Source organism: Crocodylus siamensis, chromosome 2 (genome assembly GCF_052110815.1).
Source record: "Crocodylus siamensis isolate JL-2025a chromosome 2, ASM5211081v1, whole genome shotgun sequence".
NCBI classification, from domain to species: domain Eukaryota; kingdom Metazoa; phylum Chordata; order Crocodylia; family Crocodylidae; genus Crocodylus; species Crocodylus siamensis.
This window is the reverse complement of record NC_143396.1, coordinates 284,600,110-285,058,741: the sequence shown is the minus strand read 5'-3', so window position 1 is coordinate 285,058,741 and position 458,632 is coordinate 284,600,110. Positions and strand designations below refer to the sequence as shown.

The 458,632-nt window shown below is 46.7% G+C and overlaps 3 protein-coding genes across 5 annotated transcripts; 2 read left to right on the top strand and 1 right to left on the bottom strand.

Moving 5' to 3' along the window:
* The first annotated feature begins 32,689 nt into the window (after window positions 1-32,689).
* Window positions 32,690-273,255, top strand: SLC35F4 (solute carrier family 35 member F4). 3 transcript variants are annotated; one of them, XM_090034272.1, is made up of 8 exons: window positions 32,690-32,846; window positions 228,635-228,823; window positions 233,850-234,147; window positions 246,201-246,420; window positions 266,827-266,952; window positions 268,476-268,668; window positions 271,853-271,942; window positions 272,797-273,255. In XM_090034272.1, the coding sequence occupies exons 1-8, from the start codon at window positions 32,744-32,746 to the stop codon at window positions 273,036-273,038; spliced, it is 1,461 nt and encodes a 486-aa protein (XP_089890398.1). In that variant the 5' UTR covers window positions 32,690-32,743; the 3' UTR covers window positions 273,039-273,255. The 3 variants fall into 3 exon arrangements, with proteins under 3 accessions (XP_089890398.1, XP_089890399.1, XP_089890401.1); XM_090034273.1 differs by lacking the exon at window positions 228,635-228,823; XM_090034275.1 differs by lacking the exons at window positions 32,690-32,846; window positions 228,635-228,823; window positions 246,201-246,420 and having other exon boundaries at window positions 234,007-234,147.
* A 26,193-nt stretch (window positions 273,256-299,448) lies between these two features.
* Window positions 299,449-335,677, top strand: CCDC198 (coiled-coil domain containing 198). The gene is made up of 6 exons (XM_090034271.1): window positions 299,449-299,834; window positions 302,562-302,644; window positions 316,486-316,572; window positions 318,070-318,168; window positions 319,872-320,031; window positions 330,323-335,677. Exons 1-6 carry the CDS (start codon window positions 299,609-299,611, stop codon window positions 330,568-330,570), a joined length of 903 nt encoding a protein of 300 aa, XP_089890397.1. The 5' UTR covers window positions 299,449-299,608; the 3' UTR covers window positions 330,571-335,677.
* A 28,497-nt stretch (window positions 335,678-364,174) lies between these two features.
* NAA30 (N-alpha-acetyltransferase 30, NatC catalytic subunit) lies at window positions 364,175-390,564 on the bottom strand. The gene is made up of 5 exons (XM_090034270.1): window positions 390,425-390,564; window positions 389,627-390,286; window positions 380,657-380,780; window positions 378,277-378,332; window positions 364,175-367,489 (listed from the first exon to the last, which is right to left on the bottom strand). The coding sequence occupies exons 2-5, from the start codon at window positions 390,281-390,283 to the stop codon at window positions 367,352-367,354; spliced, it is 975 nt and encodes a 324-aa protein (XP_089890396.1). The 5' UTR covers window positions 390,284-390,286; window positions 390,425-390,564; the 3' UTR covers window positions 364,175-367,351.
* Window positions 390,565-458,632: the final 68,068 nt, after the last annotated feature.

Here is a 458,632-nt window from a genome sequence, read left to right as displayed (position 1 = left end):
GTTCATATAGGGGGTATCCAATGGAAGTAAGAGCAGCAGAATCTAACCCTTCAGTATTTGCAGGTCTCCTTTTGCCCTTCCTATGTATGCATACCTTGTAACACATGATATGTGTGTGTGCATGTCAAGGCAAGAGGAAATGCCTGTAAGGGATGACTGAGTGTGAGCCTTCTTGGAGAATGTCACTGCATCCTTGCTAATGCAAACTGTGCTTGTTCCTATAGAAAGGGGAATTATAGGTTACCTGTTTGTTTCCAGGCAAACAGAGGGAGTTTTCAATAGGTCATTTTTTCCAAGCCTTTAAGCTGTTCACAAGCCGATCTCTCATACTCAGGCCTGACACCGACTAAATAAAGCTCTGTTCCATCTCGATGACAAAGCAACGCTGGAACTGGAGCAACAAAATGAAAAAGGGAAAAAACAGCCACGGCTCCCTTTGAGCAGGGCTGAGCCTAGGAACGCATCTCTCAGCCTTCCCCTTATGATGGAGAATGCTTTGATGAAGGAAGGATGCTGAGCTAAGTTTTCTATGTAATTAAAGAATTGACGCAGAGCTCACAAAAACTCACAAAAGCCTCAGCACTGGCAGGGAGCCTGGAGACACGTACTACTCTGGGCCAGCCTGTGAGAAACCTGTGTGGGGGTTGTAGAGGAGGGGAAGCAGAGAGATAACTCAGCCCGTGTCTTTATAGTGAACAAGTGGCGTGTCTCATCTTGTTTGCCACCAGAGCTGCGTGTGATGCTACCCCCTGGATCTATCCAGTTGTCTACTACATTTCCCTTCTAACAGGACCCTGGGGTGTGGAGAATGGAGGGTCGGGCTGTGCTCGTGGCTCAGCAAGGTCCCAGTCTCTCTGCGCCTGTTGCGTCTCAGTTGGCCATGTCTGGTCAGGCCTGATTGGGGTAGGCAAAATGCGGCCCATGGGACCGCTAAAAATTAAAAAAAATGAATATTTATCTGCCCCTGGCTGCCTGTCATGTGGCCCTCGATGGCTCGCCAAAACTCAGTAAGTGGCCCTCTGCCCAAAATAATTGCCCGCCCCGTGATAGCTCAATCAAGAAGACACTTAATGAGACCTGTCGAAGCCCCTTTCTTCCTCCCACAAGGCACTACGGGGCAGTCCTGAGTACCTGTAAAGCACAGGCCATTCAAACTGCTGGAGGGTTTGTGCTATAGCTGGTAGGAGTTTGTGTTACAACTGGAAGCACATGCCAGCTTTTCAAGGGCATGAAAGAATATGAAATGAAACCTTCATCATTTTACAAGGAGGAAGCAAGTTTTACCACCTGAGACCCTGCTCCTGCCTTTGTTCGAGGTAATTTGCATTATCGCAGAGCCCAGAGATATCTCGCCACAAAAGGGAGTCCTGCCCAAAAGAGCATTCCTTCTTTTTACTTGTCTGTTTAACATGAGCGTCATAACCAGAAGGAAGTATGACTTTACATCCGGCTTGCCACCAAACAGCTTTGAGGTCAACAGACTATTCCAACTTTTCTCTGAGCGTAATCTGCATAAAATGAACTATTTCAGCCAGGAGGTTTTACACCTTCAACTCTCCTTTGAAATATGAACTTTCATTTCTACCTAGGAGAACTTTTACAATCTTTTCTCCTATGCCTGAAGAAGGGTGCCTGCAGTGGCGATGTGCAGAGGGTGCACAGGGGTGGTTGTGCACCCCCTGAGAGTGCTGGTGCACCCCTTGACCAGCTGCACTTGCCACTTAGGTGCTGGGCAGGGGGGCAGTGTTGGTCCCATGAGCGCTGGCTGGGGAGTGCTGTGGCACTCCCAGAAGCGGCTGCAGCCCCTTCTGGAAGTGGCCGCAGCGATTGGCCGCTTCGTGATTGGCCACCTTGCGATTGGTTGCAAGGGGACACCTCCTCCCCTCCACCCCCCACCCCGGTTAAGCAAGATTGGCCCTAGGGGGGGACCCCCTCCCCTAGTTGCTAAGTGGTTACTGGTGGGGGGGGCACAAGGTGCCTGTACCCAAAAGCTTGAAAATAAAGATTTTTTTTGCAAAAATATAGTTGGTCTAATAAAAGATATCATCTCTAACATGAGTTCTGAAAGAATATGAACCCCTTAAGCACTGGATGTGTTTAAATCGGCAGACCCGGACGAGCTCCATCCGAGGGTACTGGAGGCACTGGCTGATGTCATTGCACAGCCACTGGCAAGAATATTTGAGCACTTGTGGCACATGGGTCACGTCCTGGAGGACTGGAAAAGGGCCAGTGTGGTCCCTATTTTCAAGAAGGGGAGGAAGGAGGATCCAGGCAACTATAGGCCAGTCAGTCTCACCTTCATCCTTGGCAAAGTCTTTGAAAAGATTATTAAGGCTCATATATGTGAGAGCCCAGCAGGAAAAATTATGCTGAAGGGAAGCCAGCATGGGTTCGTAGCAGGTAGATCATGCTTGACTAATCTATCTTTTTATGACCAGGTTACAAAACACCTGGACACAGGAGTAGGGGTTGACATTGTTTACTTAAACTTCAGGAAGGCCTTCGATATGGTATCCCACCCCATACTGGTGAACAAGTTAAGAGGCTGTGACTTGGATGATTACACAGCCCAGTGGGTGGCAAATTGGCTAGAGGGTCACACCCAGAGAGTGGTGGTGGACGGGTCAGTATCGACCTGGAAGGGCGTTGGCAGTGGGGTCCCACAGGGCCCAGTCATTGGACCAATACTCTTCAGTGTCTTCATCAGTGACTTGGACGAGGGAGTGAAGTGTACCCTGTCCAAGCTTGTGGATGATACAAAACTGTGGGGAGAAGTGGACACATTGGAGGGCAGGGAACAACTGCTGACAGACCTGGACAGGTTGGACAAATGGGCAGAAAACGATAGGATGCAATTTAACAAGGAGAAATGCAAGGTGCTGCACCTAGGGAGGAAAAATGTCCAACACACCTACTGCCTAGGAAATGACCTGCTCAGTACCACGGAAGTAGAAAGGGAGTCCTAGTGGACTCCAAGATGAACATGAGTCGTCAGTGTGACCAAGTCATCAGCAAAGCTAACAGCAGTTTATTGTGCATCAGCAGATGCATGACAAATAGATCCAAGGAGGTGATACTTCCCCTCTATTGGGCAATGGTCAGACCGCAGTTGGAGTACTGCGTGCAATTCTGGGCACCGCACTTCAAGAGGGATGTGGATAACCTGGAGAGGGTCCAGAGGAGGCCACTCGTATGGTTAAGGGCTTGCAGGCCAAGCCCTGCAAGGAGAGACTAGGGCACCTGGATCTCGTCAGCCTCCGCAAGAGAAGGTTGAGAGGCGACCTTGTGGGTTACAAGAAATAATAGCCTTAAGCTAGCAGAGAGCAGATTTAGACTGGACATTAGGAGGAATTTCTTCACAGTTAGGGTGGCCAAGGTCTGGAACGGGCTCCCAAGGGAGGTGGTGCTCTCCCCTACCCCAGGGGTCTTCAAAAGGAGGTTAGATAGGCATCTGGCTGGGGTCATCTGAACCCAGCACTCTTTCCTGTCTATGCAGGGGGTCAGACTCGATGATCTATTGAGGTCCCTTCCGACCCTAACATCTGTGACTCTATGAATCTGTAAGTACACAGTGGCCTGTCTCTATGTTGTACAGACCTGTATGTCTAATGCACACCAAACTGGGACTATACAGCTCTAACACTTACCATCCACACTGGCAAAAGAGGCTTTGTTTGCAGCTTTATACTGTCTCACACAGTAGCTGTAAGGAACTAATTAAAAATGACACTTCCAGGCATGTCACAGGCATAAGTTAAACACTTGTTTCAGGGATAGGACAGGTGCTTTCCAAGGCCTGGGACTGGCAGAAAAGACAAGCTGAGGTATATGTGGGACGTTAAAAATCAGGAAGTAGACCAGAATAGGCCAGCTGATCAGTCACAGGGTATGTGTTTGGAGTTCTGCCCACCTCAGATGTTTAAATGCCATGAGCAAATCTTCCCACAAGTCATGACCATTAAAAGCACACGCACTCATTTTTCAGCCCCTTTTTTATTTGCCTTCTGGTTTTTGAGCCCACCTCGGTGATGTCTTCCAGTTTTTTATTCCACAGCTATGAAAGCTGGAAACCTATTTTCCCTTATATAAAAACTGAGATTTTAATCTAATTATGTGCCTCCAGGAGGTGGAGCTTTACAATACATGCCAAATATCACAAGACTGGCAATGAAATGGAGTTGGCTGTTCTGTGTTTATTCCCAAGTAAGTACCAATATTGTGTGGGTTTATTTAGAAGTGCCCAGCGAAGGAGTGCATTTGTTTGCCGAGTGTAGGAGGAATGTGTGCAGCTTTCCATTGACTTCAGGGTTCCCTGGAATATGTCTCTGGAGATGACCCAGTGAAAGAAGTTTCTGCTAGCAATCTTTAATACATGGTGAGACTTTCTGAGTTTTACTCCATGCGTGCATGGTCATATTATTAAAGAGACTTTTTCCCTGCCTTTTTATTTTTTGATATAAAACACAGAATTTCACGACAGGATAAATTATTTGCTTTTCTTCTACAGTTCCAACTGGAGCAGTTTATCAAGCGTTACAGGGGAAAAAAAGACTTATTTATCTCACCTGTGCCTCCACTCATCCTTATCTTGGTCTGTATTTACTTAAATTATATCCCATTCACTTTCCAGGCAGGCTGGCACAGCTTTGTGCTAAAACAAATCATTGCCAGCGTACACAGTCTAATTCCTAGTTGGACTGGTTATGGATGGTTTCCATCTATGTGACAGCTTGCTGTAGAATTGCTTTAGGATGGAAAGCTGTTAAATATTCACAGAAGGCTTTCTTCAATTAATCTATGGTACTACTTCTCCAAATTAATAATTAATATCCTCACTCAGTTGTTCAAGTGTGTGCGCGTGTGTGTATATGAACTAGCACAATGACTTCTTTTAATGACTGTCTTAAGCAACCAAATGTTGGGCATAGACCAGAGACAACTGGAATCAATAGAACCTCCTCTTCTTGGCCAATAACTTGAAACGGGTCATTGGATCAAGATTTTACAGCCGTCTAATAGTGGAAGGCAGCCTGGTGGCCTGTAGTTCTTAGTCACAGACACATGCGCCCACTTGCTGTGTTTTAAGCTGCAGTACTTGTTGTAAGCCCCAGAGGCTTCTTGGTGATTAAAATGCTATTTATATTAAATATTAAGGAGTTACTCTACTTAAGGATCTCGACTGAACTCTGTTCTAAAGGGTATTTGCAGATAAACCTCATTTTCATTAGCAGAGGTCTACAGTATCTTCCATCTGACTCCCATTTCTGTTGATGTTAAACACAGCAATTAATCTTGCCTTTCCCTTTGGAAATGTGCTTAAGATCTATATAAAGCAAAGAAGTTTAAACTCTTGTTGAAAGGTCTCAGCCAACTTCCTCTGCCTTTAACAGGAGTTTTTACATTGACATTTGTAGGTGCTGGATCAGGTCCTCAGTGGGAAAAAGTGCAGCATTGAGTGTGAAGCTAACAGTGGTCCCCTCCTTTACATGGATATCTATTTTCATAGTTTCATAGTACTTAGGGTCAGAAGGGGCCTAAACAGATCATCAGGTCTGACCCCCTGCCCCCGGCAGGAACGAATATCTGTCCAAATATCTGTCCAGCCTCCTCCTGAAGACCCCCAAGGTAGGAGAGAGCTGTTAGCATTTTGTGTTAGCATAAGGTCTAGCTTGCCAGGGGCTTATCAGATAGATTTCCATACATTTCAAACTGTGGCTAAAAAAATGTACTCACAATTACAATCCATCTGAAATAGTTCAGTTACTTGGATGAATATTTGAAAGCCTGGGGCGTTTTAATTACATAAGACTTTTCTCTACCTGAGAGGCTAATTCTTAATGATAAATAATAACAATTTACACTAGAAGCCAGTGGCTCTCAACCTTTTTAGACTTGAGCTGGACCTGGATAGACTTGAGGCACCCTTTGGAAAATACCCGTTCTTAGTTGTTGTTTTTTTGTGTATAGAAAAATAATAGAGCAGTTTTTCTGTTGCAAAGAACTCAGTAAGACCACAACCATGGTTTTCTATTTGATATCTCTGGGTTTATCTTGTGAATTATGTTTGTAAACCTGATAGTGTGTGACACCCTTGAAAGGATCTCAAGGCACCCTGATTGAGAATCATTGCTATGGGCCCTAGAGACGCTTGGCTGCCGCCGTCCTCATCCATTCCCATTTGCTGTTTGCTCCAGTCACCCACATTTAATTTCTGTAGGTCTGACTCTACATCAGCCCACTATCTTCATCTTGATTGCTGAGTCACCTCTTCTCCAGCTCCTCAAGGAGCGCTGTCTTTGGTGTCTGGATTGCTTCCACTCTTCCGGCATGGCCCAGCCACTGTAGTTGTGGTCTGATTTCCTGTGTCAGGGTTCAGCCTGTGTACAACTGATACAACCCTTTGCTGGTTCCTATATGCCATTCTTGTGCTATGAGATGATACTGTGCACCAAAGGCTAGTGCATACTTGCATTGATAGCTCCACTGAACCCACAGGATTGCGCAGGTGAGTAAGGACTACCAAGGGTGCCCCAGGAGAGAGCTTTTGGTCACCCATACTTGAGTAGCTCCCAAGTGGGCTCTTCTTCTCACCTCTAATGGCCAGGGGCAGTGTGTTCCAGCTCCATCCCATCCCACTCCAGGCCTATGTCTGGAGGATGCACAAACGCTTCTTGCAGTTGGTGTTGGGAGTGGGTATTGGCACGCCAGCTTCGGTATGGGAATCCTTGAATGATCATTTAGGGTCGGTCTGCCTCCTTTGTGCAGCAAGGCCAACCCAAGGGACCTACTCTAAAGTTTCTCTGTCTAAAAGGCAGCTCTTCATTTTGTACCTTCAAATTGTGTTCATGCTTTCAGTAGAGAGGAAGTGTAGGAGACATGAAAGCTTGGATAAGCACTCGGAAAGAAGTGTTGACACAGGGCTAGTTTTTCATAACAAGGTTTTCTAATGCCAGGGGTGTTGTGAATTAGTAAGCGCCGGGATGATAAGACACTTTCAGCTGTGTATGCTTTGGGCAGTGAACGGTTGTCTATTGTTAGGTTGTAAGGGGAAATTTTGTAAAACCTAAATTCTAGAAGAGATCAAAATGTTTTAACTGAAACTTTTTCAACTGAAAATGCAGTTCCATAGAAACGAAAATCTTTTGTGAAAACACTGCATACACTATCAAAGCCGGTCTTCCCACATCCTTTCCACAGGTTTCAAAGGTTACTCTGTATGCACAGTGATCACTTACTTTTCTGTAGCGCAGCTTCAGGGGGAAGTTGTCTGAGTCTAAAATGCTCTTACTGCTAGGCACTCATCTGAACACTTGCCTTGATTTACGGTGTGGGGGATGGCGTGGACTACCTGCGGTTTTCCACGTATCCCCTAGATGGCCCCTGGAGAAGAGGGGGAATCTGCCATCCGTACCGTGCTTCCGCCGATCTCGCCTGCCACGACTTGATGGAATTTTGGGGGGGTTCACCCGTCTGGGGAAGCGAGCAGTCCGGATGCGATCCCTCGGCTCTAAAGTCCAGGGGTCCTGAGGGCTCCTCCTCCCCTACACCCTCACCCGGTCCTCCGGGATAGCCGCCCTCTGGGTGGCTGCCTACAGGGGCTAGCCCCTGGTAGGTAACAGTGTCAAAAGAAACAAAGTAATATAATGTCAGCCCAAACATAGGCGCCCGCTTCTCTGGGGTGGAGGTTATTTCCCTCTCACAATGGCCTTCGGCCCCAGATGGGCGGGGACCCTTGGCCTCTTAGTCTGTCCACCAGTCCCACAGTGGGGTTCCATCCTCCCGCTGCAGGACCCTATAAGAATCCTCACGGTACCCAGCTTGGGCCGGGTGCTGCTGCCTCCTGCGGCCCTGGGGTTGGTGTACTCCTACAGCCTGACACCCACGTCCCGCGGGCGCGCTGGGGCTTACCTCCACCCCCGCGGGTCCTGTTGAGTGGCCAAAAGGCTTGCAGCCGCCTGAGGAGGGTCTTTTCTTCGGTGCTCCTCTTACCAGGACCCTTCAGATCTGCTGCCGCTGGCTTGGCTGCCGCCAACTCTGCTGCTGCCGTCTCCGCCGCCGCCAGTGACACTGCTGTCGGCGCCGGCCCTGCTGCCACCGTCTCTGTTGCCGCCATCTCCGCCACCGCCAGTGCCACTGTTGTCGGCGCCGGCCTTGCTGCCGCCGGCCCCGCTGCCGCCGGCCCTGCTGCCGGCGGCTCCGCCGTCTCCGGCTCCGCGGCTGCCGGCTCCACCACCTCCAGCTCTGCTGCCGCCGGCGTTGGCTCACGCCGGAGCCTCTCCCTTCCCCTGTTTGGGGTTGGGGGGCTCCTTTTATCTCTCTGGGCCGGTCCCAACCCGGATCTGTCCGGGTTCCGGGAAGGGGAAGGCTCCTGAACCCACTTCCGGGTTCGTACCCGGAAGTTTGGCTGGACTCCACCGTTTTCCGCCTGACCCCGGCCCCCCGGGCCCTTGAACCCTTCACATACGGCTTAGTAACATGGACTCCAGATCCCAGGCCCAAGCTCTGGACAACTCCAATTCCACATCCTCATGCTAGATCTTCTATGATTTTGCAGCCGGGTGGTGGAAGATGCACATCCCATTGTTTTGCTGTAGCGAGTCTCTGCCTCAGACTTGTCCTGACGGTTTCCTTGTGGTACCTGCCAAAGGTAATCTTTGCTCTTTGGGACAGACATGCAGCTCGCCATCCCAAATCTGTGAAGCTGTCAGGGAGATAACTAAATATCTCTGCCTCATGTGTTTGCCCATAGCAACAGCTGTTGCCCTTCCATCTTTTACAAGGCATAATGAGCTGTCTCAGAGATCTGTCGCTGATGGGGAGTCATTGGCTGCAGACACTGTGTTCCAAAATGCTGACTTTGCAGCATTTTGGAGTTAGGCATTCATTTTTGTTAGCTTGAGGGGGACTGGCATCCATTTATACCAGAGTATGCCCAACAGTTTTGCTTGCTGGTCTGTTCTTGCAGTTCTTGAAGGTCATGTCTAAGGGGCACCACTAAACCGACATACTCCATAACAATGATACAGCTGTCCAAGAATGTGCCTACAAATGTTTCCGGTTTCTTGTTTCTTACAGAGACTAAGGTAGAATGAGATTTCCTTTTTAAGTGAGGAACATGCTCTTGACTAGGAGGAGGCAAAAGATTGGGTTTTACTGGGCATGAGTAGGTGGAATGGCAGGAAGGGGCAGGTTGCTAAGCCACACAAGTTTGGTCAAGTCTAACTCTTCAGTCAAGCAGGAGTTTGGGGGAGGACAGGGTCTGAAAGAACTAGGAAGTGGGAGGTGCACATCTGTTACATGGTGTGGAGTAGAGAGAGGTAGTTAGCGGCATTAGTCTGAAGTCAGGCAGAAAGCAGGGTACAGATGAACCTAACTCACTTCATCAGAGCTCTTGTGCATGAAAGCGTCTACCTCTTTGATCTGGTTAGTCTGTAAGGTGCATCTCTTCCCTGCCTTCTGCTTGATGTGAAGTGGAGACGCTCTGGAGTCTGAACCACCCCGGATGCTTGAGATCCACATCTGAACTGTGCACTGTGGGCCATCTCCCCTAGAAACTATGAAACTGAAGCTATCACTTCAGTCTCATGAATGGACAAGTTTAAGACAGATTGCACATACTGGCCCCTTTCCTTCCATATGGGCTAGGTAATGCTTGCAGGATTTGAGAGGATGTTCCTGACACCTACACATTAAGGGATTAGTTTGTTGTGGGCAGAGAGCCCAGTGCAGACCCATAAGTTCCTCAGGTTCTTTAGTACTTAACTAGAGCTTGAATGGCACGTGTTCCTGGTGCTAGCTGGCCACACAGCAATGAGTCTCACCCCTGATGAGAGGGATACAAAGTAGGACAGATGAAACAAAGTGATATCAGATTAGAAGAATACCCGATCCAAGGTAACTTCTCCATGTGTTCACACTATCCCACAGTCAGTGGAAGTTAACTCAGAGTCATTTAGCAGTTGCTTCATTAAAGGTAGACTTCCCTGCTTGAGAGTCCACTTACCATAGGATGGACTGGTTTCTCTGGCTTGGCTGGTACATAGTAGGGCCCATCCCCCCCCCTTTTTATTTGGCATGATCACTTTGCCTCTCTATGTCCATACAGGGTTCATGGCATTAATAGTAATCGTATTAGTTTAACTCAGTCTTAAAACTGCCTTCAAGTTAATATCATAGGCTGCCTATACACGTGCTGATTTGAGTTCTAATTAGAACGTGTCCGAGCAGACTCGATTAATCAAGTCTGCTCAGCATTCTAATTAGAATGCTCCAGCATGACCTCACCGTCACTTATATAAGCCCCCATGCATTTAAAAATGTGCCGCTGGGGCACTTTATCTAAACCTTGTCAAATGTAATTTAGGTAAAGCATCCCATGGCCATTGTTAAACCTGTGGGGGCTTAATACATATGATGATGAGGCATTTTACTTAGAGCAGCTCTCCGGGAATGACCTTAACTAAAATGTCACCCCCCGCCTCTCCCCCCGCCCCTACCCCTGAGCATTTAGGCAGCCATATTTGCAAGACAGGCAGTAGTGTTTTTATGGCCATGGATGGTACTTTACATTCTTTTTCTGTTTCATATTTTGAGGAAGAAAGACTGTGTTGAATGTCAGTTCATTTGGTTGGGAGCACTGAAGTTTCAGATGATTGCTTCAGAGTCCAAACTCAATGATCATACTAAAACAGAACAGGCAGAAATTCTTTACTCTGGTCTGTTTTCTGTAATCTGCAATCGTATTTTTGATGTCCTGCTTTTTGGAAGCCTCTGTGGCCTGATTCTTCTCTCATGTACATTAGTTTTACCCCCTAGTAACTTCACTGACCCAAGTAGAGTCAGATTTGCTTCAAGGTACAGTGAAAGTGGAATTATACTTGATAATAATTCACATCTCTTGTATAGCCTTTTTCAGGAGTAGGTTTCCAAGTGCTTTATAGAGAGGTTTGTATCATTATCTCCATTTTATTGATGGAGAAACATGGAACAAGGTCTTGCCAAAGAGGACACAGCAGAGCTGGGAATGAAACCCAGGCCCTATCCACTGCTCTATCCACTAGGTCAAATTTATTAAAATTTTCATTTGTGCATTTGCAGCAGGTTTGAGCCACAGGGGCAGCCGTGATGTGTGCTGGTGGCTGTCTCTAAGATTGCCCTCCCTTAATTGCTTGTCTGCCACACCTTGTTGTTATTGAGGTTGGGTAAAGGAGACTGCCAATGGGCCTTAGAGAGAGAGCCTAAGTCCAAACAACTCCTCAACAGGTTCATCCTGGATCTCACCAGTCTCAATCAGCTAATCAGACTCTCTCAGCCTGGCAGTGCCCCTGAAGGGCACCTATAGCCCAAAGAGCAAATTGCGTGGCTCCACTCTTCCCCTACACCACAACCCAAGCTTTGCAGGTGTTACCACTTCCACTCCCATTATCCCATCTCAGGACTCTCTGGGTCTCTCTCTGCCCTCTATCTCTGGGTCCTCAGACCCCTAGTCCCTCCTACAGTCACTCTCTGGGCTAGGGAGCTCTTTGTGCGGCACCAAGCGCCTTCTCTGGGCTGGGGAACACTGCTCCATTGTTCAAATCCTTCCCTGGGCTGGGCACCCTCTGAACCATGCTCAGATCCCTTTTCTGGGCTGGTAGGCACAACTCCCTTGCTTGGTATTCCCACTTATCCCCTTCTCTGGGCTGGGGAACTCTCTATGGGCCTTGAGCCTGTCTCCAGCAGGGCTCAAGGCTTGTAACTCAAACAACATTATCAATGTAAAACAAAGGCCCCTTGCCTGCATAGACCCTTTCTTTCCTGCCCCAGGTAATATTCTGTAGGTCCCAGGCTTGCCACAGATCTGTTTCCCTGATCTTCTTAGGTCCTTCAGGAGTCCTCCTGTCCCGCTGCAGAGAACTCCTCTCATCAAGCTTTCAGGGCTAGGTGTCCTGACCAGCTCAGGCACTGGGCATATCTAGCCCCAGCCTGGCCCTCTTTGGGTCAGGTGAGCCTGCAATCAGCCCCCGCACCACCTGGTTCTCCCCTTAAAGTGGCAGGCACAACCACTGCCCTGCTGTAGTAATGATAAAAATAAATAAACTAGGAGATAGTGAAAATCTACAAAGCTCTACTGACATGAATAGGATTAGGATGATTTACCCCAGCTGAAGACCTGGTTTACATTTACATACACATAAAGTGTGATCAGTAATGTAGGAACAGTTAAGCCAACCTTTATTTTTCTAGCTATACATTAGACCCACATACATACACACATTTCTTAGTAACTAAATATATATATCACTTTAGTAACTACGTATATGCAGTTACTAAGTTAATCATATATATATATGTATGTGTGCGTGTATATATGTTAACGTTATGTGTATGCCTAGAATTAACTTAGTAACTACACACGTATATGTGTATATAAGTATAGATATCTCTATCTCTATCTATCTATCTATCTACCTATCTATCTTATTGATCAGGATATATACATATATATACACACCTTGATCAATTGATCATTCGATCAAGATATATGTGTGTGTGTGGTTACTAAGTTAATTCTAGGTATAAGCATAATGTTTAAAATGGAACTGAAATTAGCATCAGTTATTCAGAGTCCTTGCCCAGAAGGGATTATGTGCAACAATGATTGATGTGCTGTGTTCTTACCACTCCCTTTGGGTTAACTATAAGCTGATCGCACTTAGTATGGACCTGCTACATCTAATATTGTTACTAAGTTAATTGTGTTCAACCAAGAGCTGCAGCAGCACACTTGGATTACTGCATCTTCCCCAATGAATTGCTACACTTATTTGCTAATAAGCGGGTGTGAAACTTCTCTTTTATAAATGTACTCTCTTTAAATGTTTCTCCTAACATGACCGGAATGAATATTATTGAGACTTCTTATTGAGTTTGCTGTACTTGAGTGTAGCAGTATTTTGAGCTGCTTGAATATTTAGTGCTTGACAGCCAACTTTCCTGTGAGCATTTGAATTGCAAATGTAAAAGTGGTAGTTTGTGAAAATCGTTACGAAGGCTTCAGAATCTCATTCAAGTACTGCTGAAATATCTACCTAGGAGGACAATGCTTGGCTTTGTTTCCTCTGGATATTCTCTTACAAGCTGAAATTCAGTAATCAACAGTATTTTCTGACATTGTTTCTATCCTGATTTTTTGATTAAAATACCAGCAATCTAGTATCGGGCATTGCAGGATATTCGGTCGTTATTTACCACCCTAGTGCAATATTTATATTAGTCAGTCCTGCACGGTGGGGAAACTACAGCTCAGAAACTGCTGCTGGCAAATCCAGTACAAAGAAGCTATACTGACAACACTTGCTGAACTAGTGAAGCATGCACAATCGGCGTGTAAGCACAACATGTCAAGTTCCTGTCTGTGTTAATGCCTTAAATGTCTTTTATTTGACTGTGTGTGGTGTTCATAGTTTAAGTTTTATTTTTTCTTTCTGTGTAAGTGGGAATTTGGACGCTGGCTTGAAAAAATAAAAAATGGGTTTAGAAAAGCTCCATTTCTTTTGTTTCTCCTTGGTCCAGTATCGTTTTCCTCTACACCATTTTTAGATTTTTCTTTTCTCCTACGATAGGGCTGGACCACTCCTCGCCACAGTCTCCTGAACACTTTCACTCTGCGCAGCGGTTCTCTGCCACGGGGCTTTGTTCAACAGGACCACTGGTTTTCGAGGCAGACTGGAAACTAAATGAAGTCAATGCAACCTCCTTGTCATCCTCTTGACCCTGCTTAAGGGTCAGCTTTTTCCTTCCACCAGAAAAGGTAATTAAACAAGCAACCATCAAGATCTTTGTTGTCTATCCAGAGCAGATTTTAAGATCCCTCTTCTTAATTCCAGTCGTAGACAAAAGAGAGACAAAATGCAGAGCTGCATCTGCATTTAGTGAAAATTGGCATTATTTCATTGGCTTTCGCTGCTGAAAATCTGATCCTACATCTGCACCTATTCGTTCTCTGAACCGCTGATCCTCCTGGCTTTGACTTCCCTTTCTCATAGGCACAATGAAAACAGCAGTCGAAAACTGACCTTTGTCTGATAGGACTCTTCTCTCTTCTCTACAAGCAAGGTGCTGCCATGATTATTTAAAAGACCTCAGCTGGCAGTAGCCCCAGTCACTTTTCAGTGCTGGGTAAACACCTAGTGAAATACAGTGGGCCACATCCTTGGCTGGTGTAGCTCCCTTGACTTTGGTATACTTATTGCAGCAGGGACTGGACCCCACCTCTTCAGTGAGTGCCTTAACCACTAAATGACCGGTGTCTTTCTCCCGCCTTCAGACTAAGACAATCTAATTATTTCCAGTCCAGCAGGAGGGAGTGAGAGAGACTTGCTCTAGGACACTTAACCCTGGTCATTAGGGACTCTGCCCTGAGACGGGGGAGATTTGGAAGTTATGGGTGTGAACCCATGGCTGTCAAGAGGAGAGATGATTTGATGTCAGGCCTCTTGGGCCTAACCCCTAAGCTGCTGCTTACTTTGGGGTTATATGTAGATGGGAAAACTAGGTGTATAACTCCCTGGCCAGAAAAAGATTCATGGGTCAGGGCCTTGTGTGGTCAGGAGACACCTCCCCAGCCAGATCAGCTGCCCAAGCCCTGACCCTTTCCTTTTTATCTCCCTCCTGTCAAGCATCTTTCTGATGTAGGTGCTCCCTGCTCAGCAGGTTTCCGAGGTCCCTTCCTTGCGTGCCTGGCTCCCCAGGCACCGCGTGCGGGGGCTGACAGCTGTCTCAGCTCTGAGGATTTCAGTAGTGAGCAGTGCCTAGATGTGAGGCATCGAGAGCCTTTGAGGATGGAGTCCTTGGTGCCTACAATCAAACCAGGACAGTGCAGGACGTAACAAAGACATCGCAAAGATCCCCCTTGATCTGTCTTAATCGCTCTGCTATGCCCCGTCTCCGAATGACAGTCCATCCCTGTCCCTCTCTCTCTTCATACAGTCTTTCTTCTACAAAGAACGTTGCTAGTTCTGAAGAAGCAGAAGCAAATCCGCTGCCTTGCTTTGAGTGCAACATCAAATGTGTACCAACATGAAGTTCATTCCTGTCCTATATTTTCCAGGGAGCCCTTTGAATACCCCGGCTGGGAGGAGGGGAACTCAAAGCTAGCCTTTTATTTGCTCATTGTGCTTACTCGGAAGAGCTTTCTTTGCGGGGGATGAAAGTGTCTCTTTTTTTTATTTCAAGCTGACATTGCTTGGGCTGCTGTTTTCGATCCTTTTGTGGACGCGTGCATCTAATGTTTGCAGGATGCATCCTGCGGCTGGCAGAGTGGAACTGACAGTCTCTTTGGGGGGTGATATTATGGAAGGAGCTTCATGACCTGGCTGCTAAGCGCCTCTGTGGCGTCTTGCAAGCGACTCTCTCTTCCCAGGAGATGGGAAGTGGCAGCTGGATGTGAAGTGCAGTTCAAGGCAGCTGGACTGGAGAATAGAAGCCTGATCGTGTCTTCTGTACTCCAGTTTCCCGCCCACATGGCATCGCGGCAAGCTGTCTGAGACACATGGCCCGCTGAGCACCTCATTCGTCCATAATGAACAGATGTGTGTTGGTTACTCTGTGACCATGCTGCTACTCATTTTAGTTTATAAACCAATGGATCTTCTGGTTAGTCCAAACACTTCTGAGCCTTGCTGTGTTGTGCGTCTGCTTACTTTATTGCAGTAATAGAGCATAAGCTGTGGTCTCCGCCATGGAAGGAACTGAGGAGACCTAACTGGAGCGGCTGTGAAAAAGAAACCATTGGGGGTCACCTTTGAGTGAAAATGAGGCGCAGGTTGGGATATTTTCTAATGTGCCTATAACATTTTGGGTTTTTGGTTTGTGAATATTCAAGGAAGAAGGATGGAAGGAAGTGCGGCAAATTTGAATCAAGTATAAAGCACTTTTTTTTTTAACAGTGGGGGAATTATCCATTGGAGCAAGTTATCAAGAGATGTGGTGGATTTGCTGAAATCTTTACATTGAGATGCATCCCCTTCCTAAATATGGTTCTGGGATCCATCGTTCTGCTGGGGCAATGCAGGACTCAGGAGCTAACCTCCCATGGCCATGGTGTTAGGCAAGGGTTGGCATAGGTTAGAGTATCTCCATGATTCCTTCTGGGGATTGAAGGTAAGGAAGCTGAAGTGTGAAGCGACTTGTCCAAGGTCATTCAGGAGGCCAGAGCTGCTGGTGGTGAAGTCCTGTGAGGGCAGAAGCTCTCACCATGCCCTTCAGCGGGTATACTGTTGTTAATTGAAAGATCTGTATAGTTTACTTTGATTTGATCTTCCTCAGTGTCAGCTAGTGACAAATTCTTCCCAGAATTGGTCATAGCAACTGGCAGAAGAGCTGCGGGAAGAGGGAGCGCTTCGGGGGTGAGACAAGACTTAAAGGGGGCTGAGGTTGGCTTCTCTCTTGCCCCATGGTAAGAGAAAAGCCCAGCAGTATTGGGGTTTATATGCAGAGTAATCATACAGAGTTTCCTGGGAGGAAAAAGAACTGGCCTAGGATAGCCCAGGGGGAGGTTGGGGTTGTTCAAGAGCTCAGACCAAGCAGGGCAGAGGAGGAAAGCCAGGACTAGAATGTGCTTAACTTTCAGCTTAACTATAGGCTGACTTGAACAGAAGTCCAGTCAGATTGAAGGTGTCTTGACATGGACTAAAACGCATGGCTGAGGTGTTCATGCAAGCTTCAAGAGGTCTGAAGAAAGGTGCAAGGATGTGCTAGTGTAAACCCTGCCGCTGGAGATAGGAACAGACAGTGCCCATGCCTGGGACTGACTCCTAACACACCTGGTCGGTTGGACTGTGTTTCTGGAGTGGCCTGGCTCCTCATGGGCATCCTCCTTGTGCTGCTGCCACACAAAGAAGAGAGTCATTTCAACCCTTTCTTCTGAATGGGAACAGCTCCTCTTACGTGCATTTGGCAACTCTGGTGTTAAGTCACTGCTCATATTTGAAGGGTGCAAGGAGAGGTGGTTTCACAGTTGAGTTACTTGCAGGAGTCCTGGGAAATGCAAGTCTGAGTCTGGGCCACAGACTTTAGCAGGCATTTCTTCAATCCCCTGTGGAGGATGTTAGGCTTCGGGGCAATTTAATGCTGTTTGAGCTATGTGGATGGGACGTAAAAACTGTGCTTGGACTTGAGACTGGAAACTAAATGAAGTAAAGGCCCACTTGGCTGTCAGCTATCTGGGAATGTGTGTGTTCAAATACCTCCTAGCTGGGTAAAGAGTGCTAAGATGGACAGCTGAGGCCTCCCAGCCGGAGTTGGCTTTTCAGAGCCCTGCTGAAGATGTCAAGACAGCCCTCCCATAGTACTGCAGACAAGTCCACTGGAGTCTGGGATACTGGGAAGGTAACCCTGGGGCCAAACTTGGAGGAAACGGGACCCAGGAGCTTCTGAGAAGGACATCCGAACTGGTCTTTGCAATCAGTCTTCTCTGTGCTTGAATGGACAAAGGCAAGGCCCTCTAGATGTACAGGGAAGGAGCTCATTAGTAGCTTGTTAATTTAAATAACAAAGTAAGAGTGTGGAGTGGAGCTGTTGGTCTAATAAAAGAGATCAGATTCACCCAAAGACCCTTGTCTGCTGTGCTGACCGGGCGTTTTGGTAGTGGCTGCCAAAGGTCAGTTCCCACCTGTCTCAGCAAGCACCTTCAGCGTCAGGGCATAACACACACGCCTAAGTGAGAAGCTCCGGGGTGGCAGGAGTTCTCTGCGGCTGGGCTGGAGGAAATCCAGAGTCTCTTAAATACTGTAACACTATGAGCTTTGGTTTCATACAGGGTGGTATTCAGTACGGTCATCTGTTTCTGCATTCTTTTTAGAACATAATAGATCCTCCATGGAAAGTAAATACAGCTTGTGGGCTTTTTAACAGACTATCCAAACAGTTGTACATGTATCTTTATATTTCTCCTCTCTGTTTCATTTTCCCTGCTTGCCATACCTCTAAGCAATGGTGTTGTGGAACAACTGTATTCTCAGAGGAAAAGGGTGCAAGAACAGGGTGAATATGACCAGCGTACTGTTATGGCTTAAGGAAACTGGGCATTTGCTGCAAACATTTTTGCCCTGAGTTAAAGCATACTTTTGTGCTTTAAAACAAACATGTACTCCAGTAAGGCAGCAGAGGCATGATGGGGGATTCTGGACAAATGACTTAAAACCAGCTTTTCCTGAGATGGCGACCGGCTGTACTTCTCTTTTTCTGGGTGTCCATCTTGAGAAGGCTGCTAAAATGCTGGGCATTCGCAGTTACAGCTGAAGTAATTGGGATTTATACTTTGAATCTATGAAGGAAGGGCTTCATACGCTGAAGAATTGTGTCCTGGTTGTCTTAGCGGGAAGGGCAGCGTATAAATCAAATTTAAAAAAATAGATACATACATTGTCTTCAACATCTCCCTATCAATAACAGCATCTTATATCCCAGCGGTATGTTAACAACAAATCCATTCATGTTTGTGAAACTCAGTTTCTGTTGTGATGGGCATCATAGAAAAACCTAATAGGAAATTCTCTATTCACTGCAGACTTTTGATGGTGAGCAAGTAATACAATCCAGGACCCTGCAGTTTGTCACCAGAGCAACGTAGCATCTCGTGTAGATTCGCCCAGTGGGTTGGTCAGGGAATTAGGTCGTAAGAGCCAGGGTAGTAGTAGTCAATTTTGAAATTCTTATCAAGACAGAAATACTGTTTGCAGGTGCATTTGGGTAACAGGGTCAGTAGGAAGTTCAAAGACGATACTACAGCATATATGAAAAGGAATACTGAATAGTTACTCATTTAGTGAACACTGTCCACCCTGTGCTATGCTCAAGACAGGGATCCTACTTAAGAATTAGCATGCATTAGCTGTATCCTTATATGTTTGCATGAAGAAGCTGAATTAAAGTCCCATGGACAAACCTTACACCTGGCATTTCTGAACTTGCAACCATAACACCTTACTACTGGAGTCTTGTTTTGATAAAAGAAATAAAAAAATAGCAGCCAATGTTGAGATACGCAGCATTTTTTACAGTGGAATCATTTGATTTATACTGTAGTCAAATAACAGGTAGGGAAGTAATTTATTATTGACTTAGTGACTGGAAACTCGCATCCTTCAGACACACACAATGCTGTGAATGATTTTGCACTCTAAATTTCAGCAGTGTTCATACTCACCTCTCCTGGATTAGCAAAGATGCTGCTTTTAGCGATTACACTACCAAATGTGTCGATTCAATATTGCACTTGGAAGAGTAAACACACAATAGCAGCGTTAAGACCCTGCCTGTTCCACCGGCTCCTTTCCCTATAGAGTAAATTCTGCTGAGCTTCATTGAGGTTTTTTTAGTAATAAAAGCATTTCCTCTTTGCAAACCAGGTGGAATCCGCTCCAGAACTGTAACACTAGTTTAGTCATGCCAAATACCACCGTTGCCGTTAAACATTAACATTGCTAACAGTTGCCTCATCATGGTATCAAAGGTTATACAACTGTTTCCTCTTCTGGGTATAGGGAAATACTGAATTGTCACAGAAATAAAGATTAAAACAGAGAAGGATAATATTAAACACCCTTAGCAACTGAAAAAAATATTCTCAGAAACAGCTAGAACACCAGACTGAAATGCAGAGAGTGCTACAGTTCACAATAATTCATTTTATAGGACAGAGGTTCCCAAACTTCTTCTTACTGTGTACACCCTTGCAGATTTACCAGCTGGCTGCGTACCTCTCCCAGCATACATTTTAAATTTTAACCCTGTAAATGCCAATTATTATTATTATATTGAAACTCTGCCATTACACTATTTCTTCCACATACCCCCCCAGAGATGTCTTGTGTTCTCCAGGGGTACGCATAGCACATTTGGGAACCCCTGTTGTCAAAGACACTGATCTGATACTCTGTTACATATAGTGGGTTTAATACTTGTTAGAATTAAAATTCTTACGTTGTTAGCAAAGCCGTCCCATCCACCACCTTGTGCTGCAGCGTATGTTGGTATATGGTGACATTTTAATGGCAGCCACTCTATCACATATTATTTGTCTGAATTCTTGATCATGTAGTCATTAAAGAGCAAATGAGAATGATTCTCAAGCAATATATAGTATCATTGCAAGAAGCACTGTGCTTTCATTTCCTTGTTGACCTTACAGGGCATTTCTAATTTTAACTCATGTAATAAAACCAAATGAGCTGCCATTAAAGGAGGAAGCCATGCTGTATTCTCTGATGAAGATGTAACAAGTAGGGGAGAGATTTTGTCATGACAGTCTCTAAGAATGATTCCAGACTAAGCAAAGTTTCAGCATCTGGAGTTGCTCAACATCTGTATTTCCCATTGACATCATTGTTAGCTGGGGGTACTCCTCAGCTGTCAGGATCAGACCTTTGTTTAATCATTGTTTAAACATTCAGGTTGGAATTAGATGAGGACAGTGGAAAAAGCTCCCCTACTTTTACCAACAGTGCCTGAAATCTTTTACTGACTACAAGTAGGTTTTTTTAACATCATAACCAAAAGAAGATGGCATTCTAGATGTGTGAAGTACTATTAACAACGCCTGATAATACTTGGAATGGGAATTTCCAACTGAACAGCTTTGATGCACTTTCTGGATAGCATCACATATGGTTCTAAAATAAAGCAGCATCACAAATAAAAGAATGGAAATGATGTGTTTGTAGGACTCACATCTCTTAGAGTACCGGGGACATAAAATGGACACAGTGGGTGCGTCTACATGTGTGCCCCACTGCGCAGTTGGTACTAAAGCAACAACTGAGCGGTACCCCTGATACTGTGCAGTCCCAGTGGTGCACAAGTTGTTTCCAACCCTACTGCGCAGTAGCCGTGGCATCACGGTTAGTACCTGCTGATGGTACGTTGCCGTAGTGATGAGCTATGTCGCTGTAGTTTGTCACTAAAGCGATGTAGCATCTTGTGTAGATGCACCCAGTGAGTTGGTTAGGGAATTAGGTTGTGAGAGCCAGGGTAGTACGAGTCAACTCTGAAATTCTTATCAAGACAGATGCATTTGGGTAGCAGGGACAGTAGGAATTTCAAAGATGATACTACAGCAGATACACCGCCATTCAGGATCTTCCTTTCTGTTTTATATAACCTAACAATTGCAGAAGATCCCCCATGCTATGTATGCTAAAGGTCCTCTCCTAACTCTCCTTTGTGCTCTGTCTTGCACTTCAGTGCAGGGTTCATGCAGGTCTACGATGTTTTCTAGCTACTCCCTGCCTGGGCTCCCTCTTGGTCTCCTGCTTCCTAGGCTGAAGAACGGCCTTTAGCCTGCAGTTGTCCTTCATTTGGCAGATGTGTCTAAACAGCTGGAGTGTCTTCCTCATCGCCGTGTCCATGACCGTTTCTTTCTCACCAGTCTGTTTGCTGATCATTTATTTCTCACCAATCTGGTTGTTTTTGACATGGTCTTGACAGGGGACTGCAAGCAATGCTCTCGGTAGCATTTAGTTTCAGGGGCCGGCAGCCTTCATGTGTCAGCCTTCTTGAAGGTCCGTGTCTTTGCCGTGTGGAACAAGACTGATCACACGCACATCATGAGCAGCCTGATGTTTGTGTCTAGGGAGTCTGCCAGGCAGGGCACTCTTGATTTTGATTAGAAAATCTGTCACAGAAGTGTGTCTTTTCCCTTCCTAACCTTACCCATTGGGCAGAGCTGTTATTTTCCTGATAGCAGATTCAGGATGCCAAGAAATAGATAAGTGGACCTCTGGAACAGCTTAATATTTGGTGCAGAGACACAGGGAAAAAATATACCACCAGGGGGAGCGGGATACCAGTTTTGGTTTTCTTTATCACAATCCCAAATACAGGTACAGTACTTACCTGAAGGAGCTCCCAGAGAGACACTAGACATTAAAACCCACTAAGGATACTTTAAAGTTAGTCCTAGTGAATTTAATTTTACTCTCATAATTGTGCAATGGATGTACAGATTGGAAATTCAGTTTTAACGGTGTTATTACTGTACATTATTATTGCAACCCATTGTCATTATTATTGCAGTATCTACAAAAGTGCAATTTATTTACTATTGTACTTTTTAATATGCAGAATTATAAGTGCAATGAGAAGTCCCTGCCAGTTATCTTAGTGTCGGGTAAACATGCAATGAGCTCCTAAATCCCTTAGGCACTTATACAAATCTTCAACTGTGTAGATTATAGGAGCGTCTGCACCACCGCACCCTCCCTGTTAGAGTCTATCTTGCTTTTGCAGGTCTACACTTTAGATCCGATGCAGAACACCGGGGTTAATAGACAGCAGCCCTCTGTGGCTATCTCTGGAGTTGCAAAAAACTTTTGATAAGACTAAGTGGCCAAGTGGCTGTTAGTACTTTATCCTGGGCAAAAATACACAGTATGCTTAACAACAGGCCTAAGACTGATTTATGCTCCTGCAGTTATGTACCAATGTGGTTACCCTATGGGGGGTCCAGGCTTCTCAAAACCCCTTCCGTTGTACACATTTTTAATTTTCACATTTTCTTAATAAACTCACAGAGTGTCTCTGCGAGCCGACCACTAGAGGGCCCGTGGAGACCTATGACCAGGATTGTGACTTGCTTAGGGGTAGGGTGCTGGGTTCGTAGTCTAACTGCCTCTTTTCTCCCCTGGTGGCCAGTGCCTCAGTCCCAGGGGGTAGCCTCTTAGTTTTATTCTGCGCACCTTGGATCCATCAGTGTGGAGTACCTGGGAAGCACCAGGCTGGTATGAGCAGGAGCACAGGTGCTCCTGGGTTTATATTCCTGAAGCCTCTCTGAAGACTGCCTTAAAGAAGTGGATATATCTCTATTTTTTTCATCCCTGAGCCTCTTTTATTGGCTGAATGAGTATGGAGGGGAGTATGGAGGTAACTTTTGCTGGGTACTTGGGCTGCAGCATTAGAAACTGAGCAGAGTGGGAAGAGGAGATAAAGCTCTGTTAATCAGGCAGAGTCCACTATGCAAACTCATAGACAGATGATGAAAATTGAAGGCAGGCTACTCACCTGGAGCTCCCTTTCATGCAAGGGGAATCTCTCTTTAAATGTTTCTTCCATTATATACATTGTGTCAGTGGGAGTTTTTATAGTTTGTAAATCCCACTCCAAAGGTTGCTGAAATCCATTGGAAGTCTTCCCCTTGACATTAAAGGACTTTGGATCAGCCCTTAATGAACAGATCAGGGGTGCATCTACATGTTGCCCTATAGCGATGTAGCAACACACTACATTGCCGTATGGGGCACCATGGTGATGTAGTGATCACATGGATCTACATATGATTGCCAAGTGTCTCTCTCTAGTGTTACACTCCCCTGATACAGCGTGCTGCTGCGAGGACATTGCAGTAAAACCTAACCATGTGCTATGCGCACGGGGCAGTAACCACCCATATTGCACCCTTTAGGAAGTACTAAAGCATGGCACCAGAGCAACATCACCATACGGTGACGTGTAGATGCGCCCCAGGATTTTATATGTCTTTGCGGAACAAGCTCTTAGCTCCCAGTATGAGGCTAATCCTGTTCTTTATTGCTGACTATTACACGAACCGGTAATTTATAATTTTTTCCTGAATTTTAGTTATTTCCAAATGTCGATCAGGGAACTTTATAGTTCTAGAACTAGTGGATGAGACAGCCTTTGCTAGATGGACAAAAAACACTTCTATAAATAGCTGATATCAAAGGCTTCTCCTTGGGAAAGTGTTGCTCAGGGTGGGTCCTGCCTAGCTGGCTGCTGTTGACAATGCTATTAATACTCTCAGCATAAAGGATCACAGGAAGAGGACACTTCTTAGGGTAGAGAGAGATTACAAGGCAGAGAAAGCTTGATCTTTACACAGGCCTGGAAGTCGCATCTCAAGGCACTTAAGGCGCCACTTCGCTGGCCTATTTGACTTCAAGTGGCACCTGCCTCCAGTGTGAGAGAGATTGGAGGGGAGGCAAAGGGGAACCTAATAAGACACTGCAGAGATCAAAATGAGCCTCTCTGCATGGGATTTCATGGTCACAGAGAAGAATCCAAATGACTCAGAGTCCTCTGTGCATGGGAGGTTGTTCGGAGGTAAGAATCCTAACCTGGTTTCTAAGTGCAGCTGTTAACAGAAAAGTGGCTCTGTAGAAATATCATCTCAGGGTCCCTGCTTTATTTAGGGAATGCTGCATTATCTTCACACATCAATAACAACTTTTCCCCTTCATTTGCCAGCACTACAACTTCAAGCTGGAATCTGCAAATCAAGCTGTGCTTTTTTTGCCAGGACCATCTCTGCTAATAATAAAAAACCTCAGTTGGTCTAAATCTTTTTAGCTTCCTGCTGTAGTTAACAGGAGTGAGACTCCTCAGCTCTTTGCTGGATCAGACCCAAAATTTGGAGTCACAAGACCAGTTCCCTAGCTGGTATAAATAGGCCTAACTTCATTGACTCCAAGGAAGCAAGAGCTCTCTGGAGGTGATGTGTGCTGTGTAGCACTGGGGCTTTGGTGGGTAATTCTGTATGCAGTGTGCCACGCAGAACAGGAGACCGTCTGGCCATCTGCAGTTGCATGGGCTCAAGTAGGAAACAGTTGTTTCTGTCACTAATAATGAGTGGGAGACTTGAAAGACCTCCAGGCACTGGCAGAAAGAAAGTGCAGTTTTTACAGATACAGGAAGGAACTGAAGTTTTGGGCTTCAATGCACAGCTGAATCCTTTGGCCTTTTGGGAGTAAAGTCTTGAGCACTGGCTTCTCCCACTGGCTTCAATCTGAAAAGATTAGAGACCTGGGAGCTTGCCTTTTCCTGGTCTGGGGGAGCAGTACCACATCTTGTCCCATCACACCTTCCAGTGCCCTGCTGCCACGAATCAGGGGGTATCTGCCCACGTTGCAGGATGCAGTGTAGTATACGTCTCTGCGTTCTGTCCTCAGCACATTGGTTTTGATCCCTGTGGGTGCATCTACACGAGCAAATAGTACATAGCAATACATTCCAGCACAGTTTACACTGGAGTTTATTGCTCCCAGGAGCTGCATTTTCACATGTGCCTGAGACCGCAGCACTATGAGCTGGGGGGGTGGGGGATGGAGCAGCCCCAGCTGGCAGGAGGCCTGTGTGGGTCAGCGTGGCAGCCTGGAGCTGCTCTGATCTGGCTGCGGAGGGGCTGGCTGGGGCATGAGGGTACTACGTGTGGGGATAGCCCCTGCACTGTAGCACCCTCATGCCCCAGCTAGCCCCGGTCACCAGCTAGCATTTCAGCACGTGTAACTGCTCCGCTGTAGGATAGTACTTGCCCTGGGCAGTACTATCCTACAGTGGAGTTAATTAATTGACTGTGTCCTAATATGGGCACATGTGTAGATGGGCTTTAATGTAGAGCTAATTTGTCAGCTCCGTGGTAAAGCACACATGTGGATGCACCCTACTAATGTTCAGCACCAGTAATTTCAGGTAATTTCCAGCACAAGCATCAAAGGGAGCTGCTGGCTTCATTTTCTATATCTAGTATATAACAAAAAAACAGCTAAAAAAATGGAGGCCTGTTTGCCTGGTAAGTTTTTACCTTGCCAGCAGTTAATGGACTCTTGATCATTTCACACCTTATAAACCAAGCTATTTTTTTCAGTTGGTGGGTCTGATTTTCTTATATTTATGCCAGTTGCTGTAACTACATTGACTCACCCTGGTATGAAAGGAGACCCAATACTGTATGTATAAAACCTTCATATAAAAAAGCCTTTTAAGATTTGAAACTGGTGCTCTTGTTGAGCTGGGGTTTTTTTTAGCTATTCATATCAAATTGCAATAGCACCTTAAAGCAAAACACCCGGTGTTTTTATAGAACGCTGAATAGAGGGGGTTAATGAGGTTGATCACACTGTAATTTATTTTTCATTTAAATTTTTCATTTGGTCTCATCCAATGCAATTTCCCCCCCTTTCTCAGTGATTTATGGATTTATAATTTAGCTTTGTGCACAGAGAAAATGTAACTGCTACATAAAAGCTTCCTGTGTTTTGTTCATGGTGCATTAAAGAAAAGAATGGTACAGGTCACGCGGAGCAAAGGAAGTCAGGCAGGAGTGACCCAGAGACCCATGCACAGGTACTACATGGATACCTGTCCTAAGCCTCGGTGTCGCTGTTTCTCATCACAAGAGTCCTAGAGCTATAAGGAAGATGATAGTATGGAGCCAGGGAAATCTGAACTATGTGGACGAGGGAAGAAATCGAGGGAGAAGTTAGGATGGCATTGTGGATAAAGCCAGGAGAACTGGGCCCTGTCAGGACTGCTGTGTGACCTCAGGTGAGTTATTTCACTTCTCAGTGCATCTTTGCTCTTTCTGTCCTGTAAGCTCTTTGGGATAAGAGCCATCTCCTATCAGACTTCTGTACAGTGCTAGATACAATGGAGGCCTGATCTTGGCTGAGACCTATAAACAGTCTTGTTAAATAAATGAAAGCAGGAGCAAGAGAGACTGATGCTTCTTGTCTTAGGGACCTGAGACAGAATCTGCCCTGCCCTCCACTCAACCTCTAAACTGTATTCACATGCGGGGCCCTACTTCTCAGGGACCCAACTAGCAGGGTTTGCACTGGTGAACAGACAGGGTGGTGGGAGGACAGGCTGCTGAGCGCCAAAGGGCAGGGGATATCAAGCAAAAGGTGGGGAGGACTGGGCGTCTTACCTGCTGCTGTGGCCTCGTCTCCCACCCTGGTTACTGCTACTACAGCAGCAGCCTGGGGTCTGTGCATCTGGTTGCCATTGCTGCTGCCATTACGGCGCCCACACTAAATTGGTGCCTGGGGGGCTGTACCCTGCTTGCCTCCACCCGTCTAAGTTACAGCTACCACGACTGGATGGCTCTTCATGTTGCAGTGCTGTTCCCAGGGCTGGGGAAAAAAATAGCCTTCCCTGCAATTGCCACGGTTCCCGTTGGCAAAGCTGGAAGCAGCAACGGAGGCACCGAGCTGTCTGTCTGCAGACTTGGCAAGACCCGCTGCTTGCACTGCTCCCACACTCAGAAGGATATGTTGCAAATATAGGGGCCAGAGTCTTAATTTTATGCAAAATTACAGCTTAAACTCCACAGCTGTTGACAGTGTCTGTCCACCGGTCTCACCAGGGAGAGCTTCCCATTATGGGGGTTGAGCGAAGTCAGTGGGATAGTTCCCGTTAAGCTCCTGTTTAATGCTTAAGCAGACTGACCCTTAGTCTGCAGTCCCGGAGCAATGGAAATACGACACTCCAACTAGAATCACTTGACTATATTTATGCAGCAGCTCACCTTGCCTGCAACTGTTAACTTAAAAAGAGGAAACAAGTCAGTCCATATGTGCATATAATTTTGTGCACACCTGTTTCTTGGTAATGAATGGGTGCTTGATACAACTTGCTCTGGAACTACCAATGTATTACCCTGTCTATAATCTCGAATAACTTTTTTTGCATAAGAAGTAATATGCTTGGGGTTTTGGGGGGGAAAAAGAAAAGGTGGCAGAAGAGTAAAAAAGTTCAGGAGCAATATGAAATGGAAATCATAGAGTTCATAGACATTAGGGATGGAAGGTACCTCGGAAGATGATTGAGTCCAGCCCCCTGCCCCAGGGGCAGGAAGTCAGCTGGGGTCATAGGATCCCAGCAAGATAAACATCCAATTTGCTCCTGAAGGTGTTCAGAGTAAGTGTTTGAACCACCTCCGATGGCAGGCTGTTCCGGGCCTTGGGGGCTCGGACAATTAAGAAATCCTTCCTTATGTCCAGCCTGAAACAGTCTTGCAAGAGTTTATAACCATTCAACCTTGTCATCCCTTGGGGCGCTCTGGTGAACAATCATTCCCCCAAATACTGGTGGCCACCCCGATAAACTTATAGGTGGCCATCAGATCACCCCTGAGCCTGCGCTTTTCCAGGCTGAAGAGCCCCATGGCTCTCAGCCTGTCGTCGTAAGGTCTGCTTTCCTGACCTCTGATCATGCGCGTGGCTCTCCTCTGGACTCTCTCCAGCTTCTCCACATCCTTTTTGAATTGTGGAGCCCAAAAATGGATGCCCAGAACAGTACTCCAGCTGTGGCCTCACCCCCAAGGCCAAGTACAAGGGGAGAATGACGTCCCGGGATTTGCTCGAGAAGCATCTATGGATGCAAGCCAGCGTTTTGCTCGGTTTACTAGCCCCAGCATTGCATTGCAGGCTCATGTTCATCTTGTCATCATTCATGACCCCCAAGTCCCTTTCATCCCTAGCACTAGCTTATAAGGATGTGCAGGTTTTTCCTCCCAAATCGACCATAACTTCTCAAATGATGCACAGGTACTTTTGTGTATCTACTGTATATTGTCATGTTGACTGGAAAGCATAGCCAGTCATTTGGGAATGACTTTGCTTCTATGACTGTGTGGCCATGTTTAAAGATGCACAGCATACACTTGAAAGATAAATGGTAAAAGGAAGAAGAGATGAAATAACTGAACAAAAACTAAGGGACTTAGAAAAAATTTGAACTTCAGAGTTGTTTCTGGGCATGTTAGTTTAACCTTCAAATGAACCAAATCAATTATTTTTTTTCTCCAAAGGAGCACTTTTAAGTCTTGAAAGTTGACGTTGACACTGAGATCAATGCTGATAATGTTCTCATAACATTAACTCCCATTAGAGCAGTAACGGGGAAAGAGTAACGTGTCATTTATTTAGTGATCCTGAACAACATGCAGCACGAGTGATTTTGCACAGACTGTTCCTATAATAGGCAATTCCACTATTGCAGAATGACTCAAGACCAGATCCTGGGAGCACACCCTACTCCTGTTGACTCAGCACCTCTCAAGGTTAAATAGTAGCTGTAGGTGGGCTGGAATGACACAGCCAGCCAGCCAGAGGGAATGAAAAACTGAGGGATGAAATTTATTCTCCCATCCTTGACTGAACCGTATTCTCAATGAATCTGAGTTGATTTATTAGTGTAACACCTAAAAGCATTAGTGATCAGCCAGAGTCCCTCGTAGAGCAACAGGAGATAAGAACCAAGATCAAAAGAGTATTTAAGATCTTAAATGCATTTATTGGATCTGCATTCATGAACCGAAATATTTGAGTCTTCAAAGCACTGCACAAGCGTTAACTCATGAAATACCAACAGGACGCTGCGCTTATAAAAGGCAGTATTGTGGTCTCTTCTCAAGTACCCACAGGGATACACTGGGAGAGGGGGACGTTAAAGCTGTCTTCCCCATTCCTCCCTTCATGCCTGGCTACTTTGAATACTCATGTCATGGTCTGGGACCACAGGAGCAAGGGCTTGTGGGTGGATTAGAAGTATGCCATCTTGTTCAAGCAGGAAGAGAGCAGGCTGGATGCAGGACAGAACGGTGGCATTTCCCTCGTCGGAGGTGTGCAAGAAGAGACAGGGCAGGTGACTGTCTGATGGGCTAGGAACCGCGTATCTGTGCAGGGGCTGAACACAGTGACCTTTCCGACTCGGTGATCCTACAAAACCGAATCAAGGGCTGGAGGGAATGCTTTGACATCCATTTCTTTAGCTTGTTAGTTATCAGATTGAGCGGTGGCTTGAATACATGTATCAGTACTCCTATGGGGAGGAAATCCCGGCTGAAGAAGGGCTCTTCGGTTCATGTTGGTTGGGCCGTCTTTCTCCGCTGGAAGCTGAAGCCAGACAAACCTTGGGGTCAGGACGTTGCTTACCCTGCGGTTGGTGGTGACTTGGAGGGTCTGACATGGGACGGGGCACTCTGCACACACTTTGTTTCTCATGCTTTTCCTCCAAAGCAGCCACAAGTTGCCGCTGCTGGAGGCAGGGCACTGAGCTAGACGGGCTTTGGGTCCCAAGTGTCTCAGCGCCTCCCAGCGTTGTCCCTGCATGGTGCAAGCTGCATCCTCCCTTTCTCAGGCTCTGCCTCAGCCTAACCTGAGGAAAAGGGTCAGAGGACACTTCTACCCTCCCCAGGGTAACCCCAGCCCCTACCATCACTCACCTGGTTATTTGGTAATGGGGCCAGTCCTTTTTCTGTTCTACCTCCCTCCACGCTGACTCTGCTGGAGGATGAGAGTGACTAAGAGCTGGAGGAAAGGGCCCTTAGTATCACTGGGGCATGGCACCGAGCCCTCCAGCGTAGACGTGAACCAAACAGGCCGAGGGCTCTGAAGTCTCCTGTAAATGCCCGGTGGAGGGGAGAGCTGAGGCTTTGTGGCAAGGCCCCAGCAGGCCCCTGGAGGGTGTGGGGAGCTGAGCTAGCAAGTGGCACCCTTCTCGCACAACTTCTTGCTATTGCACGCAGCACCGGCCCTGCGTCCAAGGGCAGGGAGGGGGAAGGAGGAGAGCGACCCCTTGCCTTCAGGGCATACTAGGAAGAAGAAACTGCTTGAGGGCCCTGCCCCGTCCAAGGAGCCTAGGGCCATCTCGACTGCCGCCCACCTTCTGCTCCAAATGCCACTTCTAGGGCCTGGCGATCAGGACGTGTAGTAGAGATGATATCTTTTATTAGACCAACAAGGTTTTTTGCAACAAAAATTCTTTAATTGCAAGATTTGAAAAATTTTTTGCAAGAATTTTTTTTTTTGCAAAAATCTTGTTGGTCTAATAAAAGTTATCATCTTTACTACAAGTCCTGATTGCCTTTTCCTCTAGACCAATATGGCTACCACCTGGATACCCGACTTCTAGGGCCTCGATGTTTGAGCCATAAATGTGCTGGGAATGGGTCTACGGATGAGCAAGGAGCTCACCGAGTCCTGCCTCTGGGCACCGCGGGGGCGAGGCGCTGGGCAGAGGGGCTGAGCGGGGAGGCGCAAGCGGGCACCGCAGGAAAGAACCGGCAGCAACGGGCCGTGGCGACTGCTGCCCCCGCCTCGGGGCTGTTGCCCCCACGCACTCCTCCTGCCCCAATCCAGCCCACCCACGCTCCTCCTGCCCCCCACGCACTCCTGCCCCATGCACTCTTCCTGCCCCTCACACTCCTCCTGCCCCACTCCTGCCCCATGCACTCTTCCTGCCCCACTCCTGCCCCCACACTCCTCCTGCCCCCCGCACTCCTCCTGCCCCACTCCTGCCCCCATGCACTCCTCCTGCCTCCCATACTCCTCCTGCCCCACTCCTGCCCCCACACACTCCTCCTGCGCCCCTCCTGCCCACCCACGCTCCTCCTGCCCCCCCACGCACTCGTGCCCCAATCCTGCCCCCATGCATTCCTCCTGCCCTCATAGTTTCATAGTTTCTAGGGTCAGAAGGGACCTGAGCAGATCATTTAGTCCGACCCCCTGCCATGGCAGGAAAGAGTACTGGGGTCAAACCACCCCAGCAAGGTGTTCATCTAACCTCCTCTTAAATACCCCCAGGGTAGGAGCCTGCACCACTTCTCTTGGAAGCTGGTTCCAGACCCTAGCCGCCCTGACCGTGAAGTCGCGCCTCCTGATATTTAACCTAAACCTACCCTCTGCCAGCTTGTGACCGTTATTCCTGGTCACTCCTGGCGGTGCTCGGGGGAACAGGGACTCCCCCAGTGCCTGCTGGTCCCCCCTGACCAGTTTGTAGCAGGCCACAAGGTCCCCCCTCAGCCTTCTCTTGTGGAGGCTGAACAGGTTCAGGTCCTGTAGCCTGTCCTCATAGGGCCTGCCCTGCTGTCCCCTGATCATGTGGGTGGCCTCCTCTGGACCCTCTCCATGCTGCCCACATCCCTCCTGCAGTGCGGGGCCCAGAACTGGACGCAGGACTCCAGCTGCGGCCTGACCAGTGCCCCATGGAGGGGGAGGATCACCTCCCTGGACCTGCTCAAGATGCATCTGTGGATGCATGACAAGGTGCGGTTGGCCTTCCTGACCGCCTCCCCACACTGCCGGCCCACGTTCATCTTGGCATCAGTGATGACCCCCAGATCCCTTTCCGCCTCCGTACTGACAAGAGGGGAGTTCCCCAGCCTGTAGGTATGGTGCCGGTTGTTCCTCCCCAGGTGCAGCACCTTGCACTTCTCAGTGTTGAATCCCATCCTATTCTCATCCGCCCACCCTTGTAGCCTGTTGCATCCTTCCAGCGTGCCCACGTCCCCCCACATCTCAGTGTCATCAGCAAATGTGAACGGGGGCTTTTTACCCCCTCGTCCAAATCACTGAGGAAGATGTTGAACAGTGCGGGCCTGAGGACCGAGTCCTGGGGGACCCCGCTGCCCACATCCTTCCAGGTCGAAAATGTGTCCACTGCTACCCCTGCGTCTCATGATCTGGTGATCTGATCACCTATGCACTCCTCCTGCCCCGCTCCGGCCCCCCCCCCGCACTCCTCCTGCCCCGCTCCGGCCCCCCCCCCGCACTCCTCCTGCCCCGCTCCGGCCCCCCCCCGCACTCCTCCTGCCCCGCTCCGGCCCCCCCCCCCGCACTCCTCCTGCCCCGCTCCGGCCCGCACTCCTCCTGCCCCGCTCCGGCCCCCCCCCCGCACTCCTCCTGCCCCGCTCCGGCCCGCACTCCTCCTGCCCCGCTCCGGCCCCCCCCGCACTCCTCCTGCCCCAGTCGCCCTGACGCCCGCTGCCCCCGCCAGTGCACCCGCGGCGGGGCGGGGCGGGGCGCGGGGGCGGGGCGAGGGCGGGGCCGGGGCGGGGCGCGGGGGCGGGGCGAGGGCGGGGCCGGGGCGGGGCGCGGCGCGGCGGGGGAGGCGCCGGGCGGCAGCGGCAGCGGCAGCGGGAGCAGGAGCGGGAGCGGTGCCGCCGCCGCCCGTCCCGCGGCGCATGGATGTCAAGGCAGCGCCCAACGGCGTGGCCACCATCGAGGACCGCATCCTGCGCATCACCGGCTACTATGGCTACTACCCGGGCTACTCCAGCCAGAAAAGTAAGCGCCCCCGCCCCGCCAGGCGCTGGGTGAAGCCCGGGAGCTGGCGCCCGGCTGGTGCTGCCGGCTCTCGGGGCACGGGGGGCCGTCCGCCGGCAGCGGGCCGGGGCCCGGGCGCCCTGGCTCAGCCCCTTTCCGCCCCCGGCTGACCGGGCTGCTCTCCCCAGCACCCCTGAAGTAGGACCCCGGCATCGCCGTGCCGCCCGCCCTCCTGCCTCGCGCAGGGTTGCGCAGCCATTAGTTTTCCAGCTGGGTCTCGGACCCATGCTTTTGGGTTTTTTTCCTTTCTTCTTTCCTATACGGTATGAAAGGAGCAGCCGGTCATCAATTTCCCTGTTTAACGTGGAGTTTAGATGATGCGTCTGTATAGCCGGCTTCAGATAGGGCTGATCCTGCCTCTGGGGGTACGTGGTTTCCGGAGGTCCTTTCCAGCCCCGTGTCTCTCGATTTTGTGATCGCCCGGCTCCAGGCAGGTCCATTCTGGGATTGTTTCCCCACCCCCCTTGGCACATTAGATGAAACTCATTTAAAAAAACCAAAAAACCCAATCTTCAGGGATTTGGGATACATTTTCTAACGTGCTCCGGCAAATCCACGCTGGGTACCAGCTGGCTGTCGGGTCCCTTTGGCCCAGGTGAGACCGCTTGGCTTAGGAGGAGGCAGGGGCACGTGATCGCGCAACTTTTCTGCCCCAGGTTTACAGGAGCCGTCCTGCGGTCCTTACTCGGGCAAAACACACAGTGAAGCACGCAGCGGTTTTGCTGGAGGGTGCCACGAGCCTCTGGACCATCAGCCTGGAGAGTCGAGCCCCCAACGATTAGCAGTTTAGTATGTTCTTTGGTACCAGGGAAAAGTTTTAATGCCGATCACTCATCTCCGACAGCTGTTTTAGCCTGAGACTCTCTTAAAATAGTCGTTTTCCATAGAAAAGGAATCGTACAAAGTTAGATTCTTTTCAAGGAAAACAATTAAAGGAATTACTGAGTGACTTTGCTACTTTAGCACGCAGCTTCTCTGGTTTCCGAGTTGGGTGGTTTGGTTTTCTTTTAGCTGCAAACGCTGAAATGAAAGCAAGCACTTCTTGGCGAAATGGAATATATATTTTTTTGCCTTTGAAGTTGTTTTTAATAAGGAACAGTGGGATTTTGGCAGCGGGGAAAGCATTAGCGGGTCTCTGAGAAATTGTTGCTGTCCCGACGCTCTCTTGGGTTGTTTGTTTCTTTTTAACAAAGGAAGTTAATAGATGAACCATCACTCATTTTTACATCTGGGGCAAAATGATGCAGTAGGATTTTATTGTTTAGTAATTATGATTGCAGTTGTGCAATAAGCTGCTCATAGAGTTAAAAAAAACCCAACAAAAAACCAAAACCCAGGCAGTGGGCAATGCGGTTGGGAAAGCCAAGCACTTAGGTGAGCAGAAGAAGAGATCAGGCTGTTTTCTCTGCCTGCTTCAGCTCCCTGTGGGATCGCGAGGGATCACACAACCAGCCAGCAGCAATGGTAAGACTAAACCGAGGCTCTCTTAACCAACTGACACACACACGCAGGCTTTTTGCTTGATGTGAAAGAGGAAAAAGAGCTTTGCTGTAAAATAGCCTTGGTTTAGCTGGGAAACAGCCTGAATACAGTACTGCACTAAGCTAGTTGCAGGGTGGCACTGGCGTTTCAAACGTGTTGGCCAGCTGGTGGGGTCGGAGAACCAGGCTGTGGCTTCTTGACGAGCCGCTTGGGAAGATGCTTCAAAAAGGGCTTTTACAGGAAGATCGCGTGATGGTTCAGTTCAGCGACCTGTGCAGTCTGAGCAAGGGGGGGCCTTCTCTTCTCCCCTGCCCTGCACTCGGAGACAGCTCCAGGGGAGACCGCTGGAGCAATTGGCCTGAGTAAGGATGCGGTGAAGGCTTCACCACCGTGCCCTCTCTTTGCTTCAGTAGGAAAACAGGATCCTTCTGTCTGCTACCGGACACACGTTCCCTAGTAAAACGCAGTATTGAATTAGGCTCTGGAATTGAAGTCAGGAGATGACTGCGTGGACGGGAGGGGGGCTGCCTGCATGGCTCTCAGTGCAGGCTTTAGATATGCTACCGCTCTGCACATGTTCTGAATTACTTAAACATAGCTGGAGGCTACGTATTTAAAAAGCTGCAGTGGTGTCAACACGAGTTATTTTACTGCACATCTCTTGATAATGGGTGCTTTTTTTTTTTTTTTTTTTTAGCCGTTAGTCTTAGGAGAATGCAAGTAGGCGAGAATCTCAGATCTCATTTGGAAAGACAAAATAAGTTTCTGGTCAACCCGGGTGAGAGAAAATATGACTCAGATGCAGCCTAAATGCTCAAAAACCTGCAGGTAAAAAAAGAAGACACAGTCTCTCTCTTTTTTGTTTTTTGGGTTTTTTTTAAATCTCTTGATTTTTATGCCAATCTGATGACTTTAGCAGTCTGAATCAAGGGTTTTCTGTAACGCTTGTAGGTAGCAATGCTGCAAGTCACTAGTGATTTTTTTGGCTGCTTCAGGGTTTGGGTGCTGATTTGAGACCTCTTAAAGGGGCGTATTTTATTTTATTTTATTTATTTATTTATTTTTTTGGAGGATTGGTGCTCTGCACTGTCTGAAAAATCAAACCCCTTTGAGGTGCCTCAGTGTGGGACTCTGTACACTGCAGCATCCAGAATCACGCATCACTTCTGAAGATCTTGGCTGGGAGATTTTATTGTTCCTACATTTAGATTAAAGCATATCTTTTATAATGTTTTTCTGAAGCTATTAAAAAGTGTTTGTAATAGCGTCGCATCCCTTTGCATTGCTTTCTGCAGTTATAACTCTTTTAACATTCAGACGTTAAATATATGAAATCTGTCAGTCTGAATTACATTAATATTAGTTTTAAATTGACTTTGGTGGGGCTAGGATTTTGTCATAAGTCAGCCAAAAAGCTTAAGTGAAATTTGGATAGCACCTAGGGCTTCAGCTGGTGTGCTGGAAAGGGATGCATTTCATCATGTAGAGGATGAAAGCATACTTCTCATTCCAACATGAAATAATGGCAAGATGGAAATGGCAAAAAAGATGCAATGTCTGTGAAATGCAGTGAGGGAGGTCAACAGGTTAATACAATAGCTGATATTACAAGACAGCTGAGCCTCAGTATCTTCTAGGAAATGCCTTTCCTCTGGCTGTCCACATAGGTTAAAACTTACGCCAGCACATATAATGACAGTCCCACGAGGCTTCACACTAATAGCTGCTTTTCTTTGGCTCACCAGTCTCAAAAAAATAGGGGTGTGGGAATAAAAATCTGTACTTTATATCTCTTGGTGATGTATTTAATGATTAATGGTGATGTATTTAATGATTAACTGTAGACATGTCTTTCAGCCCATGATCATAAAGGTATTTTGCAGAAGGTATGTATTACCTCCCAACTTTCCCTTTCTGCAGTGATGGTAGTGGATGCTCTGTGTGCTTCACTCGTCTACACCATTGCCTCTCTTGCCCCTCTCTGCCATCTTTACTGCACTTGACCCTCCAGCTGTCACTCCCTCTCCCTTCTATCTCCGTGCTCACTGGACACCCTGTTTTCAGGCACTGCCTCTTGCCTAGTTCCTGCCTAGACCATCACCTTTCTACTCCAAGGAAAGTGTTTGGCCAAAGTCTCCGACCCATTCCTAGCAGAAGCCCACTCTTATCCTCCTGGTTGTGTCAGCCGCCTTCAATACAGCCAGCGCAGGCTCTTCTCGATATCTTGTGTTGGCACTGGTGCCTGGGACTTCATCTCCTCCTATGTCTCTAATGGCGCTTTCCCTAAGGTGTGTGGAGGACACTCCTCACCAGGGCACTGTCCTAGATCCCCTTCCCTCCCACCCTCTGGGCCTTATCTCTGGGTAATCTCATCCACCAACACAAATTCTACCACCAGTATTATTCAGACAACTTGTAAATCCACCTGTATCTCACAGCCCTGGCTCCTGTGCAAGCTAAAATCTCAGCCTGTCTCTCTGACACCTTGCTGATATCTAGCCACTGTGTTGGCTCATGTTCAGCAAGCTAACCTGAGCTCTTAATCTTTCTCCACCTCAGGCTTTCCGTACTTCCTCCTTTCTTGATCACTCTTTCTTGTTCTAGGCAACGACCCATCCGCTCCCTCGTTCACAACCACACCATGGGCATTGGCTTTGACTTGGACTTCCCACTTGGGCTGTACCTGGCCAGGTTTTCCAGGTTCACCTTTAAGAACACCAGATTTATCTCTGCACAATATCTCTAGGAAAAGGTCTTTTTTCCCCCACATCTGTCTATACAGCTCAGACTTGGGTCCAGGCTTTCATCCTCTCAGTCTTTTATACTTCCATTGACAAATGCAGTTTTTGGGTTGATCACCAGCCAGGTTGCTGCTGCTAAGCCCCCTGCTACATGTTACATATATTATGCAATTAACTGGTTAATAATGCAGTAAATTTAGACTGGCCACAAGCGCCAAGTAAGACCGGTCACAAGTACGAAGTAATTATCACACTGTTAACTGGTCAATTGCACACGTGCGAAGTACTTGTCATAACATAAAATGACTATCTAGCTGTAAGAGGATTTCGCTAGCCCGTCGCTTTGACCACATGTCCCCTTTCCAAGTGCCCATCCACCGACTCCCCATTCTCTGTCGCACCCAACTCAAAATGCTTACATTCATGTCCAAAGCCCTCCATAGTCTATTCCTACCCCGTCCATAGTCTCTTATTCCTTATTGAAGCTTGTTCAACCTGTGATGCCAGCCTTCACTCTCCACTTATGAGATTTTCAAACAAAGACCTTCCTGTTTTCTTTCATGCTGCCTCATGCTTTGGAGAAGCTCCCTTCATCTTCTGTCAGCCCCTCCTTTTAATCTCTCCTTTGTCATGTTACTTAAAAAAAAAACAACCCTTAACAACAGTTAGGCTGCTGATGTGCTGTGACTGCCGTCCATCATGATGAGCTATATCACTTTCTTATTTGTTTCTCCATGTCCACCCGTTGTCTTGTCTTACCTTTAGATTGTAAGTTCTCTGGGGTTTTTTTGCTCTAAATTTTGTACCCAGCACAATGGACTCCTGGTCTATGATAGGGGGCTTGTAGGAACGGTGGGATCATACTCACCATTGATTAGGCCTCAGCTGGAGTACGATGTCCAATTTTTCATTGCAGTTATTGGTGTTCGGTAGAGAAACTGGAGGGGATCCAGAGGTGATTGATAAAGATGATAAAGGGGTTGGAAAATAAGCCATTTGAGGAAAGGTGGAAAGAACTAGATATGTTTTGTTTGGAGTAAAGGGCATTGGAGGGAACATGACAGCATTTTTCAAATATTGGAAAGGCTGCCATAAAGAAGCTGGAGAAAAATCCTTTGCTGTAGAGGGCAAGAAAGGAGGCAATGGGTTTTAACTACAGCAAAGCAGATATAGATCATATCTCAAGAAACACTTCTGAACTGTAAAGAAGCAGAAGGACAGTGCAACAAGCTGCCTAGGGAAATTGCTGAATCTTTCTGAGTGGAGGCGTTCAAGAGGAGGCTGGATGGGCATCTGTCTGGGATGGTTTAGGAACAGCAAACCCTGCATCGGTTCAGGGGGTTAGACTGGGTGACCCTTGAAGCCCCGTCCAACCCTGCGATCCCATGACGTTACAATAACGAGGTGTGCAAGGACGGCTCTGCAGCACAACCTGTATTGTAGGGGAGGCCATGGGTATCCAGGAGGGAGGCTGATGGCACGCGTCCCATTCTCTGCAGCACAGTGAACTCCTCGAGCTCACTGGCTTGTACAGCCCGGGGGATGAATGCCACTGCCATTCACCCCACCCCTCCTTTCCCACCACCAATTTCAGTGGCAGAGGAAATGGGGGGACAGCAACTGCTCGGAGAGCTCATGCACGTATGCTATACAGCCAAAGGGTGGGTGCAACACCACCCCCTGGATCTGCCCCTGGCCTGGCCTGATAGAATAGAGATGCAACAGTAGACTGTGCCTTTGACACTGATTGAGATCAGCCCGTATGCTGCATATTATTATGACCAGGGGCTTTGTTGTGTGTAGATGTTTTTGGCAATCTTCCATTTGGGCTTGATTGCATCATGATTAACTGGTTCATGGGGAGGGAGAGCTGCCTGGTCCCCCCAGAAGCAGTGGTACCCTCTTGTTGTAGGAGAGTGCATCTGCCCTGCTGAATCTGAGAGCAAATGCAGAGTACGACATGCTCGCTGTCCTGCATAGCTGGAGAATTGCACGCTGGCTGTGTAACCTGCTGGGAAGAAGCACTGCATGTAGCCCTGTGCAGTGCCAAGCCTGCAGTGAATAGGTCCGATCTTGTGTTGAGTGTATAGAACAGCTCCCGGTTTTAGTGACTGACAGTTTCAGCCCCAGTTCAGCAAAACACAGGCACCCACTTAACTAGGAACACGTACAAAGCCAGTGAAAGTTGTTCGTGTGTTGAAAGTTGGCAGGTACAGTATAAATGTTTTGCTTGGTGAGGAAGGGATTAGACACATCCCACATAAAGGCCAGAGCCTCTCCAGTTCCAGCCTGCCGCTTCAGCCCTCTACAGAAAACGTAAGTAGTCGTGGAGCAGGATCCAGCTGCAAGAAATGGGAATGAATTTTCTCCTAGTTACTACAGGCACTGTGTCGACAGCTCTGCTGCAGTACGAGCTGAATGGCAAAACAAGAACATCTCGCTGCTTGCTGGATGACATGCCCTCTGGGTGGGTCACCACTTCCAAGGGAGGACAGGGAAAAACTCTGTTTCCTGAAAAATACCCTGCTGGTGCAGTATATGTGGGGCCCTTCGTTTTGCTCAGCGCGTACCCAGTGCATGCAGAAAACGTGATCGGATGGGGTGTTTTAAATGTGCTTGTAAAGAGGGGTGCTTTGAGCTCTGGAACATGAGGCCAGTGGGGCTGAGCTGCCCTTGGGTTAGCACCTGGGAGAAGGCAAGGGTAGCTTAAGATTACTTTGGACAGCCAGTGACTCTATCATATATCTATCTTCATATATGTTGGAACAGTTTTCGTGGGATTACTCCAATGTATGCCAGTTGCAAGCATTCATGGTAGGCATGGGGTCCGCTGGAAGGCTCTTGCATTGCAGTGCACTCGGGCAAACATGCCCTACCCCGGCCTGATAGCTTCCCGTGCCATAGTTCCTCCCTCTTTTTCCCTAGGCAGCTGGAAATCCCAGCTGCTTTATTAGAGCATCTTCTTTGCTCTATGGGCTGGGCCTGGTGATCAGCGGTTTAACTTATAACTCCCACCAGTGATGGTAACACAGTACCAAAGATGTCAGTGGTATAGCTGCTGTCCTTAATGCCCCTTCGGCAGCACTGCATTAGAGTAAACATCTATATCTGGGGGTTATTTATATGTGTTCTTCTTTGCATGAAAGAGAAAAGCAATCTTTGATTCAAAGAGTAGCTTAAAGAAGCTGCTGTAAGCGGGGTAGAAGATGGATAGGGTACTTCTCTCAGGAAGGAGATTATTATCTGTCTTTCAGGGCATGAAAAGTAAATAACTCTCTAGCACCATGAGTGGAAGTAGGTTATGAAAGTCTTTCTTCAAGTGAAAGGAACCCGATAAATATTCCTTACCCACTGCTTTCTGCCTGGGCTTCATGCATAATTTTTAATCTAACGAGGCTGTGTTTTGTATGAATTGCTGCATTTCTGCTGAATTTGGTAATCTCGCTGCATCTGTGCAAAAGTATCACGTATGGTATGGGAGACTGGGCTTGCAGAGCATGCTGTGCCACTCGCGGTAACACTTAGGGCACGTCTTTCACTTCTGCCATTCAAAACATCTCAAAGGAAGATGGCCAGGTAGTTGGGAAGCCAGGGCATCTGGGGTCTATTCTGGGCTTTCCCTCCTGATTTCCAGCACTCTAGGCCAGATCCTTAAAGGTACTGAGGTGTCTGGGAGTGAGGTGCCTTTCAAGATCTAGGTTTAATCTTTTCTGTGTCTACATCCCCCCATCTTTGAAGTGAATCTGATAAGAGCAGAGGCACCAACTTTCGTTTTGGCCAGCAGCTGCCAGTGGGCTTTGGGGGATGGATCTCTACTCCTGGCCCCTGGTCTGACTACCTGGCCCTTGGCATCCTAGCTGCCCACCTCACTTAGCTTTCTGTTTCCTGGGTTAGCCTGACCCTTGCTGGGTCTTGTCCTGGCTCCTCCAAGGCTCCTTTTGGCCATCTTGGCCCTGCATCTCCACACATCGTACAACTCCCTGCTATTGTGTTTTCCCTTCTCTGGGGGAAGCTGAATGCCGGTCTGTCTTGTTCTTAAATTTCCTGTCTGGACCCAGACTAATGAGAGCAGGCTCCTCCTGGCTCGTGATCCTGGGCCTCCCAAGGAGCGATCCTCTCCTGGCTTGCCTCCGGACTCTTTTCTTGCGGCATGGCTGCATGGCTCCTGGGTGCTGAGGACCCACTCATTTTTTTTTTCCGGTGGGTGCTTGAGCCCCAGAGCACCTGCAGAGTTGGCGCCTATGAATACAAGTTCCTTGGCCTGTCTTGCCTATTTAAACTGTAGCCTCTTTGAGTGGGGGCTATCTGTCTAGAGCTCTGTATAGCAGCTAACAAGATTCAGCCCTGATTTATTTATTCATATGGAGTACAGCAACCGAATGGCAGAACAGACAACCTATAAACCGTGGCATGGAAGAATAAGGCTAGAGTGACAGTTTTAGATTTGATATCCATGGTAAGGCATTGTCAGTAGCCTGGTGGAGGTCTTCAGTGCAACCATTGAAATGATGGCTAGGACGCTCCTCCATGACACGTGCTATAGTCTGAATTTTGCCACACTTGCGCTTGGAGCCTTTAACAAAATTTCATTTTTTAGCGGTAGTTGTAAAAACCCTGGTCAATGTTGTCCAGCTTTGCCTTGGTACAGCAAAGCCAGGGGTTTAGATGTGGGGTCTTGTGATGAGAAAGGTATTAGTGATGTCAATTGTGTGCCATTGCTGTGACCATTTTTCCTCCATGTGAAAGTTTTCATCATTCAGCTCTTTTCCTGCACTCTAAAATGGCCTTCTCAACTTAAGCTGTGGCCTAGAGGGGTCATTAAGTTCCCCAAAATAGGTTGTGAATTAAATGTAAGTGTTTTTGTAGACACTTAAAGTAGCCTGTTTCCATCAAAGATCAGGAGGAGGGATATGAGGTGGAGCGGACAACAGGGGAACAGGAGTGGACCTGCAAGTATCTGTTATGAGTCTCATTGTTTCATTCAGTTGAGTCAGTCGGGCTGGTATGAATGATCCTTCCCCAAACTGGGGCACAGCACCCAGCTGCTGAATAAATGAGGCCCAGCACTGATGTTTTCAGAGCTTCAGCATCACTTCCCCAACTTATACCAGCCAGTTTTGAGATGATGTTATTACACGTGACAAGTTTGTTCTTAGCTGTTTGTAAATGATACCTACAGGTGAGACTATGGTCAAGGTGGACATCTAAATATGTGGGGTGGGTTCATAGTGGGCCAGGTTTCCATAAAAGCTGATTCTTAGTTGGCCGGTCACCTGGGCATTAGTGAGACGAGAAAAGGAATAACTGTTTTGTCAGGGTTGGGCTTGAAAAACCGTTCAGTAGGATAGTCTTCTAAGTATGTCAGACCATTACTGACTGTCGTTTCAGCAATGCTGAGGTCAGAGTCTTATGCTAGAATGGCGATATTGTCAGCATAAATACACTTTCTTGATTTTGTATGGGAAATATCATGTGTGTACCAGTTGAAAAGGGTGTGTCCCAGAGCCCTATGGTAAAGTGGTGTTGATGAATCTGGGTCTGCTTATTTTACCATCAAGGCAAACCCTGAGCTTGTGGTTGGACAATATATAAAACAGTATTGTAATGATCTTTTTGCACCTGTTAGTCTTTACCAATTGAACCATAAGGCCCCTTATCCGTACTGTATCGTAAGCTGAAGGCAGATCAATAAAGGTTGCTCTGGCCTTCTGTTTTCTTTGAAATCCCACTTCAGTAAAATTGGTGAGAGTAAGAACTTGATCACACCAGCTCCTCCCTGGTCGAAAGCCCGCCTGGTCTGCTGGAAGCCTGGGCTCCAGGTTAGGGATAATTCTCATAGTTTCATAGCTGGTCAGGTGAGAGGGGACCTGAGCAGATCATCAAGTCCGACCCCCTGTCGTGGCAGGAAAGAGTACTGGGGTCAAACGACCCCGGCAAGGGGGTTGTCAGGCCTCCTCTTAAAGACCCCCGGGGTAGGAGCCAGCACCACTTCTCTTGGAAGTTGGTTCCAGACCCTAGCCGCCCTGACCGTGAAGTAGCGCCTCCTGATATCTAGCCTAAACCTTCCCTCTGCCAGCTTGTGACCGTTATTCCTGGTCACTCCTGGCGGTGCTCGGGGGAACAGGGACTCCTCCAATGCCTGCTGGTCCCCCCGACTAGTTTGTAACAGGCCACTAGATCCCACCTCAGCCTTCTTTTGTGAAGGCTGAACAGGTTCAGGTCCCATCGCCTCTCCTCGTAGGGCCTGCCCTGCTGCACCCGATCATGCGAGTGGCCTCCTCTGGACCCTCTCTATGTTGTCCACACCTCTCTTGAAGTGCGGGGCCCAGAACTGGACGCAGTACTCCCGCTGCCGCCTGACCAGTGCCGCATAGAGGGGGAGGATCACCTCCTTGGACCTGCTCGAGATGCATCTGTGGATGCATGACAAGGTGCGGTTGGCCTTCCTGACCGCGTCCCCACACTGCCGGCCCACGTTCATCTTGGAGTCAGTGATGGCTCCAAGATCCTCGACAAAAGCACTCTTTCAAAGAGTTTGAAAGTCATGAACAGAAGGGAAATAGGCCCTGATCTTGGCTTATAATATGGCCAATCAAATCATACTTAAGAAACTTTGATTTGCAGGCAGTGCAGAGAAGGGTTACTAGGATGATTGAGGGAATGCAGCGCCTGTTTTGCAAGAGGGGGCAAAAGAGCTTGGCTTGTTCAACCTAGGAAAGCTATGATAAAGAGTGCTGATATCCCCCTGATAAATACATCTGGGGGGTAAGAAGAAGAGCTAGCTCAGCTAAAGGACAATGTTGGCACAAGAACAAAGAGGGATGAACTGATTATGAATAATTTTAGGTGCAATATTAGGTTGGCTTCTAACCGTTGGAGGGAGTGTAATTCAGGTATGACTCTGCAGTAGGAGTAGGGGGAGCAAAAATCCCAACTAGTTTTCAGGTGGGGCTTGATCAGGCTATAAAGGGGATTATGGATATGGCTGGTTGTGTTAGCAGGGGGCTGGGCTAAAGAACCAGGTGGACCCTCTCCCTTACATCCTATTTCCTAAATAATGGTTACTTCCCAGATATGAATTCAGTAAACCCAATGGCATCCCTGCGAAATACTTTTGAACAGCCCTATCCCCCTGTGAGCAGGTCTGCCACGACATGGGGGGAGTGTTAGCAATAGGGTCGTGCAGAATTGGAGCCAGGAGCTGATTCTGGTTTCTTAATTTCAGTCCATCGACTGACTGGGCTTTCATTTTAGTTGCTCTTGTCTGAGTTATACTGTCTTGCCCTGGAGGTTAATAGCACTCATAGTGCTGTAAAATACCAAGGCAGAGGGGATTTCACACCTTTGCACAGCATGCGCTACATCTTGATGGAATAACTCTTATGGGCCTGCCCCCACGCCCAGTTGCATGGGTTGCATCACCCATGTTCGTCCTTAGTCATATTGGGGAAGTATCTGTGTAGTTCTAGCTTCCTTTAAAGCATTTTCTGCGTGCATAATCTTCAGTTTATCTCTCCCTTCCCTCTCTGCTTATGCTCATTTTTTTTTTTCTCCTCCTTCCTAAACATGCTTCCCTGTTATCTATTTCCACCCTCCCCTTCCCCTGCTGCTTTGTTTCCAGCGATGTGCTATGCAGTCACCCAGGATAGGTCTACACTATGCTCAAAAGTGTGACTGAGATGGTTTTAAATTAGCTAGCTTGGGTGCTGCTAGCAGCGTGGTCATGGCAGTATGGAAACCAGTGAAGGCGAAGACACCTGAGTGTAGCTATGTTCCTGGATGGGTTTTGCAGCCAGTTTAAAGCTATCCTGGGACTAGCTACACAAGCTGTAGCCACCCCCTTGATTACAGTGTGGACACTATAATCAATCATCACTCTCTTCTCCTTCCACTGCTCCCCTGGATATCGTCCAGATACCTCCTTCCGATGTGGTCATGCTGCTGGTCCAGCTCTCGGCCCAGGAAGGAGATAATATTCAAGGGCACTGGGCTGAATACTGGGCATCTCTGTCTCCCTCAGATCCATGTCCCGTTTTATTAACTATTGAGTAATCTTTGCACAGACGAATGTTTTTCCTTGCGAATGTCCGGAGAATGGCTGATCCTTTTCTGGCTTCTGCTCACGTGGGAAAAAGAGTTTGATCCATGTGAAACAACCAAGGGCAAAAGAACCAAAGGCTGGGGTTTGTTCACGTAAAACTCCGGTTGGACACCAATAAATACTGAGAACGTCTGTAAAAGTCGCAGCCTTCGCATGGTCAATTTGTAAATTGAAAGGAGAGAGCCAAATTCACTGGATAACTTATTCACAGTACAGACCTGGACCAGCTCCACATGCTAAGGAAGAAATGCGCTTCTGTGCATGGGATCTTCAAAGTAGGGTTTGAATGGGATGTCAGCAGTACTGGTGGCTTGGGTTGGGTCTACGTGCAGTGATGAACGTTCCCCTATTGGATCTGGCTTGCACAGTAATGATAGGATTGTGGGTGGCAGTCTAGAGACCGCTACAGATTTTAGATGATTGAAGTGCCTCAAAACAGCAGAGGCTGCTGGCTTTAAGCACGTCTGCCAAACAAATAAAGCCTTGTTACTACTACTTCCAGGATTTCACTTTTGGTTGGCAAATAGTGCTGATAAAATGGGTTTATCTATTGCAGGCAGTCGGTTTTTATACTTCCTTTTATTGCCACATTTCCAATCAGATGAGTAGGTTCATCTGAATGTTAAAAGGCAAAGCTCATTTTGGCTCCGTTGCTCCGCCAAGCCTGCCAGTCACACTCCAGCATTTCGGCTGAACGAGGGAAGGTGCTGTTTGCTATAAATACGGTACGTCCCTGAAACATGAAAGATGACTGGCGGCACTGTGGGCTTGACCCAGAACCCGCTGAAGTTAAGGGCAGAGTCCCATTAGCTTCTGTGGGCTGTAGGTCAGGCTCCATGTGTTATAAATCACAGGAGGGACATCTCCACTTCTGTTTTAGGGCTTAATGCTTTTTGAATCTCGCTCCATTCTGTGGTCACTGCAGTAAGAAGCTGCCCTAGCGGTCTCACACCTTGATTTCTTTTCCCCTGGCTCTCACTGATGGATTTTGCAGGTTAAAGGGTTTTGTCCTAAGGCTTTTACTCCAGATCTTCCTTGAATGCTCGGGAGGATTTCTGCACTGGTTAGAGATGCAGGATACAGGGCTCTGGCTGTCTTGGGCCGGGGTCGACTTTCTCTTGGCACTCGGTTGAATTATTTTCTGTTGACTTTGTCTCGGCACTCGGTTGAATTATTCATTCAAATTTGGCTTCCTTAGGAAAGCATGGTGTGAAGTCGCTGTGCAAACAGGGGCTTGCCATCCAGGGGCCTGACAGGCTATTGTGCAGAGACTGTCTAGAGCAGAGGGGGGCAGCAGCCAGGCTGCAGAGCGTTGCTTATGCTTGCACCCAGGGCTGTGCTGGGGCTGAGCAACTTCCACTTGCACCCTTGCCATTGCTGCTTCTCCCTCCCCAGTCCCTAGCCGCCTCCCGGCTGTGGCACGGACACAGCTTCTAGCCAGTGGGGAGTTTGCACCAGAGCCAGGCGGTGGGAAGCTGTGTCTGTGCTGCTGTTGTTTCCCTGCCTGCTCTCCTCCTCCTGCCTCCCGGCTACGGTGCAGGAGTGGCTGCCGTGGGCATGCAGCTTCGGGCTGCTCAGCCCTGGGGCAGGTCTCCGCGGCTAGAAGCCGTGCTCTTGCTCCAGCCGAGGAACAAGGACTTGGGAGAAGTAGCAGCGCAGCTGCCTGGCCCTGCCGTGAGCACGGGGCAAACTCCTTCCCGCTGATGCGCTGCAGAAGCCACCCAACCCACGTCGGGCGAGAGCTCGGGCGCCCCGGCTTGTGGCTTGAGAAGATTGCCAGCTGCTGGTCTAGAATCGCCCGGGACCAGGATGCTCCGGTGTCCGGTCTCAGAGCTCATTGGGCTGGGCGTTGGGGAGAGAACCAAAGACCTGACGAGTTTACAGTGCATCCCAAACTCCTCTCCCCATCTCCCTGCCGTGCGCATACGCGGCGACTGGAGCCAAGACCACGTCATCCTTGTCCCTTATCAAACCTGATAGCTCCATTTGCAGCCCCATCAGCTCCCCAGAAAGCAGCGTGTTCACACAGTCCTCTATCGGAGCGTCTCTGAAAACATGTGTCAGCACATTGCAGCGAGTGCCGAACGCCGGGGCTTGACGGAGCGGCAAGGGGAGCACGCAAGATTTGCTTTGTGTCGGGAACTTGTCCTGAAACCCGTGAATGCCAGATGCCATGGCATCTGAGTGCCTTACAATTTTTAATGTATGTAGTGTCATAACACCCCTCCTAGGTAGAAAAATACCATAATCTCCATTTTGCAGATAGCAAAATGAGAAATGGAGACTAAAACCCAGATCCTTAAAGGTATTAATAAGGGGAGGCACGTGAATACCTTTAAGGATCTGGGTTTTAGTCGCACATCCTCAGAGGCATTTGGGCACCCAAGTGTCCTACCCAAGGCCACGTAAGAAGTCTGTGGAAGAGCAGGGAATTGAAATGGGATCTCCTGAGGCCTAACCTGGCCCCTAGCCATTAAACCAGCCTGTCCTGTGAGCCTCTGCTTTTTAACGTTATTGGACCCCATGGCACTCCGCTGATGTACTGCTCACAAGGGATGCATTTTAAAGCTATACATTTTTTTTTTTCCCAGTACTGATACAGGACCAGGCTCCTTGTTCTCTGCAAGGAGCTTGCTTTTCCTCTGTATAATGATGTGGCCTCATGCTGGTTCATGAGCGGTCTTCCTATTCTGGTGGCAGAGTCTGTTCCAGAGCAGTGACTTTGAAGAACCCATGTTTAGTGCTTAGGTGTCAATCCCAATGGACAATCCCAGGCGGAAAAGCAGGATGTTGCATATTATTGCAGACCCTCAGCCAGGCTGAATAGATGCACACATTTTTATTTGGAAGTGGGTCTCTTACCCAGGCCGAGGCGGAGCGGCAGAGCCCTTAGCACGCTACCTCGGCTGAGTTCCTTATTGGTGACGTGCCCTGTTTGAATTCATAAGGCATTGTTTGAGTGCTGATACCATAGGCACGCCTGGGGGTTACAGCCTGTACATATCTAGGATCAACTCTTATTTAAGATCCGTGTGGTCCACGGTGCCACTGGTGTTTTCATATCTTCTCTGGGCCCATCCATACAGGATGGAAGTTGTTCAAGTCCCCAGCTGCAGGGACTTTCAGCTCTAGCTATAGTGCCTTGCACTTGTTCTGGAGGTGCCCAGGCCCCTAACAGCCAAGAGGATGGGGTCACTTCTGCTAGTGGTATGTATCTTGACCCCTGTAACATAAGATGAGGTGAGCAGGACTTGAGATACCAGTGAGATTCAGAGAGGCAGACTGAGAAGCCAGTTTGCCTTTCCCAGATCCTTTGGGAGTGAGAGCTACACAGGAAGGACAGGGCAGAGACTCCCTGCACTATCAAGCGAGGGGACCTGTCTCTGTTTCCTGCCTTAGGGCAGCAGTGTCCCCTTGGTGTCCCCTTCCCTCTCTTTCTGGTGCCCTGAGAGCCCTCATTCCTCTTTCAGTCTCACCGAGCACCTAACTACTTTGCTCTTTAGCCAAAACGCTGGCAGTTCTGCCCATGGGTGATGATGATAGCAGATCCTGGGGAGTGATCAGTGCTTGAGATGACTCCACTCCACTTCTGGTTATACAATGAATAGGCCTCTCTCCATGCAACAGGATGACAAATGAAGCAGGAGGCATAAATCGACTTGCACTTAAATTTTTATTCCTTCCCATTTTATGGACTTGGGTCTGCTTATGCTACAACTAAATTGCTTTGCAGAAAGCGATTGTTTATGGCACTGAAGTTAATATTGCTGGAAGAACCTGCAGCTGAAGAAAGATGCTGCATAGCCACCTCTCTTCTTGCAGAGATGGAGTCTTCTCAGGAACATGTTCAATGAGGCTTGGTGCACACTTCCAATTATTATTAACAAGGTGGCTAAAGATGGTGTGGAGCTCAGTAAAAAAAAAAAATATATATATTCAGCAGAGGACTGCTTTCAACATGATTCAGAGGGATTTGGCCACATGCATCCATTAGCTGCTGAGAATCGTAAGGCCAAACGTCTGCGGACAGCGCTGAGCTCTCTTGTGACTGTGTCTATATAAGATAGGACAGGTGGGTGAGAAACGGGGACAGTGCATATGTTGTCTGTTGGAGCTTTCTGGGACAGCCAACCGATTGCACTAGCCAGCGCGATGCGTTTTAAATGTTACATCCTCTCTTAAAATGCCTTTTTCTAGCACATATTGTTGATGAGCCTTCATTGTCATGCATTTAAGGCTCAGCCATTTTTAGTTCTTTACTAGACAGAAGTTGGCATGTGTATTTTAAGCCCTGCGATTATGACCCGTAATTCTGCATGAATAGTACTGCTTAAGGACGGTGGCAAAAATGTTAACCTCTTGTGCAACGGATTAGATGGGAGTAAAGCCTGAAGTTACCCAGGCCCAGTTGTTTCCAGGGCTCCCCCTTTTCTGTGCAATGGGAATCCAGACTTTTCCATAGGTCTCCATCAAGGGGACTGCACCGTGCCCTGTGGGAGTGGGGCACCGTGCCCTGTGGGAGTGGGGCACCGTGCCCTGTGGGAGTGGGGCACCGTGCCCTGTGGGAGTGGGGCACCATGCCCTGTGGGAGTGGGGCACCGTGCCCTGTGGGAGTGGGGCACCGTGCCCTGTGGGAGTGGGGCACCGTGCCCTGTGGGAGTGGGGCACCGTGCCCTGTGGGAGTGGGGCACCGTGCCCGGGCGTGAGAGAGCACTGAGTTGGTTCTCAGTGCCCAGCCTCTTTCATGAGCAAGGAGGTCAGGTTGGGGAATGGTCTACCTCCCGGAAATTTAAGACTTGTTTTTGTTTCAGAAATTTCTTCCCAGTTTTCCATTTTCTACAAATTCCCTCCCCAAAAGCTTTTGCTTCATTTGGTGTCTTCTTAGTTTTTCTTCCTTCCTTCCTCTTTTTTTCTTCCCACTGGAAAAGCTAATAATGGAGAGAAAGTTGAGGGTGTCTCTGAAAACCAGTTTCAGGTTGTGTGGGAAAACTGGAAAATGTCAACAGAAGCCAGGTTGGGTTTTTTTGGTTCTGTTTTGATGAAGTCCCATTTGTTCAAAAGCTTTGACGAGCTCTGCCAGCCAGGCTGTCAGTGAATGGGACACGTATCTGCCGAGAATCTAGGCTGCCATATTGTCACAGCTCTCAGTCGCTCTCCAACCGGCCTGGATTCGTGCCCGCGACTGAGAGGTCTGAAGTATAGGCCGTAAGGCAGGCCAAGAGCAGTAAGAGTTAAAACCTGCACGCTTTAAAGTTTGGTGCAAAGCACCAGAGCGCATCAGGACATTTGGAATTTATTCAAGACTACCTGGAGCTGGACAGAATCGGTGCAATGTGGTCTAATAGATAAGGAAAGCATGTGGGATGGTACAAGCAAAGCTGGTAGAAGAGATAGAAGTGGCATATTGGAGCGTTCTAGTTTAGGGGCTGGCAACCTTTCGCTAACCGTGGGCCACCCCTTGTTACCTGGGTCATGCTGCAGGCCACCCATGCTGTGTTGCACTGCAGCTCTTGCTCTGGGCAAGGGGACTGATCTCTCTCCATCCCCCTCCCCCAAATGCAGCCTCCTCTAAAAGATGCGGCAAGGGACAATTCAGAGTCGCTAATTTGGTGACCAGAGGATGCAGCATCGCGGGGAAGAGCAACCCCTTGCCCACACCTGGGATCTAATGCAGTTTTCTGTAGGAGCTGGCAGCCGAGGGATAAGGTGGCCCTTACTAAAATGTGGGAAGTAGAATTGGGGGCTATAACAGGGGATCGGCGTGTCTTTAGTAAAATCCAGACCAGATTGTGGGCTGGATCCAGTTTCTTCAGGGACTGGATGAAAAGAGTAGAATAGAAATGCACTTTGGAATGTGGTTAACCCTTCACTACCCCTCCTGTTGGCCAGCCTGATTACCAGGGATCCTGGTTTTCTCTGTTTAAAAAATGCCTTTTTAAAATAAACCCCCTCCCCCCAAATTCTCTGATTTAAAAACTCCCAAATCCATGTTTTTCTGCAATTTAAAAAGAAATACCACATATAGGTATTGGTTGAACACAATGTTTTAGTGATATATTTATAATTCTAAAGCAATTTGGAAGCCTACCAACACCTCAATCATGATAATAAAATACCTTCTAAATCCCTATGTATTTTGTTGTTTGATTTTAGTTTATCATGGAAAATCAGAGCTCCCCCTACCCTCTTTGCTCACCAGGACACGGATTGTGGCACTGAGCAGCCCCGATATGCCGGTGCTCTGCTCCTGCCCCTCACTCCCAACCCACAGTCCCTCACCCACTCCAGCCCTGCCGGTGCCCCTCACTCCCAGCTCGCAGCCCTAGCCCCGCAGTGTGTGGTATGTGTGTGGAGAAGGGGAGGTGTGGGCATAGGTGATGCCATGGGAGATGTGTGGGGAGGGATTGGGAGGACATGTGCCCCCCCAGATTTTTGCACCCACAGTGGGACATGGGGCACAGGGCTGCAGCCTGGCCAGATTGACACTGGGCAGGAGCTGCCTAGGCAGCCCAGTGGGAGGGACTCAGCGTGGGAGGGGGTGCCATGCTGCCAAAGTGAGGCGCCCCCTGCCCACTTGGCAACAGCGGGGGGGACACAACTCTGCACTGCTGCCACTGTCAACTGAGCCTCATGTCAACTGTGCTGCTCTGGCCGTTAAGGTGAGGTGATGTGGCAGTGGTGGCACAGAGTTGTGCCCTCCCACTGCTGCTGGGTGGGCAGGGGGCACCTCTCCTTGGCAGCCATGGTGGCATGGAGCTTCCTCCCACCCTGGGTCCCACCTGATGGGCTGTAGAGGCAGCGCCTGCCTGGTGTTGGTCTGGCTCAGCTGCAGCCCCGTGCCCAATGCCCTGCTGTGGGCTCAGAAATCTGGGGGGCATGTGCCCCTTCCCCATGTCACCTATGCCCCCCTGTGTCCTACTGTGTTGCCTATGCCCCCACCAACATCCCCTATCCTCCCCCACCCACCCACCCCACACCTGTGTCCCCCATAGACTTACCTGCAGGGAGCTGCACGAGCTGCTCCCCCCACACTGCCTGGTTGTATTGCCGGCCACGTGCATGTGGCATCCCCTGTCTGATCACCCTCTTTCTGCTCCCTCCAGCCTCAAGCAGCCCCTTGCAGGCTGAAACTCTTCCAGCCTGCGAGGAGAAACCTGTGGTTTTCCGTGATTTTTCTCCTTGAAAGGGGAAAATCCATGATTTTCTGCAGAAAACAGAAAATGTGGATCCCAGCTGATCACCCAGCTGATAGTATGAATACAAGCTGCATTGAATAGCTGTTGTGGGCTTACTTGAATGGTGTTGTGGTAGGACCAACAGGTTCTTGGACCTGTTGAGGTTTTATTGTAATGATGTTGCCCATCACGGCAGGGTCTAAGGGCCATTTTTTTTCAAAGATATTTAGGTGTGTAGTGGTGCAGTGCAGCACTTAGTGGGGTTTTCAGAAGTGCCTGGGTATGTTACACTTTGTAAAATCCAATGAAATAAGCAAAATTAAATGAAGTCCACTTTAATTCTGAATACAGGTGTCCCCATAGAGGTTCATGCAGCATCATGAATCCACTTTAGAAATAAATTCATATTAACTGGACTGAGTGTCCCTGGGTGGAGCAGACTTTAATGAAGTATCCAACTGCGACTTTACCAGGGGCTCTGGGGTTTAGGTAATTGCTAGCTAGAAGACATATTGGAGAAGGTATTTGCCCATGGACGGTATTCAGAAAATTCAGTCGAGATGGATAAATTCTAGCAGCGGTGCCAGGTCGCGGATCCAAGGCAGGTACCTGAAAGTACCCCAGTTGTGTCTGTGCCTTGCTGGTGATGGTGCCCACAGACATTTTATGAGTGTAACTTAGAGGAGTGCCTTTGAAAAGAGACCCTTTGATTATTCTAATAAAATATTGATTTGATAGTCGCTTACTCAGTCTGTACATGCAGAGCTAAGACTTCTCCTGCACTGAAAAGTGTCAATAAGCTGAGCTCTGCTAACAAAACGTGAGGTGCAGCCCACAAATCTGTCCTGTTAGAAATGGAGTGGGGGAAGGAAATCTGGCACCATTGTGGAGGAGTATTCGCATGCTAACAACGCGAAGGGGAGGCTTACTGTTTGAATGGGGCTCAGTACAAAGATGGAGAGCCAGTCATTTATTTAGGGGATAAGCCTTTAAGGGCAGAGGCTGTCTGTACCAGGGGTTTGCCCTGTGTGCATTGGGTCCAGGTCTCAGCTGGGGCCTTGGAAGTGCCTGCAGAACAAATAATTAACAGTCAGGGAGGCAGAGATCAGATGCATGATCCAGTCCAGGTTTCCGTTCTCATCCCGCACCTTGTTTCATGAAGTTCACACGGGGGTTTGGGCTGTAGCCACAAGCAAACCCAGTCCTTTTTCAGGTTTCTCCCATAAGAGTGGTGCAGTCTGGTCCCACAGAGCAGATTATGGGAGTAGAGAGATGCTCCAGAGGTGTAGGGCTGCTGTCATGGTCCTTGCACTGTACACCCATGTGTGGCTGGCACAGTATGGCCAGGGGAAATGCTGCACCCGGGCATATCTATGCCCTGGTGTACCCGACATCCCGACATTTCATGGCTGGCATCAGTGGCCTGGGTCCACCCCCTCTGACTGGACTGAAAGCTAAACAGCCAAAGGAGCTGCTGTCTGACATGCCCAGCATGGCTTCTGGGCTCCCAGTCCTGGGTGGGCTTACTGGCACGGGCCCAGTGCTGCTCTGGTGGCAACTCCATTGCTGTTCTTTCAGCATTTGGTGCCCCTGGAGCAGGGGTGGGTGAGTGTTGCAACATGGGGATGGGTGGGTAGGCCCCGGGCTCCCTTGGAAAGCCTTGAGCAGCCTTCAGTCTGTCATTTCCAATGGCTTTGCTTAGGTGGGGGGCAGGGACAATGCAGAGATATTCAGCTGAGCTTCCACCTCAGCTTTATCTCCTTTGCTTACTCAGAGGCGGATCTCAAGAAATAGGATAAAGCCCAGGATGTGAATCGAGGCCATCTGATGTCAGGCTGGCCATTGCATTTGTGGTGTGTGTTCTTCAGTGCATTAAGCCCCTGTCCTTTCCCGTTCCTTTCCCTTTCTGTTCTTTCCGGTTGGTGAGAGCACATCGTTCACATGGGGGTGGAGGTGGGGAGTGAGCTCTAAAAGGAAACATATTTGGTGCCTTTGCACCTGGGTCCTTTTACATGGCAAGCAGAAGTTTGGTTTCTGTATATTGCAGAATGTATATTCTATATATAGGTATAATCTATTCTATAGAACGTCTAAGCTGTAATATAGGATCCTGATTCCTGCCCCTCGCCTCCCTTTGAGAACAGGGTTTGACATCATTCGTACTCTATAATTCATGATATTATGCAGCAGACTCTTCAGTTCTGAGAGCAAGCAAAAGGGTTGGTTCAAAGCAAAGAGAATCCCAGTTATAGGTCTGCCGCATGTGAGCTCCTAAAACAGCTTGTACGAAGCGGTCATGGGATTTACCTCTTAAAGATGCTGCTGTCCTGCTGAAGTTAGGTGCTTGTTTCCTCCAAGAGTTACCTGTTGGGTCCCAGCAAGACTTTGCACCTCTCCCTTGGGTGCTTTGCAGGAAGCTTTCTACTGCTTTCACCTAAACCAGAATTGTGCCCCAGGATCCTGTGGCCAGTCTCCTCCTGGCCCTGGCCAAGCTGTCCCTCCACCAGACCAGGAAGGAGATGTTGGCTAGGAGGAACCTGGGTGGCTGGGACTGTCTTTCTTTTCCTGGTCTGTGTATGTCTCTGGGCAAAAGTTCTCTGGGAGGTGTCCCACGCCTCCTCGGACACATTTAGGGGGCAATTGAAGTAATCCTGTCATCTTTTCTTGTGATTTGTCCCTTGAAATTAGCTGTTGTACATTTAGTGGCCTCTCGCTGAACACTGAGAGAGGCTTGTAGTTCCTGGTGGGCCTTGGATTTCAAACAGAGGGGTGCGGGAGTTGTGACCAGCATTGCAGGGTTTGCTGAGGGTTTGCATCTGGGTTCAGGAAGTGGGGCTCCACCTGCCACCTGCTGCTGCCCCTATCTGACCCAGAGGTGAGGGGAGCCTCAGGCCGCTCTTGTCCCACTCTAACTAGGGGCTTTGATAAGTAGTTGTATGGGGTGCCAGCTCAGCTGGGGACAGTGGCTTCCAGCATCTGCACTCTGCCTGGTTCCCCATCATGACCCCCACTAGCTGGGACCACCCTTTGTTGCCACCATCCATGGCCCTGCCCAGCACCCCCCAGAGCTGCTCCCTGCAACTAGGGCCCCTGGGCTGGTGCGGGTATCCCATGGAGTGGACAGGAAGCAGGGGCCCACTTGCTGCTACTGCCATTGAGCCTGGCACCCCATGCTGGAGTGGGCCAGAAAGCAGCCTGGGGCTTTCCTGACAGCAGCAGCAGGTGGGTCCTCGCTTTCTCCCCTGCTCCCTGGTTGGTTCCCCCCGTGTCCCCTGCCAGCCCAGGGCTCCAGCACCTCGGACATTGCAGAGGACCCAGGCATCTGTGGCCACAGACAACTGGAGCTGCTGGCAGGTGAGCTACACTGTTGAAGGGAGGTGCAACCCACCAGATTTGCCCCTGGGCACACCATCATGCAACAGACAGGCCTGCTCTCTCTCTCTTTTTTCCTTTGGCTGCCATGCCTTTGGATGTGATTCTGCAGCGGATGCCCAAGCAGAACAGGCTCTAGCCCCATATAGAATCAGGCCTCGTATTTTGATCAAAAGGCATACGGCAGTGAAGGGGCAGGGAAACAGAGGCCTGGTGAGACGCCCTGCAGGAGCTGGTTTGGTCAAATAGGTGGAGGGCTCCCTGGAGGATCTAGAGGAACCGTTCCCTAGGTCATGTCCTTTTCTTTTTGTCCCCGACTCCCATCCTTTACCTATTTTGACTATGTATTTTTTTCTCTCTCATTGTATCTGGACTTCAAGGGGCTTGGATACCAATAACAATAATGCTCTTTCTATGTAAATTTTTCAACTTTAGCCCCTAATGTTGATCAGTAAGCGGTTAATTTATAGAATGACAGGTATCAGTAAAAGGTTCCAGACTCTCTTATGAGATGGCACAAGCCCTTTCAGATTTATTGCCAATGAGGTGCAGTGAATAAGTGCGTTTTATTAGGAATACAGGAATTCTTTTAAAATATTCATGACTGTCATCTCTACTAATTTGAAATAATAAATCCAGGTTTAATTTCTTATGTGTGAAATACCAAACATTTGCTTATTGGCTCGCTATGTCTTGGCCTGTGCAAAGTAGAGATAATAGTTAATGTTTTATCTACTTTGCAGAGATGTTATTAGGCTCGCAAATATGCCATGGCCTCCCGTGAATAAAAAGGAAGAATTTCATCTTGCACATTACTGAAATATAAAAGTCTGTGCAGTCCTTTCAGCTATCTCTTTGGTTCCTAAAAGAAAAGTGAAGGAAGACACTGAAACATGAAAAGTGAAGGAAGACACTGAAACATGAAAGAGATCAGAGATGTTCTTTGTAGAGCATACAGTTTTTCCAGACTACAATGGTGCACGTAATACTTGGAATAGCGCTGAGTTTTTAGTTTAAAAAAAGCAATAAGGAAGTGATAGCATGTCTGTTTATTTAAAGAATTCGGTCCCAGGCTAGGATCTTGGTATGCTCCATAGGGTTGCTAGTTTACTGCATTTAAGACCCTGCATGGAAAATTAGAATTGCTGTGACCTGAGTGAGTAGGGAAAAGGCTGTAGGGTTTTACAACTGGGATTCAAAGCAAGTTTTCCTTTGGTTGCACTGCGAGTTTTTTCTAAAGCACAAATAATGATTTTTAATATAGCTGTGTAGCAACAAGACGAAGCATTTTTTGTTGCTGTTGCTGCGCAAACTGATGTAAAGTCTGATATCCCTTTGAAGAACTGTTCTTACCCAGTGCTGCTATTTTTATTTGTGAGTTGTTCTTGCAGCTAGAATTTTTTCCCTTTAGTTTGTCCTCATCTGCCCTGACTAGTCTGAAATGCTTTCAGTTCAGTTTACAACAAATCGATAGAATTCTTCGTTCCTTCTTTTCCCCCCCAAATTCACTTTCCTTGGACTGCCCTTACCTGAAGCTAGACATGCTTGTGTGTGCATGTGTTTAGGTGAGCAAATCGGGGGGGGGGGGGGGGGTTGTCCTCCTTTGGACTTGAAACATACGGGCTTTGTAGAAATCTCGACTGTGAGCACTGGCCTACAAAATCTAGTCAGCTCTCCAGGTTCCACTGGTGTGAAATTCTTTTATGTAACCGCACCAGATCTGAACGGCTATACCACACTGTGTAGAAATGATGCAAAGATCTAACTTTTCAAAAATGGGACATTCTTAAGGAAATAAACTTCGCAAATGCATAGAACATGGGTGGGATGTACGACCTTGAGGACAATCTTAGAAGCTCTGAGAGCATTTACATAAAACAAGAAACGTGAAGGTTGCTGCAGCCTTAAACTTAGGCACCCAGTCTCCATTGGGCCCCGTTGACATAACAAAGGTCAAACTGGCCTCTTGAGGATACCCCTGGTAAGGGGAACCCTTGGGTAATGTAAGCTGCTGCAATAGCCTTCTTCTACATCTTTCTCAGTCCCTGGTGAAGAGGGGATACCCGGGGAGGAGGGGGCATGGGTGGCCGGATGCTCCAGAAGGCACTCGCAGGCCACACCGATAGAGAAGCGTGTCTCCTCTCGTGTGTGTGCATGTACCTTAAGCGGCTTTAGCAGGGAACTTTTCAAAGGACGAGAAGATGCAATGATTTAATCTAATTAAAAGTAATCTAATAATTTAACCCAGCTGCCAGGTAGTGCAAAAGGCTGTATGTGATGGTGAGGTTATACTGTAATTTCATGCATACCGCACACACCATTTTTGCCCCCTCAAATTCAGCTGCAGGAGGTGGTTGGGTGTGCTATAAATGAGGAGATGTAGTAATAGCAGTTTCTGCCTCTTGTTGGGTGCAAGCAAAATTAAACCTGAATGTGCTGCACACCGGCTCCCCAGGTGCTGGCTGTGGAAACTGTCTCTTCCCCCTGTCAGAGGCTCTCAAGGGAAGATTTTCTTTGCTTTCATTCTGCCTTTCGAAAACAAGGCGTGCATCTTATTTGGGGGACATGTTGTATGTGGGGAAATAAGGTATTTATAAATAACTTACAGAGCTGATCCAAGTGACTGACAGACCTGAAGTGAACTGAAGGTGAAACGCTCATCAGTAGCAGATGGGATAGATGCCTTCAAACCCTGGTCATAGGTCCCCTGTTGTTCTTTTGATTTGCCTGCAAAAGGCTTCTTGGGCAAACTTATTGCTCCTTGGCAAACTTTTTCTGAATGTGCCTTTCATATAAAGGCTGACTCGACTGAGAATGCACAGCTCTGTGATTTTCTGAAAGACTTTCTACTAAACAGTGGGGAAACAGAGCAACATCTGGGTGCTCCACTGCAGGGTACCTTGCCTCGTGTTACATCATAATGCAAGATATTGGGCTCCAGACTGTGGTAATGAAGTTAAAGTAATGGTCTGTGCTATACAAGAGGTCGATTTAGGGGATGTAATAGTCCCTCATGGTCTTAACTCAATAAATCAATATGTATATTAGCAATGGCTAAAATGGACATGCCTTTTACAAATGTATTTGGGGAGGACTGCTGAAGTAACTTGGAGGCTTTAGGCATGTGATAGCCATTCATTTTAATGGACGACAAGTGCCTAAATCTCTTAGCTTGTTTGGAAAAGCTCAGCCTTATATCCTTTTGGGAAGAGACTTGAAACCTGACTCTTCCCCAGAGAGAGAGTGGGCCTGAAGAAGTAAGACAGCTGTATTTGTGGATCCCATCCTGCCAGCTTAGCAAAGTGATCGAGTAGAATATGTTATGCCTACTCTTCCCTTAACCCAACATACCTGCTTGTGACGATTATTATATTGCTACAGAGACTTTTCTGGTAATTGTAGGAAAAGTGGTCGGTATGAAACCACAAAAAAGACTCCTAACGCTTAAGGAAAATGTATGTGTGTATTAAGAGGAAGGGCCGGCCCCTTGGCTTTTCCTCCTCTTCTAGTTGCTGCTACACTGTGAGTAAGGATGACAGAAGTTGGTCTAGGTGTTGATGATAAACCACACAGGCCATATTCTCTGCCTTTGGCCCCCAACCCAAGAGTCTTGAGCAACAAAGGGAATAAACGCCTTGGCATTTGCCCATCGGCTTTCCTTTCCTTGGTGAATTTTCTTTCTGGCTGGCTGACAAGACCTGACTAACAGTCATCCAGCCTAAAGCTGACCCAGGACAACTTGTTTCAACAGATGCACTGTGGAGACCAGATTAAGCTCTGAATTGGACTCTATGCAGAGAGGTCAAGAAATGATGACTAAAACCAAAAGCAGGTTTTAGCCATTCATTTATTGTTTGAAAATATGCTGTAGGATCAAATTGAACGTCTGCCAAAGCTCATGTAAAATACAGCTTTTCATTCCTTTCAAAACTTTTCTGAATGCATTAAAATGAATTTCAATTATCCCTGTATGTTTGTGAGCAAAGTAAAGTCAGAGCCAGCGAGACAAGAGGGAAAATTATTGGCAAACCTGTCCGTGAATTTGAAACAGAACTTTATTTAGTCTGTTTTCATAATCTTTTCCCCCAGAGTTTTTCCTAGAGTTGGTCCTAATGAAGTCATCTTCGCATGGAGATTGCACAGGATGAATCTCTTCTAGTGCATAGTTTCTCAACCTGTGGTATGTGTGCCCCTGGGGATATGCGAGACAGGCAGGGGGTACGTGGCTACCCCAACACTCTTTCTCACCCTCCTTCTCCTCTTTCTTTCTCTCTCTTGCCCTCTTTTCCTTTCAAAACTATGGCAACAGATGTGGCACCTTAAATACCCCAGTAATAATTTGGCATGCTGCGCTTTGCTTGGCACTGGGATCAGCCCTCCTAGCTTTGGCCTACATCACCTCTAGCCCAGGTACAAACTTGAGTTGTGTACCCCTGGTGTAAAAGGTGGCAACCCTACCCATACCAGATCAATCAGACATCTGTCATATCATGGCCTTATCTACATGACCCTTCTTTCAACATGCAGCACACGTTAGTCTATAAATATGAAATCCCCTGGAAAATTGAGTGTTGGGGTACTTATTAAAATTTTCAGAAGTTAGCGGGTACTTGCTACTTAAAAGATTGAGAAACACTGTTCTAGTGTACTGGGACAGCGTAAAGGCTAGGTGCCACTTAAATTCCATTTAAGCCTTTTGGGTGGGCTTTAAAATATACACCGAGCTTGTGTTGTTCACTGCACCAGGGTGAAATGACTCAGGAAATGAATTATGGGTCCGTGCTAGGGGGTTGGTTGAATCCCATGGGGCAAAATGAACTTACTCAGTTTGGTGCAGAAGGGTTTATAAACTAGTTTTTAAAGGATGCTGTCCAATCACAGACCAGGGGTAGGACCACGTGGTTTAGGTGAGCCAAGGGATTTGATTAAGGCAATCCAGGGCTGTAGGGTGTACAGGGACATAGGGCACTTAGTTTGTTCCTCCCTATTCCACAAGTGCCCAGTTGGAACTGCGGGCGGTCTGCCTTCCCGAGGTCTGGTTAGCAACATGGGCCTTCCTCCCTCCCCCAAGCATGGCACCAGTGAGTGTGCTGCAGATGCCAGTGATGCAGGGTCCTGTATCTGGCAGCTAGGTAGTAGGCAGTGTAGACAGGCAACTTTAGGCTAGGGACAAGTTACACACAAAGTGGTTTAAGTGATCAGAAACTGGTTTAAACCTGTAACAGAACAGAAGCTCAGTGCACATAAACCAGTTTCAAAATGGCTGAAACTGATTTGGTTAAATGTAGTATTAGATTTAATTGATTCGGGTCAAAGCGGTTTATGAAACTTCTGTCCCAGACCCCTTCCTGGTCCAGGTTAATCATAGTTCCCCAGCATGCTTTCCAGCTTTGGGCTGTGCTGTGCTGTCTGCTGGAACAGAAAAGGTTTGTGGGAGGCAGGGGGGAGAGAGACAAGCAAGGACTACCCCCCCCCAGACAAACCCTGGCTGGGGTTTGGGGTCAGGGAAGGGGGCTAACCCCCCTTTCCCCAGTTAAATCCCTGTTCCCCTGAGTACAGAGCTGACCTTCCCTGTTGAGCTTACTGAAAGTTACTGCTGGCTTCGACTGTGGACTACAAATCCCACAGGCACCTGCAAGCAGGTAGTGGAAGTTCTGAGTGACCCTGCAGAGTTCTGCTAATGTGATGCTGGACTGCAAATTCCAGAGACCTCGGGGGCAGTAGGAAGAGGAAGTGCTGGAGAGCCATGGTCAAGCACCCCCCCAGCTTCTGGCCTGAGCCACTGCAGGCATGTGGTTGTGCTTCTGGAATCAAAGGTAAATGTGCGTCCAGTTGTTTCTCAGTTTAATCTTTGCAGCTTAGACTAACCTGCAAAGACTGAATCGATTCAGCCTTGGGCTTTTTGACTGTCTGTACTTAGCTTTATAGACTAACCAAATAAAATATATATAGCACAAGCTTTTATGGGCTGAAGCTCACTTCATCAGATACCAGGAAGTGTCTGGATGGACTAGGATGGGTACACTGAACACTTCTCCTTCTCCTGTGTACACAGCGCCTGGTGGGATGGGGTTGGCAAAGGGTCAAGGAGTTAAATTCCCAGTGAGATCCAGATCCATGGGGCAGTTGTCAGCTGCAGAGTGGCATAACTTCCTGTTGGCTACACTTGAGACACCATTTCCATTTGTTACGCTTGAGACACCATTTCCTTTACAACTTCTAGGGCCAGAAATTTAACTTCTTTGCAAATGAAAGCTGAGATTCTGAGCTGATCACCCAAAACTAACCCAAAATCCACATGTTTCTATGACTAAAATGAAACACCTCTCTCTATATATAGAGAGGCATTTAATTTAAATAATGGAAACGTGGACTTGGGGTTACATTTTTTTTTAAGCAAAAATTTGAGATTATTATTATTTATTTATTTATTTTAAACAGAGAAAACCAGGATCCCTGCTGAGCACATAACCCCAGGAGTTGGTACCTTATGTACAGTCCTAAGTCTCCTGGGCTTGCAACTAAAGGGTTTGGGAACCACACATCAGCTGATACTGGCTTGCATAAAATTCTAAGCAAAACATTTTGAATGGGGAAGAAGTGAAGAGGCGGACATACTGAATTTGCTGAATGAATTGGCTTTTTGTGGACCATTTGTTCAGCTGTAATTAAGGTCCCAAACCAGGAGTCCTGGCTCAGACAGAAATTCCTACTGATTTCAGTTTGAGTTTTGCCTGAGTTGGGTCTCCATGACCAGGCTCAGCCTGTTTCAGTTTGCTGCATTTCATTTGGTTTGGGCCTGCTTGCAAATAGACTGCAAGTTGGTGGTGCATAGAGTCAGTTAATTTTGATCTTGGCTGGGGCTGGCTTGCGGCTTGTTTGTCTCTCAGGATATTGTCTGTAATTGATTTTTGCCTTGTCCAGTAATTCCTGTTCCAGACCCTCATTTATAGAACTGAAAGAAACAAAGAGGGAGGCAAGATCATTCACAATGCATTTAAGTTTTGTTTGCCTTGACAAAAAATAGAAATGGCATATTAAACCTGGGGTTATTTGACAAAGCAGCAGGACTAGCATTTAGATACTGCAGAAGAACAGCTTGGGAAATTGAGACCATTGTTTCTGTTGTTTCGTTTTGTCTGGCAAGGCAATCAAGCCTGCCAGCATTAGTTCTCTGCAGAGCAGCGGTGTGTCCTTGTCTTTATCTTAAGCGTTTCAGGTGTTGTTAATCATGTAGCACTGGGATAAGAAATAGAAATGAACAGCAGGGCCCAATCCTGATCAGTCACACCTGGGTGAATCAAGAGGCATTTACACATGTATAGAGCTGACGTGCGAGGGATCAAGATCAGGCTGCTTAGTTTTTTGTGTGCTCTCTGTGTCTGATAACTCTTATGTCTTGATGCTTTTCTCGGAGAGCTGCTAGAATCTATTTATAGAGCAGAACTTGAGCATCTGACCACAAGAGCCTGGCCTGAGCTCCTGTAGACAGTCCTGGAAGTTTTTAAATGTAGGTTGTAAAAAAACCCCATCATTTCCATTTGACTAAATTCTTTGCTTATCCCCACCTCTCACAATTAAGCAGGTTTTTTTTTTTGTTTTCTCACAGTGTGAAATCAGGTACACCTTTACAACTCCAGTGTATCTCTGAACCAGCACATCCTTCTACATTCAAGGCTGTGACAGAAATGCGTTGTTTGTATGATTGCCTCCCTGAAGCGCTCTAAGGCTGAGCCCTGACAGGAGTGCACGGTTGCACAGCGCTTAGAAGTGCCCGATCGCATGACAATCTGAGCCCTCATTTTATGAGGGTTCAGATGAAGGCGGTGTAAAGCAGAGCACCTTCATTAACTTCTGTCAGTCTCTGCCAGGAGCAGGTTGGGCTGGTGTGGCCGAGCCCTGCCTCGAGCACTGTCTTCAGAGTGGGAGGAGAAGGGAGGGGAGGGAGCTCTGGCTGGGGTTTGTGGGGTGGGTGGATCTCCGGGGGGATTGCTGTAATTCATGGCTCTTCGTGTAAAGCACCATGAGTTACAGCGGGGAGCTGCACATCTGTCAGCACCCTCAGGCGTTATTATTTTACTCGAAGCCAAATTTAATAGAATATTGCACAGACCACTTTATTTTTTGGATCTGCCAGTGTTGCAGTAGTAATATTTATTCAGTTACAGTGTCTTTCTATAACTGTATAGGCATATAAGAATTGAATTGTGCCTTTAAATTGCTTATAAAACTGTCCCTGGAAATTGTGTCTGAACTGGGTAAGTGATTCTCTTCAAAAGCCACAACTTTATTTTCCAAATCACGTTGTGTTAATTGTGGTGAAAAGTCATTTCCAGTGAAGATTTGTTTCTGCCCCTTCCCATAGCTAATGAATAATGCGCATTGCAAAAATTATACCAGAGCCGCATTCTGGTTTTCCACAGTGGGATTTGAATGGTGATTTCTACTCAAGCATATTATAGACATGTGTGGGAATAAGTCCTGCATTTCTTTGTATGTGAGAAACTAATCCAATAGGGGCTAAGAGAAGGAATTGGAAGTACCCTGCACTTATCCCACTCTGTGAATAGTCATTTCTGTGGATGACTTTGACCCTTTTAATTAATGATTGTTGCAGACAATATTATTAAAGACATAGTTAGCCATGGAAGTCTGAAGTTGGGGGGAAGGCAAGGTAGGTGCACCTTATAGACTAACTGAAATCAGAGATGCATAAGCTTTTATGAGCAACAGTTCACTTTGGTGGATACTGTGCAAAGATGCTGTTCTCTGCATGTCCTTTCATAGCATCTGAGGAAGCAATCTGTTGCTCTTGAAGGCTTATGTATCTGTGATACAGAGAGTCTGTAAGATGCACCTCTACCCTGCCTTCTATAGTATCACTAATGAAGAGAAGTGCTGAAGACTCGGTTTTACTTCAGACAGATATAGTTAGAAAGTATTTGGAATGGTTTGCGCTTCCATATTATAAAGCACTCTTTTCTGAAACACTAGCTTTCCTGAGTCTCTAATGGTAGCTTTTCTTTGACAAAAATCTCTATATTCAAGTTTTATGTAATTGTCTTCTCTTAGAATTAACTCATCCTAACAGCAGTAATAAATTGTAACGAGGCCCAGCGAGTCATCCAGGTGGGATATCCTGTCCAAGGGTAGGGGGCTCTGTGAAATTGCACTTACTGAGTGCCCACCCCTGTGCTCATCCACTGCAAAGAGGATGTGGGGAGAGCAGGTGTTGACTCCATGTAGAGCCAACAAAGCCTGAGCTTCCCAAAAGCCACTGATTGTCTAAGAACTGGATGGTTTTCTGAGGGAATCGGTCTTGCTCAGAGCCATCCCTATGGAGGCTTCATCATGGAGTTCCTGTTTTCTTATTTCGTTCCACAGCTGTGAAGGTATCTTCTGGAAACTCTTCTTCAAGTGTGGATTCCATAATGCAGGGAAAAGAAATGTGAAAACAGACATATGAAATGGAAACCCCACTTGGTCTTGATTCAACAGCAGCTTAAAGCTCACCATGCACACATGCCCACAACAGATGCCACTGGTGACAAAGGCGCCTTCTTGCTCGCCTCAGATAAGAGTACCGAAGCATGGCTGGGGGAAATGTTCCATCAGGAACTGATTAGTTAGAAACCTAGGACATGGGGCTGGACAGGACCTTCTGGGTCGTTAAGTCCAGTCCCTTGTTACAACAGTCATACTACTTGACCATAAGTTACCCTAGCAGTCTTCAGACACCAAATCTCCAACAAAAGGAAGGGCTACCTTCCATAAGGGGTGGAAGGGACAGCACTGGGGGGTGTTGCAAGGACCAGAAGCAGTGAGGTTGCCCAATCTCAACTTATCTCCTCTGAGTTTTGCCAGCCAGAAAGACAGAAGCCATGGAAACCCTTTGGAGCCCTGTCTGGGAGCCTCATCTGTGGAGCATAAATTATAGCATGTGAAGATTAGATATCACTGTGCAAAGTGTCATAGAGATACCTATGACAGGTATGTGCTGAATTGATTATCTTAATCAGTCAGAGTCCATCTTCCTCAGCCCTTCAAATGGCATTTCCTACCTTTCATGCCATTTTGATGGCCTGCACATGGGACTTTAGCCTTGGGTGATTCAGACATTTTAAAACCAGAAAGGGACCTTTCATCCTGACCTCCTATGTAAGACAGGACAACAGATCTTTATTGAGCTTGTAACTTTTGTTTGAGCTTGGCTTATCTTTGAGAGCGGTATTTGTTCTAGATGTAAAAAAGATCCATCTTTGTAACTTCTGCCAAGGGTAATCTGGTTCACTGCTAGAAATCTGCACCTTGTTTCTAGCCTGAAGTTGTCTAGCTCCCATCCATTGGAACTGATTATGCCTTTTACAGCTGGTTAAACAGCTGTCTTCTGTTGGACATCTCGGTAGATTATTTTTTTGCCAGATTCACATATGGCTGTGCAAGTCCATATCAAACTACCAGTTCCATGTTGTTTCTTGAATGCCGTTTCCAGTATAAATAACCTTCCTTTCATTGTTCTTTTCTTTATCTCTGTCTTAGTTTGGGCTCCCAAAGGGTATTGCTAGATAGCAGTCTAGATTTCATAACCTGGAGGCTCTTGTATTCAAATGGAAATACTGGAAATACCTGAAGTAATTAGTTACTGCCCAGGGGAATCGATTCTTCTGCATGGGCTGGTAACCAAGCAGTGGATTACTTTACACAGCACTTGAAGCCACTGTGGGGAGTCACCGGCTGGATGTGTGGGGTGGGACTGGCACCTTGGCGGGGAAAAGTTCTTACGGGCTATTTGAAGGACAGTCCAGGCACCCTGAATACTGTCCTAAACCAACAGGGCTCCCGAAGTGCTGAAGATAATGGTGCCAAAGCAAGATGTTTTCACTGCTCTGCCTCTACCTATTTTACCCCAGTGGAATTCCAGTGGCTTGAGTTACTCCAGATTTAGCCTGGTGTCTTGAAAAGGAAAGTCAGGCCTAAGTATTTAAACAATAACCTGCTTATGGTTGTTGTGCTGTAATCAACAGGCCGAACCGTTCAAAAGGAAAGGAATTAAAAATCCAATTCACTGGCAGAGCGTCGTGGTGGTTTGTTTTTCATTTGTAATGTCATTGACCTTGGGACATGTAGATAGACTTTCATTGTCCCTGTCAGTTATTTTAAGTTCCTTGTCTTCCTGCCTCTCTCATGGGCATTCTTGATTCCCGCTACTGTTTTCAGCTAGGACACTCGGGCTCTCTTTCCCTCTCTCATATATAACACACATAGGGCAGAAACTTAGCTGGCATAAATCATGCCCAAAGCAGGGATGCTGGTCTGCACCAGTTGAAGATCGAGCCTCTGTTATATTCAAAATCATCGTCCTTCAAGAGGTTTACTTCAATATCTAACCTCAGCAAAAAGGACCCTGGAGGGTATTGTTGCTTGCTCTCCGACTCTCCTGCCTCTCTTCAGTTTAGACTGAGACCCTTACCCTTATTTTAACATATTTTTGAATGTGTTGCCCAACTCATCCATCCACAGTTACGCCAATGCAAGCATAACTCGCAACACCCTGTGGTTTGTTTGTAGTAGAAATTATTGTGTGATGCTGAATTAATTAGTTTTTAATGAAAACAAGACTAATTTATGTATGCACTTGGAAAGGAAGGACAGGATGTCAGCAGGAAGGTTAATATCTCATTTAGTAGATGAATCTAAAAAGATTAAGACCATGTTAAGAAAAGATGTTTTATGAGTGTGTCAAAAGCTTCCTCCTCAGGCATGAACCATGCAGGAATTTTACAGAAGGGTTTGCACTTGTTCCATGCTGTCTGATGGAAGTCTTGGGCCTTTCTGCATTTCAAGTTGGTATGTTTGCCAAGTACTCTTATTACTTCAATCAATTTAAATTTGCAAGACTGATGATCCTGACAGAAGCCATTGCTTCATCATGTGATCTTGGAGCTAAAAATACCATTCTCTATGGAGCTCACTTATTTCATGCTCTGAAGCTCAAGAAGTGTTTGTTAAACGCCCCACCCCCCGAAGTTTTCATTTTACACAATTCAATGATGTCCAGAGTTTTTTTTTTTTTTTTTTTTTTTTTTTTTGCATGGATGATCCTGTAATTAGCAAGGTGAATTGTTATATGCAGAATGATAATGCTTAAAGGCCCCCTTCTGTCATCAGGTAGTAAAGATGCTGTACGTATACAGATGAGAGGCAGTGTCTTCCCCATATTGCTGAGGCAGGACACACAAAGCAGTAGAAATGGGCCAAAAACGTGGCATGACTTAACCAATGCTACACAATCCTACCCTCCTGTACTCTACATAATCCATCAGTATTGGAGCCCGAAACACAATTCAGATCTGACTGCAGTGCCGTCCCTCTGAGACCCTGCTGCTTAATTTGAATTTTGGTCAACTGAACATGTTTCTTACCCTTGGGTGTTGCAGTTGTAGGCAGCTGTGGTTATCAATTCAAGTCTGCTGTTGATGTCGCCTCTCTGTTTTATAGAGCGTGTATCAGATCTCTGCATGGCCGCTTCTCCCAGTGCAAAGACTTCACAGTTCTCACCTGAAAGTAATTTGCCCACAGTGTTAATGTGTGTGTGATAAGAGAGGGAGCTGGCGACATAGGATTTGAGAGGCAGTTGTATTTTGATGGCCCTGATTACTCCTTGTAATACAGGGTCCATCTGCTCATGATAGAGGTTGTTTTCCTTTTTTGGCGGCACCCACAGATTGTAGATTCAGAGACAAGTGCTATTTAAGTTTTTACCCGTTGTTCTCCATGTTTTTGCAGCATTCTTATTTGCCAGGGATTTCAGCTGTCCCCTTTTTTTCCCCCACTTGGGATGTTTTCTTACTTACCCCGGGTGCTCTGTGCCGTTTAGAGACCAGTAACTTGACAGATGTCTGCTTAAGTCATGTCTGAGTCCTACCTGATGTGCAGAGGTTCAGGTCATACCGTGCCCAACACTGGAGCCAGGTCCAGCTGGTTCTTGTGAGAACATTTTTAAAGGCATAGTTCCCCATGTCTCCCTGCTCCAGCCAAGCATAACTGTAACAACAGTTAATAATCACTACTAGTAAAATACAAATCCATATAAACATTTAGTCTCTCAAGGGCCCTGTTTCCACGGACCCTCAGGTCTCCTCTGAGACATGGGTATGCTGCATCAGGCATAGTTGTGTCATGGTTTCCTCACTGCATTTTGCCTCTTTTTGCATAAAAAAGTGAAAGCAGCATCGGAGGGACTTTAATGATCCTATTGTACATAGCTCCTGCTTCCAGAGTTGACTTCATGCAAGCAGCTCTTTTTACCTGTGCCGGGAAGAATTAATAGCTGTTTAAACCCCTTCCCATTGTCTTCCCCATTTTCAGGAAGTTCCAATTCTGTTAGTTTTAAATAGTGTTTTCTCCAAATCCAGGTGTTTTCTTAGTTTGCCTTACTCCTGGTACCACGGGGTGTTCAGAAGTCACTCAGAGGCTGCTTCATTCAGTGGATGCATTGTGACCCTTATTTTATAACTCTTATGTCCTTCAGTGGGTTACCTGCTTTTGTTGAACCCTTCTCATCTCTTCAATCCACCCTTCCCTCTCTCAGCAGTGGCCCTTCCCCCATCCTTTGCTTAGCTTTCCCTACTTTTGTATTTAAATTATTGTATTCCTTTCTATTTAATACTCGTGCCTTCTGTAAGTCCATTCATAGATGAAGTAGGCTGAAGCCTATGAAAGCTTATGCCTTTTGGAACAAGCAAGTCTCGAAGGCAGGGGTCGGCAAAGTTTTTGGGCAGAGTGCCCAAAACACTTGCAACCTCAATTTGTAAGATGTTGGCATGCAAGGGGCCCGATCCTAGTTGTGGCAGTGCAACCTTGGCCTCTTCTCTGCCGTCTGCCCCAAGGTGCATGTGCCAAGCAAAAAGCCTTCATGTGCCACTCTCTGGCACCCGTGCCAGGGGTTGCCTACCCCTGCTCCGAAATGTCACCCTTCCTTCTGCCTGATCTGCTTTGTGTCCCATGAGGCTTTGCACCAGACAACAATGGTCTCCAGCTGGTTGTTGTAATACCTCTTAAAGGTACAGTTCCCTACACACCAAGCGCTAGCACCTAACCTCAGTATCTCTCCATATGGGTGGTAGCCTACAACTTCTTCCATATTCATTCATTTCATCCCTTTGTAGACTCGCTGGCAGAGGGTTGCCGGCCTCTGACTGACACGTCTGATTGCCCAAGATAGCATTCTGTGTTTGTGGAGGGAGACAGAGTTTGGGCTCTCCCTGCTCTTCAGACATAACAAGCGGGAAGCTTTGTCTTGGATTTTCTGGCCCGGTGGTCATTGCCCTTGGATTCCAGTAGAGGACTCTTTGCCTTGGCTTCCATGGGACACTTGGGTATCTACAAGTGCTGGTAGTGTTGGCAGATGTGTGCAGCTCGATGTGGTGAGTATGACAACGTTATAGACAGTCTGGCTCCAAGAACTATAGGTTTAATCATAAAATTAGCTTTTACGGCAAAACTTTGAATCAGCATGATCCCTGGCAGCCAGACACCAATATAATTTGCAAGATGTTAGGAGTTCTGGATCAGCAGGGTGAACAAATGCTAGAATTTAAGAATGAGACTAATCTGTAATGATGTGTGCACAAGCTGCTGCTCCCACTCCCATTCTCTTCTTTCTTGAAGAAGAGGCATGGGGGAAATGAGCTCCGAAGATAGAGTTTCCAAGGGGAGTCAGGGGACAGATTGCTCTTTGCGTCGCAAATATGTTTTCACAATAAGAAGTGTGACGATGACAAACAACAAAAGTCACCTTTTCAAACAGCATGACGAAAGGATCAAATTAAATGCAATTCTAGAAAGAACTACTTCTTAGGACAAACCCTGAGCTCCTGCTTGCCTCCTGCTTACCATCAGACAGCGTACGGACTGCTTCCATCTGCTGGAGGCGAAAATGAATGAGTCGAAGCCATGACCAAGCCATCCCGAACCTCCGCAGCCGTCCCTTTATTATGAAAGGGAAAAAAAATATAGGAAGGTGAAGCCGAATAACATTTTTTCAGAAGTTGTTATGGGTATTGAAGAACTGTTACAGAATGTCGGTGGAGAGGCTCGTGGCACACAGTGCGACAAACGTTGGGGAAATCAAATGTTCACTGGTCATGGAAACCAGTCTACCACCACAACCTCTCTGAGCTTTGCTTTGCTTTGCTTATACCATTTGTAAAACGGGACAGTGCTCTGTACCTGCATTTCAGCGCTGCTGTGATGCTAAATAAGGTTTGCAGAGTGTTACACATCATTATTTGGGCTATTTAGGTCAGCAAAGTAGCAAAAGTGGTTGAGAATTTAGGACTTCTTCCTTCATGGTCTGGTGCTTAATCTATCAAATTAGGTGGCCACCTGCTCTTATTCCTCCTTGCTAAATGTTTCCACGGGGCTGACATAAAACATGTGGTACCCACACTGGCTACACACATGGAGATTTTCACAGCAAGAGGATTTTTCATCATTCCCATGTCTACCTGTGCAAAACAATCAGTCTCCTGCAACTTGATGTAGTATGAAATCATGTGCAATAATTTCTAGGGGTTTTTAACCTGGGGTCCATGGACCCCCAACGGGTCTGTGTATAGATTTCAGGGGGTCTGTGAACTTGGATGGGGAAAAAAATTACATCTTTATTTTCACTAACCTCTAACTGAAATTTAGCATTTCCTTCAATTATGAATGTAGGCAACAAACCACAGTAGTGTTAGCAGTACCTGTGACTGTCATCAATAGAAATCACAGACATTTTCATATCACATTAGAGTTGCAGATATCTCGAAATATCGTTTACGCTCATCACTACTTCGAAATTACGGTACTTATTAGACCCGCCGCTAGATCGCACGTGATCGCGGTCTTCCTGTCTACAGATGCTCGTTATTCTGAGAAGAGGTCCGTAGACTTCACCAGACTGCCAAAGGGGTCCATGGCACAAAAAAGGTTAAGAAACCCTGTTCTAGAAAAATGTATGTGAATTTTCTCAGCAGTTATTCTGCTGTTTTTGCCCAGCCCTCTTACAGAAAAGAACAAATGTTGCCTTTGGCCAAGTAGGTGTTACGTTATCTGCAGTTTGTATTTGGAAACCATGAAGAGGTTTGCTGCCATAAGAGGATGCAGTATCCCTTCTGAGTAGCCCACCTGCACCTTCCAGTATGATGGAATAAGTCACTTGAGTAGTGGACATAGTGTAAATCTTTTGACCACTTTAACTTCCTGGCAATGTCATGCAGACAGAATTAATTCACTCTCTCTCCTAAAAGATCCACTAGATGATACATGCCCTTCCAACTACAGATAAAGCAGGTGACTTCCAAAGAAGGCAAAAGAAGGAGACAATAGATTCAGCAGTAAATCAAGACTCCTGCTTTGGTTTCCATCAATTCTTTCCTTGATGTAAGCTTTATTTCTGCTCTCATTCTAGTTATACCAGTATAAAAGAGGGGAATTAAGTGAGATCACTCAGACCTTAAGACTTTGAGCACATTAAAGGTTTCCCTTTAGCTAATTTTGCCTTTGAAAGGGCACAATGGATGTTGGGACCAGGCCTTCATCTGCCTGGGGTTTCTCTTAAGTTATACAAGTTTATATCTTTGTAGACCTAAAGGTCGCTTCCACACATGCAGGCACGTGCACTTGCAGCTGCTCAAATAGCAGTGGCACAAATTTGTGCCAGAGATTTGTGCCTCAGCACATGTGCCTGAATATACACTTTGGTGTGGGGCAAATTTTGCCACTTGGGGCAAATTGACCCTGCCTAACTCCTCCTAGATTTTCATCCAGGGGGAGCTAGAGGCTGGGGCCAGTGCCTGTGTTGGTGCCAGCAGTATAAAAAGCTGCCTTGGCGAGCAGGTCAGGGCTACTTGCCTTCAGGAGCTTCTGAGGCCAGCCAGTTGGTATCTGGGGACACTATCCTCTTGTGCCAGCTGGACTGCTGAAGCAGCCCTAACCTAGAGTGGCCCATGCACCCTCTACCCACTGCAGCAGTCTCGCAGTGGGGGCTGTTCCCTGGCTATGACCTGCTGCCACCTGCCACAGCATCCACCTCCTTGGACCTGTGACCCTATGGCTGCAGTCTTGCCAGACTCAGACGGGGACTGCATGGCTGCCTGGGCCGTGGTACGGGTACTGTTGCAGAGTCGCCTGCACATCTGGGCCAGCTGCTAGTGGGCTGTGGCTGCACAGTTGGCCTTTGTGCGGCACTACTGCAATGTCTTCTGATGCCTGCGCTCTGTCATCTGGGGCAGCTATTTTCCAGAAGATGTGCTCATTACGGTGGCGCACTTTGAACTGTCAAAGCTTGTCTTTTTGGCTCCAAATAGCTAGGTCAGCCACCTTATCTGCCCTCCAGCTGAGTTCCCAGTGGTGGCCCTGGGCAGGCTTCTCTGCCCGGGTCTTGCCACTTGCCTCACCAGCAGAAATCCTGATGTTCCCTGTTTAAAAATTGCAAATTCTCTGATTAAAAAACCCCCAAATTCTATCATTAAAATATCCAAAATTTGTGTTCTTCCATGATTCAAATGAAATGCCACTATATGTAGAGAGATCAGTTGGGCAATATTTTATTGATATATTAACAGTTTTAAAGAAATTTGGAAGCCTTCCAGTGCCCCATCATCATAATAAACTAGTTCTAAATAGCTATACACTTCGGTGTTTGCTTTAGGTTTTTTATCATAGAAAAATCAGAGCTACCCTGCCCCTTTGCTCAGCAGGATGTGGGGCACTGAGCAGCACTGATATGCTGGTGCCCTGCCCCTGTTCTTGTCCTTTGTTCCCAACCCACAGCCCCTCCAGTGCCCCTCACTCTTGACCTGCAGCCCCTGCCTGCTCCTACTAGCTCTCCCCTGGCAGCAGCTCTGTCCCAGCACCAGGACGAGTCCAGTTGTTCAACCTGCTGCTTTATGGCTCCGAGTACTGGGGGTGGGGGGGTAGAAGTTTGGGGTGGTTTGTGGGTGGATGTAGGGCTTGTGGAGGGGTATGGTGCTTTTGCAAGCATTTGGGGTTTATGGCTGGGTATGTGGGTGAGGGGTTTGTGGGGGTGGTTTGAGGGTGTGGGGTTTAGGGTTGGATTTTGAGGGGGTTTGTGGGTATTGGAGGACTGTGTGTGATGGGGGGAGTAAGGTTGGGTCCCCTGCAGGGCCCGCTACTGGCTGAGCCCTCCATGGCATGGTGCCAGCTGCCTGAGACCCAGCACTGCCTGTGGCACATGGTGTGGACCTGACCCAGCCTGGGGGAGTGCACCTTTGGGCAGCACTGGGCTACTCTTGCTGTCACCTGGGGCCCCTGGCACCGAATGCAGGGGTCACACATTGGGTCAGGCTGGGTCTTGCCTCCATGGAGCCAGCCCAGCCTGACAGTGCACAGGGCACTTGGAAGCAAGACCTGGCCCAGCCTGGCACATGGCCTCTGCAGGCGGTGTTGGGGACCCTGGGGGACAGCAAGAGTGACCTGGTGCTGCCCAAAGGCGCATACCCCTGGGCTGGGTTGCGCCTGTGCCATGTGGTCCCAGGCGGCTAGGGCCACATTGTGCCACGGGGAGCTCTGCTAGCAGTGGGCCCTGAGTGCCCAATGGCTACTGCTGCTCTGCAAGGGGGGCTGTGCGCCCTGCAGCGGGCAGGTGGGCAGGAGATCCACCCATCCCGAGCAGCCCCCCTGCACCCTTACAGTCACCCCACATCCACACGCACAATTCCCCCATCCCCCCGCTCCACGTATCCCCACCACGTCCCTATTTAACAGGGATGGTGCCCGGGTCTGGGTCATGCTGTAGCCTTGCCTCACTCCTATTTGCTCCATGATGCTGAAGCAGTGTGCTGGGGCAGCAGGGGAAGGAGGCAGGCATAGAGATGCTCTGGTCGGGTGCCACCGTGTCTCTCTGGAGGACCCAGCCTCCTGTTGCTTCAGGGCATGCTCCAGGAGCACATCGTACACAGCTTTTTTTTCTGCATGTGTGTGTTTGTTTGTTTTTTTTAAAAATTTGATACTGGGATTTCCTGGTATCAAATTTAGAGTCTGTGGTACAAATATGCAGCTTAGGGAACATTTTTTTTTTTTGTTCCCAATGTGCCTCTTGCAGTGTCTCAAACTGCTTTGAAACGTGGCAACAGACATTCGCGTGCTCGTCTGCCCGTACCCAACAGGTCCGAAGTCTTGTGTTTATTCTATAGCCAAAACTTGCAAAATAAAGCTTGTATGGCTCATGATGACATGTCTGGAAAAAAAAAAAACTGCAGTTCTTCCTTCAACAGTTTATTTCCCTTTTTTGGTAGAACTGTAAGAAAGTCCAATCTAAGGGTCTGATGTGGTCACCCTAATGCATTAAAGCCAGTGTGACTACTCACAAGGCTGAAGTTAGCTGAGCTGGTTCCCTATGCATAAAGGTACTGAAGTTATAATTTAGGTGCCTGGTTTATAATCAGGGTAACAGCTGGCAAAGGATTAGGTGGGAGAAAAGTTCCTGTTTGTGTTCCTGTTCCTACTGTGATTACCTCAGTGGGCCCTGGCTTAAGTTTATCAATTAAAAAACTAATTCCCCTGGGCTTAGATGCTTTAACCAATGGAGGGGGGTGACCTTCCATAGACTATGAAGCTATATTCCGCACTTGCATAAGCCTGCTGAAGCCAAACTCGTTTGTCAGGTCTGGTATAGAAATTACCCTACTGTATAGAAGAAGAATACGACTATCAAAATATGCAGCGTAAAAGAACTGTATATCCCAACCATGTTCCTGTTAAAGTCACTGGAAGTTTTATCCGAATCAAGCTCACATCCACTGTAATTTGTATTTGGCAGCAGGAATATGCTCATCAGTTAGCTCGCTTGTACGTGGGAACACGTGTAAGAGCTCAGGGAACAGAAACCGTCAGTGATTTAGTGGTGAAAGATGAACAGAGCACATCACTGATGTATGTTCTCGTGCAGGCAGGGACGTCTTTCCCAGGCCTGTGTTCTTCTGTATCGGTACCTGATGTCGTGCCTACCTCCTGGCGGTCAGGTTGCTTTCTGAAAGGTGGCGCTTTCTGCTCATCGGTGTGAAAGCTTTGAGCCCGATACAGCCAGACTTGACCGCTCCAGACCTTGAGCTAACATGTGGTTTGTAACCTCCTTCTTCACTAGCTTAAGACATATAATGGAAGTATGAACTGAATGTGTACCCCGAGATTAAATATATCATGTGGGAAGTACATCTTATCCACCCTAATCTTCTATGTGGCTGCTTTCCCTACCAGTTTCCATGTTTAGGTGGTGTGTGCCATGGCGGCGAGATTGACAGCTGTCTTACAAGCATAAATTCCTGCCTGTTTTAGCCAGGGCAGCTTTTCCTTATGCCACTCCATTCATTTTTGCCAGTTAGGCCAGCAGAAAATTGATCCCAGGCCATGATCCTCAAAGGGCCTAAATAGCCGAGTCAATGAGAATTGAAAAGTGTTCTTCCTTTTCCAGGAGATGTTCACAGGACTGAATTGCATAGGTAAATCAGAGAGGTCTGGTGAATTGGGCTGCTTAATGGAACGGGCATCATTCTCCCTAGTCACCAAGAGGCTGGCATCTGTGGGAGGATAAAAAGAAATCATGAAATCATTTTTATTAAAACAGTAATGAAGTAGATTGCACTGGGTTTGCATCACTGGATTAGTCATGCTGGTTTAGAGCAATGATCATTATTTTTAACAAAACAGTTTTATTTTAACGACCAGCGAAATTGCCGCTAATTTGATTGCTCTGAGGTGTAGCTGGGAAGGAGGCAGAAGCACAGGACCTCATTTTACTCCTTAAAATGTAGCTCCCACCTACACTTTGTTAAAAAGGAGCAACCGAGCGGCATAATAATGGGAGGCTTTGGTGGAGCTCTCAGTATTCCTTGGCTAATTCAGAGTCATGTTTTGCTGACCTGAGGACGGGGGTACAGGCAGGGAGGTTTCTGCTGGTCATAGGAACCCACCGTGTCCCGTTTGGGTGGGAAGTAAAACGTGTCCTGCTTCTCTTGCTTGTCCTGCTCAGGGGACGTGTTTCTTCCTGTTGAGGTCAATGGGTGCTTTGCTATAGGAGCAGGATCGGGGCCCATGCCACAACTTGTACTGTTCAGAGTCATCCTAGTGACCTATGCCTCCTTCCCACTGGGGCCAGGACCACCGCTGAGAAACAAGCCTCGCCCACTCACTACCATGTCGTACCCGCCAGCTGGATGCTGTAGGCAGGAATATAGAGCATGGTCCCAGCTCTGCCTGCAGTCTCAGGAGAGCCTGAGCCTGGTGCTGGTTCAGGTTTCCTGTCAGCATCCTGTGCTACCTAATTGCACAAATAGACATCATTTGTCAGCACTTGCCCTGGACTTGTCAGGGAGGTCATGTCGGGACGGCCTCGGGGCTGTCAGCCTGCACTGGAAGTAACTGGCCTGAGAGGTGTCACGGGAGCCATCTATGCCAGCTCCTTAGCCCTACAATAGGCTTGTGCCAGCCCAGTCTCTGGCATACTTCACTGCACTGGCTGCTCATGGCCCCGTTCCAGCAACTGGGGCTCAGCCACAACCCTGCCTCCCCCCAGGCTGAGTCTGCAGGGGGGAGGCAGGGTTGTGTGTGGACCTGGCTCCCAAGCACTCACTGGAGCAGCTCAGCCCTTTGAAACAGGATGGGGTTGCAGCAGCTTTGTCTACGTCTAATGCAGGTTGCTATCCTGGGTCTGAATTTAAAATGCTCTCTTTTAATAAGGAACTGCAGCTGGTCTAGCTCCCTGGGGCTAAATCTCCAGGAACAAGCAGTGCAAGTGGCTGCCGAACGCTGCTATTCTGGTCACCTTGGCCTCTGGTGCTAAACGCCGGCCTGATTCACGGTGTGGCTGTGGATCACAGGTGCCTTGTGGGCTGGAGCAGCCCCAGTGGGGTTTATCGAGACTGCCGGCTTACGCAGTCTTTCTCTTGGCCCTTTATGAGGAGGGGTAAGGGGTGTGTGTGGGCATGGGGCCCTTCTCAAGCTGCCCATGCAGGACATCTAAGCACAGGTCCAGGGCGTCTGTGGAGTGCCGAAGGTGCTCTGTACCTCTGGCCTGCAACTCCAGAGGGCAAGGGGGCCCGCGTGCTGGTCCCCAGAGCGTGCTGCACCCCTCACAAATGCTCAGGACATCAGTCTGCCCCTCAGAGCAGCTGCGTCCTGGTGCTTACTGTGGGGTAGTGATGCTGGGACCAGTTCGCATAAGCTGCACATGCAAATGGCATTACCCCGTGTTGTGTATTTTGCTGGGCGGGAGATGTGCTTTGTGAACCAACCCCTTCCAACTAAGCAATGAGCAGCTCAGACCCAGAGTTGCAAATGCAGAGAACCAAGTATATATCCCCGTGCCCCATCTGTTCTCCTCCATGCCTTTCCCTGCTCCATTTCCCCTTAGTCATGGCCTCGGTGGGAAGCGTTGTGGGGTGAGAGCCAGCTAGGGTTTTTATTTATTGATTAGCCGGCTATGAAGTGGGGTTGCCCAGAAAATAGGTAATATTTGCCCGTGGTATCTATTCAAGGTCTCCAAAGCAGGGGCTGTCCCACCGCTTATGGATCCTGTGAAATAACTTGAGGAGCCGTGGACAGTAAAATACTGGTGTAGATGGACCCAGGCCTTTTGGTACTTAGAGAGCAAGGTACCAAACCCATATCCAGGTTGCTCACCAACTGGGGCAGATTCATCCTCCCACCCTCACCTTGGCTGGTGAAGTGCAGTGGCTCTGTGCCACGATGTTATCTTAAAGGGAAGGCAGTTTACGTTCCTGCCAGGAAACACTGTCTTAGGGTCAGGGGAGGGGAATCCAGGGCCTTAGCTATTCCCTGTGAGCCTTTTGCTAGGTTAATGGAGGTCTAGCTCCAGGACCCATCTGGGACTCAAACTATCAGGCATATACTAGAGCTGCGTTTCGCAACTCATGGGTCGCGACCCAAAAGTGGGTTGCAAGAATATATGAAAGGGTCATGAACAAACTTTAAAAATGGATCAGCAAACTTTAAAAAATGGATTCTCCTTTCAAAGAGAAAAACACGGGGAACTGGGTTTTCCCTTGCAGGCTGGCAGAGTTTCAGCCTGCAAGGGCTGCTTAGGCCCCCCCGCTGCCCCACACACCGTGGGGTTGGGGCCTGGGGGCAGCAGGTCGGGGGTGAAGGGCACTGGGTTGGGACGGGCCACTGATGTTTACAGATGGGTCCTGGTACAAAAAAGGTTGAGAACCGCTGGACTAGAGGTACTGAATTCAGTGGGAATTAAGTACCTAGCCTGCTTTTGGAAATCCCTGTAGGTACTTTTTTCATCTCTAGGTACACTTCGGGCACATGCACATGTTCATTAATGTGCAGTAGTTACTGCACATTTAATTTAGTACTTGCTTAATGAAGTACTAACTAATTGTGCAGTAATTGGAGTTACTGCTCAGTAGCTCTGGCAAACACCTTTTTAGTGACACTACTGTGCAGCAGCTTAATAATACTGCGTAGTAGTGTATTAGCACAGTCCATGCTGTGATGTGCTACTGCGCATTTTCTTAGGCTTCTGCACATTAAGCATCTTGTGTAGACGTGCCCTTTTTGTATCTGGAGCAATCAAGCAACTATGTCTTTCAGTGCAATCTTGCCTCTACATCCCATAGGCACTGGTGAGAAAACCCCATGCAGCATGAAGGAAGCATCATTCTTGCTTCCATAGTTGAGATTGAGTTGAAATTTGCACTTGACACAGGGATTCAACTACTCTGATACAGCTGTAGAGCTCAACATGGTCTCTTCATAATTACAGCATGTGTCACTTGAGTGTAATGGTGTAGAGGGGAATGTATGTGCATCTCACCTCTATATTGTAATTAAAAATTAAATGTCTCTAAAAGACTTTCTCTTAGAGACACTGTCTTAGAGACAGGTCTGAGGAAGGGCATTGTGATACCTGAAAGCTTGCCTATGTCTATACCAACCGTATAGTTGGTGCAAGAAAAGATGCCACCCACAAGAATTCTTGCATCTCCTGGTCCTTCATGGCAACATCACCTCAACCAATGTCTCTAAAAGTTGGTTGAATTTAATCTGGAACTACAAACATAACAAGATCTTTATTTTAATCATACAGCTCCATGCTGTGACTGGGCAGAGTTAAGGTTATTTAGGTGGCCTAGCTGTATTTCTGTAATGTGTTTGCATTCCCTTTTTTAGTGTAATCTTAACTCTTAATTTTCCAGGGGATTTTAATGCTCTGTTTAAGGACACTCGCAACATCCCCATCGTGACTGTTACCCTAAATTAGAGATAGGCGCAGTCAGCCTCAGTTCAACCTTCATGTAATTTTGGCCTGACAGACCCGTGGAAATAGGCCAGGAACCTGAGCCAAGTCCTGATCGCTGGTGCTCACATCGCTCCACTTCTGAGAGTAATGGAGCACAGGCTGTGGCTCTGGTAGTTTATCATCCATCACAATTTAGAGGGATTAGCTTGCCTACTGGCAGGCATCCATCCTGCTCTCCAAATGTTTCTTTGGATCCTTTCCGAGCCCAGGAGTGAGGGGGATGGTGTTGACTACACCAGCCACACTCGTGCCTTTATACCTCTGGGGCTATACGCAGCCTTCTACAATTTAGTGTGTGTAACCCAGGCACACCCAAGGGTGTGCCTTATTCTCAATCGGATGGGATGGGTGGGCAGGAGGGGGTGCTGTGAGAGGGATTCCAGAATTTCGAGCGGATCCCTCTTTCCTCTATAGAATTAGCCCAAGCCTGAAGTTCTTAACTATATACAATGTACTGAGTTATAATATACATAAACATAAAACTAAATATCATATACATGTATTTACACAGTGAACAATAACCAATAACCAAGGTCAAACCCTAAATAACACTATTTACTCATCAGAATAAAACAATTTCAGCAGCATCAACACCATACATCACAATCCAACATTTCAGTTACAAAATATAAGGTGCAAACAGGAACAATCTTAATAACGCCTATTCCTTAATATAGTTTCTGACCCAAGGCAAGAGATAGTCCTCCTTCCAATGGGGTCCCCTGGGGGGTGTCCAGGAAGCACCAGGGGCCCCTCCCCTTAGGGCCTTGATTCGGGGGGGGGGGGGAGGCTGCTCACCCAGCCCCTTCTTTGGGGTACCTGCCCCAAACGTCTTTCCCCTGTGGGACCCAAGGGCCCAATGACTCAGGCTCCCTCAGGTGGCGGTGGCCTGGGTGCAGCTCAGTGTGGTCTCCTGTGCTGGAGCACCTCTCCAGGCCTCTCCCGCGCCCCTGGGCTCCTTTCCACCCTGTGCCCTGCTCTGGGCACCGAGGGCTCAGCTCCTCTCAGCTGCTGCACCACCGCTGCTGGCTCCTGGGTGCTGAGCCTCCTGCTGCCGCACTACTATTTCCCCATGCCCTGGCTTCAGCACTGAGGGCTCTTTTAGCATAAGCCAGGCCCTTCAGGCTCCAGCTGGCTGTCCTCATGTTGGGTGGCTAACCCAAGCAGCCTCTGCTGCTCCCAGGCTCGGGCCCATGCATTGCCCTGTGCACCGTGGGACCTGGCCGCTTGCCGGGAGATGGGGCCTGAGTGCCTCACTGTGGCCCCCCAAGGCCCTTGCCCTGTGCGCTGCTCCACGCATCATGTGGTCCTCTGGCTCTGCCAGGGTTGTAGGCTCCAGCTGCCACTTGGAGCTCCCAAAGCCTGCGCTCCATGCACCGAATCGTGCACCATGATGGGCCCGAGCAATCTCACACCTACCCCAGGGCCGGGTCTCCCCGCACTGTCTCTGTGCGCTGTCAACAGCCTGAGCGGCCTCGCACCGCTCCCAAGGCTGCTCCTCCAGTGGCAGCTTCAGGAGCCCTGGGCCTATTGCCCACTGGGGGAGAGCGCCCCAGCTTTTCTTGGCTCTGCTCTTCTTGAGTCCCTCGCCGCATCTGCGTGGTGTGCCGAGTGCGCTGGGCTTTTATTTACACCGGAGGCCACACCCCTGAAGTCTGCCGGACCTGCAAAGCGTAGTCTTCAATCAGGTCCAGCTGCTCCTTCGGCATTGCTTCCCTTGTGCTGCCTCCGGATTGGTGGGCGGGCTCTACCAATCAAACAGCAGACCCTCGATCCTGGGACTCAACCCAAGCTCTGAAAAGGTGAGCGTGCCCCACGTGCAGAGCGGCCCTAGGAGGCAGAACAGGATTCTTCCCGTTGACGTCCATGGGGGCTGGATCAGGTGCTCTGTGATGGGAAGTGGGGCAAATCCTGCTCCCTCAACCAAGCGGTTGGGAGGAAAGTGAGTAGCATGCCGTGGCTCCTTTAGTTCCTGGGTGGGTTTTCGTTCTCTGAGCGTCGGATGCACACATTCAGTTTCCATCCCTGTTCAGCCAACAGAAGGCAAATCGCAGCTCTTCAGTTGTACAATAATGTTAGTCTTTAAGCTTATACTTTGCAATATGCGTCTTGGTTATGGACTAGGAACCCCAACACGTTCCCCTTTGGGCTTGCTTTTCTACCCCTTTTGGGATTTGGGCAAGCAGTAGGTCATGATTGAATGGGTCAAATATATTTTAAATGTCTTGGGTTGTGGTGCTTCCATCATTTCCCACGAGGTATTGCTATTGGGCAGCGTGTCCTGCTATTTTTTATGGGAAGCTACAACTTTATTTTTTTAACCTGTAGACTCAAATGTTTGCTCTCTAGGTGCTGTCTGTGAAGATCAGGGGCCAATGCACAGACAGACTAAAACCATCAAGCTTTCTCCACTGGATTTTCTGTTTCTTTTTCCCCCGGTGGGTGCGTGAAGTACAGAGAAGAGATTCTACACAAAGGGGGGATAAAATAAGAAACAGTAATTTGGGGAAAGGCTCCCAATGCAGTGAAATCCTTGTAGCTGACTCTCCAGAGTGCCTTGTATTATTTTTCTGTTGCTTTTAAGGGCTCAAAGGACATAGAAATGGACCGTTGGGAATTTGCTCTGGAGGTAATTTCTCCCTTCCCTTTGGGTACCGAGTTTAAAGGGACAGCGTTAGGTAGGAGGCAGAGTAGGGAGTGTGGCTGATGTGTACTTTGCTGTGGCTGTTATCCATCCCTCAAGGCTTACTGGGGGCTCTAGAAAGGAGATGTAATGTAGAGCAGTTTGGAGGTTGCTCTCACAGGATCCTGAGCAGTTCTAGATGATGGGGCAGATGAGGTTACTTGTGCTTCTTACTGCACCCCAGGATTTCTGTCCTCTAGGGGGTCTGGCTGGCTTGCTAGTTCTAGGTAAGGGTTGAGCCCCCCTGCTTTACCAGTGTAGCTCCTGTTTTACACCAATGCCAGTGCAAACGGAAGCATTAATTCCTGCTGTGTTGAGAGTGCCTGTGCCAGACACAACCCCGTTCTTCACCAGGAGACAGCTTGACAGCTCACTAAGCTGTGCAGTTGTGAAAAATTCAGACAGGGCCACTCCTGAGAACAGGCTGTTCTGCTTCAGGTCTCTGAGCCCGTAACCAGCATTTCTTTTTATTTATATTTTCAAAAGAGCTTTTGGGGATACTCATGTGGCACATGGGCTCCATCGCCACGCACGCACCGAGTCCCTCTGCAATTTTATCTGCAGTTCTTGAAATGCTGCCACCGGTTCCCTCTGAACTTTCACTTGCCTCCTCATGGAAATGCATAGAGGGCCCAGGCTGGCTGGCCTTTCTCAGGGGCAGCCAGAGAGAGTTCATTCTGCTCGTGCCTCAAACAGGCACACACCAAAGCCAAGTCTGAAGCTATTGTGTGACGCTCTGTACGTGTTATCCTACAAATGGTCTTGGTTTCCTAATTGATGCTTGCATTATGCAGGTCCATGTCTCTTGTGTTTCCTTTCAGATGATATTCTTTATTCCACGCTCCTCTGTGATGCTTGGCAGTCTCTCCCTTTCCCCCCACTCCTTTTGTCATTCTACCAAATTCTACATATGTTGTCCTTTTCTGAATGATTTTTCTAAGGGTTTTTTTGTGCTTGAACTTTAATGTAGGCAAGAGGGACGGGCTTTCTTCTTGTTTCCCTAACAGGCTCTGCTGGTCTTTAAGGAGACTCGGACAGCAAGGGATTTTGGGAGAGCGCTTGTGGATAGAAGCGAGCATCGTTTCTCTAGCATCCCTTGCTTTCCTGTTTCCATCCTGGGTAGAAATAAGTAAGATGATTGGGCTGGACTTGGGTCTGTTTTGTAAGGGCCAGCACCATTTGTGTGACGCAGGTTTCCATCGATTTATGTGAGTTCTTTGTATGCGAATTTGCTCTTATGCAATGAGCATATTTAGACTCATCATTCATTATATGAGAGGTAAATTTGCTTTTATGCGATCAGCATGGATGCATCCCAGGTAAGTCTGTGGGGGAGGGGAAAGGGCCTTGACCCCACTCACCCTAGCCCTGGCTGCAGCACCCCGGGAGTGGCTGGCACCAGCAGCCTTTAGCCGCTGGGCTGCATCATGCTCCGCCTGTCGCCCCGTGCCTGGGTTCACCCCAGCTCCTGGGCCGTGCCGTGCCGTGGTGTAGGCAGCTGGAGCGAGCTGCTCCCGGGGCCGATGCAGCCAGGGCTGGGGTGAGTGCCACTCTGTTCCCTCTGCTTTGCTGCCTTGTGCAGCCCCAGGAGCATCACCCCTCCCTCCACCCCTTCCCTAGTCCCAGCCTCACTCTCTCCCTCACCGCCATGGGACCCTATCTCTATTTGTTACAGCGTAAAGAGGGTTTGCTTTATGCAAATTCAATTTATGCGCCGTTCTCCGGGAACGTATGCACCACATAAATTGAGCTAAACCTGTATTTTCTCAATGTCAGAGCCTTTCCTTGCAGTGAACGAATCTGGCTTCTTGCATGTTTAAAAGGAGCCTCCAAAGGATGGTTGTGAAATCTCCATCCTTGGAAGTTAAGGGCAGGTTAGAGGAACACTTGTCTGGGGTGGTTGAGACAGGGATGGGATTATCCTGCTTTGAGCAGGGAGGTTGGACAAGATGACCTCCTGAGGACCTCCTAGCCTTTCCCCTGCAATGATCCTGTGATTTTTAAAGTGACTTGAGACTAATGGGGTCTTGAGTTACTGTCGTATCCTGACTAGCTCCAAAGGAGATGGCTACAAATACTTAGACACGAGTCCTCTTCTGGGCAACTTCCAAATGTTTTTAACCAAGGTAATGAGGCTTGTGAAAATTCACAGTGTATGATCTGCAGGCTAAGAATTATTTGCTGAACAGATTTATGACATAATTTCTACAAATTGTCTTCATGAAGTGAAAGAAGGCCATGTGAAAACATTTCTTAAGATATCCCAGTGCTAGTCCTCATTTAGGACAACCAAATAAGAGACACCTGGATTTTTCTAGACAGTCTCTTTTGAGAAGCAACACTCCAAATGTATTTCTAAATGGGGGAAAAAGGCTCTCATCTGTTGTACCTTTATCTGATGTATAGCGAACGCGCTGCAAAAAAAATTGTGCTTAAGATTAGAGAATGAGTTATATGGGGAAAATTCACAAGGGGTGCAGCCTTTCTGAGGAAGTTTGAAGTAAATACCTGTCATGCATGTCGAAGCTTAATGCTGAAATGGCTAGCATTGCTCCATAATTTAAATATAATAAAATTACAGAGGCTTATAAAGATGCACCTGTTAGTGTTAGACTTAATCCACAACTTTAACAAAGGAATAAGCAGCCATGTGTCCAATTCACTCCTCAGTTCTTTGTCAGCTCAAGTCTGTTGGTTTCCATGAAGTCACACCTGATTTACAAAGGAAAATAGCAGTTGTTGCACTGGATTGGTCTACAGTAGTCCAATACTCTCTCTCTCCGCCAGATGCTTCACAAGAGTGTGCAAGAAACCCAGCCGCTGGTATTGATGGAATAACCTGAGGCAAGTTTCTTTCCAACCTCTCACTTGTTAGAGGTTGCCGTATGCCCCAAAGCACAAAGGTTTACATCAGGATGAGCAGACAACCAGACCAGCCACATTTAACTTGTATTTTATCTTTGCCTGTTAATCTCTATTTAAGGCCATTGTGTTGACAGCCGCAGAAGAAGCTGGTCCTCGTGACTTTTGCTGCTGTAATAGAAGATCCGCTTCGGCAAAAGAGTTCACAGTAATGCTTACACAAGCTGTTTTTTAGAGGCCCGGGAGTCTTATTCTTCTGCATGTTGGCATTTCAAGGGGTAAAAGATGACTTCTGTTTTGCTCTGCCATTAGCACTCGCTAGCTGCTGCAGTACTGGTGTTAGGATGGGAGCCGAGTCGGCTCTTTTATTCTATTCAGCTGTCCTTGGCTTTGTCAAGGAAAAAAAAAATCTCTTGAGAACCAAATTCTTGTTTTTGATCCTGGCCTGGAAAGATTTTTATTTTTAAATATTTCAAAATTGGCTTTGCGTGATTTTGTCTTTGAAGGTGATAGGGGTGGGAAAAGGTCTCCTGGGTCATTTAATACAGGGCAGTTTTCCTCTGCACTTACAGCTTGAACCAGTGCCCACCAAAGTCCATTTCAATCCTCCTAGCGACTTCGGTGGACTTTGGACTGTGCTCATGCACGGCGTATCTTATGAACTTGCCGCTGGTAATGCACATCTGGGAGGTGAGTCTGAACATTTGAGTGTGGTGCTTAAGTCAATGGGAACAGTACTTCATCGTTCAGAGAATGACAGGCCTTGCCTGAGCAAGGACTTGAGTGAAGACAGAGTGGGAGGTTCGGGAGTTGGCGTGTGTTCAGCGTACGCTTTCTTCCCTGGAGGCTGGACCCCAGTGGCAGCATCGCAGCAGCTCTGTGTACTCTGCTGTACAGTGGTTTTAAGTCTAAACCTCTTGGGTATCCGCTCTCTTACTCCCAAGAGCCCAGGGGGAGAATGACAGGGCACGTCTGGGTATATGTGCAGGGCGCGCACACATCTGAAGATGCGTGCATCTAGGGACTTTGGGGGGGGAGCTAGAAAGCTAAACTTACTGAAATCAGTGGCATGGATTGGATTTGGTTCATCCTCTGTGCTGAACAGAGCTTGTGTGCCTGCAGGGGGAACAACTGATTTAAAAAATTTCAAGTTATAGTAATTCAATGTATTGTTAAACAGAAAGGGTAGCACACTCCATTCGGTATGACTTGCTGTTTGCGCTGTGCTCTTTTAGGAGTAGATGTCCACTCCAGATATTTGCTGGCAGATGGCACCCGACTGTCATGAACCATCCAGTAAGACCCTTCCCTTTGTAAACTATGGGCGGCTGCCTTACAGTTCTTTGGGCTTTGGGTCCAGGCTTGGTGGGAGCATTGGGGAGGGGAGGGCCAGGCAGGCCAGTGTTTCTGCTCTAAGCAGATGAGGAGCGAGTGGGTGAAGAGCAGGCAGAGCATTATTTTTGCTTTACTTCACATGCCAGCCAGCTGAGCCAAGCTGATGCAAGGTATAGAGTGCTACCCTTGCTAAAGACCTGTCACAAAGCACTGCTCCCAAGAGCAGAGGGGGAGCGGTGGAGAAGTACACCTGTGAGCTGTACTGCTAACCGGGGAGGGGGGGTCTATGCAATTTATCTCCTGTTGTCCATTGTCTCTTGGAAATGCACAGTTGTACTTAGCAAGTCTCACGTGGACCTCACTCGCCCTTTGTCCCCACGCTTAGCGCCTCCCTTGACAGGTACAGAACGTGCCACAAAGGGGAGCCTGGCCTCTGCCTTGTTAATTGTTTTGCTCCTGCTTTGAGTAGCAAATAAAATAAAATAAAAAAAAAATCTGGTTGAAAATACAGATGACCTTTGTGTCCTTACCTCGTTGCAGCTTGGATTGAATTGCATCTATACCCAGCATCTTTTTCATTAAAGAACTGTTGGTTTTAGAAACTCTTCACTCTGGGGGGCCATGGGTTTGTATTTCGTTGTTCTAAGTGTACCGTTGGGGGATGATCATTACAATAGGTTGGACTTATTGCCACACTGCTGTGTTATTTTTCCTAAGTGTTTTGTTTCCATTTGTCTAACTGGCTTGCCTTCTGGCTTTGTAGTCAGGATTCATTGTAGCCGAGAGTCGCAAGGATAAATTACCAGCAGGCCACAATGAGGACTCTTGGGGGCTGATTGTCTTGGCTGCTTCATTTGGAGGCTGAACTGGCAGCCGAGCAATTTTGGAAATCCGATCTCAGCAGAATATATGCCACCTGGTCCCATGTCTAACTCGTTACCGCATGGAGTCTCATAAGGATCTGTCCATCACCCTAGCAGGACAGCAGCAGTGCCCACTTTCCCTTGTGCTGTTTCATTTTCAGCTAAATAGATTCAAAATTCACTGCCGGAGTCCTTACGGATGATATTCCTAGCTCAACGGTTCCAATCTGCCTCCTCTGGCTTCATCTGAATAAACTGTCCTTTAATTCCCATCTTAAATAAATCTTGTTTAGGGATGCTGCCTGCAGCAGTGTTGCACTGCAGAAAGGATCACATGTTGGGTGTGACAGAGTGATCCTGTGCTGTAAAGTACATTAGTACTTTTGCAGGGTACTGTGACTAGAATGTGAGTTAGTGGTGACAGCGGTGTCAAGTGTTATTACCATGTCTGTATTCAAAGCCAATTGCCTTGTGCGGAAAAGTGCCCAGGGATCCAGGGGTGGCGTAAGTTGTCTGGGGTGTGGTACCGACATGACAGCTTTGAAGACATGAAGCTGGGGAGGGAAGTCCAGCGACAAGAGGTACTGCCTCTGGTTCGTAAGTTAAAATCCAGCTGCCACCCTTCTCACTTCAGTCTTCAGTGTTGCCTTGCAAATGTGTGCGACAAAAGGATGGGCTTAAAAGGAATAGCAATTTTGCAGTCTCTTCCCATTGACCAGCATGTCAAAAGAGTTTGGATCCAAGACTGCAGAAGAGTGCCTTTGTTTCTTTGTCTGCCTTTGCCTTTTCTTGTTGGTGGGCGGAGTGGGAGAAATGAACTTCAGGGGGCTTATTTTTGAAGTGCTTTATAGGTTGGCAGCTCTGGAAGGTTTTAGGAATGATTCCAGTGTGGTCTGACTAGACCTCCTCCAGGGGTGTTGCACACGTTGTTGTCGTGCTGTGCAGTCCTTTGTACTTCCTGATCTGGAATGTGCTGGCCCACGGTGTGAAGAGAATTGGCTGTATTTTGTTCATGCCTCTTGCATGCGTGTTTGAAATTGGATGATTTCACTTAGCTGGATTTGAGCAAGCATCTCACTAGCTTTTATGGGTGCCAGTAATGGATGGAAAGTTTGCATAACACACCTTAGATTAATTTAAATTATGTTCTCATCTTGGACCTGATCCAGCAAAGCTCTTATGTTGGCACCTAATTTTAATAAGTGGAATGGCCTCATTGAATCCTCTGTACACATGGTTATAAGGGAGCACAGGTTTAAAGGCTGCTGAGGTCAACAGCAATGCTACCAAAACCCCGGTGCTGTTTGGTGTTTAGAGAGACAAGGTTGCAGCCTGTCTGTGGTCAGGACTCTCTTGAAAGCTTAGATGCAAATTAAGGGACAGTTACAGATTGCTTTAATGATTATTCTTTTTGTACACCAAATTGAGATACAATTACATTTCCCAAAGATCCTCTATTCCCTCTGAACAGGTAAAGTATTACTACCACCCAGGTCAGAGAAAGAGGCAAGAGCTCGGTTTGTAGGCTATATATGCAATGTAGGCCTTGTTCTGGCCTGGCTCAGCTTGATTTAAGTAGAAGCCATGATAGCATATGCTTAGTAAAATTATGGAAGTAGGATTGTGTAACATAGTGAGCGTGTGCTGGAAATAACTCACGTGTCCTTGTAATATAAGGAAATAAATAGCAATTGTTTCGGCACAAAAATGTAACTAAATAGGGAAAACGTACATTAGGTGTATAATCTGTGGTCAAGTTGTATAAAATCAGACTTTTCTGATTCATAGATTCATAGACATTAGGGGCTGGAAGGGACCTTGTGTGATCATCGCGTCCAGTCCCCCTGCCATAGGCAGGAAGTCAGCTGGAGTCAAATGACCCCCTCAAGATAAGCATCCAAACACCATTTGAATGAGTCTGGAGTAGGTGCTTGCACCACCTCTGGGGGGGTCTGTTCCAGACCCTGAACGCTCGGCCCATAAATATGTTTTTTCTTATATCCAGTCTAAATTGGCCTTCCAGAAATTTGTGGCCGTTAGACCTTGTTATCCCTTGGGGAGCCCTGGTGAACAACTGTTCTCTCAGATTCTGGTGCACCCCCCTTATGTACTTATAGGCTGCCACCAAGTCCCCCCGAGCCTTCTCTTCTCCAAGCTGAAATGTCTCATGTCCCTCAGCCTTTCTCCATAATGTCCCATGTCCCTCAGCCTCTCCCTGTAAGGCTTGCTCTCTTGGCCTTTGACCAAACAAGTGGCTCTCCTCTGGACTCTCTCAGACTAATCCATGTCCTTCTGAACTGGGGGACCGAAAACTGGATGCAGTACTCCAGCTGTGGCCTCACTAAGGCCGAGTAGAGCAGGAGGATGATGTCCCTGGTTTTGCTTGAGATGTGTTGGTGGATGTATGCTAGACTTTGGTTTGCTTTGCTGGCCACGGCATCGCATTGGTGACTCAGGTTCATCTTGTGGCCAATCAAGACCCCCAACTCTCTTTTGGTCTTGGTGCTAGTGAGCACTTCTCTGCATTAAATGCCATCAGGTTTTGGTCCACCCACCTTGCAAGCTGTCCAGGTTGGCCTGCATCTCCAACCTGTTCTCCAGTGTGACCATCTTCCCCTGTAGTTTAGTGTCGTCCGCAAATTTTGCCAGTCTGCATCTGATGCTCGAATCCAGATCATTAGTGATCATTAATGATCTTAACTCTGAAAGAAAACCTACATCAACCAAAGTCCCTAAAGGAGCAGTGACATCCAGCCAGCAGGCCTATCTTCCTTTGGATCCAAGGCTACATAAGCATTGTCTTTGTCGATGTAAATAAGCCATTGTGTAGCCCAATACAACTTTCAGTTCATGACTGGAATAGTCTCACTGGTCTAATTTCACTCTCAACCCTCTAACAACCTTTTGCTGATTACACCCCAAAGCAGAAAAGGAAGTGCTTGTCTCTCTGCCTATCTAGTTACCTCCAACAGCACAATACAAACTCTCACCTGTCCCAGCTGGGGGAGATGCAGGAGGGAGGAGGAAGGTGACATGCAGGCTGGCAGCAGCTTGTCTTAAATTTCCTGAGATCTTTTCAAAATTCCCCCTATGCACACACATTATTTATATATGCCTATTTAAATAAATATTCTATGTGGCGTTGTTCAAATATCTTTGTTTTACCGATACTTTGGGAACGGGAGTGAACCATCAGTTTTTTTTCTGTGGCCTTAGAAGATGCCAATTAGCTGGGGTCTGTATCCTTGTGAAGTTCAGTTTTGGGAGAGAGGACTTCTTACCCCTTCCCCTCTCTTTCTGGGACTGTGACTTGTCATATTCTGTTTCTTTTACTTTGCTGACTGAGCAGCATCTGCAAACGTTCACTCTGGAGCAGGTGTGGGGCCTGCTTTAGCTACAATTCTGCAGCTTACCATGGCCACTTCATGAGCACGTTAGTATTTCAGTTGACTTCTGCTGATTACCTACAACTTAATTCTTACAATTTCAGAAACATTATTTCTTTTAGTTATTGTTGCATACTTTCCATAAAGCAGTTTTTCATTCTTGGCCTAGTTGAATGTTAGTGGCTTTGATAACCAGATTATTCTTCTTCTTTCCGGGCTACTGCTTGTGACTTGCTTGTGACTCCTACAGTTGAGGAGCCAAATGATTGCTTACCTCCAAAGAGAAAGAGATATTAATGTTCAGTCTTGTTTCTGGACTTGATGCCAGCGGTGTCACCATAGTCACTAAGCAGCCATTGGCAGTAGCACTCACCCCTGAACGAATGGAGAACCAAGCGGCAGATTTCTCACAAAGGCACACAGCTGGGAGTTTTCCAAACCAGCTGGAATACTTTCTTGCCATTTGGATCACCTCGCAGGATCTCACTGCTGGCATCCTTGCAGAGAGGTTCGCAATATAACAAAATCCCTCCCAAAATCCTGGCCATGCCTCTCATCCAATCCACCACCTTAATTTGTTCCATCAATTTGTTTCTATGGTGGTCACAGAGGGCAGGGGTGTGCTTTAACTAGCGCTGCGCTAATTAAAAGTGCCCAGGGCCTCACATGTATCAGTGTCCCCGTGCTGAAAAATGGCGTCCGGACGCTTTGAACTAAAGTACCCCACCACCATTTTTCAGCATGGGGATGCTGATACAAGTGACACTGGAGTCGGTTGGAGCATGGCGATTACCACGTTCCAGCAGACTTTATTAACCAAATCTGCTCTGACACCGTACAGTGCATCGGGGCAGCCTGCCTGCACGTGTATACGAGCCCAGAGCCCCCCAGATCTGCTCTCATGTATGATGGAACATGTGACTTCAGTGGAACGGCAGGAGTACAAAGCCCCAAAACATCTGACTATATATGGCTTATTTCAAAGCCCGGTGAAATCAAGGAGAATCCTTCTGTAGGTTGCAGACGTGATCAGTGCCTAACAGACCATGCTGGCAGGCAGGCTGCGAACCTAGGAAAGGCATCAGTGATGACTAATATGTACTTAATCTGGTATACAGTCAATAATCAATACACTTGCATTTAAGTCACAAGCAACTATGCCACTTCGTTCTCCATTCCTTCAGGGGTGGGTGTGCTGCTTGGTGAGGGTGGTGACACGGTTGGCGTCAAGTCCAGAAACAAGACCGAAAATAAATCTCTCTTTCTCTTATGGGATAAGCAATCATTCAGGTCCTCAAGTGTAACACTAACGAGATGTATAGCTTTAATGAGGGATGATCTAGGAGTAGCTAGCCTATGTTTTAAGTATTTCCCATGCTTCTTGGCTTTGCAGGTTGCCACACCACATGGGGCTGGGAAAGTATTTTTTCCCCTTCAACTGCTCTGTACGTCAGGATTTTTTTTGTCTTCCTCAGAAGCATTGGGTGCTGGCTGAAGCTTGGCTGGGGATTTTGATGGGTGTGCCAGAGCTCCTGCTGGGACTTAAACCTGGAGATTCCTTATTTAAGCGGTCTTGTTCCATTGTTCACTGTCAGACATCCCCTTATTTGGGGTCAGGAAGGAGTTTTAGCTCATGGTCAGATTGGCGTGGACTGTGGGGGTTTTCACCTTTCTCTGTAGTGGGGAGGCATGTGGTCCTCTCCTTTGGTCTCTTGAGCATATATTAGCAACCTTTGCAGCAGCAGATGTTGGCCACTGTGGTCCCACTGCTTTACCTGTCACAGGTTTGGGTGTTATGTCTTGTGGTTGTGTCGGGGTTGATTGTGTAGTTTTGCCAATTTGTTAAACAATGGATTTGTATAGGATTGTTTGGAGACCCCTTCTAGCCCTGCTTTCCTATGATTCTATGGTACCCTTGGATTATAGGAAAGCACATGACTAAGCTTTCATAAATATGAGCCATAACAATACTGAGAGGGATTTTATGCTTGGGAGGGAATATTGTTGTTTGGTGTGATTTTGAAAACTAGTTTATAGCTTCAGGTCAAAGTCAGTCACTTCTACGACCTCCCGGCATATGGATATATTTATTTCTTTTGGTGGATGAGGGTGAAAGGTGAGACTCTCCTATTGTTTGTTGTCTAGATCAATGGCCAGTTATCCAAGTTGTAATTTTCTCTCCTTTGATTAGTTCTTGATTGAAGGCTGTGCTTATGTTGAGACAGGAATGATATTAGTTATTGCTGCTGGCCATGTTTTGATGCTGGTGAAATAGTATCCAAAGGGACTTGTGCCAATCCCATGCCAATCTCCCTTGGGCTACCTTAGGCTACTGGCTTTGTGCTCCTGCTACTGCTGGAAGCAGCATGTGGGTGTGCCAGGGAGCATGAGGCTATCAAGCAAGCTATAATAAGGCTGGGTTATCAAGCTGTAAGGCTGGAGCTGGAGCTGGGCAGACAGTCTAGCCCTGAGGGCCATGGAGAGGGTGCTTCGAGGCAGCAGGGCTCCTGGTTAACATCTGAGCTGGGGTAAGCAATACTGGTGGTTTGTAGAATGGACTAAGGGGAGGTAAAGAGGTCCCAGCTGGCCCAGGGAGAGAGGGCAAGAGGGTCCACCCAGACAGAGTACAGGGCCAGAAGGTCCATAGGTCTCATTGACCTATGGGTGGGGCCAGGGCTCAGGGAAGGCCAAAGCCAAGAAGGGCCACAGTCAGAAACTGGAGGAGCTGGGAATCCCAGTGGTCTCCCACTGGCCTAGGAGCTGAGAGACTGAAGGCCAGGAGGGCCACAGCCAAAAGCTTAGGGAGCCAGAAGGCCTATAGCCCAGGAAGGGGCTGGTGTAAGGATGAACAGAGGCAGGAGCCCATATCCTGTAGGGGTGCTTATGATTTGATCAGGATGCATGAAGCATGGGTATTGGGTGACACAAAGCCTGTGTAATTGGCCCTTAAGGTGATGAATGGTGACACCTACATGGTAGAGAGTAAAATCTCATGGGAAGCCCTGGAGTTAGCCTCCCATTTTCTAAAATCATACTAACATCAAGGCATGGCTGGAAAGGGGAAAGGGAGTTTGCCAAGAGACTGAAGATAAGGACTGAGGGAGTTCCAGGGGGTATCATGGCTACCACTAGAGCGGGACCCTGTTACATGCATGTTACAGTTAAGATGTGATTAATCTGTTAATTATACCTTAAAAAGTAAACTGGCCACGTTAATTTATGGGATGACAATACAGTAAAGCAGCCACAGTTATGCCACATCTAATGTGGAACATCTTTGTGGCTTGTGTCTATTGCACCTTAAGTTGAACATGTGGTAGGTAGGGGTTGGTCCATGACAGATCCTGACGTTCAGGTCTTAGGGTCTGGCCCTTCTGGTCACCTGGCTTCTTCCTCTCCTAATAGGGCACAGAGGGTTTTCATTCCCTCAGCAGCCCGGAGCTTTGCAGTTTGCAGGCTGGAACTCTGCAGCCCTTCGGCACTGCTGCTTGACTCGAGTGGGTAACAGGGGTTAGGTGCCCTTGTTACAACATGGGCACCTACCTTTCTTTCTTAAAGTCCTACTATCCTCAAATTGCAACCTTGCCAGATCTAACTTTCAATTATCTGTGCATTGCTCCAGTTGCCCTGAACTGCCACCATCCCTTTTGTGAAGGAGTCCGTTCTCCAAGTGCTGTAATTATCTTGATCTTCTCTGGACTGATTCAAGGAGGCAGAAGCATCAGATTCAATACTTTAGATATTATCTAATGACTCAAGTGTTTGCTGAGAAGTAGTTTGTCTTGAGCCACTCCTCTTCCCTTCCTGATTTTGTTCCTTACAGCCATCCTTCCATTAAACTGAATTAATTTATTCATATAGTAAACATCTCAATAACGAGCTTCACATGTAACACTCATAAATTGTTACAGAGCAGCTCCCCATTTATCACAGTCAGGGCTTGGAATAAATGGCACCCAATGTGGGTGGTGATTGATGCTGTTCGGGTATAATCCAAAGCCTGGTAACTCCTAACGATTTCAGTGCCCTCAGAAAAGGCTTGCTGGTGAGGGCACTGAGTAACTGAGAAAATGCTCTTTGTGAAGGTGATGAAATGGGAATCATCACAGCTGGAAGCAGTCTGATAGGCATTTTCCTTTCTGATTTGACATGATACAGCATCTCTTTCTTTCCCATTTGTTTTTTGGAGCATCACAGCAGATAGTAACTGCTATTGGTGCTCCCGCTGTTGGCTTTGTCACTGGGAGATCAGACTTGTACCTGATTGAATCATGATGGAGATGAATGTTAGCTTCTTGCTGAAAATGTTTACTGCTGCTCTAAGGTTTTTGAGACTCAAGCAAAAGCTGAAATTCCATACAGCATACAGGTGTTCCCAGGCAAAATTTTCAAGGTTTTGAATTTACTATTTTCCTTTTGATTGTATAGTTTGTTTCTATTGTGTTCCCGCTTTTGCTGTGTTTAGGATGGATGGTTATTTCCCTTTTTAGGAATTAGACACAAATTATGTAAGAAAGAAAAGGATGAGACAAAGGACTGACATGAATCAAGTGTCAAGGTGTATTGAAAATTTCTTAAAAATAATGAGCTCTTAGGTCCCTGGTAGATGTTTCTCTTAAGATGCAATTAAACATAACTAGTAACCTGGCCACACATTCAGGCAATTCATGGCACAATGAAATGGGGAACCAGCCACAAAACAATATTCCACAAAATATGTGTAATATTTTTGTGGCTGGTTCCCATAGTGCCTTAAACTGAATGTGTGGTAGGGTAGCTGATTGATGGTTTCAGCCGTGGGACTGTACCAGAACCGGTTGGGGATTCTGGTGCAGTCATTGTTCAGCCTGCTCTCGTGTGGTCCCAGGGCTAAGATCAACCATCAGCTATTTGTCCATCCTATCCCTGGGATCTCCTGGTTCACGCTGGGCTTCAATTTGCTAGTGCAAGGGGAGCCCAGAACCATGACTCTGGGCACCCCCTGCACTAGAAAGTAGTAAAGGTGCAGTTGGGATCTGATCTCAACATTGTATCTCCTGCTATGCACACATGGCATGGTAGGATATGTGATGGTTGGGATTGGGGATCAAATCCCATTGCTCCATGAAATGAATCTGTTCCAGAGGCCTTACAAAGATTTGTTTGGAAACTTTGTAGCTGCTGTCTGGTTTTTCCTACTCTTCATATTTCCTAACTTTTCTTCATAACCCTGGGGGTTGGAAATGTACATTTTTCCTCAGTGAAAGCTGAGAGTTTCACAATGATATATATGGGTTCTTGCCACTGTCTGCTCAAGACAGTAGCTAAATGCCACTGTTTTGATCCTTGCTATCTCTACTGCTGAAGGGTCAAGCCCCCCACCCCCCAAAAATAACCCAAAGCCCTGCATAGAAATACCTATTTGAGCACTTGGGGGGAAGGATCTCAGATTTTGAGCTTTCTGTGTCTCCTGTCAATAAGTAACCATTCCCTGCCCGCCCTCCCACACTCCTTGTATTTAAATAAAATAATTGCCCTGAATTTGCCATTATATTTTTATTCCTTGGATATCTGGACCTTGCTGGGCTGTGCAGTTCTGTGGTTAACAAACAACATTAAGCTGCCATCCTTCACATTCAGCAAACAGTATTCCCTCGTAATCCTCTTCACTGAAATAACAGGGTACTGTACAAAGCACTGGGGAGAAAAAGCAGTCTAGAAGCCTCACAACTGTCTCAGTAATTTCTGGTTTCAGGCAGATCAGAGGTGCCCTGAGAATATCTTTGCTATATTTTTGTTTCTGGGCTAGCCTGAACGAGGAAAACAGGGCACTGTGTAGGAATGAGAAACAATGCTTCGCTAGACTGCAGGGGAGCCTGAGGTTTGCTTGGTTTAATATTGCACCTTTTTACAGGTGCTGCCAACTTTCCTCCCACCACCCTCAGCTTTTGCTCATAAATCCTATTTTCTGTTTTCATCCAAAGCAGAAGGCACATCTGCAGCGAGAAATATATTGCCAGCTGGCATTTGAAAAAAGGGAAGCGATTCGATTGTTCGTCATGGTTTGGTTCGAAAGATAGATAAGGATTCTGACTAACGATGGGTTTGAACCGGCCCTTAGTCAGCCACCGGGCATGCAACCCAGTTTTCCAGTCCTGTGTTCACCAGTGGAGACTTACCGGAGCTCATCTCCTTTTCCCTTGAGATTGACTGCCTGGTGCTACAAACTGATATGCCAGAGACATTGCTCTGCTGGGTGTTTTTCACATTCTCCTGTCTGAAGTTTTAAAATATTTCCTTTCTCTTAAACACATGCTGGTGAGTAGAATCACAATCCAGTCTCCTAGCCCATGACAAGAAGAGCACTTCAGACTTTCATGAGTATATTAAGGAAACACTGAGTATTTCAAGCGTTGGGTTTTTTTTTTAAAATCGGTGTCACGGGGGCACTCGGGTGCCCGGTTCCTAGGACGAAATTAGGGCAGCCCAGGTGTTGGTTGCCGGGGCAACTGCAGCAGGTCACCTGACCAGAAGGGGGCAGGGCCTGGCATTTATAAGCAGCCCAGGCCGAAGCCTAGCTGGCAGTTCCCCTCTGGCAGCCTAAGGAGTAAGAGCTCTGCTAGAGCGAGCAGGGCGGTGTTGTGCACCAGCGTGCGGATACAGGGTGGAGAGGACCCTGACAGGGATGAGAGAAGGATAGCCAGGTTGGCCTAAGATTTGTGTTATGGCTTAGGGGCTTTGTGTTTCTGTTTTGGTTGGTTGTTGCGATTGGTACACCGGAGGACCGGGAGAGGCTGTAGGGGACGGAGGAGGCCTCAATAGGAGCTCCCAGTGGAGTGGGGGGTGGGTTTCTGGGTGCCCCGGGAGGGCACAGCAATTGGTGCCGGAGCTGGCACTGCGGGTGAGCGCCGGAGAGAGTCGCGACGTTGTGGGGTGTCGTGACCCCGGCCCCGTGGGGGCGGGGATGGTATTCTGCCCAGCGCCGCGTAGGCCCCAGAGAGGGCTGAGGGGCCCGAGAAGCGCCGCGTAGGCCCCAGAGAGGGCTGAGGGGCCCGAGAAGCGCCGCGTAGGCCCCAGAGAGGGCTGAGGGGCCCGAGAAGCGCCGCGTAGGCCCCAGAGAGGGCTGAGGGGCGCGGTTAGAAGCCAGAGAGAGCAGAGCGCACGGGCGGGAGCCCGGACAGGGCCGAGTGTGAGAGTAAGAGCCCGGACAGGGCTGCGCGTACATTTGACAGGCCTGGAGAGGGCGCGTATACAGTAAGGGCGTGTAGGGCGCCAATACTGGAGAGGCCCGGGAGAGGGGCGCTTATATTGGAAAGACCCCGGAGAGGGCGTTTACAAGAGAGAAGCCTGGAAAAGGGCGAGAGTGTAAACAGAAGCCCGGGAGGGGCAAGTATATTGGGCGCGCATACTGAGGGACCCCAGAGAGAGGGGGTGCATGTATTGAGAGACCCCAGAAAGGGGCGAGCATACAGACACGAGAACATCCGGCACATCTGCGAGGCTTGGGGCGTGCTAAAGGTGAGGTTGGAGGCACGCCTAGCCCCATAAGGCTGGGGTGCACCAGGTCAGTACAGTCAGGATAGGAGACAGGAGATACTTGAGCACCGTGTCCAAGGGGACAATAAGGCAGCCTCCATTATAAAACTATATGACACCAAGACGTGCCAGGTGAGAGAGAGGGTGCTGAATCGCCTACTTGGCACGGCAGGGGGCACTAGGGAGATCACGGCCGCTCCTAGGTCCCCGCGCCGTGACAATCAGCTACACTGATGCCAGCCCTCGAACATTATAGTTCGGTACGAACAGAAAGTAGAGGAATCAGTCAGGAAGAACAGTGTGGGATGCTCATCTCTTGCTCGGTGACTGGCACTCGGAGGTACGCCAGGCTTCACATACATAGCAGTGGTTTCTCTACCTTTTGAATGCGAGGCTTAAATTGGAACTAACTATCCCAGATTGCTTGGCAACCATACTTGGATGCAAGTATCTGGTGCTACTTTGAACACCTTCAAGACAAATTTGGATGCTTATATTGCTGGGATCCTATGACCACCGCTGACTTCCTGGCCCTGGGGCGGGGGGCTGGACATGATGATCTGCTGAGGTCCCTTCAAGCCCTAGTGTCTATGAAATATTAGAAGATGTCTGCTTTCATCTGGATATTAAAATACCATATTTATTCACGTACTACTCTCTCCTCATTCCCTAAAAGTAGCGATTGAACACTGGGTGTGTATCTTTAAAGCAGGGACTGATTCTGAACACTTTGGTTAAAAGGAAAAGAAGCTTGTTTCCTTCATTTTCCCCAGGCAAGGTGCATGTCTTACTTGAGCACATGTGGTATGTGAGAAGGTATGGTAAGCAGCTGTCTCTTCCCAAAGAGTCCAATCATATTGAGTGCTGAGCTCTGTGGAACAAAGTCTGGTAACGCGTGGTGGATTGTCAAATGCTGGGTGCTTAGCCCCATTAACAATCAAGTGACTCAATGGAAGCTGAGCTCTTTTGGGGCGTGAATACTTGAAAATCTGGTGCTGAGCATTTTGGCACATCTGGCTCCTAGTAGGCTAATGAAGTCTCCTGGGCTGAGTGTCTCTAGAGAGAAGCTTGAAGAGGACATGCCAGTAAATAAGATATTATCAAAGCATGTTGCAGTAAGGGGTTCAAACCATCCTGCATAGGAAATATGGGAGAAGAATGGGACGTACAGAATTTGCATCCCTATTATTGCCTTGCAGAAGATTCAGGTCACCAGGGAGCTCAGTTCTAGAGAAAGGCAAACTACATCATAATTATGAGCAAGGGGGAATCTCATGATGCCTGTCTACAGGCAGCTCATCTCTTTGACAGCTCACCTCCCCCAGCCACTAACACGTGTGTCAGAGATAATGCAAAGCCACTCTGCTGTTTCTGCTGCTGTTCCTCAGTGTTTCTGGCAACCCCTTCCTGCCTGATAACCAGAGCATCGTTTAGGTCTGAGCATGAACTGAATGAAATGAAGCTAAAGTTCAAGGGGCTGCTGTAATAGTGTGAGTGAGTATGTTTGAGCTGTAACCATCAGCTCTCCCATGGCAGTAAACCGGACACAGTGATTTTCCTAATAGCTTGCCCTACAGGTAATTCTAGTGAAGAACATAGTGGCTTGATTACAAAATAGGCCAATGTTGCCACTGTTAATGATGTTATGGCAGGGACCACTAGGTGGTGGTGTTTCACGTGACTTCTTTCTAGCTCTGTGTTTTAATAAGAGAGCAAATGGTCAGTGCTGGGACGACATGCTGGTTGGTGTTAGTCTGGGGTTGCAAGGTTCTGGGTAGAGTGACCGTCTCCTGCCTGGTTACAAGAGAAATAGTCTTCAGCCTCAGTTTTGGATTTGGATTGTGGTTTCTGTTAGAAAGAATTGTCACGTATGCTGTTTGACCACCTCAGTTCAGGACTGGCATACATACGCAAGTACATAAATTATACTTAGATTGCGCTCAGGCTTTGAGTTCCCAATTTCTCCCCCAACAGGGTACCAGTCTGAAATACTATGGACATCAATTTCTGCCTGATAGAAGTGTTGGGATTATGATCCTTGTGTATTTAGGCTGAACGCAGAGGCAACAATCAAGATTTGTTTTCACATTGCGGTAGCCATTATACAAACCCAAAGGAAGAGTGACATTATATTGAGCATCTCGACCCATAATTCTCAACCCGTTGGTTCCCTGAGATCCTTTCAAGGGTGCCACATAATGTTAGCCCTGTTAAGTGTGAAATCACTGATTCACAAGATAAACCTGGAATTTGCAATAGGAATCGATAATACTAAAAACGTTCTGACCTGTTATGGTTCATTGTTTGCAATGGAAGAATTGCTCTAGTGTTTTTTTGTAGTCAAAACAAAAAAAGTGTGGGGGGGGAAATAAGAGGTGGCATTTTCTGAGGCGTGCCTTGAGTCTAAAAAGGTTGAGAACCACTGAACTAGGCAATTTTTACTGTATCAAACTGGATTTCATTCTTCTTGTTCATTTATTTCTTCTCCTTTCTGTACCCTTGAAGAGCTTTGTTATTGTCGTCATCGTTCTGGGAGGGACTAACAGACTCACAGAAGCAGCTCTCACTTGCTGATAAGTTTCATAGCTATGAAAATTAGCACTAGTTAGGGATCTGCCCCATAGATGTTAAGGTCTGAATGGACTGTTTTGATGATGTAGTCAGACCTGCTGCATGGCACAAAATTTCATATAGAGACTTTTGTATTAAGCTCATAACTTGTGGCTGAGCTGGATCCTATTTTTTCGGAAGACAGATGGCCTTGATTTACCATGCACTCTGTTTAAGTTAACAGCTTCAGGACTGAAAAAAGACTATGTATTTCCCTGGATTATGAGTTTACTCCCACTCAAAGTAAACAAGTAAGCGATGCTCTAACTACAGGAGCAGCCTGCACTAAGCTTTTGGCGCACATCATTAGAACACCTTTACCTTTTTTCTTAGGGAACCGTATGCTGTTAAACAACAGCCTTGAAACTGACAGGACCTGGTCAGTTCAGGGTTGTTTAAGAAGTTGTGAAATTGATGGCTCCCGGTCAGTTTCACCAATTATGCAGTTAAGTGGGTAGAATTTGTGTTACAAGGTTCCTATGCCCTTAAGCAGTGTAGGTACTTCAGTGACATCTAGATCATTGGAGCTCACTACAATGCAAGTAATAGGCAAAACAAAGGGAACTAGAATTGCTTTGTGAAGTTTGCATATTTTGCAGCTATCTGATATGGGTATAAATAGAGTATGCTGTATGGAATCCAGCCAAAAGAGAATTCAGTACTTACAAGCTCAAAGAACCATGACTGCATTTGACTTATCTCCAGGGAGAAGTGTTCAAAGCTACCATTCATTAAACCCATCTCTTTTGTAACTTCTTATGAAAGGGCCTTGAGAGCACTTGTAGAGATTGGGAATCTCAGACTCAAGACCTAGAGAGAGTTTACAAGAAAAACAGTCCCCCACACTTTTTAACCCTGTTTAGCATCCTTAAAGGGGAAACTTAGGACCCTGTTAACTGAGAAACTGGAAAGAGGGGTTTGCTGAGCTGCACAAACATAGCCAGAGCCTTGTGAAACCAGAAAAATTATTGAATGAAATTAAAATTGCACTAAGCGCTCAGTAAAATAGTTACGAAAGTAGTTGTTCAAGCGATGATGTCTAGGAACTATGCAAGAGGCAAGGATGTCTTAGGGTGTTATATTTTATTGGACTAAATGCAGAGTTGGGATAATTGGGATACTTTAAGGGAAGTTAATACCAGAGTAATACTTGAGATGCCTCTGTCTTTTCAAGTTTCTCTAACCAGCTTTATACCTCACAGTTAGCAACTTCAGCTGATTTTTTTTTTTTTTAAAACAAAATTGATTATGTAAGAAATAGTCCTGGCCTTCGTGATCTGAAACCTTGAGAGTTTTAGTCCATCAGCCTTCTGTAAAATATTATTTCCCAAAGATTTTGAACTTGTTCTTGAAAAATGGACTTGCCCCAAAGAGGAGATATGTACAACTAACTTGAAAAATGCTGCTGCTTTTTAGAATTACCCATGGAGCTAAACATCCGATGTCATTTGCCAGTTTAGAAATATCTCTCAATAGACTTTGTTAATATTTTTAATGTAGCCACTGTATTTCTGTGATAGGGCTGTCCAACTTCCAGGCTGCTGAGGCCTGCATGTTGCACGTGGGCTGCACAGTCCACAGACGCCCGCTGGCCCACCACTGCGCTGTGCACTTGCAACCTCCTCCACCGCTGCCCTGCATGCCTGCAACCACTCGATCTCCCATCCCTTGCTGCACTGCACACCTCAGGCTCACCTTTGCCTCTCCATAGTGCAGCACTGCCCCTCTCCTTGGGGTGAAGGCAGGAAGCGGGAGCTGGAGGAATGAGGGGTAGCCTAAAGGAGGGCTGCTGGAGCGATGGGGGAAGTGGTAGCCAGGCAGGAGCCTGGAGGCTGCAGTTTAACCTCTTGTGGGCTACATGTGCCCTGTTGGCTGCCAGTTGGACTGCCCTGATCTGTAACGTTACATCTTAAGTACCCATTTCCAACCTTCATTTTGGTTCTTGCTGGTTAAAACATGAGGAAATGGAGAAGGAACTATGACTTCCATACACATTCCTGTCAGGATTGTTAACTGCTGTATTGGCTGTTAATTGCTATATAGCCACATTGCTGTGAGACGATGCTTTGTTAGACCTTGTTAAAGCCTTTTCTACATTTTGCCACCTTGTTTTAAGAATCTGTGTGTTGCTTGTGTATTTGTTTCTCTTTTTGATTCTACCACGTCATTTCCCTGATGTGGATATTGGTCTCATTGAGCATGTCCACATGTGCTACAAATGCTACAGAGGCTTACTGGTACAGTGAGTCTTCCCTGGGACCATGTGTATATGCCCCCTGTTGGGAGCAAATCTGCTTCTAGTGGAGCAGCCTGGTACAGGGCTGCTCCTGTCCTGCTCTGCCCCACTGCAGCAGCCCTGGGGTGCTAGCCCTAGGGCTGACAGGGAGTATGGGGCCAGTCCCAATGTGCATGGGGCTAGGAGAGCTCTGCCAGCTGCAACGGCAGTTGTCTCCTTGCCGTGTATGTATAGGGAGGGGTCCTGATGTGCACAGGGCCAGGAGACAGCTGCTGTAGCAAGGCTTTCCCAGCCCCATGCACATGGGGACAAGCCTCATTTCCCCGCACAGCTGAGGGCTGGTTGGGAGCTGCCCCGAAGTGGACAGCTCCTGGCTAGCCCCCCAGCTTCACAGGGAAGGAGAGAGGTCCCCATCCCCTGCACTGTTTGGTCCTGGCTCCTGGAGGGGAGCCAGGAGCTGAGCAGCTCGAGGACGGGGGAAGTTCCCTGTGGTCCTCTTGTGTTGTTGGGGTTGACCAGGAGCAGACTTACTTCTTTTCAGCGTCTACACATGCGCTACTATGCAGTATCTACTGTGCAGTTCGTTTACTACCTGTATCTATGAGCAGTAGCTAATTGCTCAGTAGACAAATTTATTGCACAGTAAATGGTGTGCTGGTGTAGATGTTGATGCTTTACTGCACAGTAGATTAGTCTGCTGCATAGTAAAGCAATTTGAGCAGACACACCCACTGTATCTGAGCCTTGCTATGCATCTAGCTGTCAGATGGCAACCCAGGTGAAATGAATTATTTTTATAAAATGACACAAGCCCAATCTGCCCTCCTCTCTCACTTGTTCTTTTGGTGTGGGAGAGCAATGCGTTTGTTCCTGATGCTTTCTTATGTCTTGATCCTGTACAACTGAAGTCAGTGGACACTTTGCTATTGACTTGAAGGTCAGCAGGGACCAACTTTTGCAGAATTAAGGCTATGTCTGTATGAATGTCTAGCAGTTCAGGCCAATCTCTTCCCTTCTGAAGCTCCTTGCAGCTGACAAATGAAGGCTCATCTTCATTTCAGGGCAGTGTTGCTTGTAGTTCAGGTTGGCTGGGACATCAGGGCATGAAGGCTGCAGGTAGCGCAGGTTTGAAGTTTCAAATTCAATTGCCTGATGCAGCCAGTCATTTGGTAATGTGAGCTTTCAGGCACAGCTAGCTGCAGAGGAGTTCGCCCAAGCATGGATGTTCTTAGTTGAGTTGCATTGGAGTGAAGGACTTACCATTCTCCGTGGTGTTTCATCGTTGACTCAAATCATTACGCCACAATTGGCATCCCTGCATTAGGCTGTGCCCCTCGGGTACAGTCTTCCTTTTGTTCCAAGCAGCGAGCAGCTTGTTCCATATGGTTTTTGTTTGTTTGTTTTTAATACCAAGTGCCCCATATCAAATACCCAGGGCCCTGATGTGGAGGGGATGGAGTCTTTTGGGTTTTAAACGCTGCATTTAATCATCAAAGCCAAAACTTTACTTGTTCATTGGGTAGTAGTGTGACTGGGGCAGGTGAGGCCTTTGGGGAGGTGGTTTTCCACTGATTTACTAGACCTCGCCTTGGCTGCTAAATAATCCCCGGAGTTGAACTTGGTTAGAAGCATCAGAGGAGTTAAACGCTGTGCTGGGAGGAATGTTTGGGACTGATTATGCATCCTGTGGAGTAACAGTCTCCTTGGGAGTTTCTCTGAGCGTGAAACTAGTATCTGGCAAAGCAGAAGCATTGACAAGATAAGGAAATTTATCAGGATGACACCATGCTGCTTTCAAATGGTTCAAGTCAAACTATAATTTAGATTCAGGTTGGTAATGTAAGGCTGTATCCCAGAGCTCTTCCCTTAACAGCCAAGGGAGGTGGGTCAGTAAGCCGCTTTTGTCTTTGATCCCTGGGGAAGTGTACAGAAGTGCTCTGTGCACATTTGACAGCACTGCAATTTTATAGCACTTTTTATAATAGCGCTATAAAGTTAGATCTTAAACAAGACAAGTGCAGTGTTTGGTGGTGGTGGGGAGCTCTGAGCCTCCCTGCTGTGACAGGCCCCTGCCTGGTTTACCTCAGTTCTGCAGCTCAGGTGGCCAGGCCATGAGTCAAGTAGTTGATATTACGTGGCCAGAGGGCCTGCTTCTAATTGGTATAGGGCCTGGAGGTAATGTGTTTAAAGTGGGCCTGGAGACCGAGGCGAATGCAGGTTGTGTCTGGACTTCAGAGCCGGAGGCAGATGCACTCTTCACCCCCAGAAGAAGCCCAGCAGTTCCGCCAATGGCCTAGAGAAGCAGAGTGCACACACTTCAGCAAGTAGGCAACCAGGGAAAACCTGGGTGCACCCCTCACAGCTGGCTGGGAGCTAGATACACATCCCAGGACTGCACAGCCAGAAGGACCCATCAGCCTGCAGAGGACTGAAGACAAGGGGCAGTGCCAAGCTGCTTGATGCCACCAATGGGTGGCTCAGCATGCTGGCAGGCTCACCCACTGCTGTGACCAAGGGACTGCCTGAGAATCTGCAGGTCAGGTGGGGATGGGCAAGTGCAGCCCAGTGGGCTCTGTAGGCACCGGATGAATGTGAGCCCCAGAGGGATAGCCCATGGATCCCAGGCACCCCAGCAGTGTAGCCGTGCTCCCAAAGCACACTGACGGGACAGACGTGACACTAGACCCCAAACAGGCACAGCATGGAGCACCCTGGGGCCTTGGCATACTTGGCCTTGCTGGCGAACGGGAAGGGCCTGTGGTGAGAGACTGGCCAGCTCAGAAGGTAACCAAACACCAAAGAGCAACAAAAGGTGTGATGAGTCCTCAGTCTCCTGCGCTCAGAATTGAGCTGCTTGGCATGCGGGCAGTGTTTCCCTGCCCACTGCTCAGGCTGTGCTCCTTTAAGTTAAGTTCTTGTTGTATTGCAATTTTCTGAGAGTGACAGAACCGTGGCAAGACCCCTGCAGCGTCTTTCCTTGTCAAACTGACGGGTGAGACCTACAACTACATGGAGGCACTGCCTGGATCCACCATCACACCCAAGTAGAAAGGGGTGGGGTGTAGGGGAGAAAGAGCCCCACAGAAGATGCACCAAGGGAGGTAGCAGACCAGTGGAAGAAGGTGGAACTGGGCACAGAGCAGGGGCACAGAGGGGGACAGGTGGGCTGGCAGGAGTGGGGTAAGAGGACTGGGGGTGGGATGAGGTGCCATTCCAGCCTTGGATCCCCGCAGGCAGTGCTCAGGCACTGGGTGCTGTGCCAGACTCTCAGCTGTGATTGCTGTGGAGCTCTGTGGTCTGTGGGTGTTTGAGCCCACCCCACATGCTGAACCCCTATGGCTCATCCAGGACTGCAGACGCCCTTCCCAACTGCGCCATGCTGGAGGGAGGGGGAGGGGGGGAATGTGTCTGCAGCCCCCCAGTGCTTCCCTCCTGCCTGGGCTGCACAGAGCTGAACCAGCCCCTATATTCCCAGTGCTGCTCAGCCCAGAGGCTTCCTTGGCTGCAAGCCCTGCTGGGACTGGCAGGAGCTCTGCAGGGCCTGGGGGCTCCCAGCACAGAGCCAGCCCCTCTGGCTATAGAGCAAACCATTCTCCTGGGAGCCGGAATGGACCCTCCCCTCTCTCCACCCCCACTTCCCAGTCCCATCTGGCCTGATCACTGCTGTCTCAGTCAGCTGGCAGGAACAGGGCAGGTTGCCCGCTTTTACGGGCTTGGCTAGTGCTCCTGGGCTACCCCTGGCAGTGCTGGGGAACGCTAATCAAGCTCCCAAAGCCCATGGGATACTGGTGGAATCACCAGTAATTTGACCAGCATAAAGAAGGTATTTAGAGCACTGATGGCTGGTAAAGTGCTGTAAAATACAGCACTTCAAATTTAATACCTCTTCAAATGTAATGGGTACAGGTTCAAATTTAATGGGTACAGCACTTAACTTAAAGTGCTGTACTCATTTTAAAGTTATGTACAGCCATGCACTTCTCTTAAGTCATGGCACTAAAGTGCTTTTAATGATGAAAAAAGCAACTTCTGTATGGACCCTGGGACAGCCAGGAGCTATTTGGGTTCCAGCATGAATTAGAGCTGTCTCAGGGCTGCTCGACATTACAGTGGTTTGTGATTTTGTGTAAGGACCCCCCCCCCCCCCCCGGCGCATCCCTTTCTCTCCCTGAGAGGGATGATACGGTAGAGTCCATAACTTTTCTACACCAGTTGTGGCTCCCCCTAGGATGAGGTTCTCTAGGAGTACCTTTTCAGAGAAGTTTTACCACTGCTTTGTTGCTCTGGAACAGCAGGGTGGAGAGCGAGCCTGTTACAGGCCAGGAATTGATGTGCTGATTTTTAGAACAAGGTCCTTTCATTTGTACTTTATACAGTCAGGAATGCTGCTTCTTCCTTAAGTTCAAGATATTCTTTGCTTGTGAGATTGGTGTCAGAGCACTACATGTGCAGGGTACATTTTACTTTGAGCTACATTTCCTGGCAGGATGTAATACACTAACTTGGAAATGCTAAAGGGGAGAATTTTCTTTGAAATATCAAGAGACTGTTTTTTACAGCTTGTGATATTGATCTTTTTTCTTTTTGAACATCCAAGCGCAGGTAAACTTCTATTAAGCTTCAGAAGAAGCTTCACAAGCAGAACAGGTAGGGAGTTTTCCAACAAATGCTGGAAAACATTGAGGCTCTGAAACCTGAAGTGTTTCACAAGGACAGAAGTAGCAGTATCTAGTCCTGATGGACTTCCTCGTCAAAATGAATGGGGGCCTTGCCTCAGAGGTGAGGTCACTCACCTGGGCTGTGGGAGACCCTGGCAGTTCATCGCTCAGTTTTCTGCATCCCAGGTGAGTGGCACAGCCATTTGGGCCACTGGCCGTGATCAGTCTCTCCTGTTAGAGCAGTGATCAACCATCTGCTGCCGCTGCAGATTGCCACTGGTGATCTGGCCCCTGCCATGGGCCGCAGATCTTTTGTCCCCAGAGTGCCCAAGCTGCTTGTGCTTATCATCGTTATTGCAGATCCGCATCCTCAGTAGCAACGGAGAGGGGCAGATTCTGTGGTGAGACTAAGGCTCCTGCCACATTACATTTAAGATGTGATTAACCAGTTAATCATCTTAGGCTGCCTATATAGGTGCTCCTTGGTGTGCTAATTAAAACACTGCAGCGTCCCCTGTACTAAGCCCTTGCACATATTTAAATGGCTGCGGGGCGCTTTAACTAAACCTTGTTGACTGAACTTTACGTAAAGTGTCCTGCTACCATTTTTAAATGTGCAGGGGCTTAATACACATGACTCTGGCGTTTTTAATTAAAGCAGTTGTCCAGGAGCTGCTCTAATTAAAAGCCCTACCCTGGAGCATGTTTATAGAGCCCCTTAAGTTGTGACCCAGCCACATGTTAATGCAATTAATGGCATTATGAAACAAGGAATAAACCACAAAAACACAAAAAATGCAAAATAACTGTGGCGGGTTCCTGTCACGCCATTAATTGACTATGTGGCCAGGTGCACCCCATGGCTGGGAGCCTGGACTAGCTGAGGGGGGTCCCAACTGTAGGAGTGCGCTATTCAGTGCATGGGGATCATGATCATGGCACCTTGCCTCGGAGGTGAGATCACTCACCTGGGCTGTACTGGCCATCAGGTGTGATGGGATCTGATACACGATCCCACAGTCATGTCTCCTTTGCATGTGTGGCGTGGCAGGAAGCATGATTATGGGGATCCTGCATCAGATCCCGAAGTGCCTTTATCTGCAGGTCTGGCAGGGGTCTAAGTGTAGATACAAGAGAGCTACAGGAAGGCCCGTAGACGGGGATGCCGGGGAAGGGGTGGGTGGCCCGGCAGAGCTGTGTGCCACCCTCCCCCAGGCCTTTCTGGGCTAGTTGCAACCTCTCTGGATGGGCCATTTGTTGCCAACCCAGGGTTAGAGCTTTTATACATTGTGTAAATGAAGATCTGTTCACTGGAGCAGGGGCTGCACCTTGGTCTCGTGTGTCCCAGGGGATCACCAGGACCATTGCACTGTTGGTTCTTCCTCTCTGTCTGGGGTTTCATTTTGACAGGTCTCGGTTTAAACCCAAAGCAGAATGGGGAAGGCTTCAGGGGACAGGAATGCCACTTCCGGCCCACTTCAATGCTCAAGGGTAATGACATCTCTTCTTGCTGGCCACAACATAGCTACTATCTTCTATGGAGTTTGGAATCAGCAAGGAGGTGGCTACGCTTGAGTAAGTGCTAGATTATATTATCCAGGATGCCCCCCCGGTACATCATTGGCATCCCTCTAATGCCTACCAAGGCCTCATAACTTCAGAGGGACCCTTGCCTGAGGGGGTACATCATGAATTGGCTCTAACCCCTTTTTTTAACAAGCTGTGGAGTTTTCCTTTAAGGCCGGAGTTAAATTTACAGGAAAAAAAAAGATAAATATGTGGATTCGGCAGATTTTCTCTATGGTTGGCTTCTCCAGTCAAGTAACAGAGCAGAGCCAGCTGGATTGAAGCAGCCTGCCGCAGACCTGCCTGCGAGCAGGGCAGTGAGATCAGCGTCAAGCTAGACAGAGCTGAAGGAAGCTGTGTGTTGGCTTTGCAAAATCAAACCCCAAGCTCGTTGTGGTTCACCTTTTCAGCTGGATGACCAAAGGCTTATCAAATGGCTTGGACGGGTTCCAGTTCTGTAACAGACTCTGGGCAGATGTAGCCTGCTCCAAACAGTGTCCACAGCATTTACCTGAAAATTAACCCTCTTCTGGGGAGCTGGCTCTGAGTAATGCAGACTACAGTACAACAAACTGCAGCCATAGCTTCCTCCCAAAGGTAGCCTGTGTGCAGAGCTGCTGTGCCCCTTCCTCCTCCCATCCTCTCATCTTGCAGAAATGCATTGGCTGCCGTGACTCAGAAGCAATTACCCTGCATCTTTTCACTCCTATGCATAGGGCAGTTGAGCAGGCAAGCAACGCGGGGCCTGTACAGTTGGCACACCTGCAAGCCAAGGGTCTTTTTAAAAATGATCCTGACCTTGCAGAGATGGTTTGAATTTAAATTCCACTTAATCCAGACCGGTGCGTTCTATGGTGCTTCGATCATGTGTCACAGCTTTCAGCCCACTGCTGCTTTAAACTGCACTGGTTTTTGCCTAATAAAACCATCTTGTGTTTCTCCGTGGCCATGTGCGTTCTTACGTTTCCTGCCTGCTTCATCTAAGGCAGCGGTTCTCCACCTTGTTAGACTTGAGGCACCCCTCAGTAGACTCAAGGCAGCCCCTCAGGAAATGCCATACTTTAGCTGTCGTCCTTCTTTGACTATGGAAACGTAATAGAGGAACTTTTTCTGTTGCAAAATGCAGAAAGGTCACAACAGATCAGGAGGTTTTTAACGCTGTGGATTCCTATGGGTGTATCTTGTGCATTGTGTTTGCACATCTAACGGTGCTAACCTTGTGTGGCACCCCACAGCACTCTTGAAAGGATTCAAGGCACTTGAGGGTGCTGCAGCACTGTGGTTGAGTTGGTCAAAGGGAATGAGCTGGGTGAAGGGCACAGGTTTATAGCTATAAGGACCATGTTGGCTGAACCACAGACTGAACTGCTATATCCACAATAGGGCCTCGTGAGACTCAGTCCAGCCATAGTTTCTGCTGAGCAGCCTGACTTGCTGGGGAAGGCAGATCCCCGAGTGCCTACAGCATCAACGGCCCTCTTCTGATAAGTGCTTCTTGTTTTGGCTGTGTCCTGATACAGCCACATTTGCTATTGATTGAGTGAAGTAATTCAGAAATCACTAGGATAGAACTAGTCCCAGCAAGTTACAAATGTGCCAAGCTTGTAGCTGTGTTTGATTTTGGCTCGTACATCATTAAGATTTCCTGCAGACCCAGGGCTTAGAAGAACCTAATGCAGGGAACGTTTCTGTGCTGGGAACGTGATCACCCGCTTCTCCCTGCACTTTTGAATCCCACCTTGTGTTTTAAATCCAAGCTGTTCATTTGTCTCAAAGGAACTGAATTTCCCCTCATGGAGTCAGTCAGACCCAAGCAAACTGAGTGTAAAATGCGACTGCTCTGATCCAATAGGAGTTTTATAGCTCCTTTGCAAAAAGTCTGATCGACTATGCAGGGTGCAAAGACAATGGATAGTCTGGCCCTATGGATTTTGGAGTTTGCTCTTGTTAGATTTACATGTAGGTGTGTTGTGTTGGGAATGGCTTACTGCAGAGAAGCCAGCCTGTGCCATGCGTGCCACAAATGGTACAAGTAGCCTGTGCCTGTGGCATGTGGGAACTGGGGAAGGAGCAGGGGGAACAGTGAGAGAGAAACAGGGATCTGGGTTTTCCTTTTGCCAAAAAATGCAGTAAAACCTGGATTTTCTCCTGTAAGGAGAAAAACATGGCAAACGGTGGGTTTCCCTGTGCAGGCTGGCAGAGTTCCTGCCTGCAAGGGGCTGGGGGGAGCGGGAGAAGGGTGGTCAGGGAGAGGGTGCTATGTGCATGTGCGCATGGACACAGGCAGCCTGCAGGGCAGCTCCTGCCAGTAAGTGTGGTGGGCGGTGGGCTGAGGCTCTTGCAGTGAGGGAGGGACGGATAGACAGACAGAGGTTGTTGAGCAGGCCTGGGGCTGTTGCGTAGCTGGGGCACTGTGAGGGGCTTGGGGTGGGAATGCATGGCCACAAGGCCCAGGAGGGGAGTGGGATGGAGCTGCAGGTGGCTCATCCGGGCTGGGGGTGGGGGCGAGCAGCAGTGGGGGTGGCAGCATGGAGTTGTGGCCCTCACTGCTGCCGTGCGGGCAGGGGGCACTTGGCCATGGCGGTGCACAGCTTCCGGCAGCGGCAGTGAGTTTTCCTGCCTGGCCCCCCTGTGCTCTGCCATGCTGGGTCCCACCTGCTGGGGTGCAGAGGCCCTGGCACGAGGGCAGTAAGGCAGGGAGCTTGAGCCCTCAGTGGGCAGCTTGCATCTGACCTTCCACCCCGATGTACTCGCTCTGGCTGTGCCGCCTGTGCAGGAGGGGGAGCTGGGCTCCGTGTTTCGCTCCACTGCAGCAGCTGCTGCCTCCCACAGGCAACAGCCAGGGCTGGGGTGCTGCTGTGGGGGGCAGAGGGGTGTGGACCCGGGTCTCTGGCCCCATAGCCCTGGGAGCTGGGGGCCCTCTCTGGCAGGGCTGGGGCAGTAGGGGGCTGGAGGTGGGGTGTGAGGAGCACCAGCAGGGCTGGGAGTGGGGAGTGAGTGCCACAAAGCAGTGGCAGTGGGGGAGGGAAGCTGTAGCTGGACCCACCTCCTGGTAAGCAAAGGGGGCAGGGGGAGCTCTGATTTTCCATGATAAAACCCCCCCCAAAATAAACACCAAAATGTATAGGTATTTACAATTTCTTTTCTTATAGTGATTGAGGCACTGGTAGGCTTCCAAACTGCTTTAAAATTGTAAATATGTCAATAAAACATTGTGTTCAACTGATGCCTGTGTGTGTGTGTGTGTCTGTGTGTGTGTGTAGTGGTATTTCATTTTAATCATGCAGATGTTGGGGGTTTTAATAAGAGATTTTGCAGGGCTTAGCAGAGAATCTACTATGTTTAAACAGAAAACCAGGATCCCTGGAGATAACACAGGGAGTGGAAAGCAGAAGAGCAGGTTGGGCTGAGAGCACAGGGCAGGGAGCCGCAAGCAGAGTAGCACGTGGGGCAGGGAAGGGGATTGGAGTGGCACTTGGGGGTGGTGAGGGCTTACCTCTTGGCCATTCCTTGGTGGAAAGTCCAGCTGCAGTTGTTCATATGGCTTCTGTTGGGGCTCTTTATTAATTACCATATTTTCTCATATACTGCTCCCACAATAAAACATACTTATTTTTGCAAGACTGAATGGAAAAGAAATGTCTTTTTCCAGAGACATGGGCGACTGCATGGTATAGAGTAGATGGTCTTAGAAACACAGAGTATCCAGGAACTTTGGCATCCCAGGAGAGAGTCTGGGTGAGGCAGCAGGAACTTCCTGGCATGGCAGGACTACAACAAGGCTTGACCCCAGACTCTTGCAAAGACAATACCAAGACTGCTACTTCTTTACTGTAAATAGTTCTTTATAGAAGGTCCCATACATATCGCATTGCCTGAACCCAAGACAACTTTGAATTTAAGCCAACCCCCAAAATTAGATTCTGTCTGTGGGAAATTTTATAAGTTTGTTATAATTTTCCATGCGTAGAATCCAATGATTGGCGGTTCATCTCAAATTCAACCCCCGCACCAAGCAGTGGCGGGGGACAGGTGATGGGGGTGTCAGGTGTCCTGCCCCTGGCCCCCCACACCTTGACCCATGCTGCCTGTCTTCTCCCTCTTGCCTGCCCTGCACCTGCCCCCCCATGTTAAACTGCCCTACATCTGTTTCCCTTTCCCCCCAGCTGTACCCGTGTCCCCTGGGCCTACCCCACTCATTGCCAGCCCCCCACCCCTCAACTCTTAGCCCCCTGGCCGCTGATTACTCACAGTTGCTGCTCCAGCTCCAGCCCTGCTCTGGCCAGGAGCTGAGTCTCTTGTCCAAACCCTGCTTCTTCTTTCAGTTGTGCTAAGGCTATTGCGTGATGTTGAATGATGCGCCATGCTCCGCTGGCCTGGCTTGAATTCAGTCTTATAGATCTGCAGGTCCTTTTTGTTCCTACAGAGCTGGCAAAAATGTTGTTGGCTGAAATATTACCATTTTTGTTGACTCGGGTAAGACAGCTCGCATCCATAACAGGCGTGGGCAGTGGGTGAGACCAGAGGCGAATGTTGATTTTTTTTTTTTTTATTTTTATTTTTTTACATCAGAATTAGGGGTGAAACCCTGGTCATAGAGAAAGGGTGCAGGTGCATAATGCCATATTTTTCTTGCATATCACAGGCACCTACCCCACTCTCCCAAAATCAGCTAGGCATTATATGCAAGAAATACAGGAAGAACAAATTTTGCTACTTACCTGCTGAAGTTGAAAGTAAAATCTGCAGCAATCCCCAGGGAACAGACTCCACTCTCTAGGGGTTGCTACTCAGTTACTTAGTACAAGGAAAGATTTTTTTGGTTTTCATTCTGTCTTTCAAAAGCAGGATGTGTAGTGTGTTCTGCGGCCTGTTTGTGGTATGTTAGTCACTGCCTTCCTTATGTTCCCTCCTCCTTCCTCTCTGCGGTACCAGAATTTTATGGGGTTACGGGGTATTAATTTTGGAAACAAAGGAGGACAGATTTTACACGCACATTCTCCTCCACACCTAGTTCAGACCAACCAAAGTAATGTCTTAATATCATACATAATATTTCTAGGTACTATTAATTTATTCTGTGCTAGCCTGAGAGACTTCCTGTTTTCTTCTAACTTTTACAGTCTTGTGGAGGAAGCACTCCTAGACCCCAAGTTTATATTTTGCAAAGATCGATCCTTTCAAATGTGAACATTTTTGACCAAAGATGATAATCCAGGGAATGTCTCCAATTTATGAGGACCCCATTTAACTAAGAGGCCAGCTCCTCTTGATGACTTTTTAACAGTCATCAGACTTAAACAGACTTTAACTTGGTAATCGCATGATTATTCCTAAAAGTATGCTGGCATCATCAATAATATTGACTGGATTCAGGCAATTAAACGAAAATGGAAAGATCCAGGCTGATGGCCTCTTAAATCAACATTTGCTAATAAAAATGGAGCAATATCACCAGAGAAATTAGGGTTATTCTTTGGTCTCCTCAGTCCTTGTAAGTAGAACTGTGAATAGCACCAAATCTTGAATGTGCTGATATGAGGTCGTATTTTATGCAGGGAAGGACAACCTGGTTCAGACAGGGGATGGGGACTTGGGGAATCTGGTTTTAGTTTCCTACTCTACCTGTGTGACTTTGGGCAAATTGCTTAGGGTTTGCCTACCTTGACACGGTGCCACTCTGAGGACTGCTGTGCACCAATAAGCCCTACCCACTCCCACTCGGCTCCCTCCACTCTCTGCTCTAGCCCTGGAAGTACGGCAGTGAGGACGCGCTCAGGGTGACTGGGTGCTGCTGATCTTGAGAGAGCAGTGGACGCTGCTCTGGCAGTGTCGTCATCACTTCAGTTGTGGGTTTGGGGTGAGAAGGAGCATGTGGGCAGGGCAGTCTCAAAAGGGATGCAAAGACAGTGTAGGCACATGCTTCATCTCCCTCTGGCCTGTGTCCTAGGAGAACAATACTTTCTTTTGCTCTCCTTGTCTGTGTAGGTTGTAAGTTCTTCAGGGCATCAATTCACTTGTTAAGTACAGCACCTAGTGCAGTGGGGCGCAGATATTTGTTGGCGTGTCTAGGTCCATCCACAAATGCAAATAACGAACGCTTTAACTCTGTACTGGCTCTCTAATGGGCTCAGGACTTTCCCAGTTTTTCTGGGTGATGAGCTACCAAATGGCTGGTGATGGGGGCAAGTGTATGGTCACAGATGCCACGTCAGCCAAGCCGGAGAGTTACAGAGGTGCTTGTAAGCATCTCTGTCTGTCCGTCTGTCCCTTTCCAGTTGGAGCCAGGTTTTTAAATGTTTAATCCTCGCTGCAGCCAGAGAAAGGTCTCTTTGCTGTGTAAATCACTTGATTGGCTGAACTGTCGCAGGTGATAATTCATGGAGACAAGTTCAAGAGTTTCGTTTTTTTGACCTACTTCCATAGACAGTGGCCCCATCTGGAACACATCACATGTCTTTCTGGATCCCTGATGAGGGGTGTGTTGAGTTGGGATTCAGGACTTCCAAAGAAGGAGAAAGTAGCCCTTCCTACCAGTGAGAGTTGGCCGAAACACCACGTGCTTCGCTGGATTCAAGGAATCCTGCTTCCTCTTGCCAAATCTTTAAGGAAGGATTTGGATTATTCTTTTACTGTGCCCCTCTTGCTGGCTTTTACTCATGGCTGCAAATGATCAACTGCTGAGGAAGCATTACAGAATCATAGAAAGTGAGGGTTGAAGGGACCTCGGGAGGTTGCATCTAGTCCAACCCCTGCTCAAAGCAGGGCCATTCCCATCTAGATCATCCCAGCCAAGGCTATGTCTAGCTGGGTCTTAAAAACCTCCAAGGATGGAGAGTCCACCTGGGTAACCTGTTCCACTGCTTTACTACCTTCCCAGCGAGCCAGTTTTTTCCTAATATCCAACCTAAACTTCCCTTGCTGCAACTTGAGACCATTGCTGCTTCTATCATCTGCCACCACTGAGGACAGTCCAGCTCCGTCCTCTTTGGACCCCCCTGCAGGTGGTGATGGGGACCACGTATCTGTGGAGACAAGAAGTCCCATGGATAGCAGATGTTTGACCTGAAGGCATTTTCTGGCCCCCTCTCTTCGACGTGTGAACTACCAGAATCTTATGGGCTGGCAGTATTTTACTTAAGTTATAAGAAAGCATCTTGGTCTCAAGTCCCACCAAGATACAGAAGACAAAATAAGCACCCAGGAGTGCCTTGAAGGTTTGAAAGAGGATCAGGATGTCCCTAAATAGTCTGTCTAAAACATCTGCTAGCTCAGCAGTTCCCAAACTCTAACAGATTGTGCACCACCAATTTAAAGCAATACAACCTTAAGTACCACTAGCAAATTTTTGTCATATAAAGTAATTATAATCAATCTGTTAACGTGTGCCACTGACAGGTTGTCTGTGTACCACTGGTGGTACCCGTACCATGGATTGGGAACCACTGTGCTAGCTTTTTGGCTGCTGTTGTGTCCTGGGGCATGCATTTGGATCTTGTATTTGGCTATTTTTGCTGCAAGTCAAGCTAAATTTGGGGATTTCCCTTAAAAGAAAATTAATTATTTAATCAACAGGCTCTTCAAGTCTTAGAAGTCTTGAAAGTCCCAAAGGTGCTTCTGCTTTCTACAGAAATGTTTCTTCTAGGTTTCATAAAGGACAGTCATAATGGATGTCTAAAGGCAAGCAGCAGACCCAGAGAATCTGGGAAATCCTTTGACCCCATTTGAAGATGCGCAGACCTGGGGTCTTTCCACGCTGCCTCCAGGCAGGAAGGGTGGTGGCATGTCAGAGGAATCAGACCACGATGATCAACAGCTTCACTTATCTCTCCTCTCCTCTGCCTCACAGTTTGGGGGCTGTTTGCTTTGATTTTTCACAACCTGCTCTTCACACCACTGTATACAAGAGACCATTGAATGTTTGTCCCCACCAATTCAAGTGCAGCTCCTTTTTCCTTTCCATCCTTGGAGATCTGTCTCTCGGGAAACTAACAAGCAGTTTTGTGGCCCTTTTAAATATGGGAGATGTAGAAGCAATGCTCTTCTGTTCTGTTCTATCTCTTGCTCCTGAAATAAATGCTGGCTTCTTGGTCTGTTTTGGATCATTGCAAATTAAATGAAAAAGGAACATTTAAATTCTGTATGATTTCTCTGGGGAGCATAATGACTACTTTCAAACTCCAGGACTGGAGTGAGTTGAAGAGCCCTAATTTTACCACTTGACAAGGTGAATGGAAAAAGAGCATGGTGGGGTGGTTACTGTTGCAGAGCTCTGTCCTCTACGTTGGTCTGGTGGTTGGTACGCGCGTACCACTGAGGTTGCTAAATAATGTACCACTGAGGCAAGCATGTGATGACCAGCACACACTCTTTCCAATGCCACAGTTACCCCTCCTCAAATTTCTGGCAAGGGTTGTGTCAGACTTTCCTCTTGGCCAGTCAGTACACAAGGCCTCTGTTTTCCTATCAGCAGAGATCGCACAACCTGCAGGTCGTAAAGACCCGTTAGTTACTATGTCATTGAAAGTCTCTCAGGCCAGTCATTGGCCTTTAGAGACCCATGCGGACCTCCAGCCATCTGGTAAGGCCAGGGAGCCTTCACGTGGAGTGTACTCGAAAATGCTTCAGATCATGGCACGGACCAGCATCGTTTTCCTGCGCCTGAACATCTCATCTGCAGGGCTACTTGCTAACGGGGTCGCAGCTTCCTGGCTCACTGTTCTCGGGATGCTGCATTGTGCAGAGATGCCAGGATGAGGGAGGACTGTGCCTCAGCCACTGGTAACCTGCCAGGGCTCCTCAGCCGGTCTCCCAGAGGAGGTCCCTACTAGCTTATCTCCTTCAGGGGCATCTGGCCAGGCAGCATCATGCAGCAAAGAAAAAAAAAGGGGCTTAAAAGCCAGTTGTGATTCTGCTCTCTGATGATTGCCACTTAGCTCTCTTGACCCTTTCTCCATCCCCCGCAATAAGGCTGCTAAATGCAGGAAGGAAAAGTGAGTGTGTAAAAGGGGACAGGAAGTCCCCTTTTCACTCGATCCAGGAAGAGTGCACACCAACTGCTGAAACTTCCTCAGCCTGACAAAGGGTTTTTGAACCCAAAAGCTTGCTTAACATTTTTTTTCCCCCAACTATTAAAGTTGGCCTAATAAAAGGTATCAGATTCACCCAAAGAACCTTGTCTGCCTGTGTCCTTAGACCAACACGGCTACAACCTACACCTTTTAAAGGGGACAGGAAATTTCTACCCTCCTGCCATCATTTCAGAAATGATTAATGATTTTGGAGGCCAAGCTTGAGGCATCACATGAAGGGAGAGGAGATGCTGAGAAACCCACCTTCCGAGGAGCAAGACCGCCCGAAGCTCTAGGCCATTTTGAAAGTCTTGGCCGTGGCCTCTGGAAAGTGAAGATCCAGGGACCCACCTGTGTCCGTGGAGCACACGTTGCTAGTCATACAAATTTTTTGGGCTAGGCACGCCATTCTCATTGTGGCTCTGTTCAGGCTCTGTTCCCTATGAAAGGGATAGCCAGCACAGGTTTGTTGCAGGTAGGTCTTGTTTGACCAATCTCATTTCCTTCTATGACCAGGTGACCTATCACCTGGACGAGGGAGAAGAGATTGATGTCGTATATCTTGACTTCAAAAAAGCCTTTGATCTGGTATCCCACGATCACCTCTTGGCCAAACTGGCCAGTTGTGGCCTTGGCTCCACCACGATCCGCTGGCTGGGAAACTGGCTCCGTGGTCGGACCCAGAGGGTTGTAATCTATGGCAGTCACTCATCGTGGTGCCCTGTGACCAGTGGGGTCCCTCAAGGCTCTGTCCTGGGACCCATCCTGTTCAACATCTTCATTAACGATGTGGACATTGGAGTCATGAGTGGACTGGCCAAGTTCTCCGATGACACCAAACTTTGGGGCAAAGCATCCACGCCAGAAGATAGGCGGGTGATCCAGGCTGACCTGGACAAGCTCAGCAAAAGGGCAGATGAGAACCTGATGGTGTTTAACACCGAAAAATGCAAGGTTCTCCACCTTGGGAGGAAAAACTTGCAGCTTCCTTAGAGGCTCGGCAGTGCTACGTTGGATAGCACTACAGAAGAAAGAGACTTGGGGGTCATCATTGACCACAAGATGAACACGAGCCTGCAATGCGATGCTGCGGCTAATAAAGTGACCAAAATGCTGGTGTGCATCCATAGATGCTTCTCGAGCAAATCCCGGGATGTCATTCTCCCCTTGTACTCGGCCTTGGTGAGGCCACAGCTGGAGTACTGCGTCCAGTTTTGGGCTCCACAATTCAAAAAGGATGTGGAGAAGCTTGAGAGAGTCCAGAGGAGAGCCACGTGCATGATCAGAGGTCAGGAAAACAGATCTTACGACGACAGGCTGAGAGCCATGGGACTCTTTAGCCTGGAAAAGCGCAGGCTCAGGGGTGATCTGATGGCCACCTATAAGTTTATCAGGGGTGACCACCAGGATCTGGGGGAACATCTGTTCACCAGAGCGCCCCAAGGGATGACGAGATCGAACGGTCACAAACTCCTGCAAGACCGTTTCAGGCTGGACATAAGGAAGAATTTCTTTACTGTCCGAGCCCCCAAGGTCTGGAACAGCCAGCCATTGGAGGTGGTTCAAGCACCTACATTGAACACCTTCAAGAGTAAATTGGATGCTTATCTTGCTGGGATCCTATGACCCCAGCTGACTTCCTGCCCTTTGGGCAGGGGGCTGGACTCGATGATCTCCCGAGGTCCCTTCCAGCCCTAATGTCTATGAAATCTATGAAATGGGTTTGCCTGGGCCCTCTCTCTCCCTAGCACACCCAACAGAGTGAGAGCAGTAGGGAAGCTGTATGTGCTCCAGATATCAATAAGCAGCTTTTCTTGACAGCATGGCTTCATCTCGCTCTTCATGGTTCTTATCCATAGGAAGTGAGCAGTGCTGCATCTCCAGGGCTGCTGTGACTCCACTTTTGATTGTCACTTTATATTTAGCCACAGAACATCACATAATATGACATAATCAAACGTACCGTGACACAAAACAGCCTGCAGAGACGCTCAAAACCATTCTCCTAGATACAGCTGGACAGTAGGAAGTTTAGCCAGATCACTCCCAATCCACTACAAAACATCTCACTCAGCAATGGCTCCAAGCGAGCTGGCTGGGAGTGCAACTCTAGACTGTAATATTATCCAAACCCCTCTCATTTCTGGCAGCCTAAAAAACAAAAAAAAAAACAAAACAAAAATGTTCAGAAAAACGGAACATCATTAGTTACTACTGATTGGACCAGATGCTGCCTAGCCCTAAACATCCTCAATGCACTAAGCAAGCAGTTATAAATAAGCTGTAACTTGTTAACTGAAGATATGGATGTGCAATACATTTATGCTGGGGTATTGTGTCTTTGCACTTGTGCAAGAATGAATTGGACATGTGGCATACACCCCTACACTTACCTCAAGTCAGGTGAGTAATGGTAAAGGCCCCTCTGAAATCGAGAGTAACTGAATGTCGGAGTAAATTACACCAGTATATGAATCATGTGTCCACAGCTCCATTCAGCCCAGTGTAACCATGTTCCTGCTGCAAACATGCTATAATTACCAGCTTGTCCTCACTGCGTGGTGAGATACTGCATCAGCACCTGATACAGGCAACCACCTGACAGCGGCAGCGAGTGGAAGGTGAGTGAGTGGTAGGTCCACACCCCAAATACACTGCCCAACAGGACAGCCTGAACAGAGCCACAATGAGAACGGCGTGCCTAGCCCAAAAAATTTGTATGATTAGCAACGTGTGCTCCACGGACACAGGTGGGTCTCTGGATCTTCACTTTCCAGAGGCCACGGCCAAGACTTTCAAAACGGCCTAGAGCTTCGGGCGGTCTTGCTCCTCGGAAGGTGGGTTTCTCAGCATCTCCTCTCCCTTCATGTGATGCCTCAAGCTTGGCCTCCAAAATCATTAATCATTTCTGAAACGATGGCAGGAGGGTAGAAATTTCCTGTCCCCTTTAAAGGGTGTAGGTTGTAGCCGTGTTGGTCTAAGGACACAGGCAGACAAGGTTCTTTGAGTGAATCTGATATCTTTTATTAGGCCAACTTTAATAGTTGGGGGAAAAAAAATGTTAAGCAAGCTTTTGGGTTCAAAAACCCTTTGTCAGGCTGAGGAAGTTTCAGCAGTTGGTGTGCGCTCTTCCTGGATGGAGTGAAAAGGGGACTTCCTGTCCCCTTTTACACACTCACTTTTCCTTCCTGCATTTAGCAGCCTTATTGCGGGGGATGGAGAAAGGGTCAGGAGAGCTAAGTGGCAGTCATCAGAGAGCAGAATCACAACTGGCTTGTAAGCCCCCCTTTTTTTTTTTTTGCTGCATGATGCTGCCTGGCCAGATGCCCCTGAAGGGGATTAGCTAGTAGGGACCTCCTCTGGGAGACCGGCTGAGGAGCCCTAGGAGGCTACCAGTGGCTGAGGCACAGTCCTCCCTCATCCTGGCATCTCTGCACAATGCAGCACCCTGAGAATGTTAGCCTGGGCCAGTCCCTCAAGGATGGCCTCCTTAATAAACTTTTCTAAGATCTTCCCCAGGATAGAAGTCAGGCTAATGGGCCTGTAGTTAGCCGGATCCACTCTCCTCCCTTTCTTGAAGATCGGCACCACATTGGCCTTCTTCCGGTCTTCAGGCACTACACCAGAGCGCCAGGAGTTTTCAAAGACCCGTGCCAGGGGCTGGGCTATGACGCTCGCCAGCTCCTTGAGTACCCTGGGGTGCAGGTTGTCAGGGCCGGCTGACTTGAAGGTATCCAGCTTCTCAAGGTGTTCCTTCACGAGGTCAGCATTGATGGAGGGTAGGGGATCCCCCTCACCCAGATTTCCCTGTCCCATAGCAGGCATGGGCGTCCCATGGGACTGATGAAAGACTGACGCAAAGTACCTATTTAATAGGTTGGCTTTTTCCTGGGCGTCAGTTGTCAGTTGCCCCATCTGGTTTAGCAGGGGTCCAACATTGCCCTTGCTTTTCCTCCGGCTCCCCACATATCTGAAAAAGGACTTTTTGTTGTCCTTGATGCTTGAAGCTAGTTGGAGTTCAGTTGCAACCTTGGCTTTCCTGGTTTGGTCCCTGCAGGACCGGACCAGCGCGGAGTAATCCTCCTTGGAGGTGAATCCCGTCCTCCATCCTTTGTAGGCTTTCCTTTTTAGCCGCAGGAGGTCCGCTAGGTCCCTAGAGAGCCAGGCGGGCTGCTGTGCCTTCTTGCTGCCTTTCCTCCGTGTTGGAATAGATTTAGCTTGTGCACTGAGGATCGCTTCCTTGAGAAGCAACCACTCTTCTTGAACTCCCATCTCCCTGGGGTCATGGTCCCTGAGGGCCTGACCGACAAGCCTCTTGAGCTTATCAAAGTCGGCTTTTCTGAAGTCAAGGACTTCTGTGTTGCTGACTGACTTGCCAGCTTTCCAGCGGATGGCGAAGGTGATCAGCTCGTGGTCGCTGTCACCCAGCTTCCAATCGATCACTAGGTCGCCGATTAGGTCGTCCCCCGTAGCCAGTACCAGGTCAAGCAGCGCTTTGCCTCTCGTTGGCCCATAGACTTCTTGAGTCAGGTAGAGGTCATCCACGCACAAGAGAAAGCTTTGCGACCGCTCGGATTTTGCTGAGTGATCTTCCCACGAGATGTCCAGGTAATTGAAGTCACCCATGGCAACCAAGGTCCTGGAGCAAGCGGCCTCAGTCAGTTCCCGGGCGAACTCCCGGTCAAGCTCGGGACTTTGAGTGGGAGGTCTGTAGTAGACTCCCACCGTTGTGTCCCCTGTGCCGTTTTTCCCATGAATTTTTACCCAGAGGGTCTCTAGCTGTCCATGCCGGTCGCCAACATCAGCTTGCAGGGACATGTAGCTTTCCTTCACATAGAGAGCTACACCCCCGCCCCTTTTGTCAACACGATCCCTCCTGTACAGGGTATAGCCCTCTATACCCGTGGTCCAGTTAGGCTCCGGAGCAGTGAGAGACGCGCGGGTGAAGCCCGCTGCGCCCCCGCTCCCCAAAGCCCCCCAGACACCCCCATTTACGAGGTCACTGCTTCCACCAGCTGTATTTTGCCTTCCTGTGCTCCTTGGATGCAAGTTTGCAGGGGGGTTTCCTCAGTGCTGTAGGGGGAAAGGTGCAGAGTTGAGGCTGTGATTTCCTCTTCTGCAGAAGCTAAAGGCTGCAGGGCTGTCAGGGGAGTTCCTGTACTTGTAGAGCAGGGGTGGGCAGTTACTTGGGCTGGAGGGCCGGGAGTGGGACGGGGGTGGGATTGTGAGTGGTGACAGCGCAGGGTCAGTCTGGGGCAGGGCCATGATCCAGTCCTCATATGTTGCCACAGGTGTCAGTTTTGTGCAGGGATCACATCAGGACAGATCTGTGGGGAACAAATGGTTTCATGTGGGCCACAGCCCTAGTCCCATGCTGCCACCCCCTTGCAATCTTAGCCCTGGCTGCGCCTGCCCATCCTGTTCCTGGATGCTGCTCCCCGCCTGCCCTCGGCCTTATCCCTTCCACCTGGTTGAGCATGCCCTGCCCACAGGGGTCCCATTTGGTGCCCCCAGCACCGGGTGCGAGGCCAATGGGCCGGAGTGCTTGGGCAGCAGAGCTGGGTCCAGTGGTGGTGGCAGAGACACTGGCAGCCAGGTCTCCCAGGAAGCCGAGTCCAGCTCCTGCGCTGCCCCTGCCCCCCTGCCCGGTCCTGCAGACTGCAGTTCTTGGTGCGGCTGGGAGCCGCGCATGCGGCTGGGGGCGGGTTGGCCTGCGCTGCACGCTGGGCGGCACTTCTGTGCCTGAGGGCAACAGGCCCGGCCACACGTGCCGCAGCCTGGGCTGTCCCCCCACCTGGGCAGGGAGGGTTGGGGCAGAGGAAACCGTCACGGCCCAGACTGGCGGGATGGGTCCGGCCCGTGGGCTGGGTTTTTCTCACCCCCGTTGAAGAAGCTCCCAGGTTCTGACACTAGTGAGCTCCCTTCCCTGTCCATAGCGGTCCCCAGAGAGCTCACTGCCTCCATCAGCCCTACAGACCCTCTGCTTCCCAGATGAAATCCCTCCGGTTCCTGTGCTCAGGCATCACACTTCTGTTCCTCGTTCCCCTTCCTTTCTCTTTCCATCTCTCATCTCTTAGCTTCTCTTTCTCTTCCTCTCTGGGGCCTTCTGTCATGTCAGCTTACCCTCCATTTGCCCATATTTCTCTGCCTTCCTTATCTCATCCCTTTCCCCCGCTCTCCCCTCTCTTTCCTTCTGAAAAAGCAAGCATCACCACGCATTTTACCTTGCTTTTTACAGCAGTTTCTTAACTATACTAGCAGCACTTCAAGTTATGGGGATAGGGTGGGCTGAGCTTCATGCCAGGTGGCACTTCTGTGCCTGAGGGCAGCAGGACTGGCCACACATGGCATAGCCTGGGCTACACTAAGTAGCATCCCATCATCATTAGACCTAAAGCCTGCCACGTGGCACGTTGGAAACTCCTGGTTTTAAATACCAAGGCAAAGCTTTCCTTTGCTTGATGGGGTGGCAGCAAACTGCTGGCCAGGCCAAACTGCATGGTCATTAAATCACACTCATGTTTTCCACTGTCAGGTTGAGTTTCTACCACTCGCACCTAAAAATAAAGAGCTTTCAATTTTGCATGTGCAGGCAACCCGTCACTTTCAGTTAAATGGATTGATTAAATGTCCTGCTTCAGTGGGCTTAGCAAAGCAAGCATTCCTGAAAGTGGATCGTTTTCTTTGCTGAAATATACTTTTGTGGTTGGAGCTGACGTGAAGAAATCATTGTTACTTAAACTCTGGCTCGCATCGTCAAAAAGGAGGGATCAGAGTTGTAGTATTTCAGACCTATTTTTAAAATAACCATTTTAAAAATAGCTGCTGTTCAGCAGATGCTAAGTTTAGTCCAATCTCAGGCTGGGCTGGTGTCAAGGACGCTGTCAGCGTTGTGCTGTGGGTCAGACTCTGTCCTTGGAAGTGCATGGCTTCCAGCAAAGGCAGCTGAAGTCTCACATTCAGCTGAGGCTGGTTTTCTGCCATTGCTTCCCCTTTGGCTAGGCTGCCTGACGAGAGGGAGGTCATCTGGACTCCGGTGTCATGAGCTGTTGACTAACTTCAGCTTGTAGATGCTGAACCACTGCAAGCCTTCCTCCTTGTTTTATCTGGAATTGCACTCTTTTCTGTTAATGTAGGCAGTGTAAATGGGCATTGGCTAAATCGGACAATGGAACAAGTTGGACAGTGCAATCAACTGCTCAGGGAAATTATAAAACCTCCTTTCTTTGGAGGTTTTTGAGCAGCTGCTGGACAGGCATTGGTATGGGATGGTTTAGGAACAGTGAATCCTGCCTCTCCGCAGGGGGTTGGACTAGATGACACTTGAGTTCCCTTCCAATCCTATGATTCGATGATCCAGTTCATATAAATGGGTGCAGCTCCTTTGAAATCAGTAGACTTGTACTTCATTGGACCACATGAGAAATCACTGCTCCCTCCCAGATGTCCTGTGTTTAGTTTTTGTAGCCACTGTGACTGACTCTTTGAAATATCTCAACTCCTCAAAGACCTCAAAGGCAGATTTCCAAAAGAGCTCATCTCTTCCAAAAAGTATGTTGTTTGCTTTCCTCTAGCTTGAGTACAGCAGCTGAATTTCAGTTGCCTCCTCATTTTAGGTCTTGCTCTAGATTTGTGCTATTTTTATAGGCTCTTTCCCTAGAGAAAGTGGATGAAAGGTAGCCAGACTGCATCAGTCACCCTGCTTACCCTTCGAAAGAAAGATGTTGTTTTGCAGATAGCCACCCAAGCCTCTTTCAGTCCCAGAATTGTTGTCCTGAGGATTTCAAAGTGCTTCCCTTTTAACTAACCAGCCCTGCCTGGGGTTGTCCTTATTTTAAAAACTGGTAAACTGAGATACAGACACATGATCTGTCCCCCAAGTCCTCTTTAAAATATTACCAGTTCTCTAGGGCTTGGTGGCATCAAGGATGGATGTCCAGAAGAGCTCAGCGAAACAAGAAGCTGATTGTACAAAGTGATGAGCCCCCAGAGGCTCCCATTATGTCATTCTAGGCCAGATGCTACTCCACCTATTTATTGGATGTTGAAGTGGATTTAGGTACCCAAGTGCTAGTCTATTCCATAATGTTCAAGTCCTAAAAATCCATAAATCATCTGTTTTTGTAACACTATCACCTGACCCTTAAGTTTAGGTCACAAAAAACAAGAAGAAGGAGGAAGATCCACCCACCTTCAGCATTAACGTTAAGAACAGAAGTAGGTGGAGTAGGATCTGGCACTTAATGGCTAGTTTTGCTCAGAGTTCAGCACAGCTGGGGCCATATTCTCCCCTGGTGCAGTCGTAGCAGCATAGAGCTTGAGATTTGCCCCCAGGGATTTACAGAAAAGGCTCTTGAGGTGTTTATGTGCAAATCATGGTAGCAAGTGAAGCACCTTCCTACTTCAGCTACTGTCATGGCCTGCCTCCTTCAGCTGCTGCTGATTTGACTTCCGTCCCCTTGCTTAGCTACTGGTGAGGGGATCAGCAGCCATCAGTGACATTAAGGGAAGTGATGGCCGTGAGTGATGTATAGGGGACATGAAGGCAAAGGTAGTGGCCATTTTTCCTTACACGTTAGCTGTTTTCCTACTGGCTTGGGTAGATTAGGTCCTGTGCGCGCATTTTCATGGTGCTTCAAGACAACTATTTATTTACTTATTAATTATTTCTTCTTAGTCTTAAAATTGTGAAGCACTCATTTAAAATTGCATGACGCTGTAGCAGCCCTACCCCCTTGCTTTTTAAAAGCTCAAGTCCTGCCCACTCTTTCAAGTAGGCTGGGCTACCTAAGAGGGAGGCGTGGAGTGCTACAGCACATGGTGCTTGATGACCATATCCTAGGATGGATCTAAAATTGTTAGTAAATGAATTATTGCTCTTCTGACATCTTTAGTGTAGAGCCATTGGAGCAGCTGCCACACTGGCTCCTTCCTCGATTCTGGATAGGAGTTCCCTATATGAGCATAATCCTTAGCTACCAGGAGAATCCTACATGGCCATTAGCAGGTAGTGTAATTTAGAGTAGTCTGAAGACTGCTTTAACTGGCACCAGGGCTTGGCTTCGGTTGGAGAGGTGAAAAACATGACTTAAATCTTTGCACTATCCCTTCTGAGTTGTGCTGCGTGTCCCAGGTCACTGGTGAAGACCGGGGGCCAGTGCTGTTTGAGAATTCCCCCTAAGCTTGTGTACACGGTGAGCAGGTACAGTCCCATCCCCATGTGTGCAGTGAGCAGGTACAGTCCCATTCCCATGTGCTCTTCCTGGTCTTGGAGATGGGATGAGGATGGAGAGGACGTATTCTGAGTGGGTAGAGTATATCTCTGCTAATTCTCCACCAGTGTGTACTGCCTTATGGACCATAAGCAATAGGCATATATTAGTGCACCCGTTAGCTGCTGTAAATTACTCTAACCTGGGGACGGGGCCAGATCAGCTGTGATTAGAGAACAAGGGGCAATAACTACCTCTCCAGTGATCTCTCCACTTCCTGTACTGTGCTGATCTTGGTGCCAAAGACGATCTGTCCCTACAGTTTTAGATATGCTCTTAGGACCAAAATATTATGGTGGTTTATATACTATAGGAGCCAGTATTATATCTGGCCCCTCCTATCTGCCTCTGCTGTAAGTAGGCAGCCCCTCCCCCATTTGTTTCAGTTAACCCTGAGTTGTGACCAGGGCTGGAGACATTGCTGGGGGGGGACTTGCTCCCATCGTCTCAGTTTCCCCACCACTGCATGTCATCTGACTAGTCCCCTCCCCTGGGAAGATGATATCATTTGGAAGCGCCGGGCAGGAGTCGATGGGGCTGCTTCTGGTGGGAACTTAGTGATGAGGTCGCGACACGTGTATAAGAGGGTCCCCATGAGGAAAGGGGAGGAGACATATTTCGGGAACATGGAGCAAGCACAGGGCTTCTGCAACGCTTTCAGACTCCAGATGAACTTACCTGAAATTTAGCCAGTAACAGTGTTCTGGAAGCTTGTCAAAAGGCTACAAGACCACTTCTGTTTGCTCAGAGGTATTCTTTTGATACCTCTCTGACTTGTACCTCTCCCCAAGCCTACCCTCTCTACCCAGTAAAGCTATCTGCTATAACAAGCTTTGTAGTACATGGTGGAGAGGGATTGGACATGTCTTTTTATTCCCATGGCTTAGCTGGCTAAGGGAGGCTACTTTTGGTGCTTCAGGTTAAAAGAAGCACCCCAAGATCTTGCAGTGAGTCATGCGCCTTCAAGGTCTACAAGGCCTGTGTGCCCTGGGGGCACAGGGCCTGAGCAATGACCATATCCTGGGTGGTGGCAACGCTACCCCAGGCCTGTGGGTGTGCTCCAGGAAGGGGGGTGGCCAGAAGTTGGTCTCCTTGTGGAGGCATCTGAAGCTTGGTTTTTGACCAGGCACAGCGAGGTGGGTGGTTCAGTGCAGGGACGCCCGCCACTGGCCCACCACAGATATGCTCTTATTACAAATTACGCTCTTAAAGCTACATGCAGTTCGCTCTAGGCTGGGGCAATGATCACGCAGAGTAAGTATCCAGAATGAAATACAGAATCTTTATTCGCTCGAGCGAGGTGCCTCTTTGAGAGAGGGACCTCCTCTACTACTTTATAATACTTTTATACTTTCTAAGTGCATAAGCGTTAGTTTGTGATTAGCTCGTGCTCATAAAAATACCCAATCATCTATTAACTAAATCACTATTCTGTTCAGTTAGGTGGCACTGTGGGCGTGAACACAGAAGTTTACTCTCGTGAATTACATGCCCTCTATATTTTGTCTCAAGATGTTTCCTTATCTAACAAAAACAAATCATGCCCAACTTTCAAGGTTCTCCTGTTGACGAGACTCCCCTGTGGACTGGATTCAGCTAGTTTCGTATCTTATCAGTAACTCTCACACAGTAACCCTCACACAGTACCCTTTTTCCTTCCACCGTTTCATAGTTTCGTAGTTTGTAGGGTCGGAAGGGACCTGAGCAGATCATCTAGTCCGACCCCCTGCCATGGCAGGAAAGAGTACTGGGGTCAAACGACCCCAGCAAGGTGTACATCCAGCCTCCTCTTAAAGACCCCCAGGGCAGGAGCCTGCGCCACTTCTCTTGGAAGTTGGTTCCAGCCCCTAGCCGCCCTGACCGTGAAGTAGCGCCTCCTGATATCTAACCTAAACCTACCCTCTGCCAGCTTGTGACCGTTATTCCTGGTCACTCCTGGCGGTGCTCGGGGGAACAGTGACTCCCCCGATGCCTGCTGATCCCCCCTGACTAGTTTATAACGTCTCGTAAGTGCTGTGTCCGCTTTTATGAAATGGAGGTGAAAGGACAAAGAAATGGCCTCACTTTTAGCATTACGAAGCCTTGCTTTAACTCTACAAGATTCATATACAACACTCTTAGGGCCAAAAGATCATGATGGCTTATATATCATAGGAGCCTGTATTATATCTCTTCATTTCTGTTGATAATGTATTGTGTTCAGTGTATTTGAGGTTTCTTCTTGCAGAGGAGAGTCATTTTTATAGAAATGGCATATGGAATATCCAGGGTGGCACTTAAGCCATGATTCATGATGGGACACAGGCTCTAGCAGAGTAATTTACACCTAGTATATGCTCAGGTTGTGTGTTTTACAAGCCTACCTCTGTGAATTAGTACACCCACACTCAGAGCGTGGAGTATCTCATTGCATGATTCTTGAGCCAGATTTTGAAAAATGTCCTCTGTCACTAAGTATTTATTATTTATCTTTGCAATTTATATGCTGCCCATCCCAACAAAGGCTCAGAGTAGTTTACAGAAGGAGAAAAAAAAGCTTAGAAGGCAACTAGACTATCAAAATAAAATACAGACCCACTAAACAACATCTTGGCCTAATTTTGTTTGCTACATGTGCTCCCAAATAGGAAGATCTTGCTGTGCTTCTAAAAGATGTTGCATCTTGGGCTCAGTGGGCCTTGGGTAAGAATTGAATAAAGACTTTGACTTTGCCCCATTGTTGACAGCTGAAATAAGGCCTGCAGTCAGGTTTTAATAAGTAACATGTTCTGTTGGGGCAATATTGATTTTTTTTTTTTTTAACACTAAATTCAGTAAAAAATATGTGGAAGAAAGATATAGAAAGAGTGAGCAGTTTATTCTCCCTGCTTTAAAAGATGCCGGGAGCGATTTAGTATGTCTATAGCACTTTAAACATGACGTTTTTGTGTTAAGGCGTTTTTAACAGAGGATGTCTTGGAGCCTTTAGCTGTGCAGTCTCATGTGTAAGGTTGATTCTTATTTCCTACCCTGTCAGCCTCTTTGAATGCCCAACCCTTGTCTTTTTACTGGAGCCCACTTGGTCGACCTACATCAGGAGGAGAGGATTCAAGCTCACGGAGATGGGATTGCTCTGGGGTGTTCTGCTTTCTCTTCCCCATGGCTGATTAGGTGTCCAGGGAAAACGAGGCAGCCTGAGCTGTCTCAGAAGTGCATAGGGGAAGAGGGAACCTCTCTCTGAAATGCTGCTTGCTGCTTTGGTAGCTTGTCTTCAAAGATGGCATCAGCCCCTGTGGCTGCTGCTCTGTACCACACTTCAGAGCCAGCTGGACTCCTTTCCATTACCATTTCATTTAAGAGGCTAAATTGGGAGCATTGATCAGCTGCATGTTTAGCTTCTTAATCACAAGCATTACTTGAAAGCATCCCACCTCTCGCATCTTTGCTTCTCCCTGTTGCCTGCCGCAATTCAGGTGGGACTTGACTTTCTTATCACAATGCCATGTTCAAAGACTTTCATTAAAGAGGGGAAAAAAAGAAAAGAGAAGAAGAGTCTTGCAGCCAAATGGTTGTGGACCTGGCCAGTGGTGCAGCCTGTTGTACTTAGAAAGCTCAGTTGATGGATAGCAGAAAGGCTTGTTTTAATAACTACCAACAAGCTACAAAACTAAATGACAGAAAAAGACTTTTTCCCAATATAAAATGAGCTATTAGTCCTTGTATTATCTTAGCCGCAAAGAGACCTTTACCCAATGCAGGCAGGAAGCAGTTCTTGTACAGCCTCACAGCATGGATCTGGGTGGCAGGATAGTCTTTCGTGAATGGCACACACCTTACTGGCAGTTCTATCTTGCTTTATACTGTTTAACTGTATAGCTTCAAAGCATTTTTCCTTGATAGTTGGCTGATTAAAATCAGAACAAAACAGGGAGGAAAAGGGTGACCACCATATTACAGTTTTTAAATTGCCTGGTTCCTATTTTTTGGAAATGTCTAGGTGCGGGGCAGGCAGAACACAGCCCGCAGGCTGAATCTGGCCCATCAGTCCTTTCTATCTGGTCTGCAGGGCCAGGGCACCTAAAGTGCTTAGAAAATTAATATTTCAGCCAGGAGCTAATAAATATTAAATTTATTAGCTCCTGGCTGCCTGTCAAAGGTGACAGGAGACGGGGCAGTAGGACCCAGGGCTTTCCCTGCTTCTCTGCACGCGGCTGGCCTCCAGCACCACATGGCCCACATGGCACTGCTGGACTGTGGGGCTGCACTGGTACCCTGGGGCCAGGGGTGGGAGGTGTGCGTCTTGCCGTCTGTGCAACGAGGGAGGGAAGGACTGTGTGTCTGTGCAAAGAGGGAGGGGGGGAGAGAGAGACAGTGTAGTGAAGGAAGCACAGTGTGCACATGCGTGTGTGTGTGTGTGTGTGCGCGTGTGCGTGTGTGCGCGCGCGCGTTCGTAGGGTGAGTCCCAGAAGCTTAGCCCACCATACACATACACCCAGACTCCCTCACACACCCCAGTCACCCTTTCTATCCACACACATCCACATGCTCCCACACCTGACTCACCTATCCACTCCCCACAACATCCCCACACACCCACGCTCCCCCCACATATCCACACACCCCAGGCCCCCCACAAAACTATTCCAACCCCCATGCTCCTAACTCCCCACAATATACAAGAGTAAGACTTCATTTTAAGCTATTGTGCAACCAACTCTAGGTACACTAGACAAACGCGTGTAAATCAGGACAAAAATACTGTTTGAAATCAAATTAATGAATGTTGTAGATATTTGAGTTTTAGAATATAATTTGGTATTTTTCTGGTTCTGAGGTGGTAAAACCCCTTGCTGAAAAGAGTATTTCCAGGACAAGGGGAAGGACTTCTGGTGGCAAAGGTTGGGGTTTGGGGAGGGGGGATTTCTATCCCAAGATGGCAGTGAGGGGGTGGGGCACCTGTCGAGGGGCAGGGCTACCCATTTGGCTCTTGAAAGCTTGCTAAAACTCAGTAATTAGCCCTCTGCCCAAAATAAATAATTGCCTGCCCCTGGTCTAGGTGTAAAGACTTGTGTTTTTCTGCAGCCCCTGCAATTACACGTCAGTTTACAGGTAATAGGATATGTAATATGACAGTCACCCTTTTCCTCCCTGTTTTGTTCTGACTTTAATTGGCCAACTATCAAGGAAAAATGCTTTGAAGCTATACAGTTAAATATTATAAAGCAAGACGGAACTGCCAGCAAGGTGTATGCAGTCCAGGAAAGACCATCCCGCCACCTAGCTGATAAGCAAAGGAGCCATGCTGTGAGGCTGTACAAGAACTGCTTCTTGCCTGCATGGGGTAAAGATCTCTTTGCAGCTAAGATAATACAAGGGCTAATAGCTCATTTTATATTGGGAAAGAGTCTTTTTCTGTCATTTAGTTTTGTAGCTTATTAGTAATTATTAAAACAAGACTTTCTGCTATTCATCAACTGAGTGTTGTGTCAATTCTTATACCACTAGGTTTAAAAACCTGCTTTCTAAGTGCAGCAGGCTGCACAGCTGGCCAGGTCCACCACCAGTTGGCTGCAAGACTCCTCTCTTTTCTTTTCCTTCCATAATGAAAACCTTTGAACATGGCATTGTGAGAAAGCCAAGTGGTCCAACAGGATGTTTAGAGGTGTTGCCAGATCTGTTTTGGGGTATTTGTATATCAGTAGGGCAAATTTGCAGTAGCTTATACCAGTGATGATCTGTTTACCAGATTCCAGACATACAGTGAATGGTTGAGACATTTGTAACACTTAGACATTGGATGCCTGTTGGGAGAAATGTGAGTAGGGTGTGTTTGTCATGTACAGGGCATCCTTCCTGTACCTTTTACCAGTTTCTCTTGAAATGCATATTTAGTCTTTTGTCGTCTTTAGTTCAATTGAAATGCACATGTAGTTATCTTGCCTTCGCTGGCTCAGCTTTTCCTTTGGCTTTCATGGCTTGGAAATACACATGCTCATCACAAGTTAGGTCTCTGGTAACAATTTTAACTATCACTTTTATTATTTTATGGCACAGGCCTCGTATTGCATACTGCAAGCACTGCGCTGTCTCAACATCTAATGGGTTGTAAGCCATTAGCAGAGTTTGATTTTCTTGTGGCAGTCTTGTTACCACAATCCGGTCTTTCCCCAGCCATTGTCTTTCATTTCTGTACAAGAGACACTGTCCAAGCTTTCACAGTTTTCATATGCAGCACAGCCAAGTGATGATTATTCATTTCTGCTTTTACCTCCAGTGTGATGTTGGGTGTTTTGGGTATGTGCCTTGTCGTTGTGTGTGAAGGTTTGAAGTGGCTGCCTCAAAACACGGAGGGCTGGATTTTGGCTCTGGAGGCCCATCCCAATTCTGTCTTTCTAATTAGTGCCCTGACTTCTGTCTGTGAGACCTCATGAGATTGGATCCTAGGCCACTGTGTGGACGTTGTAGATACTTGTTACTATTCATTTGGTAGAAGCCCAGAGTCCGCTGTTGAAATCTGAACCCAGTTGTGCTAGGTGTAGTACACACACTGGGCGCATATACATGAGATGCTTAACTGTGCAGTAGTGTAGTTTACTGCACAGTAAAGATGTGCATCTACATGTGCACATGCTTACTACACAGTAAACCTTGCTAACTGCAAGTAAATTTGCTACCTACAGTGGCAAGTAGCAGATTTACTTTTGATGCAGTAGCACATGTGTAGATGCTTGACCAGGAGGAAATCCGCTCCTGGCCAGCTGTCCACCAGGGGGCTAGAGATTGCTCCCTGCCCCTGGGAGTTGCTTGCTGCCGGGGTGGGCTTCGCCACTGGAGCCCAGGCAGGGACTGTGGACCTCTGCCCAGCAGCAGGTAACTCCAAGGCCCCTGCTCTGAGACTGCAATCAGGGAACAGGGGCTGGGAGAAACCCATCTCCCAGCACCAGCCCTGCAATCACGCACCTAGTGCTGGGAGCTTCCTCATGGAGCTGAGTGGAAAAGCAGCGCCCCAGCCTGCTCCCCACCCAGCTCCACACTCGCAGAGCTGAGTGGGGAACAGGCTCCTTAGTCTCTGCCCCACGTGTGGGGCAGGGGCTGGGAACTGTCCTGGTCAGGGGCAGGTCCCAGCCTCATGCCCTGGTTGGGTGATTGAGGTGCAGGGCTTGGAAAGAGCTGCAGGGGTGGGGTAGATCCCAGCCCCCTGCCCCATCTGCTAGTAGGGAAGCTAGGAGTGAGCTAGCTGCTAGCTGTCCTACTGGCAGATCGGGGCAGGGGGCTAGGACCTGCCTGTCCCCTGCAGCTCTTTCCAAGTCCCTGGCCCTGATTGGGGAGCCAGGACCAGGAGCTCCCTGCTGCCTAGGCAGGGGGACATTGCCCCCGCCCCAGCAGCAGGCAGCCCTCGGTGGCAGGGTGTAATGTCCCATCCCTGGCCAGGAGAGAACTGTCTCCTGGCCCTGTGCTCCCTGCCAGCTCCTGGGCTGGCACCCAGGGGGAACCTAGAGCTCCCTGTGGTGACAGCAGGGGCCCATGGCAGGGCCCCAGGAATCAGGAGCAGTTTGCTGGCATTAACAGCAAATCTCCTCCTGTTTCTCTGCATGTGTAGATGCCTGCCCGGGAGCATTTACTCACGAGTAGTTTACTTGTGAGTAAACTGATCCGGGATCAAATGCACGTGTAAACGCATCCACTGTGGATGTAAGGGACAATTTGTATCTCAGGAACGCGCATTTCAAAGGGGTGACACAGATTACATGAGGGGAAAAAGAAAAATTCAGTGTCTTGCTTTCAGAGGGAGGAATGAAGGCATAGAGAGATCAAGGAATTTGCCCTTAGTCCCCTGGGAGCCTGTAGCAGAAGTAGGACCTGAACTCAGCTCCCATGGAGCACGGCCTGAGGCCTTCACCATCGTGCATCATTCCACGCCATCGATTTCTCTCCTCCCTGTAAGCAGGCTGAGGTCTGAGGAAGCAGTGATGTGGAGCTGAGATTTACTCTCTTATGCCTGTCATGTCTTCCATTTTACAAGTATTATTTATTTATTTGTGTTTTTCACCAAACCTGTCGTGACTCCTCCTCAGTTAATCATCACTTTTCCTTTCCCTGCAAAGCCCCATGTAGCAAAGGTTAGACCTAGAACAAAGGCATTCAAATTCCTTATTGAGAACTACCCCGCCCCCCCCCCCCCAACAAGCCCTTACTGCTATACTGCAAAGTCAGTCACCGATTTTGAGCCTTTTCTGGTGCTTCCTCTCATGGTAATGTCAAGATGAGCGGCCTGTTCTGTGTTATGCTTTATTTGCCCACTGACATAGGAAGTTCTGCCATCCATAAACCATTAATGTAGAGACCAACCCTAAACGTTTGAGCTCAGTAACATTTCATGAATCTCCCCCTACATGTTTTTCAGTGCAACAACTGTTTTTAATTTTAAATAAATCATGTTGGTCAATTGACAGACCCATTTCAGCCCACTTCTGCTAGACACTATCTGGGTTTTACTGAACAAAACAACAGTGGAAAAGCGTAGTTGAAACGGGGAGGGAATAGACAGGAATATTTGACTGTTATCTGGAGCAGTTTATTTCCTCTGGAAGAGTCTTGAAGTGTTGTCTGCATCTAGGCTGATGAATAATTGAGGATACTACCCAGATTGGGTTTTTATTTGTAGCTCTGTTTTTACACAGATGGACTCCATTAGAAAACCATCCTATTTTGAATTGGATAACTCGCCTCTGACGCAACTGAGGATGCAGGTCCAGTTCTGATCTGAGTTATGAACATTTCAACCTGTAACGTGTTGTATTTCAGTGGAGTGGCTTGCATTTGCAGCCTTGTATAGTGGCACTGTTTCCCCCTTCCTTGTTATATTAAGTATGTAGGATACTTGCAGGGTGCTCTGAGGGATCAGAGAAATACTTCAACTAGAAGGCAGGGAAGGCTGCACCATTAGGTAGCACTAATTCTGGATTAGTTAGTCTCTGAGGTCTCGTGCTGTCCTGCTTTTCTCCTTATTTCAAACTACAGTGGCTAACTACCTCTCTATGCTTCAGCCAACTGTACACAAATGGCAATTTTTAACTGTGTCCACTATAAGGAAAGTCAGAATCTGGCTTTTGATCTACCTAATCAAATAAGATGCAGCCTAGCACGTGAGAGGAGAAAGGCAGAATTAATGCAAGTACAGTCATGCATGTCCCCCCGCCACACACACATTGCTCTTCCCTGATCCTGGCTGAATGGCTCCTGGTCAGGTCCTTTTACAAAAACCAGACTGGCTTTTGAGCTGTTGTGCTTCATGCAGCATACCAGTGATCTCCTTGGGCTTTTTGGGTAGCTGGGAGCCATTAGAGCAGGGGTAGGCAACTCCCGGCATGGGTGCCAGAGTATGGCACGCAAAGGCGTTTTGCTTGGCACATGCGCGTTGGGGCAGATGGCAGGGAAGGGCCCCACCACGACAGGGATTGGGCCACTTATGGCTCCCCCGCTGTCCGACCAGCATCTTACAAGTTGAGGTTGTGCACTCTGCCCAAAACCGTTGTTGACCCCTGCACTAGAGTATGAGGCACAGAGGGGCACCTCCTATCTCTAGAGCAAGTCCTTTATGATGTAGAGGCGGCTTTAGGCACCTGAAGATTCCTTTAATGCAGGTTTTAGGTGGCTTTGTGCCATTGTAGAGGCACAAACCAGGCCAAATGGGCGGAATCTGGCCAAAGGACATGAAATCCTTAATCCAGGGATTATTATTTATTTTGCGTTGTGTTATTGTGTAGGAGCTCCCGTCACGCACAGGTCTAAGCGCCGGTTAAACAGACCAGCAAGCCGGACTGGATCAGGCCTGCGCTCTGGCTCGCTCAGCATCCTTGTCCGTGACAGAGCAGAGCTAGATTTCTTGGAGCGAAGTGCAAGAAACTTGGCAGTAGCCAGAGGCTGCATTAGCCTCACGCAGCCAGGCAGCCCCCTGGACCCCGAATCATTCCAGTCGCTTGTTCCTGTTTCGGTGTGTTTTAGCATTTTCCTCTGCTTTTTAGACAAATGAACTGCTGGCAATGAGAAAGCACAGATGGAGAAGTCTAGTGCTGAGGGGGATAAGCTTTCCGTTTTAGCGATGCAAGCGACACATGAACAGTGGTGCAGAGCTCCCTTAACCTTGGTCACGGCTGAAGTGTCTGGCGCGAGAGTTCATCAGTGTTATTGCTCGGCAAGCACAGCGCTGTTTGGCTGGAGTGACTGCAGAAGAAAATCTGCTGGTGGCGGCTGTTCATTGATCCATTTGCATCTTCTGTGGCTAAAATTAAAGATATTTTAAGTAAGGCCAAGCAGCTTAGTCTCGACAAAGCCCATCTTTCTCGGCTTACTGCCATTCAAACCCCGTTGCAAAGATGTTTTTCTCCTGGCTTGTTCATTCTACCAAGTCATCCATTTGCCGGCTCCGTCTTTCCCTCTGCCTCAAATAGAAACTACTTGTCTTCACTTTGCGGACTTTCCTGGCCTATTCCTGTCCCATCTCTGTGGTATCCATTGCCATCTTTGTCCTGCCAACAATTGCCTATGTACCATTTTTTTTCAGCATGCTAAATCATTTTACCCTTCACAGATGGGAGGTGCCCCTGTACCCACAACCCCCTCACTGCCCTTCAGAGCCTTCCTTCAAACATTTTCTTATGTCATGACAACCAAAAAAAAAAAAAAGCCACTCTCCATTTTTGTCCATCTCACGTCTGCTGTGGAACTATTTACCGTGAAGTAAAAGGTGGAGGTGGAACTTAATTGTGTGTGAACATGGCGCAGGCTGCTAGCCTGGGATAAGTGGAAGCTAGTGATGGTGGTCTAACCCTATTTCATTGAGAACCATGCTGCCGTGATTTAGCTTTCATCTACCAAGGGATAAGATTGGGCACACAGGCAGTTTCCATGGAGCAACTGGGTGGGATGTGGTGACTCCTCACCCTGCCTTTTACTTCTCACTAAACAGTAGGTCTGCCCGTGCCTTCAGTTTGTGAGCTCTAGAGCAGGGGTTTTCAACGTTTTTGGATCAGGGTACCCCCGGCGGCTGGACGTGGAGCAATGTACCTCCAGTGGCTGGATGGGGTGGGGTGGCGCATAGCCGAACACGGAGCGGCACAGCCGCTGTATGCGAGCTTCCCCCGCGTCCAGCCGGGATGGTGTGGTGGCACTCCGTCTCCTCCCACCCACGTGTATCCCCTAGGGTCTTCTCAAATACCCCTGGAGGTACACCCCCAGTTGACAACCTCTTCTCTAGAGAGCAGAGGTTGAATGTACAATTGGACAACACAGCGCGCCGGTTCTGTTTGGAGATGGTTTGTTCTCGTTCTGCGCTGCAGCGAATGTTTTGAATATTTTTGCAAAGTGCAGTTGTTGTGGAAGACCTTTTCAAGCTTGGTCCTCCCCTTTGGATGCAACTGTTGAGCCTAGGATCCCAGAAGCCTCTGTCCAAAAGTTTGTTTAAACCAATATGTCTTTTTAAAACATTTCAGCTTTGATAAAATCATGTTTTTCGACAGAAATACAGTCAGTCTAAAAGGGTCCAACCAGCCCTACTTAAATACTCGCATTGCGCTTAGCAGAAGGGGTTGCCTGGGGACAGTAATAAATGGCCCGGCAAGTTCAGATGGAATTGTCTTAATGCATTTAGTTTAGATCTCCTTAGGTTTTGGAGGTTATTCCAGGCAAGACAGTTACTTCAGTCATGGGTATTACTGGATAGCGTTAGCTGTGAAGGTGTGTAAAGCAGAGACTTGATAGCTGGGTAGCTCCAATCAATGACCAGCAACATATTATACAACACAACCCTACCCATAGCCCATCCTTCTCTTTTATTTTTCTTCCCCTCTTTCTTTGTCTTTGTGACTTCATTTCCTTTCCATCATCGTATGTCTTCTTTATAACCCTACTTAAGTCTTTTGTGTGACCACTCCGAGAAATAGCAGTAAGTACACCTTAACTATAGAAATACATTTACACGCATGTAGCATGCTTATAGCTATTTATAAATATAAAGCACATTTCTGTTTCGATAAATCTTGACCATGAGGCAAGCAAAGCTTGATACATTTACCGGGTTAACTTACCAATAAACTTCTGGCTCTCCCTCTTCCACCCTCCAACCAACCATCACTTGTCTTCACTTGCTACATTTCTTCTGTAACCAGACTGGAAAGTGTGTGAAGCAGAGACTTTGATCCTAATTCTCATTGACAGTGCATCCTCTTCACATTGCTCTGTTCACGTAAAGTAGCCTTAAAGTGCCTGGGTCCGCAGTGTCATTGAGATTGGTGCTCAAAGTCTTTTTAAGGCTCTGTAAAGCACCTTGCACTCTTTGAGCGTGGTAATGAAATCAGTTCCCAAACATCATCCTGCTCAGGCTCAGCTGAGACCTGGCTTGGTGTCTCAGCTCACTCCTCTTTAGTCATAGTGGCTGCTTGGTGGATGGTTTTGAGTCAAATCCTCTGGAGATGTGTGAGGAAAGTGCCCTAGAACTGCTCACAAATGTTGCGGGCGCTCTGTTATATGTAGGTATCAGGATGGTTTGGGAGCCCCAAAAGCAGTGATGCAGGCAATACCCTTCTTATGACCAACCACATGGGTTTGTAACCAGGGGGTTGCCACCAAACATCAACAGCTTGTAACCAACCTGCCCTGCCCATCTTGCTAAACAGGTAGGGATGTCCCAGGTAGATGGGAAGAGGCCTTGGCTTGAAGGAGCTTGAAACCCCTGGCTGTAAACTGCATAGTATGTTAATATATGAAAACCACTACATACTGCTCCCAAAGCTAAGACATATATGGGTCCTGCTTCACCACTAATCCATGGGGAGGGGTGACAGAAAGGTTAAGGAGCACCAGTATGGCCTGAAATGCATGCTAAAGGTGGCCTCATGTCAACCCATCTGTCAAGGGGCACCTGGTCATTTGAGTTGGGGAGGCAAAAGGGTTGCATGTGATACCAACCCAAACATTTTCCCTTGTGGGCTCTTGGCTCCGGACTGTGGCATAACCACATTAGGCTCAGGTGGATCTTTCTTTATTCACCTGTTCTTTTCCTCCCCTGTCGTCATGGTGGAGTACACGCTCTGTTGGATCGCAGGGTGACTTGTGCAGTAGCTGGAGGAGTGCTGAGACTGGCCCCTGCACAGGAAGAGGCATGGTGAGGTTTCACATAGTACAAAAGAATATGAAGTCAGAGAATCGGAGAAAATTAGGGTTGGGAGGGACTTCAGGAGGCCATCTAGCCCAGCCGTTCTCACCCCGTGAGAATATCTGAAAGGGTTGTGAACAAAATTAAAAAATGGATCCATAAACTTTAAAAAATGGATTCTCCTTCAAAGGAGAAAAATGTGGGAAACTGTGTCTTTTCCCTTCCAGCCTGCCAGGGATGCTTGGAGGCCCCCCATCCCTCACATACTGGGGCTTGGGGGTGGGGGGCAGCAGATCGGGAGTCAGAGGCACTGGGCTGGGACTGGCCATCAATGTTTATAAATGGGTCTTGGTACAAAATAGGTCGAGAATCACTGATCTAGTCCAACCCCCTGCTGAAAGCAGGAACATCCCCAACTTAATCATCCCAGCCAAAGCTTTATCTAGCCAGGTCTTAAACCTCCAAGGTTGGAGAGTCCACAACCACTCTGGGCAACTGCTGCAGTACTTTACTACCCTCCTAGGGAGATAATTCTTCTTAATATCTAACCTAAACTTCCCCTTGCTGCAACTTGAGCCCATTGCTCTTGTTTTTTCATCTGCCCCTACTGGGAACAGTCCAGCTCCATTCTCTTTCAAACCTCCTTCTGGGAGCTGAAGGCTGCTATTAAATCCTTTCTCAGTCTTCTCTAAGCTAAATAAGCCCAGTGCCCTCAGCCTCTTCTCATAAGTCATGTGCCCCAGCCCCCTCACATTGCTCTCTGCTGGACTCTCTCCAGTTTGTCCACATCCTTTCTGTAGTGGGGGGCCCAAAACTGGACACAGGACTCCAGATGTGGCCTCACCAGTGCTGACTAGAGGGAAATAATCACTTCCCTTGATGTACTGGAAACCCATCTACCAATGCAGCCCAGTATTGCTGTTAGCCTTCTTGGCAACTAGGGCACACTGCTGCCTCATACTCAGCTTCTTGTCCACTGTAACCCAGAGGGCCTTTTCTGCAGAGCTGCTGCCCAGCCTGTACTGGTGCATGGGATCCATCCTAAGTGCAGGGCTTTGCCCTTGTCCTTGTTGAACCTCATGGGATTTCTTCTGGTCAAATCCTCCAATTGTGTAGGTCACTCTGAATCCTAGCCCTACCCTCCAGTGTATCTACTACTCCCCCCAGCTTGGTGTCATCTGCTAACTTACAGGGGGTGTACTCTATGCCATCTTCGCAGTAGGTGATGAAGACATTGACCAAAACTGGGCCCAGGTCAGACCCCTGGGGTGCTCCACTTGATACCAGCTGCCAACTAGACATCAAGTCATTGATTACTACTCTTGGAGCCTGATGCTCTATCCAGTTTTTTATCAACCTTACAGTCCATTCATCCAGCCTGTACTTCCTTAGCTTGCCTGTGAGTCTGTTGTGAGAGACTGTATCAAAAGCCTTGCTAAAATCACCAGTCTCCCCACATCCACACAGCCAGTCACCCATCACAGAAGGCAATCAGGTTGGTCAGGCATGACTTACCTTGGTGAATCCATGCTGACTGCTCTGAATCACCTTCTTCTCCTCTGAGTGCTTAGAAATGGAATTCTTGAGGATCTGCTGCATGATTTTTCCAAGGAGTGAGGTGAGGCCAACTGGTCTGTAGTTCCCTGGATCCTCCTTCTTCCCTTTCTTAAATATGGGTGCTATGTTTGCCGTTTTTCAATCAGCCATGAGTCTTCAAAGATGATGGCCAGATGCTCTGCAGGTGCATCAGCCAACTCCCTCAGCACCCTCGGGTGCATCCCATTTGGCCCCATGAACTTATACACATCCAACTTTTCTAAATAGTCCCTAACCTGTTCTTTCACTGCTGAGGGCTGCTCACCTCCCCTCCAAACTGTGCTGCCCAGTGCTGTACTCTGGGAGCTTACCGTGCCTGTGAAGACTGAGCTAAAAAGGCTGTTGAGCACTTCAGCCTTTCCTGCATCCTCTGTCACAAGGCTGCCTCCCCCATTCAGGAAGGGACCCAAATGGCATGACTGAAGTTTCCATGTGAGGCTCCAGGATCCTTATTTAAGCATCTAAATCAGAGGGATCTGATTTTTGACAGCTGCTGTGCATTGCACTGGTGACCAACTTTGACTGGAGCCAAGAGAGAGCTCTTGGTGCTTTGCAAAGGCTTGTTTCGATTTAGCTGTGGAAATATGGATGGAGATGTCTGACTGGAGGCACCTGGGCTTAAGAACCGTATTACAGGGCAGAAGCATTGACAGACAAGAGGCAGGGAAAGGGAGCCCAGCAGAAAGCGTCAGGAGTCAGCTCTGACAGTGTCAACCTGAGTTTGGCCTGGGCAGAGCTGCCCTGGGAGTGCTGTGGCCTCGCACGCCCTGCCAATCACCTCTCCTTGGCCTGCCAGCCTCAGTCCCATTGCATGCCCGTCCACCTCCTGTTCCCTTCTCTCCAAAGCAGTTCAAGTGTAGCCTCCTCCCTCTCTTCCCTGTCAAACCAGGAAAGCCAAGGCTGCAACTGAACTCCAACTAGCTTCAGGCATCAAGGACAACAAAAAGTCCTTTTTCAGATATGTGGGGAGCCGGAGGAAAAGCAAGGGCAACGTTGGACCCCTGCTAAACCAGACGGGGCAACTGACAACTGACGCCCAGGAAAAAGCCAACCTATTAAATAGGTACTTTGCGTCAGTCTTTCATCAGTCACACGGGATGCCCATGCCTGCTATGGGACAGGGAAATGTGGGTGAGAGGGATCCCCTACCCTCCATCAATGCTGACCTCGTGAAGGAACACCTTGAGAAGCTGGATACCTTCAAGTCAGCTGGCCCTGACAGTCTGCACCCCAGGGTACTCAAGGAGCTGGCGAGCGTCATAGCCCAGCCCCTGGCACGGGTCTTTGAAAACTCCTGGCGCTCTGGTGTAGTGCCCGAAGACTGGGAGAAGGCCAATGTGGTGCCGATCTTCAAGAAAGGGAGGAGAATGGATCCGGCTAACTACAGGCCCATTAGCCTGACTTCTATCCTGGGGAAGATCTTAGAAAAGTTTATTAAGGAGGCCATCCTTGAGGGACTGGCCCAGGCTAACATCCTGAGGGACAGCCAGCACGGGTTTGTTGCGGGTAGGTCTTGTTTAACCAATCTCATTTTCTTCTATGACCAGGTAACCTATCATCTGGACAAGGGAGAAGAGATTGATGTCATATATCTTGACTTTAAAAAAGCTTTTGATCTGGTATCCCATGATCACCTCTTGGCCAAACTGCCCAGTTGTGGCCTTGGCTCCACCACGATCCGCTGGCTGGGAAATTGGCTTTGTGGTTGGACCCAGAGGGTTGTGATTGATGGCAGTCACTCATCGTGGTGCCCTGTGACCAGTGGGGTCCCTCAAGGCTCTGTCCTGGGACCCATCCTGTTCAACATCTTCATTAATGATGTGGACATTGAAGTCAGGAGTGGACTGGCCAAGTTCGCTGATGACACCAAACTTTGGGGCAAAGCATCCACGCGAGAAGATAGGCGGGTGATCCAGGCTGACCTGGACAAGCTCAGCAAATGGGCGGACGAGAACCTGATGGTGTTTAACACCGAAAAATGCAAGGTTCTCCACCTTGGGAGGAAAAACCTGCAGCACCCTTATAGGCTCGGCAGTGCTACGTTGGATAGCACTACAGAAGAAAGAGACTTGGGGGTCATCATTGACCACAAGATGAACATGAGCCTGCAATGCGATGCTGCGGCTAATAAAGCGACCAAAACGCTGGCTTGCGTCCATAGATGCTTCTCGAGCAAATCCCAGGACGTCATTCTCCCCTTGTACTCTGCCTTGGTGAGGCCGCAGCTGGAGTACTGCGTCCAGTTTTGGGCTCCACAATTCAAAAAGGATGTGGAGAAGCTTGAGAGAGTCCAGAGGAGAGCCACGCGCATTATCAGAGGGCAGGAAAACAGATCTTACGATGACAGGCTGAGAGCCATGGGGCTCTTTAGCCTGGAAAAGTGCAGGCTCAGGGGTGATCTGATGGCCACCTATAAGTTTATCAGGGGTGACCACCAGGATCTGGGGGAACGTCTGTTCACCAGAGCGCCCCAAGGGATGACGAGGTCGAACGGTCACAAACTCCTGCAAGACCGTTTCAGGCTGGACATAAGGAAGAATTTCTTTACTGTCCGAGCCCCCAAGGTCTGGAACAGTCTGCCATCGGAGGTGGTTCAAGCACCTACATTGAACACCTTCAAGAGTAAATTGGATGCTTATCTTGCTGGGATCCTATGACCCCAGCTGACTTCCTGCCCTTTGGGCAGGGGGCTGGACTCGATGATCTCCCGAGGTCCCTTCCAGCCCTAATGTCTATGAAATCTATGGAACTGTTCTTGTCAACTTGTGTTATCCACACCTAACAACCTCCCCACCCCCATACCGGTAGCCCTTTTGGTCCAAAAATCCCTGCTGTTCTGCCTGGAAAAGAAGAAACACAAACCATCATCCTGTTCAGGCCATTGTGTAATCTCAGAGGATAATACCTGCCATCATGCTAAACACAAAACAAAGTAACCAAAGAAATGTGGAAGACTGAATGTACAGGTCCCCATTCCCACCATGCCTTAATTATCCCATTGCATCACTGGTCCCTGGGGTGCTGGGCCAGAGAGGGGTGGGTGTGTTTAACAGAAGCACCAGAAGCAGGGTGCTGGCATCTAGTGGCCCGCGGGTGATCCTCTGGGCTGTCGTTGAAGGCAGTGCTTCAATGCCTCGAGGTCAATGCTTTCTGCAAGCCTGTCTCTGATTTCTGCAGATGCCAGAGGTAAGACAGGCTGACAAGCTACCCACCCCCCTCCTACCTCCACCCCTAAAGCTTTCCATGGCTGGGGCAGATGCTGACGATCAAGGAATCGGCATAATATGCAGTTTGGTTCAAGTTGGGAATCTGGTCCCACTCCTGCTGGGTCCCAAAGTGCCCCTTGCTGCACCCGTCTTTGGTCTGCACACCTGCCGATGTCTGCTAAATGAAGGCAGACACCAGGGGACATATGTCACATGCACCTACGTGGCTGCAGGCTGGAGAGACACTAATCGCAGCCTCTCAAATGCAGGATGGTGGGTAGGGTTTATAGCCATGATATTCCAGGTGGTTTGTGAGTTGAGGCCTGTTTTTTGATTGTTTTTCATTTTTAATTTTTTTTTTACAGGGCAGGTGCTCTCTACTTTCCTAAATTTAGGTCTCCTTAAGCTGCTTCCTGTTTGAAACCCCAAATCACTGCTCACTTTGGAATCTCCTGGCCTATAAAACATACTCAGGAGGATCTATGAAATTCTCTGTCCCCTGGTGAAGGCGACATGGTCCTGATTTGCATAATCAAATTGTCTATGAGAGAGCTCCGTGTCTGATGATTTCTGTTTATTTTTAGGTAGTTTAGCTGTTTGCCGTTCATTTTTCCTTTGCCTTGGAGACGGAAATTAGAACATACTGGGCTCTGCTGGGGCTGTTTATTAACCAGTTTACCTGCACGTTCCCAGGTGCACTCTCATATTTGCATTTAAAATAAATGGACAGTGAATACTGTGGAAAGCATAGACTCACAGAGAAGTCAGGCTGGAAGGGACCTCCAGAGGTCATCTAGTCCACCCTCGCCCTGAGGCAGGATCATCCCTATGCAAATCACCCCGTACAATTCGTAATGTAAAGTCTATGTAAGAATACAATCAACCCTGATACAACACAGACCTTGCATCCTTACCTGGCACAGGTAAAGTGGGGGAACCACAGTAGCCAATCTGCTTTTATGTAACGTTTTCAAAATGTGCTCAAGAGATCCCAGGTAGAGGGCCATTGCCCCTCACTACAAAAACCCCCATTGTCCATATCAATGTGACCATGGGGTAAAATTCCTTCCTGACCCCAAATATGGTGGTTGGTTTGACCCTGAGCAGAGGGGAAAGCCCTAGCCAGGAACCTCCAGCTTTGGTCCTAGGAGGAGCACTGGTACAGCCCAGTCAAAATTCCCAGCCTTGACTGTAGCCAATGCCCAGTGCCTCTAAAGAAGGCTTAAAAACATGCTGCCACATGTAGGGGTGGAGACAGGGGCATTCACCACGGCCCAGAAGCATAGGAAGTACCCATGGTAGGATGTAGGTATAGCTACACCTAAATCATATCATCCCAACCAGTGGCTGTCCAACCTCTTCTTGAACACCTGCAGTGATGGAGAGTCCATAACTTCCCTAGGCATCTATTTCACTGCCTCGCGGTTCTAACAATTAAGTTTTTCTGGGTGTCCAATTGAGATGTACTTTGCTGAAACTTCAAGCCATTGGTCTGCATCCTCTTTTCAGCCAGAGAGAAAAGGCACTTTCCCTCTTCTTTATGGCAGCCCATCAGGTATTTGAAGACTGATATATGTCCCTTCTTAAATGCCTTTTCCAGAAGGTGAACATGCCTTGCTCTTTCAGCCTCCCCTCACATGATTTGCCTTCTAAACATCTTTGTTGCCCACCTTTGGACCCTCTCTAACTTCTCCATGTCCTTTTTAAAATGTGGAGCCCAGAGCTGCACGTAGTATTCTAGATGTGGCCTAACCAGTGCCGAGTACGGAGGCACTGTAACCTCCCATGTCTTGAACCTAATCCTTCTATTGATGTCTCCCAAAACTGCATTTGTCTTTTGTGCAGCTGCATAACTGCAGACTCATATTGAGTCTGTGATCTGCCAAGACTCACAAGTCCTTTTCCAGAGTGCTGCCATCCAGCCAGGTGTCACCCCTTTTGTATTTGTGTTTTTGATTTTTCCTCCCTAGGTGTAGCACCTTGCATTTGTTTGCCTTAACGTCATCCTGTTAGCTCTAGCCCAGCTTTCCAATCTGTTGAGATCCTTCTGAATTGCACCCTCATTCCTCCAACATGTTCACAATCTTTCCCAGTTTTTGCATTGTCTGGAAACTTGCTCAAGAAGCTTTCTATGCCAGCATCCAAATTTGTTAATAAACATGTTGAACAGCACTGGGGGACTCCGCTCAAAACCTTCTGCCATTATGACATGGATCTGTTAACAATTACCCTTTGCTTGCAGTCCTTGAGCCAGTTATTTATCCACCTTGTAGTCGTTTTGTCTAGCTCACGCTTCTCCAATTTATGAGGAGATTATGCGGGACCTTGTCCGGAGCCTTGCTGAAGTCCCGATACACCATATCCATGGCATTCCCTTCATCCACCCGAGTAATTGCTTTGTCAGAGAAGGAAGATGAAGTTTGTTTGACATGATTTATTTTTCTTAAATCTATGTTGGCTGCTTGTGATGAGTGTTTCCTCCTCCAAGTGCTTGCAAATGGCCTTAGGATATGCTCCAGTAACTTTCCAGGTATTGAGGTGAGGCTAACTGGTTTGTAATTCCCAGGTTCTCTTTCTTGCCTTTTTAAAAGAAGGGCACCACATTGGCCCTTTCCCAGGCCTCTGGTACCTGGCCCGTCTCCCATGTCTTCATGAAGATGATTGCCAAGGGCTCTGAGATCTCCTCTGCCAGTTCCTTCAGTTTCCTGGCATGAAGTTCATCTGGCCCTCCTGACTTGAATTAATTCAGACCCAACAAAAGCTCTCCAATGGTCTTTTGTTACCCCTTCCCTCAGCATGTCCTCTTCCTTATCCAGATAATCCTTATTAGGTCTCTGGCTTTGGCTTAAGTTTTTTGTGAAGACTGAGGCAAAGTAGCAGTTGAGTAGATCTGCCTTTGCATCTTCAGTTAGTAGTTCCTCCTGGCTTGCTACAGTTTCCTTGGTCATTCTTGTCTGGCCAGCATACCAGAACCCCTTCTGTTGTCCTTAACCTTCTTGGTCAGGTGCAACTGCTTCTTTATCTTTGCTTTACTGACTTTGTCCCTGCAGGTTCTTGCTATTTCCTGGTACGCTTCCTTGGTGACCTGCCCATTCTTCCATTGCCTGTATGCTTTCCTTTTGCATTTGAAGCAGTTTAGAAGCTCCTTGTGCAGCCACATTGGTGTCCTGCCGTTCTTCTTGTTGTGCTTCTGTTGTGTCAGGACAGTTTTGTGTTGGGCTTTCAATACTGTGCCCCTTAGAAGCTCCCAAACCTCCCTCATCTTCAGTCTATCCTCCCATGACACCATGCGTATTAACTTCATGTGTTGGATGAAAGCGGGCTTTTTTGAAATCTAGCTTCCTAATTTTGCTAACCTCATGCTTTCCCTGATCCCCTAATTGTCTCTTCCACTTTCTGGAAAGTTAGGAACCGGCTTGACATTTTATGTTTGGCTGCATTGTTCTCCCAGAAGATGCCTGCATAAGTGAAGTCTCCTATCAGTGCTATTCCAGAGCCTTTGGATAGATTTGTCACCTGCTTGAAGAGTGCCTCATTCACCTCATCTTCATGATTAAAGTGGCCTATAATAAATCCCCACCATTATATTGGTGCTGCATCTTTCACCTTTCATCTTCACTTGAAATGCTTTCTGCTTTGCTGTCTTCTTCCTCCTCAGTCAGGGAACAAACATATGTGTTTTTGACATACGAGGCAACACCACCACCATTTTCCCAGCCCTGTCCCTCTGAAGCAGAGTGCAACGCTGTGTGTTGACAGTCCAGTCATAAGAGCTGTCTCACCAAGTCTCTGTGATGCCAATCGGATCATCGTTCCTTTTACAGGCTGCAGCTTCCAGCTCATCTTGTTCATCCCCCATGCTTCTCACATTTGTATACGTGCATCGGATGTATTTTGCATTTTGACCTACTCGCCTTCCTTTTGCGCCGCTGGCAAAACGGCCCATGGCAGACGTTATTTCCATCAAGCAACAGATAATATCACTAGTGCCATGGAAACGTCGTATTCACAGGGCAAGCTATCCCAAGGAGAGGAAAAACCTCTTTGGAATCGGCTTTCGGTGCTCACCAGCAAGAGGAGCTGGAGAGCTAGTGGCAGGAAGTGTCATCCCCTCCTTCAGCTCTGCTAGGAATGAAAAGTCAGCTGAGCTCCCCCTGGGTGAAGGAGTTTCTCCCCTGATGCATATGAAAATCAGGGAAGACCAGTGTGAAGTGTGGGGAGGGGTGGGGAGCAGAAGGGCTCACTCTCCAGGGTACCATATGTGCCTGCCCCGCCTGCAAGTGTATAGACAAGTTCTCCCACATCTCTCCCCATGTTGCACAAGCAAATCATATTTGAGTGTTTGTTCGCACTCTGGCTGTCACAGGAGTGGTGCTAAATGGCTTTTTAAAGAAGCCGCCTTCAAGTCTGATTGGAAAAAGAGAAGGGGGCAAAGAGTTATGATATCTCCTGCTTCTGGGCCGTGGGGCAGCAGAGTTAAGCAGGAGTCACAGAGTCCCTCTTGCAGAAAGTTGGGGAGAGGAGAGAGAGCAGTTCACTCTGGGATACTGGAGGATTTGGCCAAGCACTATTGCACTATATGTAACATAACACACGTTCAATTAGAGGTAGATACAAATGAGCTACAGGGATGTTCTACATTTTACAGGTAAAATCTTTAAGTCTGGATCACCATTTTTGTGGCTTGTGTAAATTGCCTGAATGTGTGGCAGGTTACAATTTATCATGTGATTAACACATTAATCACAGGACAACTACCATCTACCAGGGGCCAATGATTCCTTTCTGGCTGTGAAGCACAACAGAAAACTGTGCCAAACTCAGGCCATTTTTGCAGGACGTTTATGGGAAGCACTTGATTGTGACTGGTCATTGAATCTTCTGGCACTTCTTAAGTTTCACACTAATCTTTAGACTGAAGGCATGGTAGAGGTGCACCTTTTAGACTAATGGATGCATAAGCTTTCATGAGCGACAGCTCAATCAGATCACTTTCAACGTCTGTTGAAGTGAGCTGCTGCTCACACAAGCATATGAATCTCTGATTCAGTTTCTATAGGGTGCACCACTGTCTTGCCTTCTGCCTGACTTCAGCTTAACATTGCTAGCTAACTCCCCTTAATCTTTGGACTGTAAAACTTGGCTTGATTCACTAAGGAAAAGCACAGCCACTTAACTTGATGGATGAAAAGAAAAATCCGTGAACCCGAAGGTGGGAGTTCTGTTGCCAGGAGATGTTATTTAATTGGTCTGAGATTCATAGATTTTTCTGAGCAAAGTATTCAGGAGTTTTTTCAAATAATTACTGCAGGGATACAATATCTTAGAGTAGCTCTGGGCCAAATGCTCCACCTGGTTATGAAAATGCAGCCCTATTGATAATAATGGGATGGAGTGGGCAGAACTGGGTGGAGGAGTCTCTGTCCCTAGGATTGGCACAGGTGGGATCTGAGGGCTACTGACTGCCACTATAGGTACTGCTATTCTTAATGGACTGGTCTTGTTAGAAGGACTCTCATTGGTTAATCCTAATGCTTCTCTCAAGCATTGGGATTGGCTAGCATATATTTTGGTGCTGCCCATAAAAGGCACTGGCAAAAGAAAATAGTTCTCTAGCCCCTTCCTGTATTTTTTGCTTTTGTTACCTACATTCACTCTTTTTCTTGATATTGGCTATAGGTGCCTTTGGGAGAGACATGATGTGTTGTTATGTTAATGTAGTGCTATGCTAAAATACTGCTGTAATATAATATCATATATCAGGTAGTGTCTGATCCATACAATTTCTCTGAGGAGCACTTTGCAAGTTCAGAAGTTGGAGCTCTTAAGGTTTCCACTCTGTTCAGATGGGCAGCTTGGAGCTGTGCATTGCAGGTGTTCCTACACGTCTTTGCAGGGTGTGGTAGCACCAGCTTTCAAGTGGTGGCGTAGACTGGGATGCTTGTCTTTGGACTTTACAGCCCTAAATATGGGTTGTACTTGTTTTTCATGCCATGTGTGTTTGCTGTTTTCTGTGCCGATTCTGGGCCAGCTTGGCTTGTGTTAGGTGGTTCCATCTGTTCTGCACACTTAAAACTTGGTATTTATTAAACAGCTACCAAATGTCACTGTTCTTTGGTTAAACAGAGGTACTATTTCTTCTGCCCTTGACTGTGAGGACCTATTGCCTTCAGATGTTAAATTTTTTGGTTAGATTCACGAAGCTGGAGGGAGCAAGGCTTGCGAGAAAGGCGGTGGACAGATATTGCTGGCTAAGCTTTGTACAGGACTTCCTGAATAACCCTGGTCAAGTCACTTAGGCCCTGATTCTCAACTGTATTTACACAAGAAACTCCTAACTCCCTTTGACATCAATGTGAATTACATGGACAAATCCCTTTTAATATCTGGGACTGAATTTCTTAGTACGTGGACTCTCCATCTGGAAGATTGGGATACTGCTCCTTTCCTTTACCGGCCCTTTGTGTATCAGCTCTATTTAAACTGCAGGCTCTCTAGCAGGGGCTACCTTATTTTAGTCACAGTGTGTGGCACAAGAGGGTCCCACCTAGTCTGGCCTTTGATAGTTCTTGCTCTCAGAAGTTTTGGCTATTATGGCTCATAGGCAAAAGATGGAAAAAAACAAAATATGAAAGGACAAGTTTAGATCCCAATTTTGCTGCATATGGCCAGCTGTGATCAGAAGCATGTACATCTAGTTAGCTATGAGCTGGACTCACAATAATGTGTTGCACAAATGTTGTTCAGGCACAAAGTCTGTATAATGTCCTTCCCTTTGTGCTGTGGTTCTGAGTTGTTAGTTGTCATTATGGAGAGGCACCTCTAATTTATTTTTCCAGGTATTGCAAGCAATACTTTGATACCACTAAAGCCATCTACCTGCAAGGACTGAGCAACATACAGGGGGCAGGTTGGCAGGAAGAAGGACTTTCTGAATGAAATCCTATCCTTAGGGCAAAAATTATACATAAACCAATTTAAGTGATCAGAAGCTGGTTTAAACCTGTAACAGAATAGACGTTCAGTGTACATAAACCAGTTTGAAAATGGCCGAAACTGGTGTCAGATAAAGCTGGTTGAATGTAGGATCAGACTTGACTGATTTGGCTCCGACTGGTTTGTGCAATGTCTGTTCCAGTCCCCTCGCTGGTTTAAATTAAATCAGACTCTCTCAGCATCCCAGCATGCTCTCTGGGCTGCGCAGGGCATTGTTCTCTGCTCCAGTGAGCTGGCCTGGCCCCCCCTCTGTTCTCTAGCTGGAGCAGGGGCAGGGTATGGCCAGACGCTGGCCTGCCATGGCCCCTGAGGCAAATTCCTCCCTCCATCCCCTCTTCCGCCCCTGTCACTGGCAAACCTCGGGGACCATGGCTTGCCTGCAGCCAGGCAGGGACAGAGTTAATTCTTCCCTCTCTCCCCTGGGAGTTTGGCTGCAGTCTCTGCATCTTGGGAGGAGATTAATCCCCCAGCATGTCCCTGAGTGGGGGGAGGGGCAAGCTAGTCACCTGTGTGCAGATCCAAGCCCTGCACTTGCGAGCCCAGAGCTAAGCCCTGCAGGACCAGACTGAGAGGTGGGGAGTGTTGGCAAAGATCTGACAATCATCACACATGCTGGAGTTGTAGTTAAGGAAAGTTGCAGATAGCTTTGCCAAAGAATGCAGAGAGCTACATGCCTAAATAAAGGCTTTCTGAATGCCTGGCTGTAAGGAGACACTCTGCCCTCAGGATTAGTGAGATGAATTCTTGTCTTCCTGGTTTACGTTTTCAGTTGGACTACGTTGTGTATGCGACCTGTTTCTTAGCGTAGGCAAAGATTTTTGGTAGTTCCGTATTGTGTGCTTTGCAAATTGCTGTGTTCAGTACATGCTTGCTTCAGAGAGAGGACTTTTCCCCCGTTCCCACTCCTCAGTCTGGCAGTAGCTGTCCCTGCCCGGCTGGTGGCTGGCATCCTGCGTGTTGTGCTAGAGCCCCTCCTGGTGCCTGGATGCGCCCCCTCCGCTCCAGAAGAGAGGGGCGAGGGGCTTGGAGGGTGTCTCTCGTCCCTCCCCTTCGGCAGTGGCTGGCAGGCACCCTCTAGCGCTCCCTGGCTTCCAGCTTGAGCCCCTGCAGGCATGTGGCTGCATTGCCTGGTTTAACAGAGAATGTCTGTCCAGTTATGAATCAGTTTGAGCTGTGCAGCTTAAACTAACCTGCAAAGAGTGAATCAATTCAGGCTCAGGCTTTTTGAATGTCTGTCCCTAGCCTAGAAGTCTGTTTCAAAACTTACATGGATTTCAACTGGGCCATGGTTTCACCATTTTTATGGAATGGAGGTTAAATGATAGCATGTAAGAGATGAGGGGCCTAATTCTGTCCTGCCCTGTATTGGTGTCATTAATTAAACCTCTCCAGCGTGTAAGGGCAAAATGTACTTCCTTTCTAATATGGCTTTGGTGCATGCTGTTTGCACAGAGAGAGATGATTATGCCAAGTGTAAAGCAGTGGTGAATCAGGCTCCAGGACTGGGAACTGAGGCAAATCCAGGCAGGAGACTGCAGGGAGTGGTGCATATAAATGACTTCTTGTGGAAATCAGAAGGCAGACATTACAAGTGTGCCTTCCCTTGTTGAATTTGGTTCCTGAAAATTTCACGGCTTGAAAACAAATAAAATAAAGCTCCCCTGCTTTTCTGTTCATTAGATGTTGAGTACTATTTTTGAGTACCAGTCTAATACATTCAGGACTTATGTCATTGATTTAGTTCAAATCATTCATTACCAGCTAGTTTGAGGATCAGATCAATTTTGTTCCATTATTATTGTTTATTTTTATCAGGGTGGATTTGATTTGAATCAAATTGGTTTAAATCACAGTTTAAATCACTGGCCAGGAAGCCTCAATTTAAGCATTGTTTTCTACAAGAAGTGCATTCTTGTTTCATAGATTTCATAGACATCAGGGCTGGAAGGGACCTCAGGAGATCATCGAGTCCAGCCCCCTGCCCAAAGGGCAGGAAGTCAGCTGGGGTCATAGGATCCCAGCAAGATAAGCATCCAATATGCTCTCGAAGGTGTTCAATGTAGGTGCTTGAACCACCTCCGCTGGCAGACTGTTCCAGACCATGGGGGCTCGGACAGTAAAGAAATTCTTCCTTATGTCCAGCCTGAAACGGTCTTGCAGGAGTTTGTGACCGTTCGACCTCGTCATCCCTTGGGGCGCTCTGGTGAACAAACATTCCCCCAGATCCTGGTGGTCACCCCTGATAAACTTATAGGTGGCCATCAGATCACCCCTGAGCCTGCGCTTTTCCAGGCTAAAGAGTCCCGTGGCTCTCAGCCTGTCATCGTAAGATCTGTTTTCCTGCCCTCTGATCATGCGCGTGGCTCTCCTCTGGACTCTCTCAAGCTTCTCCACATCCTTTTTGAATTGTGGAGCCCAAAACTGGACGCAGTACTCCAGCTGCGGCCTCACCAAGGCCGAGTACAAGGGGATAATGACGTCCCGGGATTTGCTCGAGAAGCATCTATGGATGCACGCCAGCATTTTGGTCGCTTTACTAGCCGCAGCATCGCATTGCAGGCTCATGTTCATCTTGTGGTCAATGATGACCCTCAAGTCTCTTTCTTCTGTAGTGCTATCCAATGTAGCACTGCCGAGCCGATAAGGATGCTGCAGGTTTTTCCTCCCAAGGTGGAGAACCTTGCATTTTTCGGTGTTAAACACCATCAGGTTCTCGTCTGCCCATTTGCTGAGCTTGTCCAGGTCAGCCTGGATCACCCGCCTATCTTCTGGCGTGGATGCTTTGCCCCAAAGTTTGGTGTCATTGGAGAACTTGGCCAGTCCACTCCTGACTTCAATGTCCACATCATTAATGAAGATGTTGAACAGTATGGGTCCCAGGACAGAGCCTTGAGGGACCCCACTGGTCACAGGGCACCACGATGAGTGACTGCCATCAATTACAACTCTCTGCGTCCGACCATGGAGCCAGTTTCCTAGCCAGCGGATCGTGGTGGAGCCAAGGCCACAACTGGGCAGTTTGGCCAAGAGGTGATCATGGGATACCAGATCCAAAGCTTTTTTGAAATCAAGATATACGACATCGATCTCTTCTCCCTCGTCCAGGTGATAGGTCACCTGGTCATAGAAGGAAATGAGATTGGTTAAACAAGACCTACCCGCAAGAAACCCGTGTTGGCTATCCCTTAGGATGTTAGCCTGGGCCAGTCCCTCAAGGATGGCCTCCTTAATAAGCTTTTCTAAGATCTTCCCCAGGATAGAAGTCAGGCTAATGGGCCTGTAGTTAGCCGGATCCACTCTCCTCCCTTTCTTGAAGATCGGCACCACATTGGCCTTCTTCCAGTCTTCGGGCACTACACCAGAGCGCCAGGAGTTTTCAAAGACCCGTGCCAGGGGCTGGGCTATGACGCTCGCCAGCTCCTCGAGTACCCTGGGGTGCAGATTGTCAGGGTTGGCTGACTTGAAGGTATCCAGCTTCTCAAGGTGTTCCTTCACGAGGTCAGCATTGATGGAGGGTAGGGGATCCCCCTCACCCAGATCTCCCTGTCCCATAGCAGGCATGGGCGTCCCATGGGACTGATGAAAGACTGACGCAAAGTACCTATTTAATAGGTTGGCTTTTTCCTGGGCGTCAGTTGCCAGTTGCCCCGTCTGGTTTAGCAGGGGTCCAACGTTGCCCTTGCTTTTCCTCCGGCTCCCCACATATCTGAAAAAGGACTTTTTATTGTCCTTGATGCCTGAAGCTAGTTGGAGTTCAGTTGCAGTCTTGGCTTTCCTGGTTTGCTCCCTGCAGGACCGGACCAGTGCAGAATAATCCTCCTTGGAGGTGAATCCCGTCCTCCATCCTTTGTAGGCTTTCCTTTTTAGCCGTACACAGGTACATTTGAGATGGAAGTGTTATACAAATTGCCAATTGCTCAAATCACGAGTGAGACTTTATAAGGGGGAATAAGGCAAGGTGTCACGTTTATTGATTACATGAGTTAGACATAGAAGTTCAGGCACACCATTTATACAAAACACACACAAGGCACACCATTTATACAAAACACACACAAATCATCATACACATCATTACACACAGGCATACACATACACAAAACAACCATTTCATCTACACATACACCAAATATAGTTACCAGCAATATTGAGCAATCGTTGCTCAATATTAACTCAGGGTGGCCAACCCGGGCTTACTGAGTAGATGATGGTGATTGGGAGATAGCAGATTTAAAGATAACAGCTGCAGTGGGGTGAACAGATGCATCTGTGCTCCAATGAAATGGCAGTAGAGAAAGAGACTCATCCAACTTGGCATTTTCAAAGTGCTCTTTTATAGAAATTGGCATCCTTTGTTTCAGTGCTTTGGGGTTTTTCTATACCCAGCTTCTGTTTTTGCGGTTCTTCTTTCAACTTCAGCTTATCTTAGCCTTGGAGTATTCTTGTTGCCCAATAGAAGAAGAAATTCTGCCAGATATCTCCTTTGTGCCCTAGAGCTTCAAAGGGATTCTTCAGCCATTCATTAATTAGTTTATTGAGTAGTAACTCACATTTGGTGCCTTGTTAAATCTTCTTCTCCCGTCTCTGTGTCATTCTCTCACCATTCACCCTTTTACACACAGTCCCTACATAAAGGCTATGCAGAGTTCATTCACTTAAGCCAAGCAGAAGGATACAAAATGGAGTTTTCAAGTTGCTTACAAGACAAGACTAACATGGTTATATTTTACTATTATTACGCTCTATGTTAACATTAGCTACATTAGTTCAGCTCATGCTACAGAATATAAAAAAAAATGAATTGCAACACAAAAATGTTAGTACCTGACCTTTATATCAATCCAGAACTCAAAAGTTGTAATAATGTATCCATAATAATATGTTGTATCCCTAGCCCTCGCTGCTAAAGAAAGACCAGAGGTTATTCCTTTCCTTGCTTTTGTAATATACACTTTTCCTTTCAAGAATGAAGTGTACTATATTCTATCACAGAACTATATACATACTGGTAATGTCTTCATTGTCATATAGCTCTATTCTGGTAAAAACTTCATGGTCTCACCCTTGCTTTGAATCTGGGTCGGACCTATTTGTAAACCTATTTGTCTAGATATCATGCTGTCTGACTGAATGTACTGACAGGGTGTTAATTTTTTTTTATTTTTTTACCTGTCAGTGGGAGGTAGATAGGGTTGGCTTTCTGGAATTGCCTGTCACAAGAAATAAAGAGCAAATCAAGGAAAATAAAATTGAAAAAGCCAGAGATCCTATCAATATCAGTTCATTAATTTTCTTTATCAAATTCCCTTTTAGGTTGTTATTTCATCCTGTCCCTCTTGGGCACTTCAGTACTGTTTACCATCATTAACCATGAGGCCTTAAGTGAATAATAAAGACTTGCATTAAAGTCATGAACTTTACTTGTCCCACAAGTTACACAGTCATTTTTCAGATTGACATCAGTGAGTGGGTGTCATTTGGCAATTATTGCCTCAAATTAAGTGAGTTTATGCAGGTCTAAAAGGAAAACAGATTTGATACAAGTTACAACTCTAAATTTCCCAAGTGCAGAGCTCAGGCTTACACTGTTTAGAGGAGAGGTACACCTACTAATTGATGTCTAATTCATTCCCCTCACTGAACACCTTTGAATGTGCCCCGATGCAAACTTGGAACTTGTCAGACTTGGAAAATTACCAAAACACCTCTTCTGGAATAACCATTTTTGCCTAAGTCCTACTGTAGATATTCTTCTTTCAGAATAAGTGTAAATATTCCAAAACAGCTATTCTAATATATTTCCAAACGTAGATAAGTCCTGAGTCTGAAAACAAGGAAGTCCAACCTGGCTGACCAGATGAAAGGAGGCCAACCACCTCGTTTGGATTTGTTTGATATAAACTTAATACATATTATTCACAATCACAGATGGATGTAATTTCATCTTTAGAAGGTACACGCTATACAGTTTAAAGCAGTGATTTTATTTTGATATTTTTTCAGATTAATTTTGCAGCTACATCAAAAACCTGAATTATGATTTGGTTACTTTATTTACCGAAGTTAATTGACACAGATACCTGTGAAGTCAGTGGGAGGTAAGCTATCTCCAATTAACTAGACTAATCATGGCTATTTGAGAGATACTTTTGCCACGCTGCAACAAGCCATTAAGGTATTGTCTGTATGTTTTGGTATCCAGCAAAGTTATGAATTTTTGTTTCTAGGCCCCTCTTCCAAAGGTAACATGTAGATTTTCCTTGAGAACGAGATCAGAAATGGACTGGTTAATCTGTGAGAAGTTTTCTTCTGCTGGTGACTGGGTGTTTCTGTCCATAATTTTTCTGTGAAAGTTCATTTTGCTGCCTGGTGGTGGTTTACTTTCACCCACATTGTGCTTTGATGCACTTGGCGCTGTGAATGAGGTGTATAATGTTTTGCAATAAGGCATGTGTAGTGTCCTTGAATTCTGTTGGTTTTATTGTGTGGCGTGTTGACAGTGGTGACACAGTTGTCACATTTTGTATCTATTTTTGAGGTACAGTCTTGTTCTGCTGGGTTTTTGTCGATCGGCGGAAGGTTTTGCTTCTGATTATAAGTTTAGTAAGATTGTGGGGGGTTGTTTAAAAGCTGGGGAAGGATTTGGGAATATTTCTTTCAAGATGTAATCCCCTTTGATAATAGGTTGTAATTGCTTGATGTTCCTTCTTACATGTTCCAGTATGGGCTGGTACGTGACGCTTGTTGGTGTGGCTGGTAAGGAGACTTTTTTGTATTGGAGAAGGTTTGCGTGGGATATTTGGATGGCTCATTCGAAGAGGTAGTCTGTTTCTCTGGTTTGGCGTCCTTGCTGGGTAAAAACAGATTTTAGATTGGAGAGTTAGTGTGTCACGAGCATGGTCTTCAGAGCAGATGAAGTAGTATTTGAAGGTGTTGCTGTACATTGCCATTTTCTTGGTGTGCTTGAGTTGATTGCTAATTTTGTGAAGGAAAGTGGTTGTTTATGGTTTATTTGGTATACAGTTGTTCTTAGGGTTTCATTCTGCATGTGGATAGCAATATTTAAAAAATGATGTTGGTATTAGAGCAGGGGTGGGCAAAATATGGCCCGCGGGCCGGAACTGACTGGCTCGCAGATTCGATCTGGCCTGTGGGTGGACGGCCACTAACTCACTGGATCTGGCCTGTGGGTGGCTGGTGGCTCCAGCCACCACATGGTGCTTGGGTGGGTGGGTGGGCAGGACTGCTTTGGCCCAGCAGCATCAGGCATCAGCTGTGGACCTGAGCAGGGCTTCCCCTGCAGAAAGTGGGTGGTGGCGTCAGTTGTGGATGCAGTGGGCAGTTTTAGGAGCCTGGATGCAGAACCTGTCCACGGTGTCCACAACTGACCCGTCACCCTCTCAGTATGGTGGAAGCTCCCACCCGGAGCCCCAACCAAGAACCTGCCGGCAGCATTGGCTGTGGACACAGGCAGGAGGTGCTGCTGCACCAGGTGGGGGGCAACTTCTCTCTCTCTTCTGGTCTCTCTCTCTCTCTCTTCTGGTCTCTCTCTCTCTCTCTCTCCCCCACTCTCTTCTTCCCTCCCTCCCTCCCTCCCCCCTGGCAGCAGCTCCTGCCTGCTGAGGACTGGGACTCCTGGCAAACTGCAGCTTTGGCTGGGTTGTGGAGGCAAGGAAGGAGGGGAAGAGACAGTGAGAGGGAAGAGGGCAGAGAGAGAGATGGAGAAGAGAGCAAGAGGCAGAGCTGGATGTAGCCCTCGACAGGTCCCCAAAACTCATTAAGTGTCCCTCCAGCCAAAATAATTGCTGCCTCTATATGAGAGTATTCTTGAAAGAGTCTGAGAGAAGTGGGGTAGTTATTAAAGTTGTGGAAATCAATGAGTTTATCCACGTGTTCAGTCCTGGTGATGAAGACATCATCTGTGTATCATAGGTATTGTTCAGGTTTGGTGGTGCATTTTTCTCAAAACTCTTGTTCAGGGTGGCTCATGAAGTTGGCATGTTAGGGGGGCATCCTTGTGCCCATGGGTGTTGGCTGTGGCTTGGCAAAGGTGTCGGTTGAAGGTAAAATTGTTGTGAGTGAGGATGAAGTGGATGAATTGCACAGTATCTTGTGATTCAGAAACATGGTCTTGTAGATATTTTAGGCGGGCTAAGGCCTTCATGGTATGGGATGGATCTCAAAACTTTTTGTGGACATGAGTGAACTAATCTTCACGACACCCATATAAAGTAGTTAAACAATAATATCCCCACTTTGCAGATGGGGGTCAGTTGAGTTGAATCCCATTTTGGTTGTAGACATCTCTGGAAATAGTCCAGTTGTAATACTATAAATGTTTCAATGGAACAGCATCACTAAACCCATTCAAATACTGTAGATTAAACCCAGAACTAGCAGACATTTCCAAGGAATGGGCAGAACAAAGCCCTTTGATATTGGCCCTGCAGTGGTCGCAGCAGAATTCCCTGGGCCTTTTAAGATTTAAATGACTAACATTGTGCATTGTCGCAGGGGGAAGAATAGCGCTAACGTGATCTCAATGGGTTTTGTGAGAATTGTGTGGGGAAGTAGATAAACAATCTTCTCCGTGAATTGACTATGGAGATGGTAATTATAAGGGCAGGAATTCTCCTTTTAATGAGGTATGAAAAAATCAATAGATGATTTACTATCAGCAGACCTCCACCATAACTTCACATAGAGACGTAAAGGCCAGTTTGTAATAGAGCCAGAGTATCATCATCGTCATCATTACCGTTATAATTATTATTGTTGTTATGGCAATGATTCCTGTCAGGTGCAGGTAAGAACACAATCAAAGCAAGAATACTCTTTTCCTTTGTTCATTTAAAATTTGCCCTGTTTAATACTCAAATGTTAGATCACAGGTGCTACCTTTTTAGGGCAAAAGTTCCTCCTTGGACTTCTAAGATTGCTGACTGACACCTCTTTCTTTTATGGTCCCATACAATTCCAGTTATGATGGCTAATGCCTGTTTTACTGGGTATTAAATAGTGGCACAGCATCACAAGCCAGGGATTTCTCCATCAGACTGCAACGTTGTTATCCCAGGAAGCATAGTGGGCAGAGCTGGCCACCTGACCCCGAGTTTTGTAATTTGTGTGCCCAAATGAAGAGCTAGATCCTGTACTACATTAAAAGTAATCTTTTTCTCATGTGAGAACTCTTACTGAATTGTGCAGTTGTGGTAAGAGGCACTTTGTAAATTATATATATATAAGAGCGGTGCAAATCACTGATGTCAGAGGAACTAATCTGAACATGGGTTGCAAGTTCTGTCACCCAAGGCGTGAACATATGAATAGTTCATTGTGGATTAGAAGAGGATGGCGATTTATCCCATATCAGTTGCTCTATGAGCATGTCAGTAACTTATAGCGAGTGGGAGCTGCACTACAGTATCTTGGCCCTCAGTGAAAATGGGAGAGTTACTCTGGTTCGGTGTACACTTACTGTGGAGCAAGAGAGTCCATAGGAGCTATGAGCATGGGGCAGCTGCTGTATGATTTAGACTTTGCTTTCCATTATCCCATAAATTTTGCATATGTCAATCCCCCGACCCTGCAAGAGATGTGGCTTAAATGTGGCTTGGGCTGGAATTGGGTGGTTTATAGACGTACGCGCATAGGAATTTCCAGACCAGAACAGGTCTTTCTCTCGCTCTCTGGTCTCACAGGCCTTGCGGGCCTGTAATTGCTTCAACCAAGCCTATCTCATCCATTTGCCCATCTCTGACAGTGACTAGCAGCAAAGTGTTTCATCAGAAGTTTTAAGAGCATCACAGTAGACAGATGTGGGATACTTTGTCTCCACATAAGGTTTCTTCCGGATTGCTGAGATTACAAATTATCATATGCCCAGAAGCACAAGGTTTAAAATCCCCTCCATGGTTGTGTTACAACTGACATCAATATTAGCAGATCTAGCAAACTCTGCTTGGGTTAGTCACTTCCAAGTTTTGACCCAAACACATAAATGCCATGCGATCGGCTCTCTTAGGTACGTTGTACACAAGCTCTATACAACGTGATCCACACACGTTTGCAGTCTCAAAACAAAGCAGTTTTTCCAATTTTTTTTTTATTTAATACATTTTCATATTAAAGTGCTTGATCTAAGGGCAACTAAATGCTGGACATTAGGAGGAACTTCTTCACAGTTAGGGTGGCCAAGGTCTGGAACGGGCTCCCAAGGGAGGTGGTGCTCTCCCCTACCCTGGGGGTCTTCAAGAGGAGGTTGGATGGGCATCTGACTGGGGTCATGTGAACTCAGCACTCTTTCCTGTCTATGTAGGGGGTTGGACTCAATGACCTATTGAGGTCCCTTCCAACCCTAACATCTATGAATAAATGTACAGTTTACTTTTCAATACCTGATAAATGCTCAAGTGAATTTTAGCATTGTGTGTGGGTAATTAATGGGTTTATAAGACTATAAGACCTTTTCTCAAATTACCCGGGTAATGTGGGGCCCTTGCAGAACGCGTTGGGAAACTTGGTCGTCACACCAGACGGCAAGGCTAACATGTTTAACAATTTCTTTGCTTCCGTCTTCCTAAGTAGGGACCAGAACAGCCACCTCCCTGCTGGGCCCCCCTCGGGCCCCGGGGGAGGCATACCTGGGCCACGGGTTAGCAAGGATTTAGTTAGGGACCTTCTGGAGGGGTTGGACGTATTCAACTCAGCCGGCCCGGATGATCTCCACCCTAGAGTTCTAAAGGAACTGGCCGAGGTCATTGCAAGTCCCTGGCACGGCTGTACGAGCACTCGTGGTGGTCTGGTGAGGTACCGGAGGATTGGAAGAGGGCCAACGTGGTTCTCATCTTCAAAAAAGGCAGGAAGGAGGACCCAGGAAACTATAGGCCAGTTAGTCTTACCTCGATCCTAGGCAAGCTGTTTGAGAAAATTATGCTGGCGCACATCCAGGAGGGGCCAGCAGGGGACTGCATGCTTAGGGGCAACCAGCACGGGTTCATCAGTGGCAGGTCCTGTCAGACCAACCTGGTGGCCTTTTATGATCAGATCACCAGACCATTAGATGCAGGGGTAGCAGTGGACATAGTCTTCCTGGACTTCCGGAAGGCTTTTGACACTGTCTCTCACCCCGTTCTCATTAAGAAACTGGGGGGCTGTGGTGTCGACACCCACACAGTCAAATGGGTCACCAACTGGCTGGAGGGCCGCACCCAGAGGGTTGTAGTGGATGGGTCCTTCTCAACCTGGAAGGACGTGGGCAGTAGGATCCCCCAGGGCTCGGTCCTCGGGCCCGCACTGTTCAACATCTTCATCAGTGATTTGGACGAGGGGTAAAAAGCACCCTGTTCAAATTTGCTGATGACACTAAGATGTGGGGGGATGTGGGCATACTGGAAGGATGCAACAGGCTACAATCAGACCTAGACAGGCTACAAGGGTGGGCGGACGAGAATAGGATGGGTTTCAACACAGACATCTACAAGTGCAATGTGATGCACCTGGGGAGGAACAACCGGCACCATACCTACAGGTTGGGGAACTCCCCTCTTGTCAGCATGGAGGCGGAAAGGGATCTGGGGGTCATCATTGACTCCAAGATGAACATGGGCCGGCAGTGTGGGGACGCGGTCAGGAAGGCCAACCGCACCTTGTCATGCATCCACAGATGCATCTCGAGCAGGTCCAAGGAGGTGATCCTCCCCCTCTATGCGGCACCGGTCAGGCCGCAGCTGGAGGACTGCGTCCAGTTCTGGGCACCACACTTCAGGAGGGATGTGGACAGCATGGAGAGGGTCCAGAGGAGGCCACTCGTATGATCGGAGGCAGCAGGGTAGGCCCTATGAGGAGAGGCTGCGGGACCTGAGCCTGTTGAGCCTCCACAGGAGAAGGCTGAGGGGGGATCTAGTGGCCTGTTACAAACTAGTCAGGGGGGACCAGCAGGCACTGGGGGAGTCCCTGTTCCCCCGAGCACCGCCAGGAGTGACCAGGAATAACGGTCACAAGCTGGCAGAGGGTAGATTTAGGCTAGATATCAGGAGGCGCTACTTCACGGTCAGGGCGGCTAGGGTCTGGAACCAACTTCCAAGAGAAGTGGTGCAGGCTCCTACCCGGGGGTGTTTAAGAGGAGGTTCGATGAACATCTTGCTGGGGTCGTTTGACCCCAGTACTCTTTCCTGCCATGGCAGGGGGTCGGACTAGATGTTCTGCTCAGGTCCCTTCCGACCCTAGAAACTATGAAACTATTTCCAGAAGGGAAAAAGACAAATAAGTACCTGAATTCTAGAAATTCCATTAAAAACAGCCGCTGTTGTTAAAATAAATGAAAAAAACCAAACACTTCTGTGTTAATCTAGGTTCTAGGCTGAGATTTTAATTGCAGTGGAGCCATGAAGTTCAGTTAAGATTCCCAAAGCGAACCTTAGCCGTGTCCCTTCACACTTATTTTCTTGCACGATTACACAGCATAAATGCAGTAATACAAGCTGCAACATTTGTATGTGTAAGGTGCCTGGAAAGGTACAATCTAAACATAAAATTGGTCACACTTCAATTATTCATACAGTTTTGCTGAAGGAGTAGCAGCAGAAGAATAAATGCATTGCCTTCCTGTTATTCCCATATTTCCTGGGAATGTGTCACCTTGCTCTGTGCTCTGGGATCACACACAGCTATAATAAATATACATGAGGGGAGAGAGTTAATATTGCTACTGGTATCTGACATCTCTGCTGCTTGATATTGTGTAATAAAAGGGGCTGTTTTTGCTCTCTTTGGAGATGCCAGTTGGACACTGAATGTCCATCTGTACTGGAATTATTCCTATTAATTTCCTTTAAAAAAGAAAAAAAAGAGGGGGAACAAAGTTATCAATATAGTTTGTTCAGTCTGGCTCAACAGAAAATAAACCATCTTTTACTCTGATTAGAGATGACTGGTTAGATTAAAAAAAAAAACAAAAACCCGAAACCTTCCTAACAAATTCAGCACAAGGCTGACAGCCAGCATGGCAGCCCCGAAAGTAATTATTTGGGAAATTTATTCTTCAGTGGATTTGGGCCATAATAAACTGCTTAGAAGGAATAAAGGTCTGGTAAAAATCATCAATAAAGGTTTGAAAGGAGTGAAGTAAGGAGAGAGAAGTACCATCAAAGGGTTCTCCTCTTTTGCGGAGGAGCTGTTTCAACCACACTGGGTTGCAGACCTCTGCATAAAAACACGGCGGTGCCATTTCTTCAGGCAGCACCAGGAGAGGGTGTTCTTTCTCATTTCAAGATAAGGGACACCTACACGAGATACATGAGCCATCGGGCCCTGGGGTCTCTTGACATTTCCATCATTTCCAAAGGCGAGATCTTTCCAGGGGACCCCTGCGCCCACGCAGAACCGAGCTGAGCTCCGGTAGCTCTGCGTAGGTGCGGGCTGTGCTCCATGCGGGTGGCAGGCTGTGACCGTACGTAAGATCACGGCCTGGGTTCCTCATCCCAACATAGGAGGAAGGAGTTCAGAACAGGTCAACCAGGTTGCCTCTGTGGAGGGACACCGGGACTGCATCTTGGAGAAGTGGTCGGGGTACTTTTGGGCCGGTGGCTTCTGTAGCCCCAAGTCTGCACCCTTGGGGCTACAGAAGCTGTGGCTTTGGCCGGGAGGCGACGTATCCTTGTAACTGGTCTCCACAGGAGGTCCGGTTCTTTGAAGAGTCATCAGCTCTTCCCTTAGAGAGGGGTGGATGTTAAGAGAATGGAAAGGTGATATTCTTGCTGCCTTGAAGAGGCTTGTGGGAACTGAAAGTTTGGACTATAGCAAAGTTGTCGTTCTTGGAGCTGATTGAAAACCTTTTAGGCTAATTTTTTGTTGAAAAGATGCCACATTTTGGAACCTATTTTATTTTATTTTAGTGTGGCAATGTTTCACTTGCAACAAAGTTTCTTAGGACCAGGATGGGATTCCTGGTTTGAAGCTAGGTCTCCCATATCCTGAGGTTTGTATTGATCTGTTAGATTTATGTGCCATCCTTCCCAACAAAAGGCTGAGGGTGGGTTATAGGAAGAAGCTATAAAAGCAAGTGGGATATAATGTGGAACAAATGCTCACTAAACAGGTTTGCAGCCTAGCCTAGGTTGCTAAACATTTGCCCAAAGGTCTTACAGTGTTTCCAGAAGACTTTCAGGCTCAGAGAGAGATGTTGTAGACTGAGGAATGGCTACTAGGAACAACCTGCCACTTTTTTTTTTTGCCAAGCGAGTTTGGTGACTGATGGTATTAGCTGGAAGATGCTCTTGGCTGACATTAGGGGTTGTAATGGGGCACAAGGGAGCAGGTCCCTTAGGTATGTAGTCTAAGGTTGTGCTTGAACCAGCAAGCTGTGTGTGTCTGTTGTGGCTTCATAAAAATCTTACACTTTCTTTCCTGCTGGAATGAAAACAGATTTTGAAATGTCCTCCCACCCCCCCAGTGAAACAAACTGTTGTCTGGCCAGCCCTTGGTATTAAATTGCAAAAAAATAGCCCTTTCTTACTCTTCCAGATTTTTACATTCAGAGAGGGACCTGCTGCTTCTAGACTGTGAAAGGTCTGATTTTCCTGCGTGGGACGTGTTCAGAGCAGTGCGAGTCTTTCTTGAAGACTATAGATGCGCAAGGACAGATGTGTATGTTCACAGAGAACGGTTGATGGAGCAAAGTACTACTCCAGTTCTCCTTGGAGAACGGGCACTTTCCCCTCGCTCATAATGAACTTGGGCACACATCCAGAGCTTGTTCCTGAAACTGCTTTGGTTGAGAAGAGAACAATATCTTTCCTTATTCTGCTTTTGTCATATTAGCATTATTCAGGCATTCAAGTGCTGGTGGAAGATTCGGTGTGGGTGTGGATGCTTGTCGTGAGGAGCGGGGCAGATCCTGTGCTTTGGTCCCTCCGCTGAGATCAGAGGCTAACTCAGATGTGTGCGCTCCTCGGCAGAGATCCTGGAGGTGATGGAAGAGAAGCAGGGAGCTCTTTCGTTCCTCATCAAGCCTTTTCCAGAAGCAGCTGGAGTGCTGTGTCTAGGACACCCTAGACACGGGGGCATGGCAGCTCATGTGAAAGCCGCTTCTACAACAGCAGAACAAAGGCTTCTTAGAGAGAGACCATCTTGAAGAGTGCAGTAAGTGCAGAGTCCAATCCCATTCCTAGCAGGAAGGTTTTCCATCCCGCTGATCTCCGTTTCCTCTCATTGTGCACTTTTCCCTTTCCTGCGTTGTTCCTACCAATCCTCAGTGTCTCGTCCTTTCTCAGTTTCCCCTTTCCTCCTCCCTAGTGCTCCCTTCCTTCTCCTGCTTTCAGGTTGTAGTTCTTCCTTGTCAGCTCATCCAGACCTCCCTTCCCATTAAGGCCAAGTTTAGCTCTGTGTGTAGACCTGTCTTCGTCCTTCTGGGCTCATTGTTTTTAGAGTGCCTCGGGGTTCGATTGGGACCCCTTGAAACGGTGGGAGCCCTGCAAAGAGCTCCTCTCTACACCTTATGACTGTAGGATGGTAGCAATCAGGAACTCTGCGAGGGGCTGGTGGGATGGGGGTTGGACTAGGTGACCTCCTGAGGTCCCTTGTAACCCTAACTTTCTGCGATACTATGAACGGGCACAGGGCTGCTGGTCGGGGACACACTGATCTCTTGAGTGTGCTGCAGATCATCTGCTTGGGGCACTGGGCAGTCTGACCATGACTGGAGCAATTCTGCCAGTACAACCCCTGGTGGGCTTAGTCCTCATAGACATGGCCTATGGAAAGGAAGCCCATTGGGTGGGTAAAGAAGATGCCCCTGGCTAGTCTCCTCTTGCTTCACTCTGGCACCACAGCCATGCCTGAACTTCCAAGCAGAGGAGACGCAAGATGAAATGGACTTTAAAAACCCACCTCCTGATTTGCCAGCTGTTGGCTTATTCTCTGGCATGTCCATCCGTAGTTCTCCTTGTGCCTGTGTTGGGGGGTTACCTTGAGAACTTCCAAACTGCAAAACGGGGTTTTTTACCTGCTGGGCCACGTAACTAAGTTAAGTTCATCATATGATGATTAATACCTGGCACAACCCATCAGAGAGAGATTGTGAAGTGTAGAGGCAGAGCAGCTTATGAATCTCAGATTTTTCTGTCACTTCCTTTCATCCAACAACAAGGTGCTTCCACTTAAGGCAGAAAACTAATGCTAAATCAGTAATGTAAGCCAAGAAGAAATGGGCAAATCTGGTGTATATATGCAACCTGGCTCTGAATCAGATTGTTCTTCATCTCCTCTGAATTTGCAAGGGGATATTAGGAAGAACCAGCATGTGAAAAGCATCATCTTGAGACTGTCAGTGAAAATGTATTGTCTTAATATAAATCTAGTCAGGCAACCTGACAGTTCTCTGCTGCAAAAAGCAGGGATCTTAAAACATTCACGGTGCTGCTGCTTCTGAGAATGAGTAAGCTCGGGCGTCTCTCTATATTTGATCTCCTTCTCTCAGGACTTGTTCTCAACGCTTACTAAATTTGTTCTTTAATCTGGAAAATGAATAATTTAGTCCTGTAAAATGTTAGAAATGCCAGTTCCCTAACTTGGCTTCCAGCATGTGCAGCTTGGCCTCCTTATCAGGTGCAGAATGGAGGAGTTTCATCACCGCAGGCTTTTCTTGTCTTTATGTAAACGCGTTCGAACTCAGGGTTTGCCCCACTGCATTTGGCATGACGCTGTCTTCCTCATTTGGCCATGCCTTGAGGCACTGATTTATGATCCTGTGGGCTGAGAGAGACTGCATGCAAGCACAATGCATGAAAAATCTGTGTTTGCAGCCTTCGCTACAGACTTTGTACGTTATAATGTCTTAATGATGCAAGAGGCTGACTGTGTGGAGGCATGATGTATGTAAGCATAGGGCAAGAGACCTGCACCTTGAAGATAAGCAACACTTTTGCGGTGCAACAGGGAGCCATAGGATCTCTTGAGAGATGCGTGTAAAGGCTATTACTATCCCATGTCCTGGGTATTGAAAGGTGTGGAGGAAGAGTCTTGTTTGATGTTGTTAGGTACATGTGGTGGAGTGTCACTGGATGGTTACAACTGCTATGTAACTTCAGGCTTCATTTGTTTATGGCTGGACATTTTAATTTTAATTGCAATGGATTGAAATTCCCCACAAAAAAACAAGCAGCATGTTTTCACCAGCTCTGTATAAAAAGCATGGGTAGCTGGGCTGGCACAGCATGCCCCTGCCCTACTCCATTCACCCATCAGTGCCCTTAAATCCAACCTTGTGCCTGCAGAATCGATCATCATGCCCAGGCAGAAGAGGAGCAGTATCACAGCTCGCTGTAAGTCTTCCTGTTTCTTGTTCTTCTGAGCAAGGAAGCATCACCTCCCTTTTACAAGAGAGAGCCTGGTGCCCAGGGTTAAGGGATGTGAGAGGCTGAAGTTCAGTTCTTTACCCTGTTACAGACTTTCTGTGTTTCTTTTGGTACACTGCATAGGTCTAAATCCTAACAGGACTTAGGTGGAATTAAATCCAAGAACGCCATCTCCCAAGCCCTTCTCTAAGCCTGTAGATGCCTAAACCTTTCACTACTGAAGTTCCCTGAGTACCTAATGTCCTTTTGAGCTAGGGACAGATATTAAAAAAGCCTGAGCCTGATTTGATTCAATCTTTGCTGGTTAGTCTAACCTAGCTAGCCTGAACCAGTTTTGTAACCAAACAGACATCCCAGAAATGCAGGCATGTGCCTGCAGTGGCTCAGGCTAGAGCAGCCCTCCCTTCCCTTGTACAAGGCTGAGCGGAGGGGAGTGTGGTCTGGCCCTGGCAGGACACTGTCATTAGGGATGGATCCCCCCCACTTCATAACACAGCATTTATCAGCTCACTTATCAGCATTTAACACCCTATCAGAAAACAAAGGCTTGCTCATTGCAAGCTCTTCTTAAACAGCTTTTTCCAAAGGAAGGAATGCAGGGACATTACTGTCTGAGCTGTTGATTACCTCCAAAAAGCCCTGAGCGGACACTGCCCTATCTGCCTTACACGGTATTAGCTAGCATACCACATGCCAGCTATGGTTTGTGCTGTGGGAAAGAGGAGGAAGGGATCTCTGCTTAAGCACCCAGTGGTGGTGGTGCAGGGGAGGGAGTTTGGGGGCACAGGGAAGCCAGCAGACCCTGCTGTGCCTGCAGTCTCTGCCAGAGCTGCAGCCATGGAGCAGAGGGGAAGGGCCAGCGCTGCTGTGGAGCAGAGAGCCCTGCCCAGCCCAGAAAGCATGCTGGGATGCTGGGGGTGTCTAGTTTAGCTTAAGCCAGCAATGGATCTGGGACAGACATTACATAAACCAGTTTGACCCAAATCAGTTAAATGTGATACTACATTCAACCAGGTTTATCTGAAACTGGTTTTGGCCATTTTCAAACTGGTATATGTGCAATGAACATTGATTCTGTTACAGGTTTAAACCAGTTTCTGATCCCTTAAACCCCCTTCATAGTTTCTAGGGCCGGAAGGGACCTGAGTAGATCATCTAGTCCGACCCCCTGCCATGGCAGGAAAGAGTACTGGGGTCAAACGACCCCAGCAAGGTGTTCATCTAACCTCCTCTTAAAAACCCCCAGGGTAGGAGCCTGCACCACTTCTCTTGGAAGTTGGTTCCAGACCCTAGCCACCCTGACTGTGAAGTAGCGCCTCCTGATATCTAGTCTGAATCTTCCCTCTGCCAGCTTGTGACCGTTATTCCTGGTCACTCCTGGCGGTGCTCGGGGGAACAGGGATTCCCCAAATGCCTGCTGGTCCCCCCTGACTAGTTTATAACAGGCCACTAGATCCCCCTCAGCCTTCTCTTTTGGAGGCTGAACAGGTTCAGGTCCCATAGCCTCTCCTCATAGGGCCTGCCCTGCTGCCCCTTGATCATACGAGTGGCCTCCTCTGGACCCTCTCCATGTCGCCCACGCCTCTCTTGAAGTGCGGCTCCCAGAACTGGACACAGTACTCCAGCTGCGGCCTGACCAGTGCCACAAAGAGGGGGAGGATCACCTCCTTGGACCTGCTCGAGATGCATCTGTGGATGCATGACAAGGTGCAGTTGGTCTTCCTGATTGCCTCCCCTCACTGCCGGCCCATGTTCATCTTGGAGTCAATGATGACTCCAAGATCCTTTTCTGCCTCTGTACTGACAAGAGGGGAGTTCCCCAGCCTGTAGGTATGGAGCCGGTTGTTCCCCCCCAGGTGCAGCACCTTGCACTTGTAGGTGCTGAATCCCATCCTATTCTCATCCGCCCACCCCTGTAACCTGTCTAGGTCTGATTTGTAGCTTATTCCTCCCTTCTAGCGTGCCCACATTCCCCCACACCTTAGGGTCATCAGCAAATTTGAACAGGGTGCTTTTTACCCCCTCGTCCAAGTTGCTGATGAGAACGTTGAACAGTGCGGGCCCGAGGTCCGAGCCTTGGGGGACCCCACTGCCCACATCCCTCCAGGCTGAAAATGACCCATCCACCACCACTCTCTGGGTGCAGCCCTTCAACCAGTTGGCGACCCAATTGACTGTGTGGGTGTCGACACCACAGCCCCCCAATTTCTTAATGAGAACAGGGTTAGAGACAGTGTCAAAGGCCTTCTGAAAGTCCAGGAAGACTATGTCCATGGCTACCCCTGCAATTAATGATTTGGTGACCTGGTCGTAGAAGGCCACCAGGTTGGTCTGACAGGACCTGCCACTGATGAACCCGTGTTGGTTGCCCCTAAGCATGAAATCCCCTGCTGGCCCCTTATGGATGTGTGCCAGCATAATTTTCTTGAACAGCTTGCCTAGGATCGAAGTAAGACTAACTGGCCTATAGTTTTCCGGGTTCTACTTCTTCCCCTTTTTGAAGATAGGAACCACGTTGGCCCTCTTCCAGTCCTCTGGCACCATACCAGAGCACCACGAGTGCTCGTAAAGCCATGCGAGGGGTCCCGCAATGACCTCGGCCAATTCCTTTAGTACTCTAGGGTGGAAATTGTCTGGCCCAGCTGATTTGAATACATCCAGTCCCTCCAGAAGCTCCCTAACTAGTTCCTCGCTAACCCTTGGCCCAGGTTAGCCTCCCCTGGGGCCCGAGGGGGGCCCAGCAGGGGGGTGGCTGTTCCAGTCCCTGCTTGGGAAGATGGAGGCAAAGAAATCGTTAAGTATGTTGGCTTTCTCGTCTGGTGTGACGACCAAATTTCCTAACGTGTCCTGCAGGGGCCCTGCATTACCCAGAACCTTCTTTTTACCCCTTATGTATTTAAAGAAGGACTTATTGTCCGTAATCCGGGAAGCTAGTCCCAGTGCCATCTCTGCCTTGGTCTTCCTGACTGCCCCCCTACATCCCTGAGCAACTACAGTATAGTCATCCCTGGTGATGTCCCCTCCTTTCCATTGCAATCCCATGAGTGGAACAAGACCCCTGGGGAAAAAGCAGGGAGGTTATGAGCTGGAAGCTTCTCTCTGATGGAGTTGGTATATGGGGTGTTGGAGCATTTCTCCTGGAGCTGGACCTTGGTGTAGTGTTGAAGATCTTGGTAGTTGACTGTATCTGATGTGTGTGTTGTCATTCCACAGCGTAGGGCAGGGCCGAAGTTACCTACCTAGTGTGTGCATGCTGTTTTTGTTGCTCATGGTTAGCTGGAGATTATGCCAGCAGTGTTCATTTTGCAGATGCCTTATGGCTGGAAAGGCTTAAGAAAGACATGTGTCTTCTGTCTGGTGTATGGAGGAGAAAAAGTCCTAATGCTCAATATGCTGATTCCTGCTCTCTGTTAAACAGAGGGAAGGGTGGGGATTATGTTGCTGGGTGGTGCTATTGGGTAGCTCCTCCCAGATGACACACATTCTGGCTAATGCTGCCACTGGCAACCAGGTCCGTTTGGAAACTTGAGCTGAGATGCATGCAGCAAGCCACAGGGTTCCTTGACTCCCTGCTTGGATTCGGACAGGGCAGCTTCGGTGGCTTGCTGCAGGGAGAGGGCTCCAGGCTGAGATGCGCAGTGTACTGGCTGTTGTAAGTCCTGTTTTGGGGTACCTACCATGCACTGTATGGGGACTTGTGGTGCCTAACTCAAAGTGTGCTAGCGGGATGATTCCCTCTGAGATTTAGGCCCCTAGCTGTTGTGACCCTCAGCACTGCAGAGCCAGTGTCTCTTTGGAGGGGGCCTGTCATGATGATGCCTCAATTCCCCATCTCTAAAATGGGGGTGACAGCGCTGGCCTACATCACAGAAGGTTTGTGATTAAAAACATCAGTCGTGATGAGCCTGAACGATTGTGGCAATGAAGGCCATACAAGTACTTTGCACAGAATTGGGGAGGCCTCTGCTGTGTTCGTGAAGTCAGTGACTTTGCATTTTATCTTCCAGCAAACCAAAAGAGAAAAAAACTCTGCCAGTTTTAAACTCTGTGATGTCCGTGAGTTCCCTTGGCATCATTTCTGAAGAATGGTGACTATGTTGGGTACCTCCTTTTTTGCCTCAAGTTGACTCCACGAAAGGTTACCCCCAATCAGTGGTCACCTTCAAACACCAGCTTGCTTAACTTGTCTCTCTCGGTTTCTCTGTCTGTCAGATGGGAATAATAATAGCTGCCTCTCACAATGATGCAAACTTTGTTAAGTACCATTTGTAAATGGCTTTGAAATCCTTGGACAGAAAGGTGCTAATAATGAAATGCAGAGTCTGTCTGCATGTGTAGAGACGGTGTGAGATCCTGATCTAAATAAATAAATGCTGGTGTGTTCTTGGAAGGGGTCCACTAATCTGTATTCCCTGGGAATTATTAACCTTTTACAATGTTGATGAATCAAGTTGAAATTCATTTCACTGAGAAGGATAATCCCTCCGTTGTGTTGTACTTCGTAGATGTTTCCATGGCTAGCTCATTGCATTGTGACCGTGCTGACCCTGTCCATTCATCACACTTGGGGCAAAACCCTGAAAATCACGTTCTCTCCCATTTCCACATTGCTGTTTTCTCAGTCTTGAGTCGTGAATCGACATGTTGCTCACGTATTGCTTGTCATCATTTTGCATCCGCTTGTTGCTACTCTGTTTCTTTGGCCTCTCTCACTGCAAGTCTTTTCCTCTGCCCTGTGCATTGGTGGTGGATGTATTGACATTCCCAGTTCTCTGCATAAATTGAGAGGCAGGAATTTGCTCATGGAAACCTGCTGCTCTGTTCTTGCTTCATCCTATTGTCCTTGAAACGTGCTCTTCATACCACCCCTTTGCATCTCTGTCCTTTCTTCTCAGCTTTCATTCAGGTGCCTGGGTAGATGCTTGCGATGGTCTCTCTAATTTCGAGAGAGAAACAAATGAAAGAAATAAAATAAAATAAATAAAACACAACTCACGAAAGGGTAAAATTAGGGTCTGGATTTTCAAACCTGGGTGTTTAACATTAGGCTTCTGAATCTATATTTCATCATTGGGAGGCAGGTGGGCTGATTTCCGAGGTGCTGAGAACTGCAGGTTCCCTTCATTTCAGTAGCAATTTCAGATGCTGCAGACTTTTGAAAATCAGGGCATTTATATTTAGGGCCCTGAATCATAGGATCCAAGGTTTGGAAAGGACCTCAAGGATTGTCCAGCCTGCACTGCTGTAGTATAAGCTCATTGCTATGTGAGAGGCTTTTGTGGTCAGGAAGAGCAATGTCTCCTCCTCTTCACGGCAGCCTTCCAAATAGTTGAAATCTGTTTTCGTGTCTCCCTGTAATTTCCTTGTCTCCACATGGGACATGCCTGCTTCTTTCAACCTTTGCCCCTATGGCTTGATTACCAGCCCCTTTTGACGACCTGACTCCAAGTTTGATTAGGAAGAAAAAAAATTGTCAAGGAGCACATGGCAAAGAGCCTCAAAATAACCCAAATCGGTGTTTACATCTGTTTCTACGAAATACTTCTCTGAGAGTCCAAAGCATTTGACACAGGTTTAAACTCTAGTCTACATTTGAAGCTTAAGGAAATAAAAAGGGTTGCTGCTCAAGCAGATGTCCCTGAGATGGATGATGTGCTGAGGCTGGAGGGGGGTTTTTCGTACAGTGCAGCCATGTAACTTTTGTTTCAGAGTCAAAAGACAGGCACCATCCAATCTTGACATCGCCTTGACTGGGAGCAGCTTTGGGCTCCAAAAGGAGATAATATTAATGATATCTAGAAACATGCCCTTGGACACATATGTGTGGCCTTGCTGAGGACCCTGGAGTGCAGGAGCTAGCACGCAGATCTCTTCAGCGTGCGGGGCTCCCTCCACGCTGACCAGCTCGACTAGGGTGGCTTACAGTGGAAAGGCCACGTGGTGCATTTAGTCCGCACAGGGACAGACCTAGGGCTTGCACTGGGGAGGGCTGGTATAGGTCCCTGTGGTCTGGTACTGTTGTGTAGTAAGTCTCAGCACGGCGTTCCCTGGGCAAGTGACCCCCTGACTTGTATCCCCCCTTGATTCTTGCCAACTGTCTTGGCCCGATGCCTTTTCTTTGGTTTTTTACCACTTCCAGTAAGGGAAACAAAATAGTGGATGCTTGTCTTTTGTTGGTCTAGTGAGGCATGCTTAGTTAGTGTTACCCACTGAATGCTGTATTACAATTCATGTCTGGAAAGGGGCTATATTATATCAGCATATCTGTAGATCGGAACTCTGGCCTCCCATTTCATTAGTACAGGGGAGGGCAAATTACTGTACAGGTGATCTCATGCACCATGGGGTGGTTCAGGCCCCCAGTAGCCAGAAGATCGCTACTCCCCCAGGGCCAAAAGGAGCCTTCAAGCTTCTGTAGAGAGTCCTGGCAGATTTGCCAGTGTGGAGGATCCTCGTATGTCTAAGTGCCAGCCAAACGGCTTCCAAGCCACCTCTCTTCCCTGCATTCATGGGAAAGAAATGGACACTTCCCTATCCTCTGATGCATCAAATCTGTTGTACTGTGTTGGAGCTGGGTAGGCTCCTGAGAAAAAGTCCCCAAAGAAGAAACCTGTTGTTAATTCACATACACAACAGAAGCCAGTGCCGATCTGAAAAGGGCATCATCAAACCTACTGTTACATACCAGACACCATTGATATACTTGATGCTAACAGCACCTGCCTTCTGCAGGTTGCGTGGTAAAAGCCTGATCTTGCAAACCTATGTGTGAGTGAGTAGTCCTTACCTCACTGCATGCAGCTGTGTGAGGAGGTGGTGGAAGAAGTGGGCCTGGAAAAATAGATCAGAAGTATGAATGCATGGCCAGGCTGGCCATATCTCCAAGTGGTGCAGAACTATGTTTAGTTACTTTAATGACTTTCCTTTTTTTTCCCCCCTAGACGATGAATTGCTGAATGAGCTTTGCAGAAAACTGTGTCCTCTGAGGAGGGATTTGAATGAGTGGTGGAGAAGGAGGGCTGGAGAGCGAGAGAGAGACAAAAGGGCTATCTAGGAAGGTGGCCACTTGTGTCACTCTCCAATTTAATCTCATCATCTGAGACCAGCCAAGGTGGAAAATGTGTCTGTGTTTCTGACAAATGGGAATTTTGGGCAGCTTCTGCTGTTGCATTTAGGACATAGTCTTTGTAATTAAATTGAGCCCCTAATGAGAGAAGCATGGAGGCAGAATGACAAAAAGCATGAAAGCTGCAAAGAACACGGTGACATATTGATCTTGTCTACAACAGCTCTGTGTTGCTCCACTGTGTTACCCAGCACTGCAAGTACAAAATGTCCCATACTGGGGGCAAGAAATTTTATGCAGTGTTTGTCCAAAAGCAATTCCCCTTCTGGGCTCAAGAGCTGCCAGTTTTTTCTTCATAAAGTTTTCTGCATGCTCTTAAGCCAAAACAAGATGCTTGGCATCATGTTCTTTTTTCTCTGAGCTTCTCTGAGACAACAGTGGGCAAGTTGTCATGAATTTTCTGTGCAGTAAATGGGTTTAAACTCAATTGATGCCAACTCTCCTATAACCAGTGGGATTAGGTAGCCTGCAAATCAAGGCAGAATTTGGCTTCTTGCTTTATAATCTGCTTGGGAGCATGGCTCTTCACCGTCAGCATTTTGCAAATCATAATAATTAGCCATGTCAGAGCTTCTAACATAGTGTCATCAGCCAGTGCAGAAGCCAACTGTTGTAAAGCTGTTGTTCAAATCGTTGCTGTGGACCAGAGGTTCCCAACCCACACTTGATGGACAGCAGGGCTAAGTACAGACAGTCAAAAAGCCCGAGGCTGAATCAGTTAGATCTTTGCAGGTTAGTCTAAGCTGTGTAGATTGAATCAATAAGCAAGTGAACAGACATTCACTTCTGATTCTGGAAATGCAGCCACATGCCTGCAGTGGCCCAGGCCAGAAGCCAGGTGCTACAGCGTGGCTCTCTGCTTGGCTGGAGCAGACAGCTTGAATCTGGAGGGGATCTGGGACAGAAGTTCCATAAGCCAGTTTAACCTAAATCAGCTCAGTCTCATACTACATCCATCCAGATTTATCTTAAACCAGATTCGGCCATTTTGAAACTGGTTTATGTGCACTGTACTTCTGTTGTGTTACAGATTTGAACCCATTTCCGATCACTTACACTGGTTTATGTGTAACGTCTGTCCCTAATGCAGGAGACCCTCCAGTCAGTGTTGGTTGTGGCCACAGTAAGTTTTACTTTCCGCAGAAGCACGTTTTTTCAGGCTGACAGGAGAGCAAAGCCAGATGTTGTCCACAGTGGGTTCCTTGCTCCGTATTGTTTTCATGGACTAGTGAAAGTTGTGAAGTTCTGCTCTGGATTAAAATAACCTTTGTAAGTCTTGAAACACAAGTCCACATTGGTCTCACAGACAGGAAATGACCTTTATGGATATCCCTTGCAGAACAAGTGCTGGAGCTACACTGTTGTTATCCTTTCTGTCTCTAGCACAGGGGTTGTTGAAGAGGTGGAGTTGGAGGGGGCACAGCTGGAACATGCTGTGTTCTGACTCTTCTGGCCTTGAAGACACTGCTTTAGGGCAACACAGCATCCAGGCAGTAAGGTCAAGTAGCCACTGCAACATGTCATCATCATCACTGCCTGTATATGTGCTTGTGGGCTGGGATGGCTGGGGGGGGTGGGTATTTTAATTAGAGTGGTTCCAAAGAGCTGCTCCACGGGTAACTGGAGCCATCTTAGGGGGCACGTGCCCCCCCCAGCAACTAGTTAGCAACTGGGGGGGTCCCCCCGCAGCCAATCTCACTGATGGTGGGGGGGATCCCCCGCAGCCAATTCTGAGACAGCTGATCATGAGGTGGCCAATTGCTGCAGCCACTTCCGGAAGTGATTGCAGCCGCTATTGGGAGCATCACAGTGCCCCCACTCCCCAGCCGCTGCTTGCAGTGGGGGCACCAGTGCTCCCACCTTCCTCCCCTGCCCATCGCCTAAGTGGTGAGCATAGCTAGTTGGGGGTGCACTGGTGCTCTCGGGGTGCATGTGCACCCTCTATGCATTGCCACTGAGCTGCTCTAATTAAAACGCTGCACTGTCATGTGTATTAAGCCCCTGCACATTTAAAAATAGTGGTGGGATGCTCTAACTAGAACTCATTTGACAAGCTTTAGTTAAAGTGGCCCAGCAGCCATTTTTAAACACGCAGGGGCTTACGCACGTGATACTGCGGCGATGCTAGTGTTCTAATTAGAACTTGATTAACTGAGTCTGCTCTGATGTTCTGTGTCTAGGTACTCCCTGTGCCTGGGAATATTGGGAATGCAGATATGGTTCAGAATATCTTTTTCTTTCTTTTTGCCCGCCCTGTAGCAAGCTCAAGGCTGGCACAACAGAAAACAAGGGCAACCAGTTGGAACTATATTGCAACCAGTTGAAAGACTGATTTGCTAATGTGGCTGAAATCCCAGTCTCAGCTGGGGCCTGTGGGTGGGCCACTGCCTTTGTTTTTCAGTGTCAACATTACTACTTTTGGCACCGAGTAGGCGATTGTATTGAACATCCAACTTCCCATAATGGGAAGAGAAGGGGACAGGGGAATATATAAAAGAGAGGGAAGAGATCAAAGAACAAGAGGAGTGACGCCTTCACTCATTAGTGGTTCTTTGAAATAAACTCAAACTTAGACTAACTAGTTCTCCTCCATCCCAAGTCCCATGGCAGTAGTGGGAGAGAGGCTACTCTAAACTGGTTGCTTTAGAAGGGAGAAGGAAAATATTGACTTAAGTAAGGCAATAAATGGGGTCAATGCACTGGACCATGGGGCAGTCCGTAAGGGGAAGGTTCTCTAGATGAACCCAAAGGGACAGCAGAACCACATCAGGCCGCTTTACCCATCTGCTTGCAGCCACAAGAACATAAATATTTTTCTTGGGTAAGTGCATTGCTTATTTTACTTCATGAAATCACGCTGCCTGTGCAGTAAGTGCAGAGGTGCTGAGGGGCTTGTGTGGTTAGTTTGCTAAACCTCCTCCATGTTCATTTGCCTTTGCAAACAGAAAACCATGGGTGGGGATGGTGAAACTGGAACCCAGAATGCTTTTTATCCAAGTCCTCAGGGCTTTGGTGAGGGAGGGAAGGAATGAGGATCCAGGTGCAGCTGAGCTCAGAGTACATCAAGGTTGTAAATAAAGTCATGCCAAGCCAGGCCCACTTGCCAGCCACTTCATGAATAAAAAGTCCCAGGTTATTTCTCAGACTGGTAAACTAGCAAGCAAGGTCCACAGTGGCAATGTGGAGACACTGGCCCTTGGCCTCTTGCACAACTGGCTTCCCTTTGTCCCACGATAGCACAGCTCCTGTAGGACTTCAGTCTCTGGTGGCAGAAACGCTATACCTCCCTTCCCACCAAAAAAGCCCCCTCCAAAAACCGGAGGTGGAATTTCTGTTACTACTCTTGTGAATTCCTGTTGAGTAACAGCCCATGTCCAAGGAGACCTTGCCACATTCAGGGGCTCCTGCTTGTCTCCTCCTTTGCCCCTCCAAAAATCATGCCACACCAGCCCTGGGACTTGGAGGCAGGAAGGCAGCTGTAGTAAAGGTGCTGCTCTCTGTGATCTCCAAACTCAGAGACTTCCCACCCCCTGTGTTTGGTACAGAGGAGAGGAGCTCATAGCTTCTTCATAAGGTTTCCTCTGCTCTTGCAGCATAGGAGGTACCAGTACCCCTTTTCTGTTGTCCTGCTTTTAATTGGTTGGAGTTCTCACTCTGGCCACAAACACGACCGGGCCACCGTTGTTGGGAGCCGGGTCTCAGAGGCACAAGCCGTTGTCTTTGCTGGAGGCAAGGCTCCTGAGCAGAGCTGGCAAAAAAGGTGCAGCATGTCCAGCTGCCAGCTTGTGGCACCCTAACATCCTAATAGGCAGAGCACCCTGGCTGTATATTAAAGGCCAGATGGTGACGAGCCTTGGCACAGAGAGTCATGCTGAGGACATACAACCTGGCGCTGGAAGTGCCATTGCAGTGCCTTGCTCCCTTGACAGCAGCTAGCTGGCCACAAAGGGGAACAGTGAGCGACATGCCCTTCATGTGCTGGGTGCAACACCTCTGAGTGGCCTCCCCGGGGCACAACTTTTTTGCGATCCCACAAGTGAGCTGCTGAGCTCTGGCCCTCAGAGCATGGATGGGACCTTTGGTTTGCAAAATGTTTGTCTGAAAAGCAGCTTCCTTTTGCTATGTGGTTTTCAGGCAGCGAGGCTGTGGGGGTAGGATATAAACCCTATTGCATCAGGGTGCTGATCCGTCTACCTTCAGGAGTGGGGTTAGTTTCAGCCATTCCCTTGAAACCCACTGCAGCCATATGTGGTATCAGGGGCAGATCCAGGATTTGGTAAAGGGGGTGCGTGAGTAGCCACCCACTCTGCAAGTGTGAGTGCATCCCCTGCTCCCAGCCTCCCCTCCCCATCCCCGCTCATCCATCCACCCGCCTGTGCTGATAGACAGCAACACAGGAGCCTCTAGGGACTTGTTTAAAGTCCCCTTCCCTCTTGTTTCCCAGCTCCCCTGTGTGCCCCTGCTGCTTCCCCCAGGGCAGGGAAATTTCAAAACTGCTTCTGCCCTTGAAGCTTCCTCTACCCCGGGGTGAGCAATTACTTTGGGCGGAGGGCGGCTTACCCAGTTTTGGAAATAGCTCAAAATACAGTCCTACTGTATGTTGCATGTGGGCGGTAAGGGGATGTATGTGGTGGGGTGTGGTTGGGGGGTGAGGGTGTGCATGTGGTGGGTTGTGGGTATGGTGGGTGGAATGTGAAAGAAAGAGACACGGGGCCAGACTGCCAGCTCCATTGTATGCGGCTCTTGCAGACTGCATGTGAAAGTCACGTGATGCAGCGCAGCAGACCCCATGCCTAGGCTCTGTGATTGTGCCAGCCCACCCTGGGTCCCTGCTGGTCCCAGGGCATCTGCACGGGCTCCATGCCCACCCACCACCACTTCTCTGCTTTCCCTCCTGCATGCTTGCTTGCCACTTCCCCTGCTGCTCCCTGTGCCACTGCGCTCACTGCTGCCGTGGCCCCAGCTACTGCCTCTCCTTGGTGCTGTGGCCCTTACTGCTTGCTGTGCCACTGCTACAACGTCCACCACTCCCCAGTGCAGTATCCCCCACACTCCACACCACTCACTGCTGCTGTGGCCACTCGCTGTGGCCCCTGCTGCTGCGGCCACGGGCTCCACCGCTCCCCATGGCCATGGCCCCTGCTACTCTCCGTGCTGCTACTGCATCCCCTGCCACTCCCTGCGCTGCAGAGGCTTCTGGTTGGAGGCTGGGGGTAGAAGTGGGGTGGGGAGCGGGGGCAGGGTGGAACTGGGCTGGCCTTGCTGCTCAGCCACTGGGTCCTGCCACAGGCTCCTCCCAGGTCCTACTGCTGCACAATTTGGGTACAAGACTAGACTGTCTGGGAGCTGGAGTCTCACATGTGGCCTTAACCCACCATTAAGTGCAAGACAGAAGACACGCTGTGAATGTTTTGTGCTAAATTAATTGCTTTGGGACAGAGCAGCAGTGATACAGTATGTTCTCTAGAAGGGAGGTGGGCATCTCTGATATCTTAATAGTATCCTTCTGCAGTGTCTGATTTATAGCTGATGAGTCAAAATGCCTCCAGATCAATACCCACCCTATCATGCTTAATTGGCCTGATTTTAGCACTGAGTACAATTTGTTCAAGGTTAAGGGCCTGTGTTGAAAGAGGAGAGTGTGACTACAAACAGGTGTTTTTTTCAAAGACCTTCCCAAGTCTTGGTGACAATCCCCGATTCGAGGATGATCTATGTCACAGCTCATTGATGGGTCTTGAGATGACTTAAGAAAATCTAAGGTACCTCCCAGTCCACACAGAGACAGCCCATCAGAACAGAAATGCATCACGTGAGGAGGAGGTATGGGCATGTGAAGGAATGATACACTATATGGCATGCTATGAGCTGGGCTGAGCAGCCAAGGAAGTCAACAGAAAGGCTTCTGGTTTCAATGGGAATTGGACTGAGTCCAGGATATGAGATAGTCATGACCTCTGGACCTTTTCAATGCCATTGACTGAAACTCTGCTCAGTTCTGCAAACCCCTCTTTAAATGAAGCCAGTGTGGCAGCATTGAGTGTTGTTACTTTAAATTCCTATTGCCAAATCAAGAGCGAGACCTTATAAAGGGAGATGAGGCAAAATGTTGCATTTATTGATTACATGAATTAGAAATAGAAGTTCAGAAACACCACCCATATAGACACACACATAAGAGACACAAACACACACAACCATTCCATTCAGGCATTATAGTTACCAGCAGCAGTTGTTCAATAATGGCACTGGGTTGCCAGCCCCTGGCCTTATTGTGAGAGAGAAAGATTCGGTAAACAGCAGCTTTGGAGCGGGGTGAAACAGATGCGTCTGTGCTCTGATGAAACAGCAGTTGAGAGAGAGACTCAGTGTGAGGGGTCCAAGGTGTCTGCCTGTGGAACACGTACCATGGCGCCTAACACCAAGGGAGCTCCTTTTCAAGAAGGAAGGATTGACATGGAGCTGGAGTGTTTGTTGCTGTGTGCCCTTTCTCTAGACAAACAGAGGTGTGCATGGGGTTGCTGAAGTGTCTCCAGCAATGAGGCTGAAGTGTATGGGAGCAGGTTCTCTGTTTGGAGCAGAGAATTATTTTCGCTTCCCCCTGGGGAGTCTACATGGATTTCATAGATTTCATAGACATCAGGGTTGGAAGGGACCTCGGGAGATCATTGAGTCCAGCCCCCTGCCCAAAGGGCAGGAAGTCAGCTGGGGTCATAGGATCCCAGCAAGATAAGCATCCAATTTACTCTTGAAGGTGTTCACTGTAGGTGCTTGAACCACCTCCGCTGGCAGGCTGTTCCAGACCTTGGAGGCTCGGACAGTAAAGAAATTCTTCCTTATGTCCAGCCTGAAACGGTCTTGCAGGAGTTTGTGACCGTTTTATAAAATTGCAGTTTTATAAATTGGGCAAGATAATGACCAGCTGTAAAGCTGTAAAACAAAGCCTGTTCCATTCAGAAGAACCCAGGTTTCTCTTTCACCGTCTGCCTTGCCAAGCACATTCATTCAGGCAATAAGCATGAAACAGAGAAGCAGTACCCAGCACTGCTCCCTGTCTCATTGGAAAGCCAGCCCCTAGCCCTTAGACAGTGGTAGCCTTGCTCACGGAGTACTGTCTGGCTCCAAAACCCCAGGATTATAACATACCATTCGGAGTGAGTAATGGTACTAACACCTGACCCTGGAAGAGTATTAAAAACCCTGCTAATTACGGTGAGTGTATGGTACCAAAATTTCTTTTTGTAATTACTGCTTAATCCTCCTTTAATCCTTTAATGCCACTCAGTAGACTTTGCTACGTTATCTTTATTGTCTTGCTAATATAATGTTGAGAGTACGAGAGATTTACACTGAAAGGTATTAGAAAGGATTATGTGAAGATTAGACCAGAATTATCCAGAAATGGCTGGATATTACTGAATTTGAAATTTCTATGGTTCAAGGGATTTTTTGTTTGACATTTAACGTTTGTATTTTTTTAATAGTTTTTAAAGGGCTGTTTATTCTCCCATGGAAAATTCCATTTTCACTGACTGGCTTTCTTGCTTGCATTGCATGCTGGGCCAGCCTCTGGCTTCTTTACTATTCCTTCCATCCAGGACCAGGAGACACACCAACTACAGGTACTTCCTCAGCCTGACAAAAGGTTTTTCAACCCAAAACCTTCCTAAAATATATTTCTTTAACTATTCCATTTTTTTCATAATAAATTTATAAACATAAGATAAGCCATCACACGCACCATGAGTAACATATATCCAACACAACATCTTTACTTCTTGCTGTCAATTCCTTTATAAAAAGAAAGGCTCTGTGACAATTCAGTTTGGCTACCTTAGATGCTGCTGGTGCTACTGGTGCTGACTGCCGAGTCACCTCCGTTATTTTGACGTGCCATCATTTACAGTGGTGGACTGGAACGGGGCTGTAGGGGAGAAGGAGGCCTCAAAGGGGCATGCTGCTGGATTGTGCAGAGGCCCCAGCACCAGGAAGGGTGCACCTGAACACATGCACATGCAGTCTTACAGTGAGGGCACACCTAACAGACACACACTAGGTGCAACTACTTGAGAGGAAAGAAGGGCCTGAATGTTCAGTTTGGCTGCCTTTACTGCTGCTGGTGATACTGGTGTTGAGCCAGCTAAGGTATTTTGACCTGCTGCCGTTTACAGTGGTGGGCCAGACCAAGGCAGTAGGGGAGTAGCAGGCCTCACTGGGGCACACTGCCATGTTGTGCAGAGGCCCCAGCGCCAGGAAGGATGCACCTGAATGCACACACAGTTGCACAAGCACCCATGTCACAAGTTTTGCCTGTTAGCAGCCAGAGGTGCAGGGCCCCAGACTCCCCCTGCACCTAGCTCCTCAACAGCTGGCAGGCTTTATGGCCTCAGCAGGGGCCAGCAGGCCTGCAGTTTTCACCTGCATGGTGTCACCTGTCACAGGTTTTGCTTGTCAGCAGCTTGAGGTGGAGTTTCCCAGAAACCCCTACACCTATTTCCTTGAAACTTGGCAGGTTTTGTGGCCTCAGCAAGAGCTACCATTCTGGCAGTTTTCACCCCACTGTGGCTTAACACACTTACACGTGACATGAGTTTTGCTTTCAGGACTTTGAAGGCAGTTTCCCAGAAACCCCTGCACCTATCACTTGAAGCTTGGCAGGCTTCATGCTCTCAGCAGTGGCTACCACCCCTGCAAGTTTCATCCAAATCAGCCAAAAAACAACAAAGTTATAGATATTTCATTGATTCCCCATTATACTCTATGGCCAAATCTCCAAATGTCTCCAAATCAACTCTGAATCTTTCAAAGCCGATTCGGCCGACTCAAATCGTAAAAGCAGTTCGGATCTTTGAATCAAATTGCTGGCATCCAAATTCGAATTGAATAGTTCCCTATTTGCACAGGCCTGACAGTTTTTCACTTGGGAAAGTGGAGGCCTTAGACTTTTATTTCTCTTGTTTCCCTCCTGCTAGGTAGGCTACAGCCGTGCTCCTTTTGTGGGCTCCCTACAGTGTATATGCATTTTACATTGGACAATTATTGATTGAAAAGCAGAAATAACCCTGGAAGCAGGCACCAGCGCCCACAGTTCCCTTCTCCCAGGGGAGTGCTGTCCTTACCAGGTAACCTGGATCACATTTTATCTTGCTTGGTCTCCTTCTGGCCCTAAGAACTGATCCTCCAAGCCCAAAGGGAGGTAAACCCAACACGGCTCAAAGGGGGCAGGAGGGCACAAAAGCCCCCATGGCTCACCAAAAGCATCCAGGAGTGTCTCCTAGGTGAAAGGGAGGTGCACACCCAATGGCAGGGAGGGGCCATCACCAGGGAGGAGTATACTGCGGTTGTTCAGGTATGGGGGGGGTGTGTCAGGAAGGCCAAGGCGGAGATGGGACTGGGACTAGCTTCCTGGATCAGGGACAACAAGAAGTCCTTTTTCAAATACGTAGGGGGCAAAAAGAAGGTACTAGGAATGTGGGGCCCCTGCAAGACACGCTAGGAAATTTGGTCGTCACACCAGACGACAGAGCTAACCTATTTAACGTTTTCTTTGCCTCCATTTTCCTGAGCAGGGACAGGAACAGCCACCCCCGCCTCTGGGCCCCCCTTAGGCCCCAGGGGAGGCGCACCCAGGCCAAGGGTCAGGGAGGATCTAGTCGGGGAACTTCTGGAGGGACTGGATGTATTTAAGTCAGCTGGTCCGGACGATCTCCACCCCCGAGTACTGAGGGAATTGGCTGAGGTCTTTGCGGGACCCCTGGCACGGCTGTACGAGCACCCGTGGTGCTCAGGTGAGGTACCGGAGGACTGGAAGAGGGCCAATGTGATTCCCATCTTCAAAAAGGGGAGGAAGGAGGACCCAGGAAACTATAGGCCAGTTAGTCTTACCTCAATCCTAGGCAAGCTTTTTGAGAGAATTATTCTGGCGCATGTCCACGAGGGGCCGGTGGGGGAGAACATGCTTAGGGGCAACCAACACGAGTTCATTAGGGGCAGCTCCTGTCAGACCAACCTGGTGGCCTTCTACGACCAGGTCACCAAATCCTTAGACACAGGGGTAGCAGTGGACATAGTCTTCCTGGACTTTCGGAAGGCTTTCGACACTGTCTCTCACCCCGTTCTCATTAAGAAACTGGGGGGCTGTGGTGTCGACACCCACACAGTCAAATGGGTCGCCAAGTGGCTGGAGGGCCGCACCTAGAGAGGGGTGGTGGACGGGTCATTCTCGACCTGAAGGGATGTGGGCAGTGGGGTCCCGCAGTGAAGTTCAGACTGGAGTTAGGTGCCTCCGTGACCAATCCTGATTGCTTCTGTGTGTGCAGTTCAGGATATCTAAGGACCTTTGCAGTCCAAAGCAGACACGTCTAATGAATCTGGAATTGATTTTTGTGACTTAAGAATCTAAATTCTGCCTGATTCCTGTGTAGGGGTGTGTTGGTTGGTTTGGACTTGAGTCTGAATGTAAAGAGAGGGTTATGTTTTCTCCAATCCAAGGAAAAATGGCATTGCAGTGCCCTCTACTGAAGGTGGGAGTTGCACGCTGGAAGTTGCAAGTTTCCCAGGTTTTTCAGAAGCACTTCCGAAGTAAGCAGCACAGGTGTAATAACTCTTTGGAGCTAGTCTGCTGTGGATCTCTTATCTGGGATTTTGGTTTACTAAGGCACTAAAGAAAGCTCTCAGCTACCTAATTAATTTCTGAGTGGCTCAAATGTATTCCAGCATGGGAAGAGGTTTGCTGTACCATTGATGTGCAGCACTGTCAAGATGACGGGCGCTGAATAGAAGTCGTTTCAACAGAGATGCTCTCATCTGATGAAGGAGACACACTTCATAATTACTGAATTAGGAAACGTCGGCAGCCTATTTCACTCGCACGAGTGTTGTTAATAAAATATTGGGTAAGCAAACTATTTGACATACAATTACAAATACACAGCTTTCCATGAAAAGTAACAGCAGTGTCAGGCTTCCAATTTGAGTATTGTGTCTAAAGATTGGATATTGTACGTTTGAAATGAATAGCGGATGTTCAAAATTAATAACTCATCCTTTGTTGATGCAGGGGACTGTCTTTTAAACATATCCTTGCATTGTGTGCCATTGCCGGTGCACTAGTAAATGGTCCTGCATCATATTCATAATCTGCAACCTTCCTTTAAGCTTGGGACATCCTTGAAGGCGAGACGGACTTAGGATGCAGATACGTGACCTGTTTATGTAGTGAAAACACATATGCAACGTGCAGCCGCACTGTACAGGGAATCACTCGAATCCAAGGTAAAGTTGCCCCTTGAATGTTGCTCATTAGCTTTAGTATGTGGAAAGGCTACTACCTGGAAGGTGTTATGGATCTGCTTACGTACTCAGTTATATCCCGGGGTAGCTGACTGGCCAGGTACTGTAATAGCGCCGACTGCAAACAGCTGGCTTGGGACAGCCGGCTTTGTGTCCGCTTTTTAATTTGGAGTAAAACGTTAAAGGAAATTACTCTGTGGTAACTGCCCTGTGTCTGCACTCTTAGACCCAAGGCGCCCAATGCCAGGTTGCTCAGAAGCCTGTGGGTTTCTGGTGCCCTGTCCCACAGACTCCCGTTGTGGCCAGGGGTCACTTCTAACATGAACTGACATCAGGGGACATCTCGTGGGGCAAGACAACTTGGGTGAGTTTCTGATGTGCTGGATGAGTCCCAAGGGTAGTTCTCATATCACTGGCTAGAGTCGCCCGCTGGGTGGATGACTCCTGCATTTCTTGCCTTGCCTGAGTCTGTGGGTCCTGGTTTTCTGTTCACTGTGGAAACCTGCAGAGTCTGTGTTTTTCTACAGCCCACCAAAAGCACAGCAGCATCCCATGGCGAGTGATGCCATTCTTGCTCTCGCGTATTTTTGCCGTGGTTTTTGTCTTTCAGACAATCAGCACTGGCTTAGGGGCATTGCTGATTGGCCAAGAGGAAACACTGCAGCAAAAATGAAAGAGGCCAGAAATGGTGCTGCTTGCCACAGGATGCCACTGTGCTTTTGATAGGTCTCGGAAAAAGCATGGATTTTTGTGCATTTTAAACAAAGATTTTCTGCTTTTTTTCCCCTGTGGAAAACTAGGATCCCTGGTCAGTGGGCTTCCTGGGAGCTGAGACTTGTGATCTGCTGCCTCTTTGCTTCTAGTTAAGCCTGGCAGGGGCTCTGAGGCCAATAACATCACAATTGCAGTGGCTTTAATATGAGTGTAAAAGTTTCACTATGAGCCCGTTTCTCTTCTGCTCCCTTTAAAGGTGAACTTTGCGGGTCTTCTGCAGTCTGAAATGCTTTTCTCAAAACTGAAACTTGGTGATGTCAAGAGACTGAAAACAGGTCTGATTTTGATTGGCTTCACTGTCTTTTCTCTGAAAACAATCCGTTATCGACCGTGCAATCAGTTGAATTAGGGTGAGAATTGCTATATATGCCAGATTAATATTTTGGACCAATTTTGGATGGTTATCTGCACAAGCAGTTAGTATTTCTTACCTTATAATGATTTCAGATTAAAATAAAATTTAAGTCCTGTTCTCTGCTCTGCAGCCAATACTGTCGATTCTTGTGAATTTATCACAATTTCCATGATCTGTGCTGTTTTCCCTAAAACTGCTGTTCCAGCAGTCACATGAGCAGATAGCAATCTCAGGCTTAATTTTTTTTTAATGTCAGTTAATAGTCCTTCTGGTAGGATAAGGCTTACAAATGTGCCTCTGAACAGCCATAACATCAGAAAGCAAATGCAAAGGACTGCACCCACCCCATTTATTGTTTTAAAGTTCTTACCTCTAGAAAGGCAGTCCTGTGACTTGGAGACTATTTGAGGGAAATGCTTGGGATTGTCGGTACTGATTGTCCTATGCAGCACTGTGTGGTATTTAATACAGTAATCTTGCGCCGTTGTAATGAATGGAAACTTTGCTTTGTTGGGTATAGTCACATGCTCCTAGTATCCAGTGCATCATAGTGATAATGGATCTGGAAAACCCCATGGTTCTCTAACAGTCAAAGAGCCAGCTTGAAAATCGTAGGATCATAGGAAAGTTGGGCTGGAAGGCACCTCACGAGATCATCTGGTCCAGCCCCCTGCTGAAGCCAGGATCATCCCTGACTCCACTATCCCAGCCAAGTGTCTGTCTATCCTGCTCTTGGAAACTTCATCAGACGTTGCCTTTGTGCCACCATAAAAAAGTGTATGGCAGCACAAAGCCTAAGCAAACACATGTCCATGCCCCTTGTCATGTCACTAATGTCCAAAATGGTAGCCACCACAATAGGTGGTATAAATTTGTGCCACTTTTGTGGTGGATATCTGTTGGCTTTAAGGCGGAAGAGCGCGGGCAGCCTGGAGCTGCCCATGCTCTCCAGCCACCCTGGCCAGGTGGTCCTGGCGCTTCAGGAATTTCCCATTCCCAGGGTGCCTCTTGTTGAGCCCCTGAAGCCTCAAGAGTGCCTGCCTGTGGTCCCCTATTTGCAGAGGTGCACCCTGGGAATCCTCTGGGAGGGAATTCCCCAAGCGCCTGTATCACTCTGCTTCACTCCAACTTGGGGCATCTCGCAGGATCCCCCCCCATTTGTAGAGGTATTTCTTGACTCAGGACACAGCAGCATGAAATGCATGCCTAGGGAATGAATCCCTTGCTGGGGGATTCCCAGGCATGCATCTGTAAGTGGTGACCCTGGCATTCCCCCGTTTGCTGTTGTCCCACAGGGTTGGGCGCCTGAGGCCTGGGAGCACCAGGGGCCTGCCCTTGTAAGACAGTGGGTGACACAGATCAGCTGTTCCAGGGCGCAACCGATCCACTTTATTTGCCAATGTCAGTTTATAGCCTGTGTCCCCCGTGTTGCAGGAGCTGTGGCAATGGTTGGAGAAATCTGAAGGGACACAGTCAAACTTCAAGCCCTCCAGGAGCAGTTTGGAGGAGTTAGTGTGTCCTGCACAACAGCTGTGAAGACCATGTGAATGTCCTCAAGTCAGAAATTTTTAGCCAGTGCCATCGGCTAATCCCATTATGCAGCCACATGGTTGGGAAGCCTAGAAATAGACTGTGTTGTGTATTCCCAGTGGATGCATAGAGCTCTTATTAAACATGGTCCTCACGGCCTGACTCTGCAAAGCACAATGAACTCTACTCGGCACCACACTCGCATAGGCTGTTACTTCTCAGGTGGACATGCGCCTTTGCTCTGCCACCAGTAATTCACTCTGAATTAAGGGTTAACCCTGCTTTTAGGCAGTCAGATTGCCTGTGGAGCTGAGTCTGCAAACACATCCTTAACTGGTACATACGCAAGTCTGCACCGGGCACTGACCCATGCCAGTGGGACTTTAGACTCTGCTTCAAAAAATTATGAACACCCTGACTTGAGAGAGACCCTCTCCTTCAAAATTTGGAATGGGCTAACGTGGCTTGATGAAGCATGAATACTCGTGGGTGAATACATGAATACTTGATGAATACTCGTGGGTGCGGCTAGAAATGAAGCTCTTCCCTGGTCTGCAGCGGGGAACTTCAGTGGTAGCAACGATGTGATGGTCCCCATCTTCTCCCAGTCTTTCATGATTCCCTGTCTTCTCCGATCTGCCCTATATGATCTTTGGCTGTTTGGGTGGCGGTTCATTTCCCAGACTCTCCACTGAGAGCTGCATGTGGGTTTATGACACATGGACAGCTTTGCTTCAGTTTACTGTCAGGTACCTAATGCGTTCGAGTGTCCACATGGAGGGCGCTGCCGGGCTGATCTGGAGACGTTGACTGTTTGGTTCCCCAGAGCAGGATCGACATTCACTTGGTCCCAGTTCTTTGGTATCTTGCAGATATCCAGATGCAAAGGGATTCATAGGTGGCACCTGCTAAAAACCCAGCTACGGAGAAAACCTGCTCTATTTGATATGATTTTGTCTGTTGAATTTTCTTCATTCTCCTCAGGCCAGATTCTGCTCCACCTGTTACCAGCCTAAAGACCATCCTCTTGGTCCCTGATAAAGTTTTGCGCGACTCCTCATAGCTTTGGGTGACCTCGGGCTCAGATGCCAGCACATGACGGCAGTCGACGTGTTGGCAGATTTTCAGGTGCTCCACCAGGGTGGATCAGGATCCCGTTCGCCGGTTGCATAAGAAGGGCTGGGTGAGCAGGGCACCAGCCTTGGGCATTGATTTGGTACCAGAACAGTGCCCCGAGGAGCTCACACAGCTGGTTTGTGGGGAGCCTGCACTGTGGCATCAATGGCTCGGCACCACCCCACCCGCTCCCCGGCACTCGGACCTTCCCCCATGTCCAGACGGGGGCACTGAAAAAGTTAATACCACCTCTGACACTGAGGCATCTAAGGTCACTTCATTGTCTACTAGATAGCATAGGATCTGCTCTTCCCCTTCTTTCTCCCTCTCCTTGGTGTCCGGTAGCTCATTCTAGAGCCCAGCACCGTGGTGGCGTTCGAGTACCTTCATGCCAGGCTGCACAAGCACCAAGAGCCTCTGTGGCAACTGGATTCTTCCCTCGGCTGGCAATTACTCTGCCTCTGCTGAGCAGAGTATGGGTTTTATCAGTAGCCTGCTGAAGGCGCAGGAAAAGGCGCCCGGCTGTAAGGAGGGGGGTGCAAGCAGTCTCGTAGACGGTACAATCCAGATCTGTGGCTGCAGCTGCACCAGAGGGGTCAACACTGAGCAGTAGCATGTGCGGCTCTTCTCCGCTGTCCAGCATGCCGGCAGCTGAGCCTGACGTTCCCTCCGGGCTGCACCGTTCAGCCTTTTCGTGCGGCTCTGTATGACCAGCTGAGTAGGTGTCGGTAGGATCAGCCCTGTGGATGGCCTGTTTGAGTAAAGGCAGAATGAAGAGTCAGTGCTGTGTGAATGACAGCCGGCAGAGCCCGCTGGGGAAATGGCATGCGTCCGTCGGAGGTGGGATGGGCTACCTGAGCGTGGCGGGGAAGGTGCTTGCGGGGCTGCAGAGGGCCGTATGCTGCGGCACTAGCATGTAAGTGCAGTTGGCACCAGTTTGACATCAGTTTTACTGACTACGACAGGCAAGGTCTGTGCTGTTGGGAGTCTACATGAGAGGTGCTGAAAGTCTTAAATGGAGTAATTGCTGAGTCAGCACCTTGGGATTTGGCTCAGCCTGGTGGGAGTGGGTTGGTGCTGGCAGGCTTTGGGAGCCTTTCTGCTGAGCATGCAGTAAGTGCCGACTTGTCCTCGCTTTTGAAATCTCTTCCGTGCATCATCTGCTTCAGGTTTTCCTAGGAGGGAGCTAACCAAACTAGCTCACTTTTGCCTTCAGTGACGTTCAGTAATTGGGATCCATTAGTTTGCTAACTCTGCTTCTGTCTGAGCTTAGTTTGCTTTTTTTCTTCTTTGTGCCTTGCATCCGTTTTGTATTCCAGCAACATAAAATGAACTGATAATGGTCCTTTAACCTGTCATCTTGAAACTCATGCTCAGCCTGAAACAGCCAGCAGAATGACAGCGTGTGTAAGCCTCGCATCCCGATAAGTCTAGGAACTGGCAGCTGATTGACTAGTCAGCCCCAGTGGATGTATGCAAAGAGGACTGCGTATAGCTATTGCTATTAAAACGGCATTCAGACTCATCCAGACTTCCTGTGTCAGACGTGGAGCTTGATCTAAAGCCCACTGGTGCAATGGGCATCTTCCCAGTTGCCTTCACTATGCAATTTGGCTCTTGGTATGGTGAGTTTATGGTGCTTTATGTATTTCCACAGCTGTATTACAGTACTGTTTGATAGCGTGTACGCTATACAGTATTATCCTGAGTGACACAGCTCAGTGAAGGGTGACAAATAGATGTTTGACCTAAGGCAGGGGTTTGACAGTCTTTGCTGAGAGGTTATGTGGTGGGGGGGAAGTGGGTTTGACCCCCTGGCTGTAGGTAGGCACAATATACAGCCCAGCCCAGCTGCGGTGTGCCCATCTCCTCCAGCAGGATCTAGGCTTGCATAAGAGGCTTATGTTCATGTTTTGTTCAAGGCAGATGCCCAGAGTGCCTTAAAAGTGTTCATCAGGTTGTTGGCCTCCACTGACCTAAGCAGCTGCTGCAGGTTGGTTTTCACTTACTGTGCAGCAAGAGCATACACCTGGGCAGTTACTGTGGAGCAGTTGTTGCATGGTGAATTTCCCTCTATCTTTTATCTCATGGGAACAGTGTTGTGTGCCCATGCCCTTTGATAAATAATCACCCAAACCCTTGACCACAGGGTAATATAGAATAATTTATGGTAATACAAAATCGTCTTTGATGAGTACCCATGCAGTACCATCAATGGGTGGTGGATCTGGCTGGAAATCCTTAGTTAATATCTGATAATATGTGAATCAGATAGCTTTCATTGTGGATATAAGCTTAATTTCTTAGCATGCCCTTTGACACTGGCTTGGTTAGAATTTACTGCATGCATCCTCAAACACATGAGGATAGCGTGAGCAGAGAGATTTGCATTTTACTTAGTTGTGTATGTCTAGCGTTGAAAGGAAACTTTTTGTGAATTGTGAGTCATTCAGCCAGCATTTTCAAACTGATAATGCCTTAAATGATCCTGATTTTCACACAGCTCTGAGCGAACACTCTCTAAAAGAAAGGTTCTTTTTAAGCTGTGGAGTGTCCCAAAATTTAGGAAACCAAAATCAATAATTTACTTCTGAAAACCTTGACCTTGAGTTTCCCTTGAGAGTTGGTACGCTTATTTTGGATTTTGAAAATGTCTGGCATATTTTCCTACTCTGCTCCTTGCACAAATGTGAAGTCAATAGCCAAGGCTCAGAGCCACAAAGTTCAACTTGATGTGAAATGAATGGGAATTGTGTACCATAATAAGACTGAGATGCTTATATAGCTTTTGTGGCCCTGGACTGATTGTACTTCAGGGTAGGAAGACAAAGCCTGCTTTTTTCGTCTTGTTCAAGGCAGTTTTAACCTTTTGCACCATGGAGTGAGAATGCAGTTACAAAACTGCAAAGCATGCAGGAAGCATGAAAACCTTATAACACAAAACTTTCCATATTTAAAACCCGCCACCTTTCCATAACTGGAACAGAAGCAGATGGCCCAAACTCCGACTTAAACAGCTAGGGAGGTTCAGCCATTTCAAATTTGCAAATTTGCTCTACGTCGTAAGTGTTTGCATATATGTGTGTGTTAGCATTTTATTTTTGAAAGGAAATAGAAACTGCAAACAACTGTTTTCTGAATCAGATCCTCTTCTTTGGGTATTTGAAAAGGTTCCTTATGCCTTAGAATATGGCTCTTGAGTTATTTCTTTAAATTAAAGCTATAGCTGAGTTTGCTAAAATTTGTTTGCAAGGATTTGGCACGTTGGTTAGTTTCTGGTGTTTGTTCGTATTTTGGAAAGTTGGACACTGCGTCTTGCATCGTCGTCCAATCTTCTGGCAGTGTTGCTATAGTTAAGGTTTGCTAGAGATTTAAGTACAAGCTCCAAGACCAATTTCTATGCTCTACTTTGTTATACAAATGTGTATGGACCAAACAGTAGTTGGTTGTATGTTCCTATATTTAGACACGTAATTAGCCCACCACAAAGTCTGCCAACTTCCTGCACTCTGGAGGGAATAAGCGTCTTCTGTAAATTGGGGAGAGAGTTAACTTCAGAGCAGTGGTTTCTGCAAAGTACTGAAGATCTGGCTAGAGATGAGGGATAAGTGTACTGCAGTGTACAAAGCAGCATAAAGCCTTGGGAAAGACATGATTGCAGTTGAGAATCTGTTGTGCCTATTAGGAACAGGAAGTGAAATGGAGAGGGCATACCAGAAGCATAGCTGGGCACTGGCAGCTCTGCACCCAGGGGCAGCCCAGATGCATGAAACAGCACCAGTAACCATTGTACCAAATGCTGTGTTTGTGTCTCTTTCCCTTCCAAAGGTAGTTCCCAGGACTGCTGTCCTGGTTGCCCCTCTCAGTTACGTTACTGCCTCACATCCCTAGTGAGAGCCCCAGAAATACTAGCCCCAGGAGGGGACAGCCATGACTTTCTGCCTTGTCCTCATCTTCCAGGTAGATTGCCCTGGCAGAGGGCTGTCCTCGCATTCAGGAATGTGTAGGAATTTCAGCTATGGCTGGTACTGGCATGGGAGAGGGAAAAGTCCCTTGCAAGATCACACGCTAAAGGCACTGCCTTGTATTTGGGGGCGGGGGGAACACTTGTCATCCTTGCAAGAGGAAGATGGTGGAAAAACGGCAGCCTGTAATATATAGAATTGGCACAGGTTGCTTCAGCATGTAGGATGGTGCAGCCTGGTTCCTCTAGTGCAGGGATGTCAAATCACCCTGGGTCCTGGGCTGGATCTGGATGGTGGGGGCTTCTCCTGGGCCAAGTCTGCAGGCCCAGTGGCAGCTGTGGCAAGTCTGGTAGTAGAGACAGGGGTCTGGGGCCAGCGACGGAGGGCTGGGAGTGACTGCAGAGGCCCAGGAGCAATGGCGGGGTTCAAGCAGTGGCAAGCATCTGGGAACAGTGGCATAGGTTGGGCAGCAGCAGTGGCACAGGTCCAAGGGTAGTGGTGGAGATTGGGTGGCAGCCAGGAAAGCGAGGGGTATATCTGTTTGGCTCCTGTTTGGTCCCCTGCTCCTGTCAGCAGTGTCCATCAGGGCCCAGGGACCCTGAGTTGTGTAGGAGGCCGTGGTTTATTAGCCCTGCCCCCAACTTCTGGTCATCCATCAGACTAACAGTAGGGATGGCGGGCTGAATGGGATGTTAGCCAGCTCTGCCCCTAGTGCATCCAGTATGCTTTTAGGTGGATGCAAAGGTGGGGCTGGGGTTGTGACCTTGCTCCCATCCCCTTTGCTTATCCTAGCTCCTTATTGCTGCAGGGGGGGAACAGCCCTTGCACACCCTCTCCACACCTCTCAGCTCAAGAGTGGGCTTGGGGGAAAGATCCTGGTTCCCTCTCCTACCATCACACATCGACCATGGAAGTCTTACCTGGACCAGTCAAAAGGAGAAGCCACAGGATCTAGGATTCAGGATGAAAGTCACCTAGGTGCACCTCTGCCTGCAGAGCTGTGCAAAAGCCGTAGAGGGTGGTCACGTACTAAGCAGCTACTTCTGCCCTGACCTTCCCAACAACACCCATTCAAGTGAGAGGGTATCTGGGGGAGGACTGACCTCCATAGCTAATGCTGGCTGGTACAGCCAGTTTGTACGAGGGCAAAGCAGGATGAAATAAATGGGATGGTCAGGCTGAAATTCAGTAAGGCCAGTATGAAGTAATGCATTGAAGAAGGAGCAGTCAGATGCTTTGGAAACAAAATGGGGAGCAACTGGCCAAGCTGCAGTGTTGCAGGAGGAGAATTTGGGGGTTTTAGTGGACCACAAGCTGAGTGTCAGTCTATGTCATAATACTCTTGCAAAAAAACTTGCTAATGGCACACTTACTAGGGCAGCGGTGCCCAACTTTTTGTGGCTGTGGACCAGATGAGTGGCGTGGGGTCAGTCCCATTGCCTTGGCTCTAAATGCTGGATCAGAGCCCTGGCTTTGTGTGCACTGGATTGAGCCTTCTTCCCCAGCCCCATGCATGCCTAATCAGGCCCACTGCCCTGGCCCCAGCCACAACGCTAGCCCTGTGCATGCCCACTGCCCCATCCTCAGCCCCTTGTGCACTGAATTGGACCCTCTGCCCTGGCCCAGTGTGCTAGCACAAAGGGCCACATCATTTCCTCCACGGGTAAGGCCCTACCGAATTCACGGCGGAAGTGGGCTGCGCCGCGGCTCCTCTAATCTTGCAGATTCCCCCACGTGCACCCCCAACGCTTGCAGCTTGCTCCTGATCGGCAGGGAAACGACAACTGCGGTTTTAATCATGGTGCTATTTTTGCCTCTCTGCCAGTCAGCAGCAAGGAGTGGGGCCACCCAGGCCGCTTGGCCAATCAGCGGCAGGTGGCAAAAACAGCACCATATTTAAACCCGTGGTTTTGGTTCCCTGTCGATCAGGAGCGAGCTGCAAATGAGGCCTCTCCACCAACAAAAATGGTGCAAACATTCTCATGGGGAAAGTTTGGACAAATTAGGATTATTTAGTATAGAGATAAGACTGAGGGAGGATTTTGATAAGAGCCTCCATATGCAAAAAAGGTTGTTGGAAAGAGGTTACTAATCATTTATTCTCTGGGTCACAAAGGACAGGACAAAAAGTAATGGGCTGAAGTTGCAAGGAGAGATTTTAGGTTGGGTATTAGGAAGACCTGTTCCCACCAAAACAGATTATCAGAGAGGTTGTATAATTTCTGTCTCTGGAAGATTTTAAATGCAGATTAGGCAATAATTTGTCAAATGGTGGTTTGGAAAAGAATTATCCTGCCTCAATCAGGCCATTGGACTGGATGATCTTCTGAGGTCTCTTCCAACCCTAGTTTTCTGTGCTTCTATATAGGTAGCTCAGGCACCCTGCGTGGGGGTGGGTGGCATGTGGCAGACTGGGGGGCAGGAGAGCAGGGAACACAGTAGTACATCAAGCAGGGAGCAGAAAGCAGAGCAGCAGATTGGGGAGGGAGTGCAAGGCAGGGAGCAGAAAGCAAAGCAACAGTTTCGGCAGGAAAGGGCATTGGAGTGGCACTTGGGGAGGTTGCAAGACTTACCTTGTAGCACACCAGCCAAAAAGGTTAGCCCCCACTGACCTAAATCATGCTTGATTCCTGCTCCTTCCACGTGACATCCTCGGTCAGCAGTTCTCACCTCTTTCTGTACCTAGGTCCTCCTCCCACGTAGCTGGGAACTTCTTCCAATTTACAACATAGAAGTAGAGTAGTTATATCCCACCAGAGAAAGAGGGCAGATTGAGGAAGGAGGAGGAAAGGATTTAGACTAAGTGGGGTCTACGTGCAGTGTTTGGGACAACTCTGAAGAGTGCTACGATAGGTTTGAGACACACACACAGTCACTAGGGCTTTCCTAGCTCCTAGAAAGCTGGTTGCTATGTCCTCTCTTGCTCTGGGGTTTCGTGATTTCAGCCTGCTCTGGGAGGCACATTATTTGGTTTACTTGCAATAATTATTCTAAGCATATGTAGATCGTCACAGTGCAAGGAACAAGAGCCTCGCATCGCAGAATTCCCTTTCCATTGTCACGGAGAAATTTCCTATCTGCTTCGTGAAGACCAAGAAGATATTTTATGTGGATCGTCTCAAGGCAGAGGCTGCCGCACTCGGAGGTTGAAGGAGAGCGTTAGTTAATATATTTATATTGTAACTGCTGTGCTTAACAATTGAATGAAAGAAAAGTGTTAGCAGAGGTCAAGCATTGTTTGAATGTGTTGCAAATGGTTTCCCAGGGAAACAGCAAATCAGTACTCATAGCTTACTGCAGCATCTCCAGAATAACATTGAGACACCAGCCATAGCCGGGTGCTCGCTACAGTCCTGGGGACCCAAAGCAATGCAGAGACTAAAGACGGAGCGAACGTACACGTTGGAGAACAATTGCAAATGATGAAGAAACATACGGCAAGAGTGGCACCGCTACCGTCTTACAATGTTCCCGAATTACATTCTCCTATATCAGATGGTAAATGCTCTTTTACTGTATCTCTGACCTTAGGGATCCGTTTAATCTATGGGTTACTCTTGTTCTTTTCCAAGCAAACTAATCCATATATCTGTATACTCATTTTCATGTATTTACAAAGTAACTAAATATTTAAATATTTTTTGTAGTTCGTTTCATTTTTTTTCTCTTAAAAAGAGGGCAGTCCGAAAAATATTTTCCCCTCTATATTTTGGATGAAGAAACTAAAATTTAAAATGAGATGGAACTGAACAAAGTTATTTTGCTTTGATTTTTTTTTTTTAACTGTTAAAAATAAATAAATAAATAAAGGGAAGAAAACTAGCTGAGTGCAATCTTACCCAGTTGTCCACGGCATTGATATATCATGGAGATTTCTTTCTCCATTTTAAACAGAAAGTAATGTTTTACAGCGTGCTGCTCACTTTCTAGGTTTGGTGTCCTTTAACTGAAGACAGTAGCGATAGCAATAGTTTCTCTAAGCGATCACCTTTTGTTTTTATCGTCAGACCTGGAGAAGTTTTGTATTATCCAAATGCCACAAAAGCGGCAACTGAGATGAAATGTTTCTTATCTTTCTGAAGCGAGTTGACAACCTGATGCAAAGTGCAACAGGGATGCTCATTTTTATTCCTTCTTCATTGCTGACTGACTTCACGTCACACGCAAGTGTCAGCTGAAGAATCTAGCGGTATCGCTCAGCATTAGAGATTGTCATGATGTGTTAGCTGGTGATATAGCCAGGTAGCTTGGGAAGTAGAATATGTAACATAGTCCCAGATATAAATCAAAGACTGGAAGAAAAGGTTTGGAAAAAATCCTCTGCCATGGCTTGATTTCCAGATGCGTTTGAATTTTGAATGTGTTCGTAGGATTCACTGCCTTTAATTGCCCTTTTCAGATTTACCAAATCTGAATTTAAAACATGTCAAAGAGGGGAAAAAAATACTTTCAAAAGTTGTTGACCAAGGCAGAAATGCATTCTTATTCTACCGCATACGTTAGGTTAGAAATATTCTCACTGCAATATTGTAATATGCATTATGCCTCTGTTTCAGTTTTCGTGACTCTGAGCAGCAGAGAAATTGCTCTTTGTATTGTGTGTTAAACTTTGTATTACATCAGTGCTGACTTTTTGTGTCATATGTTCAATTGCTGGTAAGTGTCTGCTTTGAAAGAGGTAGCGTTCAACTGTAATCAGGTAGCTGCGCTGACTCACCGTCATTATGGGCTGGTATAGAATCATTTACTGTTGTGCTATAATTTGTATTGAGATACCAGTAGGAACGCCATCAGGGACCAGAATGTTATAGAGCTTGTACTAAACTTAGTGCAAACACTGCAAAAAAGACAGTTCTGGCCCCAAGAGCGTATAAAAATTGACCCCAGCTGACTTCCTGCCCTTTGGGCAGGGGGCTGCACCCGATGATCCTTCCAGCCCTAATGTCTATGAAATCTGTGAAATTAAGTGCAGGGCAAGGGACAGTTGGTGGATGGCTAAAACTTAACCTAGTCAATAAACTGGGCATGTCTTAACTTGATTCCCATACTAAGTTGTTATCCGTGGGTAGGCTGAAAATGTCCAACGTCCCTATGAAGTTGCACTGCTCCACTTCCGCATGCAAGGGAAAACCCAACTGTTTTAGCAAGAATGATAGTTGTAGATTAGGAGGAGGTGGCTCGCTGGCAGATGCTTCAGCCAAGTGAAAGATCAAAGGTACTAAACTAGTGAAGCAAAACTAAAATGGGAGACCTCAGTACATGCATTGAATGGAAATGTGTGTAGCCAGTTCCACAAGTCTGCAAAGACTTCAACCAATATAGCCAAGGAATCCTAATGGAGCAAAGCACTCTTGGTACAGCTTATCATGGAAGAAGGTTACAAATTAAAGTTTCTAGCAGGACAGCATCAGCACAACTTTCTTATCCTTGAGTTCTTAGTGGAGCGGTGTCCCACATAGGAAGCCAAAAACACCAGAGCAGCTGGTAGTAATCAGTGCAGCTCTGTTGGCCTCCTCAACATAGGTCAACAACTGAATTAATATGGAGGCTGAACTGCTCCCATGGGTTTCCCTCCTGGTCAGGTACTGGTTGGTGATTAGATATAAACATCACTGTGGCAGCATCTCTTTGCTGAGAAGATGAACACAGGAGTGCTTGTGGCTTTCGAGTCCCGCACCTTTCATGAGCACTAACCAGTCAGAGGTAGTAATCAGATCCCCAATGCTACCCCACCACCCCCACGAATTCCAGCTCATAGTTTGTTCTTGTTTCTTGCAAAGTCTGAGGAAAGAGATGTCTTTCCCAAAAGAAGTGGTCATTACTTTCTGTATAAACCCTCCCCCTAAAGAGGAGGTTTGGCACCAGTGATGAAAACCTCTAATATTGATTGCTATGTCTGGGACTGTCTTCTTTTTATGAGGATCTCCAGGGAAAGAAGCCCTCCATTTACCTGATGAAATTAAAAGGGAAGTTCTCTTTGTTGGACAGCATGACATTTCACAGGGGATTGCCCTGTGATGTGAACATTTTGGGACAGAAGAGAGTCCAATAGGAGCCCATTATTGGCCTTTGGAAGACCAGTCCAGAGGGGGAGCTAAGGCAATCAAAGATGGGATGAAAGACCCTGAATTACTGCAATCTCTCCCACCCGCACGCACATACAGTAAGCATATGGGATCTCCTATGTCAGAACAACACATGGAAGAGATGCTACCAGAAGGTGGGAGCTAGGGCCTCCTGAGCCCAGGAGGTGAACCAGGGAACAGATGCTGTCTGAAAAATTGAAGGTAATCAAGGCAGCTGCAGCTCTTGCTCACCTGCAGTAGGGTTGTGGGAGGTGGGCAACTCTAAAAGATGTGCCTGATGTAGGCCAAGTGAGGACCCAGAACTAATGGATGCTTTTGAAGACACTGCCCTAAATCTGAGACAACCTGCCATAGGGTTAATGCTGGTCTGACCAGTGCTAGTGCCCCTCCCCAGCATGCCTGAGTGGGAAAGGGTGGGAATGGAGACGTCAGGGGAGAGACCCAAAAACCAATCCTGCCTCCTGGGTACAGTGTGGGAAACACTCTTGCACTATATGTCTCATCAGGGAGATGCAGCAGTGGGTAAGCATGTACTTAATTAACTCATAAGCATGTGCTTAGGCATGGTTGTGAAGTAGGGGCCTAGATTATCTTTCAGTGTGTGTGCTTGCGAACATGTATTGTGTTCAGCACAGTGGGTCTGCAATCCTTGTTGGAGCATGTTATTAATACCAATAAATAAAATACCATAATATTAGAAGGTACTTTTTAACAGGTTGCTATATAAGCTTGTGCTAGCTACAGATGGCAAAGGACTGTGAGTTGGAGTCCATCTTCCAGGACAAATACAAGTCCTAGTTCTCCAAAAAGATTGTGCTGGGTGTTAAGTAAGCTAATTTATTCATTGTAAAAGGAAAAAAACCAAGAAGGGAAATATTTCATGTAGAATATAAAAAACTTGGCATCAATTTATAAATCGAGATGGTGACTATTTAACAGAACTATTTGGCTAGGGACATTCATTACACATAAACTGGTTTAAGGGATCAGAAACTGGTTTAAACCTGTAACAGAACAGATGTTCAGTGCACATAAACCAGTTTGAAGATGGCTGAAACCGGTTTGAGATGAATCTGGTTGAATGTAGTATCAGACTTAACTAATATGGGTCAAACTGGTTTATGCAATGTCTGTCCTAGAGCCCTTGCTGGTTTAAGATAAACCAGAGTCCCTCAGCATCCCGGCATGTTCTCTGGGCAGGGCAGGGCAGGGCTCTCTGCTCCACAGCAAGGCTGGCCCCTCCCCTCTGCTCCCTGGCTGGAGCTCCATAGACTGCAGACACAGCAGGGTCTGCCTGGGTTCCCACTGCCCTACCTCCCCTTGCAGCTAGCTGCCCAAGCAGGCATCTCCCACTCTCTCCCATCTCCCACTGCATGGACCCCAGCCCCATGGACCCTAGGCACATGGTATGCTAGCTAATGCTGAGAGGTGTCTGTGTGTGTGTCTCTCTCCAATTTCACTGGGACAGGCAGACAGAACAGTTACTGCTTAGGGTTATTTGGAGCTAATGAACAGGTCAGCCAGTAGGCTGTTTAAGAATTAGAACTAATGGAGAGGTAATTGTTTTGCTGATGACGTTATAATCACTGTTATGAGCCTTCTGCTGGCTTGCTCACCTGTCAGTTTGCTGCAGACAGTATGAAGAAGCAGGGAGAGGGAGATTGGAAAGCTCAGTATCATCAACAGATGCATGCAATGCACCACTCTCCCCCTTGCCTCAGGGTGCTAGCAGGGGGCTGGGGGCTGGGAACACCCCTGCCTCTTGAGCAGCCAGTGCGGAAAAGCCTGGGATGGTGCAGGCAGACCTTCCTAGTCAGAGGTCCTTCCACAGCCTGGCCGCACACCCCTCAGCTCAGCATTGTGTAAGGGAAGGGAGGGCTGCTCTAGCACCCACTGGCTTCTAGCCTGAGTCACTGCTGACATGTGCCTGAATTTCCTCAGTCCAGAGAGAATGTGTCTCTGGTTACAAACTGGTTCAGCCTAGCCAGGTTAGACTAACCTGCAAAGATCGAATCAATTCAGGCTCAGGCTTTTTGAATATCTGTCCCTAGCCTTTATGTTAAAAGATACCTTACAAAGCTTCTCTGTCTGTATGGCTTTATTACTGTGCATTCTGGAAGAGGCAATATGTTATACTTTTAACACAAGTGGCTTCTCTGGAAGTCCAGTGAATGAGCTGGCTTCTCCTTTTACATCACTTGTACATGTGTGCAATGGCACTCTCGATCTGTAACAGGTACTCTTGATTTATTGCATTGAAAGTAAGATCAGAGATAACAGTATCTTTTGGGAAAAAGACACCACAATAGCCTTGACTTTACTTATGAGCTTTTCAGTGATTAGGCTTTTAACTTTTTTGTGGAGATTTATAGACCTTGATTTTTTTTGGAATGACCTACAAGATGCATAGAGTTAGTTTTATTACACAGGTGATTCATAAGGGAGACTTTTCCTTTGCTGAGTCTTGCTCAGCTTGACCTCATGGCTTGTGTTAAGATATCCCGCTAGCCAGGGGCGAATGGAGGGGTTTACAGGGAAGGTCACCGGCTGGTAGCTCCATTTCCCCTGGGCCCTGAATGCCTGGGTCCTCTGCTGTGTCTGAGGCCGGGCTGGAGCCCTTGGCTGGAGTGGGGCAGCTGGGGAGGACCAAATGGGGAACAGGTAAGGAAGTGGGGACCTGCCAGCTGCTGTCCCCAGATGACTTTGAGGTGGGGCATGCACCAGGATCTCCTTAAGCTTGCTCTACCTGGGGACTGTGGCAACGATTGCACAGGGCACCATGTCATAGATTCATAGATGCTCGGGTCAGAAGGGACCTCAACAGATCATCAAATCTGACCCCCTGCCTTGCACTGGAAAGGTCCTGGCTCCCTCCCCCTTCACCATTAATGGGCAACCTTCATCTTCCAGTGCTTGCTCCCAGACTGTAGGGCATGCCCAGGGAGAAGCAGGGAACAGGAGCGTCTGGAAGCAGGGGATTGCCCGCTGATGCCAACAATTCCAGCTCTGCTCAGCCCTCTGCACAGCTGCTCCTGTGACCTGGATCCCTCAGACCAGCAGGAGAAACACAAGGAAGGGACTAAGCATCCCATGCAGCTGCTCCCTGGACTGGGGACTCGAACTGTCTTTGGGCTTCCCCCACTTCCCAGGTCAGCTGGAGACAGCAGCAGAAGTGGACTTCCAAGCATTCCTCTTCCCTACTCACCCTCTGCATGTCCCTTGCAGCCCAGGAGCAGGCACTGGAGGGGAAGATTCCTCACTGATGCCACCATCGCCAGCCCTGCCTGGCCCTTCATACAGCTACTCCTCTGAGTTGTATAGGGATGATTTTACCTGCTTTGGGAACTCTAAAATGTCCCCAGCAGCTGCTTCTGTAACCAGCTCTTCCCCCAGCAGGAGGAGAAGAGATAATAGTGGTATTTTCCTCGCTTCCCTATTCAAATTCCTGGATCCGTCCATGTCACTAGTCCAGTGGTTCTCAACCAGGGTGTTGGGGCAGTGCCTGATCTTTTGAAGGATGTCATAGGAAGTGTGAGAAGCTAAACAGATAAAGGAAGGTTTAGGCTCCAGGTGTGAAAGGTAAGTAGATAGGGGCAGACTTAGGCTTGCCCTACCTAGCTGTTCCCCCACCCCCACTGCCTGGACCCACTACAAAGAGGTAAGTACTGTAATAAATGAGTTTTTGAAGTGGGGTGCCGCTCAATTCACAGTGGTTACGGCAGGGTGCCTGAGGAGGGGTGGTGCCTTGAGTCTAAAAAGGTTGACAACCACTGCACTAGCCCTTCTGCAAGTGACTGGTGATGGGCACCAGACAGTAGGTGCTGCTAAAAATCACCCTTTTCATTATTTTTACAATGTATGTCATATGGGCATGAATCACATGGGCCCAATCTTAAAGTTGTTCAGATAGAGGGACTCTTCAGGTAGGTAGAGCCTGAAAAGAGAACCCCTTGCTCTTGAGTGTACATTTCATATGGCTTTCCATTAATAATTGAAAAAGGATAGCATCGATGGCTAGCTTCTAACATTCTTCACAAGTAGATATGAAAGTTTTTCCCAACTGTCACTTGTCATGGAAGAATATCAATTCTTGGTAAAATTTTCAGGTGGAGAAATTCGGAACAAAAGGCTCCATATTCTAACGTGACCTTCTGAAATGTCAGAGTTTTGAAATGAAATTTTAGTTTGAAGCATTCTTATTTATTTTGGTTACATTTTTTTAAATCCTTTTTTTCCCAGAACTCGTTTTTGCTGCTAAAATATTTGATTTGCTGGCCTGTTTCGGGACAAAACAAATGGCTGGAATAGTGGCCATTCAGATGGGATGGGAATTCCTTGTTCTGACCAACTCTAAGCTGGAGCTGAACCAGGGGTGGGCAAAATGTGGCCTGCAGGCCAGATGTGGCCCTCCAGGCCATTCTATCCAGCCCATGGGCCCCCTAAAAAAAAAATGTAGAAAATTAATATTTATCTTCCCCTGCCTTCTGTTGTGTGGCCATCAATGGGTTGCCAAAACTCAGTAAGCAGCCCTTCACCCAAAATGATTGCCCGCCCCTGAGCTAAACCCACATGTTTGGGTCCCCGATGAGTTTAATTTTATTTGAACCAGTCCAACTCCATGTTTACAAATCTGTCCGCTCAAGGTCCAGGACCACAGGAGAGTGAGATAAACCCTCCAGGGTCTCCCTTGGTTAAAATGTGGCACTCCTAGTTAAAGAGAACTTGACAAGCAATCTAAAGCCGCACATACGCTTCATTCTTCCTCCACCAGCCTCACAGCAGGAAGGAGCTAAGAAACATTTCTCCTAGTGCTCTGCTGATACCTTCATTGCCGCTGGTGCGCAGCAATTATTTTTAGTGTCTTATTGTCATATCAATTGAAGTTTTTTATTGCTGCTTAAATAGAAACAGCAGCATTCGTTTCAGCTTCGCTCAAGTGAAAGTGGGGAAAAACCATTTTGGCTAAATGCAAACGACCAGAATTATGAGAGGAAAGAGAATATTTCCAAGCTTTTAAGAGGGCGTGACATAAAATGTAAAATAGAAATATGAACTATATATAGGTTGAGCTAAATATAATAGAGCATGAACTTGAATACTGCTTTTTGTGTTTTACTAGCTCTGTCTCCTCCTGTTTTTATTAAGGAACATGATCTAAAGGCCACTGACATCAGCATAAAGAGTTTCATTTAAATATCTCCACAGGCAGTTTGTGTGTCATACTTGCATTAAGTTTTAGGTGGAAAACATGCATTCCAGAATGAACTCTATTCGTACAGGGAGCACACCTTTAGGGCCAGATTGTTACCTGGATGTCTTCTATTTGCACGTGCAAAAACATAAGTGTTTGCAATTGTAAACATAGTTACTACAGTTGCATGCAGCGAGCGAGTTGTTACTCCCGTGGTTAGTAGTTTGCGAACTACACATCCAAATGCCCAGAAGCAAACTTGAGCCTGAGACCAGGAGTTGTGAAGCCTGGATTCGGATCAAGGATCTGTAGTTGATTATATGGTCTTGGGCAAGTGGCTTAAAGTTTTTTTCTCAGCACCCCTATCTACATAGAGTGAATGTTTACTTGTAAACCTACTTTGAATGTGGCTTTGAATGTGGTATATGGAGCATATGACTGAATTATCAGGTATTATAAATTGTGTGCGTGTCTGTGTGTGTGCGCGCGCATGCATAACACACACACGTCTATATGCGCGCACATACACATCTGTCTGTCTATCTATCTGTCTATCTATATTATGTATAGGTCTCTATCTTGTCTCTTTCAAAATACAGCCCTCTGTGTAAAACTGCTACATCTTGTATTGCTGTGGTTTTCAAGGGACACTTGGAAGAGGTTACAAGTTTACTTCCGTAGAGGTTGCAAATGAGCATCCAAAACTACAGAAAGGGCAACGGTCCTATCCAGGCCTCCGTGCTGAGCAAAGGTGTGTAAGGCAAATCCTTGCAATAAGAGCCAACTCATTATGCATAAACTGGTTTAAGTGATCAGAAACTGGTTTAAACCTGTAGCAGAACATAAGTTCAGTGTACATAAACCAGTTTCAAAATGGCTAAAACAGGTCTAAGATAAACCTGGTTGAATGTAGTATCAGATTTAACTGATTTGAGTCAAACCACTTCATGCATTGTCTGTCCCAGACACCTTCCTGGTTTAAGTTAAACCAGAGTTCCCCAGTATCCCAGATGCTTTGCAGCCCTGGGCTGGGCTGTTTGCTCTAGAGAGCAGGGCTGGCCCTGCCCCTCTGCTCCCTAGCCAGAGCTCTGGTGGAGACTGAAGGTACAGCAGGGTCTGCTTGGTTTCCCCCCTCCCCACCCCACCTCGCCACCTGCTGCTCAAGCAGAGATTCCTCGCCCCCCCCCCCGCCATCTTCCACATGGACCCCAGCCCCACAGACCCTAGCTGGTATGTGGTATGCTAGCTAATGCTGAGAGGTATCTGCGTGTGTGTCTCCAATTTCCCTGGGACAGGACAAAGGCAGACAGGACAGTGTCCACTTAGGGCTTTTTAGAGCTAATCATCAGGTCAGCTGGTAACGTCCTTCCATTCCTTCCTTGGAAAAAGCTGTTTAAGAAGAGCTTGAACTAATGAGAGAATCTTTTGTTTTCTTCATAGGCTGCTAAACGCTGTGTTATCAGCTTCCTGTCAGGTTTGCTGCAGACAGTATGACGAAGCAGGGAGAGGGAGATTTGAAAAGCTCAGTATCATCAACAGATGCATGCGCTGCACACCCCGCCTTTGCCTCAAAGTGCTAGCCAGGGGCTGGGGGCTCGCAACACTCCCTCCCCTTGAGCAGCAAGCGTGGAAAAACCTGGGACTGTGCAGGCGGGGTGGGGGTTTACAACCCTCCCCAGTCGGAGCATTCTGTTGGGGCCTGGCCATGCCCCCCTCCTCAGCTCAGTATTGTGGAAGGGAAGGGAGGGCAGCTTTAGCACCTCCCAGCTTCTAACCTGAGCCACTGCAGGTACGTGCCTGCATTTCCTCAGTCCAGAGGGACTGCCTGTGCACTTACAAATCAGTTCAACCTAGGCAGGTTAGATTAAATTGAATCAATTCAGGCTTTTTGAATGTATGTCTCTAGCCAGAGGGCTCCTCCAAACCATACCATGGCTGCCTTGCATTAACTTAAGGTAATGATGCTTGAGTTTGAACTGCCCGTGTTGCTTCCCGCTCCCCCCCACCCACTGCCTACAAAAAATCTCTTCTCACAACATGTGTTTCCAGAATAAAGGCATTAATCCCTCTAGCAGTTTGCAAATTACATGTGTTGCACACTCTTAATTGCATTTTCTTTCATTCTAAATTCCTTCACTTAATAGGATATTGTAGATTAGCTGCCCATGCATTGAATTTGTAACTTAACCACAAATGCTTATTCTTTCTTTTGATTGCAGCTGAATTTATGATCTTGCCAACACTGGTTTGAACACATGCCTACTCTGGTTTAGTGAACATCTTTGGGGTATCTGTGGTTTCTCACTTTATACATAGTCTTAGAGCTTCATGCACTTAGTCCTATTCTTTCCAGCTCTTGCACATGAGTGATGCTAACTTACCTTGTGAATTGGTCCATAGCCTTATTGTTTAAAAGCTTAGCTGATAAACAGGCAGGTGGTTGTGCTTCACTGTGAGTGTGTTTAAAGGCTGAATGCATGATGGAATCATAGAACCATAGGGTTGGAAGTGACCTTGTCTTGGATGGAAGGTCATCTAGGACAGTGAGGGCCAATATTTTTGTCAGGCTTGCCACAAATTAGCCCTCCACCCATCCCAAGTGATCTCTGTCCCATGTCCAATCTGCTGTTCTGCTCCTTTCCCAATTGGTTTGTTTGCTTTCTGCCCCTTGCTTTATCTGCCACTTTGCTGTCCCCTTCCCTGCCTGACCCCTTCCCTGTTCATACCTTTAGCGGTACCCATGCTACAGGTTGGCCATACTTGATCCAGGCCAATCCCAGGCTCTGAGACGGAATCAAGTATATCTAGATTGGGGGGGGGTGGGAAGCAGCTCATGGGCTGAATGTGGCCTGCCCGGCCATTCTATCCAGCCTGTGGGGCCCCTGAAACATTTAGAAAATTAATATTTGTCTGTCCCTGGCTGCCTATCATGCAGCCCTTGATGGCTTGCCAAAACTCAGTAAGTGGCCCTCTGCCCAAAATAATTGCCCACCCCTAACCTAGGTCATCTCTGTTGTCTGTCTAATCAGTACTTTTAAAACATCCAATACAAAGCAATTCCACAACCTCCTGAAGTAGCTTGTTCCAATGTTTATCCGCCCTTACAGCAGATAGTTTTCCTAATGTCTAATCTGAATCTCTCTTGTTGCAAATTGATCTGAATTTTTTGTTCCTACCCTGCCCTTGCCAACAATTGGTCAGTGTGTTTCTTTATAATAACCTCTTATAAATTGGAAAGCCATTTTTATGTCCTTACTTATTCTTCTCTTTTCTAGATTAAATCAACACAGTTCTTTCAAACGTTCCTCATTGGTCTGTTATTTTTTTGTTTTTTTTAACTGTCATTTTGGTTGCTGTTGTCTAGATTGTCTCCATTTTATCTTCCTTAAAATGTGATGCCCCAGATGCACTTTCTTATTCAGTCAAGGTCTCTCCAATGCCAGGTAGAGTGGGATAATTGCCTGTCGTGTCTTACAACAGTCCTGTTACTACATTCCAGAATGATATTTGCTCTCTTGAAATGGCATAAGATTGTCAATTCTTACTTGATTTATGGTCCTCTATAACCTCCAGATCTGTTTTCATGCACTGCTGTCTAACTAATTAGGCTTCATTTTGTATTTATGCACTTGATTATTTTCTTAAATGTAGCACTTCATGCTTCTCTGTACTGGATTTTCATCCCGATTTCAGATGATTTCTCCAGTTTATCAAGATCATTTTGGATTCTGATCCTGTTCTTTGATGTAGCTGTAATCTTATCCAGGCTGTGTTATCAGCACAGTTTATAAGTGTACTCTTTTATTCTTAGATAAGATCTAGCATGCTCAACCAGCTTGGACATAAAAGCGGGACATGAAGGAGTAGATTCTGATAACCTTTATTCACATCCATACAGTCCCAATGGAGTAAGGCAGTGATTTTCAACTAGAATAACACAGTGTGCAGGATTAGTCCTGTTAGGTGTGCAAACACTGACACACAATTCACAAGATCAACCCAGAGTTTTCAAAGAGGAATCCATACTGTCCCAAATATTTGGATTTGTGATCATTGAGTTCCTTGCAACAAAAGAAATGCTCTGGGATTTTTCTGTGGTCAAGAAAAGAGTGAAAGTTAAGAGCTGGCATTTTCCAAGGATGCCTTGAATCTAAGAACCACTGGAATCAGGATATGGGAATTGGGTGCTGTGGGCTTAGATCATAGAATCACAGAAAATTCAGGTTGGACGGAACCTCAGGAGGTCACATCTAGTCTAACCCCCTGCTCAAAGCAGGACTATCCCCAACTAGATCATCCCAGCCAGGGGTTTTGTCGACCCAGGCCTTAAAAACCTCCAAGGATGGAGAGTCCATCACATCTCTGGGTAACCTGTTCTAGTGCTTCACCACCCTCCTGGTGAGAGAATTTTTCCTAATATCCAACCTCAACTTTCCTTGTTGCAGCTTGAGCCCATTGCTCCTTGTTTTGTCATCTGACCCCACTGAGAACAGTCCAGCTCCATCCTCTTTGGAACCCCCTGCAGGGAGTTGAAGGTTGCTATCAGCTCCCTCCTCAGTCTTCTCTTCTGCAAAATAAGCCCAGTTCCTTCAGTCTCTCCTCAGAAATCATGTGCTCCAGCTCTCTAATGATTTTTGTTACCCTCCACTGGACTCTCTCCAACTTGTCCACATTATTTCTGTGATGGGGGACCCAAAACTGGACACAGGACTCCAAGTGTGGTCTCACCAGAGCAGAGCAGAGCAGAATAACTGCTTCCCTCAGTTTGCTGGCAGTGTTCCTACAAATGCAGCCCAGGATGCCATTAGCCTTCTTGGCAACAAGGACACACTGTTGTCTCATATCCAGCTTCTTGTCCACTGTCACCCCCAGGTCCTTTTCTGCAGAGCTGCTGCTTAGCTAGTTTGTCCCCAGCCTGCACCAGTGCAGGGGATTGTTCAGTCCTAAGTGCAGAACTCTGCACTTATACTTGTTGAACCTCGTGAGATTTCTTTTGGCCCAGTCCTCCAGTTTGTCTAGGTCACTCTGAATCCTAGCCCTACCCTCCAGTGCATCTGTTACTCCCTCCCAGTTTGGTGTCATCTGCAAATTTGCTGAGGGCGTACTTCATCCATCTTCCCGATTAGTTAATGAAGATATTGAACAAAACTGGCCCCAGGTCTGACCCCTGGGGTACTCCATCTGCTACTGACTGCCAACTAGACATCAAGCCATTGATCATTATCCGTTGTGCCTGATGATCCAGCCAGCTTTCTGTCCACTTCAGAGGCCATTCATTCAACCCATACTTCCTTAGCTTGCTTGCAAGAATGCTGTGGGAGACCATATAAAAAACCTTGCTAAAGTCAAGGTATACCCTGTCCACTGCTTTTTCTGCATCCACAGAGCCAGTAGCTGAATCTCCGAATCAAATCAGGAGACCCTTTAATCTCTCCAAATTGAATTGGAGCCCTCCAATTCGATTCTGAAAGATTTGGAAAGATTTGATGATTTGGACATAGATACAGCTTTAAAAGTTTTTTTCCACATACCTCAAGGTACCAGGCAGCTCGCGAATGCTGAGATGCTGGGGCATATGGAGTGTCCCATGGGAGTGCAGGGGGATCCCCAGCATGCTTGGCAGCAGTCCTTCTGCACTCCTGTGGGACGCTCCATGCGCTCCAGCACCGCAGCATTCACAAGCCTCCTGGTACCTTGAGGTATGTAGAAAAAACATTTAAAGCTGTGTCTGTGGCTGAATCGGTGGCTCTCTGAATCAGCATCAAATCTTCAGATTCAAATTCGTCCAAATTGAATTGGGGACAGTGATCTGAATCAACAAATTGAATCACTGTCCCCGATTCGGGCCAAATCTGAATTGAATGTGGCCTACTTCGCACACCCCTACCAGTCATCTCTTCATAAAAGGCGATCAGGTTGGTCAGACATGACGTACCCTTGGTGAATCCATGCTGACTGTTTCTGATCACTTTCTTCTCCAAGTGCTTAGAAATGGAGTCCTTGAGGATCTGCTTTATGACCTTGCAACCTGCTCCATGGATATAATCATATCTTGTGATACTGTGTCGAATTTGGCAGTGTGGGATCTTCTGTTGGACACTTCTATGCAAAGGAGGTTGTTAGCAGGCAGCAATGGTCTTTGGTCTGCAAGTTCAGTGGGAAGTTGATTTTAAAAAAAAAAAGGGTGATATCTCTTCACACGTGGTTTGGGAATGCACAGGGATCCAGGCTTTCACATGAAAATATAGACATAGCAGGTGGAGAGTTTATTAGCTAAACCAATTTAGAAAAGTTGATCCTGTTTTCTTCACAGCAGGGTCAGGGTGGAATGAGGTATTAATTTCTCAGGGTGTAAGACAACAATATTGTTTACTGCATTGCACGTGCTTTATTCAGCAACCAGTTCTGCTGAGTCCTATTTGATTGTGAACTGGGGTCTTCCTACACATTCAAATTAAAGCTAGATAGAAACCAGTTTGTTGTTACACATTTTCAGGCACTAACTTTATAGCTGGTTGGTTCTTTATGTAGCTGGATAGTCACTTTTATCTTGTCATAATTGCTTTGCATGTGTGGCCGGTCTACATTTATTGCACCGTTAACGCGTTAATTATCCCTATTTTACAGGCCATTCAAGGTAGGCGCAGTGTTGTGCAGTGATCACGCACCTTAGTTACCTGTAAATACAACATAGGTCACTCAAATTCCAGTCATCCAAGGTAACCACCAGATGATTTGCCTCCTTTTGTTTCATAATAGGAAGATGAGGGCATGTATCAATTACAGGGTTGTCTTCGTTCATTGTGAATCAAGTTGCAGTCTTTTAACTTTCAACTGAGGGGTTCTTGTGGAGGTGAAAGGATAATTGGTGGGAATTGTGGATGGGCCTTAGTGGTTGGGCACAATGGAATAATCTGCTTTTCGAGCTCTGTGCCTGCCGGTAGTTAATCATGGTGCAGAAGAGCAGTACCAAGCACACTCTTCCAGCTATTTGTTTTTCATTACAATCTGTGGTATCCTGTTGCTTTTTTGCCTAGAAAACAAAATAAACAGTGCAGCCTTTCCCACTTCCTTCAGAAGTGAAGCCCTCCAGACAAGTAAACAACTAATGAAAAATACATTACTGTGAAGAGTAATACATCTATAACAGGCATTTTTCTGGGTGGGTAGGTGTTTGGGGTGTCTTCAGAAGAGAGTGTTCAAATATACCATCTTGCAAAAGCTAACTGTGATGACCAGATTATTTTTAACTAGTTACAAACAGAAATGTCTTCCTCAAATATGCAGAATGCTCTGCCTGCAGGCATGCCTAACATTTCTTAGCTGGAGTGATTGGAGTGATTTTCCTTTTTTCTTTTTCATTAAACAACACCAGAGATGGGCCTGAAGCAAAACCTGGATCTGAACAGAACCCAAAATTGGTTCTGTAGTTGGATTTTGTAGGTGGGTCTTAATGTTGTGGGCCACGTCCTGCTGGTAGACTCTCCAGTACGGCGTATCCAGAGTTACTTGGCTGGTTACAGGTGTGGAGAGATGAACGATTGCACCCTGTTGGGAATTCAGATGAACCACAAATACATCTGTCTGCTTCTGTCCTAAGGTAAATCAAAGCTAAACTGAAGCAATTCACCTTGGAATGAAAGGGGGCAAAATTACCAGTTTCGCTTTGCTTGCTGTAAGGTAGATGCTGGCAGACAAAATAGTCAAAGTGGATCAGTTGATGCACGGTTCAGAGCAGTAAGTCCCCCCACCTCTTTCCAGTGGTAAATTGGTTGTCTCTCTGTGCCCTGTGTTGATTCACTCTGGATTGATGCCAGCGTAACTGAGGGCAGGACTCGGCCCTTTGTCTGTTCCTTATAGCAATAATAGGATGAAACGCAGAACTGAGCACTGAATTGAATCTTCTCTCTGAACCTTGGATTCAGATCCAAATGTTGCAGATAAAAAACTGTATTTTAACAGGCTATACTCCTAGAAACGATCTTGATTTTACTGTATATGCTTTTTTATCAGCGACCCTGTAGGTGTACATAACAGCAATGCCAAGCAATGCTTGAAGGCAGGTGGAGAAGAGAATGAATGCAGAACGATGTGGTTGCCTGTGTCCCTAGCCCTCCGAGCTGTGTGAATCAAACTGCAAACGAGGCAGATCCTTTTTGCGAATCAAATCTTAAAGTCAGATAGGCTTTAGATCTCCTGATCTCCTGACAGGAGTAGGCATCTGTCTGTCTTGCAAGACAATATAATTATGCCAAGTGAGACATCAGCTTGCTGAATGTAATCCTCACTTGAAAATAAAGCAAAGCTGGAGTGACCTTTGCAGGGTGCAAAAGCCTGTGCAGTGTATATGGAGGCATTTTGCTGCCTACACAAGAGTGTTCCCCTCTGAGCCTTGCTGGTTTAATCCAAAGGCAAAGCAGGTGCCGGTATGTTAGGAACCAGCTTGGCCTCAGGAGCTGCCAGAGCAAAGGAGATCATCTATTTCTTCGTCTGTTGGGGCTCCACTCTTAGACTGGCTGCCAGCCAGGGCTAAAGAGAGTCTGCCCCTTATGGAGTGGACTTCAGTTCCACCATCTTCTGGCAGCATTTCCTTCATCGGGGTAAGACTGGTACCCCCCTCTAACGTGCTCTTCTGGCTGGAGAGAACAAACTGTCTGCACTAGTGGCTTTGCAAGCCAGATACATCACAGAGGGCAAGGTCGTGTTTGTGGTCTTGCTCATGCATGCAAAATGGCTCATGCATGATAGTCGCACATAGATAACATTTGTGGTTGGCTGCCTTCTAGTTGTGAAAGACCGTCACTGCCCTGTAACGATGAATTGCATGCAGTCTGCTCATTTATCTAAAAGGTGTGAGGTGTAGCAGGTGGCAACCTAGCGCTGACAGCATACAAACAGGAAGGTGTATGACGGTTTCCAATACCCACCCATTGGCTAGTACTTCAAAACGGTGGAGGGTCTGCTTGTGACCCTCACTGGGTTTGCTTGTCCAGGGATCGGCCCTGATGGTAAACGTGGGATAGACCAAAGACCCAAAGGATTGTGAGAGGATTTTCAGGGAGAGGGAGGTGCAGGGTTCAAAGTATCGGGGTGGGGTTGAGCCCCCCATAAGAAATGAGAATAGCCCTCCCCCCCCATAAGAGACAAGAACCCTTGGCCTGCCCCATGCCTTTTGGCTCCTTTCGGCTTCCGACTGCCACCGCCGTAGACCCCCACACCCAAGAGTTGGAGTGTATTTCAAACCCTGGGGAGGAGGGAGGAAAGAAATTTCATAGATTTCATAGACATTAGGGCTGGAAGGGACTTCGGAAGACCATCAAGTCCAGCGCCCCGCCCGAAGGGCAGGAAGTCAGCTGGGGTCATAGGATCCCAGCAAGATAAGCATCCAATTTACTCTTGAAGGTGTTCAATGTAGGCGCTTGAACCACCTCCGCTGGCAGACTGTTCCAGACCTTGGGGGCTCGGACAGTAAAGAAAGTCTTCCTTATGTCCAGCCTGAAACGGTCTTGCAGGAGTTTGTGACCGTTCGACCTCGTCATCCCTTGGGGCGCTCTGGTGAACAAACGTTCCCCCAGATCCTGGTGGTCACCCTGATAAACTTACGGGTGGCCATCGGATCACCCCAAGCCTGCACTTTTCCAGGCTAAAGAGCCCCATGGCTCTCAGCCTGTCGTCGTAAGGTCTGTTTTCCTGACCTGATCATGCGCGTGACTCTCCTCTGGACTCTCTCAAGCTTCTCCACATCCTTTTTGAATTGTGGAGCCCAAAACTGGATGCAGTACTCCAGCTGCGGCCTCACCAAGGCCGAGTACGAGGGGAGAATGACGTCCCGGGCTTTGCTTGAGAAGCATCTATGGATGCAAGCCAGCTTTTTGGTCACTTTACTAGCCACAGTATCGCATCACAGGCTCACGTTCATCTTGTGGTCAATGATGACCCCCAAGTCTTTCTTCCCTAGTGCTAGCCAGCGTAGCACTGCCAAGCCTATAAGGATGCTGCAGGTTTTCCTTCCCAAGGTGGAGAACCTTGCATTTTTCGGTGTTAAACACCATCAGGTTCTCATCTGCCCATTTGCTGAGCCTGTCCAGGTCAGCCTGGATCACCCGCCTATCTTGTGGCATGGATGCTTTGCCCCAAAGTTTGGGGTCATTGCTGAACTTGACCAGTCCACTCCTGACTCCAATGTCCACATCACTAATGAAGATGTTGAACAATATGGGTCCAAGGACAGAGCCTTGGGGGACCCCCCTGGTCACAGGACACCATGCCATGTTTTAGAGGAAGGGACAGTTGTGGGAAGGGAGACCTGTCTGGGATCTCTGTCCTGAGAAGGCAAGCCCCTTACTGAGCTAGAACATACCTGTAAGCCTGCTTGGTATCTTATTTCTACTCTTCCATCTTGTGTTTGGTTGTAAACCAAAGGAGCCAAGCAGCACTGTGTGTTTCAACAAACTACCTAGTGACTCTAGGGGTCACAGCTTCCAAGGGGATGACTTGCAGGCGGTCTGTGGGGTCCTGCAGATGTGGCCCCTTGGAGGTCATGAAGTTTCCTCCCAGGAGCTGCAATAGTGTGCAAAACGGGAGCAGAGGAATGAGTCAGAGAGGCAGCTGGCCATGTAAGAGTGACAAGCTTCTTAAGAAGTCTTTAGTGAATAGAGGCGCCTCCAGGCTGGCCTTATTGCAAAGTCTCATGGGGAATTGCATCGCATCGCATCCCTCTCGCTGGCCCACCTTGCCTGTAGAATTGTTTCCTTGCCTCACGCTGGCATGGAAATATAAATGCCGCTCCGTTTTATTTTTAATAAACTCTCTTATGATTCATGAGCCTGCTGAGACTGGGGAAAGCGTGCAGGGACCTCCCTCTTTAAAGCAGACACTGTTGCATGCCGAACTCTCAGATGCAGCTGGCATAAAAATATGTCACAAAGCATTTTTATATTTAGTGCTTCAGTGAGTTTAAAAGCCAGAAGGGGAGAGCGATTGCTCCAGACAGATCAATAACCATCTACACACTAATGCTGAGTTTCTCTACTGGTTTCAGGCATGATTCTTCCCTGGGTGAAGAGTCAATTGTTACCGCCTCACTCCCTTTCCAGTGGGCAGGCGAAGCCATGGCTGCGTACCCCTTATCGTAGTCTGCCCAGCAGTGTCTTCTGCACAGCTCCAGCTTTTCCAAAACCATTTGCCCAATGTCTCAATCCCAGCAACTTCTAAGAGACTGCAGAGGAGATGGGAAGGGAAGGGTCTTTTTTCTCCCTGTTCTTTTACCAGGACACAATCGAGCCCTTAGACTGAAGCACACAACAGAGAATTCTCCTGCAGCTCATACTCATATGAATAATCCAAATAATTGCATGCTAAGATGAGCAAGGGGCGAACGGGGAACTATACCTTGAATTTACTGCACTTTTGGGAAGCATGTGAATGCCTGAATATGAAAAGAAGCCCCCCCCCCAAAAAAGACTCCCTTCCAGTTAATATTGTATGTTTAACCATTAGTTCACTTGTGTCATTGAGGAAGAGCAGCTATTTTAGCACATGCCAAGATACAGTAGTGTCTTTGCTACCTTTTAAATCAGTAATGCTTTGTTCATGGAGCCATGGCCTTGTTTCAAATCTGAATTCAATTGCCAATGTGTTAGCCAGTTTTTCATTCTGCCATAATGAAAACGCGTTTTCATTATGGCAGAATGAAAAATGAAATGGAGTAACTTTGGGGCCGTGTCAGAAATGACTTCTGCGGTCACACATTTCCATTAATTTATTCCTTAATTGTCAGTCCGTTCCATCCATGTGTAGGTAATGAATTCAAGGCCAAAGAAGGGCTTTTTTATTTCCCCCAAGAAAAACTTGTGGGTTTTAGAGGTTTTATTTTCTGCTCTTTCAAAACTCATGATGGGCGCACACAACTTGAGAAACATGTGACCCACTCTGAGATTGTTATGGATGGGTGGGAGCAAAAGAAGTTTTGTTTTCTGGTTCATTATAATTGGATACCCTTAGTTGTTCTTTGGCATGGTGTAGCTTTAACTGGGATCTGCAGCTCCAGTTGGAGGAGAGCTGTCTTTGTGGAAATCTGGAAATAAAGTCATTCTTAGATTTCAAACTCAGTGTCTTTACCATAGGATTTTGGCAGAAGGCAGAGCAGGGTGGCAGCGTAGAGACCAATTTGTTCAGGAAAGCATGAGTTTCCGTAGGCAACGGCCCACTTCAGATGCGACCGCGTCAGGTACCAAAGAAGTGGGCTGCTGCCTACAAAAGCTTATGCCTTTCTGAACGAGTCTCATTCAGAACGGTGCCACCCTGTGCTGCCGCCTGCCCGACTTCAGACTAACATGGCTAGCCCCCTCTCTCAAACAGCCTTGAACCTTGACTCAGCACAGTACCTAAGTGTGTGAATAATCAGGGCGTATTGCATATCAGCTAAGTGTCTTGCTGTTAGAGGTATCGTGGGGCGGGGGAGAGAAGCAGAAATCTAGGATACACTGTTTGCTTTTCCAATGACTGTTTTGCTGTCTACAATCAAGCTTACATCTTTAAAAGAGTCATTTCAGCCCATTTGGGACCCGGCAGTGCAGCAAACGGGGAACGAGGACAAATTTAGTTACTGATGTGCTGAGGGATGGGGAGTCTCTTTGCATGCGTTGTCTGTCAGGTTGTTCCCTCCACAAAGGAGAATAGCATCATTTCTCCTGAAGTGGGCTTTCATGCGTTGGCGGAGAGCTATTAAAACACTATAATACAAATACATGTCTTAAAATTGCAGATGGGGAAAGGCTAAGGATTTCCTGTTGATCTGGTAATTTAAAGCAATCTAACTGAATTTGACTTGTTGAATTTGGCACCAATCACGTCCTCTCTCCCAGTTCTTCCTTCCATTATTTGTTAAACCAAGTTATTATTTATTGATTAAATATTTAGTTGTTTGCATTTGGGGTTGGTGAGTCTATCTTACTACGAGAAAAATGAACTACCAGGGCTCGGACTTGATGATCTGGTTAGGTCCCTTCCAACCCTACCAACTATGAAACTGCAAGAGACATGGCTATGCAGCACGTTTCCTGTTTAGTAGGTCACTCCCAATGTTCATCTTTACAGAAGAGGACGTGGAGAAACACAGACCAGACCAGTCAGTCTAACTGAAATACCTAAAAGGATACTGGAGCTTGGCATCCATCAGTCAATCAGTTTCTAAGCAAGACAATAACAAAGTGATAGTATCAGCCAACATGGATGTGTTAAGAGTATGTCATGTCTACCGATCTGATTTCTGTCCTTGACAAGTAATGGGCTATGTGAATGGGAGCAGTGACTGTGACATACTTGGACTTCAGCTAGGATTTTTCCATTATCTCCCACCACGTTTTCATAAATAAGCTAAGGAAGTCCAGCCTGGATGACATTGCTCTGGTTGGATCATCGTGCTCAGAGAGTAGTCATCAATGCCTCGATGTCAAACTGGGAAAAGGTATCAAGTGGGGTTCCTCAGAGGTCACTCTGGACCCATAAATACCTTTGTTAATCACCTGTATGTGCATTTGGCATGTTTGTGGATGACATCAAGCTGAATGGGTAGCAGATGCTTTATAGTGGGTAGGATTAGGATTTAAAGTGACCCTTGATAAACTGGGGTGGGAGGAGTCTGAAATAAGTAGGATGAAATTCAGTAAGGGCCAGTACAAAGTATTACAAGTAGGGAGGAAGAGTTAACACTTATATCAAAATGGGAAACAACGCGTATTCAACTGTATTAACAGTTGCATTATGTACAAGTTACAGACATTGATGATTTTTTTTTTCACTGTATTTGGCATTGGTGAGTATATATTGGGAGTATTGTGGACACGTTGCATACAGTAATGGTAGACAGAGTGTGTATGTAATGCTAGCAAATCCATGTTCTCATGTGAAAAGCTGCTTTTCACGGAGCCAAACTTGACAGAATATAGCTTTTTGCTTCAGTGCTTGCCTGAACTTCCCTCCTTTGCCTAATTGGCAATAGAGAGATTATGGAGGAAAATCGCATGCATTTTGGAAGGAAAACTTCTGAACCTGCAGTAGAAATAAATATGATGGTTATAGTCCCTAGTTTAGAAATCATTATTCTTCGGTGTGGTATAGTTGGATTAGACCACGGCGGTCATCTAGTCCATCACTGCACAGACTTGGGATTTTCTGTTCCTTAGCCATCCCTGACAGGTGCCCACCCTACCTCTTCCAAGAGGGAGATTTCATGGTTTCCCAAGGCAGTTTGTTCCATTGTCTCCTACTGTTCTTAACATTAGAACATTTTTTTTCCTGAGAGTTGAGCTACATCTGCTTTGCTGTAGTTTAAACCTATTGCATAGTGTCCTGCCCTTTTTTTTCATAGATTTCATAGACATTAGGGCTGGAAGGGACCTCGGAAGATCATTGAGTCCAGCTCCCCGCCCAAAGGGCAGGAAGTCAGCTGGGGTCATAGGATCCCAGCAAGTTAAGCATCCAAATGTGTCTTGAAGGTGTTCAAAGTAGGTGCTTGAACTACCTCTAGCGGCAGGCTATTTCAAACCTTGGGGGCTCGGACACTAAAAAAGTTCTTTCTTATGTCCAGCCTGAAATGGTCCTGGAGGAGTTTATAACCATTTGACCTTGTCATCCCTTGGGGTGCTCTGGTGAACAAACATTCTCCCAGATCCTTGTGAGCACCCCTTATAAACTTATAGGTGGCCACCAGATCACCCCGAGCTTGTGCTTTTCCAGGCTGAATAGCCCCATTGTTCTCAGCCTGTCTTCATAAGGTCTGTTTTCCTGACCTCTGATCATGCGTGTGGCTCTCCTCTGCACCCTCTCAAGCTTCTCCACATCCCTTTTGAATTGTGGAGCCCAAAACTGGATGCAGTACTCCAGCTGCGGCCTCACCAAGGCCGAGTATAATGGGACAATGATGTCTCGATCTGCTTGAGAAGCATCTATGTGTATCTATCTATATCCATAGAGCCTATTGCTACTATCTGACCAGCTACCCCAAATCTATGTTTGTGCCTGTGTTTTTCTCTTTTCTGGATGTAACATGGTACATTGGTCTTTGTTAATTTTAATGTTGTCATCTGTAGCCCAGTGCCCTGGCTTATCAAATTTCCTTTCAGTTTTAAACCTGACAAAGTGTTTGCAGGCCCTTCCAGTTTGGGGTCATCTGCTGCATGCAAGACATTAATAAGGATGTTAAACAGCACCAGGCCCAGAGCAGGCCTCTGTGGAAGCCACTTGAGACTTCTGGCCACTCTGACGTTGCTCCGTTAATAGCTAACCTTTGCTAGTGGTTATTCAATTAGATATGCATGCACTTAATGGCAATTCGGTCTAGCCTATTTTCTCCAGTTTGGCATGCAGAACCATGTCAGAAGTCTTACCAAAATGCTGGTGTAGCACGCCCACTGGTTTCCCCTTAGCCCCCCAAACAGTTCCTGTGTCAAAGGAGGAACTCAAGGTGGTTTGACATGATTTGTTTCTACCAAATGCATGCTGGCTGCTAGTGATTGTCCCTTCGTCCTGATGGTTACCAATTTATTGTTTTATAATTTTGCTCTACTTATTTCCCATGTGCTGAAGTCAGGCCTATAATTCCCCAGGACCTTCTCTTTTCTCCCTTTTTAAAGATGCCCATTGTGTTAGCCCTTTTCTAGTCCTCTGGGATCTCACCCATCATCCAAAAGTTGCAAATACTCTAGGCAATGGCTCTGCAGTGTCTTCAGCCAGTTCCTCCCGTAACCTGGGGTGAGGTTTATTAGGCCCGGCTGACTTAAATGCATTCAAATTTGTCTGATGTTTAGAGATGCTGAATGAGGTGTGTTATGTACGGGATAGTGCATGAGGAGCTCTGGTAAGAAATAGGGAAATTTGAAGTTGTCTCCTCAGGGAGCTAAGCTAAATTGCAGTTGTGTGATGAATACCAGCCCAGAATGACATGGAGCTCAGGTAATGGTCAGCACATTGGTTTGTCACCTTGAACAGAGTACTCCACGGAAAAAAAAAGGAAAGATTTCCTATGTGTTCACAAGGTATAGGTGAAAGAAGTCAACCACCTGTATTCACTTAGGACTAAATACAGTCAAGGCAGGAAGGCTTGGGTAATGGGTAAGGCACTGGGTTAGGATCCAGGAGACTTTAGCTGACTTTCCAGTTGAGGCCCAAGTTCCTTGTGTGCAACCTAGCCTTAATTGGAGCAGCTTCCCCGCACATCTATAATCACCCAATGTGCCTCTGTTCTCCAGGTGCAAAATGGGCATATTGCTTCATAGGAGTGTTGTAAGATGCAATGGTGATGCCGTGTCAGCCATAGAAGTGCCTAGGGAGGCAGGCTGAGTTCAGTGCAAAGCAGGTGGGGGATAGTCATGTGCTGGGGTGTCGCTGCTTATGAAAGCTATGTTCCTTCCAGGCTGATCTCAGAGGGTGGTAGATCATTTCACTCTTTTTTGATGCACAGTTTATTCCCCGCTTGTACCTGGCAAGCTCTGGCCTGCTAGGAGTGAGCCCTGACTTCAGCTCTCCACCCACTTGCTTGTCAGGACAGCCAGCCCCTGCTTCTATTCCAGCCTGGAGCGACCATGGCTCCTCAACAGCTGCAAAGCCTGAGCCATAATGTAGTACCTGAGAGCCACAAATAGTCTTTTTTCTGTATGTGACACCATGAAGCATGGGTCTCATCATGCTTGTATGAATCCCTTTGGGCTCCATGGATTCTTGCCCAGCACCTGGGTTGTGATTCAGTGGTAGAAGCCTTGTCTGCCACACAGAAAAGCCAGGTCCAATTCACAGATGTGCATATAACTATGGCCATCGAGGTACCGAATGTCTGGACATAGTCTGGCCTTTGGGGATTATGTCTCAATGGTCTAAAGGAGCGATGGAAGGTCTGGACAGCCTCCACTCCTCCATACTCTTGCCTAAGCGTCTGCGTCAAGGGTCCTGGTGACCTCTCATGCATACTCCATGATCCAGAAGGATCGATGGTTGCCTACTAAAAAAGGACAGATCCAAGAAGCAATGCAGAGGAATTGCGTTGCAGAGGAATCTACAGCAAGCTGCAGCAGCGGAAATGTATGTTGGAGTTTAGGAGGAATATGTGGACTATGAAGGTGGCCAAGCAATGAAACCGGCTACTGAGAGAAGTTGTAGAGTCTCCAGATGTTTTGCTGGGTTGGTTGAGCCTGGGACAGTCCTGCCTGGAGCTGAAGGCTGGACTAGGTAACCTCGTGAAGTTCCTTCCAGCCTGACTTATCTGTGATTACTTCTGAAAAAAAAAAGAAGAGTAGTGACTGTGCAAATGTTGCTTTTGACCCCTCGCATGTGAGCCAATGGTAACAGAGTGCACTCAGGTGTATGCAGGCTCCAAAATTATTTTCAGAGCCTTCTTGGTGTATTGTGTAAGCTGCAGGTTGTTGCCCTTGCCACTAATGAAGCAGTATGTATAGATGAATTATCTGGCATGCATATTTACTTCCCTGTCAGAGTAGATCCTTGAAATATATTTAGAACCAGCAGCACAAAATAGCATGATCTGAGACTTCCTGGCTATAATAAAGAAGTGTTAATCAACTGTTGTGTGACCCAATTGCTCTTGAATGTCCAGGAAGGTTTCGCTAAATTAAACAGTGGCTTCAAATTAAATATGGTCTCTTACACTGCAATCCCAGTCTCAGCTGCCGAGCTTCTCAACACACAGAAAAAAATTGGCTCTGCTTTGTCATGGTGGATATAAATAACCAGGGACTTTATCTGCGTGAAGGGGGGAAACATTTTGCGAAGATTTTGCATGGAGATCATTCGTGAAGCTCCTGCCCAGTGCAGTCATCTCAGTCTAGCATTACAGAGGAAGTCATGGATTGAGGTGTGACTGGTCTCTCTCTATCTTGGAAATATCTTTGTGAGATGCACTTCTACAGAATTTCATAGTTGTTTTTTGTTTCTAAAAAAAAAAGTCCCAGCCAACATTTTCCAGAGTGGCCAGAGATTTTGAATAAGACACCTGTAAAGACCAATGTTTTATTTTGTTAACCAAGAGGTATTTCTGGAAACCAAGTTCCTCAATGTCTGGGCCTGAAAAGCACTAGTGCCTTCCTGAAAACGTAGGCTCAGGATTATTAATCAGGTTAGCCATATGGCGTTCAAAGTGTGAGTGTTGGAAGAGTCGAATGTTATAGAGTCGGGTGTTGAGTGGCTACATGTATGGACCTGGTCCAGGTCCGTCGTGGTGCTTTGCAGTTAGGGCAGCTCACCCTCAAAGTGTCTTCCAAAATGTTACTGTCTCATGGGGAAAATAATAGTCTCCCCACTTGTAAAATGAGGAGGAGGAGGCCTGGAGAGGTGAAGAGACGTGGCCAGGGCTACAGAGAAGGAGGAAAAAGTAGTTGTCAGGGTCGAGGCAGCTAGGAGTTGTTGCCACTGAGCTATGCTTAGATCGTGGTTCTGGCCATTAAAAGGGGGCAGTACAAAGACAGGAGGCCTCTTAAAAGTACTGGGGAATATCAGATAGATACCAGGGAAGATTTTCAAAGTGACATCGCCCTTGGGGCAAGGCAGCAGTGTAAGGCCTAAACGCCAGTTAATTCCCACTTGATCCTTTCAAATAGGTCCTGGGATTGTATGTTATGGCTGCAGGGGGTCAGACTGTGACCCAGGAGATCACTCCAGTCCTGAGCCCCATGTTTCAGTCTCCAGCTGAGAGCGCGGAAACCTAGACTTGGGGAATGGAAAGCTGGTTAACATCTGTGAAGCGTGTGTTTGAGGAAGATCGTCATTTTAAAGGTGCAGCTGATGGCTCTTGCTATTTCCTGCCTAATGCATGATAGCTGAACTTGCAAACTCAAGTGAGGAGGGTTGGGCATTCTGTAGAAGGGCATGATTTTACATACGAAGCACAATTACGAGTTCTGGCACTGTTTTCTACTGGATTATGCATTAGGGACTAGATGCTTCATAGGGTTTGGTTCTTTAACCCACAGCAAAGATGAGGGTTTGCAACATAACTGGGGAGGTGCATAGAGAGCTGCAGCAAATAGCTTTACAGTGCTGCTGAGATGCCCCAGCTAATTACTACAGCTTCTGTTTCAGCGGGAGCAGCATCCTGGGTCAGACTAGCTGAGTGGGAGCACTGCCGAGCTCCAGCTGACCATAGAAATGAGGCCTTTTGAAGCAAAGGCTGCATGAAACAGCTGAGCAGCGTGTCCCTTATTTAGCAACTTGCTGTGAACCTGCTTGGACACAAATAGCCAGTGTTTTGCTGTATGTTAGTAGTGGCACTACAGCACCCTTGGAGGTTTTTAAGACCTGGCTAGACAAAGCCTTGGCTGGGATCATCTAGTTGGGGATGATCCTGGTTTGGGCAAGGAGTTGGACTAGTTGTGACCTCCCGAGGTCCCTTCCAGCCCTCATTTTCTGTTCTTCTCTAAGGATGACTTGAGATTTGCCAAGCGTGCTCCAGTCAGCTCACCCGTGAGATAAGTGTGTAACTTGTGTCAAGGGCCCTGTCGCATGCATTTGTCTGCATCTGCATGTCTGGATGCCAGTTAGTTAAAGAAAGCTATTCTTCTGTGAGTCTGTTGCATTGTGGCACAGTTGGCAGTGTACTAGCGGGTTGTATATATTCAAATGGGAAGGTTGGCATAATTGTCATCCCATGGCCCTTTCAGTAATGGCAAAATTGGGGGCTTCTGCTCTGGGCATGAATGCTGCCACAAATGCGTGCAGTGCGGCCACAACTACCCACCAAATGCATGTCTTAAATCTACCCAAATACCACATGATCTGTGATTGAGATGGAGACTGTTACATGCTGCTTGTCTGTTGACAACCCCGAGGAGCCTCCAGGCTAAAATAAATCTGCAAGTCTGTATGAGACACTCCCCATATTCACCATAGAGATGACAGCCAGATTCAGACGACCGGGCGGATGCTCTCTGTCTTCTCAGCCATCTGCCTGTTAACGCACTCCTTCAAGCTCTTGCTTAGCAAATACGGTGTCTTCCTCAGCGGCAAACTGAATTTTGCATGCCACCAATATTTCATGGATCTGGGCCTTGCTTGCCACCTTCCACCTCTTTTACAACCCCAGCGAGAGGCACCGACTCCATCGTGATGCTGTCTGCTCCCAGCAGGAGGAGACTTCCCTGAAGACGCAGGGACTCCAGCCTAGCATGCCAGAAGGCATTCTGGTGCCCTGAAGCCTTAAAACTGAACAGCTCCCAGCTACATAAGTCATCCACATCTCCAAGGTATCACGAGCCCTGCAACTGTCAAGAACCCCACGTACTGGGGGTGAAACATCCTGACGGATACGGAGAGGAAATTATCCTCTCGCACAGCAATCAAGAGTGACACCAGCAGACGGTCATCTCAAGGCACTTTCCTCCCAACGCGAGGAAATAATGGCCTCTACTGCTGCCTGTTTCAGTGCCAGCGCCCAGGAGGGGCCCACGTGAGTACAAATGCCTTTGACTGACTGTGCAGCCTGAATGGACGGCACCTGGTAGCTAAGACTATACTACGGTGTAGGGCTCTTATTCCCTCGGGATAACAGTATCATCGTAAAGCACCTGTATAAGGTAGGGAAGAGTTAAGAATTGCGTGTTTTTTTTTCCTTTGGCCAGGCAAGGCCACGATTATTGCAATGTGCTTCGCTCCCCCATGAAACATGTGTATGCATTTCCCTGTCGAGGGGTCTGAAAACCCCCAGAGCGCCTTTTTCCCCGCAGGAGTTTACAGTCACACTGATGCAAACTCTTTCTTCTCAGGTGCCTCCCGATCATCTGTCATCCGATGCAAAGCCGGAGGCAAGTGCCCCAGCCCACGCAGTGGCATGAGTAGGCAGCTCTCCCCTTTATCTGTTGTTGAGGATTCTGCTGCTCCCATTCTTGAGCTGCAGAGTCGAAGCCCCTCTGGAGTTTGTCGGCACGGCAGAGTGGAGAGGCAAAGCAGATCAGGTAGGCACGACAGCCGCATCACTGGCATAATGCGATGCCTGCCAAAGGCCACTTCCATCCATGTCTGAAAGATGCAGAATCTGAATGCTTTGACCTTGGTTTCTGGTGCGGTGAGCAGCAAAGCCATGTAGACGCTCTTCCTTTGTTGCACGTTGGGGTTTGGAGGGAAGGAAGCATGGATGGGGGAAAAAAAGAGGCATGGTCCCTAATAGGAACCCCTACTTTAGTGTCTGAGAAGTTGGAGGCTTAAGCCCAGTAGGCTCAGAAGACCTTTAAGGATGAATAACTCAGGTAGTCTTACAAAGTGGTTGTGTTTCCTCAGCTTCAGCCTGGCCAGAGCCCAGGGGCCCTTAAAGCCAGCTCTATTCCTTCTCAAAGCCACTGGCAGTCTCACTTCATACCATGGATGTTCTGAAGAAGAGGAAGAGAAAGAGCAAGAGGTGGAAGGATATCTAGGGAAGACCATCAATCCCAGGCCAGATCATCAGTCAGCTGCTGAGGAAGACATCAGGGCAAACGGCAGGAAAGTAGCCTCCCCTTTACTGCAGGAGTGTAGCTCAAGTGAGCATCTAGGTATGGTGAGCCCTCTGGCCTCTTCATGAGAAGATCAACATCCTCCGTTGATGGGGGTGGGGGGATCAAGTAGAGCCACTGGCCTAAGGCAAGGTTGTGTGTCTGCTAAATCCTTGTAGCAAGAGGAGGAGGAGACCAGTCAGGGAACTGAAAAGGGGGGACAGGCTGGATCTCCTAACCACACTGAAAGTGCGGGAGATGAGTCTCCTCTGCTTTTTCTCCACTGTTAAATCTGGGCAAGAGGCAGCCTATTTCAGTACCACCAACAGCTGGATAAACAGAGGGAGTCCAGTGGAAGGAGAGTACAGACCGGGGGAAAAAAGCTCTCCACAGGGAGCTACAGAGAGAACAGCTGGGAGTCCTGGAAGAATGCACGAAAGATGCTAAGACAAGAAGTGGGGTTGGGAGTAGCATCCCACTTCGGGCCCAAGGGGCCTGATTCTGATCTCATTTACATCGGTGTAAATCTGAGGTCGCTCCATATATGCAGACATGGGTGTAAAACCAAAATGGGCATCAGTCCTGAGTTCTCTAAGAGAAGACTTTGGTCCTCTTGGGGAATCTGGAGTGCCTGACTGTCCTTGAAATTTGCATCCTCTCCCTTCTGCTTCTATCCGCTTCCTATTCTGGGCCTCCCCCCTGCAGCACTGAAGCCTGAAAAAGGAGTCCCTTGAGCAAACATGTGTCTGCACAGGGGGGGTGTAGCTGTAGGTAGAGAGTGTGCAGAAAGAAAGCATGGTATCCTCTGCTTCTGCTACGGCTATCATCTGTGTCTGTAGGGCATGGATGCCAGACAGTGATGTGCTAAAAGAGAAGGATATAGGTTAGCCCTTCCACCTTTACAAACCCCTTCTTCTGTGGTTATGTCGCCAATAAGGCATCTTAGGAGTAGGTGGTGTTAACAACAGGGACAAGTTAGAGACAAGATTCCTGGATACTTCTGGCTGCCAGTGCCTTCGAATGCCAGGGATGTCTGGCCTCACTTCTTTCCCTTTCCCTTTGCTCTTGAGGTTTCCCCGAATTCGGGTCTATACCCATAACTGGTTGATTGGCACATCACTAATTAGATTTAAACTTAAGCTGTATCTTTTTGATGTTGGTAAAATGTTATGTGCTGGTTTCTCTGCCTGTTGTGTTTGACATGTTTTGCGGTGGCTTCCCGTCACTTCCAGGATTTAGGTTTGAGTTCTCCATCCATGCCTGGCCATAACCCAGGAGTGAATAAAATATTGGCCCCAGAGCTGGATCTGGCTGGCCAAGGCATTTTGTCTGATTTGCAGTGGGTCAGTTGCCTCCCTCCCCCCCCCAGACATGGGGGGCAGCCCAGGCTGTGGCACATGCAGTTAATCCCACCATCACCAGGTCTGCAGCTGAGCTGGGGTGGCACAGCAGCTGGACTGTGTTTCCTGTCCGGGAGTGGGACAGGCAGGTGGGGCTGGGGACTGGGGACTGGGATCACAAGGCAGTGACAGAGTGGGGCTGGGGCTGGGGCAGAGCCACAATCTGCTGCCTGCACATCCTTGCAGTGGTTGCCGGTTGCATGGGCAGGGGCAGATCATGGCTCTGTCCCGGATCCTGGCCCTGCATTGTAACTGCCCTGCGATGTGCGATGCCAATCCCCAGTCCTGCCTGCCAATCCCGCTCCTGCTCCCGTACGCGGCTCCCTGCCCACTTGCAGCCTCATCTTGTCCACCTGGCTGTGCACCCTGCCGGTGCGGGTCCCGGCTGGTCTCCACGGAGACTCTGGGATTGCAGGGCAGTGACAGCATGGGGCCAGGCCCAGGTCAGTGCCGCAATCTACTTCCCGCATGACCCTGGGAATTAGTTTAGGGAGTTTTGGTGAGCTGTTAAAGGAGAGAGGAGGGCTCACCTAGACCACAATGGCTCACTAAAATGCCCTAAGTCGCCCCTCTGGCCAAAATAATTGCCTACCCTGTCACGTCACAGCTGATGCAAGTAGACTCTATATAAGACCTCCATCCTGTTAGCATAGAATTATTGCACTTGGAGTCCCAACCTCTGCGATTCGGTTCATTCTTCAAGTTTTGTTCTTTTTCTTGGTCTGTGGATTTGCGGATGAGTTTTTCAGCACCACCCAAGTGATTTAGGAGCACACATCCCACAGACGGAAGCTACTGCCGTCACTTTGGCGCTTCTGAAAATTCCACCATGATCGTGTTAGTCACACTGAGGCTCATGCAGCATTTGAAACCAAGGAGGATCTCACAAGGCGTATAGACATCTGTATCTTTCAGTGACATCCAAATCTAAGATGAGAAAATCCAAATCAAATGCTAATGTCAGTGCTGCGCACAGCGATGATAATTATAGTTATTTAGTAATTGGAAAATATAGGGCACATGCAAAGGTGTTTCAGCATTCTGTCATTATTTGATTACTGTACTATTGGAATAAGGGGGATTAATTGCACAGTAGCTCTGCTTTGCAAATAATTGCAACTGTGGATGTTATATAACATTCTTTTAAGCATTTCTCATTTGCAAATAAACTATAATTTCCGTTATAATAGTAGGTGTCAGTCATTAGTGCCATGAAAAGCCTTGTTTTCATTCATCAGCCAACGAGAAGTGAAAGCGACTGCATGTCTCTTCAAAGCACTCTCTGAATCTCCTCTACCTGTTTTTAATAAACCTCTAATTTTATATGAAATCCTTATTCACTATCAAATAATAGAGCAGCTAAATACTGTACCTTACTTCAGGAAACCACACAGAGATCATTATAAAGCTTTTGATTTATAATGCCGTCTCTAATACAATTATAATAATTGCTCCCTAGGTCAAATCCATCTCTGATGTAGTTCTGCTAACTTGGTCCACTAAGTTTCCATTGCTGCTTTTGAGGCAGTATTAGCTTTCCATGAGAACGAAGTCAAGCCTAGGTCTTCAGGGCCTGCTTTCTTTTCTCTCTACACAGGTAGGGCTCACTACTGGCCCATTAGAGCGAGGTAGGAGGTAACTATATTAATTCTTTCCTTATTTTTAAGCGCTCAGAACATCTAGAGGCGGAAATGATAAATACAGATTTCTTTTTTGGTTTATAGGTAGCAGGTTATTTGCCCTTGTCCTTACTTCTACTTTTCTGCAGCTTTTCCATTGTTACCTAATAAGGTACAAAAAGGCAAGTCTGAATTAAGAAATTGATTACCTTGGTTTGCGTAGTGAACTTTAAAAAAATAAAACAACTAAGCTATTTTTTTTCTCCTGAGCTTACTAATAAGAAGATAGTTCCCGAGTTACAGTGAAGATACTGAATAGTAAGGGTTTGTTCCAAACTGCAAACCTGTAGGCTCACATAGCTTTGGATGGATGGTGTGAGCGTGTACAGTCACTGACTTTATAACACAGCTGGCTCCAAACAAGGGATACAGAACATCTGGATTAACAAAAGAGAAGGGCTGATGGTCCAGACAGTGGCAAGAGCTTAGCCATAGTTTTGGTACCTTGCTTTACTGTAATGTGTTTGTATTATGTTTCCACCCCCTTGAAACTACTGTCATATTTGTACTGAAACATTTCTTTGCAGCTTTTCTATTTTTGGTAGCAAAGCTTCAGTCCCTGATTTGATTTGGCGGAGATTCGGCCCCATGCGGTGGCCGAATCTCTGAATCCGAATTGAATCAGAGGACCCTTTAATCTCTCCGAATCGGTTCAGAACCCTCCGAATTGATTCGGAGACATTTGGAAAGATTCAGCGATTCAGAAATAAACACAGCTTTAAATGTTTTTTCTACCTATCTCTAGGTAGCACGTGAATGCTGCGGTGCTGGGAAGGATGGAGCGTCCCATGGTAGTGCAGGGGGCTTCCCAGTGCTCTCAGCAGCAGACCCGGAAGTGGACCAGAAACACTTCTGGTCACTTCCAGGTCTGCTGCCCCCCTGAGCCCCCCGGCTCGGAAACTGGTGCCTCCTGGGTCTGAGGAGGCACCCGGAATCCCCCCATGGCTGATCAGTGAGCCGGAGAGAGATGGGGGGGCCTTCAGCGTGCTCAGCTGGAAGTGGACTGGCAATATTTCAGGTTTGTCACTGAGCATACGCCCCCCTCCTGCCCCTGCCCCCCGTGCACTCCTGTGGGACGCTCCATGCACCCCAGCATCGCAGTGTTCACAAGCTGAGCCTGTACCTCGAGGTATGTAGAAAAACATTTAAAGCTGTCTCTAAGTCTGAATCACTGATTCTCTGAATCAGCATCGAATCGTCAGATTCGGATTTGTCCAAATTGAATCGGGGACAGTGATCCGAATCAACAAATTGAATCACTGTCCCTGATTCAGGCCAAATCCGAATCGAATAGGGCCCACTTCGCACACCCCTAGTATATTGTGTTAGAGTCAGGGAGCCAGGGGTGCTAAGAAAATCAATACTGTGAGAAGAATGATCAAATCCTTAGTGTGGATTGATTAGGTATATAACTCTCCTTTTCCTTGTTTTCAGGAGAAGATGGGGCACAAACTCATCCTGAGGGCAACAACCAAGAAAGCAAGCCACAGACACGGTGTCAGTCTTGCACATCTACATTTCTGAAGATTGTCTGGGGATTTCTGATCATCTTGTCAGTCTCGTCTTCTTGGGTTGGAACCACACAGATTGTGAAAATCACATATAAGAACTTTGACTATCCATTTTTCATGACTTGGTTTTCAACAAATTGGAACATTATGTTTTTCCCTATTTATTATTCTGGGCATCTTGCAACGGCACAGGAAAAGCAGTCTCCAATCAAAAAGTTCAGGTATGCTTTATTGTGGTAATATTGCCTTGCATAGCTCAGTAATTGCTGGCTCAAGTGACATACCTTTTCTTAAATGTGCAAATCTAGGACTCTTGGTTCAGAGATGATGCCTTTTATTAGACCAACTAGGAAATTGCAAAAAAATTATCTTTTTTCTGCAAGCTTTTGGGCTCAAAGGCTTTTGGGCTCAAAGGCTCAAAGCCCAAAAGCTTGCAGAAAAAGATTTTTTTTTTTTCCAATTTCCTAGTTGATCCAATAAAAGGTATCATCTCTGAACCAAGAGTTCTAGGTTTTTGCATTTCTTTTTGTCTCAGACCAACACGGCTCCCAAATACATACTTTTTCTTAGACATTCATTTGGTTTTTCTTGGGGTCGTGAGATGGAGTAAGGGTCAAGCTTTCTATTAAAGTCTCCTTCCTAAATAGCTTCTAAAGAGAGAACAGATTATTAATATATGTTTAAATAAATGATTAATCAGTTTTTATAGATTTTTGTTGTTGGGTTCAGCAGGCCAGTTCACCATGGTTATAAACCATGGCTAATACCTTCTATTGAAGTTCTTGTAGCCATCTGTAGAAGACCTTCTACTCCTCTCTGTGACATGCTTCTATTAAGTGCCCACTTGCCTTTATCAACTAGTTATAAATGGAGCTTTAATGTGTAGTTCAACCACATTAAATTAGCTCAAAACTGCCGAGATATCATCCTAGGAGAAGACTGTGGCCATAGGTGCTCACTAGGATGATTGCTTGTGTCCCTGTCTTCTGCATGCCAACTACTGGCATGGAGGCAGAGCAGTTGCTGCGCTCTGCCTTGCAAAATTTATCGGCAGGCATGGGGAGCACATACCTATGGCTGCCTTCCTCTATGCTGGGACATCCGAGGAAGGAATTGCATCCTGTAGAGTGGCATTCCCTATGCTCTACTTCTTTTAACATGCAGCTCCATACTGCCCCTTGCTGGGAGTTGATTTTGCTGGGAGCAGACTCTCAGCCTTGGCCATATACTGGGAGCAGACTCGTCATCGGGCTTTAGCGGTAGTTATAATTTTAGGCGGCTCGGGCAGTGACCTGTAAACTACTGTTCCTGTCCAGTAACCGATGTATGGAACCATAAAAATGTAGGGCTGAAAGAGACTTCAAGAGATGATCTACTCCATCTCCCTGCACTGAGGCAGACCCAAGCTTTCCTAGACTGTTCTCGGTAGATATTTGCTTAACTAGTTGCTGAAAACCTTTAGCGAAGGAGATTTCACAGCCTCCAATGGCAGCCTGTCCCAGAGTTACCACCTTGACAGGTAATGTCTAACTGCTCAGGGAACTGAAATGAAGGTACTGTATCTTCCTCAAAGCACTCTTAGTGGGATGTTTAAGAAACAAGATCCAGATCCTGGTAATCCAACTCCTGATAAGTAGCAGATTGCTCCAGAAACAACATCACTGGCTTCAGTGTAGCCATCTGTGGAATAAGCCATTATTCAACGTGTGATTGATTTCCAAGTCCTGGCCCCGTCGTCTGGCAGACGGAGGCTTCTTTTGAAAACAGTGGGAGTTTTGTTTAAGGGTAGTAGGATTGGGAAATAGAAGCCAAATTCTTCCTTCAGCTGCAATTGCTCTGAGCCCAGGTCTAAATTTGGCCCTAAGTTATCATTTCTATCATAGACTCATAGAATCAATGAGTGGGAAGGGACCTACACAGATCAGAGTCCAACCCCCTGCCATGGGCAGGAAGGAGCACTGGGGGTGGCAGGGGTCATAAGACCCCAGCCAGGTGCCTATCCAGTCTTCTCTTGAAGATCTCCAAGGAAGGTGAGAGCACCACCTCTCTGGGAAGCCTATTCCAGGCTCTGGCCACCCGTACAGTGAAGTCGTTCTTCCTAATATCTAACCTAAACCTCTCCTCCCTCAGCTTGTGGCCACTGTTCCTGGTGACTCCAAGGGGGGCCCTGGGGAACAGACTTTCCCCGAGTCCCTGCTGCTGGCCCCTGATAAGGTTGTCGGCAGCCACAAGATCCCCCCTCAGTCCCCTCTTGCGGAGACTGAAGAGATTCAGGTCCCTCAGCCTCTCCTCATAGGGCTGGCCACGGAGGCCCTCAACCATACGAGTGGCCTCCTCTGGACCCTCCCCAGGTTCTCCACGTCCCTCCTGAAGTGTGGCGCCCAGAACTGGACACAGGACTCCAGCTGCGGCCTGACCAGCGCCGCATAGAGGGGGAGCAAGACCTCTCTGGACCTGTTAGTGATGCCCCTGTTGATGCATGACAGGGTCTGGTTGGCTCTGCCTATTGCTTCATCGCATTGGCGACTCATATTCATCCTGGAGTCAATCCTGACTCCAAGATCCCTCTCTGCCTCTGTGCTGCGGAGAGGGGCAGCCCCTAACCTATAACCATAATGCTGGTTCCCTCTCCCCAGGTGCAGCACCCTGCACTTGTCCTTGTTGAACCGCATCCTGTTCAGATCCGCTCACTTCTCTAACCTCTCCAGCTCTGCCTGGATGCGGTCCCTGCCTGCCAGTGTGTTCACTTCACCCCACAGCTTGGTGTCATCAGTGAACTTGAACAGGGTGCTCTCCACATCCTTGTCCAGGTCGCTAATGAAGATGTTGAGCAGCACCGGCCCAAGGACCGAGCCCTGGGGGACTCCGCTAACTGCACCCTCCCAGGTCGACATCGACCTGTCCACCCCCCCCCTCTGGGTGCGCCCCTGGAGCCAGTTTGCCACCCATGTGACCATGCATTCACCAATGCCGCAGTCCCTCAGCTTGCCCACCAGAATTGGGGGGGACACTGTGTCGAAGGCCTTCTGGAAGTCCAAGAAGATGACATCAACTTCCTCCTTCCAATCTAAGCTCTTTGTTACCTGGTCATAGAAGGAGACCAGGTTAGTCGGCAGGATTGGCCTGGCATGAACCCATGCTGGTTGCCCCTCAACCTCACTTTCCCTGCAGGGCTCTCACAAATGCGGCCCTTGATAATTTTTTCAAAGACTTTCCCCAGGATAGAAGTGAGGCTGACTGGCCTGTAGTTGCCAGGCTCTTCCTTCCTCCCCTTCTTGAAAATAGGGACCACATTGGCCCTTTTCCAGTCCTCAGGGACTTGGCCCCAGCACCAGGAGTCCTCAAACAGCCATGCCAATGGCTCCACAATGACACCAGCCAGTTCCCTCAGCGCCCGCGGATGAAGGTCATCTGGGCCTGCTGACTTGGTTACATCTAAGCCTCCAGGTAATCCTTAACTAGGTCTGAACTAACAGTCGGGGGACACGCATCCTTCCTGGGCCTCTCTACGCTATCACCCGAGGGCACCCCATTGTCAGCAAACAGGAACACGGAGGCAAAGAGCTTGTTAAAGAGTTCTGCCTTCTCTCACGCGTCCATCACCAACTGCCCTGCCCTGCCCCGTAGAGGTCCAATGTTACCCCAAGACTTCCTCTTGCTACCTATATACTTGAAGAAAGACTTTTTGTTATCCTTAATCCCAGAAGCTAATCTAAGATCCAGCACTGCTTTATTATCTAAACAGTTTATCTAGAGTGGAGGATTGTGTTTAAGTTACTGCTGCTCCGAGGCCCCCAAGGCTTTGTGGATGAATAAGCTGTTTCTAAAGCAGAGTGGTCTGGGAGAGCGTTAACCACTAGCAGCTTTTGATTCTGGCAGTGAGGCTGAGAAAAAGACCACAATCCAGGAGTAACAGATGAATGCAGAGCAAAAGAAAGGAGGTGAGGATAGATGTTGGGTGGTTATCTGTGTAAACGAAGCCTCTGTACATAATGCCGTTAATCATCTCATTAAATCTCCACCAGCACCAACTTATGCGAATAACCCTTTGTGGCCATGTCTAATAATAATGCAGTCTTTATGTGGCTTCAAAGCACAGATCCTAGCAAGACTTTCCACCCCTCCCACACTCCAGGTTCATATATGTAGCCTGAAGTGTGGCCTTGAGACTGTATAAAGACAGTGTTTTCCTACTTCATTTATATTATTGATCTTTCTAGGTCCAGTCTAAAGTCCAGTGGAAGTCTTTCCTTTGATTTCACTGGGCTTGGGATCAAGCCCTAAAAAAGGAAGATATTTGATTGATGTTGACTACAATGGGCGTCCTCTGAATGTAGACGTGATGGATGTGTCCACACTGCCTCAGCCTGGCCTGGGGGAGCACTGCAGTGAGATGTACCATGTTTTCTCCTTATAGATGGTCTCCTGAACCAGAAGTAGTATAGCTGATTTAGTGTAGTTCTGGGTATGTACCGGTGGGCGCATCCAGATGCCCACCAGTGCATTGCTGGGTATGCACCGGTGGGCGCATCCAGATTTTCCCCAGGGAAAAACAGTTGTGGGACAATATTGTGCACAATATGCGCACAAGGCAAGTTGCCCCAAGGGGAGTAGGGAAGGCTGGGACCAGCGGCTCCTAGGGTTCCAGCGGCGGTGATCTGGTGCAGATCCTGGCCAGCAGCCAGAGTGTTTTTGGTCAGCCAGGCTCAAGTTTTGGGTGGCACATACTGCCACCACGTGCTCCACCCTGCCTTTTTCAGGCTGGGTTTTTTGACAGCAAGATCTCCCAGTGTTAACCCGCCCACCTCCTTGGGCAGCATGGGGAATGCCTACATGTGTGACATGTGCGATGTGCAGTGCCACGTATGGGTCTGCGATGCTTCATACCACAGGTATGCACTCGTCTGGACCTGCCCAGTAAGTCCTGCCTCTCAGGAGAGTTTGTCGGCTAGTACGTACATATGTATTTGCGGGTAACCATTTACATAAGAAGCCCCCACTTCAAACCCTCATACACAATTACAAGGCACAAGACCAGAAACTTCTTCCAGCCAGCCAGAGGTAGAAACCGGGGAGACAAGGGCACAGCTAAAGTTCAGCTTCTCCAGCGATGAGCAGATAGTAGGTTTGTAGATGATTAGACGATCCTAGGAAGTGGGTCGTGGTTCATGGTACCAGGGAAGGCAAAAACCTGCACAGTCCTTACCAGTCTGACATCGGGGCAAAATGCCTTCCTGAGCCCAAATCTGATGGTGATTATGGCCCTGAGTGAAAGAGTAAGACCCTCCAGCACGAACCTCTGAGTTTCCTAAGCACTGCATGAAGCTGGGCACGTTACTTCCAGGCAGGGGCTACTGCCTGTGAAGCAGGCTTGACATGGTACCACGCGTCTCACTTCAGTGCCCAACAGCGTTATACTTGGGCAATGCTGGCCTGCCCTATGGACCTCAGAAGCCAATGCGCACTGACTGCTGGGTGGTGACAGCCCTTACTTCCTGCTGATTTTAATGGGAGTGGAGGATGTTCAGCACTTTGCAGGGGATCTCAGCACCTTATGGGATCTGCTCCCTGCCTCTGCCATAAGGCTGAATAGTTCTTGATGCTGGAATTTGATGCCTCTGCCCACCAGATCCCATGTAGCATGCCCGTGCACTGAAGGGCTATCATTGCCCACCTTGACACATTTTTCCTTTACAGAATATCACCCAGGGATCTCCCTCAGATGCATGACTTAAATGTAACTAGCTCATTAAGAACTTTCATTCACACTCACAAAAGGCCCATTGATAAAAGATAGTTTCACACCTTAAAGGTCCAACAGCCCACAGTGGGTGCATGCACCCATATGTACACCACAACCAGATGAGTGTGGGCAAATCAGGGGCTTGAAAGTGTGCAAATGGCGGGTTGGATACCAGGATCTGCATACGTGTTTACTACTAAAATTGGCCAGTGAATATTGCATAGTTTCTGGGTGACTTGTAATTCAAGCTATACAGGGAAATGATTGCATCTGATTATTGCATCTCGGGGTTTCAGAGAGGTGGTAACTGTTAGCGGTGGTCACTTTAGAGCTGTAACCAATTAATCCAAACCGCAGGAGCACCCAGGTGTGTGGATGAATAAATGAGGTGAATCCAAATCTGTCTGAGTGCCGGGAAATGCACGTACTTGAAAATCTGCCCATAACACAATCCTGACTGCTCTTTGTCTCTTCAGTATTCTTGGGGTGGAAGTTATTACTGAAAGAAACTGAAAATAGCAATATATATATTTTTTAAAGTTTACTCCAAGCATTATTCATGTTAGTGAGTTTTCACAAAGATTTTCTACGATATGAGTTTTTTTTCCTTTTCTGGATTTGTTTTTTTGCAAACTAAGTTGTTTATTTCAATAAATTTGGCCCGTAGGGATCCCCTAGGGAAGTTGTGTGTTGGGGGGGGTTGTGTTTCTGGAATGGGGAGTGATCCACTGGTGGAGTAGAGGAGCCTTGTTTTGTCTAACGGGAACCTCCCACCGAACATGAAACATAAGGGTCTGAAGTATCTTCCAAAAACAATGACAGTGTCATCTCCGTTCCCTATAGCACCCCGACTGCTCAAAGCCACTCAGCCTGCGTTGCTGCTTCTTCAGAAGTCTTCTTTCCTAGATAAAAGCTTGGGCCTTCAGCTTTGGGACCGACTGATTGCATGAATTAGTCATTAAAACTGCTCTGAAATGCTGACTTTTCATGTTTCACCTTCCTGAGTTTACTACTGAGAGTAAAAATTTTTTTTTGTGGGCGGGGGGTCTTGGAAGTGACTTGCCGGCATCACCTGTCTTTTGCCTCAATTCCCAATTTTTGCCTTCTCGAGGCAGACAGCGTTAACAAAAATCTTGATACTTTCCTGCAATTGGTAGGTGAAAAGGCAGCACCAGCAACAGAACTTGAAGCATGTCTGAAGGACTGAGGCAAAACGCCTAACAACTGAATAACAAGCTCTGCTAATGCTTGGAAAGCTTGTTATTAGAAAGCTCACCCTTGCCAGTAGGCTGCACACAGCGATAGTTGCAGCTGGTCCTTAGGCTGGGAATATGAAATAGCTGCACAGCATTTGGATACCACCGAGTAGTTCTTAAGCCCTGGCTCCCTGTTGGCAAAGACGGCAGACTTTGAGCGCTTTCCCTCGGGCACTTAATGCGGGATATTTATTGGGCCGAGGAGGGAAGGGAAAGGCAGAAGGTTTGGAGTAGCCTTCGGGTCAGGAGTAGAGACACTGATGGCTGCAGGCACCAGTGAGAGATGAATTTGTTGGGAAGTCTTGAATTTCTAGTGACAAGGACAGTGGAAGGTAATGAGCTGTGGGCAACAGTCCAAGCAGAAGCAGCGCTCCAAAGAAATGAGTTTGTCACGCTCGCTGTCTTGTGCCCTTTGCTTCTGCACACTCCTCTGCCGGTTCTTGCTGTAGCAGCTCAACCTTGACTTTCCAGGGCTCTTTGGGTGCCGCGCAGACCCACAGAAATCCTTATTTCTGAATGCAGCTAAGATGAGAGCCCGGACTCTCATCCCGGTGCAGCCCCCAAATTGTCAGGGCCAGGCCCAAGAGAAGGCAGGAACAAGACAGTTATGAGATGCAGAGATCCAGTGCCCTTCATGGGCAGCTTCTGCTGGAGGGATGCTTGTGGATCTGCTGCCTTGAAGTCACCCCCCTGGAGCGCTTCTGGCCTGAGGGCTAGGCACACGATTGCTGTCACCTCCTGCACCAAGTCTTGGAGAAACACATGCTGGTTGTGGCCTTCTCAGGGCTCACAGTCAAAACCGAGTCAGGCCGAGTCAGTACTTCTGTGGAAGACCCGGGGGCTTTTGCCATCAGTAAGGCTAGGAACAGATGTTGCATTCATCCCTGGATCTAAATTGTGCTCATGTTTGTCCCAGAACAAAAGGATCCCTCGGGCTGGTGTATACACACATTGCCCTTCTCATCCGGGTGTAGTGAGTGGCTGACTGCAGTGCCTATCGTCTGCCTTTGATTCAATCCCAGCATAACAATGCAAATTATTTTTTTCAGTATCCTGGGATAAACTGTTATTATCTCTTATCTAGGAACTTCTTTATGACATATAACGGGACAATGGATATGGACCTCTGTACGATGGCGCTTTGCTCTAGAATAAAATGGTTTATCCTGGGATAAGTGTGACATCTTTCTGCATCCTAAGCACCTCTGTGCCTCCTGGGTCAGTGTCCTAGTGTTGGAGGCATTGTGCCCATGAGACCCAGAGGAAGGGGGGTGATAATTTTTGGCCATTGAAGATCCATGAAATTTCCTGAAAGAGCAACAAAATTGCGGGCCCATGCAAATTCTGTCGTGGATGCTTTAGATACAGTCTCCCTGTCTGCACTCCCCCTAATTGGATTTGTTGTTCACATCAGTTATCTACAGTACTGCTGAGTGCTATTTAAAAGCAGCTGCTGCTGCATTACACTCCAGAGGTCGCTGTGTGTCAGTAGCATGTGCACCGGTTCCTCTGCAGGGATGAGCACATAGCGTATCATGTGCGATGCATAATATTTTGCTATGCATAATATTTAACAGGCTCCAAGGGCACGGGCTAAATGATCGCCTGAGGTGCCCGAAGTCCTGAGAATGTGGCACGCTGCCCAAAGCCGAAGGCCGAGGGCTACATGCACAACAGAAGTTGCTATTTTTACCGGAGGGCCGGCTTTAAATAGACTGTGCCTGCCTTTGGAGATTATCTGTGTCACAATTTTGCTGCCAGCTAGGTCCTGACACCCCCTGACACCACGTTGAGTTTCTGCACCCCGGCCATCACCCTAATTATATGGTGACCCCTGTGATGCCCTGGGATTACCTTTGCAAGTCTGCCTTGTCTCTGCTGTTTCGGCGACCATGACCAGCCAGTGTTCAAAAAGTACAGTGCTACTTATCTTAGGATAGAAGTGCCTCTGAGAAAACATATCACAAAGCAATGCTTATTATCTACACACTTGCTGACTGGGCATTACCCATCAGCCACGCAGGATCCTGGAAGGCACAGCCAAGTCCATCAGTTCTTTGTTCCTCTCTGATGTCCTCTCCTGGGCTCCCATCCATTTTTTGAATCGAGAGATCTTGATCCGACCGGCTGTTTTGTACCTTCTTTTGCCCTTGGCTTGGTTGCCTTCCTCCACTAGGTCTAACCGACAGGTGCAGTTGTCCCCAGGTGGCTGGGAAGTGGGGCTTCTCTAGACTTGTCTACCTGCCCAAGAATTTGGACAAATCAGCCACCCCCTCCACCCCCCTGCATTTCCAGGGACTTGAAGATAGCGAACGCCGACAGCACTGAGCATCCCAGGCATTTGTGGAGTCTGAAACATCTCCCTCTAACGGTCCCCAAAGTCCCATGCGTCCAGCAACCTGCATCTGCTTTACTGGACTTTTGGAGTCCATCCTTCAGATACTCTCTAGCTTCCCGCTGAGTCTTTCTGCCTGGGGAAGTCACAGGGGCCTTTGGAGAAGATCGGAGGCTGAAACCAATGGCAAATCTCCCTTTGATTTCTATGCTGCAACATCAGGCCTTCAGTGAAGTTGGAATCAAGGCGTCTAATTGTCTACCTCCCTGGCATGAAGGATACCGCAGAAGTGTAGCCGTTACAGCCCCAGTTTGAGCAAAATAATTAAGTGTGTGTTCATCTTTAACAGCAGGCCTGAGTTGATCCCTGTTCATTCACTAAAAGCATCTGAGCACATTTAATGCCCATTGAAATCAAAGAGACCTAAGCATATGCTTAAAATTCAGCATGGGTTTACGTGCATCCATGGAGATCATTTTGTTATGGATACACGATAGGAGAAATTGTGGGAAACAAAACCTTTTCTTGCCACACAGCAGGCTAGCATTTCTGCAAAATATACTACTTTGTAAGAAAAATGATATTCAATAGAACTAAATGAGCTCTTAATGACTTGCACTAGCCTGGCATTGACTTGTTGAAGCAGGGCACTGTTTGGAAAAGCAATTTACTGTTACCAAACACTGCTGCTTTATGGAACAGCTTGTTTCAGAGGCTGGAAAGGGAGCGATGACTCCATGGTGTGCGGGAGTGAATAGTGGAATTGAACGTAGGTGCTCCCCTGGGTAAAAATTAGTTTAGGTGACATCATGGCTGGTCTTCCTCTAGGGATATCAAAGTAACAATGACCTGTAAACGGGCAGACTCTAAAAATCATGATGTCAGTGGATTATTAGCTGCAGCAACAACTGCAATTAGTAGAAATTGAATTTAAGAAAGCAACAACTTTTGGAAGCAAGATTAGAAAGGCGCTAAGAAGGGCAATAAGGTGGAAAACTGATGGGACTTTCTTTCTGCAAAATTCAAAAAACCCCATCTCTGTGTGACATTTAGCCCAAGGCCGTAGGAGTTAGAAAAGATGTGAATGAGTTCTTCAAAGTGTGACAAGAAATAGGCTTGCCGTTTGTTACTCTTTGCTTCATTTCCAGGGACATCTGTGCAGGGGGTTGGACTAGATGACCCATGAGATCCCTTGCAACCCCAAATGATCCATGAGGTCCCTTTAAGGGAGGGACCGCTTAAATTAATGGCCAAGATATTAAGTACCAATAACAGAAAAATATTATTGGATTTGGTGCACTCTGCAGGTAATAGCTACAGGATAAAAAGAAAGAGATTCAAGTGGCTAAGTTAATCTGATTAATAATAACCAAAAGGATGTAATAGTGACTAATATCTTGTAGGAATACAAGCAGTGGCCGAGCAGAACGCTCAGTCAAATGTTTCTAGTTTGGGTTTTTGAAACTGAAATGTTTGACTGAGAACTAAATGGTTTTACTAATAGCGGTTTATAAAAACACAAGAGGAGTCCACTTTAATTTTGCCTGGCAAAAGCAAAAATGTGGAAAAGTCTGAAAATATAATTTAAAAGATTTCCCCCAAATAGTTGGAAAGTTGACTACTTCTAACCGTACTAACCATTCTAACCTGACTATGACGCCTTCCCTCGAGTTGCTAATAAAACCTGCATACATCCAGTGTCTATAAAGTCTGCTAAATATCATCACGCTGGGTTTGGAACAATGTGAGTTTAAGGTCTCAAGAAACTAGTCTAAGTCTCTTAATATTACCATGTACTAAAGATGATCCGGTTTCTTGGAGGCCAGGCAAATGGGAATGGAGCTTTATGATTTATTTAATGGTGAGGTAAAGCATGCCACGATATAGTAGTGTGAGAGTGCCTGCTGAGTTAAGACATCAGTACGCTTTTGAAGATGTTAAAGAATCCTATAGGCATAAAATACAGAGAAAGTAAAATTGCTAACGACACGCTTACCTGGTTTAGGAAAGATCATGAAAGTTCAAAGGCGATACAGTCATCTGCCTTTAAGCTAACAGGATATTTAACTGCTTAAGCAGTCTTCTGAGCCAATCCAGGAATTCATTTTGAATAATGTCACTTGAGTTGTCTATAAAAGCACTGACATTCCTGCATCACCCAATATTAACCAGCCTCAAGAGCTTCCTTCAAAGCTGAATGAAGCTACAAGTTCCCATTTAGTATTTGCAAAGCCTTGTATTTTGTTTGCAATTTTTATCCACAAAAAAGTCTCCATGTATCCTAGTGAATGCAGCTTTTCATATAGTGGACCCCTCAAATCAAGCTTGTTCTGTTTTGCAAAACCAATTCTCTTTGCCTTTTTTCCTTTTGGTCAGTTTTACTGATGGCAAGAACGTTTCCACGTACCTACAATGAGCTGTCTGGAAGTAGTATGCTCTGTAGTTAACACTTTCAAGATTTCAGAGTACTTGCATTACAGTGAAAAGCAGGGTGTTTCTCAATATCATACCCCAGTTAATAAAAGAAAGAGACTCACCTTAGAGAGGGAGAAGCAGTGGGAATTTTTCAAGTCACAAGAAGAACCGCAGTGTTAAGCTTGAATATACAGGACGGATAGATGCTTAAAAGCTCTGAGTATTATCGATACCCCTGACTTATGCATGTGACAGTAACTTTTCTGATGTATTTATTGTATAGAGAGTAGGTCTTCCAGGTAAGTTGCTTCTATAATATTTCACTGCTTTAAATAGCCAGGAAAACAGGCTACAGTCTGTATATAACCTGCCAGTGTACAAACAGTCCTTTCTTGGGGTGTACTGATTATTCGAACATTTCCATGACTAAACCTGGCACGTAATAAAAGTCGAGAACTTGTTTTCCTCGCTCAAGCCAACTTTACGCAAATACTAGCTGAGTGTAAAACTGTTTTCTTTTCTTAGGGAATGCAGTCGGATTTTTGGTGAAGATGGTCTGACGTTGAAACTCTTTCTTAAAAGGACTGCTCCCTTTTCTATTCTGTGGACTTTGACTAATTACCTGTATTTACTGGCTTTAAAGAAGTTGACAGCCACAGACGTCTCTGCCCTGTTCTGTTGTAACAAAGCATTTGTCTTCTTGCTTTCTTGGATTGTGCTGAAAGACAGGTTCATGGGCGTAAGGGTAATAACATATATATATATATAATTTTCAACCATCTTGATTTTCATAATCAAACTGAAATCCATTATTTAAAGATAGCCATTTTGCTGCCAATCATGTATGCATTGTGAATCATGTCTCATTAACTATGTGCTGCAAATCAAAGGTTGAAGATCAAGTAGCAATTTCAGGCTCCAGGATAACAGGAGATGAAAAGTTTAAGACAACTATGATACTCTGATGGTGAATTAGTCAACTGAGCTAAAAACAAGCTTTCAACGGCTCTGTCATGCTGCTCCGACTTGGGCATAGAATTCAGAAGTATAATCAGCGAAGGGAAACGTGCAGTTTTACAGATTTATTTTTACATTTGTGATAATTCCCTAAGTGCTTTTTAAAATGTTTCCACTTACATTGCTGGGTAGATGAAAAATTGACCACATTTAATATTATTCTTTTCTTTTCCGAATATACTGTATGTTTTTACTTACAATAAACTGGGCATTTCCCAGTAAAAGAGGCATTAAGTGGGACCTAAATTGGGCATAGGCCTCTTATAATAATTCTCCAGCTCAAATAACTACGTTGCCATTTATAACTGGGGTGACTGGGGGGTATGAGCCTAGAGCGAGACTTGAACTCACGCTTCTGGAGGCTCTGACACACGGGTGGGCAAAATGCGGCCTGAGGGCCAGATGTGGCCCACCAGCCCATTCCATCTGGCCCGCAGGGCCCCTAAAAAATTTAGAAAATTAATACTTATCTGCCTCTGGCTGCCTGTCACACGGCCCTCAATGGCTTGCCAAAGCTCAGTATGCGGCCCTCTGCCCAAAATAATTGCCTGCCCCTGGCTAACAAGATGTCTTTGCCCCTGCACCTGCACCTGTGAGTCATCCAATTAAAGTGAAGGTCTCAAATAATAAGTCTAAGCAGGGCCAAAATAAATACAGTTGTTATCAATATTACCTGTGCCACTGCAAAAAATTAAATCAAGAAACATCAGTTGTGCCCAACCTGAGTCGAATGACCTGGCTGATTTCTGGGAAGATGGGAGAGCAGAGAGAGCGGTGTTGTGGCATTTGGCTCGTGGAAGGGATTGCAGAGGGCAGCATGGAAAAATCCTGTCCTTCAGAGATCCCTCTTCAGTCCCTCCCACGTGCGGCTCCGTTGCAAGCCGCTTGTCGGGTGTGGAGGAAGGTGTGAAAGAATCGCGCTGTCGGTGTGGCAGCAGAGTGGAGAGTGGGCAAAGGACATGCAGACCCCTCGCTCTGCCCCTCCACCCACTTGTGTACCAGCTGTCCTCCGAGGTGGCACAGAAGAGTGAGCCGATAGTATTCCCTATGGGGTAGGCACCGGTTTTCTTCTGTCCTGGCAGGGCGCTAGCTGTGCGGGTGCAGCCCCAGCTCGCAGGCTGCACCCGCTGGATCCAGGGGTGCACAGGGCGCTGGAAGGCCGCGCGCGCTTGGGGAAGCTCAGCTTCCAGCGCCCCGTGCGCTATCCCCGCCGTCTTCCCGCTGCCTGGGAGCGGGCTGGCTGCCCCGGGAAGACAGCAGGAGGGCGGCAGGGATGGTGCCTCTCAAGGGTGAGACGTTTTGATTGCGTTACAGTATTCGGTCAAAGGATAACTAGAACTACATTTAAAGAAATACTTTTGCAATAAAAATGTAATCGCGCATGTTTTGCGGGTTGCAGCTAGTTGTAAATAACCAAGTAGCAGCTTCAGGAGACATAGGCTACAGCTAGATGGAGGGAAATTCAAAGGCAATCATTTGAGGCAGTTCCAGTAGTTTGCTCCTGGGGCAGTCTAGCTTCATTGTGCACATTGGGGTAACGGCATGAAGCGGCCTCATCCAAAAATACTAGGTGCGGTTCTGGGCTCCATGCTTTAAGAACGACGTGGAGAAGCAGGAGAGGGTCCAGGGTAGGCAGCAACAATGCTACCGGGGTTGGAAGGCTGCACAAGGGGACAGTGAGAGACCCAGGCATGTCTACCATGAAGATGAGGGGAGTAAGCGGGGGAGCACGATAGCACTCTTCGCATATTTGAAAGGCTGCTAAAAAGAAGAGAGGGAATAACTGTTCTTTTTTGCAGCTGAGGGCAGGACACAACGCAGTGGTTTGAAATTGTAGCAAGGTAGATTTGGACTAGAGCTCAGGACCAATCTCCTTACTGTTAGCAGTGTCAGGCAGTGGAGAAACAGCCCAGGGAAGTCATGAAATCTCTTTTACTGGAAGCTTTCAAGAGGAGGCTGAATAAGTATTGGACAAGCGTGATTTAGGAGCAGCATTCATGAAGGGGTTGGACCCTTGGCTTGCCAACGGCTCTTTTTTTCCTACAAAAAAATCTATTTCCCTTTCTAGTTACCGCAAAGGGCAAACAGGATCGATAGATTCCCCCCAGAAGGCAGCATAAAGAAATTTCACGTGAAAATGTATTATGGCTGGTTTTGATTTTTGTAATTTTTTTCATTTTACTAGGGAATAAGAAGTACAGGACCAGGGGAGGGAAGCAGTGTCAAACTTTGCTATAAATACACAGCGGTATTAATACTATAAATGCAGTGCTATTTGCATGACAATACACGACTGAAGAAATGAACGTCAAACAATTGCACATGAAAGGAGGTGGTTTTGCCATTAACTGGTAGAAGCTGGTAGATTTCTGATGGTGCCGTGCCGAAGGGGTAATTAATGCCATTTCCCAGCACCACTTCCAAGAGCAGATTTTTAATGATGTTGATAATCAGGCAGGTGAATGCCTGGGAAATCGAATGTGACAGAGGACTGTGAGAAGTCCCAACACACATCCAGTCTTTTGCATTTTGGCAGTGTCTGCAGTGCTTCTATTCCCCAGACACTGTGCGAGCAGTATAATTAGGTTGTTTGAGAAATAAAGAGACAGAAATATAAAGAACTAAAAAATTCTGTGCCTGCTTTTGCAAAATACCCTGCACCCCCAGAGCAGGAGGTCTTTGCTCCCAGCAACTCTCGTGAGGTTGTTCAAGAGCCTAAGGCTGTGTCTACACTGCAGTCAGAGGTGGTGACTGCTACACTAGGGATGGAAATATTGTTTAAAAAAATATTTGTTTAACCTCCTCTAATTATATCTGTTAAACAATTAACCGATGACACAGCTGCTGCCCGGAGCCCTTTGTGGGAAGAGATGGGGAGGGGGCAAGCCCAGCCAGGCAACACAGCCCTGGTGAAGCCCTGTGTGGGAAGGAGGGAGCATCTATGAAGGAGCAGCTAATTTCTTAATTGAAGAGTCATTACACAGGCTGCTCTATTTTCCTCTTAGGCTGTGGGTACTAGTCCCCCTCCTCCTCACTCCTCCCTCCTCCCTCCTTGCTGTCTACACGTGTGTATCATTTACTGTGCAGTAAATTAGTCTACTGCACAATTAGCTACTACCTGCAAATTTGCTCCTGGTCAGTCACCAAACCAGGGGGCCACAGGGGTTGGGGAACTCTCCCAGTCATGGCACTGCTCAGCTCCCAGCTCCCCCCAGGAGCTGGGTGCCCAGTTATGCTGGGATGGGGTAGCTCTCTGCTGCCCTCTTCCCTGTTTCCCTGTCCTGGCACTGTATAGGCAGCAGGCAGGAGTCTGGCCCAATCATAGGTGACGTGTAGAGGGAGACGTGGGGGGGCATGCGCCACACGCTGAGATTGGCCACTGCTGAAGGTGCTGCCAGCTTCTGGGGGTGGTTACCTCCTGCACCTGCCTCCTTCGCTGCTGATATTGTCTGTGGCGGATGTGGGTGGTCACCACTTGCTGTTTCCACCCCCCCCCCCCCCACTGCTAACACTGCTGGCAGTGGCTGTGGGCAGTCCCTGCTCGCTGCCATGGTGCCCCCTGAGTTGCGAGAAGCAGCAGTCACTGATGGGCACAATTGATGCCCATGGTCAGCATCTACACGTACCTTTAGTCTTAGTAAATTACCCTGGCATCAGGTAGTACTGTCCCTGACAGTACTATCTTACTGCAGCATAATACCGTCACCCGTGTAGATGGTGACACTTTACTCCGCAGCTGATTAGGCTACTCCACAGTTAAGTGCCTGTGTAGACATGTCCAGTGCTGAAGTATTCTAAATACCCATGGCTTTAGGCAGCTTATGTTGAAGCCTTTGATGCTGTGTCTATCCTGCTGTTGTACTGTCTCAAGGAAGTCTACGTGGGATGCAATCACGTCACCAGTTGCCATGTAGAGCATGCCTCTGCCATTAAAGAGTCGTGCTAGGGGCCCCTGCAGTGAAGCATGACATATCTGGTCACACGTGCTACTCTCCAGAAGGATGTAATGTCACTCTTATTGCAGCATGAGGCATGTGCCAAATGCTTGTGGGCATGTTTGTTGGTGCACACCAAATGTTGCACCCAAGCCATTACATTGCATCCTTTGGGGGAAGCAGCCTGCATAGTGCAGGCATGCTGTACTTCACCGTGGTGCTCCCTCAAGTAGTTCTTTGAAACCACAGACATGTCTGTAGACACCACTGTCAGTGGGTGCTGCTGTGCAATGAATTCTTGTGAAAATGTGCTCAGCAAATGTGGCTACTCTGTGCAGGCTTTATATTCGTAACTAATTGTATTGGGCATTTCCTTCAAACACTGCACACAAAAGCTCTGCTTCTGCGAAGACTTTCCTGCATGTGCTTTGCCTACCAAGCATTTCCATTTGGGGTCAGTGGACAGACTTACAGCGCATCAAGTTAAGCATGGTTTTACGTCTTTCTAGGTTGGTATCTACAGTCTCTGTTTTGTGACACTTAAGCATGTGCACAAGTCAGAAGCACATTTGCTGGGTTAGACCAAAGGTCCGTCAGGCCCAGCATCCTGTCTCATGCAGTGGCAGAAAGTCAATACTGAGGAGAAGGGTGAATCATGTCCCAAATTTTCCCTGCTTCACTCTTATTGCATCTTCCAGCATTCAGAGCTTTAAGAAGTTCTGTTTCAGAGGATGCACCCTGTCTACCATGTTCACTTACTGCTAAATTATTTCATTTTATGTCCCCTATTTCTACTCTAGACTTATTCAGGACCTTTGTTAGGTATATATTCAACTTTACCCATTTGTTTATGTCTTGGTGATTCAGAATCAGAGAAGCACACCTATAAGTGCTTTCCTGAATAGGGGTCAGTGGAACTGCATGCAGATTTTTCTATTTGGCTTCTGTCTGCTGGAGGAAAGACTGCTGCTGGGTCACGTTGCCATTTGAATTGCAAATGATTACTTGTGATTCATCTCTTTCATCTCGATCCTTCAAGAAATATAACAATGAATGAAAAATGTTGCAAATTGAACATTTCAGAGAGCCTTTCACATACGGGTCATGACGTTTCCAGGATGTGGGATATGATCACTGCAGATCTAGCAGCTCACAACTGTTTCCCTGTTGTTTAGGTCTAAATGCAAGGCCACTACACAAAAAATGTTTCTTTTGCCCGATGGAGTCCAGGCTTTATGAAGACCATTGTAAAGCCCTTGCATAGATGAATGCAAAGCCTCTCTCAGCTGCAAAATGACATTTTTATCTTCTGTAGTATTAAGCTGTCTTTTTACTCATTTGCTGGGGATTTAGATTCAGTTTGACTTCCTTTGGTGATACCTTTGACAAACTTATTTTTTGGAGCATATGGGGCTGAGAAATCTGTGCAAGATTTAAAAAAAAATATTTCTCAGGCCAGCCAATAACGTTCCATGCCCACAATAACCTTTCCACACCCAGCTACAAAACACAATGCTTAATGAACACATAGCGTTTGAAGGAACTCAGGTGTCACCTAGTCCAACCCCCAAACCTAGGGCATTCTGTCTTAATAGTCAGGCAGATTAATGAACTCAGCCATGATGCTCCGTGATGCACTACGTGGTGCTAGCATTTATCCATGCAGAAAAGTTGTACCAGCAAAGGTAAAACGGGCAGTTAAACTGCTATACTTATCCTGGTATAATTAGAGTGTCTGTAGGTGCATCTACATATGAACTTTACTGCAGTTGGCTAATTAGCTCCATAGTAAAGCATCACCATCTACCCATGTGCTCATATTAGGTTGGAGTCAATTCATTAATAGGCCTGTGTGAAGTGGCAAATATTCAATTTGGATTTGGCCGATTTGCAGGACGGTGATTTGATTTGGAGATTTGGATCACTCTCCTGATTCGATTTGGCCGAATCAGATCTGAAAGATTCGGCCATAGATTAAACAGGCAGCTGGCAGCTACCTCCATCTGATAAGTCTGTTGGGGCTGGGGGGATGGAACGGGCATGGGGGAGGGAGGGATTGGGGGTGGGGCTCAGACAAGCTGCCCCCGCTCCCAGCACTGATTCGGGCATGGCAGTGCTGGGAGTGGGGGGGCTATGCCCTGCTGCCAGTTGCATTCTAGGCACATTAGTGCTGGGACTGGTGGCTCTGCCACCACTTGCCAGCTGGGTAGGAGGGCTCAGGATGTGGGCATGACAGAGCTGGGAGCGGGGGCTATGCCATGCTGCCACTTGCCCCCTTCCACCCAGAGTGAGCTGTGTCCACATCCCACACCCCCCACCCCAGCTCACAAGTGGCAGCAGCACTGGGGCAGGTGGGCACAGGACTCGGGGAGAGGGCCAGGGGGACGTGGGATGTGGGTGTGGGTCACTCTGGGTGGAAGGGTATGCCCTGCTGCCGCTCGCCTGGGGGGCGGGGAAGCGAGATGCAGGTGCGGCTCGCTCCAGGTGGAAGGGGTAAGTGGCAGCCGAGCATAGCCCCTTCTCTCATTGCTGCCACACCCTCATCCCACATCCTGCCCTCCCTGCCCTGGCTGGCAAGCAGCAGTAGCACCTGCTCCTCAGCCCCAACTGGCAGGCAGTGGCTGGGCAGAGCCCCCTCTCCCAGTGCTGATGCGCCTGCGTCCCATGCCACACCCCCGTCCCCCCTGCTGGCAAGCTGCGGCAGTGTCTGCTTCCCTGCCCCAGCTCACAAGTGGCGGCAGAGCAGAGCCCATGCTCCCAGTGCTGATGCAGACGCAGCAGTGCTGGGAGTGGGGGCTATGCCCTGTTGCCACTTGCCCAGCTGGCATGGCAGGGTGGGGGTGTGATGCAAGCATGACTTTCTCTGGGCAGAAGGGGGCAAGCGGCAGCAGGCCATAGCCCATGCTCCCAGTCCCGATGTGGGCATGGTAGCCCTAGGAGCGAGGGCTCTGCCCTGCCACCACTTGCCAGCCAGCATGGTGGGGTGCACGATGCAGCACTGGGAGCAGGAGATATGCCGTGCTGCCGCTTGCCCCTTTCCGCTCAAAGCAAGCTGTACCCACATCCCACTCCCCTAGGCCCTGGCTGGGCAAGCGGCAACAGGGCAGAGCCCCCGCTCCCAGCACTTCTGCACCCGCATCCTTTGCCCCCACTCCCCTGCCCCTCTCCCCAAGTCCCGCACCCTGCTGCCCTAGCTGGGCAGCTTGCCCCAGCCCCATTCCCTCCCTCGCCCAGTCCCCTTCCATCCCCCCAACCCCAACAGACTTACCAACTGGTGGTAGCTGTCAGCTGCCTGTTTAGTCTATGGCCAAACCTCCAAATTGGCCAAAGCTTTTCCAAATCAATTTGGAGCTTTTAATTAGTCTCCTGATTCAATTCAGATTCGGCGATTTGGTCCCCGAATTGGGCCAAATCTCTTCTGAATTGAATCAGCTACCAAAGCTTTGCACAACCTATTAATTAACTCCATTGTATGATAGTACTGTCCAGGACAAGGAGTATCCTATAGTGGAGTAATTTGCACTGCCTCAATGCACGTGAAAACAGTGACAGGGCTGGCTGGGGCATGAGGGTGCTACAGTGTGGGGGCTGCCTGCCAGCTAGCCCTGCACTGTAGCATCCTTGTGCCCCAGCCAGCTCCTCTTCCACCCAATGCCACTACCCAGAGCCCGAGGCTGGCCCCCCTGGACCTCCTGTCAGCCCAGAGCTGCCCTGCCCCAGCTGAGTGTGCCGTGGTCCTGGGCGTACATGTAAACGCTGTGTCCAGGAGAAATAAACTCTGATGTGAACTGCACCGGAGCTTATTTTTTCACCCTAATTGCACATGTAGATGCACCTTGTGGATACTTATTCCAGTGCAGTTGTTCTTAACTTTTTTAGCCTCAAGGCAGCCCTCCATAATTGTTCTGAATTCAGCAGCAGCCCATGGTGCCTGCTCATATTTACTGAGCTAAAATCTAAATTCAGGAAAGTCATGGAGGGGGTCTTGAGGCTAAAAAGGTTGAGGAATACTGATCTAACTGGCGCCAGAGGAGGATGGTGGGAGCAGGACTTCATGCTGCTGTGCCTTATTTTTTCCATCATCTGCTCCCTTTCCACGTTGCTAGTCCATGCCTGGGGGAGAAGGGGGCAAGGCAAGTTCTTGTGGTTGAACCTACTGCCCTGAGGTCATGTATGCTGGCAACTGGAGGCATCCGACCCTCCACTAGCCCTGGGAGTGTGGGAGAGGCCACAGGGATGAGCTGGGCTGAAAAGTGGAGCTCCATCCACTTGTTTGCTTGTCTGTCCATAGCAAAGTGCACAGGTCAGAGGGTAGGGGCAGAAAGTGCAGGGGTGCCAAACTGTGGAGGAGGGCAGCAGTTGGCAGCAGGCTGCAGATGAGCAGCTGGGGATGTTGCTGGTCTGCAAGACATTACAGCAGGCATGGGGAGCTGCACAGGGGAGGGGAGTGCTTGACTCTTCACACACGGGTTGGGCCTTGCAGCATCCCCCTAGGCATCTTGCGGCACCACGATTGAGAATCATGTTCTAGCATGTGTGACTTTCCTATGGATGACATTGTTTGGGGACTAGTTTAAACTAGAACAAAATAAAACATAGTTACCACCCTGGTATTTATGTTAGTTGCAGAGAGGTCAAGGCAGTGGTTCTCAACCTTTTGAGACTCGAGTCACCCCTGATTTGATTTGAGGCTCCCCCCCATAACTTCTGTGAATTGAGCAGCACCCCATTTCAAAACGAATGCATTTATTACAGTGCTTCCCTCCTTGTCGAGAGGGCAAGGCAGCAACCTGCTAGGGAGGAGCCTGAGCCTGCACTTACCTTCTTCCGCCTTGGGGCACCCTTCAGAAGATCTCATGGTGCCCTGATTAAGGCATCCAGATGTGTGAATCTGTCTCACTCAGCTCAAGCCAAAGGCTGTCTGTCATCAACCCAGGTATAAACAGGCACCTGGTCGTTCAGGCTGGCATGTCAGAGTTGCCTGGCTGTTAATGCTACCCACGTTGTTCTCTCTGTGGGAGGACATGCTGCCATAACTCTGCTGGCCTAGTGACACTGGTGCAAATACTGGAGTATACCAGGTAAAACTTTCATGTGTAGGCAGCCATGGGCGACTTGGCCTACGGGTGCTCTTTGTGCCACATGTGGAAGCATTCTTGCTTTTCTGGAAACCCAGGAGTGTCTCACGGCTCAATGGAGTGTGCCAACTGTCCGTGTCATCCCAGGTCTCCCCAGAATGGAGCTGACTACAGTTCAGGCCAGGACCTAATGCTGCAAATACTTCCACTTATTCTAGATATGTGACAAGGCCCAGTGGCTTCTGATGCTTAGAAGTCGGCACATGCCTCAGTGTTTGCAGGTTTGTAGCCCTGCTTGTGTTCCACTCCGAAGTTTATTCAAATACTGATCTTTGAACACAAAAACCTTTGGGGTCCTGGGGTGGGCACTTGTTCTCCCAGACTAGCTGGTTTCAGGTGGGAGGCTGGTTTCACTGTAATACTTACTAATAATATGCTGGGTTCCATATGGACAATGATATTCCTTAGTGGGTGTCTACACGAGATGCTTTACTGCGCAGCAGACTAATCTCCTGAGCATTAAAGTGTTGCTGTCTACACGTGTGTATCATTTACTGTGCAGTAAATTAGTCTACTGCACAATTAGCTACTACCTGCAAATTTGCTCCTGGTCAGTCCCAAAACCAGGGGTTGGGGAACTCCCCCAGTAATGGCACTGCTCAGCTCCCAGCTCCCCCCAGGAGCTGGGTGCCCAGTTATGCTGGGATGGGGTAGCTCTCTGCTGCCCTCTTCCCTGCTTCCCTGTCCTGGCACTGCTTAGCTCCTGGCTCCCCACAGGCACAGGGGGTTGAGGAGCACTGGGACTGGGGAGCTCTCTGCTCTCCTGCAGAGCCAGGAGCTGGCTGGGAGTTGCCCCAGAAGGAAGACTGCTCCTGGCCAGCCCCTGGCTGCTTGGAGATGCCCTGCTGGCATGGGGCTTGTCCCCATGTGCACTGGGCTGGGAGAGCTCTGCAGCAGCAGCTGTTTCCTGGTCCTGTGCACATCAAGACCCCTCACTGTGTGGAGAGGGCCAGGAGACAGCTGCCCCTGCAGCTAGCAGAGCTCTCCTGGCCCTGTGGGCATCAGGACCAGCTCTGGGCCTGCACCCCAGGGAGCTGGGAGCTTTTCCTGGCTGCTGCAGGGAGCCAGAGCAGGGTAGGAGAAGCTGTGTACTTGACTGTCTCCATTGGGAGCAGTTCTGCTCCCAAGAGGGAGCACCTATAGACTCCCTGTAGACTCTGTGCACAAGTAAAACACTGCACAGTAAGCCTTTATAGCATAAATAGCAAGTGTAGATGCTCCCAGTCAAATTCTGCCTGGCCAATCTCTCCTCCTAAAATGGAAATTTGCTCTGATCGCTGTCTACTGAGCTCCGTAACAAGGTTTCCAGCCTTATATGTGAATTGAAACTTTTTGTTTCAAGAGCTGTCAGCTGCAATGCTCCCCTTGGCTTCGATGGGACCCTTGCTGCAATATGCCAGCGCCCAAATAGCCTGATGGACACACATGCAGGCTTCTAAAGCCAGCATAAGCCAATGCCCGGTTAGAAGTCATTGTCTCTAATGCTGTAATATGCATTTTGCAGAAGCAGCGCCTAATATGAAATACTGATATTAACTTTTCCAAGGTCAAGTCTCATTCATCCCAGAGCTCAGGAGATGAGGCTTGTGTGTAGGTGATGTAGCCTTCTCTTTAGAAGCAAAGAATTGCCTTTCTGAAACGCGTGGTAAATTTTAAAACTGGCCCTCAAAAAATCACATAGGTTTGGATTGTGAACCTTTTTGTCCACACCAGTGAGCAGATACTTGCATGAATCATTGTGCTGAAAGCAGTGGCTCTACTCACGTGAGTGCCTGTTCTTCATTGGTGAAAAGAAAGCGTTAACGCTGGATAGGGTTATGTGCTGTTCACTAGGATCTGAACCCCAACCCTGCTGAAGTCAAGTGGGAATTCAGTGACTTTAGAGAGACTTGGATTTGACCCTCATATTATTGTATATGATCCACGTTCAGGCCCACCTCTTCCCAGCAAGACAGGTAGCCAAGATGACAGTGAAGCTAGTCCGCACCCTTAGAAATATATTGCTATTTGAATCTTTGTTTCAGTTGTAGTAATAAATGGGCAAGGCAGCCCTGAGATGCTATTACAGAGTGAATAAGGTTTCATGGTGCAAAATTCAATGATGAGGAAGCAATTTATGGCCTATCAGTCCAATGTGTATGGTGTATGTAGCCATGTAAAATGGCAGCCAGTAGACGTATGTGTCATGGCCAACGTGGCTAAGACTGAAAACCAAAGCTGCTCTCTGTAAAGGTTTTTCCTGCACAAAAGACTGGACTCTGCAAAGCAGTGAAGACTCAGTAGAGGTGTAACAGCTTTACCAGAAGAGGAGGCCCAGGTTCTGGAGGATGGTGTGAGACGTCCCGTTGGCTCTTCAGGCCCTGTAAGATGTCTTTGGTAGAACTAATGGGAAAAGGGAAGTGAGGCCGGCTCCTTCAAAGGTGTAGGAAAGAGAAGAAAACTATGTGCTATCCCCAAGGATTGAAGATGGGAGAAAAAAGAATACAGACGTACTCAGGGGGAAAAAAAGGATGCAAGGAGAAGAGACCAGACCTGGTGAATGGGGTCAGTGTTATGACCAGGCTCATAAAATGAAGGGAAAGACTGAGCTCAAGAAGTGAGCAGAAGGCTTTGTATGAATGGTGATGAATGGTATCAGGAAATGTCCTTTGGGCTATAGGAGCTGTGCATAGGAATATAGGAAGCAGAAATTGTTAGGTCTTCTGTGCCCCTTTTGTGAAGCACATTGAGATCAGTGAAAAGGCACTGATGTGGTATTGAGGTAACATGTTCGTACGACCCCATTCTGTGCCTAAGCCGAATCTGGTATAACACCACTGGACATTTGTTTAAAACATCAGGATAGAGACATAATTCACTGTGTTTGTTTGAAGCTCATATCTGCTTTGATTAGTCAGTGTGGTGCAAAGCTACTCTGCCACCTTCTAAAATAGCAGTATGTCTGCATATTGTCTAGCATTTTGATGAGGTTTTTGATTGGCATTAAAGATCTGTCATAATTACGGTATTTCTAGCTCAGGCTAAAAACACGTGCCTTTCTACTTGTGCTTTATGATGAATCATTCTTCAGACTCTCTGAAGGTATGTCTGTACTGAACTTGCCCCATTGACTGCCGTGTATTGAAGAGATGCCTGAGCTAGCTTTAAACTAGGTTAGCTCGGGTAGTGGGAGCAGTCTAGTTGGGATGGCCCTATGCCCAGCACGGGCCATCAAAACTCATCCAAGAAACAGGATAAATTAACCTGTGCTGAGATCTACAATGCCATGGGTATTCTGTTCCTGGTTCTTGAGCTGGCTGCTTTGGTGGCCCTATAGACCTATCCTACGAATCTTAACGTAAGAAGGAATGGGAGTTAGTAACTAATGTGAGCCCTTAGACGGATGATGACTACAAAGTGTTTTGTTTCATTTTGTAGGGAGGACGTTTACAATGTCACGAAGGACCAATGACAAAATACAACTGTCTATCTATCTATCTATCTATCTATCACCCGAGACAAAAAGAAACAATGTGCAGCTGTTTGTTTTCTTTTTGAAGCACATTCCTTTGAGAGCCAGTTCTGGGGATTGGTTAGACGGCTGCTATTTTTTTCATGTTTATCATGGAATGAGTTGAAAAAAGTCCAAATTCTTTCACATCTCGAGCAAGTAGGAAAGTATTTGCATAAGTGGAAATTAATGTGTAGAATTTCTCTGCATGTTTATGGCTGCTAAGTAAAGGCATCATTTTGCTTTTCAAGAAGATTTCAGGAATTGTTCCATTCATTGTTACTAAATGCCTTTTACATGCAGAGCTGGCATGAAATATTGCTGTCAGTGTTTTGGCTTTTGTACGCTGCATTGCATGACTGTTACAGGAATCTTTGCTTTTATACCCTATGAAGTTATGTGACAGGTTTTTGTTTCTTGGAGGATTACTTTTCCACAGTAGCAACCATTTTACGTGATGGAATGAAACACAGATTCGGGGATCTGGATAAGAAACAAAGTACCTTGTGAGTCAGACTTTTTCTCTTGATAGATGACACCTGATCACGTTTCAAGGAGAAAGGCAGTCTAGAAGAAACGGCTGTATACTCAATTTTCAGAAAACTCCTAAATCAATTAGGAATCAGAGGCCAAATTTCCAAAGGCTCTTAGCCACCTAACAATGTAGCTCAGGCTGTGACAGATACTCAGTTAAAAGCATGATGGGATCTGATCCCCAATCCTGACGATTGTGCCTCCTGCCATGCCACACATGTGTGGCACAATGCACAGTTTTGGGACTGGGGATCAGATCCTGATCACACTCTACTTGCCAGTGCAGAGGGAGACTGCAGTCATGTTCCCGGACTCCCCCTGCACCAGCAAGTGAAAAGCTGGAGGTGCCTGTGCATGAGCGCAGAGGCTGCTCTGATGCACGGTAATCACAGCGCGTTGTATCACATGCGATCAAGTCTGCTAGAGCACAATCATTACCATGCTCCAACAGCCTCTTCATCTCGTGCATCAGCATCCCCACACTTCAGCATGGCAGTAGGGGCGTTTGAATTAAAGCTTGTCGAACGAGCTGTTGTTCAAGCACCCCTATTGCTATTTTGAAGTGTGGGGGCAGTGATACTTGAGACACTCTGAGAGCTGCTCGAATTAAAGCGCCACCCCCAGAGCATGTGTAAAAGTACCCTGCGTGCCCAACCAGCAGCCAAGTGTTGCCTGGCTCTGGGTTTGCACCGATGCTTGAACCAGCCCAGTGCGGTCCCCAGAGCTGGCTGACAATCAGCTGATTGTTAGCTGGATCCAAGGACCTCACTGGGGCTTCAGCTGGTGGAAGCTGGTCCCTGCTGGCCAACAACCAGCTGATCAGTCCTTGGCTGGCTCTGGGGACTGCACCAAGACTTGAATTGGCCCCACTGCAGTCCCTCGAGCCAACTGATGATCAGCTGATCGGTGCCTGGCCCTGCAGACCACACCAGCACCAGTCTGAGCCCTGGGTCGCAATCAGCTGATTGTTGGCCAGCAGGGACCGCATTAGGGTTGGTTGGAGACCCAGTGTGGTCCTAATCCTGCCACATGTTCAATTTGAGGCACAGTGGAAGCCAGCTACAAAAATACTGCACATTTTCTGTGTAATATTTTTATTGATGATTTCCCTTTTTCTGGCACCATTAATTCTCTGGATGTGTAGCTGGGTTACTATTTAAAATGTGATCAGCAGACTAATCATGTCTTAAGTGCAATGTCTACCAGGGAGCTAAGTGCATAGAGAGATTTTCAAAAACAACTAAGCAGGTGCCTAACTCCAGTTCATTTCAGTGGCTGTTGGAAGGCACACTCTGTCCATCTTCAGATCCTTAACCACCTCTTATATTGTTCCCACCATCTGATTTTCAGTAGTGATGCTGGGTTAGATCCACAAAGGGACTGGGATATCTGGCTCTACAAAGTAGTCCCTTTGGGATCAACCCGGGCCTGCGGACTACTTTGTAGATCCAGATATCCCAGTCCCTTGGATGTGGCACGTGAGAGCAGTGGTAGTGTGCCATGAGATCTGCTTGTGCAAGGAGGTGAATGCTCTCCTCCCCTGCCTAGCACCTGTGCCTGCCCCAGCTACTCCAGTGGCGCCTCCAGCTGCTCCTCTGGAGACCACAGCTGCTGCTGCTGCCTTCTCCCACCCTTCCCCGCCCCGGGCAGCTGCTGTGCTGGCTCCTGCCCATGCTCCCAGCAGCACTCTGCACTGTGAACGGGCAGGTGGACACACAGATGGGGCCACACTTTGCTGCCCGGCTTGCCCCCTCCACTTCTCCCATGCTCCCTGGGCTAGCAGGAGGGGCCGCAAGGGTGGTTGCCAGCATTTGAGACCCTGCAGGAGCAGTCTCAACAGTGAGAGTTGCCCTTGCCTCCGAGGTACAGAGCAGGGGTTGGCAGGGGGCAGGCTGTGGAAAGAGCAGGGCACAACCCTTTTTTGGGTTGTTTCTGGTGTCTTTTTTTTAGCAGTGCATCTCAGCACTCATTCCCTTTCCTGTGGCAGGAATATGCTTTGGAAAAGAAAAGTATTATATGGGGGGGGGGGTGACTGTGTGCACACACGTATACAATGTTTTTTATCTTTTCCAAAGCATAGAACGTATTTCAAAGCGCGCGCGCACACGCACACACACACACACACACACACACACACACGCGCGCGCGCACACACACACACACACCCCTTTTCAGTTATCAGAATGAAGTATGCTGCCAATTTTAATTTAGAAAAAGTGTTCCCTGGCTATGTATAGGTAGATAGATGTGCTTCCCAAAGTTTTGATACACAGGGAACACATTTTTCTAGATTAAAATTGGCAGCACACTTCACTTTTACAACTGAAAAGGTGTGTATATTTTCCCCCATATATATGAGAAGAGTTGGACACTTAGGAGTAGGATTTGTAACAGGTACCATGCTGAGTAGGAGGCTTTCTATGCTAGATAAAAAGAAGTGGTGCTGTGAGTGATGTGTCTGAAATCCCACCACTTGCTAAGGAACAGGTGCCTTACTTTAGGCTGGGGGGGCATTTCATCCCCTCCAGATTCACAGCCTTATATCTTCAAATGAAGGGAGGCACCGAAGCCCCTTTCCCTGACAATCAAGTAGGCAGAGACGGTGATGCCCTTCGGGAGGAAGAGCCCCACAGTTGGTTTAAGTATGAAAGAAGGTGAAAGCGGCTGGGATAAGTTTATGGGGCAGGGAGTACAGCCAGGTCTGTGCGGGTAGGGTGTGCTGTGTGAAGTCATGCTTGCTGAAGACCAGAATGAAGTATGGTTGATCTATGTTTCCTCCTTGCTTCTGGATCTTGCTGGGTGCCACCTGGGGCCAGGAAGGATTTTTTTTTTTTATTCCCCTGGTGCTACAGGTGTCAGAGGTTTGTTTTTCACCTTCCTCAGAAACTCTGGGTATTGGCTGCAGGCAGGGTGGGGATTTTGGCTGGGGTGTGCCAGTGCTCCTGCTGGGACATAAACCCAGAGGTTAAAGGGTCTTGCCCCTCCACTTAAGGTCAGCCTGACTGGGGATCAGGAAGGAGTTTTACCCCATGGTCAGATTGGTACAGACTGTTGGGGGGGAGGTTAGCCTTTATCTGCTGAGGGGGGGCATGGTCTTCAGAGAGCTTTTGGTGTCTTGGAGCAATATGGTTGCTTGTAGCAGGGTTGATTGTGTAGTTTTGCAAAAGGATTAGACAAGGACTTGTCTGGGATGGTTCGAATAGGGATGATCCTGCTGTGCGGAGGTCCCTTCCAACCCTGCTTTCCTATGACTTCAGTGTTTCAAGCACTCTCCTGAGATTTGGGAGATACAAGTTGAATTTCCTTTTCTGCCTGTGGGGATTCAAACCTACATTTCCCATGACCGTGCCCTAGCTTCCCCCTCTATAGCAGCTTGAGGATGGTGTGGAGAGAACGGGCACTCACTTTATTGCAGCTGGTCCGCTGGACGTGGAATAGTCCTTGAGCCAGGGGCAGAGATGCTGTGCAAGTTTGAGTGTGATGTTCAAGCCTAATGATGGGAGAGGCAATAGGCAGAGTGCACATCAAGGCCCTGGTCCCTGCTTTCATCCCCCTTTGTGTGTGTAATGCAGTGTCTGTGCTTCCCCTGCATGCGTCTGTGTGCAGCCTGATGTCTGGGTGTGCTCAGAGCACACGGGCTGGGGCAGGGCCGATACAGCAGAGGAGCTGAAATTGGTCCACACTGTCAAGACTGAGCTGCTTGAGAGCAAATGCATGCGTGGCTCAGGCCTTGAGGCATCTAGGATCTCAATAAAACTTAATCTCCTCTGTGATTTAGGAGCTCCTGAAAATATTACCTATGATCCCAGCCTGAGCGTCCTGATTTCCTCATTTCTAACCTCCTCACAGTTCCTCTGGTAAACATGAGTGTGTCAAACTGAGTTGGAGCAATGAGATGGGTGCGTCCACACGAGACGCAAACTGCACAGTAGCCTAATTCTACTGCGCAGTAACATGGAGGGCAAAACCTGTGCTGGTATGCTACTGCGCAGTAGTATTAAGCTACTGTGCAGTTAGCGTCGCTAAAAAGCTGTGCGCTGGTGCTACTGCACAGTAGCGCCAGTTAGTGCACATTGATTGAATCCTTGGTTGTACAAGTACTAAACTTAGTGTGCAGTAACTACGGTGCGTTCATGAAGGTGTAGACATACCCTATAAAAACAGTAGCATGGGGTTGTATGGTTATTGCCTCTCAGAGGCTCTGTGTCAAACTCACTTATCTGACAAGCAAAAATGTAGATGATTTTTTTTCCTTCTCCTACCTTCAAGCCCCTCCAAACGGTAGGTGACGTGTTAACATCAGGCTCTGTTCCTTCACCAGAAACCCTGGCTCAGTTCAGGGGTGTTTAAAGCAATAGGCAAGGTGCAGTTAACATTACTCCACTGTTAACTTCATTACCGATTCTCTTCCAGAGGGACAACCAAAAGTAGAAACCAGGTGATACACTCAGATTGGCAGCACTATTGGCTCTGTAGCTGTCACCCTTATTCAAGCAGAGCTGGAAGGCAACACTTTTACAAGTCGGCTTTTCTGAACCCAATTGCCCCCTTGCTCCTGTCTGTCCCCCACCCCCTAATATAATTGAAGTAATTATAACTCACTCACCTACCTCACAGGGTTGTTGTGGGGATTATTTATTGCTGTCCAAAGCTGAGAAATGCCTGTTAATGTTGTACGTGTTGTTGGTGATTCTGTAATGCTCAATTTAGAAATGAGCATCTTGTACATCTAGGTTTCTCCACCCTCCACTGGGCTGTCGTGCACAGCACCGACTGTTGGGTAACTGCAGTAATAAGACAACGTAGGTCCTACTTGGCTCACGTGGAACAGTCTTTCCTGTAAAGATGAATTGCCGCTTGCCAGTATTCACTATTGCTTCCCATACACTGCCCAGTGCCGACAGAGCGTGCTGTTTTTCTTTCAGGTTGTGTGCAATTCCCTGCGCCCGCTTTGCATAACAAATCCTGCACGTAGCTTTGTTTTGGCAGTATTTCACCTGGAATTAAGAACGCCTGAGGAAATTAGCATTTTACTTCCATAAAGAGGGTTGGGAAGTCTAATGTGCAATTTTAAATTGGTATAGCAATTTACATATAACTTAATTCACTGAAATTGGAATTGCAAGATGAGCAGAAATTGTAGAGAATTAGCTTTTTTGGAAATAGTTATGGGATCACAGGAACAGGATCATAGGAAATTATGTTTAATTGCTGAAAATTGAAATTCATCAAAGCATATTAAAGCTTTTTTATTAAGAAAAATATCCTTTGTTCCACACAGCAGAGTTGTTATTGCTATTTAACAATCTTATAAAGACACGGCAAGGTTTATGGTGGCAACATTTTATGCGGCCTGTTTAATACACGGTGGGCACGTCGACACATGCAACTAAAGCGCACGAATAAACTCCGGAGCTTCTTGCTTTGGAGTTTTTTGCTCCCAGACATGCCGTTTGAACGTGCACGCTGAAGCAAGAAGCTCTCGACATATTGCTCTGAAGTTTATTCATGCACAGCACATGGACCCCAGCTGCAGCAGCCTGGGCTGGCAGGGGACCCTAGGAGTCAGCCTGCCAGCCCAGGGCTACTCCCCCGTCTCCGCGGCTAGCCCCACACTGAAGGATCCTGTGCCCCAGCCAGCCAGGGCAGTATCTACACGTGCGCTGCTGCACGCAAAAAAAACTCTGCAGCAGGGTAGTACTTGTCTTTTACAAGACTACCCTGCCGCGGAGTTAATTAGTTTTGTGTGCTGTAATAGGGGTGCATGTGTAGACACTGAATCGTTTACTGTGCACTTAACTAGTCAACTGCACAGTAAACGTCTTGTATAGATGCTCCCAGGTCGAAGCAGCAAATCTCAGGAACTTATTTTAAGGGAGTCGGCTCATTTTATGACAAATACACCCCCCAGTGATTTTACAGGGGTGCTTCAAGCCATCTGCTGATTGAGAGGGGGCAGGGATAGGCAAATTAGCGAGCACACAAAATAGCTGATTTTTGCCTATAAAGTTGGGAACAAAAATATACCTGCAAATTGAAGGTCTAAAAGCCAAAAGGTTGGGTTTTAAAAACTGACATCTTTGGCGGAATGGGGTTTGTTTGGGTTTTTTTTTGCTAAGTGCTGAATATTTTGATTTGATGGCATTTAATACTGGAGTGAAATGATGGAAGTGGCGTCTAATTTTCAAACACCACCATGTGGTTTTCAGGTAAGGCAACAATAGCCCTCGCTGAAATCAGTGGAAGCTGCAAAGACTAAGCAACTTTAATATTCTGACCACTTATTAACTATGAATTAACTACTTCATCACTTGCTAACTCTGTATCACTTACCTAATTTTGGTCAAGGCGATTAGACACGTAGTGGGAGATTTTTGCAAATGGAAGCAGGGCATGACTGCCGAGGCAAAATCCACATTCATTGTGCTCCGGTGTAAGTTTAACACGTGAAGAATAGTAATAAATACAGCCTCAAATTTTCAGATGAGCCAAGTGTGAGCTGTTCAAAATATCTCTAACCGGGGAAACAGAGCAGCATGGCTGTTGTGGAATACTCTGTTCCACAACAGCCCGCTAGGCACTGTATTTCAGAATTAAATACTTGAGTCTACGGAAAGTTGGCCACCTAATAATTCCCTCTTGGTTGCCCTGAAACCCCAAGCCCATATCAAGGACTGTTTCAAAGTATTTGTTTAGTGTTAGAGAGAGAGAACAAAATGCTAAAATGTCTTACCTTGGAATTATTGCAGCAGTGCGGATGGTAAAGCAAAAATAATTTAAGATAAAAGTTCTGTCAATGGGCACCAGGAGGATTTGCTATGTTATAGACCCATATTGCTCATGATACATACACCTTCATTACTATTTCACATCCCTCCTTGTAGTAACATAATCACCTATTAAGAGGGAACTAGGAGGATTGAAGTTAGAGAAAGTAGCTGGTAGCTCTCATAAAAATGCACAAGAGATCATCTGATGGCTTTCCAAGCAATAAAGTTGTGCTGAGCTTGAAATCTCTTTTGCTTTTGCTTGTACAGATAGTCGCAGCAATAATGGCCATCACAGGAATTGTTATGATGGCATATGCAGATGGTTTCCATGGTGATTCAATTATTGGTGTAGCATATGCTGTTGGCTCTGCATCCACATCTGCATTGTATAAGGTAGGTCATAATTTTTTATTTTTTATTTTATTGTTTATACAAATAGCTGGAGAGTATCCCATGGACCATACATTTCATAAATGCACACGTGCAAAGCACCGTGAAATATATAAGATTCATCTTTGTTGCAGCATTTACATTCAGAGCATGCTGGACATGTCAGAAAAGTTACTACGGGGATAATTAGTTTGTGGCTGGCAAGTGTTCATAGTGGTTTTGCTTTATGAGCCTTTAATGAAATTGCTATTAGTCTATGACAAATAGATTAGCATCTCTGAGTCCATCATTTTTTGCCAAAGCAGCTGATGCTTTTTGCAGTGGGCTTGTTACACAAAACAATGAGAAAATCCTGAATGCAGCTAGTGCCATGTTTCTGTTGGTCGTAGCAAACTTCTCATCTCCGATCTGCACTGCAGGTCTCTGTTGCATATTCTGCACTCGTTCTGGCTTGCCCATCAGCACATGGGCAAGCAATGCAGCATATGCATTAAAGGCATCGAGTGTTGGAGATGGGAGTCTTCTGGCCCAAGTTTTGGAACGTGTGGCTTTGCTTGGAAGGGTGAACTCAATTTTACCTTCTCCGCCTTCAGAAATGCATTGGATTAAGTGCAGCTTCAGATGCATGCAGGGTCCCTGAGGTCATTGGGGGGCCAGCATTTGTTAACTAAGGCAGAATTTGGGTCCATTTTGTACGAGAGATCCAAAGCTGGCTCCTACTTATAGTCTTTGGTATACCCCTCTACGAATAGTTACTAGTCGCAATGGATCTTGTGGGGACAATTGTTACTGTGATTCACACAACTGGCATGCCAGTGACTTCAGAAATAGCGAGGACTTAATGTTCCTCACACATCAGCTTTGCACTGGCAGGACTCGGTTGAAACCAGTGCAGTTGCTCCTGATGAGTATCCTTGCGAGGTCAGAACTGAGCCCTGTAACTGCGTGTCTGACCTTTGCCGTCTCTGGGATTCTTATTTGCATTTGTTCCTTGTGACATAGTGTGTGTTACCTTTGATTTCAGTGATTCTTCCTTTGTGCTGTGAGGACAGATGTGATTGAAGTGCCTGGCCAGGAGCTGGGGCCCTGCAAGCACAGGCGATGGCACGATGCCCACTCCTAGGACACAAACAGGGAGAGAGAGTAGCAGGAAGGATTGACCATGCGTACACAAAGAAGCTGGCTAGAATAAGGGCTGTCCTCCTAGCACAGGGTGGGACTGTTTAGCCCTGCCTCGCTGGTCGAGCACTTACTCAACAGTCCCACTGAAGGCAACAGAAGTGTTCGCTTGGGCAGCCAGGACCGAGTTTTATGTGAACGAGTCAGGTCATCCCGCACTGGGGTCAAGCCCACAGGAGGGCAATGCGGGGGTGGAAACCTTAGTGAAGAGCTCTTGCACTGCTACACAGATGGGTTTGCTTTTCCCATGCCCAAAGCTTTGCCTAATCCCCAGGGAGCCATTTGCATGGCAAAACTTTGCATGGGGTGGAAGGCAACTGTGCTAATATGTTTCCTTTTCCCTGCAGGTTTTGTTCAAGATGTTTCTTGGAAGTGCGAACTTCGGGGAAGCTGCTCACTTTGTCTCTACGCTGGGCTTCTTCAACCTAATTTTCATCTCCTTTACCCCGATCATACTGTATTTTACAAAGGTGGAATATTGGTCCCCCTTCTCTGCCGTGCCGTGGGGTTACCTTTGTGGAGTAGCCGGCCTCTGGTTAGGTACTTGCTGAATGTTGGGTTTTTTTTCATTTTCTCTAGCACTTCTTGTTGTTTTGCATTTACCACAGAATAAACAGCCACCAGCATGACCATTCCCTTTCTTACAGCCCAGCGATTCTCAACCGGTGTGCCGCAGCACCCTGGGGTGCCGTGAGCTCCTTTTAAGGGTGCCGCATGGTGCCACACAATGTTTGCAGTTAGTTGTGCAAACACCTGTGTGTGAGGCACGTAGGGGAATCCATCGTGTCAAAAACATGTGGCTCCCTTGTGCTCTTTCTGAGCTATTTGCAACGAAAAAGTCACTCTGTTCTTTTTTCCATAGTCAAGAAATGACTATGAAAACAAAGAGCTGCCATTTTCCAAGGGGTGTTTTGAGTCTAAGGAGATTGAGAGCTCATCCTCCATGACCGTTTCAGGCTAGACATAAGGAAGAACTTCTTTACTGTCCGAGACCTCAAGGTTTGGAACAGACCGCCACCAGAGGTGGTTCAAGCACCTACTTTGAACACCTTCCAGAGACATTTGGATGTCTGTCTGGCTGGGATCCTATGATCCATGCTGATTTCCTGCCCCTGGGGTGGGGGGCTGGACTCGGTGATCTTCCAAGGTCCCTTCCAACCCTAATGTCTATGAAACCTATGAAATCCATGAAATCTTTTCTATACAGTCAACTACTGTGTGGGATGCTGGAGAACAATGAATGTGTGTTAGGAAAGAATTGAGTGGAAAAGCATTAAAAAAATTTAACCCACCAAAAGAAGAAAGGCTGGCTGGGTCTCTTACAGCAGTGTTTGTCAACCGACAGCAGGATGCACGTGGTGTTGCACCGCTCCTGGGGCAGCTGCAGAGGTGCGCAAAGCCCAGCCGGAGCTGCCTCCACCCTGCGCACAGATTGGGGGGTTGGGAGGGCATGTGCCCCCCCAGTCCTCTGCCGGGGTGCTTGCAGCAGCGGGAGGCCCCCCCGCATCCTTGGATGAGCCACCCAGTCTCTGATTGTCACATAACCTGGCCTGACCCCTGCCTGTCTGTGTCACTCCCTTCCTCGCTGTGGGGGCCTCGATCTGCCCCCCGCCGATGGCCCTTTACCCCACCTGCTGGGTGGGTGGTTTGGAGGGGGCATGCGTGCATGCACACATGCGCTCAGCCCCCTCCCCCCATATAATTTTAATATAATGGGGTACATAAGCTGAAACTTTGAGACAGAAGGGGTACACTTGTTAAAAAAGGTTGGCAACTCCTGTCTCAGAGGTTTGCACTGTTTCGTCCCAACAGCCCCATTCTGGTACCTTATTGTTTCCTCCACAATGTGTTTGCTTTAAAATAAACTCAGTATGACAGCCCGCATTGGATTAGTTATTCAAATATTTGTTCTTTGAGCCTTCTCCATTAATTACGGTTTACATGTAAAGAACAGCTAAGCTGGGGCATCTTTGTGTTGAGTGCTGAGATGCCATATTCTCTTCTTTTGTACAAATGACCTTCAGAGGGCTGTATTGCCTACATCCCCGATATAATTTTCCTGCTTTGCTTAGGAAGTTTCCTCTTTCAAAGCTCCCTTGCTGCTCAGTTTTTGAAAAGACCTGTTGAAATGGAGCAAGAGGTGCTTGATACTCCAGGCATAAGAGAACTCTTTCCTTTACTAACGTGTCCATCAATTTATAGCTGAACAGACTGTTATCCATCTCCATTGTAAGCAGGCTAGAAACACTTCTCAGAAACTATTGTAGAAGCCTAGATGGGCTTCCCAGCCATTCAGAGACGCATTCAGACATGGTGGCTGAGGTGATGTGAGCCAGGTTATCTTTCATTCCCTGCCCTGGACCTAATTGCATCCACTCTCTGGTCTTATCACCTAAAGATATGGTTGAACATATAAATGAGGGCAGGATGGAGCAGCTGTACAGAGCAGGCAGAAAGCCAGTCTACCTCCATCCATGCTGTTTTCTACCCTGAAACCAGCATAGGAGGGTGTCTGCGGTAGGGTGTCAAGAAGGGGGTTTTGGCTGGGCTGCCTGCGCTCGCTGATGATCTAGCTGGTAGAATTGTTCCTTGGGAGCTTTTCCAGTCTGCAGCAGCACCCCGACGACTGCTCTGAAGTTGCAGTGGGGCCAAAGTAGCTCCAGGCTTGGGGAGGATGGGGCATAAAGCTGCCCGTGACACATCCCCCGCTCCACTGAGCACCGTTTGGCTGAGGACTCGCTCAGGGAGCCTAACTGGGCAGCACTCAGCTCGAAGCATAGCTATCGGACAGGTCATGGCAGCAGCACCCATGCTTTAACAGAACGGTACTGCCCCGTGGGATATGAACACCCGAACACAGCCGAGACAACCAAACAGCAGGGATGAGCCCGACCCAACACTGGAGTACCCACATTCTCACAGTATTGGCTCAAATATACAGTGCAACGTTTCCTCAATTGCCCAGGAGATTCCCTTGATCTATAGAACAAGAAGAATTTCAGAGAGGCGCTAAGGGCCCAGTCTACCAAGTGCATGAAAGCCGGCAGAGTTGGGTGCCTAAGTACCATTGTGCATCTGGCCTACGTAGCTTAAAGACTTCTGCTTAGTTGGGACATCTCAGACTGGGACACTGGTTTTATGGACAATGGTTTGCCTCAGTAGGGTCCCTCTGGTCCCCAAGTGTCTTAAAGCCCATGAAAGTGGAGTTCATATCCTTTCTACTTACTGTACCGCTCTCCCTCTTCCCCATAACCTGCAGAGGAGAGGACTCTTCTGTTTGCACAGCTAGGGCTGGCTACATGTCGCTGGCAGGGGTGCGTATGTGCTTGCTGATACTGTCCTTTCATGGATGGTCCCACCCTGGGCTGCTCGCTCAGTCCCCCAGGGAATAGCAAGACCACAGAATTGCAGTTGAGAGGGAGTGCAATTGGAGAGCAATCCTCATGTCTTTTGTCAGTGGGGCACAAGGTGTTTTTTGAGGAGGGAACCAAGTCTGTATGGCTTTTCTTGATGCTTTGGAATAGAAAACTAGTGCACGTGGAGTTTTCTATATGTATACCCAACCTTCTTCTTCCTCCTCATGCAGAACCTCCATTCCTTTCACATTTCCACACATACAGGCTCAGTCCTGTGTAAGAACATAGTAAAGTGCGCGGTGTCATTTCATGACATTTTATGAAGTTGTGTCTCTGACACTCTTGTGCCTTGTCCTCTGTCTCGACAGCGTTCAACATATTGGTCAACGTTGGAGTTGTGCTGACGTACCCCATCCTGATTTCCATTGGGACAGTGCTCAGCGTTCCTGGAAATGCAGGTACACCTAGTGCCATTAGTGAGTAAAGATCATCGTCATGCCTTATTTCTTCTCAACCTCTTTTGCAGTTTTTTTGTTTTTTTTTTTAACTTCAGTGGCAATTTAAATAAACCTGAAGCTGGTAACAATAGAGACTTAATTCTGCAAAAGCAGTTTTTTTCTAGTCCTTTCCACTGGGGTAATTGAAAGGTAGATATATTATTTTGCAGTAGCTTATCAAGTAGCCTGAGGGCTCAGCTCTGTGCCTATGGAGGCTGCCTGTCGAGGGGGTGGGAAGCTGTGGACAGGGATGGAAAGCCTTGATCCCGTGTCTGTGTCCCATATGCTGGTAGTACAGCTGAGCCTGGGTAGAAGGACGTGTTATCTGTAAAGTGCTAATGCTTAGCAGGAACTTTATGACTATGGGAGTGGTCAGGCATTGGAACAGCCTACCTAGAAAAGTTGCTGATTACCCCTGGAAACTTTCAAGACGGGTTAGATGGACACTTGGCTGGAATAGCTTAATTAGGGATGATTCTGCCTTGAGCATGGGGCCAGGATGAGATGAACTGGTGTGGTCCCTTCCAGCCCTTCTTTCCTATGATCCTATGAGCACAGATGACTTTCTCACTTGCAAAAAAATGGAAACCAAGGACCAGATTGTGACTCAGCCTTATTCAAAGCATATATAAATTCTACTCTCCAGCCATAAATCTTTATAGCTCCCCAGCAGACATTTCCATTAGGACAGAAAGCATGAAGGAAGTGAGAGTTTCTAATTCTATTTAATATGAAATATGGAAGCCTAGTAGGCTATGAAACTATCGCAAGATGACTTTACAGACTTTGCTTTCGTTGCCTTTCTCCCCCTGTAGCTGTGGACCTCCTGAAGCATGAAGTGATCTTCAGTGTCGTAAGACTGGGGGCTACCATTATCATTTGCATTGGATTTTTGCTAATGCTGCTTCCTGAAGAGTGGGATGAAATAACCCTAAGATTCATCAACAGCTTAAAGGAAAAGAAAAGCGAAGACCACCCAGAAGACATCACAGACTCCAGCGTGCATACCAGGAGCAGAAGCAGAGCCAATGGGACAGTGTCTATACCACTAGCGTAGAGCTGGTGACCCTCTAACTGCACGTGAATGTATATTCTGTGAATATAATTTAATTTTCTCGCTACTGATATGCTAAATGACAGTATTGCTCTGAACTGGGGATGAATTGTACAAATCAATGATAAATACATCAATAATAAATGTTTACATTTATACACTTATAAAGGAACCAGTGTAAATAGCTACAATAATTTTTTTATAATAAAAACACATTGGCTTGTGCTCTATTTACTATCATAATTTTGGATGAATTGTCAAGCTGCTGCCCCAAATGCGTTTAGACACTGATGGTAATCCAAGCCCTTCAGCCAGTTCCAAATGTATCCTGAGTGTCTCAAATAGAGTTCCCAGATATTGAGGCATTAATAATCTCTAGTCACAAAGAAAGCATTGGGTATTAAAAGTAACAGCAAGGTTTGAGGTAGTGTGCTGTGCATCTACATCTGCAATTAATGCAAAGCAATAAACTCCAGAGCAGTTTGAGCTGGAGCAAACTACTTCTGGTTGCATCTACATTTGTGCCCGGGATAGCAGCAATTTGAGCCAGGGTGAAGCAGGCCCAGGCTGGCATGAGGTACGGGGGTGGTCAAGGGGCTGGCTGGGATGCAAGGGTACAGAAAGTGCAGAGCCATGTGGCTAGGTGGCAGGCAGGGGTCTGGCTTTAGCTGGCTGGGCTGATGGGGCACAATTTAAGCCTGCAGTCAGAGTCTACACATGCATTTAATTGCAGTAAATTACCCTGGTGTAAGATAGTACCGCCTCCAACAGTACTATGTTATGCCAGTGTACATTAGTTGACTGCGGCCTAATAGCATCACACGTGTAGACAGCGATACTTTACTCCACCGCTAATTAGTCTACTCCACAGTAAAGTGCACACGCAGACATGGCCACTGAGTCACTATCCACAACATAGCATCTGTGTAGTTCTCATGAAAATGTTTGTTATTTAAAAGTGCATTTGGGAATTGTTTTTATGAAGATCCACACGTTGTTTCCCGCGTGTTAAGAGAGATTGAGTTGGGCTCCAAAATGTAAGGCTCCACATGCTCATAGATACACAGGCACCTCACTTGTAATCATTTCAGTAGCTAGGCATCTAAATACCTTTGAGGCTCTGGCCCATATTTATCAGTAGTCAGGCCCAATGGATGATACCATGAATGGTAAGTATTGATGATAAGTCAAGAGCTACCTGGACCCAATTTCTGATTTGATTTGCTGTTCTATCTTGTCAACAGCAGTTTGTAAAAAAAGCTATAAAGCAAAACCAACCAAGAAAATCTCTTTAATAGGCCAGCTGCACCTAGCGCACATGCCTCCACTCCTCATCCCAGCATCTCCAGTTACAGAATTGGCTCCAACTACAGCATCGCATAATGGGCTGTGTCTCTCAGCTAGCATTGGCCTTCATTAAGGGGGCCCCAGACCTATTCTGAGGAGTCTGTGAAGAATGCAAGTAGTTTGTTAAAGTCAGCAGTTCACCAGCACTGCACCTTGGCGCTCAGCTGTTAAGCAGCAGAAGGCCTTTTGCAACTCCTCTCCAGACCACCTTATCTGGCTTATCTTTTTGCTATAGCTCAGTGACAGGAACAGCTGTGGAGGTAACACAGGGTGCAAGCCTCCTATAACATCCCAGCATCACATTGAAGAATTGTTCTTGTTGCTTCTTTTGGAGACGAGGCTAGGCCTGAATAGCATTGACTTCTGCAGGCTCTGGTTGGATGGGACCATTCCCAGCTGTGTCCCAGATGTGACATGACTGCCGACCTCTCTTTATACGATTCTACCCTACGGTCAGTCCTGCCTCCTTAAGGCAGTTAAGTCGCCTCCGAGTCGCATGTTTTTCCCAGTTTGGATGGAAATAGAAACATCATCAACACATGCTAGAAAACAATAGAAACATCATCAACACAGAGCAACTCCCTTAGTAATGATCTGCCAGATGCTCACACCCTTTTCAGGCCAGATGGTAAGACCAGGAACTCAAAAAGCTTTTCTGAGGCGGTGAAAGCTCATGTAAGCCTGGCATCTGGTCCAGTGGCACTTGCCTGTAGCCCCTAGTGAGATCCATAGTGCTTAGGGGCCTGGTACCAGGTACCCTCAAGTGTCAAGCAGCAGCCCTGCTGATAGCATTAAGTGTGCAATAGGCCACACACAAAGTGAGTGTCACCTTCTTTGGGTACCAGCACCATAGGTGATGCCTGTGGACTCTGTCAGGGCCAGATCATGCTTAGTGCCAACATGTCCTTGTTTTTTCCTTTCTGGGTCTTGAGCTGTTTCCTCAGTGACTGGCAGAAAAATAGCTCACAGGAGATTTGGGCCCTGTCTTCGCTGGGTGCACAGCTAAGTGAGTGTGCCCAGGCTCGCTAGGGACCACCTGCTTGTAGCACTGCAGCATCTCTCAGCTCCGACTCCCTGTGTAAGCGTTAAGTGATCTGATCAGACAGTGGTATCCTGTGGTGACTGATGTGACTCTTCAGCTCATGGTTCATGTCCTTTAGCTGCTGGACAACCCTGAAACCTCCACCCCAGGCAGCCTGGAGCCTGTTGCTCTGCTCTGGCAGGGGCACCACCACCTGGCCCTCTATACTGTCTGACCCAGCATGTGCAACGCATTCAGACCAGACCCTTTGTTTCCGTTGAGTCTAGCCTACATCTTCTCTGGCTAAACCCATGTATTTGACGTCAACACAGCAAGGCATGATATACTCCGCCACAGACGTTACTTCAGAAAAGACCTTCCTTTCCTGTTCTTCGCTTGGCAGGTCCTGGAGAACCACACACTGTTTTCCCGTATCGGGGGATGTGATTCGGAGGGAAATTTGCTCAAAGCAAAAGACAGGTAGGGAAAGTATTTATCTCAGTTCTGCAGGTGCTGATCCAGAAATGCCTCCAGCATTGTTTTCAGAGTCCCAGTAACTCTCTCCTTGGTCTGCAGGTGATTTACAGAGGCCTAGAAGTGCCTGGCCCCGCGTTTCTTGCACGGTAGAACTGGGACCTGGTCGGCGAGGAGCCCTCTCTGCTGAAAGCTGGCGCCAGAGCAGGTGCAATGAAGTCTCTTCTTGATGTGTTGAATCCCTTGGTGTCCCAAGAGAGAAACGTCATGGGCCAAGCATAACAGCCTCAAATGATACCTCTTGGGAAACACCTTGATGTCTCTGTCCTGTCTCCTGATCCTCCAACATGCAGTTTCTCCAGGAGGCACCTGTTCCCTGTAAAGGGACCTGGTCTCCCATAGGGAACTCTCCCTGCGGCCGTTCCCTGCTGTTTCTGTGCCCCCGCCTCCCCTCCATCCCCCCCGCACACGCATGCAGTGCCCAGTTGCCGCCTCTGAGTTGCACTGCTGCCCGCCTGAAGGACTCTGACCCAGACCCATTGTACACAAGTTCACCGGCCGGCGGGTGGGTTGTGCTCAGGTCCGGAGGATTCAGAGGCGTCGCATGTTAAAGCCTTCCATGGGCCCCAAAGCTTTGTCCTGTGGCCCTCAGGAGTCAGTTCAGATATAAGCAGTAGGACCTGCTCGGCCTGGCCGTAGTTCTGAACGTAGCCCGCTTCATCCGCTCCATCTCGTGCCTTTAGGACCCAGCAGGGAAGCAAGACCCCATGGCCTGCCTGGAGGGCAAATCTCTGGCTAATGCCACGTGCTCTCAGGAGCAGCATGCAGGGGTAGCTACATAGGTCATCTTAATTTAGGCTCTAAGCCCCTTTGAAGGCTGGTTACTGCTTACTGGTTCATGTGCCCCATTGTACCTTGATTTCTCCAGCTCTGATTTGTGTCTCCCTCACGCACACACCTCATACTCTTCCAGTTTCCATTGCCTGAGCTCCATTTTAAGGTCCTCCATCCAAAGCTCCTCCTCTCAGCATTAGCCTCTGCCACACCAGCCCTGGGTTAGGGGAAGTGGCTCATGAAGAAGCCTGACTGCTAAGGCCATTGCCGATGCTGTCCTCCCCAGACAGCCCGCTTCCTCCCCGGACGTATTTCCCTCCTCTGCTGGTGAATGGGGCTGCTGTCCTGGAGCCTGGCCATGGCTCTGGGCCTGGCTGCTCTTATCAAGGTGGTTGACCCGCTGTGTTGTGTGTCTTTCCAACTCTCCTAAGTGTTGAAGCTTCTCCCCTGGTGTTTGCCTTGGCTTCCTTCTGTGGCTGTAATTGCTGCGTGAAAGGCACCAGAAAGGCGCTCACTTAGCAAACCTAAAAAAAATTAAGTCAAGTTCCAGGCCCTTAAGAGTTAGAATTAAAAGTCATGAGGTTGTTTTATAAATGAAAATGGTGTCCTTTTAGTCTCCTGCTGGTATTTGAGCCTCTAAGGCTCATGTTTTGAAGCTTTTTGCTACAATGCTCAGGGCTAAAGACTTACCCTTTTCATATGAAAGCAAAGAGTCTCTCATAATCACATGGCTTGAGGAACTGGGGCTTAAAGAAATTAGAAAACCTAGTGAGACTTGTGATAAACAGCCATGAATTAGCAATCCTGCAGGACTGGGACCCTTAACTTCACTGGGCCTTTCTTGATATGGAGAGCTTGTATGAATTTACTTTTTATTTATAAACTGGCTTGTCTTCTGACCACACACACACATACACGTGAAAATCTAACCTCCTACTCTCCTATTCTGCTGCAATGTTTTGAGAATATAGGCCCAGCTTTTCAGAGGTATTCAGGTGCTTAAGTCCTATCGTTTTCAACAGCTAGGCATCTAAAATACCTTTGAGAATACAGGCCCACTTTACTAAGAGAAAGGATCAATGGATAATAAATACCAGCTATGGATCAGAAACCACCCTGACCTGGTTTCTAACCTGCTTCATTGCTCTGCTTTAAGTGATATGTTTAGTAAAAAAAGCTGCATATAAAAATAACCTCTGTTTTAATAAGCCAACTTGCACACAGTCCAAGCACCTCCAGTCCACACTGTAGCATCTTCAGCCACAGTATCGGCTCTTCGAGGATCTCCATCGCTATTAAACAAGGAACCCAATGGGACATTCTGGTGCTCCACAGTAATTTTTTTTTCATGAGACATGTTCATGGCCAGAGGCCATAGTGAATTACTGCAGTAACCTGTCCTTTTGGCAGGAATGGTCTTGAACTTGGGTAGGTTATGCATAAAATAGAGGGGAGGAGGGTTCAACCCGGTCTCCAGTAGATGACAGTCAACATTACAAACCTTCTGTGCTTCTCCGATGAAATAAGAGTCCCTGCACTGAAAGCACAGTGTTGCAGGCCTGGTACGTCATCTATGAATCTGAATAGGAAGTTTCTCCTTGAAGGGACGTGGGCAGTGGTGTTCCCCAAAGCTCAGTCCTTGGACCGGTACTGTTTAATATCTTCCTCAGCAATTTGGATGAAGGTGTTGAAAGCACCTTGTCCAAATTCGCAGATGACACTGAACTATGGGGCACAGTAAACACACTGGAGGGCAGGGAGTGCATTCAGGCAGATTTGGGCAGACTGGGGAAGTGAGAGGCTCCAAATGGGATACAATTCAACAAGGATAGATGGAAGGTGTTGCACCTGTGGAGAAAGACTCTCCAAAACACCTATAGACTGGGGGGAACCATTCTGAGCACCGCAACAATGGAAAGAGATCTTGGAGTCCTGGTTGACGCGAAAATGAACATGAGTCACCAGTGCGACGAGGTCATAAGCAAGGTTAACCACACTTTTTCTTGCATCAGCAGGAGCATCACGAGCAGGCCTAGGGAAGTGATAATTCCCCTCTATGCAGCACTGGTGAGGCCACAGTTGGAGTACTGCATCCAGTTTTGGGTGCCGCACTTCAAGAGGGATGCGGATAACCTTGAGCGAGTTCATAGAGTCATAGAAGTCGGGTCAGAAGGGACCTAAGTAGATCATCAAGTCCGACTCCCTGCCCTGGGCAGGCGAGAATACTGGGCTCATTTGCCCCCAGCTAGGTAATTATCAAGCTGCCTCTTAAAGACCCCCAAGGTAGGAGCCAGCACCACGTCTCTTGGAAGTCGGTTCCAGATCCTAGCCGTCCTGACTGTGAAGTAGTGCCTCCTAACGTCCAGCCTGAACCTACTTTCAAACAACTTAGGTTCAGCAGCATTCAGAGGAGTGCTACTCGGATGGCTGAGGGCCTGTGGGTGAGATCCTATGAAGACAGATTGAGGGACCTGAATCTCTTCAGCCACTGAAAGAGAAGGCTGAGAGGCGATCTTGTGGCTGCCTACAAACTCATCAGGATGGGCCAGCAGGGAATAGGGGGCACTCTGTTTACCAGGACACCCCTCGGGGTTACCTTGTCCACAAACTGAAGGAGAACAGATTTAGATTGGACATAAGGAAGAAATTCTTTACAGTAAGGGTTGCCAAAATATGGAACGGGCTTCCAAGGGAGGTGGTGCTTTCCCCTGCCCTGGAGGTGTTCACGAGGAGATTAGATAGGCATCTGGCTGGGGTTACCTAACCCCAGAGCTCTTTCCTGCCTGGAGCAAGGGGTCAGACCTGATGATCCGCCAGGTCCCTTCTGACCCTAGAAATCTATGAAATCTAAAACAGCCTCAGAGGGCCTAGTCCACGGCCCACTGAAGTGAAAGAGAGCACTTGGAAGATCATCTTTTCCCTTTAGAGCTTTTGTGCTTTTTGCTGCAATAAATAAGCCCAGGAATTTACAGGTCTAAACACACCTCATCCCTGCATCGCATTAACCAGTTCATAGGTTTCCTAGACGTTAGGGCTGGAAGGGACCTTGGAAGATCATTGAGTGCAGCCCCCCCCGCCCCCGGCCCAGGGGTAGGAAGTCAGCTAGGGTCAAAGGATCCCAGCAAGATAAACCTCCAAACATTTCTTAAAAGACTCCAGAGTTAGACAAGGGATTCTGAGTACAAAAACCAACCGTGGGCTGCTTAGTTTCCTGGCAAACAAATTGCTAAAGCAATCTTTTATAAAAGCCATGGAGAAAGCCAGAACCAGTTAACATCATTCATCTACTTTCCCTTTAGCTGGAGAGAGTTTTCAGTAGGGGGTGGAGGTGGAGGCCCTTTTAGAGGGCACTGAGGATGGAAACATTTGCTGGCAGGATAACAAAGTGAGATGAACTAGAGGTGTTGCTGCTTTTGGAGTCCGATCCTACCTGCCTGAAGAAAATCCAGACAAATAAGAAGGGAGAGAAAATAACAGCAGCCATACAGCAAATAGCATCATTTTCTGGCATTGATGCTGACTTGCAACCTGGAGAACGGACAGGGTCCACTAAGGACCTGCCAGCAGCACTGGGCTACTTCAGACATTGCTTTTTCACTTCCTTTTTGGTCTCAGGGTTACAGGAAGATCTAGGATGTTGAAAAGAAGGGTGCAGATGGTATGATGTATCATCATGTATAACACATGTATTTTTCCAGTTAGAGAGAAACTATAAGCTTTACTAATATGCCAAGGTGCTGGCATGATATTATTCAGTTTAAGATCAAAGCAAAAACAAATATAACTATTGAAATGTGCACTAATTTGCTAGGGCATATATAGAATTTTTAAAAAACCACAACAAACTAGGCAAAAAGGGATCTAAATAGTCAAAAGCTATTGCAGCATTAGTTTGGTAGTCATTATAGTTAAATGTATGTCTCTTATTTAGATTCATAAAAGAAAATCTCTCTTTCCTGACTGTCATGACTCTAGCTCCAATGCATCATTGTCAGGCATTTCTACACCTGAGGTAATATCATACCTAAGTTAAAGCTGTTAGCTAGAGCTAAAAACGGTCTGCCGGGCTAGACAAGAGAGACATTACAAGGAATGGCTCACAGACAGCGAAATTGCATAGGAAGGAATAGTTTGACTAGTTGCAACTTCAAGACCGTTAAAGGGACTGGGGGGTCATTAACATCTGTGGAGTGGAGACAAAGTAGGAATCAGGGAGATGGTAGTGAGTCATGAAGCCAATTGACTCTCTCAGCACTACCTGAATAGAAATGCCACAGCCCCTCCCAGGCAGTTGGTTTTAAAGATTTAAAAAAGAGGTGTGGGGTGGGGGTGGGGGGGGCAACTGCCTCGCTGACACCCCCCACTTCCTCTACTGCCCAGATCCACCCCCTGATCAGGCTCACAGCAGTGCTACAAAAAAGTGCAGTCCTAACTGCATATACTAGGCTTCTTTTAATCAGCAGACAAAGAGAAAAAATAAGGTACAGAAGGACAAGGCAGTACAAAGAAGTGGGGATGGAAAGAGCCCCATTCGCACGTTCTGGTGTTATTCATTATTTTGATTGGAGGCAGCAAAGTCATCTGGGTTCCTTGCTTTGATCAGGACTAAAAACATCAAAAAGGTGAGGTCCTGGGGCCTTAAGAGATGGTGGGTTTGGCTGCCATAAGGGGAATCCTCACTTCTTTCAGCCCACTTGTTCTCTTGGTCTTGCTATGACATGAAAGATCCGTGCCCCAAGACAGAGACGGTCAGTCGCACAAGCACCCATGTCACGAGTTTTGCCGGTCAGCAGCTAGGGGTGCAGGGCCCCAGAACCCAGACCCGCCCCCACCCCGCCATCTCCCTGACAGCTGGCAGGCTTTGTGGCCGTAGCAGGGGCTACCATCCCTGCAGCTGTCACCCTGCTGTGCCTTAACACACATGGTGTTACCCATGTCATGAGGTTTGCTTCTCTGCAGCTTGTGGTGCAGTTTCCCCCAAGCCCCTACAGCTATCTCTTTGAAACTTGGTAGGCTTTGTGGGCTCTGCAGGGGCTACTATCCCTGCAGTTTTCACCCCCGCTGTACCTTAACACACACAGGATCAGCTATGTTACGAGTTTTGCCTGTCAGCAGCTTGAGGTGCAGTTTTCCCCAAAACCCTGAACCTATCTCCTTGAAACTTGGCAGGTTTCATGCACTCAGCAGAGGCTATCACTCCTGCAAGTTTCATCCAAATTGGTTCTCAGCTTTTTTAGATCCAAGGCCTCCCCTGAATAGCCTCAAGGCAACCCTCAGAAAATACCAGCTTTTAGTTTTCACTTGTTTTTTTTGACTACAGAAAAATACTAGAGTAAGCCTATTGTTGCAAATTGCTCAGAAAGACCATGGCAGGTCAGAATGGTTTTGACACTGCAGATTCCTATTTGAAATCCACGAGTTTATCATGTGAATCATGCTTGCACTCCCAACAGTGCTAAAGTTGCATGACACACTGATGCACCACTGAAAGGCTCTCAAGGCACCTCAGGCTGCTGTGGCATGCTGGCTGGGAATCACTGGTCTAGAGACTTTAGGCACTCACTGGAAAATTTCCCCTACTTTGAAATACACCTTACACTAATTGAGGAACATTCAAATAGCTGTACAGCCTTTAAAATGGTTACATCATGTCCTTTCTTCCAGCTGAATTCCCAATTCCTCTCACCTCTGTGCCACCTGCTCTTGTGCTGAGCCTATTTTCTTATCAGTGTCTGACAGCAGAGTCGGGCCTGGTATCAATCTCCCAGGGTGGCATGCACAAGCCTTCAGTGACAACAGGCTTTAGCATTCAAATCATGGCTGAGGCCTGAGGCTGCTGGAGCAGAAGCTTAACCTGTGCCCTCTAAACAGTCTCGGTAATGGAGAGGAAATCAATCAGGGTGGAACAGACTACCAATAAACCACAAGGAGAGGTCACAGTCCTGCTCTATGTCTTACACATGAGATATTATTATGGAGCAACCTTCCCAGCCTCTCTCTCCCATACAAGCCCACTGTCACATGCCCCTCTTCACACCAAGCCAGTTCCACAAGACTCACACATATTCAGTCCTGCATCCCTGCATTTTGTGTTATGTACTTCCGTAAAAACCATCACCTTGGCCACCCACAGCAATGGAAGTCAGGACATAGGAAGTGCCATACTCAGTCAGACCGAGAGCCTGTCTCTGACAGTGGCAATCAATAGATGCTCTACAGGGAGAGTATATGAACAGGGTATTTCTCAAGTGATACATTCCCTGTCATACGCTTCCCGGCATCACCCATAATTAACCAATAAGCTCTGCACAAGAGCAGGTACCCTGGAGGTGAGAGCAGTTAGGAATTAAGCTGCAAGGCAGGGAGTGATGTGATAATGTCAAAGGTCATAAAGCTGTGTGACTATTTCTCAGTTAGTGCAAGGACTATTTCAAAGAAGGGGAAATTTTCTAATGAGTGCCTGATATATGTCTAGACACAGGGTCAGGCACAGTTCTGTGGCTCAGTGGTGGGCAGGCCATTGAGGGTAAGTTGGATTTAGAGCAGGGATGGACAAAATATGGCCTGCATATCCAGCCAACCAACTGATCTATCCAGCCTGCACGGGGGTGGCATGGGCAGTGCTTCAAGCTCCAGCCTCTGCTGGCACCACTCGGGGCCGGGCCCGGGAAGAAGTACTCCCGCCGGCTCACCTGCCCGGCTCTGTGCGGCAGGCCCTGTGTAAGCCGTGCTTGGGCTGGGTTGGCAGTTCCTGCCTACCTGTGGCTCAGAAGCTTGTGGCAGTGCTGAGGGCAGTTGCGGTAGGTTGCCCCAAATGCCCAGAGCCTGAGTTGGAAATGAGCTCATCAAAGAAGAGGAAGGTTGGCAGTGAATACCAGATATTCAGCAAAGAATGCTCTTCTAAATATTTTTTTGTTGATGTGCATGGAAAAGCCATGTGCTTAATTTGCAAAGAAAGTGTGGCAGTGTTCAAAGAATACAACTGGAATCAGCATTTTGAGAGCAACCGTGAAGCTGAATATAAGATAGACTCCGTTTTTGAACATGAAAGAATAAGATTTGGATTTCCCACAGCTGAACGTTGTGGATTGGCTCTTTGATTTTGCATTTGCTGTTGATATCGTGGGCTGCATAAACGAACTGAATTCAAAACTGTAAGGGAAGGGGCTTCTTGCTAAAGAACAACATTTAACTGGGTGCGTCTACATGTATGCATTTACTTTGCAGTAACTGAAATGACTGCACAGTATGAGCACATGTCTACATGTGCACACTTGCACTGCGTAGTAACCATAGTGACTTACACTGACTTGGTATCATGATGCAGGTATCAAATTTATGCCCGATTAGCTACTGCACAGTAATGCATGCACAGATGCCTTACTGAGCAGTAGCACTGTGTGTGTGGACTGACTTGGGACAAACTTTAGTCCCAAGTCAGTCCACATACAGTGTGAATATGCTTTAACTCCTGAACAGGTACATGTAGATGCTGGCCTATTCCTGCTTACTGATCAGTAACTTACTGCATGGTAAATTTAAGCTGGCATAAATGCATGTATAGATATGCCCACTGTCAAGTCACTTATGACAAAGTTGCTCCTTTGCTCCCATCAGATAGGAAATAAAGAGTTCACCTATTTTCTTACATTGCAGCCGATTACCATTTGTGATCAAAACCTGAAAAAAATACATGTCTTCACCACTCGAGTTGCATGATGAAGTTTCACAACAATTCAAGGATTTTTGAATGAGAGAAAATGACCCATCTTTGGTTTCCTCACTGTTCACATCTGATGTTGCCAGTGCTCTGCGTTACCTCCAACTTGAGCTTATTGACCTGCAATGTGATGCATTGCTTGCAGAGCAATTCAAATCAGTGCCACTTCCTAGGTTTTATGCCTCTCTCAGTGAACAGAACTTTCCAAAGACTCATGACTGGAAAATGCTTGTGCTGTTTGCATCAACATACATGTGTGAGCAGACATTTTCTGTGATGAAATTCAATAAAGCAAAACGCAGATCTTCAAAAAGCAATGATCACCTTGCAGCAGTGCTCTGCATTGCAAGAATGGAGATAGTCCCTGACTTTGATGCTCTGGTTAATGCACATCAGAGGCTTTATTCTTCCCATTGAGTGAGTGAGTTTGTTTTTCTTTAACCTAATTTTCAATAGACAAGAGTAAGACTTTATTTTGAGCTGTTATGGCATCACCTCTATATAAGCTACACAAAAAACCCCCCATAAATCAGGACAAAAAATTATTTTTTGAAATAAAAGTAAATATTTTATAGTACATGTTTTGTTTTGGTTTTTTATCTGTAATTTGTTAAAATGATATCTTTGTATCAGGACACTGAGGTTTACCTGCTCCTTTAAGGGAGCTTGCAGCCTGTGGGGTTGCTTGCAGGTAGGGCAGGGGGCTAATGAGTGACTCTCCTGATGGGAAGAGGGCTGAGGCTGGAGCTAAGCCCAGAGCCTGAGCTGGTCAGGCAGTCTCTCCCTGGCAGCCACAAGCTGAAGAGCTCCTGGCAGCAGGGCTCCTGAAGGTATAAACAATTCTGCGGGCCTGGGAGCAGAGACAAATCACTGGGCAGAGGAAGTCAGGGTTTTACAGGCAGGTGGCCTTTGTTTTATTTTGAATCCACAGACGGTCCCTGAACCTCGAGAAGGGAGCCCAGAGAAGAGGTGGTGTGCAGAGCCAGGGGCCCAGGAACCCTAGGGTTACCAACCCTCCAGGATTGCCCTAGAGTCTCCAGGAATGAGATATAAAGCTCCAGGAGACAGCTGAGAGTCACACAGGAGATAAATGATAGGGCATTCATTAAAATGAATACTAAATGTCGAATCCAATTTATACAGTAGTTCAGTGGGTTTTTAAAATGTAAGAGTAATGTGCATTTGTCTTCCTGATGTAAAATCTATGCACTGTAATCCATAACTGATATACACAACCATGCAGGCACGTCCGCGTTGTGTTGTGGGCACATTGGCCTTCCGGAAACCTCCTGGAATAGATTCAGAGTTGGCAACCCTAGGGAGAGCAAGGGGGCTGAGCATATAAATAAACAATATCATAGAGAGAGAATGCCCACGAGGCTTGGGGCATGGTATATGGGAGGTATGGAACCATGCAAGGAGCCCATGGGTGTCCAGCAAAGGTACAGACAGGCTGAGAAGGAGTACTAGCGTGGGGGTGCAGGATAGTGACTGAGGGGACCTAGGACGGGCCCAGTGGTGATAGGCACAGGCTCTGGTGCACTCAGATCCCACAGGCGGCCTTCCTTATATAACCTTCAATAAGAACAAGGTATGGCAGGCGAACCATCAAAGGGAAGGGCTGCAGCTGAGCAAGAGCTAGAGAGGGGCTGCATGGACACCAGGAGGTGTTATGGCCACAGGCCCATTACAATCTTCACCATTAATTTTATTTGTGTGGCCCTTTGCAGCTCACTAACCTCGTTAAGTGACCTTCCAACCAAAATAATTGCCCACACCTAATTTAGAGGCATGGAAAGTGATGGCCAGTATAAAATAGATTCTGAATGTGCAAAACTGGTGATGGATTGCAAAAAAAACCCCAGGCCTGAATATCCCTAGAGACAGTATACATTTCTGACTGCTCTATTTAATAGCTCCCAATGGACTTGCTCTCCATGACTTTGTCTAGTCCTGTCTAGAACCTGGCTATACTGTCTGCCTCCATGGCTTACTGTGGCCGTGAGTTCCACAAGTTAATTTCTCACTGTATTAAAAAGTAGTTCCTTTTCTTTGTTTTAAACTTGCCTCTGGAGGATTTCAGTGGGTGGCTCCCACAGTTCCTGTATCCTGGGACCTGATGAAAAAAATGTTCCATATTCACTTTATCCATACCCTACATGATTTTATAGACCTCTGTCATATCCCCCTCAGCCTTCCCCCTTCCAAACTGAAGGGTCTGAGCCTTTTCAATCACTCCTGGTATGGCGACTGCTTCATATCCAGTCATCTCTAGAGGTACTGTTAGAGTCATAAGAGGTTTCCCACTGAAGTCAAGGTACTTTGGATTGCACTGTGATGGATAGTGATAGAAAACCTGTGACTCAGGCACTAAGGCAGATCCCAAACCACATGCTGCTTTAAGACCTGATGCTTGTCTGTGTTCCTAACTTTTAGTTTAGCTCTTTTAAAACAATAGTAATAGACTTGAATCAAGGTAACAGAATAGAGCTACAGCATCTAGTACAACATTTAACCATTAGGAGAGTGAGTTATTATTTTATGTGCATTTAAAAATCAATTGGCAGATTTGTTTTAACTGGGCAATTGGGTTTAACAATTCCAAGACCTTCTATATTGTGGTTGTCTGTTAGAATTTCTCTTACAAAATGTTCAGCCTTCAAGTGAAGCAGTAGGATAATTGTATTTTGGCTTCACAACTTCATTTGTAGCCCATGGAAAACACAATTTTACAAACAAGGCGCCGAACTAGCAGCAGCATTATCAGATTTCTCTTCACGTGGGCACCCCATCAAACCTTTCTCTTACAAGAAAATAGGACGTGCAGTGAATAAGCCATAAAAGAATGCAGGCTCAGAAAAAATACAACGCTTACTATACTATTTCAGCATAGCAGAAAGGCTCAGCCAGTATTAGTATAAAAGTATTCCCCTTGCAAATATATAAAACAAACAACAGAGGGAGAAAAGGCATCGTGTTGAAACAGCTTGAGTTTACAGATGTGTAATAATGAAATGTATTAACCGTAGTACTGGACTTCAAATCGAAGAAATCATAATAGAATATCTGCTTCGCTCCTTGGGTTTCATGGCAATATGCACATTAAAAAAAAAAATCAAACCCTCTACAGAATTTAGCCTATTTGCACCATTCTGGTTGTTCTTGTTTTATTCATTAGGAATTGATAATAATTAATTAGAAACATTTATAATTGATTAATTATAAAGCCATCTCACTGCTATTTTTTGCAGTGGATGTTGCAGTCGTAGCCACATCCACATCTTAATTCATCATATACTCTTAGCCTTGCTAAGAAGAATGTGTCTGAATTTCATATACACACCTTCATAAGACACGAGGGAGAATGCATGGCTCTGCAACACCGAGCTGATGCAATTAGTGCCTTCTGTGTTAATTTTCAAACAAGTGACATGCACTACAAGAGGACTACAAAGGAAGGCACAGGGAACCAGAATCATACTTATCTGAACCTTCATTTTCAATAATGCAGCTTGACAAGCCTCATTATTCTCTTACATGAGATACTCTGCCTAACGGATAGATAGTGGATCCAGACACAATAAGCTTTTGCTTGCAGACAGGAGCTCAGCTGTGATTATTTTTTCTCCTTTAAGTCTCATCTAGTTATTATGGTGGTGGTTCTCAACCTTTTTTAGACTCAAGGCACCCTCAGAATATGCCAGCTCTTAGTTTCCACTTGTTTCTTAACTATGGAAAAATACTGGAGCAATTCTTTTGTTGCAAGGGTGTATTTGGTAGCTGTGTTGGTCTGAGACAAGAAGACATACAAAAAACTAGAACTCGTTTTTTTTTGGTGATTGCCCAGTCTCATAGTTTCATAGTTTTATGGTTTCTAGGGTCGGAAGGGACCTGAGCAGATCATCAAGTCCAACCCCCTGCCATGGCAGGAAAGAGTACTGGGGTCAAACGACCCCAGCAAGGTGTACATCCAGCCTCCTCTTAAAGACCCCCAGGGTAGGAGCCTGCACCACTTCTCTTGGAAGCTGGTTCCAGAGCCTAGCCGCCCTGACCGTGAAGTCGCGCCTCCTGATGTCTAGTCTGAATCTCCCCTCTGCCAGCTTGTGACCGTTATTCCTGGTCACTCCTGGCGGTGCTCGGGGGAACAGGGACTCCCCCAGTGCCTGCTGGTCCCCTCTGACTAGTTTGTAACAGGCCACTAGATCCCCCTCAGCCTTCCCTTTTGGAGGCTGAGCAGGTTCAGGTCCCATCGCCTCTCCTCATAGGGCCTGCCCTGCTGTCCCCTGACCATGCGAGTGGCCTCCTCTGGCCCCTCTCCATGCTGTCCGCATCCCTCCTGCAGTGCAGCGCCCAGAACTGGACACAGTACTCCAGCTGCGGCCTGACCGGTGCCGCATAGAGGGGGAGGATCACCTCCTTGGACCTGCTCGAGATGCATCTGTGGATGCATGACAAGGTGCGGCTGGCCTTCCTGACCGCGTCCCCACACTGCCGGCCCATGTTCATCTTGGCATCAATGATGACTCCAACATCCTTTTCTGCCTCTGTACTGACAAGAAGGGAGTTCCCCAACCTGTAGGTATGGTGCCGGTTGTTCCTCCCCAGTTGTATCACTTTGCACTTGTTGGTGTTGAATCCCATCCTGTTCTCATCCGCCCACCCCTGTAACCTGTCTAGGTCAGATTGCAGCCTATTCCTCCCTTCTAGCGTGCCCACATCCCAGTGTCATCAGCAAATTTGGACAGGGTGTTATTTGCCCCCTTGTCCAAGTCACTGAATAAGATGTTGAACAGTGTGGGCCCAAGGACCGAGCCCTGGGGGACCCCACTGCCCACGTCCTTCCAAGTCAAAAATGACCCATCCACCATCCCTCTCTAGGTGCGGCCCTCCAGCCACTTGGCGACCCATTTGACTGTGTGGGTGTCGACACCACAGTCCCCCAGTTTCTTAATGAGAACGGGGTGAGAGACAGTGTCAAAGGCCTTCCGAAAGTCCAGGAAGACTATGTCCACTGCTACCCCTGCATCTAAGGATCTGGTGACCTGGTCATAGAAGGCCACCAGGTTGGTCTGACAGGACCTGCCGCTAATGAACTTGTGTTGATTGCCCCTAAGCATAATCTCCCCTGCTGGCCCCTCTTGGATATACGCCAGAATAATTTTCTCAAAAAGCTTCCCCAGGATCGAGGTAAGACTAACTGGCCTATAGTTTCCCGGGTCCCCCTTCCTCCCCTTTTTGAAGATGGGAACCATATTGGCCCTCTTCCAGTCCTCCGGCACCACACCAGAGCAGCACGAGTGCTTGTAAAGCCGTGCCAGGGGTCCAGCAATGACCTCAGCCAATTCCCTCAGTACTCTAGGGTGGAGATCGTCCAGATCAGCTGATTTGAATACATCCAGTCCCTCCAGAAGTTCCCCAACTAGTTCCTCACTAACCCTTGGCCTAGGTGCACCTCCCCTGCGGTTTAAGGGGGGCCCAGAAGACGGGTGACTGTTCCGGTCCCTGATCAGGAAAATGGAGGCAAAGAAATCATTAAATATGTTGGCTTTGTCATCTAGTGTGATGACCAAATTTCCTAGCATGTCCTGCAGGGGCCCCACATTACCCTGAACCTTCTTTTTGCCTTTTATGTATTTAAAAAAGGATTTCTTGTTGTCCTTGATCTGGGAAGCTAGTCCCAGTTCCATCTCTGCCTTGGCCTTCCTGACTGCCCCCCCTGCATCCCCGAGCAACTGCAGTATAATCCTCCCTGGTGATGGCCCCTCCCTTCCATTGGGTATACACCAGTCTACCTAATAGAAAGTATCATTTTGGAACCAAGAGTTCTAATTTTTTGTATGTCTTTTGTTGCAATGAACTCAGAAAGACCACAAGGGGTCACATTTCCTGGATTCTTGTTTGAAATCTCCGGGTTTATCTTGTGAATCATGTCTAAGTGGTTGCATACCTAACAGAGCTAATATTGAGCTGTACCTCAGGTCAGCCTTAAAAAGATCTCACAGCACCCCAGGGTGCTGTGGCAACCTGGCTCAATACCACTGTATTGGGCTGTAAATAGCCACAATAGCATTTGAGTTTCAAGCAGGTCTTCAGTTTTTTATGTTCAAAGGACCTGCTCTACAGACCTAGAGAATATCAGATGTCTTATTTCAATTCTAAATTAAGTTACTCTTAATTCACATTGGATGTTGACTTCATTACTGCCTGGCTTGTATTAATGCCTGAATTCAATACAGTACTAGTATTATAGAATTATAAAGATGGAAGGGCCCTCAGGAGGTCATTTTGTCCAGCCCTCTACTCTAATCAGAATAATATCCCCCTGTGCTTAACTCCTCTCTGAGCTAGACAGTTTAATAGAGTTCATAGATTTCATAGACATTAGGATCTGGAAGGGACTGCAGAAGATCATCCAGTTCAGTCCCCTGCCCTACGGGCAGGAAGTCAGCTGGAGTCAAAGGATCCCAGCAAGATAAACATCCAAATATCTCTTAAAGCAGTCCAGAGTAGGTACTTGCACCACCTCTGGCAGCAGTCTGTTCCAGGCCTTGGGGGCTCGAACAGTAAGGAAGTTCTTCCTTATGTCCAGCCTGAAATAGTCTTAGAGAAGTTGGTGACTGTTTGACCTTGTCATCCCTTGGGGCACTCTGGTGTGCAGACCAGAGTGCCCCAAAATCCTGATGTACAGCCCTTATATACTTATAGGCCGCCACCAGGTCCCTCCTGAGCCTGAGCTTTTCCAGGCTGAAGAGTCCCATAGCTCTCAGCCTCTCTTCATAAGGCCTATTCTCCTGCCCTCTGATCATGCGCGTGGCTCTCCTCTGGACTCGCTCAAGCTTTTCCACATCCTTTTAAATTGTGGAGCCCAGAACTGGATGCAGTACTCCAGCTGCGGCCTCATGAAGGCTGAGTACAACAGGAGGATGACATCCTGGGATTTGCTTGAGAAGTATCTATGGATGCAAGCCACAGTTTTGCTCACTTTATCAGCTATGACATTGCATTGGTGGCTCATATTTATCTTGTGGTCAATCATGACCCCCAAGTCCCTTTTGGCCGTGGTGCTAGCATGCCTATAAGTGTGTCGCGAGTTTTCTGCCTAAGGCAGAGTACCTTGCATTTTTTGGTGTTGAACACCATCAGGTTTTTGTTCACACATTTTCTGAGCATGTATCACCTTACTGTCCTTGGGTGTGGACACTTTAGCCCAAAGTTTGGTGTCATCAGTGAACTTGGCCAGTCTGCTTCTGAGACCAATGTGTACATCATTAATAAAGATGTTAAAGAGTATAGGCCCAGGGATGGAGCTCTGGGGGACCCCACTGGTCATGGCACACCACAATGATTGATTTCCATCTATTAGCACTCTCTGGGTCTGACCTCGGAGCCAATTCCCTAGCCATCAGATTGTGATGTAGCCAAGGCTACAGTTGGCCAAGTTTTCCATGAGGAGATTATAGGACACCAGATCGAAGGCTTTTTTAAAATCAAGATATATGACGTCAATCTCTTTTCCCTTTTCCAGGTGATATGTCACCTGGTCATAGAAGGAGATGAGATTGGTCAGGCAAGACCTACCCGCAACAAACCCATGCTGGCTACCCCTCAGGATGTTGCCATCAGGCAGCTTGTCAAGAGTGGTCTCTTTGATAATTTTTTCCAAGATCTTCCAGGGGATAGAGGTCAGGCTGATAGCCCTGTAGTTCCCAAGATCTACTTCCTTCCCTTTCTTGAAAATAGACACATCACATTGGCCTTTTTCCAATCTTTAGGCACTTCACCTGAGCACCAGGAGTTCTTGAAGATCTGTGCCAGTAGCTGAGCTATGATGCCTGTGAGCTCCTTAAGTACCCTGGGGTGTAAACTGTCCAGGTCAGCTGACTTGAAGGTGTCCAGCCTCTCAAGGTGTTCCCTCACATGGTCTACATTAATGTAGAATAACTATTCTCCCTTGCCCTAGCTGTCCTGTATCATATTGGGCCAGGCCATCCCTTGGGGCTGGTGAAAACCCCATTAAGCAGGTTGGTTTTTTCCTGAGCGTTGGTTGTCAGTTGTCCCATTTGGTTTAGCAGGGGTCTAATGTTAACCTTGCTTTTCCTCCAGCTCCCCACATATCTAAAAAAGGACTTTTTATTGTCTTTGATACAGGTAGCCAGTTGGAGTTCAGTTACAGCCTCGGCTTTCCTGGTTTGCTCCCTACAGGTCCAGACCAGCGCAGAGTACTCCTTCTTCGAGGTGGTTCCAGTCTTCCATCCTTTATAGGACTTTCTTTTTAGACCCTGGAGGTCCACAAGTTCCCTGCAGAGCCAAGGGGCTGCTGTGCCCTTTTGGAGCCTTTTGTGAGGGCGCGGCGCCTAGGGGCGGCCGTGAGCTCCCTAGCGCCGCCTACCGTCACGTTAGGGTGACGTAGCACCCTCAGAACCTCGCCCGCCACGACTTTGATGGTTAAATATATAATGTGGAGGCTGCCAGTTTCCCTAATGGACGGTCTTGTTGTTCGTCCCTATTCCAGACTGGGGATTCGATAAGCGTCCTGCCTTAAGGGCAATGCGTGCCTCCAAGCCTCCCCCTTAGCACGCCCCAAGCCTCGCAGCTGTTCTGGGGGACGCTTGTATGGTCCCTCACCCCTCGGGTGCCCTTGTTCTCACTCTCGGGCACCGGGGCTCTTCGCCCACCTGGCGCCTCCTTGGGTCGGGCCCCAATCTCTAGCCCGTTCCCCCACGCCCGGGCCTGTCACGCTGGTGCCTAGCCACTTGCTGGCGCCTCCTGGGTCGGCTCGCCAGCGCCGCTCACTACCGGCGCCCCCTGGGCCGGGTTCTAGCCGGTGCCTGGCTAATCGCCGGCTCTGCCTTAAGTCTGGAGCGCTCTCGCCGCCCTAGCCTCGGCGCCCTTGGGCCGGCACGCTCTCGCCGCCCTAGCCTCGGCGCCCTTGGGCCGGCACGCTCCCTCTGCCCGGACTCTCGGCTCTGCCGCCGCCCTGGTCTCGGCGCCCTTGGGCCGGCTCGCTCTCGCCGCCCTAGTCTCGGCGCCCTTGGGCCGGCTCGCTCTCGCCGCCCTAGTCTCGGCGCCCTTGGGCCGGCTCAGTCCCTCTGCCCGGATCTCGGGTCTCTCGCCGCCCTAGTCCTAGCTCTACCGCCGTCTTAGTCTCGGCGCCCTTAGGCCGGCGCTATCACCGTCCTAGTCCCAGCGCCCTTGGTTGGCTAGCTAGGCTGCTCTCGCCGCGCTAGCCTTAGCTCTATCGCCGCCCTAGTCTCGGCGCCCTTGGGCCGGCGCTATGGCCACCCTAGTCTCGGCGCCCTTGGGCCGGCTCGCTAGGCCTGGCGCGCTAGCCTTAGCTCTATTGCCGCCCTAGTCTCGGCGCCCTTGGGCCGGCGCTATCGCCGCCCTAGTCTCGGCGCCCTTGGGTGGCTAGCTAGGCCTGGCTATTCGGCCCCTCTCTGGGGCCTTGCCCCTCAGGGGCCCCTACCGCGCTCCCTGCGCTTCGCCCCTTTGGGCTTCCCCACTCTGGGGCCAACACGCCGCGCGCCTCGCGCCCTGTCTCTGCCCTGCTCCGGGGCCTTGCCCTCTCTAGGGCTGACTCCACGCCTCTTGCGCCCTGTCTCTGCCCCGCTCCGGGGCTTTGCCCTCTCTAGGGCTGACTCCGCGCCTCTTGCGCTCTGTCGCTACCCCGCTCCGGGGCTAAACACCGCCCTTATGGGCCGGGGTCTGTACCCCGCACACTGCGCCTCCCTGGCGCAATATAATGCCCAGCAGCACCGACACTAGTGCCCCTGGCACTGTGCCCCAACTGGGCACTGGGAACCCCCAAGCTGTTGGGGAAGCTCCCCTTGAGGCCTCCTCGCTCCCCTACAGCCTCACCCGGTCCTCCGGTGTAAACTGTAACGTAATACTCCAGCCATCTGGCTATAACATAAATAGAAGCTCCACACGCCTAACAACTCCAAGCCCCACCAGGGCTTTCAATCCTACCTCCAGTCAGGGCGATCTTGTTCCCTGCATCATTGCAGCCGGTTAGTGTGGTAAAGCAGCAACCACTAACGCAGGCCACTCAGCTCAGCCGCAGAGCTCCTGCTCCTGCAGCAGCCAGAAGGGACTGTGTGTCCAGCTCCGGCCTCAGCTAGTTATAAAGGCCAGGCCCTGCCCTCTTCCGGCCATGTGACCACCTGGTTGTCCTGGCAACCAGGCACCTGAGCTGCCTGGGTGATTGACAACTCTGCCAATCACCCTCACAATCACGGGGCACCTCTGTGACTCCGTGACACCTTTCCTCCGAGATGAGATAGACATTGCTTGTGTTTCCAGGATTGCTCCCTTGAGGAGCAACCACTTATCCTGAACTCCCCTCCCCTTCAGATCATGGTCCCTTAGGGCCTCACCAACAAGTCTCCTGAGCTTGTCAAAGCTTGTCAAAGTTCTTAGTATCCAGTCTCAGCCTTGCTTATAATTTAATGATGCACCTTAAATCAAGGACCTAGGTGTATGCAAAACTGGCAGGTGCTCTACCTCCAACGAAGGTGAAATCCTGGTGTGTCCTGAATGGCTTTTTATCCCCCTTTGTAGTCATCCACCATATTTCACCACAGACACACACACAAACACCCCCCCTCTACATCAGCTTGTGGAAATAAAAACACCCTCTGGCAAGCCCTGAAGATGAACAGATCAAAAATAACCTTCTCGAGTGCAGACAGCCCCCCCACACCTTCCAGGTACTTTGTTTTTCAGGTGACTGGTACCTAAGTGCATTTATACCTTTGATGATCTGGGCTGGAGTGTTTTGAATTCCAGTGGGACTCATTGCTTTGATCGTCAATGGAAGTGAAGTGAAAATCCCAGTAGGCATCTACCATTTCCAACCAGGACTGGGGAAAGCCTAGCTGAGAACTGGAGGCCCTTTCTGAAGAGTGGTCTACCCCCAGTCCCCTCCAGCCCACAAGAGAAGCAGCTGACAAGACCAACTGATCACTGCATGGGGCAGGAGGGCACAGAGAATGAAGGGACATTTCCTGGAGGAAGATCCAAGGTGATTTAGGGATGAATAGGTCAAGATGAGGCTGAAGCGATGAGAAAGCGTGTTTTAATGTATAAGTATGGATGTTAACAATACAACCGGCCTGTCTGAAGCTCAGCGCGGCCTGCCTACTGGTACAGAAAGGACTTTATTTTCTACCACATCATTTGAGATCTAGCTTGTGGCCATGGTGTGTTCCAGTACCTAGGGGCTCCTGCAAACCTAACTCATGCCATCCAGAAACCTGAAAAACCAAACTGCCTTTGCTGGGCACCTTTGCCTGCTAGGCACTGCTTTTTGCTCATAAGCCTTGAGTCCTACGATCTGAAGCTGAGATAATGTTATTAGAGCCGGAACTGAGAGAGACAAGGAATTATCCTGGGAAAGCCGGCAATGACAAAAAAAAGTCAGCTGCATCTCTGAAGTACGTTTTGGCCCTTCCTCACTCCTAAGGCACCTCAGCAATAATCTGGATCCTTCCCTTGTGGTAGTGAATCAAACAACATGTTCTAGCACGAGTCATTTCCCTCTTTCTTCTGGGCCCAATCCAGGCCAGTCAGGTAGACCAGTCCAGCAGCTCTGCTGGCTGATGTGAAGGCAGGTTCTACTGACCGCTGGGTAAGGAAGCCCTCACCAGCGTCCTTCAGCTCTCAGCGGCCACTGGCATCTTGCTAGTGAACGCTGCTTCAGCTCTGCACAAAAGGTTCAAAGAGGAAAAGCCATCATTTAACCGTAACAGAAGCCCTAGCGCTTCATTGTGAACTCATACTACACATCCCACTCTCACTTGCTTTCTCCAGGCACTGCTTCCCAACCAGGCCACACTTCTGTTTGGTCAGGGTGACCCTGTGCTCCTGACCCATTTCTTACTACTCTTTTGTCCCTTGCTTACCTGACAGAGATAATAGCATTTTATTACTTCAGCCCTAGATTCAAAGCAGGATGGCTTCTGAGTATATAGATTCATAGCTTCATAGATGTTAGGGTCAGAAGGGACCTCAGTTGCATCTGACCCCCTGCTCTGGCCAGGAAAGAGCTCTGGGGCAGACAACCCCAGCCAGGTGCTTGTCCAGTCTCCTCTTGAAGACCTCAGGGTACAGGAGAGCACCACTTCCCTTGGGAGCCTGTTCCAGATTCTGGCAACCCTTATTGTGAAGAAGTTCTTCCTAATGATCTAGCAACACAACTTTTCAATGAAATGCAGAGAAGAATGCAGGAGAATCTATGCCAGTGGTTAGGGTGCCTGGCCTGACTTTCCCCATATCCTGAGATATGCCCTGGAGATCCCAGGAGAACATCTCTGTAAGCAGGGAAAACTGGGTAGGCATCCGCAGGGCTTGAGGGGCATGATCCTGCCTGGGAATTCCTGGAGTGAGTAAAACTGGGTCTCTAAAGCCCCCAGAGCACCTACCTGGGGTGGCTGGAGAGCACAGGCAGGTCCAAGCTGCCAGCACTCTCACATATAAAGCAAACAGCCATGTGCCACTAAATAGTGGTACAAATTGATACCACCTTTGCCACAGCCACTGTCTGTGGTACATCAAGAGTCATGCATGTCTGTTTGCTTGGCCTCTGAGCCATCATCAATTTTTTATTGTGGTACAAAGACAGTGTCTGTTTCCACCCTTAGCTGTTCATATTTTCCCCTATAATAGAAAAGTATATTTAATTCTTCTCTTGAACTGGGCAATTACAAAGAATGAAACTAAAATCAAAACACACCCTCCCCCGACATCCTTCATTTGTTGCTTTCTATGTATTTTTCAGCTGAATCAATATGTGCTTTCCTGCCAGCTACCCCAAGACTCATGCTGGCTGGAAGATAATGCTAAAAATAGCCTAGTAGACAAGTGGTGCTCAGCCTCCAGCCCACAGGCCAGATCCATCCCACAGAGCCATGTCATCTGGCTCATGGGGCTCCTCATGGGTTCACAGATTTGGTGCTGGGGGGAATAGTGGCAAACTAAATTGCCACTACCCTGCTGTCAAATTTGCATACCTGTGAGGAGCCCTATGACTCCTACATGCTAGATTGCTAGGGGGCCAGTGTGTGGGGGTCACTCTGTGGCCCGATCCAACAAGCAGGGTTGGGCCAGAGTGCAGGGTTGGACCAGCACATGGCTGGATCCAGTGCACGGGCTCAGGCCAATGTGCCACTCATTTGTCCCACAGAGCTGAAAGGATGAGTCTAGACATATATAGAAGTGTCTTTGTGTAACGTCATAGGTATAAAATAGGATTACATATCCTACATACTACATATATTACATACAATTCACTGTATCTGTCTATCCATCTATCTACCATCATCTGATCTATATCTATTCTATTATATATCTTACATATATTATATATATCCTAAATAGTATATGTATATGATAGGATTACATGTAGATATATGTAATATGTAGGCTATATAATATAATATCTATCTATTTGTATACAAATAGATATATATAGATCTATATATATAATATAAATATAGATAGATGGATAGATAGATAGACAGACAGATAAAATTAATTGCAATACTAAACACCAGAAAAATGGAGAAATATAAGTTACTGTTAGAAGGCTGTGCATTCTGCTTCACCCAAATCCTGCAGTGATGACTCAGACTCAGTACCACTAACTTCTGCCAATTTACAAGAGGATTTTCCTCTAATGGAATACTTGGATACTGTCCTTCTTTATGCAGAACCTGCACTGATGTGTAGAAAGAGTTTGGCCTGAGAAAGGGACTGAATGAGGAATGTGGGGTGAACGTTTGGAAGTGTGGAAAAGGTTTGTAAGGTGGGCCAGCCAGGCTATGGTTAGTATGGGAATCCCCAGAGACTGGAAAAGGAAAATTGCTGAACAGAAAGATAGTCTTTCCTAGGACCAAATTCTACTCTGTGGATATGTCCACCCATGCACATTTACTGCACAGTAACCTAAATTACTGCACAGGATGGGTACACATCTACACATGCACATTTACTGTGCAGTAACTGTGGTGACTTATACCAACTTGGGTGTAAATTAACTCCTGATTAGTTACTGCACAAGAATGCACGTGTAGATGCTTACTGCGCAGTAGCACTGTGTGTGTAGACTGATTTAGGACTAAGTTTAGTCCCAAGTCAGACCGCACACAATGTTAATGCACTTTAACACCTGCACATGTAGCCACCGGCCTATTTCCATGTACTGTGTAGTAACTTACTGCACAGTAAATTTACTGTGACATAAGTGCACATGTAGACTGCTCAGTGTTACCCTCCAGCAAGCTCAGGGAAGTCTGAGTAATCCCAGATATGCTCTCAGGGCACCTCTGAACATGCATAGGGTAGAGGTAGCTGAGATGGTTTGAAATGAGCCAGCTGATATATTAGAAGCAGTCGAAACACAGCAGCATGGAGCTTCACGCAGGGTAATTTACCTTGTCAGAGAAAACTGCTTCCCATACCTGAGCTCACTCAGCTCAAGCTAACTCGACTTGCAGTGGAGACGCACCCTTGGATGCAGAGCTATATAGCCAGGGTCACTGGAGTGAAGGAGTCTGGCTTTTCACATGCAGCACAGCACCACTCCAGGTCTTCACCAGCCTTTCTTTTCTTTTTCAATTACAGGTTGCATCTTCTAAGCTCCTTGAAGTTTCCTCTAGTACTTCAGGGACAAATGGCCTTTATCAGAGCACAGATTCTACAAAGCAGCCAGGCAGAGAAGCAAAGGAAAAGCTCCTCAGGTTGATCACTTGGGAGCCAAGCACGAGCCTTTAGTAAAAGTGTTTTACGGCATGAATAGTTAAGGTGAGGAAAAGGAAAACTTTCCAAAAGCCTGATTTTTTTATTTGGTATTACTTTCCCAGACTGTCCTGGATCTGTTTAATATTCAATAGCAGCCAGTCTCTCATCCCCTCTAGGGAGTGACTATGTCCGGTCAATGTTTAACTGGCCTCACCAAATCTGGACTTAGAAAGGAAGGGCTTGTGGAGGAATATCCAAGGTAACCAGCCACTCGGGCTGCAACGTGTGTGGTGTTGGTTCAGGTAAGATGCCCTAGAAAGAGCCTAGAGGCTTTGCAAACATGGGTGCAGCATGAAAGCCACGGATCAGTGTTGAGGCCAAGTTCAAGGACGACTGCAGGGAAACAGTTTCTTCCACCAAATGCTGTAACTCAGTAAAATGGGCCTGAGCCACTCCAAGACACGCCCCAAGGTGACAAAAGTGGCACCGGTGCAAACCAAAGAAGCTGTGCCAGCCTCCCCTTGCTCTGCGACCCTGTCTCGATTTCCCGGCGTTCTGGAAGAGAGGAGCTTGGGTTCATACGCAGCCATGGAGGAGAGAAGCCCCATGTTTCAAAGACAGCTCCCGCCTCTGAGAGAAACGTGGTATGGGCGATGCTCCACAGGTGAGTTGGCCAGGGTCGAGTGGATTGACCGATCTTCTGTACTCGGTGTTGGACCACTTCCCACTGCCAAAATCAAAGGTGGCTCTGAAGAGAGAGGCTGAGTTTTGCCTAAAAGCCAATGGTAGAAGGTGTTGCTAGATAGACCTGGGTGTGTGCAATTGTGCTGTTCCGTGAGCATGCCTGTTTCTTCCACTTCCTGAATATTGCTGTGTTTTGGGTTTGTTTTAGAGACGTGCCTCATATCTGAACAGCCCAGATCAGATATCTCAACTTGCTCCTGTGAGCTATCTTGATGCACCAAATAGTCCCGTTCACCTTGACTTCAGTGGGACGAGCTATGCAAATTGCAGAAGGGGGCCTGAAGTATCTTCCGACAGCAAGCCTTTAACACAGACCCATACATCTGTATTGTGTGTGGCTGTGCATCATAGCACGATCCACATATATCCTGAAATAACAATGTTAATTAACATCAGGGTTTGGGGCAAGATCCTCATTAGTGTAAGACAGAGTAACGATGAGTAATCAGCCACGGCAGATCTCAAAGCACTTGACAAAGGAAGTGAGGGTCATTAGGGGGCTAAGCTGATTTACACTGGCTAAGGAGCAACTCATGGTGTGCAACACAATGGAGCAAAACTGGGAGCATTGCCTTGCATAATTAAATAATACACCGTACAGTGGCCTCACCGTGACACACAGCATGAGAAAGGAGAGGGAACTCTTATGGGTTTCTTATGGGAATTACTTACCCCTGGAAGAATAATTCAGATGAAACAGAGCTCCCAGGAGCTGGTTTCTAAAAGTGAGTTGCAGAGATTCAACTAAAAATATTAACCATCACTGGTTTAACTTGGCTTGGGAGTTGGACATTTCTCCTTCCCATCTTCCATACAGATCACTACCTTACCATGAAAATAAATATGTCCCCTACCTCCTGAATTCAGGAGCAGCAGGGTCTGGACTGAATACAGATTAGCTCTGGATATACAGCCTGACATTTAGAGTGCTTTATGACAGTAGCGCACTTAAATAAACATTCCAGTTTAGCGAGATGATAAGCACTGGGGTTTTATTGAGCGTAGTTTTTAAAAAATCGTCTCCGTAAATGTCATTTGTTATTACCAGTGCTGTTTTTCAAATAAGAAGAGAAGGGAGGCACACTTGAATGATGAATTAGCCCGAGCCACATCTAAATAAGTGCATGCTAGTTACAGAGAAGGTCTTATTTAGTGTGTGGGGGTGTGTTTGAGCGTGGGCTAAATTTGACTTTCTGTGACGCAGCAAAGTATGTTAACGTGAAAGAACTAGGAGGGGAAAGTCTCAGAGATTTCCTAAATATGGGTCTCCAATTTTCTTGAAGCAAAATCCTTGAGTTATAGCTCTACATAGGAAGCCAAACTGAGATTTGGGGTTTTTGTGTTCAGTATTGTCTGAACATGTAGGCACGATCCCTTTTCTAAGCAGCTCACACACTAAATAGACTTAGGTGGTAAGTGCTCTGGTGCCTATGCTTTGCTTTTTTCTCCTGTGTTGGTACAGTGCCTAGCACAAGGGGGGCTGCCTGTGAGCAGGGCTCCTAGCAGTTATAGGAGTACAAATAAATAATAATAGAGGAGGGATAAAGACTTAAGTTTCTCCAAGGTCAGATCAATGGTAGAACTGGGACAGAACCCACATCGCCTGAGCCCCAGCCCATGCCTCTGCACTGCAGTTATGCTGTGCGTAATATTTTAATAAGTAAAATATAAAACAGCAGTTTATTAATTATCAGATAGGGTTTGGGTGCCAGCTTGCCCGGCAGAGTTAAGAACAGAGTACCAATTTTTCATTTGTAAGAGGGCTTTTTTGGGGTGTGCTTACTAACAGCTAATCAGTCTCTCTTGGAAGTCAGCTGTTTTAGAATTGCTAACTAAAACTTATTAAGATCAGCAAATGCATTTACTTCCTCGTTTGTTGAATAGTTGTTAGAGCTTAATCCCATATTCAGTAGTTAATCATTGTATGCACGTCCAGCAGAGCTAAGTGAATCATTTATCAAATAAATTTAAGCCTCTTTCCCTGTCACATAAGACCTGTGAGCAGATCACAGATTCCTCAGATGGATTTGTTATTCATACATGAACAATACATCTTCTTTAGACCTAATGTTCCTAAGAAATGTCTACGACCGCTCCCTGGAGAACTGGCTTTTTCAAGGCTGATTTCATTCCTACTGAAACAATAGAATGACTTTGATAGGAATTGGATAGAGACCTTGGCTAACTGTGATTGGTCAAGAGGATTACATGGCTTTGTTTCTGTTCCCCAAATGAGTGGAGAAGTCCTTCTAGCATAGATATTTGAATATGACTACTTAAGTGTTGCTTCCATCGTGAAATAGGGTGAATAGAGTTTTCCACATTCACTTGCAGCACTAAAAGATGAGGGGAGCAGCGCCTGTGTGAGAAGCACTTACACACAATGAATGCAAATATTGGCTGCATTCACTGAAAAATGTGAGCAGATATTTAGAGACTATGCTCAGCCTGCTGTAGTGTCCAGTGCAGGTGGTTTTTTCCCCACGTGCTGTGGGATTTTGGGAGGCTAGGCTGTGGTAGGTCAGGTAGAAGTGTAACTAGAAGATCATGAAGCTTTTACTTAGTATGACCAAAATGTTAATGATCAATATGATATTGAATTCAAGCTGTTTTACTCAAGCTTCTTTTCCTTTTCTGTTCCCTTAAGTGCCGAGGCCCATTGCCTTCGACATCATGCCGGAAAAGGGAGAAACCAGTATAATTAAACAGCATCCCCCTCGAAGACCTCAAGTAAGATGAATTTTAAAGGCTTCCTAAGGAAATGCTTGGATGTAATGGTAACCTCCCATTTTAACTGTAAACATATGAAGGGGGTATATTGAGTTTCAACTGTGTTCACACATAGGAAAGACATCAGAATGTAGTATTGTTGGCAAGATAATATCCCAGAGATGCATTGGCCTTTACTTCTTGGGGGGTAGACATATGAACAACCTACTGTTGGCACTGGATTTATGACCTACAGACCTTGTTCTGGGTGGACCCAAAACCCGCAGACTGATCACAACCTTTCCATTCAATAATAGGCAAATTTTATTGATACACAGTGGTAGCAGATAAGAATAATGCAAGCACTTCTATACCTACCAGTCCTAGAGCTGCATAGAGTCAAGGTACGTCTGGCCAGTACATGAGCTTCGCTTTGAGGTTATCTCTTCAATGTCAGATGTCAACAGCTTGGAGGTTGGAGGTTGAGGCCTACCTGCCTCAGTGGGGTGGGTGAGATGGGTTGGTGGTATGCCTTCGGTCCATGGTGGCCTCCAGTTCCCCTTTCGGGGACCCTCTGCAGCTCTGAAATCCGTTCTTTTGTATTCTTTTCCCCTCCTGATGACTCTTCATTTCTGGCCTTTGCTGATTGGTCTCTCAGTGGTCATCAAGCTGTCCACATTCTGTCCTGACGTCATAATCCTTTGTTTCACAAACCCATCACATGCACGCATCCTAATTTGGGCTTTACTGATCTTCTCCTAATTTGTTCTGTTCCCTCACAACCAGAAATCCCGAGGGCTCTGCAGCTGGGCACTGTGACCTGGTGCCACCTTATCTCATGTTATGGACAGTGTGGGACATGCCTTCAACTTCCCAGCCTGAGTGTCTGCTTGCTGTTTGCCTGCAGACCAGTGGGCCTTGAGGAAACTTTCAGAAACAGGCTTTTTTAGAAATCAGTTAACCCTTGCTGTTGCCCTGGACCATTATTCTAATGCGTATCTACTTCATCTATAAGCCAATTCCCAAAAGCAAACCTCTAAATACCATTTTCTAGCCATCACCTACCACCTGATAAAAGGGGCCAGGGATTTACTGTGCTACCCATGAAGATGCTCTAAAACAATGGTGAAGTGGAAGCCCTGTCAGCAGTCAGTAAACGAGGGGTTAAATTGGGTTTAACCTCCACTTTTTGTGGGATAAGAGGGCACACACAAGCAGTTATTATAGAGAGACTGAGGCCTAGTAAAGCCCCATCCCTTTTACCTCACGGTGAGTGGTTGGTGTGTTTAAACTCATCCTTGTGTTAAATTATTTTATTTTTATAAAGAGATGGGACTTGATTTAATCTGGCTATATAACAGTATAATACCACTGTCTTCTGGGGATTTAGTTACTTCTGCTTCACACTGGTATAATAGAAACCGTCCAGACTTTGCAAAGCCGCTGATCAGGCTATATAAGAACATGCTGCCTCTATCTACCTGTCCTTCTGCAAGTGTCTGCACCCCTGCACTCGATCAGATAGGACCTCAGAGCTGCTTGGGGTATAAGGTCATGTCATTTTCTAGTGATTAATCACAGGAAGAGGGGTGCCCTCATGCTGCCCACTAGCATGCCTTTTCTGTTCATCTTCTTAAGTGGCCTCATCACCGCTGTATTTCAGCACCTGCCCTGAGGGGCAGGGAAGTCAAAGTCCGAAGTCCATCCCAAGCCTAGTGACCCATCAGGCCTATGTAGTTAAGACAAGCCATTTCCTGTAGCCAACAACACACAAAAGAATCGTGCAGCCAGCAATGTGACCAGGTACCCTTGACTCCCCAGCATGAACAGTCAAATGCACATTTAAAGCTGGGCTGACTGAGGGTAGCCTCTCCTGCAAGTCCAGAAACTTGTAGGAGAAACGGGACTGAATTCAGTACAGGTCACATCTGTACTGAGACACCTTCACTAATTTACCACCGTGCACTAGCTCCATTTTCTGGGTGGAAACGGAGTCACCCATGATCAGTGACTTGCTCCATCAGGCACTAAAGCTGCAGCTGAAGTGGAAATGGAAACTAGGTCCTGTAGTTCCCCAATAGTTCCATGCTAGTACCCGAGTTACACAGGCCAGCCTTCCTGCCTTATTGGGATTAGAACTGTGTGTGTGTGTGTGTGTGTGTGTGTGTGTGTGTGTAGCTATATATACACACATACATACATACACATATATATATGTGTGTGTGTATCAATATATATAGAGATATATACACAAAGTGTGTGTGTGTATCTATATCTATATCTATATACATATATGTGTGTGCGTGTATCTATATATGTATGTATATACAGATACACACACACACGTATCCATCCATCCATCCATCCATCCATCTATCTATGTATGCATGTATGTATGTATGTATATGTATATATACATACATATACATATATATACACACACGCACAGGCATACACACACATGCACAAGCATACACATACACACACACACACACATACTTAGTCTTTCATGGGAGAAGATCACCGCATCCAGCGTGGGGAGGGGAGGGAAGAAGACAGAAAAGAAGTGGGAAAGAAAAAGAGAAGGATAAAAGAGAAAAGTTGAAAAAACGGGAAAGGGAAGAGAACGAATTGGGTGGAGGCTAGGTCACGTGAGTACACAGGTGACTTATAAGTCTGATCTTTGCTTTGAACAATCTGCTGCAGCAGGGGCAGGAGAGTGATGAGGACTGGATAGGGAAGTTTTCGAGTTCCTGGCCGCACATTTCTTCATTGCTTCTGCTAGGCATTGCTATTCCAAGGCCAATGCTCCGGTCCGGATTTGGGACCTCCAGGATGGACGGTTGTGAGCGAATTGCTACCATGTCTCTGGGTTGATGCTGAAACTCTTCAGGGACTAGGGTGTCCTTGTATCGCTTTTTGGTGTGCTGCAGAAGCGGACTGTTTGATTCACTAAGAATCAGTGCAAGCCCAGAGACTTTTTTTAACAGTAAGAACAAGTTTAATTTCCCTAGTGAAAGCAAGGTGCCATGCGGCAGTCAAATTCAATATTTCTGAAGCTACCAGAGCTGCCAATAAACAAAACAAAACAAAACAAGGAAGTTCTGCTAAATTCTGCATTTTCCCCATTTTATTAGCCAAAGCTTTGACTCTGCATGTTGCTATTATACTGCTGGTTCGATTTGGTGAAACCTTGCCTCAGCGTCAAAAGAGAACGTTACCGTATTCTCTAGCCTATTGCACACCCTCAAACAAGACATGCACCTTGTTTCTGGACAGTGGCATGCAGGAAAAAGTTCCTTCCAGAGTCACAGCCAACTACGTGACATGGATTAAATCCTCCTGGAAACACAGTGTCCATGAAGTGCAGCATCTCAGGAGGCAGTCTGGGTGAGGCAGTAGGGCCTTCTTGGTGTGGCAGGATGGCAACAAGGCCAGGACCCAGGCCCTTGCAAGGACAGTAGCATGACTGTTGCTTCTTTACTGTAAATGGTTCATAAACTGTTGCCTTCTACATGGCAAGCCTCATCAAGGTACGGCAGACTGCATGCAGCAGCTCACTTGCCCTGAGCCAGCTCAGTTGTGCTTTAGGCACGAGCTACAGTGTTCAGCCAGTAGCTCCTGCAGCTGTGAGAGGGTTAACACAGGACTCCTGCTGCTTGCTTGGGCCACAGAGAAATAGCAGCTGTCTCGGCAGCAGTTGAGCACAGTGTCTGCTTGTTTCCATTCTTCCCTGCTTTTATTCCCAGGCAGAAAAATCAGCTTCCCCACTTACAACACGTATCCCTGTTTTGGAAGGTGGATTGCGGAGGCCGGGGGAAGAGTGCATGCGATATGCCGTAAATGCCGAATTTTGAGAGAGCACTGTTTGAATCCCACAGATGCAACTGGTTTATGTATCTGACCGCAAACACTGTGACAGGAACCCATGACAGATGAAGTGAACCGGCACAGATTTCTTGCCAAAGGGTTTTGTGTGATAACCGATAACTGTCGTTAAACAGGACCAGAAATTCACTGACCTGGATAAAAAAACCCAGCCAACCAAACAAACCTATGCACCATCCCCTGCCTCAGTTTCCTTGCTGGCCTTGAGTTTTCTTTGGGATCAGAGGGTCCAAGGTCCTTCTCCTGCATCTTCTTCTGCGCATAACTTGTCCTCTGCATATGTGCTGCCTCCTGCTCCATAAAATTGCTGGTAAAAGGCTCTCCCTTTAATGAACTTTCTGTCTCGGGTGACCCTCCTGAACACAGAATCATAGAAAATTAGGGTTGGGAGTGACCGCAGGAGGTCATTTAGTCCAACTCCCAACTCAAAGCAGGACCAGCCCCAGTCAGCTTCATCAGACCATCAAAATCCCCCACCCATGTGCCCTGCTGCTTGGTTACCCAGCCACATAAGAAGGGACCACTGTAATTCAGGCTTTAGGGGATTTCAGGGAAACGTAGCCTGAAATTTAGCATTTCCCCCAAACCCTTGTAAGCTGCAGGAAATGGCCTGAAACCACAGAGGAGAGGAAGGTTGGGGAGAAAATTTTTAAAAAATTACCTGAAACACAGAGAAGAAAGGCACCAGAGCCCCAGAATCAAGGTGGACGCCCCATATGTTTAATAAGCGGTGAGCTTTACTTTTCTTCAGACAGCTGACGATCAGCCTATGTGCTGCTATTCAATGGTAATCAGCCCCATGGCGGGCTCCCTCAGCCAATCAGAGGCATGGGAGAGCCCGCCCTGAAAAACGCCTGCAATTGGCTCCAGCAGACCTGCAGGGAGGTTGTTTTTCTCCTTGCCGGAGCCTGAATTACAGTGTCCCTACGCGGAAGCAGACTCTGTCTCTTGGACAATAGCAAACTCCTTGTCAGAGTCGTCCAGTTGACTCATAAAGTACCACCAAGATTTAAATGGTGCTCTGTGGTTAGCTTGGTGTCATTACCGTTGGCTATTTCAGTTCAAGATGGAGGTAAAAAATGACAGCAAGGGAAGCAGGCCAGCCTTGGGAAAAGAGTGGAGTTTGTTGTCTGATAGACACTTGCAGAGAATCCATAAAATCAAAGAGACCTCATACGGTACACATAGACACCCCAAAAAGCAACATCCTATATAAAGGCATTTCCCGAGTCCTACTCTCAGCGCCACTGTCAATACAGCTAAGGATCCTATTAACCCTTTTGCAACAACACCCTACTGGGCGGTTATTCTTCCATTTCTTGACGACAGCCATTGCCACCCTTTTTCAGGCTCTGCCATCCCCATTTCTGCAGGCGTTCTTTCTTCCTGGATGCATGTCCTCGCCTTGAAGCTATATTCATTATTTCTAAATGAAGCCAGCTTACAGAGCTATACTGGTCGTTCTGTGTAAGAGCCCAGTCCTCAGTGTTATTTACCACTCTCCTGGGCTCTCTTATCTGCACGTTTTCTCTACAGCGATTTTACAGATGTCCATTTCCAGACCATAGATGAAAAGCATGCATAGTGCTAGGCCTGGTACCAATCCCCTAGAAACATCCCAGCTGAATGATGATTGCCCATTAACAAGTACTTCTTGAGACTTATCGGTAAACCGCTTAATCTGTGCTGTAGTACAGTGTAGTGCTAATGCCTTAGTCAGACTGCTGTGTGGCCCAAAGTCAAAGGCCTTTCATTTGTTTTATATACCAAGATTACATCTGTGCAGTAACCAAATTTGCAAGCTCATCAGAAAATGAAATCAGGTTTAGTAGACAAGACCTATTTTCCATAAAGCCACAGTGAGTGGCGTTAATTATATTCCAGGCCTTTCATTCTTAATTAATTTAATCCTGTATCAGCTTTTCTGCTATTTTGCCTAGGAATGATGTCAAACGAACTGGCCTGTAATTAATTACCTACATTATGCACTGGCATAAACGTTTGTGGGATCAAGCTCTTAATTATAAAGGATGTAAAAAGCATTCCACTGTTTTTTTTTCCCATCACCCCCAGCTGAGCTGACACATGGTAAATGACCTGCAATAATCAATCTGCTGTAAGATTGCTATCAAAAAGTTTCTTCTCCCGGGGCACTTTCTTTTTAGTGCCTGAGTATTTGAACCCAAAAGGTGTGCTAGTTTAACTAAACCAACCTTAAGTAGCTTATCCCAGTTTAACTTATACCGATATGGGAAGTGAAACACATTGATACTGGTCTTGTGGAATTGCATTTGGTGGTGATGTAACAATGCAGGGTAACAAAACTGCTCTCTTGACTGACATATTTATACTCGTATGAAAAACAAGGGTAGCTTAGACCACATATTCCCAGATCACCAGCCTAATTGGAATCGAATTACAAGGGTTGGACTGTTCTTACATCAAAAACAGCGAGCAGGAGGCCACTAGCTGCACTTTATTACAATTCTCTCGCCCTCCTGTCCCTGATCTAGTACTTGGCTGGCTTTGGAAACTCCCTGAACTCTTCCCTCCTCTTCCCCTTACCTGCAAACTGTTTTTAAGAGGAAAAATTGCTAGGAATTCGACTTACGACATTGTAATTGCTTCTCCCTGCCTTCTGCTTGCATTCAGTGGTTCTTGCATTTGAAAGCCCAGACCCAACCCCCACTGCCATCCATGGAAAAGCTCCCACTGAGTTCAGTGGGTTTTGGCAAACGTCCTCTTTTCTGGACTCTCTGAAGCCCGAAGCATGACCTCAGCAGTAGGCAGGAGCAGCATTTGCTTTGTGCCTAAAGTGCAAATCAGCCCCCTGCACAGCTTGCTCTTGTTTGCTTTCTCCCAAGATCCTCTCCTGCACCATTGAAGTCAAGGGGAGTCCTGCTGCTGGCTTCAGCAGGGGCTCTGCAGCTGTAAGGACAGGGAATTTCCTCCCTTTCCATCTCAGCCTCCTTCAGGATCCAGTGAGCCCCCAGGTGGACAAAGTGACAGAGCTTGGTGAATTCAGGAGCCCACTGGGCCTGCGTCTGCAACCTTCTGCTGCTCCGGCAAAGATCACTTTGAAGGGCTCTGCTCCCCCAGCCCTTGCTTTTCATATGGCTCCTCTCTTGACTCATTGCCTCTAGCCCCACAACAGAGCAGTGATGATGAGCCAGCTATGGCAGGCCAAAGGGGCCCCAGCCCCAGCTCAGCTACTTAGCTGAGAAGTGTTCCCAGGGGGCTGACAGCCTAGTAGGAGCCCCCAGTTCTCCTAGGTAGAGCGGAGTAGGTGGGTTTGGCTGGGGTGACCCACTGCTCTGGTGATTCCCAGGAGGCAGACTGGTTTCTTGGGTCCATTAGCAGTTGCATGCAATTTAGAGCAGCCATGTGGTTGCTGCAAGTAGCATCCGGGGCCATGCTGGTCTTGACCCCACCAGGCTTGGAGAGCAGGCTCTACCTGGGACCTGCATGGAGCAAACATCTGCCAGACCTGAAGGAGCTAACCCAGTTTCACTGGCCACCAACTAGCAAAAGAGTAGCGCTGCAGTTCGGAAGGGCAGTGTGTGCAAATGACACTGCCGCTTCTCTTTTGATACAGGTCAAACCTCAGGATAATCACTACCAGGTCAAATTAAATGGTTGTTCATCCCCTTACAATAAGAGAGCCAGGTTTTTGGCCTGGGCTGCTCGCAGACAGCAGTGGAATTCATCTAAGAGCATTTTCTCAGAGCATTTGATTCCTTCAACCTTTCACGAAACATCAAAAAGCCCTTCCTCCTCCTTCCCTCCCCTCTCAGCCCTTGCCAAATGTTTTCCCATTGTCCTAAACTAAATTCCCATTGCAGCTGAGCTGTGTCTAACGGGCCAGGCTTGGCTGCATGCATAGGGGCAGCTACAGCTGGCTATAAAGTCCCCCATTGCCAATATTTACGATGATTACTTTGAGTCATCTGTATCATGCCGGGCATTTGAACAGCACTGGACCAACATGCAATGAAAACACAGCCCTGCCCACAAGGTCACGTCACAGCAAGTAAAACCAAGATGGGCCAGAGGCTAACAGAGAGGAGGAGTGAGAAGATTACAGGGGAAGTAAGGCGAAGCCACTGGAAGAGGGATGGAAAGATGACTGGGAAGACTATGGCAGGGTGAAAGCATTGGTGGTTAACGTGGAGACTGAAGCTAGCAAAGGGAACAATTTTATAGAAAGTGTGAAGGGAGAGGGAGGGGAAACTGAGATAGTAACAGGAAGAAAGGTCTGGGTGGAGCCGGGATGGGTGTAGGAGGAGGACACGCGAACAGGTGGAGCTAGAGCAGACCTTGGAGATGGGCCCAAGATATTTGATTTTGAGGTAGTAACTAGCAGGTAGCGCAGAGACAGTTTCCAAAAGGACTTGATGTGATGGAGGAGGAGCAGTGAGAGAGGAGGCTGGCAAGAGCATCTTGGATGGACTGGAATAGTAAGAGCTGAGAATTTGGGAGGCCAGGTTGAGGTTTGTGGTTATGAAGATAAAGGCTGTCTGCAAGAGATTCGGGGAAGAGAAGGGCATCAGAGAAAGGAGCAATAGGACTTCAGGGACAATGAGATTCAGAGGGAGAAAGCAATGGAAAAAGTGAAGAGGAGACCAAAACTGGACTCCTGCGGGAGAGGAAGGAGAATGGACCCTGAGCGGAGATAGAGAAGGGAAACAGTGGGAAGACAAAAGGTTTCATTTCGGAGAGGATGAGCCTTGACTGGCACTTAGCAACACGAGAGGTGTGGTCCGGCTGGTCCTGTTTCCGACAGTGGCTGGTGCCAGATGCTTCAGAGGAAAGCACCAGAGTGGGCAGATGTGGAGCAATCTCCCCCCAGCATGAGTGCTGATAAGGCTGAGGCAGCAGTAGAGGTCACCATCAAAGGCAGCCTAGAGGATAGTAACTGCCAGAGTGGATCAGATCCCTGTTCATAATCCTTTAAACCTCTGCTATTAGCACACTATATTTATTTATATTCATATATTAAAAGTACTAAACAATAACTCTCCCTGAAGATTTGCTCCTCCGACCACGGGCTCTTTCCTATGCTTCTAGCTACTATATATAAAGCAAAGCACCAGTGACTTCAAAGCACCGGTGACTTCTCCCCAAAAACATTTTCAGTGCTACGTAACAACATGGAGCTGGAAGTGCTTCTTCCTTTTCAAGAGGCAGCAGAAGATCCCTACCGGGGTCTGTTTCCAGAGAAAGGCTCTTGGAAATTTCCAAAGGTGCTAGAAGATACCTGCCTATCTAATCGTGCAGAAAAAGTGAAAACTTTAGCTTGAAGCCCCAAGCTTTCCCCTCCCTCCAGCTCATTGTGGGAACAGCCAGTGCATTAGAGAGTTATTTGCCTGCCATCCTATTTACTGCCTCTGTGGCACTGTGAATGATTTATAGCTTGGCCAGTAATTTGCAGTGTCAGCTGCTGCCATCTAGTGTCATCTTTCAAATTAGTCCAACTTCTGATTAGTTTTTCAGGTGCTGGGATGATAAAGGGAATAGTCAGCCCTGGGTGAACCATGAGACCCAGGAAAGATAAAACCCTTTTCCAAGGGGACTAACTAACTTGTGAAAGGCAGGGAGGGTGTCAAGTCACGAGCTGTGCTTGAGATTTCAGTTCCACTCCTGGCTATTTGGGACCAAGAGTGCATTAGGTAGGCCCTAATTCATGTATGCCCCCAAGCATGTGTTTGAGTTCAACTCTGCTTGCGTCTTGTCCTGCGTACAGAGGTTTGCCTTGAGATCCCCGTGTTTCAAGTCTCCATTTGCCACTTGCGACAAGGATGTTTTTCTCTTGTCCGTTCAGATTGTAAACCTGATACTTCTTTAGGGTACCCCCTTCCCTCCTTGTCTTTCTGGGTTGCAAGGGTGCTGGTTTCTTTCATCTCCATTTCATCTTTCTCACGCAATGTCTTTACAACACTGGCAGCGTGGGCCTTCATCCTGGCTGGGGGCCCCTGGTGTTACCAAAATGCTGGTACTGCCTTGGATCCAATCAGTGAGGTGCAAATACAGGATTTGTGAAAGGTTTCAGGCCGATGGTGGGATTGCTGGGGGGACGAGGTCTACTCCCACTTTTTACTTACACTCAGTTTACTTTCTCAGAAACATACACTCATGCACACCATATGCACGTGCATACACGCACATACCCCCCCTCGCCCAATAACATCCATTCAGGCCTCTCCATCCACAAAAATTAAAGCCCTAAACAGCTTTGCCCGTTCCTTTTCTTGGTTGGCCATCCCTATTTATTCAGCTACTGGTCTACATAAAAAAGCTTAATTGTTTCTTTCCCCTCCCTTACATGAAGGGTATGATGGACCTCATAATAACCTAAATAATAAAAGCATCTGTATGTCAAATACAAGATTAAAACACACCCTCTGCTCTGAAGAGAATAAACTCTGTTTGATTTTCAACCAGATATTTATTCACAAAGAACCAAAAACATCCTGCTGAACACCTTCCACCACAATATAATTCGGTCAAAAGGGGTGGGGGGATGTAAAGACCTGATTCTTCTCTAACTTACTTGCAATGGGGAACATACTCATTGTCTAAAACAGGCTTTGCAGAGAAGAAACCTCAAAGCCAGAGAGATACCCGCACTCCAGAGAGGCAGGCTCGAGGGGGAAGAGCCCTTCTGATACCGAGCTGGCTCTGTCACTGCACACTGTGTATGGTGATGGGAGGCAGCATGGCCACGTGTCCATATTTACAGTATACCATTTGATGCTGAAGGGAGAACTAGAGGCTAATGGCTTAACCATAAGCAAAAGCTGAATACCTGGGGCACAAGGACATGGGGCAAATGAATATCGCTGCCTGAAAAACAGACCAAAGCTTACAGACAACGCTGGACAATGCAAAACATCCCAGATGAAAGAGGTGCGTGTGTGTGCGAATGCACCCACACAACACCAGAGCAGGGTTTGCTGCTTTCTAGAGCACCACATAGCGAGACGACGATCACAGCGCTGCACCAGGTTTGCAGAAACCAGAGGTTTCCACATTTTGCAAGGGTTATTGCTATCAGTACCAAACCTGGAGAAAATCCTGGTTTTATTACGGTTTCTGCTGATTTCACAGGACCAGAAGTTTAGCTCACTGCTCTGTAGTTCCCTGGATCATCTCCGGAGCCCTTTTTAAAGCTAGGCGTTACACTGGCTAACCCCAGTCCTTTGACACAGAGGCAGTTTTCATGACAAGTTACATACAGGAGGTATGCATTTTCAAGTTTGGGTTACTTAGACATAGACCATCCAGTCCTAGCAATTTGCCACTATTTAGTTTATCAGTTTCCTCCTGTACTTCCTCCTAAAGCAGGAACAGTGCAAATGAATATGGAGATGTCTATGGGGCTGATCTGAAGCCTATTGAAAGCTGTAGGAGTATGACCCAAAGAGAAAAGGACCAAATTCAAAACCCATCATATGCCTTTAATGGGTTGGAAGGAGCCATAAAAGTGATATAATAGATACACAAAAGCATCGTGGATTAATTCTGAGATTTAGAATCACAGACGACGTGGGTTGAAGAGGCCTCAGGAGGTCACTTAGTCCAACCCCCTGCTCAGAGCAGGACCAGCCCCAGCTATAGTATCCCAGCCAAGGCTTTGTCTAGCCAGGGCTTTAAAACTTCCAAGGATGGAGATTGCATCGCCTCTCTGGATAACCTGTTCCAGTGTTTTATTAACCTCCACCTGAGAAAGTTCTTCCTAATATCTAATCTAAACCTCCCTTGCTGCATCTTGAGCCCATTGCTCTTGTTCTGTCATCTGCCCCCACTGGGAACAGCCCAGCTCCAGCCTCTTTGGGACCAACCCCTATTAAATCCCCCTTCAGTCTTCTTTTCTCTAGACTAAACAAGCCCAGTTCCCTCAGCCTTTCTTCGGAAATCCTGTGCCCCAGCCCCATAACCATTGTCATTGCCCTTTACTAGACTGTTTCCTATTTGTCCACATCCTTTCTGTAGTGGAAGGCCCAAAACTGGACACGGTACTCTAGATCTGGCCTCACCAGAGCCTAATAGAGAGGGAGAATCACTTCCCTTCATCTGCTGGCAACACTTTTACTAATGCATCCCAGGATGCTGTTAACCTTCTTGGCAACAAGGGCACACTGTTGGCTTATATTCAGTTCCTTGTCTACTGTCACCCCCAGGTCCTTTTCTGCACATCCACTGCTTAGCCAGTGGCCCCCCTGGCTGTACCAGTGCATATGATTGCTCCATCCTAAGTGCAGGACTTTGTACTTGTCCTTATTGAACCTCATGAGATTCCTTTTGGTCCAATCCTCCAGTTGATATGCAGGATACATCTGCTCCTGCCCAGGCCCATCCCTTTGCATTTCCTGTTTTGTATTAAGTGACAGACTTAAACCTGTTCCTCGATTACTCCATTTGCTTATATGCCGCGCAAAATCCTGGTCCTTGGCCATGATTCAAAACTTATGGCCCAAATAGTGTCACAGTTTAGGGGGTGGGAAGACAAAATGGTGTTAATCCTCCCAGAGGTTACTGCCCAGTATTAAATGTGAGTCCAGTTTTCTTCTGGTTGCAGTTACTGAGAGATTTTATGGGAGTAAGATTACATTCCAGCACTAGAAATACCTCCAAAGAGTTCTGAAGCAACAGAGGATTTCATTATCTTTCTGTCATTGATGATAAGCATACATGATAAGCAGGTATCTTAATACCTTAAAAACTAACTCCGTATTTATAGCTGCCCAGGAAGTTATCTTTAGCTTTTAAATCCTCTTTGTACCCAGGATAGATATTTGGATACTCAAACAGCTGGATAATAGCACATTCTATAACGTTAATTAAATGTCTTTAAGAACCAAATGTGCTTGGAAAATTGTCATCAGTAGCAAATATTATGGGAAAAAATAACTGGGTACTGGGAAAACTTATTACTAGTGTCCTATTAGTTGATGAACCGAATCCCTGTCAGAGTCCTATTAATTTGTACACAAAACACTGGCTCATTCATTTCTTGTTAAAGACTAGATAGTCATTCCCAAACGTTGATGTGTACTAAATCACACTGGAATTTGCTTTGGATAATTAGTCAGCCTAAAAAGCATAGACTGGTATCCTCCATAGCACCCATCAAGCTAGCTGATACGTTCAAAGCACTGGATACTCTTCAGCTTTTCTTGGCTCAACAAGACATAGATGATCAACTCTTTCATTTTGCAGAATTATCTTTTATACTGGCAATGAGTTCATGTGAGAGTGCAGAGCAAAAATATTGGACTGATTATTTTACTCCCTCACAATCATATCATTCCTGTGTAGGGAGTACTCTACAGTGATAAGATTAATAGATTCATAGATTCATAGATGCTAGGGTTGGAAAGGACCTTAACAGATCATTGAGTCCAACTCCCTACCTAGGCAGGAAAGAGCGCTGGGGTCAGAATTGCAGAACAAAGGCTAGCTTCATTGGTGGAACATCAACTGTACATTTTTGTACTATATTTTGGGTTCATTATAAATGTTGAAAATTTTTCTTTGTTGTGTCTCGATAGAGCATACAGAAAACATCTCACAAGAAGCTGAAAATGGCTGGCTACTGATAATTAGTCACTTCTGCATAGTCAGTCCTCATTACCAGTCCCCATGGGGTAAGGAATTAGCCAGCTTTTATTGTAGCAATGAAGCCAAAAGGCAGCCAAAATGCTCTTTAACTTGCATTTTGAGCATTTCCTCAGTTCAGGCAGCTCACAAAGCCGTGGCCCTTCACAAGTGTGTTCCAACTATTACTGTGATCCAAAATGCACATAAGATCTGAGAGCATTTGTCAAGGATGCAGGTCTCCTGAGTCTACTCTGGGCCTCCACTGCCAGAATCAGAGCTGGAGAGAGATGTCGAGGCTGTTTAACATTTGGCTTTGGTGTTTTATGATCGCTTGGAATGAGAAAGCCTGACCCTTATAAATATTGGGCTTGTAGAAGCTTGAACCTATTGACCTGCCGCCAGTGATCACTTCAGAGGCACGCTGGAGACCGCAAGAGCAGGAAGGAGCACAAAAAGCAAAGGTGGGTATCACCAGAAAAATGGGGGAACTGCTGGGGAAATCAGCCCCTTCCAGGAGTGCCGACCCCCTGGGAAACACAAGCAGTGTGCTGCTTTCCAAACATCGTGCTTCAGTTCATTACAGGGACCAATCTAAAAGCTCCCTGAAGTCAGTGAGAGTTTTGCACTGACTTCACGGAGCTCTGGATGAGCCCTGCTTTTAGCAACTTCTAAACAGGAGGGTAGTACAGGAGGGTGACTTTTCTACCCAAAGAGCATATCAAGACCCTTTCTGTGGCAACCCCAAGAGAAATGTCCCACTCACCAACTCTTGCTCTGCACACCCAAACCCAGAAAGGTATCAGAAAAGTGGGAATTAGGCACATGGGGCATCTATACACGTGCTTCGGGGTGGAGGGATGGATACTTTAATTAGATCAGCTCTGAGAGCCACTCTAATTAAAGTGCCCACAGAGTCACATGTATTCCGTGTCCCACACTTTAAAATGGCAGCAGGGGCATTTGAACTAAAGCTCATTTGATGAGCTTTAGTTAAAGCACCCCCTTTGCCATTTTGAAGCATTAGGATGCTGAATAGACATGACACAGGCCACTGGAGTGCGCTAATTAACACACTCCAGCAGACTCCATTAACTGAGTCTGCTCCAGTGCATGCCAATTAGCATGTGTCGGAGCAGACACCTGGCACATGTATAGGTATCCTTAAATACCTTTGAGGATCTAAACCTTAAGGCCCAATTTGCAGAAGTGCTAAGTCCCTTGACCTCCAAGTGATGGCAATTGACTTCTGAAGGCAGTGAGAGTTCACACCATACCTTGATGCGATAGGGCTGGATTGTACAGCCGACAGGATTAATTCTGACTTAACTCTTCATTTATTTATAACAATTGTTTTTGATGGCTATGGCAGTACCTTGAGCAATCAGGTCCTACCAGTCTCTAGTTAGGCATGCAGAAATAGTAGTGGTGTTTTGCTCCTGGTGACTCAGTGTCTTTCTCTGCAAAGTCATATCCAGCTATCGCATGCATAAACCACAGTGAAATGACTATATCAAAACAATGGAACAGCAAGAAAACAGTCTTCCCAACCTCAAGCATTAAGCAATGATGTATCCGTCCCCGTAAAACCCCATAAGGTTGACTTTAAAATGACAAGATTTGATAAAATACATTGAAGGCTTCTTTTATTTGCCACATGATGTAGGCATGTGTATGGGTCATGTTTCCAAGTTTTCCTCCCTAACCAGGAGGGCTAGAAACTTACTCATTTAAAACCAAAACAAAAGAAAAGAAAATCTCTAGTGATAATGAGATTCCACCAGCTGGAGTTGTAAGGATAAATGCCGAAGTATTTGCAAGAAGATTGTGAGAACTGGCAATATTGAGGAAGTCGCACTCTATATCCGATAAGCAGGCATTGAAGGGATAGGGGATGGATTTTATAGCAGTTAGCAGATTATTTTGTCTTGTTAATGGCATTTTTTAAAATTCCTTGTAAGGACTGGGAGAAGAGAGTACAGGCTGTGACACACTCCACAGGAAGACGACAGCACTTGCACAAGCTGCAGATGTTAGAATTGAACCGCAAGCGACAAGAGGTGAGGCTGCAATGACTTAGGGGAGAGGTGCCCGTTGGATTTTACAGCATCTGAAAGGGAGAGAGAGATTGAAAATCTCCAGGCCTGTTTAATGAGGCTGTAAGCAGGCTGCTCAGCTGATGCTGTGCCTGGCTTCAGACCAAGATGAGGGATGCCTATTGGGCAACCATGTCAAAAGCTGGCTGGGATCTGTATACAAGCCCTTGTCTTTTCTTCACTTCCCTGCAGAGCTGCCCTTCTATTCTCACCGTCTTTGGCGTATTTGCCATACTTTGCTCTTTCATGGTTACCACTCTGCCACCCAGTGTTCAGCTGGGAAAGTGAAACGAGTGGTTTCCAGATAGCGTCTGAGTGCAGAGCCTCTGTGCCAGAAGCAGGCCCCTTGACTAGCCGTGCCTGGTACCTGAACAGCAACTCGCATGGCTGGGTTATCCCAATTGTCTTGAGCCTTGTCCAATTATGTCCATAACTGCGTGCTATCAGCAGCGGGTGGTGCTGACACTTGACAGGCTTCACTTCATCTCAAACTGTCTCCTGCTGTTGGTAGGGAACATGCCAGCTTAAATCTGGGACTGTTTTTCTGCTTGTTAATCGTTTCTTTTCTGGAAAATGCAGTTTCAGTTGACCCCATGGGTCAAATTCCCTGATTAATTTTAGAGTTAAAAAAAAACACCCATTAGGCAGGGAAGGAGATGGTGCTGCTGTCTCCCTCTGGTTGTGTGAGCCCCAAGTCCAAAATCGCTCTTTAATTCAGAGTGGCTACAGGAGCTGCTCTTTTAGCTCAAAAACTAGGAGAGTGTCACAAAGTTCCCAGATCCGGCCCTAAGTAATGAGCCATGGCGGCTGGTGCAGTTGTTACATCCTCCCTTGCCTGAACCGCCCTTAGGCCTTATGAGAAATAGTGAGGCCCAGGGTAGGGGAGTAGTATGGAGGCGTAGCACGCTGACCTGCGCGCCACATACCGAAGCTCCATTCCTAGCTCTGCTCTGACCTTTAGTAATGTTTTGGCCTCGGTTTTTCTATCTGTAAAATGGGGGAGCCTAGCCTCGTCTGTGCAGCACCTTGAGCCAAGCAGAAGGAAAGGGGCACATAAAAATTATATAATGATAATGTGGAGAAAATGTCAACACCCAAAAAGATTTCTTGGTGCTTTTTGCTTAGGTTAGATTGTCACTGAGCCTACCTGCTGGTGTATCCCATAAAGCTTTTATTTCCTAGAAAAGCTAAAGACCATATTTTTATGAATACAACACACCCCAGAATAATATAGGCACCTTATTTCTGAAAGGCAGAATAAAGGGGGGGAAAGTCCTTTCCTCATAGTAAGGGACTGAGGAGCAGCAGCTAGGGAGCTGAGCCTGCTTATTGTTCTGCTCCTTATACATCACAGGCAGATTTTACTTTTGCTTTTGCCTGGCAAGCAGCAGAAACTGCTCTTACCACATTTCTCATGTATAATGCGCACTCCAGTTCCCAGCAGTGGTGCTTTGTATGTGAGAAAATACAGTAATTAGTCCTGATTTTAAGAGATTTGCCTTCACTTGGAAGAACCGAGACTTCCATTGAATGGGTGCTGTCAACCCTCAGTCCTGCTAGGTACTCAGGGGGTTAGCGATTTGCAGAATTGAGCCTCCGCCATTCGGAGTTTAAACATTGGAACCCACTGAATCCGCCGATACCAAATTGAACCATTTCCCCCCCAGGCAGAGATGAAGCGAGGGCACCACAGGGAGGCAAAACTCAAACAAAAAGCGGAAGAGCTGAAACCTGAGAAAGCGCATGGGAGGATCTGGAGAAACAGTAGTTCTGACAGCGAAGACCGGGTCCCTGTTGAGCCTGCTCAAGCTTACACCAAAGACCACAGTAAGTAGAGCCACTTTTCTGTAGAAAACTACCAAGCATTTTAAGCACGGTCAAATAAGCTTTCTTGTGAGAAAGCCAGTGACTGCCAGCCCTAAACACCTGCAGCTGTTCGGTCTCCCGGCATCTCATGTTGTGGAGATGGAGGTTGAAAGGGCTGTCAGGGAAGCAGAGTCAAATGCGGTAGGTTTGCAATGCGCTGAGAAGCCTCAGAAAGGCAACGATTTCTGTGTTCGATGGTGGAAGAGAGCAGATAGCAATACTAATGGTTTCTGAACATGCCTCTTGAGAAACATGAGCCCGCGCTTAGGGCCTATGCAGCTTTGTGGGAGAAAACAGCATCTGGCAGGCTGCTGAAGCTGTCAGGAGGGGTTTGCATTGTGTCCCCACCACAGCTGTACACACAGTCTTACCACCTGTCCTGGTGCTGCCTGCTTAAAGTAGGGATTATCCAGGCGAGACCCTGAGTGGAGGTGTTAGGGATCGCGGAGGATAAAGCACTGATATCTGCTGACTTCGGCATGCAGCCTGAAGCCCTCTCTAGGAATCCAGCTCCGGAGCGTAAACTCTTCCCTTTTGGACAGAGCCAGCAGTGAGACTCCTCATGGTATTTGCCTGGCCCCCCTCACACAGATGTGAGGAAACACGGAAATCCTGGGTGCTTTCTTCCCTCACAAATACTAGCACATGCTGCAGCAATGACATCAAATGCTTTGCGGCCAGAGCTTTGGTTCCAATACAGCCTTTCTGTGCCACTCTGGCAATGCAAAGGACCATAGAGTTGCCCTAACAGGACAGCCGAGGGTTTCTTTTTTCCTTCCTTTGCCCTCCCACCTTGATGGCAAGTTGCAGACATGACTAGAAAAGGGCTAATGCTGTCGTAGTGCTTGCAATCCAGCGATCCATACCAATCGTGATGCCCTTTGGTGGGCTTTTGCAAGCCAGTGTACATTAGAGCAGCTCTAAGGCTGCTTTACTTTATGACCAGGGTTAAAATCAACCAGCAGCACCCAAAGGAATCAGAGATTATAGGAGTGATCTAATCCCCAGGCCCTCTCTTCTTGGGTTGTGTCCTGGATACAGCGTGGCTGGCTCCTTGGACTGTGCCCAGTAACACTCTACACCAGGGATGCAGTGCCGCCGTCAGATATTCTTAACTCTAAAGCCCTATGGCAGCTTTTGGCTTATAAAGACGATACGTTACTTGTTAAAAGACCTTTGGTTCACTTTGCTTTCATCATAGAACTGAGCTAGCACGGCACTCTCTTCACTGTACCAGAAAGACATCCCAAGGGGGGAAGACAAAGCAAAGCATCCACTTATCAGTAAAGAAAATAGCTTAGCTTTGTGGGCAATGGCCAAGTTCCTTCTTGGTGGAAGAACACGGACCTCTGGTGTGTAAAGCACCTGTGGGCTGGTAAAAGTTTCACATGCTGTTTTCACATGAATATCTTTGAGCATGTGTGCTAAACCAGTGGGGGGCCAGACTTAAGCTGTATGCCCTCCTTGAGTGCTACTTCTTCCCCTTCTCCTGCCTGATCTGCTGCTCTGCTTTCTTCTCCCTGTCCTGTCTGCTGCTGTGTGGTCAGCCTGCTCCCTAATCTGCCACGTGCCACACATGCAAGCTGCTGGTGCCACTTGAGGCACCCATGCTGCAGGTTGGCCACCCCAGAGCTAAGCCACTGGACCGATCTTCAGCTGAAGACTGCACCGATCTTCAGCATGGGCCCTGTGCTCCCACCCAGCTGTCGCTGTGCTCCCACATGCCCGCTCACTGCCACTGCCACCTGCCTGCCACCACTTTCAGCGCTTCGCTGCTTGCGCACCAGCTGCTCCAGCACCACGTGGATCCTGGCTGCATCGCTGGACCCAAGCAATGAGAGAGAGAGAGAGAGAGAGAGAGAGACAGAGAGACAGAGAGGGAGAGAGGGACAGAATGTGTATGTGTGTGTGTGTGTGTGTGTGTGTGTTCATAGGATGAGTCCCATATGCACACCCACCATACACATGCACCCATACCCTCCACACTGCCATACACACAGCCCCTGACACTCACACCCCCTCACACACTCCAGCTACCCTCCCCACCACACAGTTCCCCATACCAACCCACACCCAACATATCCACACACATACCCGCATGCTCCCTCACCCCACACCCACAGCCCCCACATACACCCTACCCCACATACCCATACACCCACAGCCTCCCACAAACCTATACCCACCCGCTATGCCCCCACCCCCCACAGTATACAAGATTAAGACTTTATTTTAAGCTATTGTGCAAACACCTCTATGTACACTATGCAAACACATGCAAATCAGGCCAAAAATATTTTTTGAAATAAAATTCATGAATTTTGTAGATGCTCGATTTTTAGAATATAGTTTGGTATTTTTCTGGTTCCAAGATGGCAAACCCCTTTGCTGAAAGAAGTACTTCTGGGGGAAAGAGGAGGAACTTCTGGTGGCAGAGGTGGAACTTTTGGTCACAAGATGGTGACCAGGGGCACCTGTCAAGGGGCGGGGCTACCCACACAGCTCTCAAAAGTTTGTCAAAATTCAGTAAGTGGCCCTCCAGCTGAAATAATTGCCTGACTTACCCTCTCCCCTTGTGGTCCCAGCAGCTGTCTGGGATCCATTTGTAAATGCAGAACAAGTCAAATCGAGGAACCTGGGTATAGGGTGGTACATGTGGCTTCACAACACCATTCCCCTCTCCCATCTTTGTGCAAGAGTGGCAGACTGGACATGTGAGAACAGGAATGTTTAAGCAAGTACTAAATGACTGAGCAGTAACTGGCATTACTGCACAGTCCCAATGCTGCATGGGTGTTTTCCCATGCTACTGTGCAGTAGCAATGAGCTACTGTGCAGTACGTCAACATCATGGTTTGTGTCTTCCAGTGCCACATTGCCATAACTGTGAGCTACAGAGACGTAGCTTGTCACTATGGCATAGCATAGCATCTCATGTAGATGCGCCCACTGCACAGTAATTTGCTTTAATCTCAAGTAAAATGTCTCATGTTCATGTGCCCAGTGTGCACCAAAGCTGGGCACCAAGGCAACATGGATGGCTCAGAGCAGTCCTAAACATAGGCAGAAGGAGGAAAAATTATTTAGCAGGGCTGAGTGCATGTGCCCCACCACTCCAGCACGTAAGTCTGTGGGGGAAGGGCCGGGTGGGAGGGTAAAGGACCAGGGGTCAGGGCAGGTAGATCAAAGCTCCAATGGTGAGGGAGAAAGTGGGGCATAGGTAGGAGCAGGACCTGGGATGAGTGGGGCCATGCCATGTGATGGGACAGGTGGAGGCCTAGGGGAAAAGATGCCCCCTCCCCCACGATCAGTGCATGGGGCAGAAACAGCTGCCACTGCACACTGGGCTTTAAGCCCCGTTGCCCCAAGAGCTACGCAATGCCATTTGCGTCCCTCGCAGGTGGGCAGGGGGCATGGCGCAGCTGCAGCAGGGAGCAAAGCCCGGTGCTCAGCGGTAGCTGCCACCGCCCGCACACAGATCAGGAGGCATGTGTCCCCTGGGCCTCCACTTGTCCCACCACTTGGCCTAGCTGGGGCCCCACTCATCCCAGCCCCTGCTCCTGCCTGTGTCCCTCTCCCTCTGTCATCACTGGGGCCTCGATCTGCCCCCCACAGTGGTGAGAGGGGGAGTAGAGCAGGGGCAGGCCCTGCACAGCCAGGCTGGGGTGCAGGATGGAGCTGTAAGTGGCTTGTCCAGGGTGCACCCAGTGTGGGGAGGTGGTGGCAGCTATCACCACTGCACACACCCCAGGAAGGCATGGGGGGGGGGGGGGTGCCCCAGGTCTGTGCATGGGGTGAGGGCAGGCTGCTGCTGCGGGCTGGGGATGGGCTCTTCCCTGTGGGGGGGCTGGGCCGCACTCTGCTCGGGATGGATGATGGTGGCTCTGGGAGTAGGGCTACAGGTGGGGGGCTACGGCAATTTTTGTGTGGTTATAGCCCCCCCCACATAGCTCTCCTCCTAGCACAACTGCCTCCCACCCCAAGCACAGCCTGGGCCAGTCCCCAGCTGCCCCTCTCCCCCCCGCTGGGAAGAGCCTGGCACAGTTCTGGTCCAAGCCCGCCTTGCCCCACACAGATCTTGGGCACATCTCCTCCATGCCCTCCTGGAGGGCATATAGCAGCAGGAGCCCCCCTCAAATGAGTTGCTTACGGCTCAGTCCTGTGCCCCACCCCAGCTGTACAGCACCTGCCCCAGCCCCCCATGCTGCTCCCAGGCTGTCTCAGTGCTGCTGTGAACTATGTGTTACCTCATGGGCTGTGCATGGGAGTGAGTGGGCAGGGCTGATTTCCCAGCTATGGTTTCAGGTCTGGTGGGGAAGTGGCATAGACATGGCTTGAGTCCTTTGGAGGGTAAAGCTTCCTCCCTTTGCAAACCTGCAGTGCCCAGGAACCTTCCATGAACATTATCCTCTGTTTGCACCCAACCATAGGTGGCAGGAAGGGGAGACGCTCTCCTCAAGGTAGAGCGGTGAGCCACCCAGGCTGACTCGGAAATACACTGAAGCATGCGCTTAACTTTGGAGGGGTAAAACTGAAGTAAGGAGGTACTGAAGGGGTCAGGCCCAACTTAAGGTGCATTAGAGTCTGGTGCTGAGGAACAGAAGGGGAGGGTCTTTTGAGATCTACTTGGAGGAAAACGGCTGGTTGCCTAAAGATAGATCATGCACCTGGGGCATCTGGAAGGCTGAGCAAACCTTGGCTGGGGTACATCTGTTAAACAGTTCAACAGCAAAGGGAATTCTTCTGCTAGAGAGGCCAGGCAGCTATGTTAGTCTGAAGTTCGGTGGAAGTCAGGGCAAGATGCACATTCAAGACTATGGTTCAGAGAGGCAAGAGCAGGGGTGGATCCAGGGGTGTACTGGTGCACTTCCACCCCTTTTGACTCCTGGCCTACCCAAAGTTTAGAGCCAACTGGCAGCGGCAGCAGCATTTCTACTCAGGCAGTTCTGAGGGAGTCCATTGACTTCATGGCTCATTATAATTGACCTGATCCCTACTAAACTTGTCATTCCCAGCTGTTAACAACCCTCTCTTCTTTTTAATGGCCTTATGTTCCACCAATCAAACTATCTTTTGTTCTGCCATTCTGCTCTCTGTCCACTGCTCCTGGTTACGAAGCTCCTTTTCCATAGCCCTGCAGGTTGTTTTTAACTCATTCCAAAGAAGTTACATTTGTTTTCACTTCAACCTTTACCTGCATAATACAGCCCTGGGCCCCCAGTGGATTAGTAAAGCTTCTAGTTTATTTTTAACTGGAGAAAAATATGCGTTGTTTAATATGGGATGGTGCTCCTGACCACCTGCACCCCCCTTTCTAAAATTCTAGGTCTGCCCATGGGCAAGCGCCTTCACAGGCAACAACCTGTTTGGTCAGATGCTAGGAGCAGACAATGAATGATAAATGGCTCACTCCCCAGCTTGATTACTGAAACATATTCCAAAATATGACACTCCTATGTATTATCACTCTCTTGATTGTCATCTGTTGTCACATGGGACTGTGCAGTGAAAGTCTCCATGACTTAGATTACCAATTTTATTATGGCAACATTTTGTCCAGTGTTTTGAGTGCCATTATATGGAAATGTCTTCCAAGTGTCCCAAGCCCACTCAGCTACCATAGCACTTTTCCCATCCCCTGAGTGAGTGCTAATTAAAGCAAGAATCTTCTTAGTTGGATGGCTTCTAGCCATTGCACAATGATACTTCAGTTATCTGAACTCTGGCTTCCACTCTATTTCATCTTTCAAAGACAACAGACCTCTCTAGTGAGCTCCTGTATTATAGATAGCTCCAACCAGAGAAGGAATATTATGTCATCCATAGAAGGAGCTAGTGCATTGGGACTCTGAAAACTTCTTTTAAAAACATTGACACAGCTTGGGAAAGACATTGTAAAACACAGTGCTTGGAATCTAGCTCATCAAAGGGTACTGGACAGGATGCTGATCTCACTTACACTGATGAAAATCAGGAGCAGCTGCAGTGAAGTCAACAGAGCAACAGTGTAAAGTCACTGTGTGGGGGGGAAGATGATGGAGAACCTCAAAAACCCAAGAATATCATTGCGCTGCAGGGCAGTGGGAGCAGAAGCAGCACAGTGCTGGTGAAAGATATTATAATTGGAGGTGTAAGGCCACCTCCCAATATGCAACTTACTGTCATAAGCAACCATTTTAAAGTGGACCTGTGTAGCTTCTGCGACACTTTGGTTAAACCTTTAACGAAGATGATATCTCAAATAAGTTATCAGCTTTTATTGTAATAAGTGTATTCCAGTGAAACCAAAATCACTGCATTCCTTAACCGGCCACACTGCATTGCTCAGGGCTTTACAATAGCTTACTGCAGTGATGCTCAGCCTTCTGGCCCTGCAGGCCAGATGAGTGGTGTGGGGTCAGTCTGCAGGACAAATCCCAGGAGAAGGATCAGTCTACGAGCTGGATCCGGCATGGGGTTAGTGCACGGGATCAGTGTGTGGATGTGATCTGGCATGCCAGCCTGGCCCCACGCGTCAGTTCTGGGAACAGTCTAACCCCATCTGCCAGCTGTGTGTGCCATGGTCTTACCCTGTATGCTGGATCAGGCCACAGAACAACCCCTGCACTGGCGATATCTGCTGCACAGGGCTATGTCATCTGGCCCGCAGAGTTCCCCACCGGGTCAGAAAGTGTAGCGGTGGGGGACTGGTGGCCATGTTAATTGCCATGGCTTTCAGAGCTGCTTTCAGAGCTGTGGCAATTAGTACTGCCACTGCTCCCCCACTGCCAAATTTCTGGATCCATGGGGAGTCTCAGGGGCTGGATGACATGGCCCTGCTGGCTAAAGGTTGAGTACCACTGGTTTGCTGCAAGAACATATCTGACAACCTGGCTAGCTAGAGGAGCTCTGCATTTCCCCTGATGGACTGCCCTGAAACTTTGCCTTGAGGCAGGAGTCAGGTGAGGACAGTAGAGCAAAACACTGAATTGAGGCTGTTGGGCAGAGAGGCCATTGAGACAGCAGGATGCTGACTCTCTACTGAGATGGAGAATGAGAACAAACTGCACTGCCTGTTCTGGGCACACTGCGCAGGTGATGTAACCCAATACTCTTCATGCAGGGAGCCATCCCTTCTTGGGCCACCTGTCGCATACACTGCAACCTACCACTCATCATCTTTTTCATCTGGAACAACCTTCACTGTTCAGGCACAGCCCCTGTGGGCAAGCCTCCTGTCCTCTCTGCTTCATTTGGTGCTCACTTTGAACCACTTTCGTTGTCCCCGTCAAATCCAGCTCTTGCTCTCAGTGGTATAAACCAGGACCTCCAGTGGAGACAGGCTGGAGTGAATCGGCCTCTGAGTGTTTCGAATCTGTGCCTCTGGGCAGAATTCTGATCTCTGGAGTAATGTTTGTGTTGGAACAAATGGAGATGTACAGGGCGCCTCTACACATGCAATTAGCACATAGCAATAAACTCTGGCACAGTTTGCACTGGAGCTTATGGCTCCCAGGTATAGTGTTTATATATGTGCCAGGGACCACAGCACATTGAACCAGGTCAGAGCTGCTTCACCCTGGCTCAACATGCTGCAGAGGGGCTGGCTAGGGCACGAGGGTGCTACAGTGCAGGGTTGGGCACGAGACAGCCCCTGCATTGTAGCACCCACACGCCCCAGCCAGCCCTGGTAGCTATCTACATGTGTACACTAAATGACTCCATTATAGGATAGTACTTGTCCCAGACAGTACTATCTTATAGGGATGAGCAAAACAGGCCCTATTTGATTCAGATTCTGTCCAAATCAGGGACAGTGATTCAGTTCCTTGATTTGGAACTTTGTCCCTGATTTGATTTGGCCAAATCCGAATCTGAAGATTTGATGCTGATTTGGAGAATCAGTGATTCAGCCATAGACACAGCTTTAAATGTTTTTCTACATACCTCGAGGTACCAGGTGGCTCATGAACACTGCGATGCTGGGGCAGATGGAGCTTCCCACAGGAGTGTGGGGAGGCCCCCGTATGCTTGGCGGTGAACCCAGAAGTGGACCAGAAATACTTCCAGTCCACTTCCAGGCCCCACCAGCTCAGTGATCAGCCACAGGGGGACCCTGGGTGCACCCCCCAGACTCAGGAGGCAACAGTCACCAAGCTGGGGGGATGCAGGGGGCCCCCCACGTGCTCCCCGGTGGGCCCGGAAGTGGACCAGAAGTGCAGTCCATTTCCAGGTCTGATGCCGAGCGCGCTGGGGAGCCCCCTGTGCTCCTGTGGGATACTCTATCTGCCCTAGCATTGCAGCAATCACAAGTCGCCTGGTACCCTGAGGTGTGTAGAAAAAACATTTAAAGCTGTGTCTATGTCCGAATCGCCAAATCTTTCCAAATCGATTCAGAGGGTTCTGATTTGATTCGGAGAGATTAAAGGGTCTCCTGATTCAATTTAGATTCGGAGATTCAGCCACTGAATTGGGCCAAATCTCTGCTGAATCGAATCAGTGACCGAAGCTTCACACAGCCCTACTATCTTACAGTGGAGTTAATTAATTTACTGCACCCTAATCCTGTGTAGGCGTAGAAAGTGCTGCTTTACTGCAGAGCTATTTAGTCAACTGCGCAGTAAAGTGCACATGTAGATGCACCCACACTGATCTAGCTGGGGGCAGAACCTGCTTTTGCCATCTGGACCTTCATGTTTCAGAGTCCCAGAATCTTTTAACGGCAAGGTAAAGCTGGTGTTTCTCTTTTTGATCTGGGAAGACCCATTGCAGCACAGGCAGCGGCAAAGGCTCTATTTTCATATCTACTCCAATTAGGTGTTAAGGCATGGACAACTGAGTGAATTGCAGTGAGGTAAAAGGAGCTGGAGACTTACTACATTTCAGCTGCTCTGTCCATGAGCCTGCTTTTATCTCATGAGAACTAAAAGCTAACTGTGGTAGCTTAGCCCTGGTTCACGAAGGGGTAGGTACGTTCCTGCAGCTTAGTTGCTACTTACCACAGGGTAAGAACAGGCCCATAGGAAGTTACCGGGAAGTCGCTGTCGTGCACCTCCTCCCCATCCACTTTTAAGTCCCCGCAATTTGCTTGCTTGCCAAAACCCCGATGCTGCATAATAACAGCTATCACAGCTTTTCACTAATGACTTTTTTTTAAAAGTCTCAGTTGAATCTTGCTGGTTCAGTGCTTATAGGACACTAATCTAGGATTTGGGACACCTGAGTTCAGGTCCTGTCCTGCCAGAGATTTCCTGAATAACCTGGGGTAAGTCGCTTGGTCTTCTCAAACCTTCATTTCTCCATCTGTGAAATGGGGGTCATAACACAGGATTACTATGAGAATAAATACATTACAAATAATAAGGTGCTTTGACACTGCGGTAAGGGGAGAGGGAGGCTGTACGGACCTCAAACAGACCTGATTCTTAGCAACAGAGCCCAGGAGTCCTGACTCCCAGACTTGTGCTTTATCTGCTAGACCACACTGCCCTTTGTCACACGGGATAGCTGAAAATTATCCACCTGATCACGTGTGACTTGATCCTGCAGAGAGTTTAGCGCCCTGGGCTGCTCCAGGAGCTTGGCTTCCCTATTGCAACTCACAGGCTTATGGTTAAAGACACCCATTAAGTCCTTTGCTTGGTTAAGGCTTTGTGGAAGGTCTTGCACCCAAGAAGCTAATTGGGAAAAACAGGCTTTCAGGAAAGAAAAAAAGATAGATAGAAGTCCATCTATAAGAAAAAAATCTTATATAGAAGTCTAAAATCTCTGCCTTTAAAAATAAGTGCAATGAACAAAGCAAAGAAATATCCTCATAAATCTGGAGCTATAATCCTGGGGTAATTCTAGAAGAGATCGGTTGGGTCCCGTGCTCTCAGCACGGTGACAACCAGAGGAAAGCCCGTGGGCACCACTGGGTCCAAAAAACTGCATTTACTAACTACTTGCAAACATTGGAGGCAGGCTGCATGCAGACAGCTGCTTTGACTGGATTCTGGTGACTGCTCCAAACACAGAATACAGTGAGCGCTGTTACAGGACAATTTAAGGAGATGCAACCCTTTTCCTACACACAATGGCTCGTGAAGACTAAAACTAAAACTTCTTCCTGTCATAAGGAGAGGAAAGAGCAAGCACATTTGGCTTTGCAAGAAAGACCTGACGGGGCCTGATTTCCATCTTGTGCAATTCCATCAGCCTGTAGCACATATCTGCTAAGCCTCTGTGCTTGCATATGCAAGCTAGGATAATTAAGATGTTTCTCTTTTTTTAGGGACTACATGGGATGGAGAATTCCTAGAGCAATACCAAATGTTTGAGTCTCATCCAAGGCAAAGCAGTAAAGTGGAAATGTGGTCCCTGAAGCAACAGGCGGCAAAAGAGCTATTTTGGGACAGCTCTAGCACGGACTCTGAGGACTGGAAAAGCGGGGAGAGAAAGCTGTATCACAGACCAGCGCTTGTGAGGACCAAGACAGAGAGAATCTCTCTCTTCGATGAGTTCTTTGATAAGCACTTCTAACCGCCAAGGGCCAGGATGGGACCATAGCCATCCCCTGGGACAGCAGTTATGTCACAAGGCTTTTAAACCCCCTAGCTGGATACGCTGAAGGTATTAATCAGGACTTATCCTGTGAAGTAAATGAGGTTTCTATGAGTATCTTAACAATGTGGAAATAACTACATGCAAAATCATGGATTTTTTTATAGTTCTGTTGCTGAACCAAAAGGTATCAGAGGGGAAAATTAGTTTGATTCAAACCAAAATGGATTTAATGGGGTTTTTTGGGCAAAACAAAATAACTGAGAAATCTCATTTGGGAACAACGCAGACCATTCTGTTTGACCCAAAATGAAATATTTTGTTTCCTATTTGGGTTATTAATCCTTTTTTTTTAGCCTTTTCTTTTTTAATTTAAATCCATTTTTAAATTAAATGTGTCACGGGAGGAGGAGGAGTGAAACGGTTTCATTCAGAAATGTATAAACAAAGCATATGCATATTTCTTAAAGGAACCATTCCAGCTGGGGAAAGGTCGCAACAAAATGTTTCTTTTACATTTTAAATTTTCCTTGTTTTTTTTTAAGCTGAAATTATTTACCGAATCTGAGCCAAACTCACAAATGGGTCCAGTCCCCCCTGAAGCTTGATTTTTCTGCAAATTCATTATTCATCAAAACAATATCTCACCGAGCTCTGGAGAGAACTTACCCTTCTCTTTAATAAGTCTCCGGGGACTCATGCTGCGAGGCTGAGTCTGCTTTATGGAGAAATACAAGGAATTCAAGTGCATATGACACTGCACTTGGCTTGAAGTGACTTATCATGCAGCTGCTTTAATAAGACTGCATGAGATAGGTAAGGGAATGCCATTGGCAAGGACTGAAAGGGCTACACCTGCAGTCCTGACACAGGCAAAGCACCTACCGACTTCAGCAGGAGCTTTGCCTGAGTTTGGATAGCGGGTGGGGTAGAAGTGCACTTTACAGACTAAATGAATCAAGGATACATAAGTTTTCATGAGCAACAGTTCACGTCCTCGGATGCTAAGAAGGGACATGCATTTGGATTGTCGGCTCAAGGGACCCAAGACTAAGAAGCATGGCTCCTTGCTTCTCTGCTTCCCTTCCAAGTAGCCCCTCGACCCCAACCTGCCTCCGATACGCCTTCCTCTTACAGAGGGGTGCACACAAGAGGAGCTGTGCAAGTCTGACCCTTACCGTGCCACTCGGTCACATAACTCTCATTAGTCCCTCTCCCCTCCCTCCTCTTGCTGGCAGGTCATCCAAGTAGCTCAAGTTCTGAAGGCCCCGGGCTTGATTTTGGTCATTTTAGCTGCATTTAGATTGGTGTCTAAGACAGCATCAGATGCACGACCTCTGCTTAGAAAAATATGAGGGTGGCATCACCACCTCCTCCATGTAGCAAGAGTCCAGCATAAGACTGAGGCTACACGATTTCAAGCAAGCACAACTAACTACCATTGCAGACATGTTCCACGCCCGCAGTTTGAGACCTCTGTTATTCTGCCTGTTAGGGCATTTATTTTATATCCGCTTACACTGTCCGTGTCCCTGTTTTCTCTGAGTGCTTTGCAAACTAATGAATGTATCCTTGCAGTGTGTTGTAGGTAGGTCAGTGTTGTTATTCCCTTGGGAAATTCAGATAGATGAAGGGGAAGGCAGAGATTTCCACAGAAGCCGAAGGTAGTTAGACACCAAGGCTGACTGGATTTCAGTGAGATCTGCTTCCTTGCGTCCCTTAGGCCCTTCTTGGAAATCCCAGCCTCACTGGCCTGCCCAGGATCATACGGAAAAGCTCTAGCAGAGCCTGAAATCAAACTCTTTCATCTTGATTTCCAGCCCAGGGCCATAACTGCATTCCCTGTGCAGTTCCCTGTGTCTGCTACGTATCCAGGGAACTGCATTCTTCAAGGAGACTATTGCTGTCGCTTCTGGACAAGTTCCTACCATGTATATAAATCCACAAACACTGAAATGGCAAGCAAACCACAAGAAGAAGCAGAAGAAGAACAACAAGATCAATTTTGGGATCGGCACTATATAAACAGTAAAGGTAGTTAGTGGCAAATGACTCTCCGCTTGCATTATATATTTAAGAAACATGCTTATGAATCCGTTCCAGATCTTGCATAACCACCATGTGCAGGAAAGCATTGCAAAGGCTTTGCATTTAATATTGAGTACAGACAGGAAAGGTCAATGATTTAATGGGCTGGAACAATTGATCTGGCACTTGACAATACACCTGTCCCCTGAATGATTGCCGCATATTTCCCTTCTGTGTTCCCATCTGTCAACAATTAAGCTATAATTGGTGGAAATGCCATCTATCCTGGATAGCGTCAACTCGTTTTCCAATAGTCAGGATGCCAGAATCTGAAAGTGCTGCAGATGGATATGAATACCTAAAACAGTCAATCCGTTTCATGTGTTTCATGGGAGGAAAAATGTATGATAACATTAATTTATACAAATTATTGTATGCGATACATACTTAATGATACAAAAGCATGGGTTTTTTTTCTCATTTGAGCGCTGCCAAATCCTTTGATACTAATGATCATTTCATTTTCATATGTACTGATTCAGTGTAACATTTAAAATGGCAGACTGCCGTTCATTTTACTCCCATGTCATCTAACAGCTTTCCAGGTACTGGGTATTAAAAATTCCCTTTATTACAAGGTGTTGAACATAGACTCTCCTACAAGTGAAGCAAAATAAAATGAAAGCAAGTCCGCTGAAGCTCAACAGTAAATTCTTTAAAGTAGCTTTTAGCTTTGAATAGATACAGGTTTCAGATGGTTGCTACTAGTCCCTAATTTTAACAGCATAATCATAGAATCATAGAAAATTGGGGGCGCGGGGAAGGGACCTCAGGAGGTCACATCTAGTCCAACCCCCTGCTCAAAGCAGGACCAGCCCCAGTGACATCATTTCAGCCAAGGCTTTGTCTAGCCAGGTCTTAAACACCTCCAAGGATGGAAACTCCACCACCCCTCTGAGTAACCTGTTCCTGTGCTTTACTATCTTTCTAGTGAGAAAGTTGGGTGTTGTATTTAAAGCCTTGCTGTGGGGCAAAGGTATTACTTATGTGTTCAATAAATTAGGATCCGACACCTGAGTAGTCTCACTGATCATTTTATTTCCTCTTAACTAAATTGAGTACGACAGAAATGCATCAGCACATGTGAAACAGCACTTATTTTTCTCTAGTTAAAAAGAAATTGGAAGCTTTATTAATATGCCAGGGGCTTAGAGATGGATTGAAGCAAATACAAACACATAGAACTTCACTGAAAGGGTTAAAAATGATCTTAAGGGCTGTGAGATAGGAGCTTCATGACCAGGAGCAGCTAACAGAGAACAGAATTGCAACACAAAGGACTGTTTGACAGGTGGAGCACGAAGAGCAGTAAAAAGAAGAGAAGGTCATTAACACATGTGGAATGAAGAGTTTAGTAGGGATCAGGTCAATTATAATGAGCCATGAAGTCAATGGACTCCCTCAGCACTGCCTGAGTAGAAATGCTGCTGCCACTGCTAGGCAGTTGGTTTGAAACTTTGGGTGTAGCAGGAATCAAAGTGGGAAGGAAGTGCACCAGTGCACACCCCACCCCCTGGCCCTGATCCGCCCCGTAAACCGAAGTACAATCTTAATGCTAAATTGGATGTAAACCCATTTGTGTAGTAAATAGCATTGCTAGCCAGCACTTGCAGGAAGGTATGAGGGGAACTTGCATCACTGAGCACTTCACTAAGTTTTTAATTGACCTTGTTGTTCTGGACAGATAACTTCTGTTCTATGATCTATTGTCATCATCTATTATTACATATGGATAACATTAGCTATTTGTGCCATGTACCATTTATACCTGGGAAATAAAGGTGAAGGGGAAGTTGTGATCTGTGGGGCAAAGGAAGCTTTCCACTTCTCTTTCAGTGGTCAACTTCATTAACAGAATTAGGCCCAACTAAGGCATTTGTTTTAGCGCGTACTTAGCTTGAACTGTGACTACTGCTTCCTCAGACCTGATGAAGGGCATTTGAAACCCAAAAGCTTGTCGGCCATCTCTCTCAACGAAACAAGTTACTGAAAAATATGATGTCCACTCACAGATCTGGCTTCTCTCCTATTCCTGGGCCATCATGGCAGCAACAGTACTTGTCTATGTATATTGGAAGTAATGGTGGTAGGTGTTGGCATGTGTTGATGTTTAACTGGCAATAATCACAAACGCCATGAATTGCAACGTGATTTGTGTTATCTGATGCTGCAGAACAATGTCTCCTAGGGTGACTGGTTACCAGACCAGCAGGAACCAGAGGAAAGATTTCACAGAGTAAAAAATAAATGTTTAACAGGTTAAAATGTATTTGTACACAGAGCCCATGTTGGGATGAGCTATAGGTAACACAGGACCTCTGGGGAATAATGTTACCGGTCTCTAAGACACTTCTACCAAACTCTGATTTTTGGAGGTTTATAATTTGACTGAGTTTGGGTGGATTTTCTTATATATTACAAGGGTAATTCTTGTGTTGCAAGTTTCCATGATCTCTTTGATCATTGACTGAACCAACCTACATTTCATATTTCAGAACAGACACATTGGTGCAGTGCTAGATGGACTACCCACAGGTGGTCTAGGAGGCTCCCATATGTTGTGGCCCCCAAGAAATTAAAAACTCAAAACCTGAGGTGAATATGGGGAGCAGAGTCACCTACGGGGCATGCAGAATTGTTGCTCGGCGTCACTGCCGATTAGTCATTGGAGACTGGAGATCGCTGCTCTCGACCTTCTTAACATGATCAAAATGACATCTTTCCCCTACATCATTCTCCGAAAAAGCAGACGTTTACCAAAACAAGACCCAGACACCTTCCTGATTATTTCCCAAGTCAAAATGGTTACTTTTGGGCAAAGCTATAAGCAATTGAAACCTGGGTTTTATAATGGGAAGTAGTCAACTTTAACCATAGACGTAGCATGTGTATTTTTATATGAATATGTAAAGGTTGTTTCAATGGGCCTTAAACCTGGGATGTTGTAGTATACCTTTCATTGTTATAGGAGATGAAAAATGGCTCAGCTGTGCTTGTAAAAGAAAGGAGATAAAAAAGTAAATCTGATTGAAGTCCGAAGCTGTGTCATAACTGCGGCTCACAAAACAGGCTGGATTAATGTGCTTTCCAAAACCGCCTGGGCTCTCTCCCGCAAAGGTACAGGTCTTGCCCTCTGTTTGCACTTCTAGGTACATATCAAGCCCTGAACACAGGGGAAACTACAAGGCACCATTACACTCCACAATCGAAAACAGATGTAGCCGTTATCATCAAAGGCTTGGCAAAGGAACCACAATGTGGTCACAAGCTTTATTAAACTTCTTATCTCAGCTGGGCCCTGGAAGGTGTGTGGTAGAACAACTGACCTTGCTGCAATCTACTTATCCTGAAAGCATAAAAGAAAAACAAAAATCAGAAACGCTGACCCGCACAGCTGTGTTTCAGGCTGTAAATGGAGATTAAAGTATTATCATCCCTTTGAAAAAGATTGGGCTTGGCAAGTGTACCTCAAATGGAGGTGACTTGTATGTAACCTCAAATCAAGCAGAGATACCTCAGGCCTCAACGTGTCAGCCTCTGGCACGGGATCAACACTGACTAAGCCCTCTGGATTTCCAGCTTCCTTAAAATAACTGCAGCGCAGGGATAGGCAATTGTGTTTGGTTTCCCAGGATGAATGAAAAGGCTTTGAGGGATCAACCAACGGCATGCCATCAGGGGAGTCAAAGGAAGTTGCTGGAGGTTAGGAAAGCAGCCTGATCCAGGAAGTTCCCCTTCTCTTTCAAAACGTTGGCATGGCATCTTCTATAGAAGGGCAGGAAACAGGTTGTTAAGCTGCTAGATAGAAATTGCTTGATAATGCCCTGCCTTCGAAGGCTTCTCTAAATCTAGTCCAAGCTTGTGCTATGTATATCTACTTCAGTTCGTTTATAAGGTGCAAATCTGCTTCTACTTGACTTCACACGATGGCTCTAAGCCTATCCCGACCACGCGGTTGGTCCAATAAGATATCACCCCAAGAAATCCTTACCTCTCACTCGATAACATGGGCTGTGAACTGCCCTGCCCCTACTCAATGTGCACGCCTATATGTATGCGTGTGCACACACCTGCAACCATTTGTGTAACCAATTTAGAGCAAGGAAAACAACTTTGCCCTTGGCATCCACTATTTCTACACCCAACCTCCCACATCCCACAACTCCACGCCCCAAGCCCTGCACCCCAACCCCAAGATCTGTCCTCTTCCCTCCAGCCCCACCCCCCACCCCAAGCTGACTCTTATTCTCAAATTACTGGAGCTTCACGCACCCTGACTTCTGGGTCAGAGGTCTTGAAAGAGAAGGGGAACTTCCTGGATACTGCCATTTTCCTGACTCTGCTAAATTTCCAGCAACTTCCTGTGACTCCCTGGATGGTGCTGTTGCTTGATTTCATTTGTCCTGGGAAACAAACTATCAAACTTTCTCCTGGTGCTACCTGGCAGCTCCGTGAGGGTTCTCTCTTTTCCATCCCCTAACGTTGCAGCCATTAGAGGAAGACAAGGGAGCGGACATGGTGGTATTCACAGAAGGGCCAGGTGTTAAGGGATGTGGCTCTTGGCCCTTCCTGTTCTCCTCTCTCCACCGTCCAAACATCCTCTCTGCTGCTGAGGGGAGGAGAAGACAGCTCTGACTGGTGCCTCTTACTCCCAACTCTGTGCAGTGGTGCAGTGGGATAGGACCAACATTACCCTTTCTGCCAGGAAGGATTGAACCCTTGGGAGGATGCAGTGGAGAGCAGACCTAAGCACAGGGATTCCACCTATGACCGGTCTTCATATATCACCAGACATTCATGCAAGAGCCAGCAACAGTCTTGTCCTATTTGTACCTACAGTGCAGCAATGCAGTTGGTGGCCTGTGGCAATATCTCATTAGGGCCCAAGCTATTGTGCTGCTTGCTCCCATCCCAATCAATGGGATTCTGGCTTGAAGAGAGTGCAGCCAAGTTCTGACCTATCTCAACCTTCACTTTGCCATTAGTTTCCCACTCTGAATTCCCTTGTGATACCCAGCAAAGACGCTCTGTTGGGGCTATTTCCATCCTGACAGGGAGGAGGGAATATCAGGAACCTCCTGAGACAGTGTGGTCTCATGAAGACCCCAACACCTTTGTGCTGACCAAAGATGTTAGCATGAGTCCTGGGGATGTCTACACCAAATCTCCAAAGTACAGTTGGAGGCTCAAAACAAGCCCAAACCCCCTTGTACTCACTACTTAAAGATCCTATGCAGACCTTTTGGGATAGGTAACCCTTAACATCTACCTCAGGAGGTTGAGCCACTTCAAGAGAGCTCTGTTCTATGTACAGCGGGTATGGGAACCCACCAGAGAAGCCTATGCCATGGGCAGAAGTAGCAGAGGTGTTTGGAGAGGCATGGGACTTTGCTACGCCTAGTTTCCCTGTTTCAGGTGCTTCTGTCTTGCTTCTGCTTGTGTGATGCTGGGAGAAGGAGGAGGTACCATATCCCCCTATGGGAGTAACCTTCATAAGCCCTTTGAGATCTATTGGTAGGACATACTGTGTCATGACAAGCTATAACCTGAAAACAAAGGGGGAGGAAGGGAAAGCATGGTTTCTCTCTTACTTACTAATTGTTCCACTGTTCATGGAAGAGAGTGGGCAAGTCTATACTGCGGTGACAGTGTGTCCAGACTGGGACAGCCATAAGCCCCCTTTCCACCCACCTGCTCCCATATGCACACTCCAAGCCTAGAAATATGCCAGTAAGGCCATTCTGGAGCCATTCCCAGGCCCCTGCTCTCAAGCACATCAAGACAGATCTTGAGAGCAGCTGCAAAAGGACACCCAACATTTCTTTACTGTTGCTTTCCTAGATTTGGAGCGTGGAAGCCAGAACTGCTGAGCAGGGTGTACTTGGGACCACACTTGCTGGGTCATGCTGCTGCTGCGATGCAGATATACCATCTCTCAGCCTTTCTCCTTCATGCAGGACCAGGTTCAGGAGCCTTCCTGTGTGACCACCGTTACAAAGGCACCAACACCTCCACTGCAGGCAATCCCTTTATCGAAAGGGAGCGTACTTTTTTCCCCCATTCACAGTTGAGAATTTTTGGGAAGGGAAACCTCTTTTCCAATTCTACCAACACTGCCCTGATCTTTCTGAATATGTTTGCTACAGGCTGAGCACAAGGCTTGTAGGATTTTGCCACCTACTGACTTAATGTTGAAATGTCTTGTCAGGCAAATTTCTGCAGAGAAGTTCTAGTTACCTGCCAAACCTGTTTTGACAGCCTGTAGGACAATATGGCAAAGTGCCCTTCAGCTGACTCCCCCTGCCTATGCCTCTGGCCCATGTGGAAAGGGTTGCAATGCACAATGTGTTTAGGAACTCAGTGAAATCCCTGTACGCTCTAGACTTCAGGCTATGCCGCAGGATAATTAGTGGATTAGTAGAGGGCCAGATCCTCCGCTGGTTTCAATTCTTGTAGCTCATGGGATATTAGCAGAGGACATCACCTTTTAGTCACCAGACCCTCAAGTCAGCAGCTTTCTATGAAAGCTCATCTTTTTTATTCTAAAGAGAACTGGTCTTTTCATGTCAAGCTGAGAAAGTGAAGACTCTCAGGAGCTGGGGCCCGTTCTATTCCTGAGCTGGGGAATCGCTCTGGTACATCTAAGACTTTGAATCAAGATGCTTTAGGTGACATTTCTTTAAGATGTATCTAGCTTGAGTGTCTTCCCTTCTGCGTTTGGTGAGAACAGAGGACATGTGGTACACAATTGTTTGAGGGTCAACGCACCTATGCTGATAGTTAATAGGCCTGAACTGCTCTTCACAATCTACCCTGTGACCTTCACCAAAGAGTCCACATTTTGCTTCTTGTTCCTCAAGCCCAGACCTTCTAGCATTCAGTCTGCCAACTACTTGTCTTTCCTTTTGGACTAAGATCCAATTATGGGCAGCAGAGATAGGAAGTGGGATGCAGTAAGGCCAGGAGTCAGAAAGGGAATTGTGGGATTGCTGCTGGAGGACTGGTTTGCAACTCCCAAGTGAGTCTCAAGCACTTCTGGGAAAGGCAGACAAGCCTTAGGGCACATATACATGAGACATATTAATGTGCATTAGCTTAATTCAATGCGCATTAAGGGCTCGTGTCTACACATGCACACCCTTAATGCACATTTAAAATGGTGAAATTAGGGTAATCGTGCTTAAATCTGATACCTGAAAATGCAGGTATCACATTTAGGTGCGATTAATTAAAGTGCATTAATGCATGTCTAGATGAGACCCAGCACTAACTTTAGTGCCGGGTGTGCTCAGCCACTAGGGACACATAGAAGGGCTGGAGAGACTTGGCACTAACTTCAGTTCCAAGTGCACTAACTTTAGTACCATGTCCCTGAACAAGCAGACACTAGGGCTACGTGAAACAGCACCTTTCTGATTCGGCTTCAGTTTTGACGATTCGACGGAACAGTGTTTCATTTCAAAACCACTGATCCATTCCATTTAAACTGTTTTGCTGTTTCGACGCTATTTCGATGTTTTGCCCATAGTTATTATGGATAAACATAAAATGCAGCCGGCAGGCAGATCAGAGGGCTGCGGGGGCTGTGCCAGAGTCCTCCCGGGGGTGCAAGCCCTTGATCTGCCTGCCAGATGAGAGAAGTCAGGTGCTGCCGCCTGGGACTGGTGCCAGGAAGACTGGTGCTGCCACTGGTCCCAGGTGACAGTACCTGGCTCCTGTTACCTGGCAGGAAGATCGGGGGCTCACATCCCTGGGAGGACTCTGGCACAGCCGGCTCCAGTTCATTGCAGGGGCAGATCAGCTGGTGCGGGGACCCTTTGCCCTGCTCGTAGAAGGTAGAGCAGGATGGCACCTTAGGGGACTAACTGGATCAGAGGGGTATGAGCCATAAGTGCCTCTGATGAAGTAGGTTGTTGCCTCTGAAAGCTCATGCTACTCTGAACCATTTAGGTTTTGGAGGTCCTATTAGAGCCCCTCTGAATCTTTTCTGAATTGATTTGGAGAACTTCGAATTGATTCAGACCTTTTAACTGATCTCCTGATTTGATTCAGATTCAGAGATTTGGCCACCGAATCGGGCCGAATCCCCTCCAAATCGAATCAGCACCCAAAGCTTCGCACAGTTCTACTTATTGCCGTCTTCTTTTTAACAACCTTTTTTTTGTATCTGAAGACTATTACCAAATCCCTCTCAGTATTGCCTTCTCCACAAGGTATAATACCAGTTTTTCCAACCTTACCTTTCATGTAATGTATTTTGGACCTCTAATTATTTTTATTCAGTAAGTGCTAAGTTAATACGTATTTATTAGATTTATAAATGAATGTGTACATGTATAGTAACTGGGGTTGTACGTTTAGCTGTCATTCAGACAGCACGACAGGCACAATACAAAACCTGTGTGCATGGATAGTCTGCTTTCCAACTTTGAATTTCCGTCTTTATTGGAAGCCACTGTCTGACACAGAGGATAACTAGTGCCCAGTTTTTAGCTAGTACCCCAAACTGGTTTGAAATGAGCTATTTAAATTAAAGAACATTTTACCTATAATGACTTTCTATTACATTGAGACACTGACTTTCTGTACTTTCAGATGCTCCAGTTGTATTTCAGTCACAACTGGTGTCTGAGGAACAGTCTGAGATAGTGGCTTTTAGGTTACATCTTCATTGCAAGCAGGGGTATTCTCTGCTTGGGTTAGCTAAACCTGAGTTAGCTAATCTGGGTTAAAACAGCAGTGCAAGCCATAAAAGTTGGAATTTAGCTTGCTGAAACACAAGTTAAGGACTAAAGGGGACTGTTGGACTGAATGCAAAATCCTAATTCAAATTTACAGGAGTTTCTGTGTGGTCTTTCCTGCTGTTTTTACCCAAGATAGCCAACCTGAGGTATATGAACCCAGCTTCTTGGCAGTATAAACTCACAGGATCACACTGATGCATTGCACTCTATATTTTGTTAGGCTGGGTTGCATGAGGATTTGACTGGAGCTTTGAGATGCCTGTGAGACACTAACCAAAGCTTTCTATCTGCTGCCGCCTTGGAAAGACACAAAGAGAAAAGTAAACAGTGTCCATAGTTTTCATACTAGCCAAATGAGAGAGGTTTGCAGTTCAAGCAAAGGGCATGCTCTCGTTCTATTTATGTCATCTTCACATTGCCACACTGAGCATATCTTAGCTTCCAAATGAACTCACATCATTTTTTTTCTGCAAGTGAATGTCAGCTGAAAGAATCAGTAGGTGGTGATGATGTGCACCATGTATTTGCATGCTTGACCTTTGAATAAAAGAAAGGGTGAGAAATTTTTGTCAGAGTGGTATTTAAAAGCTTTTTCAAAATCACTGACAAACATCACCACTTTATTTTAAATCCTCAACATTTTCAGGGAAAAAATATCTAAATTTTCAATCTTCCATGTTACAGAGGTGTAGGTTGTAGCCGTGTTGGTCTAAGGACGTAGGCAGACAAGGTTCTTTGGGTGAATCTGATATCTTTTATTAGACCAACTTCAAGAGCTGGAAAACATTTTCTTACCAAGCTTTTGGGTTTAAAAACTCTTTGTCAGGCTTCCTCAGCCTGATGAAGGGTTTTTAAACCCCAAAGCTCTTGCTAAGAATTTTTTTTCCAACTATTTAAGTTGGTCTAATAAAAGATATCACCCCAAAAACCTTGTCTGTCTAAAGTCTCAAAAAATTTTCATTTTCCAAAAACTTGATTTTTGATAAACCAAATATTTTAAAGTAGTTACTGAAAATGTTTCACAGGAGAAAAATTTCATGTGATTATTATGTAACGTATCTGTCATTTTTTGATACATATTGTGGCAGATTTAGCAGGGGGAAATCCCCCCCAGTAAAACACAAAACCAAGTGGATCCATTTCAAATGGGGGTAAATAAAAACACCTTGGAAATGTCAAACTTTTCCACATTTATGTCCCATTTTTCTACCATGTCAACACACTTATTTAGTTTTCTTATTTTCTATCCCACCTTCTACTTGCAGGCAAGAAGTCCAGGACTAGACAGGAAGATGGAAGTCTACAACTGTAGATTCTGTACGGTTCCTAAACCCCCCAAATCTCATGTCAGGAGGGCTTGTTTTTCATTTCTAAAAGCCCAGAGCCTGGTCTTGCTGCCTAACCACAGAAACAGGAGCCAGCATTGTTGACGTGGATTGCCAGTGCTGATGCTTCTTCCCTGTCGCTGTGAGCACATTACATTGCCAAATCTAGTTTTTTTCATCTTTGAATTGAAGATAATACTTAATTACCGACCTCGGGGGGACATTGTGTAGCTCAGTTAATGCTGGCAAAGTGCTTTGAAGACAGAAAACCTGGTGTAGTTCTTAATTATGGGAAGGAGGATCCTCTTTTTTCTGCTATTTGCTACTTCCCTTCCTTGTAGCTGGCTCCAAGCTTGCGTTGTTAACTCCCGGGAGTATGGAGTGTCTCTTACCCATCTACGTTTAGTGTCTAGCACAATAACTCCCCAGTTGTAAGGTTCCTAGGTGCTGCTTGCAAATGTGACCACTTCAGTGTAAAGCAACCAGCGTCTATCACTAAGCCCTGTTATAACTGGAGCTGGAAAGATGGATTTGGTCTGAAAGCTGCCAGTTATTTTAAAGGCAAAGGAGAATATTTCTGCAAAGTCTAGAGGAACTCAGCTAAAGCAATTTGGAATGATTGATTCAATATTAGTTTGATTTTTGACTTATTTAGTATTTCTTCAAGTTTCCACTACTCAAAAATGGGTTCCCCATTATTCCTTTCTCCTGTTTCAAATTTTCTCCAAGCTAAAGGTTTCTTGGAAATGTGATGCTCAGAGTATTGCTGTCCTTTTGTTAGCACCTTCAGTGGAGGCAGGAATGGACACAAGGGAGTACCATGAAGATCTATCCCAAGCCAGCTTCGAAGAGCATAGTATTGGAGTCTACACAGCACAAGGCACCTCCTTGCAGAGATACGGGCGCTAACTCGGGAACTGCAAGCAGGATAGCTGTGCTTGTGTGTGCCCAGGGTCCAGAGCTGTGACTGAAAATGAGTGGTACACAATGTTAACTTGGCCAGCCACTCCCGTTCCTTTAATGCAATTAACCAGTGACTTCTCCAACACGTGTTTGCATTTTACAAGCTGTAACTTCATTTGTCTCCATAAAGGGTAAGAAAAAAAAATCCAGTGAAATTCAAAGACCAATGTGAAAAAAATGTCTGTCTCGCAAAAGCCTATTCATTTTGCCAAGTGTGTATTCGGGTCCTGCGTTAAGGTGAGCACGTGGTGAAAGATACATTTCTTTTCATTATTTCTATTTAGTATTGATGCGGGAAATGTTAATATTTTTGATGGTTTGAAACATTCATTTCCTTGCTTTTAAGAACTTGGCCTTTCTAGCCGATGTAGCTGGGTAAATCCACTCAGCAATTTTACCTGACTTTATTTCTGGAGGGAGGGCTGTTTTGGTGTTTTGAATGAAGCTACTTGGCTTTCAAATTAAATGTGAAGGTTGGTCATAAAATAGCATTTTTGCAATACACGTGTAAGAAATTGGTTGAGCTTACAGCATTTGAACTGGTAACCCATTTGAATCGACTCAGTTCCTTCAACAAAAGATATCAAATACTTCTACAAGGGTGTTTTCCTAAAGCTAATTCCCCTTACATGGCAGATCATGCTAAACATCTGCAGTCTCCTATTAGAGAGTGACACAAATGAGGGGTTTTTTTTTTTACATCTTAGCAGTGTATGTTGTTAGAAACGTTACTCCTGTGCTATAGCACCCAATGAGCATGTGTAATTCCTTAGGACAATGGCTAGATAATTGGCTCCATTCTAACTGGTTCCTAAAGAACTGCGCTGATGCTAAAAATGATCATGGTCCAGTGATATTTGCTTCCTTGAATACCAGAGAAAACTCAAACTTGAGTGCTGGATATACCCTATACTTACAATCATCCAGTTGGTAGATTTGAAAGAAATAAGTTCTTGCTCAGGAGGACAAAATGTTTTATGCCCTAGTAAAAAAACCAAACAAATGCAGAAACTGAAAATTACTTATTTTTTGTTTTAATGGAAGGGCCAACTGGGGGCAGGGGGATATTGTGTTTCAACAAACAAACAAATTAATAAATATCAGACTTCTAACTGTGATGAAAAAATGTCCTCACCTTTTAAAGAGCATCAGTAACCCAACACCGGATGAAACAACTGCATTACCCAGACAATTAGCGCTCTTCAGCAAGAAACCCAGCCATTTTCTCATCTGATAAGAGATCTTGGAGGAAATGCTTAGAACAACAGAGACGGCAGGGGGAGCTTGCTTTGAATGCTTTTAAAGAGTGACCTTGTGCGATCACTTCCCTTCCTGCCATTGCCATTATCCTGTGCTATCTCTATTCTAACAAGTTTACCTGATTAATTGTTGTGTTGCAGCCGTATCCCATGGATTTCACAAGTAGAGCTTCTCTTCTTCATGCCCCGCGTGTCCTTGCAAGCATTTTATGAACTTATTCCAGGGCAGAAGAAGGTTTAACTTACGTACAGCATCCTATTTTTATGAAGGATTGATGAATCTGGTTCCCCCCGCCTGAGAAGCTTGAATCGGATCTGATGATCAGGAAGTGTGGGGCATAATACCCCTAAGAATCATGCTGCTTGAATGGGTTTCAAATCAGGTATCTGCTGGAAGGCTGTTTTAGACTGAACATAAGGAAAAACTTCTTTAATGTCCAAGTCTCCAGAGTCTGGAATAGACTTCCCCCCCAGCAGTGGTGCAAGCACCTACTCTGGATACGTCCAAGAAACACCTGGATGCTTAGCTTGCTGGGGTCATGTGACCCCAGCTGACTTCCTGCCCTTTGGGCATGGGGCTGGACCCGGTGTTCTCACAAGGTCGCATCTAGCCCTAACGTCTATGAAATCTACGAAAAAAAAAAAAATCACTATTTCCTTGTGAAAAGCTAGCCCAAAATTTCGAAATGGTAGCTCTATGTTTCAAGGCAAAAAGGACTTTGTGGAATTTTTAGAAGTAGGGTTGGTGGGCTTTTCTCATTCACGTTCAGAGAGATGAGCCTGATACACACCACTCATATGACTCAAGAAAAGTGTCAGTCAGTCAAATAGATGCCCTTACAAAGGGGCAAGTAGGGTGAATCATTTAAGGTTTCCTGGGTAAAACTTCATCTCGTTCACGAATGAGGCTTTAGCACGTGTGATTATGTTAATTGCTGTTCAGTAAGAAAGCATGTTGCTGTGTGCTCAACTTGCTTCATTTAAGAAGAGGAACTATAATTTGGGAAAGTGTGTTTTGAGCAATGGGCTGTGACAACAGGGTGGGAGACTTTGGGGACTGGTGGGATGCTGGTAACACATGCAGAAAAACGCCCGAGTGCAAATTGGCCTCATCTAGCCTCCAGTCATGCTCTATTAGTTGTGCTCTGAAAGGAGTTACGCCATTTTAAGCTTACTTTTCTTCAGTCTGTTTCCATTACTATCTCCTTACCCTGATTTAGGAATGCAAGACTCAGAGGGACCTTTGGATTTATCCTGTCCAAGTCCCCTGCTAAAAGCTTTTTTTTCCTGTGTGGTGTTTATCTGCTCCATTTACAAAAGCCCTTCTACCTCCTCTCCATCTTTCGTTTACTAAGCTAACCAAGCCAAGTTTTTCTTAGGCCACATCCAGGGGTGCAGGGGATGTGGTACATCATCTCAAAACACAATGCATATTTTTCTCCAATTAAAAAGAAACTAGAGACTTTGCTAATACGCTAGGAGCCTGGGGCTGCATTATTTAGTTTATGATCCAAGCAAAAACAAATATAACTGAGTCTACTGGGGGGATGACTGCCAACACCCCTTGTATCTGGTAACTCAGTCTCTGACTCTTGGCTCACCCTAACTTTGGCTCTGTCCCCTGGCTCCTGGCTCATCCCAACTTTGGCACTGGCTTCTGACTCCCGGACCTTGACTTGGCCGGGGATTTGGACTCTGTCCTTGGATGCCCCTTCGGACCTGGTAACTTGGTTTCTGCCACTTGACTTGGCCTGTGATTTAACTCCTGCCCTCCCGCTGTGGCCTAACCATTAGGCCAGACTGCCTACACCCCACTCCTTACAATTAGAGGAAGATCAAAGATTGTTAACACCTATGGAGTAAGAGATTAGTAGAAACTGAATTGATAATAGTTAACCATGAAGTCAGTTGACTCTGTCTGCTCCATTAGACTAGAAATGTGGTTTCCCTTGCTGGCCAGTTTGTTTTAATTTTTTAGTGGAGCAGGAATCAAAGGCCATTCACAGATATAGTTACTTGATAGTCCTGGGGCAAAACATAGCTACCTGAAAGCACCTCTACTGAGCATGGAAGTTTATTGAGTAGATGTGGCCTTTAGTCTTCTCTGATAAAACAGGCTCTCCATTCCCCGTCACCCTTCTCTGAACCTGCTCTAGGCAAATTCACTCTTTATTGAACATGGGTAACCAGAGCTGCAGGCAGTGCTCCAGGTAAAGTCTCACCAGCACCTTATATCATGGCATCAATACTGTCCTGTTGGCACTAGAAAAAACACTTATGATCAGGGATCCTGGTTTTCCCTGATAAATCTGAAAATTGGGGATTTTTAAAAAAAAAAAAAGTAACTCCAAATCCATTTTTCTATTAAGGGTGTTTCCTTTTAATCATAGACAGACAGCTCGCTAGCTAGCTAGTGGTGTTTCATGGGAAAATGTGGATTTTGAGTTACTTTTTTTTGAGTTACCTGCTTATGATGCATATGAAGATAACATTTGCCCTTTCTACAACAATATCTTGTTTATGGCTTGGTCATTCTGTCCTCAGCTAAGGGACTTTCTTTTAGGTCTTTCTTCCCTCTTCCTCTGTCAATTTTAACAGATAAGCCCTGAGTTTGTGGCAAAGATTCTTATCTTCTGGATGTATCACCTTGCAGTTTGTGCTATTAAATTTCATCCTATTTCTATTACTTTAGTCCTCAAAGTCATCCAGCCCTTCCTCTGTGATATCCTGATCCTCCTCAGTACTGATCATCCCTCTTAACTTCGTCATCAGCAAATTTGATTAAGACACTCCTACAGTTTGTGCTAAGGTCATTAATGAAAGTATTAAACAAAGCTAGGCCCCAAGATACATCACTGAGGAACTCTAATGGCAATCTCCCTCCAACCCAATATTTCCCCTTTCAACAGTATCTATTGTCATCTGGTAGCCAATCCTTTATCATTTTACAATCCCTTTCCTAATTGCCATCTTCATCGCTTCAATTAAAACTTTCTCATGTGGCACCATATCAAATACTTTAGGTCGGATAGGCTGAATCAACTGAATTTCCTTTGCTGAGAAAATTAGTTGCCTTGTCAACAACCTAGTATCGGGTAAAAACCCTGCTGCGTGTCATTCCTTCTTCCATGTACCATCATGTTCTTAATTAGGAGTGCACCGATACCAACAGCCGATTTTTAAGGAGGTATATTGACTGATACCGATGTTATTTCTGATACAGCTGCCTCCAGATGGTAAATGCCTTGTGGTAGAATGGGAGCGGGGAGGGAAGAGGCATCAGGGGGTGCAGATCAATGCCCCTGTGGTGAAGGAGGGGGCAGGGGCAGGTGCTCCCCAGTGGGATGGAGGCACGGCTCCTGGTGGGGCGGCTCCCACTGCTGCTTGCACCCCAGGAGAGTGGGGATGGGGGGGCATGTGCCCCTGGATCTGCACAGCATGGAGCAGGCAGCAGCTGCAGGCGGAGAGCCAGTGCTGTGTGGGGCTTTTATCACTGGCAGCTGGGCTTGGAGCAGGTGCTGGCAGTGCTGGGAGGAGGCTGCAGCCACCCTAGATTTTGCCACTGCTCTGCTCCCAGCCCCATGCCACCACCCAGCACACTCCCAGCTTTTCCTGGCAGTTGGGTGGAGGTGGGGCATTCAGCTGTGGTGACATGGGGCTAGGAGTGGAGCTGCAGGGAAATTTGGGGTGGCTGCAGCCTCCTCCCTGCGCCACTGGCTCCCACGCCAAGCCCAGCCACCAGCAAGAAGAGCCCCATGCAGCACCAGCTTCCCACCATAGTTGCAGCCCACCCCTCCTCATGCAGATATGGGGGCTCTGCCCCTGTCCTCCCAGGGTATAAGCAGCAGTGGGAGCCAACCCCCAGCAGCTGCACTTCCATCCCGCACTCCCCCCCTGCCCAAAGCCTGCCCTGGCTGGGCAGCGCCTGCCCCTGCCCCCCCCCCACCATGGAGGGCATTGATCTGCCCCCCCCACACCCCTTCTGTCCCCCCCTCCCCTTCCGACTTACCAGTTGGAGGCAGCTTTCCACCCTGCCGGCTCTGCTTCATGCTGTGCTGCGTGCAGCACAGGCATTTATTGGCCAAATTATCAGCCTAATTGGGCCGATATAGCCAATTTTCTTTATATTGGTACCGATCCAATATTGGACCGATGTATCAGCGCACCTCTATTCTTAATGATTCTTTCCTTTGAAATATTTCAATGCCTTGTATACCTTTGAGGTCAGGCTTACAGGGCTGTGTTACAGGATGAGACTGGAAGAGAATCCAGGGTTCTGTCCACAGCTGGTTCTGTACACCCCCTTCTTTACTCACCTTTTATGGCTTGTTGTTTAAATGAATCAGAGAGGCTGCTTCATCTCACAAAGGGAAAGGGGGGAGGCAAGGCTAGGTATTACCATTTCTGTCAGATTTATCCTATTTAAGTCTTGGTTATCAACTGGCTAAATCTGACCACCCCCCTGCTTCTAGGTCCTCTTCCTCTCTGGGCACAAGGCCTCTCTTTGCCCTTGGCCAACAGCCCTGTTTTAGTCCCTCCAGGGTCTTGAGCACAGACCCATTTTGTTTAGCTAGTCAACAGATTAGACTAACCCTTGGGCTAGGCCTGCAGGTTCCCTGCCTCTCTCATCCTGTCACAGCTTAGACCTAGGAGTGAGTATACTTTATTCTACTGTGGGCTCACAACCTTGCCAGGATCAATGACTGGAGAGTACAGCTTCTAGACATTGCCATGCAATCTCAAGTCATAGTTTCATAGTTTTTAGGGGCTGGAAGGGACCTTACAAATCATCAGATCCAGCTCCCCTGCACTTGGGTAGGAAAGTTAACTGGGATCAGATGACCCCAGCAAAGTAGGCATCAAGGTGCTTTTTGAAGATTGCCAGGGCAGGTGACTGTACCCACCTCTGGGGGGAACCGGTTCCAAATCCTTGGTACTCGACTTGTAAAGAAGTTTTTTTTTTAATTTGTAGTCCGAAGCGATCTTCAATCAGCTTGTGCTCATTATTCGTAGTCCTCCCCTGGGGGACCTTGGTGAAAAGTTTCTCCCCTAGGCCCTGATGTACTCTTCCGATATACTTATAGGCTGCTACCAAGTCCCCTCTGATTCTTCTCTTCTCCAGGCTGAAAAGTCCCAAGTCTTTCAGCCTCTCCTCGAATCACCTGGTCTCCAGGCCTCTAATCATGCACACGGTTCTCCTTTGGACTCTCTCGAGCTTCTCCACTTCCTTCCTGAAGTGTGACACCCAGAACTGGATGCAATACTCCAGCTGTGGTCTCACCGAGGCCAAGTAGAGCAGGAGGATAATATCTTTAGATTTGCTCAAGATGCCTCAGTAGATGCGTGCCAGTGTTTGATTAGCTTTCCCTCCTTTGTTGGTGAGCATGGCTCGTCCCCCGAGTCCGGCCGTATTATCTCGCCATACTAGGTCAGTATCTCCAGTATGGAGCACTTTAACATGGGAGGAGAAATTGGCCCAAGGATTGAGCTGGGCTACAGAGCGATTTTTCCTCTGGGGTCTGGGCATTGCTAAGGCCCGCATAGTGATTGCCCAATGAGCTGAGCAGACCGAGTTGCTAGCCAACCACACAGCTGCGAGTTTCGAATTGGTAAATCAGCAGCTCCAAGAAACATCTAGGATGACGCTGCAAAACCGGCTAGCCCTGGACGCACTTCTGGTACAACAGGGAGGCTTGTGCCAGGACCTAAACTTAACACACGATATGTGTCGCACTGCGATTCCCAATGTCAGCATCCCACTGCAACAACAGATCACGAAAATTAGGGAGAATGCTGACGATGTAAATGCAATAGCAGGTATTGGCCAGGGCCGGCTATCCCGTCTGTTTAATTGGCTAGGGCTCAATGCTTCCTCTTGGTTAGTTAATTTGTTAACACCGCTGCTATCATGATTGTTTATTTTCATTATCGTTGTTATGATTATTAGTTGTGTATTTCGAGTTATCTCCAAACGAGTTGCAAACCTATCTGTATATATGTATTCAGCTGTACCCGGTTATTTGAATTCAAAGGACAGAGACGAAACGCAAGACGACGAAGAGAGACTCAATTCGGCTGTCTAAATTCTAATTGGGTTAAATTCGGCATTTTAAGCTCCTGTCTTGACAGCAAGGGGGCATGTCAGAGAAATTTGCTCTGTGTGTGCTGCCAAGACAGAAGCTACCAGGCAGGCGCCATGGCGACGGGCCTTGCCGGTGCCCTGTTCATGACCTGTCGGCCTGTCACTCAGGCCTGACCTAGTTTTTCTCTGGCACAGACTCAGTTGCCTCACAGAGCTTGCGGCTGGGCATGCTCAGAGACTAACTGGAATGAGGTCACCCTTCTGGAAAATTCACTCAGTCAAGCAGCCTGATTGGCCACAGGGCTGCTTTAAAAAGTTGTTGAGCCCCTCCCTGGGGGGAGAGACCCGGGACCTCTGTGACAGAGACTGGCTTGCCAGAGACGGTCTCAGAGACAACCCGCGTGGCTAGAGATAGTGACTGCTCGTCACAGTGCTGTCTCTTAGCTAGGCCCTTAGGCCTACCGGTCTCCTCCTCACCTGCCTCTCGCTTTGCATCGATACCGTTTCGCCATTTCGACCCATTGGCATTCGACCTTTGGCCCGTTCGACCTGGTTATGACTTCGGATCACCTCATCGGACTCCCGCTATCTCTCGACCGGCTACCAACTTCGGCTACCCACTGGACCACAAACTTTCTCCGTGTTCAGTTACAGTTTTGTTTGTTCGTTATCCCTTTTCATGAGCTGTGTCTCCCAACTCTGGGACTAGGCATCAGGCTGCCGCATCTATCCCTGGGCAAGTCCCAGGGGTAGAGAGCAAGGGCTTGTTTGCCGAACCTCGTGAGTGGACAGACCCCCTTGTTTGTTGTATAACTGTAACAAGAAGCAGCATCTGTACCTGCACAACCAAAGCGTAAGTCAATAAATCTGCTTGTTTACAACCATCAAGCTTTTGTGCCACCCCGACTCAACCGCCGCTAATCTCAACCTGTTTGCATCCAATTTGCCCCCACCCGGCCAACCCATCGTGACCGAGGAGACCGTGAGCTTGGCTCAGCCAGCTGCCCGGACCCTTCTCGACACATGGTAGCACCATCGCCGGAGTCTTCCGATTACTTCTTCTATACATCTATCCCTCCTGTACCCATGACCATGACTCGTGTCCCCGGCAGCTGGGGGGGCACAGCAGCGACAGGAGCAGGGGGAGTGTGGTGGCGGTGAGTGGGGAGCTCCTGCAGACACTGCTGCTGGCGCTGTCGGCAGCGGGGGGGTGGGGTATGTGTGTGTGCGTGGCCCCTGTTCCCAGTCACTGGCAGCTGTGCCAGGCAGTCCCCATAGCCTGGAACCATAGGCTGTCTGGGTACAGGATGATATAATGGGCTCTGTCTGGGTGGAGGCCTCAGTGCTGTGGGGAAGGGGGAGCTTCAGCAGGGGGAGAGGTGGGAATCTTCAGGATACAGCATGTCCCCACCCTTTTACAGTGTAGTCTCAGCTACTATGCAGTGCTTGGGTTTGTGGGCACACTGCCCAGAGCCTCATGCCCTTACCATGCACCCTTCGGTGCAAACTCCCACATTAACTTGCGTGCTGGGCCCAGAGAGTGCCTGTTTGTGCACTCTGTTCACGCAGCTCCCTGGGGGCCTGGGCTAAGTAGGAGCCGGGGGGGCCGGGAGGAAACGTGACCCTCGTCAGCTGCCTGCTGCTGCTCCCTACCCACCGAGGTTCCCACTTACCTCCTGGATCCACGCTTGGGGCGTCTGGGTCCACTGGAGGTCTTTTGTTCTTTAGGGGCATGATGGACTTCCACCTGTGCATCTCCACCAAAAGCCAGTCCCAAACTCCCTTTGTAGCTGCACCTGGTCTACTATACATTGTCAACAAAAGATTAACAGAACTGCCTTTTCACTCGGGGTCACAAACAGACCCTAGTACGCACAACTTCACCGACTTGGGCTCCAAAAGGAAAAAAAAAATCCACCCACCGACAGCAACTGAAATCCCCACATCTTCAGATCTACTCACCATGTGTTCAGAGAACCTGCTTTCTTCCAATAAGGTGTCTTCCCTTTTCTTCATGAGGATGGTCAGACCTGGCTCCCCAGCTGGGCTCACCTTCTGGGACCAGTCTTTAAGCCCACTGGCCCTTCCCCTTTGTTGGTCACCTGACTGACTGGTCAGGCTAGCACAGGAGTCTCTTGTCAGAGGCTTGCAGTCTTTAATGGGGTGGTTGACATTTTGTGCCAGTTGTTTCAGAGTCCTGGGGTGAAGGTTATCCCATTCCAATGGCCCAGGTCCATTGAGCTCTTTGAGTCTTAGTTCCACTTCTCTTGTGGCAGTTTCCATTTCCAGACACTCATTCCCATTACTCATTGTACCTTTACCTATACATTTACCCTACTCCTCATCCTCACTAAAATCTAGGGAAAAGCAATTTAGTTCTAGGGTCCCATACAGATTATTTTTAATCTTGCCATAATCTACTTCTTTTTTATTCTATTTAAATGGCTGAAGAGTGTTTTGCTATTGTTTTGATTTCCTTTGCAAGGTTTAAAGTCAGCATGACTTCTGGTAATTCTCACTGTATCCCTACACATCTTGATGACTAAGATAGGTTCTTTGCTGCTAAGGCTTGTTTTACTCACTATGGATATTCCACTTATTTCTAACATGCTGTCTGAGGTGGTTTCATCCCATTAGGCCTGAAACCCTCTCTCCAAAAGCTTCCTCACCACCCCCATTTAAGAACAAAGTTCCACATAGTTTCTACACCTTTAACTTTAAGAAATGTCTGTGTTGCCTTAGTCCATCTGATTTTATCAACTAGCTCCTTTACCTCTACCACAAGCCCTGATAAATTAATATCTTTTATTAGACCAACTAGATTTTTGCAAAAAAAAATCTTTAATTGCAATTTTTTCTTTAACTGCAATTTAAATTTTTTAAATAATTTTTTTTTGCAAAAATCTAGTTGATCTAATAGAAGATATCACCTCTACCATGAGTCCTGATTCCTTTTGCCTTTAGACCAATATGGCTACAACCTGGATACTTTTAATTGACCATCCTTTTTCCCTTTTGAAATAGAGAACTTTATTTACAGACCTGCTTTCTTTTCTTCTCTTTTTAATTTAAACCACATCACCTTGGATTGAGAGAGCACAGGTTAACTTTTTCTGGCCATCTCTTCTAGAATATCTTACCAATACCCAGTCTAATAGAAATCACTGAACGACACTGATGCCTCACATTTGGTGAAAGAATCTGTTGGCTATTGAATGTAGGAATATTCAGGCCCTATTATTAGGTGTAGCATTTATTTTCCAGTTATATCTGGAAATGCATTCTCCCATGATACAATCTAGGAGCTTAATCCTGCAAAGATTCATCAGTTTTATATACTATAGTCTAGGTGAGGGATGGCCAGCCTGTGGCATGGGTGTCAAAAGTAGTGTGGACAGCCTCTGTGTTTTGGCACATGCCAGGTCAGGGAGGGGACAGGAAGGACAGTGGTGGAGATGACAGGAAACAGAAAGCAGAGCAGCAGATTGGGCAGGGGAAGGTTATTGGAAAGGCACTCAGGAAGAGTATGGGGATTAATTTGTGACACACCTGCCAAAATGGTTGGCTCCCATTAGTCTAAGTACATCAGGTCAGTGAAAGTGATGGAAAGTCTCTCTCAAGGGGTGAGATTTTTCAGCTGGTATATGTTAGCATCTCTGCACTGGAGTCAATAAATGCCAGCTGAGGATTTTTGCCTTCCCAAAGCACCCAGACTCTACAGCAAAAGCTTTGCAGGAACTCAGCAAGTATACCATAACATTGCAGAAAATTTAATTTTACCTTGACCTCTAAATACAGAAAACATTATTCGTAAATAAACAGGGTTGGCTGGCCTATGGAAATGAGCTGCACACATCCTATAAATGATGCATGACCCAAGGTTTAAGAATGGTGGTTTTAGTTTTCACTCATTACTTCAGCAGACTTAATTGATGTTAGTTAAGACGACACAGTTACATACAAACCATCCAGGAGGTCTGCCTAAACTGAACTAGGAAATAATCTAAATGAGATTACATCTCTCGTTACTCACCTGATACTCCCGCGTGCAACAACTTGCCCCCATTGCCAAAGAACGGGTGTATCCAATAGGCCTATGCGAGTCGGCAGCGATCCGATCTGGCTTCGGATCTGGCCACTTCGGCTCTGCACCAGGTTTTCACCTCGATCCAGCCAAAGCGGCTCGGAAGCTTTAGAGCTGCCTTGGAGATCCGGCCGTAGGGTATAATGGGGAATCAATAAAATATCTATAACTTTGTTTTTTGTCCGATTTGGATGAAACTTGCAGGGATGATAGCCTCTTCTGAGTGCATGGAGCCTGCCAAGTTTCAAGGAGATCGGTCCCAGGTTTGGGGAGAACTGTACCCCAAATTCTTGAAAGCAAAACTCCTGTCACATCTATGTGTTGGGGGGGGGGGGTGTCAAAACTGCGGTGTTGGTAGCTCTTACTGAGGCCACAGAGTCTGCCAAGTTTCAAGAAGATTGGTGCAGGGGGTTGGGGTTTGAAAATTTCATCCAAATAGGACAAAAAACAACGTTATAGATATTTTATTGTTTCCCCATTATACCCTATGGCCGGACCTCCGAGGAAGCTCCGAACCGCTTCAGGAAGCCTAACAAGGCCAGCGCTTTGACTCAGATAAGCTGCTTCGGACCCTGAAGTGTCCAAAGCTTCTCTGGATCTGAAGCTCTGTCCAAAGCCTCGCACAGCCCTAGTATCCAGAATCAGGCTCCTTGGTTACCTGAGGCCCCATCAAGCCTGATGGACATCATCCTCGACCCCAAGGGACTGCCTCTGCCACCGATGACTCACCTGATTCTGGTGGTGGATGTGCCCCCTCCTCTCACACACTTTATTAGAAAAAGTGCCCTCCCTCCTAAGTCACCCCCATGGCTTCTTTTTCATGTTGCACCTCAAACCTGACCCCACACCTCCTTCCTCCTTTGAGCCATTTCTGCTCCAAACCCATTTCAAGGAGACCTCTGTACCAGAGCCTCTTAAAAATACAAAATCACTCTTCATTTCCCAAATGTGTGTGTCACCCTTCTCAGTGACATCATCTGGTCTCATCTCTCAACCTTTCCTCCCCCACACCAACCCATGTCATCGACCTCTGTTTTGTTCCCATCTTAATTTAGACTGCAGGATGTTTGGGGCAAAGATACCCTCCATGCAGATCTATGAACATCTGAGTAATAAGTAAGTAGCAGAATCCTTGGGGTGTGTTTCTTTATAGCCAGGAGTACTTAGGGTAATGCACGTCAGGGCAAGAGCAAGCAGAAGTGACAACTAAGGCTTTGCACCTGTTTGCTTTCCATCATGAACATTCAAGGCCATTGTGAAAAGAGCCACACATGAATTGGTCACAGGTGAGCACTTATCCTTCTGTTTTATTATGCTTTTCTGCCATCTCATGGTTTAACATGAGTCTGAATGAACGGGGACACACAAAAGGGAGTTCTCAGATGGAGGATAGGAATAGCAGTTACCAATTCTTTTAAGATATGCTAAATTTTCTGTGTCATAAATATTGTTTTCATGTAAGAATCAAAGGAGTCAGACACTCCCCTCCATGGGAAACCCACTGCAAAGTAGCAAGAGCCTCTCTGGTTTGCTGAACTTGTAGATCTCAGTCCTGGACCTCAATTGGACAGAGGGTCTTTGCTTCTTCTGAATTTCCCAGGTGCTGCCGCCTCTGGAAAGGTGACTGCAATTGCTTCCCCAGCCTGCCTTCAAGTGGGGTCTTCAAGCTTTGAAGTTAATGGGCAGTTATGCCAGGCTTTCCTATAAGAGTGGAAAGAGTACAGGCTGATTGTGCCCCTGCCAGCCTCACTTCCACAATGCCATAGGCAGCTTTGAAAAGCACAAATGAAGAGGTTTCCAGAGGGCCTGAGAAGACCTAGAGCTGTACTGTAGGGGCAACATGCTGATCTTAAATGCTCAGGGCAATTCTGCTGTGCTCTACAGCAGGGGTGTGCAAAGCGGGCCCAATCTGATTTGGATTTGGGCCGAATCAGGGACAGTAATTTGATTCTTTGATTTGGATCACTGCCCCCGATTCATAGAAGTCAGGTCGGAAGGGACCTTATAGATCTTCAAGTCTGACCCCCTGCCAGGGCAGGAGAAAAAAAACTGGGCTTAAATGATCCCAGCCAGGTAGGCATCAAGCCTCCTCTTAAAGACCCCCAGGGTAGGAGCCAGCACCACTTCCCTTGGAAGTTGGTTCCAGCTCCTGGCCGCCCTGACAGTGAAGTAGTTCTTATGGATGTCTAATCTAAACCTCTCCTCCAACAACTTGTGGCCATTATTCCTTGTTATGCCAGGGGGCACTAGGGGAAACAAGGTCTCTCCCAAACCCTTCTGGTCCCCCCTAGTGAGTTTATACACTGTCACCAAGTCCCCCCTCAGTCTTCTCTTGGAAGAGTGCCTTCAGAACATATGTACTTGAGGAAGGATCCACAAGTGAAGACACTCCCATGAGATTATCCATTGCCCAGAGAAGAACACAACTTGCCTTCAGGACATATGTGCCTGAAGATTCGAAGCTGATTTGGACCCAGGAAGCACCAGTGTCCGAATCACCAATTATTTCCGAATCTCTCCGAATTGACTTGGAGGGTTCTGATTTGATTCAGAGAGATTAAAGGGTCCTCTGATTTGATTTGGATTCAGAGATTCAGCCACCAAATCAGGCCAAATCTCCACTGAATCGAATCAGGGACTGAAGCTTCGCACAGCCCTACTCTACACTATTTGAATTAAAGAGCAGCTTTGGGCCCAGAACTTTTATCAGACCGGATAAAGCTCATAAGAATCTCCAAATGCAAGTTGGTACTCAACCAAGGAATCCTCCTTTAACCTTGACAAAGAAAGAGAACAAGTATCCGTTAAGTAAGCTATCACAGCTGGTTGAAAAATAGCATGTCAAGGAGCCGGAAATGAGAGAACTGAAATTAGCCAAGATATTAAACGTTTTTCTTTCCCCCACCCCCAAACTTTTAAAACTTCTTAATAGAAAGTTACCTGCGCACCACCATCGAACTGTTGACTTTTTACATTCTAATAAAATTCTTCTCAGAATATTTTGTTCTAGCATAGCAGGTGCATTGTATCGGAGAATACCTAGTGGGCGTTAGCAAAGAGCACAACTTAAAATATATGCTAGCCCATTATACCTATCCCACTTGTTGGCTCACGTATGAAACTCCAATTAATTGCTGCTTCGTTTATGGTCCAGAGAGTGCCAGGTCTTCAGTTTTCATATCAATAAAGCGAAAAATACAGGGTGATTAGATTTCTGTTTTAGTATTTTCCTGTCCTGCTTTCCTAATGAAACAGGGAAGTCTCTTTTTCCCCTCTCTAAGGGAGCAATTAATTGAGTGCAAGGCTCAGGCAGCCAGAAGTCCGAAAAGGACCAACTGCCGTTTAGGCTTTGTTTTACTTTCCGTGATATTAGTCCAGCTAACAAGCACCAAGCAACATGGTTTTTGAGTTGCAAAAATATGCACCATGCCAACCAAAAGGCAATTGAGATCTGTCTCTAAAACGTGTTATCACAACATTAACTGACTGATACTAACAAGCTGACACAAATACAGTGTGAATGCAACTGCTTAGCAAGTGCAAGCACCAGGGAATTAACATCTCTTTTATATTTGTAAAATTCAATTTATTCAAAGAAATACATTTATACATTTCTTGGGCTTTACTGACAGAGCTGCCTGCTACCCTTCCCGGCCAACCCAGAGGCTTCAAATGAACCTAGCGCATTATACAGAGGATAAAGCACACATACGTTTACAAAGCATTAGTTTTTCATTCACTACCACCTTTTTTGGTATGTTGCATAAATAAATGGAGTTTCAGATTCCAAACCTATAAGAGACTTCATGCTGGCAGCCCCAGCATTTTCAGTGGAGATCTATGTACACCCAGGGATCAACCTGAGATGCAGCATTTGTGGGATAGAGCCTGTAATTTGTCTGAAGTGTGGTGGACTTCAATTTAATATAAATTAGCACTCACCACAGGCTCTTAAGACTTCCGATCAATCAAGTGGTATTGAATGCTGGAATGACACCTCCACTATTCGCATTGGATGCCCTGAGTACAGGGTTTTTATGAGTGCCAAAATCTCAGTTCTCATTTACATGGAGGCCCCATGACATTGTTCCCCATCTACTTTGGAGAGATAGAGCTACAAAGAACATGTGACCAGAACATAGGGAAATAGTTTTCCCTAAGGACAGACTGCATATTTTCAGCATTACATTTGAGAAGGGCTTGCCTGATTCTGTTTTGAAGGAGAGCATTTTATCACGATGCTGCTTTAGGACATGGGCCACGCAAATCACACCTCCTTCACAACAGGGACAACCAGTGTTGCAGAAACTGAGCTTACCTTAGCAACGATCTTGCTTTCCTTCATGTCCCTTCCCAATCCCCCTGCTTCTACTGCAATGCCCACTGGCTGCTATAGCAAACAGTGACAACTATGAAGCTGATCCACTAAATAAAAGCAAAATATAACCAGGAAGATGCTGAGCTGTACTAGAGGAAACACGGTGTCCCTCTCACCACCAACACCTCTGGTGCTCTACAGCAGCCTTCCAAACCTTGTCCTTCTTTGAATAAGCAGAGCACAAAATTCAGAGGACGCTGCTCCTTTTGTGTCATTTTCCCCACGCCCCATGAAAGCACTGTTGACTGGTACTGGTCTGGTGTTTTGCCTGCTGTTTTTTGGTTGGAAATTTTTCTCAGGCAGTAGCATAGAGGGGTGGTGGTGAACAGGGCACCACCCTCAGGTACTATGAGGGGGGTGCCAGAACCCTCTCCCCCCCCCGGGAATTTTTGCCAAGGCAGAGGCAGGTCTGTGCTGCTTGACCATAGGATCCAGACAGGCACAGCCCCACACCTAGCAGTGCACTTGGGGGGGGTGGGGGGAGAGGGTGTGGAAGACAAGTGGGACAAAGTGCAATGGTGCCACCTCACCAGGAGTGCAGATGCTATCCGGTGCACGGCTGCATATCTGGGGGAGGGGAGTGAATGGGGTGCTAGGGAACCCACACCATATGGCTGCTGCCATGCAAGTCAATGCTGCTACAGCAGCAGCAGCAAGCTGCTGCCTTCACTGGAGAGAGCTGGAGCAGGTAAGACTCCCCACCCCTCAGTGGTTGGCATCCCACCCACCTCACTGCCCAAAGCACTAAAGAAGCTCATGACATCTCTGTTCTCAGGTCTGTGATAGGATTTATGGGAGATTCAGTGTAGGGACTTGAACCTGGGTCTCCTCCATTGCAGGCCAGGGCCCCAACCCCGAGATGCTGGCAATTCAGGGACTAGGTATTCTTTACCTCTCCATACCAATTGCCTAAACTTCAGCATATTTCACAAAACCAATTTTTTTCCCTAGCCAGCCTTAATTGTGACCCCTTTTTCTTTGCCAAATTAAAATCTTCGATAGAGTTTCATTTATATAAAAAATCCTCTTTTTAAACTAGAAACAACTGCTTTTATCTCACCAGGAACTGGAGGTACAAGTCTTGACCGGGGCCTACAGGGAATAAAAACACAGTGAAAAAAAATCAGACTAGCTGGGTTAGCCAGTGACCTACCTTTAGCTGTTAAGAGTCAGGAGAACATCTGATCAAACAAAACTCTTTAAGCAGCAATCCTTTAAGCAGGGAAGAGATGTGTAAGAAGAGTCAGATCTTTTTCCTGTCCTCACGAGACAGCAAGAAGATCTAAGGGTTACTTACATGCTGGAGGTTGCAAGTGGGACAGGGACAGGGCAAAAACCCTGATCATACCCTGTTCACTTTCCCTTTGACCATCCACTTTCTGCTACTTCAGGATACAGGACAAGACAGACCTATGGCATGACCCAATAAATGGCAGTTCTTATGTAGTGTGTGTGTGGTTGAAACAGGCAAGAAGAAAAAACCCCCCACATACAAGATATTTTTCTTTTCCTGGGTAATATTTCAACATTCAAGCAGATATCCAATGAATTTCTCATGGGAAAAGCTTCAGCTGTGCATTTTCCCTTAACCAGTAGAATTACTGACTGTCAACTACTGCATGGGAGTGTAGGCTTAAGAAAAGCCTTGTTCATTCATACCACTGTACAGTACTTGCATTGCAGACTGAGTGCATCAAGGCTGAATATCACCAGTACTTCTTCCAAGATCTACTAGACATAAGGCAAGGACATATGTGCTTGAGGAAGGATCCACAAGTGAAGACAATCCCATGCAATTACACTTGAGGAATCTTCCTGGTCCCCATTGCCCAGAGAAGAGCACAACTTGAATTCATCTGTTCTCTTATTCCACAGCTCCAGAGTCTCTAAACAAGAACCTATCCTCCATGTAACACCACTGAGAGGGGAAAGCTAGCTTCAAACAACAGCTACTGATCTTGCTTTCACTGGCAACACGATTCCATGCTGTATTACCACTGGATGCATGCTCATGCAGTCGCACATCTGGAGCTTTCCCCTGCAACCTAAGGATTTTTTACAGCAACTATCACTGTAAGTTGTTAGCAGTTTACTGTAGCCAGCCACACCGCCCAGCTCCAGCTGTGATGCCATTTGCATTCCCTGCATTGCTATAGCTTTCCTCTTTCATACGTGTCCCTGCTTAACACACCTGCTAGGTTATGCTTTTATCAGCAGGCAGGTCTCGGAAGAGTGAAAGCCCAGAGGGCAACAAGGATGATTAGTGGTATGGAGGAGTGTCCATATGAGGAGCGACTAAAGAGCTGAGGCTTATTCAGTTTAGAAAATTGATGCTTGAAGAGGGACATGGCAAGGGTTTACAAAATACTAAATGGCAAAATGAGTCTATAGGGATTTATTATTTACCATCCGTCATAAGACAAGAATTAGGGGTGACAACATGCAATTAGTAGGTAGTAAGTTTAAAACTAAAAGGACGTTCTTTTTCACACAGCATGTCATTTAAGTGTCGAACTCATGGCCATCAGTGTGGCAGAAGCTGACAGTTAAGCCAGATTCAAAAAGGGATTAGACAAATTCTTGGAGGAAAGGGGCCTGGGAGTTAGTGATACAGCCTCCAAGCCAGAACTTCCTATACTTTAAATGCTGGAGGCTGCAAGTGGGAGAGAACCAGTGCAAAACCCTGGTTATACCTAGTTCACTCTCCTTTCAGCACCCACTCTCTGCCCTTCTGTGACACAGGACACTGGGCTGGGTGGATCTATGGCCTGACCCAGTAAATGGCAATTCATTCTTATGAGTCTAGCCCACTGGTATAGCCCCTGGTATGCTGCTTGCTGAGTTTGGCTTTTCTGCCTAGTATCTTTTAAGCCTCATCTGTCCTGGTTGGGCCAATTTCCTCCTGGTGGGTTCACTAGTTCTCTCTCCAAATCCCCCTTCCTTCAAGTTCCTTAATCCTCCAGGTAGGCCCCAAATGAACATAGCCTCCATTACAGCCAGGGTTACCTAGTTGATTCCTTAGGTCTAACCTTCCTTTAGCAACAGCTGTTTTCCTCTATGGTCAGTCTTTTCTGCCTTCTACTGCTGGGGTTCTTCCCTTGTATTTCAAAGTGGTGTTTCTCTTTGAGGGCTCTGTCCACTCTTCCCTGTTATAGCTACAGACAAGTTAGATCTGTGTAACAAAGCTCCCAGGGAGCTTTTTATTGCTGTGTAACATGAGATAGGACTGCAGAAACCACTACTTCTCCTAAAGCCTGGCTGAGCTCCATCCTGGTAGGATCACTGTAGGAAGAAATTCAGATTTTGAGGCTAGGAGAGAGCAACAGATCACTTAAACTGATCTCTTGTACAAATACAAAGACCATAACGTTTTGCCCTTCTACAACAGGAGATGGCAAAGAGAATTTTGCTGGGGTGACAACTGCTTACCAACCCTGAAGGAATTCAAAGGATCAGAGCTGCAGATTGTACTGCCTCATCCACAGCATTTATACAAGCATGGAGGTAGTTCATGCTCCCCCAGGACTACAGATTTAAGGAAAACAAAGGTTTCTCAAATCAAGACCATGTACATTTGCTTTCAATACTCAACTGCAAATATTAGCAAATACTAAATTTAAATTTAAGGTTTAAAGAAACATAGTATTTTTAAAGCCTAACAATGGAAATCATCATCATCTAATCCAAAAAAATTAAGACCTGACAGATAGTTTTTCTGACTTGCGTTGAAAGAACCCAAATGCTAAATAGGCTTCTAACCTATTTTTGGCTTACCCACATTAACTGCATACTATTCTGCTGTGTTTACACTGCAGCATGGAACAGAATTTAAAACTGCCACCAGAATTCAAGAGGTTACCAAATAATTACTAATAAGCAGCAGAAATGCACTAGGACAGTTTCTGCCACGGTGCTTTAACAGAGGATAAAGAACAGCCATAAATTTCAGTGCAAACTGGGTGTTTCATTTACATACAATATCTTCCAGTACTAGACACATGTAAAGAACACTATTAGAACCACAAAACATTGTGGTATGCTACATAAAAATAAATCTTTCAGAACTGCTTTGTCTTGCCCTGTTTCTTTGCACTGTCTCCAACATCAAAATAACCCAGCTGGGCTGAATCCAACTGGAAAAACTTTAAATGGAAGTCATTAAGAGGCTGTTCTCACAGGCAATCTTTATGTTGATTACAGCTGCCCTGCGCATGTCTTGCTAAGTAGGAACCTAATGCAAAGTACCAAAGACTTCAATTTTACGAAGTTTTAAAAAGCACCTAAAAGTGCTTTCAGTAAAAGAAAAGAAGTCTGGCTTTGAAGAGGCTATAAACGGGCACCTTCTCCAGGTTCCCTGAATGGGAAAAGAGTGCATTCATTATTTCACAGGAGGCCTTTGAACCACTGGCAGAGTCAGGCTCAGGCAGCATACATGGGTAAATGGTATTATACCTCAGTACACCAGCAGAAATCAAGTTCACGTGACATTCAGTGCGATCAACCAATTACATAGCTGTATAAAGGAGAAAAAGATCAGACCATTTTCTCTTACTGATATTTTTCCATTCTTCCATTAGATGATACAGCAGATCATTTGTGTACAGATTTACAGGCAAGGAAAGTAATCATTAGAACATGGGCATTTAAAAGGAAATAGATAAACAACTTAACCATATTTTATTTGACTGCAGCTTATTTAGACAGCTTGTACATTTCATAACCCCAATGTTCTTATTCTCTCCAAAGGATAAAAGGACAGAATATAATCCACTCAAAACAGCAGTCCAATATTTTGAGATACACTTGATATTTTATAGATACCCATCCGATACCCAAACTCCAAATATAATTTATGGTACGTTTATACAAGACTTGAAAACCTTTTAACATAGCACTCCGTTTTTGTGATGACTTGCGGTGCACTGAAAAATAGTTGTGATGCACTACTTAATGCCAATTAAATTATGCCTATTTTCTCTGAAAGTGATGAACCTGATGGTTTCTCTCCCTTCTTGTTTTAAACATTGTAATGCAAACATCCACTCTGACATATGTCAGCCAACAGCAGTGTTTGGGCAGCATAAAGAAGTTAAACATAAAAGTAACTTAATACCAACTCCATAGTTCAGATTTGTCAATGCAAAAAAGGGGATGTGTCTTAGCAACAGACAAGAAAAGTGAATGATACTTTTCTAGATTCTGTTCCAAATTCTATTCAAATTAAGCTTTCACAAGGCTCTCATCCTGCTGAAAATACATCACATCCATCCATGACATCCAACCCCATGCAGCAAAGTGAGGAATATACCTGTATCTCTGAACACCAACAACATGTACAGCTTCAGTATCTTCGGTGGTGAACTGTGTGTTATACAGTAGCAATATTAGGATTTTGTAGACATTATTCTTTTAAAAGAAAGGCACACCCATTTTGCTCAGTATCCTGAAAGTTTGCATGGTGAAAGTTGCTTCTTGCTTTCAACAGATGGAATTGTATTTGATTTTAGAATGCACAACATGACAACTGTGGCACCACCTACCTGAAATATTAAGCTAGTTTCTAATGTGCTTTTAAGAAATCAGAAAGCCCCTCTGCTTTAATATTAACCAATAGAAGACTTTTATGCTGATGTTAAAACCAACAGAGAAGCAAAAGAAATACTGCATTTGCAGTTTCCATTACTTGACCTTGTACAATGTGCAACAGTTTTTAATAGGATGTGGAATTACTTTCTTCTGAACCACTGGTTCAAATGAGCCAGAACAGTTCTCCATTTTGTAGGCCACTAAAGCACCTATGTGAAATTAGCCTATGGTCAGGATTTAGTTTACTAATATGTGATGAAATTTTACCTACAATTGGCACCTACCAACAGACAGGAGAGATGACAACAGACTCATCCCTAAGAGTTGTCTAATTGGAACAAGTCTGAACTGCATTACAAGGTGGAAACACTGACGTGAACCATGTTGAGTTTGTTCTGTGAACAGCAGATTACTTCCATTTATCTTGCTGGGATTCTGGCACCATTTTAGAGCCCAAAATTAAGTTTTAGAAATGGATAAATGAAAAACACTAATGGTGTCCACAGGGAGAGAACGCAGGAGTGCCAATTTAAAATTACAAACTCACACCTTTATTTTCAAATACAATTCACAATTTTAGAACATGGGGAATGTTTATCACCATGTGAACATTCGGTCTGTGCAAAAATCAGGCTGACTTTCCTTCAAATCCAGTTTTCCTTCAAGGGGACCTGTTCCAAATGTTACTGGAGGTAGGGTTTGTAAATGTACAGTAATTAACAATTAAAAACATTACTCTAACCAAACCCTAACAGACGCAGTGTAGTAAGGCAAATTTGAGGATTATGCACAGTACAGAAAAGCGGATTCATTGAGAGTTCAGCCTTTTTCATGGGTTACCTAGGTTCTTCCAGTTACATGAATAAGCCAATAGCACAGTGTTTTTTTTCCCCAAAAGTGAAAAACAGCTCATCCAGAGACCTAGTTATACATCTCATTGTTCAAACAAGAGTGTAGACATAGTCTAACTAGTGAATAAATTGATGGCTTTTGGTAAAACCCGTGTAAGCCCACTTTAAAAAAGGGAAGTCCCTTCCCCGCTGAATTTATTGTGGATAGGGGGAAGTGAAAAAAGAAGGATCCCCTGATAACTTAACTCAGGTAAGTTTACAGAAAATGAGAGCAGCTAAAAATAGATACAATGCACCTTGAAATTTATTTCCAAGATCAAAAAAACTGAAGATTGAAGCATTTTAGAACACTGAAGCAAAGCAAACCGAATCTGGAAAAAAAAGTCCCAACTATTTTAAAACAGCTGTTTTTCAGAGTGCCGAGCGATAAATTTGATTAAATAAAATCATACCAATTTACATTATTTTTCTTTTTTTTCTTTTCTTTTTTTCTTTTGTAAAAAGTCCCTCACTTTTAAAGAAAAAGTGCATCCAAAACCAGCAGAAATTTGCTGGTAACATCAGGTTCTCTTTTAGCAGCTACTCAAGGTTTTCAAAATAGCTTACACTTCTTGCTATAAGAAAAGAAGGGCCTTCCAAACCCTTGTCTGGGAGAAATATCCAAATTATAAAAATCTAAAATAATTTATTATCAAATCCAGAATTTAAATAAAAGCAGAAAGTTTTCTTGCAGAGACAATCGAAAAAGGTAAAAGAAAAAAAAAAAGCATGCACTCAAAAAAATTAAGAGGTGAAGACAAATATACTTATCTATACAGGCACTGGCAGACGCAATTTAAATTGTTACCGTTACTCATTGTAACACACACCCCACCCTACAATACATTTTTTTTTCATTCACTAATCACTGAGGTACCAATATTTAAGAATGGATAATTCAATATGGAAAAATAAAACCTAAAATTGAAGCCTTTTTTCCAGAAAACTATGGCAAGTTTTGTATGAAATGTTAGTATACTTAAGAGAATTTTACAATCTACATTGGCTTTTTTTCTGGAACCAAACGCTGTGTTCCACATACAGGTTCTTTGATAAAATGTTCACTGTGTACGTAATACAGTCAGTAGACTTGCAAATGAACGAACGTATCTTGGCTATCAACTGGCACATCCTGCTGGTACCAAAAGAACTTGAAGTTTGAAACAATCTGGTTTAATTCAGAACAAATGTGCCATGCCAAAGTGCAACAAATATGTGCGACACTCAATGAGACACTGACAGATAAGAGCTGCATGGAAATTACTAAGTCCACCTGCAAAGCAATTCTGTACAAATTGCAATGCATGCAAAGGACAACTCTGCGCTGTTGGGAAGTTGGTTGCTTGACGTGGTGGTTTCTTTTAACGCAGCCATAGTTTAAGACGCAGTGCATCAACTCCATTTAAATAGTATCTGAACAGCCTCTTATCCCGCACAAAACCAAGGTTTTCATAAAGTTTCAAAGCAGACTTGTTCGTGATTTCTGTTTCCAAGACAACCTTTAAAGAAAATAAAAGGGCAAGTCATTTTTGAGATTTACATACTTTCAGAAAAATATTTACAAAGCAATCTGATCAGATTTAAAGCTCTACATTAAACTGGCCACCTATAATTACTGTATCATCAAAACAATTTTGCAATCGATGTTTTCTTCCTGTTAATAACTGAGAAAGAGAAACAGTGTTATAAGTTCAACAGTTATGCAACAATGATTCATGCTTCGTACAAATAAATTTCACCTTATATCAAATTGCCACTGACTGCCTTGAACGTTACTTCAATCAAATATGTGATAGTTGGAATGTCCCCACTGAATGGCTAAGGACTCAAGCTGTGTGTTACTAAGTCAGCTGCTCGGGTGAATAACTTAACTGTTATAAGCTACTTACAACTAAGCAAAGCCATTTTTCTATTTGCTCAAGTTTTACTTTGCAATTAAACAGATTTGGCTACATATCCAAATTTAGCTTTCCATGAACATTTGTTTAAATAAATATTTGTATGAACATTTACTGTGAAAACTCTAAACAAAATTCTAAGCAGCTCAGGCCCTTACAAAGGCTTTCATATTATAAGGGGAAAACCCTGGGTGTCATACATTTTGCCATACACTACCCCCAGCTATTCCTAGTACAGGTCTGGAAGAGAACAAAAAAACCCTTCTTCTTGCTAGTCTGCTAAGCACTGGCAATGGAGGGACGAGTCACGGGTGTTACAGTCAAGGTATAAATTTAGTGACTTTCTCCAACTACAAGTTACACCACGAGCCATAACAGCTCCTGGCAGCCCCAGGCACAGGGTGGACAGGAGAAGGAATAGCAACAGAACAAAAGTTGGAAGTTAGTGTTGCTTCTTCAGCTCTTCTGAACAAAAACCTGGCCCTCCAATCCAGTCTTGTAAAACTGACACACATACATTATTCACTTAATTCTAGTGTTAGACTGGACTTTTAAGCATCAAATGTGGTTCAGGTTCAAGAATGCACTGAATGAAGATGAATCAACAGGCCAACAACTACACCATGTATCAATCTATGCCCAACTTTACATATGAAATACAAAAAAAGCCAACCCCCCCAATACTACAGTGATGGCGATAACATAAAAAGACAATAGAAAATAAAGACACCTGTATTTAAATTTTTGCAGTGAGCCAAGAACGAGCTCATGAACCAGCTAACATTTCTGAACTGTAGTATTTCATACCTACTACAGTTAGAAATGGTAACAAGCAGTGTCCCCCCATAAGGTAGTACAGTAGAAACAAAAAGAAAAATAACCCAAACACAACAGGGCCAAAGTACTAGACCAGCCCCTTTTATTTACTTCAAATGTAGCTACCACAATCTCTGAAATGTATGTACAGAGGTGTAATAAATACCCATTCATTTTACACACTTTAAACTATGCTTTCAAATCTAAAACCTTCCGACCACATATCCCAGCCATCCATCCCTACACATCAATCTCCCAATGGATAAATCATGTCCAGAAATGTAATGATTTTGGGTTCTAAGAGACCAATGGAACATGCATAACAGGAAAACTGAAAAGGGAGAGGCTAAAATAATTTTTTAAAAAGAAACCTGAAATAAGATTTTATTAATATATAAAAAGACCAAAATCTTTTCAATTTATTATTTTTAAAGTAGGGTGATTAAAATATAAAGGTCAGTTTGTTGTATCTATATTCTTGCAATGGGCTAATTCAGATTCTCTGCCTCCTATGAAGAACAAGATATTGAGTTTATGTTTTTTAATATGCATCATTACCTCACTGGAATCCTAATATCACGACTTCTAACTCAACAAATTTGCCCTACAATTTTTAATCAATTCAAATTAACTGACTTCCAACTTTTGTCCTGTTGCTTTTTCTTTCCCTACATTAAAAGGTACAATGAATTGCTTCTCAGCTCAGATCAAAATAAAGCATTTATGCTGGGCAAGAAATACAACTGACAAAACTAGCACTGAAAATGAAACCTGCTTGAGCTTTGTCTACAAACAGCATTCGTCTTCATTAAAGTTTAGTAATTTGGTAGAGTAAGATAACATGCCGGTGCCCAGTTGCAAACCTGCATGTTCATGCTATTAGCCTGGAAGGCCTTGGAAATTGCTCTCCACTCTTTTTGCAAGTCACCTATTTAAAGGAGTACTTAACTGCTAAAATTCATGTTTGCCAAAACCCCAATTATTCAAAGAGCTCGCTTTCAGGATGACACTATGTACTAACAGTTTGAGATCCCTATTATAAAAACGCAGTAATGCTTAACGCAAAGACAGATAAGTCCTGTGATGTAAAGTGTTCGTTTGATCACACAAAAAGATAAATTGTCTCACGACATGAATACAGTAGTTACTGACAAAACTAAGTAAGTTAATAAGCTTTAAATTTTAAGAATGTTAGAGCCCTTTCAGAAAGGCCATCAGACGTTAGTATACGTGGCTGTAGTAGCCCTGTCTAGGTTCTTTTATGGCTGTGCAGTCTTGGGATTCAAGTATTTTTTCTCCATATTTCTCAAATGGTGAAAATAGATGCAGGAAAAGGGATTAAGTGATCAGTACAGAGCAAGTGACTGGTGCATCCAAAAATAGAACCCAGTTTTGTTAATCCCTGATGGAGCCCTGTTCCCTGCATTATGCAGGAATGCTGTTCCCGACCGTCCAATAGCAAGCTAATATTTGAAGACCAATCTCAATGACAGCATGAAAATGAACAAGTACCATATTTACTCAAATCCAAGATGACATTGGATTTAAGATGTTCTCCCAATAATTAAATTTTTTTATATAGAAAATGTATACGTGTGTTATAATTTTCCAGGTATCAATTCTAATTACTGGAGTGTCATCTTAAATTCACCCCTGCCTCGCTACAACTGGGAAAGGCAGCCCTCTGCATACTTCACCCTCCTTCCCTTTGCAGACTGCTTGCCCTTGTGCCCACCCAGTGCCTGCTCCCTGAAGCCTCTGCTCCCCACCTCGACTGTCAGATACTGTTCTGGTTCCATTCCCTCCCAGGGCATGGAGCACATGGAAGTGCAACCCTTGCCAGGTGGCAGCTGGAGCTGTCACCACTGCTGATTAGCTGGGCAAGGGACAGTTTCCATGTGCCCATGGAAGGAATGGGGCTGGAGCTGGAGAAGCATCTGGCAGCAATAGGGGCTGGGGAGGTGAAGAGGCTGCAGAAGCAGGCGGGAGGGGGTGCAGGTGGTTCCTGTGGTTCTGACTCTGGCCCCAACCTGGGCTTGGTACCAAAGTCAGAGCTCCTGTAGCAGCTACTTGCCACCCCCCACCACGCCTTGTACTCAAATCCAAGACAGAGGGCTCCCCTCTCCCCCACTGAACGGGAAGGGGAAAAAAAAACCAAACACACCTCATCTTGGATTTGAGTAAATACGGCATATCGCTGAAAAGCTTGTTAAATACTGAACTGACATCTTGTAAATGTTGTGGGGAATAAAGCCCCTACTCATCCTGCCTGAACACTAATTTTTTCATGGATGCTAAAAACATATCCTTGTATGTAAAGATGGACCCAGCTGTGCAAAGACTGTTCTTCTTCCTGTGTGTCGTTTCAAAACCAAGCCCAATATGTTCAGTGATCTCACTCACATATGTCCTATAATCCCCCACAGCCAGTACGCTCTGCATGTACAAGCACGCCTGGTAATCCCTTTAATAACCTAGAATAATCTCTGCCTCTATCTACCTGCATCAGTACTGCCTGAATTAATTACGATGATAGCACTTTCTGCAGCAGGGGCAGCTGCAGAGAAATGTGCTGTGAAGGGAATGGGTGGCTCAGTACAGCTTGATGCCTCCTGATCCTCTGGGTTGTTCTGGGCTGGGGCACACCTTCCCAAGCCAGATGCAGCCTCTTTATGACCCATATTGCTGTATGGGGGCAAACAATTTAGTAAGTTTCTGAGACCATGCTTTCTCTGAGCAATATGAAATACCACCGTATCCATCCTCTACTACATACAAAAAAAAATGAAACAAGACTAGGGCAGATATCATGACACTAACAGACAAGAGCAGAGAAATGTTAATGTGTCATTAAAGTTGTATTCCCAGTTAAAGCAGCAAAGGGCTATGATTTTTCTTATTCAGTAGGCATCAAAGTGGATTGACTTAAATCAAAGTAAGTTTGAATTATCAGCTTTAATCATGTGATTGATTTTTATGGCTCCCCCCCAGTCGTATCTGCACTGTGTTTTCTTACAAGAAGTATTGATTCTCATCGGTCAATAGCCATTAAAATACATTGATAAGTACAGCTTTTACACTAAATTTAGCACACATTTGCTAATTGGAAAGATAATGTATACGTGAAGAATCACTCAATTACATAGTTCAAACCTAGTTGCATTAATTTTACATTTTCTATTACAATAGAAAATACTTTTTATTATTAGCTTAATCATTTTTCTTACTTGCGTTAAGTTGTATTTTGATGAAAACTAGAATTCAGTTAAAATACACAAAACCCCAAATCTTAAAACTTTTATCTGTTAGATAAACTTTCTTAGATATCAACCATATTTAATAGGCCTGTACAAAGTGGCTAGTATTCACTTTGGATTTGGCCAATTCGGGGGACAGTGATTCAATTTGATGATTTGAATCGCTGTCCTGAATCGATTTGGCTGAATCACCCAGGCCCATCCCCAGCTGGCTCTCCCAGCCCTGGCAATGGCTTGCCCCTGCTCCTGGCACTTGGGGCGGGGGGGAGCACTGACTCACCAGCTTCTGCTGGGCAGGGGGGCAATCCCCGCTGCCCCCCAGCTCCAGCCCTTCAAGGAAAAAACCCCCAGAAATCCTACACTCGCCAGTTCCTGCCTGGTGGGGGTAATCCCCGCTGCCCCCTGCTACCCTGTGCCATGTGGGGGGCTCTTCCACAAGCCCCCTGAAGCCCCGAGGCTACTGCAGCAGCCAGTGAGTCCAGGGTTTTTTTCTTTTTTTTAAAGGGCTGGAGCTGAGGTGGGCAGGGCAGCCATGGGGGGCCTGAGGGAGCTGGGGGGCTCATACAGAGCCCCCCATGCAGCATTGGGTAGTGGGGGACAGTGGGGATTGCCCCCCTGCATGGCAGCGCCCAGCAAGTCAGGGCTTTTTTATAAAGAACCAGGAGCTGGGGCAGCCATGGGTGGGGCTGGGGGAGCAGATGGGATGGGGCCTGCAGGGGTCCCCTCATGGTCTCTTCTGGCCCCTCCTCCCCACCCCCCCAACACACTTAGGATCTCCAAGTCTGCTCCAGCTCCCTGCTGCAGTGACTGGGGACTGCCCAAATCATCAAAGCTGTCCAAATCTTTTCCGACGTTTGGGAGAGCTTCAAATCAATTTGAACCTTCTTTATTGGTTCCCTGATTCGATTTGAATTTGGAGATTCAGCCACTGAATCGGGCCGAATCAAATCAGCATCTGAAGCTTCACACAGCCCTACTATTTAATGTTTTGGCATTTTAAACTGATTTATTAAACAAAATGAAATATCTGTAGTTCCCAATGACCACAGTCTTTAATATGTTAGGTCAGCTAAATCACCTCCTCTCACACCTAGTTTTCATTCAGAGATTTGAAGAGATAAATCAAGCCTTCCTGCTTTTTCAGCTCCAAACTTGTTTCTCCACTTGGAGCTAAACCAGCTGAATAAACTGAATCAAAGAAAATATTCTCTGAACCAGCAGAAGGGAGTACTACTGTAAGATGCTTGTTTAGTATTTCCACAAAATAGTCCCAGGTGCTTAGCCAGTATCTTCTACTAGTTCAGTGATCTTTCTCCAAAGCTTCAGCAAAGATGTATTGTTTATAAAACTGTATAGATATAATTTCTGACTATTTTCAACAGGACTACTTTAAAGAAAGAAAAGTGTACTCCGCTTCCCCTCCCCCCAAAATAATGTTTTTACCCACCCAGCACGATGCCAAGGAGTCTCACTAACAAAAATGGGCCCTGGCTAAAAGTTGTTGTGAATGCTAGGTGCTTCAGGCCACCTCTACAGGTGCATGGCGAAGTGCAATTGTGGGATTGCACATTAGAGCCAATCACACCTTGCTGCCAGTGTAGGGGAAGCCTGATCTTGGGCTTCCCCCCTGCATCAGTCAGAAGGAGGCTCCCACGGCTGAGAGCCCTCTTTGCGCAATTACCTCCCAGTCTGGGGGCCAGGCACAGCTGGGACTAAGAATCTTGTACTCGACGGGGCTCTTGGTCCTGACTACCTGTGTGGGTTTCACACACCCCTAGGCCCTGGGGACTGCAGCTGCTGCAATCCCCTGGGCCCAGGGGGTTTGTGCTGGGCATGGTGCATTCCTGAAGCTGGGAACCCTGTCAGCTCATGTGGCTCCTAGCTGAAAGGGAGACCCTGCTATGTGTGCACATTAAAGTTCTATAGCAACCAGCTATAAAGTTCGTAAAGATTTTCGAGGTCTAACTTTATAACTGGTTGGGGCTTTTTATTATGATAGCTATTCTACATATGTAGCTGGTCTTAAGGCAACTGTGCAATTAACCAGTTAATTGTGTGATACCTGTAAGGTGTAGAGGGGGCCTCAGTGCAGCTTTTCAGGAAAAGTTGATATTCCCTCTCACGTTTAGTATATGTTTGCCAGAATATTATTGGGAACATTGCAGCTCTTTCACTTTTGTTAAAATACTAATTTTGAGAAGTTTTAAAGGGGTCTCCAAAAAAGTTAACACGTGTTTTAAGTGCACAGCTGAACTTATCAGAAGTTGGGTCCTTACTTGCTATGCACTGTGTATTAACAGCAACAAGTAAAAGTGAGCAGTTATTTTGATTTTATTTTGCTATAATTTGGGGGGTGGGGAGGAACACCTAAGAATAGTAGTAGAGATACTGGAGCTATCTAGACGGAGAAAGACAAATCACAATACTGTACAACTTTCATACTTGTCTGGTTATATACAGAATAAGGGTTCAAATCTCATTTTTTTCTTAAAATTATCTGTGACCTGGGCTCCCTCGCTTATCAGTGGAAACACCAGGCACTAGTAATGAGTTGCTGCCTGGATTTTGCAAACCCTAGCAATGAATAAAAGAGTGTGGACACATAGGACCAACCTGTTTAAATGACATTTAAACTGCAAGCAACCAGACATATAAGCCAATGTAGAATGGTTTAAACCTCCTGGAATTTTTCAAAAGTACCTGGATAATTGAGTGTTATTTTGAACTGGTTCAATGTTATGTATAGACACCAAGCCTTCTATAACTAGCGTCTGCCTGGTCCTACAGGCATCTCCACCCTGCATTGCTCATTATCACCTCAGTCCCCCCAAAACCTTTCACAGCCGCTGGCTGCTTTAGTACACAGCTAGAACTCTACTGCCCCAACCTCTATTGCATTCACTTAACTAAAGTCTATGGCATGGCAAAGGCTAGGTTCTGCCTATGGTGTCTGTCTTATACTGTAGCTTTAAGAGAACACTTTCCTCAAGGTCCTTCAGTTGCGGACAATGGACCCCCCCCCACTCTGCAGGGAGGGGTGGGGGAGTGGGCTTCCTAGATGCCTGCTTTTGGGTTTCCAGGAGGCTGTAAGGTTGGTAGGCAAATGGCACCTTTAACTGAAAACATTCATCAGTTGCCAGGGAGGAAGAACTGAGCCACAGTACAGTGGATAATACCAGACAATGGCTGTCAATTCCATGCTCAGTTATAGTTTCATAGTTTCTAAGGTCAGAAGGGACCTGAGCAGATCACTGAGTCCGACCCCCTACCATGGCAGGAAAAAGTACTGGGGTCAAACGACCCCAGCAAGGTGTATATCTAGCCTCCTCTTAAAGACCCCCAGGGTAGGAGCCAGCACCACTTCTCTTGGAAGTTGGTTCCAGATCCTAGCCACCCTGACCGTGAAGTCGTGCCTCCTGACGTCTAGTCTAAATCTACCCTCTGCCAGCTTGTGACCTTTATTCCTGGAAGTTAATGTGAAGTGGCCCATTAATTCTTAACTGTTCCTTGCCCTCTTTACTGCACCCCCACCACCTATCCTGCCCCAGATGTGCCAACCTGCACACACACATCCCTATGCAACTGCTGCCAATGCACATTAATTGAGCAGCTTTCAAGCAAAACCCCTACCTACCTGAGCACCCCCCTCAACCCTCACCACTCCTCCAAATCGTCCTAGGACATCACAGACTGTTGTTGATTACAGGCTATGGAAGTAAATTGAGCAACTTTGTAGGAAAGTCCCTTTAAAAGCAAGATGCAGAGACCCCAAACATACCCCCAAGGCACCCAGACCCCTATGGAAAGCAGAAGCAGGGGTTCAAGTAGTCCCCCCACCAGCATATACGGGCACCTCCAGTTAGGGTATCAGTACGGAGATGTCAGTAAAGTGCAGGAATGGTCTTCACTGAACTCAGTGTTAGTGAGAAGGGGGAGCAGAAAATTGCAGTTGGGCAGGGTACTCGCCACCACCCTCTGGTGGCAGTTTGCTAGCATAGCAGTGTCTAAAAAATGACTGTTCCACTTAAAGCCACTGGCTGTGTTCAGATGTCACACCTCTGACCCAGGACAACTGAGAACTGGTTCCCACTCAGTAACATTCTTTGAAGACTTCAATGTTACCCTACATCCATACCCTAGGACTTCTGCAATTTATTAGGAGGTTCAAGCAGTTAAGCCGATATTGTTGCACCACAAATAGCTTGAAGGAATCTCCAAAATGTAAGATTGGTGCCAAGGAAAAAGAATATATGAAGATGTGCTTACCACATTGCTGGAGATAGTGGGTATATGGTGAAAGAAAAAAAATTATGATCAAATCGTGATGAAGCCCAACAATGAGACATTTAGCAGGGACAGTATTCATTTTAAATATTTTATTTATATTTAGATTTTAATATTCCACCACTAATCTACCAGGCCCATGAGCCAAGGAACTGGAAATTCGTATTACATTTTACACAGAGAAATGAAAAGAGCAAAAGGCTAATTTAATATGGACAAACAGGGCTTACAAGGGTAAAGGTCACACGATGCCCTTATATGCATGTCTTATTTTCTCTAATTTACAAATAAGTTTCAAGTGGAAGGAAGAAAAGGTCTTATTGATAACAACAAGGTGCCCAACACAACTCTCTGCACCTTGGTTCCCAGTTTGTAACATGGGGATAATGCTATCTTCCTACCACAGTGGTGTTGCAAGGGGAAAAAAAATACAGATAGTGAGGTGCTAATATATTGCAAGAGTGGGGGGCCAGGATAGCAATATTCTATATTATTTGTGATTGATTAACACATTCAAGGCCACTCTAGAGATGAGCAATGGCAGAGTGACCAGAAGTCAGGAAATACTGAAAGGGATTTGAACTAGGTCAAAGTGTATACAGTGACAAAATCAGGAAGCAGATTTCAAAAAGAAAGGATCCTCCAAGACAGGCTTGTCCAAGATCTGGCCTGCAGGGCTCCTAGCGGGGCTGGGAATTCAGGGTGTGGCACACCGCTCATTGTCCAGTTATGAAGCCCTACAAGAGATCCACATCAGTGGCAGGGGGACGAACAACAGCTGTGTTAATCCTTGCACCATCAGATATGGCCAGTAAGGCACTTTGCATTCCAGATCCAGTTCATGAGAAGACCTGAACTCTGGATGCAGCCTGGGGGGCCATAAGTAAGTTTGTCACCCCTAGTATAAGACAACTCATGAAGCTACTTTACCGGAATATAAAATTATTTTCCAAGCTGCAGTATGTGTCAGAGCACGAAAGTTATAATCATGCAAGTGGTACAAAAAAGGAGATATGAATACTATGCAGCTATTCAGGGTCCTGGAGAAGAGGACAAAGTTTAAATAAGCTACTGAAAGAAATCAGACACCTGTGCATAGATTCAAGGATGGGATAACATGGTACATGGAGAGAAAGAACACACCATGCCCTAGAAAATTTATTTGAAGAAAGCTGTAGTTTAGAAGTGTTCCCCAAGATACCTTTTATACTGCAACAGTAGAGGCACAGATTACAAGAGAAAAGGCTGGCTAACTGGTGACAAGCTCAGGGTTCAGTGCTATGGAGCAGATGCAAGACAGCAGTGGAATATCTAACTGGACTAAATAGAGTGGTGTGTGAGGAATGTTATTTTCTCCCCCCTGCATCATATCCAGACTTACTAGTAGCTTTCTACATATTCAAGAAGTAATGCAAGCTCTCATTCAGTTGGGGGAAAAAAGAATGTTAAGCTTTAGATTTGATTTTTTACAATGCTGAAACTGCCACCCCGAACCCAAATCTTCATTACTATTCTACTATTGTAGAATTACTTCATTACTAATCTTCTACTATTGTGATAATCCTGTTATATGATAGAGCTTTGACTTAATTTATTTTTTAATAAATTTGATGACAGTCTGATAAGAATATGTTCCAGTCTTACACTAGGTACCATTTCAGAGTTTAACCTCATGTATTCTGAATACAACGAAGCATTAGGTGGAATAATCAAGCCAGAAATTCTAGAACAAGTTTTTATTATTCAGTAGCCTTTATTTGTCGATTGCTTTAGAAAGATCCATGCAGTGAAGTCTGACAGTTATTTAGTGAAGCAAAATATTCAACTGTTTGGACATTTTGCATTAATATTTCCTAATATTTTCCGACATAAAATTTAGTTTGCCTTTTTTAGGCTATTCTTGCTCCTACAATATATAGGTAAGTTTTTTACAGCAAAATAAAATGTCCAAAAGAAAGCCTATAAAATAAATCCATGAGTGCAAAGAACACTAGAGTACTCTCTCAGAAAGACTGGATATAAAAATCTTACCTCATCACAATCTCCTTCAACCATGGCATAAATAGCTTTCTTAACCAAGTTTGTACCTGGAATACAGATTTTAAACATTAAAAAAAAAAAAAAAAAAAAAAAGCAAAATACATGTATTGTGCGAGAGGTTTCAGTTCAAGCAGGCTTATATGCAACTAACACATACCCCATGCCCACCCCTGCAAGATACTACATAATAGTAATTTTTTACAATACTTAAAAAATGCACTGCAAATCCATTGTCTGCTTTTAAGCTCGAGCATTAAAATTGCCAGTAAAGACATATGGAAATTCATTTTGAGTGTAAGATTGCTTTCTTTAACATTGTAACAGGCTTCTAATGTTTGCTTAATATACCCTCATTTTACGTGACAAAGAATCCCAAGACCAAATGAATTCCTTTTCATTGCAATTATGCTTGGAAGCCACTCTTGAACTCATCTGAAGAAAATCATTTTCTTGCAAGATAATTTGTCTTAAAGTGGGGGGAGGAGGAGGGAGGGGGCTCAATGCAGAGAGACCATATATTTAAACAGTCTCTCATAACGGTTGCCAACTAACCTAGACACAGAGCAATAAATGCATGTTGTACAAAGACTGAAGCATGCCGAGGATAAGAAGCTGCATCTTTTGGGTGGCCTCATTCTTTGTGAGAAATTACACCAAGAGCTACTGAGGAAAGTACAGGAAATCACCAATTTGTTTTGTTTTTATTAAAAACCCCCCCAGATGTAGCCAATACAGTTTGGTAGTGCAGAAGCAGACAATCAGAGGGAAAGAGAAGGGAAAAAGCCATCCCCAAATCCATGTTTGTGGGCATGAAGACAACACACAGCCATTCCTTTGTGCTCCTATGAACTGAAAACTATGGTTGTCTCCTACCTGACCATGCTTAAAGGGGGTGAGAACTTCTCTCTATCCTCTTTAACCTGCTCTATAGAAACCCTGTAACAGAAGCCATTGCTGGCTCCAGATTCGTAAATCTGGAAGTGTGTTCAGATTTTACATTATTAAAATTTTCCAATTTAATTAAAATGTTGGCAAAGTGCAACTGTAGACCATCTGATCACTTGTGACACCATCTTCTTTTCCTATGAGTGGTGAAGGGGACAAGAGTAGCAGTTCCACCATACTTATTGCATTCCCTTGTATTTTCCCAGCTATAACTCATTTTCTGTTCTCCACAAACAAAACAGGAATTAACAACATGCAAAGTGAGGATCTGACACATTACAAATTAGTGGCAAAGAACATCCTTGTAAATGTCAGCTTTTAAGGACACTTTACTTAAACAGGTACTTCAATATGGATAATATATTTCAGGATGGCTTATTTAAATGGGCAGATCAACACCTAATTCAGTAAGTGCAGATACCACAGATCAGCAGTTCACAATCAGTGGCAGAGGTACACTGGTGATACACAGACAATCTGCCAGGGGTATATGCTTTAACAGATTTATTATAATTACTTTATATGACAAAAATTTGCTGGTGGTACTTAGGTTGTATCGTTTTAAACTGGTGATGCGCAATCTGTCAGTTTGGAACTGTGGCCTTATATTGAAAGAAATTCTTGGCATGAAGGCTTATTTTCCAAAATTGGTACCAAATCTGTATGACTATTGGAAATGTTTTTGTTAAGTAAGCATGCAGTAATTGCCCACGTAAAGGATCCACATGGGATGGTAACGGACTGAGGGGAGCCAGAGAAAATAGAATGGAATGGCTTGCCTAGATAGCATGTAGAAAGGAAGGTAGTGGCAGGTGTGTGCATGCACAAGAATACAAGCACTTGCTTTTTCCTGCTTTTTAGCAATATAATTTACAGAGGAAATTGAGGTTTGTGGCCACTTTTCTTACTAACCCAATACAATACTTGCAAGATTTTACATCAAGAAATTTAAGAGTGCAGTGACTCCTATCCTAAAAGGCCACACATTAAGTGTTCAGAGATGGTTTCTTGGGAGACCAAAGAAATAAGATTTTTCTTGCAAGATAATTTGTCTTAAGGGGCGGGGGGGAGGAGAAAGGCGGGGAAGGTCAATCCAGAGAGACCATATAGTTAAATAGTCTCTCATAACAGACAAAAAAATTCAAATAAGCAGGAAAGAAAATGCTGCACTTTTAATGAAAAGAAGAGTGGCATTAGCTAACAGCAGCTATTGCAAGTTGTAAAATACAATTTGTGATGCACTAGGAAACGTAGACACATCAAGTTATATTCAATTAATTCAAGAAAAAGACTGCTTGCTTGTTTTCCCACAACCTCTTTCACCTCTACATAGAGATAATATGTTTTGCAGCAGCAATCTACTCCAGAATTTACAAGCATCTCAGCAGGGCTATTTCCCTTTTAAAAAGAAAATAAAATAGCTTACCAATGCCTTTTCTTCTGTATTTGGAATCCACTGCTAACATGGCTATATAACCTCTGCGAAACATCTTTTTGTGCATATCCAACTTGCAGACAATGGCACCTACACACTCTTCACCTACCATGGCCTTAAAAACAAACAAATATCTGTGTATATTTTCAGCATGTGATATACAATGGGAGCAAAACCAGCAAATATTTGTTTGCATTTTAAATGAGACTTGCATATACAAAAGTAACAATTATCTGTTTGCATTATGAAACTGTATATAGAATTCCAGCAAACCTTATATCCAAAATACAGATAAGAAACTAACACAATTTTTAAAACAATGTAACAACCTAATATAATCCTAGTAATTTTTTCTGGTCCACATCCTCCAGTCATTTCTGACAGCGTTTCAACCTGTTTTTTTATATGAAAGTCATCATGGATGACATGTAGCTTAAAATCTTAGTGCACCTTTAACTTCAAGACCACGATGGCTAGGGACAGAAGTTACCAGCATAAACCAGTATAAGTGATCCAAAACCAGTTCAAATCTGTAACTCAACAGAAGTTCAGCGCATATAAACCACTTTCAAAATGGCCACACTGGACAAAGATAAGCCTGGATGGATGGATATCAGACTTAACTGAATTAGTTTAAATTAGTGTATAGAACTTCTGTCCCAGATCCCCTCCAGATTCAAGTTAACTCACAATCTCCCAGCATCCCAGAATCCTTTGTACCTCTCCTGCAAACTCCCCCTTGAAGGGTGGGCAGGTTAGCCTTGGCCCCAGCTGTCTGCTCCAGCCAAGCAGGGAGGCATGCTCTATCATCCCCCTGCTTCTGGCCTGAGCCACTGCAGGCATGTAGCTGCATTTCCAGAATCAAAAGTGAATGCCTGTTCATTTGCTTATTGGTTCAATCTACACATCTTAGACTAACCTGCAAAGAGTGAATTAATTCAGCCTTGGGATTTTTCACCGTCTGTACTTAGCCAGTAACTCATGATCTCTAGTATTTTCGTATTTTAAAATTCCCACTTTTAATTGCATGTAACCATTTTTTCAGGTAGTTCTATGCATTTCAAGTGAATTTAAGAAGTTTCATTTATCAGTCAATCCCAGTGACACTACAGTGAGAAGTGGAATCATGATAACCAGGGATCCTGGTTTCCCATGTACTGTGGAAAACCATGGGCTTTCCTCTTTAAAGGAGAAAATCATGAGAAATGGCAGGTTTCCCCTTACAGGCTGGCAGCCTTCCAGCCTGCAAGGGTTTGCTTGGGGCTGGCGGGAGTGGGAGAAGGGCAACTGAAGGCATGGGGCACCATGTGTATGCATCTCTGGGAGAGGGGAGGGGAAGAGCTGGGGGAGGGTCAGGGATTGGGGACTGTCCAGGGGATGTGTATGTGTAGGTGGGAGGGGTGTGGTGCATTGAGGGGATGTGTGTGTGGAGGGTGGGGAAAAGTATTTGGGTGCTGGTGCTGGGATGGAGCTGGGGAGATCTGAGGCAGTGCTTGGTGGTGCCAGCAAGCCGAGCCCAGCTCCATGCTGTTGCCAGAAGGGTCCACCTGGCGGCACCTGCCCCTCCAGTAGGGGGAAGAGGGCAGGGGGGGTTGCCTTTCAGGAGCACTGGGGAGTTGGGTAGCTAGACCGATGGCCGGTGCCCATGCTATCAGGGCAGCGGGGCCAGGAGATGCTGCCCAGGAAGGGAGGATGGGGGGAAGGGAGGACCATGGCTAGGCTGCCTGGCACAGCTTGGCACAGGCCTCTTGTACTCCTTGTTCCAGCCTGCACTGGGGCTGGACTCGCTCTGTGCCACCTGCAGGAACGACCGCAACCGCTGCACTCTGGCCTGGTTGGGATGGGGCCTGGAGCCCCTCACTGCTCTCCTGCTGCCCACAGCATGGCCTGGATCAGACCCACTCTCCACTTCATGCTTCTGCTGTGGACCGCAGCGCTGTTCTCTGCACCACAGCTCCAGCCACAGCACAGAGCAGCGTGTTGTACCCCAGCCGCTGCCTGTGCGTCCACGTACGGTGCACTGCATGCACCTCATGCTGAAGGCCAGCCCCACAGATGACCATCCTGTGAGTCCACATGTGGCTGGGTGGGGCAGAAGGCTGAAAGTCAGAAGGAAAGGCACGAGCAGGGCTGGGGAGGCTATGGCTTGGAACTGGGGAGCACCAGGGGGAGTGGCGGCCTGTGGCTTGGGAGTGGAGGGCACTAGCAGGGCAGAAGACTGTGGGTTGGAAGTGCAGGGCACTAGCATGGCAAGGGGAGTGAAGGGGACTGCATGTTGGGAGTGAGGGGCAACAGCACGGGCAGGGGCAGGGCACCAGCATATCAGGGTTGCTCAGTGCCACAAAGCAGCAGGCTGGACCACCACAGCTGGACCCATGTCCTGGTAAGCAAAGGGAGCAGGAGGAGCTCCGATTTTCCATGATAAAAAAAACCAACGTCAAACGCCAAAATATATAGGTATTTAGAATTTATTTTATTATAAAGATTGAGGCACTGGGATGCTTCCAAACTGCTTTAAAATTGTAAATATACAAATAAAACATTGTGTTCAACTGATACCTATATATATAATGGCGTTTCATTTTAGTAACGGAAAAAAGCAGATTTTGGGGGTTTTAATGAGAGAATTTGGGATTTTTAAACAGAGAAAACCAGGATATCAGATGGTAACTTAGTTGCTTTGAAATATTAAAAACATTTTAAAAAGAATGCTTACAATTTTATACACTCAAATGTTGCTGTGAACAAAAGTGGGACAGAAGGATATGCAGTATATTCACTCTGAATGACAACCAGTACTGGGCCAAAATGCATTCAGCGAAGAATGAGGGTGATAAATTAAAATTAACCAGGAATTAGTTTGCTCTACGATACCCAAATCTGCAATCCAGACAAACTGTTTAAACAGCCTTACTGTAAAGAGTGGGAAGGGGGTGAAGGGACAGAGGAGGGTGGGTTAGGGTTGAGAAACAGTCAGCCTACAAGTTGTTTTGGTTTGCCTTGAAATGCAAATGGAGTTGATTTCTTTCAATTTCTTTAAAAGAAAAAAAAAACACCCCACCCACGCTGAGATCTTGTATGCCAAGTTTCAGCCCAAGGCAAGTTTTATATGTCTCAGCTCAGCCCCTGAGAAATACAGGGAGTTAAACTGGAAGCGCCATCAGACTCTTAATAGCACTGCTATAATTATGCAGAGTACCTAGCTGTAACCTCACACCATGCTTTAGGAATGGAGTATAGTCCTCCTGCTCTGAAGAGAACATGGTGCAAACTGCTGCTCACAGGAATCAGGCAGAGAATGTCATAGATAACATACATGGAGTGCATTGTAAGAACTGAAATTTTAGATAAATTGGGGGGGCAGGGAAGGAGGAATGATGGATCATATACCAACATTGCCTTTGCTTAAAAAATGTACTGAAACTTTTTATCGGGAAAAAAATAACACCACAAAACTTTGCACTACTATTTATCAGTTTATGGTTGTAGTTACTGTCAGAAAACTGTGGTAAGTAACAAAATATTGACATAAGGAAAAACTTCTTTACTGTCTGAGACCCCAAGGCCTGGAATAGACTCTCCCCAGAGGTGGTGCAAGCACCTACTCTGGACTCTTAAGAAATATTTGGATGCTTATCTTGCTGGGATCCTTTGACCCTAGCCTACTTCCTGCCCCTTGGGCAGGGGGCTGGACCTGATGATCTTGCGAGGTCCCTTCCAGCCCTAATGTCTATGAAACCTAAGGAAATATCATGGTGCATAACTTTTAGAAGGCAAAATGACCCATTCCTCCAGCCCCTACCTAGTCAATTCTGCCAGTGACTGGGGGGTGGGGAGAGCAGAGGGTGCACAACATTTGCATAAGGACTGCAGGCTCTGGCTCTTATTGGTTTCTTTTCCCCTTAGCTGAATATAAACCTAATCCAGCATGTAAAATGGATAGTTTAGTTCCCAAGTGTTCTGAATGAGAAACTGAAACTTCAGAAAATAAACGGGAAAAAAGCATAAATTTTACGTAAGTACCACTTGGGAAATGATCATTAAGATACAAATTATGCTTTCAAATGTGTAATTATTACAGCTTACTCTGAAATCCCATGCAAGTTCCTACTACCAGGACCTGGCCCTAAGATACCAAAAAACAAGTATTACTTATTACGAGTTCTAATAAAGTGTTTATACTTTGAGATTATTTTTTGGAAACTGTCTAAATTCTCAGAAGAATGATTAAACTGAACTAAAGTATGCTACCTGGATTTTAAGCAAGAAACTGTAAATATTTAAACAAATTAGACAGAATCTCTTCATCTGCATATGTCAAAAATTATTGTGGAATTGTCTGCATCTTGCCTTAACACTGTTCACGCAAGAACCACAACATCACCTTTTACAACAAAGCAATTAATATTCATTTCAGCAGGTAAGATAAAATTTTACTGCTGAGGTCAAAGGCTAGAAATATTTTTCAAAAAATATTTCTCTGTTAAAAAAAGAGATGCAGTCACTAATACTATTCCCTGAAACGTTTGTACCTTTAAGTGAACAATATAAAACAGAGACTATCATCCACCTAGCTAAATCCATTCTAAGTTATCATAAAAGCAGATCTACCTGGACCTTTTGGATCCCATCTAGCTAGTGTCCAAGTATGCAAAGGAAGGTAAAGCAGTGGTTGTTAGGGCACTAGGCTGAGACTTGGGAGCTATCACAGACTTCTGCTCTGAGCTTGAATAAGTCACCTTAGTCCTCTACATGTCTTAATTCTCACCTGTAAAATGGGAGTAACAGTAATTCCTCTTTCACAGTAACATAAGTGAACATAATTACATTAGAGATTGTGAGGCACTGATACCACAATGAAGGGGACCACAAGTATTTCCAAAAGTCAGAACAAGTCTTTCAGTTAAAAATTTCTATACCTACATCTTCATTTTCTACACTTCTGTCCCCCTCACAAACTGATACGGCATGATAATACTTTCCAAGAGGTTTTATGTATAAAATACAAAGAGTGTTTTGAGATTCTTGAATAAAATATGATATAGAAGGGCAAGGTATTAGTTGCAATCATAGAATCTCAAAATGTAGTCATTTGAAATTTATATCCCACACCAGTAATTACTTCCCTGGCATTATGAAGAAATTCTCTTTAGAACTTGTTACAGGTACAGTATATAGCATAAACACAACTTTGTGATTAGCAACAACAGAGGATAAGAACCCAAAAACAACACAGATGTGGGTACTGTTTTTACTGATATGTGGAAAGGGAGGACTAACAAAGATAGATGGAAATCTACTTCTACTAAAGTACCATTGCTGAATTCTAAATATTTGGACCTATATTAAGGCTTCCTAAACATATACCGTACAGAATAAAATGCTTTGCAGTCACTTTCCCAAACACCTGAAGGCAATAAAAAGCAACTGCCCCCTCCACAAAGTTACAAAGAAGTGACAAATATTTTTAAACACACTCACAATTTAACATGGTGGATTAACGTATTGTTCTGATTAAAACATGAAAGACCAACCGGGGGCAGGGGGGCAGCGGGAAGCCAACCTGTTCTTTGACAAGCAATTTTCATACTTCATCTATAAAATTATCAGCACTGAAGATAAATTGGATGTATGGAGATAAGAATAAGAATCTAAATTTGGATTACTATTCTTTCACAGATGGCCAAAATTGAGTTTTCTAGTTGCAATTAGGGATTGACTCCTGTAATAGGAACGGCCTAGCATTTTGTCTTGCAATAACCCAAGCAATGCAGCCAAGGCAACAGCGTGTTAGATAGAACTATTGGTGAATTAAAACGTACACCACTCAAATATAATGAGGGAAATAGTTCAGCAGCAGAGTTGTAATCTAACAGGGGAACTTGAAAGTTCCTGATGATTTCCCACCATTGTCAATTGCTTCTAAATATGAATCAAGAACAAGATTAAATTTTCCTTTGCATCAAGGCTATCCAAGTATTCCAATTAATCATCTAACTTCCTAGATAGGGCCTGTTGAGAAAGTGCTGTTCCTTTAAGAGCAGTACACCACCACATTCAAAATGATTCAGTGAAAGCAAGGAATGACTGCAGATCATTCAGGGAAAATGTGCTATCCTGCTCTTAAATGATGTCAGCATTTTACATTACATTACGAAAGCCACCTCTTTTGTGCATGAAAAGGGGTTCTTTATATCAGCAACTCACCACAGACAAATGTATTCCTAGACAACTTTTAATGAAGTTGACTTGAGTGATCTTAAAGGAGCTGTAGCAGTACCTTACAGTATTTTCTTAGCAGCATGAATCTGGCTGCACGTGTAGAAAAAACACTGAAGCCATAAGGCATAAGACAGGATGTTTTGATGCAGGGGGGTCAGCCCATCATTCTTTCTGTCATCACCCTGATACCATTCATGCCACTTTCAAACCCCTGCTCCCATGTCAAAGATTTGTTTCAGGTTCTTGCTAGGTCTCAAATTTTCTAATAAAGTTACGTATTTATTGGTACTGGACAGTTTTACAGTACAGTAAATCTTCAAGACTTCCTTAAAAAAAACAAACCATGCATAATGGAACCTCTGCTGTACATGAGATATGGACTCGTTACATTGAGAAGCTTAAGATAACCCTTTTCCTGAATTCTGAAAAGTTTCTTTTCAATATTTGTGGCCTTTTTATTAATCAAACAACACTGCTATATAACAGCAATATTTTCAGTTCAGTATCTGCTTTAGACTACATCTGAAGCCATATATCCCTTAGACAGGGAAGGTTAAGATTTTTACATGAGCCATACGTCTTACACTGTTCTGTGATACATAAGGACAGAAAATATAGAAGAGATATTTGCATTAACATTGCCAATGTAAGTAATCAAGCTTTCTTGGTTTTTTCAGGGCTTCAAACTAAAAGAAAGAGAAAAAAAATTACTGCTGAAAGATAAACCTGAGTTCGCTTCTCCCACCACAGATATTGCAAAACTACTTAGAAGACTTCATATTTCAGAGCACTCTATATCAGTAGATTCAAAACTGGTGGATAAACCATACATTATTTGTCCAGATTTTTATATTTTTAGGATTTTTTTGAGACATCACTGGGTCTGCATGCCATTATCCTTTTCACAAAATGATCTTCCCAAATCACTCTTTGTCAAGAACTGATCTACAAAAACTAAATGATGCATCTAATATGGTTATGCTGTATTCAACAGTGCCTTTGGGCCTTACTGATTACAGCTGAGACATGCAGGCTGCTGACAGACACAAAAAAAAAAAATTCAAAACCACACTTTACCAGAAGGGGAAGCATGCTGGTTTGACCTGCTCCCACAGCGTCTGTATAGATCAGGTGCTTTAGTGGGGCTTTTTGGCACTTTTATTTGATAGCTGATTCAATCAGCTATCAGATAAAAATTCCAAAAAAGGTTCTGCTGAAGCACCCGATCTATACAGATGTTGGGTGACCCGGGCCCAACTAATGCAACGCCTCTTTTGGGCATGTGCTGCGCACAGTGCAGGGACGTGCTGAGTTTTAACTAAAGCACCTTTTCTTGGGGGTTTTTTACATCTGTAAATAGACTCAGTGTCCCAACTCAGTATCGTGTGTGCACACAGATTATTTCTAATTCACATCACACAAGTGTTTTAAAAAGGACTGGGATTATTTGGTATAAAGACAAGTCTAGATGCACATCAGGTAAAGGCTTAACATGATTTTACAATAAGCAGCTACAGCAGCCTGCTGCCTATAGCTCTTGTACTATTCTACACAGAACCGATCATCAACTGGGGTTCCAGCGTTTAACATCACAGCAAGTGTCAGAGGTTCACATAATATAAACTTTTCTTTCTCTTACATTGGCTTGGCTTTATTTGTGCAAAGCTTTATATGTTTTACACAGCTCCCTACAACCATCTCTACTCCCTTTTTCAGGACTAAGGTGTGCACACAGCGTTGGAAACCCTGAGACAGCCAGTTAAGTTGTGACAGAGATTAAAATGGAAGTCATACACAAAGTTTAAAAACATAACTCCTGTATACCTCACCATTACGTTTTTCAACCCATTACTCCTTTTTTGAATCTAATAATTGGGCTTGTATTGTCTGGAAAAGCATGCAGCCTTGATTAAGGCATCAAGTAGTGAACTCTCCGTTAGCAGGGAAGTGCCAAACAGCTCCACGTATGCTTTTAGACACATGAAAACTCACATAAAGAAATTCAAATATGCACCTAAATATTTGCAGGCCTAATCATGCAAGTATGGTTCCCTAGCCAGCTTATATAGATGTGGAAGTTCGCATGTATAGACTGCAACACCAAGATTTTCACCATGAAAGTAGCTTTAGAACTTGCTTCTTTTAGACAAAGATTGCCAGCCATTGACAAACAGACTATTGGAACAAAACTGACAGCCAGATACCAAATTAGATGCATCGTTAGCACAGTATAGCTATCCTAACCTAGCATGACACTGCCTAGATTTCAGCCATCCTGCTACTTGCTGCACTGAGAAATATAGCTGTGCATAAGCTGCATTTTAAAGTAATCGGGCAAATCAAATAGCGTGAGATCTGCGAAACTTTGATTCCCCTATCCCTCCCCATTATATCCGTAAAACAAATCCAGATGGTTCGAAGCGACTGACTTAGTTCTGCTTTACGAAGGCAATGCCAGCATTACCTTACTTATGCATGTGCGCAAAGCACTATTTCAATTTTTATAAAGGTGGCAACTGAGATAGGAAGAGACGAAGCGAGCAGCCGCTGGTCGCAAAGCTGACGTCAGAAACGTGACCGTAACCCGCAAGCTCCGAGGCCCTGTGTTCAAACCTGACCGCACGCGCACATGACAGGGCGTGCGACTAAAAAAGCAGGCGTGCCTCAGCAGACTCATCCAAAGGGAGTTTCCCCTTAGCCCCTGCTCCCTTCCCCTCCCCCGCCGCGCCCGGCACTTACCAAAAAGCACAGCTGGGGCCAGTTGTGGATAAAATACCTATATGTGTAAATGGAGTAGGGTTCAGACAGATCTTTGGTGATCAGTCTCATGATATCGGGCATCTGCAGCTCGGACTCATATCGCACGTATCCTATCGTGGGGTCCTCCTCGGGCCGAGAGTCCGTCTCCGAGCCTTTCAAGCTGCAGCCGGCAGCTAAGGACCGGGTGAGAAGCAGCAGGGGCTCCTCTTCCGCCTCGTCCTCCTCCTGCTCTTCTTCCTCCCCCTCCTCCTCCTCGGGCCCGCTGCCCCCCGCCAGTCCATTGCGGGCGGCCCCGGCGGCGGGGGGCGCAGTCCTGCCCGGCGGGGGGAGGTGGTTGGCGGCGGCGACGGGCCCCTCCTCGGCGCTCAGCACCTTGCTCTTGAGGGAGGCGCGGAGGCGGCGCAGCTCGGGGCTGAGGAGGCCGTTGAGCTGATGGTTGTGGTGCGGCGGGTGCGGGTGTAGGAGCCGCGGTGGCGGCGGCCCCCCCTTGCCGGGGCCTTCCTCCTCCTCCTCCTCCTCCTCCGCCGCCTCGTCGTCCTGCGCGCCCGCGCCGCCGCCGCCCGGCAGCGGGCACAGCGCGTCGCCCGGCGCCGCCGCCGCCACGACGCTGCTAGGCCCCGGCGGTACCTCGGCCATGTCCTGCGGGAGACACCGGCCCGCGGCCGGGGGGCGGCGCGTCAGGCCGAGCCGGGGCGCGAACAAAAGTGGGCCGCGCCGCTTCCCCTCCCTTCCTCCCCCTACCCCGGGCCGCCGCCACCGCCCCCCGCCCGCGCTCACCCCCGCGTCTCCTCAGCGCCGCGGCTTCCCTGCTCCACTCATCCAGCGGCCGTAAAACGCGCCCGCCGCTGCCGTGACCCGCGGACAGGTTTCCTGTCAGCGCGTCGCGACGCTGCCGCGCTTGGCGGCCGGCCCTGGACACGCGCCGAGGGGAGGGGGGGAGCGGCGGGAGAATGCGGAGGGGGCTGGGGATCTGCGCAGGCGCGGCAGGGCGCAGCCGTTGGCAGCGGGGTGTGGCGCGAGACAGCGCCAGCCAATCAGGAGCTGCGCGCGCTGGTGTGGCTAGTCCCTGAGGTGGGAGGTGGGGGAGCTTTCGCTCGCTCCGTCGCTCGCGGGGGGTTGCTCGCTCGCGGGCTAATAAAAAAAAAAAAAAAAAAAAAAAAAAAAAGGGCTCCTCCTCAGCCCCCCCGAGAGGAGGCAGGAGTGAAGGGACCCCTCCACCCCGCTTTAATATGAGCGTTGCTGGCTCTTCCCCCCGCCCTTTTTTTTTAATACCCAGAGAATAAGGGATTGCCTGTGACAGTTCTGGCTGGCTGTTATAAGTGTTAGGGTTAATGAAAAGTGTGAAACAATAACAAAAATTAGTTTTTATTTTATTGTTCGTTTTGAATATCAAATAAGTACATGTAAAAGTTCATTCTAGACGTCTTCTTTTCCTCTATATCGAAGCGGGAATGCCGAGGTACACAGTTAGCCTGGGCACCCATTACCCTTGGACCTGCCCTGATCTGTTACCACCCTGGTTCTCCACCTTCTGAGACTCGAGGGACCCTGGGTTGGAGATGAGGAAAATGCCAGCTTTTTGCGTTTGCCAGGTTTATTTTGGCAACACAAAAATAAGTTTCAAACACGTTGGAAAAAGGCTTTGCCCGTCTGTTGCAAAGACCTCGGGCAGCGACAGGGCAGGGTGGTTTCGGCATGGCACACTTTAGGGGGCCCCAAACTTTTGCAACAAATGTCCGACTTGCTTATAGGTCATCCAAACTAAGCCTCTAAGGGGCCCTGAATGACTCTCTCGCTCAGGGCCCCAACAACCCCAAGGGCACCACTGCTTGAAAGGATCTCAGGGCACCCCAGGGTGGCGCAGCGGCCTGGTGGAGAATCGCCACATTGTATAACACCACATGAACCATACCCACACTCGCCCACTGACACTCCAATATTGCCCGCGGCTGGGCAGAAGGATCTCTCTTCACAGCGCTCACATGAGATTTGGGATTAAAACAGTAAAACTTTCCTAGCTGGCATCTGCAGCCTCTCTCCTGTTCCCCTGCCACTCCGTCACTCAATGGTCTGGCGTTAGGAACAGGGATACACACTGGCAGCATTGCTCTTGGGACACACCCTAGTAGGATTCACTTGTATCTAGCTGGCCACAAGATGCTAATTACCCTTATCGGGCTCTGCAAAGCCATTTGAATGGCCATGATAACTCCTGTGACTAGTAACGTGTTACCACTAAGAGTAGCTCAGCTCTTCTCCTGCTGGCCAGAAAGAGTGAATATTGTTATTATTCCACCAAAGGAATATACTAGCCAAACCGCTCCTTCCAGTGGGGTGGGGACAGCTCTAAGCTTTCTTTGTCATTGTTTCAATGAAAGTCATTTAACTGTGCCCTGTGCAGGCACCTCAAAGAGTGCATGTAAATAGAAATCAACTTCCCTGCCTGCGTTTTGCAAGTGACTGAGAATCTGAGAAGATACATGCAAAGGAGGTTGGTAGAAGATATCACTGAAACTTCAAATTCTACTCAGAAACTAAGAACAATCCTTCAGAACAAGGAGTTCCTTTAAAGTTAACCTCAAATACATAAGACATGAAGTTTTAAAAAAGGGACTATGCAGGTCTCTGTGAAGTAGAACTCACTCATTTTCATGTACTGTCATTTTTTTTGAGAAAATGACAAGTCTGGCTTTTAAAGGAAACTCTAGTCATTACTGTACGTGCCATAACAGGTTGCTTAACTAGGAAAAAACCCTCTGTACTTCAAGCTTCCGTCTTTGAGTTGGTGAGCTCTGAGAAAAATAAAATACCAGATTTTTAACAAATGATTCAATGTTTCTTTAACCACAGAGAATAATGGAAAAGCTTCAAGAATGAAAACGGACCTATATTCATTTATATTTAAATATATATATTTAGATTTCCCGCAGAAAAAATTAATGTATATTATCTCTAGTACCACTGACCTTTCAGATCCCACAATTGCTTTGCATTGTGCTTGTATGGAGCCCAAATACCCAACTGTATGTGGATGGGGTGAATTTCACTCCTTTGAACAAAAAGAAACACTGAGCTATCCTATAAAGAAGTCTTGTTATTGTACCAATGGACACATTTTACTCTCAGTTACAATTTTGCAAGAGTGAAATTGGGAATGTTTATTTCTGAATGTTGCAATCCCAGCTATGTTAGAAAAACAATCTATTGTTGACAGTTGCTGTCAAGCAAGGTTGAAAATGATTTAGCTGTTACTGGAAAAAATAATCCACCATCTGAAACATATTCTCAGATAATAATGTGTTTCATCTATTCAGCAAAAATACTGAAAATGGTTTTGACTCATCTATATTTGCCGCCAAACCATTTTCAACACCAGTTAAGGTGAGGAATTATTACTGACAATGGTTGTGAATAAACAATTCACAAAGTCCTACCTTTAATCCAGTGACTGTCCTTAACTTCTTGGTATTATTTATGTTATTATTTGGTCTATAGTAATGAGAATGAGCCCCTGTTAATGTATAAGCGTGTAAAAAAACCCAACCAATCTCTGTCCCAAAGGGCTTTAAGTTTGCATGGAGGGACAATGGCTGGGGCAAAAGGAAGCAGAATTATCACTAGAGATGGGGAACTGAGGCAGAGAAATAACAAGTCAGTTGTTCAAGGTCAGACACACGTCTGCAATAGAACAAGAAACTAAATAGATCTCTCCAGTGCCTTAACCACAAGATCAACTTTCCTCTCCCACAGAAAGTTGTTGTGAAAGATCATAAAATATATGCTCCCTACCTCATTGACAGCTTCTTGTTTTTAGAAATCTGAAGTGTGTAAAAAGCACATACGCATTACTAAATATAAAACTATAAATTGTTGTAACAAAAAAAAAGAAAACACAGCCAGCGTGGATGAGATCAATTGCACTGAAAAGAAACACTTTAGTTGACATAACACTGAGGCAGTGTGCCTATAGAGAAGTCTCCCTTTTATTTCTTCTAGCATTTATCTTGAAAGGGGCTTCTGCAAGGCTGTGTGAACATGGCAATGGTACTTTCAGATATATTAGGAAGGTTATTTCTACTCTCAAAGGGATTATATATGAGGAACAGGTGTCCACTTCAAAATAATTATCCTCCCCTCGGATCTGAATAGATACCATTATTGTTGGCACTTTCAGCTCAGAGGAAAATAAATGTATGGTCTGAAAAATGAACTCTCTTTTCTCTCTTTCCTAGATTTAAGCACATTGAAGATGTCTTGTGGGAAGCATTGAACTGCTGCTTCTGCTCTCTGAAATTCACAGCTCACTTTTCAGTTACACTAATAAACTTTTACACCATTCTGCCACCATAAAGGAGCCTTGAAGTGGGTGGAAATGCCTATGAGCTTCCTTTGTGGAGAAGCCTATACGCCAGCCCTCAGCATTAGCACTTTTACCCCCTACAAAAAGGCAGTCACAGATTGGCTCTGCTGTTTGAACACCTAAATAACTTTATTTAGTTCCTCTGTTTCTCAACCCCAATGTCATTATTCTTCCACTGCTTGTAAAACATAGTCCTTTTTTAAAAAAAAAGAAAAATAGTTGCACTCATTAATATTATTTCAATTCAGACGGTGACACTGGAAAAAAGAACACTTTTATTTTTCTTATAAAACACAGAATCAACCTCCAAACAAAGTTCACAGTGGGGAAAAGAAACCTAGAACTTCCCACAAAGAGGACGGGGGAATTTATGGATCAGGGAAAAAGATTATCCTTTTCATGAATGGCCTCACTTTGCCCTCTATTGCAATCTCTTGTGATGCATGGGTTAGTCTACAAGAAGCCCCCTTCTCCATGCACTTGTAGACTGTCTTCCTACTTCTTCGTTCACTAGTTGTGTATATCTACAGGTCTCAGTGGGTGCATTTGCATGTGCGCGCTACTGTAGTTGGCTAATTAGCTCCGAATAAAGCATCAGTCTACACGTGCTGCTAATAGGGTGCAGCAAACTAATTAACTCTGCTGTAGGCTAGTGCTGTTGGGGACAGTACTATCTTACAGCAGAGTATTTACTGAGCCAAAATGCACATGTAGACAGTGACTGGGGGCATAAATTGCACCTGGTTAGCCCAGCCAGCCTGGGGCCTGCTTCTGGACCTGCTTCTGCATTTAAGGTCCTGAAACAATACTTTCTAAAGCCATCTTCATGGGATTGTATTTCATTGAAAGTAAGCTGTAGGAAGTAAGGAATTCAATAAAAACAAAATGAATGCATATATGTATACATGTGTGCATGTATCTCAAATGCTCCTTATTTGATAGGGCTGTGCAAAACGGCACTGGTCCCTTTCGACTTGTGTTTTGACAGTTTGATGGAACACCGTTTCATTTCAAATTTTTAGATTTGAAACTGCTGTTCCATTCTGTTTTGTCGAAACAGTTTTGTGGTTTCAACTCTGTTTTGACGTTTCACCCATAGGCTATAATGGGGAAGCTCAAAAAAGCCTATAACTTTGTCATTTCTGGCCTGATTTGAACGAAACTTGCAAGAATGGTAGCCCCTTCTGAGGGCATGAAGCCTGCTACGTTCCAAGGAGATAGGTGTAGGGGTTTCAGGGAAACTGCACCTCAAAATCTTGAAAGCAAAGTACTCATGTCACGTGTACGTGTTAAGCCACAGCGGCGTCAAAACTGCAGGCATGCTAGCCCCTGCAGAGGCAACAAAGCCTGCCAGGTTTCAAGGAGACAGGTGCAGAGGTTGGAGGGAAACTCCAGCTCAAAGCTGTGGACAAGCAAAACTCGTGATATAGGTGACACTGTGTATGTTAAGGTGCAGCAGGGTGAAAGCTGCAGGCCTGCTAGCCCCTGCTGCGGCCACGAAGCCTGCCAGCTGTCAGGGAGATCGGTACAGGGGTTCTGGGTTCTGGGGCCTGTACCTCTGGCTGGTGACAGGCAAAACTCGTGACATGGGTGGGTGACACTGTGTGTGTATTAAGGTGCACCCTCACTCAACTGACACCAAGGCAGGGCAGTTCAAACAATGCTGCCTTTTATGCAGTTTTTCCATCCCTCCCCCAGAGCACTGGGATTGGAAGGGACCTCAGGGAAGGGTGACAGTCACTGGCCAGCTGCGCAGTGGCAGTCTGAGAGCACTCCTTCCCCTGCTTCCCCCTCCTCTTCCTCCCTCTCCTTACTTCAGTTTCTGTTTCCCTGCAGGCAAGCCCAGCTTGAGCTTCAAAATTCAAAATGTTTCGAAAATTTCTTAATTTGATACTACTGCTCTCGTTTCATTTCAGTCTCTGTTTCGTTTTGATTTTCCCGTTTCGAAATGAGTCGAAACAGCGTCGGAACGAAACTGCCGGTGAAATTTTGCACAGCCCTATTCAGTATCTGATTGGAGATCACAGAGCAGGGCATGAGTTGTCCAAATGGTAGGCTTTGTACTTCTAAAATGTGTTTCGAGAAAGGGGGTCTTTCAAGAAAGGGCAAAAAATGTGATCTGTACAAATGCCCTTAGATCTAACATTGGGCTCTACAGGTAATTGAAAAAAATGCCATAACTGCTTTAACAAGAGAAATCACAAGAGGGCAGTGTTACACAGCGTTCTGGTGTGCAAAATCTGAAACATGTTGACGTATCTTTATAAACTGAGCTTATTTTTTACCAGAATGCTACTCAAATCATTGTCAGCATTCTGCTCAGACAGGAAACTGTGGGAAGATGAGGCAAGGACGTGTTGGTGTCATGATCAATACCACAGGAAACCTGCCATCGTCAGTTTGGTGGCTGTATTAAAACCACCGAATGCAAATGAAATGAAAAATACAAGATGTTTGGCAGGGCTAGTAAAACTAGTATTCTGCGAAGGGTGAGTTCGCCGGCACATTGTTTATTCCTTTGCTTTTTTTTTTATACCTGATTCCATGGGAACCAAAGATGGATATTTTTAGCCTTATTGGTGTCTGATATTTCCAGTTGCAGGAAACGCTTGTGGTTCTCAAGAAGGGGCAAGAGGTGTAGTCCATAAAACCTGACAACCCAGTGGAGACTGCTGCTGCTGATACCTAGGTCTTGTACCGTACAGCAGACAACCTCTCTCTTTTACTAGATTAACATTCCTGCCTGACATCACTTCTCCCTTGTAAAATGCACTGCTACTAGCTTCTTCCACTCTCCCAGGCTACACCAGCCCCCTCTGAGTTAGTAGATGCTGAAGAAGGAAAGTAAGGATGCTCCTGGGGTTTCTGTTGTATTTGGGCCTTATGTAAGCTTTCAGCCGTAGTCAGAATGCATTTTGTAATGAATCTGTTCTGTTAAAAACTAACTTTACTAGACAAGAACGCCACTATGATTTGCAGCCAGCCTGTAGCCATGATCAGGAGAAAGATGAGTGATCCGATTAAAAATGACACATACTTCATGTGAAGAACCAGGAACAGCTCTTCTTATTCATCCGCTTTATCAACAAGCAATAGGGAAGGAGAAAAAAGAAACGTGGAGAAGATGTACGTGAAAAATCAATAGTGTGTTGTGAAGTAAAAGTAGGTGGCTAAGACCTCAGCTAATATAATGAAGCCAATTATTGACACAGTATGAAAATGCAGTATGAATAATTCACATTCAGCTTTTTCATCCACCTGTTTTCTTGTTACCTCATGGCTTGGTGTACTCAGTATTGCATAAGGAGGGACTTTAACTAGAGCAAGTTAATGCCTTAATCTTCTCACAATAACTAACACCCACACCCGCTTACACAGCTTTGTTTCATCATGTGAAACAGACATGTCCACATGAAATGCATCAGATACAAATACAAACTTTGTTCACATGAAGCCAATTAATAGTTCCCAAATGAGTTCAGCCGTGTTAATCAGCGTGCTTTTACAATTCTAAAGCAAAAGAAAATGCATTTGAAACAATTTAAAATCTTTTAAATCTCTGCACCCTTTACGTTAATTTGCTGAAAAGGGTACAAGAGACAATATGTTCCTCACCTACAAACACAGTGTACATTTAAAATCTCCTACTTTATAGAAATGACTCTCTGGTGGAATTTGCAAAAGGATGCACTATGGGCCTAGTTTTGGTCTCCTTAAATTAAATGGTAAACCTGCCCGTTACATCAGTGGCAACAGAGAAGCCAACAGTCAAGGCCTTTGAAAAACTTGTTGTCCATCTGCACAAACCTGTTTAAAATAAGATTTAGCACAGTCAGCTATTAAACAAAGGACAGTATACTCTTTAAAATCTCTTGCTGGCTGCTTGTTTCATTGAGCTGATGGGCAATTTAGTGCCTGGAGTTCAAGGAACTTGCACATAATCTTATTTACACTGCAGCAATATATTAAGCTGTTGTAGTCAACTGTGAATTTCATATTCTAGATGGGTATATTTCATACAAAGCTCTATTGTAAATTTAGGTACAGAAAACATCAGCTTAGTCTTACTGTAACCTACACTTCTTTTGCAGGAAAATGAGTTCAGAGATAGGAGAATGCTACAGAATTGGTACTTATACTAAACATTACAGACTTAAGCAAATGATCGTTAATGCTTGTCTAGACATGTGAGGCTGATGCCGCTCCAATGAGATTTTCCCATGTAACATTTGGTGGCATAATTGGTTCTATATCTACTTCCCTTCATACTTCCAAGTGTCATGTCGAGACTGAGCACATGTCCAGATCACTGCTGTGCTCATGCTATTCTCCACTAAAAAAATGACCTGTAGGGGCCTGTTGCAGCAGAACATCTATTGGAGCAGTCCTAAAACTGGTTTAATTAATGCCAGGGGCTAGGTAGTGCCTTGCTTGATCCAGTAGAGGCATAAAGTATCCTCTCCCACAGCTGCGGCAAGCAGAGAATTGCTGTTTTGTATCTTTATTATACTACTTAATAAGAGCTACCCCTTTGACTCAAACCATTACTATCATTGTTTTCTTCAGTCAGAAGGAAGTGAGGGACCATGTTTTCTTACATGCATGTGCAGTCCCAAGCAAAAACTAAATAACTGTGCACATTTAAATTTGCAGCTTTAAAGTTGCTTGATGTGCTGCTCCGCGGATTTGTGAAATCCTGACTTTGTAATTGTCTAGGCTTTACATTCAGGCACTGTGTAGATAAAAGATACCTGGATACAGCCACTCCAACAGGCCTCTGGCAATCAGGCAACTTCAAACGCTGTCATTTTTTGTTTTATTACTGTGCATGTATAAACATATTTTTAATCATTAAGGCCAATACATAAACTACATCTGGAATAGCTCCCATACTGAAGGTTACATGTGGACTTAAGCATATCAGAGCCTTATAACACTGGTGATTCTATTCCCTTAAATAGGACAAAATCCTGATTCTGTTGAACCAATAGCCCAATGTCTATTGACTTCAATGGAACAAAAATGTGATCCATATCATCTAAACATTATTGAGGCCTAACTGTATCATGTGATATCTGAAGATTTAATAACTGCGAGCAGTAGTGGCTCCAGGATGGTGAAAAAAAGGATGTGGCAGCTGCAAGGCGTTCACTATGCACATCCAACTGCCAAGACTGGAGCTGTTGGCAATAAAGGGAGTGCAACTGCACCACCACACCCCCAGGGACCTGCCTCCATCATCAGTATTTCCTTGCATAACAGAAGTCCCCTGTTCCTTAATGCAGAAAGTTGCTGTTCAGTTAACTAGGAAATGGTTAGAAATGGTTACAGGATATTTAATACTTAAAAAAAATTCCTTTGGTTCAAACCCAAGGCTGAAAGTATACAGCAGGGGTGTCAAACTTATTTATCTCTTTGAGTTGAATCTGGACCATGGGGCTTCTCACAGGCCAGATACAGAATGTGGGGCTTCCCATGGGCTGGACAACCTGTGCGGGGCAGCATTAATCAATGCATTTCAGAGCTGCCGTTTCAGCCTGGTTTTGGAACCCAGGGAGTTAATGCTGGCACTGCTCAACCCCTCCTTTTTTCCTGCCACAGATCTTAGTTGCCAGGAATGATTTTGATGGCAGGTGGTGGGGGGCGGAGAAGCAAGCAGCATTAACTCCCTGGGTTTCAGCACTGCACTGAGCAGCAGCTCTGGTAGCCAGAGGGATTAACAGTGCCATTGCTGCAGCTGTTGCAGTGATGAGCCCCATGGGCTGATTCCAGCCCATGGAGGTGGGTGGTTCAGCCTGCAAGAAGCCCCACAGGCTGCATGACCCATCTCCATGGGTTGGATCTAGCCTGTGGTTTATATGTGAGACACCCCGGTATATAGCAAGAAAAGCTGATTTTTAAATGATCAAAGATGAATGACAAAGAGTAGTTATGATAAAAGTAACCTTGCAACTATATCGTTGTTATTATGCTCAGCAAATTTAAGAGTATAGTTTTCCTAGTGCTTAATGTATAAGAAATATTTTACTGAAAACTTTTGCTACCTGACAGTATGACTTTACTCAAAGGAGATTTAGTAAGATCCTTAACAACGCATAAAAACACTTTTGCATTTTGTATATGCAGTCTGGTGCCTTTACATGGCTCTTGAAAAGACCTTAGAAATCAAGTCTCAGTTTAAAGCCCATTGAATTAACTGGCAAACACATCTGAAATGACTGGAATAAGCCGTATCTTTTTAAAGCTACAATCTTTTTATTGTTAACAGCTTCCAATCTGCAGTGAACTTTAATGGAGAAATATGTTTCTGTCATCAAATGGTTTGCTCTTTTGAATCTCTTTCCACTTCTTATTTTCTTCCATATATGCACCTATTATTCTTCAAGGATTTCCTGAGTGCTGTGCACAAAAGGTCATATAAAAATTGAATTAAACATTACTAGTCAAGCAGAGGCTATATATATTCATACAGGAAGTGTCCACCCACAGTTTGCCACTATGATATCAGTTCTGTTGTGTAAGATATTCAGCAACAGAAGAAGATGGGGAAGTAACCAAAACTCTCATTTTTTCTCTTGGGCTGGGGAGTCCTTTATTTAAAAAAAAAAAAAGTAGATCTTGCTTTCCATTCTGGAGAGAAGAGAAGATGAGCAAGAGCATAAAAAACACTGCTGCTTTTAGACTTTTCAGTATTCACATTGACACATATATATTTGGAGATATTTGGACGCAAATATCTGTTTATTTAAATTACTCTTGGGCTCATATTTTCCAGTAATTTATATTCAATATCATAGATACAGCTGACATGATTTTTTGCCTGTTTAAATAACAAACCCATTATACAGCTGGAAACAGAACATAGGAAGACACTATAAATCTTGTAAGACATAACTTGTTAATTGTACAGTTGAATATAGCAGTCAGATATTTGAAATGATCCCATCCTACAAGGAACCTAGAGCTTCCTGCATTCAAATTCCTAACTAGAACTGCTGGCACAGTCTGCGTATGGTACTGAAAGCAAATCAAGCAATGATTTGTCTGCCTAGTGTCAAAGCAGACACTGTAAAAAGAAAGGATGTTTGTGGGACAGAGTAGAAAGTTCTGTACAGTAGCCTAAGCACTACAAGAGATGGTATGAGATTCAGGGAAATGATCATCAAAACACAGTTTACATCACTTCAATATAATAATCAATCTGGATTAGGCACAAGTGTTAATTGTTTTCTGGTGTAGACGTAAAGGCAAGCCGAAGTGCTTTGAACTAAAATCAATGGATTACATTTCTTAATGTGCACTCACATAATGTTTTAGAACTGAATGATAATTTCTCCTTTAAGAAGAAATGCTAGGATTCTGAAAGAAAGAGGAATATTCAGAGACTACCAAATCACATAGTCCATGACCTGTCTGTCTCACCCAAGTCATGCTGCTGAAGTATCCTTGATTATTACCTAAAAGGAGCATGGTGAATAAATCATAATGAGTTATTGATGGGATGAATCTTGCATCACTTTCTGTTCATAAATGTAGTAATTGACTTACATTTGTTCATTATTCAGACTTGTTTGCAAAATCATCTCTGTGCCTAATTTCTTGTCTGTCACTCATTCACATACAGTCAGGGCAAGAACTTAGTATTAGAAATTACATATTCAAGATATTTGTTTGGACTCGGAGGTTTCTGTTTCCCTGATTGAACCTTCAGTCCTGAGCTAGAGGTGAACACTTGTGTTACTGAACTCAGAATGTATGTTCTGCATTTTTCCCCAAACACAAACATCAGTTCAGTGTTTCTACAGATCCTCTAGGCAGAAAATGCACTAACTAGAATATCTGTGGAAAGTGAATACAAAAGAAGCACAGATAAAATGAACTTGTTTAAAAAAAGTTATTGAAAAACGCACCTGTGGAGACAATCCCTTAGCAAGCCTCACATAGGGAAAAAAAAGGTGAAATTGAAATCTGTTCAAGAAGTAAAGTCACCATGTTTGTATTGGGTATTTTCTAGTGTGCCTTAAACCGGCTGAAACTTTACAAGAAACATGAGAAGAGTAACAAGATAATGCTGGGTGATAATACAGCAATGTTTGTAATAGAAACACCACAGCTAGATTCTGACTATAGCCCTGGGGTCAGTGTTGAGTAAACTGCTCCAAGTGGAAATAGTCCCCGAGACCCTGTGTGTGTCAGAGCCAGGCTTCTCCTGAGTTACATCTCCTCTCCTTCTTCCTCTTCCTTGCCAAAGGGTAGTGATTTACAGCTGTCTGACAGTATATTAGTACTGTAACTGCCCATGCAGACTCAATCACTGTGGCCAGCGAGTGTTATCTCTGGAGCTTTAGTTCTGTTTACTTCCTACCCACTGGAGCCCAGTCTCACCTGCAGCAGGAACAAACAGGTGACTAGCTCTGATGGCCAGACCCCAGATCCAGCCCACACACGGGTAAGAGGGGTCCTTACACCCTTTGCATAAGTGCAGTGTTCAATTGTCAGTCTGACCTGTGTTATTCTGAAAAGAAACACTAGCCAAATTCCTAGGTATTTAACACTTATGTGGAGATTCAGGCTTTCCAATGAATGTTTCAGATGTTATCGCTAAAGCTGCAATATCTACCCCTGCAAAGAAATCACTTACTGGCAGGTTTGCGGAAGTTCTAGAGAGGCAGTGATTGGTAGCCAATATCATGACGACACTTTCAAGAGTGTTTCCTAGCTGAAATGATGTGGAGACTTTGTTGGTCTCCTCTACACCAGTGCAAAAATTCTTGCAAAATGTTCTGGAAAATTTATTAAAGGTCTATCATTTTTACTAAGCTCAGCAAAAGAAGACAAGATACCAGGGTATTAAATACATGATAAAAAACCTAGGAGCACATTAAAAATGCCTGTCCTGTAATAAACAATGATTAATACAGTGAACACAGACTGCAGCATTTACTTTTACCATAGACATTTGCTTTACTCTCTATACGCTGAATAGTAAGTTTGGTTACCTGGTGTGCTCAGTGTCTAGGAAAACATGCAGGGGGGTGCCTTATCTCTGTTTGGAGCAGTGCCTGAGTAGGATGCAAAATGACTTTCTTACGGTAGGCCCTGAACCTGAAATTGATACAGACCCCTGAAGTTAACAGTGTCAGCTGAGGTGCAGAACTACTCCTGAATGGGACTTATGGAAAGATTGGGCTCTTCTGGTGCTTACACATGACACATATACTGTACAGTAAATGGATTTCTCTATGGAGCAGAAGTGTTGCGAACACAACACACAACCCTCTCACATAATAAATCCAGGGAGAAGTTAACCCGTGGAGAAAAATGTGTATTATTATAATTTTACTAGGTGGGAAGGTTACTCTGTTGGGTGTCTCCTACATTCCCTCCAGTACTCAATGTCATGGGGGAGCTGCCTGCACAGTGCACCTACTGCAGACTAATGTAGCCACATGTCCACACCTGACTGTACACTTACTACAGAGTAAAATCCCGGTATATTTCTTGGTAGTAATTGTGCCATGTGTCTGTGTCTTTAGTTATTCTCTGTCGTTGCCAGATATTTCAAAAATGGTTTGAGCCCTTGCGAGCACCAGCCAATGAGGCTTTGTGTGTAGGGGTCCTCATGAATGCCAAGAAGAGGTTGTCTCCGTAGTACAGAATAATGTATGAAATTGTTGTGATGAGCTTCTGCAAGCATCCCAGTTACAGAAAAGGATCTGTGCAGGCACAAAGAGTCCTACAGGCCTCTAGAATTCAGTGACAGAGAAGATCCATTGTTTTAGCTCTTGCCAATGAGCATGTTCACTGTTTGCTGGGGCCCAGCTGGTTGGGGGTGGCGAAGGTGTCTCTAAAGAATCCCCTGACCAGCTCTATTCACTGGTAAACAGCTGGAACAGTCTCTGGTGCTAAGGGGCTACTTGAACTTCTGTCAATTTATACTGGTCCTGTAGGAGCCCTTATGTGGCCCTGGATCAGCCTGAGTACAGTACAATCTGACCTCCTCCTTGATATATTCCTGCCATGCTTCCAAAGCCACCACTGTCACATTAAAGCAGCATCAAGGACTGTGACTGAGTGCAATATCTAGCCTAAAGAACTTCAAAATCTGACCCCAAATCCCCTTCCCTCTACATTGCTAGCTTTTACTTTTTGGATTTACGTAAGATCACTCTTTCAACCCCTTCCAGCCCAGAGAAAGTTGTCAGCTTTGACATTCAGTCCCCCTTGAAGCCTGCCAGAATCCAAGCCTGGACATCTTCTAGAAGTGCTGTGAGACCTACTAGGATATGTTCTCTAAGCCAGCGACATCTCCCTATTTCCAGGCTTGGCCTGGCTTTGTCTTTTTGGTGGCAGTTGTGGACTCAGCACAGAAGTAATGTAGATAAGCCATTACAAGTGCCTTCTGAAACCACCTAAATGACTTTGAAATCACCTACTTTTCATGAATATTATCTAAACCAGCCTGGACTGGGGCTGTTCATAGAAATACAAGAGGTTGTTATCTGCTCAGAATCCTCCGCCCTCCCCAAAGCCCATCTCTCCGTCTCTGAATTCCTCCAACCTAACTGGTTGTATCAGGGTAAAAAACAAAGCACCAGAAGAGTCCAGATTTAGGAATACCTATCTGTTTCCATCTCAATGTGAGTATTTCACATTTAAAACCAGAAAAATAGAAGTGACCTCGTTTTCCTCCTCCTTCACACATTAAAAAAAAATAAACCCTCAAGCACAAATCAATTTATATTCCTGTGGAGGACGCGTTTAATCCCACTCATTTAGACTGGCCTTGGCCTATGTCTTTCTGCCTTTTAAAACAATCCACATCAACACCTTTGCCTCCAACTTCAGTTTCTAGGGCTTCCACTTCCACCCGAGACCTAACAAGAAAACAAGAGGTAGATGGGCAAGTGGTTTGTGGACTTGCTTAGAAAGCTCCCAAGGTGCTTGGGCACATCCAAAGACATTGTGAAAGACATGTCATAATACCTGCCTCCTTATAATACCTCACAGGCACACGGGAAGGATTCAGTAGCTATCGTTTCTGCAGTGTTTTAAAGATGCAACATGGTGCACAGTTGGGTATTCTGACTGAAGGGTGGCACTCAGCTGAGGAGAATTGGAGAAAGACACCTTTCCCTCAGAGTGGGAAATCTTTACAGTTAAGAGAAAGGTCCTGGTTTCCCATTAGGGTTGTGCGAAGTGAGCCATATTTGATTCGGATTCAGGTTTGGCCCAATTTGGGGGACAGTGATTCGATTCACTGATTCGGATCACTGTCCAAATTCGATTCGGCCGAATCTGAAGATCGGATTGTGATTCGGAGAATCAGTGATTTGGCCATAGACACAGCTTTATGTGTTTTTTCTACGTACCTCAAGGTATGTAGAAAAAACATAGAAAGCTGTGTCTATGGCCAAATCGTCAAATCTCTCCGAATCGAATTGGAGGCTTCCAATTCAATTTGGAAAGATTAAAAGGTCTCCTGATTCAATTTGGATTTGGATTTGGATTTGGCCGCCTAATTGGACCGAATCTCCTCTGAATTGAATCAGCAACCAAAGCTTCGCACAGCCCTACTTCCCATGGCTTTTTAAGTGTATTTTAAAACTGAACATAAATTATTGGAGTTCATAAGAAATGTATTGCTCAAAGAAGGGCTGTAGGCTTCCTGTTGCATAGGCGCTCATACCCCTCACTTGCCAGGCCCTTTACAGTCCTCTTTTGTCTTTCAACATCATGCTCTTTGTCTTCATGCCTTTAAGGCTCTACATAGCCCTTCACCGTCTAGGCTCATATGACCCTTCATGCTCCACATTGTTCTTAACTGTCTGCCTCCCCAGCTGCTCCTGTAGCCCCTATTCCCTCCCAGAAGAAAGTCCACTACTATAGCCTTCTGTGCCCAGTGTGGTCTGTATGGGTACAGGGCCCCCTGACTGCATGGGCTATGCCAGTGGGTATAGTTACAGGATTGCAGCTTCTATCTCCTCTCACTCCTGACTTTATATCCTCTTTCGCACTCCTGTGCTTGTGCATGGGACAAAATCTCTCTTTCTTTCTGACCTGCCATCTCCTTCTCTTTTCAATCTCTCCCATAAGATGACTTCTTAAACAGAGCTGCAACTCTCTGAGGTCCCCCAACTGTTTCCTGATAGCTTCACAAGGGAATTTTGATTTTCAATTTTGCATTTTGAAAAACGACCAAAATTTAAGAAAAGAATCAGATAATCCCCAAATTAAAACATATCATTTTCAGTGGAACAGAACCTTTCAGCGACCTAAAGTGATTTTTTTTGTTTTGTTTTGATCAAAAAGGGAAGATCCTCCCCCACCCAACACTTTGGGGTTTTTTTGCTTCAAGAGCCAAATTGAAAGCTTTGTTATTTCTTCAGCTCTAGCATTGATGTCTATTCTTATAGAATCCTCACTGGAAAGTGAATGCCTCATACAGTCCTGAAGTCTGCTAAACTATTTTCTGGTACTCTGTTCTGATTAGAGGACCATCCAGTTTGCTTTGTAAACCCCCATAAAGCCAACATTAGGAAATGAAAAGACTAGCTGAAGTAATATTACCATTTCCTTTGTAGTAGGTTATCGTTGAGATTATTTTATTTGCATCTGTGCTTCTGCTAGATAGAATCAGCATATAATACTGGATACTGTGGGAATGAAAATTATGGAAGGGAAAGGAATACAGATAGGCAGTGTCCTGTTTTTAGTGGAAGCTATTTAAAATCTCTCAATAAAAGAATGTTTAAAAAATGAACCAGATGACAGATAGTCATTAGTCATGCCATTTTCCTATTACCTTGCAAAGACTATCTTCTTATTTATAATGTAGTGGTACAGAGGGGCATCACTGAGATTGAGGTCCCTCTGTGTGAGGCACTGTACAGTGTCACAGAAGAGGCCCTGAAGGCTTTGCAATCCAAAGAGAGAAGGCAGAAAATAAGGGGCAGAAGGCACAGGGATACCAAAATGGGAAGCAGGTTGGCCAAATTCACTCAGCAGTAGCAGGACAGCACTGGAATTTGACCCAAGCTTGCTCACCTTAGTACTTTCTCCACTGGACTCTACAACTCCTATATATTAGAGTTTATTTCACTCTCACTGTAAGCATTTGAAGTCTGCGTACCACCAGCTCTCTGAAAAATACTTTGTCATGACTGAGTCATTAAATTTTGATCTCATGAGAGCAGGTTCACCCCCTTGGAAAAAGTAAGCAGAGTACTCTAAAGTCACCTATGGGCTAGGTCAGAGCTGAGAGAAGTGCTTGGCACATGTGGTGCAAATTGGCTGTAGGCAAAAACACTGGGATAAAAATATTTAAGCAGCACAAAAGCCAGAAACAAATATACTGAATAAAACAATCCAGCTGAACTTTGCAGAACAATCAGCCTACTTGAAAAACCAGCAGGATGAAACTCAGTGTAGTTCTGGCCACCCCATGACTGGGAAGGGGGAAGTTGAACCAGGACAGGTAGCAAGCAGGACTACTACAAAGATCAGAGGAAAGGAAATGAAAGAACTTGGCTTGCTTAGCCTTGCAAAATGAGAGAGAATATAATTGCTCATGATGACATACCAGCGGGGGTGGGAGGTAAACACCACGGAGGGAGAAGAGCTATTTAAGCCAAAGGACAGTGTTGGCACAGGAACAAATGGGACACACTGGCCATGAATAAATTTAGATCACAAATGAGAAAGCTTCAGAGGAGCAAGGGACGTTCACAGAGATTTAAGTACCATGCAAGGCATGGAACAGCCCGCATGGGCACTCCCACTTCCCCCTTTAAAACCTTTAAGATGCTGCTTGATAAATATGTGAATGGGAATACATGGTGAAGTTGCTTGTGACTCCTGGGCATGAAACTTCATCACACATTTTTTTGGTCTTCTACTGTAGAGGCCTTCATTGGACTGTGCACAACTTTTTTTGACCAGTTCTAATCTTTCTTAATAATGATTCTGCTGGACAGAAGTTGCCTTCATTGACCGTAGGGCACTCCACTAGCTTTTATTGAGCTTGCAGAGATGTAATTGTGTGGCCCTGTAAAAGTAGTAAATAATTATGGTTACTGTGCACATGGAAGTTTAGACTTCAGCTTACTTGGTACCACAGTGTGTGTTTGGGGAGGGAGGAAAGAAGAGAGAGGATGGGAGGGGAGAGGGGAGTAGGGCTGGCAAAATATGTTTTATTTTTTCCACTCCGGTAGAATTTTGTGCAGGTGATTTCATGCTAAGCTGGGCAATATGTTTTAAACAATATAAATGCTGCTTTTCTTACCCAGGCGTATACAAAACTGTGGATGGTGTGATGTTGCAAAACAAGGTTATTAGAATTTGTTTGGCATGATCTATCAGTACTTTCAGTATTGATATCTAAAACCTAATTCTGCCCAGGCAGTAATGCAAATATTTCATCACAGAAGCCTGGAAGCAAAGATGATGTTGGAAACACACTTCTGGGGTGTAAGGAAATACAGCCTTATGATCTTGGCATAATTCTTAATAGAAGTCCCACCTACTAACAGCATATTAGATGGGTGAAAAGCAAATCTTGAGTCCATAGGATTCAGACGTTGACTGGCAAAACCTGGGGATGCACTATTAAAGCTCTTCAAAACAGCAGTGTTGCCCTTTGGACTTGTCTGCATTTTAGGTCTGCTGCTGGTACTGATATGCAGCAGAGCTCTGGTATAGACAAGAGGTAGGCTAGCAGAAGGGTTTTTTCCTGCTGCCAGAGTTACATCAGCTCCTCAAAGCAACACAAACTTAGCCAGCAGAAGTGTGTCCACACTGGGAGTTTTGTCAGCATAGCTTTGTCCTTTACGGAGTATGAACTTTTCATATGCCATGTCTATTTAGCTATCGTGGCAGAACTTTCTAATATTTACACTAAGCCTTTCTCTGCTTTCCACCTGAATACTTTGCATATGTATGGAGAAAGAGTGTAAGTATCTTATTGATATCTATGTTGAAGATATTATGAGTCTTATACAATGAAATGTCAACTTTGCAAAAACTAAAAAAACAATTCTGACTAACTGTGTACTTCCAATCATCTAGATCAGTGGTTTTTAACCCGTGGTCCATGGACCCCTGGGGATCTGCAAACGTTATCTAAGGGGTCCACAAAAGATGACTATGATCAATCAAAAGTATGTGAATACTCACACTTACAATTCAAAGGGGTCTGCACCTCCATTTGAAACTTTTTAGGGGTCTACAAATGAAAAAAGGTGGAAAACCACTATCTAGATCTTGAACATTTACTTCTAGTTCACTCGATTCATGCTGGACTCTTGGATGGTGACTAAAACTTTAATAGCAATTGATGTGATCACACAAGAAACTTGGGAAAAGCCAAGGGCAGGTGTGGATATTAGAAATAACACTCTTGCAAATACTTCTGCAGCTAAGCATTCTAGTTTCTCATGGTCACAGGAACAGTGGATGAACATTAGTTATAATCAGGACACTATACAGTGGAGGGACACACATGATATATATGTGGCAACATAAAAAACCTCCATTATGTGACGGTGGCAAAATTCAAACAAATGAACATGTAGTAATGACTCCTCAGTATATTCCTACCCTAGAGGAATATTTCCTGTGCCATTTCTTTTGACCGATTATTGAAACTAAGTTAGACTATAGTTGCTGCTATTCTCCAGATGAGAGAGAGAGAATTGCCTAATACTGCCTTGGCTTTGCCCCTGTCGGTAATGGGCCCCTTCCAAACTCTTAGCATTAATGGCACTACACGTATCCTCTCCATCATTCTGTTTCCATGTTAATTAGTACATATGAAAATATATTTTGGTATGAATTCTTAGGACTATGTGGCAGGCTTGCCAGGCTATGCTATACTCTCCGGGCTTAGGAGACCACGAATGCAATTGGTGGGGCAAAACCCACCAATCAGAGACAGGCAGGGGAAGAGCCAGGAGGAGAGTCCACTCCCTCTCTACTCCACAGTGTGGGGGAGAAGTGGACTTAATTGGGAACTACAGTTGCAGCCCCCCTAATTGGTTCATTTACAATATGGGGGTGGAGCCCCAGAAGGGGATAGAGGCAGCTGTATGCCGAGCATGTGGTGCAGTCGGCGAGGGATGAAGATGGAGGAAGAGGTCCCAGGGCCCAGAAGAGCTGGGAGAGCTGCCCACGGGCGTATCCAGCTGCCGAGAAGAGCCCAAAAGATTCCGCCGCTGGACGGAAGCGGTGAGTGGCGCAGGCGTCACTGCACGGAGGGTCTGCAAGGGACCGGGACCCTGGGAGCCATAACAAGGTGGCTCGGGTCTTCAACCAAGTCATGAGGCCAGGCACGGGAGTCAGTGCTACTGTGGAATGAGTCATTGCGGACTGTAAGACCCAGGGGAAAGAGGGGCTGGGTGGTCTGGGACCCATTCCCTGCAGTGAGTCCAAAAGGGCCCCAGGAATGGAGCAGTTCCTGAGCGTGGGGAGCAGCATTCAGAGCGGCACAGTCCTGGGTATGCACAAGGCAGCCCAGGCCCACAACTCTCCCTTTCCTGGGTTTGAGGGAGGGAAGAAGGTGGCCTGATGTGGGACCTTGCATCTCACCCAGCATTTTGTATTTACAAAGACAGAAATGTGCTGGTAATTACTATCTGCATACAGTCCTTTAAGGCAGAGCTGTCCAACTTCTAAGCAGCTGGAGGCCACATGCCACACAGGCCATGCCAGCGGGGGCTGCAAACCCCAGCGGCCACATTAGTGTGAGCCACACCCTCACCCTGGTGCACCACACATGTACGTGACTCAGCCCTCCAACGCTGCACCACGTATGCACTTGAGCAGCCCCCACCTCAACTCCTTTGCTGCACCATGCTGCAGGCTGCCCCAGTGCCATGGGCTGCATTGCCTGCCCCTTGGGGTAGGAGCAGGATGCAGAAGCTGATGGAGTGAGGGGGGGGGCCACAGACCCCAGCTGCAGCAGAGAGGTGCCCTAGGGGGAAAGGGGCACACATTAAACCCTTGTGGGCCACCAGTTGGGCAGCCCTGCTTTAGGGCATGTCAACTTTTATAGGTGTAGTCAGTGAAGATGGAGAAACCACAGGCATGCAAACCATAAGCATGCAAGGCAAAACTAAACCTGGGGTATTCAATGTTTCTATAGTCTTCTAAAAGCAAAATGGTAAGCTGCTCCCTTGAAATACTGACCTCTGATAGCTGACGGCTGGGTACTATACAAAGCCTGCATTCAGGGCCCACCTGCACCCTGTCTTGATACATACACTCATTTCTTTCCACAAAAAAATTGGACCAGGTCTGCTGCTGCCTTCCCATTCAAATGCTTTGGTATCACCTTTTCTTGTTTGTTTTAGGTAGTAGCTTTTACTATGTGTATGTTCTGGAAAAGCCTTCAAGCGTGGAACATATTTGAGTACAGCCTGGCTATCATGTCTCTGCTCCAAATGCTCGGCATCTTCTCATCAATGCAATATTGGTTTCCATGGTTATTCACCCATCTTTCCTTTGCCCTTCAGCCTGTGAGACAAAACTTCAGAATCCTGTGAGAGAGGGGCTGGCCGAGGTTTATAATGACTGTTTCCTGGTTTCTGTTTTCAAGGATTTAGCCACTAACTTGAGTATTTATAATCATCTATTTTGCAAATTATTTTTGCAGTTTTAATCTATAGCTTTCTCTGTTAGTCAGTGCTGTTTTATTTCTTTACTCATGTCTTTAGTTTAATATTCCAGCTTCCTCATAAGCAACCTATTGTTTGCCCTATGCAGACAAGTCTTTAGAACACATCATTGAAGGAAGGATACTCCTTTAAAACCAAGTAAAGAAAAAGACTGTAACAAGGCAGCTTGGTTACCGGCAACAAGTCCTTACTAATAGACTCCAACAGGGTAGATGATTAAAAGTATTCTCATCTTCCTGACAAATAAGGGATCCTACAATCAGCTCATGTTAAAGACTGAAAACTTATGAGATGCATTAATCACCAACAGTTTGCTGGAAGATAAACAAAGTTCATCAAGCTTATCAAAAAGGGTTTTCTCACCACTTTGCCTGATGCTAGGGATTTCAATACTCTGGAAATGAATCATGGATTTCATCCTGTGTCAATATGTAATTCGAAATCTACCATGATTGTCATATATAGAAAGTGGCCTTGTCTTTACAGCTTTAGTGTATTAGGTTACAGGAGATTCTTTCTTTAAAGTCTTTCAAATTGAGGTCTGCATTTCTCAGGAGAGCTACTACTCCTACAACTAACGGAAAAAGGCTGCTTATTTTGGCAAAATAAATTAGTGCAAAACATTATTGCATCCTTTTAGAGGCAAGTAAAAATAATTAGATTTTCTACAGTGTTGAGTCCAGGATTGAAGACTAAATTACAGGTCTGTACTATTCTGTATTTGTAAAAGTGAAGAGACTTTCACTTCTAATTCAAAAGCCAATATATGTTTGTAACCTGGGTGTCCCCAAAATGAGTGTCCTCCCCCCATCAGTAGAAGGGGAAAGCCATCAGAGCACATGTGCTGGGGTGGAAACTGCAGTCACTCCCATCTATTGTGTCTAAATAGAGGAGGGACAGAAAGCAATGTCTTAACCAGGTACAAAATTTAATATAGAGATATATATATAAAGGTAGTGAACTAAAGTGAGAATTTACAGGTTATAAATACATATAACTATAACTATAAGCACTTCTGGTCCACTTCCCCCCCCCCCCTGCTCCTGTGGAATGCTCCCTGCGCCCCAGCATCTCAGCATTCACGAGCTGCCTGCTACCTCGGGGTATGTAGAAAAAACATTTAAAGCCATGTCCGTGTCCGAATTGCTGATTCTCTGAATCAGCATTGAATCTTCAGATTTGGATGTGGTCAAATCAAATCAGGGACAGTGATCCAAATCAACTAATTGAATCATTGTCCCTGATTTGGGCTGAATCCAAATCCAAATCTAATAGGGCCCCGTTTCACACACCCCTACCGAATACCCCTGGAAACAGGAAGGTTCAGCTTTGAATCTGGATCCAGTTTTCCATGCATGCCCATTACTTTGAGTGGGCTGTTACGAATCTGCTGTGCTCCCTAATGACTGTCAGTCACTTCCATGAATTTCTCAGTCCTTTATGCAGCACTTATCCAGACAGTGATCCCAAAGAGGGTCACGCTGATGTCCATCTTTCCTCTGGGAAAGAGTTGCTTGCCTTTCTGCAGGACCTTGCAGCTGTTTTGCACTCAGTGCGCTGTCTGCCTGAATGTAAGCTGAAGCTCTGATTTGCCACACAGCATCAAATCATTGCTCCGTCACATCTAGTCTCCTGCCTCTGGCTCTAGCCGGTGCTAGATGATTCAGAGCATCATGGCAACATGGGCTTATTCAAATGAAGGAGCTGAAATGGGATCAGAAGGAACTGAGCTACAGCACTGCCCTCAATGCAGACATTAAAAACTACTTGGGTGAGGCCTTTGCATAATCAGTGCTGCCACGACTTAGATCTCCTTTTTAAGAGAGCAATTGTTTTCTAGCAGGTTACAATGGCCTCTCTTTGTTAATTCAAGGGGCCTCTGCATAATCTGGTACTTAGCTGGGGAGTGCACCAGTAATAGAAGGCAGGTTAAGGGTAGGACAGGCACATAGCAGATCCAGGCACAAGATTTGCTGGGGGGCAAATAATGCCCTGGGCTAGGGACTGACATTACACACAAACTGGTTTAAATGATCAGAAACAGATGTTCTGTGCAGTTTGAAAATGGCTGAAACCAGTTTGAGACTTAACTGATTTGGATCAAACCGGTTTATGCAATGTCTGTCCTAGACCCCTTGCTGGTTTAAGATTAGCTAGACTCCCCCAACATCCCAGCATCCTCTCTGGGCTGGGTGGGACTCTTTGATCCACAGCAGAGATGGCTCCTCCCCTCTGCTCCCTGGCTGGAGCTCTGGCACAGATTGCAGCCTGCTCCCTCCCCTCCCCCTCACCATTCCCTGCTAAGCAGGAATTCACTCTTCCCCTCTGCCTTGCAGAGAGGTGTCTGTGTATTAGCTAGCAGACCATATGCTGGCGATGGTCTGTGCTGAGTCAACAAGTAGAATCAACAGGCAGAATCAAAAGGTAGCTGGTAATGTCCCTTCTTAATGGGGTGATAAACACTGAGTTGGGGGTGATAAACACTGTTATCAAGTCTCTGCTGGGCTAATCAGAGCATCCTTCCAGGGCCTGGCCATGCCCCCCATCAGCTCCATACTGTGGAAGGGAAGGGAGCCCCCCGGCCCCCCGGCTTCTAGCCTGAGCCATTGCAGGTATGTGCCTGCATATCTGAGTTGTCTGAACAGTTACAAAGTGATGTAGCTTAGCCAGGTAAGACTGACCTGCAAAGATTGAATCAATTCAGACTCAGGCTTTTTAAATGTCTGTCCCTAGTGATAGAGCTGACGATCTTCAACTCAGAGCTTACTTGGCAGGGGAAATACCATGACCGCTAAAGTGGTTTTCCTATTGGCAGGGGATAACTGCTTTTATGGCAAGGGGTAGTACCCAGGCAGAGGTAATGTACAGTTAATAGGGCTGTGGAAAATTTTGCCGTCTGTTTCGATTCAACACTGTTTCAACTCATTTCAAGCTCAAAACAGTGAAATCGAATCGAAACGAAGGGCTTCGAAACAAAACAAGGATAGTTGAAACATTTTGAAAGTTCTGAAACATTTCAAGTTTCGAAGCCAGCAGTGAGGTGGTGAGAGACAGGGGAGAACCAGGGCTGCACTGTCAGCACCAGCTGGGAGCACAACCCTGGCTCTTCCCGTCTCCCACTGCCGGGCTGTGGGAAGCCGATAACAGTGTAGGGGAAAGGAACTGAGCCCGGGCTGTAGCTGGGCTGACACCCCATCCCCAGTGAAATGTCGAAACAGCCTTTCTGTTTCAATGGAATGGAACAGAACAGCTGTTTTGTTTCGGAATGAAATTCGAAGCAGAATACTGTTTCGTTGAACCATTGAAACTGAAGACGAAACGGTGCCGTTTCACACAGCTCAAACAGTTAACTTCCCACTTTCATTTCCAGTGGGAAGATCTTGGCTGTACGCCCACTTTATGGAAATGGGAAACTCCTCCCTAGCTTGCTCCTGCACCCAAGTGAAAACTGGGGGGCATCTGAACCCCAAGCCTTGGGCACATAGGATGCCCAGCAAAGGATTTGGAAACATCTGAAGCCCCTGGTGATGGTGGAAGATGTTTGCTGGTAGTAGAGCCACATTTGGTTCTTGAATGACTCACCGATTTGGAATTGATTTGGCTGATTTGACTTGGGAGAAGAAAGAGCGTCCTTAAAAAAAAAATTTGAACTCAGAGCTGGACATAGCTTTAATGCTGCATGTGTTGCCGCTGCACAAATGGCTAATTGTGAACAAACCCTGGTGGAACTGGATAGCCTGGGTCTAGGCTGGTGAGATTCTCTCCTGACTCCTAAAATCCAACCCTGCTTTATCTGCTCAGAGGCTGGAAGAAAAGGAAGGTGAAGGCCTGCCACAGGCACCTGGCTGCCCCAGGGGATACATTCCACCAGAGGCATAACAAAGCAGGTGGGTGCCTTGGGCAGTGGGACGCACAAAGTTGCTGCAGGGCCAGTTGTGTGGCTGCAATGACAGCTGCTATTTTTTTCCACCTCCAGCAAGTCGGTGCCTGCCCAAGTTAGGTTGCTTCATTGGCCTCTGTAGTGACCTGCTTGGGTGGAAGCACGGCATTTTGTTACCTTTGCCCTTGTAAGCAACATGACATCATTCTAGAGGGGCAGACACCTTAAGATCAGCAGCTCTAGTGGGGAGGTCTTACAGAGAAGGGAATTAGTGCTTTCCTAGAAAGCTGGTCTACACCACAGCTGTGACAGGTCTTGGGGAACAAGCCCTGCCAACTTGCTCCAGAGGTGGAAGTTCATTTGTGCAGGTGCTCCAGGCTCTTCCCTTGCACCCAGTTTGACATGCCTGAGACTGAGGGCTCATGAACAGGCACTGGGGACAAGTGCAGAGCAGGCTGCCTGGTGAAAATCCAGTTCTGGCACACAAGAGCCAACTGGAGCAAGTGAGGCATGCTCAGTCCTATTCTCCCCAAGACCTGCTGCTGCTGCGGTATGGACAAGCCCAGCTAGATACTGAACACTGGAGGAATATATCAGGCACGTACCCTACAGACTTGCCCCAGCATCTTGGCTGAACAACAGCATCTTTATTCCAGTATTCAAGTAACTTGCTTTAATTTGATACGATGCCTCAATATTAGTGCCAAAGCACATTCTGTTCCCCCCTGCACCCACATGCACACACTGTAATTCATTTTCTTTTGTGTGAATTTAAAAAGTACTGAGCTACTATCTGAGTCAGGAAAATGGACAGAAGAACTTACTTACAATGGGGAGCTGAAGGCACAGAGAGAATATGTGTATCTATTTGGTTTATGCCATCATCATGTTTCTATGGTAATGCCACAAAACTGAAGCTGCTTCTACAGTGAGGGTTTTTTAAAAAAAAAATGAGATTAAGATATATTCCAGCTGTGAATAATTGAGTAATCTCTCTTTGATCAAAGGGAGGTGCCCATTTATATTGTGGGAAAGTACTTGTCCACACGAACTGAATACTATGCTGGTTCACATGCGTATACATCTCCAGTTTGATATAGTATCACAATTGGCTGCCTCAGCAAGGACCCTAGAAAACAACAGTTGCCTGGGATGACTCTATTCTTGGGGAGAACGAAAAGAGCTGGTGGTACATATTGGCCTACAGTATCCTTTCAGCTACATTTCTGTTAGAAATGGAATATTGTTAGAAATGGAGTATTGTTAGAAATGCACAGCTTGCATCTTGCACCCGGTAAGAAAGAAACACTGCCAAGGACTTTTTTCCTTTCCTAGCCTTGCCACAGCTTTTCTTATACTAAATCGCAGACTCTCCCCCAGCTTCTCCCTAGCCTTTCTCATACAGATTACAGAAGCTGGAATTCAACTGACTGTGTCCTTGAAAGGGGGGGGGTTTGAACTCTTGGTGACCTATAGTAGTCTCTGAGCATGCTTAATTAGCTGATGCATATTTACCTCTCTGCCCTACATACTTAAGTAGTTAATTATACTATACATGTGATGCATGTAGTGATGTAACCACATGTATGCTTGTATGAAACGGAAGTGAGCTGTAAGAGTTCCTGTTTCTGCACACGTGCCCAGGAGGGAAAAGATAAATACAGCCTGCAAAATTCCTTGGTGGGTTCAGAGTAATCTGAGTTTTTGACTCTGCTCTGACCCTATTTGCAAATACACCTTTTGTGCCAACTAATGAGTGTGTGTCTGTGATTTTGGTGGCCTCCAGAGAAACGAACCGCTTTAAGCATCATTTCCACCATAATCAGACTCTGCACGTTGTGCTTCATGTGCTTCCATCCATGTTTGGTTGTGTTGTACAGCAAATGAGTTTGTGACTGCAGCAAGATTGGTTGTGATTGTTTCACATGGTAAAGCATGGGATGATTTTCTCGTGATTAGCAGGGGCGCTATCAGTTACAAAGGACAGTTTTCCATCTTCAAAATTGCACACATTTTGTTGCTTTCTTCAATCCTTTGACACAAAAATCAACCACTGCTTCTGGATGATGTTGGGTAATGGGTAATGTTTGACATTGCCCATATTTGAAATGATGACAAGTGGTCTTTGAGACCATCCACTCATAGCCCAACTGAATAGGGTGCCCAAATATCTTCCACAGAGCTCTCAGATTTTTTTTTTTCATTCAACTTTGAACTGAAAGTAGGTTAGCAGTTGGCTACATCCTGCAATCAAACACAAACAGCCCTGTTGAGATGAAACTTCAGGGTACACATAAGCTGCTTCACCAGCAAGAACGCTCTCCTCTGAGGAGTCCTTGAATGAGTGAAGTATCTAGCCAAATTGCCTCTCCCATTCTTTGTCCTTTGTCAATTGATATCCCTCTGATTTGGGTCCTCTCACAGCGCCAGACCTCCCTTTTTAACAGAAGGTGACATTGAGCATGTGGTGCATTGACCTATGCCTAGGACATGATGTTTCATAGTCCGCACCATTCAGGCCCTGATACCCAGCCAGCCTTTGCTTCTCTTTTGCAAGGTTGCAGACATCCACATCCATTTCCCCTTTCTTCTTACAGGAACGTTCAGGGGGTTACTCTTCACTTGCTGGCATGGGCGACTGGTGCCTCCCGAGTCTGGGGGGGCACCAGATCACTGCCAGGGGTGGGGTCCCCCCAGTGGCCAATCATCAAGGCAGTGGCAAAACCAGAATTGCACTTCTGCCAGCACTTCCAATTTCGTGGCTGGCACTCCAGGGGGTGCACGGCTGATCTCAGGGGGTGCACATGCACCTGCGTGCACCCCCTACGTATTGCCAATGCTTGCTGGTTTGGATGTTTGGAGCGCAAAGGGAGCGAGCTGGGTCAGTTTAGAGAAGCTCTGCAGCAGACCAGAGCTTAAGACAACCAGGAGAATCTCACCGAACAACTTTATTATGTGTGTGGGGGGGGAGGGGTAAACGGGGCCAAGGCCCCTATTACTTTAAAAGTGAGAACACAGGCCTGACCTGCACTCTGATGGTAGCATCTGAATGTAGATCATCTCCTGAGTAAGCAGCTCTGCTGTGCAAGCTGCAGCAGAGAGGAGCAGGCAGGTTATGGAGCTAAGGGGTGGCACCTGGGCTCAGGAAGGGAGCTGGGGGGATGGCACGTGACTGGAAATAGGAGGAGTTCAGGGAGATAAAAGCTCAGCCAAGAGCCAAGGCAGGCAATTAGGTCCTGATCCTCTGATGGAGAGGAGCTGCTACCCGTAGGAATGGCTGCAGGAAAGCCCAGAGAGGGGCCTGCAGAGACCCAAGGTGCGGTACAAGACTGTGTTAGAGCAATGGGTTTATGGGTTTTCATAGATTTCATAGACAATAGGGCTGGAAGGGACCTCGGAAGTTCATCGAGTCCAGCCCCCCGCCCGAAGGGCAGGAAGTCAGCTGGGGTCATAGGATCCCAGCCAGATAAGCATCCAATTTACTCTTGAGGGTGTTCAATGTAGGTGCTTGAACCACCTCCACTGGCAGACTGTTCCAGACCTTGGGGGCTCGGACAGTAAAGAAATTCTTCCTTATGTCCAGCCTGAAACGGTCTTGCAGGAGTTTGTGACCGTTCGACCTTGTCATCCCTTGGGGCGCTCTGGTGAACAAACGTTCCCCCAGATCCTGGTGGTCACCCCTGATAAACTTATAGGTGGCCATCAGATCACCCCTGAGCCTGCGCTTTTCCAGGCTAAAGAGTCCCATGGCTCTCAGCCTGTTATCGTAAGATCTGTTTTCCTGCCCTCTGATCATGCGTGTGGCTCTCCTCTGGACTCTCTCAAGCTTCTCCACATCCTTTTTGAATTGTGGAGCCCAAAACTGGACACAGTACTCCAGCTGTGGCCTCACCAAGGCTGAGTACAAGGGGAGAATGACGTCCCGGGATTTGCTCGAGAAGCATCTATGGACGCAAGCCAGCGTTTTGGTCGCTTTACTAGCCGCAGCATCGCATTGCAGGCTCATGTTCATCTTGTGGTCAATGATGACCCCCAAGTCTCTTTCTTCCATAGTGCTAGGCAGCGTAGCACTGCCAAGCCTATCAGGATGCTGCAGGTTTTTCCTCCCAAGGTGGAGAACCTTGCATTTTTCGGTGTTAAACACCATCAGGTCCTCATCCGCCCATTTGCTGAGCCTGTCCAGGTCAGCCTGGATCACCCGCCTATCTTCTGGCGTGGATGCTTTGCCCCAAAGTTTGGTGTCATCGGCAAACTTGGCCAGTCCGCTCCTGACTCCAGTGTCCACATCATTAAAGAAGATGTTGAACAATATGTATTTTGTGTTTAAGTAACTGGAAGACTGGGCTGTGTCTGTAGCAACAGTGTGTAGGCCACATGCAGGATGCCTGAGGAGCGCTTTGTGTTTGAGCCCTGCAAGTTCAGAGTTCAGAGGGCATATCCAGCAGAGGGGCCTGAGGCCAGGAGGGCCAGGAGGGCTGATGTCCAGGCCAGAGGGAGTGCCAATTCCTCGGCTGCTAGACAGAATTGGAGTAAGACCTGCAAGGCATGGACATGGCTATGGGGGAGTCTGGAGACTATGATTACAGCCCTTAAGGCACAGTTAGGCTAGGAGGGCCATGATTAGGGCCAAGATAAGGGCAAGCTTAGTGTCAGCAGGGAACAAGTAGGGCAAGGTAATGCGTAAAGTAATTTTATCAGCAGGATGAGGGTCTGGTGATGAGGAGGACTGAAGTTTTGGCAAAGTAAAGGGGGGGTGCTATGGACAGCACTACCAGGATCACTCCAAGATCCAAGAGCAGCCTCCCTATAATATTTGCATCAAGGAATGGCAGACAGGATAACAAAAGTGGGTACTCTGAAGAGCTAGAGGGAGGGGCAGGATTAGCTTGGCACCATGGCCACCCTGCTACAGGGGGCAAACCCCAACACACCAAAAATGAAAATCCAGTCAAGAGGCATGATTTAAAGGCCAAAAGTCAGAGCTGCCCAAATGACCCAGGGACAGGTGGCAGCCCTGTTTGTAGACTGCAGACTAAATTGCATCAGAAGCTTGTGGGATTTGAGATGAAGTTGCACGCCATCTGGTAAAGAAGAACGAAGGCTCTTAGGATATGAAGTAGACTGGGTCACAGAAAGACAATGTTACAGTGTACAGGAAACCCCCTGGCATCCTGTTGGGAGGACGGTGAGGGGAGAAGCATCTCTGTTCAGCTTCCTAGATGAGAAGGAAGGAGGCATTTTTAGAGGAGAAAGGAATGAGGTACAAGATTGGAAGGGGTTAATACCGAAAGAAGCATTTCAGCTCCTGGATGTTTATTAATACTGCATTCCCACTCATGGACAGTTATTTAGGGAGGCTTGAGTCAGTAAGTTTCTTAAGAAAGTGCCAAACATGAAATCCTAAGAGCACGTTCCATAGCATCTCATCTCAATCCGAGTCTATATGAAGAGAAGGTAGATGAAGAAGGGCCTGCCATGAAGAAGTTCCTATCAGATTGCTACCACCTGGCCAACATTTTCCCAAAACTGTAGTGCAAGCACACTCTAGTGGGCGAAGGGCAGAACTGCGTATGAGGGATGCCATTTTACACAGCAAAACATGTGGTAGACATGTCATATTTCTTAGAGAATTAGGGCTGGAAGGGACATCAAGAAATCATCTAGTCCAATCTGGCAATCAAACTTGCAAACGTCTGCTCTCAGTGCTGCCTCTTTTCCGACCTACATGAAGAAAAAATTGGCATTGAATTTGGTCTGTTGAGCAGGCGCCAGAAATCAAGCTAACACTTGCACATGTTCTTCAGTAATGATCTGTACAAATTATTGCAATCAATCATTCATCCCAATGAATTGTGCTTGTGTAGCACTTTTTCCCTTTTAAAAGCCAAAGGAGTATTTCCATCCCTATTTACAGGTGATTAAACCAGAGCCTCGGAGAGGCTATGACTTGCTCAAGGCCAGTTAAGAGTTTAGCACAGCGGTTGCACACATTTCTGCAGAAGTGAAGTGTATTTCTGGGCAAAGAGTTACCCCAAATGTTGACTGTGAAGTGGATTAAGCAGGTACCAGCTCAAGCAGCAGGAGGTGGAGGCACGTGTGCACATCAATGCTGAAGCATACCTTTAGGTCTCCAGTCATCAGCACAGACATGTAATGGCGTGTTACAACTCCAGACTCATGATTCTGTTTGTAAGTGCCTGAAGAGACCTGATTTTGAGAGAATGGGTGCTTACTACACTGAGAAACAACAGGCATCTTGAAGAAATGCACTGGAAGTCACTCATCATTTCTGGGCATTCTGGAATCAAACCACAAAGGCCCATTTCCAAAATGTCTTAGATGCAAAGGGCATTTATACATGTGCTCCGGGAGTGGTGGTGGGGGGGGGGCATCACATGTATCAGTGTCCCTGTGCTGAAAAATGGCAGCAGGGGCGCTTTAACTAAAGCTTGTCAAATGAGCTTCAGTTAAAGTGCCCTTGTTGCCATTTTGCAGCTCAGGAACATTGATACATATATGACACTGGAGTCTTCTGGAGTGTGGTAATTCATAGTTTCACAGTAGGGTCGGAAGGGACCTGAGCAGATCATCAAGTCCAACCCCCTGCCATGGCAGGAAAGAGTACTGGGGTCAAATGACCCCGGCAAGGTGTTCATCCAACCTCCTCTTAAATACCCCCAGGCTAGGAGCCTGCACCACTTCTCTTGGAAGTTGGTTCCAGACCCTAGCCGCCCTGACCGTGAAGTCGCGCCTCCTGATATCTAGTCTGAATCTACCCTCTGCCAGCTTGTGACCGTTATTCCTGGTCACTCCTGGCAGTGCTTGGAGGAACAGGGACTCCCCCAGTGCCTGCTGGTCCCCGCTGACTGGTTTGTAACAGGCCACTAGATCCCCCTCAGCCTTCTCCTGTGGAGGCTGAACAGGTTCATGTCCCGCAGCCTCTCCTCGTAGGGCCTGCCCTGCTGCCCCTGATCACACGAGTGGCCTCCTCTGGACCCTCTCCATGTTGTCCACATCCCTCCTGAAGTGTGGCGCCCAGAACTGGACGCAGTCCTCCAGCTGCGGCCTGACCAGTGCCGCATAGAGGGGGCGGATCACCTTGTTGGACCTGCTCGAGATGCATCTGTGGATGCATGACAAGGTGCAGTTGGCCTTCCTGTCCGCGTCCCCACACTGCTGGCCCATGGTCATCTTGGCGTCAGTGATGACTCCAAGATCCTCTTCTGCCTCTGTACTGACGAGAAGGGAGTTCCCCAGCCTGTAGGTATGGTGCTGGCTCTTCCTCCCCAGGTGCATCACTTTGCATTTGTCGGTGTTGAATCCCATCCTACTCTCGTCTGCCCACCCCTGTAACCTGTCTAGGTCCGATTGCAGCCTATTCCTCCCTTCTAGTATGCCCACATCCCCCCACATCTTAGTGTCATCAGCAAATTTGAACAGGGTACATTTTACCCCTTTGTCCAAGTCACCGATGAAGATGTTAAACAGTGCGGGCCCGAGGACCCCACTGCCCACATCCCTCCAGGTCGAGAATGACCCATCCACCACCACCACTCTCTGGGTGCGGCCCTCCAGCCAGTTGGCGACCCAGTTGACTGTGTAGGTGTCGATGCCACAGTTCCCTACTTTTTAAATGAGAACAGGATGAGAGACGGTATCGAAGGCCTTCCGAAAGTCCAGAAAGACTATATCCACCATGACACCTGCATCTAAGGATCTGGTGACCTGATCATAGAAGGCCACCAACCGTCTGACAGGACCTGCCTCTAATGAACCCATGTTGGTTGCCCCTAAGCATAATCTCCCCTGCTGGTCCCTCGTGGACATGCGCCAGGATAATTTTCTCAAAATGCTTCCCCAGGACCGAGGTAAGACTAATTGACTTATAGTTTCCTGGGTTGTCCTTCTTCCTTTTTTTAAAAATGGGAACCACATTGGCCCTTTTCCAGTCCTCCGGCACCACACCAGAGCACCACGAGTGCTCGTACAGCCATGCCAGGGGTCCCGCAAGGACCTCAGCTAATTCCCTCAGCACTTGGGGGTGGAGATCATCCGAACCAGCTGATTTAAATACATCCAGTCCCTCCAGAAATTCCCTGACTAGATCCTCGCTGACCCTTGGCCTAAGTGTGCCTAACCTGGGGCCGAGGGGGGCCCGATGAGGGGATGACCTGGTCCCTGCTCAGAAAAATGGAGGCAAAGAAATTGTTAAATAGGTTAGCTTTGCTGTCTGGTGTGACAACCAGATTTCCTAGCGTGTCTTGCAGAGGCCACACATTGCCCAGTACCTTCTTTTTACCCCCTATGTATTAATCGAGTAATTACCAGACTTGATTAATCAAGTCTGCTCTGACACGCTGTAATTACGCACTCCTGGTAAAGAAACTCCTATTTCACAGCCCTGCAGATTGTTTTCAGTTCATTCCGGTGAAGTTATATTTGCTTTTGCTTCAATCTTTTAGAGAAGCTTCTAGTTTCTTTTTAACTGGAGAAAAATATGTGTTGTGTTATAGGTGATGATGCACCTCACCCTGTGCACCTCCCTTTTCAAAATCCTAGATCTGCCCATGTCTGCGGCAATAGATAATTTACTACCTTTGAAGGGTGGAGCTCTCCCTTCTCAGCGTTTCCTGCTACCAAACTTGGCAAATCCCTCATGGACTTGCTGGCTTCTGTGAAATCCAGTCTCGGGTGCTTACATCTCTCCATGCAGAGTAACTCCACGGGTTGCTCAAGACACCCTGAGTTAGCCATTGCAAAGCCTAAGCCCGTTTTGGGAGCCCTCTTCCAGAAAGACAGTGAGACTGATTGAGTCACTTAAGTCCAGATCCTCCAAGACGCCCAACTCCTGTTGAACATGAAGGAACTTAAACACTGCAGTAACTTTGAGCAGGAGATTTCTAGTGCTTTCCAGAATTTTTCCTAACAACTTAGAGAGGTGGTGCTCAACATTTTTGCTCTGCGGGCCAGATGGGTGGTCCTGCCTAGTCCATCTGTGGGCCAGATGCTGCTGTGTGGAGGTAAGGGGGCATAGCCAGGTGCATGGGCAGAGGGGGTGTTGCCTGGCCCTGATTCAGCTGTGTAGGTGGGGCATGGTGTGGCTGCATGGAGGGGAGGGGGTCTTTTCCAATCCAGCTGTGTGGGAAGAGGGGGCATGACCCAGTTGTGATCCAGCGGTGTGTAGGGAAGGGGTGTTGCCTGGCCCTCACCCTGCTTTGCAGGGTTTGGGAATTTGGCAGTGGGGGAGGGAGGGTGGGGTGGCATTATTCATTGCTACCACTCCCCTGCTGCCAAATCTCCTGCCCTCTGGGGAGCCTTGTGAGCTGGATGCTATGGCTCCAGAGGCCAGATTTGGTTTTTAGGCTGGGGTTTGAGCATCCCTGGTTTAGAGAGCCATGTACCTTCCAGCCTGAGTGCCACCAATGCCAAGAGCTCATCACACCCCTCTTCTACCAGCCAGACCTAAACCAGGATCAAGAAGGAAAGTCATAAGCGAGGCATTCAATGTATTGTTGCTCCTATATCAGCCTTCCTTTTCACACTAGGCGAAGCTGGAGAAAGGCTCAGAAGGTGGCTGGCCTTGTTCCTCAAGCTCAGGGTGGTTGATACTGCACCCAGAGTCTGGTACAATTTAATTCTTCTGATACAAAATACCCGTATGACCAGAAACAAAACGACTGGTATTCCTTCAACCACAGCAGGGTCTTCATGACCAACCCCTTCCATTAATATATGCCCAATCAAATTGTAGGTATGTTAACCGTTCAATAAAGTGATTCTCTTGAGAACGGACAGGCTCTTCCTTTACTCCAGGGCCACATCCAACAAAGTACGTACCAACAACCCAGGTGCACGCTAGGCACTGCTGCTAGGGAGCAGAAGAACAAGTAGTGGCCTATTTCCTGGGATACTTCTAGACTAGATTTGAGTAAGTTATACTGGCATAAGGCTGTTTGTCATCTGTCTGGTTCTCTTTTACACTAGTGCAAAAGCTGATTACGCTGGTGTGTGTTGTGCATCCAGGCTCTTCTGCACCTTCTGTGCTGCAGAGTCCATAGAGAGTTGACTAACAACATCCTGGAGCAACTCTTCAAGAAGGCACCCCACGGGAGGACGAGGACCAATGGGCACAAGCTAACTGAGGGGAAATTTAGGCTGGACATAGGAAAAAACCTTTTATTTCCATAAGGCTTACCTGAATCTGAAACATGCTCCCAGCAGAGGCGGTGCAGTCACAATCCTTGGAGGTGTTCAGGATGAGGCTAGATAAACGAGGCCTTGTGGAGCTTGTTGGAGCCCAATAACTTCCTTGCCATGGCAGGGGACCAGACTTGATGATTTTGCAGGTCCCTTCTGGTCCTTCGATTCTATGATCCCAGCATATACACGACCATCATACAAGCATCAATGGATCCACCTTGCCTTGGTGAAGTAGGTCAGCATTGAGATCTTCATTTTACCGAAAGGGAAGCTGAGACCCTAGGACTTGCCCAAGACCACACAGCTGGTTGGCACCAGAGCTGTGTTTAGCACTGGGGAGGTTCTGCTTCCTGCTCCCATGCCCAGTTTCCTAGACCATGCTGCTCCTCCAATCAGCTGCACTGCATTTTCCATGGGGACATCAGTCCTCTGCCCATCCCTTTTTTTCCACACCATTTCACCCTTCCCGTTCCTGGCCTCATCTGAGAAGCTGAGGTGGGGAACTCCTTGCACCCTCTGTGAGCTCATGAGCCTGGATGCAGGCAGACACACTCCACTCCTCAATGGTTATCAAAATGGCAAGAGAGCCTTGGAAGACCCACCTGGGGGAAAAGCAAAGCTGCAGCGATACTATCCCCCCAGATGCCACTTGCCAGCTAAGTCACACAGAGCAGCCCATCAGCACAGCTCCTGAGCTCTCTTAGTGGGGCAGTTATGGAGTGCTTCAAGGCTTTCCCTTCCCAGTGCAGCAATAATGCCCATTTCCAGGTCCCTTCTGTTGGCCCAGAGATTTACTCTGTAAATCAGAAACATCAGTGTTTGCTATTTGCTTTTGAAAACAGCATACATTACAATCTCACGTTATTGTCTGAGACAGGAAAGAGTCTACAAGGTTGCCCCTGTTGTGTTGACTTGTATTCTTTATTCACAGATCCCACTGAAATAGTTTGGCTTTATACTTTTAAGCAAACTCCAAAACTTTGGATAGTATTGCAAAACAGCTTTAGTTAAAAGTGCATTTGAACAATAAATGTACCAGTGGCTCACAAAGATATTGCTAAAAAAAAATCCAAGACACTCTAGGTCCTGTAGAAGGTTTCTACATATTAAATTTTTATTTTCCTGCTAGTGGGAAACCTGCCATATTTGCATTTTTGAGCCTGAATAGTTTTAATTCATTTTTTTATTGTAGAAGCTCAAGAGGAACATTTACTTTGTTTTCACTGATTAGTTATACAATTATTCCTTTCATATACTACATGAACCATGAACCATAATATTGTATTCTTTGCTAATACATTTTGGCAGTGGTATTTACATGAAAACACAATACATAAAGGTAATGAATTTCTCAAATGGTAATATAAAGTAATCACTTTTTTTTTTTTTTTTGGTACAACGAAAATTCATTAAACTTCTCCCAATTAGCAAACTGACTTTTCTAACTAAACTGGGGGTGGAGAACGGGCCAGTCATACAATCCTGATGGATTATCTGGCATTGCTTTTTCGCCCTGCACTCGTGAGCCCCGGAAGAATTCTCTTGAATGTAACGCTGACTCTCACGGCACATCTACACCATGTTGAACAACGCTATGAGAGCGAGTCCTGCCATAGGCCGAAAATGCCTTTCAGCCCCCCAGCAGGATGGTACAGAAGAACCCGGATGTCTCACAGCAGGATGGCTTGCAACCCACTTAGCTTGCAGTGGGTTCCTGAATTAGGGAGGAGCTGCTTCATTCTGTGCTGCAACTTTTACTTCAAAGGTAGCTGCTTCTCCACTCAGTCGGAGCTCATCACTTGTCCTGCACAGCTGATCAGAGAAGCAGCCCCCTTCGAAATAGGAACCTCAGCAAAGAGCTGGAACGACTCAGGGGACCTGTACAGCTGTACTGCTGTGGCTCCCTCTACCCTGCCTCATTCACAAATCGGCATCCTTGCAGAGAGAAGGTGCCTAGGGATTCTGGGTGCACAGGAACCTGTTCTGGGTGCAACCAGCCTTGAGCATGCCATGAGCATGCCTGAGCAGCATGGGCATGTACCAAAACGCAGCCACGTGGAGTGTGTACAGTGGGAGCGACCGTGCAGGGCTGGCTGACTTTCACGACGGCACTTCCATGCAGTGTCGAATGCAATGGTTCCCAAACTCTGATGGATTGCGCACCACCCCTTTAAAATGATACAACCTCAGGTACCACCAGCAAATGTTCCAGTTCACCCTTAAGTACCACCAGCAAATTTTTGTCATATAAAGTAATTACAATAAATCTGCTAACGCGTACCACGGACAGGTTGTCAGCACCTATGCCTAGCACTGGACCACCGTGCTGCCAGGGGTTAGCTGGTTGTAAGCCGCGAATGTCAGGTTCACAGCCCCATAGGCTGTAAAGACCAAAGGGACCACTGGGCATCTAGAGTAACCTCCTACACAGCACCAGCTGTAGCATCTCACATAGTACTGGTAATTGCTACACCAAGCCCATAAAATACAGGCTATCTTGGAGAAAGAAAGCCTTGATTTAAAGACTTCAAGTGATAGGGAATCCACTGCAGTCTTGGGTAATCTCTTGCAGTGAATTTCCATCTCTGCTAAAACTTTACACTTTATTTCTAGTCTGAATCTGCCTTGCTTCAGCCTCCGAATATTGCAGTCTTTTTTATTTCAAAACCAGAAGCAGGGAATGGAACCAATCCTGCAAGCATTTAATTTATCATTTATATGCTTGTAGGATTGGGCCTATGTACATTAGCCTCTTTCAGGTGGTTTTGCAGGGAGAGGGGAGACACAGCTGATAGCAGGCCTCCTTTGTGTCTCCTGGAGGGCTGGCCTGGTCCGCAGCATAAATTGCAGCAGTCCTAGGACGGCTCTGACGCGTGGGAGCTTCTCCACAGCCTCCTACGGGCTGCACAGCTCCAAGTACCATGACAAGTCGGCCTTAAGCCCGGCACCATCCTCTGCTGGGGCTGCAAGAAGAGGCAGTGTAGACTTGTGTGCTGGTCAGTGCGTACTTTTGAACAAGGGGGATTTTCCACGGGGATCATTATAACTCCTTTATGGCCCCTTCATGCTGTCAGGTTAGACTTTTAGGGTGCTTGTCCACCTTACACCTCTCCTGTTACCACGTTACACTTTTCCTGTGTCCACGTGACAAAACTCGCCATTAAGCTAGCTAAATCGCATCTGCGTATCAACGTTATCAGACGATTTGATCTTTTTAGGGTTTTTTTCTTTGTGGTAATTTAAAACACCGCCAACATGTTTTATTTTTAGCTTCTAGATTTATTTCATGAGAGTCATTTTTATCGTTTTAAATTTGCAACGGGGATCTGACTTATGTCCCAAAATGTGATTTTTCCCCCCTGCTTTGCAACTATTGCACCACCAGGTGCTGCTTGGGTTCACTTGTAAATCCACCAAAATCCCTGGAACTTCGTCTAATTTCTCCTGCACTGATTCAATTGGACACCAGGTACTAATCTTGCAAATTTTTACTGATTATTTTATTGCTTGTATTAGATTAATGAAAAACGAGATTTCCAAAAAAAACATGTTCCGCCTTTTCGCACACACCTTGCTTCTGTCTGTCCTTATGAGCCTCAGCCCTGCTCCACCCGGACCCCAAACTTCTTTTCCCCCCGCTCCTGCCCGGAGTTGCGGGGAGGGCACCCCCACCTCCATGTTTCCCCCAGCAATGCCGCTATCAGAGATTTCAAAAAAATCCCTAGAGTACGTAGAGAGAAAAGAGAGATTGTGAACCTAACCTGGGCCGCACAGACCCCACGCAGCCCCTGGTACCATGAAGTGCAATCTGTTTTGCGAATACTAGGTTGACAGTACATGAAGAAGGGAGAAGCATACCAATCCTGGGGGTCATAGACAACTCTAGTCACGAGAACCTGCTCCCCCATGCACCCTCCCTGGGTCACATCAGCATCCTCTTCCTCCTTCTCCTCATCATCCCTGAAGCACCTCTCCTCTTGCAGCTACACGAGGCACGGCTCTCCTTTGCAAGAGGTTGCAGAGGTTTTTTTAGGTGGGCTACTCTCGGTGCTGCTCCCAGTACATCGGCATTTGTGAAGCTCTGTTACAAACTCCTGTCTGAGTCTTTGATCCCCCGTCAAAATGAGATCAACCTTCTGATTTAATTCTTTAAAACATTGTACCATGTCATTACTAGTGCATTCATAACCTCAAAATCTGGGGGAACGTCTGTTCACCAGAGTGCCCCAAGGGATGACGAGGTCGAACGGTCACAAACTCCTGCAAGACCGTTTCAGGCTGGACATAAGGAAGAATTTCTTTACTGGCCGAGCCCCCAAGGTCTGGAACAGTCTGCCAGCGGAGGTGGTTCAAGCACCTACATTGAACACCTTCAGGAGCAAATTGGATGCTTATCTTGCTGGGATCCTATGACCCCAGCTGACTTCCTGCTCTTTGGGCAGGGGGCTGGACTCGATGATCTCCTGAGATCCCTTCCAGCCCTAATGTCTATGAAACCTATGAAATCTATGAAAATTGACTTGGTCACTACGCTTTAACACACTGAACACATCTTTCAATTCAGATGTCATTTCTGCACTGGACGTAGCCATGCTTTCAGATGCAGGGCAAAAAAGGGACAAAAAAGATAGTCGTTGGTAAATACTGGCATATTCCTATATGAAACAGAAATATTAATTTTTAAATTATGAAGGGTTTATTTAAAATGCAAGCTTAGTTGCTGAAGTATTGACACAATACAAGGACTTGTCTACAGCAAGCAGAGAGAGGCTAATAGTGAATTCCCATAGGTTTTTTTTGGAGTCTAAAAGGATATTGAGAGTATCGAACAGGCACCTGGCACTGACACTGCCATCCTTTTTTCTGGAGATGGAAGTGGCATCAGGCGACTTTCCCAGGCTTGTGTTCATCTCGTTCGCCTGCTGTGCCCAATGGTAGTACCATAATATAAAGCATAGCATTCGGGAACTAGAAATAGGAGGGAGGGAGAAGTTAAGAGCGTAAGAGTCTGTATTGTTAAACCACCATACAGTCCTTCCAGCCCTGAAATAAATGGGGGTAGCCCTCCTGTACATGAGTTGGGGGGCAGAAGGAGGCAGGATAGTGAGGAGGTTTCCTGCCCCCCCGCCCCAACTCGAAAATTGCCCTGCTATGACGGGTACCTAGCAACTTCAATTCACAGCAATTAAACCCCATTTACATGAAAGATCAAGTAAACAATGCAAGCTGCCCTCCCTCGGGGCACAGCCAAGTGTTTGTTCTCACTCACCTATGTGTGTAAATATCCCGCTTGGTTGTGAAATAGGTCGGGGTGTCCTCTTCCGAGTGTCACAAAAAGTTGCCTCATCCTGGACTGGAAGGCAATGCTGCACCCGACACAACCAGCAAGCATCAGGCTGCGCTCTTATGGAAAAGGTGCTGTGCCACCCAGAGCAAGCGTCCCGCAGGGCTGAGTCCTTGTGACCGGTGTGTTACCATCTCTCGTCCACCTTAAAAGCCTACAACGTGCACACCCCAGGTAGTCACTGCTCCACAAATTTATAGGGACTCAAGGGGCCGGTCACCCCCCTCCACCTGCCTTGTTTTGGTGTAAAAAAACCCAGACAGTCTGGCGCCAGCCTGGTAAGTAAGTGTGTGAAAATTTTATGCCCAAACACGTAGGGCTTTGCATGGAAAGTTTGGGGGTCAAAAAAAGGTGCCTCATGCAACTTGCATCTAGGGAACGTGAGGGGTACTGGGCTAGGGCAGGGAGTGATGCCCTTTGGGACCCCGGAGCCAGGGGAGAGGCAATGCTTTGAGCACACTTGCGGGTAGCCTGAAAGGTACCCTGCACCCAGTGGAAACAGCGTGCTGCCCAAAGTGTTCCCCCCCGCTTCACCCAACCTTGGAAGATGCTTGCATCCACTTGGGGAGCCCTGCGGGGCTTTGCACAGAAAGGTTTGGTGCCCCCAAAAAAGTGCCCGAGCACCTGGGCTTGGGGGTTAGCTTTGCACAGAAAGATTTTGCACATCAGCCCCCCCGAGCGCCCCGTCCAACTTGCACCTAGGAAAAGAGCGTGGCAGAAGTGCTGCGGCTGGGCGTTTCTTGTCCTGAAGCGCTGCCTGGCAGTAAGGTAGGAGTGAAAGGGCATGAGGGTAAAATTGTTCTGGCATGCCCTCTAGCTCTTTCTACTAGTCATAGCCCTTATGTGGTAAATCACGTCCATGTGACTTATTTAGCCGTCTTAAACTAAGAAAGAAAAATTAAACCAGGAACATTGTTGGTGACTAAATACCAAGTACGTGTACAAGGGCCTTTAGGGCTGGTGGCTAGCCCATGGAAACAGAAAGCCTTGCTTTTGCTCTGTGTTAAGTATGAATAACGCTCAGTACAAGCACTGCATTGGAACGGTGATCTCGGTAATTCATTTCACTCCATCGATGGGCACGTCTGCGTGGGGGTAGTGCATGCTGCCACCTGATTTTATTTCCCCGAGTAGTAGCAGTTTACATCACAGTCTACCCATGTTGCAGCTGCCCAACAGTTTATTTAGCACTTCCAGGCACTTGTGAGTCTGCTGACGGTGTGTTTTCCAACACTCACACGTTTGGGAACGGATCCAAGGCTTTTGCTGCTTTTTGAACTACTTGGGATTTGTGTGTTACCGAAGACGTTTATCTTCAGCGGGTCGTGCCTGCCGCCGATGAAGTGCACGCAGCTCCCCCGGGGTCAGCAGAACAAGTTATATCCGCTGCGGGCATCTGTAAATGGGTTACCTAGCTAGCTGGCTTCTGCTCCCTGAGGAGCTCCTCAGCAAGTCCTCATAGTAACTCAGTCCTTAGGCAATAAATATAGTCTCATAGATGTTAGGGCTGGGAGGCACCTTACAGATCAGCGGGTCCAGCCCCCCCTGCACTTGGTCAGGAAAGACAGCTGGGGTCAAATAACCTTCGCAAGATGGGCGTCAAGATGTTTTTGGAAGTTCACCAGGGTGGATGGCTGTACCACCTCTGGGGGGAACCTGTTTCAAACCCTCAGTGCCAATATGTCAATAAAGAAACATTAAAAAAAAAAGCCTTTTGCCTTGTCCCAGGGATTCAAGGAGCTGCCCGGCTCTGGCTCCCTACCCAGCAGCCTGGCTCCTTCTTGTAGCAAGTGGCTGTATCCACAGCTTGCTTCCTCCTCTTCTGGTTCCTCTTCTGAGAGCTGCTAAAGCTCCTAGAAGGACACTCCCTGCCTGTCCAAATGCCCGACAGCTGGGCTATCTGAACAGGGCTGTTTCCTTATAAAGGAACAGACCGTCCTGTTACAGGGTCTTATTCCAAAAATGACGTTTCTTCTGGAAGCTGATGACCTGCTTCATCTGCTGCTGCCTTGTGTGTTTGGGATCTTAATGCATTAAAAAGACTCGGGCTGATTTTCAAACATTTCTGTTGGCATGGAAATGCAGAGGAGGATACTCCAGAGGCCAGGAAGCCCCAGTAGGCCCTGGGGCTTGGCACACTGGCTATTTGATGGCTTTCTGTTTGCAAAATGGCTGCTTTCTTAAGCTTAATCCCCTGGTCGTTGCTGATGGCAATAAGCGTGCCTTTAGAGGCTCTACAGAAAACCCTTCTCTTTGATATTTACTGTGCTCCTCTTTGCTTTCAGTGCTACTGCTGTTGTGCATGTCTGCGCCCTGTGTTTGGTCTTTGCAGCTGACATTAGTACCTGCTAGGGGTGTGCAAAGCGGGCCCTATTCAATTCGGGTTCGGCCCAAATCGGGGACAGTGATTCGATTCATCCCTCTTGAAGTGTGGCATCCAAAACTGGATGCAGTACTTCAACTGCGGCCTGACCAATGCCGCGTAGAGGGGAAGGATCACCTCCCTGGACCTGCTTGTGATGCATCTGATTTGGCCGAATCCAGATCTGAAGATTCAATTCAGCCCAGTTTGGTGGCCAATTCCCCACTGAATCGAATCAGGGACCGAAGCTTTGCACAGCCCTAGACTACCTGCCTGTATATATGCAGCCATGGTTTGATGCACGTGTTATAAAGGGCAGCAAGATATTTTCACGCTTGAGTGAAGCTGGAAGAGGACAGAATTAATCTTTTTCTAGGGTATAACTTGCTGAAAATATGGTACTGACTTCTGGAGATAGAGTTTGTCAATCAGTGATGAGGGACACCACGTCCTCTCTCTTGGGTAGAGAAGTAGAATAATAAGCTTCCTCCTTGGCACTTCTCAGTGAGTACATTTGCACATTCATTAATGCGCAGTAGTTACTGCGCATTTAGTTAAACAGTTGCTTAATGAAGTACTAATTAAATGTGCAGTTACTGCACAGTAGCTCCGGCACTCAGGTTTTTTGTGATGCTGACCACACAGTAGCCTAATACTACTGCGCAGTAGCATATTAGCACGGTTTTTGCAGCACACTACTGTGCAGTGTTATTGGCTACTGCACGTTAAGCATCTTGTGTAGATGCACCAGTGTCAGGTAACCCGTGGGGTTTCCCTCCCTTTCCTGTAGCATCCCTGCTTTCTAGGCAGAATAGCTCCTGCCACAGGGTTACTCGGACAATCCTTACACTGACTTCAAAAAGATGGGCCAAGCTTAAGCCAGCAGGAGCTTTGCTATTGACTTCAGTAGGAGCAAGATTTGGCCCAAAATCAGAGTGTAGAAAAAGGGGGAAAAAAACTTGCTGGCAGTTTGGTGTCTTTATAGAGCAAGCACTTTCCAATGCCTTTGACACGGGTCATACGGTGGTATCATAGATTTGACCTACTTTGCTTTGATACGCTCATCTGTGTGCAGTGAAAGATAAGAAAAATCACTCTTCCTAGTCCAGAAGTCTATGCTACTTGTACATTCATGCCACCCTTTTATCTGGCATGGATAAAACCAGTTCTCATGCCAGCGAAACTACAACTGACACCAATGAGAGTTTTCTTACTTGAGTCCAACAAGGTTGGGCCTTATGTCATAATCAAATAGGCCAGAGGCAGGCAAATATTTTGGGCAGAAGGCTGCTTACTGAGTTTTGGCAAGCCATGGGGGGGCCGCATGACAGGCAGTGAGGGGCAGATAAATATTAATTTTCTACATTTTTTAGGGGCCCTGCAGGCTGAATAGAATGGCCTGGCGGGCTGCATCCGGCCCGCGGGCCGCATTTTGCCCACCCCTGAAATAGGCCACCCTCAGTACCTGCCTGGAGACCTGGAACTGGAAGCACGGTGCATGCTCGCGGATTGTGACCCATAAACCATTCATATATCTTTTCCGACTCACTCACATCAAAGCCAGAGCAAGTTTCTATAGCTAGCTCATGAGAAATAGAGCCACGGGCCAGTCCTCTCTGTCCTCATGCACTTGCTTGTAACATCCCTTTTATCCCTCTTAAACCCAGACACACCCTGGGTTTATGCTTTTTTATTGTGCCTGTAAAAGGTATTGGAAGATGTCCTCTCCAGTGACTCAAAGGGAGGTTTCCAAAGGCATTGAACATTGCCACGGGAAGTCAAAGACAATTTTTAACCTTTGAGGACCTGTTTCATGTCCCCATTCATGTCAGTGGGTGTCGCTGGGGCTCGATGCCTCTGAACGCTTTCTCCATCCTGCAGCCTGCCCAAGTGTTTTGCCCTTTCATCTCTCACTGAGTCCCGACCAGTCTCTGGCAGCAGACAGACAATGTCCTGCATACCCTGTAGCTCTTCCTACCAGCAGGCTCGCTCTCCCTAGTCTTCTCAGGCTCTGCTTCTCAAAGGAGCCCAAGGGAGCTGGGCCTTCAGCTCCCACTGCAGTTCAACGTGTCAGCTTAGCCCCTTTGACAGTCTCAGCCTCGGCTCGGAAAACCCTTCCCTTGATCCCGTGCACCTCGGTGAGTTCAATCTGTTTCCACAATGGCCGCGGGCATTTCTCCTCTCTTTTTTCTTCAAATATCGCTCATGTAGAATGGCACTTCTGACAAGGGGGATTGTACTAAATATGCCCCGGTATAGATTGGCGATGAAGCTTTTAGCCAACCCTGAGAAAACCCATCTAGTTCAAAGCATTTCAGTGTCAGAGAAAAGCTGGTTTGCCTCCCAGACTAGCTACTGCATATGATTTGGCAAACAGCAAAGCTCATTACCTGGGTCACACTCTGGGGCAGAGCTGGTGAATGCCTGAGCGAGAGAAAATCGTTGCTGCGAAGAGATGCCCTTGATCAGTAACTAGGACAAAGGTGATCCGGACCCTGGTAGGGGAGAGCACAAGTCGTTCGCCAGCTGGAGACAAAATGCAAGCATCCTTTTATTTTAGTTCTTTGGCTCTATTTTATTATTTCTGCTGACTGGGGAATCTGGGTCAACTTATCTTGTTGTTGTTGTTGTGTTCTTTGCTTTTAAAATCTTGAGGGAGAAGAGGGAAAAAAAGAAAAAAAAGGAAGAAAAACCAACACGAAGGGGGGAGATTTGCTTTTCAAACGCTCTCTTTTATGCATTTTATTTTGGAGGCGTGGGGATTTTCCACTCATTCTTTTGAGTGTCCTGACCTTGGGAAGGAGATGTGGAAACACAGCAGAACTTTATTTGATGTACGGGGCCAATATTAGCTGAAGGCTCAGATCCTGCAGCATGGGCTCCCGTGATTTTGGGCACGCGGTTCGTATGGACAAGCTGGATGACCTAATGTGCAGGGCACTGGTCTGAGACCCAGAATACTCTAGCACCAGCTTTGCAATAGGCTGCTAGCTGACCTTATACAAATCATTCCCATGCTCTCTGCCTCAGTTTCTCCATCTTTAACTAACAGGGGATAACGAAACTGGCCTTCTTATTCAAGCTCCGGCAGTCTACTGCTGAAAAGCACTACAGATAAGCTGGATGAGAACTTCAAGGTCAGCTGAAGCACAGGCCTTTGCAGACCTGGGGTATAATAGTGTCTTGAGAGGTGAAGCTTTTCCATGTGGACTAAATGCAGCGCTGGGTGCCGACAGCCCAGCCTGTACAGCAACAGGAATTCTTCTTCCAATAGTGACTGCAAGAAGGAGACTTAGAAGTAAAAAGCACCAAGCCAGAGTGTCCCCAGATAGAAGGGCTGTCTTATAAGACAGTGAAGGAGGACAGAGAGGACTGGCATATTGGCTCCTATATACGTGCAGGGAGGCTGCACTGATGTGCTGTAATTGGAGCGGGGTGCCCCTCCCTCTCTATTCGGCATTGGTGAGGCCACAGCTGGAGTACCGTTGGTGATGCACAGGGAGCCCACGCAGGCGCACAAGCACCCCCTGAGATTAGTGGTGCCCCCCCTGCAATTGGCTGCCGTCGCTGCTGGCAGTGTCTGTGGGTGGCCACCAATCGCTGCTGGCCACTCCTACCACTGCTGGGGGTGTCTGCGGGTGATCGCTCCAGCAGACTCCGGCATCATGTGTATCAGTGTCCCCGTGCTGAAAAATGGTGGTGGGGTGCTTTAAACTACGGCTTGTTTGATGAGCTTTAGCTCAAAGTGCCCCACTGCCATTTTTCAGCGTGGGGACGCTGATAAACCTGACACTTTGGGCACTTCTAATTAGCATGGTTCTCAGAGCTGCACGAATTAAAGCACCCCCAGCCTCCTGAAGCATGTCTATAAACGCCCATTTGGCTGTATTTCCAGAGAGCCATCCATAAGGAACCTGCTTCTTGCCTCAAAGTGGGTGAGTGGGATAGGATACATGGATGGTTTATAGGGCATAATTTTCCAGCCTTGAAATCACTTCTCTTTCTGTGGCAGGTACATAGAACGGCAGGAAGCTGTGAAGAGCTCACTCACCTGGGATGCAGGACACCCAGTCTCTACCTAATGCAGAACAGAGACCTAAATCTCTCCCTCAGGCATGGTTCTTCAGGGGCTATTAATTAAAAGAGCGAGAGATGTAATCTACTGATGATAACTGGAAGGGTCTAAGAAGGGACAGGTCACTTGACACATGCCCTCTTTCTCTAAAGCATCCAATACTTGCCACTGTCAGAGACAGGGGACTAGGCTAAATGGACTGCTCCAAAACAGTAATTCTTACCTTCTTTTGCAATCCGTTTAGGTCCCAATTCAGCAAAGCACTTCAGCGGCTGCTTCAAGTTAAGCACATCCTTTTATACCAGGCAGAATATGGATGGTGCTCAACACAAGCATAAGCACTCTGCTAAATCCAGACCTTAGACATTTTTTCAAAACACAATGCAATATAACATGGCAGATGCACACAACGGACCCAGGCCACCCTTGGCGTGACTCCGTAGAAGCCATGCCCATCAGGTTTTGACAGTAATGTGCAGTAAGGAAGAGAACAGAGTCCCAACCAGTGCTACTACAAAGGTTGGTGTTTACAACAGCGAATAAATGCCTGTGACCCGTTAGGGTCAACGGCACCTTTGTTTGCTATTACTAATGTTAACATCTGTGGCTGTGGGACATCTCTAGTTCATGTTCTTTCAGTTAATAGTAGCCTTTGTGCAGTCCTCACTTTCCTAGGAGGGAAGGCTAATGTTATGCTCACTGAGTTACAGCCGCTGGCTGGGAATCGTCAATAGGTCATAAATAAACCTACCACCACATAGGAAAGACAATGAGATTATATATACTCCTACTACTGCCAATTACAGTAAGAGCAACAATTATAAGGTTGTACTCCTACAGCCACCCTAGGGAGAAAATGAGAGGAAAATGTTCCATTAGCCTAATGAAGAGCGCGTACTGGAGCTGCAGTCAAATTTTCTCACTATTAGCCCCTACACAGTGTGCCACTAAAACACAAGGAAAGCAGGGCTCATAGGGTAACAATTAAAGTTTCTGACAATTAGCCCCCGTGATGTACATGCCTCTAACCTGAAGAGAAAATTAGAGAGAGTCACATTTACATTTTCTCACCATTAGCTGCCATAATGTACAGTGTGTCATTTGCCGATGAGAGAGAGAGAGAAACAATGAATGTTTCCCTCCATGTGCCATGTGTGTAGCGCTGCCTTTCAGAGGCAGCATCAAAATGTTCTCGGTGAGGCTGGGGTCACGAGCAGGCACAAAGAAGTGGTGAGGCTCCCTCCGCCCTGGAAAAAGGTAGAGGAGTTCCAGTTACATTTGCGCACTGGCTAATTAGGGTCAAGGCGGACAGACCTGCAGCGGGTAATTCGTAATGAACAGCCACCACCCTAGCTCCAGAAAGAATAAATACAGGCTGTAGAGTCAGGAAAAATTTGGAAATGGGATAAAAAGGAGTTCGCCTGTGATTCCGGGCCATTCACAGCGTAAAACCAGGCTCAGCAGAAGTAGATACAATGACCGCTGACCTTGGTGCAAATTGCTTTCTTCTGTACTACGGGTGAATGTGGTTCATGCTAGGGCTGTGCGAAGCTTTGGGTGGTGATTCGATTCAGAGGAGATTCGGTGGCCGAAGTTCCGAACCCGAATCGAATCGGGACCAGTTAAAAGGTCCGAACTGATTTGAAGCTCTCCGAATCTTCAGAAAAGATTCGGAGAGCTTTGATGATTCGGGCAGTCTCCAGTGGCTGCAGCACGGACCTGCAGCCGACCTCGGAGCTGGTAAGTAGGGGCGGGGGAGGGGGCATGAGTCCCCCCCACCAGCTGCCCTGCCCACCCCAGCTCCGGCCCTTTAAGAAAAAAAAACTGAGAAAAACACCGGCCTCACCACACCTGTAGCGGCCTTGGGGCGTCAGGGGGCTGTGGAAGATCCCCCCACGCAGTGGTGGGGTGGGCAGCAGGGATTGCCCCTCCCCGGCAGAAAGAGTGAGATGGGTTTTTCTCCGATTTTTTTTTTCTTAAAGGGCCGGAGCTGTGGTGGGTGGGGCAGCCATGAGGAAGGGGGGTTTATGCAGAGCCCCCCCATGCAGTGTGGGGCAAGAGAGGGCAGTGGGGATCACCCTGTGGCCGGCAACACTCAGGGAGTCAGGGCTTTTTTCCCCCAAATGCCGGGAGCTGGGGCAGGCAGGGCAGCCATTGCTGGGCGGGGAGAGCGGGCGGGGGAAGGGCCTGGATGATTCAGCCTAACTAATTCGGGATGGTGATTTGAATCATTGACTTGAATCACTGTCCCCCAAATCAGCTAAATCTGAATCCGAAGTGAATACTAGCTACTTTGCACAGGCCTGGTTCATGCGTCTCAAACTTCTCCGATTTAAAGAACTGCCCATTTGATTCAAGGCAGCCTTTGGAAAATGCCAGTTCTTTGCTTCCACTCGTTTGGGAGCACAGAAAAAGAATCGAGCAATTCTGTTGCAAAGAACTCAGAAAGACGCCTCCCCCCCGGCAGACTGTTTTGAACACTGTGAATTCCTATTTGAAATCTCTGGGTTTATTCTTTGAATCGTATGAAGGTGTTTGCACACTGAACAGTGCTAATATTGAGGGTCACCCTTAAAAGGATATTACGGCACCCCAAGGCATCATGGGACCCTGATTAGGAGGCGTTGCTGTAATGAGAATGGGAAGCCCACACGTACCAAGACATAACTGTACCACACTGCCTATCCTTTCTACCATCCTGGGAAATCCTATAGTAGCTCAGATGCTAACACGTCACACCTGTGGATGGGGTGACTTTCTGAGATTGCTACGTACCTCCGTGAACAACATCCCAATTTTCTCACTTTGAAAAACCAGGGAAAACGTTCTGTTCCCACCTAAGGGGGTGCAGTTGCCCTGAGAGAGTTGCCCCAGTCTTACAGGAGAGATGAGCTTGGACCTGTTTTGCACTTCGGTAATGAGTTAAAAGTTGGATCCAGCTCCTAATCTACGTTGCTTTGTTTTTATACCCTCTGCATCTTCAGTTGAAGGCACTTAGACTATAAATCAGAAAATAGAGCAAGGAGCTTATCTAGCCCTCCTCACTGGAGTGTTTGACAATCTGTAATACTCCATCCTCACAACCTCCTTGTGCGGGAAAAGAAACAGATACCCAGCGCCAAGGGTGAGATCCCCAAAGGGATATTATTTCAACTAGAATCAGATGCCTGCATACCTTTGAGGATTTGGGAATGATGTGACTTGCCTAAGGACCCTCAGAAAGTCTGTGACACCAGGTAACCGAACCCGGGGCCTTCCAAATCCTGGGCCGGCACTTTTATAATGGAAGTAAAACGAGCCCGTTTAGCTTGGGCTCAGTCAGGGCTTTGCTGTTAAAGACTCAGCATATTTTCCAGATTTAACGCCTTTAAAGTCCAGCACCCACAACACAAGGCTGGGCACAGGGACCAGACCTTCCAGCAGGCAGAGGTCGTTAGCGCCCATGTCAAAATTGCGTTTGAATGGGTAACAACCGAGAGGTCCTCGCTGGTGGCATCATCCTCTCTTGTTCTCTCGGGTTTAGCAATAGCTGTCTTCGTGTTTGCTTTGCCATCCTGAAAATGAGTCAAACCCCAAGATGGACTTATTTCTGTGCATAGTCTCAGAGCATCAGACCCAGAGCTTTCATGATCCATGGTCTCTCCGATCTGCTGCTTAGCATAGATGTTTTTGCTGAATTCAACATGGCGATGATTTCCCTGTCCATTTGCCACCTCCATGGACTTGCCCACCCCTTCCCCTGCCACTTCATGTCTTCTTCCTTTGCAGATGCCTTTCCACACGGCAGCGACAGATGCAGCCTGCAGTATTTTAGTAACTCCTTTCCAAGGACGACGGGAGTTTCCACCCTTTCCCCCCGCCGGAGAATAAGCAAGTGGGTCTGAAAATCTTGACCAAACAAGGGGATTTTGGCACACAGGCAAATGAGAGCTAAAACCCATATAATGTTTTTGACAAATCTCAACTGTGGATTTTGTTTTATTATTATTATAAAACCAGAACTGGGGCAGCCTGAACGAGGAGAACAGGCAGACTCCTTGGCTGAAGATGGCGCAAATGTCTTACCTATCCCCTGCTCTTCTGGGCCGGTAACTCGGAGCCTGGCGAGGAGTCACTGGCTTTTCCCTTAGTGCATCTCTTCACAGGACAGATCACTTGAACTAGCACTTCCCAATTTGCGGGTCACCGAAAGGGACCTCTATACCATACCCCACCGTGTCCTAAAAGGGACACCCCGCACAGAGCAAGCCACATTGCTGTCAAGAAGGCTTTTGCTAGACCCCTAATAGTGCAGAGTAGAGGGCTGCGGTGACAGCTGCCGGAGAAATTATAGGATATAAAACCTCCCTCCACACACCTGGGGAAATGGTGATCCACCATGAGGCTGAGGAGGAAGGAGCTAGAGCAGAAAGGAGGAGTGGGTGGTGAGACCCCATCTGACTCCTCTCCTGACTTCTGCATTAGCTGACGGCAGTAGCACTAAGAGCATGATGGCTTTGAGTGCTTTATGTAGTGATTTCTGAGCCAATGAACACTACATGGCAAATCTGAATTCCACTTTTAACCCTGTGAAGAGATAAGAAATGATTATTATTATAATTACTATGCTGTTACTTTATTGGTTAAATTAACATTCAGTTGTTGGGGTTGCTGTGCAATATACAATATTATTTTACCTACTGTGCATTCAAAGTCGTCTTGTCACAGCAACAGCATGGCAGCATGAAAAAGCCTTTTAACAAATAGGTAAATACATGCCTCTGGTGAATTCAAAGGGGTAATTATGTCAGCTTCAGTACCTTTGTGGGTGAAAAAAGCTAAAAATAAGTTGGAATAAAAATGTTAGAAAATATTGGATGTTTTAAAAAAGGGCTGGGAAAAGAAGGCTCACCAAATGTCACTTATTCCTTAAGAACTTATTTGATTTAGACAGTCCCATATCAAGGCCCTGTTGAAGCTAGTGGCCCAGAGCTCACACCCGATGAAGTTTTTTTAGGGCAGTGATTCTCTATCAGGGGACAATGGCACATCTGATCCTTGTAAGGGCACTGCACGGTATTAGCACTTAGGTGTGCAAACACCTCCACATGATTCACAAGACAGACCCAGAAACCACTTATACACATGCTCCGGAAGGCAGTAGGGGGTGTTTTAATTAGAGCAGCTCTAAGAGCCGCTCTAATTAAAGTGCCTGGAGCATCACATGTATCAGCATCATGTGCTGAAAAATGGCAGTGGGGGCCATTCGAGCTTTAGTTAAAGCTCGTGTGAGCCATTCGAGCTTTAGTCGAAGTTTGACCTTTAGTGAACGTGCCCCTGCTGCTGTTTTTCAGCACAGCAACGCTGATACACATGACACTGGAGTCTGCTGGAGTGCGGTAATTACCACACTGCAGCAGACTCGATTAATTGAGTCTGCTCCGACGTGTTGTAATTACAGCGTGTCAGAGCACGCTCATTTGCCTGTACAGGCGCCCAGAGGTTTCAAACCAGAAGCTGCCGTTCTGACCCATTGTGGTCTGAGTTCTTTACAACGGAAGAATTGCTCTAAAGACCGTTTTAGACTGGACATAAGGAAAAACTCCTTTAGCGTCTGAGTCTCCAGAGTCTGGAGTAGACTCCCCCCAGAAGTGGTGCAAGCACCTACTCTGGATATGTTCAAGAAATGTCTGGATGCTCACCTTGTTGGGGTCATCTGACCTCATCTGACTTCCTGCCCCTTGGACAGGGGCTGGATCCAATGATCTCGTGAGGTCCCTTCCAGCCCTAACGTTTATGAAATGCCTACTATTTTTCCACAGTCAAGAAATGAATGAAAATAATGAGGTGTCGTTTTCCAAGGGCTACCTTGAGTCTAGAAAGATTAACCACTGCTTTAGGGGAATGAAGTGATGGGATCTAAAACCTGCCCCAAATAGGAAGCTAAGGAGTTGGGGCCAGACCTGGTTGCAGATACCTGCTGAAGGAACCTAAACTCCTATTGAAATCAATACGAGTGTGACTACTTCATTGTAGGCACCTAAATATCTTTTTGGGATCTCCCTGGATCTTCTTTCCTAAGTGTGATCATACATTGGACAGTGAAGCCTAGGGACCACAAGTTTTTCTTCTGAGGGCTGAAGGCCTCCACTCCTAGCGCATCAGGACCTTTGGACGGTATCCTGTTTGTTTATGGACTATCCTCTACCAGGGCACCTCCAGGCGAAGCCAAAGTGTTTTTCAATTTGCGTAGCTTTTTGGAGTCCCACGCATCTGAAGCGTGAGGGCAGCTTCCCGGTCTCAGCTGGCACTTGGGGATGGGCACCGGGACAGGGAAATTAAGGCCGTTCTACTCAGAGAGCACAGGCTTGGGCCCTGGTTCTGTAAAGGCTCAAGTGTGTAGCTTTCTCTCTCTTTACGTCAGTGTAACGGGCAGGGGACTCAGGTGGCTCTAAGCCACCTCTCCTGGTTCGATGGCTGAACCAGCCTCTAGCACAAGCCTGTGCTGTCTCTGTTGAGTCAGACTTCCACGTGCAACCTACTTTACCAACAGGGATCGAGCAAGGCTGGGATATGCAAGGCTGTTTCAAGCCTGGCAGTCAGCACCCAGCAGAGAGCCTACCTCTAAGGTCCCAGCTCACCTCCAGTCTGCTGTGGGGCTTGGGCTGAGGCCAGTATATACCCAGCCCAAGGGCTGGGCACTGCAACCAACCCCCTGGCAACTTCCATTTTGCTGCCCCCAGGTGCAAACACACCGAGGAACAAAATGAAGTGACGTCTAAGCCGGAATCTGCTGCTTTCCATTGACAGAGACTACACTGCCTCATGAAGCCTTTGAGACATCACAAATGAATGGGGGCAGGGAATGGGGAACGCAGAAGGATTTTGCTTCGCGATACATTTGCCAGGTTTTCCGTGGAGACATAGATGCAATTTGGTCACGTCTTTGAGAAAAAACGTATGATACATATGTGCTTCCTATTGCTTGGTGGGTACACGCAAGGGACTCAAGGGCTGCACAAGGCACAAAACAGAGACCATCCCTGCCACCAAAGGCCTTACTGTCTAACAGGCATGGACGAAGATCACAGGACACTTTAAGGCTTAAGCCTAGACCCCATGCTTATGCTGCCCAGCAGCAGGGTCCTCCTGCACTGCAGTATGGCCTACCCCATAGCTGGAAGCAGTCGACTTGTATCAGGGCAGCTCGGAGGGCAGGCTAGTTAGCACTTTGGGATGACTGTGCCAGCTAGCTTGACCCTGACACAGCACATGGGGCAGCTATACTTCTGGTCAGGGGATGTGTCGGGGGGTATGTGGGGGTGCTACTGGCAGGCCTGGTAAGTTTGAGGTCTGGTCACAGCCTACAAATGCCAGAGGCAGGGATGCGTTTCCCAAACCTCTTGTTGCCAGTTAGAACGGGTTCATGCCCAGAGCGCTGTGCATTAAGAAGGGGGCTCCATTTGGGCAGTATCAAGTGGATCTTTTTGCAGTGCTGCCGCTTCCAGCCCCGTGGGCAGGGTCAGACACAGGCATGGGTGAACCAGGCAGCCGATACTAAAAGTTTGCCCTGGGGCTGCCAGGAGTCCAGGTACGGTTCAGTGCTCTTGAACATCGTGCTGAGTCCATGGAGCTTCCTGGAAGCTTACTAGTGTCACCCTTCAACCTGCCCTCCTTGCAAGTCCTGTTCCCACCTGGTAACAAGCTCTCTGCTAGCAAGTTCCCTGCAGGTTGCTACAAGAACCGTCCTCACTAGTGAAATCTGTTCACACTGACAAAGAAGCAGTCATACCACATCAATCATATTGTGGGCTGGAGAAGCTGTGAAGTATCGAGACCCAGGGCTCTTCACACACCAGCGAGCCAGCTTGCCACCCAGCTGAAAACTCCTGCTTCTGCTGACAGCACTGAAGTTGTGCCCATTTAGCAGCTGGAGATCTGGCTAGTATACTTGTCTCCTGCCCAGGACCTAGGCCTGTCATTGTGGCAGAAACAGGAGTTGGAAGGTTTATCTAGGGCCACAACGGGCAATGAAGGGTTCAGACTTGTCTTTATTATTAATAGTCTAGTTAAGACTTCAGAATTAGTTATAGCCATTGAGCGGGCTTCTCATAAAGTATGTTTCCCAGGTGCATTTATTGCCAAGCGTTATTACCTATAAAATAAAATTTGGAAAACAAACGAGTGGAAAGACACTTTTAGACCTGTGTGTGATTTGCTGCTTCTTTTGCCTCTTCCATTTCAACTCCCCCCTGCTGCTCATTAAGAGTCAAAGTGTTCGCTGGAAATTGCAGCTATGAACGTGTAATTATTCTTTCTACAGGCTAACTAAGGATGTTTTCCCATGCATATTTGATCACTATATTCAATTACACATCCACTTAAACAATGCCCACACACTCGTTTGCATCCATATAAGGCTTTGATTTATCTCTTTGAACTGATTGTTTGCTATGTAGCCCGGTTCCCAAGCAGAAGATCAGCAGAACAGCTGCATCAAGCCCATGCAAAGAAAATCAGAGGGGAAAAATTATATGATTATTTTTTTACAACAACTTGATTTCTTCTTTGGAAAAAAAAATTCTCTTTCATTCACAGTATGCGCTGCTAAAGCTTTGTCCAAAGTGTGATCTGAAATACCGATCTGCCTTCCATTTGGTTAGGAACGGGAAGAAATATTTTTCAAAATAAAATACTTTTTTTCTGTTATTAGTTCTGCAGCATACCCCACGCTGTTCGGTGCATTTGAAGATGCAGCTAATAAATCCCTAACACTTCAATAAATAGAATTTAAATGTTAGTCATAATAATGCCTCCTTTGTTAATACTAAACCCAGATTTTTCAACCTCTGACTCCCGCAATGACTAGCAGAGTAGCAACAGCATAGTGCTGAAAGAATTTTTCAACACCAATTTGCTTGTTCCAATTTGCTTTTCAAGGTTTGTGATCAGGATTGCTATAGACCCTGTAAAAGGATCTAGTTCTATTAATTTGGCCCAGTCATTTCTCTTGTTCTCGTCATATTTAGTTTCTTTTGGCAGTTCCACTGAGTAAGTTAATTGAATCAGAAGTGCCACCAGAAGCCTGTATGCAGGTCTACAGTTTCACAGAGAAAACCAGCCCCTCTCTGCTGCAGAAACAGATATGCTGCACCTGTTGAGAAGGTGAAGAAATATATAACTGACTGTTTCAGAGGCATTTCTGCCCTATATCTAAAGCATCCTTATTCCCCTTGATAACAGCACTGCCATCCCTCCTCAAACAGATCAGACAATAATGGCATTTTAAATTTGCCTGACTTCTAGAATTCATTATACCAGGCTCATGTTCCTGAAAAACATGTGAAAAAAATGAGCAACTTCTAAGTGCATTTAAAGTGCAATTCTTTAAAAAATGATTTTATAAAAATGGCAAAAAAGAATAGAAATCCAATCCAATCCATGCGAATTGTCTCTTAGTGATTCCAGGGCGGGCTGGCCCAGTTTACTGGCCCATTCACACTAGTCAGATCCTGTACCTGTTTACATCATGTTTGAGTTATGTCCCCAGTTAAAGTTATCCACCCTTCTCCTTCCGCTGCACTGAACAAGTGAAAACAAAACCTGAGTTTAGGCTTACAATTGACACTTAAGTAACTGTAAAAGGGCTTTTCAAAACTCCTAAGTGACTTAGGAGCACAAGCCCCATTGAAAATTATGCTCCTGAAGTCACTTGGAAGGTCTTTGAGAGTTAACTTGGGAGCTAGTGCCCAATATCTCTGAGGCCCTGTGTTTTTAGTGAGGTTTCATAGGAGGACTGTGGTTTGGATTCAGAGCAGTTTGAGAATGGGAATCTTGCTCTCATTTCCAAAGCTTTCATACACTTTGGCATAATATCAATTGCCTTCTAGTCCAGGGGCGGGCAATTATTTTGGGCGGAGGGCCGCTTACTGAGTTTTGGTAAGCCATCAAGGGCCGCATGACAGGCAGCCAGGGGCAGATAAATATTAATTTTCTAAATTTTTTAGAGGCCCCATGGGCCAGATGAAATGGCCTGGCGGGCTGCATCCGGCCCGCCGGCTGCATTTTGCCCACCCCAGCCTAGCACATGAGCATCCTGGTCTAGAACAGAGGCCCGATGGTCATACAAAAAACAAAAGTGACGATTTAAGAAGTGATCACATCTGTAACCATTTTTTAAGGGGATTTTTTTCTAGCGCCACCAGGGGGCAGAAAAGGCCTTTGAAGAGTAGAACAAAAAGACTATTCCTAAACTAACTTAAGTTTTCCTTTTTCCTAAAATTATCCTTACATTAAAACCAGTATGTTGACTCCTTGTGCTCTAACACCCTCTTACAGTGACCTCTGTGAAAAAGATGCTTTAAGATCTGTGTCTTACAGAAGTGTAATTAGCAGATGGACACAGGCAATAGACCTTCACACTAATCATTGTGCTATATTTCCATTAAATGTGTTTAGGGCATAAAAAAATAAACAGTGTCTTAGCCAATCAATTAGCATGTAAACTGGTAATTTAATAAATATGGAATATCACCCGTAATCATATATTACCTGGAGGTTCATTATTGTTTCAATGTGGTTTTCATTGGTGGAAAAGCAGCCCAAAATGTTAAGAGTGCAGCTCTTCAAGATCAGATGTTTCTGCATCTTTTTTAGCTGAAGATTGCAAATAAAGCCACTTCCCCTTGCTTGCTGTTCATGTGACGAAGGCACTGCTCTGGCATTTGGGATAATTTATACACATAAAACCAATTTTACGTTTCAAACTACATGTATTATTATTTAATCTAGTCATTACTTTAATGCGGTCATTAATTCACTAAAATCATCTACGTTGTGCCCTAAGCAACATGGGGTTGATGGGGGGTTTTTTTTGGTCAGTGTGTCACATTTATTATGTGATAATGTTATACAGGTTTATTTTCTGCCTTATTTTCTAGGTTTAACTCCTCTTCCCTCCCTAAATGTTGGTGCAGCTGAAATAATTTTTATGAAGCTGTTTTTTTTCCTGAAATCATTCTACCCAACACATAAACGGATTTTAATACACACATTTGGGGTTTTTTTTTTTTGACTGAACAGCAAATACATGGAACATTATATACCAGCGAGACCCTAACATCTCCCTCCCAGCCTTTTCAAACCATCGTGGAACGCCAGATTTTGGCATTTCTTAACAAGGGATTTCTTTTTTAAACCCACTACACTGTAATGGCTCTTAAGAAGCTGTTACTGTCTACAGTGTAAATCCTTCTTAGTTTGTGTATTATTGACCTGGTAGACTGTGATGGGGCCTTCCAGGACCCATTGTATCATTTCTGCTGCTAGGCATGTGCAGGGAGACTGGTTTTCTGAAATCCTTACGAAATGTCCACTGGAAAAAAAATAACCTGAAAAAATACAACACCTCAGCTCATTCTTCTGCACCCTCCAAGCCTCACATTTTAAAATGCATACTTGTTAAAGCAGTGTAATATAAGCAGAAACTAGTATTGTAGAAACTTTCTTAGGGTTTTCCGTGAACTTTAAAAATGTTCAAACGGAGGTTCTGTTAATTTTCTAACAAACTTCAACAGGCGGTACCACCAAAATGCAAAGTTAAGCGTGGGCTTAAACTGCTGAAAGACCAAGCCTACATTTGGAATAAATAAATGTTCTCCAAGGCTAAAATGTCCAACATGCATTACTATTAAGTTACAAAGCCTTATGTTTAGAGAGTGGATGGAAGTTACTGGCAGTGACTGCCACTGAAACGTGGTAACTGTTATTGTTTTGCTTTTCTACTTCCATTACAAAACACAGCCTTAATCTCCAATCCTGCTCTCAGATCCACATTGGCTAATCAGGGCTTTTTTACTATACAGTCTGTATCTCCATAACAGTTTGCTGATGACACATGTACAAAATGATAGAAGAAATCAGCAGAAGGGGAGACAGATAAAGGGCTATTGGAGAAAAATAGCTCCAGAGAAACGACAATCAATGATCAGTTGCACTAGGTTTTAAAAAAAAGATTTAAGGAATAATGCTTTGTAATACCTTGCAGTATATTTCCCTTTTAAAACATTATAGAAATCTGCATGTTGTTAACACAACAATAACTGTGTATGCACAGATCAGGGTGGATTTTTTTTTCCAGTGCAAGCCAAGAAAACTTCTAAGGAAAAAATAGTTTAAATAGTTTAAGATGGAGAATTTGGGGTTACTAAATATTTTTATAAAATGTGGATCTTTCACAGATATCTCTCACTATTCTGTAACACACTGGAAACTGTAGAGGGCTGGGATTGCACATCATAGGAATAGCATAGGAATATAGAAACAATTTCCTGATGTAAGACAAAACGCTTTCCATGTGACATGTAACGTGGCATAATGCAAGTAGCCAAAATCATAGCTAGTTTGCCTGTCTTGTTCAGAAGAAGAGACCTAAGTTTCCAAAAATCTTTGTTGTCAAAGGCAAGAAGAGCTGTTTGTCCAATTATATAGGAAACAAACTTCATTTGGTATTCAATTGACTTTCTAACTTAGAAGACAGGACTTTCCATCTTCAAATACTGAAAATAGATTGCATTCTTGGCCCTTGCTTTGAAAGGTTATGGAGAATAAACGCACACCCTGGTAGTGTTCTAGTGATCTCCCTAATCTCAGTTGCACTTTGTCAGAACGAGGTAACTGGTAGTTAAGTGAAATACCCTAGATCAAAGGAGGATTAATCACCAACTGAATCCTTGCTGAATAAACCTGTCATTCAAGAAAATTATTTCCACTGAACTTAGCAGAGGATTGAAGGTATTTGCATAACAGGGACCAACGTACTTCAGCCAGGTTAAAAGGTTCAGAATTCATCCAGTGTTTAGCTTTTTGCCTCCTTTTCCTTTCAGCAGCCCTGTACAATGGTTTCTAATCTGATAATACAGCTAACTATCTAAATGATGTCAGAACAGTAAAGTATTGCAAAGTTTGGATGAGAGATGGATCAATTTCACTTTCAGTAGTAACTCCTAAATCTGATTTGTTGGAATTTAAGATGTAATCCTTAAAAAAGTCCCTTAAACCTGAGGGCTGTTTATTAACATCCTTTTTTCATTTGACCTTAGTCTTAGATACAGCTATCCTGGACCTGCTGCTTTGTGGGGCCCTGTATGACAATTTCATACATATTAATATCTTCTGGGTATATAACTATATATAACTGTATAGATATATATCTATATCTATATAACTATATATAAAAATAACTATATATAGAGAGACACTATATATAATATGTTATGTGTGTGTGTATATATATATATATTCTCTATATCTGCATTTAGAATAAATGAAGGTTCTCTCAAAATCAAGTCTGATTAACACAATAATCATTATATATATATATAATGATTATTATGGTAATATATATGCGTATGTGTATATATATATATGTATATGTATATATATGTGTGTGTGTGTAATTCCAAGGTTTTATTTTAAAGCTAGCCTTGCTAAGTCACTGAATTAATATGAAGATAAATGGGATAGGCAGAGTTAAAAAATTGGAAGCAACAGGCTTCCATCATTTTTCAGACGCAATGCTCATAATCCAGAATCAATTCTCATTAAGAGTTTCTGACACTGGGTACTGTTCAATGCTTTTTGTACAATTGCACATGGCATTTTAAAATCAAGCAAATTGCACCCCCCCCACATTTTTTTGTTGTTGTTGCAGAGCATGCAACAGAGATGGTACAGGAGGCAAGCTTTTTAATATAGCTGTAGCAAGGATTTTTGGATTTCTATGGATTTTTTTATAACCTATGCTTTAAAAATGGTGGAAAATATTTAAAATGAACAGCTCTTGAATATGTTTTATGATCACCTTCAGAACAAGCCTGCCCTGGGGTTCACTTTCAGAAACTTTCTACCTTGCTCACCTTTTGGGCACCCGGAAGAATGTTTAGCTACATGGCAAACGTCAGGTTTCATAATCAGATTTTGACACTAAATGGAATTTAGCCACTTCTGCATCTAGAATACGTCTGACACCATTCAGTCTTTCAATGGAAGCAGTTCATATTCATTGCCAACTCAAAGCATCTTTCAACTTAAAAAAATTGCAAAGAATGGTTATCAAAGCAAATGAATAAAATCCATATTGAGATAATTTTTTAGAAAATGATTGAAGTTTTAACCCAAGAAAGGACTCTTAGAATTTCTTATAGCTTAGAATAAGAACATGTCAATCACGATTAAGCTTCTGGAATCGGAATCCCTTTGAAATGCAGCTGTTTCTTCTTTAATTGTGGCAGCGGACTCAAAAGAAAAGAAAGGTCCAGCCTTAAAGATGAGTAAGGAATACAAAATAGCTCAGGATTAGTTGTGGAGTTCAAAGGTCACTAATTACACTAAGGAGTTCCCAGACACAGGGAAAACATTAAACAGGTCACCTACCAAACGGGAAACAGACTTTGTCTTCAAAAAAATCATCCTGAAGAGATAGGTTTCTAGACAAAATCAAAAGTATCACAGTGAGACCAGCTGATCTCAATGGGAAGAGAGCAGGGATTGGTTTTAGTTCTCTCCTCTTATGTCTGGCTACAGATGGCTGAAGGCTTAAAAAAATGTCTAGATTTCACCCGGGTGTCTAGAGTGCTCTAGGAAGCGGTGAAAATCAAAGGTCCTTGCATTAAAAAACATGATCTTTAGTTACTGCACCAAATCCAAGTCTGTGAAATACAAAACACCATCCGAGTTAATGGCTCATCTTTGGCTTTTTATGTTTATTGGAATATATATTCCAATATATATGTGGCTTGAAAGAACCTGTTAGCTGAATTTGTCGCATGCCTCTGTCAATGGCGTTATCACACCAGAGACGCTGGTTTTGGAATAGCCTCAGGAGTCCTCCTTCCCTAGCGGATGGAGGTTAGATACAGCTTGAAGACAGTAGCCTGTCTCTTTCCAAGAAAGTCCATAGTGCATTGTTTGCTGATGCCTACTAGCACTAGATTAAGGGATGGACTAAATAGCAGCCTGGGATGAAGACAGCTGTTCTGGGCCAAAGGGGGGTGGGAAGAATCAGGAAAGCCTGATGGAAACATGGTGACTAATGACTAGGTGGAGGTCATGGGGAGATTATATTCAATGACCCAGGACCCAGTTCAGTATGATAGTGCATCGGTGGTCCCACTGACATCATCTGAAGTTGAGTAACCTCATTGCCTTCAACTGAAGCCAATAAGACTGCTCTCATGCTTTAAGTCAGGCATGGGCTTATGTCCCTTGCTGATTCAGGGCTCGAGTGAGCCTCACTGCCAAAAATTGCTCACATTCACTGTAAAGGTCTACTGTGACAAGCTATGATCCAGTCCACCTGGAGGACTCCACCTACATGTAAAACCCCAAAGGGCTTTCTGGTTATGCTCAAATTGACTCTGTACCCCAATTACTAGTTTACTGATGGGAAAAGTCATTTGCTTGAGGAAATAACCTGTATTTCTTCAGCTCCTGCTCTCCTGCCTCAAGTCACAATGCTGTTTTTGGTACTGCCTCTAGTGGGTTTCACAGGAAAAGGGGCTTCTGCTTCCAAATCTGCTAGGCACATCGCCCTTTAACCTTGCCTTTGATAAGCTAAATCCACTGAAGCCGTTGAGTTGTTCACGATAAGGTAGGGTTTCCAATCCTATCGCTCATTATCTTGGCTCTTCTCTGAACGTTACCCTAATTTTCAGCATCCTTCCTGAAGTGTGAGTACCAAACTGGACACGGTATTCCAGCAGTGGTTGCATCAGTGCCAAATAATGAAGTAACATACTATTTGTAGCTGCTATTCCCTTGATCAGATATCCAGAGAATATCCCTTATAACCGCCAGTTCTTTTTCAGTCGCTGCTTCCCAGGATAGTCTCCCATCCTGTAGGTACGGCCTACGTTCTTCCTAGATATATGAACATATTTAGCTCTGTTGGAACATACTGTTCCTTGTGCCAAGAGATCCAAGTGATGCTGCTTTACTGACTTGTCTTCTTCATTATTCACCATCACCCTGTCTCAGTTTCAACTATATCAAGAATGATTTTATATGTTCATCCAGGTCACTGATAATACGTTAAATAGCAAAGGGCCAAGAACCCAACTTTATGGCACCAAATTAGAAATACGTTGATTGGTTCAAGAATGATTTCATGTTTGCAATTATTCTGAGACCTGTCAGCCAGTTTTTCATCCATTTAACGTGAACCGTGTTGGTTTTGTACCATGCTAGTCCCTTAATCAGAATGTCATGTGGTGCCAAATCAAATGCTTTCTATCAATACTATTAACTGTATTAACCAACTATGTAATCCCATTATAAAAAAAGTTAGTTGAGAAGATCTATTTTTCAAACTCATCTTGATTGGCATTTATTATGTTGTCCTCTAGTCTTTGTAATTAGAGCCTGCTACTCCATTCGGTGGCTCAGGAAAACTGTCTGGCTGAAAGGCCAGTAATTATTTAAGTCATCCCATTTTTCATTTTAAGATATTGTCACATTGGTTCTATTCTCAGGAACCTTCCCAGTGTTCCAAGATTTATTGCAATTCGACACTTCAAAGAGCTCCTCATCTAGTTCTTTTAAAACTCTTTGATGAAGATCTCTAGCTCCACTGATTAAATAACTGTACTTGTGAGGAAGGTGTAAATATTAAGCAACGAGTCAAGGCTTTTTTTCTGTTACAAAGAGCACATTATACAAAGAGAGACTTAAAATTCCTTTATTCTATAATGAGAAAGTCTTTGAAACAATGACGAAGTAAATGATCTTATCTTGAAAGAAAGGGTCAGTGCAGTCTTAAAGAAATAAAAGGGCATCGTCCAACTTGGTGTCGTACCCACTTCAGAACAAGGTGGAAGCTTTTGCAGGTATTATACATGCCATCAAGTCTACCTGGGATTTTTTGTGAGTTTACAACCTTGCGTTTCCTCATCGAAACAGAAAAGGTAGATTTCCTCTCCTCTGAGGCTGTGTGAAAAGGCCCTCACAAGACAGCAATATATTGAATAACCAGAGAAATGCAAAAAAGACTGCATGTACAAAAGGTGTAGGTACCTTTAAGTTAGACATTGCCTACCTATTAGATGCTCTGCTCCTGGAGTGGAACCCAAGATTCAGAGTCACTCACCCAGACTGCCTAGACATTGCATGGAGAGAGAGAAGTGGGTGTTTCAAAAACTCATGTGCTGAGTGAGGAATTGCTTAGAGGTAGACAACAGGAAATGCTCCACTCTCCAAAGCTAACATACCCGACTTGGGGCAGCAGGGAAATAGCTCTATCAAGAACCCAGTATTGCATCTTTCCAGAGAATAGGTATTTACAGGTATTCTTTGACAAAACTCAGCCAGGGTCACTTTTCTCAAAACATGGCGGATATTGGAGTCCCTATCTTCTATGTAAGTGCCTAAAGGCTATTGCACTTGCCCAGGAAGTGGGACAGTTGGTTGCTATGAACTCCTCATCCTGAGGACATTCAAACTCACATATAGCCACTCTCAGGACAGCATCCTAAACACCAGATCATAGGAATTGCTGGGGGCACCCTCCATTCCTCCAGAGGAAGATGCACGGCCACAGTACAACCAAGACTACAAGAGTCCAGGAGATAAGAGTGAGCCAACAAGCAAATAATTATGTTGCCTGGTGATTAGGACACTCACCTTGTAGGCAGGAGTTCCAGGTTTCATTCCCTTAGCTCAAGATAATTGCTCATCTTTGTCCAATGACTGGACTGGATTATTGCTGATTGGACACAAAACAGCATGAATTGTGAGCTAAGGGAGTGAAACCCAGAACTCTTTCTTACTACCTGAGTTTATTGAAATGTAACACTGCAGGGAGCAGAACCCTTCCAGCTGACTACCCTCACATCCGCCATGTACAAAGGCATGCTCCTCCTCCTCACTTCCCTCCGGGATGTGAATCTTGCATCCTTTCCTGCACAGGGGCCCAGCTTCAGACAGAAGAACAGATTTCCCCAGAACCTAACTTACACCCGGACAGGTGGTAGATGTGGGCCTGAACCCTTGAGGAGGGCCTGGCTCCAGGTCTTTTAGCTCTTGGATGAACACTCTAACTTACTAGGCTACTACATAAAAGGTGGGCAGTGGCACCACAGGCAACATTTTTTAATGAAAGTGGCCAACATGGCTGTGTTTTATGCTAAACTCAATGTCGCTGGGGGAGGGGGGGGTTGAGGTGGGTTTGAGCATACCTATGAGATTGGGCCCCATAGGAGCCTTATGCAAAGCCCTGCCTTGCTTCTGGATGCCTTTGGGATGCTGCCGGAGACTAGGCACCTACTTGTTTAGCCAGGGAAGTTCTGGGCACAGGCAGAAGCAGAACTGTAGGGACTCTGAAGTCCAACAGGAAGGCATCAAGTTTGCTTTGGCAACTGGGACACCTTCCACTCCCCTCCAGAATGCCCTATATCCTGGTGATTGGTGCATTGTCCTGGGGACACCCCTATACTCTAGGTGGATTGTTGGATTTTCAGGGGGGGTTACCTCTTCTCCAGCTATGTTTTGAATGAATGAACTAAGCCCTCTGCAGTTTTTGAATAAAAGGCTTGGGGATTCCTTTCTCCAGGAGGGAAGTGTCTCTGCAGCTCAGAGTGAAATGCCTAAATCCTTTGAGATATACTCCCTGCTGTAGCATTGCTCGTGGTCTAGCTTAGGCACCAGCAAGCTCAACATGCTGATATCTGTAGATCCCATTCTCAGGCATCACGCATTGTATAGAGCCAAGGGGATTCTACTGCAGCAGCAATGGCTGCCTATACACGTGCTTGGAAGTGCTGGAGGAGAGGGCATCTTAATTAGAGTGGCTCCTGGGCTTTAATTAAGACGGCTCACCGTCATGTATATTAAGCCTTTCATATTTCAAAATCATTCTGGGGACACAAATGAGGTTTAGGTAATGCACCCCTGAATCCATTTTGAAGTGCACGGAGGCTTAACATATACGACAGTGAGGTGACTTGTTCATGTTCTAATTAGAAAGTGGAGCAGACTTGGTTAACTAAGTATGCTCCAACGTGTTCCAGTTAGAACGCGGATGAGCATGTCTCTAGGCAGCCACGTCCTTTGGTGGAGTTAGCCCAAGCAGACAAATAGGTCGAGCCCAGATGAGCGCAGCTGTGTGGTATATGCCGCATACTGCACGTTCAGTTGTTGTCTGTGCTGCAAGAGAGCAGTGTGGAGAGGTTTTTTTGACCCCTGGATATCCAGGGGTCAAAAAAACCTGCAGGAAAAGAAAAAGCAGAGTGGTGCACACAGTGGCAGCGTGCTCTGCCCAAAGCTGATGGCCAGGATCTGTGCAGCAGGATTTCCACTACTGCAGACTAGAAGGCCCCCCATGACCTCAGGTAAGACTGCTGGGGCCAGCCCAGTGCTGGTGCCAGCCTCCCCTACTCCACCTGGGGTAAACTGCCGCGTGCCAGAGCATGTGTGGCACAGGCGTTCCCTGGGGACAACTAGCAGTGGCGGAAGGTGCACTGCCACTAGTTGTGCCTGGGGAACGAAACATCTACACTCATCTGGATGCAGCCATAGAGAAAATACCACTCCCTCCCCACAATCTCCCTTAAATAATCTCTGTTGTAATCAGACTTCAGATAGAATTGTCTCAAGAGGGACATGGTTATAATGGGTGGCTTGTATCCTGACCCAGTAACCACACTGATGAAGGCATGCTGTTATTGCACATAGCTGTCCGACTCAGATGTTGGAGAGTCTACCACATCATTAATCTGCGGTTCACTAGTTCATACTCACTTCTGATTGTATGGGCTGGAAGTTTCCCATTAAAGGCCCAAAACATTTTGTCAAAAGCAGAACTGAGCCTGACTAATCTCACTTTCCTGCCCTCTGACAATACAGCCCTTTCTGCACACCTGAGTGTTCACCCTTCCAGATGAGATCTGTGAGGCTGCTTCTGATGAGGAGACAGACATCCACCGGCCCCATCATCCTCCTACAACCCTGCACCGAGATCCCACCCTGGATCAATCCTGGCAATTGACCTCCTCTCTTAAATATGGAAATATTTCTTACACAGGAAGCGTTACAAACACAAATAGGAGGAGAACCAAAAGAATGGCTTCTGAGGCTGGCCTGATGCCATAGGCAAAGGGATTCCTTGAGCAATACAGAATGAATTCCTCACGCAGTTGGGCCAAATGATTTCCCTGGAGATCCTTGGCATTTGTGGACTAAAAAGGCCTGCTGTGCAAGCTGGAAAAATCCCATTTTTCCCTTCTCATGGGAGGTTGCAAAGTAAATGCCACAAGTTTCAGAGGGTTTCAAAAGTTTTTGTAATGCTCTTGCAAATAGGATAAGGTCTACTCCTCTTTTTTAAAGTAATTCTCTAACCTGATCTGCACATGGCAACAGTTTGTACATATGTTAGGGTATTCTCAGTGGGCTAGATCCAGGGGAATTATGAATGCAGTCTTTTCCAGCAGTCAAAGTGAACACAGCTTCCTTATGAAATGGGTCATTTTAATTCCAATGCACTGTAGCTGTCCTTTAGAAGTTTGCATAGCAGTTTCAGCTAAGCTGCATGGTTCACATGAATTAATCTACTCTTCAGAACGTTTAACCAACCAATTAGATTACTATCTCAATCTAAGCATTTTTTAAATTATAGCTTAAAACTTTTCTCCTTACATAATCACTAATCTTATTTATCACACAGCGTACAGCTAAACAAGAGGTACTGTAGCAGCAGCCCTTGTGCTCAGTTATTAGATGGCATTCTTCTTTTCTTTTGTGCTGCTCTCCAGGTTCTCAGGGTTTTGTTTTTTTTTAACCAGCCTTTCACAATTTGCTCATTTCCGATAACTCTCTTAAAGTCCATTTCCTGTGTTCCTGCAGATACCAATTTTCTTCTCAAAATAAGAGGTTTGCCTCTGTAAACCCAGACTCCCTTTCCTACAAGCCTAGATTTACGATGAAAATGGCTTAGCGATACTTTTTTCAAACTCACAAACTTGGATACTTTGGTTTGCTGGCTTTTAGTTAATAACCTGTGACTTTTTTATTTTTATTTTTAAAGCTGGACTTACACTGCTGTAAAATCTTTGAGGCTGCTTCCC

Excerpts from the sequence above, each read along its gene's own strand:
- SLC35F4 (XM_090034272.1), top strand. The coding sequence starts at position 32,744 with ATGGATGTCAAGGCAGCGCCCAACGGCGTGGCCACCATCGAGGACCGC. Across the intron at positions 32,847-228,634 it reads GGGCTACTCCAGCCAGAAAA|GTGCCTCCCGATCATCTGTC; the intron begins GTAAGCGCCCCC and ends CTTTCTTCTCAG. Across the intron at positions 246,421-266,826 it reads ACAGGTTCATGGGCGTAAGG|ATAGTCGCAGCAATAATGGC; the intron begins GTAATAACATAT and ends TTGCTTGTACAG.
- NAA30 (XM_090034270.1), bottom strand. The coding sequence starts at position 390,283 with ATGGCCGAGGTACCGCCGGGGCCTAGCAGCGTCGTGGCGGCGGCGGCG. Across the intron at positions 380,781-389,626 it reads GGCCCCAGCTGTGCTTTTTG|GCCATGGTAGGTGAAGAGTG; the intron begins GTAAGTGCCGGG and ends TTTGTTTTTAAG. Across the intron at positions 378,333-380,656 it reads ATACAGAAGAAAAGGCATTG|GTACAAACTTGGTTAAGAAA; the intron begins GTAAGCTATTTT and ends TCTGTATTCCAG.
- CCDC198 (XM_090034271.1), top strand. The coding sequence starts at position 299,609 with ATGGGCCTGAGCCACTCCAAGACACGCCCCAAGGTGACAAAAGTGGCA. Across the intron at positions 299,835-302,561 it reads GTATGGGCGATGCTCCACAG|TGCCGAGGCCCATTGCCTTC; the intron begins GTGAGTTGGCCA and ends TGTTCCCTTAAG. Across the intron at positions 316,573-318,069 it reads AAGGAGCACAAAAAGCAAAG|GACTGGGAGAAGAGAGTACA; the intron begins GTGGGTATCACC and ends ATTCCTTGTAAG.